The sequence below is a fragment of the Balearica regulorum genome, chromosome 6 (genome assembly GCF_011004875.1).
Source record: "Balearica regulorum gibbericeps isolate bBalReg1 chromosome 6, bBalReg1.pri, whole genome shotgun sequence".
Classification (NCBI taxonomy): Eukaryota; Metazoa; Chordata; class Aves; order Gruiformes; family Gruidae; genus Balearica; species Balearica regulorum.
In genome coordinates, this window is record NC_046189.1 from 4177610 (window position 1) to 4691870 (window position 514261).

At 40.5% G+C, this 514261-nt stretch overlaps 2 protein-coding genes across 3 annotated transcripts; both read right to left on the bottom strand.

The window, feature by feature from the left end:
• Nucleotides 1–9473: 9473 nt before the first annotated feature.
• VWC2L (von Willebrand factor C domain containing 2 like) lies at nt 9474–62020 on the bottom strand. 2 transcript variants are annotated; one of them, XM_075755743.1, is made up of 4 exons: nt 61426–62020; nt 58819–59285; nt 40784–40913; nt 9474–9998 (listed from the first exon to the last, which is right to left on the bottom strand). In XM_075755743.1, the coding sequence occupies exons 2-4, from the start codon at nt 59227–59229 to the stop codon at nt 9850–9852; spliced, it is 690 nt and encodes a 229-aa protein (XP_075611858.1). In that variant the 5' UTR covers nt 59230–59285; nt 61426–62020; the 3' UTR covers nt 9474–9849. The 2 variants fall into 2 exon arrangements, with proteins under 2 accessions (XP_075611858.1, XP_075611859.1); XM_075755744.1 differs by lacking the exon at nt 40784–40913 and having other exon boundaries at nt 9828–9998.
• Nucleotides 62021–62233: 213 nt separating this feature from the next.
• On the bottom strand, nt 62234–467087 carry SPAG16 (sperm associated antigen 16). Its single transcript, XM_075755745.1, is given in 17 exon segments — nt 62234–62948; nt 168563–168671; nt 184785–184850; nt 219070–219110; nt 219113–219195; nt 243301–243486; nt 266462–266605; nt 403896–404026; nt 434996–435144; nt 440628–440697; nt 442040–442157; nt 445541–445648; nt 451246–451383; nt 457437–457564; nt 462785–462883; nt 463279–463325; nt 467032–467087. Coding segments are annotated over 17 exon segments (1860 nt in total). The 5' UTR covers nt 467075–467087; the 3' UTR covers nt 62234–62748.
• Nucleotides 467088–514261: the final 47174 nt, after the last annotated feature.

A 514261-nucleotide genomic window follows, 5' to 3' on the forward strand; every position in this document is an offset into this window, starting at 1 on the left:
ATATCGCTTTTACACCAGCCGCTTCTCTTCAGGAATTTGAGGCTGTGCGCTAATTTAATATAACAAAATTGGTCCGGCTTTTGATGTGATCTATCCTACTGATATTGCGTTTCCAGCTGCTGTCACTTTGATATTACATGGTGTATCCGAATAACAGCATCTGGAAAACTACCAAGTTCACTTCTCCCTGCAAAAGGCATGAGTTTCCAGGGTCAGAGAGGTGGTGCAGATTAGCCAGCATCGGCTTAATGTACGTTTATCACCAAATAGATATGAGAAAATTGGATTGAGGGGCCTGCTGCTCGTACCCATGGGAATAATTTCAGTGGTGAATGGAGCTATTAATATCAGGGCTGGGGAATGGTGAGAGACTCCTGGCGTCGCCGGTGCTGGATGTAGCATCTTTTCCCTTGTGTCTTCTCCAGGAGCAGAGTCTGGTCCAAAGTTGTGCCTGTTTGTGGGGAATGTGGCTCAGCTGTTTTCATGTTTCTTTCTTTTCATGTTTTCTAACCTGCTCAACTTCTATTTTTTTTTCTCTTCGTTGGTAACAGAAAGGCTGTGACACCTCAGGGTTTCCCCAGGACTCTTTCCAGCACTGTTGCCCACTGGTTGCCCCTCCACATGGAGGCAGCACAATCTTTGCTATGTGTTATATTCCTACGGGTGCTTCTATTCCCTCTCAAAACCTAAGGCCAAATGCCAGTTGCTGGGTAATACCCAAGAAAAGCCTATCTGCCAAAATGACAGAACAAGTCTGCGGTGCATGTGGATTTTTCTCCGCCCTGCTCAAGGTTGGTGGTGCAACGGGCCTGGCCAGTGAAACTTTTCCTGCTGGGTAACTCCTTCAAAGGATGTGTCTCTGCTTTACTGGCCAGAAATTCAGACACGCACCCACCTGAATTTCTATTTCTACACCGACCTACAGGAGAAAACTCCTGTATTTCTACTACAAGGCATCACAGTCACTGGCAACACACAAACTGGTGAGTTTGGCCTCGGAACTCATGGGGTTTGGTTTGTGACCCACTTTCTCAGATCCAGAGGGATGGAGCCCAGGTTGCCGCTAGCGATTTTGGTGAGAGGTGGGAATGCAAATGAGTCATCGGTCCCCAGGCTCCAGCTGGATGGAGACCAGCCTTGTATCTTCTCAGAAGTACCCAAGAGGAGCAGGCAGGAAAACCCCATCATCTCATGGCATTTGTGGTATCATCTCCACCTCATGGGATTTATGGTATCGCCACTTTTCCCGTGCTGGCCACTAGCCCAGGAGAACTCTTTCACCATCAGGGAAATTATAAGTGGTTGCAAAGGACTGTCTTTCCCAACGTGCCTCCTGCTCCCTGCCCGAGGCACCTGCGCCTCCTTCCATTTGCTGTTTTTTCACGCTGCTGACAAAATCAGTGGGATTGAGGATGTTTTAAGTAAAACCACGAGGGCTAAAATATCCCATGGGGCTTCACAGCATGATAGCAAACATGCTTTATTTTCCAGGCACGTCTCCATTTGCTTTCTTTTCACGCTGGCGGGGTGAGGAGGGGCAACGCTACTATTTGTTTAGAGATGCAATTAGCCCAAGTGTGCAGGCCTGCAGCAAGCCAAGAGGATAACCTTGAATCTGGAGAAAGTTAGGGGAAATTTAAAGCCATCTGCAGCTCCAATGGGTCCCCGCGCACCCCTTTCGCTCGCAGTTTCTATTCATGCCGATAAAGTGCCAGAAGATATGCAATACAATGGGAAATTGCTTCTTTGGGTATCGTAGCATCTTGACTTAGAAGTGCTTTAACCTTGGCCTCATGCTTCCTGCGGGGCCTGTTGTCTTTGCTGCAGAAGTACCGACACCAGCCAGGAACGTGTAGGATTTTTCATCTGAGTAAAATTAAAACCTGAAACCTTTACCATCCTCTCGATGCCAGACATGCTCTACCTGCATTAACTTGAGCTTAATGGACTGCAAAATGAGCATTTCAGCATGTATAAGAGTGGATTACTTGCGGGAGAGCAAGTTCCTCCCATTTTTATCTCTTCCCTTTCCCACCCTGCCCCAGCTCCCCCTGGAAGTGCAGACATCTATCCATGATCGGGATGAAGACAGTCTATTAACACAGCACGGCTCCAGAGCATCTCTCTTTCAAAACATGAAGGATGATTTCTTTTTGATTCCTGGGAAGCTGTTTGCCAACCCCTTGAAAAGTAAATTAATAAATAAAAATTAACATAGCTTTTATTCTTTTTTAAAAAAGAGAAATGGCAAATACAGCTAAATTGTAGGAACCGAGCAGGGCTCTAGGAAATCCAGAAAACTGTTCCAGTAAGGCAGAGGTTGCATCCATCAAGCCAGGTAAGTAACCAAAAGAGCGAAGATTACCGGTCCCTATCTATTAAACTGAAATGATTTTTATTAACCAAGTGCTTGATGGCAATGTTGAGAATGATGTAAACTCTTAAGACAACACTTTTCAGTCGGCCAGCTGAACACCTCACCCTGGCTTTATTGCAGCCTCTTCTGAAGTCCTTCAAGATAGGACCCAAGGCTCCGAAAGCCGGAGCCCACTGGCCGCAGCCACCCCAGCGCCTGGCACGCTGGTTGCACAGCCAGCGGAAGGATGCTCTGTCTTTGCAGCCTGCTCCGAGGCACGGGCTGGGGTCTCCATTCTCATCATCATGCATCATTTAGAGGGACAACGTAAAGCCATTTTTCACCTGCTTCCTTGGAGTTCTGCCTTCCAGCTTGATATGATTTTTTTTCCAAAACTCCCTAGGCTAGGATTTGACTGTTTCTCCAAATGCAGAGCCAAGCCCTTGCTGAAATACCTGAAGGGATAATCTGTGCGGGTAACAGGATAATCCCTATGGGTAACCAGGTCGGGGAGTGGCCCAGCGGGTTCTCTTCAAGCCTTCATGGGTTATCACCATAGAGAGAACAGCAGTGTGAAACACTGTCTGTATATGTTGTAATGACCAAAAATACCTTGACTGTGTCCTTTCCAGTGCCAGATGCCTTACAATCTAAATGAGCATCTTTAATAGTGGCATTAATTATTATTGAAATCCTGCTCTGTCCCACTGAAACAAGCCTAATAATAGCTCAGGCTCACTCCTTCTCTCTCTCTCTCTCTCTCTCTCTCTCTCTCTCTCTCCTTTCCCCAGATCCCCAGTTCCTGTGTCTAAAGCAAATATCAGGAAGTCACAGGGCAAAGGATCCTTTTGCCCAGCTGGTTCGGCCACCAAAGTGGCGAGACCACGGGAGAGCTGACTCTGCTGAGCCCCGAGCTGGCCAGGTGAGCAGAAAGAACTGTGTTGAATGGGGGACGCGGCTCTGAGATGGGATCAGGCATGGGTACCAGCACCAGGGATGCTGCACGAGCTGTGGATCGGAAAGGTTGAGTTGGGAAGGATGCCTTGAAATTGTCAAATATTGCCTTTTGGTGCTACTCTACCCACCCTCTGTCTTCTTCTAAGAAAAGCCCAGCGCCAAGGAAACATTGACTGTCATCTTCCAGGGATGCATATAATGAATTAATTAGGGACCCAGGGGAATCAGCATGGTCAGAGGACATGAACTCCCTGAGAAAGGAGAGGCTTTGTCCATCTCTTGCTGAAGGGCCGTGGATAACACCCAACTGGCTGTCTGCCCAAAAGCTGAGGCTGTTTGTGCAGATGGGTGCAACCACCACACGTCCCCCTGGCCTCTGCAGGGAGGACACCAGCCAGTGCTGGTGGGGACACTGTCTAGCTTTGTGCCACCCCAAAGGAGCCCAACTTTGCTTTCTTGTTGGGTTTTATCCTTCTTTCCAGTTTCCTAGTCCATAATTATCCCTTTTTCTGGACTTGCACATCCTGTGTCCAGAAGCATGCCACATCTTGGCAATGGCTTATTCTTCCTTGCCTTGGGCTGGTTATGCAGATAAAGCACAGTAAGGCCCAAAATAATATTTTATATGGCTTAATATGGATCCCTCGGTTACATCAGGACCTCTGGTTGTTGTTTACTTAAGGGATATTGGTACTGGCCTGCCTGCTCCCCATTCACGGACTATGGCATGCACGTCCATGGGTAGAGGCAAGGGAATTGCCAAAAGGAGCAATTCTGTGAGCGAGGGCAGTTCCCTGGGTTAAGACCATATGTTCTAGGGGTTTCTGTGGATCTCAGGTGCCTCATTTTCCGTGTGGAGTTGCTGGAAAAAAATACCGTCTACTCTGTGCTCCTCTGCTATTTGTTCAGATGTCAATCTGTGGCCATGGTGGCGAAAGGGTTTCCAAGGCAAAGTCAGCTTCTGTCTAGGTGACTTGGAGGGTAGATCAACTTCATGGTCACCCTACAAAATCCTGTGCACTGAGAAGCCCCTTAAAGAGAACTTGGAGGATCTCCATCACCTTAGTATGTGAACCGAAACAGCCATGTTCCCAGAGCTCCTGTGTCAACAGGTAAGTAGGTGTCACCACGTCACGTTGGACATCGTCCCATGCTGGGCATATTCGGGTGCAAAACTCTCACCGCAGCCTGTGGCACTGGGGTGTTACTGGCTCTCCTGGGAGCACGCAGGAAGAGCGCAGCTGAGTGAGGGCATGAACTGGCATCTTCTGAGAGCAAACTCTATTAGATACTGGAGTTAGCTGTGGTGAAATGTTCCCTAAAAAAAAAAAAAAAATCTCTTCTGAAAATGTATGAAGTATACCTGCAAATATAAATATATACATATGATACATGATATATTAAATATATAAATACAGGCACTCACTTCATTTCCATGTGCTCTATTCCCTGTGTTTTAAAAGCTAACCTTCCACACTACAAAGGAAGGTGGATTTTTGATAAATTTTTCATTTTCCATATTGACGATGTTGCAAACACATACACTTTTGCGATATAAAGGGTATTAATGCGCTACACATTGACATGGGTTGTCTTCTCCCTTTAACAGCCACCAAAGAGAAATACATCATTGCTCACGCTGTGCTGGAAGTTGAGGATTTGCTCCTTGCCTTTATGTTCGGCAGAGCTGAGGCCGAATAGGGCTTGCTGCAGGGGATCCGGCCTCTCTGCCGGCTGGGACAGCCGAGCCAGGAGAAGGTCATGTCAGATGGGACTCGACTCACCGTGTGTCACTGAAGTTGTTATACGTTGCTGACTCAGGGCGCTGATGCTCAGCATCCTGGTACCGCTTGGAGCCATCTGGGTGGGATGGTAGGATGGAGAATACTCACAGACCAGGTTTTCCCCAGCCTTAGCCTGGTTTTGCTTGTGCTTTGCAGGCTCTTGGGGGAGAATGATGTGCTGATGCTTTGCAGGTGATCTAGAGCTGAGACACCCTCTCCCTGGGGTGTGTGGGAAATAATGCCCTCATAATCTCCGGTAATGGCATACTGATGAGGAGAGGGACGAGGCGATGCTTTCAGCGCGGGCTTTCCCAGTCCTTAGGGGAGAAGGGAGGCTGTACACAGCTGCTGCACTTAGAATTATGGAATGGTTTGGGTTGGAAGGGACCTCACAGCCCATCCAGTTCCACCCCCCTGCCGTGGGCAGGGACACCCTCCACCAGCCCAGGTTGCCCAAAGCCCCATCCAACCTGGCCTTGAACACTGCCAGGGATGGGACATCCACAGCTTCTCTGGGCGACCTGTGCCACGGCCTCACCACCCTCACAGGGAAGAATTTTTTCCTAATATCTCATCTAAATCTACCTTCTTTTAGTTTTTCACCTGGGGGGTAAAAAATGGCATCAAAGTGGCACTTGGGTGTAAAGCACCCCAGGAAGAAGGATCACCTTTTTTGGCTCTGAGTGTGTTTCTTCTGCAAAATTCACCATTACTCGTGCTGACAGTGTTGTCTCTAAGCTATCCGCTCTCTGATCTGCTCTTTTGCTCCAATTCAAGACCTTTTGCCACCCTTTCCTATCCACATCTAGGCTGTGTCGTTTCTCTCTCCTCTCATGCTGTCCTCTTTATCCCTCATCTTTCCACCCGATGATTAACTCCACCTTGCCCTGCTTTCTGCCTGACCAAACCCTCCCGCTCTTCTTTCTATCCCTCAGCATCTTCCCTCACCTTTGTCGACCTCCTCTTCCCCATGCCCCATGAACGTCTCTTGTATTTTCAAGAGCGTCAGCCCGGGGGTGGGGGGTGTGTGTGTGCAGTGGGCAGGATTGTGCCCACGGAGGAGGTTGTGCTCGCCCATCTAATAACATATGTATCAGACACCTTTCCCTTGAGATGGCAGCCCTCTGGAAGCCCAAGACGAACCTTTCAACAAGATTAAAGAGATGGTATTAATTGCTATCGATCACAGGTCAACAAATTAGATTGCATCTGCAACTGCATCTCTGAAAGGTCTAAATGGGAAGAGTAGTTAATGGGTCTGGCTGGCCCAGAGCTGTGATTAATTAAAGGGAGAAATGAACTAAAACATAAAGAAAAAAAAAAAAAAAAGGCAGAAAGGAAGGAGATTGAGATGAAGCTGAAACTCCCTCGTTTTGGGGGGGGGAAGTGTATCTGTAGAGAGCGCGACTTCAGTTCTGGATTCACCCTTTCTGGCCTGCGACGGGCTGCTATGAAACGGTGCCGGTGGCAATGATTTTGGGGGCTATTGCGCCAAGTGGAAACGCTGCCCAGCCATGACCAGCGACTCCATCAACCCCGGAAAAGCCGATTTGTGCCCGCCTGTGACCCCAGACCTTGCCCCGCCGCCGCCTGGGTTCTCGTGGAGAGCAAGGGGATGCCTCAGCAGGACCACGTGCCCAGCGCCGCTGGATTCGGAGGAATCGGATCCCTTCTAGTCTAAGCCAGCATCTCACAGAGACCTCGCAGGAACATCTGTGATGGGATCTACAGGGCTTCCCCCTCCTCATTTCACCCAAACGCACGCTCCAGCTCCTGGTGCGTGGCTCTTGGGGTGTCTCCCTGCCATTAACTTTTTTTTTTTTCTTTTTTTTTAAGACTCAATACCCTGAAAGGATGAAGGGGAAACAAAAACCCAAAGCAATCCAACCCTGAGCATCCCCATGTTGCTTAGCGATCCCACCTGCCATAGATAGTGCTCTTCTCCCGTCCTGTGCGGCAGCCAGCATCCCGGTGGGAGCCGGGAGTAAAGTACTCCTGGGTGGGAATAAGGGTGCTACCGTGACTCCTTGGGAAATAATGAAGTAGCACAGCATGGAATGGAGATGGTGCTTAATTAATAATGAAGAAAATAATAATATGTGGCACGTATGGTGCTGTACTTGTTCCAAGCACTGTACAAATATTAACTACAGTAATTAAGCTGTAATTAATTAGAGTAACTACTAATCAGTGTAAATAATGATGCATCTGGAGGTACCAAATGGAGTTTGTGAACTGAAAGCAAATTTCCATGTTCAGGAAATGGCATCAAATACAAAATGACCCCAGAAAAAAGGCAAAAACATATGGAGGTTAAAGCAGGAGCCTGGGAGTTGTGTTGGTCCAAGACGGCTCCCCAGAAGGGAATCCCGGTTTGGCAGGGAATTTGTGACAAAGCAAAACGGATTTACTGATTTCCTCATTTATTGCCGAGGAGCTCCCTGGGCAACCCATCCCACCCGTAGGCCTTTCGCAGCTCGCTCCAAGCCCGCTCTTCCCACCCCAGCTGCACGACGGCACCGCAGGGAGTCGGGGGCTGGAGCGAGGGATGCGATGGGGAGTTGGGAGCTTGACGGGGGAGATCAGCAGAGTAAAATACACCACAAATATAGAATTTTAGGGTGGGTTTTTTTTTTTTTTTTGCTGGTTCACACACTTTATATTTAACAAAATAATTTTTTAATAATATAGTCTTTTACACATCAAATATTGTTTCTAGACCCCGCCCCCCCATTTTTTACAGAATAGGTTTGGTTGTTTTTTTTTTTTCTTTTCTCACTAGTTTCAGGCACGCTATTGTTTGAAATTTTTGAAACCGGATAGTCATTGACAGGCAACAGCTTACAAAGAAATGTGGCAATGACTTCTTTAATGGTACCAGTTCAACTCGCGGGAAGCCAATGCTCAGCCAAAATACGGCAATCACTGTGCTAGTGCTCGTCCTACCCCCCCGCCCACCCCCCCCGCCCTTCGGTAAAATGCAAAAACGGGGAAGAAATAAAAATATAAAGGCAACAGTGTGCATAACCCGAGACCGACCGTGCTGACCCTCTTCGGCGGAGGATGCCGTAAGGAGGATTTGCTGCCGTCGCTGTTAAGAGCGGGTGCCGGACCGAAGGCGGAACAAAATAAGCGCCATCGCCCGAATGGCCAAAAAGCAGCAACCCAGGCGCGGGCGGTGATGGGGAAGGCTCCTGCGCTCACCTGGGCAGGGCAGAGCAGGGAAATGACATTGGTGGCTTTTCTCTCACAGCGTCGCTTGGAGGCCGCAGCCTGAGAAAGCAGGAGGTACCCAAAAGCGTGAAGGGGCCCCTTCCTCCCAGCGACGGGGGCTGCTGGCAGGGACGGCAGGGACCTCTCCTCCCGGCAGGCAGGCACGTAGCCGCTTTCTGGGGACACCCTTCACCGGGAGCAGGTGCCCATCCCCAGCCCCCCCCCGTGCACCCTGACTGCTTTATCCCCAGCAGTTCGGCTGCTCCCGGGACCGGGCGCGAGCCGGGGCAGCTCCCTCACGCTGCAGCGTTTGGTGCTGGCACAGCCATGGGACGTTCCGGGAAACCTCCCCAAGGGCGGCGGGCAAAGGGGAGGGATCAGATATTTTCATTTGGACTCTCCGTGGCCGAGTCCCGCTGTCGCTGAAATGAATGCAACGATGCCCTTGGCTCCAGCGACAGCGGCCTCAGCGACGGCAGAACAGGGACGGAGCACGGCAGGAGAACGCCTGCTCATCCCCAAGAGCCGGCGGAACCACGGCACGGGTGGGACCCTCTTCCCTCTGCTCCCCCGCCGCCGCCCCAGCGAGGCATCATGCAGAGACAACCCAGGGAAGACGTTGCTTTTTTTTTTTTCTTTTTTTTTTTGGTGCCTTTCCAAGGCTTTTGGCTCACTGCCCCTGCCTGCCCAGGCAGCTGGTGTTGGCTCGTACTCCCATCAAGGTCATGGTGACTGTGTAGGTGTCTTCAACTTTATTGTCCCCACTCAGTGGAGAAAGTGTAACACAGATACAGCTTGTGTCTTGGGTGTCCGGTTGTATACCTGTGCATCTAGGTCCTTATACAGGTTACATTTCAATTGGGGTTTTTTGTAAACCCCTTCCTCCCCTTTTAATGCCTACCTCCCTCCTGGCCTTACCCGCCCCCTCATAGACACGATAAAGATGATCCATCGCTTCACTCATAGCTGTATTGCCCCGACGATCCCAGCTTAGGAAAAGGCTTAAAAAAAAACCCAAAAAAACCAAAAAAACCACAATAGCAAAAAAAACCCCCTTAAATAAATAAATATGAAAAACCCCGTGATCCACATTGTAGAAAGTGAGAGCGGTGAATCGATCGGCGTCTCAGAGACGACATCAGTCCAAGAACTTGCTTGGGCCATTTCTTTTTGTTTGTTTTTTTTTCCTTTTTGTTCCTCCCCAAATCTGACCACCGCATCCCTATCAAGCACTGATAATTACAAAAGCAGAGTAGATACCTAGATACCGGATACATAGTGTGTAAAGCGAGAGGAGAGCAGGAGAGGGGGGAGAGGGAGACCCTTCCCCACGAGTAAAAATCTCTGCTTGCGTGAAACCCTCGCAGGTTTTGCTGGTGACCCTGTTGCAGCTGGCAGGAGGTCGGACGCGTGTGCAGCGTCGAAGCTGATCCTTCCTCATCGTCATCGTCATCATCATCATCAGCGGGGCGTTTGGTCGGCGGTGCCGCTGGCGGGGGGGTGGTGGTGGTGGTGGGGGGGGGGGGGGGGGGTTTGCCGCTACAGAGCCTGCTTGCCCTGGCACTCGCGCTTGGAGCACTGCGCCGGCTTCCACCAGTCCCCGTTGTGGCAGTGGCAGATGTTGCAGTCATCCACCTTCACTTCGATGCCGGCGGGAATTATCGTGGTTCCTGCAAAGCAGTTGGGACCTGCAAAAACACACGGGAGTAATAGAAATAAACACTTTTTTGGTTGGTTGGTTTTGAATTGGGGGTAGCAGCTGTGCTAGAAGCGCCTGGGAGCAGGCGGGCGCTCAGCCCCAGCCCCTCGCCGTGCTCTGGCCGAAACCAGCGGCGATGCTCCCACCCGCCTCGGTGCCAAGCATTCGCCCCACGCCCAGCGCTCGTCTCATATTTTTTTTTTGGCTGCCCTCAAGCACTAAGGGGAAGAAAAAAAAAAAAAAAAGGTCTTGAAAATTTCCTTCTCCTGTTTCTTTACCGGCCCACTAGTACAAATGGCATCGGATGCCACATCGCTGCACCCGGCTTTCTCTACTCAGTTGCCCGCTAATTTACTATCGCTTTCTCCTAAAATTTGGCTGGAAGATGGACAAGGCCTTGAGGACAAGCATCAGGACACAGCCCAGCCTTTGCTGCTCTCGCCCGGTGAGCCTGCGTCGAGCTGCAGGGACCAGAGCTGCTTCATCCCCCAGGACCGCGGCAGCCGTGCCCGAACACCCGGTAACCCCAGGGACCCCCCCCCAGCTCGGGGCTATCAATCAACCATAAATGATTTATAGCATCAAAGTAACAAAAATAATTCACCTCCCAAATAAGCTTTCTGATAAAAATCTGGTTTTTCTCAAGGGAGATTCCTTTAATCTGCTCATTACTGGTGATTTTTTGGGCTTCTTTATTACGCAATGTCAAAGCTGAGCAGCAAGTCAGCGAGCATCTTCCTTTCCTCCTCACAAAAGCCCAGTGAGCACCCACCACCCAGCTGGCCCTCTGCAAACCCTCTCGCTCCTGCATCAGCCAGTGCTGGGAATTAATGTCAGAGCCAGTAGCACACGGGGAAAAAAAAAAATAAAAAAAAAAAATCGGGGAGGTCGTATACATGGCAGCAGGGAAGCGTGAAGACGTTTGAAAAGTGGCTGGAGTGCTGCTCCAAAATGCCACCCCTCGGCTGGCCACTGCTTTGAATCTATGCCTCCCGTGCACGGGGTGCGTTCAAAAGACGAGAGTGTATACAGACAGGAAATTACAGGCAAGCCCTTAGTGCTTACAGTAAGGCTTACGACTGCTTGAAAGGGAAAACAGGGTCCCTACGTGGCTGGTAACAGGCTGAGCTGTAGCCAACCCAGTGCCAGGGTCTCACGTTTTACAGTCTTGGAGAATTACTCATTTCATCTCGCTGATTTATTAGTGCCCTGACTTTATTAAGATACTCCTCAGGATCCTATGTTTAAGCTGAACCACGAGTTTGACAGAGCTGGGCTTAACCAGATGTGGGTGCCTGAATGGTGTTTGTGTTCAGGTGACCTCCTCCCCTTCATTAAAGGCCTCTTCAAATACAGATCAGCTCCACAGCAACTTTTCACCGCCGTCTGAATGAAGCCACAGCAGAAGGGCCTGAGAAAGGTGGCTCTGATGGCTCCTGTACCAGAATTTGGGGTGACCGAGCGTACCCCAGGGCTGCGGCTTCCTCCCACGGGCAGGACCTGGGAAGGCAGGCTCTGACGTTGGGATGGTCTGTGTCTCGCCATGCAAGGGGGATGGTGCCTCCTCCTTTGCCCGGCCAGCACGTGAAGTGGTCAGGACGCCGGGAAGAAGCAGGCTTTTGCTCCAGGAAGGAAATTCAAGACCACTTGTTGAGCTAGAGCTGAGGCTACGCTGGTCTGCTGGCGGTTGAGGAGCAGTGCATTGGGCAAGGGGATGTTTTAAGTCTGCTTTGAGCTGGGCTTTGGGCTGGACAACCTCCAAAGGTCCCCTCCAACCTCGGTCACTCCACAGTGCGAAGAACTTCAAAGCCAGGAGTTACCAGCCAAGGACAGGCAGCGATACAGAAAAGCCGAACTCTACGTGTGCACACATATATACACTGTATGTGTTGTCCTTTACATCCATGTGGTTGAAAAAGTCATGACCCGTTTTGGTCACAAGCTGAAGATTTCCAAAGTCAGCGTCTCTCCGGAAGACACGATCCCGGTTGGAAAGGCTGTGATCCCAACTGCGGTATCTTCAACCTGCTGAAGTTGTCACTTCTTCCCATGGCTTTTGGGTCCCTGCGCTGGCTGCGCCGCTGCCTCTGCTCTTCGTCGCAGATGTTAATTCTCTGCTTCATTGAGTCTGGTGGGTGTTGTCGCGTTACGACACCCAGCGTGGGCTTCACCATCAGGTCGGCTCATTTGCTGCCGTTAAATGTCCAGGGTTCAAATGCAATGAAAATACAGTAATTGTAGCTGGCCGTATTTAAAGTTGAAGGAAGCGCCCGTCCCTCTTTAATAGGATGCTCTGATTGCCTGCCGATGTCAGGGACACCACACAACAGCCTGCTCCACACTCCCAGAGCAAAAACCCTTTTTCATTAAAATTTAAACAAAAACGCTTCCTCCGGAGGTTAGGGTGGTAAGGAAAGGGGAAGATTGTTTTTCTCTCTTGTTGCCCTGTGGCTGCCTGTTAATCATCTCATTTGAGAAGCCAATACTGCCTCGACACCCCCACACGTCTCCAGACACAGCCTTCTCGGGGCGCCGAACGACGGCGGATTTATAGCACTGCCAGCCTGTTCCACGCGGCTGGAAACACACGGGAGGCCGGCGGCGACGGGAGCCGGCGTGGTTTCTCACTCGCGGGTGGGTCAAACTTCACTGCCCAGCCGGGGTTTGGGGACCCCGTGCCCCCTTCATCGGGTTTTGGCTGCGTCCCCGTGCTGAAACGCCGCAGGGGCAGAGCACGATGACACACGGTCACACACGGTCAGCCGAGAGCGAGTTGGGACTGCCTGATGGGGGACTGCAAACTGGGGAAAAGCTTATTTTCCCTTGCATCCTGCTTATCTGGCCATCCCAGGGGTGCTCCATCGCAGCCACAGCTGCCCCTCCTCCTCCTCCTGGTAGCCCCAGGTCCCTTCTCCCTCTTGAGGTGTCCCCAAGAGGGTCATTTGGAAAAAAAAAATAAATCATTAAACACCCCTCATTAATGTCCCTATCCCAGAGCCGCGAAGCAGAAAGCAGACACCACGCTGAAGAGGAGAGGGATGTACTAAAAGCATCACCCGTGCCTTTGAGGTCCCTGGCAGAGAGGGGATCACGCGTTTTGGGAACAGCACCGCAGGAACAACGTCCCTGCCCCGGCCAAGGACATAGGGCAGCTCTGCAAAAATAGCAATTAAACACTAATAACCTGCCCCTCTGGCATCTATTGAGCCAGGAAGGACCCGGCAAGCGCCTCCGCATCTAACGGAAAATCCTTGGGATGCTGCCACCCCCCCACAAAGGGGCTGGGCGAGGGGAAGAGAAAAAATTACAGCTATTTTGGAAAAATCCCGGGGACCGAAGGCTGGGAGGCACATCGGGGGACGGCCAAACCAGCCCTCGCTGATGCAGCACCGAGCATCCCTGGGCTAAACGTCCCCTGCACACACGTAAGGAAGGAGCTGCATAGAGGCTGAACCGAGGGGAACATTCCAGCAAGTGGGTTTGTTTTCCTTTTTCTTGGCTTTTAGCAAAATGCATGAAAACCTGGCTTTGGGCTCTACTGACATCTGCCCTCCCATGAAATGTTTTGCTGCCGTTTCGGGACATCCATCTCTTCTGTCAGACCTTAGTACTTTTAATTTAGGCCAACACTACCACAGCTCTGGACTGTTTTTTTTTTTTTTAATTCCAGCACTCTCTCACAACAGCCACCTCTGCGTTGCCGCAGTGCAATGTTTTCTTTTGCCCACCACAGCAAGCTGTATGGAGGCTTTTTGCATCCTTTCCCCCCCACCTGCTATCCCCACCCCTACAGAAATGTGTTTCTAACAGAAATCACAGAAATGTGATTTCTAACGGAAGGCAAAATTTCCACATTGCATTTCTGCTAATTCAACTTAAATTCCCACTGACTGGAATCACTGAAATCCAATTTTCCAGCACAGTCGCTGTCATCCAGCCCCTTTTTTTTCCCCAACTAAACTTCTCCCACCTTTATACTGGAAAAGTGGATCCTGTTGGTCCAAACTGGGAAGCAGCAAGCGTCACACCCGTGGCTGGGGCATGAGAAAGATGCCCTCGGAGAGGGACACTGCTGAAACTGAGTTGAAAATATGCCGCAGCGTATCTGCAGCAGAGCTAACCAGACTCCTCTAAGTTCTCTAATATTTATTTTTTCCTCCCTTAGGTAAACCTCCCAACGTTTCAAAAGCTCGGTGCCCCAAACCCGCGCTGCCGGGGACTGTCCTGAGCTTTTCCCACGGTGGCTTTGTGCCGCTCGGAGGAGCAGGCAGTGACCAGGATCTGCCAAATTGATGTTAAAAAAACCCCAAAAAAACCACAACACAAAGAATGTGACAGAACAGCAACGGGGTGGGTTTGTTTTTTTTTTTATTATTAATCAAAGGAAGACGCTGCTCAGAAACCTTTGATGACATGTCAAGCACATCAAGAAAGTTATTTGTGATAATAGCAGTAGGAACAAGAAGCTGCTTTGGGCAAGGGCTGTCGTCCTGGTCTTTGTAAAAGCATCTGGAGCCACGATGGCACTGAAAACAGGACCGTAATCGCCCTTTTCGCTTTGCTCAGGGAGACCGATGGGAGAAGTTTCCTGCTCCCACAGACAACATAATTGCGAGGTTTGCTTTGCTTAGCATAATTAATACTCATAAAGGCCCACAGCACTCGGGGCTGTTTGCTAGAACAACTGTGAAGATTTTTATGGAGCTACATTAGGGATGTTGAGATGCTGTTTAGATAGGAGAGATGCAGAAAAATCATATATAGTCTGTTGTTTGGGAAGAGCGACAGCAAATTTTGCAAGTGTACGCGTAAGGCCAGATACCTGGGTGACGACCCACGTTGTGCTGCTGAACTGCACCCCCGGTACGGAGGGGACACGCACGGGCATTAATGCGCGCCTGCTGCGTCATGCAGTGCTACCCAGGGGTGTGAGACTAAGCCCTCTCCGGACTCAGCGGCACGGTGGTGCTTAAAGAAACTCCGAAGCCTCCTGATCTGACGCTCCCTATCGCGCTGGAACAAACTGACAGCCCAAACGCAAGAGGAGCCGCCATCCTGGCTCACGAGCAAACTGCACCTTCTGCATGGTCCCCACCACAGCACTACGGGCACGCCGAGAAAAACATCCTGAATTCAGCAGCACCCCGCAAGGATGCTGAGTTACAGCGGGGAATGGCAGGCGCAGGGGATTTGATGCTCTCCAGCACCATGAGCATACAGGGTCACGTTCCTCGGTGCCGAACACCAGCCCGGCTGCAGGCTGCTCCCAGTTGCTTCTCGGGTGGGTTTTACTGAACTCAACAGCTTTGCCCGTGGCTTACAGCAGCTCCAAATTTAGCTTCGTGTGTGCAAAGAAGCAATAAAAGGAAATAAAATGTTAAGCGCCGCGGCAAGCGCAAATCACTGCAGGCCAACTGTGATATTCAGATTCGCCCCGAATGGCATCTCGCCCCAGACAAAGCTCATCGCCTTCGCTGGAGCGTCTCATGGTACAACGTCCGAGGAGCGGTATCGTCCTCGCAGTTAAATATTTTCCAAAGATAATCCTACATCTCCCGCCACTCTTTTAAGACCCTCTCCATCCCTTTAGGAAACACTAAGGCCGACGCCAAGAGAATTTAGCTTATTCAGTCAGTGGATGAGGGCAAGGAGAGAGGTGCTGATGGCTACGCTTCTCTAGCTCGCACCAGCAGTTCAGATATAGCTGCTAAACAGCAGCTCCCGTGAGCCAGCCGTCCCTCAGGCTCCTGCGTGATGTGCCCCACAATTAGCGTTGCGAGGGATAAGCAGAAAGCAGTGGTGTTTCCCGACTGTTAGGAAAGGCTACAGCCTGCAAACATCCCCGTGGATGCTCATTCAGCTGAATGAGTCTCAATGACTTTGCTTTTGGAGCTCAACCACGAACGCAAGAGGGTGTGTTTTACTGCCGGCAATCTGCGTTGAACAGGGGGAGCCATTTCTAGTGAACGTGGTCAAGTGTCTTCTCAGCGGGAAGGTGGATTTTTCTTTGCATGCCTCCACAAAGCAGGCTTCATAGTCTTCATGACCACCCCACGCCATAAGCCATGCAGTCTCCAGTGCCAGCGTCCAGCGCTCCCAGCATCGCTCGGCTGAAACAACCACTCATAAAGCAATGACCAGGTGAGGATTACACCCCGAAACCATCACAAGGATGCTTATGGACAACTCCCCGACAGAGAAAGAGGCAAAACACAGCAGAAATACAAGTGATCCCCAGGCTCTGGGGCAGGAGGCAGAAATCGCTGGCTGCCTGCACCTTGGGACTTTTTTTTTCCACGTCCAGGCTGAACTCTGCGCTCGGAGGCGGGGGGGAAGAAAAATCAACATCTTGTTTTTAATGACGGTCGCCGTTCCTGGAGGTTAACACGGCTCCTCTCTGCTGATCCTGCAGGATCTTTTCAAAATGTTCATTTAGCTCTCTCAACACTATTTATGCGATCACTTCAGATTGCAAGAAAAGAGCTCAATTTGTGGCTTTAATTAACGAGTTGAGGAGGGAAGAAGTCTCGTTTTCACTGCCTGGTATTGAGACTGCCTGCCCCCCTCTCCCTGGGGGGAGGAGAAGGCAGCGGGTGAAGCCGGAGGTGAGACATAAAGAACTCAGCTGCCGATGCTGAGCTTTGCCTTACTGAAAATTAAATTTGGCAACGCTCTGCAGGGAGGGATGAAAACCCTACCAAAAGAGAACAACCCTGGAGCTTTTTTTGTGTTAGAAAGAGGCCAAAGCCGAAGATCCTGGCTGAAAGCATGGCTGAAGCCTGAGTGTGCATCGGATACGGGGCTGCCACGACCATGGCATGTGGGGTGGGGGGAATGCCCAGGTCTGATCTCTGGTCTGCTGGTAATCGCTTCTCTGCCTCCTCCCTGCTGCTGGAGGTGATGTCCCTGTCCTCCAGGCTATGAAGGACATAGCTCTTTGCAGATTAGAGGACATGCGTTCATCCTGCACGTTCCGGCACATACACCAGGCGAAAATACCCCTCTGGACCCCTAACTCCATCACCACCCAACCTGCACAGAGGCTCCTGCGGGGCTGGAAATGGGACCATTTCAGGTCAGTACCCCAGTCCAGATCACCAGCACAATTCTGAAGGCCCCTTTCCAGCCCGCTCACCCCCTCTGGCAGCAGACCAGCTCTCCTAAGCTGCCTGCACCCAAACACGGACGCTGCATCAATGCCTCGGCCACCACCGCAATAAAAATCTGGATGCTGCTGTGTCTTCGGGAGGGACCGGGAGCCGAGTTCACCAAACTGCACCAGCCTCAGCTCCGCAAATTAAAAATCCCTACAGCGGGCACGCGGGGGATGCTGGAGGTGTCAGTCCTCGCCGCCGTAAGCAAAACACTTTGCAGAGCCATCTGCCACCCCAAACGCTAACCGGCTGCACGTCTCAGCTTGGAAGCGCTGCGCGCTGGAGCACGTCAATGTTTTCAGCGTGGGTAGGTGAACGTTGGTCACCAGCACAAACAAGCCATCGTCTGCCGATCCCCCTCCCGCGCCGCCGCAGACCTGTTGGATGGCAATCGCATCCTGTGGGGATGAGGAAGCCCTACCCAGCGCGGCGGCTGCCAGAAATGTGGAATTTCCATCTGGCCGGCGAGGGGGCTCCGTCTCACGGCGGGGTGGGTGGTGAACGGCGGGGGGGGGGGAGATAAAAGCGGCACCATTTTTTTTTTTTTTTTTTGCAAAAAGCCTACAAGCAAGTGGATGCCGGGATGAAATCGCTGCGGGTTGAGGGATGAGAACCAAGGCAGGCATGGAAAGCTTTGGGGAGGAGCTGTGAGCGAGCACAGGGCGAGCGGTGGCCCCAGCAGCCCCCTGGCCCCTCTGCCATTCAAAACCTCAGGAATTGCTCTGTGTGCTCCTTTTTTTTTTTTTTTCAGTTGTTGTTGATATTTTAAAATCCCAAAAGAAAGCCCTGCATAGACCTGAAGTACATAGCAGGCTGGCGGGGTGTGTGTGTGGGGGGTGTACATATAAGCAAAGCCAAGGAAGTTTGAAAGATACGTTTCCCACAGCCTATTTTTTTTGGTCTTCATTTGCTTTCAGCCAGCATTTTCCTGGAAGGACAGGAGGTTGGTATAAGCTTTCCCACCAAACCTCAGCCTGCTCCAGCCATCATTCACCAGTGCAGACAGTGCAAAGAGCTCCCGGCGAGGTGGGTACGTCACTCCCGCCCTCTCTGCTGAAAGGAACCCAAACATGGGTACATGCACCGATGGACCAAGTGATGCTTCTGTGACAAGGCCACCTTCTGCCTGGGATGGTTCCACTTTTAGGCAGAGTATTGCGTGATGATGGCTCTTAGCCGTGGTAACAAGCGCCACCTCCTTGAGGTGATCCCAAGGTGGAAAATTCACTCTTTGCTGCCTTGTCCAGCCACCCATGGAGAGATGGCACCTCCAATAAATGCTCCCAGTTTCACCCTGTTGTCTAAAATGTTGCAAAATGAGAGCCTCTTTGTTTTTTATCTGTGGACAAATCCTTCTGGCGCTGGCTAAAAGCTCCCTGGAGTCAACTGGTGGTATCTCCCAGCCATGCATGAGTTTTTCAATCATCTTGCACACCATTGCCCCAAAGAATTTAATCTCCTCCAAAGCTGATCTGCAGCTCTTTTCCATCGTTCCTGCATATTTTGCTCCTCACAAGATGCCGCCAGCAGCCCTTCTTGAGCACTGCCTATTTACATGAGAGAGTTTTCCAGCCATAATTCACATTGCTGGGTGACTGAAGATGCCTAAAAGTTATTTAATCTCTTCATTAAAATACGTATATATCTCTGCTGTATCCTTCTCCAATCTAAATCCAAGTTGCTCGTTCTAAGCAAGCCCTACATCATTAAAAGGAGTGCACTAAAAAGGCAAGACCAAGCTGAAAAGCTAAATTCGGGGCAATGGGAGCCTTTCCACCGACTTTTGCCAGTGATGAAGCCACCAGAACAAGTAAGATAAAATATACCTGCAGCTCTCAGCCAACCCAGCGGGACAGGGATCTCCTGGTGGCCCCATGGCATCTTCTGGCTGTCCCCATGCAGAGATGCTCACACCACCTGGACTTTGCTCAGACAACCCCAAGCATCCGCTGCCTTGGAGACTAATGAATGCAGGGGGCCCACTCAAGTTCCCTAAATTATGACCTGGCTCCCAGTGACACAGACTGATTTAATCCTTGCTGCTTTGCACCGCGGTTAGAAAATTACTGATAGCTCGTTATCCGTCTTAATCAGGAGCAGCAAACAAATGAGGGACAGGGAGACATCCAGAAGGGAATACAGCGCATTACTCCTCCTTATTGATAACACAGTTACTTAATTTGATGTGGAGACATAACTTCAGGCATCACTAAATACTGGAGCAGGAATGTTTTGGTGCAAGGAAGATCTATGGGTGCAATTTAAAAGCAGTCTGTTTAGGAGCGGTGACGTCTACCAGCGCCGATACAGATCTGAGCTGTGCGGACAGACTTGAGATTATCACTCAGCAAGTTAAATAAAGACAGCGGTTCTTTGACAGTTAAAAAAGCACTGGCCGAAAATCGCAGTCCCCCTCTTCCCTCGCTGCGCTCATGGGATGAGCATGATGATGGGGGACCAAGCCCAAGGCTGATGGTCACCCCCAACCTGCCCGTCCCCGGGCAGCGCCGTCGTTTGCTTTCTGCCACACAGCACTGCCCGCGCCGGGGCGGCACCGAACCTCGGCATTCGAGATTTGGCACGGCTGCCTGCGGGGACGGTAGCGTGGAGGTGGTGGAGAAAAACACGTCTCCAGCACAGACATCTGCAGAAAACAGATCAGCCCCAAGCGGTGCCAACGACCCACGGCCAACACTGCCACTGGCAGGTACGAGGGGATGCCAAACCGGGCAAATCCCAGCGTTGAAGCCCAAAAGGAGTGGAACTTTTCCTCCAGCAGGAATATTGTGGATTCAGATACGATAATAAACTACCGGGAGTCTCAACCGTAAGAACCAATCTTTTAAATCAGTTTTTAACAATCCGAGACTAGTGCTGATAATCTAATAGACCTGATTTGGCACGCTAAGGAAAACAGGGCAAGTGGTACGTTGCCCACTGCTTTAGAACAAGGGTATTTCCCTCATCCCCCCAGCCCTGTGCACCCAGCCTCTCTGCTTCTGATCCCAAGTACACGGAAACCACAGCCGGGAGCACACCTGAGGGCACTCTGAGCTCCCTGCAAAACCTCCACCCCCAGTTTCCCCATTTTATGGGATTCTAATCCAGCGGTGGGTTATGGACTGTTACCCAGCAGGGTTAGGCATTGCTGCAGCGCTAACTCATGGCTAATATCAAATTCATAATAATTTACCCGCTCTGCTGATTGAATAACACACCCGAATTGAGGGCAGGATTGGAGACGAACCACTTCAGTGCCACCAAAGTCACGGAGGTGCCAACACACGGCGTGACTCAGGGTCAGCTCTCAGACAGCAGAAGAACAAATCTCAAGTCTACAGACCTAGCTTTAAATACAAAGTTTCCCCCTCTTTTAATAAAAAATGTAGGTTGGCATTTTCAAAAAGTCACCTATGGGATTTGTGCACCTAATTCCTCTTCACTTTAAAAGTATCTACGTGCGCAAACACCTTAATAAGCACTGAAAATTTTAGCTTATGGTGAAAAAAAAACCCCGCACAGGCAAGGTGCTCAGCATTGCACAGGCAGATACTGTGCATATAAACCAGCTTTTTTTGAGTCAGTGTTTACAGTGTACATTCCAGGTCGAAGAAGGAAAACAGTAACACCTCAAAGACAGCAATAACCATCTATTAAGTGAGAAATGCATGTTTCAACATTTACCTGACAAAACAAAAAGGATTAGCTCTTAAAAAAAAAAAACCTCTTTGCAGACAGCATAAAGCTCTGGGAGAATATCAAAGATTTTTTTTAAAAAATATAGGTAGATTTTAATTGCAGGTGATGAAAGCTACTCCTAGGTCATTATAGCCTTTCAGGTAAGTAATAGGCTTTTAAAAACTTGTCTAAATAGATATTTCCCAAAATGAACTCCAGCAGTGCTGAAGGTACATTAATTCTTTTAATGGTTCAAACATGGCAAATAAGGGTGGGAGGGGTTTTTTGGTGGTTTTTTTTTTTTGGAGCCAGTATAAAATAGCTTAATTTAAAAGAAATCAATTAATAAGACTACCATTAAAATACTGCATTAGCTAACAATGTTACCGGTAAAATCAACAGCCAAAGGGAGGAAAAGTTGGACCTTCCAGAGACTGAACCTTTAAGTGAAGAAATATATACCTGAAGATAGATAGATATACATATATATATAAAAACCATCCCGTTGCATTTCTGCTGCCTTCACCATGCCAGCTTGGGTCCCAAGAGCAGCCATGGGACAACGCATGCCGTGGGACAGGCTCGATCCAGGTGACCGTGCCCTTATAGCCGGTATTTCCGAGGTCACCCAAGAAAGGAGTTGGGATGTAGAGTGGGAAAATCGGCCGGCGACTCGGCTGGATGTCCATCCTGCCCACTGCAGCGGTACTGGGGCACGTCCCAAGGCACCGTCCTGGGACCCCGGCAGGGAGCAGCAGCTCCAGCAGGCAGCACCAGCTCGTCATCCCCGCAGATGGGAGGGGAAACCCTTCTCTAGGGAAGCGAGTGGCAAACTAGCCCTCGACAGCCGAAGCACCCGGTCTTTGCTCTCTGCCTGGGTATCTCCATTCAAAGGCGAAGGTTAACAACAAAAGAATAACAACCGGGACTTTTTCTGGGAGTGTTTTGAGCTTTCAGCCAACTTATTCACCTCTTGGTTGTGCTCGGTGTGAAAATTTAATGATTTTTATGGCCCATTTTAACATTTTTATGTCTTTTTTCTTTGCAAAACCCCCCCACATTTGGTGTAAGAATTAAAACAGTATTTCATCCTTAACTGCAATCACAGATGATGTATGGAAGAGAGCTGGCTGCACGTCAACTCAATATAAAGCCAGAATTGAATCTAACTTGGTCACTACAGCTGTGCATGATGTTTTATGGGGTGGGTTTTTTTCATATCAGTCATAAATGAAGTGGAAACTGTGACTGTGCTAATTTTGTATAAAACAGGAGGGAAAAAATCGAAAGGGGGGGGGACACGCAGGATTACTGTACATTTATAGTTGTGCCTTTAGATGTGCAGTCTACTGAAAACCCAACACACCGTTGGATAATGACACTACAGTGGTTAATGCACGATGACCTTCGCGCCACCATGCAGATTAGTTGCCGCAACGGTTGCCCGTTGGTACGAGTAAACCTGTGCGCAAACCCCTTACCAAGGGGCAGGAGGGGTTCTGCAGCTGCAGGAAACCACACGCTCAGGACAAACCTTCAGCTCCCATCTGAAAAACAGAGCTTCGTCGCAATCCAGATGGCTGTGGGAACGTGTCAGCTGGTAGAAAAATGCCTTTATGCCTTTCCAGTGGTGTGAGATGAAATGTGACGCTTTGAGAGCATCGGCACGGTCCCATTTTTTTCTTCCACCTGGCGACAGCTTTTTCTGATAAAAGTTTTGAACGTGGGATCGTGTTAGAAATGGAACTTCAAGGCAAAGCAAAAACTTTTCATGTAAGAAGAGAGCTGCTGCTGAAAGCATTTCTTTCTACTCCTGGCTCATGTTTGAGTTGGGTTTTCTGCTGCCGGTTTTGAGCACAACCCAATTTTCGCACTTTGTGTGACACAACAAGCCCATCTCCTGCTTCTTCACCACCGTTCCCACCCTCCTGGCCTCCGCAACGACGGACACAGAAATGACTGGTCATGGATGGGCAAGACCCAAATGAAAGATGAATTTAATGAACGTGTACGTGTACAAAAGCTAAAAGTCTAAGCCAGACACCAAAGGTTCCCTTTCCAGTCCAAGGATGGACTCTTCTGGAGGGTGCTTAGCAGAGCCAAGAGGCATTGGCCTTTGGGTTTGGCTTTTTTTTTTTTTAATCCTTGTAAGTTTGCTAAATATAATCCCACCCCAACCTCCAGGTCAGGCTGCACTGGCCGAGCTCCCACTTCTACGCCAATCTGTACAAACGGCCGATTACCCGGAGAAAGGGAATAACCGCAACGGCAGAAACGTTAGTTTCTTAATTTGTCTGGGGAATTTAATTACCTGCCTGGGACGTGGAAGAAGAAATGTGAGAAAACACCTCCCCTCTGACCCCACCACAGGCAACCGATCAGCTTGCTGTTGGAAAGGAGAGACAGGGCAGGGCACTGCTGTGCCGAAATCTGCAGCTCCTGATGGAACAGGAGGCGGCGGCAGGGGCAGGGCAGGATGGATGGACCTGGAGGGCACTCACGGGGAGAGCAAACCGCTGCGAGGACGGGCACACCTCGGTCTGACGGACAGATCAAGACACGCAGAGGTTGGTGCTTCTGGAATAAACAGGCTCCGAAACCTTCTGCTGGGACCTGCCCCGATTTCTCCAACAGCTGCAGAAGCTGCAGCTTTAATCCACGCTCTGTCCCCAGATTTTGCTCTTCCGAGGGCCCATTATGCTACCTGAATTTAACGGTATCCATGGCGTTTGCACAATGCTGTCTGACGGTGCTGTGCAAAGAGTCAGGTTGCTAATAAAAATAAAATGAGTAGTGCTGGTTTTGCATGTGAATAGTTGCATTTAATGAAATCATCAAATGGAAAAGGATCGTCCTTTCCTTTGCTAATAATTCTGGGTGCCTCTACAAAATGCATTACCACAATCTATGCGGGCTTTTATACTCGAGCAGACGCCACGTTGTATTATGCTGATGTGCCAGGACAGGATAGTTATTTTGTGCTGTAAGGTAGCAGCTAGGAATGATGAAAGGCTGGGGAAAATTTATGGTGGATATATGTGGTTTTGCATTCCTCTTCCCCAAATTTTCCAAATGCTTCGTTAGCCCTCATTCTGCCGGTCTGTTTTTAGTACTTAATTACTGGATAAGACTATTACTCACTCTCTGGCCTCGGTGACGCCACAGTATCCGAGTGGCTCACAACCACGAGCCTGTTACCACCGTAGCATCCCCGTGGGGCAGGGAAGTGCACAGGGGAAACTGAGGCACAGAGACCGTGCCCTGCTTGAGGGGACGCGGGTTATTAAAACTAAACACAGCAGACAACTAATTTTAACACAATTTGTAGGAACATGACAGGTTTGAGGCTGGAAACTGTGTTCTCAAATGTGATGGAAATTGGTTCAGACCTTATTGGCAGAGGGAAGGAACTGCGGGACAGAGCGGCAAAGTGATGGACAACGACTGCCAAACGAAATTCCCCATTTCGGAGTGTTTCCATGCTTTTCAGCAAGTACTCCCTGCCTTGTTTCTCCTGCGTTCATTTTGTCCTTTAGAAATTTTCTTCAAGCCAGAAGGGGGATTTAGACATTAGAACAGCTACTGACCTGATACAAGTTAATGATTTTATAAAATGCCTAAAAAATGCTTTACTTTAAAAGATTGATGTTTCCTATTGTATTTTTTCAATGCCAATTAATTACTTAATTCATTAGCAATGTAACAGAAGAATAGTCTTTGAAAATCCGGTGCTTTCTGTAGATGGCTTTAATTATGGATAATTAAATACTGTGGAAGGACCTGATTATACCTCTGAGCATTTTCTAATCTGGAAAATGAAACACGCTCTTGTACTTTTGAATGCATGTAACAAAAGCTCAACAACTACACGCGGGGGAAAAAAAGAGGGAATAAAAAAAGCACCCCAAAATCCAGATCAGCCCAAACCCCCACAAATAAAGGAGGGCAGAAACTCCTGGGGAAGCTCGAGGGGTTTGTGGACACCTCGCCTGGCTGAATTCTCCGCACGGGGCCGTACACATTCCCTGCCTCGTCGGGGATACGAGCAGAAGCCCAAGCGTGGGCTCCGGGCAACTCGATGTTAATGCTTGCTAAAGTTGGGAACAGATTTCCACATGGTCCTTTGTACATATGGCTGCAATAGCCAAAACTGCTAAAAAGAGCAAAGCACTCTCCAAATGAAATCAGGGCTGACCTTGGAAGATGAAAATCTGCCAGCGCCAGAAGTTACTCTATTAGTTTGGCTTTGCGTTCCTTCCCCTTCCTTTTTTTTTTCCCTCCAGATTTTTTCCCTCTTTATTCCTCTGCAGCGATCGTAGTGAGAAAGTCAGCATCCAGAAGGCTGTAATAACCAGTGTCGCTGTCTTACTAAGGCCTTTAATCTCATTAGAAAGCCAGAGAAATGTTTGTTTTGAAGACACCATCACCCAGTGCTTTCAAGACAGATCCCCTCCCTACCGCAGCTGAGATCCTGCAGTAGGCCCAAGGAGGTTTATTTTTGGATCTTTTTGTACTCCCTGGAAGAAAGCAGGGGGAAAGGAGGGGCACCGATGTCTAAATAAAGCCAATTTGTGCTGCCACGCCAGGCGCTCTCGCTGCGCACGCCCTCCCTTCCTCCTCCCCACAGCATCTTATTCACACCACGGCCCATTCCTCCCCTGCCCCTCCTGCGCCCTCCGCAACCCCTGCCTTCTGCCTTAATTAAAAGCCACTGATTACGGTGCCGAGCGATAAAACGAGGCTGGGGGCTTTTCGTCGCTCGTGGCCAGTCCCGCTTGGCTGGCTGGGAGCTGACTTCTGCCGCTGGGCAGCCCGACCCAGCTCGCTAACAAGCGGCAGGTTATCGATGTGCCGAGCACCCGTGCTGCAGAACGGGGCTGTTACGCACCGTATCGCGAGCCATCCGCCAGCGAGACTAAATACGTCTAGAGAGCACAGGCCAGGGCTGGGTAAACCTCCAGCGGATGCTTTCGAGAGCAAATAGCATCTATTTATCCCCCCCAGACTCTTATTTTGCATCCTCCTTCTCTGGGCCTCGAAGGGATTGCCAAACCCAGCGAATAAACTCTGTCGTCTTTAGTGAAGATATTTCTCAGCTGGAAATTTTGGGAGAAAAATCAGGATGGGTTCTGTGAAACCTTAGGGGCAGGATGACACAAGGGGGACAAATAAATGGGCACTGATTATCAGGAGCACCAAAAAGAGGGAAAAATGTCACCTGTAACGCACGGGACTTTGCGGCTGCCGATGTCCCAGCGTGGGGTGTTGCTCTGCCCCGGAGATCCCCTCCTGGGGTGCATAGCCAAAATCTTCAATGGAGGCAGCTGATTTCAGCTGAGAAATGTAGAAACTCAGCAGCCGCGGGGGGGGGAAATGCAGGACCAGACACTGCAGCGTACCGGACGCGTTATCGGTGCCACCCGGGGACGTGGTGCCTGCGGTCATTTGTCAGGATCACCCACCCGATGCTGCGGGAAAGGCTCCCTCCTCCAGACAGGAGGTTCCCTCCTCCCAGCCTGACGGCAGTGGGGGTAACGCTGAAAGACAGGGGTGCAGCAGACCCCACAAAGACAGCACGAACGCCTTATGAAAAGTTGCCATCACTAAAAGGACGTTAAAAGCTGCCGTGCCTGCAAGCACTGCCAGACTCGCTGCTGCTTTGATCTTACCAGTTGGGAAAGTTTTGGCCATAATGAGCTTATGTGGGGGATTTTATTTATTTTTTTTTCCCAACAGATTAGTGGTAAACAGAAAGCTAATGTTACGTAGCCCCATTGCTGACCTGTTAATACACACAGCGATGGAGAACCATTGGCTTGGCCCCACCTAGGAGTCCATTAGCCACAGAACTGGAATTCCACCAGCACACGCAATACCTGATTTACTGCAACTTCCCTGTGCCAACATTTTGTGTACCAGGGCAGGTCGTGCCTAGAAAGCCCGATCCTCAGTCGGGAGGACAAAACGCACTGATTTCTTTGATGCACCTTGAGCAAATCCTGTCAAATCCTGTTCCAACAAGGAGCAGCTTTCATACATGGCTTTGAAAACCCAGCCTCTCTGGAAGCCAAACAGCGGCCCACGTGAACCTCCCAAATGCGGTCGCTGCTGCTGCTCCCAATTAGCCGTCGGTCTCCTCTAATCCCGTCCCTGGCTACACGACAGCCACAGCACGTTGTTTAACCCACAGTTAGGAGAGGAGCTTTTTGTTTGACATGTGAACCCAAGGAGGGAGAGCACGGCAGCTTTTCCCAGAGATGGAGAAAAACAGGGGAGAAGGGGCAATGCAAACTGCAAAAACCGCCACTGCATGCAACGCAGAGCGAGGAAAGTCCCGGTTTTGTTGCTGGGGGCTTACAATCCCTTCCTTTGAGGCCATTTCCCTTCCATCGCTGCTCCTCAAGCCTTCAGATCCATAGGTATAAGATAGGCTAAGTTCCATAAAGAAAAGTAATCACATTTATTTCACTGGTCGTCCCACTCGGGAAACCCAAGCGACCATTTGGGCAGGGAAGTCCTTCAAGTCCAAGTTCAAGAAGGGGCTCTGGGAGGTTCACACCGGGCGCCGAGTTGAACCACGCACCCCGGGAGCCCGGCTGGCTGTAGCTTCGCCGTCCATCCCGAGGGGCAGCGCCGCCTCGCCGGGGCCACGGCAGCAGCATCCCCCGACTCGGAGGGGACGAGGCCGGCTTGCGCGGGCACGGTAACCGGCCCTGGCTGGTTTTTTGCTTGTAACAACTTCATTACCGAGTTGTTAGGACAAATGAGAGAAGGGGGGGCAAATTCTCAGCTGCTGAAAAAGCACGGGGGTGTCCCCTGGGGCGAGGCAGCCAGGACAATTTACACCGCTCTTGGGAACTGGGCCCCAGCGTATTTGCTCTCTGGGGGAGGCACGAACGTAGCCGAGAAGAAACATGGTTTCTGTGCAAAACTTAGCAAATATATCTAATTATTACTATTGTGGACAGGTTTCCATTTTTAATCACAGTTTTCCAAGTCCTTAATAACTAGTGTTTGACATTTCCTGTAATACATTGCTTTTTTGTTTGACACAGCTTGAAAAGTAACCAAAAATTCTCTCTCGCTGCTTTCCTTGTAGCACAGCGAGGGCACCAGAGCCTCACACACATCAACCGCAGCGTGTCAAACAAAAGCAAGCTAAATTAATTCATTAATAGCTGGCAGCCACTGCCCTGATCCGTAACCCAGCAGGCAGGTCTGCAGAACTGCCGTGCCGTCGGGAAGGGGCCCAGCGCCCGCACCGCCCGCGCCACTGCCGGCCTCTGCTTGCTGGGAGATAAGGGATGACGCATCGGATGCTGCTGCGGACCCGGTTCAGATGAATAATCCTCATGCGGAAGGAGTCCCTTGGACGTCAGCGGTGGCTGCGATGAGTCAGAGAGCAGAGAATGAGGCTTTTCTGGAAGGAACACCCAACATTGGCTCGGCCTTCATGAAATCAGAGACTTTGACTTGCAAACTGAGCTGCCTCGGCACCGAAATGCTGCGTGTCGGCTGCAGCACGTTCCTCAGCCTCTGCTCAGATGCAGCCCGAGGAGCTGACAGGGGCGAATTATTTACTCCCCGGTTTTTGTAGCCCTTTCTGTATGCAGCGAGAGCTGGGAGGGGGCGGCACGAAAGCACGCTGGTATTTCGGCTCCCAAGCCAGAAGCCAGGCAGATGCACTGACCTGAGCTAATGAGACTCAGGAGTACCGAAGCAGTATCGAACGAGGACTCTTCCACCCGCGCCTCCTGACGTTTCCCGTGCATTTCAATCAGAGAGACAGTGCCGCTCAAGGTGCTGTTTTGCAAATAGCAAAAACTGCGGGGCTGATCCTGCAAGGTGTGGAGGGTTTCCCAAGAAGTGCTGGGTGCCAGCAGCCCTCTCCAGCCAGGTGCGGAAGGTGGTGGCCCCAAGGGCATCTAACCCCATACAAATATTTTAATCCCATCCTGGACCTGATTACTTACCCAGGCGAGGGTGAGAGCTGAGTGGGAAGGACGTTTCCCATCGCAGTCGGAGCTATTTCTGCTGTTCCTCTCTCACTCAAATGGGGAGGAAAAGTTAAAGTCACAAGCACTTTTTGGTTTTAATAAAAATCAGAGCAGGTCATCTGAAATAATTCATCGGGTAAAAAGCCCCTTCATTTGTGTCTTCCCTATTTGTAATGTTCTGAGTTATAAAACAAAGATCTACATGCAAAACCATGTCACCCCCTTCACCCTCCCAGATTGGAGTCAGTTCATTCTGAAAGCAGCAAAATGGGGCATCTGCTCATTTCAAGGTTTTTTTCCCCCAACCTTTTTTAATGTACAAACAGCGAGTTTGCTATAATTGGCCTTTTTCCCAGGGACGTTTCAGTGAGTCAGCATTTTCTGACCAATGTATTCCCATCTTCTTCAAACACTCTCAACCGGCTGCAGTGAAAAAGGTCTGAGCTTTGAAAGGTCACGGAGAACTTTGTGCGCTCAGCTTCACACAGACCCATTTCTCTCAACAGATCCCTGCGCAGGACTTAACGTACTTTTCTTTTCAGTTCATCAGCTGCTGCTCCATTTATTCTACCCAACATGAGCTTCCCTACCAGCATTAACTGGCACAAAGTACTTTTAACTGGGACAAAAACGTGGCTCAGTTGATGTAAAATGACTTATATCAGTTTATATCAGTTGCAGGACTGGTCCATATCTAATTTTTTTTTTTTCTCCTAAAAACTACTTACTGAATTCCTTGTGACAATTATGATTTCAGAAACAAGTGGAATACGTACATCCTAGCGTTTACCTGAAAAGAATAAACCTGGGGAGCCTCCATGCACTAAAAATATAATATTGCTCACACAGTGCAGAATACGTGTGATGAGGATGCAGGAGCTCTGGGATACCTAAGGGGAGCTTTGGTTGCCTTTCCATCTTCCTAGGAGATGAAATCTAACTTGCAGTTGATGTCTTTTGTGCAGGAATAAGGTTAAATCATACATCCGATTAGCTCACACACATCCTGAACCCACCGCAGACAGAGCAGATTTCAAACTCCGTTTGTTAGGTATGGCTGCCAGCCTGTGGTGTTTTCCATACTGTTTTGAAGGGGTTTTAGCCTCATTGTTTGAGTTCTTACCATGAGGAAACTGATTTTTACGGTTTTAAGTTTCAAGAACTTGTGTACAAAAAGAAATGGTAAGGTATATGGGCATGCCTACACACGTTGCTAAGAGGGACCATGTTTTGTAATGAGACCCACCTAGTCCACACCTACACCCCAAAGGACAGGTTCCTTCAGTCCAGCAGAAAAGCAGTATGTCCTCAGGACACAGAAGTTAGGAGGACCACGGGTCGTCACTGCCTTTGCTAATGGCTACTGGGGTGCATCACTGCCCTGCTCCCTGCCGCCTCTCCTCCCCAGTCCCTATTCAAGTCCCGGTCCAGAGGTGCGAGGAACCGAACCACGCCAACCCAACCAGCCAAAGCAAAGAAAGCAACATCCTCTCCTCTTTCCTACTGAGCTTTTATTTGCTGATGACCAAGTCTAAGCTCTTCAGTCTTAGGTACGAATTCAGATTAGCACTGCAGAAGGGTTTTTCTAAACACAAACAACAGAAAGCAAGAAATTACCCCCAACCAGCCAAGCTCTTTGCAGCCTGTGCTGCAGGAATTGAGGCGAGCAAAGCCCTGGCGCTGAGCTCACAGACCTGCACTGAGAGCTGAAAGCACCTGTGGAAAGTCAGAGCATGAAGACAACTAACCGAGAGGGGTGGGCCAAGGAGGTGGAAGGAAATGGCTGCTGATGTTTATAAGCAGAAGAGCATCTCTGGACAACAGGGACCAGCAATACCTGATGGCAGACGCAGACTTGGCACTGTACTAGCCTCAAGCCTGTCCTACAGGAACCTTCTCCAGGCAGCACAGCTCAACCACTGTCACACAGCAGTATCGCCGCCACGTATAAAGAACGCTCTTTCACCCTCACCTGGACGTGCTGTAACAAACTGTGGGTCCCTCTGGCAAACAGTTCATAGAATCATAGAAGCATAGAATGGTTTGGGTTGGAAGGGACCCCAAAGCCCATCTGGTTCCAACCCCCCTGCTGCAGGCAGGGACACCCTCCACTAGACCCCATTGCCCAAAGCCCCATCCAACCTGGTCTTAAACACTTCCAGGGATGGGGCCTCCACAACCTCTCTGGGCAACCTGTTCCAGTACCTCACCACTCTGACAGTAAAGAATTTCTTTCTAACATCTGATCTAAATCGACCCTCCTTCAGCTTAAACCCATTCCCCCTTGTCCTGTCACTACACTCCCTGATAAACAGTCCCTCTCCATCTTTCCTGTAGCCCCTTCAGGTACTGGTAAGCTGCAATTAGATCTCCCCGGAGCCTCCTTTTCTCCAGGCTGAACAATCCCAACTCTCTCAGCCTGTCCTCACAGCAGAGGTGCTCCATCCCTCTGATCAGCCTCATGGCCTCCTCTGGACTCTCTCCAACAGCTCCATGTCTCTCCTGTACTGGGGCCCCCAGAGCTGGACGCAGTACTCCAGGTGGGTCTCACAAGAGTGGAGTAGAGGGGCAGGATCCCCTCCCTGGACCTGCTGGTCACACCTCTTTTGATGCAGCCCAGGACATGGTTGGCTTTCTGGGCTGCAAGCGCACACTGCCGGCTCATGCTGAGATGCAGAAAAACACACCTTAAAAATTCAGCTCTCCGCCTGAATTGACTGGTGAGTTGGCAAGCGTAACAGGCTAGGATGATGTGCAAACATACGGTAATACTCAGAATGAGATTACTGCACTGATTTCCTTCGCGGAGGTGCGGAGGTGTAGAAGAGACAGAAGTCTGCGCCTGAAATGCAGGACCCTACCAAAGAAGCAGAGAGGATGGAGATGTAGAAAAGGCAAAGGGAAGGAAAGGAAGCAGGAGGAGAAAACTTCTAAGTACCTTTTTTAATTCTAAGTTTCTCAGACTTGCTTAGCTCTAATCTTTAATTCATATTTTCATTACAGGCTCTTTGCTCTGTAAAGTCTGCATTTCATGTAAAAGGAGCAGCTCAAACATCAATTATTTGACATAAGTCAACCCCTTGTTAAAGTCCTCTACTCTACATATATGTAGGCTCCAATAAAAGGAGCATTAAACATTCATTAAATTAGAAATACATGAAGACAGTGTCTGCCACTCTTCTCATACAGATATGCTTAATAATCCCCACCTTCTAGAGCAGCAAAAGCAAACCCATCTCTAATCCTTTTAGAAAGTCTGGCCATGCAAAACACCCCAGCCTCCTGCAATCTGCCTGTGAGTCACCCAGAGATATTAGCTCTTGCAGGTCACATCACCAGCTGGAGTAAATCAGAGTAAAACAACACTGCCGGCGTTACACCAAGTGACACGGGCTCAGGATTTGGCTTTAGGCTTCCCTTGCAGTAAAATGGTTTACAGCAATGTAATTGGATACTAATGTCACTTTTGGGCTCTTAAGTGACACCAAGAATCTGATCAGGTGGGGAACAGCACCACCACGCCTGCTTTAATTTCAGTACTGTCTGGGCTGCTTGTGTTCTGCAAAGGAACCTGGTTTCCCAACCTGGATCTAGGAACTTTTTCCTCCAAAAACCCCCAAACCCACCCCCTCCTCTACGATACACTATCATGATGATAGTGGATCTTGAACAACCACTGCCATAGGCTTGTGCACACAAATTTCAGCAACGTTTTCCCAAGGGGAAACAATCACCGGTGAGCAGATGCTTCTTCATAAATATTTCTGAGTTTAAAGAGCAATGCAGACCATGTAACGTGCTAACGTGTTCCCACATCTCTGAGAGCTGTGTCCGCTTAGTGAGAGCTTCGGAGCAAGTCCCGTCCAACAAACAGCTTCTGACAATCCTCCCGGACCCTTCTCCACCCATTCGTTTTGAACTCTGCTGGGGTGGAAGCATGGCAACGTGGTTAGGACCTGGGGTACACATTCAGGATAGCAGCCTTCAGCTCCTGCCTGGCCTTCAGCTGTCTGGCAGAGTCTTCTCCTGCCTGTTTAGCCTGTGATTTATCCTTTTCTTGCTTCCTGGGCAGAGGAAGAGACCACAAATGCTCAGGAAGCAATTAGCTGACCCGTAAGCGTGCCGATGAACGCGTCGGGTTGAAAGGGGCTGCTGTCCCGCTGGCGCCCTACTACAGCGCTCTTTGAATGAGGCTTTTCCCGGCAGCGTCCCTGTCACTCTGACGCTACACAGTCCAGCAGCCACCGCTTTGTGTGAGCACTGAGCTGTGTGATACAGTTAATCACATTAAGCGCTGTTCAGTTCATGTCTTTTTTGTTCTCTAAAGGCTTTTCCTCTCCCTCACCTCTTTTAGTCTCCCCTTCTTCTAAACTTCAGGAGGTGGCAGATTCAACTCAGCTCTCCTCGATGCTACTCAGCACCAGGATGGCTAATTTTGGAAGGTTTGACCTCTATATACCTTTCCAAAGCTTTTCACCGTTATTAGATAATTCTTCCAACAGCTGTGTCCACGGGGAGCAGGTCATAGTCTTGAGTCAGCAGGGCATTTACGCATCCGGATAATCCAACTGCGTGAGATTTCCAAAAGCAACGGAGGGGCTAGCTGTTGACAGACGCTTACGTACCTAACTCTCATCTGAAAGTTCGGCATCTACGTGTCTTTTACCACTTGGCCCAAAGTGATGGAGGTGAACAAGCTTCACTGAAAATCAATTTCAGTGAAATGACTGCTTTTTCAAGGACCAGTAAAGCAAGCACTGAAGTATTCTGTCAGGTCGGTGACTGCCTGGCCCAAATATACCACCTTGTTTTCAGTCTTGATCTTCTACCAGCTTTCAAATCAATCCTTTTTCCTCTCTGTTGGTGATCAAATCAGTCCTTTAATTGAGCTAATAGGGCACCACAGTTTACATTCCTGCTGGTAAACACAAAGAACATTAGATGACAAACAATCAAAACCACACCCTTTGCAGTCTCAGGAATTTCCTTTTGCATTCAACCTTCCAAACCCATTTTTTTTTCATAGCTGGCCACGAAGCCTCAGTGCACTGGGCTCTGTCATCACACTCTTAAGGCGGCTTCTACAGGTTCTGCAAAAAGGGAAGATGACTCCTGATTTGGGGCAGCATCTCTGCGTCGGCACAGCAGCGCTGAGGAGTCGGCTGTGAAACAACCACCAGCCCCCAGGCGCTGGGCAAGCGCCACCCGAAGAGGAGCAGGTCGTTCCCGTGACCCCTCAGCATGCCATCTGAACGGGGTGCTGCGCTCAACCGTGTACCCGAAAAGCTGGCTGGCTGCCATCAATACTTCATCCACCAAAAACGAAGGGTGACGTGGCTACGCTACGCTACCAGCTTCGGTCTCTGGGACCTATGAAGAGGATCGTGGAGTCCAGCAAAGTCCGGTGAGGGGGATACGTCTTCTTCTTGGCTGGTCACATTCAACTTGCATCTGCACAATCAATCAGCATATTGCATAGACTTTGACTGAAGGGGTTTTAACTGCAATCTTAAAATCTGGCCATTTCAGGAATTCCTGAAATAAATTAGAAGAGGAATTTTATTTAGTTGGTTTTTTTTTCTAAAGGAATTTCCCCATGGCTCCAAACCACTGCTTTCCATAAAGTAAATGAATATGAAGTCTTCTCTTGTCCTCTTGCCACATTTTCTGTGTCATCTTTATCCTGCAACAGTTGTATATAATCAAATGGCAGACAAAACATCCTCTCCCCAAAACCTTCATTTTTTTCCTCAAACTTTTAGTAATTTTTTTCCACACTTCATTGATTTTTTTGCCACTGATCATGTTAGAAGCAGATGCTTTCCAAAACAATGACCTGGAGATGCAGTGATCCACATCTTGCAGCTAAATAACAAGCTATATTTATGCAATAAAGCACAGGTAACTTAATATCCAGGCACTGGATTGTTCCATATTAAAATCTTGGCACTTTTCAAGATAGCCGATAATTTGGAACAATAGAGACCACGTGGGAAAGTTCTTTTTGTCAATAACGGTTAACAACTTGCACTGTGAACCCATTACCTCCACCTAAAATATGATAAATAATTTACTTTTAAATGGAGCCTTTCGTCCCCCCAAAATCCCAAAGGGTTTTGCAAAATAAACACATTGCATTCCCCTCTAAGACAATACCTGGGCATTGATTTGGTTGTCTCCCTGATTTAGAAGGAGGAGCCCTGTTCATTGACTGCGTCGCCAACACCTCATTCTGTGGCATCTAGATTTTCCGAGGAGATCTACTCACCCAAGTGATAATCAGTGTTAGCCCTCCTTTAATTTATGAAAGTAAAGGAAATTACTGAATGAACTTTCACCGAGCAAGACGGGAACAGCCTGGCCTGGCACCAACTCCCCCCCACCTTGTCCACAGCCCTTGGGGACTTAAAAAAATCTCCCGCTTAAAAACCAAGGCATTTCTACCTCCTGCTTGCTAGGAAAAGGCAGCCTCGAAGGTCAGGCCCCGGGTGTTGATCTACACAGCGGCGTGCAAAATTCACTTAGGGACAGACGTAACACGTATTTGTCTGCCAAAGGAAAGGCTGCCTTCGGCTCCGACGGGCTGGGAAAATCCTTGGGGGTTTCTGGGCAAAACACGCTGTGTTACAGAAGGAACAGGCTGGGGTGCAGAATGCTTATTTCAAATTAACTCGAACTGAGAAATAATGAGCAGCAAGTTTATATTCTCAGTGAATAAAGAGAGATGCTTGGGTAAAATGTGGCTTTATATGCATGGAAATAAATTATTATTTACTCGCTTTTGTGCTCATGCCCTCAAAGATGAAGACATTTGTATGGAATTATTAATATTTATAGCATATTACAATAAAAACCCATAAGAGTTTTGCCTGAATACATGCTATTTTACCAAGGTAAAACCTGTTGAAGGTCAAAGGGATCTTTTAATTGAGTGTGGAGAGCAAGATCAGACTCTTTACTTTGAAATCTGTATCAACTGTGATAATTTAAAACTTTAATTAAAGACGTGGTGACAGATTATTTACAAACCGTCTTCCTGCTGCCCAGTATTTCATCACAAATGTCTCCAGAAGCCCACGCTAACGTGAGTAAGCACACTTGCCAGGAAGTACTTCACTGTGGACGTGTTAGCTTTCATCTGTCTTGTTGGGTAACAAATTCTTTTGTTGAGGATTGGTAGCAACCAAAATTAAATTAAAAGCAAAACCAGACCCCAAAACAGAAATGTATAAAGCTTTTTCTGTTCATCCCTCAAGAAAATGAAAGTGCCAAGGCAAAGTCTATTTTAGCAATTGCGTTAATGTATGTGTAAATGGGTGAAGGCGCCTTTGAAATGCTCTGAAAAGAATTTCACACTTTAGAGAAATTTAACAATTCTATTGTGGCATTTATTGGAAATTCTAAATTAATTTCCCCGACACAGCTGTGCCATAAAATCCCCCATGATGATGAATTTTTGCTAATGTCGAGATTATTTCTGGATACAATTCTGAAGGAGCACTTTGTAAAGTCAGGGGATCCCTGTGCTGCCCTCTCCTTGCCTCCACTCACCTCCAGCCTTTCCCCCAGCAGCTGCGAGGCTGCTAATTTGAAATTGCATCTGTTTTTTTCTTCCACGGAGCAGCGAATGGGGCACAGACGCACAAGTGGCATGAAGCTGAGCCCTCTTAGAGCAGCGGGCAAAGGTCAGCGTGTCGCTAACTCGGCGCAGCGTTGGGGGGAAGGACCTCCAAGGGGAGGGCGCTCCTTGATGGAGCACATCTGCTCACCCCCCCTCAAAGGGGACATTGGGAGCGGGTGGGTTTGGCTCTGAGCAAACAGCACCGGGGAAGGTGAAACGCAGAGTTTCCCCCTTTGCACACAGCAGTAGGTGAGAGCTGCTCCAAAGTGGCAAAGAGGAGGAGCCCATTTAATCTGGATCACAGATTAAACCAGACTGAGAGATGCGAGTGATGATACACTGGGGATCCCTCCCATCCCTGCATCCTGCATCCTTGCCAGACCATGTCCAAAGGGCTGAAGGAAACGTAAAGAGCAACCTCACAGCGATACATAAGGAAGGGCTTTAAAAACCACACGTCCCACCAATAACGAGGCTCAACCTGCAGCAGGGATAGATTTATGGGGAGGGACAAGCAGAGGTTTGGAAATGAAGAGTGCAAGGGCAGGTGAGAAGACCCAGGGGAGGGTAACACCACACAGGCACGTCTACAGCCCCGGACACAGGAGGATGGGGACCTCGTGGGGGATTTTTGCTCGCAGAGACTTTGGTGTAAGCAGAGTGGATGGATTCTTGCTGAACTGCAGGAGAACCTGGGGGCAGGAGGGACAGCACAGGTGGTGGCAGCCACGAGCTTGATTTTAACAGTGATAGGCGAGTTTTAGACCCCACAGAGGAGAGAGTTAACAATAGCTGACACACTTTTGTCTGGAGAAGTCACAATGACTAGAAACAACAACTCGGGGCCATAATTCTGCGGTCTGTCACTACCAGGAAACGTGAAATCCAGTGACCTTTCATCTCCATGACAGAAATGCTGCGCAGCACCTGGAGCCATCGCCCTTAAAATCCACTCTGACAAATCTGACGATGGGACATGAAGGAGACAACGTCCTCTCCCTCCCTTCCTCCCCCCCAAATTTTAGCCTCCCTCCGCCTGCTCTGCATGTAATGCGGTATCCCCCCGCTGAGCAGAGCCAGCTTTGCACGAGCTACACCACATTTAGCAAAGCACAAGATAACAATTCTATTTCTTTTGACAACGAGGAATAAATCTCCAAAGCCACTTGTTCAGACTGCTCTTAAATGATGGTAGAGGGAGGGAAATTGATATTGGCTTTTTATGAATCTTCAGGTCAGGTATGTTAGAATCAACAGATTTTTGCATTAACCTCACTGCTTCACAGCACTTTTGCCCTTGGCAAGACATAATTAAGAAAGGCATGAAAATCTATCTGAATGTATGGAGAGGAATTATTCTCCTGTTAATGGCAGCAACAGCTAAACAAGCAGGCAAGCCACGCTGCTAGCAGAGTACAGCAAACGAGGCAGGGCTGTGGTTTACCCTAAACTGAGGATTTTCCTTACCAAAATTTTAAGGAGTAGCTTTTGAAATGAGGATTTGCATTACATGTTGTTGTGAGGATTAACTTTTTTTTCCCTCAACATCTGTATCCCTGAAGGTCTTCTGTTTGCCAGTCTAAAATGATGAGCACAGGGACGGAGACTAAGCTAAAATCTTTTCATCACATCAAGACATGGCACTGTAACTATCTTCACCACTTTGGTAGAAAGCAAAAGCTACTGGATGGAAGGAAAAAAACCAAATAAATTAAAGAAAAAAGGGGGTTTCAGTCATTTAAGTGGGTCTGTCAGCTTGTGTTATCTTCATGCATTTGTGAAACTGAGCTTTAATTGACTCGCTGCAGTGGATTGCTGAAAGATAAAATCTTGACCTCAAGATGAACAGACAGCTTAAAGCGTTGCGATCCTCATTCATTAGGATGTGTCAGAGGGATTCAGAGGGGAAAGGGACAGCAATGTCTGTTACTCTTTCACATGAAGTTCCCAAAATGTTAGAGGGAGGCGAAGGGTGCATGCCATACTCGGAGCCACATCCAAGAGCAGTAACAAAATTTGCTCATCGGATTCCCTGTGACCAAGGAGACTATCCTGGTGCTTTCTAATTTCTATCACTCCATGAATTCTATCATCTCATTTGCGAAGGATAAAGCCGAAACTACAAGCATTGTCCAACTCTTAGCCAGTCAGCTCCAGGTGCAGCAGGAGGAGCAGAAAGCTGCCAGTCAAGGGGAGGTCTCATATCTCATCCGTACAGCCAGGCTGGGACACAAGGAGGGGTTCAGCTCCCCTCCACAGTACCTCCCCATGTAGATATGCTCCTCGATCCCAAGGAACAGCCGTGCCACCGCGCCGCCTCTCCCCTTCATCCACCACTGGCTCAGAGCTGTGCTGCAAGCCCTGGTCTCCCTGGCCCCCGAGATCCGGATCCCCAAGGCATGCAGGCTGCTCTTAAGAGGACGGCGAGAAATACTTCCCTGCCTAAAACAGGTTTTACAGAAATTGATATTTGTGTCTCTAACAGATGAGTGAAGAGAGGAGTGGAGAAATTTGGCAAAACCACAGAGGAAGCCTTGTCTTCTAGTTGAGGGTTCCAATCACTGCGCTGTGCCCTGGAGCCGCTTCAGCAGATCGCTGATTGTCCTTCTGTCCTCCTGTCCTCGTTCCCATCACCAGGAGCTGCTTCTTTCCCTTTCCTCCCGGTTACCTGGGCACTCTGACTGGTTTTGGAAGAAAGATGCTGCCCACTCCCGGTCACCAGGGATGTTGGGGACTGCAACACAGAAAGCCAGCGACCCCCAAATTGGGAAGTCTGGTTACTGGGGGAAATGGTCATGGTGGTGAAGGGCTGGTAGGGAAATCCAGCAGCTCCTGGAGCTGTGTGAAGCCACCTTTGAGTCTGCACTCCTTGGAAGCCTGAGTGATGCTCAGATGGGAAACAGATGGGAAGAAATCAGCAAGTACTTCCACCCTAACCGAGAGGGGATTCAGCATGGTACCCTATACACGATGGGAACACAGAGGCCAAACACACACGAGCGGCATTTGTTCGGTGTAAATGAACCAGAGCTACGGTGACAGGCACGGCGATGGCCATTGTTACCCCTCCCGGTCATCAACCCAAGATAGCAGTCTTGTTGAGTGCGATGGGAAACCTCACAACCAAGCACAGCAGGCCATATGCAAAGGCGGTGGATAGAGCCGGTTAACATACCTTGTCTCTGAGGTTCATCAACAACAGCAGCAAACCAATGACATTTCCTATGAACATTTTCTGCTTTTCAAAAGAAACATAAAACTCTAAAGGAAATCCTTTCAAAATATTTTTGAGTAAAAATCACAGTTTAATATAAACCTCAGAGGTTCAAGTAGTATTTTTGGTATTATTTTCCAGACTGGTCTTAATTTTCCCAATTCCTTTAGTAAAAGTATTTTGCATTTGCAACTCTCTGCTTTTTCTCTGTCTTAAAGAGCAGAAAATGTGTTGAAAATGTTATTTCTTTGTAAACATTTTCATTTAGATTCAAAAGCAACCATTACTCTTACCAGCAGCCGTGATGTATGTAAGAGGAAATACATATGGATAGTGAATTCTAAACACGAGAAGATGAGTCTAAGTAGCCATTTCTTCTATGTTAAGAAAGCCATGAAGAAGTTTATGTGAAGCTAGCTCAGCTTTTAATCTGTCTTCATATCCACGTTAGGAGAAAGGTGCTTTTCCAGAGACATATGTGTGTACGGGCTGCGGTACAAGGCCGGGGAGACCTTCTTGGAAAAAGATTTATTTTCCAAAGAGGTACTTTCAGTCATCCCAAAATCTTTCTTGAAGGTATTGCTGAATCAGACTCCAATTCATGAAACCGTTTCAGCAGGACAACCAGGGCCAACACTATACACACAGACTCCAGCACACTACTAATGATGTTACAGGCTTGGTAGATGTTCCACCCCCGTGGAAGTTTTGCCATTGATTTTGGTGAGTGTTCCCCTGGTCTTAGGTAATAACCATTGGTTTCTCAATTTAGGGACAAAGTCTCTCTCTTATATACTTGATTTCATGTTAGACTAATTATGAGAAAAAAGCAAAGACATGAAAAGACTGTCCCTGATATGAGGACTCACTCCTACAAACCCTTACTCAAGTCAGCAATCCCACCAGCTTCAATGAGAAGACACAGGCCAGGAAGGGCAGCCTTGATTTTCACAGTTGCCACCTCGTAACTGAAGCCCACGCACAAGGAGAAGTAACAGCCCCAACACCAGCCTGCGCTGATGGAAGCAAATCTCCTGGTGATGCATCGGTAACAACATTTTAATGTTTCCTTTATATCTCTTTGTTAAAGCCAATACAGTACTTTCTTACCATTTTTGCAGACAGGACAACACTGTTCTGGTTCATAGACTGGGTTGACACACTCGGGAACTGCGCAGTCTGCTACAACACAGTGAACTTCATTGCTGGGCTCGCAGCGACACCATTCGCATGGCGAGGGCTAGGAACAAATCTAAAATTAGCCCATTTCCTACCGTAGCTCACAAGTTTGCAACATTTCTATCTTGCCATAAGATAAACACATCAGCGTTTAATACCTCTTGACTGCATTCATTCAGCATGGGTAATACAAATTAACCTAATAGGACAAAATAGCAACATCTGAAATAGGCAACCAGAACATTGGAAAAAACAATGAGCATGACACTTGCTTTCCCAGAGAGGGTGTGGGGTTTTTTAGCTTTCAGGAGACTTTAGGTCCCTTTGTGAAAAAGACCGAGCTGAAGCCACTAGGTCGTACCTCTGCTCTACCCATCTGTTGTTATCTTACACATTTACTGGGAGCAGAGCAGGATTTTTGGAAGGTCACGAGTGGTGGTTCATCCCAGGAAGAGAGGACAGGGTGATTTCCCAGGTCATACTCATATCTCACGTGGACCACTACTTCCAGCAACCCCCAAGAAGTCGGTAAGGTGCTGCTGGGGCGGCCTATCCATCTGCCAGCCTCTGGATGTGCTCTTATTCTCGCTTTTCAGCATGGAGGCCAACAGTGGTGTTCTTGGAGGGGCAAAACCACTTTCTTCTGTGTTTGTGCAGCACCTGCATCAGGGCTCTATAAGCACTCCCATAATATAACTATTAGATCTGGCCCTGGCCCCACTCCTGCCTATTTCAACACGGTTTGTGAGCAACTGCCTCACACAGAATATATAAATAATTAAGAGCCTGAATAATTCTGCTGAAGTCAGGGAGTTCTGGATTAAAGCACCCAGCTAAGTGGTTTCGTTTCAGCTCCATCAATTCAAACAGGAATCTCTCTCTACCTCGAAATAGTAGAGCGTTGTCACTGTCTCGCCCTCTGAAAAGCTGTAGAACTCTGTTGAAAAATAGGAAGATCAGTGTTTTAAGGTTTCCAGTGTCCTTATGTGTGTGCAAGTGTGACGAAAGCATGACAACAGAGCTAAGAAAGGAGAATAAGAGGAGAATTTGAAAGGAAAATAGCTTCCTTTCAGTACCCACAGGTTCAATACATAACTCCCAATTCCTCAGCAATAGTTGATCCATCACTAACACTTGAATGAGTAAATGTGGGCATTGGAAAAAATTCTGCTTTCTGTTGCATTGGTGGGAATCTGCAGCAATGGGAATTTTTCCATATTAAAAAAAAAAAAAAGAAGAGTGAGATGCAAAGGAAAGGATTCATCCCCATGTGTTTCAGAGTCCAGTGATGTGTCACTCATTTCTACAAGACAGATACAACCTGTGAGGCCTGGTTCTGGCAGGTAAAAAGCTTTTCAGTTCACCTCTAAGAAGCTCCATATGTCTTGAGTCAAATAATTTATTCCCAGGAAATTCATTTCTACCTTAAAATGCACTAATTAAAGCTTCTCTTGCTTTGTCTCAGCATCTGCAGTCTATAATTCCCATCACCTCTCATTTGCTCACGGCTTTGGCAATTTAGATAAAATCAGCACTCCTTGAGCAAGGGAAGAAGTCTGTGGAGGTGGAATTCCTCTAATTATCTTTCCTCGTTCAATCCTGCTTTGATTTCTGTCTGAAGCAGCAGGAATCTAAATTCATTTGACTGACATTTCTTATTCAAGGCTATTTAATAAGAAGAAACAATACAGAAGAAAACAGACAGAACTATTTGCTGAGGGATCAATAAGAAAATTGCTGCTTTGTTTTTACTCATTTTAATCGCTAATTATACGGAGCAGTAGAACTTGATCTCGTGATTTGTGGAGGCTCTCACTGACGTATCCTTCAGGACTTGTCCCCATCTTCACTACTCCAGTGGCTGCAACACTAAGAAATACGTGATGCGTTTCCAGGACTGCAGCCCAATCTACTGCTTAAAGATGATCAACACAAGTAGAAGATGCCCCTGAACGACTCTGCAACTGAGTAAATGAGACATGACATACACATCTTTTGCTTTTGCGTTGTTGGTGTAACCTGAAAATGACACTGTAATAAACCATGATGTTGCTTGACACTGAAAGCAGCTTTGCTAGAGGGAAGAACCGCACACAAAGAAGGAAAGCACACCTCAATGGTACAAGGAACGAGAAGCCAGCAAATGAAAAGGCTGCTTTGGCACGAATGACAAGACTTTTCACAGCCACCTCCCCTTTCCCATCTTATCAAGTTCAAGGTACCTGGCCTAGCCTCCAGGATCTTCCTCTATCTATCTGACCGTTTGGTTCACTTGCCAGTGCCCCTCACTGTGGCTCTTACCCAGCCCCTCACCTCCACGGGTGACTCCAGCCTTCCTGCCCGCTTATTTTATGAATGTCTAGGTACTTTCTCCCATAAGATGTGCTCTGGGATCTGATTTGCAAACACCTGCCCTTTCAGAAAGGATTTTGCCCCAAGCACAGTGATTGAGCATCTTCTGCTCAATGTTGTCTGTGGGCTCTGCATCCCAGCTATTGATTTCCCTGGGGGTACCCTTCTTGTATAGGACAACTATAGGACATTGGCCCAAAAAGATCTCTATTTATCTACATAGGCAGTAGGTAGACCAAGCGGTGGAATGATGAACTGGGAATCAGTGAAGAACAGTGAACCAGTGAAAAATGTCCCAAAGATTTGTTTCCTGATTCCTGATTTAAAAATTTATCCCCCGTGGAAGAGGGGCGGTTTACACTTTTGTAGCCACTGAAGTTCAAACACGGGCTAACACCGGTTCCTGAAAAGAAACTCTGATCCCTACTGAAAAACAAGGTTGAAAAAACACTTCTGAAGTATGAAGGAGAGAGGACACAAATCAGAGGCTATGCCATTCCCACATGGACAGTGCAAACGTTTTACTGGTGTCCCTTAAACTGATATTCTGGAAAAAGTGTTAAGATTAAAGGATCGTAAAAGGCTTGGCCAAGAAGATGATTTACTCACTCCACCTGTCCAAGGTAGAATAATCTCTTAGAAGACTTTGCAGCAAAGGATTTGCTAGGAAGGATTTCAAGAGATATCGGTGTGGGAACATTCTTCTCACCATTGTCCAAAAGGAAAGGACGTTCATGGTGCCCAGCCACAACACAGACACGTACCCACCCAAGAACTGCGTGGTTCCTTTCTGTTCGAGGCATGTTTTAAGCAATGGATCTATCATAAAACCAGGGGAGTGAACTGGGTCCTTTTGTACAGTACAGCATTTTGACTTGGGAAAACTGGTACAAAGCACCTGAATTTTTTTTTTTTTTACCCAATTTTCACTTACAATAGGGCTGACAGCAGAACTAGTCAGGAAATACATTCTTTGATGTTATTGTCAGTGCAAGGGCCAAGTCACGCCAAGTTGGTGGGAAGCAGACGTGGCCAAAATCTAACCACCATTTGAGAGAACAGATGAAGTGGGACACAGAGAACAAAGGACCTTCTCAAGCTCAGCACTGATCCTGCTTGACCTCTCCTTCTGCCAGTCACTTCAAAGAGACCAAAGAATCACAAGGATTTGGACCCTAAACACCCCCGTTTATAACCACACCTGAGATCATGGCCCAACTCCTATCTTTCTTCTGTTCTACTGATCTCAAGGAGGACCGTGACCCCAGGTTTGGCTGGGAGGGCAAGTTCATTCCCTGCTTCTACCAGGGTATGGCCCTGTCCCACATAGTGGGGCAGTCGGAGGAAGGAGCCAGCACTCATCTGGTTGAGTGGCTGGAAAACCTTAGCCTCAGGTGCTGTCAAATGAGAAACATCTGCAATCAGCAGAGTTTATTAACAAAGAAAGAAGGAAGGAAAATTGAAACAGAGAATAGAGAATTCGCATGGCTAATAAAGATTTTATGTGCACGAGCACATAATGATAAAGTTGATAGATGATATAAACAAACAAACGAAAAAGGCAGCAAAGGAAACAGAATGAGAAACAAGATACACCCTGAGCAGGGGAAATGAGGACACCAAACCAGATGTGGATACTGTATCTCCTAATCTTCACTCTCGCTCCCATATACACACCAGCTCCCCACCATTTTCACCCTCTCTTTGGAAGCAAACATCCGCACATGTAGGAATTACGCTGCTAACATCATCCGGCTACTCCTCACAGTGATAAGGGGCTCCCTCTCTTAAAGGGGTTGGGCAACAGGTGGGTCCTTCTTTAGGTTTCATACAGACATTTCATGCCTCTGACAGGTCTACACTCGGAGGGCTCCAGCAGAGCCTCAAGTCATCCAGAAGGACTGGTGGGTAGACAGAGAGGTTGCATGATCAAACAGTTCTTCAGGAAAATAGCCTGACTCTTCCCAAACTTAAAGGAAAGGTGGAAAAAAGAAAATGGAAAATTGAATTAAAATCTCAGTGTCTAAATCTACTCTTTTATGCTTTTGTACAGCTGAAGAGATCTGAATCAAACTTTTTTTTTTAGACCAAGGCAGCTGGTACAATCACACAAATAACTGACACACAAAACTTCAAGTTTTTAGGCAAGATCTTGCTTTACTTGCGACATCTCATTTAATTATAGAAACTCTTGTTGCACTGAACTTCACCTGTATTTCACCCTTTGCTCGTCTTGTCCACAACTACAGCACCCTAAGCCACCTCTCTGCTGCCCCAAATATGTGAAAGATTTTTCTGTAACATGCAGATTGCCCTGCAAGAGCTTATTACTGAGTAGTGGGTATTCTCCTGCATGAATGGAGGAAGCATATATATATATATATGAAAGATTATTCCGCAGCCCTCTTCTTCCCTGCCTCCAATAAGGATCTCTCCGTCTATACCTCTGCTTGTCACTCACTCTCAGCTGCTGCTACATAAACATCTCTAGAGAGGTGGAAAGGGAGTGATTTACCTAAGACAAACAAAAAACTCTGAAGATGACATCTGATTGATACTTTTTCTTTACCTGTTTGTTCTGTCAATCAGAAGCAATTTTCCTCAGAGTTTTTGCTCTGCTGTCACATTCACCAGGCTAACCGTGGTTTCCAAGCACACTCATTTCAGTCCTATACGTGGGCTGTCACCCAGCTCAGGAGAGGTCTCAGGTCAAGTGTTAAGGCTGCAGTCTCCTGCGATTAGCTGAGATTAATCCAGCTGGCTTCACTCATACTCGGGGTTTGCGGCTCGTACCCCTCCGGGAGCTGGGAGGTGCCCATTTCCCAAGCCGGTGCCCATTTCCCAAGCAGCCTTTGGAGAGCAAAGTGTGATCTGGCACCTAAGTACGGCAAGAGCCAGTGGATCTTGTATCATTAGCACACGCTATAAACAGGCATGTTACTCCTGAAGACTTCCCGCTCTGTGAATTTAGATGCCAGCTCCAGATCTCCTCCAGGCATGTTTAGCACAGCCACTTCCCGAGACTTTGGACCTCTCCTTACCTTTTCAAGAAAAGACTTTAAATTGTGTGGTACTTTCTTCGTACCTGAGTTTTCAGCCTCATGGAAGACAGTTTACATCTCTGCCGGAGCTAGCATACAGGTTGCTCAAAGCTACTGCAAATTCTTGCAACTGCCCTCCAAGTCATCTGTGCTGAGATCCAGTTATCAGGATTTATTGGGCTGCTCTCTTCCCCCTCCTTCCTACACTCTCCAGCTAAGCTTGAAGAGGGTATTGGAACAAGAATATCCCATAATCCCATACTCGAAGACTTAATCTCATTGACTAGGTGCCATGAAGTGGTCACATAAGGACCGTGTCCTCGTGCTGCCTGACTATCGCACAACAGCCCTCCACCAATTACACACAGCTACTAGCAAACAACTACAGAGCAATACAAACTTTACAACTATATCACAAATACTTGACATTTCTTTTGAGGAAGGAAATAGAAAAGCTTCATGTAAGTGTTTACAACCATCTAATCACGTTACAATAGTCACGTACTGATCATGCAGAGGCTTTTTTGAGTTAGTAGAAGGCACTCTAAGTACTTGCACTGAATTGAATAGACCTGTTATTGGGGCCTGTGATGCTTTTCACAGTCAAATAGGTATATTTACAAAATGAGCACAATGATTGGAGAAATCTGTGTGGTTGACTGGAATTTGAAGGAGTGTATAACCAATAAATTAAGCCACTGTGTTTTCTTTCTGAGCCCCACGGAAACCCAAGGATCCATCACAGCAGAGCAAATACAGAGCAGATGCCAGGACTCTTGATATCACCGCAAACCTTAATCAGGCACGTTAGCTCCCACCTCCTTTAAACACCAGAAAGGAAATGGTGCATAAGTATATGCTTTTTCTAGATTATATTGCGAAGGGAAAATATGCAGCGTAGTTTTACTGAATACAGAGTTGCAATGCTATCTCCCCTTTTGAAAACATGTTAGAAAAAGAAGTGCAAACCCCGTAAGAAGAAGGAGATGCCATCATCTCCATTTCTACTGATGTCAAGGTGGTTTTGAATGCAGTAGATCTAGCCTGGTACTTCTGCATGCCTTGGTCAGTACCTCGCCTTAGATTCGGATCCACTACCTGTATCTACGTGCACCTCCTGCCTACACGTCCCCGGGAAGGCCTAGATGCGTCCCATCCCCTGCCAATGCTGGAGTCCAAGGGAAGGAAAGCTGAAAACCATCTCTGCTGCCAATCTCTCCATCTTTTAGTTTTCAAGAGAGTGTGTGCCAGCGCTCATATGGATAATCACATTCAGCCTCCCCCCTCAGACAGGCTCGACTGATGGCATCCTGTTCTACGCAGATAAAACAGCAGGAAAAGCAGAGCAATGGAAAGCGAAGTCTGTCAAATTGGGCACTTACATCTTAAGAGTAGCTGTAACTTTTAATGACGCTAAGGACAATGACAATTCTGATGGAAATGGTTTTTGTAGCTACAGTTTCAGGTGGTGAATTTATTGGCAGGAAGCAAGAAAGGGAAGAAAGTTAAAAAGGACCTGATGAATAAAATCGAAGGTAAAAACGGTTTCCGCATTACGGCTGAGGTGGGAAGTCATAAACCAGGGGAGATGAATAAAAAAGAAGCCGGGATAGCATTCATCGAAGATACTCCTGGAGTCGAAATTAGAATCATTTTCATTGTTATTGAAATTGCCTGTGATCTCAGGCAGATTAGCAGGAGATTGCAGGGAAGTTCAGAGAAAGCTTTCAACTGAGAAATTTTGCAGGTGCCAAACTGTGGAGAACGGGCTAGCTAGCGAGTCCCACCAGAAGGCGAGACTGAAATCAGCCCACTTCTGTTCGGGGCTGCTCGCTTGGCCTTTACTATTAGCAGTGCATAAATGTCTAAATTGTGTGAAAAGTTTGGTAAATGGCTCTTTTTTGCATCCATGTGCACCAATACAAGAAGTTCCACGGGGCAAAAATTTCACTCATTTTTGTCACTTATTTGAAAAAATAAAAATCATCCATCCAGCTAGTGGAGACACAGTCAATTATGCTACAGAAACCATAATGACTTCGATTTTCCATAGGTGGAAAGTTGTTCAAATAAACAGCCCAGTGAGTGATTAGAGACGAGTACAATCACTGGAAACGCCATCAGGTTGCAAATGATTTTGCAATGGGAAAAAAACTACTAAGTCATTAGATAATTTCTTTGCAGTGAGAAACTGGAGCTCTATCCTACTTATACGGAACACTAGCAATACAAATGAATTGGGCCATCCAAAAAATTGAAAAATGCTTGCACCATACTGTAGATCGACTAAATCAAGGAGCGGGCTTCCAAGAAGCAGCAGAAGTGGATGCTGAGATCCTGTATTTCTAACGGAGCCCCCAACACACACACACAAACGTTACTAATGTAAGACTGAAATGAAATGACAAATTTCTCACTCAACTGAGAGGACAAGAGAGACACAAATACATTACTGAAAACACTTTCTATAAATGGTGACTCCATCCTATACAGAAAGCAGTCCCACCACAAGGAGGTTGAAGATGACTTGCCTATTGTCTTAGCCTGCAGATGCTGCAGCTCTCCAACCAAAGCTCAGTTTTAGTTACCCCTAACTGCTGCTTATCTATTCACAGCTACAAGAGTCTTTCCAGCAGGCTGGTCACCAGGCTTGGATTCTGGAGGTGGAAAGGCATAAAGACGCTGTAATCCCTCCAGGCCATGTATATCCTCCTCTCAGCCCCAGACCATACCTGTCTATACCTGGAAACAACATTACCCTTGCCATCCTTTTGTAAAAATTCCTGGGGAGCTACTACAGATGAGTAAGCCAGATGAGGGAGAGAAGCACAGAAGACATGCCTCACCATGGGCATCCCGGGCCCACGTCTGATGATTCAGGATTGTGACGGCATTAGGAGCTTCGTACTCATCTACTTGCTATGTGCCACACAACCCGATGGGTTTAAAAGGCTCCTGGAGCCATGTCTGGATCTGGAGGGTGACTCCTCATTAGCTGATGAGAGAGAGACAACCTTGAGCCAAGCCCTGGCCCTTTTTCCACGGGAGCTGCATATCTGCCGTCTTGTGGTTGCTTTTCTCTCCTGAGAGCAGCAGTGGAGCTGTCCCTAACAACGTGACTTTGCACTTCTTTGGTAAGAACACTCCCTTTGTTTTGATATATGTCTCCTTTTATTCCTGACCTCACCTACCCTGGGCCTGAAGGGGACTGGAGGTCTCTATTACTGCGGTGATAATTTTAATGACTCTATTACAATAGTGTTTTAGTTCAGATATGCCCAGTGCACAGGGAACAGAACTCCTTTCGAAAGGTTACAGATATGACAGATGGGACTGCGTCTCCAACATGTGATGGGCAGCCCCGTTCGGACGCAGACAAAATGTTTGTGTGCTCTTCACATTTGTTAAGCTCCTTTTAATATCAGTAGGGAAACAGAGCCCAGCTGGCAGCTTCCTGCTCTCCGCTCCCTCCCTGTCAGCTCTTTGCAATGAAGGCGCCTCGTCTAGGAGAAAATCTCCTGGGACAGGGAGAAAGGAACCAAGGACCCGGCCAGAAAGCTGATCCCTTTTCCTTGCGTTTTCCCTACGCCTGAGCGCTGTTTCCTTCTTCATTCACGCCAAAAGATGGGAGAAGGTGGCGAGATCAGCTCTATGTACCGATAAAGTACTGAATGTGTATTAAGGAGGTAGGTATAGCATAACCAGCCATCGCTGGGGAGGAGGTTTGGATCCCATTCCTTCTCCTGCAGTTTTCCACAGCCACAGTACAGGCCAGGTAGATTCACACCCGTGATGGATTTGGCCCTGTGACCCTCCCACTCACAATGAAGCCAGATGATGGCTGTTCGGCCGAACTGAACTTAATCTTTGGAGTCAGGCTGCTTTGTCTGAAGGCAAGCTCCGTCATCCTCGCGCTGCTCAGGCAGCTGGAAACAATCATCCCGGCGGGTGACTCCTGGCTGGGTTGTGGCAGTCAAGGGAAGGTGTGAGCTCCTCTTGCTGTAGGCCCCACGCTGCAGATTTCAGTGCTCTACCACCCTCACAGCGTTTCGCACGGTTTTGCACCTCTTGTGCCCTAAGGGATTCCTTAGCTCGTTACTGATCTCCGTTAACACGCTCTGTTGCTGTATCACCTTTTTCTCCTCCCAAGCAAAGACATGTTGGCTGAAACCAAGTCTATGTCCAAGGTGCGGTTAGGAGCTGACTTGATTTTTTCCTTTACGTTGCTGAGGGTACAGGAGCTCAAGGGTGCTGAGCGCCCAAAATTACATCTACATGTACATCCCCTTCTCCTTCATTGTCTCCAGGCCCTGCTTCAAAGCCCCGTCCCGCCAAGTGGCGAGTTGTGGTTGCACCAGTGGGTTAACCACACGTGTCTCCTTGGGTTTGCTGCGGGCTTGGTTCCCTTTGCTCCCGGGCTTTGACACCAGTCCTGATTTCATTGCATGTTGAGAAGTGGGAGAGGGGCAAACAAATCACACCAAATACTGACTTGTTCCTCTTTGCTTTTTCTCTCTCTTTCTCCATTGTCTGTACTTTTTTGATGGCCTAGTGTAACTCTTTACTTTCTGGCAGCTGGCAAGGTGGATTAGGCTTCATGGGAGCTCCCCTCAGGCAAATCCTCATCTCAGGTCAGCATCATGCAAACTCCACAGAGGAATACCTAACTGGTACCGAACTTTGCACCAGTGTAACATCCCAATGGGCCACCTGTGATCCATGGAGCTGCAGCAGTTCATAGCAGTGGAGAACCTGACCCACCGGCCCCACAGAATAAAGCAGCTCTTTTACCAGCTGGCACCATGGAGAAAGCATTCTCCAAATTCCCCTGTCTGCCCCCGTTGCCATTGCTTAAACCCTCAGGAGATAAGCCAGCAGGGTCTGGGAGGCTTCTGACCCTCAGGAGATGTTATCACATTTGGTTATGAGCCCAAGCCAGGAAGGATGTGAAATGAAAATGGGATTGAACAGGTTATCTGTGATGAGAGGACATGCAGGCACCTGCTAACACCCAGGGAGCACAGTGGGTTAACCCTCAGTCAGAAAGGTTTTCCTGCCCAGGACGACCACAGCTCAGACTGAGAGATTCCCTGCTTTGAGGAGCTGCTTCAAACCCTAATGCTCCTCCAGGCATAACAAGTTTATTGTAATTCCCAAAGAATTACCTCTGAACTGTACCGCAGAACAAAGAGTAAGGAAGCCTAACGCTACATGTATTTTTATTTTGCAACTAGACTGAGCATTGTCACTACATGACTTATCTAATTATAGCCTTAAAAACAATAACTAGGATAATTAGCTAATTGAGCATTATTTTTAATGAATGCAATTCTGCGTAAAGCACATTCCAGTAGCAACAAACACACACCTGCACTTCCCCTTGCTCTGGTAAGAAACGGTTGTCTAAGAAACTTCTCGCCAATGATCCATCAACATTTCTATGGATGACACAAGCTGACGACCTCACGCTCACCAGCGCTACAGAAACAGCTTGGGTGCCAGAGATGGACATTCCCTGGGTGAGCCACGGGAAGAGCGCTTCTCTCCTTGGCCCCACTGAGCATTGTCTGGCACGCCAATAAAGCCTCAGACGTGATTTTACCACTCTTGGAAGGAGCTGGTAACAGTTGCATGTACTACACATCCCATTTTCTTAACAGCACGGCTCCAGCAGCAACGGAGGGGAGAGGGAGTGCCAGAGCCTCTTCTCCGGCTGTGCAGAGATATCTCCTCTCTTTCAGTAGCTCTCTGGACAGCCCCCAAATCTGGAAGCAAGCAGAGTCGATGGGCTATTTCCTGGCGCAAATATCTGAAAGCCCAGCCGCAGCTTTGGCGGTACAAATGTTGGGCACATGTTCATTCCTGTGTCACATTTACTGGAAAAATACCAATCCCTTGGGCTTGCATGTACCGGCCAAATTTTGCACTGCGCTCCCGCAACGGTGCACTGTGATTAAAACACGGGGGCTTGTGCTTAATCCCTTGTGATTTTGAATCATGCTGATGCTCAAGTTTTGGGTCTCATGTATTTCAATGGGGAGCTTTGAGAGAATATGTGTGTAGCGCAGCCGGCACCACGGAGCTCTGTGCTTTTGGGGCCTCCGTGTATTACTGTGATCTGGAGAAAACAACAGCATGGATTTTTTGTAGCCAAATTCTGAATACAGCCCATCTTCTTTCACCTATTGTAATAATACACTCGTGCATAATGTAATATATATGTTATAGAACCAGTAACTAAGTACATAACATAATTTAAAAACTAGGTATCACTATAGATCAATATATGACATGCCTATCTATTTTAGTATGTTTTCTTGGTACAAATTATGACTGAAATACAGTAAGTCAGTAATTTCAGATTCCTTTGCATAGACATTGTCACTGTAATTTTGCCAGGAGGGAGATAATAAATCATACTTTTCCATCTGACTGATGTTCTGTTTCCCCTGTCTGATTTCAATGGCTGTATGCTATCTTCAGAGCTGGCATTGTTCATGGCTCCTTTTATTAAAGCACAGGCACGTTATTGAAATTTCTTTTGTATTATGATTTTCTAACCGTACGTGAAATTGCAGAACACACAAGAAGAAGAAGAGAGAAAAAAAAAAAAAAAAAAAGCCCCATTTGTTTGAGTCATAGTAGAAAAAAACCCTGCTGCACACATCTCGGAGAGAAAAATGCCAATATTAAAACTGGGGCCCCATGCTGGCTTGGGTTAGTAATCAGTTTCTTGGAATTCATCAGTGGAGATTTGAAAACTACTAGTGATTTGGGCGACTGGTTTTGTATACTACCAAAAGGTTTTAATATGCTAGTGCTTGCGATGATTAGCTTGCCACGATTTGAGCGCTTCCCAAGACTCACCAGGAAACTCATATAATAGAGGAGAAAACTCAGTAAAGAACCTCCCTTTTCTCCTCACTTTGTGTTTGTAGTGGCCTAACGAAGCTCCTCAGATTTAAGGTGCTGTATCTCCGTTTTCTCACGCTGCTATAAACCACAGCGTCCACACGCCAAACCTGCGGCTGGGCAGTTCAATACACCCGGGCAGGGCTGGGGGCCTCTCAGAGCAGCCCCCTGCACCGCCCCAGGCACCGGATGGTTGCACACTGCTCCCCCTCGCCTCCCCTTTCCACCCAGCGCTGCAACGAGCTCTTGTTTTTCACCTAACAGCATCATCCCATCAGTAGTGCTCCAGGAACGTCCCGAGCGTTCCATTCATATTTGATAAGGTTGCACTCCCGGGCTGGGTAACTCGTGGTCAGAGCAAGGCTGTAGTTTGCGCCACTTAATTTCTATTTCTGGCATGGTTCTGGGGGCGGGGAATCACTTTTTGGTTTCATTGCCTCCTTTTCTCCAGTGGCAGAATGGACACGCTGCATTTCAGGGACTGAGAGATGCCGGGATAACAGCTGAATACACTCTTGCATGTGCTAATGCCTTTTGATGAGAGGTCTTATTTCGTTAAGTTATATTGAGATAATTGCATTAATAAAACATTTTTAAAGAGCATTAACAAAGGAGAAGGAGGTGCTGCTATTCCAAAGTAAAGGTTTCCATAACGAGCTGAGAATTAGTATATGATAATGCTATGCTTATACAGGCCCTCATTTATTTTGGATTCTGATTATACCCCGAAGATCCCTGTTAGAGCTGTGATCCCTACTGTGCAAAGTGCTGCTCGAGAAGACATAAAGTCAGCGAGATACAGAAGCCCTAGCTGAAGGATTACAGATGATTTGTGGACAAAACAAAGCAATGAACTTCAGATATAGTGGCAGGAAACATGGGAAAGAAAAATAAAGTAGAGCTCCAGCAGTGAAATCCTGGCTCTTTTCAAGTCAGTGGAGACTGTGCTCTAGAACGAAACGAAAATTTCCCCTTTCCTGTTCTTTTTTTTCCCCCGTGTGGAGGCCTGCCCACAGGGAATGGGTTGTTCTCCCTCCACACCTGCGCCCGACGCAAAGGACAAACGTTGGGGCATCGCTGGGGACTTTTTGACTGAGGATGGGTTTGGGAGGGGAGCGGTCACGGTGGAAGGGGAGAGAACAAGTTGGTGGAGAAGGCACTGGAAAGGGCAGGCAGACGAAAGGTTACGCATCGGCAGAGCCAGCGGCTGGAAGAAATTGTAGCTCTGTGCTTGGCAGAAAGCAGGACAGCCACTGAAGAGCACCCAAAAAAATGTCCTTGATGTTTCAAAGCTCGAGTTCACAACTGCAGGTTGAAAGGAGAAGCTGCTCTTCTGACAGGAACATTACCAGGAAGGCCAAGTTGTGATGCCAAAACGTCTCGTGTTCCCACCCAAAGGATAACTCATCCAAAGCCCTGGCAGGCAAATGGAGGTATTTTAAAGTCGGTGGCTAGAAAATTTCTGCCATTGACTTTGAGAAGGATGGCATCGTGCTACCAAAACCCATGTCACCAGGACTCACTCTCCCACAGGGACAGGGAGCAGCACCAGCCTGTACGGTCTAAAATGAAGAGAATGCTTCAAGATGCCAGCTTTGACAACCTCTTGTGAGCCGGTCATTCATTTCCCAGCAATTACATTTTGCTACATCCTCATACAGGTCCATAGAAGGTGGTTATTCCGGATATGCCTATATTGGGTGAGGAGGGATGTAGGGAGTTCACAAGTGATTACGGACATTTTAAACTGACAATCTAATCCTTTTCAGACACCTCCTTACTGTGGCTACAAACGTACGTCAAGCCACGCCGCAAACTGCATTTCTCAAATGCGGGTAGGCGTGTGCTTTTCTCTGAGTAACTTATGCAGGAGAGTAAAAACTAATCAGCACTTAGGAAAACTGTTGTCTCACTGACATTTGCACGATTTCTCCACAAGCTGCCAATGAACATCCATCACGCTGGCGGTACACTGTCTCCTTAAGTTTACATAAGCTGCTGTCTGGGAACATTCATTTAAAACACAACCGTGTGTACTTGCAATAACCGAGACCGCTCTCTGAGTTGTTATTTGCTTGTTTTCTCTCTCTGGGAAGAAAGGGGAGGGTTAACAACCTCCCTGAGAGATGTCTGCTAGTACGGGCAAGCGCAGAGCGCTTGGGACTTGGACCTTAACCTCCAGGACTGAAATCAAAACACGGCTGATGCGTGGGAGAAAAAGCAAGCTGCTAAGTGACCCCGAGAGTCCCTGCCAGATTCCTCTGGAGAAAACGGAGAGACTGGATGCCTGAGACTTGCAGCATCCTTCACACCTTCCCTGCAGCCACCACAGCTGCCCATCACCCCATGTCCGCCTCTGAGAGGGACCGGAGAGGCCAGATTCGAGGCTGACAAGGACAGAAGTGGAAATAAGGTTGGGAAAGAGACAGATGGATCCCGGTAAAAGCCACCAGACCTCCCCTTTCTCCCGTGTACTGCTCCATAGGAGTCAAAATCCTGAGCGCCAGGCAGCAATCAATTTGAGTCGGCTCTTGACTCACATTAGAGAGACCGCACCGACCTTTCCTGTGCGGGGCTTCCCGGTGGAACTGCAGCCTCGGCCGAAGCGGGGAGTAAGTCCCAGGAAAGCGAGGGGATGCGGCAGGCGTGGGCAGCTGGGGCTCGAAACCCACAAAGATCTCCCAGGACTCGTAACAGAGCTATGAAGATGCTACATGGGGTTACTAAACCATCTGTCAGGGACACAAGGTTTTACAAAGGATACAAGAAAAACTACTAATGGGTTTAGATTTACAATTGAGTTTCAGTTCAGCATTTCATTTGTACGTGTTAGCAATTTAGGGGCACAAGCATAAACATTTGGACAGCTGTCTGAGCTAGATGGTTGTCATGTTTATATTTTGTGCTTACGATTGTTATGAGTCAAAAAAATCATAGCTCACTAGAAGAAAGGTAAATATTCAAGAAACGGGTCTTTATAACTACTCCTTTACCCTGAGAGAGTCACACCTACTGTCAGTGGTAAGAAAAAAAAAAAAAGACTAAATCGCATTTGGATTTCTCTCACCCCAAAGCTAAACAGAAACGTAGAAACAAGACAGGAAAATTCTTCCCAATGGAAACCTCTCACAGATTTTGATATCCTAGAGAAAAAGAAATTCCCAGAGAAAAACAAATCCTAAGTTGTGAAAGATCAGGCAGTTGAAATTTCTATGAGATGAGTGAGTCCTGGTAATACTACCAGAGCAAGTACGAACGTTTGTGTGCACACACGCAGACACATGCTTGCAAAAGAGTTTTAAATGGAGGCTAATTTCAGCTGTAACCCAGCACTGAGGAGCACTTCTACAGATGACGATTTGGAACCTACCCATTAGCAAGAGTAAATCAAGTGGATAAAAGGGTTACGTGCCCACTTAAAACAGTGCCTTCGTTTCCACTGAAAGCAGTCTGGTTTGAATCACAACGACTGGAGGAAGCCTCTCCTCTTTGCCAAAGACAGACTTCCACGTCCGGGGAATGGACTTGAGAAAGTTTGCAGACCTTATAAATGCAACAGGATGAGGGAAGAGCAGAGCTCAGAGCGTACGAAACCTATGGACTGCTCCGAATTTCTGCTGTGGAGATAGCAGATAAAATCTTTATTAGGTTGAAGTAAATAGTAAAATGCTTGGATGCTTCAATGAAGTCAAGATTTCACTTCATCGCAGCAGTTTGCTGCATTCTGAAGTTCTGTCTTTCCTATAGGATTTATAAACTTACAGTTCATGGGTGCTCTTTTTTTTCCCCACTCAAAACACCCCTGGAAGTGCACAGTAATATCCTATAGCCTGAATCTTTTCCACTACTTAGAGGAAAAAAAGTTTCACTATTTATTCTAGGTAAACACATAGATTTCAAAAACAATCGTTTCCTGCCCTGTTCCACAAGGTTTTGAGCAAAACACAAAGTCCAGGTCACAAGCTCGACTGTCAAGTAAATTAAGCCTGAGGGATCCCAGTCCTGGACCGAAGGGTACCCTGTGCGAGGGCGGCGTGCCACCACCTACTTTGTGTTTCTCAGAGGATCCTGGAACTCTGCTTTCCACACAAGGCCCCACAGTTTTTGAGCACAGCAAACAATGAACCAGATCACTCTAACTCCCTCCAATAGCCTTCTCCCCTAACGTCTGTTTCTTTATCCTTTAATCCGTTATCAGGGTGCAATTATTTCTCTCAGGGAAAGTGATTAGTACTTTTGCATTTCATTCACATGCAAAAGACACTTTAATGAGACCATCCATCTCATTATTCTCCCACTGGAATCTCTCCAAAAAGAGTCCTTGCACCTTTCACGTAAGAACCTGACTGTGTGGCAAAATGACGCCTAGCTGGGACGCTTCATCACCTGACAACACGGCAGTCAACACGGGACCACTGAAGCATGCTTGTGGGATGAAGTTGGGTTAGGCTTTCTTCTGGCAAGAAGAAACTGCTATTGAAGCAGTTCACAAAATCAGCATCTTCACATTCCTCAGGAAAGCAAAGCAGAGAAGAGGTTGATCGGGAGGGCCCTCGAGATGTTCCTCATGTATTCGTTTTGCCTTGTGACCATGCCATTAAACTGCCTTGCCCATACTGAGTGACTGTGGTTACAGACGGGCAGAAAAAGATGAAGATAAACCACACATGATAGAAGAAAGGAACTAAATACTACCTTCACTGAAAAATGACAGAATCTGGGAAAAAGGAAATTGTGATTTATGTTACTGAGAACCTGTGAAGTACACAGACCTATATGGAAGTATTTTCATTGTCAGAAAAGAAAATAAATTGGCAAGTGTATAATGGGATCCGGCATACAGCCACGAATAGGCTGTTGTTAATTAAGGAGCTATGAATTTTAAAGCCACATGACCTGGGAGAACAAAGTCATGTATACCTATTACCTTTGCAGACCCTGTTCTTCATTGTGAAATGCTATTTTCCTGAGCAGAATTGAAAACATGCAATCAAACTCATTAGAATGAGAGATGCAGGTTGTGTAAAGGGTAGTGGTTTTTGAAAATCTGGTCTTATTTTTCAGATACATTCATGAAGGATTTCTTTACAGCATTCCTAATAGGAACTCAACCATTACAATTAAACTCCATATTTCTCATTACTTGAGATGGTCATCTGCCTAGAAATTCATCTTCTGCCATTCTAGACAGCCTTACCACAGTTGAAATGAAAATATTAAATACAGCTTGCAATCTGCTTGCGTTCTCATACAGTTATGAGTAACAACTCTCAGTACCATGCCATCAATTTTTGCTATCCAAATTGGAAAAGGGGTTCTCAAAAAGCACTCGGTGTTGTTTACAACCATTTTTACAGACATCATTGGTAGTCCAACCTGATTCATGCTATGAGTAAAGAAGGAGTTTGTCCAGAGTAGCAGATTCAGAGGGCTGGCATTTTACACGGGGACTTCTGATCGACCACTGGCCCTCACTTGGTGCACGTGAGGGAGGAGGTGGCAGCTTTCACATTAGCCAGACCTGCATCAAAGCTCAAAGGGTCTTCAGCTTTAGCGCCAATTAACAGCAGTGAGGAAATACCAAGTGCCTTTGAGAGTCCCCACAAGAAATACAATTTCCATAGCACATTATTACTAAATACTGAAGAGAGGGTTTCATACCTTAAATTCCTCCAAGATTTTGTAATTTTTCCCGTGATATTCACAAAAGTTTTTCACTTCTTTGCATTCTGGACAGCATCCATTGTGTTCCACTTTTGTGCACTTTGGATGGATTTTAGGGCATTCTGGTTGATCGCAAACAGGTCCATCCTCAGTACAGACACAGGGACAGTTGGAATGTCCCGGGAAAAAACGTTCTCCCAGTTTGTACACAAAGCCACTGTCATCCACACAGCCCTTCCCTCGGTAGTCATCAAAGATCAGATTGTCATTGCTGGAGGTCTGGTCCCCTTCATCGGCAGGGTAGTCTTCATGATTGATGGCAGCTGGAGTGACCAAAGCAGGGATTACAAGCAGAAGTATCCAGGCTTCGTGGATACGAAGAGCCATCCCCCTCCTCAGCTTCTCCATGGGAACTCAATGCCAGATAGAAACAGCTGCTTCCATAAGGAGACCAGTGTTGTGGTCTGAAAACAAATATTTTTAAGTAAGAACAAGCTCAAAATTCTAAGGAATACTGACATAACAAAGGCCATACTTTCAACCAGCACCCCAGAATAAATCAATGCTTTCAAACTGCACAGATAACTGTCGCCGTTTCATTTGAATTAAGCCTCTTCTCAATTATTGTTACAGAGAATAAAGCATATGCAATACATAAATTAGACACACAGCCTGTAAGCATATGCCCACAAACCAGGTGGCTCACAGATTCATCTAATTTTTACTTTCCTCATTCGTGCAGTTGAGTTTTCTGATACACCAGAAGTTAAACTAGCTGCCCGAAATCACACGGTGATGGGCAGCTCAGAGGGGCTTGAACCCAAGTTTAAGCGTGCTCTTAACCTCTTGCTGTAGCCACTGTCCCTCCGTGCTACGTACAGTGCACAGCCCAACTTCATTAAACTGAGGTGGGAAACAGGAGTTGAAAAATGACAGAAGCATAACCTGTAGGCAGATCTGCGTACCATATGAAAGGTGGTGCTGGGTTATACTTGGTCTGCGAGAGGTGGAATAGTACAGAATTTTTTATATAGCATTTCTGAAGAGGAAGAGGGACTACCTGGGCTATCAACACAGCCCAGCCTGCGGCAGGTCCGTATAATCCCGACAGAAGCAAAGATGTAATTCATCTTCTCCGTTATTCAGCATTTCAGTAATTCCCAGAGAAAAATGCAGCGAGCAGGATGTTAAATGCCCGTGTAATGCACAGAACCTCTGAAATGGGTTTGCCTTATTAAGCTGGAGCCTTTCTAAAAGTTTGGGAGCGATGCAGCACGGCCCGACCTTCGGAGAGCTCTGCTTAGGTGGTGGAGCAGAGGACTGCCCCAGAGAGGGAGAGGAGCTCCACACTGCCCCAGGAGAGCCAGCTCCGGGCCAAGGCTCCGTGTGTGTGTGTGTGTGTGTGTGTGTGTGCGCCTTGGGTGTGCTATTGGCCGCTGGCGGTGCCACATCACTGCCACCAGCACGCCGTCCTGCCTGCGTACCAGCCAACAGGCAGTGCGAGCCCAGCAGCAAAATGGTTTCTGACCTCTCTTAAGAGAACTGGGCAAAGTATTACAGGAAACTTTTACAGGAGATGAAATGTTAGCATTGTAGGGGTTGAGGAACGATGGAGATAGTTGCTGGCACACACCAAAACCAGACTGTTTGTGTGTACGTGTCGTTCCTTCTCTTCCTCTGCTCCCACAGTGTGCACACACAGATACACATAGAATATACAAACATGCATTAACTTACACCAGCAAACACATACCCCCCCCCCTCCTTCTGGGTGGTATTTTTTATGTATCAGGATTTTTGGTGGATTGCAGATGTTCAGCAATTAATTCTCCCTTAATTGAAGCAAAAAAGTAGCAGCAGGAGGAGAAAGCTTTAATCCTAGAGAAACAGCTAAGGGATCCTGTTGACAAAGCAGTTTTTCCAAAGCCACAACAGAGGGAGACACCGGATATTACACAAGCTTTATCAAATTCAAAAGATATCTTCTTAATTGAAGTACTAGCTACGGTTCCATCACAAGGATATGCACCCTGTTACTACTATCAGCAATACCTATTGTAACATGTTGTTTGGAAATAAAGTGATTCACGCAGATACGGCTCCTTTACGTATCTCCAGAGCAGAGAATCTTGCCCACCTAAATGCTACAGGTAGGTTGCAACATTGCAGATTAGTGGGCATTTGGGGGGGGGGGGGGGGGAAGCAGAAGCAAATTAAGTAATTCACGTCTGAGGAAATGTGAAACAGTTGAGAGAATTTGGTGAAGCTTGATGAGGAAGCTCTCCAAATTATTTAAAAAAAAAAAAAAAGTTCTCCAAAGATCATAAATAAGACCACTGTATTTTGCTACAGCATCGGAGATGTCCCACAGCAACTCGCCAGCACTGGGCTCAGCGGCGATCCTGGAAATCAGACCGACCGCAGACGTCTTGCACAGACAGATTTCAACAAGTAAATAAATACTGCTCAGCTCAGAATTAGTTTACAGCTGAACTTTCTCATCATTTCTCCTCATGAGAGAGGCCAGGATCGTAGGTAAGTGAGTCTCCGAGTAAAACGTTTCCACCCGCCTTCCCTCACCCCGAGTGAATAATTTACACTTACCTAATCAGGCTCGATCTGAAAGCTGAAAGGGGTCACAGGCCACCATGGACTAAATGGTTAGAAACAGATTAGTGAAAGCAGTTCCTCCTAATCACATTTTCAGCGTTGACTCACGGACAATCCCTTTTCCTCCACCTCCCATGGCAAAACACGGGCAAGCGGCAGGCCAGCAACCACAACATGAGCATGAAGCTTTAACCCGGTGCTGAGGATTCAGAGCCGGCAGCGGCGAGGCGGGCCGGAGGCAGGGATGCCGCGGAGAAGCCCCGATGCCAGCAGCACAGTCATCGCCGCGAACTTGGGCTGGATTTCCTCAGGTCTTGGGGGGGGGGGGGGGGGGGGAAGAGAGAAGGAAAAAAAAAATAATAAAAAAAATATATATCCCCTCCCTATGCCCAGCGGAGCTCCTGCGATTCAGGATTTGCCACGGCGCGGGAAGGGGGGGAGAGGGGGCTGGTTAGGCTGTAGGCAGGCGGGAGAGGGAGGGCGGAGGAGCCCCGCGGCCGGCGGGCAGCCCCCGCGGCGGGTCCCGCTCCCCTGCGGGGACTCCTCTGCCCGGGGGCCGGGCATGCCCGCGCCGGGCCGCGCAGCTCCGCGCTCTCTGCCTAGTATTATTATAATAAATATATTTTTTTCCTCAAAAAAAAAAAAAAAAAAAGAAGAGGTGGGGAAAAAAAAATAAAAGAATCCCGCGGCGGAGCGCTCAGGCACCGCGGGCCTCAGCGCGGGCGTGCCATGGCGCGGAGCTGCGCGCTTTTCCCGCGGGCAGCGGTGTTTCCGCGGGGCGCCGCGCTGCCGCCGCCCCCGCTCCGTCCCGGCGAGCGTCGCTCCCCCGCCCGCGGCTCTCCGGGGCGTCGGGTCCCCCCCCCGCCCCCCCTTCACCGCCGCTCTCCCAAACTCCTGCTCATTCCTGCTGCCCTGGCGGCGTCCGGAGCGTTTGCTGCAAGAAAAAAATCCCCCATTGCTGCATTATTAAAACTTCGCATCTTCCCACAGGCTGGCACTAGGGAAGGGGCGCCCAGCTCTTGTGTCTCGTGTTGTGTTACATGAAAAATCGATCTCCTTGCAATTCGTCTGCTCTGTCATTAGGCGTCATTGTAAAGCTATTTCTCCAGAAACCACCAAAAGAGAGTCTGGCTGTTTGGAAAAACACAGTGTCAAAAGATAGAGGGAGAAATTGGGGATTTTATTTGGATAAAATGCCGAATAATATTCCTTTCAGGCCATTATTCCCACTGCAAACATTAACTACGAAAACACTTCACCAAGCCCTCGCTCCTATGTTGTCAAACCATTTTTCCCCGTAACGCCTTGCGATTAAGGTTACATTAAGCAGCGTGCTAATCCCCAGGTCCAGAGACAAACCGTACCGTCGGCACCCCCGGAAAGCAGCTGCTCTGCCTTGTGATGGAAGAGAACGCCGCGCACTTCGCCGCTGTGGCCCCGCAGGCTGGATTGCTGCCCAAACTCAAGTTGCAGAACCTTAACGGATCCATCGCTGCTCGCCAGAGCCACGATACGACCTGAAGTTCAGAGGAAAGTTATTGAGGTTTGCAAAGGCAAAGCAAGAAAGCAGCGCTGGAAGTTGTGAGATGGTTGCTTTAAAGACACCTGCATTTTGCGTACTCCTGTTTTCTGAGATAAATTATCAAGAAAGTTGGTCAGATCAGTAATAATGAAATTGGATTTTGAAGCAAATCTGGAGACCCAGACATGCTGCTCATAAGGAGCACAGCTATTTTACTTCTGTTGGATACAATTATTCAGGGCCAAATTCTGACACGGAGACTGAGCACCAGAGAAGTAGCTGCTCTTCTGATACCTGGAGGTATCAGCATCAAACCATGCTCTTAACTCTGCTTTTCCTGTACAGCTCTGTAAGAAATGAAGATGTGGGTTTTCAACTGAATTTCAAGGAGGTCAGGCATCTAACTGAACTGAGCGCCTCGCTCCCTTATATCCTTATGGAAAAAACAACCATAATGAAAATGTTAGTATGGAATTGGGCCTAATGGTAGGAAAAAAATTAAAAGAAAACCTAAAAAAGGTTCTAAGGAGTTCCCAGTTTCCATGTGTTTATTGATGAACCAAACGGACTCAGTTTTCATCAATCCCAAAGAGACAGAATGTATTTATAAGTTTATTATCCTCCTGCCTAAGTAAAAGCAGCGGTAACAGCTGGTAAGTGATATGTTTGAAGCACTTTTTACTTATCCGGCCACCAGATAAAGAGTCTCTGCTTTTAGAAATTAACTATAAGAATCATGAGTTCCATGTACAAAAAAAAAGGAGGATCAATACATTCATTTCAAAGCTGACGTGGTCCTCCCAACAAAGGGATCATTGTACAGCCAGTCATGATCCTGGTCAAACACCTTTTTCTGTTAGGAGCGAGTTCAATATACTCTCCAAATGATTACAGCTCTTTTTAGGTATCAGGATTTTCTCTCTGAAAGCAAAGTCATCACCAGCAGAGGAATAATTAATATTGACACTGACAAAGTCAATCTGGCACCGAGGCCATCATTTTTGGGAAATTATGAAAAACAGGAGATATTTTTCTATTTTTAGTCATCAAGGGAACTAGAAAGTAGCGCTAACCATGATAAATATGCCCTATTTGCAAACCTTTATAACTACCCGGCTTCTTCATCTAGAACAAAGCCTGACACAGCAAAGATCTGTAGGATGGATTAGAGTGTCCAAAGCAGCAGATGTGAATATTTATTAGACACTCTCTTCCAGCAAGCCTTTGCTGACAGAAGCATTGCATATGGATTTCACTTGCAGCCAGACTCTCCAGGCAATCGTTGGGATGACTTCTCTGGGAGCCAAACAAATGCCATTTTGCCTGGAGCCCTGACACGGCAGCAGCTGGGCAGGAGGTTAATGTCACTTCCAGCTTCTTAAAACCAGCAACAGATCCACTTGTTATAAAGAGAGAGGAACGGGAAGGAGAAAAGATTTGGACAACTGCAGCTCAATTCCAGAAAGCAAGGGCAGGGCAGACTGATACCTGGGACAACAGCTCCAATGTCTTAATTCACCACCCCCCAGGCCCTGGTTTGGCAGCAGGGCAGAAGCAGACCCCAACGCTGTGTTCTGCTAAATTCTTTGCTAGATAAGTCATACACCTGAAGCAAAACGATAGCACTCCCAGTCAGTCAGTCCATGACAATATTCTGACACCATCGGGAAATGACAAAACCGATAGGAAAATAGAGATGGACAATAAAAACCAGCTAGCTAGGAGCTGCGGTAGTAAACCGCACGTGCCTTCATTGCTAGTACTCACTGGGGACAGGGTTTAGGTGTATGAGGCTGTCCTGGTGAAGAACGATTCACTTCATATGAACTTCTGTTAGCCGGGGTATGATGGTTACTCCGGCTGACTACGAGTACAGCAACTTCCTTGCTCTGTAGCAGCAGGATGCACAGGCAAATGCGAGCGAGAGGGAAAGAAAGGGGAGGGGAACGCACAAAATGAGAACATCTCATTTCCGTCACCCTTTATGTCAACACTGATCTACATGCTCATAACAATTTGCTCATTATAATGTAAATTTACTCCCTCCTTTCTTAGAAAAAGGAGATGTTTTGTTTCGGAAAGAGGGAACAAATTGTGTTTTATTGCTCTTTCAAAATGTTCTCCAATTAGGAAAGCAAACAAAAACTGTTACATAATTGTCATGCAAAGCTCTAGGTTTTTTTGAAGGATACTTACTTGTGCACTAACAAGGCACTTCGAAACACTGCTCAGAGGAAGACAAATTTTTCTTCATACCTTTGGCCAAACTGTCAGGTGGAGCTGGTCTAGGCAAAGTCGCTTAACTCAGCAGTTACGCTGATTTGCATCGAAATGAGCAGTTTCTGCTTAGAAGATGCAAAGCCTCAAAGGCTCCGACCTCTAGATCTCACAACCTCTAGATCTTCAGCTCATGAGGCTTCCAAAGAACCCGCTCTGGATTTGCTGGTGCACCCTTGAGACGGGCAACGTGGGGAGCCGAAATGAAGCTTTGCTCTGGCTGGCCCCACGCCAGCCCTGAGCTCATCCTTCTTCCTCAAACTGGCAGACAGGAGTGATGACAAAGCACACTGCCATGACAAAGAGACCCTATAGTAGCAGCCTTTGTACTAATTACAGCTAATTTGCTGTTGCCCATTGCTAGCACATAGGTACTAATTTTTCTGATGTACCCCTATTATGTCCTTAGAATAACATAAGCTCTGACCATCTGGTCCCTTGCTTCAAAAAGGATGCAGTGAGTTAGAAAAGGTAGAGAGAGAAAGGCAGCAAAGGCAATGAAAGGTATAAACAACTTCTGTGCAAGGAATCGTTAAGAGGGATGACAACTTACCCCAGAAAAATCTATGTGCGCACTAAAATCGTGCTTTCTCCACATGCAAACCTCAAGCTTCAGTCAGCCCGTGGTATTGCTGCTGTTTCCCTCCCTGGGGACCCGCAGTGAAATCCAGAGCTGAGCCAGACCCCAAACTGCCTCCCAGGGGGTGTGGGTGAAACACGGAATTTCCACCAAAACCCTAGTCTGAATCCCAGCTAACCTGGGAGCTGCTTCTGAAGAGTCACCTTTCTTTTTGGCTGTAGCCGAGTTTCCTCTGACTGAGCAGCGCACTTCAGCCCCCTTCTTTTCCCAGCATTTGGGTAAGCTACCGCTGCCAAGTTTCCCGTCCCGGTGTCCTACGGAGAAAAACCTCTGTTCCCGATCTCATGTGCGCTACCTTGCCAGGCTGCCATTTTCAGACTGGCAATGCTCTTGGGTTTAGGCGTTGATTAATTACAAATGCAGTACTGTTGTTTGGGCTGGAAATGCATTTGTACTTAGCAAAACAGTAAGAATCACCCGTGCCCTTCTAGAAAAACTATTCCTGATACTAAATCCATATTCCTATGTTGTTTTGAGACCAGAACTGAACCCGAAAATCAATTAGTACCTCAAAAGATGCAATTACTTTTAAGACATGTAACCCACTTTGGAGAATGGGGTAATTAAAATCTTGTATGGAAACCTGGCCCTGTAAATTTTCCAAATGTACATAAAGTTATGGGCCCAAGAAAGTCCATAGCCATAAAGTGTCAAAAGCAAGAATCTACTAAAAAAAAAAAAAAAAAAGAAAAAGCAATTTTACTGAAGTCTCCGCACTGACCTATACATCTGAGCTTAAAATCAAAGTTATTGCATTCAGTGCAGCTCAGTTATGTTACATAAAAATAAGCAACGTGCTTTTTCTCATCTGCGAGGAACTTCGCATAGCTACGCTGCTCTGTAAACACTAACAAAACCAAAGCCACGCGTGTGAATACAACATGAAATCCATCTCCTAATTTGAACTTGCGGATACATTTAAAAGAGTGTTGGTATGTTAAAGCAATTTAATTTCAGTTGTTACTGCATTTCTCAGAAAACAAAACTAGACAAGATTAATCTGCTGGGTTGATAGAACCAAATTATTTGGGGTAAAGGGAACAAAACCTGTCCTTGTCAAAAGACAGTTGGACAATTTCTATTCCATAAGATCCTAACAGAAATCACAGCCATGCTTACCGTCGTCTTTGTAAAACTCATTTTGAAGTGAAACCTTGCCAAGACCACATTAAGAACTGCTCTACTGGTTTATGCGTTCAAACAGCTGGAAACAGCGACATCTTTGGACTGGGGAAGCCTAACAAGCAGAACGGTTTACTGGCATTGGGCTCTGACAGTCAATAAGTGATGTTGACCAAATCCTTAAGATTTCATCATAAAACAAACAAGTCACAACCGCAAAGGCTGACAAGCAGCTGGTTTCTCAGACGGTTGCAAACAGAGCTCTCTTCAGGGCTCCAGCAGACCTAACCTGCCCGCTTCGTCCCCGCGCATCCCCCTCGCGTCGCAGACTGCTCCATACACACACTGCGTGTCCGAACAAACCACCACCACCGACTCTCAGCAGGGAGAGAAACGCTTTTCTGCAGGCAAATTAATTCACAAATTATATAATATTAAATTATCAAATACTCAGAAAATTCCTGGTTTGGCAGACAAGTACTTAATGTTTCCGGAGTACCCTAGCAGCTTCAATGTTAATAAAATAGTATTGCAACAAAAGTCACAAACTCCACAACTTGCTGTAGCACATTAGGCTCAGGCATTCATACCGCTAACTAGCACTGTGTGCTATCTCAGAATATTTTTTTTCCATAGGCTCAGCAGCTAACATTAACAAGGACAGTGAAAGATAAAACTCCTCGCTGTTCCAGTGGCTCTTACTCCCAGAGCAAATGGACTAGTCGAGGTGCCGGATTTGGACAATTGCTTCTAATAAAAGTACGGCAGTTACTTGAGACTTTCTTGTAAATAATTCAGATGTAGTAACTTTCCCAATTTAAAAATACTTGCACTGCCTAACTGTAAGCAAAGCATTCATCTTCAAAGACACAAACCCAGTTATTTTTCATTAAAATTATAATCTTGCATGGATTTAAGAAATTCTGTTTATCATAACTGCATAGAGAAGTTTGAGACCATTACTGATGTCAAAGATGAAATAACATATGAAAGAAAGAAAGAAAGAAAGAGAAAGAAAGAAAAGCTTTGATCAATAGGGAAATGATTTTTATACGCATCAGAACCAATTTAAAGAATTCTCTAGGATCAATTTAGATAGACAGAAATGCTTCTCAGCATTTATTACCTGTGGAGGGGATATTGATCCCATCCATTGATTTCTCCTATGCACGTAGAGTAGCATCTGGTTTTGTTGTGTGGGGTTTTTTTAGAAAAAGATGCCCCAAAGTGGAAAGTATCGAGAAACTACTTATATTTTAAGGACTTACATTAATGGGTCAACCAATGCCATTACTCAGAAATTTTAAACTCTATTCAAGAATAGGCAAAATGTAATTTAGCTTAATTTTGGCACATGATCATTAGTCAATAGAATATGTTTTAACAGAAGGGGTTTTTTGAAACCCCATTGTACCAAACATATTTTATTTCCTGTTCCCTTTTTAAAAGGAATCTCTCTTCATAATAATATTATAAATCACACAGCCCTAATAGAATACATTCCCTCTGCATTAAGATCTTTTGTCATTATTGGAGCCGCAACCATTTGCATCATCATGAAGATCACTCAACCTAGAGAGTCTCCTAGGAACAGGGGCACTTCTCAGTTTAGGTGCAAAAGGCAAAAATACCCAGTCCCTGCCTTGAATAATCTGCAGTCCAAGAACAAATAAAAAACCAACCAACCACAACAAGGAATACAGCAAATAGATCAAGGAGGACAGGGCTACAGATAATTATAAACTTGATAAGCCATGATCACACATGATCATCATAGTTAAATGTTTTATGGGCATCCTGGCAGCAGGAGAGGACTTGGGTCTGAAGTCTCGTCTCTGCAGAGATGTAGAGGTACCAGGTACCGCACCCTATCCAAAGCTGGTTCAGGTATACAGGGCACATCTAGAGCAGTATAGCTGTTTCGGTGCAGCCCCCTCATCAGCCAACGCGACTTCTTTCTCAGGCTGGACACGGCATGGCACGACAGTGGCCGTACGACCTCCAGCTGCTGAGTTGGTGTCACCCGTGCTGCAGAGAAAGGCAAACGGGATGGGCTCGGATCCTTCCCTGGGAAATGGGAGGAAAGCACTAAGTCGCTTTACACCAGCTCATGATCTGGCCCACGGTTTTTACTTGGTATGAAATTAGACAAAACTTTAATTTTGAGGAACCTTTCTTGGGGGTGTGTGTGCGTGTGTGTGTGTGTAGAAAGGCAGATGGAAAGGTTGCCGAACACTACAAAGATTCTTCACGCGAATGTTAGCCTGCTTGCCTAAATAAGAGTAAATAAAATGCTTAACAGATGCTGAAAACTATGGTTGCAGTGGCTGTAGATCAAATTCTTCATTACTGTCACACCAAGCAGACTGTTATTTACCAGGCAACTGATTTCACCATACGATAGATGTACTTTTTTTTTTGGTTCTATAAACAGCTTTCAACAAATACAGCAATTATTTCTTGTCTTCCAAATGTACACTACGTTTTGCTTAGGAATGCGCTTTTTGGACGTTGTTGTAAGTCCTCCATTCTCAAATATGAATAAAGCCTCCTAAATATTCTTGCCTTGGCAATAACGGCAACCCCCTCCTCCCTTTGGCTTCCCACTGTGTCTGTTTAGCTTTTTCGTGGGAGAGGGCATAGAAGAATAATCTTGAGCAGGTTGTAATGCACTTGCAACAATTTACTAAATATTCTCAGTAACGGAGACCAAAAAGCAAGCTGGGAACAACAGGAGAGGTCCAACAATCTGCTGATACAGGTTTTTAATATATTGGTACCAAAATCAAATCCTTTTGTCATTCATTAATGTAATGACTTTTTTTTTTTTTTTCCTTTCTCAGAAGTATTTAAATAGACGGAGATTTGGCAAAGTATATTAGGGAAAATTAGCTCATCTCAGTATGCACTCAAACTCATGACTCACCTTATGCTTGTGAAGTCATTCAATTCAGTGTAATCATGTGCTTAAATGATGGCAGGATCAGGGCATCACAAACAGATTCATTATTGCAATAATGAGTTACAGCACAAGGTCTTATAATGAACAAATTCGCTTTTATTTGGCGTTTAGCAGTACACTAACAGTTAGACCTTTTAAAGCTTTATAGACTGAGTAGGGGCATATAATGCGCGTTTCCTAGACCCAAGTATTAGAAAAAGATGAAAGAAAAGTAAGCGCAGAGAAGTTTAGTAGACAAGTCGTTCAGTAGACATTCACAAAGGTGGAAAGCGATTCCCCTGGAACACAGAAAAACTCAAATTACCCAGGCAGTGTGTTAATAGAAATTCAGTTATTATCTTTAAAAATCTGCATGTAGAGTTATGTCCTGGCCAAGAAGCGAGTGTGTGGCAGGATATGGCCTTATGCATTTCCCTCAAAAGAGTAAGGGTGTGGAGTAACGTTTGGCCAACGGAAAAAGAGGACTTCTCTTAACTTCTTACTGTGTGGAAAATGTGACCTAGATGAAGGGACATTATTTCCAGAGCTTAAACAGATCTCAGAACTCAACAAATCCTTTTTTTTTATCAAAAAATCACCAGAAAGTTACTCAGAGCAAAGAACGCATTTATCTGATGGAAGAAAATCCTCTATAGAAAAGAACTTAAAGTCTTTTTATAAGGATTTCTAGACCCAGACCATAGTGTAAAGCTATCTTTCAGCTGGACTTGAGCTTGTTTATACTGGATTTTAGTTGGCCTTTTAGTACCATTTTGGATTTTCACAATAGTTTCAAAACAAACCAGGAAGTATTAAAGCAGAAACTTTTCGAGCAGAGTCTTCAAGATGTCAAAACCTTTCTGGCTGTGTTAATGAGGCACCCTTGAATATATTCAGAATATATTCAAAAATAGTATAGTGAGAATAAAAGGACAACAGTCTCCATATTCAGTCCAGGACTGGATGTTTTTTCATGAAGATTTCTACCACAGAACAATATTTTTGTGCATATAACGGGAAAACATTTGTCCAGCTTTCAGTGTTACCTAGAGTATCTATACATAGACACACGTGTAGGGCTATGTTTCCAAGTGAATCTACCTTGAGGAAAAAAAACGGATGAGGAACAGGGCAGATGGTATCTGGTGAAACTCCTTGGACTTCTACCGAGTGTAGGACCTCAGTCCCACTGAGCTCTTCCAAAATCAAAAATCCCCAAAGGCAGCGTTTGGTTTCTAGATCGCTGTCAAAGGGGAACGTGTTCAGCGACGCTGCATCAACGGGGAGCTGCCCGGAGCCTCGGCACAGCAATAACCTCCTCAGCACTTGTTGGCGGAGAAACTTCAGAGAAGGTGACATCAGTAAATGTTGTCGCTGTTCTTGTGCTTGTGCTGCCCAGGACAACAACATGACAAAAATGTCGAACTTTAGAATGCTGCATTAAGGGAAAGCAACGGAGGAAAAGAGTAAAGATCGGTATCATCCGATGATCTTCAAAAAGGAATAAATTGTCACAAAATTATCTGCAGAAGTTGCCACACTGAAGCTCTGCTTACAAAGAAACTTCCTGAAGGCCTTTTTATGTGATGGCAAATGCTCCAGAGCATGGTTAAAGTTCACACTAAAATCTTATTCTGAAGAACAAGATTTTCTCTTCTGTTAAACTTCTCTATTGGAAGCAGCATATCAAGTACTGTACTGTACTGTGTGTAATATTATCTCCATAATACATTAGCTGGCTCTTGGTGTTTCAAGAGTCTGAGAGGAAAAAAAAGTCACACTTATGTTAAATAAAAATTTTCATTAAGAAAAATAAAACTTACTGATGGGTTAAACTTGGAAAAATTAAGTCACAGCAAACCTGCTGTCACCACAAATTGAAATTTATTCTACTTTCTGCCACAAGTGAGATCCCTGAATATAGATTTGGGTGCAAAAACATGCTTTCCTCTGAACTTCCTACTTGACTGTAGCTGTATGTATTTTAAGCATCAGTCTATCTCATTTTTAAGAATTCAGTGAAGTTGAGCAATGCATAAAGACAAGAAAAATTCCAGGTATGCAGGAACATAGCTCTGACTAATGGAAACACCATTTTAAAAGCATTCAGAGAATAGAAGATAGAATACTTTCTCTTTTCCCCACTCTCTATTTTCAGATGCCTGCAGTCATTCAGTTAAAGCCTCTTTGATCCTCCTTCCTTTCCCAAACGATAAGATGGGTATGCTTGTGTTACAGAAGATGAGACCAGGATGTGAACAATGATTTATTTTCCCCTTGGACAGCATATGCATCATCCTTTCCACTAACTCTAAAGGAATCGCCAGATGCGTAATCATTTCTTGACAGAGTGGGATTCATCTCATCTAACCTTGCCATCCCGAGATGAGTAGTTAGTTCATCTGGGCTCCTTCTGTAGCTACCAGTGAGAAAAACTTCCTTGTCAAAGGAACTCGCCTTGCCTCTTTTAGACAGCCATCGCAGGTGATCGTCTCTGTGCACTGACTAGAGAGGCACCACATAGCTCATTTTCAGACAGCTGAGGCAGGGTGACATTAAATCCCGCTCAAAACTTGCAAACAGGCACCTCAAAGCAGTTTTTAAAAGAAATTCCCTAATTTGCACTGCTGGCAGACTTGTGTATACCAGAGCTTCTGAAAATGTAACTAGGCACCTGTACGCATCTGCAGGTGCTTAAATACCATTGGAAGTCAGACTTACATAGGCAATGACCTCTATTAAACCCAAGACTTAATCATTTGGTGCAACTCTCACGCTGTGGCAACAAACTGTAAATTAAGTAGCATTTGGTAACAAAGCAGTTAGTGTGCGCCGTCAACATCTTGTAACCCTAATAACTCTGAGATAACGGACTTGTCTCTGCTCTATTTGTAAGCTCATTGAAACAGACCGTGATTAGCGCTTCCTTTTTTATACAAATCTCTTGACCCCAAGAGCCAGCTCTTACACCACAGCTCTTAACCACTGCAGGTGATCAAAGCCTGAGATGAAGGTGGCCTCAGACAAAAGGGTTTGCCCGTGGTTCTGCAGACCTGGAAGCCATACTTTACTTTACTTCTGGAGTTCAAGCAGGAGTCATAAAAACTATTACTTCAGAGAAAAAGCACTTTTGAGGAAAAACAGTATTTATCTTGCTTTATCTCACGATGTTCTGCCTAAACGTTTTATCTCTGAACGTGCTTATTAAAGAGAAGTTGGGTGTCCGTATGAGCCCAGCTCAGAGCAGAAGCTCTGGGTAAACACTGTTGATGCTTAATGCTTCTTGCACTCATCAGTCTTTTCTAAGCAAATAAGATCAGGAGACACTTCTATTTTGTCCGTAAAGCTAGTTTATTGTTATCATTATTATTTCAAGCTTAGAGTATGTGGCTTCTGGTTTTTGTCAAGCAAAATCCTTCCCTCCGTGATGCTCCCTGGAGAGGAAGGCTGATGCAGAGCTGGTTGAGGCACTGCTGAGGTGGCTGGGAAAGCCGAGCCTGGCTTGTGCCGTGTGTGCCTCCAGCTCAGCCTGAGGTTACCCTCCTGACTTTTCCATGTCCAGTCTGTCGTAGTTCTCTGGGCATTTTCTGTCGTGACTGGAAAGAGATGAGCAGAATAAAACGTGCTCTGCAGGTCCCCGCTCTCCGTTCACTCCAGAGGTAGCCCCATGACTAGCTTGAACAAATGACCTCATTTTTAGGCAGCCTAATAGATGGGTTCAACACCATCCTTAACCTTCTCAAACTTCAGCTCTCTCAAGCTGCTTTCTTTTGTCTGCTTATAAATTTTCAAGAAAAAAAAATGATGATTTTAAATCCTAATCAATGCAGCCTTCAGATGTTGCCTACACTATCATGATAAGTGAAACAGAGTGTTAGAGAATGACTTGTATCTTTCTTCCACATTACAACTAAATAGTATTTTACCATGGTAGTAAAAACAGACAGACATGCAGGAAGACTCTGAAAACAAAACAAAACAAAACAGTAGAAGAAAAACAGGCTTAATAAAATCTTCTCCAAGTAAAAACTCAAACAAAGAGTCTACTTTTAACATAAGCATGTTATTGTCACCAGCGGCATCTCCATTAGGCTTGTTCCCTTACCTAAACTTTCCTATTGCTGTCATTTCTCAGGGCTGTCATATTCGCTGCCTTGACAGCACAAACACTATGCTGTAAAATCTGTCAAAGAGGCCAGTTGATTTCCTACATCTTCTGACACTTGCAGGTCTTTAATATCAGGCTGTCAGAACACCTAAGAGAAAGGCGGGTGCTTCCCTGTTCAGTGCTGTTACTGTTACTACCGTCACACATACTTTAATCATTAGCCTTATACTACTATGAAATCCTGACTTTTATGCCCTTGGAGTCCCATGCTAGAAAATGCTGCTGGCATAAATCTATCGTAGAGGTTAGCTGGCTCACTTACCCATGGAGTTATATTTGTAAAATGAAGCCTTTACGTTTTATGAAGCTTATATGGTTTTTTCTTAAACTTTCTTCATGACTTTTTTTTTTTTTTTTTTTTTTTTTTGAGAGGGGAGCTGTAGTAGGTGTAATGATTATTCAGTGACAGGCGTAGGTGAAACTCAGCTGCTTAAAATAAACCTCTCTATGCCTGGACCATTTTGTCTTTAGGTATACTAATATAGCAGATGAGCTTGGTGGGGAGTAAGTTTTCCGTAATGCAAAACCCCTTTGATTCAATATTGAATTCAAACCGAGAGAAAAACAACAACAAGAGCAAATCAGACCAGAACAGTCAATGGCCTTTAAGTGTTTATGGCATTTGCCTCACGGGGAGGAAGGTGTCTGTATTCCTGCTCCTGCTCTGCTGTTGTCCCCCAGTGATGCTGAACAAACCAGTTCCTGAGTTAACAATAATCCTGGGATTGGCATTTTGGAATGTCTCCTGTTTTAGCATTCCGCTTCGTATGCAAAAAAAATATTTAAAACCTGGTAAAAAGGATTTTATAGCCCCCAGATCAGGGTGCTGCCCTGAGATGTAACAGTCTCTATTACTAGCAGTCAAATTAATCACCCAGTGCGGCATGGCTCCACAGAAGCCACACCGGCGATGGATTTAGGAAACCCCACTGCAAGAACTAAGAGTGTGATAAGCAAAGCATGTACTTCCAGGGGGTCAGAGTCAGGTAAGCCGCCAGAAACCGTGGCCGGACGTTTATATAGCTTTAAGTGACTGTGTTGATGCTCCAAGAGTTTCTATTCACAGAGAAGGGAACAAAAATTTAGGTCTTTAGTACTTCAATCGCCAGAGAACATTTGCCACAGGAACCTAATAACTTTTCTATGCACAAATCCATGAACACCTTTCAAGAGCATTAGTGGAGAATCAACAGACATGTGGCTGAGGCAGAGGCAGGACAAGTTTGGAGATCGGTTCCAGTAACTGCCTTACTCCCTGACAGTACACATCATCGAATTTCCCTGTGCCTCAGCTCCCCATCTGCAGTAGAAAGCGGTAACGCTACTTTGCGCAGCTCATCTCCTTAGACAGACTGGGGCAGGAACTCTTACAGCTTGCCTAGTGGAGCCTCTAGGCATTATTAAAAAAAACCATAAAAAACAACAAAAGTGTTTACTGCTGTAAGTCACCAGCAGATCTCCTGGCTACACGTGCACACAAGGCATCACTTGAACCGGGGAGGTAACACGCAGTGTCACTTCCTTGGGCTGCTCCCCTCCCACCGCCTGCCAAATTACTCTCACCTCTCGTCAAGTAACGGCTACATACTGTAAGGAAATGCAGTCTGGCTGCTATTGCTTACAGTAATGAATGCTGCTGTCGAGTATAACAAATGTCATATGTCATAACGGCATTTATGACACTAATACTGAATCACTGGATAGCATCCAATAAAAATCTATGGTGAGGTAATGGGACGTAGCTAGAGAGTGTTGAAAAGGAATCCTGAGTTAATATAGTTCTTATAGTTTCAGGTATACACAAAATATCTTGTAATACTACAGCTAAGTGATAGTTAAAACCCAAAAAAGCTCATTGTAGGATACATTAGACATTTTGCAGATTTACAGTACTTCGAATGCAGCTCCTTGCAGCGCTCCCTGCCAAGGTTTTAAGTGGGGTGAACACTTTTGACTCCTAAGCTTTAAGTGTCTGAAAGATACAATTATTTTTTTTTCACTCGTTGTCCTGGACTGACTGGTACATTACTCTTTTATTCACAGCCAAAAAATATCTTCAATTCTTTATGGATTATTCATCCCTTGCCCAAGAAACCAGAATAGGTCAAGTCTGAATGAGTTTGTCTCAGACCCTGCAAACGGACTGCTCTTTCAAGCCTTAGTCCATGACGTGTAACAGTTTCCAAAACGAAAATGTCCCACTAGACCCAAGTAGTCTCTTGTATATCAGGTTAAGATATAAAGTGTGCCTTGAACTGTGTTGCTTTTCCTTGAACTTGCCATTTGCAGTACTACTGATTGCTTAGAGATGTTAGTTGCTCTTTCCTGTGCTCACAGAGCCAGTTACACAATAAATTGATGGAAGTAGGGCTTCTAAGTCCAATCCATCCCTTTCCTAGGACTGCATAAGCATGGGTAGTTGAAATTATTTTCAGTTAAATCCAGGTTTCCAAAGCAACCCTGTCAAACAGGGGCATCCACCTTGCATTTGCTGGATGGCTTCAGCTAATATTTAGGCTGTCATGGTCTCCAAAAGAGGGAAGATTGCCGTCTTCTCCACCATTGTATTATCTTTTCTCACTGCTTTTTCTACTTTTATATTCTGGCAAACCTGCAGATAGGAGATAATTCTAGCTTGTAAGATCTTAGAAGAATAGAATGCAAGCCCCAATGTATATCTTTCATATCTAATCATGTAATTTTCTGCAACCTTCCTGTCTCCTTCCAGTTTACCCAAAAAAGCTCCTGGTGAGTACCTCACTGTTGTCCCTTTCTTTGAAAATGTACGCTGTGCTCTAATAGCTCTTTTCCTTTTCCATCGATAATTTTCCTTCTTCTTGTACTGAAGCTCTACATCTACCTGCAGGTGTTGTTCTCAATGTCTCTTTCTTGGTCGTTCCATGGCCTCCTTCACCTTCTACATCAGTCCAGTTCTTTGCTCCACACTCCTTATTCTTCATCTTCTCACCTATACTTAAACTGGTCCCATGGCAAGCCATGGTTTCCAGTTACCCATCGTTCCATTCAGCAGGCTAAAACGTGTCCTTTCCCTTCCTCCAGCCCCCATACAAAACCTACTCTTTTCCTGACACATTTCCCACTTGAACCATTGGTTTGCATTTTGGTTTTTGTGAGTTAGGTGTTCTTTTGATGATGTCTAATAAAATCTTTTTCATTTAGCTTTCTAACCAGCATATTAACGCAACTGGGCTTCTGTAACCTCATGGGTTACCACATCACCTAAATGACAATTCTGATAGGACAAAAATTGATCGTACAGAAAGTCACTTATAAATTCCATTGCTCCACGTGAATTTTAAATGCTGTTTTAAATGCCTGCCTTATTATTCTTAATTACTTATTAAGTAATATTACTTATTAAGTATTATTCTTAGTTACTTATTACTATTGTCAAAGCTCAAGCCTTATTCTTGCAGTGCCATGTGTTTTGGGACAGCACGCAGACCCAGGTACTGGTCCAAGAAAAGCTTAGGCCATAGGAGTTATCAGCCATGCCTAGTCAAAGAAACCGCCAGCCTTTGTCTTTTTTCTCCATTTATACACAAAGCCTCTAAACATTCTTCTCTGGTAAACAAGAAAGAATCATCTTAGGGCAGAATTCCAGACACTTCGTTTCTGTACAAGGAAACTGTGGGTTAGGTTGTGTTCCTCCACGTTGGGAGAACTTTTGTTTTAAAATGCTCCATTGTAGTCCCGTGATTCCATTCCCAGGGACGCAGATCTCTTTCATCTGCATTCTCCAGGTGAACGGATCATTCCATAATGCAGTTAACATTTGTTATTAACTTTTAATAACCTCTATGATTAAATTAATCTGACATTTCCATTAGACGATACTTTTACTGTGTCTATTCTTTCTTCCCACTGTAAGTGAGCCTTCAGATCTGCATTAAAGCTGCAAATTCACGTAGCTTCATTAAATTATATTAGTTTTAAAACAGGGTTCAAATCTGGTTCTAGATTTTCTCAAAAGCTTGAGATGATCAGGATTGAGGTTTATATCGCAGCAACTACTGAAGGGAAAAAACAGCCTCCAGTTTCATATCCAAACTCTCTCTGAGTCCCACATATGTATATATGTATGTATCTCCAAAGGTTTGATTCAGATTCAGCTTCCTATTTTCCTTATGCAGTAGTAATATGTTTGCCAGGGAGTTAGTTGAGTTTCACAAGAGCTCTAACAACATAACCAAAGCAACCATGCCAGGCTGCATAAATGGAATTTCAACAAGTACTTTTGAACAGAACCTCTTCCCAAAATTGTTTTTCTGTAATTGAAAAATGCCTTTCAAATGGAACCACTTAACATAACTCTGAACTGTATCCAGAATGGTCATAAACTGCTGCTCACAGGCTAAGGGCCAAGATTTTAACTTCAGATATAAATGCGGTAGCAGATGCCAATACTGCTAACACTGAAATCTGGCCTGATAAGCTTGATTTTAAAGGGTTTGTTTCTTTGTTCTCATTTCTGCTTGTAAAATACAAGGAGTGTGTTTAAAGCAGAGCTCAGATGAAATATTCTTTGAGAAAACTCACCATGAAAACTCTATCCAACCCAGGCTTCAGTCTTACCATAACTTGTAATGGAGCCTTCTCCAGACTGCCTTATTCTTTACGAGCAATAAGCAAAGAGCCTCAGCATTAGCTTCAGTTCCTTCCACCAAAACATCCCAGCTATATACAATTTCATCACTTCCTCCATGACATCTCCAGTGAATCACCGTCAGCTCTTCCTCACAACGGCCTCCCTAAGACGTACCACTCTCTCATTCTGCCTTCCCCGTAGCAAACCCCTGCTACTGAGATCATCATTCTTAACTGTTCTCACCGTACCACTCTCAATGGCCTCCACTCCTCAGCTACACCATTTCAAACTTCTTTCTCCAAAAACATCTCATTCATTTAGGTTTTTTTCAACCTCCTCCCTTCCACCTGTTTAGCTTTCAATGTCTCATTTGCCTGATTCACCCAGATGTCTTTATGCCGAGAAGTTCCACGACTTAAATAACTTACAGACGCTTTCTTCAAAAACACAGAAGACTTGAATAAGATCAATTGAAGCCACTGATGTCAAATTTCTTCAATCAGAAAGCTGTTCAGCAGAATTCCTTCTGCTTCAGCAGAGGCACCTGTTCTTTAACATTCTTCATGCTTTTGGTAATGGCTGTTTGAGAAAACAGCCTTCCACGGGACTTACTGCAAATTCAGAAGTCTAACAGGGGCAGACACTGTAGATGTGTCTACACATCTTAACAGGCAGAAATGTGTCAGCAATAAATCAAGGAAGCAGGAGAGAGGGGGAAAATGCCTCTTATATTGTATCAACCTGTTTAGTCTTGGTTTAGCCCAACATCAAGAACACAGCTCTATAAGCAGCAACCGTGTACTCTCTTACCTACGCTCCATCCTAATTATCAAGGTACAGCTTAGATTTTCAGAATGACTTAGGGCACCAAAGTCTCAGCTTCTGCTGAAAGTTATTTTCATTTGGTATCCAACCCTCAATTATATTGCTGGTTAATACCCCTGGTGCGCTAAGAAAGAACTGCCCTGATCCCTTTGCACAAGCAATACTTTCTCTGAAAGATGTACCACTGGCCTGCCCGTAGACAACAAACAAAATAAGGACTTTGGTGCTTTGCAGCTAGTAATCATTTAGCAAAGAAACAGAATTTTCAAAAAGGGATCCAGCCGAAGGAAAAATATAGTTTCTGTATTTACTGCAGCTGTTCCTGAGCTAATATGTCTGGGATAACAAGGATGAGAATTCCAGCAGACGGATGATAATGACTAGAAATACTTTGGCATTATCTGTTTTTCTATCCCTACTGGTGGAATCTTTTGTTCCTTACAGTTTTGTTTTTGCACCACAACAAATCGTGGGTAAATTACTGATTAAATCTGGGGTCCTAAAGACATTAAGTAATTGTAATGACTAGTATTAGAAAATCATTTAACTCTTAGAACCTACTGATTAGCATATAATTCAAGTGATTCTTTTTGTTGTTATAAATACAGTTTAATTTAAAGATAATCTTCTAATCCACTGTATTAAAAAGCAATTATGGCAAGAGTGCATTAACTAAGAGTCAGTTGCACATCCCAGAGATACAGCAGATCCAGGACTTTATTAGAGCACATTCACATGGAGGTGACTGAACAACTGGGGAGGGCATCAGTTAATCCACTTAATTATTTAATGCAATGGGATTTAATTTGCTAATGAAATTCACAAAGTTGTTGGACACTGAAAACACGCTGGCTTGTGAACACCAACCACAGCGCTCGCTATCACGCAGACACCCTTCCCTTCATTTGCAGACGTGGTATTGCGGTGGTGAATCGGTTATGTGCAGCAGCAATACTGAGAAAGGCTTTTCGGATGCCCTTGTAGTGGAATTTAGAAACTGAGATGCTGGAGGAAGAACCAGCAATCAGGGTATCCTGTGCACAACACCAGCATAGCTTCTGCAGGTGTCTCCTGGCCCATATGAGATACACTGACACTTTTCAGGAAATCTGGAATCATTACATCTAAAGTTTTAGGCAGAAATGTAGAATCCTCTCTAAATTAATCAGGGAAAAAAAGAAACCCACACAGACAGAACTCCATTGTTTTGGATGCTAAAGAGAGATTCTGCTTAAAAATTAAAATCACATTTTCCCTTAGTACCTGAATATCCGTAATTCAAATACTTAACTCAGCGAAAACTGTTCAGTATTGGATCTGAATGAACAGAAGCAGTCAATGGTAAATTCAGGATTAGGACCCGAATCTGTTTCTCAGAACATTAAATCATGTCAGAAAATCTCCTTTTTGAAATTCTGTTAGTGCTACACAGATCAGTTCTCATCACATTGGCTGCCTCAATAGGACGCACGGAGTAAGACTTTAATTCCTCTGAAAGGCACAACTATATTTCAATCTTATTTTCATTAGTAACTTGTACTGTATTTGGATTAATTATTAAATGAAAGAGAGTATCATTACGTATGGCAAAGATGAAAAGCTTGCAAATGGAGAAGTATAATTCCCTCATTGAGGGAATTACACTCACTGCCTCTCAGAGTGTATTAGAAATCCACACATGCTCAAGCATGGCAATTCTTCACCTGTATTTCAGTTAGGTAAAACAATTTCCCCTTTTTGATATCTTGAAGCTGCAAGCTTTAGGTGATCTGAAAACAGAATGTGGCCCCAGTAGCTTTATATAATTTATTGATATTAGCTGTAGCTTACTAATCTGCCCGATGGAAAGACAGAAGTTTTCCTTGTTTCAAAGTCAGATTTATCTGGAGAGCTGAGTTTTTGTTGTTTAAAAGCCTGGCCTAAGTTTGAAGTATGACAATAATTAAAAGAAATGAAGTCCGAGTAGAGATTTGTTGATGTATACTAAAACTTCAGCTCACTGTGATTTCATAGTAAAGGCAAGCATAGAAACCGAAACCATTTCAAATTAACCTGGTCTTGTCTGGACTGGTAAATTATTTTTAACTGTGTAGTATCAATTAAGTGGAATAAGCTACTCAAAGAAGAGGAAAGTTCTTTTAGGAGGCCACATGCATAAAAGATAAAGAAGTCTATCAAACTAAGCAAGAGGTCAGTTGTGAAAGAACAAAATGCAGGCAATGTTAAAAAACCCCCTATGGTTAAGTGAGTTGAGGCTCCACAGGCTCTGAGCAGCAGCAACAGTGCCAGGGATGGGATAGAAGAAATCCCATACTGGAAGAAACCAGAGCTTAATTTTTTCTTGATGAATGCCCCACAACATTATGGCTGTGAACACTGTTGACACCAAAGGATGTAAAAAAAAAAATAAAATTAAGCAAATAAGCAATGAAAGAGTAGTTCAGAATTAGCATTTTTATGTGGGTTCAAACGAGATGGGATGGCAATTAGAGGTAGCTGTGAGGCCCCGAGTACTGCAGAGGGGTGCGCAGCTAACAGAGGTTACCTTCTGATCGCCGCTGCTGGCTGGATGTAGGAGAAAAGTAACACGAGGAAAAAATATCCAAGATGACGTCTACGTACAAGTGTGTTCTAAGACTGCTGGTTCTGCCAGATTTCAAAGCCATTACTTGGTTAATTTAGAGGTTTTGGAGTGCATATACTTTGGTTCAGGGAGCAAAGATGAACTAGAGATAGCTCTATTCCTAGCTGGAGTATGTCACAGAGAAGGAAGGAAGAAAGATCCAAAATGACAGTCACCTGGGATCACCCACGGGGGACAGTGGGGTGGGCTGGGCTTCCTCCAGAGATGATGGAGAATTCCCACTGCATTAGATTTCTAGAGTGGAAGGAGAAAGTGCATTTTTTGCTAATTGCTACTAGCCATTAGAAAAGTAGCTAAGCAGAATCAGGAAGGAGTTGGGAAAACTGGCTTCCCAAATAAACGCAATGATATCCTGAGATGAACCATGAATCGGTTTGCCCGTATGTTCTTGCAATCACTTCACGATTCAGCGTTCCCATTTCCCTTCCATCTATCCTGCAATTTCAAGACAAACCAAAACTAAGAATCTTGTGAATATATCCAATTTGCTTAAAAAACAAAGATCTTTTTTTTTTGCTTTTCATGTTGGTATGTGGGTGAACTTTATAAGCTGCATTTATATTGCCTAGTTTGCCCAGTCAGGGTCCAATCTGGATGCTTTTAAGGAAGAGTTACTCATTTAGCAGGCACAGGTAATTCACTATCTGAATTGTTTAGGCAAATTCCCTGTGCTATCAAAGCTTTTGCTTCGTATGCAGTTTATCTATTACTCTTTGAAATGCACACCCACCATCGTTTACTGCATTCTCACGGCTAGAAACCTATGGCTGGATTCAAAAATTATGATATCAGAGGCAAAATACGAGCATCACTGAGTCCTGAAAGTCATCTCTCTCTGTTCCCACTACTGTTAAGCTCCAGATTTCTGATCTTAGGGACCCGATGGAGAATAAATACATGTTTTGTCTTTGATTTATTTCTATGTTATTAAATCTTTTTTTGTGCTTCACCCAGATACATGTAACATTGTGAACTTATTTCACGCCACTATGGATCATGTCATCAAAAGTCATTATTCCCACTGGAAATACTGCAATCGCTTGCAGGCTTGGGAGCATATGATATTCCTGACTCAAGATCCTGTGATGGGAATGAAATTCATAGTAAGTTGGTAATTACCTCTGGTCCTATACTGTGGAGATACAGGCACTCAGAGACAAGCGTGTCAATACTCTGTGTTTATATTTTTGCAAGATAGGAGAAATTCAATTTTATTCGGCTATCTCCCAGTGACTTTCTGCAACTATGTATCAGCAGAACTTTTTTCACTTTTTATTTTAAAGATAAATTGCTTGGTGCACTATCAAGGATACTTAGAATTTAAGAATAGAACCTATTAGTCTGTCACTCTTCCAGAGACACAGACCTTGAAGAGTCTGAAGAAGTAGTCTTTATGTGACAGCATAATAAGGATGTCAGGCCCCCACCCTCCTCCCCCAATCTTCTTGAACGACATTTTCCCCAGCAGGGAAAATTAATACACTTCAAAAGTTATAACATGCCAGAAAACATACATCAGCCATCAGCATGATTTTCTAAAATGAAGCAGTGTGGAAACCACATTCTTAATCAACTTTCGTAAACTGTCTCTCTTCCTTTTTCTAAAAAAAAATAAAATTAAAGAAATAATTTTTTAAAAAAGCTCTTACTGTGTAGCATTAGATTTGCTAGTGAAGTGTGGAATATTTTTCTTCTTATGTTATTAAATTTCAAAGACATACTCCTTAGGGCTTGTCTTAAGTCTGTCATCTGTGCTGCTAGTAAAGACTCTTAACACTTGGGCAGCTCCATCCCTCCCCTTGGAGCCCACCAGCAAATCAATCAAAATGGCACCACCTCTCTCCAATGCAGGCTTTCAGCAGCGTGCCCGAAAATGTTTATATTTCATCACCGCTTCGCTGGCTTTTGTCATCACTTGAGAGTTGTCTGTATCACTTAGCAAGAAAGGGACGCGCACAAAGGGGTTATCTCCTTAGTGTCAGAGGAAGCGCGATTATATTATTTGATCACAGCAAAGAGAGTGACTGGTATCTTTGCAAAGGATGGAAAACAGAAAAAGTTAGGGAATTTAAGGCAAAATAGTAAGAGGAGGAAGGAAAAGAGAACAAGTAAAGAGAAAATGGAGAGGAATATAAGTCAGAGGAAAATGATAAAGGATTAAGGAATATGAATTAAGAAATCATTATGTCAACAGGAAAAGTAAATATGCTAGAAAAAAAAGAATTTGAGATAAAAGGAAACAATATGAAACAAACCCAGCAGATTCAACTTTTTCAATTTCAAATAAGAAGCAAGGTATCATTATTGATGTTCTCCCCCCAGTACCTTCTATACCATTTTCTAGCTGTGTGCAGAGAGCTATATAGAAATTACTGCCCATCAGTGGAAAACAAGAGACAAACGTCAGTTCAGGGAGAAAAGTGTACCGTTTCCTGACTTGCTGAAGATGGGAGATTTCACTTCAAATTCAAGCTACAGACCAAGCTGAAAACAGATGTCTTTGACAATGATGCATGCCAGCAAAAAGGGAAAATATTCAAAGCACTTAGATGTTTGTGTCACTGACCTGCCTGTATTCGGGGAAATATTAAGACGCTGCATAGCAAACCAGTTCCCCATTAGCATCGGGCATGTGATGGAAAATCAGGAACTAGTTAAGAAATCTGTAGGCAATCCAAGAGTCCGAAATTGTATCAGAGATTTGCCATGAAAGGGCTGAGCCCAAGTTAGGAGTCTTGCAAGTGAAATGGGAAGGTCTCGAATGGTATCCAAGTGGTTAGATCAACTCTGAGCTTACAATGTCTCAGAGCCAACACAGCCAAACAAGACAACTGCAGCAGCAACTAAGGACTTTAAAATCTCTGAGAACACAGCTGAGTTAGACCGAGTAGATCCGGAAGCAACTTTGGGGAAAAATTAAGAATACTGAATGGTGGATCCCACTCACTGAATGCAGAGATGGAGCTGGTATGTTTTTCAGAAGAACTGGTCGCTCACAGGAAAAACAAACACTGGCTTTGCGTTGTGTTTGAAGTTGAGAAGGCGACTGGTAGTTGGTAGTAGTTTAAAGCACTGCCAGTTTCCTGATTAGCTCCTTTAGAAATAAAACAAACGGAGATGACAGATGATGATGTCCCTATCACCGAGCAATAGTTTTTGCTACACAAATCATGTTATTTTCTGTTTAGAGGAAGCAGCATGGTTATATCATTAAAAGAATTGCTGACAGCTTCTGTTATTAACGGTCCCAAATGTGCCTCCTGCCATCTGTGATGGGCAAAAGAGTAGCAGGCAATGATCTGCATTGAAGTTAGCTTTCCTGACTACTACTTAATGAAAAGGCAGAATTTTTTTAGGAACAGATCTGTTTCTTAGTGGCCTTTAAGAATGCTCTTGATATTAGTCACCTGCTTTGTAAAATACTGTAATTTCACAGGGAAGAGCCACTATTCTAAGGCGTAAAGATACAGTTTGCACTTATGAATGTATTTTCATTACAAGCAAGTTTGGTGGGAATTGACTTTGCTGTCAATACAGCAAACCAGAGCTAGGAGGTTTGCAACCTTCAGAGAAGGAGCTCGGCTTTGAGGTATTGCATCTGTTTGCAAGAGGCTACAGTCTCTGTTCGTTTCGATTAGGTGTTTGTCCAGGACGCCAGGCATCTGCCTCGCCCCAACCCGATGTGCTGGGAGATGGCAGGGCTGCTCTCCTCCTCAGCCGTCACTCGGAAGGCTTGTCGACATACAGCTGTTGCTATAACTGCAGTTCAGGCAGTGCTGGGGTTAAACTTTTTCATTCATTTTCTTTTCTTTTGCAATTTCAGTATGCTTTTTTTTCTTTCTTTCTTTCTAAAAGAATATGTAAGTCAGCCAAGTTGGGGCTAAGATGGCAGCCCCAGATTTCTTGTATCAACTGTCTACAAATTTCAAAGAATCGACTTGAAAAATGATCAAAAATACAGAGCAAGCTGCAAAATGGCTTGTTTTTTTTTAATAAATCAATAGAATCCAGCTGACTCGGTGCTTGATGATTGCTCTGAGCATTTCTGCAAGCACAATGGGAGAGAAAAGCATGTACAGGGCTGGATTTCACTGACAGGTCAAGTGCCAGCAAAGGTGGCTTTACTGGCAGGCTAGTTAGGTCTCCAATTTATCCAACATAATGAACACATATTCTCTTTCCATTCCAAACTGAAATTATAATCTATCTCTGAATAGAGAAGTTTCTCAATCCTCTAATTTACAGTCTGCTAAATACACAAAACGTATTAAGCTTTATAATGTTTGTAATGAGGTTCTAATCATGCTAAAAATTGTGTCTTTACAGAAATCTTCAGGTGCAGCATTGCAAGCTGACGACTGGATTTGCATCTGCTTTTGCCGTTCTCAGAACTAGCATTAAAGAAACTTGCTTCGGAATAGAAGTAGATACACCAAACTTTTCTTAAATAAAAGGAGTTTTTGAAAGAGAAGATGAAGAAAGTTGGCCAATTTTTTCCCCCTTCTCAAGTAAACAATGCAAAGAAAAATATTTTCCACTGTTTGTTTATGATGGAAGGATACAAACATCACTTTAGGGTCAAGTACAGTACACAAAAGTGAATTACTGACAGCGCAGGAAATCCTGCCATCAGTTGCAGCAGACTGCACTCAAAAGACAGATCTTTTCTTCAATAACATTATGCTATTAATTTTCAAAGAAAAATTAGGGTGGTAACACTTACAATGGGAAAAAACTCTCTAAGCTGTAAATAATTTCGGTACTGAGACATGCTTGACCCTGGAAAGAGCGCAAAATGAACAAGGTGGGGCGTGGGGGAGGAGAGGCAGCAGAGCTGTAAATGTTCCCTTAAACAACCTCAATCTACAGCTCTACTACAGCATTTGCATACCATGTTATTTTAATCATGAGTAATTACTGAGAAACAAAAGCAACTCCTGGCAGGATAAGAACTGTAATAAAGAAATTATTAAAAACATCAGGGGATTTCTATTAAGACCAGATTTAAGAAAGTCATTCTTTTAATTTTAATATTGCCAGCATAAAACATAATTTAATGCAATGGAGCTCAGTTTTTATTTAGGCAGTTATCCTAGTGGATTAATATAATTGTAAAAAAAAAAAAAGTCAATATTTGTATTTAATCTATTTTAGCACCAAATTAATTTAACAGTGCTCATGCTGAGCCCGTCTTAGGGGGTGCTGCATCTTTGGTTTCAGGATCTAGTCCCACGGCAGTGTGACAAGACGTCTCGTATAGGTACCAGAAGGATCTGTTTAGAGCCTCGTCTCAGGCTCGCAGCGATGAAAAGATGTCAGCCCATCCCGTGTCCATACGCACATACATTCAGTCCTTATATCGGTGTACTTCTGTTGGTGTTCAGCAGCGTCAAACCAGCGTAGCACCGGTGTAATAAGGAGGAGAATCAGGGCCCGATCCCTCTCTCTCACATGCATCTCAGCTCTCATCCGGAACCTCACAGACACGAAACAGAAAGCCAAGGGTTTCCGCCCGAGAGAAAAAAAGGTGAACTGCTGCCGCATAGCTAGCGCTTTGCCATCAGATATTCCTTACAAGCACCAGAAGCAGAGGAGGAGATAAGAAAAGGAAGAGATCAAACTAGCACATATTCTCCTTCATTTACATTAAGTAACTTTGTATCTGAGCATAAAGCCGGCTGCAGAATACTTGGGAAAAAAATCACTGGAAGGCAGATTTGTTCACAGTTCTCATCTCACGGTCCTTCTGCATGCAAAATTCCCATTAACTTCTGCATTTGAAACACAGAGAGGATTCTACACAAATCTGCCCAGGCATCCTCAATGTATATTCATTTAATATAAATAAAAACCAATTGGGCACTGCATACTTCTCTGTAAGGACACTTTAAAAGAGAATTTGGATTGTATTTTTAAAAACGGTATTTGAAATTTCGTGTCCACCCTGGGAGAGAGGGAGGTTTTCCAGGCAATTTAGAACTACTGTTACTTCCAGGTAGATAGGAATCAACCTGTCTAGCCAGCCATCCAAATATTAAATGAAAGAATGGCTGTTGTCCAAAGCTGGGTTTCTGATAGCTGCAGATTGGAAAGGCCATGGAATAGCTGTCATTACCAAGAGATTTATGTGCTGTAGTGTCCTGGCAGCGGACGCTGCTGTTGCTGACAGGATCTACAGCACCGGGGATGGATGAGAGTGCCTTTCTGCTGTGGCACTTGAGAGACTTCTCAAGGGCTCAAAAGCATCTGCAGGAAGCTGCAAGACAGAAGATTGTTTCTTATCCAAATGGGCATAAACTCCCCACACAGAGACAGAGAGAAAAACACAGGCTGGGAAAAGGTGTACAGGGTAAATAATTAAGAAAGTACAATGCTGGGGAAATGAAGCTTCAGAGAAATCCACGTGCTCACTGAAATGAGAAATGTGACATTTAAATGACCCAGTAAGTTTCTACGAGCAGTCATGGTAGGTGTGTTGTTACAGTGTTCAAGGGATTTCAGCCTTGATACTTCAGGACATAAGGCAGTTGCCACTTGCTTGAGGTTGGCCAGAACCCACCCCCTCCCACCCCCCAGCATGTTATTGCTGAATTATCCGTTATAGGGGTTTTAAACCATTTTCTGAAGCATCTGGTCTTGGCTCCTGTCAAAGGCAAGACACCTTAGCAACTCCAGATGAACCATTGCTCTGATGTGTTATGACAATTTGTGTGTTCCTACAAATGTCTAGATTAAATTCAATTTTGATTTCAGCTAAATGGTTTACTTTACAAAAATAGCTTGTAGAACTACTCGGTGGAAAAAATGAGAAGACAGTAACCTGCCCAGAATCTTCTGTGACTATGATAATTTAAATATAGTGTCAAGGGCTTTGCCTAGAAATTATTTTAATAATAATTGTATAATACGGTATGATGTAATGTCAGGCAATAGATATTCCCAGTCAATTGCCAACCCATCACACCAGACTGAGGAGATTAGTTTGATGCCTGTTTAGTTGCTCTGACGGCGCATTGTGACAAACCCTCTAAAAGGTTAACCTGGATTGCAACTGTTCTTGCGAGTAAAGAAAACATTAACTAGAAAGCCTGGATGAACGCTAACTTAGCGAGGCTGACAGTGCCAAAAGAGTCCCATCAGGAACACTGAAAAATTATCCCTGGGGTTTAAGGTAAAAAGGGCACAGACTGATTTCTGAAAAAGTGAAAACTCTTTTGATTTTAAATCCTTGTAAAGCAAAGTCAAGTTGAAGTTGTCACCGTAATCTGAATAGAAGTTTCATTTCAAATCCCTCACAGCCTATAATGTTCTGATTTTAAAGGTTAAACAAGCAATAGAAACGCAGGTTGAGTAACCCTCGTCTTCCCCCTTCCCAAACCCCATGTCAACTAAACAAACCTAAACCAGCTAAAGTAATTGGAGGCCAAAGTTAACGTGGTAGCTGACAGCTGGTGAAAACACTGATGGGGGGGGAGGAGGAAGGTCAGGAGAACAGGAACTCTACCAAACTTGAAAATGATGTCTTAGAAGGTTTCGCTCATCTTAAACTTCTGGCATCAGCTGCTTCGTAGACGAGAGAGAAGAATTCTCATCAGAGAACTTTTAACATATATGAACATACAAAGAAGAAGTCTTTCTGGTCTGTCTGAATGAACAATTCCCATTCCAAAGTAATTGCCTCCTCCTACTTTATTCAAAATACTTTGTTTTCCAACACACTGGATAAGATCATTTGCAGATCTCTCAAGTCCTTTTTTTTTCCCCCCTGCAAAGCCTGGGTGCTATCTCTCTCTCCCCTCCAGGAGAGGGAGGACTTATGCTAATTACATTGACTTGTCTTTGGGAAGGGGGAACATTTTTCTGTACCGGTGTTTTCATTACAGCATTACAAGCTCTCCTCTTCTTCACAAAGCAAGAAACACAGATGACCTTTTCTATGTATGTGTGAATTGCCAGACAGCAGGGATAAAGATCCGCTGGTTCGGAAAGGCACACAGGACATATATAGACAAGGGAGGAAACATTTCACTAAAACCTTACTAAAGGTGTATAAATTTTCAGTATGTGAATACCTTCATGAACTTCTAGTAGAGGAATGGCTTCCAAGAAGCTATTCATATGTGCAAAGTTAAGCATGTGCTTTACTGTACTGAGATAGATCAGAAGCACAGATTGCTTATTATCGCTCTGGTTCTCTTATTAATTGCTTCCCCGACAGGGCGCCGCTCTCTCTCTCTCTCTTTTATCAAAGCGGCCAATCACTGGCCTGCAACCTATCTCTTGATTTATGCCATCTCTAAATTTACATCACATGAAGCTGAATGACTAGATGACAAAGTTCTGGAGATCTGATGACTTCACATCTATCATCGACTTAACCTGTTTTCCTCTTCTGCAGAGGAACACCACAAAATTCCTGTCTTTCAACCCTAAGAAAGGAAGGAAGCTTTTCTCAGAGAGGTTAGGTTCAACATGGCATCAATCCAAGGCAGATCTCCAACTCAAGGAGATTCATAGTTTTGCTATCAATAAAGGAAGACAAATTGACTTGCTCTTGTCTGATTTTTCCCCCCAGATGCACTCACTAACTAATGCATCAGGAATCACAACTCCCTACTGCATAAAAATGAATGACCTCTGCAATACACCTCTAAATTTGAGCAAGAAAGTGCTGGGTGGTTATGCATGACCCAGCTTGATGAAGTTGCTTATCTAAAGCTCTAGGCACCTTCAGCATCAAAGTCTAACGACAATAAATAACCAGAAACCACAGCACAACAGAAGAATCAACAGCAAAGGAATGCTTCTGGGAAGACTTCAGTACTCTCCATTCCGCTGAGCACTGTAAGAAATACTTTGTTTTAAGCTGGCTAACATTGGAAAATCAAATCCTAAGGGTTGAAAGTGTCAATACATGATGTTGCAGTAAGTTTTCAGGTTCAGAACTAAATTTCTGCGTAGATTTGCGTGAAGATGGGAAACACCATGATATCTGGGATAGTGAAGCACTCCACCCCTGTTGCAGACATCCGGCAAGAGGCAAAAGACATAATTATCAACATCATCTTGGTAATTCAGGAAAAAAAAGCTCTAAGGGAATCCCAGTCCTATAAGCTCCACTAAGAATATGTTGGAAATCTTATCACATTAATCCTTTAAGATCTTGAAATAGGTCCATAGTTAAGTCCCATGCTTGTCATTGGGGAAACACAGCTACAGCACTAAAGGTTTCTGTGTCTGTAAGAATTTGTAATTAGGGAGTTCTCATACAGAAAACTGTATTTTGTACCCAAGCTGACCAGAACAGCAATGTGGGTAAGAGAAAGGAGTACAACTTCCACAAATGGGTAAGGAATAAAAGTGATATCAACCGTCACAACCTGAACAGAAGGAGAAATCATGTAGCCATCAAGGCAAGAAGGAAGTTTCAGCATGCATTAGGAATCCCAGCCAAATGCCCTGTGAGCACAGAGCCTTTGCATGTATTCAGCAAACTCCTCTCGTGCGCGTCTCCTTTTGAAAATGTCCTTCTGCCGAAGAAACTTATGTCACTGAGAAGCCCCCTTCACTCTTACTGCTGAAAAAACCATTTCCATTAGACATGCAAAACCAACAGGCAAAAGTTAAAAACCCCAGTTATTTACATCACAAGAAGCAATTCCACATAATTTTAAATTTTCTTTCTGCATTATATCTTATGTCCTGGTATTAAAGCCGTTGAATTAGTTTAGAATCCTGTCCATTGACTGCAGAACTACTCATAATTTAATCTTCCTAATAACATTAAGAGTGCAGTAGGATCCTTCCAAACTAAGGGTAGGATGATCTATTAGCATTTCAAGTGTGTTTCCATGCAGGGTTACTGATAACAATATAAACAAATTCTATAAAGTACGAGTAGCTTCAATACGTTATATACTGAAACCGGAAAATAGAACCACTGCCTCATCAAAGGTATAGTTTAGGCTTTTTAGGAGACTTTTGCAGAATTTATTGGAGATGAAATCAAAAGTGTTTGTAAAAGAGTAATGGCGTTCTGTAGAAACGATTCAGAAATCCTGCTGGGGTGAGCAGAGAATACGTTTTACTCTGTGTAATTGTAAAAACAGTAAAATGAATAGAGAATTAAGGGGCAGATGCTTGGCATTGACTCAGTGAAAGTAGGATTATTCTACCTGCTGTGGATCAGGAGCTGCAGGTTTCTGTGCATGCGTTTACAAACTCCACAGAAAAATGAATGCACGTTTACTTTCCTTGAATTCATTCTGGGGTGATCTATTAAATGAAAACTGAACGAAGTATACAGAGAAGTGCCTAGAGTCCAACAAAGACTACACATTGAATATATCCAACTACATTCCACTCTATTTTCAATTACTTTCCCTTTCATGTATTTACCCCCACTACACGCAAACTCTTAAAAAAATATTATATAAGCAAATATAAGCCCTTATGAACACACTTTTCTGAAATAGAATGATACAGCTCCTCCAAAGTAAGTCTGAAGTGCCTTTTTTTGGTACACGGCTTGTAAGGATCTTGCGTAAGTAATAAAACCAGAACATTTTTTTCTGCCATTTAAGAGGTTTCTATGCCAGACTAACTCCAAGGCTGAAGCCGCGTGCATTTAAAAGGCGGCTGTATGTTGGAATCACTATGCACAAGTAAATATTAAAAAAATAGTGAAAATGAGCCAGGAGTTAGGATATTAGGCTAGAAATTTCTAAATTAATTGGTTCCAATAGTTATGACACATCAGGAAAAAAGAGGCAGAAGAGTACTATATAGTTAGATTTGGGATAAGGACTAAAGCACAGGTTTAGTCAAATGTGGTGTCAAACACTCACATTTAAAGTACACTAAAAAGTATTAGTGACCGTTTCTACTGGCCATGTCCATTTCTTATCACTTGCAATAGAAAACAAAATCCACCACATCACTTTAAGATACAAATTACGGATGTGTAAATGTATTTTTCCATAAATGACTGCTAGCATGTTTGAAACAATAAATCATCTCCTCTTTTCATCTATTTCTAGTTCCTTTTAATGTCTTATTTAGCTATCTTAGCAATACTTTTTTTTTTTTTTTTTTTTTTTTTTTAACCCAGGCTAAGAAGGACTCCAGGATTCATGAATTTAAAAAGTGTTTTTGGCTTCGCTGACAGCCCTAAGGGAACTCACTGTGGACAGCAGGAGATGAGCACGCAGTCAGGAATGATATCCCTTCTCTTATGACCTCCAGTTTTCTTGACAGACAAAACATCTCACAGAGTTGTAAGATAAAGGTCTGGGATGAATTTTGAGGCTACAAAGATTCTGAAAGTCATTTTTATATTCTTTTTAATGGCATAAAAAAGGGACAGCAGCAATACTAGTGCTATAAATGACTTTGTGAAGAATCTCTCCTGATCTTCACACCCCAGACTCTCTGTCACAGGCACAAGTCTAATGTTTTCATTCATCATCTCAGCACAGATAAAAATGATCCATTTTTTGAGGAGCTTATTGTCTTTGGATTACTTCTTCTAAACATATAACCTTATCTATTCAAGGTGGATGCCTGGCTCAACCATGACCTTGTCAATCTCATTAAGTCTTGAACGAATTTTCTCAAATTTTCTTATCAATCAAGGTAATTGCTTCTCGCAGGAAATCCAATCTTCTGTTAACCACATCATTACCTGGTGATCGAAGTCCTCAAACTCTGTGTAATCACTGAAATCACTCAAATCACCCAAGAGAATAGAGAAGCCTAAATTTATAAACAAATCTCCACAGGTCATTTCCATTTCAACAGTTACTCTCCAGTTTGTCAGATACATTGAATGATTTTTAAGAATTAAAAATACTTTTACATCATAGTTTTACATCAGGCTTTAGAGTCATAAAAGATGACACTATCCTTGCAAAGACCGTGTAAGATGAGAAGCACATGAAAAGAAGAAAGAAAAAAAAAATCTCCAGAAGACGTGGATTTTAAGCAGGGATCTGAATAGTATAGTAGATAAAAACCTCAGAAGGTAAGAAAATCCATATAGATGGGGCAAAAGGTCCATTTAATCTAAATCCTCCCTACCTGGGAAAGCGTATAAGAACAGGGCAGGAACATTGTAATAGCTCCTCAGAGCAGTTCCCTGGCTGTCAGCAACCTGCAGCTTTCCTGAGCCGGGGCAGTCTGGCTATATTTAACAGCCCACACTGGATTTTTTGTTTCGTGATTCCATCCGGCTGATTGGAACCTACGCAAGCTTTTAGCACATACAGTATCTCCATCTCCATTTTACCCATGAGTGGCTTGGATGCCACGCTAGTTCAGGCCAGAGATAAAATGCTTAACTTTGAAATACTGGAATGTAATTAAGATGATTGTGAAGAAGGGTTTGGAGAGGGCTGGGAGAAAGTAAGGAAACTTGCTGCTCTGTTGATACAGATCATAGTCAGAAAGATTTACCAAGAGGCGTCCTAGTTTCAGAGAGACTACATGTGTTGTTCTATCAACGCAACACCTCTCATGCTGTGGAGACGGGTGTTGTATGCTAATATTTCTAAGCTTTTATGAAGGAAAAATAATTATTTCACACACAAAAATAAATTAGTACTTCCAGTACCAATTAATATTTTTACCAGCATATAGCTCTGATCTTTATTTTCAACGTCTGAGAAGAAAATACATTAATATAGAAGTCTGCCTTATCCTCTCTCCTAAGGACCCAGGCAGAAGTCCTTGTCCTATTAAGTGGGTAGGAATGCTATCACTGCCTTCAGCGCAGCCAAGATTTTTGCTGTTGGTGTGTTGTAGTGAAGCAGGGCTCTGAACAAAATCAGCAAATTCCTGCTCACATACAAATCTGAGGTAACTATGCACACAAACAAGTGTACACAGTAAGTAAAACCCTTAACTGTTTAGCTTTGTGTATATATGGACTTTCTACAAACTTAATGCAAGAAAATACACAATCCAGCCAGCCACATATCTATATGCCTTCCAATTCACCCCAATTAACAGTTTCACAAATGCTGGGTCCGTTGACGTTCTCTGCGAAGGAGGGATGCTGGATGACCATATCAAAGAAACTCAAGTCAAACTCAGCTCTCTCAGGAAAACCGTGTTTAAACTTTCTCTCATCTCATCCTGTTCCACACAACACAAGTAATTCATCATATTGCAAACCTTATTTTGCACTACAGTAAGTATTTCTCAGTCTGTTAAGCTGCAGATTAATTTTCCTCCCATCTCAAGTCCATTACATTATTGGAACGGTTACTTTCCTTCTGTTTCCAAACTTACTAGCTTAATAGAATAACTCGAACTGAACGCGTGAGATGGAAAGGTGCTTCCCAGTGGTTACAGTACCTTTGGTTAGTATTTGATTAACTCTAGCACTTCTCCTGATCACAATTAATTCATACTCATTCATAGAATTTACTGGGCAATGCCGAGTTACGATGCACAGCTGCAAGAGAGAAACTTCCAGAGGACGTGTGTGAACCCAGTGCCTCGAGCAACCTCTGATGCCGCACAGCAAGCCAAAAGGACCAGGCGTCTATGTGCTGAGCAAAGATATCCACAGCTTGAAGATAACATGAGTTTTTGCTTGTTTGGAAGAATTACAACTTCAAGTCTTCTGGAAAAGACTCCAAAAAGACCTCTAGGCAGATCTAGGAGCTGAGAGAGACTCTGCTCGGTGCGAAGTGGAAAGGTGTTTTACCTCTTGCAAGGACTATCTGGCACTACGCCTTTCCAGTGACCATGGCCACTCGGCATCACCAGTAGCCTTTGGCACGTCCAGGTACAGACCCCACCTCCACTCTGGAAATTGTCACACATTGCAAACCTAATGATTTATAATTATGGCCAGATTTCTGTTATTTCATTCTCCTTCCCCCCCAGAAGGAACCTAACACTATGACTGAAACAGAATAATCACTTTTATGGAGGCTTTTGTAAAAAGATCACTACGGAGAACAGAAAATATGTCATCACCAGAGAATTGCGGCTATCTGCCAGAGGACTGAAGAACAAGAAAATGACTGTGATTGTACTTTACAGTTCACCTCTTAGACAAACACAAGGAACACAAGGAACCCAAGGACAAGGGCAGCACAGAAAAGGAGACGCACGAGTGAGCTACACAAAGTCACCAGCTACTTTATTTTCCCTTTTACGTGACCTAAATCTTTCCCTTTTATCTCTTGCTCTGGTCTCATAAGGAAAATAAATGCTGGATTTCTGGATAGCCTGCACTTGCACAATGACTATATTTAAGCCTGGAAAAGATTTTTGGCTGACTGCAAAGTTTCCAAAGACATGTTTTGCATTAAAAATAAGACAAAGGCAACCACAAGGTTTTCATCTTTTCAGAAGTGGAATTCTCCACAGTCGGTACCCATCCAAGCCAGGAAATGACAGCGTTCCACTTGCAAACTCCTAGGTAGCTCTGGAGAACCTGGGGAGTCCTTACAGGATGCGTTTCAATACTACTAACTAGGAGGAGTCAGTCATTAGCAATAAACTTAACCTGAGATAAACAGTAGATGGAAAAATCAGAATAAAGACAGACCCCAAAGTGCAATAAAGCAGCAGCTTCTGTTAAGTGGAAGGGAAAGATGTTGTGGATGCATTAGTGCCGTGAAGAAGACTACAGAAAATGAGTAAGTCCAGGCTTAAAACTACCTATTAGAAAAATATTCACAAATGACTATTACTTACGTAGAAGATATTCACAAAATGAGCTTCGGTCTTCTCTCTCTCTCTCACTTCTCTCTCTAGCTGAAGGTGAAAGATGGGCCTTTCCAGAGAAGACGCCAGAGAAGTCTAACCTCAAGGTTTTGAATAGCAAAACTGATCTCTCTCTAACAGCCTAAAAAGGGATCGAAAGGAGTTTGGCCTTCCAAACCCAAGCTTAGCTTATGCAACTTCATGTAGTGGAAGCCTAAAAAAAAACTCCTTCTGGGGATGTCTAATCCATTCCGATAGGCATCTCACATGCCTACAATAACGACAGGATCTCAAGAAATGCCATTAGCCCAGCCTATGTGCAGGTATCCCCCCAGGGACCTCAGTCAATCTCTATTCAGCACAACGATGTATTCTTATATACTGAGAGCAGGATCCCAATAAACTGTCACACAATTACTATATGCTAAGAACGTACTGCTGACATTTAAGATTGGTAAATTAATATCTTAATTTTTTAAGTGATTATAGCAGTGTGTTTACAGATGCAGAATTAAGCCTTTGCTCTATTATTCATGAACACTGTTGCTACTGATGTGAATGTCTCATATACTAATTGAGTTTAAAGGTTATGGTGTACCCTTCCAGATGTAGTGGCCCTTTTAATCAGCAAAACAAATAATGCAGCACATTCATTAACAAGATTTTAAAAATCTCTTTGTATGATAGACAGAAGTCAAGCATTAAAAATATTCACTTGAAATTTCCTTTTTCTAATGCTTAATGTTCCTTACCTATAGCTATGGAATTATCTGTAAAACTAATTCTAAGGTTAAAATAAATATTAAATTATTGCTAAATAAATGATTGCTTCTTTGTTGCTCATGCATCATATAATTAATACCATGATGTGATCTAACATGTTAAGGAAATAAGAATTTGCCATCAGCAGGCTGAAAGAAATTTGTTTATTAGTTTACTGTGATTCAATTTATGAGAATGTGCTTCATTGATCTTTGCAAAAGAACTTTAATTGGAAATGAATATCACAATCTATTTACCACACCACTAAACCCAGTCTGCTACAGTTCATTAAAACTACACCTGCTACTTAATTTTCCAATAAGAGAAAAACTTTGAATTAATACAATAAGAAGCAGTTAGAAAGTAGGCTCAGTAGACCACTGTTTTAATCAAGGTGTTCCTTGCGTGCCCTTATGAAATTCTGCTAGGAGCTGACTGGGATTTTGTGTAGCATTTACATCAGAGCTCGAATTCAGACACTGTGCATTTTGATTGCTACTTTCAACATGCAAAGTCATTCCTCCTTTGCCAGAAAGATCTAAAAACTATACCCAGCATGCAGATTCAGAAGAAATATTTCAACACTTTGGACCATTGAGGCTTTTGCCCCAAAGCAAGGGCAAAAAGCCCAAAATGAGCCTTTTCCATCTCTTGTGTGATCTCTGGAGATTTAAACTGGGGGCAGTGTGGTGTGTGAGAACCTAGAGACGTGAATCAAGGAAGAAGACAACAGAGTATAATACCCTCATGTCCTAATCCCTACATTTAAGAAAGAGTCAGAGCAATCCTAAAGGTCTTGTCGTCTCTGGAAACTGTAGTATTTGTGGGCTTTTTCCAAGGACATATACCCCATCTGCCACATTTACTACTAGGTGGGACAAGGGGTCCCTTTTAGCTGGCTGACTAGGGATGAAGAATCACCGGGCTCCAGGTTTCGTGCTAACACTGTCACAGAATTCAGGACAGAGGCCCCTCCTGCCAAAAGAAGGGAGGGGGGAAGGCAGTGCCAGGTTCAGCTGGCTTAGTGCAGGTCTTCACACGCCCCTCCTCTGAGCCCCAGCACATCCTCATGGCTCAGTTCAGATTTACAAGCACTTACAGTTTGTCAGAAAGGCTAAATTCCTCACAACACTGCATGGCAGCCCATGACTAAGCGCAAAGTCAGGGTTGTTAACCTTAGCATTTAATACAGCAGGACAGCAGGAAGCACGCAGGACGAGAGAAAGGCTGAGCTCCAGTGCCCATGAACTTGCCGTGAGCAGCTACCAGTAAGACCAGCTGCAATGAGCATCCCACCTCCCGGAAGAATTGTCAGGAGCCACTGGCGTGGCTTGCCAGCATAAGGGAAAGCATCCCGCCGCGCAGCAGCAGAACCCTGTTACTCAGGTGAGCAGCTGGCCACGTGAGGTTACACTGGTTGAACATGCTTTATGTTAGAGATGAATGAAAAAATCATCAGGAATAACAAAAGATTGATTCAGGTATCTCTCAAAATTTTTCGTGACTGCTTCACTGGAGTCTCTTCTATTCAACATACCTGTGAAAACAGCAACAAACTCCTAACTGGGCTAGGACTTGGAGATTTCCCCCAAAATAATTACCTCACTCACAAGTAGCCCCCTATGCCTTTCGTCCCACTGGTCACTCATTTCTGTGCTTAACTGTGGGGCCGAGATTTAGCCTTAATTTACTAAAGTTCCTCAACAATGAGCTTACTAAAAATATACATCTCTTCCTGATGTAATATGTTTATCCTGATTAAAAAACAAGACCGCAGTGAAACCCTGTAGTCTCCATGATAAAGCCTTTTTCATTTTAACACAGTGTCTAATTAATAGGATTCCTTTAACATGATTACCCTTTGTGTAATATTTTAAGAGATTGTGAAAAATTAATTCTTTTACAGGTTGTACTCAGATCGTTATAATTTTTCATTAAGGATGGTTTGTGGGGTCAATTTCTGACCCTGCATTTTGCAAAAATGGAAGGCACTAACTACTGCAGAGTTATCATAGATTTATTATGTCAAGAAAACATGGTATTGTAAAGCCTCATTGGGAACTTTGCCCTCTGGCTAGTCAGACTATCTCTGACAGAATTATTTTTTTCCCCTAGAAAGACCCATTTGTCAAAATTGAAACGGCTCCCCTGAATGAAGAGGTTTCAAGTGATTCTACAGACCCGGAAAAATGTTGGAAAAAATTTGGGAATGACCTGAATGTTCATTCTGATAACTTTGGGATGGGACATCTCAATGGGAGGTTTGTTTAAAACTACTTTTCATTTTGAAATTTATTTTCATGACTATTTCCAAAAAGGTGGAATATAAATTGAGAAAGAATGAAGCTTGTAACAAAATATTTTTACGATATAATAAATACTTTGAAAATACAAAAAGTAAATCTTTTCACCAGCCGCGAAATCTTTTCGCCCCCCATATGCTAATATATGAAGATTGTCAGATCACCTTTTATGTCAAGGGGGAATATTCTCACAGGAAGGGATGAATGCTTTCCGTTTAGGTCTGTTCTCCATCCTGCGAGGAGAGGGCTTTTCACTGAGTACCTGCGCAGCAAACGCAGGAGGAGGGCGGATGACACGGCCAGACTCTTTGGGAGGCCGAGATCTTGCTGAGGACGGAGGCAGCTCAATGGTCTGTGTGACGAGTTGTGCTAATGCTTCACTGCATCGGAGAAGAAGGAAAGCCTTTAGCAGGGCCTAATTTTTCTGACTTTCTGCATGAGCCTATGAGTTGGACCGTTACATTAATTTTCCTGCACTGAAATTGTTCCCTACTGGCTTGTGAAAGTATGATTAATATTCTTCAGGAATCTGTTATTAATTCTTCATTACAGTGTAGTCACACAAAAGGCAAGGGGAATATTATGTCTGGCTTGTTGCACCTCACCAACCATTTCAATAAATATCTTAAAGAACAGAGGGTGTGCAGAGAATGAAGAGTACTGGGGACTGCTTACATTCCATGCACTGCAAAATAGATCACCAATCTGTCTGATTTAATAAAAAAAATAGTACAGAGCAGAGTTAAATCATAGAGTTGGATGTTGAAAAGTACAGTACTGTGAATGTGCCTTAATATATTCAGCACTGAGATGGATATGTATTATATATGTTATTTATTTTAGCTGCACAAAGGCAAAAAGGTGTCTTTTATATGCTATAGTGTTCTAATATCGTGGTTCCAAAACAAAATTATGAATGGTATTAAAAATGAAGTACACCCAAAACACACGACCTGTAAATAAAGAATATCCTAGGGGGGGGGGGCGGGGGAAAGAGCTAAAAGAATTCACCAGTGAATAAATACAACACAGCATAATTACAGGCTCATGTGTTTTTCAGCCAGGGTACAATCACACAGTTTACTCAAAAGTCTTCTAATATCCTCTGGGTACATACTGCATTTACGAGAAGGCTTTCTATTGTGAGCTCTTTCTCTTCCCTATCAGGCCCCCCACACTCTTTAAATGCACTTTGGGGAAAAGGCTGCACTTGAAAGGGGATGGAGCCGATTCTTGGAGAAATAATTGGCTTTCTGAAGTTCTAATTTTGACCATTCTCCCTGTCTCAGATCCTCCAAAGTCCAAATTCCACTGATGTTCATAGCTATTCTTCAGTTGACCCTGGCCTTGGACCACATCTTTTTTTGCTAGGTTCCAAACATTTATTAATTACCTTTTTCTGGCTATTAAAGAGAAGGGAAATATTAATAATTAATTTATGCTAAGTTATTGCCTTACTATTTTTCATTAAGACAATTTAGCAATTTTAAATTTTTTTTCATTAAGACAATTTAGCATTTTAAAGATACTGTACTACCATGGTAATCCATGCGTGTGCGATCGCACTAGTTTAGTTCCCCCCTGTGCCCAGTTCCCCCCGTTATGTATCTCCTGGCGACATGAAAAGAGTAAAGATAGAAAAAGCCAATTTTGCAAGTCCTATTCGTTATGCCTAACTTTAAGGGAGCAATAATTCTGAAGTAACATGGCATTACAAGTGGACTGCAGCACTATGCGTTAATGCCGACTACTTAGGGTTTCAGCTATTCCACCCCCCAAAGTCAGATGAGGCCTGGTACTGTTATTTTTTCCCTGCAGGTCACAGATATTCAACAAAACCACTGTGAGTATCGGAGCATATGTAAGCATTTATATATAGCACTTTGGCTCTTCCTTTAGTTTGAGATTTCTACAACACGGGGAAAATTCATATTGGAAATCCAGTTAAAACCAAAGTCAGAGAGATCTTTTATAGAGATTTTTTACTTTAAAAGGACCCAAATATAGTATCTTAAATCCATTTGTCATTGATACAAATGGATTTACCTCTTTCTTGCTTTGATCAATGGGAATTTGGTAGTTTGTGAGGGAGTTAAGCTTTCCAATGCTTTCCAAAGGCAAAAAAAGGCTGCTACAGGTTGTGTTTGTGGAAGCACCAACTAGCAACAGTGATAAAATTTGACTGATTTGCTAAACCATGAAATCAAAGCTTGCTTTGTTCAGAGCATTAGCGCATTTTCTTTTGACTGTGTATTTATGATAGAAGGTCCACGTTTAAAAAAAATAAATAATAAAGCTATTGGGATTGAGATCATGGGGATATTGAATCAAAGCCAGGTTCACTCAGTTAACCATGAACAGAAGTTTGTATTAAGATACATTTTAAAGCAGTCTTGGCATCCGAAAATAAACTGTCTAGGTATGAATGTGATTCAGCTCAAGGATATTGTTATTATTGCAGAGAAAGCTGAAGCTTTATGAATGAAGGCAGAGTTGCTGATTCAAGGTACAGAGCTGGATACAGCACCAGCCTGAGAGCAAAAAGGAAACAACCAGTTTGCTCCCCCGACACAAATTACCTGTGTTGAAGTGGATTACAGAAGACACACATTCTAATGAAAAGTACTGCAGAGTGAACACTCCTGAGACGACAATGAGATAAGAACTTGTTCTCCGAACCCCACTCTCCAAACCTCTCTTCCTCCCAGCACCTTGGCACTCCTAAGAGCTCTCAGTCACTCCTTTCTGTTAAGTACTTGCTGTCTCATTTCCCTCCTGCTCATCATTTACCTGCTTCAGCTCCTCTTTGTTCCCTTAAGAGCGGATTAAACTTTACTTCCCTCCCCCTCAATAACTAACCTCATCTTCAAACACGACCTCCAGCCTTTGCCGTCCTTGCAATGGGAACCTTGCAAGTACAAGTACTATGTGATGAAGAGGAGTTTCATTGAAGCTTTTATTGATGGCACGCTTCCCAAGCCACACAACACAGTGCCCAGGGAAGCAGCGAGGCCAGGTTGGACCAGGACAAGGTGAAAGGTTCTTCTAAGAAGTGACAAGACACTCTGCCTTTTCCTCTCAGTCTCTTGCCATGATACAAATTAGCCGTGGAAGGTAAAAGTTCAGCATTAAACTGCATAAACGTGTATGCCCTGAAAGATGGACATTGATCACTTCAGAACACGCAAGAAATAGAACGTGGTCTTGATTGTTATTATGTGTCATTTTAAACAAATCTTTAATCTTCATAAACACATATGAAAACTCCTACAGTATCACATATCAAAAGTGAGGTGCATCTCACCCCACCTGAGCTATCTACAGGTTGTATGTCTAGATTATACTTGTGATTTATTGAAACTATTTTTGGATGAGATGAATCATCATTCAAAAAATAGCTCTTTATCTCTCCAGAGACCACAGAGGGAGCAACTTCTAGATGATTAGAGTCAGTGGAGATGGAGTCTTTCACAGACAGATGAATAAATTGTACAAATTGTACAAATTAGGAAGATGTAATGGAATATTCTGCCTGATTCTCAACTGAAACGTGTTAATTGGCTATTATTTGCAAACTACTGACTTTGTTTAAACATATTTAAACAACAGAATATAGTTGGAGAAACAACTTCTGTTGTTACTTTGAAGCACTGATGTTAATTTGGTAAATTTTGGAGAAGCAGTCAAGTATAAGCTGCAATTGTGTCTAAATATAAAGACACACCTTTAATAGTATTTTTTCTCACATGATGCACAGTTCACGGGAAAAACTTCTTTTGTAATGAATAACAGGCTCAGTCTTAAATGACTTATCTACTTCACACCACAAAATAATCTGTTCACATTCAATGTAACAGCCAGACCTGGCAGAGAAAAAATTTGAGGAAACGTAGTTACAGCTGACATGAAAATATAAAAGAGATACAACAATATAAAATAAGCAATAGGGCTTTGATAAAAGAGTATGCTGAACACAATTCAGAAATATTCATTCATCAGGTCTGTACAAGTCTGCACTGACATTCTGAATTTGGATAAACTGCACAGGCTTTGATCTGTCTCTGGGAAAACTAAGGAATTGCTTCTTCATCCAGGATATATACTACAGAAGCCTTTCCATATAATTCAAATGAGCACAGAGTATAGAGAAAGAAGAAGAAAATTCTGATTCAAAATAAAATCTGAATAGATAACAAGGACTGTGAAAATTTGCATTCATGTTGCATAGTCTGGGTCTGAAAAGATGTAACAAAGATTCAAAGCAACTCCAGTTACAGCTAATCAACAGGAATGTGTTGAATTTGTAAGGGCCAGTTTCCAGGTACTTTACTCATATTGAATTAAGTGTCTTCCTTTACAAAAAGCCCCTCTGAAATCAATGAGTCTACTCTTAAGTAACGACATCACATCCAGTGTTCCTTATGAGTTGATATAAACACATCACAGATGTCTGGTACAGATAGTCCCTACTATCTGCAGCTGCACAATATTGAGTAGTTGTCATCCTAATATTGATTATTGGTTAGACTGCAGACGCAGATTACAGATGCATGTGAATGAGAGATTCCCAGAACATGTCAAAGTGGAATTAGCTTTCTCATGAAATCAAAGTAATTTAAAACCAACATTTTTTGCTTGGGTTAAACATTAAGATGCCTTGATGGCTTTTAACACAAAGATTTACTGCGTATTTATTCCAGTCAAACTCCTAACACAAACAGAGATGAATTCTAAATAAGTTACAATCTCTTCGGAAAAGGTCTAGGAGCCATTGGAGACAACTCAGTAACTCACACACCAGCAAACCAGACTGCAGGCTCCACGATGCAGGAGTTCCAATACGAAATACGTATTAAATGTTGGCATTTCATAGTCTTAAAAGACACGCTGAGGTGGTGTCACTCTGGCTTTGAAAAGCCAATACTAGAAGCAAAGGTGCTTCAAGGAAAGGCAAAGCAAGGGGCGCAGACATGAGAGAGGGTGTTCCCAATGAAACGTTACATTTGGAGGAGGTGAACACGACGTGAGCACGCTCAGCGCCACTCCCAAGGGAAGGACTGCTGCGGGTCCTGTTTCACTGCCAGTGCGTTCAGGCCAGGGGCGTGCTGGCAGAGGCACAGTCAGACAGACAGGCTACTACGGATAACCACATCTGAAATACCGTGCAAACTGTCGTTTAACAGCCTAGTCTGAAGTGGAACAGCTGACAAGTCCAAGGAGAAGATCAGGGAAACGAGGAGCCTAAAAGATGTAATGGAACACATCAAAAATGGGGTCTCGGTGAGGAGGAGAAGTCTGATGTGATAAGGTAAGCTACAAGACTAAGCATGACATTTGAAGTTAAAGAAAAACATACAGGAAGATAATTCAGTATGAATTGACCAATTATGAATAAATGTAACCTAGAAATGAAAGCCATTAGAAATGCAAGGTCTTCAAACAGCCTTAGAGTAGAATTAGCGGAGAGCAAAAAAACCCAACTGGTTCAATGATTTTTAAAAAGAGCTATACATACAGTGGGTCACTGTATGAAAATTCAGCCTGTTTCAGTAAGGTAAGACGTATACTAACCTCTTTCACAACCGAGCTGAAACCAGTGGTTTTCCAGTACTTTCAGTGGAATATGACCCATATCATATACACGCATCCTCAGTATTTCATTAAGTTTTTCACTTACACATATGTTTAGTTAGTTTTCTATTACTGAAACTTCCTAGGCATACCAACATTCACTTGCCATCCAACCTTTCTAAAGGTTGGTAAGTTAATGGCTCTAACATTTAGAGACATATTTTACCCTTCGTACGTTCCTATTAACTTACACAGAGTAGCAACGGGAAAGATTGCTGCAAAGTTCTCTCATATGGTTAATTTATCTGTGGAAAGACTTTGAAAAACATGCAGTAGAAAAAGCATTTCAGCTTGGGAGGGAGATGGAATGGACACAGACGTTATACGCACGGTAGATGGAAAGGTAAATAGGAAGGGAAAGACTTGAAATAGTAATGTCTTGGCAATAAATGCCAGCCTACCTGCATTTGAAGGCAATGAAAAGAAAAAGCAGATTAAAAAAAGGTGCAAATAACAATATTTTGAATTGCTAAAGATACTGTTTTCTCTTCAGAATAACTGTTTTATCATACACATTAAAATGTATGATTTGCTTCATTAATCACACTCATTTGCCTTCCAGAGGTACGGATACGATCACAGCTTATTTCACAGGACCAATATAAAAAGGCTGAGCTTTTATTTTCTTTCATTTGAGTGTTCAGTCTGATTACTGTGAAAAACACTTCCACCCTGAAAAGTTTAAACGCTTTCTATCTGAATGTACAGGCTGCAATAGCCAGCAGCATCTTTTACCTACCTGTAGTTTCAATTCCAAATTCCCTTTCCTGACTCAGAAAAGACAGATCAGTGATTTATTTCTAAACAGGTTACCAAGAATAAAAGATCTGGTTCTAGATTTTTGGACTCAGAGAGATGAAAAACCAGCTGCAACATGAGTTAAAAGGGGAAGACAACGAGAAAAACGTAGGCAGGTACACAGGTGTGCTTTTGGAGTGCCATGGTACTCAGTTAAAACACCACATATTAACAGAGGGATTAATAAGGACTGAAAAGGACACATTCTGGAGCCACACATTAAAGGTTCGAAATACATGGGGAAATTACTTCCTAAATCATGAAAAGAAAGGAATGACGGGTCATTCTAACAAAGAAACTCAGAAAGGCAAAGTTCAGCAATACCACGGTTTAAATGCTTCCCCCTAAGATGCATTAAATGAAATTCATTTAATATGAAGAAAGCGCCTCCTGAATTTATGGGCAGAATTTGTCTTTGTGCAGCTACCAAGGAGAAAAGGCAAGCAAGACAGCATTGAATAACAATCAAGAGAAGAAAGGGAAAATTTTCAAAGACAAAATATGTCGGTGGAGGGCTGCCTGGAAAAGGGGGTTATTCTCTCCACAAAAAAGAACTCTGGATGAACAACAGGCATGTCTTCAAAATAATTTTTCACTCAATATGTTAGTCAATCTGGCCAGAAATGCTTTTCCAAAGGGAAATTAATCCATAGATATTTATCACTGAAAGTATTGCTTTGGTATGAAATTACAGAGGATTCATTAAAACTATGCTCTTGGGCAGGTGTTTTTCCTGGAACCTAAAAGAAAACAAGAAAAATCTTTAATAAAAAATGAAAAAAATTTGTACGAAAGTGTCTAATAGAAGTCAGATTCACAGCTGGTATAAACTGTCAGGAATTCTTTGTCTTCCCATTGAGGACATGCCTGTTTGAAGAAGCTGCCCGATGAGAGCAGCGCTCTTCTTTTTTTTCACCCATTCATCATTTCTACTCGGTCCTTGTTTCAGTCCACTACAAAAATGAGCGGAAGAGAAAGGGAGTAAAAGTTACTCTTCCCTATCGGGTTTTCCCATTGTTCCCTTCCCATCATCCACAAAGTCAACATGACTGGACTTTCTTTGGATTTTACCTTTTCCACAAATTATATCCTGGTAGCAAAAGCACTGCCTTTCCACTTGTAAAATGTTTGTTAAGAGCACATGCCAGAGCTGCAGCTGGGACATAACTCCTTTCTCAGCACAGGAATTAATTTGACTTAGAGCAGCTGTGGGTCGTGTCCTGCGCCTGCACAGAGTAGTACCAGTATGTTGAATAAAGGTTTGTTTCTCAGCATGCTCAAAAAATCATGAACCAGATCTTCAGCCATTATACAACAGCAGACAATGCTTTAGAATTACACAAATGTCAACTCTCCAGCAAGGAAAATGGCACAGAAAAACAGGGCCCAACTTTTCAGCGTGAGATAATTAAAATTAATAAAGTCAAGTGACCTCAGCTGAGGTTCTGGTTTATGGGCTTAAATGTCTTTTTCACCTTGAAGGATCAAGTCTGTATCTACCTGATTTCTTCAGTATCAGCTACAGCATCCCTTGAGTTATATGTCTTTGATCCTGCAAAGCAAAGGTGACAGCATGTTTGTGGCTTGTTTCGAGAAGTTAGATGAGCTCCCTGGTTAACTGGTGAACTCTAGACCTCCTAAATCAAGAGGAAGTGTTCGTATTAACAATTGGTTTTAATGAATCTGCATCTTAGTAAACTCCAGCTAAGCTTCATACTATTTTACTGAACTTCTTTTCTTCCCTCTGATAATTTGTGCGCGCGTCTACTTCGCTAAAAGCTCTAGATACTCCATTTTTACTTGTATGCTAATCTAAATTGCTGCTTAAACAAAAAGGACAGGATTGGAATGATCACAAATGTGAACAGAGCCTACTCAAATATCTTCATCCTCTGTGCCACAATGGTACGTGTGCACTTAGAGCATTTTCCTCATTAAACACAAAGTGTTGGAGCAATATAAAATGCTGCCAACATTCTCCTAATGCATCGTTGGTTTGGAATAAAGCTTTTTATTCCATTTGAGCTCAAGTGGCTAGGTTGCATGTGAATAATTAAAAAAGCACCAACAAAACAAATTTACCTATGTTGCCGGAGAAAAACAAAAATTCTGCAATTTAGCGGGTAAAGAGAAACATCACCATCGAAACGCAAGGAGACTCCAAGGTAGTAACTGGATCACAACATCATCAAGTCGTATCTGAGAACATACTATCCTGTCTGGGATAGCTCCCATCTGCATGTACGAACACGTAGTGGGCACTGACTATCAGTATCTTTCCCCAGCATCCTGAGGCTGCCGCAGGCTCACCTCGTCACCTTTTATGAATTTTCATCCATTCCGCAAACATGTGATCCCATCAGCCTGAAGTAAAGCTTGCTCCCTCCATTAGAAAGAGTGTTTCTCTGTCCAAATGGTGTTACACAATTTCTCAAGATGAAAGGCGAAAAACCAGCCTTGGTCCTTCATCTCTCTCTCAAAAACTGGTATGTCCTCTCTACCTTTCTCTGGAACTAAATTTAAATTCTTAAAATAGCTTAGTAACGTCTCCTGTGTAACAAGGGAAAAACTCGGAAGTTCTTATGCAATATGAACAATACCCAGTAATCCAGAGGTAAAGCAAATAACCTAAGACTTTTAATGTATGAATTTGAACAGCTTTTCAGAATTCATTTTGGTGAAAAAAATATTGTCATCTAGGAACGGCCACATTATTTGAGCTCGTATGGTCAGCATATATGAAAAGCAGCACAAAGTCCATAGAAACCAGAAGTTCAGGAGTGTTCCTGCCAGAAATACCCATTTGTGTCGATCCATCAGATACGCAAGCGTGGGTGTCCCTGAGCCCCGAGCACCGTGACCAGGTACACTCAGTTCAAACCCACACCTTTCACAGGTTCCTCTTTACTGAGAAACACATTAGGCTAAAAGAGCGGTTCTCTGATAGGAAAGAAATGAAGATATAAACTCAAAATGATAATATGGAAAAATAATCAATATTCTCTGTACCAGGCAGTCACACTAAATGCAGATGATATGCACTATATGATCCCATTTACTGACTGTGAACTGCTTGAAGGCATGGTAGATTCACTCCTCTGAATGGTCAGACATGGATTATTGTTATTGCCGCTTATTTTATGGCACACAAATAGTGAGCTAAGCACTTCAGAGAAGCAGAAGGATATAGTCCCCTTATCCCAGCAGCCGTGTTAATTCACGGACTGAAACCCAGGGCTTAGGAACCTTCCTTACTCTCCTGCACACTGACTGAGTCCAGCTTTCACAATTGCTAAGGCACTCAGACTACAGAGCTGAAGGGGAATATGAAAGAATAATTCAGGTTGTTACAGCGTGAAGGCCTAAGGCAATTAATGCTTCAATCGACAAAGTGCTGCATGCATTTCCCTAACGACCCGAGATATGCTAATTTAGGAAAGGGAAAAAAAAAAACCCCAAACACAATGACTTCTAAAATTTGAATCTAAGAAGTTCAGGCACAAAAATATTAAAACTTTTGAAATGCATATTTATATGCAGGTATGGCAAGATGTTTGTCTCCTTCATTTGCATACACACGTATCGTAGAGATGGACACAGCCTACCAATTTAGATTTGGTTTTAAGACACACTTCACCTTCCCTAAATCTGTTTTCTCCACACAGAAACAGAGGTGCACAGTAATTTTCTGTTGCAGTTGAGAGGCCAAATCATAGCTCCGACAAGAGAGCGGCTCCTTGATTGTGGCAAGAGTTGCATGTAGCTAGAGACGAGACCTTTTATCCCTTCTCAACAAAGGATTTAACTTCATGTTCAGGAGATTTTCCTGGAGAATAGCAGGAAGCCATCTGGGATGACTCACATTTACCTGCCACTTTTACGAGCTTTAACTACCTACCTAAACATCTCTTAGGTCAGCAAGCATGCCTGAGTAAACATACTCCTTTTTTTTTTCCCCAGAAGTAAATCTAGTTATTGTGTATTAGATTCTGGAAGGGCTTCTGCGATCTGCAACTGGTTGACAGTCAAACAATAGCTATACATTTAACTTCTCTAGGAAAGAACATACTGGTAGACTGTTAAGCTAACAGAAGTTATGTCTGTAGTTATCTGTGAATGCTCGATACCAGCATCTGCTGCCGCTAGCTCCAAAGCTGCACATCGCATCAGGCTCACTTGCACAGTGTTTGCCCAAAGCACAGGTTGTTAGAGCTGGTAGAGCAACATCACAACAACTAGTCCAGATACTCAGATGTCCAGATTTATTGTGCATCATATAGGCACCTGCAAGGCTGCTACATGGGAAGGGCGTTCAGAGTCACAACGCTGTGAGTATTGCCTTTAAAGGCAATAATTTTTTCATTTCTTCTGCAGACACGGCCTTCATAATGCCAAGGGGGAGCTATGAGGGACTCCACAATGCTCCTCCAGTAAAGGATGCACAATCCAGACCCAGTAACTTCTCTGCTCAGTGTGAGGGATAGGGCAATTGTCCGACTAAACACAGAAAAAAGCAAACCACGACGTGCATTTTCAATGCATGTGAGTGAAATGAAGAAAATGTGACACTTCTGATGGGGTTTTGATATTGCAGACAGCTTATACTACACCACGATTTAGCTGTGACAGAGCAGACAGAGGGCTGGCTTGGCCAGTCTGATTTTGCATGTGTGCTCTATGACAACACAGTAGCTTACCAGCTTCTCACACAAACATCTTTGTTCCTCCTTCCTTGCAGTCTGTACACGCGGCACAGCCTTCCTCGATTACTTTGTTAACCACCACATTGCCTTTTTCATGCTTCTCCTAGACCTACCTATTTCAAAATGACTATAAGAAAACAATAACAACATTTACAATATCAGGGAAAAAAGGCATATATTTGCATGATGTTTTTTCCATATAGACAGAACTTAAATAGCTGCTTTTCTGAAGAAATAGCAGCAATACAACAGGATTTAATTTACCTGGAGTCTAGAGCTACCTGCAATACCCACAAAATAAAGACCCGCCAACAGAGAAATCATTTAAGGCATCTTGAAGAAGCATAAAACATAACACAGTAACAACAATATCCTGAACATATGGTTTTCTTGAGTTTCATTCCTGTGAACAGGTTATAGATGACTTTTCAAAATTAAAAGCAATAACAGAGCTTCTCAATAAATCACAATACAGAAGTCGCTGGTAAACACATTACGGCAAAGATCTATCTTGATTCCAGCAAAATAACTTCTAGTAATTCTTGCACTGAGCCTCTCTCTTATGGATATATATTTTTTACCTCTTGCTATACTATATCCCAGTGGTATATATTAGGTTGTACTTCTTCCACTCCCATACTTCATATGTCACTTGTATATGCTTATATAAAATCTTGGGGCTTACGTAAGTTCCTAGGAGAAAAACCCATGCCTATGTGGACAAAGATAACACCAGCGCAATGCCGTGCCAATTCCGCTTACAGCCTGAAGGCATTGCTGTATAACATCAACACCGATTGACCAGCTGCGTGGGTGTACCTGGAGGAGGGACGCAGCAATACACAGCTTTGCTGCCCTTAGGAAAACGTTTTTAGCTATTAAACGGCACTCTGGCCACTGTTCTGCTCTAACCTCTACTCGATCTGAATCAGCATGCAGCTAGGCTGGAAATTAAAACTTCAGCTCTCTCTTGTTGGATCCCTTCTGAGTCAATATGAATTCAAGATTTGGATTTCTTAAACTGTGTCATTCTTCCTGAAAAATTGCTTGACAGTGCCCTAAGAAGAAAAATGTATTTTCCACCATGCAGTGCCACATTTCTCTTTATATTAATCACTTCTTGGTCTTAATAATACAAAAGTTAGAACATCCACACAAACCCATAAAAAACAGTAGTGTGGTGTCAGAACACCTGACAACTTCCACAGCTCTGGCACTGATGTTACTGAGATGATGAAAGGCATGTCCAGTGGCAACGCCTGCAAGGTTCAATATATTGTATTTCCACAAATTCTGCAGACTTCATGAAAAGCTTGCTGTCCAGAGCATGACTAGAACTCCTGTTAAATCTCACAGATTCTTCTGGTTTCTCCCTTTCAGGAACTGCAATTTTCAGAAGTTGTCACATGTGTTTCAATGTTTAGCAAAGAATAAACCAGCCTGAATGCTTCTTTTGCTGTTTTAATTAAGCTCAAGCTTCCACCTACTTACATTTTCTTTAAAAATGCATAAAACTATGAATTAAATATATGCATCATTACTCATCAAATTGTTTATCTCTGTACTAATTTTATATATATACACAGATTAAATATTCATGTGCTCCTTCTTCCTTTCAGAGCATAGTAACTCTTAGTTCCTTATTCTCCCACACTGGTGTTTCCACTGTAAGTTGAAGTGTTTCCATTGTGTCAGTTGATGATCATTTAGGTAAAAGCATCCTTAGGGACTTCCACCTAAAAATTCCAAATTAAGTGGGATTTTTTTCCCCGTATATTAGTAGTGGAGAGCTGTCCATATGCTTACGTTAAGCCTGACAGATCTTCGATTACCCCTTAGCTTGTACTTATGCAGCTATAATGCAGTTTAGATACATTCCATAGCTGTTAATGGCTCAACACACTGAGACCTTGAAGAATAACAACCAAGGTTATTTGGTAATGTAATGCAATAAAATAAAATAGACTTCACCATGTATGCAAAAGTAGTAAATGCTTTGCTGATTTTAAGGCATATGTTTCTTTAAAGTTCTCAGAACATAAATGATTTAACTGCTACACACACGCACAAACACAAAATCACAAGCCAAATTTACTGCAAACTTTGCAAGCTGCGATAAATAGGTAAAGACATAAATTGCTGGCAATTAGGAATTTACTGAAGAGGGTAGTTAGGGGAATTGCGCTGATTCAGAGAGATGAAATGCAAATAGATCGTGCTTACATGTACGGGGCCATTGCACCTGTGCCCTAGCTAAAGCACTAAATCAGCAAGCCCAATCCAACACGCAGACCCCGAGGATGCAGTTCACAACGCAGCAGTGAAATCCCCGAGATACGGTACTCCCACTGGCGTTAACCGGCGCTGTCTGTCTTTGGCACCTCTGAAGACCACACCAATGCTGTATTTATAAAACAAAAACATGCAAGCAAACACTGATTGCCACCAACACTGCCTCCAGTTACAGACTTGAGACATTTTGAAATTGGTAATGGCAGCAAGATGCTGGAAGTCCTTCTCTCAGAGAACATCTCACTGCCTCCACATCCTGCTTTTCCGTCACACTGAAGGGCAACGCTACCATAAGAAATCACTAGCACTGTGATGAGAAGTGCCTGGCTATACCAAATTATCAGCAGCACTGTTTCAGTTTCTGGAGATTACACGGCTGAGTGAGGCCATTCATGGCTGAGCATGGATCAAAATGTTCCTGCTGCCTGTGGGTTAGCAAACCTCCGCATACCGAGTTACTTCTCTACAAATGTTTTCAACTTGCAGCAAACGGCTGTGGAGTAGTCCAAGCTGTGGAAAAAGGGATGGGTGTTAGGTGAAAGGCCTCTCCTGGGAACGCTCAGCATGGCAATGCCACGTCTCTAGGGGCTCCAGCAGCCAGCTGAAACAGAAGGGTGATGACTCCTAAGCCAAAGGAAATAGAGGTGGGAAGGAGCATACCTGAACTTCTGCAGTGCATCACCCACGGGGATCACGCACAGACTGAGCGAAGCCAACACACAACTGAAACAGACCACTGTCGCGGTCACAGAGCCTTGGTGGGCAGGAACGCCCCCCCCTTTTCCCTGCCAGTCCCTTTGGCAGTCCTGGCCCCAGGACAGGCGTAGCTCAAAGCCCCAAAGTGCTACGCAGGTGCAGATGAACTTCCTTGCAGAAGTTGATCTTAAGTAAAATCTATGCTGTGAAAAGTCTTTTTCTTTCCGTTCCAAGTACATGGTTTGATAACCCAGCGTTGCACTTAGCATCCAGTTGTTAGTGTTCATGACTGTTTGAGTCTCTGCACTGGTGCATGCAAGGTCCTCTGCTCTCAGATCAAGCAGGGTATGGCATCCGGTGGAGGCAGCCATTGGCAGGAGTAATAACTACTGTTCGGATTCAGTCTATAGCTAAAATAAGCCGTAACACAAGCCAGGCACAAGGGAAATCCATTCAATGAGCAGCTTGAACAAATCTATGTTCAATTAATGTAGCTTTTCAAACACTGTGACAGTGTTTGTGCTCTAAGAAGATGGTTAAGACATTGCTGCCACCAATCATTACGGCAGTTCTCCTTCCTCTCGGGAAGCAGTGTCAGTCCAGGAAGGGAGCACAATTAGCAGTAACAAGAGAGTATGTGGGGGAGTGCAGGATGAAAGGCAAAACTGAAATTACTATTGAGGCATTCCTTAGGAGAAAAGGGATTTAGGAAGAGAGGATGAGGACACGAAGGTGAAAGACAGAAAAAGAAGGAAAGAGGAAAACTTCAGAGACAAGAAAGGTGGAGAGGGGAAAAAAAGGGGGAGAAAATCTGGAGGAAAATCAAACAGAACAAGGAGCTTGAAAAAGAAAAAACATTATTCTGCGATCCATGGTATTAACATTGCCTAATTTGGGGTAGATTTGTACCTTCTGTTGCCTAGCCCTGCCCTCTTTGCCACAATCGCCAGTTCACCGCACCCATTCCATTTGGTCAGCAGGAACAAGAAATAGCATCGTGCTACAGAATAGATACTACAGGGCAGCCGCTTTCTGCCAGATGTAACGTATAAGGGCTGAACTCTGCTACATATTCCTCCATCCACCGCTCACACTCTCTGTCCTCTGCCCAACCGCTCATTGTCCAGAAACCTTCGGGAGTTTGCCATTTCGTACTGTGCTGCCTCTCCTTCTGGTTTAGCTGCAATTAGCAAGTAAGTTCCAAGTTATTAAAGGAGGATTGACAAACACACGGAGGGCCTGACAGATGGACCAATTATGTAAGCCTTATTTCCTTAGGCATCCAGGCTGAAAAGAGGACAAACCATGAGGAACACGAATCGTGCTGAGAGTGAAGAGAATGTGTGTGGGTGGGTGGCTGAAGGGGTGGGGGAGCAAGGGAATACAAGACAAAAGAGATTGCTGCAAGGGAGCTGAGAGGGAAGGGAATGAGCAGCAGAAGGTGGTGATGTTACTGGAAGGGGTCTGGAGTTACGTGGCAGAAAAGGCAGCTGGTTTTGAAAGGAGAGAGTGTTACCCGGAGCTGTAAGATGCCCTATAATGACAGGAGCACCCTGGGAGAAAGAGCTTCCTGGGCATGTGATCCAGGAAGTAATAAAGCGAGCCCAAAAAGTTAGGGGATGAGGTAAAGGACAGAGAAGCTGTGAATAGCTGTTGAAGTCTTCAAGGGATGAAGGAAAAATGAAGAATAGATCTCTCATTTGTGCAAAGTGAGATTCACCGAATTCAGTGTTGCTATGGTGATTTACACCACCTGAGGACCCAGGTTCAACTGTTTAAGGCAATGCATACAATTATTCTTTTTATTTTCCCAAATAAGTACTTGCAGCCTCTTGCTTATATATAATGTGTTTCATAATTCAGAATTCTGCCACGGTTTGACAGATGATTGATGTACTCGCATTACCAAAGCTAGCAGCACTCTTAACCGGAAAGGTGCAATTAAGAAGTATGTTATGAAACAAATGCCCTTTACAACTTAAATGGTATCTGAAGAAATGTGTTTTCTTTAACAGATATGTACAAAAGAGGAAAGAAGCAAAATTCAGTCTTTAGAAGATTGGTTTCATTTTAAAAGTAAAGAAAGGACAATAACAAAGGATAGTGCTTCAAGGGTGATATAGAGAAAGATGTCTTATCCTGTGCAGACAGCAGGGATCCACAGCATTACTACAAACTTCTCCTACAACTTTTGGCAAGTTATTTAAACCCCCGTGCTTCTGTTTCTCAACCTGAATAATTGCTGGAACTAAACTTACCCTAAGGATGTATTTTGAGACTTCAGTAATAATTCCTAAGTGCTTTGAAAAGTGCTACATCATGTAAGTGAAGAATGTCATTATTAAAATTGTGCTTCAGAAATCATCACTAACAAGGATTTGTTCTATAGCTAAAACTGCGCCAAAAACATTATTAGCTTGCAAATCACCAAGCTCCCATCGACGCATGGAGAGAGGCACAGTGCAGAGCTGCACCTGTGCCGCAAGGGCAGGATACGTACAACCTGGCCTCACTGCGTGTTGCGATGCTCAGCTGCTACTAACAGGTAACCTACAGCGGCGCAAAGCTCACTGCAGACCCACGTGCGCAGCCCCTTTTCATCTGCAGACATCTGACCAGCAGTAGCTCAGCTAAGTAGTACAAATGTTAAAATTAATTTCTGCTGGCTGATGCTGCAGCATAGGGACAGCCTAGCAAACACGAGTCATCACTGGGGTTACCTGGAAGAGGGATACATCGCCGGAAAGGGGTAGTATGGCCGTGTCAGGATGTCGCAGGCTTGATTCCTGTTCTGGGGTCTGATGGTCACAGTGATCTTGGTCCTTGGTGGTGTTTTCAGAAGATGAATCCGTACCTGTTCAGGGTTCTAGGACACCTTTGCACAGATGTTGGTTTGGTACAGACACTGGCTTCACATTGAAAAAATCATATTTCAAGATGCATTTTAGAAAGAAACCTGAGTGAATACAATCTAGGGAGGGAGCTTTACTTGGGAACAACGAGGAGTGTGTGTAAGCTTTAACAAAAAGATTAATTAGGTGAAAAGCAGGCCTGTCTCCATCTCACTTTGCACAAAAAGTTATTAAGCCAAGGCTATTAGAAAAGGTGCTAAAAACAGTTTCTTAGAGAACACATTTTTTTCCTGTAAATGCTTTAATACTCTGAAATTTGAGGAAAGCTGCTTGTGATTTGGAACTGCTTTCCATAAGTTGTTGTTTCTAACATGCTTGTCTCGCATGCGGGACAAATGTTCATATCGTTTTTATGTGAACCCTGAGCTGACTGATTGTGTAACACAACAAGGTTACTTGATGCTGCGACTGCCTGCTAATGTGAAAAGCTTGTTAGCTGTCTAGTTGTCTGGCAATGCTTAACCAGCTTTGTCTATGAATTCAGATGGAAAAATTATCACCTTTATATGAAAAAAAAAATAATCAGAAGAGGCGGCAATGTCTTCTGCAGTAGATATGTAATTATCCTCTTTCAAGATTTCATTCAAAAAACCAGTATTTTGAAGCATCCAAAGTATGTTATACAAAGGTAAGCCTTTGAACTTAGTTCAACCTTTTTAAAACCTCTTTTAAATTTAGGGCAAAAAGAGTTATTTTGGAAAATAAGAATAAAAAGAAGACTTAAAATCCTACCTATGGTCTGCAAGCTTCATGCAACAAGAACAGATGCAAGTAAAATTAAGTTATATTAGTAGTGCACAGATTATGTATGCATGAACTGAAAAGCTTACCAAGACAGGTGACAATGGTGAGCCAACTGAAGGGTAAAAGCTAATTTTGAATCTAGATGTACTTGAAAAATAAAAGTTTTTTCCATCTTCTATGAAATGGTGAAGAAAACGGTGTTATGAACATTCTTCAAACTGAATGCTGAAATTATTTGTTCAGCACTTTTTCTGCAGTACCTTTATAGCTGGGATGCCTCCTGAGGGAGATGCATCTCTCCAGCTGAGAACCAATGGCTTAAACCACGTATTCCTGCAGGCTGAAAATGGTCATATCCATGATTTACCCGTTCCAGGACAGCACCTTACACAGCTTTTTGGAGCAAATGACAACTACTTGCCCTGTGTTCATAAATCTTATGCAAGTTTACTCCAACTGGCCACAATGGAAGTACATAAACTGCTTCATTAAACTGTGATGCATCAAAGCAAGCCAGGACTCGAAGCTAGTTTTGTGTTGATTTACAAACTACTTATTTATCTGTAGTACATATAAAGATAGGACACTGTACTGGAACTCATTGCTAGTATTGGGGTACTCTGCTCCCCTTGAAGAGCAAACCTACTGACTAAGGTGAAACATGCAGCGTGACCGCAGGTCGGGGGAGGTGATTCTCCCCCTCTACTCCGCTCGTGTGAGACCCCACCTGGAGTACTGTGTCCAGCTCTGGGGGCCCCAGTACAAGACAGACATGGAGCTGTTGGAACGACTCCAGTGGAGGCCATGAAGATGATCAGAGGGCTGGAGCACCTCTCCTATGAAGACAGATTGAGAGAGTTGGGCTTGTTCAACCTGGACAAGAAAAGGCCCTGGGGAGACCTTACAATAGCCTTCCGGTACCTAAAGGGGCCTACAGGGAAGCTGGAGAGGGACTGTTTACAAGGGCATGGAGTGATAGGTCAAGGGGTAATGGCCTGAAGCTGAAGGAGGGGAGATTTAGATTAGCTGTTAGGAAGAAATTCTTCCCTGTGAGGGTGGTGAGGCACTGGCACAGGTTGCCCAGGGAAGCTGTGGAGGCCCCATCCCTGGCAGTGTTCAAGGCCAGGTTGGATGGGGCTTTGGGCAGCCTGGGCTAGTGGAGGGTGTCCCAGCCCATGGCAGGGGGTTGGAACTAGATGGGCTTTGAGGTCCCTTCAACCCAAACCATTCTAAGATTCTTTCTATGAACTAAAGAGGACATACAAAAGAGACTGTAAACTGGAATGAGATCACAGTTTTACTTTGAATGCTTCCTGTCTTAAATAAACCAGCAGCCATTCCTCATCACTGCTTGTGTTTTGGCGGTGATATCCCTTACAAAGTCACAAAGAAGATCAAGCACTTCTGCACCAACAGAAAGAATCCAAATGCTATATTTGCTCATGTAGAGACAAGTCTTGAGGCTTAGTCTGAACAAAACAAAAGCAATACTTCTTGCTGTTTTGAGGGTGTATCTCAGATAAAATATGTCAATATTAAACAACTCAGAATAGCTCCTTCTTGCCTCACCCCAGGCCACAAGACTCACCAGTGCTACTCTACCCCAGCCTTACTGCTGGCTGGGCTCTGCGCCCACTGCATCGGGGACAGTTGCTCTGTGCTTCCCTTTGCACTTCTTCAGCTGCCCCTCACCTCCATTTATACACTGTACCTCCCTGCCTGCCTCAGCATCTCATTAGCCTTCTCATGCAACCACATAGCGTATCAGGACATCAGCGTTGGTTGCAGCTCCTAATTGCTGCTCTAGTGTTCAATAATAACAACCAGAACATTACTAATCAAGGTGCATAAATATTTGGCAGGTTTACACAAATGCTTTCCCGCAGAGTCCCCCTTCCTAGCATCTTTCAGGATTTGATAGCACACCTTTAAAGCTGGAAAGTTAAAAAAAAAAAAGCATTTGTTGTGTTCTGGAAAAATAAGGCATACGAAAGTCACTGCAATCAATCTGAATTTCTTCCTGTTAAAAATCTAACCCTGTCTTACAGCTTTGTTTTGTTATTTTTGTCAGATCCCCAGATTCATCTTGTAATAATGTGCTCTCTCCCCAGAGACCTAGCCGGTGCCTTTCATCAGCAACAGCCTTCCAGAAGTTCCACTTAGCTCACAAAGCAAACACAATGTTTGGCATAATATTTCAAAAAGGTCATACTGTGCTTCCTAACTTAATGGCCATTTATATTGCTTTACAACATTTAAATTCACACTCTGCTATCAAGTGGAGCCATGCCATCTAAAAATAAATGCTTAAAAGCTAAATAAAAAAACCTGCCCTAGATACCTGGGTTTGGAAATGTTTTCTGCTTATCTGAAGACAAATTCTGATGCCCTTCTTCACAAGTCCTTTAACTCAAGGGTACGTCCACTGAAAATAGCAGGATAGATGCTGAGACCGTTAATCCCAGGCATTAGACAGTGCCATAGGTTCCAAAATACCCACAATCTACCTCATATGGCCAGCAGCACAGCACCCAAGTACCTGGAATTTATCACACTTCACCTTTGAAAGAAGGAAAGGGTATTAATCCTGTAGGACAACGATGAACAGAGAAATTCAAAGTAGGTGTATGCCATGCGCAACAGTCACAGACCTGCTCTACACATACACGGACTACCACCAGTCCAGAATTCTGGCAACCACACCAGCCTGACGCTGAGCCAAACCTGGAGTCCCGCTCGTGGGCACGGCCTATGAATTCTGGTTCAGCACTCCACTCCCCCCCTTACCTGGCCCCTGGCTCACATCTGATTTCCAATTAGCAAAAAGGAATTTTGCTATAGCTGACAGGGCCATTTCAGAGTGGGGCTGCTGAAAAGTCAAAAAAGAAGCATTTGTCCATAGGTAACCACTTAAACTAAAAAGATGATAGTAACTCTTCTTTTGCTGAAATGGAAAAGTTTAAATCTAAACTATTGTTTCTTCAAGGCAGTAAAATCTGATTAACCAGCACAACAAAGCTTCACAAGAATTTAAAGCAAGCACAGCTTGAAAACACAGCCACTGTCTATAAAGTGTTACCCTTTCCCACTCTTACACACATCCATAGATGAAGATGGATTCTGTCCGTTCATTTCAATATGAAATGAGCTGAAGGGCACAGGGCATTTCTTTGGCACTTGAATTATTACTTATTTCTACTTGCGCCATTGCATCCATACTCTTTTTACCTGCACAAGTGAAGTAGCTCCACATGGAGCCCACTTACATACACCCTCTAAAGCCACACAACTGAACCAGCTGGTGTCCCGCTGGTACAGGTACATGGGGCACAAACAGTTAAAACCGTTGACGTTTCCCACATCACAACATTTACCTTACCTGTAGTATTTGCAGTATTCCCTATGCTTTGAGGGGGAATCACTGCAAATGCCACTGACCCAATTTTTCCTTCCTAATTTGGACTTGCTCGCACGTATTTCATTTTATTGTCTTTGAAGCTACACCAAATCTTTGAAAATTACAATGTGCCAAAGTTGTAGGCAATCCACACTGACAATTTCACAGGTCTGGGAATCCTCCCTTGTTCATTTGTTCCCGCTTCTTCAAACCACAGGTTTTCACTCACTTGAATACGAAGATAAAGCAATCCAGGTATTTCAAATATGCATATTCAACATTACGTTTTCCAGAGTATGTTTATTAAAAAAAAAATCCTATCCTATGAAGAAGTACTATATCAAGCTACGAATTGACACATCAATATCATAGTAGATCAGGAAAAGACACCCAAAATGAAAAGCGTAATTTTGCTCTTTCTACATTACTTTTCAAGTAGCTGTGCTATGTAAACCTCTGTTATTTTAAAAATCTCCATTTTCTATCAAATGATGATAAAGGCTAGATTAGTCCAAAAAAGTTATTGTGAGTCCATATTGTAATTAGTAATGTCCAAATTTACTATGCTATGCAGTAACTTCTGTATTTCTTATCTCCTGTGAAGCCTGAATTTTGCTTATGCTGATATCATGATGGATTATGTACATTGTGTCTTAAATTTAACGCATGTTTTACACTAATTTCAAGTCTCCACAATTTTTCCCTTAGCATAATTATGGAATGGTGATTAAGGCATGTATACAAAAGACTATGAGAACATTTATCCTGAACCCAGAGGCCACAAAAGCCACGTGTAATTTTTCAAATTGGAGGTGGACTCATCAACATCAGACAGATCTCGGGCAGGTCTGTTCAGCATTTTCCCCTTAGCATCACTATTCAGACTTCCTTAGTTTCTGTCTCTTTGGTTTCTCCTCACAGTATAGTCCGAATTTAATGGTAGCCAAATACACTGGGGGGGCTTTTCATTGACTTCCAAGGACTTAAGTTGAAAAAATCTGTAGCTCTCACAGGCAGTGGCTCTTTCCTCACTCTACATCAAGCGCCATTCCACTAACCTGATCCACACAGCACTGAGGAAGACAAAACTGGAACTATATGTTCTTCCCCTAGACAACAGCAGTAGGAAAAACCCCTCAAGTTTCTCCAGTAGTTGCTACATTTAGGTAGATGAGTGACAGTAGTTGTCTACAACATCACATCCTACAGATCTAGTACTCTGCAGACCTGCAGTCCTGTTCTGAGTAGGATGGGAGGTGGCCAAGGATGGAAAGAACATTTTCCTTTCCATTTGTAATGATTCTGGAAATGACATAGCTAGTGTCCTGTCTGCTCCAAAACCAGGAAAAGTCATGCAATCACGAGACAAGCAAATGGAGTAGCAAGCAGAAAATCTGCCAAAAAGAGGATTTCTGCACCTTGGGTTCACAGCGATCACGCCAAACATCCCATCTGACCGATGGGATCCCTGCAGAGCAGCCTCGGCCCCATGCCGCAGCTGCCGCAACTCAACATCAGGACGCGCTTCCGTATCAAAAATCTAACCGGGGCTTTTAATGCCGAAGATGCTATTTTGTAACAGCTGTTTGTATGCCCCATACAGCCTACCACTGGCTGTGCCGTGACTTGGTCATATTCCACAAGGGTATAAAACATAAAGGGTCTGCCATGAGACAGAACAAATAAATATTTGCAAATTAAATAACTTTTTCCCTGCTACAAATAGAGACAAATACAGCAATATTCCTAAGTTAGTTGCACAAGTCAGGAAAGTAGCAGTTATGATAAGTTATTTCATCTTATAAACTGTCTTCCTTTGGGCACAAACTACTTTCAGTAGTTACGATTTAAATAACTTAATGCTATTCTTCCATGGAGAGAGAGAGAGAGAATAAACTAGAAATCAGATGCATGGTCATCCCTTATCACATTTTTGTGGATCTATAATGAAACATTTGAGAAACCGTATATGCTGCCTCTGATCATGATTGTTCTGTTCATTAGTAACACTTTTGCAAGTAAACTTTCAGCCACAGTACCAATTAAAGCCACTTAGTGGTATTTGGAAGTTAATTAATAGTAAATTAAAGTTCTGAATTTCATGCGAATTTTTCATCCATACATTAAATTTGTCTCATGGCTGGCATTTCAGAAGAATTTTTTGTCAAATTATTTTCATCTAAATAAGGAAGCAACTAAAATGGCCTTTGTGCTTCGTTTCTTGGTGTCACTGGAAGACATCCTTTAGGATATTTTACCAAATCTTTTCAAGGAATCCTTTCTCCCTTTCCATATTTGTAGTAGCTGTCCATATTGCACTAGCATTAATAGAAATTCTGTCAAAAACTGGAAGAAGAAATCCTTCAGGCTCCTAATTTTCTCCCTTGTCTACTCACACTCACAGGACAGTGTTACTCCTTTCCAGCCAGCAGCTACCAGATGCATTAAAAGGGAGTTGATGATTTCATTTTACTTATCAGATAAGTAGGTATATCTAAGATAGATTGTCACATTAAAATATTTATATGGTAAGAATGAATTAAAACTGACATGCAAGAGTAGAAAAAAGTTGAACAACTCAAGAAAAAAAGGTCATGTTAATTAACTGATGGACCATTTATTCCATAAACTTTCTATCACCATATTTTCCACAGAGAATTAGCTAGTTCTTTCATCAGTTTGCTTCTATATCTGCTATGGGCTATGTAATATTTCACAGGTTCAGACGGGTTGAGGTTCCACCCTGGCCATGGGTCACAGACATCTCACAAAGGGACGATGTGAATCCCCTTTGCAAGAGGAAACACCCCAAGCTAAACATCCTGTTTCCTGAGACAGCTTTCCTTTGCCTAACAAAAGCAAGGATCATTCAGGAACTGTTTCCTGGAAACAGGGAGAATCCAAAGTTGGGAATCTGGTGAAATTTTAGTGAATAGTGAAAGGTACTTTCTTGAGTTCATGCTGTGTTGCACACTAGACCAGTGACTGGGCTACAGACCCAAATCATAACGATGGCAAAACAGCCTAATTAGGTTGCTTAGCCCTGAGACTTCAGGGCCAAATTCTATGTTGTTGATTTTTCTGTGTCAACAACGCCCAAGGAGGGGGGGCTGCAATCCTCCAGATTAAACTGGTATAGCCATAGTGACTCTGTTTGCATTAGCTTTCTTATGCATCTTGACCAGATCAAGAGCCAACAGCACAAATCTGCCTCACTGAAGAATCTCTGGGGCCACTGACTTGAGTAGAGTTGAAAGGGACACGAAACCTCCAATGACCACAACATCCGATTCAAGACTGCAAATTGCTTGTTCAGGAACCCATCATGATTTCAGAAGTCAACGGGAAGAACAAGAAGCCACTAGAAATGGAAGACAATCAATTCATTTTGATGACAGCTATTTTAAAGAACAGTTGAGGTCAGCTGTAAAATACAACTGTAGTTGTACAGCTTAGCCTGCAAAATTATTCTTTGCTAATACAGCTATGCCAGCTTGCACTAAGCAATCTGTGCTACGGAGCTTATGGAAACATCAAATTTGCTTAAAATTCCACTCTGTTTCACAGGATGACACTCAGAAGGATGTCTGGAGGGAGTGTTAGTTTATACGTATGTTGTGGTTTAACCCCAGCCGGCAGCTAAGCAGCATTCCTCTCCCTCCAGCAGGATGGAGAGGAGCATTGGAAGAAAAACATAAAACTCATGGGTTGGGATAAGGACAGTTTACTGGGACAGCAAAGGAAGAGGAAAATAACAACAGTACTTCTAACAGAATATATAAAGTGGGTGATACATAATGCCATTTACTCACCACCCCCAAAACCGATGCCCAGTCCTCCCCAAGCAGTGACCCCTCCTCCCTGTCCAGCCCCCTTTATGTACTAAACATGATGTCATACGGCATGGAATACCTCTTTGGCTAGTTTGGGTCAGCTGTCCTGGCTCTGTCCCCTCCCAGCTCCTTGTGAAAATTAATTCTATCCCAGCTGAAAACCAGACAAGGTAACACACAGTTCTGAGTCACCAGTCAGCTGTGTGATACAATTGTCTATGTAATTCTAATCGTGACCTACTGCATAGAAGCTAAAACCAGACAAGAACCATTAAATTACTAGTTATTCTGAAATAAAATGTGTTTGAAGTGAATTTGGGATGGTCAGATCCTTTCTGTATGCTCCACTGCGTGTTAGCACGTCAGAAGATATGACCAATAAAGACATCACAAATCTGTGCAATTTCTTCCGGTATCACTTTAAAATAATGCTTCGTTTGATCTTCTAATGATATTTAAATTAATTAAACCCCATTTATCACTACAAGATCTCTGAAGTATTTGAGTATTCAAAGTCAGTTTTTATTGCTCTATCAAATACCCTAGTTTTCTGAGTGGGTAGGATGTGACCTATATTACCATGATGAATAACTTCATGAGTAAGAACGTGGGTCAGTTTTTCATTAAAATTAAAAGGTCCTGATTCTCTGTTGTCAGATTATCAAGTGCTGCTGCAAAGGGAAAGAAAGCGCTGTCAAAGCAGAGTGATGATATTTTACGTCCAGTTTGCCCTGGTGTAAGAAACACGTCATGTTACAGGACACTGCGTAGGCAGAACCATTACGCTCTTTTTCAAGGACAGCAAGTAAATTCTGATTTATTCATGGAGAAGAAATTTCTTGCTGGTTGAAACTCGCTTCCCTGAACACACAGGGTCAATGTACCACTTAATTCCTGTATAAATCTTCTGAAGACGGACAAATTTCAAGTAGCACAATGGTGTATCATTTCTGCCAATCTGAGGGAAAGACGGCGTTACTGATAATTCCTTCTGATCCAAGGGTTTTGAAAGTCAGAGAAATGTGAGCAGGCTGTCAAGTTATGGAGACTGCTGGTGAAAGACAGATTTTAGGGTATTTTTTAAAATGCAGCAATGAAGCCTCCTGCCATTATTGTGCATTTTACACAGACAAACTACCAACAGTACAGGATGCAGCTGAGAATCCTTAAAGAAACAGTGGAAGGTAAACTAAAAGCAAGTTCAAAAGCAGCTTGAAAACTCACAGAACATGACTTTGCAACTTCAAATTATACCTTTTCATGAGGGGACAGCTGCTCCCAAGTGAAAACCTGACAGATGCCATGTAGGAACAGTGAAACTGCTTACAAACAGCATTAAGTGCACCAGGGAACTTACACAGAGAACTGAAATACATTTCTCTAAATTATCATCACGGCCATTTGTAAGAATCATAAAGGAGAAAAGCTCAGCTAGAAACATGATATTTTTCCATCAATGTGTCACCTCCCTGGTCTGCACATGACCTCGGTCTTAGCCAGTGAGAAGCACTAGATGAAACCCTATGTCACACCACGGGGTCGCATTGATGCTCAAAGATTGAAAGCTGCTTTTAGGCACAGCAAGGTTCCTCTCTTGCCACTCCTGTCAAAAACAGGAGGCACCTTCGCATCTCCTTCCAACCTGCCACTTCTCCAAACCGTCAATTCCCAGATGAAAAGGCAACACATCTATCTGATGGATGACATTTTCCCTCTAAGACAGTTTTCTGACGAGAAAGGAAAGCAAGGATCGGCAGAGTAATGGCAACTTCTTGCCCTAAAAGGAGAGTTGTCACCTACAAAATGCCTCCCTGAACTCCATCAGATAAGGAGGGAACTGCAGGTGAGCCTCTCTGGTTCCGCTCTGCAATCTGCTGTGCTGGAAGACACTTTGCAAATCTGGTGGTTATTTACTGATTTATAACAGTGTCCTTCACCGAGATTTACAAGACGTATAAAGCAGAACAAAGAAATACTCCAAGTATCTCAAGTGAGTAGATAGAGGGAATTTTTAATGTTTGACCTTAAACATATTGCAAGTACAATATGGTTTTATCTGTTTTCTCAAACGAGAAAAACATCTATACCAAGAAACTGCAGAGGACATAAACAGTACATGAAGCGAATTACCTGACCTGAAAAATAAGGCTTTGGGCAAAGATGTGAACATTAATCAGCATACAAAGATAAGGAAGAGCCAAGGAATGAGGATTTTTCAATAGAAATAATGAAGATTTACCTTTTAATCATGATTTTGTGCTAAAAGAGAGCTAAGGAAGCTGCCTGAATAAAGATGTCAGAAAGATGGATGGCAGAGAAGTATATTAGATATGTTACCCAACTCTGAAGACATCAAAACAGATAATGAGCAAGACAAGAATGTTATACAGAAATACTGTAAATAATCAAAAATATCACATATAAGATCATATAGAACAATATCTTATGTAATGCAAACTATGACAAAAATCATAATTAGATATGTGAAGGCAAAAATGTGAATTGATTTCTTAATGGTTTAACTCATGCAGCTTTGACAGTAAATTACTTAGAAGGACCTTAAATGATTTTCTGATGTTCTTCCTGAAAACACCAGTTGATTCAGTCTAACACCAGACTGAAGAGCGAAACAAAATGTTCAAAACAGTATTGTCAATCACATCCAAGCTTTAGCACCCAATACGCTACACCAAAGTGTATTCTACGTCCGAACGCGTGAGATACGGATTGACTCTCTGCCCAGTCTGTACCCAGATTGACTGTCTAAGGTCATACAGCATCACAGTTTCCCCACAGCGTGGGTAAGAATTTGGACAAAGACAGCTCCCGCAAGGAAAGGAAACGCAATGCGTTACTGGTGGGAGCCACTGAGCTTCAGAGAGGCTGCTGAGAAGGGGAGATGTGTTCTGACTCTGGTTTATGGAAGATGGCTATAGGCATCCCTGGCGATCCTGGTTTAAGGTATTTCCCTAAGCCAGCACAGGGGATGCGTGCTAACCAGTATGAAGTACACAGCTTGGCGTTTCCAGGAGCTCAGCATACAAACAAAGACAAATGAACAAGTAGCTGCCTTGTTTATTTTTTAAAGAAAAAGGGAACAGCCTAACTCAGCGAGGACAGATAGCAGCCTTCTAAGGGCCCGAACATCAGCGAGTTCTGTGGATTTCATTGACCTGAAATACAAGTTTTCAGAGTCACAATGTGAATCTCTTGAACCTACATGCTCAATCTTACTCCAAAGATATGTTTTTTAAAGAGAAGATTTTATAGTGAGCAGCAAAGCATAGTAATGATTAATATCCTGATTGCCAGCAAATGCTCCGAACAGCTCTTACTCTGCAGACACTGACATTCTCTTGCCAAAGAAAAAAACACCGTGGCATTTCAAGTTAAAAAAACAATGTTCATTGAAACAGAAAAAGCACTAGCTGGCACCGAGAGTAACAAATTAGAAGGTCAGCTGAACAGCCGCAAACAGTACAGAACACATATGCAACATATTCTGTGAAACAGAGATTTAATGTACCCTATGCAGTATTCACTTTAGCAGTATTAATAAAGCTTACATTAGTTTAACAAAAAGAAAAAGGTATTACATTAAATTTTCTGATTAAATGCAATTATAACTCTTAATCAGCACCTTTTAGCAGGGTTACTAATGGACATGCATTAATTAATGCTGGACACTTATCATTTTATTCTGGTTTTAAGAGTCACTGTCGTTTGCAGTTCTGTTACCCAGAAGAACCCCTGTAATGTTCAGAAAACTCAATCAAACCTCCACAGCAGGGTGTTAGACTATGATTCAGCTAGGCTCGTAGGCTCATATGCTTAAAGTCCTATCAAAATAAAACCTGAAGTAAGCATCTGTCAAATCTTTTTACAGATTTTTATCTGGTTCATCTCACTATCTGAAATCAAGGAGAGCCACTGCTCCCTCTCTGCAATCCCAGAGAGCTTATGGTACTCCAAACAGGTAAGGCAAGCTCAGACTGGGCTATAAGGTAGCTCTAGAGCTTCGCTTAGCTTGTATGTATTCCTCTGTGCCAGGAAGCTCACAGACAGGGCAACAGTGACCTGGCCGTAAAGGCCAAAATCCAAATCAAAATATATAATCAACATCTGGAGCAAAAAAGACCGTGAAAGAGCAAAAAATACACATATGCAAAATTTGTGCATACAGAGGGGCATGCATGCAGGAATTTTAAGTAATCCAAAGGAGAAAAAGAATGAACAGATGAAAGCTTTCCTCTAGATTGGGGTACTAACCCTTAGCTACAATTTTTTTTTTAATGATAAACAGATAGAAATAGAAGTTAAATTTGTATCAAAACAGTAACTGCTTAAAGAATGCTTTAAAGTCAGGCTGTATTATCTGGTACAGAGAATATGTAAATGATAAGAAATATGGTAGCTTGATCAAACTTCTGTCCCCCACCCCAAGCTTACTGCGCGTAGATATAAAACACTATCATAAACCTTCGTAAAGAAAATGGGAAACATTTTGGATTCTTATGAAGAAACTTCCAAACATTTCTTGATGGTTTGTTTTTTAAAAAGGAAAAGGAATATCTGAGAGAGCAGAAAAGAGAATAATGATGGTATTTATGCAGTATGAATCAAACAAAAGTATCAGATCTACAGATTTTAAAAGGAATCTCAAGAGGAAAACTAAGAATGGTTAAACACAACGCTGACTAGGAAGCAAACCCTAACACAAATAGTATTTCTTTTATTCATTGAATTTGAAAAACTACTGGAAAAAGACATCTGATCATCACCAAATTTTAGACAGATGGAAAAAGTAAATACAATTTGCACATTTAATTATTTCCTCTCACTGAAATAAGATTAGATAATTGTAAGATTTAAACAGATCCCATACTATCTCTTCCATCTGGATGAATTAACTAGATGCATCAAAGTGAAAGAATCTTGCATAATAGGCAAGCTTACCAGCTGGAGTCTCAGGTACATGGTGGTACTGACAGGATCCTGAAGGAGCAAGTGGAGCAGAAGAAGGGGTTCCTCTGATTCATCTCGCGGGCTCACAAATTGGGGTGCTGGAGTTCATGCCCGTTGCAGAGGTGGTGTGAAAAAATCACCATCGGGATTTTACTAGGCATGAGCAAACGCTCAGTTGGAAAACAAGTAGAATAAATAGAAGAGGCCACTCTGGGATGGTAAAGGCTTTTTCACCCTCTCCAAAGACAGACTTTAGATACAGCCACCCACCTATACAACACCTATCGCATCAAGGAACTGTGTTATAATGCAGTGGACGTTGCTGCTGCTTCCTAGTTTTTAGAGAGTCTTACAAACCGCATGGATTTTGGGAGGCTTGTGCCCTTGTAGAACTAAGCAAAGAGATCCTGTCTGCTCTAAGCAACAGTAATTCACAGCCTACTGACAACAGGAATGGGCATTAGCATAGAGTACGGAAACTGCATTTCCTAACCTCTGCCCTGAGGATGCCAGCAGCCTCCGAGTCCTCGGCACACCAGCACACCTCCCAGTAAAAAGGGAGTGGGAGTATAGCAGGTTGCAGCGGACATGTGTTAACCTAGGCAGCACCAGTAGCAATGGTAGGGGGAAAAAAGGGGAAAAAAAGAAAAAAAAAGAAAAAAAAAAGAAAAAAGAAGAAAAAAAAAGGGGAAAAAAAAAAGAAGAAAAAAGAAAAGCTCAGGCTTCAGCTCATCCACAGGTGAAGATCATGTCTTTCGTGGGGCGGGGTGTGTGTGTGTGTGCGCACGCATGTTCAGGACACCAGCCCCATCGCTGCTTCTTCACCAGTAATTTTCACCACAATTGCACCCTTGTTCTCCTGTGCACTTGTACTCTCAGAAATAATTCCTGGTAGCTTATATGTAAAGGCTGTATTAACAATTAAAGATTTCTCATAAAGAGCTTTGATACATCTTAAGGAAAGTAGAATTTATCTGTATTAAACAGGTGACATAAGCTGGTTAACACTTTCAAAAGCATATTTGGAACAAACAATTTGTCCTAAGTTCAGTGCCACCACGTAATGAGGGGCTTGGCCATACTGCTGTACGAACAACAGAGAACAAAATATTTTAAATTACAGATTTGGGTTGGTTTTTTTAAACAAAAGCACAGACCTTAGAAATAATATCTTCACCCACATACTTGACATTACCTAAAGGAAGACCAGTGAATCAGGCTCTCGTCACACATTACATCAGTTAAAAAAAGGCCTGAAAACGTGGGGTACATGGAAAACTGAACACCATATGGAGTGGGTTTACCACCACAGCAAGAGAGACTCAATCCTTTTGTGAAAAGAAAATTGATTTATTTTTTTTTTACCAGAGAAAAGTAAATAAACTTTTTCTAGATTCCTGTTAAGTGCCAAATAAACTGCTATATGGGGAAATTATTAAAATAAAAAATATTGGAATCAGCACCAAAACATGGTTAAAAAAACCTAACTGAAGGGTAAGAAATAAGATGTGGTCAAAGAGAAACTATCAAATGGGGAGAAGACTATTAATGTAAAACCTTCAGGACTGGTCCTGAGACTCATTTTATTTAGCGTTTTCATCAGTTATCTTGGCACAAAATAGAAGAATCAAACTAATTAAATGTGAATGGCACAAAGTTAGATGGCAGTAATCATACTGATGAGGATCACAATCACATACAAGAAGAGCCAGATGACATTAAGGACTAGAGTAACAAAAATGAAATAAACTATGATAGTAAGAAGTGCAAGGTCTTGCCCTGGAGATAAATATGAGGGCACAGGAGGAATATTGGCTGGTCATAGGAAGATGATGCTCCTGCAGGGTGATACAGCCGTACACATCAGCGTGATGCAACCTGAGGAGCTATCGCATTGAGATGGAAGATGGGGTATATTAGCATGAGAGTCATCAGGAAACTGGAGAGACGATCTTATGAGAGGGCATTATAAAGCCCTAGATATCTATCTCCACAAAACAAACGCTGACAGAGGGTATGATTGCTCAGTGAAATTGTGCTGAAGATTAAATACCAACAAGGAAAGAAGGACCAATACACACAGGAGAAGAAAAGGGGGCTGGAACTCAGAATAAAGTTTTTAACTCTCTAGAGAGTACGGTTCTGAAACAGTCTTTTAAAAGCTAATAATTTTTAAGGCCAATTTTATAAAAAAAAGGATTATCTGACATGTTTGTCTGCAATTACAGAGAAGTAAACATGCTCACCCAGGAGAGCCGCCTTTTACTTCTACATTCTCTGTTCCTAATGGCCAAAACCAGCTCAGTAAGACAGATGGAGCTTCATTTCTTCTGCCAAGCCTTCATCTGAACATACAGATCTCAGAAAACAAGACCGTCAGAGACAAAAAAGAAATGCAGTCCATATCCCATCCTACTGTGCTTTACTATTTCATCTCCAATAGCACTGTGGATATAAGTCTCTTTGGAGACCTCTGCAATCTCTCAGCAAACTGGCTAAAATAAGGTAAAATTTTTCTATTTAATTCAGAGTTTGGCAGTTGTTTTCATGTGATTTCCCATATTATTTGAGTGATGGGTTTTTAAAACCTTCATAAAATCCAAGCATGCATTACAAGAAATTACTATGTTTATGACCTGACATTATGTCAAATAATTACATATTAATGTAATTTTTAAAACGACTATTTTTCTTCCAATTGCAGCAGAAATGCTGCACATTCTGCCACAAACATAAATCCAGCAATATTGTGTCTTGCTTTGGAACATATTAGTGTACAAGAGCAGATTTTTCGTCTGACTGTGAAAAGTGAGCACCGGCTCGGTATATGCTGTTCTCACAGAGGCTGTTCTACATTCTGGGCTGCAGAGAGGGTTATCCCATGTCACCAGAAAATGTTACACGACAGCCTCCGAGACATTTCCAACTCTCCAGGTTCACTGATAGTTTAGTGACTGGAATCCAACAGTAGTTTTACTATATGACTTGGAAACAAATCTACTCGAGTGCAGAGCTTTTCGACAAAGATTTCAGATGCAGAGTATTCCAAATATATATTTTGGTGATGTAACCATGAATTTTAAGTAGTTAGTTTTAGCCTCTGTCTATTAGAAACTCTTAAGGGAAGCTTAGTTTTCATCTTCCAGTCTTGTTGGTGTTCATAATCAAAATGAAAGACACGGAATAGTGCTTAATAATAATTAAACATTATAACTTTTGATTTTCTCTTCCTTCAATTTATTAGCAAGGATTTTTGCTTTATTCGCCACTGGGCGAAGAGCAATCACTGCTTTGTTACGGAGACAGAATTATTAAAATTGCCCTGACCTATTTTATTTCCCTACTTATGAGAGGATATCCCCTAAAATTACACTAAAATACTCCACACTCTGCTTTCATAAATCAGAAGTCTTAGAGAGCAAGGCAGCATTGAGACAAGGCAAATCTTCAAAATGCTGAGTAATGCCTTTACTCCATCGATCTTTTACTCTGTCAAAATATTAGCCTTTTACTATAGCACATTTTCCGTGCTACGTACAGCAATTACGATGTGACTGAAAAGAAAGGAAGCCTGACAGGTTATGCTCTTGTACGGTCTCCAGATTTTAACGGAACTGACAAGTCTCAAGGACTCTCCTACTGCAACGGAGGTCTGTTCTGCACAGTATTTCCCACAGCTGTGACACAACACAACAATCGAGTTCACCTATTGCTTAAAAAAAAAAAAATAAAGCAGCAGCAGCAAGGAGAAAAGGTAGAAAGTTGTATATAGGTTAAGAGCGAACCATGGTGTAAATCTTACTAGATATTTTCCAGGAAGTATTCATGTATTTGAACTGGCATGTGAAGAATGGTATAAGCCCTTCCTTACCTACACAAGGAAATTAAATCAAAACCGTTTTGCCATTGCAGAGGAAAGAAGGGGATTGCAATTATACCGGGCCCAGCATGACGTCACCAAATTCAAGCACAGTTTCAGCCTTGACCTCTGCCTGATGGGAAATGGGCCTAATGCACTGCCGGACTGACCGTGTTCACTTGTTGCTGGAGTTCATGTGGTAATTCTGTTATTGCTCCAAGGAAAATTGACTGCAAAAGGCTTGGACAAAAAGTCCTGTTGCAACTGCTTGCTGATGTTGCAAGTTTCTGCTTTTGTCAGCTACTCCTTTTCAATTTTCCTATTCCTGTTCTTCCCCACAAGCACCGTTGCAACTGCAGAACCCACAGAAACCTGCGTGCATCCAGCGTAAGACGCAACTGTGTCTGGCAGCTTCGCTCTGAAAGCAGCAGCTGTAGGAGGCTCTGAAGCAATCTGCAGTACCTCCTTTAATTCTCAGCTTTCAGGGAGTGCTGGACTAATGGGCTGGCCTCCCCCATCGACTCCTGAGAAAATAACATCACCCTGCAGTGCAGTCATGCTTCCACCCCAAGTGAGCGCATTTTGCTTTTTCCATAATTTTGGGGAAGATGACATGAACAAGAACTCTTCATTTCAGTGGCCTTATTTGCCATTTCTTCAACAGCAAGAGAACTAACACAGCATACTCCATCTGTTGTAATGAATTATGAGCTGCCATTAGATGCAAAAGTAGTTTGGGGCCAGTCAGCACTAATGCAAGGCAGCAGCCCTCTAGCCAGAGGTCTGGGAGCTGCTGTGGTTTAGCTGCTCAAGATGTTTTTTCTATAGCTCCCAGAAATCCAGCAGGCATTTCAGAATCTCAGAAATCAGGGCTGGAGGGATGTTTAAGAGGTCATTACTCCTTCTGCCATCTCAAGGCGAGATCAACTTTACTGCAACTCTCTGTGACAGATCTTTGTTCTTGGAGCTGGTAGATGCTGGAGCTCCCACAGCTCTTCTCAGCACTCTGCTTTTCAGCAATAGTTAAGCAACTTTCCTTAGAAATTCACGTACACAAAGAAGTTTGCACCTCAAAGACTTAAGAAAAGAGTACCTGTTTCATTCAAGGCAACACAATTACTGCAATCAATGTTGATGAGGGGAACTTGAGATGTGTGGGGGCCATTACTATCCTGACCCTTACAGCTATAATTCCCAATCTTTCTGATGGCAAAAAGCCTTGAGTTAGTCTTTCATTCATGGCCTTCCTGCTTCTTAAAACTCTTAGAAAGCGAGATCATCTTTCTCTGATAAAGTCAAATCAATATCTAACACGAGAATCGCTGAAAACATTTTTCTGTATTGCAGGGGTTACAATGCAGACTGGAATAATTTACATTACAATTACCTGTCCTATTGTTGTAGAAAATATCTGCAGACAGCATAATGCAGGGAAACATTTCACTCTGCTTGCTGAGTTTGAGCAACCTATACAGAGTTATTCTGTGAAGACCTAGAGAGCCCAGCTGCTGTAATGTGTGCAGGCACTGTGCATTACTTCTAAAAATAGGGCACTGTGGAATAGGGCAGAAAAAAGGAGAAAGTCAGCAACAAAAATTCATCCCCAAATTTTCTATTTTTCTGTCTTACTTGAAAGAGTATCTTGCACAAAAAAAAAAAAAAAAAAAAAAAGGAAGATGAGATGTCACAACCTCAGACTCCTGACAGCAGAGGGAGTGACACCCAGCTTGCTTGTTAGCTCTGTTACGGGTGCTGCTGTATAACCTTGGACAAGTCACCTGTACCCATTTCTCTGTCCATCTTCCTTCTCATTGTCTGCTTAAATTATGCAGCTCAGATCCCTAATGGTACTTAGGCGCCTAATGCCTCTGTGGACACGTCTCTAAGTTCTCCAGGTCAGGGACTGTCTCTTACACTGTGTATATAGCAGCTTTGATCTTACCTGGTATACTTCATTGCTACTGATAACAAAAATTATTGTCACAGCTCAGCTCTGAGCTCTTCTCTTCTACAATATGAACAACAACCACAGCGCCCTGTGGGAGTTAATAAGTGAATTCACTTCGTTTATACATTCACAAAAGTCAGGATAAGAATCCAAACAGAAGGAAAAGCATACTGAGAATCCATGTCACAAAACCACTGTATAAAATCATATCCACGATAATTACAGCTTGATTTTAACTGTAAAATTCATACAGAAGAAAAGTATGGAAACAGCAGTTACTTTGAGAACCGAAACCTCCCTCGGTATTTGCTTCTCAGCAGACAGCGGGCTCAGGATGACTTGGCTTTCCTAAGCTTGAGCAGCCTCATGTGACCATGTCCAGAGCAAGGGGACCACGGGGAAGTTAGGACAGTTTAAAATACGCTCCAACTTGGACCAGGAGGCTGGGCAGACGCAAACCCATTCAGATTCACAAAACGTAATTCTTGCTTATGAAAACGAAGGCTGAAAGGTGACCTTACTCCATGTGTAAGCTTACAGCAGCCTAAGGGACTGATTGCAGGGAACTTGTCCGTCTTATTAAACAAAGGCATAAAAAAATACATTCTCTGGAAGCTAGAGAAACTCGGTCCTAAAAAAAGATGCAATCTCACGGCAGCGTGTAGTTAAATGCTGAGATGGTTACTGAAAGTGGTGGTGCACCACTTGAATTTTTTAGATGCTTTGCAGAAGAACCACTGGGAAAAAGTCAAGTGTCTGTATATACCAATCTGGTCAGATGTTCGTAGCCTGGGTACAGGATGATCCGCCTCCTGATACCTCAAGATCTCTTTCAAAATGTTTATATTTCTTATTATTTCTGTAGTTCTATAGTGGCTCCTTCTGGCCTCAGAAGATGGATTTTGCCCTGGCTGAGCACTACGGTGGTGTCCTTACCCAGTCCCTGAATAGAGGCCAATGAATAACACGCCCCATTTGGCAAGTGCTTTCTCAAGTGTAAATAAGAGCTTTTTAAAAATGCCCCCCCTCCCCTCCTTCTTACAAAAATAAACCAAATTCACCATATTAACTGATAAACTGTGTACTAGAGCACTGACAAAACCCAGCAATAAATAATAAAAGCCAAATTCTGCATTTTAAAAGAAGCCTTAGAACAGAGAGGAAGGTTATCACTTTAGCTCCCACTAAAAAGAAGGATAAAACTGCAGTAAAATTATGTGCTGTGTTTTAAAAAAGCCAATGTAAGATTTCAAATGATTACATGGTATAGTATGTGTTCTGTAGGGACTGAAACACTCATGTCTTTTTAAACATTTAGATGCTTCAGGTAATATTTCTATTACATGCAATAAAGTAAAAAGTACCCAGAAGTATGTTTTCATCATTCCTCTGGTTCCTTAAGGAATTTAAGGAAAAAGTCAAAGCCTGTATCCTGGTTTTTTTTATATATATACACTGTACATATAGGAAAAAACAAATCATAACAAGCAATAGATGTAGGAATTAAAAGCAGATATTTGAAATGAAAAAATTTGAATGCTTTAATAAAATTCAATGTGCCGTTTTGGTCAATAATGTTTTCATATTTTCTATATTTTGACTGTTTAATATTTGGCTTCTTGCTACTTTGATACATATTTTGATACTGTTGAAAACAGTTTTCTTTCAAAAAATGAGGCATATCACATGCAGAGCCTTCTTTTCAATAGTAAACTTCAGACATTGAGTAGGTGAAGGAAGGGTCACCAGGATACTGGTCACTGTGATTTTTTAAAAAATCTTACAGACTTACATACTCAGAATGATTCAAGTTGGAAGGGAACTCAGAAAGTTATCTGTCCAAGCTTCTGCTTCAAATACTCTCCGAGTACTTTGGGAACCCCTTAGAAAATTAAAATCCTTCGTAGGAACCAAAGTCCAGAACTGAGATAGTCACCCAAATTCTTCCTACTAGTAGCAAAGAAGTCTTAGATCATCTAGAGCTGTACTAATAGAAGCCCAGCCAGTTGATCCATCTTTAACTCATTAGACCGCATCTAATATTGCATCCATTTGTGGGCTCCCAATACAAGAAAGATGTTGACAGACTGGAGTGAGTTCAGTAGAGGGTCACCAAGATAGTGACATTTGCTCTGTGTGGTGGTGGATGGTGGGAGACTGAGAGACAATAGGCATAAATGGAAACAAAAGAGATTCAGATTGGATAAAAGGAAACTTTTCCACAACAAGGACAGTCAAGCAGTGAAAGTGGCTGCCCAGAGACATTGTGTACTCTCCATCCTTGGAGTTTTTCAGGATCAGACTGGATAAAGCCCTCAAGCAGCATGGTCTGATGTCATATCTGACCCTGCTTTGGGCAGGAGGTTAGTCTAGAGACCTTCTGCAGTTCCTTCTAACCTGAGTTGTCCTATGATCCTACTTTCCCCACAACACTTAAGGCAAGTAAATTTTGAGAAAAAAGGGAAAGCAACCAAGTATACGAGCTAGTAGAGAAAGAGACAGAATGATGAGAAATCTTTCTCTGTCCTTCTTCAAGGTGACCCTTATACACTTTCGTATGTAAAATTCCAGACACTGCCTGCTGAAAAAGCAGAACAACTTACAGCGTAATTGGGGGAAAAGGGTGGCAAAATGGCTTTCCAAAGCAAACACTTCATATGAATATAAACAGATGCCATAATTGAAAGGGACATAGAGCGAGGTGGATATGAAACTTTAGATCTCTAAGCATCAGGTAAAAGAGTTGGCATTAGTCTTCTAGTGTTATTTCCGAGAAGAGCTAAACAGAAAACAAGATGCTCCAAAACCTCAGGCACTGTATCCCAAGAGTTGCTCCAGTGAGACTCTAATACCATCCTGAGCAGGATGAAATGAAAAAAGAAAACTTCAAGGATTTTAAAGTGGGCTTATAGTCAATCCCTGCACAGACAGACGTGTACCATTCTGGTGGTGAAGGTATTGACCCAATACTTTATTTGAGAGAAGAACCTACACTGTCCCCTAGGACCTCAATTTTAGGAGGAGGTAATCCATGTTTAATTCAGAGAATGTTTAATTCAGAGAATTAAATGTTTAATGTTTAATTCAGAGAATTAAACAGCACAGAGAAACTTGCCCAAAGACAGAGGGTTTTTTCATGCTGTGTAACTCTGACAGATTCCCTGACATAAGACAATTTACAATTCTGTTATGCTTGTCTTTGAGAGCAGGGGAAACACTGGATTGAAATGGGGCTCTGGATTAAAAAAAAAAATAAAAATTACCACTTGGAGAAATCCCGTCAAATGGAGGCCTCTCCAGTGTTAAGGCAGACTCCCATCTTGTACAAAACCACACCAATAACACAAAACGTGAGAGACACTGGCATCAAGCAGGAACAGCAACTGAATCAATTGATGGAACTAGTCCCGTGACCATTGAAATGATGCTGTGGCTGGATCCTCTAATTACTACAAACTGATCAGTGCAATCCTCACATCAAAACTTCCTTTTCTCCCTCACTTCAGAAGCCTCCAAAATCCACCAGAGCTTATGCTTTGCCCTACGTAGAGAAAGGGCCTTCACCAGGAGGAAATCTTAGGTTCAAGCACAGAGATTTCAAAATAAGTGGAAGCATAAGAGTTCAATGTGCCCATCCCTCTGGGCCCGAGGCAGGGACACAGGCCGTGTGGAGAAATAGCCTTTTGTGGGATATATCAAGCCCTAGAAAGAGTACTCTGCTGCTGTGAAGGGCTGTGATTAAATCAGGTCTTCGGGAAAACGAATGTAGAATTTATACAGTGGAAAGACACAGAAACTGCAGAGTCACCTACACAGCATGAACCTCTGCTAGCTGGGGGGTTTCCATCCCTGACACTTCCTGTAATCTGCGTCGGAACAACGTCTCTAAGAGGTCTGACACGTAAAAGAAGAAATAATTCTTAATCTATAAAAACTCCCCAGTCCTCTGCACTTGGTACAGAGATCTCTAATAGTAGCTGTGTGTGGAAAGGGGAAGCCAGCTTGCAGAACAAAATCTATCTGTATTAATAAATACCTGAATGGAAATCTGCCTTCAGGCCTGTTATACAAACTTGAGGATGCAAAGTCTTATTCACAGTTCTGGAGATGATTTTCCACTTTTCTTTCTATTAAGGAACACATTTGCAGCATACAAAATTACAGTTATGAAAGAATATTGTGGGGATTCAAAATATATTCCAGTTTAAATACAGAAAAATGGTTAACAGAGCATTTAAGAACCATGCTTGTATCATATTCCACAGATTAAGATTCACTGATATCTCTAGACGAATTACATGAAGAGCCAGCATTTCTGTCAGAAATGAGAAGTCACAGAAATTATTTGCCTTTGGAGACCAATTCTGGTGTTTTTCTTATATTAAAGTCAGGTTCCTATTAAGTCTTTGGATTTACTGTGACTGTGTCCTAAATCTTAGGAAATGCCAATATTTTCCTCACTTTCTTTCCCATTTATTGCAGTATACTACTACTACTACTTTCTGTCAGCCTCCATAATTGGTGGAAAGTAAGAGAAAAGCCCAGCATGGTGCTGAATCAATCTAATAGTGAGTTACAATGATTGCTGGTGGATCCGAACTCCTGGAGGTAACGGGCTGTATTTTCACAAAAGGTAGTAATCTTTTTATTTTGTTTTCAGGGGCTTGAGAGGAACAAGTAGGCCAAGCAAACGGCATTATCGCTTAGCACAGCTCAGTGCAGAACACAAGGGTGTTCAGTGTCAGATCCGGGGTCTGCCATGACACACAAGGTAAGCGGGGGGTTTTTTTTGAGGGATTTTTCTCCTTTTCATATATACCAGACCTTTTAATCCTTTCCTTTTAGCCAGCTAACTTCCATCTTAGCTTCCCAAAAAGGAACTACAGGGAGGTAACCTGCTCAGAAGAAGCTTCTGCTATGTACTATTAACAGAGCACAGGAGCAACGTTGAGCTGTAAAGAGTTCCTGGAGTTCAGGCCCCGAGTCCGCTCTGATGCTAGACCAGCTGAGAGAATATTTAAACTTTGCTGGGCACAGACATACATTAAACGCCAAGGCTAAGATAAAAGAAACCATCTGAAAGGTTTTGCTTTGCAGTTACTATTCAGCTACCAATGAGGGTGTGTTCCTTTCTATTTTTTTTCCTGTTGGTGCTCTTTTTCATGTTTGGTTGGGGTTTTTTTAATTAGCATTTCTCTGTTTTGCTACCTGTTTTTATCCATTCATATTGCAGAGGAGGAAAACTAAGCAAATTATAGAGTGGACCAAAAGAAAAAGATAACAGCTTGAGGTTTTTAGCAAGAAAGGACATAATTTCATCCAGTAAGATGCACTTAAAATTTAAAAGCAAATCAAACCCAATATATAGCTATATAGATATACATCAGCTAAATAAAACACAACAGTTCAGATATTCTTGCTGAATTTCAATTACCGTAAGACCCCAGACATTTTAGAAATGACATTAAACAATGCTTATTAAGCCATCTGATCTTCTGAAATATATCTTTGGATGTGTATTTAAACTTTTAAAGCAATTTAAATAAAATACAGATTTTGGCTCCCTTAGGAAAATACATTAATGATTTTTATGCTCATGTAAGATAGTTTCTTTCTAATAGATTCAAGTGCTAAACAGAAAATTGTTTAGACGATTTCAAGCATTATTGCTCTCTGATATTAATGCAGCAAAATAAATAAAATGAAGCAAATTCTTCCTTTGGAACTCACTTAAACAGCAATACTCTAAAGCCATCCTGAATTCTACTTAAAAAACGGGGTGAGCTTGTTGGGGTTTTTTTAGAAGCAAAGCAAAAAGCTACATATCAAAATGATGCAAATCAATACATGCCTGCGCCTGTATTTGCTTTCATGAGATGTTGTGTTAGTACATAATACAAAATATTTCCTTGCACTCGCTTGTCAGCCATTGTTCGGATTACATGCCCTCCCCTTGGCCCCCACTCCGCCTGGGCATAATAGAAACTGCCGCCACGGGAGGTGGAGAAGCCAGTAGCTCCCCACGCACCCTATTCACTGAGCTGCAATGATCCAACTTGACCTCCCTCGCCTGAATAAAACCAGCCTTTCCTTATTTCTAAGCACAACCATGTATTTTGCTCCAGCCGCTTCTACTCCCCGGACTTTGACAACCTAAGAAAAGTGTATTGTATCTGATGACCATTTTTCAGATCATCTACAACTCTCCCTTTCAGCAAAGGGGGCTGTGAATATAAAGAGCCATTTGATGCAAAAGCCTCCTCCCATTTGACCAAACACACAGACACATACGAGCTCATTATTTTCAGCATAAAATAAATCTATTCCCTCCACCTGAAACTGGAGAGCATCCCACTTACGCTTTAAGAACAGAATATGACAGGAAAGGAAAAGAGCTGACGTATTATTCTTTGCTCAGTCCAAATTGGAAACCTACACGCCCTAATGGCATTTTGGTTTCCAAATGAGTTCTTTGAATAATATTCCCTTCCCCTCTTTCCATTAGAATCTCCAGAAATTAATAATTTAGTCTAGTCATACTGTAGGCCACGAGTGGTAACTTTTGAATAAAACAATAACTATTCATACCCACATTTAAATTGCTGGAAGGCTTTTGAGGTTCAGTGCCAAATAACCAACCCATCTCAAGCGTCTGCAGCAACTGGGACTTGGGAAAAGCGGCTGCAGCTCAGTCAGCATTAACTTCAGTTTAGGAGTTTGGGTTTAATTTGTTGTGTTGATTTGTGTGGGACTTTCTATCCACAGGGAAAGGAACGCACAGAGAGTTTCATTTGCAGTTACAACACAGCCATGCCTTCCACAGCTAAATACAGCTCCCAGTGTTGCCATTCACCCCCGCCACTTTTTCTATTGCCAGGTTACAGAAACAGTTTCTCAACTGCGACCCGTCTGTCGGCTTTTTATGAAGATCTACGATCATGATGCTAATGTCAGGTAACGCAGTGCGCATGTACAAAAATTGAACCAATCTCAATATCACTGTGTTTGGAAATTCTACATTTCAGGAGAGTCAACCAATCTCTGCCAGGATTCAACATTTACGGGATTACGGGTTCACCACTATGTCTTTTAAGTGCAATCAGGGTATGCAGTAGATGAAGGAAAAAAAAAAAAAGAAAAGAAAGAAAAAACATTTCTGTACACCACACCACTGTAGAAAACTTGATCCACATATTGCCAGGTTGAAAGGCTGAAAACCCACTGTGTTTTATTACAAAGGAGCACAATGACAATTGTGGAGGCTCCACCCACACGACCCCGGAGGGTTTAATCCTCAGCGGTGACAGCGCGATGTCCCGCAAGCCAGGGAAATCTGCTTAGCACTGATTGCGCTCACCTCTGCACGTGGACTTTCCTCTCCTGCCGCCTCCATTTCTCAATGTTTACATAAATTAAATTCTCCACTTTAGCACACGGGCTTGAAATACAGGCAGCGCTCAGTGAATGTAATTCCAGACTCCAACTGTGATATTAACACTGAAACACGCACAGAGCATGTTCAGAATTAAAAAGCCTCCTTCCCCCTCTTCTAAATGATGAGACAAAAAGGATTCAGATGTCTCAGGCACAAGTGTATCAGAAGCAGGGGCTTATGTTAGTGAGAAAGAGTCTGTTACATGCCTGTTATATGCTTCCAGATTCTCAAAAGCATTACTTTAATTTTGCCACTTATTTCCATTATTCTCTTCCTGCTTATTCCCAAAGCCAATTAAAATGCAAACAGGAGATTTTAAAGGCTTCAGTTTGATAACAGGCAGCAAGACAAGCGAGGCATGGGACAGCACTGAAATATGGCTCTTTAATGCAAGCATATTAATAGAAATAATTGGATTTCTAAAGTCTCACAATTGCAAGCGTTACCTCTTATCGTCCATTAAATCAATTGACATCCTGCACTTGTTATTTCAAAAGTGTTATTCTTATTTCATGAGAGTGCTAAACATACTCGGTTTGCTCTAATGAAAGTTGTGGAGTTTTCTTCTGAAGTACATACAGGCCTCGTAGCAGGTAATATATCCGATGCATTAATTCAAGCCAGGATAGTAAATGCTGGCCTCGGAGGAATTAAACTCTCAATTTTGTTTTTTTAGTGGGGCCAGAGTTTCATCCAAAACACATAATGTGTATTAAGATTTTACTAATTATAATAAAAGAGTTAAAGAATTTAATCTCAACTTTTCAAAAGAGACTATGGGAAGTAGCTGCTGGAACTCATCTGAATTTCAACAGGGGGCTTAGCATCTGACATCCTTGGGAAATCTTGGCCTTAACCTGCTGTTGATTTCTGAATTTAACATCATCCTCGTTTTCCATCCTATATGTTCAATTCAAATTTTTCCCCCGGCTATGACTGCTGTCAGGTGAGACAGCTAACGCAATCTTAACCCCATCCAACAAGGCAGTGCCCAGTCGACCTTACAGCCCCTGTTCCTGCCAGTTCTCTTACACCACAGCCATACTTAAGAGCCAAAACCATAGGAATAGAAACAACCCCACACATACCTTTTTGTTGATAGGGTTAGTTTTCTGTAGGTTTAACTCCTTGAACTGGCTCATTGAGATGCCAGATAAGACCAGAGACAGCGCATGAAGCAGAGGAACAAGATGGCAAGGGACAAGGAGAGGAAACAGGAGGGCAGAATTGCCTCTCACAGTTACAATTAGCCATTAAACCGGTTTCACTTTCTTGTCAGACCACATACTGCCTATGGTTGCGCAGGATTAAGCTTTCCCCCCACCTCTGATGGTATAAATTTCAAGTTTATTTATCCCAGCAGCAAGCGTGCTGCTGACACAAATGGTGGTTCCGCCCTCCAGCCCACTCCCAGGAATGCGTTTTTGCCAGCACAAACATCCTTGTGATGGTGCCATGAGCTGAAGTGGGAAACAAATACAGCTGAGAACTAACTTCCATTTTTCGGGGTGGATTTTATCTGAAGTGGTTCCCTGGTCTGGCACACAAAGCAGCTACACACCACCAATGCCAGGAAAAGGGAAGGGGAGAGAAGAAGTGTCCGTGCCTCCGAGCAGCACTGTGAAGTAATGCCAGAACTGTTCATGGAGCTACAGCTCTGATCCAACAGCTGAAAGCCAACCCTTCAAAACTGGGAAGTGAAAGCCAGCCTTCCAACTTTGTTTACAGCACATACCGCAATACGTATATAGGCTCTTGAGTAGCTTAGGAATGAAGTTCCACTGATGATGAATTAGAATTACACCCCTGTTAGGTATGGTTATATACCCAGATCCAGATTTTAAGCACCCATTTAAACCAGAAATTAATATTAAAAAGATACATCTAATTTTTTACACTTACTCATTTTCTATTACTTATTCCAACATGAATATTTCCCTATTTATAGCATGATAAATTATCTTCTATTTTTAAGTCCTCCTACAAGCAAGATTTCAGTTTTCTTTTCAGCTCCTTCAGATAGTACCTTGTAGAGAAATGTTCAAGTACCATGTTTTTATTACCGCTAATGCAGAATAAGTCATTTTGCCAGTTGAAATTATGACAACTATGTCACAAAGAGAGAAGTAAGAGCAAAAATGTGTCTGTGTTTCTCTTTTTTAATGGTTAAAAAAGAAAAAATGGACCACTTTTGTTGTATTTCCTGGAAGAACTGTCAGCGGAAGTTGAAGAGCACTTAACATACACCTTGTGGCCTTGAACACTAATAACTTCAACACAGGGCTGATTGGGAAATTGCTTTTCCCTTCAAGGTAAAAACACTAAAATCTATGTAGGGGATTAAGGTTTTCCCCAACAGAAAGCAAAGTATTTCAGTTGAAAAGTTGGATTTACTTTTTTTAAGCAAATGAAGGGAAAAAACAGTTACACAGTTCAGTTCTAACAGTTCTGTCCTCAGTTCTGGATGTCTTTCTTTATGTACCTAAACATATTGCATTGAGTATTTTACACTTAAACACAGATAAAATAACGAAATACAAAAGGTTAAGAAAAAGAAACAGCATCTCAAATCATGAGCAAAATAATCCATTAAGAAAAACGCAGAGACTAAGTTCACCAACATAAGCCTCCTGCTTTACGCCACTCCTGTGAAGCTATAAATGCAGACTGAACGTCTCACTTCTTTCACTGAAGTGGCATCATGCGGAGAAAAAGCATCTTTAAAAATTAACCTAATTTGGGGTCACAAACAGGAAAATGCCTTAATCATAATTTTATAGCAGAATTTTATGTCAGTACATAGTTTTTTAGATGCTTTAAACTGCTAATTTCCATAAATTAGCATGCCTGGGTCTCTTTTAATAGTAATCATAACTTTGCATTTCCTGCTTGTAATGCTTGGTTTTAACATAATTACAGTATGTTCCTTGCTTTCAGTCCCATATAGATCCCCCTCGCTCCTCTCTTCCCAGTCAAGCTCTGCTCAACATAGTTTGTATTAACAGAGACACAAAATGAACCTGCAAAATTTACTCAGAGATTTATTGCATACATAACACTTGCACATGTATATGCAAACTCACATTTGCATATTCAAAATGTTTGTCTGCTGTTGCCAGCGAACATGTTTTATTTTTGCATGCTATGGCTGTACATGCAAATTCCCTTCTTCCAGCATCAATTATCTACTCCTTCACAATCAATACCTTCCCTTTCCTAAAACAATCTGTTTCAGACCCTGTATTACTTTGCTTTCCCAGAAGTTAATAAATACTGCCATATCCCCCTACACAAATGTCTTTGCCCAATTCTTTTTACTGATTCTACCCATAATGTGCTTCTCTCTGTTTTCTTTTCTACATCTCCAGCTTCCTCCCTCTTCTTTTGCCCAGACCCTGGCTTTGCTCTCTCCGTGCAGGAGACAGAGCAGCAGTTCCATCTCTTCTGCCGCCCTGTTTCTCTTTCTCACCTGACATAGAGACACCTTCTGCTCCCTTTGCTAAAGAAACAGCATCCCCAAAAGGCAGCGGTCAATAGAATCCACGTAAAGGCTCTTGAGCAGTAACACCTGCCAAGGACAGGAATGAACAAAACACTGCAGAGGAAACGGGACCAAAACACTGCATGGATACATCTCCTTAACACCTACAACAAACCACCATTTTGTTATTTTATTTTTTTATGGGAAGTACCGGTTTGGGGAGCTAAATGTTGTAGTCTCCACAGCCACGTAGACAAGGGCCAAGCAGAGGCTGCTAAATGCTCTGCCCAAGAGTACTGTTAAAGGAGATTTTGCACTTGGGGGGTTCTGCAGGAACCAGTTCATCAGCAGAATACACATAACCCCCCGTATCAGTTAGGGGCTAGCAGGTCCCAGCCCACCTCAGCTGAACGCTTCTGCCTGGTAATAGTTCAGGTAATGGCAATTTTGCATAAACACATGACCCACTCACTACATGTCTCCTGCAAAAGTACGTCATACTGTCTTAAAATTAACTGTGTTGCCCTAATCACCAGTGTGCACGGAGAAACAAAACCTCTACATGAAACTCAGTGCTTCCTAAAGGTTCATCTTACTAACCCTTAACCTGCACTTGTGCCAGCCTGTATACTGGAGTCAAGAGCCTGGGGAAAAGCAGCCAGCGGGAGTTTTTAAAATGAAGAAGCCTCTCTCAGTGTTACCCCCACGGGGCTGGCCCAGAGTCCTTGGTTTTGTCCTGCTTAAAGTACATTTCACACCTGAAAGAAGAAAAGTTTTGTTTTCTGAAAGAATCAAGTTCATGCTAGTTATAAGAACTGAGCTAGCTAAACAACAAAAATTTAACTATTGATTATGACCATTAAACCACTCTAAAATATGAAAATAAATTCAAATTGGACTTGGTAGGCTCAATTTACTTTCAATTTTTTCCCATGTATAAGGCTTATTTGCCTAATTTAATGTTTTACAGCTATCTTTAATGTGTAAATACTTTCTATGGTGAATATGCAATATAAAAGAAAATAAATCAGAAACTCTCATTCTGAAATTATGCTGTTTGTTTCCTTCCTGAAAACTCAGCTGAGTGAAGTCAGGTTAATTGCCTCTAAGTCTCTACGAATAATGTTGCAAAGCCTTGCACTGACAGTCACACCATTCTTCTGCTAGTTGTGTATCCCAGAGCTATTTCAATAGATAATTGTAATTCATTTTGGCTGCTAGATCTGCACGTAAAGACAAAAGCCAATAGCAAACTTCCTTAGTCTGCCTCCGGTTTTCATCAACTTTCTATCCAGTGGGTGTAATTTCGGAGATGTTACTTGATCTAACATCCTCCAAAATAATGGAAGTCTTTGCTGCCTTTAATATATTCTCTGCACATTGTCATCATTCATGGTGGTAGCAGCAGTACCTTGGCTCATTATGTTGTACTAATCTTGCTACCCGATATCCTTTTGACCAATCAATCTGTTGATTACAGCCAGTTTAAATCTTAGCGATAAACAGGTTTCTGAGATTTTTCAAAGGACAATGGAATCTGAATTAATTAGCATCCATCAGAGGGAAAACAAAATCCTCCTACAAAAAGAAGTGAGAAACTTAATAGCCCACAAGGACAATGTTTATGGAGCGGCGGATGGGCTTTTACACACTTGCAGGGCAGGAGAGCATAGCATCCTCGGCTCTCAGGTCAGCAATCAGGCTGTGGAGAAGCTAATTCTCACACAGAAATTTATTAATTACACCTTGAAACTCTACCAAGTTAGCCGGTTATTGATGCCAGATCTCAAACTGTTCCGATTCATAACTCATCTTTAAAACCTGCAAGCATGAAGATTTGAAGCTTCTGTCAACGTATTTCCAGGTAACGCTTACTATTCTATCAACCACACACCTCATGGAGCCAAAAAACCCCTCTAACATTTAGATGGATAACCAGGGGAAATTCATGTAAAACGGGCGGAAAATCATACCTGTTTTCTTCAAACTATCTTTATAGGATATTCCGCAGTTGGCAACTTAAAAACATTAACAAATTCTCACAATGTAAGCGCTTTCCAAAGAACATTAAAATACTTGAAAATGTGGCCTTTGAAAAAGAGGTAAAAAACAGGAGACATTATTTACATGGGTAGCATTTAAGGAAATAACAAAAATCATTCCAGCTTTTATGGACAACGGTAACATTTGCAGTCCAAAAAATCATAAATGTCCTGTAACAGATGATGATAGCCTCGCTGACATGACGAATAAGAGGCATTTAGTTTTTAATGGCTTTTGTAATTTTTTTTTTTCTTACGAGAGCAGCACACTGTGTAAAATGTATTTTAGTCTTCAGTACTTGGAAGCAACTTCACACATTATTATTCTACATTAGCTCCAGTTGTCGATTTGATGACTAAAGACCTATTGGCCAGATGCAAACCTTGCTTTCTAATCTTGATCTATAACGCAGAACAGCCAGGGGTATGTCATTCCCCACGAAGGAGAATGAATGAGGAGAGTCATTCTGTAAGGTACGGTGTAAAGATAAACTAGATGCATTAATTATCTGAAGTTCTTGCTTACTTGTGGGAACATTTAGTTGCATTAAATAAAAAAAAAAAAAAAAAAGAAAATGAGCCCAGGAGTAAAGATAAGCTCTGTCAGAAGGGTAGTCTTTCCCAGTCAAAAGATGCTGGCACTGGCCTTGACTCCATATGTTGCAGAGCTCTTTGCCCTTGATCGGCCACACGTGAATAGTTGAGAGAAGTCAACAGGAATTTTGATTCTTTACTGGATCCAGGCCAGGAAATCTAATATACTTTCTCATTTCCATCATATGTGCATAAGATGATACCCTCTAATTCAGACATACATAAAATAATTATCTCTTTTTTTCTTCAAGTAAGCATCAGGTGAAAATAGTGAGATGTGTTAAGGGTTTGCTAATTGATGATATATTGCCTTAAATTAATTTTCTACTATTAGTGTTACTTAATGGAATTTCATATTTCTTATTTGAAAAATGAGGGTCAAGGAAGCAATGATGAGAGACAATTACAATTACCACTTAGGACCATTAATATGTAAATATATGGGTAAGTTAAGATTGCTAATTTAAGTTGCATAATTGCTGGATATTTTTGAAGTTAGAGCCTAATAGGTTCTGCCATTATTCGTATCTATTTTATGCATACAATGTCAATGATTTTTATTCTTAAAATACCACGAATAATAGCATCACATTTATTTTATTAACTGATAGGGGCACTAATGTCGCATTATGCCATTCAATCACTTTCTAAAAATACAGCAGGTTAAAAAACTGTATCAGTTACACACCTTCATGCATCAGCTCATGAGTCAATCACAGGTAGCTGGGTTTGAAAAGCAGCTTACATGCTGGGTAGATTTCTCTGTAATTGCCCAGTGGTTTGTTTTTTGGGTTTTTTTGGGTTTTTTTCAACCTTCCTTTGCAACATCTCATATTACAAACTTTAAAGCATAGATATTTTTAAAAGGTCAAGATAGAGAATGGATTTGATCCAAGGATCGCCAGCTTAGCAATCCAAAAGTCAAGAGAACTCTATCAAATGTCAAGAGAAACTGGAAAAGACTTCAACAAATTATTTCTGCAATACTTCTCATTTATACGATGTTTGCACAAGAGAAATATTTTAACCAGTTCTAATTCAGTTATATTTTACAAATTTCATCTTATTCCAAACATGTAAAGTATGGACAATGAGAATTTTCTCAGTTATTTTTTTCATTAATTGTTCACTATTACCTAAAACTTTGAAATCAAGACTGTCCCTCAAAAATATAATCCTAAACTATAGCCTGTTTTAAGTGGACCATGAAAATAAAGTCAGAAATAAAACAATGCAGCCCAATTATAATCCCAGTACATTCTTCATTTTAATTTAAAATAGAATATGTGTTCCCAGAAGAATTCTGCATAGACTGCCATGCATTCTCCTCACAAAGGTATGAAAAAATTATGATGGCAGTAGGAATTTTTTTATATATGATTTTAAGAAATTTTTGAAAATATGAGGTTTTTCCTTTAGATACATCTAGTGCAAATTTAGGTATCTCACAGTAAAAGAAAGGCTTTTAGTTTCCAAAAGTGCAAGGAATTTTCGGTTCTAAGCAAATTTGATAAGATATAACCAAACTAAAAGCATTACGATCTTCCTTGTCTTTGCCTTGCATTATTTAAATTAATGCCTGATAGTTTTAGGGAGGTGTAAAATCAAATCAAATACTATCATCAGGTGAAACAACTTTCTTTGGTATGTATAAAAGACATTTATATAAACTACCTTCAAGTACATCCAAAGTGTAAACAAACGTGTTGTCAACTTGTTGCAACAACCTAAAAAGAACTCGTTTTATTTCTGCATTGTCCATTCTGCTGCAAATGGAAGAAGTGATTTGGGCGCATGAAGAAGAACTCTCTTTGCTATTTGCCTTTTATTCTGTACTAAGTATGACGTGGCCTTTCTGTAGACAATTCATTCATGTCACTACAGAAGATATAAAGAATAAATCAAGCCCAATATCTGAGCCATCTGTAATAAAGTTTTAACTACTGATTCAAGAGATATTTTTCCCATAAATTGACTCACTGTACAATTGGGATTGCTCCAAGCCTTTAAGACTTTATCTGCTAATCGTTTGGAAATAGTAGATGATAACTCCTCCATAGCTGATAGAGCCAAGTAGTTAAAAAGTGTTTTAGACGGTATCTTCAAAGGCCTTGACAGAGAATCCCATAATACTCTAAATTTCTTTAGCTGTGATCTATTCTTAAATATAAACCTCTCCTTTAATCCCTGCTTTGGACTGCTGGAATCACTGGATGAGTTGGGAAAAGTATTCTGTTACAGCTGAACAGCTAAAGAATACTATATCCAGATTCCTAAAAAGATAGACACACATCTATTTAAAGTCTATCTAGAAAAGATGTTGTTACACTAAACAAAGCAAAAAAGAGGTGAATGCTGTTTATGAGAAATACCTTCTAAAGAAAAAGCACAGTAAAAAAAAGATTAGTCAAAGAACAGCTCAAACAGCACCTCCTAACACTATAGCAACTCCAATACAGTCAGATAGAAATTCAGTTCTTGTGGGTTACCGAGAAAAAAAGCCCAAGTTAGTCTGTGTGCTGTTCATTTTTCTAAATTCACTTCTTCCATGACTCAGATGTCATCTGCATGCTCTCAGGTACTACTTGTACATGAAACAGCAACACATAGCCCACGTTACGTATAACCAAGAAGATCTGCATGAAAAGGTGCACCAGTGCAGTCAGGGGAATCAAGGCCAGGCGCTTCAAGCACCAGCAAAACCCCCTCAGCGTGCTGCTGTTAGTATGAAGAAATCAAACATTAATCCACAATGGCTAAAGTTTGCTATCTCCACTCCTGGGAAGAGCTCCCAGATACAGCCCCTAGGTACAGAGGTAAGTGTCTGTAACCTCACTGGTCTTAAATATCTGACTTCTGCCTCATCTTTTTTTTTTGCCCTTCATGGAGAAAAAAAAGTATCAACACCCCCAATCCCAAGAAGGTTTTCAATTTGAGAATCGAGCACCAGTCCAGTTCATCTTCCACACAAATATCAAAGCCCACAAAACCATCGGATGATGGGTCCTTTGCATGCTACTGGCACCATGAACGTATCCTGAAACCTGCCTTTAGCCATTCCCTGTCAAGAGGGCATTGCCATTCATATTTCCTTACATGTCTAAGGCATCCAAGGCCACAAACAGGTTATTGTGGCATAATTTACTTATCTAAAACACAGCTAGCCACTGTTTACAACAGAGAGAACAAATATTAGGTAAAAAATTATTCCTCGCAAGTGATGCAGAAACTGTAGTATCAGCTTGGCAAGGAAGGATGGAAGTTCATGGAAAATCTCTGCTAGGAAAGGCTGGGGAGTATAAATGTGTGTATGCTGGGAAAGGATGCCAGAGCCGCCTTTCTCTGCATGAGATAGATATCATGCAGCCAGATACACAAATGAGCAGCAGCAGCCTCTCAGCAAGCAGAAAGCATGGGACAGAAGAAAGATATTTCAAGCGAAAGCTAACATTAAAAGAACTCTAATAAACCTGAATAGCAATAATGGATACTTTAGAACTACAACTTACTACTAATATGACCTATGAATATATGCTTCATTCACTTCCAACCAAAGCAAAAGGAATTTTGCTAGGAACTGCATCTGGTTCTAGACAATTTCAATTGTTCAAAAGCATTACTTAATCAGTGCAACACTTTATCTGACCTAAGTTAACCCAACGGCATTGGTGCGGGCAGGCTGCTGGACTCCTGTGGAGGCATGCTGAAGCAGACGGGGCGTGATTCAAAGCGCTGCAGCTGGCAGCAAAGAAGAGTCAGGTCTTCCCAAAATACACCCCTTGGAATAAAACATGGGCAGAGCACAGCGCTGTGTCTCCTGCCTTCAGCGGCTGAGAAGCCCAAAATATTAGGAATATTTTGGTGGTCAAAATGGCATTACCTACCTGGGAAGAGAGCAGCACGTCTGAGTTAACAGGCTTCCAAGCACCTGAACCACTAAAGTTGGTTGGGAACTTATGTTAGAAGCGAGATGAATTAACGTATTTCAGTTCCACAGAAGCTTGCAAGAAAAAAACCCACCCTTATTCTAAATCTGTAATACAAAACTCAAAATCAAGTTAAAATTTCTTTGAAGGGGCTAATTGAATTTGCTCCTTTTCTTACTTGACCTCATTTTATTTTGTATTTGCTGTGTCACTAAAGTTTATGTAAAGAATTTACACTTTGATAATTAAATCAGAAGTTAGAACTCTTAGAGATCTGGGGTTTTTTGTTCTAAGAATCCTAAAACAATTTACAGAAGTTCAATGGAGAAGGAAGAAGATTAGGCCACCAAATGAAAGAAATTCAAATGATCTTCAAAAGCTGGCCTCCCCCATCTTATCTTTGAGAGTGGATAAATCCACTTTGATACTAGGATTTAATAAAAAGATCAAAAAAGTCCACATGCTTATATCTGATATTATTCATGTAATTTTGTTCTTGAAGTAGTTCTGAGGATGGAACATAAGCCAGGGAATGTACATCTGCTGCTTCTCAGCAGTAAAACATTAGGTCTACATTTGCAGACTAGGAGATACAGGGAAACACAAAGTTTGGAGCTTGTGAATACCTTTTTCTTTTTTTTAAAGTTTTGTAATCTGCCACTGACCAGACACCACATAAACAGGAAACTGCCTTTCCACATGATCAATTAGATATATAATAACCTGTATCTTAGCTTTAACGAGAGGTGGCCTGAGGGATTCAAGATGAGAATGAAGAAGTGGGAAGGGAGAGAGAAATAGAAGACAAGACTATAAGCCACTGTGAGTCAAAGGTATATGTAAATGGTTTGCAACCATTTTTATTCATTACGGAATCAGAAAAGAACAACTAATTTAATTTCATATGCTAAGACCAGTATTTGTCTTCTAAATGTTCTAAGAGACAGCACTGAAAACATTAATTCTATAGTTTCTTATAAGGGAAAGAGAGAGAACAAACAGGAAGAACATTCTTGAATGATAAAAAGTCTGAAGGATCTGGTGGGAATTCTTCACATAAGATGTATTCTTCTTTAGGGAACAGGCGTAGATGTAAACAGATGGGCTTACATAAGTAGAATTGGCAGCTCCACAGATAGCTGCTTTCTTTTATATACGATTTTTCAGACTCACCAGGGCATTCATGACCACTCTGCTTAATTGTTCTTAACATTTTGCCCATTTCATATACTTGCAATATAATGGCCAAATATAAAAATAATTTAAGCAAATTGTAGTTTAAATCTCAGTGGAAACAATACATTTTATTCAAACAAATCACTTACAAAGGGAACTGTCTGTTTTATGAATTAGTCCATCTGTTCACAATAGCTCCTTTGGAAGTATTTGTTTAGCTTAGAAATACCAAACCTGATTATGTATGTGGTGGTAGATGGGCTGAGGTGTGTTTGCTGCTTTTAAATCACTGAGCATCTAAAGGTGTTTTTACTTTTGTTGGTCTATTACAACTGAAGAAAGGAAACGCTTGAATCCATTTTCACTGGGCTACACTGCACATATGTTCTGTACAATAACTATTGCAGGTGTTCCTCTTCTGGAGAGGACATACCGACAAGCGTTGTGTTTCCATGATGATGGCCAGGTTGTACTGGGGTACACCTCTCCTCCATGAACTGTGAGAAAAGAATGATTCAGAGAACACTACAGAGAAGTCCAGTGCAGCACACTTCAGATATGTGCATACATGGTCCAACAGTGCTTGCAGCGTAGCTGACAGAGCCACACTAGTAATTCCACTGGGAGCACAGTATCTATCATTTGATAATGGCAGGATCCTAATGGTCACTCTGCCACATCTTTACACAAAAACCAGCTTCACACACCTAATGGGGTAATTTCTGGTAATGAGACCTCCTTGTCCATCCCTTGGTACATCATTCTAAAAAGCCTAAACAGACTGCAAATATGTACATTAAGAGCAAAACTGTATGGAGCCAAAGGACTGTAATCTGCATGTACTTGTACAAAAGGTGAATGTCAGCTCTATGTTAATCGGTATGATTGTGCTCTCATCTGTTGAGGAACCCAGTTTGTGTCATTTTGGATCCATTCCACTGAATTATTTAGACATTCACCTCAGTATTTCTAAAACTTATAATCATTTTGCGGCTTACCAGTATCTGAAGGGGGCCTACAGGAAAGATGGAGAGGGACTGTTTATCAGGGAGTATAGTGACAGGACAAGGGGGAATGGGTTTAAGCTGAAGGAGGGTCAGTTTAGATTAGATGTTAGGAAGAAATTCTTTACTGTTGGAGTGGTGAGGTACTGGAACAGGTTGCCCAGAGAGGTTGTGGAGGCCCCATCCCTGGAAATGTTTAAGACCAGTTTGGATGAGGCTTTGGGCAAGGGGGTCTAGTGGAGGGTGTCCCTGCCTGCAGCAGGGGGGTTGGAACTAGATGATCTTTAAGGTCCCTTCCAACCCAAACCATTCTATGATCGAGAACATCAGGACAAATCACAGAAGTGAACATCAAATATAAGAGAAGAGCCTTTAGAGCAGTAAAAGGAAAATAATAACAGAAAACAAATGAACAATGAATGAAAAGGAGTTGTTATAAAATATGTAACAGAGTCCTTGGTTAGTGTGTTTGAAGAGCCCTCAGGCCAGCAGCGTGCACACACAGAGGAAATTGAAACTAGGACTCCCAGTGATGCTGGGTTTGAAAACCATCACAGAACTGAGATGTCCAACCTAATGAACCGCTAACACAGTAGCCCACTGCAGCACTCAGATGGTGTCTTCTTAGTTGGGTCCACTACAGTATCTTAGAAAAGGTCCTGGACAGTGTGGTGCCTGCTAGATAGAAGCAGATTGGACTATAGTAACAGCAACCCAAGAGCATGTTGTACCAGCGTCACAAGTCAAGAAGAAATCCTCTATGGAGGTATGAGGCTCAGACTTCTCTTCCCTTGAAAGGACCAACACTGAGACTCAAGATGCCCTCTGCCTTGGCCCACTAAGTCCTAGCTTGCCATGGAGAACCTGCTGCACAAGGTACATGATGCCACAAGGATGCTCAGCACTTCCCAGCAAACAGTGTCAGTCTTCTCTCCAAACTTCCTATCTGTCTACCAGACAAGACTTTGGGTGATATTTCAGGAGAGCATCTTTTTTTTTTTTTTTTTTTTTTTTTTTTGTTCGTGGGTTCTGAGTGAGGTGATGTTTAATAATTTCTGTGGGGTTGCTTCTCCTTACTGATTTCCTTTCCTGTTTCCTTTCCTTATGTTTTGCTCTGATGCCAGGGGAGAAGGGTTCATTGTACTCAATAACCTTGTTTTCCTTGATTTTGTGTTACCATTCCTGCAATGTCCTATCAAGCATCAGAGCTGTCTACTAATTTACACAAATATGTTAAGAAAAATCTATAATATGTTAATTCATAATTAAAAATCACAAGAACATTACATCAATCACAATACCTGTATCATAAGGCTCAGCAGTCCCAGATTCAAACGCTTCACATCAGATGAGGAAGATGTAATGGTTCCAAAGCCTGGGAGCTCATCAGTCCTGGCATTTGGAGCTGCTCAGGGAAGAAGTCGGCAGAGCCCTCTTGGCCACAGCGCCGAGCCAGGCCAGCACTGGCAGAGATCTGCCCTCCCTGTGGCGTGACTCAGAGGGTTCATCTGCTTAAATGATGCCCATTATTTTGCTGGTCCATCAGCCAATGACTCTGGGCAACTCTTTATTTTGCCAGTGCCTAAACTTAGCTTGCAAGCACAGCTAAAATATTAATCATTAATTACAGTCACTGCTATAAATGCCCATTATACTATCAGAGACATTCCCAATGTCATTCAGGCCGACTGGCCAGTGTATGAAATTGAAGGAAAAAGAATACACAATAAAAATAAAAACACCCAAATACTGGACACAAAATGGAGAGGGCTAATTCCAGTGATGTAAGACCTGTTTAGCCAAATACACATAATTGTGTATTAGAGTTTTAAGTGGACAGCTGTGACTGCAGTCTAGAATACAGAGAGGGATGATCCTGAATAAAAGGCTGTTATCAGCTACTACTACAGTTCTGGCAAGGAAGCCAGGGAAGGCAATGAATTTAACAGACTATGTGTTAAGTTCTGCTTTTTTATGGAATGCACAATGAAATCCTCAAATCCAACGAATCTTGCACTCCAAGGACAGTGTTAAAAATTTAACTGCTGATCTTAACATCCGACTTTAATGTCACCAAACAACTTCAGAGGCATATCCTGCTGAGAAACACCTTATATTATATAGATAGATGTCTTTGGTTGAAGAATCGTTGATGCATTCCTTTACCAGGAATAGGCATCAATTCCTTTAAAGATAAGGTCACGCAAAGCAAGCTAGGTGCCCCAGGTACCAATAGCCTAAATCCCTCTCCTCTATGATGGATTTCAAAGCCACCTATGCATTATTTCAAATTGAAAAAAAGGTGAGAAAAAAAGCTAGAGGACAAAACTAGGAAACCTCATTAGGCCTCTATTTAAAGCAATGATTTAGGCACATCTTAAACAGATCCTCCGTTTCTAAAATGTACCCGAAATAAGATTTACAGAAGGGCAACAAATGAAGAAAGATGAGGAATGGCTTATGTAGCCAGGAGATTAGAGAGACACGGACTCTTCAGCTCTGCAAAGAGAGTAGGGGAATCTTCCATGTCAGCATGAAGAGGTTGAACAAGGAACAATTATTCAATAATTCCCACAGTATGAGAATCAGAATGTATCATTAAGAGATTTAAAGTAAAGGCAGGGAAGTACTTTATCATTGCTATGGGATCTGTTGGATGCTAAAATACAAAGAAGTTCCAAAACAAAAGATCAGAGAAGTTTAACAGAGGAGAGATCCATGAACCTCAAAGTGCGTGAGGTCCCCAGCTCTGGGAGGTCCCAATCCACAGGGCACTGGAGAAGAGTAGCAGAGAAACCTCAGTATTTACTCACTCTGGTTTTATCTATTTTCCCTAAGCATCACCTCCTGCCCACTGCCACAGGTGATATACTGGCAAAACAGACCTTTGCTATGACCCAGAAACACTCCATTTTTGCCTTTCTGTGTTTCCAGGCAGGATCACTGAGCTATTCCACACACACTCATTTAAATCCAGGCAGATTCATTTAAAATTGTCATGGTTTTGGCCCAGCCGGCTGGGGTTAAATCATGACTGTGATATAAAACATGAAAAGAGGAATGATGTTTGACATGAACCCAACATTAAAGAACTCTCCGTCACCACCACCACTCCCTCCTTTGCTTTATTCTAGAAGGGGGAAAAAAAAAAAGAAAAAAGGATTAATTAAGATATTTCCTTTTTCCACTCAATTTAATTTAGAGAGGAAAGACTACAGGTAAGTAGGTTTTACCCTACTCCCCAAGAGCATCTCAGAGGTCTAACAGCTCTACATAAAAGATATTTTCACAAGTTGAAAGACAGGCAAAGAAATAAAGTAAGTTCATTCCAGAGGAAAAACCAAACCAAACAAACAGTTCAAATATCCAAGTCAGGCTTTGGAGGCTGTTTATAGAACTTCTTTTCCCATTCACCATCATGTATACTATTTTGCCACAGAAAAAGAAAGGGAATTAAAATACTTCATTATGTTGCTCAAAAGTCTCAGTACAAAAAATGTCTTTCTGCCCAGGAAATGACCATGTGCTTGCTGGTGTGAGCCTTTACAAAAGGACAGGCAATATTTATGAGCAGTTTGAAGACTTCCTAGTGAATATCCATCTGGAAAAAGTGGATATGCAAGTTTTGTACTCTCTCTCTCTCCTAGGTCAGTTATCTAATCCTAAAATTGCATCCAATTTTCTCTGAGGAGCAGTTCTGCATAAGCCTAAGTTAAATGCCTCAAAGGCATCTAAATCATGATTTTCTTAGTAGTAGAACAGCATTAAAAACAAAGAAATGAAAATCATGCTTTCATGACAAAGGGGATTTTGTCTCAGGCCTCAAATTGATTTCAAGCCAATGCGCTTGTTTTGTTGGCATGCAGGCTTGACAAAAAGAGGCTGGCAGATACTGCAGCAGAAGCAAATTTCTACCATTTTTTCCTTTTCAGCAAACGTGATGCCTTTCTGCGTACATTCGGCCACCATTTCAGCCAGTTCTGACTGCTAGCAGCAACGGAATAACTGCAGAGATGCCCTGAACTTTGTCTCACTCACCTTTTTCCACCTGGCCCATGAAATGCAAGGAAGACTCTCAGATTGGTTCATAAAAAATAACAAGCACTCCTAGGACATCTGTATGGAGATTATATCGTTAATCAATTTATTTTGCATAGCCCCATGGATCACTTGCTATTGATGATTATGCATTTTAGCTCCTGGAACAATTTGTCAATAAAATGAAAATAAAAAAAGGCTAAGGACAGCAAGCATACTTTTAATTTAAAGATGATCTCTTTTTTGAAAAGAGATGCCACTTTCCAAGCTCTGAAAAGAACTAGCTCGTGAATATATTTCATTTACCAAGTGGAAGAGCTGTTCAAGGAATCAAAACTTTCTCGGTAATCACAATACAGGTATCCAGAAGTGAATAATTTTCTTTTAGAGTTCAGCTACTTTTAAAAATGAATATTGGAAAAATAGGAAGTTTGACAAAAATGTAGGTTTTGAGTTACTGAAAGTGTGTTATTCAAACTCAACATAGACTGGCATAGTTTTTACCCCCCCAAAAAGTGGAAAGCTAAATACTGTTACAGATTGTCTTCAAGACTTTTTTTACATGAAACCATCTGATATTTCAATTCAAAGTTTTCATTCAAAATATGAACTTTGCTTCTTGAAAGGGAAAAGAATAGTAGGTATATAGACCAAATTCCCTAAATTATCCTTAAGTTTGAAAGAACATACTTGAGTTACTTAGGTTGTCACAAGAATTATTTTTTTTCTCCAAAGCATCCAATCCCAATGGACTCTGTCTCCTTCTCTCTAAGTATTTGCTTCCCTTAAACAAAGTCGCCCAATTTCTTCTTTTCATAAGCATATGTTCTATGCTCCCAACACAAGTCTGGATCAGTCCACAAAGCTACTAGCTGACTAATGACTCTTGGTTAGTCATGAAAATATATTTACTTTCAACAGTGACAAAGATGCAAAATTGCTGTCCCCTTACAGATTCCCTGACCTATCCAGTCCTTGGCAGAGAATGCCATGGTTGTTCTATCTCCCACGTTTAACACACAGAAAGTACACACAAATAATAGATCAATATAATACCTTATTTCCAAAATCCCCTTCTTTTATTACAGGATATGAATGATGAATGCAGTATTGATTCATTTCCTTACATACCATACAGATGCTTTACTCAAAACACAAGACCTGGATAGCTGTCGATATTTAAGAGGAACTTTCATGGAAAAAAGGCTGTGGTGACCTTCAGAGGCCCTTACTCCCTGACTGTCTGCAGGAATAAGTTAATCAGGAGATGAAGCTCTTGTATCTAAGCCAGGCTTGAGATGGAGCTGTGCAGTTCGAGTCAAAGAAAGGGGTTCTCATTCAATCACTGTAAATAAATTCAAAGTGGGAATTTGCTAATTGCAGCACTCTGTAAGCTGGAATAAATATAAACAATAAATATAAAATAGTACACATGGACCTAGTAAAGCTACAAAAGCAGTAAATGCTAGAGATGAGATGTTGAATACATTATTATTTTAAGACTTGTGCCTAGTTTAAATGGGATTAGAAAAAAACCCAACCTGTTGCAAACCATTTTAATTCAGTTTGTGGATAGCTGCTGGAGAATCAAAATTGTGATCAGTTATGCCCCACTTGGGATGCATAAAGCTCCAATTTTCAGCTTCTGTTAGTTTAATACAAGGATGGCAAAAATCATGTGGACATTCCCTTCATTTACTTTTGGAACAAACAATTTGCTCATCACCAGGTTTTGGCAGACTGCCTGAACAGCTGAAACTGTTGCTTCTCCTTGAAGAATAACATTTAACCAGTCAGATAATAATCCATTCAACCTGGGGTTCTCAAAAAAGCCCTAACAGGTCAATATATTGCTCTAATGAGGCACAACCCTGGCTTCGAGAACATTGTTTTTATGCTGGATGTACGCAGGCAAGTGAGATGGGAATATTTAGTACTACAGTATCTACTTGAAAAAGGCTGGCTCTATTAAATAGCTGTCCATCTTCTTGCACTCCAGGGAAGGAAGCATTCCTCTCTAACAAAGATGAAGGGAATATCAATGGGGCTAATCTCTTCAAAGTGCTCAGCGCTCAAAGCAATTGCCTGCAGTAGTACACAGTCCCCACCCTCATTAGCTCAGCAAAGAAAACACAGCCAGAGACAAAATTCTATCCTGCAACTACGGCAAAAAATGTAAAATAAGGGGCTTCCAAGCCACCTCCCTTTCCTTTCCAAAGGACAAATATTTCATGCATTTTAAATTATGTGTGCACTGAAAATAAAGTCATATATTTTAAGAATCCCTTTTCTTTTCTTTCTAGCATATTTAAATATTGTGGAGTTTGCTCATATTGAAAAATGGTCGTGACACAACAGAAATACTGTGTGGCACAACTCTTCAACAAAGGGGAAAAATTCATTGCCAACTTTTTGCCTTTTGAAAAACTGCAACAGTCAGAAATAAGGAGAGTGATAGTTTCATACCTCAATGAAACAAGGAGACAAAATGATCTGTCAATCAGCTCACATTTGTGTAAATTCCAATCTACTCACTGCCTCCAAATTAGAGAATTTTATGGTCAGGAAAACAAATGTTGAGAACGAGAGAAATGAAATACAGCAGCACTGAGGGGAGAAGTGAGAATTATGAGACAAGGAATTACTGTTGAATAATGTAGTCTTCCAGCACATCCTTTTTACTCCCATGCTGACCATAGGAATAATTAAAGATGGTCAGCAGATGTTGTAAGCACTCCTCTGAGAAAGAGGTCTGACACAGACGTGTTGCTGATCTGACTTCCAAGACTAAGCAGCATGATCAGGACTAGAAAATAGGCCATGGGTTGTGTAAACCAACTCAGACCACACGGGAATCTCTCCAGGGAGCCCACTAATGAATTCATCAGTTCAAACACGCAGGCAGGGCAGGCTACCTAGGGACAAAACATCAATATCGGTGCATTGTCTAAGAGTGCACAGCTGGGGCAACAGCATTTGCTTATTGCAAAGTTCTGCCCAAGCAGGGATATCAGCTTGAAGGACAAAACACAAAACCTTTCTACCAGCATAGGTGAGGTGAACCAGCCCACCATCATTCCCTCTAGCTGAGGTATAATTTTTTGAAAATCTTTTGCTTGTATAAAACCAGCTTGGTCAACAAATGGTGGACCCGAAAGTTTACTTTCCACAGATTAAAGTAGTGATGCACATTCAGACCTGGACCAAATGCATATCACAGACTTTAAAAATGTCTTTCATTCTCCCTGTAGTCCTTGTTTGATGGTTGATTGATGGTTCTTTGTTATGAAAAAAATTTGTAAAGGGATACTCAAATTTGGGGTAATGAGGCAAAGAGAAAGAGAGATGGACAAGACGAAGGAGAAATGAAGACCTACCACTGTTTGCAGCACTGGCCAGTATAAAGTAAAATGGCTGACTTTAGTGTTTAGCCCTATGCCATTTAGGAAGGAAGGAAGGAAGGAAGAGTTTTTTGTGACTGATTGCTACTTGGCCCAGTTTCTGCAGAAGTGTCCCCCGCGCTGGCCTGGCAGAGGAGGCATGCACGAGAACAGTGCTCAGATGCAGAGCCCTGACACAGCACTTGGAGACGAGCTGAAGCCGAGAAAGTAAAGACAAACTAAAAATGCTGATCACCAAATAAAGAATGGAGAACTAAGAGATGCAGGTGGCTGCATTTGTGCTCATCAAGCAAAACTTGTAAGAATGTGGATCAATTATATTTTAAAAAAATGTGTGAATCCTTAATTTGTATAGAAAAGGATGTGTAAGGATGCAGTGAAAACACACAGATCTTGCAGTGCTGATCCCATAGTGAAGAAAAGGGTTCTGATGGGACAGACATTCAACAGTTCCTGATGGGAGAAAGGAGAGGAACGAGTGATGTACAAGATTGTAGCTTATGCTTTACAAATAGACTTGAGAAAACCCTGAATGAGAAGCAGAGCAGGCAGCAAAATAAGGAAGAACTAGTCTCAATTTTCTAAGTGAAGAGCACATGTTTCAAAGGAATTTGAAAGATGAGTTCTACAAACACGGCTTGATCACCCTGCCGCCCTGTTAGGTGGAGCTATAGCACCGTAGCAAGTCCAAACTGATAAATAACCAGAACTGGGAGTTGTCTGAGCTCTGTGTAAAAAAGCAAGTGCCAGGACAAATCCAAAGAATTGCACCTATATCTATTTAAATCTATCTATATATCAAGCTCTCTTTGCATATTTGGCATCAATTTGCAGAGTTTACTACATTCATGCACAAGTACCCAATTAATTCATGCATGAGCACCCAATTATTTTATGCATGAATACCCCATCAGTTCATGCATGAACTGTTTATATATTGACACCCAATTAATTTTCACATAAGCCCCCAATTAATTGACATGAATAAGAGAAGGAGAGATGTTTGGCTTAAGCTGAGACTGGGAAAGGGGGAGAAAAGGCACTTAAGTGCTTGTTTAATTCTTCACATTTTCTTTTTTTCTCAATACCCAGAATCAGTGATCAGAAGTTTGTGTTAATTTTCAATAACTTAAATTAAGTAAAAATTTGCCAAGGCGAGACTGTATTGCCTGTGACAGCATATACATAGTCAGAACTGAGGTAGGAACTCAGGCATTGAACCGTGAGGGGAAAAGCACCCTAAGGAATCAATTGATGTTATCAAGTAATCTGCCTTAGAGATTAAAGAACACAGAGCAATAAAGTGTTGTAATGAAAAAAGCTTTTTAGTCAGAAATGGGGGTCATAGGGAAAAACACACATTAATGTCAGCACATAATTGCACTATATGGACAAAATCAGATGCCGCTAAAAAGATTACTGTGGTAAATTCTGCACTAGAGGATTTTTCGCCCATCAAGCATGACTTTAACTGTAAGCAAGAGGGAGACAAATACAAAAAGCAAGCTTCAGAAACTGCAAAAAAAAGTGAGAGAAAGAGTCAAGATCTTGTCCTGCTCTGGTTCTCTTGATACCTAGACACACTCTGGTCCCGAGATCCGAGGGGTGCAGGTGCATCCCCTGCTCTCCCCACATCCAGCCGCAACTGGAAATCCACCATACAGCTTCCCAGCAAAGGAGAGCTTCTTCCATCCTGCCAAGATGAAGCTGTATTTACTCAGTGCCTCTTAAGCAGTATCAATTAACCAAAAATGTGAAAGAAAGGAGGAAAGGAGAAAAGACAGACACCTTGCACCTCAACACCAGCTTGTCTTTGCAGACAATATACCAACTGAAATTGAGAAAATCAAAGAGAAAATTGAGAGGGCACTTCACTGCAAGATCAAACCTCTAAACAAATGAAACTGCCATATAATAAATTAATATGTTTATGTTTCTCTTAAGAAATAGAATACATACTCAACTAGGCAAATATGAATTTAAAAATACTATTTATACTTCTGAACTTTTCCCCTCAATTTACAAGAACTATTTCTGCCTGTTCTGAACGCAGAAATTCTTACCAGACAAGGAATCTGAAAACCATAATTTTGGAACTTCACCTCAAGACTCAATATGAGCAGAAAATCTAACAATCTGAGGTTTAATCTCTGTGCCTCCACTCCTCATAAGGCCTGTGTGGATGGTCTGTGGCTTTAATATTATCAGTAATAGCCCAAATAATGTCAAGTGCAAATATTGAAAATGCTTCAGCAGTAGCATCCCAGAGAATCCCATCAGTAATTTGGTATTCAGTAAAGGGTGGGTAATATAGAGATACAAATTCTTTACACCACTATTTAACACCAAAACCAACTCCAGACTGAACAGTAAACAATTGTCATTCATTGCACTAATGGCTGTCTCATGGTACTGGTGCTGGGTAATGTCACATGATGTGTAATTAAGCAAATTAAGCTTGCTTTTGGATAGCAACACTGAGCAGTTACCCAGACCCCATCGTGGTTGACAGTCACTTCCTAGAACAATGCACTCTCAGAATTCCTGCCTCCCAGAATAAACCCCTTCTATCACACGGTAATAGCGATCCTGGCATTTCTCAACTTTCACATTAATTTACAGCCTTTACATTCATTTAATATACCTCTAAATCAAATAGGTACATATCGCCCTTTGAGATGTTCAGAGGCATTGTAAGACTATTTCTTTGTGCTCTGGCAGAAGAATCACATACCCTTCACACCTCTTCAATGCTGAACAACAATGGGCAACAATGCCCAGCTTGGATGGAAGCAGGTTAAATGATAACACCTCGCTGTATCTCCAGATCTGAAAATACAGCAGCATATTTCTCTAAATACTGTTTGCTTTCCTTTGGCCTTATTGTAACTGCTATTGGACTGTTGCTGTTGTAGTGGGGTTGGTTTGTTTAAATACATTATGATAATACACAAATATGTTGTAGCATACAAACTAGAATCTTCTACAGCTTCTTTCTTACATATGCCATGCTGTGTTGTGATTAATCATATTAAATACCTTTTCTAAACAGCAACTGGAAACACAAAAGATGATGACAAGATGGTGTTTACAGGATTCATGAATGCTACACAAGAATATAAGGACATAGAGTTGCTGGTTAACTTGCATATGAAAAAATAAAAGTGAATTTAGTTACAGAATCCGTTACATTGTGGTCCATCTTGCACGGTAACCACAGTTGGTCCCCTCTCTGAAACCATTCACAGCACACAGAATTCAAAGGACATGTTCCTCTGTGTTTCTGATAGTAAGCGTGATACTGAAGATCATTGCCCCCAGTGCGCTGAGTCCCAGCCAGCTCCGTCACCACCTCTCATTGCAAGACCATCAGCTAGTTTAGAAAGAGTAGGGGAAGAAGAAAATCCACTTAATGTGCAATAGTAATTAATCATGTAATTAATTTCTCCTCATTGAAAAGTACGCTGTATTGAAAAGTCCACCTCTAGCTGAGCTAAAGAAAAGCTAAGGCAGAGTGTACAGCTGGAAATTAAGCCATGCTTTGATAAGGTCAGAAGAATCCACCCAAGCTTCTCCACAGACGGAGGCCCCAAATGAGACAGATGTCCCATGCCCAACAGGCTCTTAGTTAAACACAGGATATATTCTCCCATCACCATTTATTTTTGGAGTATTCTGGCTCTTTGACTTATTTCAACATGGTTATTATTTTTAGTTAACTCCACTCAAATGACAGACTGAATAGTTTAGACTGACCAAATCCATGAATTACTGATTAGAGAAGCAAGGCAGGAACCTGCTGGATCATTTTATCTAGCCCTCTGCTGTCGCAGACATCATTCAGCCTCTCTCATTGCTGTATCAAGGGCCATTTTAGGATTACTGAGGCTAAATCTGGTTTGGCTAGCTTGGCAACTCTGGTATTAGCAAAAAAACAAAAAAAAAACCCCCAAAACCCCCCAAAAAACCCCCACAAACTATGACAACGATGTCAGCACAATTTAAACATCCACAAAGCCAGGGTCCCAGAGCTATTCACCTCAGCCTGGGTCCCACACTGCATTGGTAGCGGTAACCAAACCATTGCTAAACAATACCACATCATACTGCAGTGCAGAAAATGCGTTCTTTCCAGCTACTCATCAAGTAAATTAAATACTTCTGCAGAACAAATAGGTATTAATATGCATGTATTTCTACAAGGTGCCTATTCAGAACAGGCATGGCCTTTTCAGTCAGTGTGTGCGGATAGTGCCCGGCACGCCTCGCCCTCTGTCCCTAGTTAAGTGATGTAGGCACCAGCTCTCTTCAAACAACAGGAATTGCAACAGTCTCCTTAGCTAGGTATTCTCCTATCTTTAGCTAGGTGTGATTGCATCCTGTTGCATTATGCCTTATTGTGATCATCCATCCTAATTTGATATCTCTGTTGTGTGGTTTCTCCTGCAGAGAAAATACTGGATTTTATCCAAATGATGGAAAAATTTGCCCATTTAGATCACCTGAAGCTGATAACCTTTCTACTGGAAAGTTCCCATCTGGCTAGAAATATTGCTACTGCATTTTTCAGGGATGCGATTCCTTTGCAAATGACCCAACGTTATACTCCAGAAACAAAAACGCAAAACTTCTTCAAATCCTCCCGAACAAAAAATGAGCTCTTACTCCAAATTACAGACAGAAATAGAATAGCGGTTAAATTTGTCTTTGGAAAGCTGTCAAAAATGGACAGGGTCAATGCATTTATTTTTTTTCCTTGGAAATGAAAACACCTTATTTAATGGCACAGGAGAAAGATCTGTGAAATCACTATACAAATAATATAGAATTTGATGGGCAAATTTTCTGCCAAGTGACTCGATATATTGATAGTATGTGTTCCACAGTATGTGGGTAATTATGACAAAATATCATACTATTATTTGTGTTTAATGATTCCTTAATTATCTCTCATATTCTATTGAAGCATTATTTTTTATGCTCATAACATGTACTGCAAATGTCTACATATTTTTCAATATACCTATATATTACATTATATATTATTGTAGTCTATCACATCGTATTGTACTACCCTAAGCTAGGATCTAATGCTGTGCTGCAACACAAATACTTGTCCATGCTTTGGAATTGAAGATTTATATTGGTTTTAAAACAAAAAAAAAGTTTTACAACAGCCTCACTTCAAATGGAAATGCACGCTCACTCACAATATTGCTGACATGGTAATACATGGTTGATGATGAAAAATAACCGGTTACTTCAATTCTTTGTGCATAGTAAGCAGTCCTGTCAACACAATGAAGTTCTGAGGCAATTATAAGAGGACTTAGTAAGATTGGTTATGAAACGCAACTACAGAATTAGCAAATAAAAGAACAGACAGTAATGGAGAATAAATACCACTAGATCGCAGGTAATCTCGCTAAGTTTTTTACCCCTAGTGATCAGTTCTGTATTGTATGTAATATTTTTGCAACCAATTGCACTTCTTGCTATTGCACATTTTTCTTTTTAAATAAATGGACCATTAGTCTAATTTACCAATCTAGTCAGTAGAAAACAAGTGTATTGATCATTGGTGCAACCAGGTATCTCTTCTTTAAAATTAATGCATCTATGCTGTTTCACACGTGCTATCTGGCTTCAGAACCAGAGAGAGATTAGACAGATTGCAAAATAAACCACATCTCAGGTAGAAAAAGTTAGTTTAGAATCCTACCAGAGTGATCAAAGATGACCTGGTTGGCAGGATGTGGGCCTGCATCTATGGATAAAATGTCCCAGAGTTTCATCATGCCGGAGGAGTCACAGGAAGCAATCGTATCACCATGTCGACATTGGAAACAAAATAAAGGCATCACTTCTGCAAAGAAGAAAGCATATGAAACCAGGCTGGATACCCACTGATGCGAGACATAGTAACCGTACATATTTAAATAAATATAAGTTATTATATGTGAGGTTATCGCAGCCTCTTAACAACTATTTTGACTTGAATAGCAACAATATAATTTTAAAGCAAACAGTTCAGGGGAAACTGTAAGTAAAAACGAGAAAAGAGGTTATTCTGAATTCTGCTACCAGTGTCCTCTAAGAACATACAGAGACACGGGAATGGCCCTTTAGCCCTGATTATTAATTTGTCTACTCATGTTTTCAATGTGAAGCATCAGACTAGAGCAGAACGGACACTCCCCCATTGTTGTACATTCGTTGATAGCCATGCTAAGGACAATCTCCCTCATTTCAGTGAGTCAGAAGCACGCAGGGACTACCCATGCAAGGAAAGATAGCAGGACCATGTCCCCCATGCCTCTTCAATATTAATTAAAAAAATAAACAAACAATCAACTAAAGAAGTGGCAGAAGTATTTTGTATATGTAGCATATAAACAAACACAAAAATAAAAAAAGGCAGGTTAAAGGATGCCCAAACATTACTGTGTTTAGCTAATTCCTGCCACCATAACAGAAAGAAACCCCTAGCTACCAATGTAGAAACATTTACTTTTCATTTTAGCCTTCTAAATAAAGATTCAAAATCGCCAAACCAGCTCAGCTGATGTGCACTCAGAGTTATCAAAGTCAATGATGTCTTTTCCAATTTATGCAAGAGTGTAAGATTAGATTAAAGGATATTGTTATGAAGGAGAATCACAATGGTATGAAACTGAGAATCAGGTCAAACATGGGTCAGATGCTGCATGCATGACTTTTTTTTTTTATTCAGTTAATTTTTACATCTTTCAGGTAAATAATACCTGCAAGAAAACATGTGGAGTTATCTAGCAAATAGAGGAATTAAGATCTGAAAATATCCATTGCCTTCTCAAGTAGAAAGTAATGGCCTGCGAAACACTGTCATGGTATAACTATAATGAAATCTTTAGGTTCATTTGGAGGAGATCTAAAATGTCAAAACTCCATTCTGGTTTGTTACAGGGACTAATACAGAGTAACGCCGAGACACAAAGTGATGATTGCTTTGAGAATTCAGCCAGCAATGGTAAGCTCTCAGCGCTTGCTGTTCTGCAAAAAAAGCTCAGTAACCGTAACTACATCCCACCTCAACACAGTGGTGCTGAGCAGTATGGAAAAGCTATTTGTTTAACTATCTCATCAGGTGTATCCACCGAGTTCTCTTCCATTTCATCTGGCTCCTTTCATGAAGTTCAGCCTATACAAACAAGGAGGTCAAGCAGACCATTCAGAAAACAAACAAAACAACCCCAAATACAACAGCTACGCTCCAAATTGTTGCATGGCTTGAACTGAATCTCAATAAAGCAAATTTTTAATGGGAAAAAAAAAAAGGCATCATCATAGATACAAGACTGGAAGAGTCATCAAATCCAGTCCCTTCCTCTTACAAGCAATGCTTTCATACGCTTGCTGTGATAAAAGTACTGAATTCCAAATTAGCAGCAGTTCCCCCATCCCCCCGCTGCTGATCTAGAACCTGCCTGTCTTCCTTGCATTTATAAATCTTCCCACCCATAAGATGAGAGTTTAAAAGCACTTGTTCACATGCAATCTGTATCCTTTAGGTTAAATACAAGGGTTTTTTGCAGTACTCCTCCCTTCTTCCCTGTCCCTGATGCATTTCACTTACAGTATCATTCATATCCCCATCTCAAACACTATTTTCTGGGCTAAACAGCTGAAGCTCTTCCTTCTCTCCTCCTCACCCTTTTCAGATAGCATGGAGTCTGGATTAACTACGACCGTACCCATCACTGATTTTTTTTGATAAAGCAACTCTTGCAAAATTGATCACCGGTTTTGGAAGCCCATACAGAGATCCCTGTAACCTTTCAGAGAGGTTAAAGGTGCATAGCTCAGCTGAGAGGAGGTTTCAGTGAAGTTGGCACACAGCAGCAACTACGAAGTGGGAGGGTGGGACATGCACAATGAAGTGGGACATCTCCTTTCCTTAGGTCATTATCTGTCATGCCACTAAAGGGAAGAGGAACTGAATATGTGCATGTAAAGATCCCTCTGTTCCTCAGTGTAAGTACTCGGCTTCTGGACCAGCTCTCCACACCTCGCCATCCTCTCTCTTCTCACTTTCTTCTGCAAAGATTATGTCCATCGCTAACAACAGTCCACTTAGGAAATCACTAGTATCCCTTATACTCGTTATTTCATAACCTCTAACATGACTTTGAGATATTCTTGCATTTTACTCCTCAATTTTTTTCTATCCATAGAGGCATTTTAGTAAATAATACCTTTTGGGTGTGTATGTGTTTGTTTTGGTTTGTTATGTTTTGTTTTAGAACATGCTTGCCTTCAAACTTATTTCGTACGTGTCTAATATACTTCAATTCAATAGATGTTCCTTAATTACAGCTTTGATAACTCAGCAATTTTGAACTAGATCAATTGCCAGCCCATCTAGGTGAGGCTGCACATAACCTGCTCAGTGTGGTTACAGGACACACTCCAGTGGGTGCTCTGTGACTTCTTCTGTCATCAACAGTCGTGTCCATGGATTTTCAATACAACATTTCTCTCTTAAGTAACAGCATGGTCCAGCTAATAGATCATAATAGCACCAAGAATGCTTCACTGAAATAGATATTATGCAAACATTGATCAGACACAGTCCTTGCTGCAAAGCTGTAGTTGAGCTGACTTTGACCTTCCTGCTGGCCCTGATTAAGGGATCATTACTAGTTGCATAATTAGGAGGAAAGCAGTCAGATCTACTTTTAATACAGGTTCTTCCTTCTATGAATTAATTTTGCTACAGTAGCTGGCCCCACAAGACGAGATCCATACCTCGTCCTCCTTCAATCTTGCCATCCTATTCTCTGCCATATTTAATTTCTCCCATTTCTACTACAGATCCCTGAGAAACAGAAGGGAAAACAAAACTCCTCTCCCACAGGAACTGACACAATCAAATCGTTAGTAGGTACCAGATACATTGAACCACCCTAACTTGTTATTTAAGCTCTTGCTCACAAGGTGATTTGTGGCTACATCAGAAAGGTCAAGCCCCCCTGATCCTTGCAGATACTATTTCAACAGAAGCAGTGCCGGAGAAACCTGGTCTGGGAACACCACGCCGCTGTGCTAAGTGCTGTGTAAACAAGCTAGAGAAGACGGTCCTGCTCCAGAGGGTTTACAATCTATCTTAGTAGCAAGGTCAACCAGTTCTTGCTGTCAAAAGTCTGGACACTTTTTATCAATTTCCTCCCAGATGCCCGGTATAAACATACTGTGCATAAAACGCAACACCCAGTAGCATATTTCAACTGATTTCCATGAAAAGGCAGCAGACCTCATCTGCAAACAGAAGTAAGAAAACACAAGCTGCTGATGGGAACACGTCAACACATGCAAACAGGTATTTTATCAGCCCCGGCATGCTCTGTCCACAGAGTTATTATTAACTGCATTAATTATTACTGATACCTAGGCAGCTGCTACACTAAAAACATACCAAAAGGATTTTGTTAATGAGCCAGTTATTACATTTCACCACTTCTTTGCTTGATGTCATCTCTATTACATACCTTTTCTAAATCAAGTGAGCTGGAGATGTGGGATAACAACTTTTCAACAGGAAGAAATAAAGGAGGAATGTAATCAAGCTTAAGGATAATTCGAAGCTACATGCCATTCAAAGAAAAAGAAAGGGTTAAGTCATATGTTAAATGAACTCATTTGCATCTGGCCACAGGCCATTTTCAATAGCTTTAAAGTGGAATCACTTTGAATTCTCCTACGAGCTTTTGCCTTTTTCATTCCTTTTACAGTTACTGTCTTCGTTATTCATGGAAGAGCCCTCTGCCTTGCTCTTCATTTTCTTCTTTTTGTTTCTTGCCACACTAAAGTCCTATTTATGATGTCTTTCTGATGACATATTTTACTGAACAGCAAATTGGACCATCAGGGCTTGACTGATTTTCCTACACGTAAAAGGAGGAGACTGAGATCCAAGGAGAAAATGTGCAAAAGGAGATTCCCGTTGTACTGATTTTCATTTACACGACATTTTATGCTGCAGCAGCCACAGCTCAGTTCTATTACTTCCTCAAATCAAAGAGCATGTAGAATGATTCATAAAACCGGTAAGATTTGCTTTCTATTCTATACAATCAAGTTGGTACTTTTTTGTGTGTGCACGCTGAAGTTATTAAAGAATTTATACAAGGATTCCATTAGTCTGGATTCAAAGACTGGTTCTGTTCCAGGCTCCATTTAAAGGACTTTGCAAGTCCTTTAATTGCCTTTACAGTTCCACCCTCCACTCTTTACACCTTTCCCTGCCGACTTAATGAACGTCTTCATGTTACAGAAGATCTCCCAATAAAATGGATATGCTGAGCTCCATATACATCATAATCCTAATCTCAATTGCACTTGTAAACCATTGTAACACAAATAATTATAATATGAGGAATGAACAGATTTATGTAATTTCCAGGAAGTTTTTTAAAAATCTGTTTCCTTTTTTTTTTAAATACACAATTTTTCTTGTGAATATTAATAATGATTAACAAAGTGAATAATCACCAGGGACACTTTAGGCAGTTTATTTCCTGAAAACTGCTGTTTCACACCAGCAATAAGGATAAAATCTGAATAATTATGTCTCTTGCTTAGGAACACACCTCTGGATTTATTGCTGAAATATCAATAATATATGAACTGCAACAAGTGGCTTTATCTAATTTAGGCTGCAATAAACTCCTTCCAGGAGTATCCTCTTCAAAGTTTAATTTTGAAGGCAGGTCAGTCGTTGTTTCATGACCTTTTGCAAATATTTTTTAAAAGGCAAAATAGCGAGTGAACAGGCAATCATTTTCACTATGACAAGTTTCTATCAAATCAGTCAAGTTTACTGATTTGCAAGTCCTTTGTTTTCAAAACAGAAGTAGCTGTATGAAGTGTATTTTCAGGGACTCTTAACAATGACTAGACTAAGGTCTTCATCAGCCTCAGTGGAAACAGATTCAAGCTCTAGGCCCCTTACTAACTAGAAGCTTGATAATCATTTTCCCTTTCCATTACTCTTGGGAATCTGGTTGACCTCTGGCATAACAAAGGGCAGATGAGCTTGTTACTGGTCTTACCCGTCTTGTTACCAGTCTCTGAACTCAGTAAAAGGAGTTTGTTCTGCGTACCTAAAGTGTGGTGGAAACTCCTTGCCGTTAAGTGCCGGTAGATAACGCGGCCACCTGAAGAATAGCTTCAGGTACCTCAAACGGAGACAGACTGGAATAATCTGCATTTCTAAGATGCTCCCTGTGGGACACATCCTAAGTCACTTAACTCTACCACCATTTTATATGCGTCGAAGTGAATATTTTTAAGAGAAGGAATCATTACCTCCCACATTTACAGCATGAAGCACATCAGAAACCTGATGAGAATTATTACCTCAGGCCTCGTTGTAATGCAAAAACTAACTACACTTAGAAAAAAATAACAGGGGGCACGCTCAGCAGAGTCCCATCCCTGTGCCACCCCACCCTGCAGGGTGGAATTGGCCTTTCTGAGCAGCAGCGAGCAAGGGCAGAGGGATCTCAAGAGAATCCAAGCAGGGGCAGGGGAATCTGCTGTAGTCATTACAGGGAAAAAGATTTTTATGTCCAATTAAGCCAAATGAATTATGTAAAATATGATAAAGATGGAGGAAAAAATGCAGATGTAGTCCATTATTAGAGTGATGACTAATCAATCACCACCCATTTTTGAAATATCAGGCTTAAATCATTCCAGTTTCAAATGAAAATAGCATCTTCTTAGAAAGACATGGAATTACTTAGCCAGGCAAAAAGTACAGCGCTACACTGATTACCACTTTGAAAGCGTAGTGGTCTATTTTTAATAATTATTTTCATCAAGAGTGGGGGAAAAGGGATGACTAAGGGTTATTTACAGGCAACACCAGTGTTTTCCCATCTGCTTTTTTACTAGTTTTTTCCTTTTATAGTTTCAACTTCTGCATCATGATCAAAGTGACAAAGGACCATTTATGTTTCAAAGCAACGGAACACCCAGAGCTCAAGCAACTGGGGTCTGGTCCTCACTCCCTGGGATGTTTTTTACAGCTTTGAATAGACACAGACTGGTGAGACACCAGCTCTTCTGGAGGCAAGGTGAATCCAAGACATTGATGCAGAAAGAATCATCTCTCAGAGCTTCACTGTTGATTCTCTCCAGAAGAAGGAACAGAAGAACCCTCCAACTTTATTAGCAGTTGTCAATGAACAACTCCTAATTTTGCACTGTGTAGTAGAACTGGTACAACTTGCTGTAAGAATTTTACTGTTTTTGCTGTACCTATTGTGATTACCAATCTATTTTAATCCCTTGATATTATGGTTTAATGTGCAGGTTTTGAGAGCGTACTGACTGTGCATGCTCCATGGCAAAAGCACCCACCTCCTCTAATCCAGCTCTACGTGCACTGTGAGCATTTGAACAAACAAGCAATACAGTATCTATTATTAAAAAACATTATGGATTCAAAACTATAAGAATCTGTTCAAAGGTCTCTCTCAATCCCACTTACACAGCAATATCAGCCCCCACCCCACTAGCTCAAAGGAGATGCCTCAGGATAACTGATGTTTGATGGCTGTGGGAAGCAGGGATCATTCCTGTCCCAGCTCCAATTCTTTTGCTGGCTCTTTTTCCTTCAGGCACCCCAGCAGCTGAGGTTCATAGTGAATGTGGTAAGTCAAAACATGCCTTACAGATATAATAGGGGAATTTGGTGTCAACGCTTTCCTCTTTCACATAATGCTGCAGTCCAGAACACAGACATACTGATCACTTACTGTAACGAAGATGAAAGAATGCTAGCTCATCAGAAGTGCTGTAAAAACATAGCATTCTTCAAATTAGCCACTCTAAATTATGGTCCAAGATTAAATACTTTGCAATTACTGCTGGTACATGCTGGAACCCGACCAGCTTCAGCTCTAACATGACGACTGTCTGCAGGTACTCAGAAGCGTGCAGTTGGGAACGGCAAATCCTGGCGGGAAACACAAAGGAGACAGAGAGGCATGAGGGGAAGCGCTGACTGAGGGGTGAGTGCTGTTAATGCAAACAACCAAACCGAGCAAAGAACAACCAGACAGTCCTCAGGAGAGGTTTTGAGCAGAAGGGAAATTTATTGCAGAAGGATAGAGGCACATAGATGCCTCTCTAATGTGATCAGTGATTAAAAGTCTACTACTATTAGAAAGTGACGGACAAACAAATATATCAGGAAGTGGAAAAAACATCTGGAGAGATGTCTGTGCTGCTAAATGAATGGGTATGTGGGCCATTGCATACTCAGAAACTTGAAGATATCGAGATAGAATTTTTTCACTACTTATCCCCATTTTCTCAGTGATGATTTTGATCAAGATGAAGAGTATCCTAAAATGATGTTATTTCTAGGTTATTAATTTTCTCTTTTCAGAGCATATGGAGACTCATAAAGAACATCCCTTGTGTCCTCCAAAGGAGAAGCTCCATTAAAAGCAATCAATGGAAATGGCAGAACTTTGTTGCAGCAGAATTTCCAGTTCTACTGACTTTCAAAAGCAATGATGGATCATGGGTCTCTTGTTTGTTTACACGCACTCTGCAGGCTTTCCTCTTGCTGTGTGAAACAGAGGGAATCTCTCTTTCCTTTGCCACATCAAGTAGCATGAAGTGCCTTGTGGTGTTCGAGGAGAACAACACATGCTAGGCTTGCAGAAGTCCTTTGCATAAATTTACATATGAAACCCAAGATCACTGCACTCCCTGCAGAGTTACTGCTAGCCATAGTTGACATTGCACTTGAAACAGTACTGCAAAGAGAGCAGTATCTTTTGCAGAGAGGTTTAAAAGAATCAATTTTGGTTTTGCTTTTTAACTATCAAAGAAGTGCCTTTGAATTCTGGGAGCTGTGCAGTGAGAGGAGGAGATGAATGATAATTGCCATTACTGGCTTTTCCCCGCATTCTGAGAGATGCCATGAATAAAGTGAAGTTAGGTGCCATCATCACCTGATTAGACATTCCTGAGAGCAATAAGCATAACAAATTCCTAGGATACGCACTGTTTGTGTACAGGGATTTTATTGTCATTCAGTTCCTTAAAGCCTAAGTAAGTACATTTTTAAAAACTGGGTAGTATCCACCACAATAATGTTAAAATATAGATGTAATACATACTTCCATAAATTCATAAATTAGTATTAGTGGCAATAGATCTATTGCTGAATTGTGAAATTGTCCATTTTAAAATGCAGAACATTAAGTTGCTGAAAGAAAATAAGCGTCAGTAAACTACATGTGCTTTTTTTAAGCAGAAACTATCAAAGGAAGATATAAAATGAAAAAGTTCAACTTAATATTTGACTCTATCTTGTCTTTGGGCATTTTTAAGGGAAACTAAATGTACAAAGAAGAAATATCAACAACATATAAAATGTATTCACAGAAGCTTGCCCAATTCTGGTTCGTGTATTAATGTTTCTCCCAGTTTCAAACTATTTCAGGTGAAAGAATGATCAGTTCAACAAATCTCATCCCATTATTTCAAGAACTACCTCATCAAAAAACAGCTAAATACCAAAATAGAATAATCCGCATTCCTATCCCTGATGGCTTTCAGCTCTGCATTCTCAATTATTTTCAGATTAAATCATTCTGATATTCAAGTACCTTCTAACAGTGATATTTATTCAACTACAGATTAATTGCATTTTCATAACAGAGAGGCCTTTCCAAATTTGGCCCTACTTTCACTCTTGCATAAATTCATTTTAAATCCAACTTTGGATTGTATAAAGCCACGTACTACACAACCACATACACAGCATTGTTTCAAGCTTCCTGCTTTCCTTTGGCCATGACTGGATAAGTAGTAAACAGTTCAAGAGTCCTCTTACCAAACAGAAATCATTGGTCTAAACTAAACCCACTTCTCTAACCCAAATTTAGTTTCAGCCCTTCTAAGAGTTAACTTTGCACAAACATGCTTTTTGCTGGAAGAGGTTTTACCTCTCTGTAACTGATGCAAAACCATATCCGATAGCACCTATTTTAGCGGTAAACTGGCTAACGTAACGCGAGCCCCTGTCCACACCTGACCACAGCAAACTGGGAGTGCTGGGCGAGCTGGAGGTGGGCAGATTCAGCGTGAGCAGCCACGTCTGGAGCCCTGGCCTCACCACTCAGCGCCAAACGTCTGCAATCGCTCCCATCCAAGGCAGTGATACCAACGGCACTGCGGATGAAAGTCTCACAATTTATTGAGAAAATGACTGTCACATGAAAGAGCAACAGGATAGAGTGTAGGGATGCTATGCTGCTTTCTCATGTATTTTAAAACATTATTTCCTGTGAAATACCACATAGAGAGGCAAGTTAGACTGTATTGCAGGTGGGAAATTGAATTTAAAAGAATCTAGATGGATGTTTGTATTCTGATTTTGTTTGTTTTGCAAAATGACATGTTTAAGAACCAGCTGTTAAAATGAAAAATGAATTATGCTGGGGTCTGGACCCACCGTGTACATCTGCCACAGGAAAGTCTGGCATGCTGGGCCAGGAGATGTAATTTTAAAAAATTCTTATTCCTTAGGAAACACAAATTAATTCTCCTTTAAGAAAGAAGGGCAAAGTTTTCCACACTGCTGGCAGTTTTGCATGCTAAGCAGCACTTGCTTCATGTATTGTATACACAGAGGGTCACATTCACTGCAGACTTAAGCAAACAAAATCACATTAAGGGGGATAATCTCTTTTTCTTTCAGCTATAAGCAAACGGACATAACAATGTGTTTATATTCGTAAATACAAAGTTTGAAAACATAAAAGAAAATACTGTATGGTCAGTTTATTATCAGTTTCTGCTGAGGATCTTTCCAAGGGCCAATCTGACCTAAAATATACAGGTTTTTGGAAGTTATTCAAAAACAAATTATGTCAAAGCTAGTTAAAAATTACGCCACGTTTCCTCCTCTTGGGCTTTACAGAGTTGTCTAAAATCCAAATGTCTATGCATTACCCCAAACTTTTATCATGAAGAGTTGAGACAAAGCTTCATCGTATGCCAATATTTAAACAAGAGCAAAATCTGATTAAAAGCTTCAATTAGAAAAGTTAAATATTTCATTTACTGCTGGTTCAAAACAAATTAATGGGATTGTATGATTGCAGACACCTGCCCTGCTTCCTACCCCACGTTCCTCATCTACGCCGTCTCCGTGTGGTCCACTCCTGGAGCACAGAAGTCTCAGTGATCATGACTACAGATTTTCAGCCATCATGGTACATGCAGCTTGCTCCCACGGAAGAGCAGCTGTCCCTCAGTTATTTTACTTTTACAGAGTGCAGGTGCTAGTGGACACCACGTTAACCTGAGGTATGTCTTGCGCTTGCAGCACCGAGACCATGTGGAAGAACTGCCTATGGTAAGAGGAAATCAAGTCTACGGTAAATGAAAGAAAGATATAAACCCTGAGGCTGGAGGAGAAAGGTCCTGTGGCAGGATGAGCTGTTACCTTACCTCTCATAATACAAAGTGTCAAACACTTAAAACAAAAGAAGGTGAATTTTCTTGACCTGTGATTATTTTCAGATTATTTAGTAATTTTGACAGGACTGGGTTTAACACCTCAAACAACTAAATTACACTGGGGAGAACAGAAAGGCTGGTTAATTCCAAGTTTCTGAAGGCAACTTGGGCCTTGATTAAACAAACTTCAAGACTAACAGAATTTTTTTTTTTTCTTCCCCAGAAGAAATTATAACCGGGAAATTGATCCAAAACTAATCCAGGAAGCCAAATTTCTTCCAAACTAAGACAGCGAATGAACTGCCTTTTGCCTGATTTAGAAGCACAGAGGTAAACACTAGCGACAATTGGTGCATTTAAACACTGACAGTTTCTCTGTCACCATCATCTGCTATGTGTGAAAGAAAAAAAGATTTTTCTCTGTCATTGATTTATCCAGGTGTATGACACATTACTATTTTTTTCTTTGCAAACGATCTCTGATAAGAAACTAAAAACGGTGATGGGAAACCAAATGAGACCATCAAGGTGTGACGTTTAAAAATCAGCCTCAGATTTTTTTCAGTCCCATTGAAGCACCTTTGCTAAAAGGCCATCTCATGTCTCAGAGACACAGAAATACAGCACCTTGGGGAGCCAACCCTCGCACAAACCAAGGTGTCATGAAGTTCATGGCCTTCTGAACACGGTCAGCTAAGTCCATACATACCAGAGCTTCCTCACAGAAAGATCTGGAGGAGTTATTTTACTTCTAGGATATCTGGTAAGACATATTCTTACTTGTTTATCCAGCCTTCCATATTAAGACTCTGATATCAGAGTTGGATAGCGAGTATATTTAAATGGATCAAAATAAAGATGGATCTACCCGATTCTTCTAGAGTGGTTTCAGAACATCTCACCTGGTCTCCACGTAATGCGTAAAGCAGCCACATACATGGTAACTGTAGGGGTATGTGAATACCAATAGCATCGGAGATGATGGGAAGCGATTAAACAGTACGCCTGGCCGAGGGAAGAGAGCATTTCAGCAAAATGACTTCCAGAAATAGGGAATAACGTGAACATTTCAGAGAATGGATGTGGAAGTGGAGTCTACCACAGTCTTCTGAGAATTTCACTATTATCAGAAAGAGCTTTTTGCCAACAAGTGAAATGAGAATATTTTGATGCAGATTTTATTCTTTGCCATGACACTGAGACAGAATAGATTTATTTTTTTTACTTCTAACAACGTTCAATGGCCTGAAAATGGTTAACTAATGATACTAAAATCTGTATTTAAAATGTAATTCAGTTCCGTAATTATATTTCTTATGCATGGAGACAGAAATAAACTAGAGGAAGCACCTATTAGTCCTTTTGCATGTATAATTGAACACGTTTGATATTACTAGGTAACCTTTGTAAGTAACTGGCTTTGAGTTTATGCAAAGAGGTGAACACTTTGAATACATAAATAACAATAAGAGCAGATAGGTTTTTGATTTTGTATTCTGTTCTTTTCTTGTTTGTGTCTGTAGATGCAGTCAGACATCCCTGGCTTTATTTGGCCATCATAGAAACATCTGAAAGATCTGACTTTTGCATCATTTGGGTGCAGTAATGAATAAGAACTGACATCAAATATCAATATTATTGGCCCAGCTAAATGGTAGCTGACATCCAACTGGACTGCTGAAGAGGTAAACAAAATTGAAATTTTGTTTTTGTTTAAAAACTGTCTGACATTATTTGTCCTTCAGTAAATCAATGGAAGAATGACCTAAATGCTGTTTGCATTTTGGCTTGGGGAGGTAAAATCGGGTAGTTGCTATCAAGCATATTTTTTATAGTCTTTTAGGTTTTCCTAATATAAACTGTAATTCCAAAACCACTTTTTTGTTTTAAGGAAACTTGGTAACCTTTGTAATGATTTCTTAACCTGCAGACATCATACAAACACAGCATGGCAGATACATACACAGGTGAATGATAATCATACTCTTACTTAAACACAAACACATAGACAGACACATAAGGGAGCAAGTTTTGTTCTACTTTAAATTCTAACGATATAACCAAGCATCTATAGTCTTCATACTTAATTAGCATAGGTGATTTGCCAAGCTGGGAAAATGCTGTGCAAAGTATGTGCAAAACTTATTTCAAATGCTACTTAGGCCATACTTAGGTTTTACAATACATGCCAATGTTCGAGAACAGATCACCATTCCTTGTATGAATTCTACTGCACGAAATGGCATTGTTTTTCCCTAGTTATTGATAAAACCATGTACTAATGTAAAAATGTTAGTGCTTTGATTTTTCATCTTTGCATGAATTATGCTGATGCATAACATCCTCTCCGTAATCATCCACAAGTCAGAAGGAGAGGGCAGAGCTGACTTGGACAACCCTGCCTTGATGTCCAGACGTAGGCACTTTGTTAGCCAAGGGGCTCCCACCACCACCTTTTGCCCACTGTGAGCCTACATTTGTGCAGTCATACGGAATCCAACAATTAAATGGGGTCAATTCGAATCCTGGTAACATTCAAAAACTGGGGAAATCACTTTGCCTCTTAGGTGCAGTATCTTTACCTTCCCAGGTAAAGGTATGTTCACATTCACATGTATCTTTTACTGTACTCGGAGCCTTTGAAGAGAATTGGAACACACAGAGTAACCTATAAAAATCCATTCTTACAAGCACACGCACATAATTCTACTCAAAGGCTTAGCCCTCAGTGGAAAAGAAACATCTGAAACATTTTTCTCTACATAGTTGTGTTATGGGGACATGGGAGTAAAAGGGTTGGTAACATTAACTTTTAGGAGGAAAGATGCATTTTTATATGGCTTCAGCTCAAAAGCAGCTATGTGAATTTTGCTCAAATTTTGTCAAACTTTCCACAGGCAGAGAACCAACTTGGAAAACTGCAGAATTTATATGCTGCTGAAAGTACTATCTTTTAAGCCCTGACATCACCACAACTACAGAAGTTTCTATCGGGGGAGTGTGACTACCCACCAGATTCTCCAGAGAGCTCGTGTCCCAGGAAGGCAGCCTCCAACAAATGGCCATGGTTCAGGTGCCAAATTGGCAGTTATGTTCCATACAACAATTGCTAATTATGGACTCTGAACACTATTAAGAGTTCTGGCTTTAAACATCACCCACTTAACAAAAAATTATTAACTAGTTTCAGAAGCATGGTATAGTAAATAACTCAGATTTAAGCAGTTTCACAGTTTAATGAAGATTTATTCAATTTGTACAAATGTATTATTCTTTTTTTCCTTCTTCCTCATATATTACTCTTCCTCTAAAATACGCGTTACACACTGCCTGGATGGCGCTCTGACCTAACTGGAAAATTTGTTCTTTTTTCTTCTATTTTCTCTACAGGACATTGTGCAATTAGAATTTCATGTTCTTTCAAAACTCCTTTGGGCACCAAGCAGCCTGCGACATGACTGTCACAAGCCCACTGAAGTGACTTAGGAGCCCACTTATACTGACCTATATCCTACACAGAAAAAGGAGTGAATCTCTTGGGATCTTTTACCATTACAGAACTGCACCCACAGAATCTGACCCTATAGAGAAAACTTCTGACAAAGCATGGGATCTGCAGACCTGTGACATCAGGAATAATAAAAAAATAAATATATGTATATTTTTTTTAAAATTCAAAGTAGGTTTCTGTAAGCAATCAGCATTCTGTTTGGCCATTTCAGACTTAAGAAACCACTTTTCCAACAAATCTTTGCCTGGCTGCAAAGCTTTTTTGGCCAGGTCTAACCATTGGGCTTTCTGTCAGCCACTCTGGAAGTGATACTGCACCTTTGTTCAAACGGTCCAAACCTCCAAAATCTTTCCAATAAAAGTATTTTTGAGACTACTAATGTTTCTACAAAAAACTATTTTCCTCATAAAACATGCAGCTTTTAACAAAAAGATTTAACAACAAAAAAAAGTCACTCAAAACATCTTAACTAACTGGCTTAGGGTGGAATACTTTAGTTTCTTAGTGAGCAAACAGCAGAGGGTAAAAGAACAGTTCTTTGGTTGAAATACAGCACTTGCTTTGCTAGCCAACCAATGTGACAGCTATAACTTGTACCACTCAGGACCAGCTACTTAGTCTTTTCAGTAGTTTTCCAGTACATACAGAGTTAATTTATATAACTGCAATTACAGCTTCTGAAATTATATTCCTCACTCAGTTTAATCAATGCTGCACTGGATGTTTCCATTTTTACTAATTCAATCATTGAGAATGTCACCCAATGATTTTAGTCTAGAGTTTAATGCCACCTATAATATTCTTTATCAAAATAACATGCTTATCTGGAAGATTATCAACACACAGTCTTTCAGCTTCCTGCTAATCATTATAGGTCACATTAGAGCATGAGGCTCTTTGTAAATACGTTAAAGACAGTGTCATAGTATTGCCATAGTATTTCCCTCACAATTCTTGCTGCTGTTGAATATTCTTTGTTCTACACTACAGTGTTTCAAAATACTGAGAGGCAGGTTGTTCCTATCAAATATACAGATACACGCACGCGGCCAAGAAAGAATTAAGATACTTTAGGAATTCCTAATCCCCTCCTCTTATCTAAGATTATCCCAGACTTCCTGCTACCCCTCCGGTTTACCCTATAAACACATAGGGTTGACATAAGCAGTTGGTAAAGCAGTAGCTGATACTGAACAAGAGGAGAATATTCAGGATATCCTACAGTAAAAATCAGTACCTTCCTCTGCTTGTAATGATGGCGGCAGTGAGAGCACAGGGAGCATGAACACTGTTGAGATGTTTCTCAGGAAAGATGGTACCTAAGAGAAAAGAGTGCAAGGGGTAGCAGAAACCAGCATATGCCTCACCACTTCCACACCAGTTTTAAAAAGTAGTGTGGCTGGAAGAGCTGGAAGAACCATATGTCACAAATGTTTTGATCATTTCAGAATATTTCATATCACCTCAAAGAAACATTTTGGAAAAATTACTTCTCTTCCAAAGTTCCCATCCCATTCAGATCACAGTCTGTTACCAACCCCAATCAAAATTATCCTTTTTAGACACAAAATTAACCATCCAGGCAAAAAACCAAACAGCAAATTTCATTTAAAGTAAGTAAATGATCATAACAAAGGAGAATGGCTTAAATACCAAGATACCATGCACTGATCAAAGGAGAAAGGAGGTAGGCACAGGAGAGGACAGCTTTATTATAACAGTCTCTGGGACTCTGCTCTGTGTGCGCTACACTGAACCGATCTAGAAGTCATTGATAATACTGAATTCAGCTGCAGAGGTATCCTATTTCACCAAAGTGCAGGACAGTATTTACCAGAGCAAGGAACATGATTAAAAAAAAAAAAAAAAGGAAATCCATATGAAATCCGTAAGCAGAATTTACCTTCATATTGAATGTAGCATGATTCTAGGAATGCAGGTGACCGTAGAATGTGTAAACATGGAGACTCTAGGAATTAAACATAAAAAGAAAGCAATTAAATAAGTTCTAGTGATATAAATTATTCTATACCCTTGTAAACAGAAAGACCTTGATTTTATGGTTGCGTGCAAACCAAGGTGCTAAAAACAACTAGGTTGCTAGAAGAGGAACCCATTTCTCACAATTACTAAGGATATATCTCCTTACTTCACATAATAGCTAGCAGAAAAGGTGCATTCAGATATCATGAAAAAAAGCCATCTCCTCGCCAGAGGGTTTGAATTGGAAGGTGTGATCGCTGCTTCCAAAGACTGAGCTCTTGCTCTTAGGCAGTGATTCAGTACATGTCTCTCGATATTCCACACACACCATTAAAGCCTTCCTTAAGGAATCACAAGCATGAAATCAAAATTAATTATCTTTTGTCATCTTCCACATTGGTCTGTAAGCGACCTGCATAGTGCAGTAACATATGTCAGATATCATGACTGATATCTGACTTGTTCTCCCAGTACAGGAGGCATCCAACCACAGTATCTCCTGCTAAAAAAATTAAGTCTTCAAGATGGGAAGACAGAGGTATTACAAACAGATGTGCTTCTCTGTTTTTATAAAAATCACTAGTTTCTTGGGCAACAGTAACAAAAAAGCTTTCTATTAAAAGTGAAACCCAGCTTTGAACAGTGTAATCTTTCACTCCAAGAAAACATTTTATTGACACTGGAATCGAAAGACAATTTCTTGCATTTTTCTGGAGAGAAGAAAAAAACCCCAAACCAAGATCTGAAATTCCTCTACTCATCCCAGTAGTTCTTCTTTGTACTTATTCCAGCTTGAATCAATCTCTCGGGAGCTGGGGTAACATAGGTTAATCATACCTCTTTCATGCTGTTAGGGTTTCTACTATCAGCTTAATTCCATTATTATTTTCCCAATCTGAAAAAAAAAATAAAAATACATACACATATCTATATCTCGCTCCTCCTCTGATGTAACATATTTGGATTATCTTTTTCTCTGACAAAACCTCCTACATTTTTATCATCAGCATGCTTTATCAGTATATTCTCACTATTTGCAACAAGTCCTTTCAGGAAAGTAGTTAATGAGGTTTGACCACAAAGTAATTCTGGAGCGACACTACTCGATAATACTCTGTAGTTCATATTACATATCTGAACCATTTAGGAGAACTCAGTCCAACAAAACAGCAGTAAAAGGGGATTAGATTGCTGTTGTAAATATCTCAGGGGTTAAGAGCAAAGAGGGAAAAGAGCTATTGAAGCTGAAGAGCAGTGCTGATGCAGGAACATATGGGTATTCATTATCTGCAGATAAATTTCAGTTGGAAATTAGAAGACAGTTCTCAACCAGTGAGATACGAAAACTCCCCTCCACTCCAAGTAGTGGGGATAAAAAAAAAATAATCTCATTAATTGTAAGAAGCTGCTCGAGAAGTCTGGAAATAAATGACCTTCTCCGTGATCTTGTCCCTGAACTTGGAGACCAAGGAGACTCGTTCCAGTCTTGTTCATACGGCATTAGAATACAAATCTCTGATAAAGCCCAGCATTTAATGCTTCACAGAATTCCTTTTGTTAAAAACTGTCACCAAAAAGAGACAGCAGTCTACTTTGTCAAGCACCATGTTGTATCTTACAGTATTTTTTATTTACCTTTCTGTCTGGAAGTAGTCTCTGCTTCGAGGCTGCATATACTATTGAGATCAAACTAGGAAATTACTATTATTCTCACGGAAGGATTGCAAGACAAACATAACAAGAAAAAAAGGGTCTGGACTATTAAAAGCAATTTGCTATCTTTAGAGAGCAAGCACACCATCCACTTTAGCATGAAAAGGTTGCCAGAGTGCAGTTCTTGAGTCCTCCACAGTTTTCAACAGACTTAGGGGGGGGAAAAGTGCTAAAAAAACTCCACGGAAAATACTTGTATATTTACATGATTTCTAAATAATAAAATCTCAACCAATAAGTCCTGATAAAAAAGAAAATTTAAATAATTATTATCCAATTATAAATTCACTGTTTGAATAGAAATGCGATTACACAAAATTCCCAAGATACTGACAGACAAATTAAATTTGATAATAATAACATAATAGGCAAATATAACCAAACACATAAGAGCAGTCTAGCAAGAAAAAAATTTCAAGGACTTAAAATCTACCTTGTGGCCTAGCAGCAGTATCAATTGTACCCAGTCCATGGTAACAACCCAAAAGTTGGTGCATGTTAGCCCTTGTAAAATAACTGCTGTTGCTCAGCAGGGCATAGTATTTACCCTCAGACACTCTCAAACAACAACATATACACAGTAATCTTTCCACAAATACAGAAAAAGCATGCTATCACAAACCAAAAATAAAAAGAAAATCACATGGACACTGTGCCACAAAACTAACGTGAACTTTCTGATTTCCCTTCCATAAGTCAATTCAGTATAAACCACCTGAAAAGGACTTTTAAAAGAGTAATAATAATAATAAACATTAAAAAAGCTAGACAAAGCCAATGGTTCTGTAAAGTGTTTCTCAATACTAGTGCTGAAACTTAATTTCCAAAGTGCCACTTTATTTTTATTCAATGCACAGCTAGTGTTTCCTTTACCAACACCATGAAATCTGAGTTTTGCAGACATAGATGCCATAAAAATAAAACTTGAAAGCTTACCATTTAGCTGTAATGTCCCAGCAAAACCAAACAGTAATAAATATTCTCTGGATCAGAGCGCATGTTAAGATAGCACTGAGCTTTCAGCATCAAGAGCTCAGCAGTAAGTTACTGATACCCCTTTTGCACATGCATTCTGCTTTTCAGTCTTTAATTATAAAATAACCTACTGTAACACCACCAAGACCCCTGCTTCATTCCATGTGGAACTGAACCAAGTGTGAACAGGGTGTCCAACTCCCAGGCTTAATATCCCTTGAAGCGAAGTTTGGAGCACTGCTTCTTCAGGGGAACTTCACTGGAGCACCTTGCAAATTGGTCCTTAGCTTACTAACAGCTTCTTATCATCCAGGAACCAGCTGTATGTATCTGCCCATTTAACTGAATTTCTTTAAGGTTCAAGACGAGCAGAGGCAAACATCTGGGACTTGTATCACAAGAAAAGAGCAGAGGAAAAATGAGGAGCTTGTCTTCACATTAGGGGAGATGTCCGTTAAGGAAAATTACCTTCAAGGTCTCACTGACCATTACCCTGCTGACAGAGATAACATTATCACAAATTGAGAACAGGAGAAACAACAAAACGTCAGAGCAGAACTCTGCAGCTGTAAAAAGGCCCATTTTTTCCACATTTAAGCCACAGGGTCTATCCAGTCTCCTTGCATATGACATGCTAGCAGTATAAAGGGCAGTAAATTATGGAGAATACATTATTGTTAACTGAGTTATCAGGTCTTGATTGAAATATTAATGGAGGAAATCTCAGTTCTATTCACTCCTTGAGCTACTGCCCAATTACATTAATAACCACACATTCTTCCTCTGCAGAAAAGACAGATAATAGCAATGTTCAAAAAAACCCCAAAATATGAAGTGTTCTGCATTGTTGTTTTTTTTTTTTTAAAAATGATTATTCACACATGCACACACATATATAATTTTCCATTTTGAAACCCAGAAATTAACATTAGAATCAGCAGTTAGAAACACCGTGGCATTATGTTATGGAGCCTATCAACCTCTCAGCTTCCACTGAGCACAGACATTAATTGCCTACCTTGGACTGGAGCTATCTAAAAGACTTTTTTTAAAAAATGAAATCCAGTATTTTAGAAAAGCAGCCTGACCTTTGGAACTATGGATCTGTGAACAGTAATTCTGCTGCAAAAGTAGTTAAACAAGTAACCTAAATTCAAATGATTTTTTATTCTTACTTTTACAGGATAAAAGCCCAAGATTTTGGAATCAATAGTGAAATTCTGCTGTAAATCCTCCCTGTTGTGTCCATATAGATACACAAATACCAGGGCAAGACAAGACAGGCTGAAGACAATCATAATTAATATACTACAGCTTCTTTGCATTGGTAGAATTAAGTTCAACCATTAACTATGTAACAGAGCAGCTGAATCTTCCTATACTTATTTTAGTTACCAGTTTAGCAGCAGCAGCAACAAACTCCCAAACCTAACAAGCCATAATTCAAGCACCTCTGGAACAAACACACAACCAAAACCTGTTGAGCATCATTTAAAAACTACTCATGTTTTTTTAAACTCTGCCGGTTTGGTTATTTTTCTGGACTTTGAATGCCCCGCTATACATGAAAGTCTGACATGAACAGACTTTACCAAGTTCAAAAATCAAGATAACAAATCCATTAGATGAAGCTGAGCCTAATATATTAGGTGCAATATGTAATTATCTTTATTAGTGTGGTATGATATGAGCTTTTAGATAGAAACATCCAAGTATGTGCTTTATCTAAACAGTATTCAGATAAAAGATTTATTTGTAATTTTTTGGTTCATTTACAAATTAACTCAAAGAAATATGTTCATTTAGAAGGACTGAACTAAAGAAGGTATGTGAACCATAAAGCACTCAACAGTGGAACTCTTCACCTAATTGTCTTTATTAAAACAAAAAAAACCCAACAGTTTTTATGAAAGGTTTAATTTCATTGGGGGTAGGGAAATAGTATCTTGAATGAAACTTCTGATCTTACATAGGTAACGTTTTTCCAGATACTCAAATAATCTAAAGCTTAGGAAGGTCACTTCACTAGACTTGAACTTTTCCTAAAGCAAAAGTCATGCTAAGTGGACCGTGATGACTGGCTATGGACTCACTGGGGATGGTCTAACCTTTCTTGCAATTTCCCTTGCTGAATATGGCCAAGGACCTCCCTTTTTACAGCAAAATTAAAAGCATGACTCCTGCTCAAATCCTTGCCTTGTTCACAACATGGTCTGCCTGCTTGGTCTACCTGCGTTTCGCATCAGCAAGGCACTAGCAAGCTTGGAAGGAAACGCATGACATATCCAGCAGCCTGTGGGCTCTGAAGTCACCCCATGCTGCAGGGGAATCACCTGCATTGTTGCCTTGAAGTTGGCAACACAGAAAACATCAAAAGGGATTTGGATCTCTCTATTTAAGCACAAGCTATAACAAGGTGACTTTTAAAAGAGAGAAAACTCATTTGCATGGGCTATGATGAGTAAACATAGAAACTAGAGGAAAGAATCTAAAAACACCTACCCCCACCCCAGCCCGTAAAACCTCACTTCAGCAATTTCCTGCCTCACACGGAGCCTGCATGCGTCCCCTGCAAGGCCAGCCCAGCTGCTCGCAGACAGAGCCGCTCTCCTCTCCATCTGCCCCATCCTGTCTCATCCAGAGGGATGAGACTCAGAGCAAGGCAAAAACGCATCCATCTCCCAACTACTCTCTCAGAGACTTTTACGAGCACATGATGTACAGTATGTGTACAGTAAGCACTGAACACATTTGGAAAACAATTTTACCATCTGTCACCACAGGTTTACTCAATAAGCTCAAGCACAGAGCCTTCAGCGTGGAGTTTACTTCTGTTCTCCTCGCTTGGAACAGACCCTGGGGAAGAAAAATCATGCAGAGAAGACTGTTTCTTGATGTTAGACCAAGGGTAAGGCCAGGGCATTACTCCGATGCTTTGTAATCCTGGTTTTGGGTAATAAAATTAACTCACAGCCATTATTAGTGTGCCTTACTACACATGGATTCACAGAGGCAGGTATGTACATCAAAGCTGAAGTACATCAGCTGTTGGGCTCTCTGCTATTACGGTGATCTCCCTTTCCCACAGATAGCTTGCCTTTTTTTTTTTTTTTTAAAAAAAAAAACTTTATTCACTACATCTTCCTAAAGAAAGAGAATTTTCAATCTCTTTAAAATGCATGAACTTATATAACAACTTTCATACTGTGAAACATTAAAAACTTGAGAAGCAGCGTTTTTCTAAAGCTGGTAGTTAATAGAAACTAGAAATAGAGCTCTGCCTGCCAGCTAAGCCTAACGCCATGCTTTTCATCACAGACCAGCCTTCCTTTCACTCCAGAGCTGGTAACACCTGCTATTAAAAACATGGAAAAAACTAAAGTAACCTTGCTCTGGGACGTTCCTGAACTATCTCTTGTTTCTGCATCTGAACTCTCACCTGAACGTAGCATTTATATGTCTTTTGCACTGAACATGCAGTCATATTCATTTTTCTTAATTGGGAGGAAAAGTATGTTTCTAGGCCAAGACCTGTTCAAAGTGAACCTCTAAGACTCCTAAAAAAACACAAAAAACAGGAGTTTACAGTAGAAATGCTGACAGATGATATTCTTGCCAGCATAATATAACCTGACTCTAAGATAAATGTTTCATGAATTAAAAAAGTTGAAAAAAGCTCCTCTGTTCATCTTTGTTCTTGAGATGAAAGTGAATTATCTTTTTGTCTTCTACTGACACTTGGATTTTTGTACTGCAGTCTGTGGAAATCTGTAACCACAGGCAGTATTTAAACAGACATGACCATGTGGAATTCTCTCCTCACTAAACTCCTGCAAGAGACATCAAACTTCTAACTATATAAAGGAGGAAAAAAGATCTTATAGCAAGCAGACACCTTCCTGTTCTCTCTCTTCACAGAAGTGGGTAAAGTCATCTCTACTTAGAGAGGTCACCCACAAATGCAGTTCCACCTGCATGGCCATGACAGGCTATCCAGGGAGGGGGAGGGAGAAATTTCTTTGCTGGACCCATCATTCCTTTAAAAAAAAATAAACAGGGGAAAAGAACCAAAACAACACCAACCCTCAAAGATATTGAAATTCTTTCACTAAAAGCAGACCTGTACATTATTCCCCTGGCTGATATTGGCAGATGGCTTCAGTAACAGAAGCTACTGCATTTTAATAAGGATTTGTAAGGCAGGTGTACATACATCATCCTGTCAGCACCAAAAGAGCCCAATTTGGTAATTGCATTGCTCCTATCCAACGTAACTCCTGGAGTTTAGATGTTCCAGTGAGGGAAGGATCAGCAGTGCAAGAGCAGGGATGGCCAGAGAAATCCTATATGCTGAAGTCCATTAACTGCAGACTTCCATTAACTACAGTTAACTTCCAGTTAACTTCCATTAACTACAGCCTTCCCCCCTGCCCCCCTGCCCCCCCCCCCCCCCCGAATTATGTGGCCCATTTTTACTCTAACTAGAGTTTACTTTAAATTAACTTGGTATTCCAATACTTTGCAAAACATACCAACTATTTTCAGGAGACTAATGCGTCCATGACAGATACCTAGTAGGACTGTCTAACATTAAACATTATGAGATCTATTGCTTCAATGTAAAAAAGATCAAAAAGATGAATTATGAATGAGTGGAAGTTGCTGGTGGACTATAACTGGAAAACTTATGAGTGCAGGGAAAGCACAGAAAAGAAAGACAGAAGAATTTCTGTTGGCTTTGAAAATTAAATTATACAAAAGCAGAATAAAACAATGAATACATAATGTAATTATATATGACAAAAAGTGAGAGGGCTACATGGGAAACCCTTTCTTCCTTCCCACTTTTAAAGGCAGAGGGTTTCAAAGTTAAGTTTCATGCTTGGAAAGTTTTTACTTTTCCTCTGTTGAGGAGCGAACAGCACCTGGCCTGCAAGAAAACTACAAAAGGCATGGGAAGCTGTTGAGTTGTATATAGTTCAGCTTCTACACACGTACGACTTCCACATCTGAATCTGCCACTCCCATGCATTGTCTTTACTGCCTGCACTCAAGAATTGCGTTTCTTCACCTGCTAATCTGATCTTGCTCCTGTGACAAAAATCTTAAGAAATCAGCAACTGAGCAAAGCAAGACCATGCACTATCTTTTGATCTTACCTGAACATGAGAAGTTGTGTATCAGTCTGAAGGATTTTAGTGCTCTGAAAACTAGATGCTCAATTTCAGCCCAAATGTCAAACTGTTGCCTTTTGTGAATTCATACCATAGCACTGGTTATTTTTCCTAACAAGAGAAAGGAAAAACTAAGCGTTTTTAACTGAAAAAGACAGTACAGAGGCAAAAGCAGGTAGATACACAACTGTGCTATTAAATAAGACAAATGAGGAGGCTCAAAAGTTTTGTTTTTTTTTTTTAAAAAAAAAAAAGAAGAAAGAAAAAGCTGAAGAATTTATTCTCTTCAAAGAGTAAGTATAAATCAAGAGTAAGCTAATAAGGTCAAAGTTATTACTTGTCTGACAGCCATTTAGAAAGTGTTTACTTCTATTGGTATAAACGAATTTGTAAGCCTCCTGCATTCACACTGTGAATTTTGTTCTGGCAGTCATTACGCATCAAATGCATCTCATCCAAATTTAAAGTGGCAGATGTGCAGAGAAAGATACCAAAATGAGAAAAACAAAAAAGGGCAAACGTAACAGAACATGTCTGCAGTTCTCTTTTGTTAACCTGCAACTGCCGAATAGCACTCTTGGAAGTCAGGTTCTTCTTTCATCTCCATTTTCTCCATTAACCAACAGGAAGGGATCGACTAGTTCCCAAAGTAGGGGTCTTGCAAAGAAACCAGGAGCTGAAAAGAAATCAAAAGCACATCACTTGCCCACCACGATCTGTTTCCCAACTAATGCTGCTTTCGGAACAACAGTACTGCTGACCCGAGGGACCGAGATCAGAGAAAAGAATCCAGACTACTTGGCTAGAAACACTGAAGTTACTCATTGGAAAAAGAAATCACTGAAATAATAATAATAATAATGAACAGTTTCATTTTAAAAAGTCCTTAGATTTCAAAATTTGAAAAAAAAAATTAAATTATCACCAGTGGAAGAGGAGAAAACATCGAAATCAACTCCTTCAAACACACTGTCCACAGATTCTATACACCAGATCCTGCCTACACTGTCTACATATTCTGGGTGAAAGGAGAAAAAAGGATCGTAAGTGCCTAGCAAAATTTTTTCTCATCTTCTGCCAATTTCAAATTCAGAATTTTGTAAGTCTTCAAAATCAAATTCATGTCAATATTTTCAAAAGTGAGATCTTCTAGAGAAAAGAGAGAGTAAAGCGGGAAGGTCTAGGTAGTGGTGGAAATAGTTATATTTTCTAGTAAGTCTACTGGACGTCTAAGTTTTCTTTAGCATTCAAAGCACAAATACTTAACTACTATCTTGGTACCTCAATAACATGACATTTAACTTCCATTACATTTAGGAACAGGCAAACTTTGTCTCAAACTTGCATGCTTTATAAGTTATGGGCCTTATATATTTTTGGTCTCTTGTTCAGCTGAAATACAGAAAAGGCATCTTCCTTTTTGTCATTGCCTCATACTACCATGAGGACATATCACAAAATGTAACAGATCTGGAGCCTGCTGAAGCTAATGACAAAATTATTTCCAGTTTCATTCACAGAATGAGGACACTTGGTAATGCCTTTGCTAGAAAAAGGCTTTCACCTGATGTGAAGTTCCATTGCACATGCCATTACCTACACCAATTAATGTGCTTATGCTCAGACCAGAAGATGTGTAAATATATCCTTTTGACTTTTGTCATACAAAACATTCCAATTGGAAGTAACTTGCTGAATCTCAGTCTGAGGATTACCAATGTTACTCACTCACCACAGCACTGCTCCCAGTAGAAACCTGTATTCAGTCTCAGTGGGAAAGGAATTAGGCAAAAGACCAATTTTGAAAGTCCCACCTGCTATATAGAGCTTATTGATCATTTCATAGAAAAAATATTTTAATAATTTAAAATATACTCTAGTGGTTTAGCTTTGTTAAGCTTATTAATATTTCCCAATAAAGGTAATTACTTAAATGAAATAGGAATAAACATATTTTTTAATCCATCAATACTGGCACTCTGGAGACTGGACTTACAGGACTACAGAGTATGCAACTATTTATGTCGCCTTCAAAGAAGCACATGTAGAGGGATGAAACCAGAAAATCTTTACTGGGAATGTCCCACAACAAAACCGACATCATCATAAGTCATAAATACACACATACATACATATATGTAATAGTCCTTCATGTGCAAGAAGATCAGTCAAATAAGAAAAATATTGAAAAAAATTACTCCAAAGCAATATGAACACTTTCCCAAAAATGTTTTTGTCTGGTGCTAACAAAGTGATTGGGGACAAGGGGCGATAAAAACATTTAGCATCGGAGAAGCAAGAGCTCTTCATCTCTTTTAGCACCATTTTCCCAAGATGCTCACACCATGGCACAAGGTTGTAGAGGTACTGAAGAGAACTAAAACTCCTGGAAGGCTTTTCAGAGACCTCTTGTAAAATTACAGCATGATTACATTACCTCTTAAAAAAAAAAAAAAAAGTTTCTTACAAAGTTCAACCTGTCAGACTTGCCAGGATTAGATCTGGGACCAAATGTATTATGACTAAGCCCAATGCTGTATAAATATTAGATCCATTATTCAAACAGCTCACAGGACACCGCGAGCTTGATTTTTACATTGACAAAAACCCCATGAAATACCTTTCCTGGGATTTTTCCCTAGTAAGGGTTGTGGCACGGTCCCCTATCTGAGCAGAAAGAAAATGTAAACAGCAGGTTCCCATTAAAGGAGTTCTATCATGTATGTAGCCTCAGACAAAAGAATTCCAGCATTTGGGTTTTGTGAGTTATTAACAGCAGGCTGCTCTGTAATTGTCGGTGAAATAATCTCATTGACACATACAAGTTAGGAAATAGAGGTCTCATTAACAAAGCCTCTAGCCTTTATTAGATCATATAAATAACCAAGAGAGCCTGCAAAAGATCGATTACAGCCTTTAAACGTTTACAGAATCAGTGTTTAATTAAGACCATTTTAATATGCAAATCAAGCCTAATTATCATCATTTGTTAATGTTAGTCTGCCCGGGCTCTAAACAGCTTCAGCTGCAAATATGTTAATAGTATCATATTTTTGCTGCTTTTTTTTTTTTTCCCCCTAGCAGGAACTGCAGAGGAAACAATCAAGTTGTGCTACCAATATGTACGAAGGCTTTCAAAACCGCATTTCCATTTACCATTTGGAGATGAAGGTCAAAAAAGTGCTCAGCGTAGCATAAAATCTAGCTGAAATGTTATGCATTTCTTCACCCACTATTTTGTAGAGTGCTTTAATTAATGTATTTCCTTCAAAGTAACCAGCCCCTCCGGGAGCTTCTTTTGATGAAAATCTGCCCTTGTTCAATGCAGTGATTGAATAGATGGGTTTCTCACACAGACCATTGTCACTCAGAAGCCGATATTGGGACTTTTTTTTTTCTTCCTACCTCCTTCGCCCTGGGAATGGCAACCCTCCTATGCTGAGAAGCCACAGCATTATGGCAAAGCCCCTGGAAATTAAAGTGTGAAGCAAACAAGAGAACAACACAGCCTTCAGCAACGTGATGGGAGGAGCAGCCGGAGAGGAATACAAAGCAGGAGGGGAGAAAACACGTCTGTGTTCTGACTCTTGAAGAAGTAAAATTAAAGCCTCGAAGCCTCTGTGAATTTGTTTTGGGAAAGAGGGTGGGGGCAGCCATAACACAATCCTGGCAAAAATTGTTCTCTTTTCTCGACACCGCTGCTCTTCTGCCGCCATGATGAGCTGCACAGATTAAAACGAAGAAAGAGAACCACTCACCATTGGGTGGTATTGATTTGTTGCCAAATGCTTATACGTTGATGCTGAGGGAAATATGAAATGTTTCTGTTTGCAGCATTCTACAATATAGAAGGTCACTTCTTTATTTTTCTTTGCCATTATATTTTCTTTCCTCGTTTTCCCGACGCTTTGGACCCTGTAGCTGCCAAACCCTCAGCTGGCGAAAAGACAAGCTGTCTATTTTTACTTGTGCTGCAAGATATTTAGTAGTTCTAAATAAATTAAGTCCTCATAGAAAATCAAACAAAAAAAAAGGACGTGCAGTTACAATAGCCAATGAGTCTTTCAAGACAGAATGGATAAAAATGTAATAATCAGAGTAGAAATAAAATACAACAGACAACTTGAAAAGCCCCCCAATTCAAATGGGAGCGGAGTGGCTTTCACCCAGCATCTTGACTGACTAATGGATGAAAGGACTTCATACAGAGACCGCATTTGGGGACAGTGCAGAGCCATGGTATGACAGAGATCTGTCAGGCAATCACTTCCCAGTTCCTTTTTAAAAGGTGCTCTCTAGAGACTGTCTCAGAGATTGGGGCGTGTTCAATAAGCCCTGTGCATGCTACTGCCGACACAGCAAGCCCACACAGAAGTTGATCAAGGCTTGGGGACAAACCCTTATATAGCAGTAGCACCTAACACTTGTGAACCTGCAGGCAACGAAGAATCGAGCCACAGAGACAAAGCTGTTGGAGGGGCTGCTGAGACAGCTGGCAGGCGCTGACGCTGGATTTAGTGTCTGTTTCCACTGAGAGCTGTGTGCAAACGCACAGACTAATAATGACTGTGGGAGCTGCTATCATTTCTGGGTGAACCTCTGAACCTGAGAAAACCACAAGAATTCGAACGAACCGTATGTGGAAGGGAGCACCTACAAAGTTTAGTTTTCTAAAGCTATTAACTGCAATGAAAAATGTTGACTCTTAGTTATCTTTCCTTAGATAAAATGGACAGGATTTTCACAGAGCCCATAGAAAACTTGAATTTCAGTGGAACGTCGTATAATGAGTGAAACAAGCGCATTTTCGGGAAATACCTGCAAACCAAAAGCAGGGAAGAAAGACTGGAAAATAAATACAAACTAGGGCATGTCTAGTAGGCTTAGCAGAAAAGTTTTGTGTTCAGAGACCACTGAGCTCTGAGCTGCACCATCAGGTCTCAGACAGGGAAGGAAAGAAGGGAGGAGTACTTAGAACTTCAGTTCATTCATTTATTTACTGCGGCGCTGCAATGCTGCGTTACCTGGTTTTGCCCAGTGGATGTTCTCCTAAAAGGGGAAGTCAACAGTGCTGATTCACTTCAAACAGACAGTAAACTGACAGCCAAGGCAAGCGAAATGACCGAGACAATACTTGAGCCACTAATTCGCAGCCAAGGGCTCACGGTCATTTTCCAGGTCACCTCCACGCCACTTATTAACACTTGGTAAGAGGCTGGACTTTCTACCCCAGCTGACACCTCCCAGACAGTGGAAACTGCTGGGCCCTGATACACCTGCTTCAGTTTTCCAATCTGGTTGCACACAAAAGCAGCTACTTCTGAGGAAGGTTCTATTTATGGAACAGGTACTTACGCTGTCCATGAATATTATTTCATGTTCTCAAGTCTAAACTTGCTATTCATATTAAAAATATATGAAATACGTTTTATGTTTGACGCATTGTATGGTCTCGTTATGCATACAAATGTCCATTCACTTTTGTATCTTGCTGAAGTCTTGGCCTCAGCATCTCACACCGGCCTACAGCTCTAGTGATAGCAAGTTAAAAATATTCCCAAACTCCCTTCTATCTCTGAGTATTGTCACGTGCACTCAGCAAGATGAAAGAGTACCTGAGTCAGACACAGATCTGATAACTTCCTAAGACATATAGGTGTATCTCAGAAAGCAGATATTACTGTTGAAAAACCAAAGAGTATTAAAAATTAATTCAGAAAAAAATTATCTGCATTAGGCATGCACATCAACAATCCTGCTCCACCTACCAAATTAAATGCTACTTCTTATGTGGCGATCTTCCCAGTGTTCAATCACTTGAACACCCAAGCTTCAAGAACATTGTTATAAGAACTGCCATAAATAAAAAGTACTACTTACACAGCATTTTACACCCTGGAACAGACTGAGCCTCTGGTGAAGTCTTACTCTCCAATGAGAATGGAAAAAGTGCCCATTTTACAACACAGAGAAAAGGAAGTATGCTGGCGTACACAGCTGAAAGCTGTGGAAGGAATCCTGACACTATGTTTAAGCAGAGAAGGGCAAAACAAAATTTCATTCCATTTCTGAGATACAGCAAGCACTCACTATCACCCTTAGCCTATTATATACATTCTGCAGGTCAAAATTTTCAACCACGTGATTTCAATTAGTAAAGAAATACGTACATCTAAAAGTTTGTCTTTTCAGAACACACCATTATATTTTTTTAAATGAGAAATTCTATTTAAAAAAAACAACAAAACTTTCAGTGCAATTTAATTATAAAGTCCCAACAAATTTAAAAGGCTATTTTCTTTTCTGCTCATTCTCCTTTCCTTTCTCCACCATCACTAGGGTCAATATACACCGTATACATAGTTATTCCTAGATCTGAGACGTAGAGCTCTTTCATTAATTTTATTCGGTTTATAATTTTTCAATTTAAGCCAGATCTTTCCTGATTATTGAAAGACAGACAAGTAAGGATACTTTTTTTAAAATTAGAAAAAATATGCATTTAACAAAAGGAGGCTCAAAAGGAAAACACATCAAGCACTTTAAATGCACGTGACCTATAACTTGCATTCCATTTCTGTAAATTTACAAATAAAATTTTAAAATCTCAACCAAAGCACTTTGGTTTTGTTTGCAGCTAGCTCTGCTTGGCTTGTGCCCTTCTCACCCTGATTCCCTGCAGGGAATTAGCAGGAAGCAGGATGCCCTGGGCTCCCCCCTCCAGCCAGTGGATGCTCCGCAGCAGCACAGGCTGACCTGGGTTTGCGATCCCTGACGTGGCTGGGCTCTGCCCTTTGCGCAAGCCGTGCCGCTGTGCAGCGGGGTCACTGCAATGACATGGCAGAGCTACTGCCTGAGCTCAAAAATAAATTCATACCCTTGCATGTCTTCAAGCCACACGCAGAGACGCAGAGCACCTCTTATCCATGGTAAGGCTATATGGCTGGAACAGCCTCTCAGGTCTCATTGGGATGTATATCTACCCACTGTACAAGACAAGATAGCACAAGAAGCACTGCATTATGAAATATCACATTATGTTCATTTTCTCTTCAGTGAACTGAACTGCAAATAAATGACTCAGACACCAGCATGAAATGAGAACATATCACCAATGGGGTTTTATAAACATTACTTGTTAGGAATAAGTAACTCTCTAAACAATATACGACCCATGACTAATTTCAGGGGGTCAAGGTGATCTTTGCCCTCTACTGTGTAGAGTATTATTCTTCTCTAAAGAAGTTCAGAGGTTAACGAATAAAGTGTCAGCAAAGAAGAAATGAGACTAAGCAAGAAAATGCTCGTTCTTGGGCTCTGCTATAAATAATGCTCTCATTAAAATTCTGCCTTGGAAGAAAGGCAAGTCCATTAGTTGAGGAGCTAATTTTTACTGGTTCCTTAGATGTATGCATATTAAAAATTCAGCTTTTATAATTGCCAGCCATCAACCACCTAGTCAGTGCTGTTCCTGGAGTTTTTAATTATTTACTTCATTTGCATAGACACTCCAATTTATGATCAACCATTTAGTTATCAAGGGACAGTTTCAGTAATTCCTCTTTTACATTTTTATTTATTCCTTTTGTATCCCTAGCAGGGGCGCTGAGACGGCCTTGCCCGAGCTGTACGGCAGTGGGACATGCCCACCCCGGCACCTGCAGCCTGCTGCTGTGATGTGTGGCCACGCTTCCCCACATCCTCTCTGCCTGGACCGGGGCAACACGCACAGCACAGCTACGAGGCATCTGCTAAATGCTCGTATCCCACCTCAGAGCGCCGTGGCAAGGGGCGAGGACAGTGCTTTTAGACGATACCTTAACCTCCTGCTCCTCGGCTGCTGCACGCCCTTGCCTGGCACCTCGGCCTCAAGAGGAGGGAAGAGCTCACACTCGGGAAAGCACTGCCTCTTTGCTACAAGTGCTCTGGCACTTTGCCCCAAAAATGTTCTCCTCTGGGTTTTCACTTTAGAGCTGTTTTCTCCTCCTCCCACAACCTTGCTCTGTTGTCTGAGGACACTACAGCTGTGAAACCTCCTCCAGTACTGCCCTTCCTCACTAAGAACCAGGCCCAGCCTTTTCTGTTCATACTTCTGAGCAGACAGTACACGCTTCTCCTCCAAATGCTGTCTGCCCAGCTCCTTGGACACGCAAAAAGGAGAGAAAATATAAGACGCAGGCTTTGAAAAGGAGGAGTTCTGCAGTTGCACAGGAACGCACCTGTCCCAGTGCTCGCCCCAAGCACATGCCATGGGCAGCCAGGCTGCACCACCACCGATGCACCCTTCAGCTGGACATCGACCCCCCTGGGCACCACTGGCCCAGAGACAGCCGTGAATCTTGAACAGCCACCCAATTTTTTGTTCATCCTTAAAAACAACTAAATTATCGAACAAAAGATGTGTTGTCTGACTTCAGCATTCAACAACAATGGGCATGATTGATTTGTAATCCCTGGTATCATTGTGCTCCTCCCCGGGTACCGTCTCTGACGGCATTTTGCAGACCCGATACCAGACAGCAAATGCGAAGGGAGCAAAGCAGCCTTGCCTGGCAGGAAGGGAATTGATTACCAATCCCTCTTTCTGCCAGGCAGAATTTCTTTGCTGCAATTCATACTTTTCAATAGGCTGTCTACAGACAGCCTCCAGATGGCTTTGGGGGGAAGCGAGGGCAATGACACCAGAGATTACAAATCAATCACTATTATAGAGCCTTTTATTCGGTAGACGTTTCCGAGTAGAAAACAGATACCAAAAATATATAATACGTCCTGATTTTTTGTTTGCTGTTCCCTTCCCTTAAGCTCTTTTATGCCCTCTTTTCCTCCTGACACTACTGCTTTCTCTTCTTTCGCTGCTTTCACTTCCATCTTTCTTAGTACATATTTCTCATTTATACTTGATTTTTATCCTTCTATCACCTTTCTCACAGCTAACCTACACCATCCATAGTTACCTGATATGGAAGTAAAACATGATCTTTCTAATCTACACTGTCATCTTTCCTTTCTTTCACACCCAGATCCTTCTTCTCAAAAAAATGGGACAGTAACGCTGACAGAGAATGGAGCAAGGTCTACCTAATTTTTATTGTCTTGAAGCCATCTCATATATCATTCTGACTGCTTTTGCTCATAGCACTATGTCGGGTTTAGTACAATAGGATCCAGGCAATAAGGAGAGAAGGTAACAGAGAGTCTGGCAAGAGATGATTGTAACCCCTCAGCCGCAATATAAAACATCCAGAGAAAGCTCCCTGTACATCAGAAGAAATCAGAATATACTGTTATTCCAGAGCTTTCACATGAGAACAATCCTGACCACCCAGCATGTGGGTCTGATTTTACTCCCTTTTATGCTTTCTTGCATGTTTTAATTCATGTCCTATATTAAAAGAAGTGTTGTCAGCCAGAACAGGTGAGGTAGGTATTGAAATATGTTTGTTGGGAGGAAACAAAGACTTTTTTAACAATAAACCTGATCACAATACAGGTCAGTTTAAATAAATCTCCTGACGTGCATTTGGTAAAATAAATATCAGAGGTGTGAAAATCGCCTTTCAAAAAGCATAGGCTTACTGAGTCAAAACATCCTTCTGCTCTAAAATGTTAACAAGTTTAAATTTAAATGTATTTTTAGAAACTGAAAAATACATCAAAATTGTCAATGGAGAATATTTCAAAATTCTGACAACACTACAATTTGGTTGTTCAGAACAGAGATTTTTATCCAGGTATTGACACACAGAAAGTTTTCCAACTATTGACTTTTCATCCTAATCCAAGTAGGAAGGTTTTTGCAAAAATCTCAGAAATGTGTTTGATTATTCAAAACCACTTCCTCCCAGGAAGGCTATCACTTTATTGTTTATTTGGAGATCTAAAATTAGAAAACTTGGATAACACCTCTCAGAACCAGCATTTCCCATGAGTGAAACATTCACCACGAATTTTCAGGTACACCAGCTATCGCAAGCAACTCCTCTGAGTTACGACACTACTGCTATAAGGCAGACTCCATGACTTGGTTCAAGTCAGTCACGTTCTACAATCAGACAAATTACTACGGCCAGAGAGTAGTGCTTTCCTAATAACACGAGCACAAAGCAGTGGGCTAAAGACTTCAGAGCGTACCCCACTTCTAGCAGGGTATGAGTGCCATGAAAACAGCAAAGAGTGAAGCTCAGATCTGACGTGTCTTGCTAAAAAAATCAACACCGTGTCTCTTCACACCTCATCCAAATCCTTGAGAAATACAGTGAGATGCTGGCAGATGTGTGTTTTACTGAAGTTAGTATATCCCAGTTGCACTGTAGTCTGCTGAGGTCAAGAAGGTGGGGAGGGGAGGCCTGCACAACTCGTTTCATGCATATAATACAAGATACAGGGATGCACGTTTCTATTTACGATGAATTTTTTGACAGCGTCAGTTCTAGCCAGACGTACTTGGGCTGCCCAGGCCTTCAGCAGCTCTTTTGCACAGCCCATGGCAGGCCCTGCGGACTCCAAGGTCTGTGCTCTGTCCATCTCAGGAGCCCTTTTGTGGGGGCCAACACTGAAATCCCCCCGCTCCCCTCCAGAGGATGGAGAACATTTTTACTAGGACACTGCCCAGCACCTAAGAGAAGCTTGTACAATAAAGATCTTTCCACAGAAATAGTTGGGTGAATCAGCATTTTATGATGAAATTCTCTTTCATCCCAATTTTTAAACAATGTGAAGAGAGATTTTGTGTTTAGGTTTGTAACGCATCCTAAATATCTATTGTTATTTGGTAAACTATATACAACAATAATTGTGTTTAGTCTATTGCTTTAACTATTGGAAATCTTGAGATTTTGACCAAATATTTCTTTTTATTATGCCATTTCTGACAGTTGAATATTGCTTAAAATAAATAGCAGGCAATTATTTTAATACACTCTTACTGCACGTTACTTTAGAAGATTGTTCTAAATTGCTAAAGAACCACCAATTTCTCTAAACATAATTATTTAATACAGTATGGATTAGCATTACATAGTCAGGTAGGCAGAAGCTATGGATAGAAACCACAACTCTTTTTCCACTTCGTACTTTAAAAGGAAGGCTGTTCTAGAACAAGTCAAAACATTGAATTTATACCAGAAAGAACATGATCTCCTTCAAAATCTCTACCAATCTGGTGATATTCAGAAAGCTTATATTATTAGACTATTTGCAATCCATGTTACCTGCACCTGAAGGCTTGATCATTTCCTCTAAGCTCATATACACAAGGGAAGAAAAAATACAGAAAAGGAAAACAATTTTTTGTGGGTTTTTTTTGTCTGCAAATGCTGGCAGTAAGCCACTGTTTTTCTGAATCTGTAATTTTTATGCCTGTATGTTAGGCAGATGTTTATCTAAATCATTTAAATCTCTGTCTTTTCTGTTTTAGACACATTTAGTATTAAGGGATGCTCCCTGAGTAACAGCATACATTAAAAGTTAATTAAGAGGAAGTTAAAGGAGAAGGAAAGTAATTACTTTTTTCATACCCCCAACAGACATTTATTTCATTTTGGCAGGTTAAAAATGAGAAAAATTGGAATAAAGGTGTGAAAATTGGCAATACATATTTTTAGGGAAAGCTTTATTATCCATTTCCTTACATGCTAATTAGGAAATGCAATCCACTTGCTAATGTTGAGTGAGACTACTAAGTAATATAAGTTGCTTCATTAATTTGTTTAATAACCAAACTTTCCAAAAGTGGCACATCTAAGTCAAGTAGCAGGCAGTTATGGGTTGGTTGGTTTTGTGATGACAGCCCATTTTTGAACATTGCACTAGCAGACACTCTTTACTGTTTCTTTAGTTTTTATGCCGTGTTGAATAATAATGTCTTTATCATTTTAGGTTTAATACAACTATTTACTCTTGACTACTAATTCATGTTTCTGAGCAAAATATATCTAAAAAAATATGTGCATACTTACTCCCCCACACTTGTAGACACACACTTTTTAACTTGCAGTTTTCAACAATTGTTTAACCCTCATTCACAGCAAGTCACACTCTACTGGAAACACTAGGATCAAAATTAAAAATAAAATCTTGATAACAATATGTGCATTTTTCCTCCAGAAAAAGAGTAGTTTCTGGATTACAAAAAAAAAAAGTAATAACAAGAGAATGTCATGAAGGAAAAAAAAAAATTACTCTTAGCCACAGCAAAGCTGCTTTATTTAAAGTAGGACAATTATTCTTCTAAAATAAAGCCCTCAAGCTCCAAAGATGTTATGTGCCCTGATGTCAGATCTCAGAAAGACTGTAGTGTAGAGGAGTGCATGCGTGCCCTTAGGGGTGATCAGCTGCGGGGGGGGGGGGGGGGGGGGGTGTCCTCAGCCAGCCCTGGAAAGGCAGTGTCCACCCCCAGGGAATGTCAGCCCTCTCCCTGCCTGCGCTCAATTGAATCCAGCTGAACTTCATCATCATGGGTCATGTCTGCCACTGTCGGTGGCAGGGGGAGGAATTTGAGACACAAGGCTCTGCATTATTCAGAGAGGAACTGACAAAGGGCTAGTTTTTAATAACATGATTAAAAAGGGAACCAAAAATGGGAATACTCTGCAAATCCGTAGCAGATCTTGCTAAATCAATTTTCCAGATTTGGAAAATTGAGATTTGAGAAGAAACTAAATTCACAAAAACCCCCGCCCCTAAACCAAAATTATTCAAACATGTTACACAGTTTTTCCCAGGATAAAACTGTGGGGTTTTTTTTTCTTTCTCCCCCCAAGCACCTTGGATTTCCTATGAACTTGACTTTTTTTTGAATTTCAGATTATACTCATTACAAATATGACTGAAGCCTATTAACACTTTAATTGTGGACTGAAAAACACTTAGGCCCTAAGTTTCTTATGTGAAAAGGTCTAAGTTATCCCCTAGCCCTTCTCTATGACTGATGGTGGCACTGCAAGAGAGCCACAGAGACAGTTTGGGGGTTGGTTGGTTGTCGGGCATGTTCACAAGCTCTCCCAAATGCTGCAGAGCCCGTGAGGGCAGGTGTCTGCATTTCTTACTTAACTAAAGGAGAGAGCACGATGGCCAGGACCAACACGGTTAGGATCATGGTTAAAATATAAACGGCGTGCCTGTATGCAAATGTTCACTAAACACAGAAAGAAAACAAAAGAAAAATTACAAAAGTCTGCAATTGTCACAATTATAAACTTCAAAATAAATGGCAAGTAGAGTTAACACAGTGGCATTTGTCAAGAGGTTGCGTACTTGTCGAGGCACAGGCTCAGAGACAGGCGGACATGCTACCTGCATTTCCAAAAAGCATCGAGTCCCAGACTCAACCCTCTAGGGTTCCATCTCAACTAGTCAAACCAGTTGCATGCCATTACTGGATGGGGCTGGAAAGGGGGGCAGATTTGGCAGCAGGATTGGGGTAGATGTGGGATTGCAATGTGCAGAGGGTCCCGCTGGCCTTACTCTAGCTCCGACCACTCCTGCTCTTCTGTGGCTTCCAGCTAAAGCAACTCTTTGTTGCTTCTGCACAATCCTAGTATAAAACAGGAGAAATTTAAATGAAATTAGGAGTGTGGCACAGTCATATCAGCATACATCACCGAGTACCTCCTTTCCTGTCAGTTTGTTCACAGTGGAAAATTAGACCATTGATATTTATTCTAGTCACCAACAGGGGAAGATTACGTACAACGGCTTTGTCACATTGCTAAATTTTGCATCTTTCCTATCAGTTTTGTCCCAGTGTTTCCAATTTGCGTGTGATAAATAGCTTCTTTTTGAAAGATTATTGCTTCTCTATAAAACACTTTTGAGGAGAGAGAGAGAGAGGGGAAAGAAACAATCAGCTGAGTAAGGGATTGGCATGTAAAATACTATCATTTGCAAAACACTGGCCTGAAACCCACTTGGAGGCAGAGAAGCTGGGCTTCAGCCACAAAAGAGTAAAAGCAGGAATGCAATAATTACATATTTATTTTTAGAGAAAATGAAAAGCTAAACAAACTATAAACCCAGTGTTTACCGGTAAATCCTTTCTGTCCTGAAAACCACTCCTAGTGATACAGGAACAGTCTGTTCTCGGGGGACCAACTGGTGGTACCTTTTTGGCAGCGTTTCATTCCTCCTATGTTGGTGCCAGGACACTTTAGGTCCTGAAACAATTAATTGTAGTAGTGCTGCAGTAAACTAGTGCCAGAAATCTGAACTTGGGAGACAACGATGCTGCTGCTGAAGCTTATCTGCCCTAGCTCTGAAATCACCTCACGATCAAGAGGGGCTCTGAGCTTGCACTCCTGAAAAGAAGCTGACAGACCTCAGCCTGCCAGGAAAGTGGGACACTAAGCATCCAAACACAGCATTTTTGAGGAGATTAGCGCACTCGTGATTGGATTTGGCATGGGATAGTGTGTGAGACTGGGATTTATGGTAGGGATGAGGAATTGCGTGCTGTGATAAATGTACATCCTTGAGGTATGCCTAATTGCTCTAAGAAAACAAAGGAGATACCGTTAAACACAGGAGGAGAAAACACACAGAGGGAATTCTGTAAGAGATCCCCCACAGCACTCTGAGGAGCTTGCCTCGAACCAAGAGCCTGAGCAAATGTTATGACGCAAGAAAACCTGGCTGTTAACTAGAATGACACAGCAATTCACACCACTGATTGGAATACTGTCCAGACCAGCACAGTGACGGAGACAGATCTCTCTCAGTTGCTTCACATAAATTACAAAATGTAATTTAGCACTGCCTTATATTCATTGCTGCAGAGTCAGGACACTTGAGATTCTCAGGGTCCCAGCATAGACAGTTCCCCACAAAGCGAGTCACTACTAGTTTTGACAAATTCACAATTACAATGCCATCACATTACCTCATCTGAAAGACAACAAAAGAACATGTACTCCAATTTCTATAGACAATATGAAATCCCATCAGGGCAGTCTACTGGAGCAATTTTAAATAGAACTGTACAACACAAATTAGGTGCTGCCTCATTGCTTCTCCTCTCCAACAGCCCGTGCTAATGTCTCCCCACGTCCACATCAGTAGTGTACAACACCTGAAGCTCCTTCTCAGGACAACAGTTTTTCATTCCACCTCCACTACTTCAGCAATCAGGTCTATCATTTGCATCAATTTAATCCTTTTTACAGAATAACCCAAAAGACACAAGGGGAGAAAAAGGTTCCAGAAAGAAAGAATTGAACACGTTCATATTTTAGGACTTCAGCCAAATCATCTTTAGATTATTGTTATTTATTACAACACACTGAGATGGCAAGACTCTTACTTTTTAATGTGTTTTTGTCATGCCCTATGCTGCAGTCTACATCTATAAGAAGAGGTGAAAGGGGAGACGGAAAAGAGGTGAAGTGATATGCTTGCTACTCATCAGCAAATTGCTGGCTGTGTGAGAAAGAGAAAAAGCATCTCCCAAATTTCCTAGCAGTTTTCATATTAGACCAACCACACTGCCTCTTAACATAAAATGTCCTCAACTATTTATCAAGCTTCTAAGTGTAGAAGCTGAATTCAATTATAATCAAAGAGCTGGATTTTGGCCTTGGATCATAAAATGTGAACACTGGCCCTCCGTGCTGTTGCCTTGGGGGTATCGGAGCATAAAACTGTTTTAAACCTGTGTCTGCCTGGCAGTTCTCTGTACGTTAAATACGTACTACAAAAATTCTATCATATGGGAAATGTTTGAAGTATGAATTACCACTGCAAACTTTCACTATCCATCGACGCTGCATGAGGCATCCTACTCAAAACCAATTTGACAGTCTACAGCTTTTCCTTCAAAACTAGAACCCTCAACTATTTTGCAGATGACACCTAAAATTGACTACTTAAGCCTTCTTGAAGCAGCAAGAAAATATTTTTTTAAGCAACTATCTTGCAAACCCTGAAGAATAGAGTTTTTTGAACACACAGCTGAAGTCATCCCATAGGCCTGCCTGTTTTTCAGTTCAAGCCGTTTCCCAGACAGTATCTCTCTCGCTGTTATGACAAGTTTGTGTGAACTGGAAGTCTAAAGCAGCAACCCACTGAGGCTGTGGGGAACCAGAATGGGAAGAAATCTATACACAAGCAGTAGTGGTTAGAAGGGAGTAATCTATACAAAGCAACAGATTGATTCACCACTGTTTTGATTCAGTATTTACCAAACTGGAAAACTGTTTATTGAAAATATATTACTTCACAACATTATTGTTAGTAGAAAGGAAATTGATTTGTAAAGTTTGGGGTTGTTTGCTTGGGTTGTTTTTTCTTTTTGTTTGGGTTTTTTGTTTTTCATTTCAATAGATCTTTTTGAGAACGCGTAGCCACAGTCATCATGTCATCAGACTTCTGAAACGTAAGTTCTTACAGCTATGTCTGGGAAGGGACAGTGGAATACATGGCGTGATACATCACAGCTCATGTTTGGAGTAGTCTAGTGTAATCTTTCCATTTGAAAAATAAAAACCCATCATAGCATATTCTGTGTAGACAAGTGTGTCCAGATGCCTTACTTCAACCTGACAGAACAGCAGCTCTGTACTTAGTAGCACGTAAAACCGGCTTGTGGGGAATCCAGATAAAAGGAAAGATAACAAACGTCCCACTCCTTTTCTTCAGCATAACACAGCAGAACATTGTAGGCGTGCAGGTGGAGAGGTGGACATGCTGATTCACTAGGATGACCTTTCATAAAAAGTTCACATCTATAATCTGCTTTCCTCAATATGTGAAAGAAGATTCCTCAATGAATTGTGGAAAGGAAAAATCATTTAAGATGCAATGCCTTTAACTTAACAGACTAACAGATTTATCTATTTCTCATACAACCTGAATGGCATACTAATTTCCCCCACACGCACACTGCCTCATCAACAATAGGATTTGGTTCTGAGCAAATACATTGAAGCAGAACCTAACCGTAGCAACCACAACAATTACTATCTAGAGAAGGTGTTTACAGTTGGTGTGCACAGTAACTATTCATGGGAGCTCAGTTCCCCAAACGTCTACAAAGCTCACAATATTAGACAACTCCCAGATACTCCTGACATCTATTCCTTTGACGTACATGCTTAGCTGAAGTCTGTCTCCCATGGTTTAATGAATTTCCCCCTGCACAGGAATACATGTGTTCTACAGGCACAGGAGGTGCTGAACATGGCAGGTGTTTGCTTAGCAAATTTCCACATCCATGCTTCAAAGTTTGGCTTAGTTTCCGATTACCTTGCGCGTGCAAGCAGTATGGTGATACTGAACTACATCTATAACAGGCTCCAGAACAGGCTGTCTTCATACCTATGAACTATTGCAGCAATTAGCTGCTTTTGCAGTGATGTGTAAGCTAGACATTTATCCTGAAAGATCTGTGGCACAGAGTAAAGTATTTGTAACAGAGCTTTCATCTCAAAAGTGTTTCCTTCCCTGGCTTGTCAGGACAGGATAACTAAATTTCAGAGATGATGCAAAAGCTGTGACTGATTTTACTCCACATTACATTAGCAGGACTTTGTGAAAAGCCCACAGCTTTTCAGTATGAAAAGACAATCAGTATGAAACTCGGTAGTTCTCCATTCCGGGGAAGGGAAACGGTGCCCGGCTCCGTACCTTGCTTACAAGTGACTATTTTTTGCTTGTAGATTCCAAACTTTTCATCAGTTCTTAAATCCTCCGGCGTCACCTCTCGCTACTGCTCTGTCAAAGGTGACAGTGTTAAGCGGTCTTTTGAAAATTATTCTGACAAACATCTTTGCGCTTTCCTCCCCGCTACCTTTCACACCTATAAATATCCATAGGCCAACTTGACTGACCTCTATGAATTTCCCCTGACTTCTCATGCCTACAAAAAAAGTTGCTAATAAATTGTCTGTGTAGTACAAACATTGTTTATGATGTTAAATAATAACATAATGGCTTCACTGAAATTTTGTGCTCTCTTTGGCTGAAGCTTCTGGCTTCTTTCTGCCTTGGCTGAAAGCTGTCCGGAGTAGAAGGATGCTGTGGCTACATACCTTTTACTGCACCGCATGCAACAGAGGTCTGGTCTGGGAAGAGAGGTGTTAATCTAATATCAACTAAGTAAATTTAGCTATTATTTTTAATTAATTTAGGTATTGTGTGGCCAGTGGTAATCTGGTAGCAACATTATTACACACATACACGCACTAAATTGCTTTTTTACTAATGACTCATTTGTTTTATTCTTGCCTCTTTCAAAAAAGCGATTAAGTTGAAAATGACCTTTTGAAGATTGTACTTGTGGACCGATCTTTTCATTTTTAATTACTTTCTTTGCTTTAATTGTTACATTAGGAACTATTAAGAAAGCAGCCAGCTTCATAATCAATAATTTAATTAGAGTTTTAGGACCTAGAAGTCAATGCAAATGTTATCATGCAGTCAGGCCTTTCCCAAAGCCTTTGAAAGAACTTTACTCCCATTTTCTTTCAAAGTGACATTGGTAACATAAAAATTAAATTCATACTTACTGCAATATATCATGCACACACATTATAGATATCCACAGGCAGCTGGTAAGAAGTTCAGATTCAGGTCAATCTATTTGCTGGCCAGACAGGAATACAGCCTGCTTCTCTCACTTCATTTCTAAATAATCAGTGACACAGCCAAATGCCATTACACTGCACACTCCAACAGAACCCACTCCCTGTACGGCAGCCAGGAGCCACGCTATCTAAGTGTTTACTGAAATCTATAGCCAGACTTTTCCCCTGGCTAGAACTTCAAATATTTTAAATTTATCTATTTATAGGTCTCTAATTACTACTAATATTCTAAGATAACCAGCGGCAACTGAAAACTGATCCACTCTAATTCTACAACTGATGAAATCTGATTCAATCAGTAGTGAATTAATACCCTCCTCCATTCCTCTGCTGCCTCTCTGCCTGCCCTTGCAAGTTTACAACACATCGGCGTCAGTGATACATCACAGGGAGCTTTCAGTGGAGCCGTGAACTGCACCGCCTGCTGCCTGGAATATGGATGTCCCTCACTTGTAATTGTAGGCGTGTGTTTCACATGACAACATCACTCCAAAACGCCTTGCCCAGAAGCCACCCCCTAGCTGGTAAGGCACGAGTAAATAGAAACTAGTGTGCTGAGACACACAGGGCCAACACCTCCCCACCACCCACCATTAGATTAGGGGGGACCATCCTGGGGAATGTGAGGGAAACACGGGAGATGGATGAAAGAGAGCCTTAAACCAGACCGGAAGCTTTGGTGGAAGGCACACCACCTTGCAGAAGGGTGGCTGCAGTGACCTGCTGGGCAGTAGGGAAGCAATCAGGTGTGCTGGGAGGTTTGTGAGCTTGGCAGCAAACAGGAATTCAAAGACAGGAACACCTATAGCTTGCTAGGGAAGGATCAGAGGACCGCTCTGACTGTGGGAAAGGCAATGACATGAGAAAGGAGCCAAGACTCGCTCTAAGACACACAGCAGGTTAAAACCAGGCTGGGCTGCACTGCAAGAAGCTTTGCCTGAAGGGTGCAACGGCATTTCTAGCTACAGGAAGAAACACAGGCAGAGCCCCTGGAGAAACCACGACTGCACAGGAACGAAAGCATCAGGCTGCAAAGCACCCTGTTGCTCTCTTCTCTAGTAGCAGCTTAAATGACTGTGAACTCCATGATGCAAAGGTGTTACTTTAATAACTACATCACTGCCAAGATAAAGCCATTTATACATTTCACAGGAATTAGGAGTCAAGCTAGATATTAAAGCTTTAACATACAGAACTCTCGTGTCTTCTCAAAGACTTCTCCTTGAAATGAAGAAAGAATATAGCTTTTCTACGTCATGGAGGCGAGGCAGAGGAAGACAACATGTTAAAGGGGCTGCCTTCCCACTGGCAAAAAGACTCTGATGTCTAGTGGACAGGCCCAGACATGTCAGTGAAAAGGAACAGCTTAATAAAACAATAATTATAACCTCTTAAGAGCCACTAATTCACCTGGAGCTTTGCAGAACAAACTAAATTGTCTGATCTAAAATGTTTAGAGTCTAATTTAAACCTAGTTTAACAGAGGAACAAAAGTCCATGAGATCAACTGATTACACAGTTTATTAAATTTTTGATTTAATGGTTTGATTTGGGAGCAAAGTCAGGAAGGCAAGAAAAAGCAGGGACAAGTCAGTAACGGCAGGCCAAACAAAAGGCAGAGTCATAATTCCAGTCTGAGGGCTAGCCTCGGGACAGCAGCCAAATACAGTTGGAAAGGCAATGGTTTTCCTGCCTCTCAGGAAGAAAAAAAAAACACAAACCACACCACACAGCAAAACAAGAACATAGGATATGTTCTTGCTTGCATCTCGGTCAACTGATCCAAACTGCAGAGTTATATGCTCATTATTTGAAGTATTTTATTTTAGCCTGCCTTCTTCCACAGAAGTTGTGTCAGGGGAAAGTCAGACTGCAGCATTTTTAAAAATTACAGTGGCCTCATCAAGCTTTTCCCCAATTATTTTTCAAGATTAGAAAGAAATCAAGACATTTTTCCTCAGACGTATTTTTCGTTTTGAAAAAACTGGCACCAAGTCTCTAAGAAAGCATCCCAAACAGATTTAACATAAATCTCTTCAAGTTTCATTTTTGTCTTTCTTGATATTACTTCTTGGAGAAAACATAATCCGTATTCATAGCTATTTGGTCTTGATTTCATATTTTACTGTGACTCAAATTCCTTTTCATATTAAGACAGGGAGCTTTAAAATATGAACCCATTATTTACAAACACAGAGAACAGAATCAGGAACACAAAATTTGTTACACTTCATGCCAGGAACTGGACTTATCCTTGCATGTCCCTTATTTACAGCAAAGTAATTCAATTACACTAAGAGATTCAAAGTTTGCATGGAAGAACTCTTTGTCTCCAATGCTGACAACTTCAATCTTTGACCTACTTTTGAGGAGGATTGACTTGAACCATAAACTGCCTGTCAAAGATTTTTTTTTTTTTAAATGACCCATCCTGTCTAACCACTCAGCTCTTGAATTCATTCCTCAGGAGTTCAAAAGGGTTCAAATAAAACTGACAAATCCAATACCCTGAGGATGTTCCCACTGATAATTTTGTGTCTAAGGTGTTTACTGAGGGATAAATCAATCGGACTAGGCCAAAAAAAGAGTAAAGATGACCAGATGGGCTTTCAAAATAACTCCCTTTGGCTGCTCTGTGCCTGTCTCATATGCCCAATCCTTAAATACTCTGACATTTTTCCTGAATTTGCCTCATGAATGCCCACTCCAAATGAACACAGGCATAAAAGCCCCCACCACAGATGGGCAGCATCCCTACAAAGATCTGGGTGTCCCCACATGCTTTAAAGCTAATGATGAAAAAGTTCTGACTAAATCAGTGTTGAAAACCAAGTAGACTAGAAGATAATTTATAGTTAAATGGAAGAAACAAAAATAGAACAGGTTATTTTAGGGAATTATTAATTTGAAAATTATTAAGTTCTGACAAAATCAACACTGAAAAATAAGTGGTCTAAATGAGAATGTCATTAGAAGAAAGAAAAAAGGTTATCTAAGGAAATTACTAGTTTGGAACACTTGTGCTGAATTTAATCAAGTAAGAGTTAATAGCTTCTAGACACAATCCAGTTGCAACAGGAACCCAGCAGGGTTGTCCCATGCCACAGACATCACACGGTGGGGGAAGATGGGCTGTATTGTGAAGGCAAAAATTGCAAGACCGGAGCTTAGATCAGCATCAGTGTAATTATTCTACATTCACATGAAACACATAAGCAGCTAAGCCCTCATCATTAAAATGCCACACCACAGCTGGCAACCTTAGCAGAGAGCTCAAAAACTGGTGCACATAAGTATTTGTTCTCCGGTAGGACACAGTGTGAAAAGCCCTTTTAAATAGCTACTGTCCTTAAATTATCTGTATGCCTTAAATCAGATGCCTTTTACAAGACTGCAAAAATGCAAATTATGCCACCCCAAATTCTTGGGGATTTACTCTGTTATTTCTTTGAACTCACAGACAGATCATTTCAGGATCTAAAAGTCTATGGGGTAGGTCATGAAAAGCCAAGAAAAGTCCCAGACAGGGTCCCTACCTGACCACCTGTAGCCACTCTAGAACAAGGGCGGTGGGGTTGCTGTGGACCACAGGAAAGGTGATGCCTGACAGGAGGGCTGAGCACCCCCTGCCACTTCTCCTACCAGGCGGGAGACTCATTTGGGTTTCCCTGCTGTTGCCCAGAGACCTAATTGCATGGAAACTTAAACTCCATTGAACTCTGGCTAACATTCAGAAGCCAGTAGCAGAAAATAATAAGCAGACAACATGAGTACCGAAGGCTCAATTTATTAGGAGGCAATGCTTTTAAAAAGGGCGGTACATAAGACCCTTTTTTATCCAATGCCACATTTAAAGGAAAAAAACCTGCCCTAAAGGAACATCCAGCTGCCTCTCAGTCTTTTCCTAATGGTTCTTCCTAATGTCTTTCTCTCAGTGTAATGTGTCCCTGAAAGTCCAGCCTGCCCTACTACATGAAGTGTGCTGCACCACACTCATGAAACATTTCCAGGGGCTAAGAGAGAACCAATTCCTTCACATCCACAAAGAGATACCCCTGCATGAGCCTGAGAGGAGGCTCTGCCTGGATTCCCACTCCCTCACTTTGGAGCAGGGGGGAAAATTTACATCAGTCTGAGGAGTATGATGGCCACAGTCAGGTTCTGCCTCAATGACAATGAATTATCATTACTGGGAGCTATTTGCTGCTGTTAAAGCAGGATTTTGGACAGTATCATTCTGTTTTTTTCTTTTTTCCTCTGAGATTGGTGCCTGCATTATTCATCAAAGACCACACTACCTCGAAGCTTCTAACTTTTGATTGTGCTGTTCAGCTCACAAATTACTGTCAAGGATAAAATTTGATGCACAGAGCTAGAACTTGCATCTGGTCACTGCTCTGCTGTGCTGTCTTACCCCTATTTAAGTCTTCTTTGACCCAAATAGTAAAAAGTTGACATGCCGGATGCCTTCCTATCTGGATGTCAGGGATATTAGTTTGATAGCGGGGTGCAAACAGGATCCTTTTGTTTGTGTTATATGCCAGCAGTCTTCTGCAAAAGGAATGCAGAAAAATAGGGCTCATCTTAAATCACTAGGCAACATTGCATAAAGTCAGAAATACACCCTGGATAATTAAAAAATTAAACTACAAGCACTTGAATATCAGTGATCAGTAGAGACCAAGATGAATCAAACAATTATCAAACAGTATCTCAAATGCTTAGTACTTCACAAAATCAAATAGAAAAATAGAGCATTGCATGCATCTAACTTTTTACAGAGCTGTACATGTGCTGAACTTTATTCACAAGAATAGTATCACTGATGTGAATGGGACTGTCCAATTAAGTACACACACAAGTCTTTCCAAATCTTTGTTGGACACAGTCTTTAGGGTATCACTACTGAATGCTGACTTCTAAATGACTACCACTTCACTGCACAACTTTTGAAAAAAAAATAAAATATCCGGTTATAGAACCTGACATTTCAAAAATCAGAAAGCAGATGAGACAGTTACTAAATCAATAAGTTTCAAACATGCAGAATGAAAAATGTGAGTACTTTTTTTCCCTCTATTTAATTATTTAAGTGTATAAATATTTAGCATTTTATCTGTCTGAGAAAGAGCAAAGATTCAGCTTGGCTCAAATGTTATCCAGACAAATCTGACTAGCCCCAAGAAATTACTCATCAGAACGCGGGAGACGCAGATGAGCGGCAGACCGCTTATCATGAGAAGAATTAACCCAGGCAGGTGAACTTGTACTCTCGGGGTCTCGTGTTCTTTTGCACCTCTCACATTTATCATTGGACACACTTTGCAATTCATGAGTAGAGATGCTCACTCTGATGTGTCAGCGAGAAAATATTCTCGTGAAAAGCCAGAATATGCTTGTCTTTCTATGAAAGTGGCATAAAGAGAAATAAATTCTGCAGCTTATCTTGGCACAAGAGCCATCAGCTCTACTGGCAAGAAATTCCTACCAATGAATTACAGCCTCAGTCTCATACATCTTATCTACTGGTATTCTGGCACGGTATGAAGATGGTTCCCATCCAAATCCAAAACCAACTCTGCATTTTCTCCCAGAATGTTTGGAAAGAGCCATAATCATCTAAATACTATTCATGTTTCTGTGTTCTCATTTCCCCGTAGGCTACATATATCTTAGTTTTAAAATGACAGTCAATGCGCTGTAGATTTTTCTGAACCATTAGATCTGACCCTAAGTTATCGGGGGGGGGGGGGGGGGGGGGGGGGGGGCGGGGGGGAAAAAAAAAAAGTAATGTCATGTGTTTCAAAAGTCTGAAGGCTGCATTATAGTTTCAGCTTGGTAATTACAAAGATTTATGTTCCATTCTGCCCCAAATCCAGAACTCATTGTCCATTCAACTTGTACCGCTTTGACTTACAGTTCTCTGCATCCATTATCTTTAATAATAAAGAGCTGACTAAAGTTAATGATTGAAGAGCAAGATGTGATTAATAATATGAATCTAATTTATGAGAAAACAAACTGGAGTATGATTTTTATGTTTCATTAAAATTATCTTAAATGTACTCCTTAATGCTAATTAATCTCACAGAGGTGAGAAAATATTCTGTTCCAAATTAATGGGAGAAAATCATTCATCTTCTTTCTGGAGGGAACATTAAATATCATTCAGCATTTGGAGGGAGATAGCATCTTCACAGTGATTTCACCACTTAAGTGATGCTTCAATGTGGGCACATATCTGAAATGTGCAAGATTTCCCACTGACTAGGGAAACAATTCAACAGAATAAATGCACAACAAAATGCCATATATGATGTTTTCTTTTCGCAAAAGGTCTTTCCTATCTCAGCAAAATTACCCAAAGCAGAAAAACAGTGCTGGTGAACAAAAATTGAGCAGGCTTTTTCCGTAAGTTCAAATAAAAACTCTTTTATAATTCTGTTAATTTGCTATGAACGGAAGATTACCGAGACATTTGCAAGACAAAGTTCCTTGCAGGATTTATTGAAAACAAAGCAGAAATCTATTTTTTCACTGAGTTTTCTACTTTTGTTTTTTTTTTAATATTTTTTTTCCTCTCTTTGAATTATTCATATTTGGATATCAAATATTCTTACAAACCCACACATTTAAGAATAATGAGTCTTGACTGGCTTCATTTTAACTTGTGCTTTATGCCCAGGATTATTATTAAATGACTTTCTGTTCAGTTGGTTTCTATGATACATAAATAGAAATTGCCTAATGAGCATCTCAAATATTCCACTGTCATTTTCATGTCAGTTTTTCTTATCCTATGTTTGTATACCTCTGATGACAATACCTATTAATACACAGCAACAGCTCTTTGCCTCCTTCCTCTCAAATCCCTTCCATGAATACAACCTTCTCCATTCTGGGCTGGAATCTTGTATCTTTACAACATTTGAGAAACGCAAAGCGACCGTAATATCAACTGAAGTAGCGACTTGAGAATTTCAAGAGCTGCTCTATGACAAATACCACAACAGCAGCAATAATTATTGAATTTTCTGATGAGAGAGAAAAAAAATTCCTCTTGTCTTGTTCTCGTATTCTACTTGAACAGGATTTACATATTTGGTCTGCAAAGCAGCAGGGACAAATACACTCTCTAATGTACTAAATCCATTTCTACCTATACCAAAGAATGAAGGTGGAGAAGAGTAAAAGAAGACGCAGAGTTTCTGACACTACCTACAGTGATATATTATGGAGAAAATAACACATATTCCATGAAAAATCAGCAGTGAGTTCTGGGGGCTGGGGAGGGATCCCTTCTAGAGGAGGAATAAATATATTAGACTTCCATGCAGCTTGTGTTTCTCCTGTGGCATTTTCCCCCATTTCCTTTGTACATAACTTAAAGCACACGCCAGCACTTACAAAAGCAGCCCAACAAAGCTGACCTTCAGCTGCTCTATCTATTGAGCTGATAAAGCACAGTGAACAGCAATGCAGGCTTCCAGACCCAGACCATTAGTTGCTAAACCCACCACCACCTAATTAAGTTTACCTATTTATTCAGTGATCTGGGTGCATGTCCGTTTGTTGCACTGTGAGGAGTCAGTCATATTTTTGGTAATCTTTTTGGTCAGAAGATAATAGCCATGTTAGCGAATATTCTATTGCCAACATCACCCTTACTTTCTATTTTGATTTTACACTCGCTTTCATTTTTCTCACACCATACTTGCTATCACTTTGCTTGAATTCAAGACACACCAAGAAAAAGACTGCTTACCGTTCTGGCATCCCAGAGAGATAAAGTCTTATCAGCAGAGCTGTGAGAACAGTGTTGGAGAATAGAAGAAACTCAATGGTATTGACTGAATCTTTACAGCCACACGTCGTGTATCTGCATCTCTCCCTGCAAAAGAAAACACCTGAAATACAGCACTTGCCATTCAGGATAATAAGAACAAGAGACAAGTTTAGGTAAATTAGTAACACATTTCATGTATCTTTCCTAGCTACTCTTTAGGAAAAAAATGAATGTTGACAGCTATTCATCACCCAAGCACTACACCACAGTGAAAATAAAAAAACCCAAACCCATTAGTGATTGCTTCCCAGTAACGAAGGCTATAATGGAAAGGTAAAAAAAAAAATAAATATGGAGAAGCAGGTTTTAAAGGATGGAATTGCAAAGAGGAACAATGAAAGCACCACTTTTTGTTTCCTGGGTGCTTCCTCAAAACCTTGGTTGATATAGAATTTAAAAGGAACGTGGATGAAAAGGTAGGATGGGGACAGCACCATTTCCTTTTTAAAGATATCTTATTCCTTCTTGCTTACAAAGGGACTAAGAAATCTATAGCACCATGCCAGCATGCACCTTGAAGAAAAACCAGAGAGTGCTGGCAGCCTTTCTTCTTAAGCTCTGCAGAAAGACTTGTAGAAACTAAGTGATGTCTGGGAGTTCTTCACTGCAGGTAAAGTCTTGTCACTGTGGACACCCAAAAGGCCGTTTCCCCGAAGAAGAGGTCTCTTGCTATGGATGAGCCCCACGAGTAGCCATCGTAAGCTGTAAGTTCTTAAAGCAGATGTGAGGAAACAAAGGTGAACCCCAAGCATTGAGGTCTTTACCATGAACTGACCACAGTGCAGGTGGAATTACTCTGTGACATGGTTCTGGAAGTTCTTTCAATGCAAAGACTTCCAACTATCCCGCCTTCTCCCAGCTGATCAGCTATGAAGTAATACCCTAGAGGGTTTTATTTTGCTTTCTGATATTTTTGCTTTGCTTTCTCATCTTTTAATGACTTAATTTCTAAGACAACACTGTTGACCCTTCTCAGTTCAGTGTATGAACCCGATACAGATGGAACACAAGACCGGAAGCTTTTCCCACTGTAAGGAATAGAGACACAACTACTATGACACCGCTGAGAATCAGTTCTCTCACTTCAGGCTATATAGCTATGACCTTGTAAAAGCTTTTTGGCTAGTTTTGTTTTCTACGTGCACACCAAAGAAGGATGTTCCTTAAACTGGAGTCCAGGAGAGGAGAAGGAAGAGCCCAAGGATGACTCACCAGGATCACACAGAAGGTAACAAACCAATCTTGGATTATTCAAACTGAACAGAAAGGCAAAGACTTAACTCTTACACAAGGGTATCAAGATTGGAGACAACTGAATTGAATTCACCACCCATTATGGCTGTATACAGAGTCACCCATGGTGATACGTGTTTCAGTCTATGATTTCTTTAGATATACATGAAACTTCATGAATTTGCAGTGAAAACATACAGGTAGGTGAGCATACTATAGAAAAACCTAATCAATGTAAAGTCAGTAGTAGTTTTATCCTCTTTGTTCAGCTGACTCCAAAATAGTATAAAAAAAATAAAAGCCAACAACTCATTATAAATTATTACAGCTCTCAGTGAGAGCTCAGAATTTTATTCCCTGCTCATGTGATTCTGACAGTAGAAACACACCTCCCCTGAGCTGGCTGCTGAATATATCATCGAGGCTTGCAAATTAGATTACTGGGTGGCTCTTAACAGAAAATTTTTTTACAATATTTATTAAGGAAGCTGTCAACAGAAGGAATTAAAGATGTGAATTTTTCTTTTCTTTTTTTTTTTTTTCTTTTCCCTTTTCTTCCTGCCTGTATGTCACCAGAAGACTCTCGGAGCTTTTGTAGGTTTGTATCAACAGCACAGAAGATCAGTATCTGCAGATCAGATATAGGTCAGCAGAGAGAACGGGTTTTGATGGACACTACCCCTGATCACTCATCTAACAAAGTGACTTCTCAGACCTATTTTAATGCCATTCCATTTCCCAGACTGAAATGCACACGCTGCGCTGAATACCAAGCCTGTCTCCACAGAAGGGACAGCAGAAGGGAGAGAAGTTGTTTCTGAGCAGAAATATTATCCAGGAACTATATTTCAAAGGAATACTAGATTCCGCTGGTATCATTTTACAGAATCTATGTTTTTGTATTATAGGTAATACATTATACTATTCAGTATTATCTGTTATATAGACTACATGGGTTATTTTATCACAAGGACTCATTTTAAACTATTCATAAAGTATTGTGGCTGTTAGAGCTCGGTGCACAAGATATCTGATATTCATGATCACTTGATATATAACAATAAAATAACTTCAATAAAATAAATTTTTGTTTCACAGTCTCATGGTAATGTTTTGCACCAGAGAATATGCTTTTTTCATTTTAGATCATATACTTCTTTTTGTGTATAGGTATGCCACCTTTTTCAAAAGTGTCCGATGATTTTCTGCTTGCCTGTTACACTGTAAGGACTTCGAGTTGCTGAACAGTTTCTGAGAATCAAAAGCTGGCTGTATAATTTTATAGGCACTTACTAATTTTGAAAACATGGACAACTTTACATACCACAGTGTGACAGTGTTCCACTAGAAGGGGATATTTTCCTACGATAACAGGACGTATATACATCCTTTTCAAAGGCAGAGGGAGAATATTTTCAACCCGCTTGAGGGGGCTTGGGGTGAAAGAACACAGGAAAAGGAAAAAAAGTAAAGGAAAAAAGAATATTTTGTTTGTGAGTCACTGACATAAGATATGGACCATCCCAGGCAGACAGACTGCAAGAACAGGCTTGTGAGAGATTAATTAGGTGCCAAAGGAGGAAGGCCCATTCTGAATCCCTTCGCAAGGTGAAAATGGACTAAAGTGATGGACCATGACAGCAGCAGAAGGGAAGGAAATGATTTGTACTTTTCCATCAAGAGCATAAACATTCAGACCTGATGCAGTTGTCTGTCTCTCTCCTTGCCACTTTCATATCATTGCGTACTGATGAGCGAACTCTGGCTCTCAAGATTTAATTTACCACTCTGGTAACTGACTGACTGATATTTCTAAGAACCTCCAACTGCTACATAAAGTAAACTCATCTTTCTTTCCAGCTGAGACATAATTTCACCAAGACTGTCCTGTATACAAGCTATCTTTTGGTCAGAAAGGAGAACGTTTTATTTAGATGCTCTTTTTCCCCAAAAGAGAAGTTGATACGAAGGGTAGAGCATCACCTTGTTTTTCATGGGAGCTCATATTTCTAATCCAATGCTCCAAGTTTATCTACATTAAAATAAATCTGTGCAACATTCATTATCTAATTTTTTTTTTTCTCATTATGAGCACATAGCCTCATAGACATAAGCTTCACCATCTCTGGAAATTTTAGTTCAGAAGAGAAAGGGAATTATCTATGAATACTGGGTTAGGCATCTGCAGTACTTTTGTTGCTTATATCCAGACACCGAGAAAGGTCCTGAATAAATGACGCCATGGCAGAAATACTGCTTGGTACTTCAGTATTTTGCAGATTGCATTCTGAACATCATCTCAGATACAGATTCCAACCCTCATATTTTACCTGTGTTATTACTAATTTTTCAACATAAAACATCAGTTAACACATTTTCTTGACTAGTTATCCTTAGTGTACTCTTTTTCTCCACAAAGTTAATTTTCATTCCCTTAAATGCAGGTAAGGTAATGACGTCCATCAATAAATCAGCCTTTATTTAACCTCACCAGGTTTTGATTTTTCTTAACAGGTTCAAAGAAACATGGTCAGACTGTTACAGTTATGAGAAGCACACCTATACCATGAATGTTAGCATTTAAATTAATCATACCATTATCGATATCAACAGTGATGGGAAAGTTGTACTTGCTCAATTTTTAGAGACTTCTCTTTCAAGAATCGCATTCCAGAATGTTCACTGAAATTCAAAAGGGCTTTCGGTAAAACCACATTGAAAACAGAAGATATGAAACACTTCCACTTATATAAGACTTCGCTGAATATTAACAGGCTGCCATCTCTACACTAATGTACAATAGCAGCCAAAAATGCACTAGTTAGCCATTTCATCAACTGCACAATAATTGAAAATACAGACAGCAGGTAGATTTCTCTTACCCTGTATGCTTTCCTATCTGCACAGAGTTAAAACTCAGCAAGGACAACAAGCCAGCATGCCCTGATGGGAACATTTTGCAATTGCCTGGTACATATTTATTGCTAAAGGCTATACAGGGCACAAAGCATCAGAGAACCTGCAGTGCTCCACACCAGCTTAGTACTCATTTCCAAAGACACACAGCAAACCAAAGCGACAAGTGAGATTACATGTTGCCAGTTCTTTTGCTATTTAAAAGTGTTTTTAAAAACCCCCACACCTAACACACACTTACTAGCAATCCTATGAAAGCAGGACAAGCTCTGCCTCCTTTCTTGATTTTTTTTTTTTTTTTAAAGCATGTGCTTTCTATGTTCAGCTCCAGTTGGAAAAAATTAGGGGGGTGAGGGGTGATGCCATTTCAATGATTAGTTAGGTAGTCATAGTTACTTATTTTATTGCCATGCCATATTAAATCTCATTTCAAGCATGGTAATTAAAAGCACCTATACAGCCAATCGAAATTAATGAGATTTTCAGCATTTTAAGAGTCGGTCCCTCTACCAACCATCTTTTCGCATGCCTTCCAAAGGAATACATTAAATGCACAAACACTCTCAAACTGTACTATCCTTCCCAACAACTACTCTCTCAAATCATCCCATGGAACCAACACTAAACTAAACCCTTTCTCATGCCTATTGAGTAACATTTTTCTGTGTGACCTGCAATCACTAGCAGGTAAAAATGTCAAGGTAAATTACACCAGAAAGTCACCTGCTATGAAGGCAGACACAACATTTCTGAGGAAGTTTTCTAAGGTCACACAGCCACCAGTCCCCAATCCTGTTAGAGTGATATAATTGTAACAGTGAAAAGGAGATACTTTTAACAAAAACAAATCCTATCACTTGCCCATTATATGGCTTTATCTCCAAAATATGTTTAAATTAGGCATAGAACTTTTCCAGCCAAGATCAATGGGCAAGTATAGCAAATGGGCTGGCTTAAGACATTAAAATGCCAGTTTGGTTTATGCTGTTATAAATGCATCCTATCATGTCTTTACATTTTATGACCTCTATTTTATTTCTAGGTAGCTTCACATATGACACATCCAATTATTCATGTCAAGAATGTAAAACTACCAGTATTTCAGTAAAAAGTGCCTACCATCATTTATGACAATGATTTTTTTTCTTGACCCATTATTACACTAAATGGAACACATTTTATGAGACATTGACATGTGAGGACACTTCCTCTATAAAGTACATTTGTCTCTGAAAAGATATATGTCACTATGATGCTGTCAATATGAGCCACTTTGTTCAATTGTTACTTATCTTCAATAAAACGAAGCTCACTTCAAATCGTGAACATTCATTTGTGCCCTCTTTCAAACTAGTGTTTGACACTGAAAATGCAGTGCTAAAGTAGACGCTATTACTATTTTTGTGAAAATGTAAACATTTCTTCTCCAGTATTTATAAATATTTAGAAAGAAAATATAAATTAAATCCTTCTCAGTGTAATTCATCTTCATACTCAGCACTCGTGGATCATTTTAATCTTTGCAATCTGAGTGCTCTGCAAAACAAAGAGCAATCCCCCAATTTAAAAGAAGCTGTAAATCAGGGTTTCTCTAGAAGGGGTCAGTTTGCAGAGTTACTCCTAAGTTATTAAATCACGTGAAATCACTTTATATTGTTGGTTTCAGATCATTTTAATTGTTATACTTTTAAAATTCACAGTCAGCATAAGCAGGATAAGTATTCGACCTTCCTGTCATCACTCGCCTCAGAGGCTGCTTTGAGCTCAGCCAGGTAAGGCTGGCTGTATCACACAACCACGGCGTGTAAGTCCTGCTCCCACTGAAAGCAACGCAAGGTTTGCCACTGATGTCAGTAGGAGCAGGATTAGATCCAGGTTTATCACCACAGGAGCCTGTCAGCTCACACTTTTGGTCTAGTGCACAATAAATTGAGCATGTAAAAGGAAACTGATCTCTGAAGCGGTATGGACTTAACGGGTAAGTTCAAGGGTGCAATTCTTGCCCTTTGTCCTTTTCCTCCTCCTCCTGCTGAAAGCAAAGCAAAGCCTTAGCAACTAGGACAGCTTAGCCAAGGAAGAACAAACCCCAAACACGATCTAAATGTTTTATTAATATTTTCTGGGTATGTAAACAAACATTACTCATCTGACTCAGCAAGTTTACAAGTCTGCAATAAAATACTGTTACATCTTTTTCTTAGATCTCCTTGAGAAACAGGAGAACTTAGGAGTCATACTCTTAAAATACGGAGGCTCTGAAATGGATCAAAATGCTTCTTTTCATTAAAGGGATATAAGTCAACTTTAATAGTTACATTTTTGTCTTGTTTGATAAGCTTTGAAAGGCTGCAGCAGTTTATTTTTCAGTGTGCAGATTTCTTTGCTGAAATTTAGCCAAGTTCTTTTTCCCTTACTTTTCAGGAGCTGAACTGAGCCTGGCTGCTTTCCTTTAACACCAACTTATAAAGACTCAGCAAAACCATCATTGGCCCTGCTTCGGTTCCTGCTGAAATCAGTAACAAAAGCTACAGTGATTTAGTAGGTGAACAGATACCACCCTGCTGTAAGTGTAGTCACAATCCTGTTCTGGCCCTACTTGTATAAGGAACACCTTGCAGGCACAGGGCACAGCCTTTTGTGCTCACACAGGATGCAACTACACCTTCAGGTCAGCCCCCAGCCTGGACCGAATTTGTCTACGATATATTGCAAGCCCTCCCCTTTTAGCAAAGCTCCAAGAGAAAACTGAAAGGCAAGGTCTGAGGATGACTGGCCCGTAACTTTGGATCTCATTTTATGAGGTCTGAGCACACTGAGTGCTCCCCAGCCCACTCTAGTCCCACGTATTTTGGGGTTCAATCTTGCAAGCACCATGTGTTAAAATCTACCTACAGTACAAATGTGGGCCAACAGCAAGTCCATCATACTGTGCCCATAAGCTTGTGTCTAAATCTTTCCTCCAAATCAAAATACAAACATGGGCTTCTCTTATTCAGTGGTGCCACATCACCACCATGCAGAGCCTTACTACCCTTTACACATTTGTGTGCTGTTAACAAGCTATTCAGTCAAGAGCAACACTCAAACAGAACAGGAAAGCTATTTTGTTGTGTTGTGTGGGAAATCTATTTCATCTCTAGGGACCTTGCCTCCTTACATATTTTGCTGTTCTAAAAAATTACTTTGTCCTATTTCGATAACTTGAAAGAACCTCTTTGGTAAACAATACCCAGAAAGGGAAAATTGAACATACCTGAGAACACAAAAAATACAAAAAAGCACATGCAGAACAGAAAAAGAGGGCAATCCATTACATTAAATGAAGTCTAATAACTTGAACTTCAGATTCAGCAAGGTCTAATAGTGAGGAACATTTGGTCAAAACTCCCCTAATAAATTTATAATTAACCAGCAGAAAGCAATGCTCCAGTCAGTTTTCTATTCTGTGGTGAAATTAGATAACAGCCAAATAATCGCAGTCCTTGAAATGGTGTTCTATAAATGCAGGAGAAAGAGGTTGCAAAACTTCATGCCTTCCCTTTGGGATTAAAATGCTTATTTGTCTCAATTCCTTGTAATTTATGTAACAGAATAGATATTACTGGGAAAGTAGCCAATTATAAGACTGTATTTATTTTTCTGGAAGAGCTCTACTATACATATTTTTGTAGAAGCTGTGTATTTATTGAGTGTGTGGAAACTTCCACTACTAGTGAGACACTGATCAGCTTACTAAGATATATCACTGAGAAAAAAATACTCAGACAAAAAAAGCACAAAGGCAAAGTTTTAAGGACACACTGGTTACTATGGTGTTGAACGTAGACTTGACTGCCTGATGCCAGCCTGAGAAATAAGAAACACCCTTATTTTCTACCATTGATTATTGAGCATGTGTCTGCGTAGAGTGCACACAGATAGGGTTGGGTTTTACAGAACAAAAGACTTTCACAGGTACCATGTTTGGTTAGAGCTATCTAGCAAAAGTGGACAAAAAAAAAGAAGTATAAGCAATTACATTATGTTCTTTGCGTGATTAGAATACTACTCAAAACCAGGATCTATTTTGATAAACATTGAGAATAATAAACATGACTGACAATAGCTTTATATGGTTTTTATGACTGAAAAGCGCAAGTTACTGAATTAATAATATTCTGCGTAGGCTTTCACTAGAAGGTGTGAAAAACTAACAGCATACGCCAATAATCTATCTCCTTTTTTATTGGCTTGAAACATGAATAATGAATCTGCTCATTATTACACTGAAGATTTAGCCTTAAGATTAATGTCTTACATTTCTTTGAACAAGACAAGTATTATGTAAGAAGTATTACTATTTGCATTATTTTCTGCTTCCAGATAAAAGGGTTTTGGTGTGAAGATTAATTTTTTTAGAAGGAAAGATAAAACAATAAAGCATAAGATCTCTATTTAAGAATGGTTTACAGTATTTTCGTTCTAACTTTTCCCATTAATGGTATGATTTTATATCAATATAGTTAAACCTATATAATCGCAGTGTGTGCCCAAAAAAAGTGCCATTGTATGAAAAGAACAGCATTCACAATTACAAGATCAGACTGATTTCTAAAGCAATATAGCGATGCTGTTGAATCCTTTACGAATGCAGTCTGGAACCAAGCACATCTTTAAAGGTAAGTATTTTCTTAAATGTTCGGCTGAACCAGGACAAGAAGACACATCACTTTGCCAAACTTAGCCTAAATGTAGCCACAGAAATTAGTACTTCCACTGCTATCTCAACAGACACCAATAAGTGATCACCATAAATTGAATCAAACATTTATTCATGTGTAGCTGTTCTGGACTGTGTTACAGTAGCAAGGGAGGCCAGAGAATCCTGAAAGCCTCGGCAGCAGCACACCATGGCCACCCTAACAGCAGAAAAAGGGTTGCAGGTGCCAGATCTGTCTTCAGGAGAATGAGGAATTCTTCCGTAACATTGCAGTCAGTTCCAAGAAAACAACTGCCAAGATTAAAAGTTTTGCAATATAGCACATATGTTTTCATACCAGATTGTAATATAGTCTTCATTACCTTTTACTATGTTGAACTCTGTACCTTGTAAAGGTTTCTTTAAATTCTCACTAGTCAACACCTAATCACTGGCAGCACCAGGCATTTTTCAGTTCATGGCAACAGCTGTTGCAAAAGCTCACTTTCCATTGAAATTGGGCTTCAAATCAACTTTGATCATTTATTTCAGCTACTTTAGTTTGAACAGAAGCATGTTACTTATGATCTAAATTTTTCAGAAGTGAGATGCAGTTTTATGTGCTTCAACTTTGGATTATTTTTCTTTGAAAAGGGATATATTTTCCCAAGGTTAGAATCAGGTCAATAAAAAATGACTTTGAAACTCATGGGACAGGAATGAGATGTAGGCATTTATATCCAAAATCTAGATCTTAACAAGCCCCTTTTTCAAGGACCATCTTGGTCATATACAGAATCTGGGTCTTGCTTGTAAATATCAGGAAAAGACTGATTACTGGAAATGGTCCAAAGTATTTTTATCCTGACGATATTTAGCAATTTGCAATCTATCTCACCCCTAAATTCAGCCAGAAACAACAAATTTGTTAACACTACTCTAAGGAACTAAACTTTGTAGGCATTCCCAGAACATCTGTAACATATCTATGAGATTTGGACCCCACAAACTGCATGGTACCCACTCCTAACATGATGCAGGAGCGCACACCCTAGATTCCTCAATCAGATTTCAAAAATCTAGGTTTAGTTCTTCCCTCTGCCTGAGAAAAGTCAACACCCTGTATTAAACCATCTGTTCATGGCTTTAACATTCTAACTTTTTGATCGAATCTGACTACGTGCAGATAATAAATTCAGTCAGCTGAAGAAAAAAAATTTCTGCAGTCCAATGTCTCAGCACTCAGAGTGACAAGATCTAAAATGGTCCCCTCCAAGGTCAGCTCTTGCATTTCATAGTTATTGAATAAAATACCTTTTCAGTCCTTAGGAACTAGAACACAATCTTCTCTTCCTCTGAGATGCCTGGGTCTCCCTTGTGCTATACAGAAAGCATAATCATCTATCCCAGAATTATTGACATCAATAGGGCAAGGTGCACTCAGGTTCAGAAAGGTACATGGTGATGCTTATATTATTTTTTTTTACTCTAACCCTTGCTCAGCACTTTCTGCAAATCAAGCTTCCTTAAGGGATTTTTTTGTTGGACAGTTGAAGACTGAAGCACCAGAAATCACTTATTGAAAACCATAGCCTTATTTTATTAAACAATTATCTCCTACTCCCTCAAGGCATATAGGTACCAGATAATCAGATAAGTGCCATCTCAGTAATAATAAAATAGATCTAAACCATTTAAGTCAACATTAAACACTGCAGAACTAGTATGAGCATGTTTTCTGATCAGCAGTTCTGCAGTCAAATAAGCAAAGCCTCTCTCCCCGGTGACAATGAGTTATCCTCAATTATTGTATCAGCTGACATCAGCACTGAACCAATGTCCTGTTTTTCTTTCACAGTCTATGTGGAAGCTGCAATGTTTTTATATTTTTTTTTGCCTTTTTTGTAAAAAAACCAAACCAAAACAAAAAAACCCCCAAACCCCCCCCCACAACAACAAAACTCCCCAAAAAACAAACAAACAAAACCCCCAAAAAACGTTACAGGTAAAACTTCTGTCTTTTCTGGCTAACCCTGAACAACTAAATCCATATGTCTCTTAATTCATCCAAGAACGTACTACTGTTGCTTTTGAAAGATAACAGCATACATGTGTTTTAATGGATCACTGCCAAGTGATTTAATTTTCTGTGTGTATATTAATGCTTATGTTAGAACTATTCTATTCAAACAAGCTATTGTACACTTTTAGCCTTCTGCTCTTAAAATGAAATATTGCAGAAAAGGTGAGACATCTAAACTCAAGAGTCAGATCTCCTTTATGGTGCATTTCAAGCACCCTGAAGAATTTCTTTGTCATTTCTTTTATTCTCTTCCTTTTCATCACTTATTTCACTCTTCTACTTGATTATGTTAGTAAAGAATATGGTATTATGTGCACAACTACTGCCTGGCCACACATAACACAGAAAATGAGAAATATGAAAATGAAAAATAAAATTTGAAATATCTTTACACTAAGACTAGGTAAAAATTTACTATGCTATGCTGGAATGCACATTTTCTGTTGAGTCCTGGTATATTACTGTGAGGCTGATCTGATCTATTTCTTCTGAAAAGTCACTGACGAATGTAATAAGTAATTGCTTTTTATAGGATTTTAAGTCTGTAACAGTATATAACAGCACATTTTTTAAAAAAATGCTACTCCTGTAACACTGAAGTCTAAAATACCATGCCAAAGCCTACTCTGAGTTCATCCCATACAAATCTATCATACCATGCTCTATAGCTTTGTACGTTTACGATGAGATTTCCAAACCCCCCTGACAATGCAGAGTCTCAGATTCATATAGCTTTTGGGTGCCTAAATAATCAATCAGATCCTTAATGGGATTTTCAAAAGTAAGTGTGCCTGTTCCAACAGATTTTTAATCAACCCTTCAGGCATTTTAAAGATCTAAGTCTTCGTGCATATTAAATGAAGGGAGCCCACTCTCTAACATCTGCTGGGGTGAGAACTTGGTTACATGACTAACAGAATTAGGCAGAAGCTGACAAGGAGAAGACTTGTCTCACTGAAGAACAAGAAGTGACTCTCTCAGGGCTTCTGTTTGCTAAGAGTCAACATTAAACTGCATGGAGGATGACCTAGGTTTTTACTGTTTCTAAAACAAAATTCTTGCCTTCCTTCAAAAATATCAACTGTTGTAAAGCTACTGACAAAAAGGAAAAACTGAAACAAGAACTATATAGGAGACCAGCAGAATAAATCTAGAGAACCAAAAACTACATCCACACAGTTTTTATAAAACTGACTTAAACAGCTATCGGCCCTCAAACATTCCCCCCCTCCCCCCCCAAACCCCACAACCAAACAACAAAAACCAAAACAACAACAAACCCCAAAACAAACAAAAACCACACCATTAATTTACCCTAGAATCCATTTGCTGGTCTAGCTTTATAATGATGAAATTCCATATAGGATAGAGAAAGCAGTACCAGCACTTCATAATTTAATTGCACCAGCTTGGTGAAAATTCACCAGTTTGATTTTGATATGAGATTAGGCCAACATATATATATATCTTAATCCCAACCTATATTCAGGAAGACTCATTTAAGCAACATGGGTAACAAAGTCTTCATAAAGGACTTACGCAAGCTGTGCTCACTGAACATCGCATACAAATGCATTAGGCACCAAAACTATACGCACACCATGAATGATTCTACCAGAAGCTGTCTTACTGTTTTCTGATCTGTAAAAGAAAATGCTTTTATCAAAAAAGTCAGATAAAGAAAAACCTACAGTCTAAAATCCAAAAATGTAACGAGGAATGTTAGAGGCCCCTCTTTATTTATTACTATATTGCAAACCAGGAACTTTAATCCTTCTCATTTTTCAAATACCTGCCCCCACCCCCCCCGCCCCTTTTTATTAAAAAAACCAAACTAAACCACAGTCAGTTGCAATAGTGCAGAGAACCACGAGAGCCTCGGCCAGTACTGTGGTACTGTAAATTAGTATGCAGTTACACAGAATATTAATGGATGGGTTTAATCTACAGAGTGCAGACTCACTGCATAAAAAGCAGTGTTACTCTTGTATGTTAGTTTTTCTTCTTCCATATTTTAAATTTACTGAAATTCCTTTAGACCTATTAAATGAGCAAATCCTTTTTGAAAACAGTACAACATGGCTGAAATGCAATAAATATAAGCACTTTAATATTTAAGTGAGGAAAATGAATTTCAGTATGTTTTCAAATTGGTTTTCTTCAGTGCAGAGTTTCGTTATTTGTCCAAATAAAATGGATTTGAGGGGGTGGCAGCTTTAAGGAGATATGCAGCACTATTCAATGGCTTTGTAAACTTGGAAGATATTATGAATAATGGATTTGCTGTGCTCTTAGACACGGAGCCACAACAAAAACAATATCATTCTAGGTTCTGTAATAAGCAGCTGCTGGAGTAAGGAATAAAAAGCCTGGCCTACTGATTTAAGCTACAGGTGCTTGCATTTTTGTTCACATCATTGTAGCAACCTATGGAACTGGCTCTGTGTTTTCAGCAGGAAAACTACTCAAACACAGAGCGTGAAGGGCTAAATTCCCAAGGCTACCTCCCACCACTCTGGTCTGCTGCTTTCTTCTTACAAGCCCATTTTTATACTACACATCACCCCACTCCCCTTCCTAAACAGAGCTGGGAAAGGGCTGTATTTCCCCTCTGTCAACAGCTAGAGGAAAAGGTTAGCTTGAAACACAAGCACAAAATATAACAGTACTGGTTTAGTTTCCTCCTTTTATAGATCTGACCATATATTCCCCTTCTCAAGGGAAGAGTCTCCTTTGCTTTATTTAGTACTTAAATTAAAATACTTAAATTTCCTCAGTAAATTACTCACTCTTCACGAATGGAAACAATATCCAACCTTTTTTAATATAGACAGATTTGACCAAGATAAATTTGAAAAGTTTACCTCCAAGTCCTTCTGAAAAGGATCTGGCCTCAGTCTGACAGACAATCAGAACACTTTGGGACATCTAATCCATTCCTGAGTGTGCAAGTTTTCAATGCTTGACACCACAGGACTGGAAAATACAGCAACCTCTCTGAGAACTGGACACTTCAGAGTAGGAGTCATCTACTCTTGATATCTAGCTACTGAGGTGGGATGATCTTATCCTCACTTTCTTCCCAAACTTGCAAATACAAAACCTGTTCACTTTACATGCAGAGGCACATAAAGTAGTTCCTCGTATTACCAGGTCTAAAAGTGTGTTGAAGAGAAGCTTAGTGATCAGGATCTCAAATTCTGGTCCCCAAAGCCCAATCAGGATATTTGATAACTCACAGATTGGTACTTGCCAAGATTTTAATACTGGCATCGTACTTCTAGAAGTTGCAACATCATCTTATCCTGTTGGTAAATATATCTCCAGCAAGACAGCACTAAAATTTTCAGCTGCAGATAGCAGAGCTTAGTTCATATTATCATCGTAGGTGCTGAATATGTAATGAAAGTATTTGTCAAGCCGTAAGTGATAACCTGGTAAGAATTACTTACAGGTTGACACACTTGGAATTATGTTTTTGTCAACCTGCAGTGCTAGCTGCTAACTGCATGCCTAGTATTGCATACTGCATCCTCAAGCCTTTATTTTCACCTTAACCTTCTAAATACAGTTAGCTCAGATCTATATTACTGTGAAACAAATTCTGGTATGAAAAAAAAAAATCTACGAAAAGGGCTTTTTAATCAGCAGAACATAACTGCAGGAGATCACACATGCTATTTTTATTTCTTCTTAGAACTTCAGAGGAGAGATACAAGTATAACTTCAGCTATGTTCATACTGTGCAGCTAACTGGCATGCCCTTTATGCAACAGAAATGGTCCATGACTATCTGCTCTGTATTAAATAATTCACAAATTTTGTTGACGTTTTACTGCAGTCTCAATATTAAGACTATTATGTAGAATTTTTGTTTTGGTGACAGAAATATGTTTGAAAGAGATACTAAAATATAAAGAAATTCATTGGTTTTGCATCAACTGGATAATTCCAATACATATTTAATAGGTTTCCCACAGATACACATGCCTTTGCTTGCTCTGAGTTTCAGTAAACAGATGCATAAAAATTGTATTTCAGATGGTGAACTGATTCCTAGCTGGGAAAGATATTGGCCAGTCTAGAACAAGATTTCTGCCTGATGTTATGTCTCAATTCACATCAGAAAACTTACTCTCAATATTGGAAGTGCAGAAAGGAAGTTGCCAACATTGTTTTCTTCATCCTGATCTTCACCTCCATTAAGGCAAAACTCCCCCGTATTTTCATGAGAAGTGTCAGACTAGCTATGCAAACAGTTCAAAGACTTAACCACACGTATCGTGTGGATATAAGCTTTGTAGCTTTCAAAGTCTACTGTGAAGTTTCTGAGATCTAGCTCAAAGAAAAATCTGCACAGGGTACCAAAGAAATTGTATTATATTTATGTGGTCCTACTAGCTAGTGAAATTTAAAATTTAGGACAGAAATGAGCCCCAAGTTTTTGAAAACTGTCACTGAGAAAAGAAACCACTTTGGGTCTGAAAATGATATGCATTCACATTTTAAGAAGGTACAAACACAACTGAATGTCTTCCAACTTCAATAAAAGACCCAGGAGACCCTTTTTGTACATAAGAAGTGATTGTTTAAGGATTAAGATGTGACCTGTGTTCATATTCCAGCTAAGACTAATCAAAGATTAATGTAGCTTGCTTTAACAGGATACACATGGCAGATAACTAGTGTTCCAGCATTTGGGAGAGAAAAATAATCTGGCAATAAAAGTTTTTGTGTAAAGTCTGAACCCTTCAAAAAAAAAAAAAAAGGAAAGAAAAAAGAAAGGAAAAAAAAGGAAAAAAAAGAACCTCTAAAACATCGCACACGCATCTCTGAAGACTGCTTGGAGCCAGAGGACAAGAATTCAAACAACTGGAATCCATATGTACAATGGCATCCATTACAGCAGACTTTCATTTTGAAAGCAAATGACCAACTCATCTAATTTCAAACTAGAAGACATTAGCAGCTAAAAATAGTCCCACATTCAAAGTAGCACTGCTTATGAATAGTAAGAAGAATTCCTGTTCTTGCTAATTCACTGGAGTTACAGGCACAGAAACAATCCACAATTACTTGTGTTTGTGGCACTCTGTGATTTTGGGTAACAGTACTCCACTTCAACAGACTACACGTGTAATATTTGCACTAACTGGTACTGACAGGATATAGTTGTGATGATTGAAGTACATCAGTTTAATGAACTGTTGTCTTCACTGAATTCTGTGATAATATCTGACAGCTTTCACTGCTGTATGAATTACTCTCTGTTGGTACAATTCATTTTTGTTTTGGTTGAGGTACTGTAAGACAGTATTGCTAGGAAAACAGGTTAAGTAAAGAAAAGACTGCCAGTAATGAGTGAATGTAACATGAAGGAGAAAGAAAACAACTGGATAATGAGCCTGGATATGTAGTGAAAAACTGTACTATGACTTAAAATGTGCTGAATGTCTGCCGTGCTGATCCTTTGCATTTGAATACTGAATGTAGGACAGTGGAAACACCCTGTCAAGATCTGAACAATATTTTGCCAAAGCCATAGTTATAATACCTGCACACTTGCAAATAAGACAAGGAATTCAACTCGCATGTTGTCAAAGAGAGAAAAAAAATAAGTATGAGCCTACTACAGTATACATGATCAAAGTGGAGTAAGTTTTCTGGGCCTGCCAGCTGGTTTGGTTAGGATTTGATGGAAGGAAGCCTAAGTATTACCTTCGTAATTCATCCTGCTCTTGAGCTAGCTGTCAGGGAATCTAGGAGGCATTTTGACAAGTAAGGTAAACCAAGTAGAAAGGTCTCCAACTTACAGAAGACCACATTACCTTAGCGGTTCAAACAAATACAGTATTCTGCTGTCCAATGGGAATTTCTCAGGCAACTATATATAATTTAGGAAATTTGTGCATCCCTGGGCTGACAGAGAGCAACTGGAACATAAGAAAACTCCCAATCACATCTCATAAGTTTTTCCAAGCTGTATCAGATGCTGAAATAATGAAAGCGAGGAAACTGCTTGCAACAAATCAAGTGCAACTTTCTCTGCTCTCTTTCCATAAAAGATGGAAATCTTCTGCAGGGAACTGATTGCAGAGTTCAGATAAGCCTACTAGAAATATTTGCAGAGACAAGAACTCAGACATTTTAGAAAATAGCTCCATTCACCACACCCTAGTTTAAAAAAAAAAGTAGTAACTTCATTTCGCCCCCCAATCAAAAAGTGTTGCACCTTTCAAGACCAGTAGCAGAAAGCAAAGCTCTTACATTTCTGTCTTTTCAATGCTTTAGACAAAAACTCAAAATATTTTTTACATTTAAAAAAAAAATTGCGATTTTAACTGCTAAGAAAACCAAATATGCCTCTTATGTACGAGCTAAATTGCCATAGACAGTTCCAGTAAAAAGTCACAGAGCTCATTGATTTATCTAGACCTGTAGCCAATAACCACCAATACAAACATTTCAGCAGAAGCTACACAATTTCTGTCATGCTTAACAGTCTAATTCCACAGAGATACGTTTCTACTGCATCCCAAATGGTGATTAGTTTATGTCACAAAGTGTGAAGGCTGACAGTCTTTGTAATATCGCTGACGGCATATGCTTTCAATTTCTCTAAGTATACGTGTGCTTTGAACATTGTTATGCAACTACAAACAAGTCCAGCATTGTTTTAGCACTGCATCCTTTAAGTGACAGAGAAATAATAAACATATAAACATATGTTTCTCATGAATCTATATTACTACTGAAAATCCAATTCTGATTTTCATTCTTCTCACCTGGTGGAAAGTTTGAAGAATTCATTTTGCATTATTTTAATGTTATCAAGGAATGGAAAGTTAGGTTTTTAACAATGGCTTCAGAAGTAACTCACTATACGACCTTGAGTAAAGCACTTCACCTCTTTGCTTAGTTTCACCAAATGTAAATAATTATATCACTTGCCATTCCATGGCAATTAGGTGAGACTCATCTGTTTTTTTGGACTTGCAAATATGCAACCGTATTAAACATTTGTCATTATTAGTGCCTGTTGTCTTGTACTAACTCTGTAACATGATTTAAATAAGTGTACAATATGGAGTTCAAGCTACACTTCTAGGTTAAGTTTTCTACTTCAAGATTCATCTTTTTCAGTATTATGAAGATTAAGCCATATTTTCCCCTTAACTGAACAGCTATGCTTTGGATATAATTTTTTTTCCTGATAATTCACATCTTCAAATTGATTTTTACAATTGGCTCTCTGGGAATTATAAAAACTAGGTTTTAGACTTTCTTTGGTCCTGAAAAATGTGTTATGGAACTCTGGCATAATTATAAATTTGGAGACTTGGGCATAGGGCTCATTTTGATTTGAGGGATTAATAGCAGATTGTCTCTCCAGTACTCCTCAGAGGATTCCAAAGGGAATTCTCCTTTATCAAAATGGCAAGCATTTCCTGATGTGCTGTCAGGACGGCTGTTACAAACTACCCAAAGATGGTCCTTCCCCATTTCCTCTGAGTTCTTCTACCTGCCTTCTAATTTCCTGGAGGACATTAGTCTTTTCTGAAAATAGATTAGCTTCACTTTTACTGGAATTAATTAAATATGGTATCTGGCCAGAAGAGCTTGTGGCTTCTGTCCCACTGAAAAGCGAGTCAGGTAAGTGTCATCTGAAAAGGGGTATTTTGACAAGGACTGGTTAAACATTCTGATTGAAAATGTGGAAGTATGGCTCCATTTTGAAACTAGACAATCTTCACAAGTTTCTTCAAAGGAGATTTTATAGACTTCTGTTATGGATAACATTTGGTGTGGTAAAAAATAACTACAAATCTGATAGTAAATATTTCATTTAAAAGCTGTCCATTGCCTAAGGGAAAAGGAAGAAAAAGAAACCAAGTATGAACGTAAAAGATGCCAGAAGAAGTTAGGCTAAATTCTGTGCCTTTTCATATTGCTCTGATGGTACAAAGCAACTAGTTTGACTAGTCAACGTGGCAATTCAAGCAACATTAACTTTATTGAGACTAAAGCAAAAAAACCACAACTGTAATAGCAGTTTAAAATCAACTTAATCATGTCTTGCTCTGCACACTGTCAAGATGACTTAATAATAAAAAATGTGCACTATCATCATTGCATGGTATCATTCCAAGGAAAGCTATAGTTGATTAGGGGCTTCTAATTAAATAAAATCCATCCCTGCTTAATTTCTTTAAAAAGCATACTAACCCTAAATTTCTCCAAATTAAAATGCTTCTTATGAGAAGAAACAAAACTATAATCAGCAGTTATCAAGTGGAAGGAAGTTATAACAGAAGCTAAGAATCTTAATGTAGGCTTAAGAACAAAAGAAGAAAGTATTTAAATAAACTAGGAATTAATTTATGTCATATACATCTGAAACTAGGTAAAGACGTGAAAACTCCCAGTCTTCTTGTAGAAAAGCAAAAGGTGTCAACAATTATTTTTGTGTATATTTGGAAAAAGTAAAAGAATATATTAATACCTTAGTAACAAGATATTAGTGGTTGTACAGGATAATTAACAGTGATCATGAGAGATCAGTTACTTTTTAGTTTGCACCTGAACACACGCACCAAAGGATACTAGAATAGCCTGAGGATTGATGTAAACAATTATATTTTTTACAATTTTAAAATAAAATTTTGATTCCAGGAGAAATTTCAGGCAGCTAGACAAAAGTTACTGTGTTAAATGAAAAGGGAAAAAAAAAAAAGTGATGGATTAAAAAAACCAGCAAACAGAAAGCAACAATGGCTCCAATTCGCAAACATTTATTCACCCTGAGGTCTGCTGCAGCACAGTATAGAACTGCATTTCTCTGTGGCCTAATTTTGCACTGCTGAAAGAAACTTGAGAAAAATGGAGAACTGGTCCAATGACTACATAATGTGTACAAACTGAAAAAATTCTCAATGTTCTGACTTTGGTGAAAATAATTTCTCAAGCTTAAATCATAAATAAAAATGCTTGCATTTAACATACAGTCTACAGCATATGTTTGCAAAACTAAATAACCGCCTGTGTTTACATGAGATATATGATGTTCAGTTTGATTTGCATATCGGAGATCAGGCTGTAAATCTCTGACGATATTTACAGTTGGATAATTGAAATTAATCCTGCCAAAATGACTTTGACAGTCCTGAATTTATGGTCTGAGAAAACAATCCTGGAACTGTTTGCCGAGCTATTAACATGGCTGGCTATATATTTTCAATCTGAGCTATGCTGCTGCATAAAAACCTGTTCGCAAATTATAAACCCTTCTTTTCTTCCCCTACTTCATGTTCAAATTGCTTCCATAATCATTAAGAAGATGGGATAACCTTGAAGATAGCAGATGTGCCTGTGTGTTTATTTTTCTAACCGTGCCAGGTACATTCGTTATCCTTCTTCCCCGCCCCTCGCCCCCATAGATGTTATGCCATTTTCTTTTTAATTTCCTTCAAAAGTAGCCAGTTCTCCCAGCAGAAAGCATCAAGAAGTTCCAACACTAGAACTCAGACTCCCTCAAATCCTACAGTAACTTGGATCATAGTTGCATCTCAGCATGTATCTGGGTCTTCAGGGAAGAAGAAAGGTGCTTAGATTTTGTTTGTTGTTTTCTTTTTTGTTTTTTAAACTCAGATCATATCTTTGAATAGAAGGCACATAAATTGTCAAGGAGAACAACATTGTTAACTACAAAGCTACCTCACATTATCCTCCCAGTAGGAATGCCATTTGTGGCTCGATATACAACAGAAACTTCCAACATACACAAAAGAAAAATGTTTGTGAATAATATCCATTGCAAACCCCCCCCACATAATGCAGCAGTAATTTCACCTTCTAATAAAACAAAATTTAAACAATTAGCAGGCTGAATTTTCTTATCATTTGCAAAGAATTACATAATTTATCAAAACTGTTGGCAACCTTTTCCTATTTAAGAGATGTTGCACCTTGCATTCTTTGAACTCCAATAATGAATTTGATGACTGTGAAAGTTGCACCTTGGGTTTTGTGCTAAAAGACAGCAGCCAGCCTCCCCACTTTCTCGATACTAAGTTTTCAACCACAGAGAACTCTGTTGTAGGTATGTTTATAGATAAAAAGTACATTTCTCATATATAAAAGCAGCTTTTTCAAGTCTGTAAATAAAAATACAACTGCCACCCATTACAGAAATGTACGTATTTATATTTGTAGCATTTATTTACAACACATCTCTTTTAGAAGGATGGCGACGATAGCTGTGATATTCATTGTGCTTTCTCCCCCCCCCCCCCCCCCCCCCCCAATATGCTGCTTTCCAAGATCATTCAATTTGAAAGCAGGCATCCATCCAAACATGTAACATTAAGGAGGAAAGACAGCTCTCATTTATAAAATGTTAATTCCTTATTAGTGGAAAAAATAAATCACTAGATCAAGCAGAGTAACTGTGATCGCTGATTATTATCCTACCACAAGTAAGTTACATCGTGCTCTGTCCCCTGTTCAGAGCTTGTGTCAACTGGCAGACACCTGGAGAGGAAGAAGTCTAAAGATGACAACTAGATAAGCACATATTCTGTGGGGGTGGGAAGAAAAAACCCTTTCTAAACATCAAAAACCCTTGTGGAAAGCTGCTTCGCCTTCCCATTTTGTTGCACACACCCAGACTGTAGAGGAGTCTGAAGGAGGTTATGTATTTATATGGTACCTAGCACAGCTGGCTGCATTTGTATCAGAGAACTCCAGGCACATAACAAATTTACAGGTGACGCTCTGGGAAACAGCTAGGATTAGTGTTGCCAAACTCAGCCAATTAGGTTGGCAATTAGTAGTGCCAAGCCAAAATACACTGCAGGTTCTTTTGTATAGCATTTCTGTATATAAGCATCGGCAAACTAACAATGCAGACTGGAAACTACCAGCCTGATTAATCTGTCAGTAGCTTTCCCTTAGTTCCACGTTGTTGCCATATATTCTGCATGGGTTGATTTTTCACGTGAATTAGTCAACGCGGGCATAAGGATCAATTGCAGAGTCCCGTCTTCAGCCGGGATGTCTTAAAGCTTGAAACAGCCCTGTCTTCTTGTCCTCAAATCCCTTTTTACAGAAGCTCTTCAAGAGCATCTAAGTGTTCCACTGTGTTAATTTTACACTAAGTGCATACACCACAGACACTTCCACAGCACATCTTATGTATTCATCTAAACAGAGCGCAACTCTTTTAGACTTAGCTAATGTAACGTAAATGAATTCAGGGGCTTTTACTGCAAACAGACTGAAAGTCCACCAGTGAGGTCTCCAAGTGAGGCTTGCTTTATTTCATACTCTGAATACACCTATTTTAAGCATACTATGCCACATTTTTGTGCCACGTCCTGCTACCTTAACCACTGGGATTTTTGTATGACTTGAGGTTTCAATAATTATATGCCAATAACTAGCCTTTCACATCATGGCTGTGATCCTTACTCTCTTATTTTCAAATGCACATCAGATACACTGAAGGTAGAAATGAGAGTTGGTAATGAGTGTGAGTGGGAGGCATGGGTTGGTGATGAAGATTTGCTTTGATTCCTCTGACTACAAAAGCTTCCTCAGTAAAGAAGATAGTTTAAAGTGTCTAAACAAAACCTTTGTCTATGCAAATTCAAAACCATTCTGACATAAAATTAAAGCTATTCTTAGTATTATTTCGTAAAGGTCATGAATATGTCGTCAGAGGATGATCAAAGTATTAAAAACCTACAACACGTTAAGAGGCAACAATACGTTAGATTTCCGGTGTTTTCGTTTCCAAGCAAAACACTGACCATTAATTCTTATTATTGATAGTAATGGAGGAAGCATCATCTGTTGTCAGAACTGGCTGACAATTTCTGTTGTAAAACCCACTTCTCGGTTGTCTTGAACTTTGCCAAACTAACTGCTTTGTCTATGATTTTATAAAAATTGAATATTTGTTTCAAGCTGCTTTTGTTTTAAGTAGCTGCTCTCAGACTAGCCAAAATAATTCAGAATAATTCATGAAAGGATACATTCCTTATCCCATTTTGAAAACAATGTTTTTATTATTATTTAATGCTTCCTCAATTCACAATTTGAAAGCAAGACTGAAAATCTGATACTGACAGAGTTTTAATTAGCTCTCAGAAAAATCTGGCTGAAGTACAACATTTTGTAAAGTCTCAGCTCATACATACCTAGCAGAGAAGTACTTCACTTTTACAACAAAACCCCTCAACACTCCTGCTTCACTGCAATTGCAGCAGACTGGGAGTGATCTAGGCAAAAGGAATGGAAGAAGAAAGTCCGCCTTGTTTTTTCAGTGCAGCTTCTTTCCCTGCAGTGGCCAAGAAGCTTGAAGGTGTGTTTCACCTCATTCAAATGCAAAGGAAGAAAAAGAGTGAGAGGAAATAGAAAAATCCATTAGGACTGGATAATAAAGAACCAGGGAAAACACAAATGAGACTGGACACTTGTCTGTGGACTGATGGCATTCAGTTGTTAAAAATCAGACCTAGTGGTGTCAGTAGCACTACTCCTAAGTCCTTCAGGAGTCTGGAAAGAACAGCTTGGGGAAAAAAAAAATAAATCCATTCCAATCCTTTAAGGTGTAAATTAATCAAAATATGTCACCTCAAATATAATTGAGGAAAGTTGAGGAACTAATAATTAATTGGTAAGCAGGAGTATACTAATACTCTAGAAGCACCTTCATAAAAATGCATTTGCCTAGATAATAAAGAAAATGAAGAGGTATATGTTGATTTATTAATCAGGAGTCACCTTGCCAACACACATATAATGAATAAAATAAATTTCCACTTGTCCAACCTTAAATTAATGTGTGTTTTATACTCATGAGCTGGAAATACTATATAGAAAAGTTACTTAAATTTTTGTTCGGTTACTTATTTAAATTACCCAGTGAAGTTCCACAAAGCTTTGACCTTAAAAAAAACCCCCAACAACACAGAGTAACAGATACCAAATGAAAATAAATACTTTTTTTTGGCACTATCTTAAATGAAGTCTTTCCCAGCTCCCTATTTAGCAAAGCCTTTATCTAGTAAATCACATCAAAGCCTGTTTTTTGCACCACTCCCTTTAATTCATCTGTGTTCTCCAAGTGAAGTCCACAAATTGATACTAGGGATCTCTCTCTCACTGGGCTAAAACATAAACCAGTGGTTACTCAGTAAAGCTGTCAATCAGCTAAGAATCTCCAGTAACTCCATACCTGTTATCATCCCATATTTTACTTGTGTGGTCCATGGAGGCAGAAGCCACAAAATCACCACATGAATGCCATGAGCAGTCCCAGACAGCGTGGGCATGTCCTCCTAAAGTCAGAACGCATCCACCTTTTGAACAGTCCCATATGTGCATTGGGGTATCCCCACTTGAAGTAACCAGCTGGGTGCCACTGTTATAAGGAATAAAAATAAAGAGCAAGGTTTTTAGCAAGGATATAGGTGATGATTTTTCAAAGTACACAGCAAAATAATTCAACTGTATTTAGAAAGACGGGTTAAGTAGTAGCAATTGTTGATTTTACATTAAAATACATATGAACAAAAAATTATGCTTGAAAACATTCATATTTTTACTTTAGACAGTTTTCTGACACATCATAGATGAAGCAGTCATGTATTAAATACGCTATCAAAAGAAAAGGAGATATGAAGCAGCTATCTTCCATGGGAAAGTAAACATGGCTTCCAAAAATGACATTCTTACTTTTTGTAGTCCATTTATGAGTTTATCAGCAAAATAACTTAAGCCCAGAGAACTGCTTTCAAAATAGAATAAAATAGCTTCAGGGAAGAATATTTTCTTATTTCCCAAATCCATACAAATTATTATTTAAGCATCACAATTTTGTCTCTTCTGACTCACTATAAACACTTTAACACATTCACTATCTCTTGGGGTCATTGATATGTTATATAAATGAAAAATACAGAGTTCAACTCTTTTTTTTTTTTTCTTTTTTTCCCCAAATCTTCAGATATAAACTAGTATAGTTCCATTTCTTTTAAGCATGGACATACAACTTCAGACTAAAAGTCCATCTGGTTCAGTAACATGCTCTACAACAACTAGTAGGAGATTCTTAATAAAAAGAAAATAAGAAAAAGTATGTAGAGTGATTCTCCAGTTAAACCCTCCCAGACCTAGGCTGTGGCTCAGGATTTCTTTGAGACATCAGCTTTGTGCTTAACAAGCATCCATGGAGGTTTTTTTCCATGACTAATTAATTTTTGAACATATGCAAACCTTCAGCACCCACAATCTCTTGTGTCAATGAATTCCAAAATTTAATTATGTATTGTGTGAAAAACTATTTTGGAGTCTTAAATACCTTACTTCATTTCATTTGATGCTTCCAATTCTAATATTGTGATTAAAAGTAAACACTGACTACACATTTACCATCTCTAAAGCAACTGTGATATTATAGGTCCCCTATCATATTTTACCCACAAAGTTGAAGCCTCTGACTCCATTGACATGTTCCTCAGACAGAAGTCATTCCATCCCTTTGATCACATCTACCATCTTTCTCAGCCCCTTTTGAGCTGAAACTGAAGAAACAGGTACCCAGGGAAGGTATATGACAGAGTAGTGTTTTCTGGTTTATTCTGTATTCTTTGAGTTTAATTAGCATTTTTGGTACTACTACACAGAAATTTTCAGAAAGCTGACCACAGTCATTCTAAAATTTCTTTCCTGAGTACTAACAACTACTTTAGACTCATTCTTATCTAGGTACAATTAGGACCATTTCTTCGTATGTGCATCACTTTGCATTCATCTGCACTGACTTTCATCTGCCACTTTACGTGTCAAGTCAACCGCTGCAACTGGAATTTTTTTGCTGTATTTCTTCACATGCAACCTTCACTTTTACTGCCCTGACTAATTAGCAAACTCATCCACCTCATTCTCTTCCCCAATTTCCAAGATCATCTTAATTTAGGTCCCAGCACAGATCCCTGTTGGGAATCAAATAATTTCTCCAATCAGAAAGTGACATTTAATTCCTATCCTTTCACCAGTTTTTAAACTCACAAAATAAATTTCCTTTTTATTGAGGACAGTTTTGCTTCTCAGAGTTTTTGTCAAATGGTCTTAAGAAGAATTTACTGAAAAATCCAAGTATACCGAATTTACAAACCTCCCTTGATCAAATGCTCAGCAGGCCTTTCAGAGAACTAACAGATTTCTGAGACTTAATTTCCAAAGCCATGCTTCTCCTAATGCTTCACTATAACAAATGGATCCCTGTATCCTGTAATTTTGCTTCTTAATATCATTTCTACCAGCCTTCCCACTATAAAAGTTGGATCAATTCAGCTACAGCCCCTTCATCCCAAATTCTTTTAAAATATCAGAAAAAAGTTAATGCAGCCTTCCCAAATTATACCAGGAATAATGGAGGTTTTCTATCATGTTTACTAAAAAAACCAGAAAAAATGTTTGAGGATAATACATGGGAATACAGGTCAAAAATATTTTAACCTTGGGTTTTCAGACTAATTCCTGCTGTTACCTCACCAATGCCAATAAGAGCAGCTTGCCTTTAGGAACCAATAAACTCTGCTTTTATTTGAATAATGGAAAAAATGCACTATCACTAGCGGTAGAAATCCTTCTTCCAAATCTCTGGATATAAAACTGTGGGAACTGAAAACAGCTCAAGGGTTGATCCTAAGTACTACTGTAAAAACTTCATCCTAACAATATATGCAGATACTTAGTTCACTGTTGCAGTATTAAAAAAAAAGTCTGGGAGGGGCAGTGTCAAATTTTTTTTTTATATTCTTCTTTTCCTCCTTTTCCAAGAGATGTCCACCAGATTGTTCTGTAAAACTACCCACTAAGACAGCTTGAAATATGTGCATCATTTACCTGATAGATCTTAAGGGGGAGCTTGCCATTATGAAATATCACCTACCTAAGCTTTTGCCTAGTTTTAACACTTATGGTTTAGATTGCTATTTTTTGTGAAAATATTATAATCCTCATTAAGGCAGTTACACCCCCATGCCCAAGACAAAACTTTGAAAGATTAATCTCTCAACAATTTTAACATTGCACAGGAATACTTCTGAAGCTTTTTTCACATATACCAAAGCATAGAGGCTTGAAGCCTGAGTAAGGGTTTGGAGGAGACCCTAATTTTGTCAAGCTGCTAGGAATAAATGTGCTTTTATTAATGAAACACTTGTACTTTTAATAACTCAACCTAGATCTCACTTGTAGAGACAGATAAAATTAGCAAAATGACAAATTATCATACCCCTTATACATCTATGAAATAAGAGCTATTTTAAAACAAATTCAGAAGCAGGTATAAAGTGGGACTGATGAAATCTATAACTAATTCAGAGGGCAGTATGCACTGCTGCTGTAGTGAATCACAAAAAGAGATTTATTGCTTATGCACTTTTTAATATATAATCCCCCAAATGCTACAAGAATCACCAGTTCCTTGGGCTGAATTTTAAGAATACACCATCCAGGCAGCGATGAAAATCTCTCGGAAAACAGATATGAGCAGGAAGGTAGTTCAAATGGATTCAATTTGGCAATCTGTGGCAGGGGAAAGAGTTACAAATGAGGTTTAGCACTCCTTACAGAACAAAGGAGAAAAAGTGGAGATTCAAAACAAAAGTGCAGCTTGTGTAGGAAAAGTTTTGAGGGACAGACAGTGGCAGTAAGGGCAAAAATACTCAGGAAAGAGGTGCCCAGTGCCCCAATCCCCTGCAACACAAGCTCCCCAATATTCCCTGGGCATAAAAATACCCCATCACTTCATTGAAGAAGGGGGATTTACATCAGTTAAAGATCTCCTAGCATGCACAGGTCAGCGTCATATCAGCATTTCAGGGAAGCACAAACTGCTGCTTATAGGAATGAGGGCTGTCAGAGCTGTCTTAGCACTGGGCCTGCACTTTGTGGTCGTGAAATCTTCGCTGCACGCTAGTATTCAAACCAGACACACACATAATGAAAAAAAAGTGCTATGTCAAGCCAAGTCTGGCATCTAAATCAAAATTCTGCTTGTTGAAAAAAATCCTATCTACTTAATAGCTGATCAATAATGACATACTTTTTCTGATTTGCAGCATTTTTTGGACCTGGTAGATAAAAGAAACACCGCAAATTCTGAGGTAATGTTTTGTTACCTGCAGCTGCAATGTGGCTTACTGCACTATTGCTCTATATGTATGATGTAAGATCACCTGGGGGGAAAAAATATCAGGAAAAGTACAGGTTTTTACTGATTTAGGCTGTCAGTTTAACAGTCTATGATACCCACACAATCCTCTAATGTATGACTGATTTTCAAACAAAATGCACACCGATTTTTATATTAAAAACATATGGAAATATGACATTAGACACTCAGCCTTAATTATCAGCAGCTATTTTCATAATGTCCACTTGAATTTAAGATTGATCAATAACAGAGAAAACTCTGTTATTCCGCAGCATGTATATCTTTAATTCAGAGGATAATAAAACACTTTGATTTGTTTGGTAAAAAAGACTTAAAGAACCAGACAAGATATTAGGAGACAAGAAAAATGTCATTCCTAGCTTCTTCCGTCACTTGAAACACATTCACATATATGCGAATAACTTTGCCAACTTTTAGAAGTTCGGTGCTATTAATTTATTTATTTTTTTTTTAAAAGAAAGTAGCAGTGTACAGTGCTATATGGACCTGATCAGTTGGGTTTGTACGGTCTTGCTTAGTCTGTTTGGGGGATTTTCTGTTTAGACTTTCCAGCAGACCAAAGCACTATAAAGGATGAAATACGCTTGTATAATTTAGGACAATGTATTTATGTAGAAAAAACTTTCAAAAGTTCTAGGCAATGGAAAGTCTATGACACCTGTAACCCCTGCATTGTCTCTGTGGATAGATCTTTTTTCTTAATACTAAATAGGCATACAGTTCTACTTTTTAACTGATTTCAGGTATTCTTAATTAATGCTATAAACCTGGCCTTCCAGAAATAATTAGAGTGGAAAAAAACTTTGGAAATGTTAATTCTGCAATCCACAAAAGCAGATGGAGCATTGACTTCTCAAGCCTTAACAAATCTTTCCTCCCTCATAGTCTAAACATACACATTTCCTTTCATCATATATTCCTCCTCCTTCCAGCTTCACTGCTCTCACTACAAGATGCCTCTCCATTAATACTGAGTTGTAAATATACCAATAATTAAGGGTCATATTCAGCGACAACAGGAGCCTTTGGCACAGAGGTACTCTACAACATTTCAGGTGACTGATTGCCTTTCTGGAATACCAGTCAAATGAAGGCAATACCTACACTGATAGCATTGCCCTGTAAATATATTAAATATAATATCAACAGTCAAAGTAGCTTCAAATATCACAACTTGTTCAAATATTTCTGGACAATGGGCTTAGACCTGAACCTCAAGCTACTCCAGGGGGATTAGTCAGGCTCCGTCTGAAGACGGTGTGGAACGTAGAGCTAGTAAGCTATTCTGCTTCACAACATCAGCTGCCAAGCAGGACCACAGATCCCATCCTTCAAAATTTACAAGGATTGTCATTTTGCATCAGCCAAAATAAACCATAAAGCCATTTGTATCATTAGATCTAGCTGCCTGGGACATCCCTCTTTCAACCTCTCATATCACTTACCAGAGCCACTCCTCTTCATAACCACTAATCATTCTTGGTCAGCTTTATTCTGAGTACTGGTGGAGAAAGAGAACATCTTCCTCTACAGTTTATTTAGTAAATAATGGAAAGGTATAATTCTCTGTCCAAGGTATCTTATCTTAAGAGTTAATCACAGGAATGTTATTTTTAGCAGGTGCCAGGGACAGCACTGTGAATCCGACAACAATTTTGTTACTGTTTTCTACATGGCATTAAGTGAACTTAGCAACATCTGTGCTACTGGCATTTGTATGTATTATTTATGTAGCGCTGTGGACATTCCCGGTGTTCTGCAGACAAACTAAGATATGGCTCCTTTCCTGAGACAATTACAGTCTAAATCAAAAGGCGGTAAGCAAAGCCTTACACACAGTGCTGTCAAATAATGGTTCTCAAATCAACACACTAAACAAACGCAACTTGTGTTAAAGTTTTGTGTCCTAAAAGACCAGCAGCAACAGGTAGCATCTGACTGGAACTTAACTGTGCAACATAAGCATCAGCCACTCGATGACAAATTTTAAACATACAGGATAAAACATTACAGGATTAACAGTCTTTTACCATTGCAATTGAAAAACACTTTAAAATCAATATTCCAATTGCTTAATTGGAAAAATGATATCTCACTTCTATTCATGCAATTAGTCTAAAGCAAAATTCTAAAAGCTACTATAGTATTTGCAATATCGGGACAGGTAGACCCTAAACACAAAGTCCAAGGAAAGAACTGCAAATACAGTTAAAGATTACTTTAATTTTGCTGACATTTTATGCTAGGCCAAAGAGGAAAGATAAAGGAAAGAAATGTCTAGAAAAATTGAGTTATGCCATGAAAAAACATAACTAATGAAGACTGAATGCCTACGGAAGTATCTTTTCCCTCTTTGCCCCATCATCTTAGCCACTGGTTAAATAAATGTATTAGGAACTGATTGATTCTTTAGACTTCTGTCTTCCAAGTTTTTCCAGAATTAGCCTGCAGGTTAAAAGTTACTAGAGAGTATGGGAGAGGGTGTAAGTAACATGTGCAGAAGCAGCAAGGGGGATACACCCTCGTAAGCTTCGTTTGCCTTGGAAACAAGGTTAAAAACAGTGATTCAGACAGTTACACTTAGGAAAGTATATACCAATGGGGTCCCACTTTTGGTTGAGAGAGCTGTATTTAAACACTTTTTTTCCATCTGATACTAAAACCAATGTAAGGGATGGAAATACCAAATATCAGTTCAGCTGTGCAGTCATCGTAACTCTTTGTTACTGTACCACTTTGCTGTGGTGTGGTTTTGTCATAGCCCCTCACTTGCTTCTCATTAGAGAGTGAAAATCAGGCTGAATTTAAAAAAGGTTGGGGTCAACATATTATTTTTAAAGTTCCCATTAAAAAAATATTGAAAAGACAACAGGTGATTTTTTTTCCACACCGGGCAGGAAATCTGCACAGTTCCTTGATAAAGGATGATGTGGATCCAACTCTTTGTGGGTACAAAGGAAGGTGAAATGAAGTTCTGCAAGAGGAATAAATACATCAAGGATTACAGGGAAACTGCATCTGGCTCAAGAACCTTTGAATTAAGGAGTCAAGTCCAGGAGGTTACTAAGACAAAACCTCACAAATGCCTTTCTTATTCTTATCCATTCCTTGGCATCCCCTGGTACTCCCTGCTGGGGACAGGATGATGGTCCAGAAGAATTTGGCATGTGCAGCCATCCTTACGTTCTTAGTCTGTATTTGAACAAAACATTCAGTAGCAAAGATTTTGTTTCAAATAGATTTTGTAACCTTGAAACAGACCTGAGATATAGTTCACTTTTTTGTTACTGGAACTCTGAGCCACATTAATTATTTACAGTGACATTTCTTATTAAAACCCCTAGGTTTTTTGATATCTATGGTTCATTTTGGGTGTTGCTTTCATTATCCTCATGGACTATGTGTCTAAGACACATCTTATATAGTAATTGTAATATGTTTCATCCTTCAGAATAATCTTGGGCCCAATTTTACTCTTGTTTTATTAATAGACATAAAATGTCATTTATACAGAAGGTGAATGCCAGAATACTCAGCAGTAAAAATACGAAAATACCTTTTCTCTTCCTCATTTATCATCAAAGCTGAGGGGGGAAAAAAAATTAAATTTGAAAAATGCAAAATCAATCATAAACTGACATTCTTTAAACCAATGAAGACGTTTCAAAGCCAGGAAGCATGGCAGTAACCAGCAGGTGGTGGACAGTACTTGGATTTTTGTCTGAGAAGAAAAATCCAACCATCCTGCACAAACCTGTGACACAAGGCTATTGGCTGGAAATCTTCAGAAAACTGTCAATGCATAGTTTGCCAAGTGCAAAATTCAAGGTAATTTTTCATTCTACATTACCTAATTGCTAGATCTTTTTATCATATTTCATGCTTATACACTGACCCAAGACAGGGTAACTGTTTCCCCCTGCCATTCTACCTGGCTGACAGCTGGGCGTGACATCAAGGGAAAAAAAATAAAGCAAGCTTTTGGCATAGCACCACTTGCCACTGCTTCTAGATAAGACAGACACTGGTTCTAGGCATTGTAAAAGTAGCGATCTTTTGTTTTAATGAAGTTCTTTGTGAAAACTTCCTTGAGGCTACATTACACTTCAAAACTGACAATTTCACAGCTGCAACTATTTAAATATAGTCTCCTACGACCAAAAAGAACCTCAGTATGGTATACACAAATTTTCAGACAACAAATTCAAGTCATTTGTAAACAAGTTTCAACCTAACCAGCCCTCCATATTTTAAAGCATTTTCCCTTTCTGAACTGAGTAGCGATGACAGAAGCTAGCATACCTAACCATACACATACAGAGAAATCCTGTTTCACCAGGCACCCTTCCCACTGCTCTTACCAGCTTGTCTCGATCCCAGTGCACAATTATTCCTTCATTTTAGGGTTTTGGCATGCTCTAAACAGCCTGTAGTTCTCCATTCCGGATCATTACAATGATTTTTTTGCTATGTCCACAAGGTAGCAGATTGCTCCAATTCAGGGTACAACCTCTACAGACCACAGTCAGGCCTGCTATGTTCAAATCCATTAGCTTGCTAAGATTAGCTTGGTACCTCCACAAAAAAATATTGAGTGTGTTACCATTCACCGCAGGCTAGTCTTTTTAACGTATTAAAAAAATGAATTAGCTGTCTTTCAATGTCATGTAATTAAAAGTGGTTAAATGAGATTTTAAAATAATTTGGGCACCTGGTAGAAGGCAGTTTTTAGTACATGCAAAATTGTCTTTTAGGAGACTTTGGAAGCATGCCAGGTACAGAATAAAAATAAAAAGACAAAAGATAAACTAGTTACAATACTCAGAGATTAGATGTAGCAAACCACATGTCAGCAGGGCAGCAGGCGCTAAACAATGTAGGGCTCTACGCAAGGTTTAAATATCAATGAATAATTACCTTTTTAACCACTCCCCCCCCTTTTTTAAATAAAAAAAGTTTCTCTTCTAAAAGCTTTCTGCCAGTGCATGTCCAGCATCCAACACCAAAATTCCACATCTATTTACTGAGGCATAGGGGCATTTGGACATCCTGTTTGAAGCCGGGAGCTTGTAAATCTCCAACAAATATGAAAGCTGCTTATGCTGAAGGCAAACACTGCTTTTGGGACCAGTCATGCGATCTTGCTTTAGGATATTGCCAAATAATTCTTCCTCCATTAACTTCATGAGGAATAATTATTTTGCTTGAAATTAAATATAATGAGTAAACATAGCAAAACTACCATATTTTCCAGAAGTGGTATCTGTTCTGTGCCATCCTAATATTGTCCCTCAAACAATCTCAATGTAAGCTAAACTCTCCCTATACACTATTACATTTTTAACATAAATTAGTGTATTTAGCTCACATAAAAATCAGGCATAGTACCAATCAATATCCATAACATACATTAAATAGCGTGCTAATAACCTGTGATACTTAATCTCAACACCCATCCCATCCAGTGTGTGTTATTTTTCCTCCACTGGAGTGACTCCAAAACCTTAAATTTTAATGAAGGGCTGTTGTAGGGAAAAATGTGGTTTGGAAGGAGTTCAGATACATGAATTCCATGTACAGAACAGATTTATGACCTATATTAACAAGGATAATCCTGTGTCACAGTTCCTCTGAAATGCAAAGTTGTGGAGCAGTCATTTCAAATCCATTATCATCCTCAAATGGTTGTCCAGTGATGTCTAATCTCAATCAATAGCCAGTAATGAAGCACAGCTATTAATTCCATTTGCATGTTTGTACAAAGCATCATTTTTAAGCTGCATATTCATATGCAAAGAGAGTTCAGTGGGCGCATAGAGATTTCACAGCCTGTGGAAAGTTCTGCACTGGGATTTGAACATTTCCCAGGCACCTGGAAGAATATTTAACTCGCACTGTGTAACGATCTTGACAACAAAGCCCAAGAAAACACACAGGACAGCGCACAAGCCAAGTGTTTGTATTTCGGGCAACGGGTGATCTTACTGAGCCATGCCCTGGGGATATGAACATAATCAAAGGCAGGGAATTAGTTAATACAGACAGTGATCGATAGCAATTTGAAGTCTGAGAATGGAGGAGGAATGGAAATGCTGAGTATGAACAGAATCCCAGGCTGGTACAAGAGAAAGCAGTATACCAAAAGTAATATAATCTTCCATCCTTTCATACAAAGGCTTTGTATGAAAACTGAATTTCCATTCACGAGGCCATGCAACCTAATTGCTCGAGAAAGGGGAAAAACAAGAAAACAAAACTTCAAACCCTTCAAAGCTGATGTGGTCACATGTAACATGGTTGCCTTTCTTTCTATTCCCCATTCATTTTATATACACACTACTCAAATGCAAAGAATACAGTTACAACAAGCTAAGAACATGGTTTCGCTTCCACATCCTTCAACGGTCAAACAAGTCCCAACTGTTTTGTACCCGAAGTTACCCAAATCTCTGCAACAACACAGCATAAGGAAAAATACATAAATACAACAAATAAACGACCGTTGCGCAATTCCTATCTGGAGTCTGTACTCACGACAAATTTTTCCTTACTTCAACCATTAAACCTTATTGCATGCTAATGACTGAAAGCGGTAATGTAAGGTTTAGTCCTTGACACAAGATTCATGCCAGGAAATCCCAAATCTCCATGAATCAATGTCAAAACATACCACCCTAGGGTAAGAGCAGAAATTCAACATGGTTTACTAAAAAACTTCCATATTAAATACAAAAGAAACAAATTAGGAAATGCTGCAGACATACAATGTAATTAAATAGTATCCAGGACTAAACCAACCATATTTAAATCCTTGCAAGGACATATCTTGTATATTTGAGCTGAAGTATCCAATTAAAAGTAACGCATCACCAACTAGTAAGCACTCATCATTCCAACATCTTGTACTGGTTAGATCATTTTTTGCAAGATGAAATAAATGAAGGACACTGACACTACTGTATGAAAGGGAAGGTCCCAACTTCAAAAGTGACAAACCCATAATCAAGTTTTGCCTCCACCTAATTCAGAATGCTTTTTTTTCATCCTGGATAGATCACTGTGACTAGGATGAGGTTTCACATTGCCTTCCTCAGACACGTTCCCCTTGTTAGCATTATGTTAGCAGAAAATTAATCCTGCAGAAAAAATAGAAATGAAGTTTCCTGGCAGTCAAGTTCTCCAAGACAGGCTTATTGTGCACCAGAGTTTTCCAAGTCCAGGGACTGGAACTGAGTGGTTGGATACAGCCTGAGGAGGAAAGGCTCAGGATCCTCCCCTTCCACAGCAGCTAGCCATAGCACTGGCATGGGCATAGCAAAAACCTGCACCATCAGGCAACACAGGGATTATGAATCTCTGCCTAAATACTTCATTTAGAAATGTCAGAAATGTAACCAAATAAGTCAGTCATAATGATAAAAAAGCTCCCCTCACCTTCTAAGATTTTTTTTAAAAAAAAGGCAATATTTATATAAAACCTAAGCCTCCTACCTTAAAAAGCGACATTTCAGTACAAGTCAATTTTTATAAACACTCTAAATATTTGGGGTTTGTTTCAAATTCAAGTATCTTAAACATTGCCTGAATTGAATTGCCATTCTCTAGTCAACTCTTAACACTAATGCCTGTTGGTTTAACAGCTATACTTTAGGAAAGACACATTTTAACAATATAACAAACACCTATAGCTCCTTAGCTACTCCACTAGAACCCTTGCAGCAGACTTTAGGGAAAAAAACAATTGCCTTTATTGCACAGAAGAAAACAATAATGAACCAAGAATGTTAAAGGCATCAAGATTATAATTGCACACAAAGAAACATAACACAAGAGATTCCATTAAAAGAGATGTTTTAATGTGTATAACAACTCTGAAGAGAATGACACTAACATGTTCAGCAGAAACACGGGATCAGACCAGCAAAACCGAGACCAACCCACACGAGGAGGCAGCTAGCACTCTGTAATTCCAACTCCCCGTCCTCAAATAGGGATGCTGATGAAGCTAGAAGAAAACCTAAACTACTCAAAATCTGGAGCCACCATAGTGAACATCACCTTTTTCTCACAACCTAAATAAATGAATTGAAAATCCACAAAACTGAATTGCTCCTGGTGACTTCCAGGCAACAGCTGTACCAGAACAGCAGAAACTGAAAATCAGGGTGACGAGTACAAAAAAACCCCAAGAACTCTGTGATGAGCAGGCAAATTTCTGCAAGCTTTCACAGAATATATTCACAGCTTCACTGAAGCTGAACTAATAGGTTTAGAAGTATACCATTTTATTGGTACTCTATAAAGAGATTTCAACTGCATATTCCTCCTCCCTTTCTCTATCAAAGTAGTTATCATATAGAAATTATTTTCTTTCTTTCAAGTAAACAGAAGATCTAATTACCCACACAGCTGATCAGAAAGTTTCCTCTTAATTTCTAAGAATCAAAACAATCACATCAAAATATTACTGAATTTGAATAACTGGATAAACTTTTGTCATAAAGACAAAGATTAAACTTGACACCTGTTTTGTGAAACTGATAATCACAATGCCTTTTCAACCAATATGATTAGCTTGGTTAAATCTCCCAATATTAATTATGGCTGTTTTCAGGTCTAAAATTCAGATAATGAGAAAGTGTAGCACACAATCATTTAAGAACAATGAGATTATTTCTATGTAAGCAAAGCACTCAGTACATTTGAAAACTATTTACCTTATAGACAAGCATAAAATTTAGATGACATACTATGAGGATAAGATAGCTAAATAATAATTTAAATAATACTACCCAGAAACTAGCTATCTTTTTAGTTTCATTAGGAGTTCAAATGTATGCAAGGTCAAATACTTCATACTGTATGAAGATTGAGGTCTTTTTGAAAGAGGCTTTAAAGGCACATTTCGTATTTGTGATGGAGGAGCAACAAATTAATGAGTAAAAATGGCATTAGTTCATCTGAAAGAAAAAAAAAAAGACAGTAAATGAACAAGGTAAAGACTAGACAAAAGAAATCACAGCAGAAGCCCTGTAAGAACTCCCTAAGAAATTCTGAGTTTGAATTAAATTGATTTGACCAAAATGGAATCCACTTTTATCATATTAAAACTGTTTCAAAACCAAAACTAGAGCATTGACATACCAATCCTTTGGCATCCCCTCTCACTTTCTCAGGGAAAATTCTTTGAAAAATTGTGGCCAAGGATCCAATTTCATTTGGGAGAATATATGTGTGTGTAAGACTGGCCAGACTCTTAACATCTAAGAAGGAAAAAAATCCAAACCTTTGATAATAATATATGTGCTAAACAGAAAAGGACAGAAATATCATCCATGTTACACAATTAAAAATAATGAGTAAAATCAAAGGGTATTGCTTTGTGAGGGAAATGCAATCCTTCCTTGAAAGTATAGCTGTACAACTTAACAACTTGTTTCAGTAGGAAGTTACAGAAATGAGGGGTTTGTATTATCACAGTTTGCATTTTTCAAGCTGCTGACATTTCTGGCTGGTGACCCATGGGCTGAGTCCTTCCCTCTGGCCCTTTGTCTCCTCCTCAGGAGTAAACCAGCTCTGGGGCTTCACTCGACACCAGGAGCTGAGTGACCACTGGAGCAGCAACTACTCCGAGCGGAGCGAGCCGGAGGGACATGCTGTTTCTGGTGTTGCATCTGGCTAAGGGGGTGGTAGGGACCAGGCATCCTCCAGCAAGCGCAGATTGCTGGTCAGGGCTGATGTCACCGATGTTTTTCTGGGTATTTCTCTAGGTGTTTTGTAAGTCTAAGTAACATCCCTTTGAAGCAGAGTGCCTCCAACTTTTTTCTTTGGCCTCTTACGGCCACTTTAACTGTCATTCTTAGCACAGTCTTTGCTTTCACTGACTCAGCCTTAACTCTGGGGAAACTCAGGAAAAACATCTAATTAGGTAGCTTGCTTGGAAGTAGGGTTTGCTCATATAAATGCTCTATGAAACAGGATTTACATTTCAGAAGCCACAGTCCTTTCTCCCTCCACCAAGACAAAGAGAAATGAAGTTTCTCACTATGTATCCACACAAAACAAAATATACAGGAGACAGAACACACAAACAAATGAAGAAACCAACTCCACTTTTTCACAATGTTTATAACTGCAATGCCTTAGCAATACACAAGGAAAAAAAGAGGAAATACAGCTTGTGTAAGTATCCTATCATAAATTTCTAAAATGCAAGAGACCTTACTTTGTTTCAGTTACAATAATGCCTCAAAGGCTACAGCAAAGCACTTAAAACACCACAGCCAGACTCCAGACACCTTTTAACTCGTTCCCACCATACAAAAGCTTTTTAAAACTGAGCTATGCACGCTAACCAGCAGAAAATCTCTAACAAGATAATCAACAAAATGGCTGTGATAAAAAAATCTTTGGTTTTCAAAATAAGATGTCATGGTTTCTCGTGAATATTGGAAAGGTTTTCTACTATTCATTAGTTTTACACAAGAACTTCAATGGGTTTTCATCACTGGTTTTGAAATTCAGGAAGTGTGTAAAGCCACCTGTTTAATTATGGAGCAGTTCCATCAAAGGGCAGCATTTTATTATAATATATTTTCTTCCTGTAATTATTTCAAATATACATTTGAATTGCTCAATAGGACTGCTTCTTCTGTCAGCCGGTTTCCTCCCTTTCCCCTCTTCAACTGCCATCAGCATTTCTCTCTCCTGCTGTTTGCTGAATTATTGTAATGGAGATATTGTTAGTGAATCAGTAACTTTGAGTGGTCAATATTTCCACCAACTAAGAAATGGAAGCCAAAAGGTAGCTTTTCATTAAAGCATGGTCATTCCGGGTGAAAAGTGAAGCCTATTCAGTAACCACACCGCAGACCATTTGCTTTTTAAAAATCAATATAATGATAGACTCTTAAGGTTCCTGATATAAAAGAAAGAAGTTGCATTTTGCATTTTGTCCTGCAAAGGATTTGTAGTTTAGAATGGCTTTCAAGGGCAGTTCTGGTAACTGAAGGATACATTTAAAGAGAGAAAAAGTGGTATAAAGTCCAAACAAATTTATACAACTAAAGCAGCTGTGACTCAACTTCAAAATGTATCCAATACGGTGTTGGCTTTGGGGTTTTTTTCTTCTTTTCAGTATGCAAAACTACTTCTTTAAAGCAGAGGTAACATCCTTGCAGAACACTAACAGTCTAATTATTACTGTTTCTGAAGTCAAACATTACAGATGGCCCGTGGTCTGCCGATACAACTATCCCAAAGACAGAAGACCAGCAGGATTGGTGTAAAGGAGACACCTGATAATTTGGCAACAAAGAAAATCTCCAGAGGTCCAGACATCTGTTGGGCACCCTGGACTGTGTAAGAACAAGCTCCTCAGCATGGCAGGAGTAGCAGAAAAAGGAAGACAACTTCTGCACAAAACAGGATCTAAGCATGCAAAGTTACAATTATTATCATCCTGTATTTTCCAAAAGCACATTGCAGAACTGATCTCTCCAAAGAAAAGCGAGACACATACGTTGCTTTTTCTTAAAATAGATACCCATCAATAGTTAACACAGCCTCTGAAATGATATAAAACATATTTTTTTTATATATATATATAAATGCCCAAAACCCACAGAGAATAACCAACAGTTACATGTGCCAGAAGATATTAGTATGGGTAGAAACATTTGGCTTGTGGGAGTGGGTGGAAGGGGAAAAATTTTAATCAAATCCATTACCTGGTTATTGATTTCTCTTTGCCAGACTGATCCTGTAGAATACTTATAAAGCCTTTGACATTGAGACGTTTGGCCAAAGATATTGGATTAGACTAAGCAAAAGCTAAGCTTCTCATGTAATCTCTCATATTTCATTTATATGTGATTTATGCCTTTGTCCAGCAGAGGCTTTTTATTGATAAAAATAATAAGATTGAGAATCCCAAAGGAAATCTAATGCCCACCCACTCAAACATGTTTGTGAAGTAAAAATAGTAGGCTTTGCAGGCCTGAGAGAGAATGATGTGATGTGAAGACTGCTTCCTTGTATGAAAAGTATGAAGCTTGCCAAAGATTCTGAAATAAACAAAGCTACTTTGGAAATTAAAATTTTCCTATACTTGAAAATACCAAGTACACAGTTAATGCAGTACACTGGGGAACTGACTGAAAGGCTTCTGAAATAGGTTTTTCTTTGCAGAATAAATGAAAGCAACTTTTTTCTTTCAACTTCCTATATTAGCTCAGTTTGATAAAACATCTTAACAAATGTCTAGTCTGCTAAATGCAATGTCTTACATAAAGGCAGTTAGATGACTGAAAATTAATAGTGTCACTCAAAAGACGTTTCTAACCATTGTCAAATTTATTACGTAAGCTGGTAACTGAAGGCTTTGTTGAAATATACGAGAATCCAAGATTCTCTAAGAAACTAAGTCATTATACCTTTGCAATACAAATGCTGTTCAAAAGTCCTAAGCAAAATGTAGCAGACTGTCTTGCATTCAATATCAATAGTAATAAAAGGCTGTGTAAAAAAAATAGTTATGAATAGTAATAAAAGGATAAATAAAAACACCTGTTCCTGCAGTGAACCCTGAATTATTTTTAAAGCCTGTATTTCAAGGCACAAGTCAGAACAATTCTATTCCACTGATAGCCAGAGACCTTTGCGATTACAATGAGTCTTGCAACTCTTTCCTATGATAATGCTTAGAGCAGAGTTAGTAGCTTTTAAGTCTCAGCCTTGTATAAGGTGGAACTCAGCATTTGCTGACTCTTCTGGAAGTAGAGAACAAACCGGAAGCATAGTACAGAGCAATACAGTGCCTACGCTGTGAATTATCTGGGAGGCCTAGGGTCTGTATAGGCAAATTAGGGATTGGGCAGTAATTCCATGAAAACCCACACAATTCTTTAGCATCACCAGAAAAACAAATCTGGAGCACAATAAATGGGAGGGTACCTGAGCACATCACAGCTGAAACTTTTCCATAATGGAATCTGAAAGAGTCCCTGATGGAGCTGAATTCTCAGTCTGTTTCTTCCTTGACATCTCAGAGAACTTCCTTTGATCCTGAGTGGGTTAACAGGTATGGTGTTACTTTAGCATGACTGTTGACCCAGCCTGGGTAGTGGCTCTAAGGGACAGGTGGTAACAAAAAACATCACTTCAGAATCACTGACTCCAAACCTTTCCTCCTGTTGGCAGATTTTTTTAAAGAGCCTAAAAGTGTATGTCAAGGTCTTGAATTAGAACAAGCCTCCAGTAGCATAGCCAAATCACACAACTCGATGTTAAATTACAGCTTCCATACACAAATGCTGCTGTATTTAACTAAAACTAACAAACATTAGCTTGTAGCAACATTTTGTAGATCCTGGAATCATAACTTAAGCAGTAACTGTTTGAGCTAGAAGTCTCCTAGTCTCACCAAATAAGAGCAGCATCAATATTTGAAAGTCAGTACATTAAACAAAATGGCATAATAGATAATTCCTGTTTCTTCTCATAGAAATAAAAATAAATCTAAGACTGGCATTAGGAATTATTAAAGTGTGAGGAAGAATATATTTGATTTCAGTAGAATTTTTAAAATTATCTTGTTCTTGTGACTAAAGAACATAGTCACTCAATATGTCATCAAATTCTTTTCATTTGCTGAGGCTTCATGGGCATGTATAGTTTTAGTTATTCAAAAAATATTCTTTGCGATATGTAAGCAAACAGAAAGCAGCAATTTTCTGTGTCAGATTGTCCGTTTGACTCTTCGTACCCTGCAGATGTTTCTCAACACACACTGATGTATGAAAATATTATAACTGGCAAGAAGATTGGTGTGGATCGACACATCGACATCTACCAGCAATGGAACCCTCCTCAACAGTTCAGTCCATAGGGAGCAAAGAGCTGCAGAGGTGGGGGATGAAGAAAGCAGCATGCTCCCTGCTTGTAATTCACCTTGATAATCAAAGCACTACAGGCTCTCAAACTACAAAAGAGTGTCCACTGTGAAATTCTGAAATTGTACATGTACCTGCCAACCTGTCAAGTCTGATTTTTGCTCCTCAGCTTTTCCCTCCTCCTCCAAGCGCGAGTCCTCTGAGACACTGTGAGCAATGAGCAGTGTCAGGTTCTGCCTGTTACCTCTGAACAACTGATCGTGGCTGGCTTGAAATCTGGTCTGCCTCTCCTTTCTGGGAATGCCTTCCCTCCTGAATTTTGCCCTTCTCTCCCATCACTCCTCAGAGGTTTCTCTGCACCCTCCCTCCATTTCTGGATTACTGTTCTGCTGGGCTTTACAAGTCTATCTTTTTCTCCACATTGAAATCTATCTCTGGAGAGTTTCTTCACAAGCCCAAATGATGACGTGATAAAAAAAGTTAAAATCATGTAAAAAATAAAATCAGGGACTTAACTGAGCAAGAATTCATTGCAGTTTCTCAGTTTATTCTGGCTTCAATTCTGCTCAGGAATTTATTTTTTTTTAACCTTAAAAGTTTTTGTACAATGAAGAAATCACTTCCACTCTGACAGAGTCTTATTTCCACGATTTCATATTTATCAATTGCTGCTCTTTAAAACTTTGAGGAAAATATCACTAACCTGGCCCCCTTCATTCAAGGTTGTCAGCAACATTTTGGACTTAGACTCAAGAGGCCACCATGGTGCTCAGTCACCCACAGCACTGCAGCTTTTAAGCCTGGAAGATGTTCTTGAGCATCCAACTGGATGATCAGTAGTGATTTTGTGCTGCTCAGCTTTACGCAGCTGGAAGAGACCTTGGTTTTAGAGACAGGTGCTTAGAGCTTTCTGCAGACCAAGTGTTCATAAGTGTTTCATTGCTGACCATCCATAACCCCTCAGTCACCTAGGGGGCATCAAAATCATTGCCCTCCCATAGCCTGCTCTGATGTGCTACAGAATTCCCCTAAAAGCTTGTTATGTAAATTCAAGCCCGCCTGGAGTTTTTATTCCCTCCGCAGCCTATTCAACCTCTCTCTGAGTCCTCACATCCGCGCTCTCAATACATTTTACTAATTCCTTCTGCACCCTGTCTCTACAAGGTTGTCTCTCTCATCTATTCATGCATAGATTTTCATCAGGGTAACACCAGCTCCTTCAGCTTCCAGAGGTACAATCTAGAGCTGCTTTCAGAACATGGATTGTTCCAGCCCAACACCTCACCGGCACTTTTTCTAGGATATCAAACATTAACTACCTTTATTTCCAAGATGCTTGATTCACGAATGTACTTACCCTAAGTTGTTTTTTTCCCTCTAATTACTGAGGACACAATACCACCTTCCAGTTTTCCAATAGCAGCAGAACTTAAAAATCCACAAAGTTCAAAGTAACTGCTGTGGCATTTTTTTATATAATAAACAAATTGGTAACAGTTTTGATTTCTTTCCTCAGCAACTCAGAGTTAAAATAGCAACAGAAAGAACATAAGCAATTCAGCGTCTGTCTCAGGTGAACAGGACATTACAAAAGATTTGACAATTTGACAATTTTCAGTGCAAGTTTTAAGTAGTTTTAAGAACCTACAGTTTAGTTTGTACGTCCTTTCAATTCAGAAAGTCACTGTATTCTACAGGCTCAAACAATGCACAAAAAGGGCTACAAACATTTTAGAAGAGTTGACTTGATTAGTATTTATGAACATATTAAGGACATTACGTATTATACCAGCACACATACGGAGCAAGAATACAATATTTTACTGTTCACTGGGATTTTATTGGACATTAACAAACACCTCTGCTATGCTGCACAGCTTGATTCTTTAGCCACCCAGGAAGGTTAGTAATAAAGATAAATAAATCTAGTACATGCCCTGAAATATCTTAGTGTAATTAGAGTATGATTCTTAAAGGTGTGGCATTAACATCCTCAGCTTATTCTGGAAACTGGCAGAAGATGCAGATTTTTGTCTGCTATTCCAAACATTCAGGCCACCTGGTATCTACAGGTATACTACGCAGCTCTTTCTCCCGCTAGCCAGATTTCTAACATGAAGCCCGTGTGGATGGCTGTGGCAGAAGTCATTCTAACTCCTTCACACACATAAAATGCAAGTTGGAAAATAGTCCTGATTTTTTCAACAGCGACAGGAACTTGCAACAACTAATTCATCTGCAAAGTATTATTCAGCCAGAACAGAGTAAAAACACTGTTTGGTTTTGCAGTTTGACCAGCTGTCACCTGAGCTTCAAAAGGGAAGCACTGTTCTCCTCCCTCCTTCCAGCTGCTGCACTCTGTAGACAATGGAGCCTGTTTCAAGTTTTATTTTTATTTTAAAAGCTTTAGGCAAAATTCTACTCTCAGATCTGCAGAGAGCATCACAACAGAGATGTTCTGCTCTCCTCATCTATTGTCCTGGGAGCCGCTGCCATGTGGGGAGAGCACATGGGGGAGTAAGACCTTTTGGACAGACTGAAGAGCACTGAACGCAATGCAAAAAGGTAACTCACCACCAGACTCGGAAGCTTCAGCAAACCACACAACTCTCACCTTGCTGTACTTTGCTCAGATGTGAAGGAGATGCCTCTGTGGTTTTAAGCAAAAAATAATCGTGGAATGAAGCACATTGTCTGTGAGGGGGAAATGAGACTTCTCCATCTAACACCTCTTCAGAAACTCACTGGCTTTTGCCCCAAAGGCTCAATGGCATCATAGCACTTAAGAATATTGTTGTACACATCAGTACTGGGAAAGATTCAAATGACAATCCTCATCACTATTAAGTATTAATCAGTCAGCAAGGTCCAGAGCCCAAAATATAACTTTGCTGGTTTATTGTATACAGATAAGCTCCTGCTACCACCCCATATGCTCTCATTGCTCTTGGTGAAGCTGAGGATATATAAACCCAACGGCACCTTTAGCATGAAGATGACAGATCCTCACAGCTACCAGTGAGACTTGCAACTTTACCTCTCTTTACTGTGGTGGCACAAACACAACCATGAGAAAGACCCTTGTTCAAGTAATATTACACTGCGAACATGTAAAAATGGGTTTCTGGGATTTCAAGTCATTTGTGTGTGCAGAAGCATCAGTTAAATTCACATCATAGTTCTAGATTTGCTTCTCCTCAAATTACTAGCACACTCAATGTCAGCATGTGGATTATTCTGATGCTCTCTAAAGATGGTTTGAAAGTAGACTTGCATGTATGACTGTGCATACACACACTTGCTGAGGCTAACGCATAGGATGTTTCTCAGACCAGAGGCAGAGATTGTTCTAAACCTGATTTTACAGATAGGGAGAAGAAACATAAAGGAGAAATGATCTAACAGGGGACAAAAAGGAAAGAACGTGTAAGTGTGGAAGTTCTACCCAGATTTCTGGATCACAATTTAATAGCCCAGTGTGACAAAAATATTTTTCTGTCAACTTTTGGATGAATATAATTTGAAATCTTTAAACCTGGAACAAAACTAGAGGCTATCTACATTTGATTGCAGAAAAACAATCTATGAGAACTTTCCATTTTTGTTTTTGCTTCTGGAACACCTGATATATAGTAGTGCTCTACTTAAAAAAAAAAGTATGATTAAATGTATTCTTCCACATTATATATATTTTATCCAGTAACAGAAAGCAATATTTTAACAGCACTGCTTTTGAATCACTCCAGAGCATTCAGCAGGAGTCAATTTATACTGCAAGAGAATAATGATGTACCTCAACTCATTTTAATTTCAATAATTGAATGAGAAATAGGAAAGCCTATTGAAAGAACTGTATTCTGGTCAAAGACTAATGAGAAAATAGTTTTGAGTCTCTGAGTCAGCGGGTGTCATGGTAACAATGCATTATCGAAATCTGATTAGCATGCCCAGCAGCTTTACAAGTGATAACATACTCTTCTAATTGTATTTTCCTTTCTTTCCCTGTGATGAGTTTTATATTCATGACAGGTAAGAGGTAAGGCAGCATTCTGTTTATCCGCAAGTTACACTTTAGATGTCCAGCATGCTCACAAACTCTGAGCAACCTGTCATTCAGTAATAGAAAAATTTTCCTACCATCTTCAAATAAGAAGCTGAGCCTTCCATTTCTCTCCTCCTGTTTTACATGTAGTTAAGGCAAATATTATTCTCTTAAATATATAAAATTATTTCTAAGAATGTACACATGAAAAAGCAAACACTGAACCACAAGCATCTTAAGAAGATGCCACAAAAGAGTAAGTTCATGTTTAATTCATACCAGAAAGTATGATGCATGTTCTTGAGGTTTTGAAAACAGGGAGGGGACTTTCTTGTGTTTAGAGGAAAGTGTGTGCATTTGACAACTCATTACAGTATCAGAAATTGGGAGGAACCATGAAATTATATAGTATACTTTTCCTTCTCATGAAGGAAGGAGCTAATATTGCTTCAAAAATAAATACAATGAAAATACAAGATTGGAGGTTCAATAATGCTCTTTTTATAAGTGAGCCTCAGGTGAGTAACTGGGCAGACCTTTATTATATTAACTGTAAAGAACTCTATTACAACTACAGCCTCACAAATCTGATGCAAAATCACTTTAACTCGGTCTTAACAAATGGATTTATTTTTTTTTTCTTGAGAGAGTAAAATGGCATTCTATTCTTCAACAGAACGACCAAGAAATCTACTTCACATTTGGCCTATTTCCATGACCCTTGCAGCCTAAATATGTTTTTATTTTCAATGTTCACTTTAATTTATTAATTCAGCTTCAAATCTGTATAAAGAGAAATAAGGAAAGCTTATATTCTTATTGTCTAGGTAAACTTGAATACTCATAGTCATATGACAAATAATGCCTAATACAAGAAATCAACTTTCCTATATTATTAATAATGGAACTGTGTTTGTTATAGCACATGAACACACAGAAAATGAATACAGTGATATCTAAAAAGCTTATTACTCCTTGTTACGTGCACCGACATGTGGACAAAGTTTAAGATGTACAAAATACTAAAACCAATCAATCTTAAGTCAACACACTGAAAGCCAGAGGAACATTTATCTACATGTTTGGAAATTCAGCAGAGAGTGCAGGGTTACACTGAGAATAGAAAGTCATCAAAGCAGGCCAGTGAACAAAGAAAGAGCAAACAAGCACTCCCCAGAAGGGATTAGTGCTAGTTCAGGGGACTGTTTGCACTAACCTTGGATGGAAGCAGCAGCCCAAAAGCCAATCACTGTGACCTTCGCCTGTCATGATGATGTTCCCATCAGGAAAAGCCCACATTTTCCAGAGGTGGTCATCACTGCCAGTGACTATAATGTCTTTTTGGGGATGTAAAGCCAAGCTACAACAGGAAAGAAAGGCAGGTTATATTCTGTCTCAGTTCCATTTTATGTGAAATACACAGCAGTGAGATTCATTTAACTCAACAGCTACAGAGGATTCTGATTCTGGAGGGACTGAACAAGCAGCAACGCTTTCCCTGCTCGTAACAATTTAAATATATGCTATGTGGATGAGTTTCTGCTGTTACTGAAGAAAACAAAACACGACTGACTTCTGCGAAACCAGAATTGTTTTCACACTCTGTTGAAGTTCCAGTTGATTAAAACGCTCAAATATGTTTTAAAATACTTTGTTAGATTATGTTCTTACAAACATGCAACAGGATAATATATGAACAAGCAGAACCAATGTGAATCGCTTTTCCCCACACCCAAAATAACTTCAAAAGCCTTGGCTTATCAGCCTGCTGCTGATGGTCGAAGGGAAAAAGGACAAAAGGACTCTTTGCTCCTCCCCCTCCACCCCCCATTGTGTCCACAGATCTAATGTCTCCTACCACCTAGAAATAACTCAAATGATAATTACAGTACAGGAGCTACAATCTTTGCCATCACTTTAGCACCTATTCACTGGGACTAGCTCAGAAAACACATTTCAATTCTATACTCACAATGTGTTACATGTTTTCATTTTTTACTGTGTAGCACACAGGGACATAATAGAAATCATACACTTATCACCCCCCTATACTGAAAAAAACAGTTTATTTTTGATTTTGCAACTGCAGTGCAGCTTAAAATGGATCCAGGGAAGAAAACAAATCTGTTGGAAAGATAACAAGTAGTTTATTTCATATGGATTTAGTTATTAGATTTAAATTATTGTAATGCTTTATTATTTGTTGAATATGAAAAAGTATCTAGGAGATGACTGAAATCCCAGGAGTAGATTATTTCAATAGATTAAATCTGGAGTTCAGAATCAAAATGCAACAATGGGGAGAGGAATCACAACTTGTGTGTGCCCCTATTTCAGTTGTGCATTAGAGCCGACAGTTTGCAGAGAAAAACGCTTATTAAAACAGACTCAGAGTAGAGAGAGACGATGCTAAGCAGCCAAATGTGAAGATAAGAGAGGTCTTAGAAGGCATACTACTATAAAAATCTCTTTTTTAATAGTACCTTTTTCCTGCACTCAAATCATTTCATAAAATTCCTAAACCAGAACCACAGCTTCTACTGTACTGGGAAAAATAATTCCCTCAATCAAATCCATGCTAAAACCCTATTTTTGTCAACTAGATTTTTATCAGAAAACACATCTATTCTTGCAGTTTAAGGCACAGTCTAGGAAGACTCCTACAGATTCATCAGTTCAATTCATCTGCTCGACCAAGGAGCTTGGTTTTTACTCATTCTCTAGTTCCTTAGAGGGGAAAAAAATGTTTTCTATCTTTGCCTAGAGAAGAAAAACTTCCTTTGCATTTATAGGGAGAAAAGAGAAGGGTGGAACAATGCTATTTAAATTCTCCAGAGATGCACAGAGAGCAATTGTATCACTTAGATTGGCCACAACAGATATCTAGAAGAGCAAGGAAGAAATAGAGATAAAAGGAGAAAATTAAAGGCTGAAAGAAGGCACGCCAGTGGCCTGCAAATTACAGGACGAGAACAACTCCCCCAGACTCCCTCTACTATCAGAGACCACTGACGCTCCAAAAATCCCAACATAACACTGTTTTCTGCAGCATACATAGGCACATAGCATTGCTATTCTGGGGACTGCTAAAAAGGAGGCCAGCTTCACAGAAAAATGAGCAGGCTAATAATTATAAAGATTAATCCATCAGGGCTGCTACACACTTCTTTCTGCCACTAAAACATAGAGGACCTTCGTTGCTGACATGCATCTGGCTGTGCAGCACACAGAAGTGAGACCAGTGCAGGAGCATCTTTTACTTGCTGGCAACAAGGTCCTGGGCTCCTCTGGCTGTAGCAAGGGAAAAAGAAACAGAAGTGGATTCAGGAAGACCAGCGAGGGAGGAGAAGATGCCTGCTGCAAAACCACTGACAGCACGTGCTGCTGCAGGAAGCTTAATCACCGATTCTGGCTTGTCTATGGTGCAGTTAAAAGGCTGGATTTTTCTGGTTTGGTAACAACTTTATCTTTGTGTTACTGGGAGAAAACAAACAAGCAAACAGTGTCGTACACACAGAGCTAACATTTTTCTCTTAATCTATTTCAGATACTTCAGATACCCTCCACTTTTTCCCTCCAGATATTTCTGCTGTTGAGTACATGCCTGCTGTGAAGACTTTCCATCAGTTCTTTCTTACATCCTTCCTAAGTATCTGCCTTCTTGTTCCCAAGATGTGTTATGCAGCCTTACTTACACCACCTTCAGTTCACCTTTCATTCAAAGCAAAGCTAATCTGGTTTCCTGCAGATCCTGACTCGCTTTCTGAGCAGTTCTTAACCTCCGGCTTGGCCATAGCTGCCTACAGATGTGAACTGTGCTGTTGTTCATCGTGCTTCAGCTCCCAGGAACATTTTTCCTGTCCTTACGCCTCCCTACACACTTCCAGTCCAACTTTTGCAACGTCCAAACTTCTTCTGTGACGACAGATTCCTAAAGAGCTTTGAGACAATCCATTAAGTGAATTTCATATGGAAGAAAATATCTTGCCATCAGAACGGAGCCTGCAAGTTTATTTTTCACAGGCTTTTAATTGTAGAGCTCTTGCAAAATGCTGCTGCTGTCCAGTGTTTTTTTTCCTCCATGCCATTTTTACAGGCATGCAGTGAACACTATTTAATTAACAGCAAATGTGTGACATAACCACTGTCGAGCTGCTTCTGAGAAAGGGAAGCCCATTCATCCAAAAGGCGTTCTATATGCAACATTAATTAGGCACCCTTGTCTTCATTTCTGGCAATCCAGCATTGTATAGATTTTTGCTTCATCTCTGTTCACAGGGTCTAATTATTTCCAGCACAGAAGACTTTGGGTAGATTGGAATGAAAATCAATAATGGAACATGTGTGATAGGAACATTAGTTTTCTCTTCCTCCTCCTCTGGGATAGAAGTAGGATCAGAGGAGACTCAGCCAAGAAAAAAAAAAAAACAAAAAAAAACCCCACACAACCAAAAAAACCTCTCAGAGATTTGCTGCTGTTGAGTATATCAATACCCATGTTTACACAACTCATTCTGGCATTATAAGACATTCTCATCTCTTCAGCACTTGCCATGGTAGATATATAGCGCTCCTAGTAATTTGCTTTCAAAACAATCATCGATTATTTTAATTTATTTTGACTGAACCATAAATAAAAATATGGTATCTTCAGATACAAAATACTTTCTGTCTCTGCGTGCACTACATTTGATCATTTCACACATATAAAATCAACTTCCAGGTTAAAAAGTGTTAAATCCAAAGCTGTTTGCATAACCTTAACTGTGTGCTTGTTTTGATAAAAACACCAACTACACTGCACTGAGGCAGGGGAGATTTTAGTTAGATGTAAAGGAAAACTTCCTGGCAATAAGGTTACAGGCATCTGCCATCATTACCCTGTTCTTAAAGCTCTCAGCACACCTATCCCATATAACCTAGATAGATTACTTCCATCATGGTTAGGAGAACGGACTGGCTGGCGTCTTGAGGTTCCTTCAAGTCCTAAGGTAGCAATGTTCCTACTGAGCCCCGGTTCATTTGATGCCCAAAATAGACCATGCTTACATGTGAAGGGCAATTATAAAACAAACGGGAGCATCACCTCAAATCTTTGCTAAGGCTTAACAGTAGTTAAATCCAGTTGCACAGATGCCCGACAGTAAGGCATACAAAAGCTCTTATAATTTTAAAATAATTTTAGTGGATAAAATATATTTTACAAAATCACCAAATACTCAGCTTTTACTAGCTACCTACAGCTCTCGGTAGATTGCAGGAACAGGAGTCGTCCAGAACTAAAAAAACCTAACCTAGTCTCAAAACTAGATACTCTGAGAATGAATATTGCAAAATTGATGACCAGCTTAGAGCTCTTTAAGCGACTTATCTAGCCTCACCCAATTGCTCTGTGGCAGAAATAAGGACAAAATCCAGTTTTCTATGGTTTCACATATAGAAGTTATACAGAAAAGTATGTTCTCAATATAGACAGCATTTAGCTGCCAAATTCTAACACAGCATTGTACTGAATATCACTTGCAATACGTAATTTTTAGAACCTCGTGATTTGATCAAGTTTATTTGCATTCCCGGATACTGGCAAAGAGGATTGTTGTTAATGCCAGCAGCTGCTTTCAGACCAGAAAGCTCTTCTGCTGCACTTCCTGCTCCAAAATACGACAGCAGCAGAGCTCCTCCAAGATTAAAATACCAAACACATTTTTCTTGGTCACAGAAACATTTTAGTTAACATTTTCTTATACAAAAGTTCAGCCTTACTCAGATATCTAGCACAGGAAAATTTGGTCCGAGTGGTTACATTTCAGTGAAGTTATAAATTACTGAAAACCTCAGGTTTATAACAGAAACTGTTGGGAAATTGCAGATATTTCTTCCTCTACCCTCAGGCTCTCTAGGTGAGTTGGAATGGAAAAGCAGAGCGGGTTTTGAAGGCAAGGACAAAACACACACTGAATTCTAGAAGATGGCTACCGATGATGGCCTCAAACAAGACCAAGTATGTGCCTAAACACAAGGGCATCAACAGCCCTACAGTGATATCGTTTGCATGTATACACTTAATTATATTGCTGGACTCTGTCTTAAAAAAAAAATAAAAATCCAAAGAACTTGTAAAAGCTGAAACAGTATTCCAGTCCCAGTTTTGCTGGTCACCAGGCCAGTCGCACTGAGACCCAAGACAAGTTAACCAAACCATTAGGAACACTTTCTGTAGCAATGGATGAGCAGATTGCACATCCTAAGCCATGTTTTTCTACCTCCTGTAGTTGTAACAGCTCTTGAGGTAACACTCACCACCCCCCAGGTAGGTCCCAGGTGTGGCTGCTGCATGTGGAAGTCCTCACCTCTGCAATCACACTCCAACGATCTAATTATAATCAAAGTAAAGCTCTAAAATTACAACAAGTAAAGAGGTAGGAGACCACACAAACAAAAAAAAATATTCAGCTCAATGGAATGGCCAATTATTACCTCATGATGGACTGGCACTCGTGAAGATCCCTTCGCTTTCTCTGCATGAGCAGAAAGGGAATGACAGGAAAAAAGCAATTAATCCCTTTGCTTGCCACATCTTTGGGCATCTTCCTCCATTTTCCTCCTTTTCTACGTAATGGTGGTGTGGTGGGGGTGAAAAATTAGAAAGAGTAAAAGCAAACTGAAGCATTTTGTACAGGGTGTAAGCAGGGAGGTGCTGCCAGCAGGGCAGCTGCAGCACCCGCTTCTGCCAGGAGAGGCGGGGCTGCCCCACAGCAGGCAGAGCTGGTTCCAGCCGTTCACACCATCTGCCACAGGATTGGGTGGAGCCTGTCAGCAACACTGGTGGCACCTCTGGAAAAAAATATTAAAGAAAGGGAAGAAAATGTTGGAAAAAGAGGAGGAGGGAACAAAAAGTGAGAAACGCCAAGGTCAGAGAAGCAGGAGAAAGAGCGCCATGGCACTAGAGCAGGGTATTGCCTGCAGCAACCCCATGCTGGAGCAGGTTTTCCTGACAGGAATTGTGGCCCATGGAGAGCCCACACTGGTGCAGACTGTTCCTCAAGGACCGCAGCTGTGGGGAGAGCCCACACCAGAGCCGGGGAAAAGCCTAAGGAGGAAGGAGCAACAGAGAGAAACTCATGGAAGGGTCGAGGGGTCTGCAGTGAAGGAGTGGAGCTGGAGAGCGAGGCTGGAAGGAAAGGTACTGCTTTCATGTTTGTTTCTCACTATTCAAATCTATTTTAATTGGCAATAAAGGAAATTAATTTTCTCCAAGTCAAGTCTGTTTTGCCCATGACAGTAATTGGTCTTTTATTTATCTCAAGCCACGTGCTTTCTCAGCCCATTTTCTCTTCCTGCCCTGCTGAGGAAGGGGAGCAAGCAGCTGGGTGGGCATTTGGCCCTCAGCTAAGATTAACCCACCAATAAATTAAAACCAAAACCATCACAAAAGTCCAATCAATCATTTTGCCCACTACAATTTATCCTAATATGTCATCTTTGAACAACATCTCTCTAATATAGTTATTTCTGCCACCTTTTTATCTTGGCTTGAGTTATCCACTCTCACATGCCAGTGTACTTCAGCAATAATTATAACCCTGACATTTAATTCAGGGTTTTATTATGCAAAGGTAGCATAACTGAAAAGCTTTGCATTCCTGTTTGAGGTCTTATAAATTTATCTTTTCATGACAAAAATCGAAGAGGGAAAATGCTTTCAAAAAAGAAAACAAAAAAGGATAAAGCAAAAAAATCACAAACCACAAAAAGAACATAAATAGGGGAAAATACTCATAGCACAAAGCTCATCTTTTGTTTCATTTATGTAAATACCTATCTGGAAGTCAGCGATAGATCTCACTCACAAAAACACTTAAAAAATCTCAATCCTGTCCAGTGAAATTCCTGGCTGCTTCCCAAGCTCCTATGACCCAGGATCTGGGAGGGAGAAAACTAGCTAGGATCTCAACATACCTAAAGTTTACCAAGACTCCCTAGCAGATCTTCATACACCTTTGAAAATAATTAGAAAATAGTCTTCCAGAAACTTGACCCCATATCTCTAAAAGGCCAAAAGACTCCATAATTTAGTGCTAGCTTCTGTACTTACTCTATTCACCATGCACACAAAGTCTTCAATCTTAGCTGTACAGCAATACCAACCATATTTATTCTTGTGAAGTGGAATAAATTCACACTGTTAACTTGCCAAAACCAGCTCTCCTCTCAACAAAAAACAACTTCAGAAAGTGAACATGCAATACAACATACAATGCCTCCACAAATAATTGTACTAAACACATTGTTACAACTCACAGATACAGACACAGTTGTAGTGACAAATTAATAAAGTTCATTTTGTGATGCTCTTTGATCACTTTCTGTTTATCCACTCCGTATGCAATTATGAAAACGCATTAATTTGTATTAGTCAAGTGTTGTAACCTACCTAGGTTTTACCACATCAGATCTGATTATGTATATGCAGGTGAGTCCAAAATCATTTTATTCTTAACGAAGTTTGGCCCTAGATCAAGTCTTAGAAAAATTCAAAACTATCCTGTTGATCTGCATGTGTTTTATTTATGTCTCAATCTTTGAAGATATATGCACATTCCTGAATTACACGCTGCCACGAGTCCTGATGATTTCACAGCGTATTAACTTAAAAACATACATAATCCTTTTCAAGATAGAGTTCTTAATCAGATCAGAGAAAGAGGATTTTTCTAGAACCTATATAATAACATGCAAATTGTTTATGTCATTATAGTCTTGTGTACTGTGAACCTCTGCAACCTAATGTTAAGCCTTTTATCTAAACTGCTTGTAAATAACAACCAGCATGAATCTAATTCACTTCTTAGAGAATCTTTATTTATTCATTCCTTCCTTTTGCCTACAAGGTTGTTGATAATTAAGCAATTTTTTTTTTTTTTGGCCAGCAGTAGTCTACAATGTCAGCTGATACACATTACAGAAACAGTGCATTTCTAACCTGCCTTAAACCATAGCAGCAGGCAACTAACAGATCTCCACCTTACTCCACAGAGAAGGCCACTGTGTTTATTTTCAGTCTGCAGAATCTATTGTTTGGGGGTATTTTATTTTATTTAAGTTGTCATAGCAGTTTAGATGATGACAAATCTAAAACAAACAGATCAAATAGTTTGGGGTATTTTTGGTAAGACCGAGGGTGCTTTTAAAACAGCCAACTAAGTCATTCCCTGTGATTCCAGTAGCTCTTATTTAAAATAAATCAATTTTGCAAGCTTAGTCAACTTACTAGGTATCCAGCATACTTTAAGAAGTAATTAAATCAACAAGAGAGAGAATGAAAGTTGTAACAAACAAGTAGATGCAATTAACGTGTTAAAACATTGACGTCCATTCCAAATATCTTCCCTCTGAAATGAAAGCTGTACTTCTTCGCCTGAAGTGATTTATACCATGATTCATACTGCCCATCACCACGTAACTGATCTTTTACTGTCAGTTCCTTTATGAAATATGCTACATCACTTTCTTTTAGGGAAAGGCAGTCCCATATGAGTATTAAATTACAGCATTCTCAAAGGTATTAAAACAGGATTAGCTTAGATCTGCCCAGTCTTGAAGGCAATTCTGAAAGGGATCATAGCTCACAGGACAACTCTCTAGGGCAGCAGGGAAGAGCCTATAGATAACCAGGGTTAGACCATGCGCACACCTTGGCAAAGGAACAGCTCAAACATTTTTACACTGCACCTCTGGTTGTGAACCACTTCACAGGCAGAGAAGCAAAGGGTAAGGCAGTGTAGGCAAACTTGCATAAAACTTTCCCTATTCAATGTATAATTGTTGCCTATTGTTTGACCTGTGCATTAGATACTTGTTGGGTACTGAGATAGCGGCTTGTCTTCCTTCGTAATGAAGGACAAACTGCTTTTCTAAAAGGCAATTTTAGCTTGACCAGCTTGAAAAGATGCAGATTGCTTTCACAAAAGCTTCTACCTGTGGGCTAGTTGAATTAGTTTTCATCATTACTGTTAGCAATTCCCAGTCTTCTGTTGCATGGCAGCTTTTTCACAGATGATTAGGAGCAGTGTTGTGGTATATAAGAGTTTGCAACAAAAGCTGCTTGAAACTTGCCAGTTGGTAAATTCTGTTAAATTACGAAGGTTGATAAAAGACAATATTCAAAAATACAATTTGCAATTAGAGCAAACTGTCAACTCTCTTTTCTAAATTAATAAGAAACCAAAGCATTAACTCTTCAAGGCCAGTTTTCCTCTTGTGTTTCTTCCTTCTGAAGGCAGGGCAGGGTATTCTGCTCTGTGCTTTATTTCGGTACCGTAATGCTGAAGAATGCTTCCATTAACAGATTAATGGAAACTCTTGTGGGATAAATAGTTTCTTCACAGTTAGGACTAAGAGGAAAAGTTGATTACTATAAATCATGTTCCTCCTCTGACGATCTTTATAAGTGAAAAAATATGTATGAGAGAGAAACGGATTTCAGGTTCAGAAAGGATTACGGTAATTCTCCAGTCCTATCCGTGGTCCGTAAGTTGTAGGCTGCAGACCCTGGGCAGCCTGCCAAGCTCTGTTGAGTAGCTTGTCTGCCCCAACAGTCGCACAGTTTTCCCACTGAAGGGGGCCGTTCAACTTTTCCATGACGATTAAAAAAAAAAAATTCCAAGCTATTTTCTCTACTCTGATCTCCTGCACAGAATTACAGACACATATGCTGAAAGGCATCATCTAGTCCACCTAAGGAAGGATTGTGTAGACTCACCCAATATAGATATGTATAACTTTTCAAGGAAAAGGAGGTTCTACCACACCTCTAGATGGCTTTTTCTGAGGTTCATACTTCAAAAAGCATTTTCTAAACTACAGCTCTCATCACTCTGAATGCAATCTCCATAGATTTCCCTTAACTTGTCTCTCAGAAATATGCAGAACGATTACTCCCTAACTTTTGTCTTAACATCTTCATATATTGGATGGTTGTTACTACATTGTCGTAAATTAGGCAAGCTCAATCCTCTAACTGATCCAGTATTCTAAACTTTTTAAAAAAAAGTCATGACCAAACAGGGATAACAGTATGTCAACTCAGACCTCACTAACCCGAATTTGGAATAATTACCCAGCATTTTAGATGCCACATCCCTCTTCACACATTCCAGAATTACATTTCTCTAGTTTACAACACCAATGCACTGCAGACTTTGTTACCCATTTTCTCTCTTGACATGTATTCCCTATCTTGTACTTGTGTATCTCAATTCTTTTTCCTAAATATATCATATGGCACTTTATTGAATTTCGTCTTGGGGATTTCAGACCATCTCTCCAATTTGCCAAGTTTATTTTGAATTCTGAGCTGATACAGGAAGATATTTGCAACTCCTCACAGCTTGGTGTCATCTGCATATTTTATAAGCTATTCTGTATTCCATCACCCTCGCTGCTAATGAAAATGCTGAACGGAACTGATTTCCTAAGCAAATTCTCAAACTGAAACACAGGCTGCGGAGTTCAACCAAGAGGTTCCTGCGCCCAATCATTGAGTGCATTGGTTTGCACTCAAACTTACCCTTTAGAAAGGCACACAATACGTATTTTAAAACCTTAAATGCAAGAAAAGCCACCATTTGCTCTGCTAAATTGTTGCAATAGTTAATTATGCTCTTTTTAATTTTACAGAACTTTACAATCAAGACAGCTTCACTCTCCAGCTGCATGTTATACTCTGTTTACTATATCAGAGAGAGAATACCCATAGAAAAGATTGACTTATAGGCTTACTGACTGATAGATTCTACCACATCATTCCTTAAAAATTCTATGGATTAAATCTTTACAGACAGTATTAACTGAGGTTAAAAATTCCTTAAATGTTCTGTGAGACTTGAACAAAGTAATGCTGTTTTAGAAGAATCGAGTCATATTTTTTGTTTGCAGTTCATGGCTCTGCTACGGAGTTATGTACAATCACTTGCAGAAAAACATTACTCTACTGGGCAAAGCTAAGCTCTTTAAGACCATGTAATTTCTAGACTATTTGCAATGCAATATTTCGCATGTTTGGCAAATTCTCTCCCCTTCTCTCCCCCCTGCCCCACAATTTGCTGTCCATAGGCATTATGGGGAGCAAAGCAGAAAGCAAAGCTCTTCAATACTGGAAAACAACCTTAGAGAGACCCAGATCCACATTTCTTTACGAAAATTAGAAAAAGGTCTCAGGATTCCCTTCAACTTTCTGCACACACAGCGAAAAACAACTTGGGATAGAAAAAATATGAGACTTCTTCATTCTGCTTTCCCACCCTTCTCTCAGAAAAATGCCATTTATACTATTGTCATCTTAATAGATGCAATAGTTGCAATTAATGCAACATTTAAATTTTGAAACCCCCTCCCCCAAAAAAACCCCGAAAATATTTCGTGTAATGATCATTGACTGCACACAGAATAATAAACTCCATGGTCAAATCTCCGGATTGCTATGTATTTCTCTGCTTCCTCCTAGACCCAAAAACTATAACATACCAGAGAGTATGTTTCTTCAGTAAAGCGTTTCCAGTCTTTATAAAGATTTTGAAATCATGTAAACATATACATATTAAAAATTATTGCTGGTAAGCATGAGTCTCTCTGAAATATATGGGAGCCTTATAGTCAAGTTGCAGGAGTTACCTGAAAGGAATTACCTGAGAGTTGTCTTCACGCTGTTAACGCGATGCTTTTCAAGACTTACTGATGTCTACAGAACAAGCCTCCAAAAACTCAGAGTCGTACAAGATCCAAATTTTCAATTCAAAGCATATTCAGAATAAAATGCCTCTTCCCAAGTCACTTCCAAATGAAAACGCTGGGATTCCAGATTTCAGTTTTTCACCTTTCTTAGCATTCTCACTATCTGCTACCATTAACCAGCCGCATCCACATCTTCAGAAGTGGTTCTAAATCTTATGATGGGTCCTATAAGCTAAATCTTCTGCTGTGCCATGGAGTTAGCCTATTAACCAGCTTGCTACCATTAATCTTCTTGAACACAGTATCATACAGTATCAAGAAGATTTTCTATCCCTCCGTGCCACCATTTTGTTAGCTGTTGTTGTCTTTAGTAAGCATTCAAAAGTAAGACTCCTACAAAGACAGTGCTTATGTAAACTGTGCTGGAAGGGTAAAAACATACACACAACTAAAATCATGGCTTATTTTCAACAACTGCAAATTTATAGCAATACTAACCTCAAGGCTCAGCATTTATCCTGCTTCCAAATGACTTTTGATTCACTTCAAACTGGGCTATAATGAAGGATAAAGATCAGTCTCAAAAGACAACCGCTGCTTTCTTCAGTGCTCATGAATGAGTACTAACAAATATGTACTTTTAAAGTACACGACACAGCCTTGCTTCCTTCCACAGCTGGAAAAAGAGGGAGAAAGTTGCCTGTCAGTGCTGTAAGTCTCTGTCACCAGTCTAATGGAAAGATAGAGTCCATTTATAGAAAGACATACGGTTTTTTAAGTGTTTGGTATCCTATGTCTGAGTCTTAAAAGAGCTAAAAACATCTCTGTTTCATTTTGTTGCCACCATTTTGTGTCCCACAGCATGCACATCACACACCTATTTATGAAAAACACCCAAGTTGCTAAACTTTGGTTTGCAGACCAATACTATCCTTCAGAGAACTAAGGACCTCAGATTCTGATGAAATGCTACGAAAAAAACCCAGCAATTTTTCTGAAGTGTTTGGAGGTTTTTTTGGTTGGTTGGTTGTTTTGTTTTTTTTATACTTGTAAACATTAGTGTGTTTTTAAGGCACCAGAGGACTATAAATGAGGAGAGAGGTTTCTGCTTATTTTTGACGTGAGAGATACTAGACTTACAGGAAATGTTATTATTACGCCATCTGTTCTGTAAAAAAACAAATCACGTCTTTAAGAAAAAGATGGATGAACTAGGGCACTGCATCTTGCACAAGTCATTCAGAAAATTTCATGTATATAGCTGCAAGATTTACTTCTGATGAAGCAAAGATATTAAGCACAACCTCAAAGAATAGTTTCCTTTGAAGCGTATCTGCATTGCTGCATATTTTTACCAGGACATTGACTAATCAGTGAACAGAATCTGGCACGCTACATACAAAAACTTGCCAAAGCTGCTTTAGAGAAATCTTCTGGATGAAATGTTAGGATACTCATTGATTGCCCATTTTGTCATTGATGAATCTGTATATTTTTCAACCATACCTATATGCATGACATCTGTATAGTATCGCCAGACAGACCATGCAAATTTGGTTTTGTTTGTGGGGTTTTTTGGTTTTGTTTTTTTAAAAAGTACAAGCTCCACTTCCTCTTAACTCAGAATACCAGAATATTTTGTACCACTAAAAATAATCCCCTTGTACCAACTAAAACCCAGCAAGCTAAAGGCCAATTCCTGATCAGCTTTACAAAAACAGCCAATCAATTATATTATGTATTAGCTCTATCACACGTTATATTTTCAACATCTGTATAATACCATTTACATTTGATCAATATATACTGCAGACTGACTCCCCCATCATGCCTATTGCAAGCTCAGTGTTATTGTAGAAGTAGAGAGCGCAACAGAACTCTACAGTCTATTTGTCATAGAAAAAAACAGAAAAAATCTTCAATATGGTAATTGTAAAAGTGCAAAATGCAGTTTAAAGACCAAAGCTGACAGTTTTTTTTATTCCACGTAGTAGGAAAACTAATGAGGCACATCTTAGATTAGTTTAGTGTAATCCTAAAAGCACTAAATAATGCTTCCTATATAAGTACTTTAAAGTAGATTGCTTAAGGTAAGAACACCACAGAAGATTCTGCTGCAATGTTACAAATGCAGAAACATAAGAGTTTGAATCACCATTAAATCAGAAATTACATGGACTATTTTTATTACCATTAATTACTCCAATTTGGCAGAATACTTCACATCATATTAACTTCAATTTTGATATAAATATTGTTTCATTTTCTAATTAAAAGCCATCTAACTTTAAAAAAACCCACAACCACACTACAAACAAATAATAATATCCACTAAACAGAAACATCAAAAAAAACCCCCAACCAAAGATTTTAGGGGAGCCACTCTATATGAAGCTATATTCATCCAAAAATAGCCTTGTTGGTTCCCCTACCACACAGAGTAAACAAGGAAGCAATCTGAGCATGTATAGCTTAAACTATCTCAAAAGCAGAGCTGTTTGCTAGGTAAGGTGGGAGATCATAAAGCCAGCAACGGAGACATTGAACTCCTTTTTTTTCCCCAGCCCACACCAAAAACATCCAAAGGAACAGCCATAGCAAGTCCGGGGTCTGGTTTTGCAAAATTCCTTATGTGGCTTGGAAAAAGCAGGAATTCTAGTAGTGCTGTGTACCACAGAGGCATGCCTGTAATACGCAGCAGCTGCCCTGAAATGGGGTCTTCTCCAGGTCTGTTCCAACAAATTCACATTTACCCATCAGTTGCATTACAGGTTGAAAGAGTACCTCTTGCTGACCACTTACAAAGCAGTGTTTGGGGCTATAGACACAGGAATCTCATTAACATCAAGAGTTTTCTTTACACACCAAAATATTATTTTCCTTCACGTGTAACACGGATAGAGTTTTGCAGTCGTCATGCTTGAATTCCTGCAGCCAGATGCTAAAACTAATGTAATCAATAGAAAGCCTTTCTTCATTTAATGGGACTTGTACAGAGAATTGCTTAGAAGAAAAAAAAAAACACCATTAAAGTTCATGGGAATTTGGACTGACTTAGTATTTCAGCATATAGCACTGTGCAAACAGTTGCTTAATGTGCTTGATTCTCCCTCTGTAAATGCCACTGATGAGCTGCGTGTACCTAGCAGCAGTGCAAAAGGAAACAATACCCTATGTCCTATTCCATGAAATAACTGCACTTACAGTAATAAAATCGGGATTTATAGAAACATCTACTTTAAACTAGTTTTAAAGCTTCTGAAATATATCTAGTCTAGTTTATTTTACCGCTGCAAACCTGTACAAGTAAATGTACGCAGGCCATTAAGGCTTTGCAAGTCAGAAAATGCAGAAGGTAGCTGTACCAAAATATGTCAGTCTGTTAAACCGCACCTAAAATCTCTCTTAAAAATAATAAATAGATCTTATGCATGTACCTGGGTATACAATGTACATGCATAACATAGTTTTATAATGCTGTATTTAAGACCCACTCCTGCACAGATAACGAGCTGAAGAGAGGAATTTGGGCTCTTTGTACAAATTCAAGTGTTCGAAATAAGAGCAAATTCGGAAGAACAAGGCTAATTGAAGGGGATACAGAAATGGAGTGTCACTACAATATTTTAAAATATGACCCTGTATTGTGCTTTAAGTTCCAACTGTAATGAAGGCAAACACTTAAGTTACATACATAACTTTATACACACAATTAGCTCCACAAAGCAGAGATGAACAAACTACGGCAATTTATTCTGGTGTCAGTAGGATTAATTACATCCTTAAACTTAACTACTGCCCTGTGTACTTATATCACTTGCACAGAAGAGTAGTTGATATCAACACAGCGAGTACGCACTTACAAGCCCCTATTCCCAGCTCCCTCATATCCAGTGAGAAGATACTCCAGTTCTTGTCTGAGTTGCACACAGTGGAAAAAAAAAAATACGTTTTATGAACCTGAAAAATAATTCATCTTGCCCTTGTTATTGTGTGTGTATATCTTACCGGAGCTTGCTATTGCAGCTGGCCTTCATGTTTGTATATAATAAAGTAGAATATTGAGAACAAGTATCTGTGTAATTAGCACATCAGTCATGTTGTTCTTTAATATAAACTAAGTATTAATTCACTTCTCCATAAAGTCCCTCACACCATAACTAATGAAAATTATTAATTAGCTAACCACAAGCAAAAGAAACGCAGAAAACACTGCAAGTACACAAATTTCAGCAGCCACAGCTCAGGCAACATCCACAGTAGTGACCCACCGCACCAGCAGCCACAGCTGCGTACAGAAGCATGGAGCACCCTGAGGACAGAAGTTTGCCAGCTTCAGCATGAAGTTGCGCATCTCCATTACCTGCTGGTTTGCTGCGAGCTGTGGTCCTCTCCACTAAGCTACTGCGAGAGCTCCCATCTCTCTTGTTACTGTCTCTTCTTACCAAGAGCCAAATATTCCTTTTTCAAGGGAAGCACGAAAGGTTTTAGACACGTCTTTAACATTTTTTTATGAGAGAGAGTGATAGTTTCCTGCAGGAATACCATACAACCATCTTCCTAAAAGGCTTTCTGAAATTCTTCCGAAGCCACTGCTGCAGCATTGGGCTTCTCCCAGGGTAACGCCATGGCTGCACCAATGCAAGGCAAGAAGTTCAGTAGAAGGTTAAGGCCAAACCACACCGGGAAGAGCAAGACTGGTACAGACACACAGCGCCAATGACACATGTGCTATGATGATCCACTGATCCCATGCTTACATACAGACAGTTCACTTAATGACTTGAAAAGCTCTTTTTTGTGTAGCTGCAGGTACTATCTGCTTCCTTCCTTTCATCTATTCAAACTCAAAAAATTATTCTAAGAATTAAGCTAAGGCCCTCACTCTCCAAAATGAGAGGGGAATAAAATGCAGAAAGTTGTTACGGCGTTACTGTCTGTCACTGTCGTGTAGCTACTCATTGCTCTCCCAGATGACAACCTTCTTGCTCTGCTTTTAGAGACATCAGTCTAAAAACATCACCTCACTGAACCCCATTTCTATGTTTCTTCTGGTGCATGTTTCTCTCCACACATAGGATGTTTTTTTTCACACTGCCTGTGACAGCAAATTTGCCTAGCATTTTTCAGTGACACAATACCTGCAAATTCAAATCTCTTTCTTCCTATCTACACAGCACACACATACTTCATACATGCATTTTTCAGTAAGATTTATAGCCAGAGACAGCAATACAAGACCATCCTTCCATTTATTTTTTCCCAAACTATGTAGTGACCTTGTTTAGAGGCCATGAGAACCTCAAGAGAGTTGTTATAATACGGAGAACTGGATACCATGCTGAGACACATCCCAGTAAACAATACAGCACAGATATCTTTTCCCTTAGGGACATTACAATTTTAAATGTAATTTTCTTACTTTTGTTTGCAAGAAGGATTATTTTCCTCTTTCTGTATGTGTTAACAGCAAATCAAAAATTTAATTTCAAGAGAAATTAGGAGAAGCAGTGTGGCTTTCCCCATTGGATCTGAGTACTGTCAACCTTCACTAGCGCATCCTGTGGTGGCTGCACAGCAGGTCCTACGGGTTTCAAACACATGGGCAAGGTTGTTTCCTTCCCCACCCCCTGTATTTTTGAACCAGCTTTCTTTTAAATTAAACTTCTAATGCTTAAGAAAGTACTTTATTTTGCTAAGGTTTTTAGCTCTTACAAAATTTTATGCCTACATTTGTCTCAAAAGACATACTGGTAACATCTTTCCTTTTCTTTTATACCTGCATCCTTACTGGCTACCATCCACTGAAGAACAGCAATGCACTGGTTTGGTTTTTTGGTTTTTTTTAATTTTTAAATCAAAAGGACTTTGAGGAAGAGCGTTGCCTGTTAATCACCACTGTAGATTATGGCAAACGAGATTAAAGAGTTCTTTTTAAAAAACATTATGTTTCTTCCAAGAAATAATTGTTGGTCATCCTAACATCCCTACATAACTGTTACTGAAGTCACTGGATATCGATACCTGCTGAAGAGCTCCAGTGCCATCCAGTCAGCTGTACAGGCTCACCTTTTACAGAAAAAATGGAAAACTTCACTTTAAGAAAGGCAATAGCATAAACATTCTATTGAGGGAAGAAAGGTGAAATTGTTTCTATTGATTTAGCTAGCTGTCCTTTCAACATGATTTAGCCAAATACTCTTCCAAAACTTATTTACACTAGGAAGATGACAAGCTGTAAAACCCTTCCTCTCAAGAAACATTCCTCTAAAAGAGCTGCTAAAACCCCTCGTGGCTTTGAGTGTACAGGTACCGGACTGTTTGAGCACCTTGCCTGAAACCCTTCCCTTCACCCAGTGTCTGCCGTGGCAGAGCCCTGGAGCTGGCTGTGGCCCATGACACATGTAGGTAAATGTGGGACTGGAGGCCTTTTCTAAACACAGACACCTGATGTGCTACACCCCACATGGGAAAGACATGACCGTTTTTGCCATTTTGTTCCACCATCCTTGATGCTTAATTAAACAACCGTTTCTCTGCCTGATAGAGGAAAACATTGTCCTGAGGTTAGACAGATGGTATTTTGATTTGCCTGAGCTTCCTCCTCCTTGCATCTTTCCGAAAAAGCAAACAAAACAAATGAGCGCAGCCGAGTACACTGAGCACATCCAGGGGCACTGGAGAAAGCAGCCAGCACCATGCTATTGCTCTGCGCTCAATTCTGCCTTTTACAGCTTCTACGCGGCACACAGATACCTACTGCGGGGAGGAGGACAGGATTACACAAGAAGGACAAGGAGTTCTGTTGCAGGAGCAGCAGTAAAAGGCTGATTAGCTTGAGATCCTTACACCATTCATCAGGAATCCTGTGCTGTATCAAACATTCCTGCCTGTTAGAAGCAAAGTATAATAGCATAGTTCCCACACTAGCCCAAGTCTGATGAAGCTGGCTGAGGGGAAGAGAAGACAACAGCAGCAGCACAGCAGGAGGGACGTCGGGAGCATAAAGGCACCAGGAGTAGTAGCATTCGAGTGGGCGATGGCAAAGAAATAACGTATGCATAGAAAGAAAGATGTACTGGGAGCAAAAGAAAAAGGCAGAGGTAGCAAGTTTTAGCTATAACAAGGCTACACAAGGCTGTGAGCCACTATGCTGCGGTTTACAAACATCATGAATATATGCTGGGAGCAAAGGATCAGTTGTATTGGACTGGCAAGGCTCGTCATCCTGAGGCACCTCACTGCCTTCGCAGTATAACGTACAAAGAAGGTCCCATCACTGCAAAACAGAAGGACAGCGAAGAGGCAATAGAGGAAATTCCCTTTCAAAGGGCCAAATTCCATCACAGCAATAACCCCCCCACACACACCAGCAATCACCAGATGGCAGAATTTACTTACTAAACTGAAAACTATTCCCACACCTTTCAAAAGTAGTAAGGGAGCAGATAAGCCCATGAGTTGCTCACCTACCACAGACCCTACCTGGGGACAGAGGAAAGGTTAAAAGGGCGCTAATTAGAGATGCAGCAGTGCTATTCAGATTGAACTCATTCTGTTCTTTGAATTCCTGTTGAAACACCTATAGCTCAGTAACTTTTTTCTTTCTATTTACGTTATTTTTCTTTTCCTCCCTGAAGGATTCTAGATCACACTTCAGAAAGATATAACACAAACCAACTTCCAAAGTTTTTGGTTTGTTTTTTGGGTTTTGGGGGGTTTTGTTGTTTGGTGGGTTTTTTTGGGGGTTTTGTTGTTGGGGGTTTTTTGTTGTTGTTGTTTGGTTTGGTGGGTTGGGGTTTTTGGTTTTTTTTTTTTTACTTCTCAGATGTGCAAAAACACTAGTAGTAAAATACCTGGAATTTTTACCTTAGATTGGTTGCAAGGGATTCTGAAAAAATATTAATTCAGTTTTGCAAGTTGGGTCTCTGCTATCTGCCTTCAAATTATGTGGTGGGTTGAGCCTGGCTGGGGGCCAGGTGCCCACCAGAGCTGCTCTATCACTCCCCTCGTTCACTGGACAGGGGAGAAAAGGTGTAATGCAAAGCTTATGGGTTGAGATAAGGACAGGGAGAGATCACTCACTAACTATCGTCACAAGCAAAACAGACTGAACAGAGAGGGAATTCATCTAACTTATTACTAAGCAAAACAGAATAGAGGAATGAGAAATAAAATCAAATCTTACACCACCTCCCCCCACCCCACCCCTCCCATCTTCCTGGGCTCAACTTCACTCCCGGCTTCAACCTCCGCCCCCCTCAGCGGCACAGGGGGACGGGGAATGGGGGTTACGGTCAGTTCATCACGCGGTGTTTCTGCTGCTTCTTTGTCCTCCGGGAGAGGACTCCTCTCATCATTCCCCTGCTCCAGCGTGGGTCTGTCCCACAGGGTGCAGACCTACAGGAGCAAACTGCTCCAGTGTGGGTCCCCCACGGGGTCACAAGTCCTGCCAGCAAACCTGCTCTGGCATGGGCTCCTCTCTCCACGGGGCCACAGGTCCTGCCAGGAGCTTGCTCCAGCGTGGGCTTCCCACAGGCCACAGCCTCCTTTGGGTGCCTCCACCTGCTCCAGTGTGGGGTTCTCCAGGGGCTGCAGGTGGAATCTCTACGCCCCCTCATCCTCCCTCCATGGGCTGCAGGGGGACAGCCTGCTTCACCATGGTCTTCACCACGGGCTGCAGGGGGATCTCTGCTCTGGTACCTGGAGCATCTCCTCCACCTCCTTCTGCGCTGACCTTGGTGTCTGCAAAGTTTCTTACATCTTCTCACTCCTCTCTCTGGCTGCAAAAGCTCTGGTTCTTTTCCTTCTTAAGTATGTTGTTATCACAGAGGCGCTGATTGGCTTGGCCTTGGCCAGCAGCAGGTCCATTTTGGAGCCGGCTGGCATTGGCTCTGTCAGACACAGGGGAAGCTTCTAGCAGCTTCTCACAGAAGCCCCCCCTGTAGCCGCCCCCCCCCCCGCTACCAAAAGCTTGCCACACAAACCCAACACAAATTATCAAATGATAATCAAACAATAGGTGATGTTGGTTGGTTCACAGTTCCCTTTGAAGTGAAAAGGCTCAGCAAGTAAACAAATGCTGCTGCTTCCATCTGCCATTTTACTTTACAGATCACGCGTTTTTCACATTTTCTCATGTCCTAATGGTTTAATGTGGAAGAAACACTGGATATACATTTAGACAATTTTTTGTACTGTACCCCAAACAGTGAGAACCAGAGCTGTAAAACATCCTTTTCCCAGCAACACCATGATGCAAAAGTAGCAGCTACAACATATGCATAGGGGGAAAGAGAGAAGAGAAAGTATATTTCAAATACAGAATGAAATCGATGTGCAATCAATCCATAAAGGACACACTGACAGATACTTGAGCAGAAAGTCTCTGTAAGATAAGGAATGTGAAAAGGGCATTTTTTCAAATAAACAAAACCATGACAGCTTTTTTTACAGGAATTGAGGAAAAGGTAGGCCTAACAGAATAAAATTGGAAAGATGGAATCATGTTACACAGCAATTGACACAGGTGATAAATGATCACAGGAGGAAAAAACCTCAGAATGAGAGATACAACAGAGTTCTCTCTCCTGTACTCTGACATTACCTTTACAGCTAATTGCTCCAACAAAATAGTTATTTATATGTACACACATGAAAAATTATCTATTTTCTAGCAGCCTTGCATGAATTCAAACAGACCACTACCAAAGTGCAGCAATACAGTTCAGTTTAATCCACCAACACCAGATTCAGCAACCCCAAAGACCAGTCCTCCTGTTGTGTTAACTCTATACTTGATTTTACATGTACTGGGGGGGGGGGGGGGGGGGGGGGGGGGGGGGGGGGGGGGGGGAGGTGGGGAGGGAGGGAGAGAGAAAAAAAAAAAATCTTAGTTTTGCATATAATCTAGAGAGCAGCTTCTTAGAGTCACACCATTCTAAACAAAGAAATGCTCTTAAAATTGAAGTGTTTGTGTCAGAGAAAGAAATGTAAAGATTGGGATTCTGGAAGGAACGGGTTTTTTTCAGCAAGGCACATACACACATACAGGTCATTTCCAGTCCTTAAAAGGTCTGTTTGGTATTTTTTTCCCCATCATTCATTGATACCTGATCACTGACATAGTTATGCCAGTGCTTGACACAGAGAGATCCTGACACACAAACTCACTTATACTACTTGGAAGAAATGGTTAGACTACACGTAACATGCTGCAAGAGTATTCCCTGCAGGCTGAAGATGAGGAAGATGATGGCCTAACTCTTGTGGGATGCAGGAAGGCTTTGGAACCACGCAGCTCAGTAGCAGCAGAACTCTGCAGGGCAAAAAACCTGATATGTCACACTAAATCTGGTACACTAGAGAGGTATGAATAGAAAGCATCCTCTTATTTCACGCCAATTGGAATCGGTTTCTTCTGGCTGGTGCTCAGGGGTTTCTAGTGTCAGGCTTCTTGCAATTGTCTATGGCAGGAGAGAACCGATAGACAGTATAATCAATTTCTTGTTAATTTGTAAACTTTGGGAAAAAAAAAATCAATTGCAAGTTGGACAGGAGACATTTAACATACAGAAATTTGTGTGTCCCAACTATTCCACAGTGCCTAGAGCTGTGGGCTGGTGTCTTAAATAATCAATAAATATATAAAAAACTCAGATGCTTCATTTCCAGAAAACTTATGTCTGAGCTCAACACAGTAAATTTTCTTTTATTTTTTTCCTCTAGGTTAACAGGAAACAAATTACATTTCAGAAAGTGTTAATGGAATTTCCCTACAGTTTTTCTCTTATGTACTTGCACCTGTAAATGTTTAAATATTATAAAAATATATAAGTAGGGTGAGACAATGGACAATTTTTTCTACTGTAAGCACAGTACTGCATAGGATGGATTAAAAACATGAAAACAAATCACAACTCTTAAGCTATCCGAAAGGTCTAGCAGGCTTGCTGCAACAGTTTGCTCTGTCCTTAAAAGAATCGTAATGAAAGAGTAATGAAAGCATTAGGTGGTGTCCTGCAGCGTTAGAGCAGAAATGGGTGAGGACGCAAGGTTCAGTAGATAAGAACAAATGGTAACAGTGACAGAAATAAGATGAGGAAGACAAGAGAAAATCAGGTTTGGGGTGGTTCATCTGTAGCAGAAGAGGCAGAGAATATCACTGACAACAAATCAAGAAGCCCAGATGGTACGCGCTACTATAGAGGCATAACAGTACATGATTTCATGTTGCATTGAAACAGGATGCAGTTCTGTTCTTCCAAACCTTAGGATAAACCCACTACTGAGTCTATACACCACCTTTCAAAATGAGCTATGTAAGTTGCGATAATACTTGTATTTTTTTTTTTTTTTTACTTTCTCTGTTTTGACACATTCACCCAAAATGAGAATAATTTCTAACAGATAGCTAAAATTAAATAGTAAAGCAGGTATCTTCAAATGTACTTTGTGTTCTTTTTTGACACACTCTAAAATTTTAAAGCTCCTCATTTACCATTTCTTGCACACAAATGACAGTCAGAAGTAGAGCTATTTCAACCAATTCACCCAATTCACTTTTCAAGTGCAAAACTGCAGATGAAATTTTGCCAGTCTACACACCAGTGTCAGGGTTACAAAAGGCAGTTTCCCTGCAGCGGACCAGTGGCAGAGGTTCCAGCAGCACTTCTTGTGGCCAGTACGAGGAGTCTCCTGCTAACCAGTCAGGTCTCCAATGAACATACGGAATTTTGTTTTAAATGGCACCATTTGCAGCAGCTCCTACATTTTCCCTGGTGCTCCAAGAGGTAGAATTTCCTGTAAGGATCCCTAAGGGGCAGCACAGCTCCACAAAAGTGCAACCCTGTATTCCAGTGACAATAGCAACCCACATTTGACAGGGATCACATACCTTTCATTCGGAATCTTCAAGTACTAGACAGTTCCTAGAGAAAGGCTGTTATGGTTCCCACAGATATGGCGCAGAATCTCTACCGTACATGCAAACGGCCCTGCTGTTCCCAGCCCACACTCCGCACCGTAACTTGTTACAAGGCGCTTTGCGGGCACCTTTGTGTGTGCCCCTGTGGCTTGCAGGGGCAGAAACCTCCCTTCACATAAAACGCAAAGGCTGTTGTGGGCTTCCACGTGTTGCAACACTCAAAGATGGAGGAGTTAGTTTAGAAATTCAGCGTCACCCAGTCTTTTACAGTAAGGGACAACCCGTTCCCTTCCGGCTGAGCCTCCGTAGGTTAGGGGCAAACCGCTGGTGTTATTTGTACATCCAGAAGCCTGACATATGGTCTGTAAAGAAGGGTGGAAAATTACCTGGTCCACCAAGCTCAAGGGGTGGGATAAGTGCAGTAGTGATAAAGTACAGCTTTGGCATCAAGTTAGAAGTGGTATTCCCTTGGGGTTAGCAATGGAGCTGACACTCTTTACCATCTGTATTCATGACCAGGATGATGGATCTGAACACACGCTCAGCAAGTTTGCAACCAAAACCACAGTGGGATGAGCAGTCATTATGCCGGTGGGTAGGGCTACTGTTGAGAGGGAGCTTGGCAGACTGGAAATCTGTGCTGACAGAAATCTCATTAAATTTAATGAAAGTACATGCAAATTCCTGCCTTGATGGAGCACATGATGTACCGGCGAGGCTGCCGTCTCCTTGGACCCATAAAAGTTCCTATTATCAGCCTTGATACTCACCTTACGTCTAGCAATTCCAGTTTCTTTGCATGCTATCTAAAAATAGTAATCAACTTGCTATCATTTAGGAAGGATAATCAAGTAGAGTGAATATTTTATCTTGAAAAATAGTATTAACAGAGTAAAACAGAACGTTTTTGTAAGTTTTCCACTAATTAAAATGAGAATTCTGAGAGTCCAATTCTCATTTCATTGCAAACCAAAAGCATCTTCAATGAATTTAGAATTATCCTGATGCCAGATTAGTACTCGTAAGGTAAAATAAAAGCTCCATCAACTCAAGAATTACTACCTTCTAGAAACACAAAGCTTTTAATAACAATCTCGCGACATATACAATAATAATTCAAGTGCTTTCTTGATAGCAAAACCGTAGTCTCTGTTATGAGACAATTCAGAGCATTTCCTCATACTGAGTTAGAGCAACATAGAGGACAGGACATGTGTGTTACAGCTCTTCGTTTCCATCTAACATGCTGCATGCCTTCATGTTAGTCCGTGTATTGTTAACGACTCGGGCAAAGTAACTACACCTTATTCCCTGTGTTCAAATGGCATTTCTATCTCACTTTGAAACCACCCCGTTACTCTAAAACATCGATTTCATCTTGGCTCATAGTTGCCTGACAGATGGTTTGTCTTAAAGCAGAAGAAAGTAAAAAAAGTACATCTCTCCTGCTCCCATCTTCCTTAGATTAGACCTTTATTGCTCTCCCAGCCTTCTTCACAGCAGGAGGGTCTCATGCTGTCAAGTGATGCACAAGACGCAAAACTACTCACAGGGGTGTATCTATTCATCCATGTTTGTGCACACAGGCACACAATTTTTTTTTTTTTTTTTTTTTTTTTTTTTTTACACACAGGATCACTCCTGCATACATACAACAGGACTCAGAAAGCAAACAAAACCCAGAGAGCAGAATTATCCCTGGAGATTTATTTTCAGGGAATCTTAGTTCTAATACTCTGGTTTCTGCTACAAACACCCATGTTTCAATAGCAGATTTAATGAAGAAAGAACGTATTATACAGTTCGAAGAGATGGGTCTGGAACCCTGTTTCATTTTGAAAGGAAAAAAGTCACAATTAAATTGGTTGTAACAGAAAATCATTTTTACCAATGCAGAAAACAAAACTATTTAAATTTGTGTTTGCTTTCTGTATGGTCCATAAAGAGAATCCATAGAAAAGAAAGGTATTTTAAGACAGAATGAATTAACGTAGTTCACAAAAGCCAATGAAACTATTGAAAAAACAGCCAGCACGACACATTTCAAAGAAACTGTGTCAATTCAGTAAGAGAAAACTACTGGGTTATTTATGGTTAAATTCACTTCCCTTTATGCTAAGGTATTTTCTGTCTTTCATAACACTGACACATAATGACATGCTATTTTTTTTCCTGATCTAAAATAACAAGGTGCAGGATTATGCAACTAATGTAAGAACTGTACTTTTGTACGGCTGAAAAGAAAACCACATATTCGGAAGTTTCATGTCTACAAATGTTAACATTTCTTACACCAACTTCTTGAAATAACATTGTGGATTACAAATGCTGAACTCTGTTTTATTAATATTAAAGTTCAGCTAAATTCTTCAGGCTTCCTGAGGTATGTCAGAATTGCAAATAAAAATTATTAAAAGGTCATCATACCCCATCATAATGGGGATAACTTGCAAGATTATAATTATAAAGTACAAGAAAAGAAGAACAGATGGAGCATGGAAACATACCTGTCACGTATAATGCAAAACAGTTCTTGGCAAACAAGGAACTAACAGAATTCTGTTAAAAATTGCACACTAGTGCTTTGGTTTACAAAGACATTCCATTGCTTTCAACCATCATCCTTACAATAGTGTGGCTGAGCCTTGCCCAAATCTAAATATCTTTGAACAGAAAGTTATGAGTCTTATCAAAACACTAAAAAGAAATGCAGGGTGCGAAATTCTGCCCCAGCTCAGCAACACCTCCCACTGCCCTGGAAGCAGAATTTCACTCCAGTTGCTTCTCATTAGGAACTGGGTAGTTCTGATTTTTTTAAAAGTCTTTGAATTAAAACCTAATCCTTTAAGAACCTGATCCATACAGGTGATGATTTTGTTCTTACCAATATTTATTAGCACAAATCTTGCTGCTCTCACAGATAATCCCATCAGGTTCAAAACCAGAAACAAATATTACGCCGTACTAAGGTTTTTACGGAGGAAAAGAATGGTGGTCACAGGCACTGACGGATGCAATGAAAACAGAGCAGAGCTTGGAGAAAACAAAAGAGCAGGAGGCTGAAGTGCTGAAGGAAAGAGATGAAAGACAAATTGCTGAATGATAGGTGACATACCCCCAAGAGAGGGGGAAAAGGGCACCTCTGTCAGCAATGTTTTGGGAGGGTAGGAATGAGATGAAGCCAGAGCAGCGGTGTTTCTAGTCTGCACAAATCTGAGTACTGAAGACCCCTAAACATTGACAAATGTCAGCAAACCTTCTTCAATAAAGGGGAAAGAGGACAGTCTTAATGGAGAAGAAAAAGGAATCCAAGATAACAAGGTTGGGAATAAGTGTGGAAGAGTAATGCAAGATTTATAAAAAAAAGCCAAGTACAAGCTTATATTTAATATAATGAAAAAAACCTGATAATATGCTGATAGCTACAGAAAAGCTACAGCTTTATCCAAGTCCATAAAAAGCTAAAACAATGCACCTCAAAATGCCACTACTGCAAGGAGAAATTTTCAACTGGCATGAGCAAAGATATATACTGAAGTTTCTACCACTAATTTCTCTATTTTCTAACATGGTTATTAACCCCCCTGAAATACTAGTTAGGTTCTGGCAACGTGTATGACAAAGCACAAGAGAAAAATGTATATGAATCTTATTCCTAGGTACGTTTCCATGAGCCAGATAGCAAAAAGGCGCACGTGCAAGAATATAGATGTTTTAAGTTAATTAGTTATGTCTTGTGGACAACATTTCAGAGGAAATCTCAGTAACACAAAATAAATAAAAAGCGTCAGGCTCAATAAGATTCGGAATATTTGATTACCAAGACAAATGCTAGGTTATGTGTTGCAGTTCAATACACTTCAAGAGAAAGGCAAAAATTACCAAAAGGCAACTAAATGCTGAGCATTTAGTCTATATTAGACTAGAATTTAAACATAGACAACAAGGAAAGTAAGAATTTTTAGTGACTGTTTAAACATTGCAGTCAATGAGGTTAAAATTGGAGTCTTGTTTTTCTCCCCTATGACTCCCCAAGCATCTTGTTAGATGCAATTATCAGCTAGTTAATAACAGTAGTTTAAGTGGACAACAGATTGTGGGGCTTTTTAAAAACATTCTCAAATAGAATAAAAAAAAATGCAAGCATTCTTACTCTACTACGTACAAGCACCATCACGCACAAGTATCACGAGAGGAAAAGCTGCAGTAACATCCTGAGCCCTCTGGGTGATCCCGTCCTGATCCACCTCTGGATAGTTGGATCAATTCTACATCTACGCCTTTCCGGCAGCATGAGCCCGCTGGGACAAAGTGGTGCCCATCAGTATACACAAATCAGTCACTGAACCTGCTAATCTACAAAGTGTGCAAAAACTTGATACTTGTGTGTTCAGTCATACAAAAGTGAGTTCTGCCTTGTTCTACACAGTTTGTGGCATTCTCAGTCAAGCGTCTTCCAGTGAGCACCGCATGCAGAAATCTGACAAATGCGCATTTATTTTGATGAGTAGGCCAGGAATTAATCACCTTGGAAAACCACATCACGGGTGAAAAGCCATTAAGGTGCTCTGCACCATAAGCATTCTTCTTGAAGCGATTTGGGACCAGACTGGCCACTTCTTGGTGAGTCACAATGCTTCTTACCTATACTGCACTACAGCTGCGGTCACAGAGCTCCTAAGTGGCAAAGGGTGAGAAAGAGATGGGAACTGGTTGCTTAAAAAGCACAAAGTAGGTGTCTCAGTAGGAGCTGCCCATCTTGCCTGTGATACCTGAAGTTATTCCATCAAGGGCTGCAGAGTTAGTACTGGGGCATGCAGCTTCTACGGTGTGACTGCTAATCAGATCCTCTGAGCTCCAGTTTCTCCACCTGTGAAATGGTAATCCTGACTGTCTCTAGTTTTTTTTAAAGTTCAGTGCTGGGGGCTAAGAAAGTTCAGCAAGATCTGGGTCTCAACCATGTCATCCTGATATAGATACACACGCACAAAATATATATTAAGTTCTACAGTGTTTGTACTTCCTCCCTTAGAGTGTAAGCTTATTGTTGAAATCTTGTTATTCCAAATTGACTTTGCAAGTAAACAATTTAACAAACAGTTCTTCCTTGTATATCCACAGGGCACAAGAGATAATCTCAAAGCAAAACCTTTGAAGGAAGTTTATTAAGATTTTACATATTCTGACTACTAATAAGCTAATGAGAAAAAAAAAGATTATTTAAAGAAATTCTTTCTATAGTAGAAATTAGCGATAAAAACTAAGCCCAAAGAAATCAACATTACATTCATCACGATGCAACAACAGCCTTACACAGGGATGGATATGGCTTGGAGGCTCAAGCATTTACAAGGTTGCGTGTCGATTCGCAAAGGACTTCTGAATGTAATCTCCTTCCCACAATATAGGCAGAGTTACAGTTTTGCTTAGAGCCAAATTGTCATAAAATAGTTCATTCTAACACACAATCATTTGGCAACAGAATTATGGTACGTTACGTACCACAGAATAACAAGAGAGTATCATCATCTCACCAGGAGACTGCTGAATCAATTTTAAATTTTACACCTGAACTGTCTGGATTTAATTAGAGTGTTGCAGTATCTCCATGTTGCTGCTAATAACAATATCACCAGTAAACAGATACCGATATTAGGGGAGCCAGAAAAACCTTACTATTTACTGCTTCTAACTAATCACAACGCAGAGACCTATACTTGCTACTTAATCAGCACGTAAGAGGTACCAATTTTCCCTAACTTGGAAGCAGCAATCAGTCACTGCTCATTCATACAACAGAATATTACAGGCCTGAGTTTGTTCCCAACTTTTTATTGCTCTTCTCTGAAGAACTGAAATAAATTTATGTTTTTCATAAAACCATCGACTCCTAATAAAATAATTACCATCTTAGTTATCTCTTCGGTGCTTTCAGCACTATTTCCTTTTCAAAATGCACATTTTAAAAGGTGACTGGTGTTGCGGGGCGACCCTTCTAAAGCAGCCATCCTGAAATACCTTCAACAGTTTGATGGGCAAAATCACAACTTTGAATTCCTCTCGCAGCTGTCACTACCTCAAACCTAATATTAATTATCCGCTTTAAAAAGAAAACATTACATTCATCTAAACAAAGCAGTATTTTGTAAATATTTAATAAGGAAATTAATAGTAGAGGGCAAACAGTAGCAGGAGCAAAGAACTTCCTTATTTATTCTCCTTAAAACTCACTCACCTTTCAAGCAAAATGTAAGTATGAATGTCACGCTATTAGCGTAATAACACTTAGGTTAATATTTGTACTAAGCCTCTGAATAGGCAACTGTAAACAGGGCTTTTCCTAAATCTGCAACAATCGGAATATGCTTTGTGCTTACACAGCTAATAAATCTCCTCTTGATAAACCTGACTCCAGAGTTCTTATTAGGTTATAGAGATAGCACAGTGTGAAGCATTTCTTTGCTTCAGGATTTAGATGAATGGAATCACCAAGAAGGCAATTGTGCCTACCTAAAAAAAAAAATCCAGATCCAATCTCCCTTTCTCCAAGCATTTTTTTATGTCTAAATGATTAATGCAAAAGGAATCCTTTAAAATCAGCATAATTTATTGATATTTTTTAACACTAGCCTGATTAACTTTACCATAGCTGACACTATTCATCTGTCAATAATATAATATTAACAACACTGGAAGCCGTGTAATTAAAAGGAAAAGAAACACCTGCTGAAACATCAGAATATTGCTGGCTATGCATTAGAATTTCAACGTACTCATCACACAAAGTCTATAAGGTCAATTTTATATAAGATGGGCTTCGAGTTCCTTGGCCAATCATGACAACTGCAATTAAATATTCACATAAAACAGCCCTGAAGTTTCTTTAGGTTTTTGACCAAAGCAGCACAAACAGATCCCTGCTTTGTAGACAAGTTCTTATCCTGAATAATCATTAATTTTTGAATACTAGCGATTTTCCTGGGTTTGGGTTTTATACTTTTATCATCTGAACTATCATAACACAGCCAAGACCAGAAGTCTCCATCACACACCTGGATGCCATTTTGTCTTTTTTTATATGAAAAATCCTACTGTGAAGATTTCACCACTGCTGGCTTCAGGAGCAGAGAGATCAAAGCCCTTTTTGTCTGGATAAGCCGCTTCTTGCCTTGTTTCACATAGGGATGATACCAGTAGAAAACAGGAACAGTTCAAGGAAGTCAACCTCAACCTGGGGAGATGCTTGAGGAAAGTTCCTTGGGCTTTTATATAGATGTAAATAAAATTATATTTTTCTGTGGAAACTGAGAGTGCTTCCAAATCTGAATGTGATCAGATCAGCTCACCTTAAAATCTCATTCCAGCCAACACTTACACAGTAACAAATTGGAGGAAGTAAACATGAAAAAGCAAATTAAAACTAATGTGATCTGAGTAAATGGATAAAGCCAAAGTTGCAGAATAATGTTATCCTTCTCTAGCATTAAAAAAAATACGCTATATGCCCAAAGAATCAAATTGTGTACTCCTGCACAAAACAGGTAAATAGTGAGACAATATAGAAATATTCTGAATTAATATTCCACTCAGCTCTCGCTCTTACCTAGGAGAGTCAAGATGCCCCATTTCCAAAACAGGTCAAACAAAAAACCTCTCACAGGTAACAATCAACTTTTCACTTGCATTTCAATACACAGGGAGAAAATGAGGCTATTTTTGTTGAAAGAATGTTCTAGATTTCTTAGTGATAACAGTTGACACATTTTGTTAGACAAACTGTGATAAACTTTCAGGAAGAACTGCAAGTTGCTGTGTATTTACACAGCAAAAAAACACAACTCAATTTTGTTCCTGTAGGTTTTAAATAATAATAATAATTACAATAATTTATTGCTGAATATAAAACCTTTGTACCATCTGTACTGCAACATATACCGAAATTATTATGAAACCTACTTTCAACCTTTACCCTTCACCTGCCCTTCTCATTCAAAAAAGCAAAGATAGTGTTGGAAATCCATCCTAATAATGACATGTTAATTATCCTATCAAAAAATCCCATCTTTGGTCCCAGTATCATTGACTTTGTGCAGATCACAAGATAAATTAACACTCCCAGTTTGCAATTTCTTATCTACCGTCCTGTTCCTGTACGTATATTATTTTAATTCTCAAGACCAAATTCCACTGCACTACTTTTGCCACAGGGAACGTAAATTGAAGGAGGTGGAAAGGGCAACAGTTTGACTGTTCCTTAGCTGCCCCCAATTCACCAGCTTGCTGGCCCAGTTTACGAATGAGCATAAAATGGTAGACAAAAATTAGGGTAAGTTTTTGGAGATGACAGACATCTACCTTCTTCCTTTCTGATACAGACAAAGGGAATAAACAGTATTTACAGGACCTCACAAAATCACTCTTCAATCAAGTCAACTAATAATTTGCTTATATACTGTAAGCAATAGTTACAGGTATTGCTACTATAGTAGCGATGTAGTAATAGCAATAATATTTTGTCATATTTCTCTTGAATCGTTAGTTGCAGGTAGTAACAAAGTTATTCTAGGCAGAGCAACAACTCCGTACTTGGACTAAGGCCTAGGCTTGCGTACAAACAAGAGTTGGCCCTTCTTGATTGAATTACAAGAACACCGATACCATCCATAGCTTTGAGAGGTTTTCTCTGCTTTCGCGCTGCTGAAGGAATGCTTCATCAGATGCTCCGAGGCATACAAATTACTACACATTGCAGCAAATGGACCTTGTTCAAAACCTGCAACTGAAAGAAACACTCCAGAACAGAAAAATTTAGCTTACATCGAAGCCTTTAACAGACATCATCTTTAATGTGGCCATTCAGGTGAGCAGAGCTTTAGGTGGTGCTCATCCCAAAATTTATATATGCATATCCAGCACACACCTATGACCTTTGTACGTTCTGACACCTCTTTTTTCCTCTCTGCAATTTCAGTCTTAATTTCCTCTTTTTTTGTGTTTTTGTTTGTTTAAAAAAAAAAAAACAAACACATTCTCCTTCCCAATTATGTTTTTCCTTTTATAGAAGGCATTATTACAATTCTCCCTCTCCAGAATGAGATCATATGCATTAACTAGTTTGGATCTTTACCCAGTGTATAAGCTACAACAGCACTAACCAGAGTCAGTAGAAGTTACCCACACAAAGCATTTGACCTCATCTGACATTAAGATGAGCCAGTTAAATCTTCTATTTTGTGCCGGGCTTTACTTGAACAAATATTACTGCTTAAAATCCCAGTCCCTTCTTGCTTACCATAAGCTTGCTCTGTTTCTATCGACTCCTTTGGGTCCCAGCAAGAAACACTTGTGGGTGTAGATACCTTTTACACAGAGATTTTTTTTTTTTTTTCCTTCTTTTCTAACTACACCTAGCATTTTGGCTTTTTCAATAAGTTTTAGAAAATGCTATGTTTCTGTTCTGACATTTTTAGGGGTACAATAAGAGCATAAACTACATATATTCTTAATGATGCAAAACCTGATCTAAAACCCTCAGTGAAAAAAAAAAATCTTTAGCCAAGACTAGAAGCAGCCAGTTATGTGCTGGCCTTCACTGATACGCTTTTAAAATCTCCAAATGGTCACAGCTGCCAGGGTTTCTTTTAGGGGTCAACAACCTTTTTTGATTAAGTGTTAAAAGAACCCTTCTCTTTACTTTTGGAAGACAGTATTTCTCCAAGGTTTGTTAATTTAAATGAACATTTGAGTTTCCATCTTTTAAAGGCCGTTATTTTCCACATCCATTTTCTGAACTTAGAACAGAAGATCTCTTTAACTCCTTTAATCTTCTTGTTAGCCATACCCATCTGTCCTTGCAAGAATCTTGCAGAGTAGCAAGTAACACAGTTGGCTATTTGAAACCAACATGTAATCATTAGTTTCAGTGTCACATTTTAGGATCTTCGGCTTGAGAGAAAAAAACAGCTTTTAGCCCTCGACTTTTAAAAGTGACAACACTGGAAACAGTGATTACACTAAAAGCATTTAAAAAGTTGAAATTAAATTCCTGATAGCTATGTATTAGAAAAATAGTAGCCCAAACAGAATCCTCAAATAGAAGAGAGCGTTGGAAAAGAACACACACCCATGGAGAACACAAGGGGAGAATATGTTGGAGGCAAACTCAAACAAACAAGCACAGAGCTTTCCTGTTAGCTATCTGATTTCAAACAAGACAAAAAAAAAAACTGTCCAGGTACAACAGCCACTACTTAATTTACCAGCATCAACAATTTCAGAATCAGTCCTACTGACCCACAAAACTTGCTAATATAAACACAGGCACTGAAAACCGAGCTGGCAGTACGACTAGATCCACTGGCTTTGCTTTCCTGCAGTTAGGAGTATCCCTATCTGCACTACAGCTTATCTTTTTAAAATAAAAAATGGCATGTCTCATCAGGTCACATAATTCACTAAGAGTAAGCAAGCTCCAGACTGGTAAAAAGAAAGTGGAAAGGACAGAGCAACACAGAACCTATCTGCATTTGAGACGTTCACTGTTTAAAACGGCGGTCAGGCCACCAAGGGGCAGTCATTTATCAGGCAGCAGAGAAGTTAACAAATGCCAAGGAAAGATATTTTTTCCCTAAGAGATCTGTGATTGAGGAGGCTGAACTGGGCGAAGGACTCAGTGTATAATCCAGAGAACAAGACAGAATGACATAAAATGGAATTTACTAATTAAACAGCAGTCGATCCAGTTCGACCCCCAGACAGAAGGCCTCCGGCACCAGGAGAGCCCCTTTGCTGGAGCAAATCACAGGCGAGCAAACGGGCTGGTAGAAGGATGCAGTGCAGCAGTACTACTTCACAACACGAGGGGATACTTGGTTCTGCTTTCCTCTGAAAGGGCAAATACTAAGTATATGAGAAAACAGAAATAAAATATAAGCATATATAGCACATATAGCACCATTATATAGAGCTCGTGTGCTATGTGTATAGCATGAGTTTGTAGTTACAGCGTGTTTTGGTATAAGGACCTGCACCCTACTGATTTTTACACTAAAAACTGAGCTAGTGATGTTTTCTTAACAAACTTATAGCTAGGTAAAACGCTCTACCAAGCTGAACTTGAGTTTGGATTGTTCCAACACACCAGCAACTTGCTTGTCTACCGACAAGTTCCCAATAATGAGTGAAGCTTTGCCTTTCACTCATTTCTCTACCGCCCCAGAAGAATTAGGCTACCAAAGGAAGACCCAATCTCCCGAGGATACGCAATTTCCACATGAATCAGGCAGCCAGTTGCATTTTGGCTTACAACAGGACAGCACAAACTCTGCAATAGTTTACAAACAATGCACAACTACATGAACACATGAAAAAACTATTTAACATCACTGTGATTCTGATCTAGCAACTACTTATCATTCAACCCTAGAGCAAAAGTGATAGTAAAACTAAAATATCTTCAATGCTTCTTTTCCTTCCCCAAGATTACTCAAAAGCTGTTAAGTTGTATGAAAGCTTAAGAAATTATGCCAGAAAATACTAGCTGCTTGCTAGTGGGATTCTTGGCTTTACTACATCACAAATCAGATAGCGCAAAGACTGAGAAATTAGAACGATGATGGTGCTACTTCAAACACACGTATAGAGAAGTAATACTGGAAGTAGAGCTACTGATAGCACTTCTATCTGGAGAAACTTACTGGAAGCCCAAATAGCTTACAGATTTTTCCCTTCACAGAGATACACTGAAATATTCAGCACTGCACAAATTAAATTACAAAATTAATTGAAATACAAATGCAAATGAAGGAGTTGTATGCTGGTACAGTTGTTCGTAATTTGCAAAGCTTCCTTTGTGAGCTATACACACTGAAGAAACATGTTCTTTGCCTTGTTTTTCTGCCGATTCTTACTAAGATTTGTCTTCTATATACACTTTGTTAAATTTAATCAGTTGCTAAGTAATAAAATAGATTGCTCTGGGGTTTTTTCCTTAGAATTGCAGAAAAGTAGGAACAGAGGTCTCTAGTCCAGACTCCTGCTTGAGGCAGGACTATCACCAACACTAGATCAAATCAGCTGTGGCTTCCTCTACGCAGCTCATAGAAACCTCCAAGAATGGATTTTCCATCACCTCCCCTGGGTACCTGTTTCTGGGCTGCACTATCATCCTGGTGACACAGGTTTTCTGATGTCCAATCTGCACCTCCTAAGCTACCTTTTGTGGCCTAGGTCCCATTTTATCATCTGCCACTATCAGAAAGAGTTTGGCTCCATCATCTTTGTAACCCCCTTAGGAGTAGCTGTAGGTCAACTGAAGTCCCCCTTCAGTCTCCCTTTTGTGAGCAACTGAATAGGCCCAGCTCCCTCAACCTCTCTTTCCAGGTTGTGTGCCCTATGACCCTACTCATTTTACTAGCCATCTGCTAGACCTTGTCTGCTTCCTCAAAACCCATTTGGACACGAGAGGCTCAAAACTGGATATAGTTTTTCAAGCGTGGCCTCACCAGTACCAAGTGAAGGGAGGACAACCGCTTCCCTTGTATCCACTGGCCACAGTCCTCCCAGTTAGCCCAGTATGCTGTTTTCCTTCTCTGGGATGACCGCACACAGCTGGCTCGCATTCACCTGTGTCTCTTCCAGCAGGGCTGCGGCTAAGCTGGCCTCCAGCCTGTGCCGATGCGTGGGTTATTTACCCGGGACAGAATTTTGATCTTAACAGATGCGTCTCCACATTTTGTTGTTGGTTTACCCCTCATCCCTATCAGGTTTTTCTGTAGCTCCCCTGCCCCGTGCCGTTCCCTCATGCATTCTTTTCAAGAGCTTCAATTGTAAATTCACAGCCAAATAAGCGCACATCCAGAAAGACAATGAAAACGCATCAAGCCAGGCAAGGAACTAGCTCGTATCTGAACACTGGCTTACAGGACTACAACAGAAGTGCGAGTTAGCATATATTCATCGTATAAGTTACCTGGAAACTGACACTGATCACTTCAGTAACTTGTTCTACCTGCCTAAGCCAGCACTGAAACACTGACTGATGGGAGTCAGTGAATGCTTTTTATTGACTACTGCTTTGGTATATTCTTCCTGCAACCCCTAGCTCTACAGTAACCATATGGACTATAAAATTATAATATTAAAACAGTTTATTTTGCCACTATTTTAAGTGATTAAAAGATTCATTAAGCATGCCTTCCAGAAAACTCAAAAAAGGTAGCTAGAAGGTCATTTAAGATAACAAGGCAAAATCTAAAAATGGGCTATTAAAAAAATTCTGGATTTTTTACTTCACTGGTTTGTGGACTTTCCATTTCAGGATCCAAAAAGAATAGAGCAATAAACACCACAAAGCCTAAGAGACTGAAGCCATAATTCTGTGGCCTGAGCATAGATTTTATTTTGTAATTTCATACACACTTTACAACTTGCTGCAGAGGTTCCACACTATTATCAGTTCGTGTTCTTAGCATAAAAGAAGTAAATTCTGCTAGTTAGCTGATTTTCCATCACAGTACCCGGATGAAGTAGTATTAAGACTGAGCTCAAAAGAAAGGTAATGAATTTTTGTAAAACACTAGATCAGTGATCTTCACTAAGCAAAGCAGATAGATCAGAAATATGTCCTGAAATACAGAAAAAAAGTAGATCTTGCATTCAAGCTGCAATCCATCTTTGTTAGCATTGTATGTATTTGTTGTCTGTTGGCACCAGTGTTAGAATTGCTCATCATAATATTTAAATTCAAAGCAGAGCGTTCACCCATTAGTAAAAACAAATAGAGAGGGAAAAAATCTTTAAGATCTTCACTTCTTTCCTTTAACATTCTAGATCTTTAGCAAATAAATTCAGTTGCTCTTTGAAAGCCAGAGCTGTCAGTGCTAGCAGGAGACGGAAGAAGCCCAGAAATCAGCTGCTAACTCCGCATTTGTGCGCTTCACAGCGGGTCACACCCAGAACTACACCAGTTCAGCCAAACTTTCCAAGACGACAGACAAATGAGTAGAATCATTTAGGATCCTGCTATGGGTAATTAAACAAATTATCCCTTCAGAATATGACTAATCACTCTGAAATGAGGAAGCTTGAGCCATTTGATGCTGTGTAGGTCCCAGCATACAAGAGCAATGCATTAACAGCCCTTACAGCTGTACAGCAATAGGAGTTGTGTGAAGTAGTGGAGCTCAGAGTTATATACTGTAGCACTGTTGTACTGCATGAAGACACATAGACAATAATTGTGATTGCAGCATTGACTACAGAGCTCATTTATCAGTCTCTCTGGAAAAGTGGGATAGGTTTTGATGTTTTCTACTGACGCTTGAAAGACAAGTCATCTTATTACCCATGTAAATATTGCCTGGGTCATTGAAAGTTTCCTTGGCTAAAAAAGCTTTCTGCTCAGCTGATTCGCCGTTATGTCAGTGTTCCTCCACTATGGATGGATACAAGAGATTGTTTGTTGAACCTGGCGAGGTCTCCACTGATGATCCTTTGCTTTTCCAGTAAAGTAACTAATTATCCCCTCACTTTTACTATGTGTTGGGGGTTTTGGTTGGTTGGTTTTCCCAGGTTCTTTAGTGCTTCTGCTTTCTGCAGTTTTAGGAAATGTATACTCCCTTCTCTCTCTACCTCTCTCCAGATTGCAGAGATGTTGTTTCTCCTGCAACAGCCACATCTTGAACATGGGCATTGACGGCTGCAGTGTCAAGAAAGGGGCTTCCAGTTACGATGCCCTCTCTCAAGGCAAGAGAGCTCTAAAGGAAAAGGATCAAAGGTTCCTGTAGTTCCTCCTCTTCTTTGGATGTAGAGATTCACTGGGATATATTATACGCACCATTTTGCGGCAAAGAGTAGAATTGTGGAGGCTCATCCATTTCCGACAAAGAAAAGGCTTACCGTGCAGTTAGGCAACCATCCGTATTGCGGAAATGGACTGCCGGGCTAACAAATGAGGCCATCCTTTACAACACTCAGGCACCATTCCAGCTCACTTGCTTTACTCGCCCTGTCGAGCCACCGGTCATTTGGAGACAGATAACGCTGCTTTCCAAGAAGCCAAGCCTTCCCTTGCACTTTCAGAAAACCCGATGATGGGGTTTGTAACATCCTCTAAAGAGGAATATTGTATACATGTATGATGCTATAATCTAGTAGCAAAACACGTACTATTCTTTGCCTTTCACCGAGCCATGCTAAGCAGCAGACTTCCACATCAACAGTTGTAGTACTAAAAACAGATCGCAGCAAGAAAATAAGATCAACATGTACCTGATGCAACACAGATCAGGAAAGCTAACTAAAATGCCAAGACAGTCTATAAATATCATTTAACTAAGATACTGCAATTTACCGTACAACTATTTAAAGCATCACTGGGAAATTTAATAATATCTTACAGGAAAACAACAGAAACACATATTCTGAACATTAAACTGTAACATTCATTCTGTGATCTCGGTATTATGATAAAGTAGAAAAATACTTAAGGTTTTGGTTAGTTCTTTTCCAAGTGATAATGTAAACACCAGAAAAGGATGATCCAGTGAGAAATCAATTTCCATATGCAATTTGCTACAGTGAGATCACCAAAGCACACCACATCCATTAAAAACGGAAAGCTGTTCCTGTATTACCAATGACAAAACATTCACCATCAAAATCAGCTGGGACATCTGCAAGGTTTTGAAGCAGGGCTTCACACAATCAAGAGCCATAATTTGCATTTACAAGAAATAAAGGCATCCTTTCCTTACTTTGATATGCTAAGTGAGAAGTTAACAAGATAGTCACTTCAAAGATACCTTATTTCACTGAAGGACCTTCAATTACGCTATCAACTGGACAAGGATTCCTTCTTCCCAGCAGTCTCCGGTTATTGGGTGGCACACTTAAGCCACCCCTGCTCATAAAAACTGCAGAGTCCATTGTGTAAAACAAAAAAAGGTGAGAAAAACATGCTGCCCATGAAAGTTATCCTGTAATCCATTTTAGTTCCTCCTCTATTTAATGCAGTCTGTTTGATCTCTAGTTTTCTGTAGAGAATAAACCACTTTTTTACCACTGCTGTTGCCATTCATTTCTTATGTGCACATTCTAGTTAAAGCTCATGAGAAACAGTAATTTTAGCCTTACAGGCTAAGAGCAGAGCATAAAAGTCAGGTGCTGCTACATCTCTTAGAGACGTTATTTTCTCCAGCGGTTAGTGAAGCCAAGGGAACCAACAGTCTAGTTCTAAGGAGCCTTTATAAAGTCACAAGAAAAAGCAATTCATATGTGCTGTTCAACAATCCGAACAGACTTAAATTCTACTGGAACGGCCATGTAGATTGAAAGTTTTAAGGAGTCATTATGACAAAGGAGGGTTATAATTCATTGTTTAAAATTCTGTAATCTGCATTATTGTAATTCATTTTCGATGTTACAAGTCTTGAAATTTGAAATTATTATTTGTAACATTTAAATTAATAAATGCTGTACTGTGAGATCAAAGAAATTTTATGGATGAGTGCTGTTACATAATACTCTTACTGCTTTTCTGGTTTTTAAAGTACTAACTTTTCATGATCATTTCCCAATACATTATTTCTCATACGTGCCAACAGCCAAACGTCAAGATGCTGTGTCATCTGAATTAACTACACTAGCAACTTCAGATTCTTCCATTCTGGAGAGATCATCTGGCACCTGGAGAGATCATCTTGGACTGTAAAAATCAAAAATACCCTACGGCCACGAGCACGTTTCTCACTAGTGACATGTGTCTGTGTCCTCAGGGAGCGGGACCACTAGCCACATGCTGGAACACAGTATTGCTTTATGCAGTTTATCCAACATGGCTTCATAAAAAGAAAATATATTTTTCACTCCCCAGAAACTCAAGAATAGTACATTTGTAACAACCATAATCTGGTCAAATCAAAGAAGAAAACACAAAAAAAATGGGAGAATGAAGTCTCCCCAAAACAATTCACCACTCAATACACAAAAAACCCCCAGAAGTTGTTGAGAAGCACAGCCACCGATAGGTAACCAGACTATCCCCTATGACTCTTCACCTGTGCTTCCTAGCAGACAGGTTCTACAAGCACACCCAAGCGCGTGCGACCCATAAGAGCCCCGAGGAGCCCGGCCATTTTAACGATGTAACACACAGCCCCAGCTCACAATTTTATAAGGTGTCTCACGACAGTTTCGTAAAATAGAAAGCAGAGTTATACAGCTGCACCCTAAGGGATAAACACAAAGAGGTGACATTAATTTCAGAGTTTATTAATTTGTAAAGAACACAGAATTTTAGAAGATTCTCTGAAGGATCTTTTATAAAAACTGAGGTGCACAGTTGGGCACGGTGCGTTCTGTTTAACATTACATGCATAATTCAAATATCCCACTAGCAAACATTTTGGGTATTCACCTCAAAAAAAACCCCTATTTTTCTACCCAAACGGAAGCTCTGAAATTATTCAGACTGAAATGCATGTTTTCAGATGGAATTTTCCTGAGGAAACAATAAGAAAACAAGCATCTTTTCTTTAGTTCTAAATATTACTAAATTTAAGATCCAGCCAAGCCTCACATTTGCTCTCCATTTTTCCACCTGGAATAGCTGAGACTCACATACAATCTACTCCAATCATCGAAAGGGATACGCGTTTCACAACTTACTCGCATGAGAAGTTTCATTAAATGAACACTGATTTTTAAATACATACTTAGCAATTTAGCTTATGGCTCATTTGATAATTAGTCACAAAGTTAACAGAATAAAAAAAAGAATAAAGTAATTCTTAAAATAAAATTAATTCATTTTAATGGAAAAAAGGCTATATTATTAGTTACTCCACTAGCCTTTACTCACACAAGTGAATAATTGCAAGAATTAGCAATATTTTGTTTTCTGATGTAACAAAAAGCAGTTTGTTCTTATTTTTCAGAGTTCTTGCACATTGCAGGCTTCCTTCAAAAAAAAACCAAAAAAACCCACACCAAAAAACACCCCCAAACCCCAAGAAACTACGTCTGATCTTTACAGCAATACATTTTTTCCTGAAAGTAATTTCTACACTCTCAGATACTATAATGGGAAAGGTAAAAATGTTCTCTGCTTCTTTATTTTAAAACCTCTCATTTTTCACACAAGTGAAGAAAACTTCTAACAAAGTTTGTAAGAAAACCAGTTGTAAAAATACAAACCAATTTCACCTGCTCTGCAATGGGTTATTTTTCACTTTCAGTGCTTTATACTAACGTAAATCTACGTGCTGTAATTTAACTAGCAAGAAGATTGATACCAATCTGAGAGTATTATTAGCCTCCGCAGAAAAGGAAAGCAAAGAGCAGGCAGCAAATACGACGCATGTGAGATTTCCTCATCTCTCCCCTATCTTTTCAAACTTCACCTTGGCATTGGAAGGACCTTAGTACTTCTGAGAAAACCCAGTTAACTCTTTATAGCTTGTTACTTGTCTCTATTCTGAGGGCATCTTTACATTAGTCATGTTCTTACCCAAATCTTTAACACTGCTCTGGTTTTTAAAAAGCTAATAGAATAACTGGGATAGTAGGTTCTTCTCCTTGCATAATCTCTTTTTTCTCTGTTCTTTTAGTAACAAAACAAGTACCAATCTAATCTAAGAAAATGGACAAGGGAATTTTCTGATCATAAATACATTACTGTCTTCATTCATTTATAACAAAAAGAGAGAACAGCTGCTTCACTGACTTTCACAAGCAAACTCAGATTTTATACTACAGGTTGTTTTCCACTAGTAGCTAAGTAACTGATAAAAAGCATCTCTCTTGTTAGGAAAAAGAACCTTACCATGGGGTCACTGGTAAGTGCAAGCCTAAAAGTGAAAACCTGTATAAATTCACGCTCTTGGGAATACTTACTGGGGGGAAAAAAGGCTGATTTACTACGTTCAGCCAAGAGTCTTTAAACAGTAACATTGTCCTCAGAATTGCTATATAGGAAGCACTTTTTAATATGGAAAATTACAAAAATTATCGTGTTTACTATTGTCAGCAGCCTGTTTCTCTACTGTCGTCTCTCAATTCAATCAACCCAGCAAGTCTCTTGGATATATCACACCTTTAAAGGATACTATGTCATAGGTCGGTGTACCACAGACCAGTCAGGCCATACAGTTTATATTCCCACACCCACTGATGAAACGATGAGGATCTCCATAGCAGTTCCTCATCGTACACGTTTTCACAGCCTCAACTCGTTCAGGAGTTATTACATTTCTTTATTTTACTTCTGAAAGAAACAAGCAGTACTGCTTACATATACAAGAGGAGAAGAACTAGGCCTAAAATATAATAATCCCAGAAATTAAAATAAAAAGCTATTTTCAGGCTAATAGTAATAGATTCTGTGAAATTACATTCACAAAATTGAAGCAGAATTGCTATCCAGCTGCAGAAGAGAAACAGAACAGAACCTTAATTCCTTTAACTGAGTGATGCAGGAAAACAAACTATAAACACAAATATATGAGCTGCCGTGAATTGTCATAGCTCCATTAATTTCCACTTTCCACCTGGAAATGTTCTTACCCTAATGCTTAGATACGAATATCTGCTTTGTCTTTTTTCTTCTGAATTTAAAGTAGCTGTGCTGCCAGTTCAGGCATTATAGTTAATGCAAATTTACTTATTCTCATTCGATCTGTGAAAAATGAGTGTAAGCTGCTACGCTACAATGCCAATCTGTTTTGGGTTTGTTTGGGTTTTTAAAATATAACTATAATGCAACACATCGCCAATTCCTGAGCTCTCCTTTCTTCTTACAAATAAAAAGGGCACCTTCTGAATTAAACGCCCTGCTGGAAAACCCCAAGGTCTATTATAACACAGGAAACATGCCTCTTTCAGGCAGCGGGTTATGAGATAATTAAGCAAAAGTGGTGAACTTTCAGCACAAGTTCATCAGTAAGTGATCTGAGTGCTTCTTAATATGATAAGCAGATTATGTCAGACAAAGAAAGTAAGATGATCAACGTAACTTTTATTAATAAGATCTTGTTATTTAAAAGAAATGTGAAGGAGCCATGCAGCCCGCAATGGATTGATGAAAAATATAGCAAGCTGACTGTTACCGCTTTAAAGAAAAGTTGTTAGAGTGAAAAATGATATCACCGCTCTACTCTCACAGAGGAAAATAAAATACATTTTCCACATTCACCATTGTGCCTTCTGTGTGCAAATGAAAACGTGCCACCCGTGCAGTCTCCAAAGACTAGAAAGTTAACTTTTAAAAATTAAATTTCATTACTGATGATAACCAAACATATTTCTGTAAATCTACCCTTGTTAAAATATAATTGCTCATAATGCCTGAACGCGGAGCTATTTTAACAAGGGGCAATGCAGTACTAGAAAAACAGTAACACTACTCTGACCAAAGAGCCAAGTAACCCTCTATCCTGTTTCTGGTACTTGCCAGAAATAGATGCCTATGGAAGAAAGAACAGGACACTTATCTCCCAGCTGTCAACCATTTGCAGATCAGAGACATCTTGAGCCAGGTACATGTTCTGTGAACTTCATTATCTCCAGAAATTTCTGTTCCATGAGCCTTGTCTAATCACCTTTTAAGCCTCTGCAAATATCCACAAAGGAAGGATGCAGGAAGAACCACTCTTATGTTTGCTTTCAACAGGCCTCTCGTTGGTTTAATTTTGTACCTTTGAGTTTTTCTGTTAGAAGAGACAGCAAAAAACCCCAAACCAAACTCACACCAAAAAAGCCACCAGCCTGTTTTCACTCTTTCCAAGCCATTAATGACTCTACAGCCACCTTTGTTCCAGGCTGAGGAACCCTGGCTTACCTCGCTGCTCCTTACAAAGCACCGTTTGAGCAGCACTGCTGCTCTTCTCTACACAGCTTATGAATCCACGATATTTTCTTGAGATGCAGGGACCAGAACCATACACACTATTTTCAGTTCTGGGCAAACTAGAGATTTATTCAGTGATGTCCCCTGGTTTATTCCTTTTTTTTTTAAGAATTCTTAATGTTTGATTTACTTTTTTGACCACTATTAAGCACTGAGTTGATGTTTTCATACAGGCAGCTGTCACAATCTCAAAAACATTACTCTGAGCAGTAATGGCCAGCTCAAAGCTCATATTTGCTACTTTAAGTTCTCAGGTATTAAGGAAGACATTATGCATCACGACTAGTAGTTAAGTTGTTTTGGCTCCAGTTCTCGAGTCAATAGGATCTGATCTTGGTGACTCATTGCTATCCCTTTCATCCATTTATTCCATACTACGTAATCCCATAAACTCCTAGGAGACATTTAGATTTGTGACAGATATTCTACCAAATCCTTCACAAGGAAGGATTCCCACATGTGAACTTCTCAAACTTCTTCTACAGTGAATAAAAGGTAAAAATAATTACTTCAGATTCTTTGCTATGGCCTTATGTTCCTTGATTGCGTATCCATATATGATATACAATATTGGCTACAGACATCTACTGGCTTTCTTCTTCTTACGTGATCTTGCCAGTTTGCCAAAGGCATGGCCACTGTCAGCTGCAGGGGCACGTGCAGAGGTTTGCCATTGCTTTCCATTCACCCATCCCTAGGTAATTTAATTTCAGCAAGTGTATTTTGCACATGGCATATTATCATTTTCATCTTAATTATGCCTAAAACCCATTAAAGTGTATTTGCAGAGAAAAGAAAACCGGTGAAGTATTACTGATAACAATTTAAATATCAACAGTGTCTTAACAGTATAAAAACTCACAATAAAAGAGTACAGAGTAAAAACTAAGTTCTTGGCCTTATCTTATTAAAAAGATCAGACAAATGCTGCACAGACAGGAAACAAAGGAAGGATTTATGCAAGGATATCCAAAAAAGTCTCAAAGCCACAAGATTAAGAAGTTAAATTTGAAGGGAGAGAGCAGGGGTATTTGAGAAAGCATGAAAGCACAAAGAAAGAAACACTGAGAACAGAATAATTAGGAAAGCATTCTAGAGAATTAGAGGAAATTAAGGCAGACTCCTAGCTACATAAGAGATGCCTCAATAGCTTTACTGATGAAAAGAGCATGAAACTATTCACTGATAACTTGGAATAAATGCAGAAATTCTACTCCAGTGAGCTGAACTGTCTCAGATAAAGATGGTCCTGGCAGGAGTGGCTAGAATGGACTAGACTAGAAGCACTGATGGTAAGGAAGGCAATTAAAATAAAAAGTCCAACTTTTGAAAACATAGTTGAAGAAGAAGAAGGAAAATAGTAAGAGCTAAAAGGAATCTAAACAGAAGGTTAAAGAGAAAAAAAATGACATCCGGGACACATTCTAGATGATGGAAGAGATAATGGTGACATTAAAGCTAGAGGAGAAGAATTCATAACTGACTGCGTCTAGATAACAAACATCAGCTGACTGCGGATGTTGACGATATGATGAGGGTGGGACAAAAAGCAAGGGACACAAGAGTTTTGCAGGGGAGACAGAGCTCTGCTCTACCTTTGTTATAAGCAAGCTGCCAAGCCAGAAATGCTGAAGATGCTAGATGAAATGCATGCCTGAACAGAGACAAACAAAGCCTGGGCTGGCAAAAGGATTTGCAAATCATCTGCATAAAAATAGTACCTGACCACGTATGAGAAGAGGAGGTCATGCAGTGAAGAGTTGCAGAGAGAAGGCAGTCAAAAGCAACACAGCATTCCTACAAAGTAAAGGAAGGAACAAGGAAAATAGCTACCAAAGAGATGATACAAGACGCTGGAGTGGTAATGGCACAGACAGAATTTTATAGTGACGGATGGAGTAGAAATTATGACAAAGGTGAAAGTGATGAGCATTACTAAGAGGAGCAATGAGATCTACAAGAAAGCATGAAGAAAAGGCTGTGACCTTTGATCAAGAAATCATTATTTTAGGCTTGTTGAAACAGTTTCTGTTGTTAAAAACAGATGGAAACTAGACTAGGGTGTTCTTTGGAGTATATTTGAGGAACACAACACTTTTCAGAACCTATTAATATGGGGGGAGGGCAGGGACAAAAATGAGGAGAAATGTGGACTAAGAGAAACTAATAGTGAAAAAAGAAGCTGGCTCTATAGGATGAGGAGATGGACCTGAGCAGCAAGTGGCTAAACCCTAAAGAAAAGCAGTAGCAGTTGCTCCTGAGAACAGATGGGAGAAAAATCCCCTCCAGTGAGTTACAAAAGAAAATAGATGCGGAGGGAGACCCTAGCACTCAGCTGGTTTGGCAGTCTGATGGAAACACATCAGCTATGAATGAAGTACTTGACTGTGAAGGAAGAATAACAGAATTGAAATGAAGGGATTAGGGCATCTATATGTTAAGAATACAAACTGACCTATAAGAAAAACATAGTGGTACTGGAACAACAGCACTGAAAAGCAGATGTACCGTACAAGTTTGGATTCTAGCTGAGAAGGATTATGCAGTCGTAGGAAAGTGGGAGAAAGTGGAGTTAACAGTATCAACTGTAAAATTATTAATTGTACCGGGCAAAGGGAGGAATATGGAACTAAGAAATGCTCTGAAATGAAAAAAGATTAGCAGGTCACTGAAAGATACTCTATTCATTATAAATTAGAAAGAGAAATAATCATGAAAAAAATTGAATCATGAAGAGGAAAAAAGGCTATTAGTGCAAACAGGTGAAACCAAGAGAGAATTTGATGCATATAAGAAATCCAAATTATCAAGTCAAAACAAGGAAGGCTGGAGCAAAGGGCTAAGTTATCAAGTAAATGAAGATGAGAGATTAAGGACTCAGAGTGGAGCCAAACACCGGGTGGGCCCTCAGAAGATATCCCAGATGGCCTCTGGGGATTTACATCAGCATCAGAAAGGGAAGAGCCCAAGAACAGCCAAAAGTCAGTGTGGTTCTCACTTTGTCCGACTGCAAGAGGCAAGATGACATGATCAAATGTGACTCAGAGAATTTTATTTATCTTTAAGAATATGCAAGAACTCCTGTGTCTTACTTGTGGTAGGTCTGCTAAAATTAGGAAATCTATGCAGTTCACATGAGGCAATATCCAGTTCTTTGTCCCCTAACTCATTGACCTGTGATTCAGTCATTTACCTTCCCATGCAAACAGGATTTGTCCTGTTTCCTCTCCCTGACTCAAAACTAAACTGCAAATATTATTTTAAATAAATAATAATAATAAAACATTCTGCAAAAAATAATGAGCCTTTACAGGTCTTTTCCAGTCCACACAGTCAAGGTATCTTCTCATTATCTAAGCAAGATTTATTACAATAGTGCTTCTAATGAGTCTTAGAAAGGGAACGTAGCAGCGCAAATGAGAAAGCCTGGAGCTTAAGATCCTTCAAGTATTCTCTTGAATGTCTTTTGTATCTTTTAGTTGAAATCCTGAAAACACATTGGACCAGACCGCATCCTTTCCAAGCTACCTCCAAACTTGCTTAAAGAATGGCCCCATTAAAGCACATAATCCTGTTTATGATGCAAGGTGCTATTCAGCATGAAGAGGAGCTGAATAGTTTTACAACATGTGAATTAGTGCACTACCGCAATTCCTTCCCACCAATGGGATGTCCAGTAAAGTTTAAGAACAAACAAGTTTTCAAATAAACGATTGCTTGTAACTACAAACTGAAAGCCATACAGTGATAGCTGCTCTGGAGCAATTCAGTGAAAGCTTTCTATTATTGATTCTAAATGAATCAAAACTCACATCGGTGTTGAAAGATATAACCTTTCTATCTCACTTTGCTTATTTGGTAGTAGGCAACTTCTCTTGCCATCATCTTTCCAAAAATATATTAAATTAGTATCTTGGAAGCTTTGCTGTACGCCCATACATGTTTTATACGCTACAAGAACAAACACCTTAAAAAACCCTCAGATCTCTCTCCCATTTTGCTAAATACCTAGAGATCATCTCTATTACGAGTTACACAAACATCGACGTTTAAAAGGAGTGATGAACAGCTTGATACATAAAACTTTAATCAAAAAGCAGAAGCTGTAGATTTACACTGGCGTAAATGAACCTCATCAGTTGTTCTCGGAATTGTTTGAATCACTTAGCTATAGAGGAAGATCATGCTAATCTGCATGAACAAGTAGGAGAATAATTGAGGTCTTTGTGGCTGTTTACACTGTATTTACAGTTGTTTTGCATGACTAGAGCAGTAGAAAACAACTGATGCATGCTAGTTAGTCTGGCTCATTTATTTGTTCATTTATTGTGACCACTATAATTTGTTTCACAACATTTGTGCTGTAACATAATTCTATAGTAAATGTAATAGAGAACACTCCATCAAGTCAATAAAGTCAACCAGAATGTAAGCCCTTGGTACAACATCCTGCTGTTAAACCTTTGTTAAACAGCTGGAAGAGAAAGGCACATTTTCTATGTGGTAATTGTAAAGCGAGAGGATTAGCGAGGTGTTGCTCTAACGTGCAGACTAAGCTCAGCAGCTCTTGAGTATTTGTTTCCAACTTGAAAAGGTTTCATTTATTTCAAGTCAAGGCTGTTTTCTCACCAGCATCCTGTTTTTCTCCACTATCTGTGGATTCCTCACTTAAAATAATAAAAAAAGACATTCTGTCTTGTTTTGGTTTTTTTTTTTTTATTATGGCAGTAGTACTTTATATTTAAAATCAGTTAAGTGCTGCTTGCCTTCAGTTCACCAGCAGGATTTTCCTCCGAGACTACTATTAAACTCACTCGGTAAGGCAGCTGGCTCCAAGAACATATGGGAATAGGGCATTTGAGCACTACCGCTCTCCTCCTCCCTATTTAAAGTCCATTGGAGCAACCAGCAGTAGTTACTCACTCATGTTCAACACCTCCAGAATACCTCCCTAGCGCAGTAATGCGGCGGGCAGAGATGCACGAAGAGCCGTAGAGCAGTGGCGTTCAGAAAGACTGCACCGCAGTAATCAAATGAAAACATAACTCAAAATTATTTTGTTGAAAAATTGTCAATTGGGCTGACAGAAGCAAAACATCATTTATGGGTAAGACCGTACCATTATTTTGCTGATTAGTACAGACTACTACACAAAGACCTACTGATCGTAGTATCAGAGTAAAGAAGGACGTGCACTTTGTTACGTGTAAAGGCTTTTTCTTTTACATATAAGAACAAGCCTCATAAGACTTATCTGAATATTGTATTGTTACAAATCCAGTTTTCCTTTTTAGAGGTGGCAGAGAAATTCCCTTCACATTTAAACTATGAGGGGAAAATTATAATGTATCACTACTAAAAAGGGATAATTCCATAATACTTTGGGTATTAAGTGATCGAGCATGTTTGGATCAAATTACTTCCATGTCTTACTAAAAATTGGATAGATAACTGATCCTTTCCCTCCCCTGCCCAAACACCCACTATAGCTCTACAAAGAAATACAGTGAAACCAGAATGAAGCTACAAAATTAATAAATCAAATGACATACTACAATTATCCTAGTTGAAAGCTATCACACACTTTATAAAAAACCTTCTGGCTTTTTCTTTCAATTATTTAGGAATTGTTTTGCTAAAATACTGATGCTCCATTTAACAATAAATTACTGACATATTTGGGAAACAGCTAGACTCTGCCAGGGATATTTTAAAGCAGATTTTATCATTGATTAATGGACAGTTCTGCTCAAAATTGATGCTATAATACAGTCCTGAGACTCAGCTACTGGCAAACCGATCTGTAAAGACAAGCATTGCACTGACGTGAAGTCCTAATGGCTTCAAAAGGAAGGAGCGTTCTCATAACTCTGATTACAGAATTAGGACCTATGACATTACCAGTTGGTTTGAGAAAAATAGTCCAACATTTCTCATGGTTGCATGACATATAACAGAAATATATATTTATATTTTAATAAATGCGTATATTAATATTTCATTTTACACTTTTTTCTCCTCCCCCCCCCTTCACCACTCTTTTTTTAAAATTCCCAGTTTTATTCTTCATATATTCTAAGCAGCTTTGCAAAGTTTTATAATCATTACCAAACGGTTACCACAGATGGCTTCTGGTTTAAGTACAGCATAAAGCCAGGCAATTTCAGATGCTATCTTACAGTAAGCAGTAGGAAAAAAAAAAAAATTACTTTTAAATACACACTACTATATAAATGGAAATTCCAGGAAGTTTAAAGGGCTGCGACCTGTACAAGCAGTGCTCTTTGGGACCAGCAGTGTATCAGGTATGCAAATTCGGTGCAACAGCTGTGCTACATTTGGAGTTTTTCAATAGCAACTCCATAGCAAGAAAAAAAAATATTTAGTGGCATCTGTGGACACACTTGGCAGATTGCCAATGGCAGTATCCATATGGTTCCCCATAGATCTGGCAGTATCAGCTTTTTCCACACAAGTATCTTCTGTTCTGAGTTCTCCTGCAGTTCTGCACTGAACAATGATTACAAAAACCCTCTATGGGGAACCCAACTTACAGTCATCCAGAAGTTTGTAGGATATTTTAAATATTCCTCTTCCGCTGTCACTGAGCGGTATAAAGCAGCAGAACAAGCCCAGCCTGGCTGCAACCCAGCTTATCCGTGAGCACTTGAAAGGCAGAGTGCAATTTGTTTAGATGCCTGCTGGAAAATAAGTGATTTCTCATTTTCTTTTGTTCCAAAGACCTTTGCAGCAGGCCAGTAATTTCTTCCAAGTTTAGTCTAATTGAAACTAGAACTCAACATAATTGAGAGCTTAATCCAGAGACTTTAATAAAACTGGTATCTTTGAGGTTGAGCTGCGGTAAAGCACTACCTTACAATTTAAAAGCCATAGTCCCACATGGAGGTGATCAATCAGAATTTTGTGGGTTAGAATATCACTTGACAGCGGCAAAGATTTCACTTTCAAAATATATTCATTTAGGTATAACACCAGCACACTGCCCAGCAATGAAACGAGAACTAGGAGGAGATGAGTCAGAAACGCTGCATGGTTAAACAACTCACCACCCTAAAAGCAGAGACAGGACAGTGGAAAAGTGAAATGCCCATTATTAATAATTGTAAGTATATTAGAATAGTGAGTAGTTGTTGTTGAGCAATTTTAAGTCTACAAATGAAAAAAAATCACTATTACTGTCAGGTTATGATTTTGCACACAATATAAATTATTACCTAGATGTCAAGGTGTACCTGCAGCTTTCCAGTACGGAATACCAGAAGACATCAGAAAACACTGGAACAGACGAGTCCGTTCTCACTGGTATCTCATGCTCTATTTACCCTGGTGCTTCCCACTGCATACTAGCAATCTTATTACAGCGAAACTGCCTGGTAAACTGACACTCCATGTTTTCTCCATTCAGCAATTGCTGACCACTGTGCATACGGAGAGCATCAGTGATGACTCCGTTGGGTTGGGGAGATCAATGCAGTGTCAGGAACAGGACTTCTTTTGCCGTATACAAATGAAAAAGGAAAAAAACTCTCACAAAGTTATAATGCCTTTGACCTATAACATTATTATATCTGCACTCTAATTACTAAAGTCTTAACCCAGCTGGCTATTGAAAACTTCCGACAGCTTCTCTAGACAACCTGTCCCGATGCTTGGATGTCTTAATGGTGAAAAAAGTTTATTCCTATATCCAGTCAGACTCAGACCTCCAACAACAGAGATGTCCTTCATGACCTGTATTATGGAATCCTTTCATAGGAAAGGGTAAGGGCAACGCATGCACGTTCTTTTTCCCACTTCACAGACCAAAATATATTCTGTTGCCTGGGACCTCAAGACCCAGGTTCCAGTTATTTGCACACACGCAGCTCTTACAGATTTCAGAGGGAAAAGTACTTCATGCTCAAGAGCAGAATATAACTGGAAATGAGTAACTCTATTTGACATTAATATCGCAATTACAGTTCATGCACTTTAGCTCGTCAATTCTCTCAGCTAAATTACTTCATCGTATTTACTAATCATCTGGAGTAGGATTCAGGATTTTATGATGATAGCAAAATGGAGATACAAGGGTGTCATTAACTTTGCCTCTATTTTCACATTATTTTGATGAAGCATGCTCAAATTTGGAGAAAAAATAACTTGGCAACATATCTGATAAAAAACCTTAGACGCTAACTTACTAAAACATTCTTTTTTTTTCTTAAGGATTAAGGAAAAAGATTGATCTTAACTAAACAATTTTATGGTCAATAATATTTCCATATCATGAATATTTCCTATACTTCACAGAAAAGTTTGAACAGCTTTTACATTAAACACACATAGCACAGGCAACAGTGCACTAGACAATATACACAGAGTTAAAAACTTTTTTCTTATTAAGTCTTTCTAAACACTGATGATAATAAACCAGCACATATACTTTCTGTTCAGCGACCACTACTGGGGCTGAGGATCTGAAGGCACTTCATAAACCACACAGGAAATCTCAAAATACACGGGACAGTCTGCTGCAGCCTTCCAACGAGCACGCACCTACAGAGCTGCACACACCACGAGCATCGTGTAGCCAGAACACACTGAGCAGCAGCGAGAGCGAGCGGATATATTGAAGGGCATATAGCCCCTACAGTAAGTATTCCCATAAAAACAGCAATGATACCTTCTGCACACATGCAAAACATGCAATACTCCATTTCTTCTGTCTTATCTGACTAGCAGGTAGGCTCTCTTAATAGACAGCCGCTAAAAAACCCAAAAGAGGAAAGGATGGGATTGTCTGCCTGTTCAGCTAGCACAAGCTGAAACCTGGGTATTGATCTGAAGCTCTGAGTCAATAATGATATCAAGGGGAAACGATTGCTCCCATAACAGAAATCGTGCAGTGCTAAGACAACGGTTACATGATCCTGAATGGTGAGAGTATATGAGAACAGAGCACGTTCCACGGCACTCCTATCCAAATTTCATTTAGAGTCTTTACAAAGGAGCTGAAAAAGTTAAGGCTATACTGGCTGACATGCCAGTAGAATACATTTATTTCTCAAAGATGACCCCCTACCAGAATGTCACGTTGCTCCCTGTAAGCACCATCCATGCATCTTGCACACCTTGTTTCTCCCCACTGAGCACCATCGCTGCCCTTTTCATTCCTCTATGATACATCTCCACAATTTTGCCTTTATATTGCTCCCAATTCTAACTGTGTCAGGCTTTCCTTCACTTTGAAAAATATCAAGAAAATGAGTTAAGAACGTCAATACGAATTTATGGAGGTGGCATTGCAATGTCAAATCAAGAATACGGTATCAAGATGAAATACAACAGTATCAGGGTAAATGCACCACACCGACAACACAAAGTCAAAATGGAGCAGTGTCACTGCAGATCTGCAGAAACAACATTCATCTGTCAAAGCAAAATCATGTCATTATATAAGCTATTCTTTAATGCGTAAACTGGAACACATAACTATTCGTTCAGATTAGCAAATCCCACCCACACTCTCGTCCCAGCAGGGAAAACCACAAATGTTTGGCAGACGTAGGCAAGTAAACATCGCAATGGGATTTCATACCACAAAAACAGTTGGACTCAGAGCAGGAAAGCATGCTAGTGTAAGGTCCAAGGACAGACCTACAACCACTGGTCAAAGCACCCAAGTAATGATCAAAGTAACGGCCAGAGAATGATGCCAGAATGAGTAGTGACTATTCATGCAGGAACAAGTTCACCCATCAACTCATTTTCAGCTCTTCACTTTCATACAACTGAGGTATGCTTCTTGAGACCGAGACACTGACCTTCCACAGAGCCACTGAACTATGCCGTGGCGCTTCCGAGGCAGGACCAACTAAGACTCTCCGTGGGGATGGTTACAGCACTCGAGATTAAGACTCGGTCATTTTCCTTTCCCCAAAGCTTCAGAGATTGGAAGCAGAACTAAAGTTTAATTTGGATTCTGTCTTTGAAGGGGTTGTTTTCTCAAGCAACATCGATACGAAACAAGCTACGTTCCTTTAATAACGCAGTGTTATTCCTTCCTCCCTTCATCCAAAAGGATTAAATGAAGCTAATAGAAAAAAATTTAGGACATTTTAACAGTGAATAGTTAAAACCTCATGGTCAGGTAAGAAAAGGTGTACAAATGAAGTATTTTCCAAGCACAAATCCGTACAACTTATGTCAATTGAATCATGATCACAGAAGCAAAGAAACCTGTTACTCTGAGGCTGACTACTCCTTTAATTACTTAACCCGTTTTGTGATGAAACATCACAAAAGCAGGAAGGCAGTCTGCTTCGGGATGGTTTATTATGCAAATTCCTTCAGACAGTACTCGACTACCTGCTACACATAACCAAAGACAAGGTAACTTAGTTTTTACAATAAGGGGAATTTTCTTCTTCCTTTACAACCCTTTCTCCTTCCCTAACAACATTCAGCTTTTCACCCAACTTGCTATCCGATTTCAGGACCAACGGGAATCAGTGGGGGAGTTTGTTACAAATAGAGATGAGATTTTCACCACAAAAGCATAGAAAACATTATCCTGATACGTTATGGAAACAAGCACGATGCATATACACAAATACTGTTGGAGGTCTCGGACGTCGTGTTTTCATACAGTCTTTCTAATAGAGAGGATAGCAAAGCAACAAGCTATGCTCCAAATACGTTCCTCTACCTCGGCTGAAATCAGGGTAATTATCTAGCCCATCCCTCCTACAAATCCAGAAATTACCTCCCAGGGCATACCATATCCTGAGCGTGTTTATTGTGCCAAATCTCCAGATAGCAGGGAAGTCTTCATTACAACCACCATTTTGAGCAGAGGATCAATATAGTTCAGTGACTCCTTAAGACAGAAGCCTCCCCCAAGTTGGCACCAGTTCTCAAACAGGGAAATTTTCATGAAACGTAATTGCAGTTTTCCCCCCACGCAAGGCCCACATCTCTTGGGACTGTATTTTGGTATGCAGCATTAGTGATAGCTATTATGAAGAACGATAATAAGTTTCCAGAACCATTGGCTCCCAAAGCTAAAACTGCATATAAATTTTACTGCTGCAACAGATGCTAATACATACATTTACATTATCTAAACCAGTACTTGTTGAATAATCTGGCTGGAAAGATTGCTTTGTATTTGCCAGTTCAAAGATATGGTATTTCAGACTAACCAAGCAGCTTAGATTCATGCAGAGCCTTTGCAGTTTGCTTTGATTTTACATTGTAAAACAGCTACCTAATACTTTGAAGTTACATATTACTTAAACATTTCCCATGTGGAACGAGCACAAAAGGAAAAAGGCTACTACCCAGACTAAAGAAGCTATTTGTAATCAAGTTCTGCTTAAACATGAAGAAAAACTAGTTCAAGCTGCTATGTCTGTGTTTTTGTTTCTATGTGGCAGGCTGTGGATGGCCCCATTAGTACCAGCAGTCCAGTTTGCAAGGTGCTGTGTAAACAAATGAGAAAGTGTCTTCCTCAAGAGCTCCCACCTTAAGATTATGAAAAGACACAAAAGACAAAGCAGACAAAAGGAAGAGGCAGCAGCAAGATGAACATCGTGAGCATAATAAGCAATTCCCCGCGTGCTACCAACACAGCAACCGAGAGGAATTGTGATGAGCTATTCTACACGTGCCAAGAGCTAAGCGTTGAAAGAAAAGAAAGAGCCTCTCCTTCAAAAATGAATTCACACACTTCCTGAGAAAAGTGTGGGGTTTTTTAATTTTCTCCCAGCTTCTCTAAATCTAAACACTCTATGGAAGCAACATCAATTTAGCAAAGTTCTGATGAAAGCCAGGAAAATCCTTGATGGATTTTTAGCTGTTTCTTCCTAGCTTGCCCACCAAGTTCCTTGGCACCCTGCCTACCCGATGAAACACCCTGGAGTCAGTCTGCAAGACATGCACTTCCACAGCAGCTCAGACTATTTTTTCTTTCACAGCGAATTCCATACTCTTGGCTTTCTTCTCAGAAAGAGTTCAATCTAAAGGCCTGAAATATTGATATCCTTCACAATAACAACGACATTTTTCTTCTCAACTCCAAAAAATGCATGTTAATGGTGCCACCACACAAATCAACTTCTGAAGTAGGGAGAAGTGCTGAATTTAAATTCCTGTATTGCAAATCATCCAAACGGTTTAACTCTAGAGAAGATCCAAACAGTGGTGGTCTCTCTTTCCCAGTGCACATATGCATAAGAGAAAGAGGGATGTTTATTAAACTTAAACCAGAATTTTTCCAAGAAGATAACAGCCATTCTAAGATTTATAATGGTTTGTACAATAAATACTTGTTTATGTTAATGTCTCCATTAACTCAAGTCAAATTGTCACTTTCCACAATCATTTATCAATGTGCCCAGTCCAAATTCATAACATTTAGCTGACTTCAAATGAAGGACAAACACATCGAACAGTCTCCATCCTGAGGCAGCTCCATCCTTGAAATAAACCCGAACTTCCAGACTATGAGGTGCTCCCCATGAAAACGCCCTGGTGAGGCAGGAGGAAAGGTACCTACAGCGAGAACCTGAGCTCTGCCTAGAAATGCCCCAGCAATGATAAGCGCTCTAAGGGCTCCCGAGCCATGAGGGTGGGTGGTGGAACGGCACCAAGGGGAGAGGAAAAAGGTTTGTGTGCTGTTGCCAATTCAAAATCAATTGCAAATCCAGTACTTCCAAATGAAGCAGATAACTAATTGAATAGATCACTACCAAAGCTATGGGAAATGAAGTTGTATTCATATAGTATACTGAAAAAAATACTGCCACACACTCCCAGGGTGTCTCTGTGCTCCATTTTCCTCACTGGACCTCTATTTGGATTCATGCAGACTCCATGCTTACAAGACCACCTGTTTTCAGAAAACCTGAGTTTCTGGGTTTGCTGGTTTTTAAGAGCATTCAGCTCTTAAAAGGCATCTTGCAGATGCCTTCATATCACCAGGTTATGAAGAATGAGACTAATTGCTCTCTTTCCTCATATCCAGTTTCTTTACACCACACCCCACAGAAGGTAGACCTACACCTACTCAGGAAACAGACCTCACTTGATCATCAAGCAGTTTTTTTTTTAAATTGTAAGCTGCGAGATATTTCTCCTGAACAATTAATACAGGTGTAATAGATGACTGGTATGCCAGAAAGTCTCCTTTATAGTTCACAAACATGTCAAAAATATCTTTAGGGAAGAATATATCACAATAAACCATCTGCTAAATAGCCCATATAGCAAAATAACTGACTTCAGCTATCGATAATATGGTATTAAAAGGATTAAACTACAGCACGTTTTCTTCCTCGTACTCGATACGAGAAAAACAATTTCATTACTCTGCTCTTAATAAAGAGCATCTGCACATTTTGCCATCATGACTGATATGAGCCCCTCATTTAAAGCGTTACTGCTTCTCCTCTCATTAAGATCAAGTTCAGACCCTGCAGAACTGCCAACTCCATAAGATGCTTTACACAAGGGAGGAAACAAAACATGAGAGGCCAACTGTTCATATTGGCCAACATCTTCACACTGCGGTTTAGCTGTCTACAATAATTAGAAGAGCTTTGATATGTATCTCGCATTTGGGTGAATGTTGCTTTCACTTCTGCAGCAGTGTGAACAACTACACAGATATGAAAAGTGCAAGTCAGTTATGATCATTTAAAAATGTGTTAACTTCTGTAAAAAGGTAGCCTGTGGTTTATTTCTCACATAAAGTTTTGGGGTGCTGATGTTAAAAATTACAGCCTACAGATATTAGAACTCCAGTTGAAAGCATCAACCGGGAGGTTTATCCTGGGCTAAGCAGTAGTGACCCCAGACAAATACGTAGTTCAAAAACTGCAGTGTAATACATTGAATTACTGTCACTTCAGCCACATCATCCTGTACTTTAATGTCTTCTTCAGCAAACAATAGAAAGTTTCATGAGAAATGCTACAACTACCTGCAAACAGACAGTGGTTACTTTCTGCTGGGTATGCAAGAAGAGAAGAGTGGAAAGTTGGCATCGTTACTATTCACGTTACAATGCTCACCTGAGCTCAGGCACTAGTTATTAGCTGTCCCTTATGTAGGGCCATTGCAGGTGGCCATATGCTCCTGGCACATTAGCTCCTACGTCCGGTTATTACAGAGCAGCTCTGTCTGTTCTATCTTGTGCTGTGTCAGATTTTGGACAACCTGACATCAACTGAATCCTAACATTTCAATTGGACACTCAACACTGATTATTATTCAGAGTGGTTATCAGGCACCTAGCAATTCAGCTGAAATACCTGTATTTGATTGTCTGAATTAAGACAATGTATATACAGACTGAAACTCTGTACGGTTTTGAAAGAAATAAAGTGACAAATACATTTTAAAGCCAACATTCTAATGTTAAAGGAGGTTTTCTTGTCTTACTGCTTGTTTTTAAGAAATGAGACCCAAGTAAGTAAATCATAGTGGACCTAGGAGAGGCTGCTCCACACAGCTTGGCACTTGGAGTCATTGAAATCTCTATGCCTACTAGAAACTCTGACAAGCTTTAAATGATGTTTACATATTCCACTGGAAGATCACTGTAAGGTAATGTCAACACAGAACAGAAACACCTTTCAATGATCATGCAAATGATTGCAAAACTCGTTAATAATCTTTTAAACTCTAAGCAAAGTCTGTATAGTTTAAGTGATTAAAAAAACGAGGGAGAACTTGGTTTTGCAATGCCTCTGAAATCAATTAACTTGCAAGGAGATTATGTCAGTTATGAATATTGTTAATGTATTTACTCAGCATACAGCTTATTTGCGTATGTTTTTATGTAAAAATTACTATGAAATGGAACCCAAACACTGTGAGAAGTGTACGTGCGTGTACCACACATTATTCTGGGCATTGAAACCCACAAAGAAACGGACCTGAAAGAGTATGGTGGCAGAGGCACAGTTCTGTCAGAGTAAGTTATGACCGTGAAGGTGTACAGAGTTACATGACTTGCCAACTGCCAAACAGCAAGTCGGCACCAGGCTCAGGAACATGCAGTCAGATCTGTGAATCCTTATTCTGGACATCAACCTCCGGAGCATCATCATTTCACACACTGAAGAGAGTTAAATATTTTTAAATAACAACTTTACACTGAATTAGCAGAGGAAGTAGAAGCAAAATCTATGAAAATTTAACATTTTGAATTTATGTTCTCCCTCATGCACACACTACCTGTCACACTGCCTGATCTCCTCAGCTATACTTTACAGCCCCTTCTTGGCTTAAGTGACAAGACAGGCAGAGACCAAAGTAGTAAACGCACAAACAGGACCACTCTACAAACAGCCTGGAAAGCTTAAAAACAAAAAGAGGCAGAGCTAGAAGTACACAACAGCAGGAAAACAGAAACCCCTCGCACTGAAAGTATAATGCTCAGCTAGAACTTCTGCAAATGTTTGTGGATGTCAGCATCACTCGTATCTACCATGTCTCTCTCAGTTTGAAAGACTTAATTTATTAATTCTCTTGTAAGTTAGGTGTACGTCTGTATCCAGACACAACCACGCTGGCACAGCGCCCTGAAGGGGCTTGGCTTATACGCAAGGTCCAGTGAATTTTGTAAACTAATTTTGGGCTCTGACTGTAAGGTTTTCAAAAGGAGAGATGTTTTCCTGCTTGTGTAGGAGTACCCGCTTTAATGGGGCGGTAGTACCTCTCAGGGTCTTATCAGGCTTCATAACGCAAAGATTATTACGTTACTGAATCAATGCTCATGGCGTTGCCATCGGGACCAAACCACTGAACAACGCGCACATCCTGTCAAATCAGCAAAACGCAACCCACCAACGTACCAACTGCATACAGGTTAAATACTACCAGGTACAGTTTCAGGAGCTGCTAAATAACAGGAAATAATACGAAAATAAAAGAATAAAAGGATCTGCTGTCAGTTTGATAAAAGAAACAGACTATGACATGTAAACAGATCCTTACTGATGTCTTACATTTTTAATCCCACATGGGGCCGTGTCCTTGATTTTTGCAAGTTCCTCAAGAGGTTTTTTTCCTCAGCTGGTCAGTATAAACAAGCTGCAAGTCTATTTTGTGCCAGCCCGCCTGCCCTAACTAACGCACAGCCGCTGTGTATTTCGTTAGAAACCGAGCATGTAAAACAAGGTAACCTGACTGGCCAAGAATCCCAGGCATGGCTGTAATCATCATGATGAACGGCTCCAACTGTGGAGCCCTAAATATTACACTCTCAATTCAGATTTCATATTATCTCATTTGAAGCCTTGTATTAACACAGTATGACTCCAGCGTGAGAACTGCCATGTTAATTTGCTCCTACTTATGCTGACAGCCCTCTGTGGCCCCATGCCAAAGAACAGGCACAGATTAATACATTTTATACCTGCCATGTTTTCCTGCCTAAGAAAGGATATGAAAACCTGATACAGACTACATCCTGAGGTCATTAGTTTTTATTTATGCCCAGCCTAAGAAATTTCAGCTGAGTCTAATAGAATTTTGACTAAGAAATTATTTTTAAAGAGGTAGTTCCTGCATTGTATGCACAGTTAATTTTCACAAGTGTCCCAAGTACTGAAAGGTAAAATTATTCTAAAAGCCCCTCCAATTGCTACAATCACATTGAGTAAACTCTGCTAATGTGTACGTACTATGTACACACATGCTATGTATGTGCTTTCTATTCTGAGTATCATAGTATGTATTCTAAGTTCCACAACAAAACACCAGCTAGTGCAAATAAATGTCTAGTTGATAACAAGGAATTCTCCTTGACATATTAAACCAGTTAAGAACAACAAAACGAACCCACCAGATCTAATACAGATAGACAGCTGATGAATCCATGGGTTAGCTCGAGCATACTTCGTGGTGCTCAGGATGCATTTCTAGACGCACCTTATGGCAGAATCAGACAGGACTTGGAAAAAATACTGCAACCCCATTCTTGGGGTTTTGCCCCCCCGTCTCTTCCTTCTGTACATGAGACCTGTCCGATGAACCAGGGCCAGTGAATTCATCTGGGGTAAAAATAACTTCATTTTACTGGGTAACTTTAATCTGTACCCGCCTTCGATGCAGCTCACAGCACAGCCATACGAAACTGCCACTTAAGCACGAGGGCAGTGAAGAGGCTGGATGGAAAAAGGGACTGAAAAAAATCAGAGGAGGTTTGCTCCTTTCGGCAGCAACCCCAGCTTGTGCCTCCCTAACATGGCTGAAACCAGCGCTGCAGTTCTGTGGACAAGACAGCCCCGTGCTGCCGTCTCAGCAACCGCCCCAAGAACAGCAGAGCAACCTCTGCTTACTGGATTCCAAATTCAAACACCGACAAGCGAGAAAGCCTTTCTCCTAGGTGTTCAGGAATGTTTTTGATGTCCTAACTTAAACTTATTCAACCACACACTGGGATTTTTGTATTTTGCCCAAGGTTTCTGCTTGTTTGTATTTTATATTTTTAACTCAATTTGCCTATCTTGGATTTTTGAAAGATTAGTGTCTTATTTTTTCCCCAAAGCTTTTACTTCTATTTGTCATTCTGCCTTGAAACAACAAAATGAGGTATATAAGAAGAGCGAACAAGAGAGAATGCTCTTCAAAAACATTCGCAGTCCAACATTATAATATTGCTGTTGAGGCCATCTACCTCGCCCTACCTGCTTTCTTTCAGAAGCTCATTTTTGCAGGGAGGAGCATTTGGATGGAGAACAGGCTTTCAGAAGATTTCTTGCTACATTAATAATTCTCAAATTTCCTCAAATAGCAGGTTTGATATGCATATTCCATGGAACATAACAGAGAGATACTTCAGATGATGTCTTCCAGAAACAAAAGTGAATAAAAGCATTGAGAAAATAGTTTTCCTTTGTGGGACACGAGCAAGGGGCAAAAACCCCCAGACAGTGAAGACTCAATCCCATACCGAACCCCTTTATCTGATCTTGTCGCATCACATCAACACAGAAGGGTAAATAGATGATTGCTGCACAATCTGTTCTCTGAAAATGGCTTCCTTCCAGACCTTTTGTTTTATGTTTTAGCAGCACAGTTTTTAGGGGTCTGGTGCTACAAGACAACTGGGTCTCTTAAGGTTTCTAATGTATTTGCAGCAGGGACATTTAGAAACAGGCCCGAAAGGTGGAAAGGGACACATCTGCAGATGTCCTGCCACTACCCACTGCCACAAAAGGGATCATTTCCGGAACAGTAATCACTGTTTTTTCCTAAGAGGTGGACATGAAGTCTTCCTGCGACAAAGCAGATTCTGTACAATCGTTACTACACTGCCAAATTATCAGAAGTAAACAAACTGTAAACAAACATGTTCACAATCCTAACCTTCCAGTTGCGAGTGTATATTAAGCCGTATTCAGGTATTAAACTGTAGGTTAAATTCATCAGTACAGAGAAAGAAATAAAACACATTATATTTTTCAAGTGTGATCCTGCAGAAAGCTGCTGCTTGGAAAGCGACTTTCCAGTAAATCCACCTGTCAAAATTCAGACCTGAAGTGAAGAGAGTTTTTTTCTGAGAATAGTTCTGCAACAAGACACCAATGATTTGCTTCCAGTAAAAAGATATTTTCTTTAACATTCCACACATGGAAGATGCTCTTGAATCAAAAAGGAAAGACATGAGGTACAATGTTTGAGGCTCACTTCCCATGGTAGCTAAGGTGAATCACAGAAGACATCTTGAAGACAAAAATACATCATCCATGCAAAAGGAAAGAATCGTCTACCATGCCAGGAATTACAGAGCACAGTAAAACTGCCTGATAAACTCTTACTGTAAGTGTGGTTTGGACTTGAATAGCTAAGGGCAAAGCCATTAGACAAAAAACCCAAACAAAAAAACACCAACCAGGCAATAGGCATCTATTCCCATCCTTGTAACATGAATTCTAACGTGAGATGCTTTTAGCATTTACACAGCTTGAACACATACATAGACCACAAAAATAACAAGTTAACCCACATTGGTTTATGGTAAAGAACGGCCTGACTGCTGCAGGGTATCTTACCCCCATCTGAGAGCTCCGTTGCCTTTAAGGTAGTCTCTTCCTGCCGTATAGGTAAACCCTTGGTTTAAATGCGGCAGAAGTACATGAGGAACTATAGGCATGGTTTAACTGTGCAACTTTTCAATTCAGTACTAACTAGCAAGGATTTTTTTCCTATATTGTTCCAGGATACCTTTATTTTGACCTCAGCACATCAGTAGGATGCCAGTGTCTTTTCTCCCCACGTGTAAAGGCAAAGAGCATGAAACCAAAAGCAGGAGTGTCCCTTCAGTCTAGCCGGCTTAGTCTTGATTTAGAGGCCTTCTCTCAAGTGCACTTTCCCTTCGCTGTAGTAGGATATGAAATCCTTCTGGATTTAGCAGTAGTGCTGGGTAATTGCTCTCTGCTTAATACTTAGAAAAGCCACTCTTTCCCATCCATTCATCAAAAAATACCGACTTCCAACCCCAAAAAATACAACTGCTGAGATAGCCACAGCAGATCATGCAACGTGCACCCACAGGTGACACTAATGAAGATGCAAACTCCTGTGCAGGCACAAGGAGGTCCTGAGATGCTGGATTATACCTCTCCTTCCCATGCCTCTCTCCCCCCAGGCTAACCAAGTTGCCCACTCATCTGCTCAATCTCTGTTTGGATATGCTTCCCTCTTTCCTAGCCCTGGCAGTACCAGTGGTTTAACAAAATCCTACTGCCAAGATAAGGCCTCCTACGTATTTTCCAAGACTAACCTTTTTACTCTTACTGAAGGCCTATTTTATTTACTCAGAATATACCTCGTAGCAACCAATGCTATCACAAGCATTTTACCTGTGCACCTTTTGCAAAGGTGAATCATGAATTTCTGTTTCACAGGGAACATGACAATAAGCATGGCCTTTTCTTTCAGTTAAACAACTGCCCTTGCACATCATTCTTGTAGGCTACTTCATGGTTATAAAAGATAATGTGCCAGATACCAAAAACTCCAAGTGTGCGATGACCAAAAGCTCTGAGTTTGTGATGTCTCATCATCATGTAGCTACTAGCTCCTGATAAATATCTCCTTTCTCCCTATGAGATTTTAAGTAATAATACTTGGCACCTGTATAATACATCTTGAAAGCACTGTACAAACACGTACCTAATTAAACTTCACAACTTCTCTATGGAAAAAAGCTACAAGGAACTAAGATTATTAATAATCATTATTTATTTATTTGTTAAATCCTGACAGCCTGCTTGGCCCTGAGCATGAAGACATATTTATCTGTCTCAAGGACCTCACAATCTAAATTGCGAAGAATTTGTTGAAAAATTGCCAAAGGCACACATCATACTGACAGCAAAATTAACCACCCCCCCCCCAAGTTCAGATCAAATCAAAAGCCAAGGTCAAGTTTATGATGGAAAAAAAATCAAGTCATTTCAACAGTAAACTGAAAATTTTAAACCCAAAACCTTCACCTGAAAGTCTGTATTGGAAACAACCACTGGGTACTTAGTTTCATGACATTAAGATTACCATTCATGGAACACAGTAAATGCATAAATTTAAAAAAAAATCAAATCTGACTAACAGAGAGGAAAAAAAACCCCACAGGTAGCTTATTCATGGTCCTGACAGTCATTAAAATAACCAAAATTTTCCAATAGTTTTGTTTACATATTTGATGGCACTTTTTTATTTTGTTTTTCTACCAAATCCTGATGCAACACATGGGGTATTTCATTAATACTAAAATACGACCTTTTCCTGGGTTTGGACAAGAAACAAATACTGCATCTCTCAGCAATCTTTAATGCAGCGTTGATGCATGCACACTAAAGCAGACACCATAGCTTCAGGAGTCTTTTTAAAACTAGGATAAATAGTTACCAAACTTCCAGGCATCATGTAAGACATCTACATGTCAGAGTTAAAATTCACACTCCACATTTTGCTCACTAAACCTCATTTTAAAAAAAAAAAAAAAAAACCCACCAAAAAACCGCACCACCAGATTTGTGTTGCTCACATAAGCACCCTGAACTGTCAAACCTCCTCTCTGTATGACGATTCTAACACCAGAGGAAAAAAGAATTGGATATCCTTCCTGGAAAAGTCAACACTTCAGACTCAGGCGGGGAACAGGACTGGACGAGAGAGAGAACGTAGACGAGACACTGCACTGCGTATCAGCTCTGTACTACTGCACTCCTATGAAGTCAGTGATCTCTGAGCCACATCCCTGTGGCTGTTCAGTTGAACATTTCAGAACGCAGAGTTCAGAAGTCAGCATAAACAAAATCAGGAGGTAACTACTAACAAAAACTCCAGCTTCATTGCTATTTGTTACCTTCTCACTTTGGCTTACATTTGAATCTTATGTGATTTCAACTGCTAACAAAACTGAAGACACAAAGTTATTTAAGTGGCGGGTAGCTGTCTATCACGTACCTTTCCTGGGAGGATTCACCATCCAACAACAAGGTGGGGTGTTAATTTGTGCGCTGCAGTTTGTATGCTCTAATACCTGTCCCTGTCAGAGGATAAATGCACTCCAGCACACATCACCTTAGGCATCTAGTGTGAACATGGCCTTGGTAAAGAAAGAGAAGAGGAGAGAAAAGATTACATGTAGTAAGGAGGTAAAACAAGACAACAGTAAAAACCAAAAGAGTATATTTTGAGTCGCCATCCCTGGAGATATTTAAAAGACGTGTAGATGTGGTGCTTTTGGACACAGTTTAGTGGTAGACTTGGCAGTGTTAGGTTAACAGTTGGACTCAATGATCTTAAGGGTCTTTTCCAACCTAAATGATTCTACAACTCTATTTCTTGGGGGGGGGGGGGGGGCAAGAGGCAAGCCAGACACAATTATAAAATATAACAAAAACTTCCAAATCAGATATAGTAATCTTCTAGTACAGAGACCTAAGGTACAGTGGCACGTTGTGTGTGAAAAGCAGGATTTCCCAGCAATTCACCATTTACTACCTCTTGCAAAACACTACATACATTTCTTCAATATGTTAAGAACAGAGATATGTAACAGATGGAGAAATCTTAAATTAATATTTCCAAATTGATTATTGAATATTTCTTAATGAAATTACTGAGATTTTAAAGTTACTCCGCTACTTTCACTTCCAAAACACATATTGAAAACAGGACAGAACCATCCTAAACATCAATTTACCTTAAAAAAAGTAATTGTTACTTTCCCTCATATTACAAATTCACTTATGTAAAAAACAAGTGATAGGTTCTCAAAGTAAAATAGCACTTAAGAAAATAGCATGACAGCTTTTTTACACAGAAAGTAATTTGAGCTAAGCATGGGTAACTATTGAGAAGAAAATGGTAGCTGTCTAATAAATATTCCTTTTAGATGAATGGTTTTATATTTCTTTCCATTTTGTAGCTTGAATATGATGATTCACTACTAAAAAAATTTCAGTTAAACATTAGTACTGGATTAATTTAAAAGAATCAACCCTAGGATTACTTGTGAATAGTGTTAATATAAAAGTTCATGGAATACCAATCCTTTCGTTGTGTATAATTCATCATATAAACTGGACTAAACTGAAAATACTACTCCAGTAGTGTGACTTTGATCTCAGTTAAACCAGTTTTGGCCTCAGACACGGAACTGAGATGAGAAAAAGTTTCCCACTTGAACACCAAGTTCACTGGACCTCTGGGATCCAGGGAGCTGATCCCATTATGGTCTTCAGTGATCTGCTGACACGGTTCTGGTGGCACCATTTTAATTACTAGAACTTCAAAGCCATAGAGAACTTCCTTTGGAAGCTGATGAAGGGGAAAAAAATTCTCCTCTTCCCATAACTTCGGGAAGGGAATGCAGGAGACAAAGCAGCCTCCTCACCACAGGAAGAAATTGAACCTACTGTCACAGTGAGCTGTCATAGCTTCAGATTTATCCCTTGATCAATGACTTCCCAGAGGACAAAACAGGTGGGGTGAGTTGGCAGAGCTCTCTTCTCTTGTTACTGCAATTGCATTTCCCACACTGCTTGGCTGCAGTTCCATAATGCCAGTGCAACATCTTGCCATCTGTAAGGAACCTGGCTTACCAGCTTTCAGCAGAAGACAGATAAGCTTCCCCTCTTAACCCACTGGAGCAGTTAAATTAGATACTAAGATGATGTCATGGGCTTAACCCCATACAAAGGGTAAAACAAAACCCAATTTTGTCTTAAGGATACTAAAAACCACACTCCTCTATTCCCAGACTGCAGAGAAAAGCCAGCAGTTTCCATACCTGTGGAGTGCATCAATCTTACAGTTACAGTTGCATGAAGACCTAGCTATTTTTTGGCAGCAGCAGAACTATATTCTACTACCACAGCAAGGCTGCAGCAGCCTACTAGCAGTGAATTCACAGCATCCTTATACCACCACCTCTTCTGCTTACTATGTCTTATCACAGCACTAAATATCTAGCATCTAGAATTTTCTTGCCTTCTCAATCTGGGCCAACACAACAGACCTTGATTTAGGAGCACAAAGCCTTCAAAAGTCTCAGAATACCCTGCATCATAACTGAACTGGAAACCTCAGCCGGCACAAACTAACGCACCGCTGAAAAATCAATGTCTGGCAGTAAAGTGGCCACACCTCTCTCCTACTTAGTAACTCCCTTCTCTAACTACACATTGTAATTGATACTTCAAACTTGGGCATTTTCTGCACTGTAGCTTTCAACATCATTAATGCATCCTGCCTCTCAACATAGCAGAGGACAAATGACAGAAGAACGGAGAGGTTTGGGTTTTGAGAAGAGGGAAAAAAAGTGGAGGTAGCTTTACAAAGCCCTTGAGGTCTTCATGACCCTTGTAAGGTCCTGACCCCAGCAACAGCCAGCTCCATGGGAGAACCAAACAAAAATCATGCAGGCTGAATAACTGCACCTCTTCAAGAGGATCCATTTCCCTGGAGACTCATGACATGACTCCGGTCAACACAGGTGAGAAAACCAGACCCTCCACTGCCCTAACACTGGCTTCAACAGAAGTATGTCAATTTACACCAACTTGGAACCTGCAGTCTCAGTTAAGGCCTGCATTTCCTCTTTTACACCAAAAAAAAAGAAAGGTAAAAGAAAATCAGAGCTCTCCTTCTTAAAATTTAGTATGCAATACATCTACTTTCATATAGAGTCAGGCTTTTATTTCCCCAAACAATAATAGTTAAAAACATCCTAGCTACACCAAGAAGATACATAGACACCTACTATCCATAACTTAAAGTCTTCCCTACTCTATTCTCTTGATATTGTTTGTTTCTCCTGACTCATTATTTCAGATTTAAAATAATGTTGGAAACCCTTCTGAACATGGCAAGCATTCTTTGCTCCATCTGCAAAGCACGAGACATTTGAAATACTGTATTAATAACACACAGTTCTTCTAAACACAAAAAAATAAGTCTGGTTCAGAAGGAGGCGGCATGTATTGATTGATCCAGGAGGCAGATTAGTAAGCAAAGTCAAATCAGATTTAATTAACAGTTACTCAAACATATGTATTGATGGAAAAGATTTACTCTTAAGTCTGTGACTTGTGGTTTGGTAGCTGACACAGAGACAGCACTGACAGAACTCTATTTTCAGCTGTCACTCAAACATCATCAACGTGACACCAAGGGAATGCCCCGGCAGTCAGGCTGCAGACTAAAGTCCCACAGCAACAGATGTTTGACATGCACATTATTTATACCTGCGTCAAATGTTCTCATTCCCCTGACAGTTCAAAGGAGGTAATACACAATACCCCGGATGAGAATAAGCAAAGAGTATACACTTCAGTGTTTCTTAAATTGTAGCCTCAGTCAGATTGTGCTCATGTTCTTTTCCCCCACCTCAGCTAGGAACTTGCATTACCACCGCTTCTCACTGTCGTACAGTCAGCTACACGCACGTAATCCCCGATGCCGGAAAAGTCACAGGTCAGCGTACATAAACTACCTTTGAGACCAGTAAACCTGCCGTCAACATTTCTCCCTAAGGCAGGTGAAACAGCTGCAGAATGGTTCTAAATTACCCAACCAGAACATCTTTATGAGGACTACTTGCCTGCCTTTTCATCAGCAGAGGGGATTCTAGCCACACCGTTATCTATTTCTATTTCCAGCCCAAGCCCCACCACTTATTTGCTGTGTTGCCAGAAAAATAGGTGGCTTGGACCTAGCCTTAAAACTCTTCTGGGTGCAAATCTTTGCCACAGGAGTCCTTTAGGAGCAACACAAGGGAACTTGACCCAGGCCCAGAGCTTTGATCATAAAATGCAGTTCGCATACTTAAGAATGAGATGTAGAACAAAAACTAGCAATGGTAGACCGTGACAAAATTAAATACATGCATTTCACTGAAAAATAATACAAATATTAATTTTAAAATATAATGCAAAAGAGAAAAGGAATAAAACTAAAATGTTGTTTTCACAGAGGGGAAAATAAGTTATGAGTACTTCTGTTGAAAATTCTCATTTCATCTAAGACCTTCAGCTTGGCCTAAAGGGCATTTAATTTGATTTCCTAAGTCATACTATTTTTCTGTGCATAGACATATGTAGACTATATGGAAATATTTAGACTTAAGGCCAGTGTAAACATAAGATTGATTATAGGAATCTAAAACGTAGGCTTGCACCACAGCTTTATCCCAGAAATCCAGTTCTGCATAGAATCCAGGAACTGGTTTTGCAAGGCAGCTCAGGGAAGAGAAGCAAAGGATATTTCTGTTGCTGCTATATTTGGAACCACTGTCACATTCAAAGAAATAACAAAGGACATGGCATTCCCATTTTCTGTGCAGCAGCCTGCCTCTCCTAGACATTTTCCAAGTATTAATACATGCCTGTGGGAGTGTGGACACAGGCACATAAAATATAACTTCTATGACATTAAGAAATAAACAAAAACATGTTCCCAGCTTTTATTTAGTGCATAAGACACATTACTTGAGGGTATATATATGTGTGAGAGAGCTAAGAAAATAGCTCATTCATTATTTAAATTGGGGAATGGACTCAGAGGTTTTATTAATGTTCAAAGCAGTAAAAAGCCAGAATCTCCTTATGCAGACTATATCTGTCTAAATCGTGTTTTACAGCGCAGACATTTGACAACGCTACTGAAGTCTAAGTTATTTCTATAGCGTAGCAGTACTTTGGGTAATTTTTTCTGGTTTTTCCCCCTTATGTATTAAAAACAATCATGAAAATATCCTTCCAAGGTCATTTTATCCAATTCCTCATATAAGATACAATGACAAGTCCATAAATCATTGAAACAGTGAAGCATTGTAAAGCATATCTAGAGTTCAGTACCACAACCTGCAGTGAATCATCTTCAATCAATTAACAGATTACCTTAATTCAACAAAATCCAATACCTGCATTTTCCTGATTAATACTTTCTGTACATTTAGAGTTCTGGTAATTATTGCTAGAAGTACCCATTGAAATTAAAGATGGATTATACATTTATGGATACAGAGTATGAGAAAATCTCTGTTAAATAGATAACCGCGATAACTAGAGCTGTGCACATTATTTACAAAATTAGGGTTCCCATATGGCTTGATTTATCGGGGCCTAAATGCCGTCAGCTCAGAAGGCTTGGTATCAAGATTTCTAAAATACATAGTCGCAATCATGATGGTTTCTGTCTGGGATGGGGCATTCCAGTGCAAAGGCCCTACATCTCTGCTAACCTGTCCAGAAGTCCGATGGGATTAGTCTGGAGGCACTCCGACGCAAATACTTCTTGCAAAATCCCTCACATTCAATGCAAAGTGCAGCTGCTTCCACTAACTCAAGACTGTTCAGTGATGGGTTCTGCAAAACAAACTCATCACTTGCACATAATTTGGGATGACAAAGAGCCAGGGCCTCCAGCTGGAGCAACTGCAGCCTTTCTATAGGCATTTCTCTGCCAAACCCTTCTAACCGTTTCCACGTGAAAACTGCTAAAAAAGCACCCAATTGCTGTCCAGTAAGGGAAACAAGGGCTGTAAATTCCCCAAGAAAATGCTGATCAGCCCAGGCTGAAGATGGCTGAAAGTACTGCAAGTGTTTAAGGCATATTAGGAGAGCCAGAAGCAAGAGCACCACATCCAGGTGGAAGAAACTCAAGGTAGCAGGAGAGAAGAGGCACCCGGCAGACAGCAGGAATAGGGACAGTGCCCGAGGATGGAGGCAGCATGCAGAGATGACATTGTCCTCCTAACACCACAGCACTTGGCTTGTGCTCTTCTAAAACTGATGAGAGGATTTTCTTCTGTGGACTATGATTAAATCCCACTGAATTTCAGGAAAACACCAACAGCACCTAAATAATCATCCAGTAGATATAGAAACAACTAGTTCTGCCCGATACCATACCTTTCAATACTGGCCAGCATCAGGAGCCGGGATCCTGTAAAGAGATTGCTATGATGGCAGTACTACACGAAAATACTGGGGCTAGTTTTAAACTTGATTGTACAACCAGTAATTTTCCTTCGGCAGTTTAGAGATCAGGAGAGCTGCAATGTAAAGAGATTCACAGTGGGTTACCCAAGAAAATAGGTAACAATCAAACACTTATCCCGAGCTGAACTTTGTGCTCCAGGTAGTCAAGCTAACTACTTTCACACAGGCTTCCTCAAGTGTACGCAATATAGTAATCGCTACCGGCGGTGCTGATGTTTTTAGTTATCTGTAATTTCTAGCCATACATTTAATTAGCCAAAGCATAGTTATTCTAAACTATATATCAAAATACATGAAAATTGCTACTGATTTCTACAGAGTGACCACACAGACTTCTAAACAGAATTGGGAAAACTCCAAACCTGTGCAACTCGGTTACTTCACTGCAAAAACAGCTAAGCGTCATTAAAATTCAGAAGACAGGTTGGCTCTGAGATAACATTAACAGGAGCTTGAATTTACCATGAAACCCCCAAAAACCTAGAGATTCGGACAACAAACTTCAGTATGCCACTGAAGTTAATAAGATGAAACCAAGGTTATACAGCGTATTTCAGAAACTATTCTCTTCACTCTCACGCATGAAAATTGTTTTCTTGGGCAAGTAACTAAGTGACTCTCTCAAACACAGTCTACGAAAATAAACAGAATTTCTTTAATTGATTAAACTTTCCAATTTTGTACGTTTTCTTACCCCAAGAAAACTCACATTAACACGGCGATGCACTATAAAATAGCTATACTAATATTAATTACATGAAAATAAAAAGAAAATTTAACATTCTAAAGTCTTAAAATTATCTAATCTGTAACTAAAATTGTATTACCCTGCTTTAATTAAGATATTATACACTCATTTTCCTTGGATGCTCACAATCATAATTACTGCATGCGTGGGTGAGCCCTGGAATTACTTTTAATAGAATTTAGCATGTGCATTGGTTCCCCACAGGCAACAGCATATTAATAAAAAAGCCACCCCCCATCAGCGGTACAAGATAAGTGGAGACAGAAGCTATGTCTACAAAAAAAATCCCAACTCTGAAGAAAGAAGTTTAACAGAACTTAAACGTAAGTCTTTTTTCTAAGCCCCTCGGGAATATCACCATCGCAGACCTTTTCTTATCTAGCTACCAAAGAGTCTAAACTCCACTCTTTGCAAATATTACTGACACGACAGGCTCAAGTCTTTTGAGCCACACTATGCTTTGAAATATACCATTTTTCCAATTTCTGAAGAGTTTTACATACATTCAAGCAGAGACAGCTGTATGCCAGTTGGTGCTGTTGGTAAAATAGGACATCGGTTTCTTTAACACCTGCAAAGCAAGTATGACAGGATCTTACAGGAATACATTACGCTGCTAAGTCTTCTCTTGAAACAGCTGCCAAGAGGAGTAGGCGATTAAACAGCCATTATTCACATTATTACTATTTTAAAGGACAGTCAGCAAGAATTACAGTACTAAAGCCCTCAGTATTACATATAATAGACTGTTATCATTATATACACATGTAAACAGCCATAAGTCTATTTTTTATATGAAAGTAGTACATAAAATATATATTCATACACATAAGAAAAAACAAAGATGTAAACAGTGTGAGAGAGAGTCTCCCACTCAGCACCAGACAATGAATTCTGCCATCTTCAAAGGCAGAGAAGCAGCAGATATAACTGCTCTCTTCCATCAGCTGGCTGCAAGAGGATGCAAAGAAAAAATAAACCCAAAGCAAGCGCAAGGTTGTCTTTCCTTCCTGCATTTACTCTGGTTTACAAAATAACGCTTGACACAACTATGAAAGTATTCTCTACAAAGATGATGGTTTTTAAGAGACTAAGATATACAGAAAGGCTTACATACCTGGCAGACTATATACACCACGAAAGATTTCAAATGCATTGGCATTTGAGTAGTTCTTCCAACTCATCTACTCTTAGTTATGTCAACTCAGTATGGGCTCTGTACTCCATCACCTCGCTCTATGCAGACTTTTCTTAGTCACTGCTGGTCTCTGGAAGCACATCCTGTTCCCTGGGTCTGGCTAATAACAGATTTAAGACTTATCCATCACACTTCTTGCGTCCTTAAGAAGTTCTTTAGGGAGCTTAGATATTTAACTCTCTGGATCCCAGTTTTAAAAATCATTAAGTACAGTTTACCTCCAGTTTTATTCCCACATTAAATATTAACAAAATAATAATCTTTATTTAAAAACCTAGCTGTTAAACATAAAGACAGACCTAAATAATAACAAATAACATTGACTTTACCTACCACAGTTGTAAAATCTCTCGCATATGGCACACAGGAACTTTGTAATACATTCGGGGTCTTCATCTTCAGGGCCACAAATATTTCAGTTAAGCTGAAAATGAGTTAGCATCTTCAGCAAAAATTAGGATTTTGTGAATACAGCCAATTACTTGGGAAGAATAACGTTTGGGCCGTGGCATTCAGTGATAATCCTAGAACCTTGGGCAGTTTCAAACTGCATTTACTTTCAAGTTAGCTAAGTAAGTGGAAGTCCTGTTTTCAAACTTTAGGGAGCATCACATACTTCTGCAAAAAGTTTTGAAGACCCAGGCAACCAGCAAGAAGAATGCTCCAGAATCATACAGGCAAGGGCATTTGAGGGGAAAAAAGTGTATTTTTCCAACATACCTAATGTTTCTGCCTAGAAGCTTCCCCTAAGACAAAGGAATAACCCTCGAGAGCAGTATAAGGACTGTTTCCCTAAAACAAATACATGCTATTGTCTGAAGAACCAAAATTGCAAGCCATTTTCACTGCCCCTCACTCCCCATCCCCTGTATCCTTCTGCCTACCAGATAAGGATCATCTTTACTTGTTTATCCAGTGTTCCTTTGTAGTTGAACAGCAGATAAACCAAAAATATCATCACAATTCCTAGACTGGAAATAGACCTGCAAATTCAACTTCTGATTCCTCCACACTTTTAATTGCAGAATCATTATTCAGTTGCTGTCTTTTCTCAACTTCCCTTGCCTAAAAGAAAAAAAAAAGGGGGGGGGAAGGGGGTGTTCTATTTCTCAATTCCTTCTACTAACATAGCAATTTTATAAGATACTACCTTAATTTAGCACAACACAATGTGAGCAGCTGTCTAGTTCTTTATCTGTCAATGCTCAATGGAATATGTCACTGCTGGATTGATGATGACTAGGTGTGCCCCTCCAAAAAATCCTGTGCTAGCTGCACTGTCTATACTTGATATTGCCTCACCTCTAATTCATGAAGTTGACTTGCTTCAGAATCATTATTACTGATATAACTAAGAGCGTCACTATTTTAAAAATAAATATCTATTTATTGAAGCTGATGAAACAAGACTAATATTGCCAACAATAAAATTGCAAGCAGACGGAACCTTGACACGACTGCAGTGCCTGAACAGTGCAGAGGAAGCTAGATCACTAATCCAACACTCACCATATTGCGCATTTCTACCAGAAAGTAGGCTCAGAGTCTCCTACTCTGAGGGTTTCAATTCAAACTTCATCATAAATACCTAGTGATATTATCTGTACTGATAAACAGAAAAATAAAATTCTCCTCCCAGTGTTGATAGTCACCTTAACCTAACAAAACTATCCTGTAGTGTTTCTGTAAAGCACAGGTAAAACAAATGAGGCACATAAACCCGACAGCGTACAAAGGCCCTTTCCGGCAGGGAGAGCAAAGAAGAATACGCAATATCCCTAAAAGCACACGGACTGCTAAATTTCACTAATTTAGCTTCAATCCTCATACCTGCAATTTCAAAATACATTTTTATACCATCTTTGAATATGTGCTTTTAGAAAATGAGCACCTGCTCATGAAAGCCATAAGTAGGCTATGTACATTGTCACAGACCTACCCAGTGACAAAAAGTCCATTTTGAAGACCATCAACTGTCAGAACAGCTTTCCCCACCAGGAACACAAGACCAGCCAGCCCTTCCAATGCTAGAAGGAATCACTAGCAGCTGAGGAAGATTGAAAAAGGGGTCTCTGAAGTTGGTGCCATTCTAGGAGCACTGCACTTCCTCAACACTTTGATTAACTTTTAAATTCTGCGAGTTTTATGCATCTCCATTTACTAGCTGAAAAGATTGATTATAGACTAATTCTTGCAAGTGATGTCTCTAATTATCAAAGCGAGGCTGCTTTACTAAGTGATTTTTAATTTAATAAGGCCTTTCCATAGGTAGTAATCATCTCATTATGTGACAACAATAGCAATACTGTGCTTGACTCCCATACTAACATTAAAAGGAAGGAACTGGAATTTTCACTGTACTTAATTTCATACCTTTAAAACCTATCTTGAAAGGGTATCATTTGTTTAGATAAAAGGGAGAAAAAGCATTTCAGTACCAACAGTCCCCTGAAAAAATTTCACATTCAACATGGCAACAAAAGTGCTGGCTTTCTGAAGTTTGTTTTCTTCCCAAACTTGTATTTGCCTATTTGAAAGACAGTTAAATAACATTTCCATTCTTTCCACTAACATGGAAAGTGAAAAGCTTTCTGATGTTTTACATTTTCATGATTTTAGAAAATACAAGTGAACAAAAGTTGGAGAAAAATTAAAGTGCTAAAGCAAGCTCTAAGAACATATCATTAATCAATTTCTCAGGTTGTTTTCAGCACTTCAAGATGGAAAAAAAAAATTAAGAACTACTGCAATTCTTCTGAGTACTAGGAATTATCAGCAGGAAGAATCCTCAGCAGAAAAAGCAGTCTTATGAAAGAGTCTCTTGTTGTGAGCCTCAGATTTGAAGCCTATTACACACCAAAAATCATAGTGGCATTCTTGTGCTTCCGTTATTTTCAAGTTGTTAGAGAATGATCATCGGAAACAGTAAATTGTAGGAGAGATGTCATGCTACAGTGCGGTTCAATTTTTATACCTACTTTAATTGTTGAATCAGTATTTTTTGACAGGAAACTAAATGCACATACAGCAAGAACTGATTGGTAAATCATGATAGTTGGAAGATGCCTCGTTAAAATTATAATTATAACAAAATTTCCAAGGTATTATGGATGCATATAATTTTAGCAAGGATTTCATTGCCTAGCTTTTTACTGGACTTTGAATCACAGTAGGAAGTGGGCTGCGAAAACTGAAAAATGTCTTCCAGGGGGAAAAAAAAAAAGGAAGAAAATGGAATAAAAAAGAAAAAGGGAGGGAAAAAAATTTTTTTTTCTTTCTTCCAGTTAACTCCAAGGCAAATTGTTAACAATACTGTTAATCTTTTGAAGAGATGGCAATGGCTGATAATTTAGAATGAGCTTCTAGATAAAGGGTTGGCTAAATTGCTCATTGAAATTGATGAAACACGCTATGGGGAAAAATCCAGTAACTTTCCATGAAAAGGAGCCTCAAGTTCTGGGTGGCACAAACCTCTAACTCAGGAAAAGAATTGGCTGATTTGGAGGAGGCGTCCTCCCCCGCCAAATGCAGTTCAACTTGAAATACTCCATTAGTACTGAATTTTTATGCACAGCTTAGGTTGGATTTTTTCCCCCAATAAGTCAGAAAGGTCAACTTTCACACACGCTAAAGGAAAAGTTTAAATGTTTGATTTAGAAATACTTCTAAATATGATCATAAAAAGTTTAAAAGCATCAAACTATGTAGTCTAGTTTCAAACAAAACATGCTTATTTACTTAAACCTCTTTTTTCCTAATTTTCTTCCTTATCTGAAGAACATGACAATATCATTTCTGAACAATCAAACCAAGTTTTTCTGGACTTTATTTCAACTGCCAAAACAAAAAAGAAGATTTGCACAACTCTAAAGAAGAGTACTATCAGCTAGTAGTACCAGCCAAGGATCTACACGTGTAAGTAAAGCTATGTACAAGGGAGACTGAATGCTAGGCTACACAGAAGAATTAGAACTAAACTCAGCTCAGGTTTTGTGTTGAAGACACAGCTAATCTGTACAGTTTGTTCACATGTGACTTAAAAAATCCAAATTCAATTTGTTTCTCTTATTTGTAAAAGACCAAAAAAAGATATTTTTTCCCTAAACTGTGATCCATTCAAGAATGTTGTTTGTTTTATTGAAATAAAGGAAGCGGGCTCAAAGCATTACTTGTAGGAATGTAACAATCCCCTAATCTAGAATAATATTATGTTCTCAGATAAACAGATGTCCTTATAGTTATAGAACAGGTAGCTAATAAAATGAAAGTTATTAATAAAAGCCTCTAAGTCAAGCGTAAGTTTTCATAGAAATTGTAAATTTAGTTGAGAATTATAAAGAGTAGAAATAAATCTTTAAGTCTCCCTGTTCCTCGCTTTTCCAGTAGACTATACACCCCACATTTTTCACTATAATTGTGAGTTAGAATTCTTGAACTCTAGACCCCACTTAACTTCTACTGTACCATATTAAAAGAGCCTTGCAATCTTAGGTACTGGTTTGTTATATGCAGATTAGTTTACATCCGAGTAATTTATCATTTAATTACTCAGTAATAATTGAAAAAAGATCAAATTATTTCTCCCTTTATAGATCAGATAATTAATTGTTATTTCTATGGTAATTTGTCAAGGCACAGCTGGAAGAATTAGACAACTCTTCAGCTAAAGTGCACATAATCATTTCAGCATTAACATAATCTCAGCAATACAACTATTCTGCAATTATACATAGCTCTAAGAGTCCTTACCCTGTCCATTTACAAGACCCTAAGTGGGTTTGTAATTTTTAACATTTCCCAGCAGACACCTGGAGGGAGAGGTAGGGTTATCAGTTTAGCAAAATACAACATACAAAGTAAGTAAAACTAATCCTGTGATCATATATACCGGTACATTTGAAAGTTTAACCTGCAGTTCTGCAAGCATCGGAAAGGGAAGGACAGACTGCGGAACTGGTGAGCCATGTTGGCTTAAAGTATACCCTACAGTACGATCTGTGGTCAGCAGGTCCTGTTCTCTAGGAGGGTTGTTGTTCTACCACATGCGAGTCGTGCTAAGAAAGCTTTCTGACTATTCATGTTTGTAACAAATGCATTTGGCAGAAAGATAAACTCTGAGTTCCTCCCTTGGTTCCTTTTACCTTCAATTTATTTCTTTTTTTTTTTTTTTAACTGTATTGTCTACTTAGCAGAATAGATTTAAAAAGAGAGGTGCATTAATTTTCTCTACGTCAAAGACAAATGTATTCAGATGCCAAAAAGTTACCTTCAGGTTAAAACTTAACATCAATGATCTGTATATTGCATTAATTTTTTCCAATGTGATTCTCATAGAACTAAAGAAAAAGTTCCTTTGTTTCAAAAACTGCCTTGAACAAGTTTGCTAAAAGAGAATATCAGAATCATGAAAAATAGAAACACAAACCGAATGCAGGGTTCCAACCTAGTCACGTAGCCCCAGTAGACTGAGCTAAGTTCTGCCCAGGTCACAACCACACAAGTTGAAAGCCATACTTCCAAATCTACTGGCGTGCTTCTCTACGCATCCATTTAATATACGGCTTTTCTATAGAGACGTTCAATTAATTTTGAAACTACTTTCTAGAAAGCTGAAGAATGTTATTACTTTTTCTCAGGTTAGAAGATTTACAGTATTTCATTACGAACAGAAGAAAAAGGCAGCATAGTCAAATTAAGTTTTACAGTATTGAATTTACAGCACTAAACTTGGAACTTGCACAGTAAAGTCCTGCGAAAGATGAGCCTTCAGACTCTAAGTTTGTCCTGAGACAACAAGCCAGGTACGAGCATCAAATGAATTCAAGCTCCACCTAAATACACTGTTTATGACCTTTTACTACTGTAAGCAGCGAGACACAGGATTCACCAAGAATTTCCTCTTCTTTGAATTGCATTTCAGTAATAAACATCTTTTCTGCCTGCCTTTGTTGTTTATTTTCAGTCAGCTCTATTTATTAAAAAGCATGCAACAAATACGACGAAGAGGTGGTCTGTGTGAGCTAGACAGTGCACAAGGAAAATCCTGGTATGACAATATATTGCTTTTTAACTTTTGCACAGACCCAGATAAGCGGTTGTAATTTGATCTGCAAAATGAGTATCCTGTTTTTAAAAAGGGAAGAGTTCTAATAATGCAATTTTTTCCAGGTTGAAGGCACTTCACACTGGCACAATATTAATACAAATCTGGCATCAATATCTTAAATCCATATATGCTGCTATACTTGCGCCTACTTATAATGCTATTAATTTATAATACAATAGGCCACTTACACTTCTGAAGTGGGTAAAAAAAAAAGCTGTCAAGCAAAACCTATCAGGCTAAAAACCAAAACCGCTCACATTATACTATTCCTTAGGCCCTTAGCATTTGAAAACATTTTATCAAGACAACAGTTATTACTACATTGCTTTTCCATGCACATTGGCGGTGTAACTATGCACTAAAGATCACCCGAGTGCTGAATGCCAGCTGGTGTATTCATGGGAATCCAGTGGCCAGCTGGGCCACCGGTTCCATCGGGAACAGATACAGCCACGGCAGGCAGCAACGTCCCCATCCAGCTTTCATTTCCAAAGGGTTAGAGGCATTCAGCCCCATTCTGATTGGCTCATCTAAGTGAGCACAATTAAATACAGACTTAAAGTAAAGATTTTATTAACACCGCAGGGTGTGCTTGAGTGCCGTGCTACATAAGAAACTTAAACCAGCGTCTGCTAGTCAGAGACATTTCAAAGAAACTGGGTTAGAGAAGACAGACACCAGGTTGTACAAGTCATTTGTCTTATAGATGACAAAGATCATAATAAGAATAAATTTTTCTTTCTTCCTTGAGCTCCAGCTATATAAATTCTCAGAGTTGAGTGCGGCCCATTAAAATAAACAAGGCTAAGAAAAAAAGTTTAACAGATTTGCGTTCACTCTAGAATAATAAAAGGGCTGAAAAAGAAAAGGCAAATCCATTAACTAGGATTTTAAACAACACTAGCCTTGGTCCTGTTTGGGGAAAAAACCCCTCCAAATAGCAGTACAAATAATGCCTGCAAGCGTAGTTAAGGCAGAAGAAGCAGCTGCGCCATTTTAAAACTTGAGGTGATCTTGAAAGCATGCAAAGCTTTAAAATAATTTTTGCAGAAAACAATAATCAAAATACAGAAGTGTTTTAACAAACCCCACCAATTTTACTAGGCAAACTGTTCTGAACTATTTCAGCAAGGTAGCCAGTGCTCAAGGCAAAGCTGGCTGAAGATCAGCTGAGGAGACAAGTAGTATTTAGTATTTCCGTAAGCAACTCCTATACAAATACTGGTGTTCTAATGAAGGTGATAAGAAGATGAGAGCGCACTGCCAGTATGCAGGCAAACCGGAGTACTAAAACTGCACGTCACTGTGGAACAAAGCAAGAACAATAGGATGTCGTTCAATACCACAAATCAAGAGATTATGCAGCTGCCTACAATAATTTCAGCTAAATTCTGGAGACACTAACAGCTAGAAGCAAGCAATATATTTCACATGAAGAAAACTGTTTAATGTAGCCATGGAAAGGGCTGCCACAGTCTTTGGCCACAGTTTCATGAACAGTTGAACCAAAATAACCATTTGTCCTAACCCAGTTTCTAGTTTCCATGATCCTTGTTCTTCCCTCACCAGCTCTAGGCCATACAGTCCTGCCTCTTCCCTCTCACAGGCGTCTCAGGTCCATCTGTGACTCAATTCCACACGCTAGTGAAGTGCTTTTTGGTTTGGGTTTTTTGGTAACATACCACAGAATCACAGACCGGTTGAGGTTGGACAGGAACTTATGGAGGTCATCTGGTCCAACACCACTGTTCAAAGCAGGGCCAGTTGCCCAGGACCATGTTCAGATGGCTTTTGAATATCTCCAAGGATGGAGACTACACAACCTCTGTGGGCAACCTGTGCCAGTGTTTGTCACACAATGAAAAAGCATTTCCTTAAGTCTTTACCCCTTATCCTGGGTTAACACGTTAAACAGTCTCACACAAACAGGATCAATGGAAGGTAAGCAGAGAGAGAGAAGCAGGACCTTCCCCCTCTTGCAGCAGCAGTGAGCTACTGAATTGGCTCATTCCATCTGAAAATAGAGCCTGGAAACATGTCAATGAGAATGGAAAGTATCCCCTTACAAAGCACCAAAATAACTTTTTAAAATGCATGCAAAATTCTGGTTACTTAAATTCAAGAAGGATGAACCCAAATTGGAAAGGGTACAAAGGAAAAAAATGCTAAAACGCACAAGCAAATGGATAGCTGAAGTCGCAAGAGGAGACTGACTTACTCAGCTTGATAAAGCAAAGCCTGAAGGAGACATGAATGCTTGATGTTACTTATTTGGATTAAATTATAAAAGCAAGAAGACAGCATTGTAAAAACAATAATGGATATCTCATGATTAAACCTGAAAACTGAGAGATCAGTGACTAATGGACATGAAAGGTTTTAGAAATTACATTAAAAAAATTAAAGAGATAAAACCCTGTTTTAAACAAGAAATTAATTGTTAAGATGCAACTTAGAAGTACTGAACTCCGTGGTTGCCTGTACCAATACTGGAATGGAACATGAACCCTTCTTCTGTATTCCTGAACTTGCCGTATACTAATAAAACTGTATGCTAATAAAACAAGTGTAAGGCTGTATAAAATTACAAACAGAACGCGAGCTACCTCACATATCTTTGCAACAGACATTTTCCAGGGACTGCTATAATCTTGCAGAATGTATTATAGAAGTTCCTGCTATTGAAGCATCTATTCATTCTCTACGCACAAAGATATGAACTCTCCGTTCATGACCTCAACAGTTTGGGGAGGTTTCCCCTCCCTTTCTGCTTTTTCTTTAGGTTTTGCTCCTTTCTCTACCTCCACTGTTACTCACCATAAAAGAGAGCATTTTGAATCTGATTACCGTTCCACAGTGAAGGCTGCAGTCCCAAATGCCGGAAAAACCTAAGCGAAGCATTCAGTTAGGTACGCTGCTCTTTCTCTGCTTGCTGACCAATGCGTTCTTGATGCACTCTGGGCAGATGAGATCAGATACCCCTTCCACAAAACTCAGCATCCAATTACCAAGAACAATAAGGACTGGAGCTCAGGCTTCTCTCCAACATATTAATCTCCTTTCCAGACAACAGCAGTTGCAGAAAAAGCAGCAAGGGAAAACGTGGGGCTCAGAAGCAGTTTCTTTTCACAGAGAGAGAGAGAGTTGGAATTTCCTCAGGTTGTGAACTTTGTGGCTCAGTTTATCTTTCGTAAATGGGTATATTCTGCAGTAGAATTGCAGACCTGATGTGCTGTAAAGCATGCTAAATTCCTAGGTGAACAGAGCTATACAAATATAAAACGTTTCCATTAGCACTACAGGCCTATATATTGTTGGCATTTTTGGTCAAAACCATCAGAAGATTAGGACACAGGAGCACAAACTGAAGACTTCCCAGCTCAACCCAAGTTAATTTTCTCACATTTCTTTGGTGTGGATGAGATAAATACGTGCAGCACAAAGTCAGCCCTTAAATTTCAGGGAACAAACTACTGCTTGGGTGGAATACTGATCACTTGTCCACAGGCACTTAAAACTTCAAACTTGTTGGTCTAAGAAGATAATGTGATTGTGCCAGTTTTCTTTCTAGCTGTGATCCAATTATTTTCAATAATTTAAGTAGCATCGTCACAGTGAATTTCTGAAAGTATTTTTAGCTATTATGCTCATTTAGTTTCAGACATGCAAGATCTTTTTTTCCCTCTCAAATACATCTTTTATTAAACCTCATGTACGATGTTTATACACCTTCCGTATACGATTATTCAGACAGGAGCTAACAGGAGCGTACTTGCTAATACGGAGATGTTAGACCATGTTGTTTACTACTCAAGGTTAAGCAAAGGCTGCAAACCAAAGCAGTAGCAGCAAAACACAGTAAAATTACTCCAATTAATCTATATGGCGGAACAACTTCAGCTGTCCTCAATCCATGTGGGGTGTGACAGGAAAGGAAGAACACTCCTGGAACAATCCCAGTCATTACCTACGTTACAAACTCCGCACAAGATGCACTTGCAATCTGGAAGTTGGAGATACCTCCGATTTTTTTTTTTGTTTTGTTTATGGCACACAAGCTACCTGAAATTGGGTGCCTAACTGAAGTCATAAGCAGCGGATAGTCTAGCCAGCAGCTGGATGGAACTATCCTACATAATGAAGACAGGGTGGGCTTGGGGTGGTGGTGCATGTTTGGTATTTTTAAATACTTTTTCTCACTTTTATTTTTAAGGATCAGTAACTTCTGGACACATTTTGTTAATTCTACCTGCATGCACAAGGAACTGAACACATCAGAGATTTGAAGTCCTACTGCTTCCCAGTTTTGGTTCATGCAGTAGTCTTGACACGGCTTTAAAAAAATCCAGTCAGCTTCAAGAATACAAATATTTGTACAAAAACAGTAATATTGAAGATTCACCACTATCAGGTCCTAAAAGAGCTTAACTAGTAGACATGGAAGTAACTCCATAGCATCCCCTAAAGGTCTTAAAAGGAAAAAGGATTTACGCAACTGACATTGAATCCAAGTTCATTTTAACTGCTATTACTGAATACAAAGAAATTTATTCTCTACAACTCAAGCCTTCTGCAATTGCTGAGAAATACTAGACAGCTTACTCTCAGAAGTGTCTACCTAACTAATTCTTTAGAAGATATTTAATCATTATATGATACACAGTTAATGAGAACTTTTCCAAGGGAAGCTTCTCAAATTTCATTTAGCTTGCAAATAATTTTTTTTTTTTTTTTTAATTTCTTTAACTCAAGAACCAACAAATCAAGGAATTTAGCACTCACTTGCCAGCCTTCTTTTGTGGTTCCTTCCGTCATAAAAAGAGAGTGAATCCTAGTGTTTAGACATCACTACCACAGTATTTCTTTTTATGTTGGTTAAAGATTTGTACCAACCAACTTCTGCAAATCCTCGAGACGTTTAGATCGACACATTAAAGGCATTCAGAAGAGCACTCCCATCGAGCACACCAGCTGGTCCACATAATGGACTTCCAAAGGCTGGTCAAGCAGAACAGATGCATCATGCAAGCCCTATTTAATCCTGACTCTGTTCAGGAGTTTAGATGTTCAACAGCTAAAACTGTGACTGGCTGATGCTGCAGTTTTGCATGGCTAGCTTTCATCTTCTTGTCTCATTCTTGCCACAACACATGAATTATGAAGTCCTGATGCATAAGGACTTCAAGAAAACCTGACTCCATTCTTTTGGCAGCATCCTGACAGAAGTTAGGTTCAACACACTAACGGATATAAGCACGTGGATTTGCCTGATGAAACAGATTTGGCATCCTTTTGGAAAGTAAAAGCGCATCTATCACAGAATTTGCAGATGATGTGACAATCTGATCAATGCAAAGTTTTGACCTCAGACATCTCCTCCTCCCAAGGCTTAAAAAAAAAAGTTACATGTTATTCAAGTGAAATGTTTCTGAAACTGTGGTAGCTTGGCAGGAAATGAGTAGTTCCCATTTAGCAAAGAATGGCTTGATACCTCATTCCAGGGTACTGAAAGCCCACCTTCACAGAAACATTAAATAGTTCTTTGGATCCATTTAAATTCCCTTTTTTTCCTGTATCATTTTTTGGTAAGCTATAAAAGCTTATCTGTTTGTCCACGACTGAACTTGCTGAAAGTGTCATGGAACAGAATAGTTCTTGCTTTTACAGTAAGCCCTCCACGCTGCATTATGCTTTTCCAAAACCTTAGTCAGTAGCAACTAATTCTGTGAGACACAACACTGAATTTCAGAGTACCTCATTTCTCTGACTCTGAAGCAAAACTATCACCTGGGAACACCATCTGTGTAGCCAGTTAGCTGACAAATTTCTTTTTCATTATAATAACCCATCATTAAAACAAAGATAGAATATTTCATATAGTACTTTGTATTCAAAACACATTTGCAGAGCTAACCAGATGCCTCCTCATCCTGCCAAAGTTAAATACCCATTTTTCTCCTTACATTTCTCCTTAAATCATAGCAACAAACTAGAGGATTGTCAAAGGGTTACCTTCCTAACTGAAGGGAAAGAATAAGAAGCTTAATCCTATTAAAATACTTGTTTGTTAATTCCCACTTGCAGGATAACTTCTATTTAACTTAAAGTAAAGCTGTTATTGCAGATACCTTAATGACTTCATATGCACAGGACTTGCAAAGCAAAAAAATAAAATAAATGCCCCTCATTTTCTGCTCTTCCAAAAGAGAATTGCAGTTTGGTTATTTTGGACACTGAAAGATTTCTTAGTTTTATTTATCTCATAACTATGAGAAATCAGGAAAATTACCAAGTTAGTTAAGCTTGCATACTTTTCATGTATTAATTAGTTTTTCCACTTGGTTTGAGGATTTAAAACATGAGCATGTTCCACAGCAAAAACATAATGTCAAATTAGTATGTTTAAGACTTGCAGTCAGTATCAATTATAGTATAGAAGAATTAACAACATCTTTATTAATACATTAATGTATTCTGATGCATTAATGCATGTGGATGGAAAACTATCAAAGGCCTGAACCGAACTCATGTAGTTTTCAAATACAGCCTCAAGCTGACTTTCAAATTTTAAGGAAAAACCTTGCAGAAGTGTTTCTGGACTGATAGCAAATTTTTACGGTCAAGTTCAGGTGGATCTTTGGTTCACAGAATGACACAACAACTGAGGTTGGAAGGGGACTGTGGAGGTCATCCAGCCCAAGCGTTTACTCAAACCAAGGTCATCTAGCCTAGGTTGCCCAGGACCATTTCCAGTCAGATTTGGAGTATCTCCAAAGTCCACAGGGACTCCGCAGCCTCTATAGGCAACCTGTTCCAGTGCTTGACCACTCTCAACATAAAAAGGTTTGTTCTGATGTTTAAATTGAACGTCTAGTATTTCCATTTGCAGCCAGGTTCCCAAGTCTGACTGTAATTCAATTCAGCTGCCTTTTTAAAAGATTACTGCACAACTTGTTTCATAGCCTACAGTTGATTTTCAGTAATTTGTCGTCAAAGTTTCTTCTACATTTCTTCTTTTGAAATGAGAGTATTTTGGGAGCATATTGATAAGTCTTACGTATGTACTCAGCCTAAGAGTGATGGTATTTATCATCGGTGAAGGCCTAGAAACTTCCATAGCTTGGAAACACCCGTTAATTAGCAAAAAGATTTCAAGCTGTCATTGTGAGCACTGTCAGAGCCCATATTTTAACGTAGCTGACGACTGCACAGGAAGGTTTTAAAGTGTCTGCTGACCTTATGAGCTCCCGTTTTCCCCTTCTTGGTCTTAAAAACCCTAAAGGTAGAGTTTTTTCATCCTTTCTTTTGCACCTTCACGGAGCAAACAAAGCAAAGAACACACGAACAATTAAATACACAAAATAAATAGCATCCATCCTTAGTAATACAATCTATTTAAACCTCAGTTGATTAAAATGGCTACTCAAAGTACTTAAATATTTTCTGCCTCTCCTCCAGATCAGTGGCTTAGAGACCAAGTCAAAAATTTCAGAGAACTTATTTATGAATCATCTTTAAAAAAACAAATCATCTCGAGATTTTGCCATACCTATTATTACCATCTGGATCAAACATAAGTCCTTTTTCAGCTTCTGACCTGCAAGGTATTCAGTGAAATCTCATTGTTCACTATTAAATGGTCTTACAAGTTTCCCTTGGGGACATCAAGTTTTGTAGTTCACATGTAATATTTTGATAGTTACTGTAAAGCATGAGGAATTGGACAAGTAGCTCTAATTTTCACAAAAATGTAGATAACTTGGTGCATACAGTTTCCGGTGCAGTAACTAATAAAGAAACTGGAAGCCTAATTCCTAGCATGCTTTCACTGCATATTAAAAAAGTCAATCTGTCAAACAAAACATTTTTTCTTATAAATCGTATTTTCAAATATTCAGAATGTTTTATATAGCAGTGCAAACATCCCATGATACTACTGTATTCCTGTACCAAGCTAAGTATTTCATCAATAAAAATCACAGAACTTTATCTCAGATTTCATTACAGTTAAACATCTCAACATATTGAATTTGTCTACAGAAATATTATTCTAGTCTCCACACTACTTGCAGTCAACTAGAAGCACTGTCCTTCAAGTACTGACTTTCCTGCAATAAAAAGAAATTTTATTTCTCCTTTACTTTGTTTCCTTGCAGTAGATCAGGATGTGAGACAATAGTTATGCTGCTATAATTTGATTTTCATTTGATTCACAGCATACTCGGGTCAGATGTTGAAAGCTCAAAAGTAAGGACACATTAGCAGGTTGACAATCCTATTTTTAAACCTCTCCTGCTAGCTGTGTACTTCTCCCTAGACATATTGCAGCCAACATTAAAAATAATGTTTTTGGATTACAAAGGCAACGATCCTGGCTCTGTCAAACTCCTTGGTATGAGTCTTTTTTCCTGACAGGTAAATGCCTTCAAACTTTCATAAGCAAATGAAGCAAGGGCCCTACAAAGTCTCCCCTGATTGCCCATTTATGCAGAGAGTAATTCAGCCTATATATTTTGTTTGCTCACATGTTCTGTAAAGGGATCTATATTATAGCTTAGTAATAAACAGAATTTGTAACTCTTTCTGGAGAGAACTGGTTTTATTCTATAGATACATGCTAATGGAAAGCAAAAGGTATTATATTCCAGTTGCAATTAAGAATGCTCTGGGCAAATATCATCATGATAATATTCTTTCACTAAAAAAATAAAAGAAATCCCAGTACCAAAAGACTCCAAACCAAAACTCCCAAACCACCAAGCTACCGCCACTGACAGAGAAGAATAAAAATATAACAGCTGCTTAGAAGGCAGGATAATTATTTTTATCTGTAAGTAGACTAAACAGCTTAAAATCAAAACGATTGTTATGCAACTGTATTGTGAGGCTTCCAAATGGCCACGCACCAACGCAAACTACACTGACTTAAAGAACATTCAGTATTTGATCCCAAAGTTTGGATCCTAATACGTAGTTATGGTATCCACAGTACGATGCAGGACTCAATCTCACCAGCCAGGAGAGAGGCAGAGATTTACACATCACATTTTGACTTCCAGAAAAAAAGACACACTAGTCTTTCTTACAATAACAAATTAGTTGGTTGTGGTTCTTTTTTTAAACAGTAATAACTTGGTTTTAAATCCAGACTTAAGCATAAACATTCATACTTTAAGAAAATTATTACTACATTTAGATTAACTTAATCTTCTTAAACACTATGCCTCAATTAACAAAGTAGAAATGAGACCTTTATGCAGAGTTAAAAAAACTAGTACAGGGACGCAAGACAATTAAGGAAGCAGCTCAGAGAATCCCTTCTCCAAATTTCAGAAGGAAGAGGAGCCATGTTTCAGAGATGCTGACAATTGCTTTGTAGCAAATATTTTGCATTAAAGCAAAGCAGTCCAAGCATTTTCTTAACTCTTACCTCCTAACACTCAACCAAATGTGCTGTTTGAAAGTTACAAATGAAGAAAAGTAAAATATTAAGACATTAAGAAAGGGAAGAAGTTTCCTATTCCACATTCTTTCCTACCCGGTAGATGTTAGGCATTATATGATGGAGGAGAAGAGGAAATGAAGCAAGTAATGCAATAAAAAGTGCAAAATCCCATGGCAATTCTTCTGGTTCTGCCATCTAAAAGTTATTTTATCGACTCCTTCAGCATTCTGTGTTAAATGTAAAGGAAATCTCAAATCACTAGAGACCATTCAGACTTCAAAACAACAAAACAACAAACCACAACACAAAAAACCAACTTAAGAGCGATCAAGGTGGCTGCCTGAGACCTTGTACATACGATAGATGAATACAGCCCACAATGACAATTTCTCCTTGCCCGCAGGTTTTCCAGCCTAACACCTCACTTTGTAAGATGTACTGGGAAATAAGGCCCCTTTGTGGCAATTGCTCCCCACAGAGAGTTACTGAAACAGAACAGTGTGAGAGAGGCTTAGTTATAAAGTAACAACAGTTATATTTACATCCCACATTGATAACTTTGCAAAACCCATGAACTTCAACTGGTGATAAGAACTACCACCCCTGAAGCCATACAAAATGATACAACAAAGCCTAAAATACTATATATTATTCATCCTTCCTACACAGCAGGCCAAAGAACAGATACAAAATTAAATAAAATGTAAAATAGCATAGGAATTGATCATATTTTTAAATCAGTGACACAATCACTAACATCAGACATACACGAGCAACTGCATTCCCATTAGCAAAGATGCTCTGAAACAGAGGCGATGAAATAATATCCAATTATTCAAATAACCTCCATACTTTAGAGGGTTAGGATTTAATCAGATGAGCTCCACATTACCACTGTCAGCCATCAATGAAGAAGTTGAGTCTCACTGCTCAGATGTACTTAATGAAAACATCTATTTCGCTGTCTGCCACTAACTGGGTTACGTGAAAGGTGCCAGCACCGCTCTTACTCAGTCCTCCATGTGCCTGGGCACAAACAGCATGAAAGGCCAGAAGATGAAATAGCTTCTGATGAATGCTACTGAGAAGATCTGTTCAGTTCTTAAGTCATAGTTACCTAATTAAGGCTGAAAGAATATTGTCCTCATCACTAAGCATTTTTTTTTCCTACCCAGAGAGACCTGTATTTTGTAGCAGATGAAAGTGGCATTAACATTTATGATCTTGGGCAGAGAAGTAGACTGAAAAAGAAAAAAAGGGGGAGGAATTTTCCTTATGCTAACATCTTAAAGAGATCCTACTCCTGCTGTAAGCACATTGGCATTTTTTTCTTATTTAAAGAATGTAATTGACTATGGGGAAAAAAAAACCTATCAGCAATCTCATAAAGCAATAAAAACATCCTGTGGGAATAGCAAGATGTAAGTGTACTACAGTTCTCACAGTTGGCTAGAATATGGTTAATATTTCATCAAAGTAGCACCAAGAATAACCTAAACTATAGCGGGTATACACAGGTACGGGTACACCCCCGCATTTCAGAGCTGCAGTCCTTCTTTCTTCTAAAAGGGCACCTGCCCAGCGAGGAGCTTTCTCTTCATTAGGGAGTCTGATTGCACATCAGAAAATAAGCACCTTGTCATCAAGGAAAACAGTTACTTTCAATTTGATTACGTTAGTAACTTCCCTTTTTTTCCAAATTCTTAAACTAGGCAAGAACCTAGAATGTTTGACATGAACCATGCTCTAATTTCTCAATTTTCTTTCATCAGAATAACCATTGATAATTTAACAGTCAGTGCCCAAACTTCCTCATTTCAGAACTTCCCAATTAAAATCATCCATGTGCATTCCTCTAAGTTCACGTTACGGTAAGCAGTTGTATGCACTTATAGTTCTTACACGGAGTACACGCAGGTATTAATACCAAAACTTTCAGCTAGTTAACTTTATACCACTAACCATGCACGGAATTATTAAATGCACTAAGGAATTTGTAATCATTGGTATCTTGCAGACATAAATAGCATAACAAATGCCGTTTTATCTGGAGCTACTTTAACAGATAGGACTCTCGGCAGAAAGTTCAATTCAGTCAAAAGCACTGACTGGTAAGTAAATTCTAAAAGTAGATTAATTTTGTCATTTAAACGCCATTCCAGCAACATAGCACAACTGGAATATTTGTTACAGAACAGTTACACCACTAAGGGTATTCCAGTTTGAGCTACCTATTCCAAAAATTCTGGGATACTTAACGCTCTTTCAGTATGTTGCAATATTGTTTAAGTGCTCTACTTTAAATTTTCCCCATATGAACATCTGCAGTTAAAAAGCAATCAATGAACCCACTACAGAGAGGTGAATTTTGGACAAGGAGTTGACAAAACTATTAGCTGAACAGAATTCAGATTAAAAAAGTAAAAAAACCCACAAAACTCTCACAAAAAAGTTAAGGTTGTTAAAAGTAAATGACTAAACACAGCTACTATTTATATTTCAGGTAGAAAGCATTTATTTCTTAAAGTTTCAAAGCATCGATTCCTGCCGATATTTAAATCTTACTAATTACTTATACATTTTTAACAAAGACTTTATAAGCTTGCAAAAAGGAAAACCCATTTGGTAACCTTTTGTGGTCTAGGAAACCAAAAGTACTTTCCCCCTGGGGCAAGGGGGAAGAAAGTCAAATAAAATCAGATAAAGTCTAATTCCCAGTTTACATGCAAACTTCAGAAAGGAACTTTTTCTAATTGGGAAAAGAAATTTTTATTTATTTATTTTTAAAGTCAGAAACTATCGTTCTGAAGATCCATCCAGGAAAACACGATAAAGTTAAAAGATATCTGAAAAAAATATACATATATACACACACATACATCACACTGAATTCCTGTATCTGTCACAAATGTAAATAATCAGTTTGTATCTTGAAAATAAAGTGTTGGCACCTTATCTTCTTAAACGTAAAAATGCTGTTGTATTCATTATACTTCTTGCAAGAAAGCCTGTCACCTTTCATTAAACAATATAATACTGTGATGTGCTTAGTAATAAAAAAAAGAGAAAAAATTCATATTTGAATTTCTTTTGGGGAAGACACTAATGATTTATGTAGCCTTTCCTACAGAAAGTGACATCTAATAGAACACACGATTGATGTGCATCAAAGGCCAAATTGTTTGGTTTTAAGGGAGAACAGCAGCTTATTTGTTTAAGGATATATCTTAAAAATCAACAGTTCATTTAAAGACCAAGAGTTACAAAAGGTTAAACAGTATTTTAGTTAAATAACAGTTTATTTAGTTAAAATAAACTATATCATCTATCTTAAATATAAGTCTTGACATTCTTTCAAAGATTTGCTGTCAAATTTTGTTAGTGGTTTAAGCTTTTGTTTTTTCAGTAATGCTCCATTTAACAACTTAATAGACATGAAAAAGTTGAATACACAAATATGTTTTGACTCTCATTTACATACAGCACAAAATATAAACGCAGTAGATCACAATACTGGCAAGCAACACCTGAGTTACTTGTGGTGTTTGTACTTGTCTGGAGAATAATTATTATTTTACTATTATTTTTGAACAGCATTCTTGAAGTACTGGATTCCTAAACCATCATCCCAAATACAGAGCTAAGTTTGACTCGACACCCTGCTTAAAAAAAAAAAAACACTTAAAAAGGTCAAAGAGGACTTAAAATCTAACCTATTAAAAAAAAAAGACTGTGTCATTTTAGATAGCAAACATTCTAATAATTTTTCTTTTCTTACGGTTATTACAAACATTTCTTCTTTGTTGAAAAAAGATATAGTAAAATGGGAAAACCTGACAAAAAAAAAAAAGGTGAATTAATCCCTTTTGTCCTTGTGCACTTATCACCTCCAGTCCCATCAGGATCTTAACTTCCTCACCGTGTCCTGTCCTGCATGGGGGACAGCGGGGTGGTGAAAACCAGACTCCAATTTCTGAACTTACAGCCTGTGTCCTCAACAGTGTGTTGGGTTTGCGTGGCAAGGTTTTGGTGGCGGGGGGGCTACAGGGGTGGCTTCTGTGAGAAGCTGCTAGAAGCTTCCTCTGTGTCTGATAGAGCCAATGCCAGCCGGCTCCAAGACGGACCCGCCGCTGGCCAAGGCCAAGCCAATCAGCGCCTCTGTGATAACATATTTAAGAAAGAGCAAAACAGTCAGAGAGAGCTTTTGCAGCCGGAGAGAGGAGTGAGAAGATGTAAGAAACTCTGCAGACACCCAGGTCAGCACAGAAGGAGGTGGAGGAGGTGCTCCAGGTGCCAGAGCAGAGATCCCCCTGCAGCCCGTGGTGAAGACCATGGTGAAGCAGGCTGTCCCCCTGCAGCCCATGGAGGGAGGATGAGGGGGTGTAGAGATTCCACCTGCAGCCCGTGGAGGACCCCACGCCAGAGCAGGTGGAGGCACCTGAAGGAGGCTGTGGCCTGTGGGAAGCCCACGCTGGAGCAAGCTCCTGGCAGGACCTGTGGATCCGTGGAGAGAGGAGCCCACGCCAGAGCAGGTTTGCTGGCAGGACTTGTGACCCCGTGGGGGACCCCATGCTGGAGCAGTTTGCTCCTGAAGGTCTGCACCCCGTGGGAGAGACCCACGCTGGAGCAGGGGAATGATGAGAGCAGTCGTCCCCCTGAGGACGAAGAAGCGGCAGAAACACCGTGTGATGAACTGACCGTAACCCCCATTCCCTGTCCCCCTGTGCCGCTGGGGGGGGCGGAGGTTGAAGCTGGGAGTGAAGTTGAGCCCAGGAAGATGGGAGGGGTGGGGGGAGGTGGTGTAAGATTCGATTTTATTTCTCATTCCTCTACTCTGTTTTGCTTAGTAATAAATTAGATGAATTCCCTCTCTCAGTTCAGTCTGTTTTGCTTGTGACGATAGTTAGTGAGTGATCTCTCCCTGTCCTTATCTCGACCCATAAGCTTTGCATTACACCTTTTCTCCCCTGTCTAGTGAATGAGGCGAGTGATAGAGCGGCTCTGGTGGGCACCTGGCCCCCAGCCAGGGTCAACCCACCACAAAGAGGAAAACCATTTGGTACATTGGTCTTCTAGTCAATCGCTTATTATGAATGAAATTTCACTCTGCCTTCCAAATTCAGCTGGAATTGGCCTGTGAATTCAGTGGTTATGGGAACATGAGGAGAACAAACAGTACCGGCCGAGGGGAACCAACACCACCTAAGCCGTGTCTTCAAAGGCTAAAGATCTGTAATTTCACCCACGCTTTTTCCTAATGATCTGAAAAAGCGGAAATCACTGCGAGTGTGAATTCACACAGAAGGTCCGATTCTGCTTTCTTAAGTGGAAAACAATGGATGATCGAGCCTTACCATGTAACCTTGTAAGAGAGATCTGCTGTAATTTCATACATAATAGTCTAAATTAGCACTTACTGCTCCCCCTCTGCACTTTTTAAGAAGCCTGCACACTCCCCCAAGTATTTTTACTTTCAACTGGGATTAAAATATTTCACTAAAAATTTGGAAAATATCATATTAAAAGCATCTATAAGTTTCAGTTAAGTAACTTCCATGTATTTTAGTCATTATTGCTATTATGGTCTCACCATCCTAGCTTTCTGGATAGTTCTTTGAACTGAACACATCTTTTAATATGAGATCCAGATGCCTTCTATTTAAAAGGCATTTCAGGGAAGGACAAAAATAACTTCTAGAAATCTTTCTGAAAGAAATTTTTTTTTTTCCAGTTTCCCCCTTGATTTGAGAAGAGTAAAATGTTAAAACAATATTGGTGAAAGAATTATACTGGTGTAGTAAAACTTCCTTTACTATTAAGATAGATTAGGTATCTCAGTCTATTGATTTTACTGAAATTCTCAGCCTTTACTTTAAGGTGTCAAACAAAATGAGAAACACTGATGAGTTCAGAATAAAGAGTATCAACAGACGTGCAATAATCATCCCCTTTAAACATTTGTTCACGTGACTAGGAAAATACTAGTAGTAAAGTATTTTCACTTGTTTGTTAAATGGGTTGTATAAAGATGTAGCTAAAACGTGTATAAGCAAAAAGCTGATAAAATGCTTCATCAGAAGAGAAACATAGCATGAGCTCTTTCTGCTTTTGCCATAGAAATTATTTTTGCCAAAACCCTCCCAAAAACCCAATCATTTTTAGTGGGTGGCCATGAGTTCAGATAGTTCATGCATCACCCAGAATCACTGATATGAGGGGGGGGGGGGGGAACTAAAGTACATCAATAAATGCCCTGGATCAGTAGCTACAATTACAGCAATTACTTTGAGTAGTTCAGTGCACCTCTGAACCATTCATGGTACCCTTTAAATAATTTGGATGCATGTTATGCAGGAACACTTAGAACTCAATCAGTTCGGTCACAAATGCCATACATGTGTATTTTTGCTTAAAAAAGGTGTTCAGGTATCACTACATGTATCCATTCATACCCACAGAACCTGGGACACTGCTGTCTGGATACCACATTTCACAAGTGAATGTTAGAAACATATACATTAGGCACAGTGAGCATCAAAACATGAATGTATAGCTACAGCAATACAGGGGCTGTCACCACTGTGTTTTTATAGTGCAGAGAATGAAACATCAATGGGTAGTTTGTATGGAGGCTAGTCATTGCTAACAGTATCAACACTCTCTGACATTAAACACGTACTGCCTGGATACTATATCAAAGAGCCATCAAAGTCTATGAAAAAAAAAATAAATCAACAAACAATCCTTAGTAGAAGACCCTAATAGACAGCTGTTGCAGCAACATACATCTGTGAAATACTAGTTTAACTCCCATTTTCTAATACCTTGTCATTGTGCTGTGAAATCTAGAAGTAGAATAAGATTCATATTCCAAAGTGCAAAGAAAAACAAAAATGGAACTCAAAATATTCTTGAATCGAAATTACTAGTGTGGCAAAATTGAGCATCAAAAGCTAAATGTGCCCATGACCCTCTTCCAAGGTGTAAGTATGTTATGACAGCTTTCAGTAATATGACCACATGGTTCTTCATTCAGGGTGGACTTTGCTCAACCATTGAGGATTTAATCAGCATTTAATCTGTGGCCTTCTGCTAAAAGGCATGCCAGTTACTAATACTATTATGCCATATTTATAAACTCCAGTGGTACCTTACAGTGAAGACAAAATTAACTTCTTCAGTTGTTGTTTGGGTGTTGTGGTTTGGGGTTTTTTTACCACTGCTTTTTACTGACAGCATTTAATTCCTTCAAAACCTGTAACTAGTCTTCTCAGCCCACCAATCTCATAAGCAAAACTATTTACACTTCAAGAGAGTTGCAAAAAGATGAAGTGGCTAAGAGAGGCACCATAGGACCCAACTTGACAAAATCCTCACCGTCACAGAATATTCAACCGCAGCTCCAACTGCCACCCTCTGCCAGGGAGTGCCTAGCTGCTGTGCACGTCATGGTCTTAAAACTGGGCATCAACTAAATTTAGAGCACATATTTTGAAGCAAGTAAAATAGTTCACGTTGCACAAGAACCGCCAAAAGGTAATTCCCACAGAAAAGCCACATGCAGAAAATCTTTGGTACTCTTTTCAAATGCTCCAACTGAAGGAATCACAAGTGTTCTCATTCCTGTGCATGCATGTGATATTGCTGTAACCAAGTAACAAAGAAAAACTTGGATTGGGCTCTTCTTGACCATAACAGCCTATTATTTTCACTGTTTTTCTTAAGAGCAGAACTAGATAACAAGGACAAATATAAACACAGTGACATTTAACATTTGCTTGTCATACACCTATTCAGGTGACAGTGAGGGGTTTGCCAATGAGGTACTCAGGTACTCTGGACACTACACAATTAACAGAGTTTAGTACATACACCTTAACGCTTCAGTAAAAACCAGAAGTACAGGTTTTTGTTTTACAGAACTTGGATTTGAAAAATAACATAATAATGACCAATTTGCATTTACTATAGGCAATCATACTCTATGAAAAAAACCAAATCAACGTGAAGACAAAAACATACCTACCACTGTGAGCTTTTGGAGCTAAGACATTCCTCCCTTAGTGCACTCCTAAAGCTAAGTAATGCTAAAAAAAAATTAGTAATAAAAATCCTTATCAAGACATACATCAGCTTCGTCAGTTCTTTCAGATTTTATCTCTACTGACACCTCCACTGGGTTAAATTATTTTCATTTATTCAGTATTCCTCCCAGTACATATTAATACAAGACAGCCAGCATTTTATACTCCAGCAAAGTTAACATCTTGCAGTCCTATTGCTTCCTAGGCAGTGCCATTTCACTTGACATACTATTAATAAACATTAATTTTGTTACTACAACATGTTTAAAACTATTCAGTGAGCAAAAATAAAATGTTGTCACTTGCCAGTGTGCCCTTTTGGAAAGTGATATTTGATAGTGATCATCTGCGTATTTTGAACTGAGAATTAATCTCTGCTTAGAGATAATCAAAGAAAAGCCACTGAAGACTGAACTTACAATCAGCGGAAGCACAATGCCACTCATAAGAAAAGTTGCACCAATTTCTATTTCTTGCTTAAGTATGAATGCAAAAAGCAAGGCAGTTAATTCTGTCCAGGCACTGTGGAACTACCAAGTTTTGATAAGGAAGCTCAACCCCTCCCCTTAAGCACACAAAACATCTGCCCATAAGCAAGAGACAACCAAGCCTCTATGATTCCTGGCTATCCCATATACTGCACAACTCAAAGATGCCTGGAGATCATCCTAGTTACTGCCAAACTGTACACCCACACAGCCCAGCTTTGCTTCACCTCCCCTCTGCAAACACCAGACCTCCTGTACTGCTAGAGGAAAAAGTGAAAATAAGTCAGACATGCTGCTATACGTGCAGTGGTTAAGTGCCCCCGCCTGCAGACGTATCCACATCTGGACAAATCTCCAGTGACAGAAGGTAGTTGCGCTTTAGGGTGCTTGTCTCATGCCAAAACAGCTGGCTTTGCTTCTTTTAAAGTAAGTCCAAACCAAAGAAAACCAGTCTCAGGAGAATAAAATTACTGTGCTTTTAAGTACTAACCCCTACTAAATGACAACCAATCCTCAAGAATTCATACACCTAGCTAGTGAATAATCGTAGAACATCAGCAACTCCTTAGACCCGATCTCCATTTGGCAGTAATGCTTACTACTGGAACCAGAGAGTTTCAGACTCAGGATGCCAAGTATCACCTCCAACTTTTCACCCCTCTCCCTAGAAATAGGTATCTTGACAGAATTAGTTATCTAAGAATTCTTGGTATAATTAATGCCTTTCTCAAAGAAAGTGACAAGGTTTTGGGTTTTTGGGGATTGTTTTGGGTTTTTATTTTTAAGCTAACCATAAACCCACCATTTTCCTAAGAATGCAAGGATCTACCTAAACATAGATAATTAAATGGGTCAGGAGCACATCCTTAGCCTCAAGGAGTTAAAATTCACCATTCGCAGGGATATGCTATTCCAAATACTACTGACAAAAACCCATCACGAGCTGTCTTAATCAATGGTTCCCTTGATACGCATTCCACTGCTTTACCTCGAAATAATTTGGCTCTACCTCCAGATCTCCATCACTGTTAAATTAGCATTAATTTTCACCAAAGATACCCGTATGATTACTCAGATGACTGGTATCTTCCCTCAGCTGCTTCTGAGAAACAGTGCCATACAAACTCGCGCTGAAGAGACTAAACCCTCTTCCGTAAGGCACGCTTCTTTCAAGAATCTGTTCTCCCTTTGAAGAGCTGATACTGCTCAGCACCACTCCCACCAGTCTGAGCAGAGCCCAGTATGTGTTCTCCCCCATCCCATATATAAAACATCATTTGCATAAAGTGCTGAGCATAAGAAAACAGGACCATATTTTTATTTCCGTCAACATTGCCATACTAGCCACCACACTGTAGCCATCAATAAAGCAATCACTCCCTTGTTACTTTTCAGATTATAACTGAACACTGCTATTAAAGAGCTATCGTTTCACTTAATCAGTCTGCTATAAACCAAAAGAATGAAGAAACAATGAAAATAATTTCCAGTCACTTTCTAATCTGGCAGCAAATAGCAAACCAATGCATCTTGTGGAGATTGACACCTGATGATCATTTACTTCCAGCCAATTACTATTTAATGAAGCACAAAACCACAATGATGAAACACACAGGGATGATTGCAGAGTATGTTTTCAGTATTGTATTATTGAATAATTAATGTTAAGACAACTTATAGTACCATTTCAGCATGAGGAAATAAAGGTAACTAGGACTCACAATAACACAATGCCTACTTCTGACGTAATAGTGATGGATTGTTTTTGGTCCGGCAACCAGTGCTTAACTAGCACTCCTCATCCACCAGTAACTCACAAACACGCTTCACCGGGAAGTTTTCACTGTTAAGGGATGTATCGACATGTACGTTGACATTGTTTAGCACTTCATGGCTACGAAATTAAAACCATACTAACACAATTAACAGTATGTAGTTCAAAGTCCTGTTGCAGATATATATTTCACAGGATGATTAACCCAATTAAAAAAACCAAACAATACTTCCTTAAACCTTTCACCAAATATTAATGGCGATTCCAATTTTCCCTTCAGTTTCTAGCTATTTTGGGTTGCCAACGATATTTATCTCTACAAGAGGAAGCAAACAGTAGCTCCCATTAAGTCACAACCACTGTCCTCCACAACTACCTCTTTATTCTATTAGTCAAACTTCTGACAGCATCCACGTACAAAGTTCTTAAAGTGAACCCAAAAAGTGAATAAAATGTCAGGTTTGATGTATTTAAAAAGCAAAGCTGCATTTCTTTTTTAAGTCAATTGACAGTAAACAGACTTGCCTGTCTATCTGTCTTTGTCTAACTTTTTCCAGCTGGGCAAACCCAATTGCTATTAAAGTTGACAAAAGACAATGATATTATTAATGAAAGCAGCTACACGACGTTAGACTTTTCATTACAGGCTCCTAGTGAGCTTCAATTAATTGCATGGCTGCTATGCCTAAAAAGGCTGCAGATGAAAATAAGGTTTGGGGGGCAGGGGAGAAGTAGGTATTTTTAACTTTTTGCTTTAAGTAAGGTGTTCAATCCATCATTTCCTCCTCAACTGTAAATAAACTATTGCTTGAGAAAGCTCCTCTTTAGATTAACCGTGTGTTTTCCTCTTCTAAGTACAACTGATACTAAACTACACATCTGTGTTTGCCAACTATTTTGACACCTTCTCACATAACACAGGTTTATATCCTGTCTTCAGTGATTTTGGTTAACAGATTTAATTCTATACAAACCATTTCTGAACAGAATAGAGAAAAAACAATGCCGTCACAAGCCCCCCATGTGCACGGGGAACCCACGCTCTGCCCTGCTGCTCCAGGATGCTCTCCCTGACCGCTTCCTCCGCACAAGCCTTTAGCGTAGCAGCTTGCAGAACTAGCCTGTGCAGCTGAGGTAAAATACCTCCTAGTACTCTCAAGGAACATACTCCCTCCTGGTGGCTTCCTGATCACCTTCTCTTCCCCTGAAACTTCAAATACCTCCTTAGCAGCAGAGATGCAAATGGGAGCTGCGCTTGACTGAGCTGTTCATAAATGATTAATAATTCACATTTTAAGTCCTCTTTCTGACCCTGGAAGACACCATGGATATCTCCCTATGAATGCTTTCCATACACTGAGCCTTGTGCTTCCTATAAGCATCTACATCAGCAATTCATACAGACATATAAATGAAATTCATCATTGCACTTCATTACTAACACATCCAAACTCAGCCACGCTTTAAAATGGCTGGCCTTCTACCCTAGCTTTGAGACTTCTCAACAGAAACCAGATTTGCCCAACACAAGAGTGGTATTCCTTTATAAGCAGTTCCTGACATCTAATATCTTGCTCTCTTTCAGTGCAAATTTAGGTAAAGGCTGAAGAAATTAAAGTTATTTCTTGGGTCATGGACTCCAGCCTTTGTAACAAGTGCTTCAGTTACCCTGTCCCATTCCTACAAACATTAAATCCAATTGTCTCTTAATTAAAGCAGTGAAGCTTCAATAACTTCTCAGAGCGCTATTTCCTCCCTTCACTTAACCTTACTTGTAGGTTTTTCTAACTCTGAAAACTTCAGTTGAATTTTACTTTTTCTGCTAGTATGATCTCATCCCTTATGATCTTGCAGTGACCTCAGACCATCTCCTATTTTGTACTACTAGATGATTTTTTTATATCGCTATTACCTCTTACTGAGTGTTCCAGGCCCTGAACAATTTACTGAGACATAGCTTCTGTCCCAAACAACTTGTGTACGCAAGGCATTAACTCTCGCTGTCTTTCTCTACACCTTTTAATATTCCTCCCTTTTTGAGGAGGCCCTTTATCCTTTGTTCTGATTTTCATTATGGTCTTGCTGAAGAGAGGGTATTACAAGCATCTTCAAATGTAAAATTCTGTTCTGTCTTGGGTTTCCTACTTAACTCATGTTCTGTTCTCTCCATCCTTCATTTTGATCAATCCTATCTATTTTTATGAGCAGTAGTTCAGAGTTCTGTACAATCCTTTTCCCATCATATGCATTTATACCATTGTATTAATGACTGTGCCTTGGGTAGCACACAGCTAAATTCAACTAGTTTTAGGAAACCTTGCGAAAAACAACCATCAATTAAGTGTTTCAGTGGCTAATACTCAAACTAGCAACTCTGTCTCCACTAGCAGTCAGCAGTTGATCCTATCTTGAGGAAAACAGATCTCAGACTGAAGACTTCAAGGGGTGTGAAGAAAATATTCCAAGAATGCCTTAAAATACTTGACGTGTTAAAACGTTTAAACCAAGGATGGAGTCTAGAAAAAGAAAGGTCTCTGTGAATGCCTGACAGTCAGCAGTCTTCAAAATTTGATTTCATTCTCTACTTTTAGCGACCCATAGGAACACTTACGCACACAGAGGTTACATGAGCAGCTCTTAGCAAACAGGCTGCACGTTCAATCAGTAAACACCAAGAGCTGCTTATTGCTGCTGTATGCGAACGCAGCTTTCACACATGAATTCAGGAAAGCCATCTAATGGTGTCTCAGCTTCGCATCTCTGAAAGTAATGCTTTCATTCTCAGTTAATGCTTGAGAAATCCCCCACAAGAAGACAGCAGTATCTTCCTAACCTTGCAGAAGTTGGCAGGATTGCTCGTGAGACAGTGACATGTACCAGAATCTCTTATTTTGATGAAATGACATAGAACTGCAGAGCACAGATTTTTTTTTTTTCTTTCATTTTACTACAATGTCTTCCTATTTGGCTTTTGAATAAATCATTCATGCCAGAAATACTACACTGATCAGACAGGAAGCACAAAAAACAAGGCTAAGAGGCACCTAATAGGGACAGCTATCTTCTCTTAATGATTACTCACTGCAAACAGAGCTGGAGATAACGAAGTTGATGATACAAGTTTCTGCACATACTACCCACGAGTTCTCCCAGAGTCAGGATTCCCAGAGCTTCCACTTTCAGTTAAACAAACTTTTCATAAAAAAAACCCCTAGTGAATTGCAGTGTACACATGGCAAGCAGGTAATGTTTAGGAAAAAAGCCAAGACAAAAAAATTTTTTTTTGTGTTTTTAAACAATATTTTGAACTTATAGTTCCATGACAATTTTGAAACTCCTCCATTAATTTTGTTACCTTGGGACTTCCCACAGAACAGCAGTTCTAATTTTGGACAGTTTTAGCCAACACACTTGTTCCTGAGCATTTTGAGAGCAGTGGCAAGTCAAAGTAACCATTCCACTCCTTTCCCACTAAACACAAAGGGTTGCATTCTCTTCTAGTGATAGTGCAGTTCTTGCCACTGATGTCACCTATGAGGTATTAAAAAAAAAGCGTGCATTTCATTATCACCTGAGGAAAGGTAAAAAGGAGATAAGTTCTGGAGGAGGGGAACTCCACAACTGTACAATTCCTGTCCTTCCAGCATTTTTAGCTTCAGCTCACAATAAATAGGGCTGTTTGAGAGGGCAGGCGTGAGGACACCCACCTCTACAGTATCGAACACTTACACTTCAAGGCCAAGAATGTGGCAAGAGAAACGTACTGGAATCTAGGACTGGAGAAAGAAACCCATACTGGAAACATAACAAGCAAATGTTTCAATGGACTTTTAATGTTTACTAATATTAAACTACTACAATATTTACACTTCATGATTGCAAACCTACTTACATTTCATACTCGAGTATACTCAACAAGGTGCATAACTACAGCTAGTGCCAGGCATTGGAATTTTATTTTTGCATTCACTAAGCAGCATAATATAAAACTTCTGATAATCTGCAGGTGGTAAAGTTTCCAGTCTCCTCACTAGAAGTGACTTTGATATGCCAGAGCTCATTTTTAACTTCTTTTATATGCATTCTGTAAAGACGACGACTGAGCAATCTGATTTAACTTTAAAACTAGATCTCGTGGAACAGTTTGAACAGGACAACCTCCTATGGTTCTTTCTAGCCTAAATTATGCAGTGATTCAATAACATCATCCTGGCCACAGCAGAGCGCCTTTTGATAGCAATAAACACATCTACTACAGAAACTGGATGAAATGGAAGATTATAAACACTGCTATTTTCTTACACAGGTAAGCATTATTAATTTTATTGCATGCACATCTGCTCTTCTATTATTTCTTGGGGCTTTCTTAGAACAGGCTATCTACTTAATGGACTAAAAACAACATTAAAAGCACCCTGAAGTAAAATATTTCATTCTAGTAATCAAGAAAGAACAAAATCTTTCTAAACCACAATTCCGCAGTTGCTACATCTTAAAATTCAGACACGTGTTCAATGATAAACTTTACTCTCTTCTTACAGCTGTAATACATAGCACGTTTACATAGGGTATCGCATATGGCCCTCAAATTGTATTAGTTTTAGAAAACGCAAATTTTAAACATCTGTATGAAGTGCTAGACACTAAATAAGGGATACGTATTATCTCCTTACAGGATCAGTGGAGCACTTCCAAAAAGCTGCCAAAAAAAGGAATGTCCTGCACTGAATCTACACAGAGTGCAAGGTAAATCCGTCTTGCTACCGGGTCCATGTTACTGTGCTTCAATAAATGCAGAGCTTAGACTCAATTCTCTCCATCCGGTCTTGCAGAGACCGAGACCTAACAGTTACACACAGGCTCCTCACATGTGCAGGAGCCGGTTTCTTAAAGGGTATCATAAAAACCCAGTACAGGAACATAAAAGACATCTTTTGCACCCACTATAATTAAGTACTGCTGTATTAGCAAGACCACCACCCGTCCATAAGCGAAACAAGGATGACAACATACACATACCGCTTCTGTTTGTTACTATGTCCACCTCCTTACCAGTCCCCAAAATTCAGTCATTTGAATTTACTGACTTTTCCCATGCAAATGGAATCAATGAGGCTCTCGTACGCATACTGTTTAGCTGCGTAACTTGTATTCCTACTACTCCTTGCATAATAAAAGTACTTTTGATAATAAGCTTTGTGACAAGTGATTCTGTATGCTTAACTGTTCAAATGGAATACAAGAAGAAATAGAAAGCATTACCAAAATGTCATCTTTTCACACTTCTGAATTTTATTATATAAAGTCTTCACGAATGTTGGATGAGGACAGTACATCTCTGCAAAAATAACATTAAGAGCTTTCAAACTGTCCAAATAGTACAGTTAATAAATGTTAGCATAGGTCTACATTTCGATAGGTTACATTCAATTTCCTGTTAAACAAGCATTATATTACTATGAGGAAGCCAGCCTTTCGATAATAAGTAGTGGAAGTCACATAAATGGTCTATTAAAGGATAAAAAGAGGAAATGAAATAACTGAAGGTCTTTTAAATCACTTGTGTGCCATTTTGATGCATTCAGTGTGGTACTTATTTTAAACTCTTTATTTCATAAAGTACATGAAGTTCATGATTTAAAACAAATTTCCTAAGAGACTGATTTGCTCCTTTTCCTCTGACCCATTTCACGATTAAAAGCAGCAAAGCTGTGGAATCGTAAAAGGACACGTTATCCGAAACTCGCCACCTTTGCATATCCTTTACATTAAAGGACTTCATTAGTGAAACTTCTATTTGCAATCACAAATACACTTTGCTTAACAGTTTTAATGATTGCAGGACTGAATGAATGGATTTTAAAAGTCAGCAATTAATAAAAATACTAAGTGATCCCTAAGGTCTATAACAGGACTGAACACAAATTTACTAAAAAAGTACTCGTTAAGAAATATAATATATTCTACAGTGACTTGCTAATCTGCTTACAATTGCGTGCACATAGAGTTATAAGTTTGCCAAAAATCGGTCTTTTAATCTCACTTTGTGGAGTTTCATTTTCAGAAAAGCAATAAGCATATCTTTCCTGCCAATACGGCACTTCAGCTGATGATTAGTGGAAATCAAACTTATGCAAGAATACTTACACTAATTTATTGAGTTGTAAAAGAACGTTTTACTTATCGCAGAATGGGATTTCATTATTTCAGATTTAATGACATTATAATCAGAACACCATCCCTTCCAAAGGTGGCCACAGTACTCTCTAACAATGAAACTTCTGCAATTAACCCTCCATAAAACTTTGAAATATACTTTTAAAGAAAATGCAATTATTTCATCCAGTTACTAAAGTAGTTACTTAAGCGAGACTCTGAAAAGGTGCTGAGACTGGTAAGAGCCCATTCAGATGCCCCTTCTAAGGGAACCCCAAGGGGAACCCAGAGAAGCAGCCTTTAAGCTCCCTTCCCAGGTTTCAGCCACACATCTTGAAATGCGTTGCCATTTGGAGTACAACATAGTTCCACACTGGTGTCACATCACTGAACTCTAATATTCCATTCATCAGAAAACCTCCACAAAATTAAGAAACAGAATATCCATAAATATCTATTGGGAGAGAGCGATGCAAAAACAGCTCAAGGAAGCACAGCGGGGGAAAAACTTCAGTCTTTGACCCAGCAAAGAATTATAATTATTCAATTCCTCAATAGTGTTTTCTAGTTTGTTTTTTTTTTTTTTTAATTACCCTCAAACTCATATAAGCAGTATGAGTTATTATTGCCAGTATGTCACACTAACATACCTCTATTTCCATTACAGTTTCCTCAATTGTTTTTGGAGCCCAAAATATCACTTGTAAAAAGAACAACTTTATTATAAAATGTATACTTTTATGCTCTCAGAACATTCCGTACACCTTAAATTACTACATCTTACTTTCTATAGCAAATCTGTTCGGTTTTTTTAAAAAAAAAAATATTGACATTAAAGGTTACAAAACAAGAGAAAATACTGAATCCCGAAGCATAAATTAAATTCTAAGACTAACAGATTCGAGACTAATGGCAAATCAGCACCAACAATGAAAACAGAATCCCGACTCCAACTTGCACTTGCTCTCTTAAGGCTAAAAGATTACACCTGAGTGTTTGCTGCCCTTCGCCTACTCTTCACTACTGTATCATAACACAATGCTTACAAACTATCCAATGCTGACTTGTTGCCAATAACTAGGGGTTACTAATAGCTACACATTAGTTACATAAAGGTAAATGTCTCATTTTCATGATTTTTTAAAATTTGAAACTCAATGTGCTCTTTTAATTGAAATACAGTATCTTCTGCCACAGTAGATTTATAATAGGTGTGACTAATACAAGCCAAATGCACAACCCTAGCATCCATTTTAATCTTAAAATTATTTCAAGAGCACGCAATTGTTTATACCTTTATATATAAAATCTTGAGCCTCTGCACACACCAAATTCTTACTATTTAGCTGAAAATATGACAGACATGGATTTAAACAAAATTTAAACAAAAAAAATGCACATCAAAGCAGAGACTGATTAACTTCTCAGTATTGACTGAAGTGACATTTTTGAGCTCATTACTCCATAGCCTGCCAAATTAAACCTCTAAGTCATGGTGACTATAAACACCTCATTCAACTGCAGTGCTTCTCAGCCTTTATAGCACTTTTTATTCTCAACTCGGACACTTGTGCAAGGGCTAATAGGAAATAATTTCATTTTTCAATGTAAATGGAAGTAAAAAGAACAAGTACTTGAAAAGTTACTCGGCTCTAGTGATAACTAAACTATATATGCACTGAAAACTACCAAATTTCTAAACTACGAGATTTGATCCTGACACCTGGGTAACAGTAACAGCGTGATAAAAATGCTTGCTTCTAGACATGATGGCAAATTCAAAAGTTCCCCTAAAATACGGCAAAAAATACATCTTGAATGAGCCAAATTACTTCTGCCCTGCCTTCGCCCTTCACCCCAGCATTCTTAGACTTGGATTCCAGATTTTGAAGGTGAAAAAAAAATAAAGTCTTGAAACTTGAGTTACCAAGAAGAAAATTTTGCCTACCATTAATGGAAATTAAAAAAAAAAAGGGGGGGGGGGGAAGGGATGCTGCTAGAAGTGAAAATCTAGGATCAGTATATAAGCCATTTTCTTAGTCTGAAAGTATTATAAATTCACCTGCTACTCTGTCAGGATTTACAGCTGATCAATAAACAATTCAGATTTTGCAAGCCAACCTGTGAACAGGCACTGCATCTCCTGCACTTCTGCAGGTGCAGACTTTGCTGTGTGGTGGTTAAAGCACTGTACTTTGAAACCAGTGATCTCACCTGCTATAATTTACTTATCGGATGGCATGGCAACGAAAAGAAAATGGAATTGACCTGATTGAATAAAACACAAGAAGAAAATTGAAAATGTGATAATACCATTTCAGAATTCAGGAGAATTCAATTCATATGTGGTCATTCCACCCAGAAAAATGAGCTACAGAAGAGAGGACATAGTAGATCTAGATGGCATTTAAAGCAGGACAAAGACACGGTTTTTAAGCCTTAACTGTTTGTAGGGTAGTCTATCACCAACGACAGCATGAAGTAACATACCTAGATTTGAAATGAGCTTTGCCAAAAATGGGGTCAGGGAACTAAGTTTCATATATAAGGTCAGAAAAACAACCGTGATTGAGAAACCGAAAAAGAAGGTGCAGCTATACCACTATAAAGAAAAAAAATCTTTGAGCCTAGTTTCTAAGGAGAAACTCGTCTCTATAGTCCGATTTTTCTTCTGAGAGAAAACAACAAAATCCCTATGGAGAATAATAACCGATGAAAATTATTTTTAACAGTAAAGTTTTACAATGCAATTTACATCAAACAGGTGTTGAAACTGCAGGAGTAGATTTGCGCAATGCTAACAGTTACACACGTTGCTATTGTTAAAGCAACTGTTGCTCTAACAAAAGACAAAGCTGTCTCAGCTCAGCCAAGCTATATTTCTCACTCTTCAAGGCCAGAAAGAGCAGGAGCAGTTACGGATACCTACTGCTGCCTCTGCCTACACGCACACCCGCGCTGCTCCCCACGGCCCGTCGCAAGCATCCTCGGCCAGAGGCAGCCCCAAGGGCTGTGTCGGTACCCCGGCACCGCTCCGGCTGTCTCGCCCTCAGTCCGTTTGGTTTTGCACTAGACAGGAGACAGAGACACAGCTTCAAACCATTGTCTATTACCCCAGAATCCTCATGTGTCTGGATTTTGGCTAAAAATGTCATTCACAGGCCAAACTCTAGCTAGATGCAATTAATGTGTTAATTTGTCCAACTATAACATTTACTGTTGTCACAAAGGCATCGTGTGATACGATCCAGCATGCCACCCAGTTTTGTTGCACACATCATCATTCAGAAGCTGCACAAAAATAATTAAAGATTCTAATTGATTTTCTGTCAACAGAGAACAGACTAGACGTTCTGTACCAAGTTAAGGTCATTATCCTTTTGTCAAAAATTACTCTGAAGAATGGCCATTTGCTCATAATTATCACACAGAGTTATGAAATTCAATTTACTGGCATGATCAACACGGGGTTGAACACTCATCGTACAATTTATTTTTTTCTCCCCTTTAAACAAGCGTTCTCTAATCAAAGAAGCCTTTACTTAAAATTAGTTGTATCGGGTCATTCTGCCAACCTCATCACAGTAGAAACAGCCAATGCATTTCACACAATTTCCAGCGGCCTATTTCATGGAACTAACCAACAATACTGGCTGAAATCCCGCCAGGTATTGAAAACACCGATTATGAAGTTACCTTTCTTCCCACAAGAAGTCAGCGCTGACCTTGGCCGCACTGCTGAAAACCTCAATTCACACATCCAAATAAGAGACTTGACTTATAGCAGTTTATATAAACTAATAATTTTGGTATGATTTACACAGGTTAAATCTGTAATTGATATAGCATTGTACTCTGCAAAAATACAGACCCCGGATACTCCGCAGAGATATTACAGAAGATGACTTCCAACTATAAAACGATTGGTTTTTCTGCAGCATACCATGGAGTATTACCAGACTTCCCTCATCACTGGACAAAACCTGTGTCATGGGTAGAACTCTGTGACCAGGGCTGGCAGGGGGCCTTTCCACCCAGAAGTGCATGCACACACACACACGTGTTCACGCTTCGTGCAAGAGACCGCACATCCATCCTGTCACGTAAAGCTCATCTCATTAGACAGGACGGCCCATTTTTCCATTTAACGCTATTCTTCTCCTGTGCAAACTGCCATCTTAAAGGCATTGAAAAGACATCGAAGATTTCATTTATTCAGAAATAAAATACATACAGCCATTAACAGCAGCACCATTATGAGCAAACTAATCAGCTTGGATAGGGTTTTGCAGCAACAACCAAATTGAAAGGAAGGAGGGCAGTCAGTTGTTACGCAGAATTTGACACCGGCAGTCTGTGCTGCATTTTAGCAGGAGGAAGCTGTCCACAAACCGCTCAAGTGTCACTGGAGTGACACTACTAGACTGTGGTTCACATACTCCCTAAATGCAGCATCAAGAGCAACATTTTGCATATCTAGAAGGTCTACTATTTTAGAGCTGATTTCCACCTAAGCATGTCCCTAATTTTCTCAGTGACTGATATTTATCACTGCCTTATTCACACGTGTATTGGGTCTGGCTGAGATGGAGTTAATTCTCCCCGCAGCAGCCCTCACGGTGCTGTGCTGTGTATTGGTAGCCAGCAAACTGTTGATAACACACCAGTGTTTGGGCTACTCCTGAGCAGTGCCAGCACACATCAAGGCTGTCTGTCCAACATTTCTTTTTCCCCAGCAGCAGGCTGGGGGTGGGCAAGCTCTTGGGAGGGGACACAGACAGGACAGCTGACCCAAACTGACCAAAGGGATATTCCATACCATAGGACGTCATGCTCAGCAGTAAGAAACTGAGAATAGGGGGAGGAACAGGGCGGGGGCATTCGTTGTTTTTTGTTGTTTTTTTTTTTTTTGTTTTGTTTGTTTTTTTTTTTTTTTTTTTTTTTTTTTTTTACAATGTTTGTCTTCTGGAGTAAGGGGCACACTTACTGAAGCCCTACTTCCCAGGAAGTGGCCGGACATCGCCTGCTGATGGGAAGTAGAGAATAATCTTTGCTTTTTGCTTTGCTTCCACACGCGGCTTTTTGCTTTAGCTACATTAAACTGCCTTTATCTCGACCCACGAGTTTGGGGTTGTTTTTCTCCATCTTTCTCTCTCCTCTCCCTGCCTTGCTGAGGAGGCGAGTGATAAAACAGCTCTGGTGGGCACCTGGCCCCCAGCCAGGCTCAACCCATCACACCACGGTATGACAAAAATCCAATGACACAATGACTCAAGGCTTCTGCAAACCAGGTCTCATACTAAAATACCAATAGCCCAAAGACAAAATATCAAATTGCTGCATGTTGCACCTAATTCTTGCAATATTTGAACCATCTTGCCAACAACGACAACAAAACTATTATAACAAAAGTGTACTTAAAGATAACTGCACACTGCTACATTAGGACTCCAGGAGTGACTCTAGGAATCTCCGCACAAAACTTCTGGACAATGTTGTAACTTATACACATAGAAGAAACAAAATATTAAGACTTAATACTAAACATTTCAGCAACGCTGTTTACAGTCACTACTGAATTGCAACTCAACAGAAAGAAACACGTCCTGACAGAAAGCTTCTACTACCTTTGGCTTTCACACGAGGCCAGAAAGCTACATTCCTCAAGCCACGTTCTTCACGCTTACTGAAGAAAGCCACTGGTTCAAGATGACACATCACTCCTTGGAGTAATTTTGCAGGTATTTTTAACTATAAAGTCAGACAAGCGTAACATCAGCTCAAAGCCACCACTCCCTTTCACTAGAAAAAAAAATCCCTAGCTGGTGTTCAGAAGTTGGGCTCGTCACCACCAGTGACTCCCAAGTTATTTCAGGTCACATTGGAGGTGAGTACACATCTTGCCTCGCTGGTTCTCATCTCTAAAGGAGCAACAGAAGAAAAAGTACGGTTTGAAATAAAATTGCTGAAACCTTGTGCATAAGGATGTCCATTGGTTTGCTTAATCCTGATGAGTGGAAGAATTTCTGAAGTGACATTTGAGAAACTACTTTAAGTCAATCATCTAAGTAACATTAAAGCACAAATATATGTTTTAACACATTTAGGAAGGATCACTTTTTCAAAAGCTGGCCTTTAGTCTTGAAGCAGTATTTGTATACAAAGCCAGATTCACAAATGCCTTTTTGTCTATAAATTTTATCACCTGATCTATATGACTGTAACAGCAGCCTCAGTTGGATCTAATTCACCTGGACCTTACAGATACAAAATACAGACTCAGATACACCTGATTTTGCCACCTTAATCCCCCAGAGATCTTGAAACGCATCACATACAGAACTGGGTCTGGAGTAAGAGTACTGACTTTTGCAGTTAGTACCAATTAATATACTTATTTCTAAGGAATGTTCACGTTCTCTTCCTTCCTTAATTGGTGTCTTTTTGGTCAGAACATTTAATCTCTGGCATTTCAGAGTCATTGTACATGGCTTTATCATCCACTGTTAAGTAATTACATTCCATGCACTTTCCACAGCTTGGATTGTTCAAAACCAGAAACTTCATCTTTTATGTGACCTTAGCAGGCGCGGTTTGGCCATTGTTCCCTTAAGCCTTTGAATATAAAGCACACAGGCTCATTTTCATCATTCATCTTTTGCAGCAGCTGAAGTCACAGTCAGCTCTTTTAATCCCACAAAAGGCCTTTTAAATGGCTTTTATATACAAAGTCCACGCCACCGAACATATAACGCAAGATTAATGGAAGAAACAGGGCTATAGTATCCACAATACTCTTCCTGTCACGCATAAGGTTGTTAGCCTGCTGCTCTGGTTGTCAGTGTCTGTGACGGGGAAGCCCTGCAGCGGTAACAGCTCTAGAAGACGTTTTGTGCCACGCGTCTCTCACTATTCCCTCAGTTTTAGCGTACAAATTTTCCTGCCCTAGCTCATTGCTACCAGAAGACTGCTAAATGGCTAACAGCTTGAAGAATGAGTTAGCTTTGGCTTCTTTTTTTTTTTTGTTCAAAACAAAATCCAAGTAGTTCAAATTCCCTAAAGGCGGATGAAAATAATTACATTTAGCAGCTAAAAAACCTCACCAAGATAATTGAATTCAATTGTATTAAGCAAAATACTAGTGGTATAGATACTACATTTATGTTGTAACACAATGACACGTAGAAAACCCGTCAGATACGTTGAAGTTTCAGCATAGATTGTTTCTCAAGTTTTTACTTATTGCATAAAATTTAAAAGACATTACATAATGCGCAGGTATGGAAAGGAAACTACATCACTTTCATAAGTGAACGCACATAAATCCCAAACATACCCTTTTCAACAGTTATGAGATATAAAACGCAAGCTTCAGAAAATTCTAGTTACAGTCCCCGAAGTAACTGTAAATTAGATTAGTTGAATATGCAAGAAATAGCATGGTACCGAATGATGCAGACTTTGTACATTTATAGCTGAAATGATGTAAGGTTTGAAGAAGGCATCCAAGATACCACCACCCATACGGTAGATTTTTAGTCTGCAGTTTGGAATAGTTCTTGATCCTAGACATGAGACACTAAAGGGAACCATACGGAAATTATTTTCAAATTCTGAAAACTAAACTTCTATGAGGTATTATTGGACTTGACTAGTACAGCAACACAATTTTTTACGTAGCACAGGAAACAGAAACACCCGATTTTTTAAAAAATACCTCTAAGTGGGCCAAGCTGGCATATTCTGCCAAAAATCTAAAGAGCCAACGTGACGTGCTTTTCATCAAAACACATCAGTAGAAGCATATACAGGCACAGGTCAGAAACTGTTAAAGTTCTTCAAGGTAGGTCACCTTTCCTTGCTGATTTTTAGTCAATTGTTTCCTTTCTTTTACTTTGAAGTTCTACATCAAAAATAAAGCTTGTAAAAATTCCACTATTTGAAAAATAAAGTTACTGTGAAGTATTTTGATAATTGTAAGAATACGGTACCTATGAAAACAAAAACATTTTCAGGAGCAAAGGACTTTGCAAAGCCCTGTTCCCTACAAATATCCATTTCATCACTGACTGAAAACTGACTCAAGTTCCTTCCAACTTTTCTGACATTAATAAAAATCCCTTAATCACACGTATTCTCTACAACCAATAAATGTGGGATCACAGAGCAATCTCTCCCTATTTATGCACTTTACCTGATCTCTCTTTTTCTCTCTAATCTCATTTTTATTTGGCCATCGGTTTCTAAAGTGAAATACTCTCACACAAATCAAATAATTTGATAGATGTCCTTTTCTTCAGGAAATAAAAGTAGTAAGCATAATACTGCCAACAGAATCATATTACTCATGATATACAAGTTTATTTCTTCTTCCCTCCCAATTTCTTTCCTCCTCTGCTTGCTTACTCTTGCAAACTCTTGCTAAGAAGAGAAATGAAGCCCGAATTCAATTGTAAAAAAATCTTCTACTAACAGCTCACTAATCCCAGAAACTTAACATCTGACCAAATAAATTTTGCCATGTGGCTGCTATATCAGTAGAAAGGATGCAGGATGCTGCCCTCTATTGAGCTGCAGTGTTAAACCAGATGGGATGGGAGAGATGATCCATCCAACAGTCTGTCCATAGTCCCAATGCCGGTGCAGAATATGACACTCATTATGTTTGCTTTTGAGCAGCTGTATACTGCTTCTGCCCTTCCGTGCCTCAGAGCTACCTGCCTTTGCACAAAGCAGCAGCTCAGAGACACATGGGAGAGCACTCACCACATGTCTTCAGACACTACTTCTTCCTGTCCTGGTCTAGAAAGCTGGCTTGGACCTGTCACCTCACTCAAGTTCGGAAAGATAATCCCACTTACTGGGTACTCCATATTGAAATATTCTTGTCCAAAGTAAGATTTTGCCCTAGGTACAGTTCTCGCGTTAAGGGATTACTTTGCTGTCGGTGTTACAATTACAGATGGTAACTAACTGAAAGTAAGGTCACACTGCAGAGCAGTGGAAGATCTTCTAATCAAGCTCCATTCCCTAAAAATAAGAGAAACACAGGAGCCCACACTTCATCAATAAGTATTGTGAATTAAGTCAGGACTGTGACTTTATTTTAATGCAATTACTTGTTAAATTAACATCCCCGAATCGTTATTGCTCTGGGGCTTTTGCCTGTAACTCCATTAACTCTTCTTGTTTTATTGAGCTTGTAGTATACTGAACTTTACTATGCTAATGGTGAAGTTGCAATTATTTATTTTGTGCATTTCCTGCTGACTGAGATTACTGCACCATCCAAAAAATGTCAGTGTATTAGAATAAAATACTGATAATGACACGACAAAGTAAGAGGAGGATGCAGTTCCATCATTTGTCATTGAGTTTTTGCCTTTTGGGTAAGCAGAAAGACATTAAGTTTTTAAGCGAAAGCATGGCATTACTGAAAGCCTATCTTCAATTTTCAACAATTAGATGATTTTTCCATTAGTGAAGTATTCCAAATTCCATTTAATTTACTTAACTATGAAATGCATACAGTCAAGTTCTTACTGTTTAATCCAACAGCAGCTAAAACACTTATAAACATGTTCAAAAATTTGGATGCATGGAGTTTTATAATAGAAATGAAAAATTAAGTGACTTCTCTGTAAAAACCTGAATTAAATTGTATTATTTTGTACTACTAGGTTCTTTAAACATCAATAATAATAATAATGAATGAAAAGGTCACACTTCCAAGTTCCACAGGACCTTTATCCAAACTCTATAAAGGCAGGCCTTTCAACAAAAAAAAGATTAAAAAATAATAATTAAAAGAGTTAAAAGTGAAATAAGTTTTCATGTGTCCACTTATTAGCGTATGACAATTCATCATACTAGATGTCATCTTATTCAAGCCTAACAAAGCCTGGAGTAACACTGCTATGATACAGTTAGGGGACTAGATTGCTTTCTGAGAAGTCACAGGGTTAACAACGTACCAGTGTTCTGGCAATCTACTCCAAACTGTAATTAAACTGACTTCTGCAGTGCTAAGGAAGACTGCCGTAGCTTATATTCAGTGGCCTTCAAGAACCATATCAATACACCAACATAACTTTACAAAGCTCAAAAGTCTCCAACCTATAAAAAGTAAAAAAAAAAAAAAAAAAAACCAAAACACCACACAACACCAAAACACCCAGACCAGAAAACAAAGACACAAAAACCCCACCCCAAACCCTCACATAGATTGAAATATAACATGAATTCATAAGCAAGCAAAAAATATTTACTCACGTGGGGGGAAAAGAAGTAGTAATACATAAAACTCTTAAAGGAATCAATGAAACAAAAAAAGCAAAAGCCAAAAGATGTTATCTAACCATGAATGACTTCTAAACTGGCAACCACAGGTGTGAACTTCCACCCCAGTGAAGAGTCCTTAGCTCAAGTGAATTGCTGGCAGAAGCACTCTCTGGTTCTACAATCATAAAGTCACAATAAAAAGAATAGATTTTAAGAGCAAACAGAAAAAAACCCAACATCCCCCTGGTTTTGAATTGCCTTCCACAGCAGCTTTCTTTTATTGCTTACGGGTTTTGTTGATTTTTTTTTTTTTTTTTGGCTAAAGTATTCTCATATATTCAAGTCACATATTCAGTCACACAAAATAAGACTTAAACCAACAAAGAAAAAAGGCAAAACCCAAGCTAATTCCATGAAACTTGCCATAGAATCATAAGAACCGCCAGCACTAGAATTAGCTTACCACAAATATCTGGTGTTTAAAGAGTGTATATATTATAAGTAGGAGAACAACTGATTTAGAGCTGCATATTCCCTACAGAACAACAAACTATTCTGCTTCTTAAAGCCACTGTCACCCGTTCAAAAGCAATGGGCATCTTTCATCTGCAACAGCAAGTATCCAGGTACAACTTTGGAGGACTTTCATTTTAATGAAATTAAATTAAGCAGAACTTACATATTAATAAGCATTGTAATGCCTTTATGAAACATTCTTCCCCTCCAAACAAACAGCCCTATTATACACGTAAGACAATCCTTACAGAAAATTTGTATTAATCTTCAGAAACCTAAAGCTTGTATAGTCTACAGACCCCTACATCTCTCTCACTGTCTACCAGTGTCCAGCTTTAAAAAGATGGGAAGGGAAGGGAAAGCAGGTATAGCAAGAAAATTGCAAAAGGGGGAATAGAGAAATAAAGGGGAAAAAATAGGGACAGCAAGCAAAATGGAGAGCTAGAAATGCAATCCGCACAAGCAATGAGGGAAGCAGGCACTGTGTGAAAAGTAATAGTGGGCAGAGAGCCAGAAAGGGAGAGGCATAGAAGGGAAATACAGAAGGCAACAGGGTACAGGGCAGTGTTGGTAGAAGAGCAAGAAGTTTCAGGGATGCAGACAGCCTGAAAGGAAGATGGAGACAGGGACAGGAAGGAGGCAGGCAGAGATTTGGAGAAGCATGGCAGGGACGGGCCCAGACACAAGACTCACCGCACCTCCTGGCGCTGATGGGAGACCTTCACTGTCCCGGGCTTCTCTCTCTGCCCCTTCTTCCTCCACAGTGACAGCTGGCCAACTCTCACCCCCAGCAAGTGGTGGGTGCCTCGACGCTCCTCTCCCACGAGGCTTCCAGGACAGACAGCAGCTCACACACACGTGTGATGGAGGCACCGAGCTCCCGGCGCTGCGTGCTGCTGGTGCATTCTGTCAGGGATTGCTGGGAGGGATCCTCCCTCACCACAGGGACCGGCTGTTCCTTGCTGGAGGCAGCTGCCTGCGGCAGCCCCTTCTTTTCACTCCTCAGCCATCTCCCAAGGTGTAGGCGAGCGCAGGCAGCCCCTTCCCCAGCTAGGGCCCTTAGCACAGCAGGGACAGACCCTCCCCAGTGGCTGCTCAGGGGCTGCCATGGCCCTCCCCCACCTGCCGCCTTTTTAAACCCTTGGCCCAACCCCACCCTCATGGGTCCCACCTGGGCTGCCCAGCCCCAGCCCACAGCTGGAGCCCATCAGGAGGCAGCGAAGGTTTGTCATCACAAATCCCAGCCATGCAGAAGATGTTTGTGGCCTGAAACTTCCCTCAGCAGCCCTTTCACAGCCCCGCCAACGCTGGGGCTCTGCGCTCACCTCGCCACCTAACAGCAGGGCCATCCTCACCCTCAGTGGCTGCACCCAGGGCTGCCCTGGCCCTCCCCCACCTGTTACAACTATCTTGCTAACAGATACTCTGTCACCTGAATTTTGTCAGCTTTTCCATTTTCTCAGAATAAGCAGCTGAGATTTTTCAACTCCTGTGCCTTTTGTGCCATTTAATTCACAGAAGTTCCCAAATGCCTTGAACATCCAATTTTTATAATGAAAAAGCTTTCATTTATCATCCAATCACCTTCTGCTAACACTATTCTATTACTTTCAAACGCAATAAGAAGTATAAAACACTCTGTGGGGCTTATAACAGCATGGAATGAGAACTGTATTAAAGCTGGTGCCTCTTGACCCAGAAAAAAGTACTCCCTGATTGTACCTTTCACTCGGGGTAAGAACTGTCAGTCAGTCCGCTCAGCAAAAGAGTGAATCGCTCAGGAAGCAGCAGGTATTTAGGACTTGCAAAAGGGTTGGAAACATGTGAATTTTACGGCAAATTAACATCTTAAATCAAGTTTAAAATTGGGTTTATTATTTTGAAATCCTTCACTCAACTGAAAGGTTCTGCTGATGGTACAGGTGGGTCACAAAATCAAAGCCAACACAAAAAATAAATTCTAAATTTGGTGATAAAAGTGAAACTGTAGTTCTAAATTAAAAGACTATGAAAGCTACCGACAGCGCCCGACTAAAGAGCCTCATGTGACTTCATTTCGGCAAATCTAACACAGCTCAAAGGGCTATCTTTTATCTAAAAAAGATGGCTTTCAAACCAATAAGCATCCATCAATGTGTGCTTCAAAGTATACCAAAAAATTTTTTTCAAAGACAGAAAGGACAGCAAAGAGCAGCTCCCAGTGCAAAATTAATGCTGAGGTGCTCAAAAAGCCCACAAACCTGACTCTGTTCTTAATAAGGTGCTTAGACTTGTTACAGCCGTATGTATCAGTGCTCCTTGTTCTTCTCTGCAGAACAGCATCGCACTGTCTCAGAACAGGCCTGACCTCAACAAGAGAGAGGAAAGCAAGTAGTCATAAAGAAAGGACACGTAAATGAAACTATTCAAGTTTCTTAACTTTATCTGGTTAACTGTAGCTTCCCCAAACAGGGCAGAACCAACAAACAACCCCAAAGAACCAATTAAAAAGGGGCTGTAGAAAGAGTCACAAAGAGGTTTTATGCAATAGAAAAATCATCAGCAGGCAGAAAGGCAAAAAGAAGAGGGATTAGTGTCCTCAAACTTCATTCTAAATTAGACTAGAATAAATTAAAGTGCTTGACACATATTCCATGGGAAAACTTGAGTCATCAACAATTAAAAGCAACCTCCCTTTGCAGACTACCACACAAGATTCAGCTGAAAACTTCAAAATGGTACACAAAGTAGAAGACCAGAAGAATTGATATATAAGACTTTGACAATAAACAGCAAAAGTAAAGAATATAAACTTTGACAGATGTTGTAAGACATGCCTCTCAGCATTGTTCAGGTATTCTCTGTCTGTCGAAAAACCTGACACTACACTATACTGCATGTTTTTTCCAAAGACAACAGCAATGACTGATTGGAAGTAACGGGAGTACAGACCAAGGCATGATTACAGTAATGTGGATGAATTTAAAGATCATATCAGCAATCCACAGTCTATTTAATAGTAAATTAAGGATTGGAAGACTGCTTAGTTTATGACTGGTAAAGAATACTCATTTATGCTATGGGTCAAAGTGGTAATCTTCCTGCAAAGATGCTGATTCTGTGCGGAGGTCAAAGAAGCCTAGACCACTACGTTTCCTAAAAATGAGAAAAAAAACCCCAGTTCTCCCAAGTTTCTTACTCAAACTGCCTCCTGTATCATTCAGCCTTTCAGCTTGCTCAGGACTGATGCAGATAAAATCCTCATATCTAAGTTATGAACACTCCCAGATGTATAGATGAGGGGAGGATAACCCTCCAAACGATGTATGAAGGGCTTCTCTTCTTGGGTGAGTTTTTCCTCTCAGGCTTTATTTTGAAATGGTTCCCTCCCACTTTGTTATTTATAAATCTTAATGTTATCTAAAAATTCTTTAATTCATATATTTTGTGCAGATAGGGAAAATAAAATGAGTATAAATGGGCGGTTTATCTTTACCATGCCTCTTGTGAATTTCTGTCCTTCTTCCATCAACAGATAATGTTTAATCTAGTAAACTTTGGCATAATTTAAAATAGCACTAGTCTCTAAAGTCTTGCAGATCTCTTGCATTTGGAATGCTATTCTTCAGGGAACCCATTAATCTTCACAAAAAAGGTCTCAAAAGGCTGTATTAATTAACAGATCCAAGTAATCTACAAAAACTGAAATACTGCCAAAGCACTCTGCATGTACTCCCAGCTCATTAAAAATACAAAAATCCTCAGTTTAACATCAAATAATTCCCACAGGACTTTCAAAAAAGCTTACCCATGTATGATATTTAAAAATTGTTTTAAATGCTAGGGAAATATACTATGATTTATTATCACAATTACACATAAGAAGCCTTTCAGAGCTATGGTTCTCACGTAAGTTATAACTGTTACTACATGATAACGTGCTTCATCGGTATGTCCTTTCCATATGAATTTTGTGCTCCCGCTCCCCCCCTGCTTTTTTTTTTTTGTTCAACCTGTCCCAAAGGAAGAGATTAGCAAAGAAATGGCAAAAATGTAAACCAGAAGTTGTTTCTCCCAAACTTGAATTTCGGTAACTACCAGAGCCACTCCTTGCAGTCTGACAAAACTTTCCCATCAAGATTTACAATACTGAGGAAGTCACACTACATGTGTTAGTAAACAGTTACCTGGAAAATGACACTATAGAAAAACCTCAAAGTCCTTTTCTGTTGTTGATCCTTCTCTCACCACAGCCTTTACTAATCAGTGGCCACAGTTATTTGTTTAGCTATGCCAAATTTCACAAATATATTTGAAATGGTCCCAGTTGTCTTCCTGGAGATGTTATCTTCATCTGACTGTATTTTTATCCATCACCAAAAATAAAGGTATATAGTAGGTAGTCATACTTTCCAGGGTAAAAGAGATAAAAATTCAACTTTTCCTTATCAATCCAATCACAAAAAGCATTCATAAAATTACAACAGAAACAAACTCAACCTTACACCGTGATTGATATGAAGTCTACAGAGGATGAAGAGCTCAAGAAGTGATACTAAAATATGACAGGAACTTATCCTGAAGAGATGAGGCAACAAACAAGGCCAAGTGGGGTTTCATTTAAGCATAAAAACAGGTTGAGAAGGATGCCCACGGAAATTATTTTTAAATACTTAGCACCTGCTGTTTAATTCAGATGGCTCTTGAGAACTCTTATCAAAAGAATGGACTCAGAAGATTTCAGTGACTATCCAGGTTTTGCCACCATACTCCCAACTCTATTCTATTCAAACTACACCAACTGCCATATTCTGTTTTGCCCTCTCCTTCCTCCCCGTTCCCCTCACACCCCCGAACATGACAGTTTTGCCTGTGTCCAAAGTTCCCAACTGCCAGGTCACACGACTCTATCTAGTCATTACAAAAATTCAGGCATTAAACTAAGCAATCTCTACAATTTCTCTACAATCTGTCAAAGATAAAGCATGTCTTCTTTTTAAGAAAGAAACAAACAAAAAAACCCAAACCAAAGCACCAATCCAGAAGACTTAAAAACCTTGTCTAGCCCTATCATCTCTTGCTTTCAAGTTTTCTACTTCTTGGACTGTGTCTTGACTTTACTCTCTTAAGAGAGGGTATTTACAGTACCTCTTTGTCTGCATTTTAATCAAAGGTTTTCGGGTTGGTCCTTTCTGCAAATACACACTTAAAACTTGTACAATGGAAGTATAAAAACTGCAATAGTGCAGACTTTCTCACAGATATTCACATGAAAAGGACATTCAAGTACTCTGCTGAACAGTGAGTTTAAAGTGCACAGAATATCACATATTGAAGTGCACCATTACATCAGGATATGACACGCATTGCACTGTAAGATACAGGATAGTTTAAATCCCCGAAGCATACACTGCAGCGTTTTGCTTTATACCATAACAATATGCAACACAAAATGGGGTTGAAGGACATTTCAGTATTAAAGGTACCAATTATCATACAAGCAGTGTAAAGCCCTATGTCATTGTACAGCTAGTGAGTTAAAAATCAGTCCCTAACACCTCTTAAATCAAGCATTACCACTTCATTTTCTGAGGCATGCTGAGTGCCATGCATGTTTAAGTGCTTGCCGGTACATCAGGTTACAGTGTTAAGGTATTTGTTTCTATTTTTCCCTATTCAGAAACTCAGGGCATTTATTTTTAGACACACACACCAAAAAAACCTCTGGCTGATCTCAGTGGCCATCAATCTTTCTTCATTTACTGGTGTCTTGTTTGTCCTTTCCCTGCCACTGTCTATCTTCTGATAGGTAACTGATCCATTCAAACACTGTTCAAAGCACAGAAAGTTTTCTTTTCCTCGCCTCCCTCACTCCCCCTGAAGCCAGCCAGTAACACTGCAGTTCATATTGCACTTTGGAGTAATTAAAGATACAAGATGCTAGATACTATAGTTTGAAAAACTACACAGAACAGCACCAGAAATATTTCTTATTGCGTGAAACAACAAGTGCTACTCATTTTCTGATTGATAGTACCTCTTCTTTTGAAAGCGAATAGATAAATATGCACATATTTTACTAAGACATTTTTGTAAGGAGGGGTACATGAAAATAACAGTGCTTGGGAAAGCACTATAGTATTTGGCAGCCATTGATTCCTGTAAAATTTTACCAACCACCTTAAAGATGCCTTAAAAGTTGATTTACAGTTGTTTAGGCAGCAGAATTAGGAGGTTTGGTTTCCCAGTACTTTCAATCCATAACTCTGAAACATGTAGAAAACCCACACAAATACCAGACAGAAGCATGGGAATGTTATTAATTTTAAGTTTGAAAACCCAAACATCTTAATTCAAAGACACTTAAAAAGAAACTATAACTACTCTACAAATGAGACCAATAAACCACTCTGAATGAGTTTATTGGGGGTGCCTACACCAGGGATACCACACAGCTGCACCGGAGAAGCAGCAGCAGCCACTCACCTCAGACCGCTGCGCCCCTCAAAAGCTACAAAAACTACTTCTATGACCTCGCACGGTCTTGAGGTTTGGTTTGCTTACTGAGCATTTGGTGTCAGAGCACTTCTCTAAAAGATTAGGTAAAAGAGGTGAAAGAGTATTCTGCTAAGTAACTAATACAGCAAACCACAAAGCAGACAAGAGCATATCAACATCAAAGCACCCCTGAATAGCAATTTAATGATATTAAGATGTAGTGATGACACAATGAGCACGAAAACAACAAAAGCAACATGCAGCCCACAGCCCACTCTACATGCACACTAAGAACAAAGGAGAAAGGTCCAATCGGTAACCAAAGTCCAGTTACTCACCAGAAGTTGGTGTTAGAAAATAATCAGCATTCATCTGCTGAAGCAAATAATTTATCAAGAAGACATGAAAATAGTCTTACTCCATTAACCATGCCTAAATTTAATAAATCAGTATTCCTGGTTTGTGGAGAGTTTAGCATCGTGTTTTCCAGGTCAGCCTTAACACACGTTAGGTGTTACCACCGTTCACCCTCCCTCCAGCTGCTCTGCCATGTCCCTCCTGCACTGGGGCTGCTGCCCGCCACCCAAGGGAAGCATCGGTTCATTAGTTCATTGATCTTGCACGAAAAGGGGCAGGGAAGCTTGGAAAAAGTCAAGTAAGTAAACAAATACCCCCTACCTCCTTTTCAAGTCCATTCTGGAATAACTGGGGCAGTTTTCACAGGATTTTTGGCCAGCTGGGGGAGGGAGGGGAAAACCAGCCAACACCACCCCACGATACTAACCTAAGGCTTAGCTGCCTCTGTTTCAGAAAATCATTTCAGGTGCTGTGGGCGTGTAACTGTCCAACTGTTCTTAATGTTTAGTGAAAAATCTCTTGGAGCTGTGCACTTTTCAAAGCCGGCCTTTCCAGGGGAATCGAGGTCTTTTGGCCACAGGAACATTGAAAAGACTTTTGACAGATATTTGCGTGGAGGGCTGTCTCTCTTCCTTAATTGCTACTTCTAGGATGTGGAATAACTTGTCATGCAGTCCTAGGTAACAGGGTGGTGGGTTTGGTTTTTTTCTTTAGTTTGTTGCTCTCAAAGCTCTTCCATTTCAAAGACTATTTTACAAGGAAAATATTTTTGAGTATCAGCTAGGAATACTTCTGATATTTTCCTTTGTAGGAAAGCACAAGCTTGTTCTTTTCAATACAATAAATTAATGGAAATGATTAAAAATAACCTCTGTTCCTGAATTAATTTTTAAATCAAAATATAAAAATAAAGCAGGCCAAAAACCCCTGTCTGCAGATACATGGACAACTCTAAGGAATAAATTCTAATAAAGCAAACTTGTTTAGTTCTGGACAGTCTCTGCCTAAAACATGCCATTTCACATACAGGTGGTTTTATTTTTAAGGAAAAAAACCCCAACGACAACCAAATAAATATCAACAGTACAGAAGCTCTGTCTGAAATAGCCCTGATAAATGTAGAAGCTTTGGTTTCCAGTGTTGCAGTCCATTAACTTTCATGACTATGAACACTCACAAGGAAACGAGGACGATCATGGCCTTAGACAGACATTCGCCTGGTTGACATTTTTATTTTCAAATGCAAATGTCTATGTCCCAAGGGACTGGAAATTGAAATCTTCATCAGTGTTATTTTGATTATAAGTTAGACTTATAGATCTAATTTGTTCTGAGACAAGAAAAAAGATACAAGAAAATCTGGCAAGTACTATTCTAGCAGTTAGTATCAATTAGTGTAAAATGAAAATCAAGATGTTCTTTTCCCTGGCTTGACAGAAGCTGTTTGTTACTTGCTTACCTCAATAGATACTTTGTCCTACACTGATGAGTGAAAAATCTTAACATGACTTTCATGATGTAGTTTAAGACTGAACTAAAAACTCCATAGATTTTCAAATTTTAGCAACATCTACAATTAGGATGATATCTACAGAACATGCCGAGCACCTCCAGGGAAATTGAGTCATTTTGTCCAAGCCTCTGTATGGGAATTGGTCTCTTCTGAAATACAGATGGTGGTTTACACACTTGCATACTAGCTGCTGAAAGCTTGATCTGAATTAGAATTTGAGCACTTAAGTGATAGAGGGAAGTTTGCCCCTGAAGCTGAGCACCGCCCCTGAAAACTTCCACATTAGTGAAAATATTCAATAAGATTATTACAGCCATACATCCGCTCCATTTCGTAGTTCCCAAATCCCTAGTTAGGAATCTCTTACTCCTTAGCTGAACTATACAGAACCTCCTGTAGGTTAGAAACACAAACCAATATGATCTGATTATGTAGCTCAAGACATTTTCTGGTTTTATGCCAGTCCTAATTAATTATAACAGCAGCAATTAAAGTCTATTTGGTAAATAAACCCATAGCCATAACTCATCACTGTCATACATCTTTCACCTGCTAATAAGTACTTGTTTCAATACAAGGACATACTGTCATTCTCACAGACAGCAAGAACAAAACAAAAGCACCCATTACAGGCAGTGCACAGCCTCTTATGTTTATGGCATCTCCTTCAAAACAGAGTTTTAAAATCTATTCCTGGCAGCGGAATGTTATTCCAAGCTCTGTTAACTACAGCAAGAAACATATACATTCATGGTGTAAAATACTGCTATAAAATCTGGCATCAGAAGTGAAACTACTGAAAAGGTGTGTGGGGGGGTTTGGCTGTTTTTTGTTTGGTTGTTTGTTTTGGGTTTTTTTTAAAGGCAAACTTTGGTAAAGCACTCTAAATATAAAGGATTCTCTATCGCTTGATTTTCTGACCAATTGCATTTGGACATTTTATAATACCATGCTGGAAACTCTCCAAGGAGAAGGTTCTGAAAGATTAAGAATGAAAAGCAGGAGGCGAAGAACAAGGAAGGAGTTGTGTTGAGAACAGGCCAATAGGTGAAACAAACTTTTAAAAGGCAGTTTCAGCATTTCAAGTCATAAACCCAGGGGAATTTACTCTCCTCCCACAGGACTTGAACATGTTTTTCAACATTTTTAAACCTTCACCTTTCAAACTGAGCTCAGCTCTTACTTTTTCTGTTAACCTTATCAACAGTGGCATAGCTCAAAGTGTATCAATACTGATATTTTCAGAATTTGCCATGAAGAAAATATTGAAATTAAAATGGAATGAAAAGAAAACCATCACCAGGAGTGGGGAAAAAAAAAAAAAAAGAAGAAACAATATGTATGTTTTGTGAGCACGGTCAATATGTACACTTTTGCATATGAAAAAGATGAAATATGAAAATACACAGGCACATCTGCAGATGAGACAGCAGCAGAAGCGTGGAGTAATTCCCATAATCTGATTTATAAGGAAATCAAAAGGTCAGCATGTAGCAATCATCCCAGATATTTCCAAAACAGGGTATCTTAAGTTTCATTTGATTATAATTTTGTCTTCAAAGTACAGCTCTGTAATACAGTGTATTTTCAAGTGCAAGACAACTGGCACTTGTTCAAGACTGCAGAGTCCAAGGTACTGACATTGTAACCTTGGAGATGCTTTTTCTGGGCAGTTCAGATCAGCCCCAGAGGGTGAAACCACAAGCGAGTGCTGCCTTACCTTACCTTTTAGGCAGGCACACCTGATAAGCGTAAAGAAAAGGCAACTCTTCTTATTTTAAGCAGCGAACTTTGTCCTGTGTCCCGTCTGGTCTTCATGTGGAGCGTACAAAATTGGCTAAGACCATTTATTACGCTTTTTCTTTTCCACTCTCCTAGGCAACAATATAGAATTATGTGTCTTTGTGGAATAATCCTGACCATTTTGTGACAGTTTAGACGTTATTCCATGATACACAAAAGATAGTATCTGAAAAAATGCTACAATGGATATTAAAAGTTAAGTTTCATCTTAACCATACTGAAGCACAAATGACGAGAATGTCTGGAGGGAGCAGTTTGTATCGCTCTTGGAGTGACTCCATCAGCTCAGTTTTCACAGATATTTCTCCTTATTGCTCTTTTGTACTTATGAACTTTCATTCAACCATGCGGCAAGTTTGCCCACAATTCAATAATTTTTATATTTTTTTTTGGCCTGCTGGATATTTACTGACTCAAACGCAAGAGTAAGTACACCTATTTTTTTCTCTCTATTTCTTATCTTTGTCTTGCTTGTCTTCAGAGATACTCCAGCTACTAGAGTTCAAGTACTATGTTCATTTTAATAATTGAAAACCTCCTGTAAAAATATTTAGACAGCGAAAAAACAACTGAAGGTTTTTTTAAACTTCAGATATTAACACCCCACAAGCCGTAACACCAATATGAGATTTTTCCAAACTGAAGGGATTTGGAGATAAAGAGTTATGCAAACAGAAACTGCCATGTTTATGTACCAATGTGTTAGTGTTGTATCTCTAAAGCATTGCGACCGTAAATACCCAAAACCTTTAGTGATTTTACATTCAGGTTATGAAACTGGCCTACAAATGAATAGTAGGTGATTTCAGTTTCCATCACCTCAGCCAATAAAAAAAGGAATTGCTAGTACAGTAGGTTTCTAATACACACACACCATCATTCCACAGGTCAAGAAGCAGGAAAGATCAGAAGCATTACCAGATGAATTTACAATTTCTACAAGACAGAATCAAAGAGAGTGAAAAGTGCTTTACGGTATTAATTGCAATGCATTAAATGTTTTGGCAAATAGAATTCCTCACAGCATGTGCAACCTCACACGCTATTTCAGAGCAGCAACTGATTTTTGTAACATTATGCATCATTCCTGCATTCATGTAAGTCACTTCTATCTATTTAGCATATATACATTTTAATTTGGCATTATATTTTCAGTATGTTCCACTTCGTTTTTCTCTATCACAATATATTATGCATTGAGCACTGGTTCTCAGAAACACTCAGCAATGCTCCTTACTTTCCCACAAAACAAACAGTTTATCTATAGGCTAACTGGATATATGCTGCTGATTCTGATATTTATGAAGTCTTGGAGTGACTGCCTAAAAACTTTACTTTAAAAAAAAAATTATTTTTCCCAAATATATATATTTCTTTACACGGAGAAATTAATTGCTAAATATGAGAAGACTTAAAAACTGACATACGGAATCAAAAGAAAGTTCTCAGATAACCACTTCCACATTTCTTGACAAAGAATAGTTCTAAAACTACTAAAAAAAATAACAAAACATGGTTAAAAAATATGGGTGCTAAAAATATAACAAAAATATAAATGGATTTTCAATTTACAATAAGATTTCAATATTGTACATTAATTGAGGATCTTTTTGCATCTAGCTGTTAGAATTGCATCAAACTCAATGAAGTGTCAAGACAGGTACTATACACCTTTTGGAAATCCTGGAGTTTAGCATTTTTCTATTCTAAAAGAGATTGAGCGGTTTTTTTTTAAAAAAAAAGCACCCAACACATTTCCACAATGTGAATTCCCTCACTGAAATTAGTATCTTTTTTAAGCTCACCAGAAAATTTCATTTTAATAAAATCTCAACATCATGTTTACACTTTAGAAAATAAATTTATAAATAAACTTGTTTTCAAAATAACTTTCTTTAGGCAAGCACTTCATCCCATATGACAAATGTCACAACAATTTCAAATTTTTTTAAATTTTTTATAAATTACATTTGTTCAAAGTAAGCATACTTCAATTTAATATTTAGTTATTAGTGTATTTGGTGTTCAGAATATTTGGTTCACCACAGGCTTGCTGTTTTCATCTAAACACGTACCAGAAAATTACTAACCCAACCTATTCAACGCCTTTCTTGTCCAGACTATTGGGAATAAAAAGAAAATAAACCAAATTTAGTAGAGCTGACAGTTACGAGGCATCATACCTTTCGGTCTATGGAGAAAATTCAAGAGCCTTAATAAAGTTAAGACAATATCTTTTTACAATCATGTTTTTGTAAACAAATACTTCCAGGTTTTTCTGCAAAGTCTGCTTCAAAAACGACGAAGGTAAGTAGTAAAAATAAATATATACTGTATGCTCTCCCTCTGCTGCTGACCTTCCCTGAAAATTTTCTGAGTTTCTGAGAAAGATGCTTGCTAACAAAATTACAGAAATACTCAGCTCATTTCATATGTGCACCATAAAAGAACACAATATTACTTCAAATTATTACTGCTAGGGTTTCAAGCTGCCCGTTACGGTGATGGGCAATGCCTTCCCACAGCAGTAAGCACTTGTGGCCAAAGCTGCAGACAAAGCTAATGAGAAATATAAAGACTTCTTAAGACTATGATAGCCCAAAAGCTTATAGAGAGGAAAAGGAAGGAACATTTACCAGGGACAAAGTGAGCAGGGGGGAAGAGGCAAATGTGGAGCTAAGGGAACCATTTACTTCTCTTGTTATTACTGTGTTAGACAGAAAAAGCTATAAATGAGGTTGCGAGGGTCGTAGCCAGGAGCTGTGCGTACATACTGTCACTGCAGCAAGCCCTCACAGAGCGTATCAAAGTGTGATCCACACAGTTCTCGTTGATTATTCACGGAGAGCTCACTTTTTCTCCTTATTAAACTGCATTACAGGGAGCTAAACTACATTTGACATTTTCCTGTGAGTACTTCTTCCATATAAACTGCATTAAAGCTGATACAGAGACTGTACGATAATGAACAGACTGAAGTCCATGAAATAATCTCTCCGTTACAATGTGGGCCTTAATGCAGAAAGAAATTAAGAACTTAATTTCTATAGGAAACAGTGATACTCTGAAATCGAAGGTTAAAGCAGTGAACTGTGACTCGGAAGACATGAATTTAATTTCTGGATCTTCTACTTAGGTAATCTTGCAGGAATTATTTCACATGAGGATAATACCGCCTCGCAGGACTGTTGGGGAGATAAGTGCGTGCATGAGGTCTCAGCTAGCAGGATAGTCAGACCTGCATGAGCACGTACACAGATATACATGCCTGTTCTGTCTTTACTGCACATTCAATCTAAATTAAATCTGCGCTGCCCACTGCAGCCTGGCACTCTTCACTCCCTGACTGAGCTTTTGAGTTTCCCATGCCGGTGCGTGCAGCTGAGGCTGCAGGCATCCGTGTTTGAGAGCTGCTCAAGCCCAGGCTGTGGGAAAGGACCTCGGTGCCAGTCCGTGCCTGGCATCGGCCACCCGTGCTCCCACAAGGACAGAGAGGCAGCTGGGGCAATAAGCCAGACAAAGGATATTCTTCCCATCCCACTGTAGGTGCTGTTAGGTGTACCCACCGTGCTTGGTGGCTTTAGGGTTATTTGTCACTTGTTCTTTGGCAGGAGGATAAGAACTTCATTTATTTGCAGTGTAAACACACCTTTATGCTTCTCACAGAGGCCAACGAAATGCCTTTTCAGTCATGGGGAAAGGAAATTAATTTAATTTCCTATGCTGTAAAGATAGACATAATAAATTAATTATTAACATTAATTTAATCCTAACATACTTGACAGGATGTATCAGATAAAGCTAAAGATTTAAAACACCACAAATCCCTCCTTCCTGGAAGCATACAGACTGATCTGTCCAGAGCGACCCCAGCAGAGTTGCTCGATTCTCCCTTGTGTCCGGAAGATGCACTGAGTGACTCTTGTTAATTCTACATTTAACCACCTCTTGCATTAGCTCCTTCAAAGATATTCAAAGGTTGTTAAAATGGGGAGAGGGAAATAAAATAGGAGAAATAGGAATTTCTTTGCATATATACAAGGTAAGATAAGGATCAACCCAAGCTTCCACTCATATTTCTTCTACTTTTGAAAAAAGACAGAATTTGAATATTTCAAGAGAGGCAGAATTGAGTATTTGAATATTTCAGCACAGACAAAAATCCAATCCTGCAACTACACTGTCTACACTTATTCACATACATCTAGAAGTATCATTAGATATATATAATTTATACATGTTTACATATGTGTTTATGTGCATTTCTGTAGATAATTAAATCACAGAATGCTTGAGGTTGGAAAGGACCTCTGGAGGTCATCTGGTCCAACCCCCTGCTCAAGCAGGGTTACGTAGGGCCAGTTGCCCAGGACCACGGATGGCATCATGGCCCTCTGGTATGTCACCCACTCCTCCCATTGCAGTGCCATCTGCAAACTTGCTGAGGGTGCACTCTGCCCCATCACCCAGACCATTAATGAAGAGGTTGAGCGGGACTGGACCCAGTACCAACCCTTGGGGTACACTGCTAGCTAGTGGCCTCCAACCAGACTTTGTGCCACTGATCACCACCCTCTGCACCTGGCCATTCGGCCAGATTTAATCCACCTCACAGTCTGTAAATGCAAGTCATACCTAGATAGTAAGGGACTGAGTATTTTTATATACAGGAGAGACTCACTTGCTTCATCTTTGACCTCAGTATTATATATTTAAGTTGAAGAAATAATTAAGGCTTGGCTTTTGAAGAACAGTAACAGAAAAGGGATATCTACAGTTCTAACAAAAAAAAGTTAATTCCTTTTATAAATCTTTGAAAGATTCAATATTATAAATTATTTGCTTACAGAATTACAAGGACATAAATTGGTTTTAATGGAATGTCTACGATCTGATAATAAGGGCCTCCTCTCCTAAAGACATTTTTAGAAAGGTGCTCTTTTGTCTCAGCCAAATTATATAAATGTTTTGAAAGAGCAAACATGAAAGATCACATGCTGGGATGGTTGGTCCCATAGAAATACACATGCCTCCGGGTTCCAGAGCAGTTTGATAAGGAAAACAAATTCTATTCTGGAGCTAAATCTTAGCTGTCAGAGATACAGCTTTGAAATCCACACTTTTAAAACCCCCAAATTTCCTTTTAACAGTCATGGACTTGAGTCTGAAGCATGCAATGGAAACGAGAATTAATAAAATAGAAAACCAAGTGAACAGGAAAAAAAACAGCCAGGAGGCTTCTGAATCACAGAAGTTGGAAGGCAAGGAGTGTCACACTGCCCCAGCAATCCACGGAAGACATACTCCAAAAAGCTTCAAAATCTGCTTTGCTGGAGCTAAATTGATCAAAATGGCTACAGCATGAGTGGTTTGGATATGCTGTAGCTACTTTGTATGCCATATTGCTTTAAAACCAGGTATAATTTCCGTAGGAAAACTAAGCAGCAGCTAATATTGTTAATGCAAATCTCTGATTCACCGTGGCTACTCATGCAAGAAATCAGCACATGATGGCACAATTAAGAAGTTTTACTGTTAATGAAAAAATGTAGTTTAATAAAAAAAAAATTCTTTTCTAATGCCTGAGGGAGGCAAGAAGAGGGCTTAAATAATTAATAAGGATTTTTGTACCTCCCTAATTTTTTCTTCTACAAAAAATTTCACCACATGAATTTTGGACTTTGGATCCTCTGTTTTCTAGCTTGTGTTATACGAGGACACAACATGATTCATATGACCGATCACCTCTCGGTAGATGGACCCTATTTTGCTTGGCATCATTCAGACATGGAACAAAATGACATTACTTCACCATCTCTAAGACAACAGAGAGATGGAAACAAATGGGCAGAACACGGGAAAAAGGGAGACAACATTCGTCAGTATGACAGGCAGCAGTCTCAGCAAACCATCAGGATAACTGTTGTCAAAACTCCACAGGCATCACAAGAAAGAAGAATATCAAGAAGTGACAAGAAAGACTATGAGAAAGTTGCTTTGAGATGTTTAATACAGAGCTCTTTCCAAATGGGAGGGGCAATGGAAAAAACCTGCCAAGATGTTTCCTTAAAAACAATCTGCACTAATTCTGTTACTTCATTTATACACAACCCAATCTTAATGGCCTGCTCTTTCCGTGAGCAACTCTATGAAAACAAAAGTGTGAGAATGACATAGAAAACTGAGAGGTATGTCTAAAAGGGACTAAAACAGAGTACAGCCCAGATATCAAAGTTTGATCGACACAAGAAAATGCATGGTTCTTCACACTACTGCCAAGTTCTCTCTGCCTCATCACCTTACTATACAAATGGAAAACTTGAAACCCTAAAGAGACAACACAGATCAGAATCATCTTTTTACAGCAAATTCAAAACTATAAGCTATTTCAAAAGAAGTTCCTCATCTCAACACTCAGAGAATTCTCTTTCCTGCAAAGATTATTCGTCTATGTGCATGTATGTGTGCATCTGTGTGTACCTGTACACATGTATTCTTATATTAAGAAGAAGAAAAGGTAGTAGAGGTGAACTAAAAAGGGAAAGAGTACCGGGTTTTCAATAATTTCTGTGCAGTCTTACCTCCATAACTTTGCACAAGGCACTACAAGACTAACTTTCATTTCAATTTGCAAATAAGTCTCGTATAATCACTTACACAATTTTATGCTGCAAGTCAATTTGCATGCTTCCCAAGGAGGTAAGTTTTTAAAAATCTTCTCTGGAATCCACTGATAAAAAATGCGGGAAACTAGTATAATAAGATATAATGATGAATTAGTCCCTGTACAAAAGTTATCTTTTACTGAGCCCATCAGGAAAGCCTAGATAATCACTAAACATTTTGTATTTACTTTTCATTATTATCTCCAGCTTCATATTTTTACTGTGCCTAGGCAGAGCATTTACTATTCTTTATCTTTTTCTTTTACAAAATATCGAACATGGATAAAGGATTTGGGAACATCAGGTTACACGTAAACAAGAATAATATACGCTACATTTTCTATTTATGCAGGTATACTTATGAGGTAAAGCATCCATTTAAAATATTAGACCACATACTTTATGAATTCTACCCACAATCAAAAGTGGCATTTTTACAGCAATTACTATACACGATAAGCATCAAATAAGCTTTGAAAGGAGAATTGTAACCTCTGTATGTGAGGCATGGGAGAGAAGGAGGAAGAGAAGACGATGACATCTTAAACAAAATTAACAAAAAAGACAAAGTGATGGAGCCATCACTTGTCATTCTGCTCGAGTTAAGGGGTATTGAAAAAGGTCATAATTAAACTGCAAATAGCCAGTATTTTCACAACACTGTTTCTGGTCTGAGATTGAAACAAGAGAAATAGAATTATTTTCTATTTACAAAATACATATAGTATATGTACTATACATATACTATAGTATATGCACTACATATAGTATTGTACTAATCAAAACTCTCACGCCACTACTGCTGATTTTTCAGCTGCATCTTAGATAAACATCTCTCCAAAACAATACATGACATTTTGCTATTTTCCAACACTGTACTACCCATTAAAAATGCACTGAGTAATGTTTGCACGGGCATCTTTCTTTTCCCAAGTGAAGACAATATAAACCATGGCAGATGTAGTATTGCATATGGTGACTGTAGAAGTACCTTCCACGGAAAGCCATGCAAATCCCTCGGGGTTACGTGAAAGGTGCCGACAGCAGGTGAGGAGGAAGTGAACAGTAAGCAAGGAAGATTGGGAAGATCATTTAGGCATTATAGATCTTACAGTGATTCTTGTAGGCAGAATAAGATTTACCAGGACATTTAAAAGGACACTGGAGAAATGTGAGCTTAATGCAGAAGAGGAATGCCTATGTGATGATTTGAAAAGTGGGAAGCATTCAGCTTAGCAGAAAACAAACATGGTTTCACAGGGGATTTTTTTTTCCCCCCTCCGCAAATACGACTTTCAATGAATGCTGATGAACGTCTAAACAACTAATCTACATCAGCTTTAAGGCATGTAAAACCTGTGAATTTGGATTTGCAGTGGCTCCAGTTTCTAGAGAAGTGTAAACGGAACTAGTAACATACATACATGAACCAGATTCTGTTCCTTTTGATACACTGGTTCTGGTGAGAAAAACCTAAATCATAAAAAAGCAAATTTGGTCTCCTAAGTCAATAGAACATTTTCCATCTATTTTATGAACTACAAGAAAGAATTAATTCTCACTAGTGGATACTGATTTCCACCTTCTCTCTGTAAAATCAAATAGATAATCATAATTACTATAAATACGTTTAGTGAAAGTTCAGAATTTCTTTAAATGGGCCATTTTTATTTAATTCCCTATACAGATAATTTAATCTAAGTCATTCTTCTCTGAAAAACCATGATTTATAACCTCTTGGACTTCCAAGGAAAGCCAGATTCAGGACTGAATATCTGCTGTGTTAAACTGAAAATGATAACCCAAGCTCTGTGCGCATTAGCTGTGTGCCTTGAGATTGGATTTATAGCATCTAATAAGGTATGAGCTCCATTTGAAGCTCTTCCCAAAAAGTAAGAGCATTCACAACTTCTCTGCCCTCTTTGAATTCTTAGCCACCTACAGCCAATAGGGTACTAAAAGCGACCCTTTCTTTAACAGAGAGATCTGTTTTCTTGAAACACACGGGAACCTCAGTACTTCTGAGGCTGTTACTCCTCTGTCAAATTTGTTTGAAATTGGGAAGGGTGTTAAAACAAAAAATACTGCAGGACATGCTGTCAAAAAAATGCCTACCTTTAGTAACCCAGGCTACAACACAGCCTTTAGCATTAACAAGAGAAACAAAAGCCAGTCTTTCTTTTCAGTCACTTAAAAAAAAAAAAAAAGTTTTTACGTAGTGGTATTCAGATGGGAAAAACTCTTTGTTAATTGAAATGACTATAAATTTTAAATGCTTTTTTCAGACACTTAAAGAAATGAAAAGTTCAATTACATTGTTTACCTTTTTTTCAAGAACACTAAAATTCTCCTTTTGTTCTTAACATCCTTTTATATTTTTACATTTTTTTAAATAAGCATCTCAGTTAATGTTAAGAGAACCATCCCAGGCTCTCACTGTCATTAAAGCATTATCTTTACATGAAACTCAACATCATATTGCCAGTATATGAAATTAAATACACACCTTCACTGTTGTTTTTTTCAGTTTAGTTGCTGTTTCTCCAAGTTCTAAAGTGTTTCCAAATAAGTTTAAAGACAATATTTTTTATTTTTTTTTTAAAAAAACCCACACACCATTCTTGTACCTAGTGTTCTTCAGATAAGCCCAATAACCCGTCAATATTTTGGGTGGATTTACTGCACCCTCCTCAGAGTAGCAGCACAGAGACGCCAGTTGCAAGTATTCTTTCCCGATTGGACCAATATGACTATATAGTACAGGAGAAACTTGTTCAAAATATTATCTTATAAAAATAGGTTAGGGATTAGCCAGACAGAAAACCTGAATTGAGCATCTGAGAGACTAAACAGAAGCCTGCCCAGCTCAGCCAAAACTCAAAGCAGTACGGTAGATGTTTACTACAAAATACGGGCAGGCACCAAAAGAAAGTATCTGTGACCTTTGCATTGTAATTATTACATGTGTAGATACTGTTTCCATTTTCACAGACGAGATTTACCGCACACCCATATCAGCATGGTCTAATTTGTGCCATTGCTTTACTTGGCTCTGATTTTGTGTACTGTTTATATGGTGCACTACTCTATTTCTTCACAATGCTGATGTTTTTAACAAGCCAGTCACTTGCCAAACTCAATCTGCATGGGTATTACATTGCCCAAGTTTTTGGACTTTTCAAACATAACTACATTGGATTATGTTTCTTGTACGAAACAAGAAAGTAATCTTCTAGAATTAAGTGTAGGAATACAGTTTTTCTTCAGGGAGATACCTTCAGAAGTAATCTACTAGCGTCTGAGAGCAGTAAGAACGGCATCAAGCTACATAAAGTTTATTTGAATGACAAAAGTATTGACTATTTTAAAAATTTATTTCAAAATAGTCATACCTAGACACTGTGTCAGAATTGTCTGAACTTTGCTACTAGCCCTAACATTTTAATTTTTTTTAATATTTTTATGTTTATTCTTCCTCAGCTGCAGCTAGGAAGCCCTGAAATGTCATTGCTTACAGGCTATTTGCACACTCAAGCTAATCTAAATTTAAACTCTTCTGATTTTTGACCCAAGGGAATAAACTGCAATCAAATACAAATTGCAAAAATATTCAGCATTATAATTCAGTTTCCTACAGCTTGAATTTATAGTCATCTCTGGTTCCCATTTTTATATCTACTAACCAAATCCCACCCTTTTACATAAAAGATGAATCTCATAATCTGTAAACAGTTCTGCCCAGGTGTTTTACTGTATTTACACTCCCACTAAATTTCATGATCATCTTTTCCACTTTCACATTCTTCAAAGAGAACGTCCTCCTGACTGCTGCCAGTAGTTTTTCAGAAATATACTTAAAGCAAATGCTTCTCAATGACCTGTTGAAAAATAAAACTCCACACGTATATAACAATAAAATTAATGTACTGTTAATGGTTCCTACCAGCTCATCGCTAAGTCATGCACTTTAAAAATGTTGCTTAGTTTATACTCTCCAGACTTCAGGGGTTGGGTATATTCTTTAGCATGCACAAGGCGTGGGTTCACTTGAGTATCAATAGGGAACTCTGAATCCTGGAGAAAAATAAAATAATTAATTCTCAGAAGTGCTGTGTAAGTTCATACAATGTACTACTTACCATGTTACTATTTTGAAAACACAATTTTGACTCATTCTTCCGCTCTATTTTTCTCCTCTGTTCAATTTTCATCAATTTTTTTTAAATCACTGTTGTCCTGGTTAATTAATGTTGATACATATTGTTAAAGCTGAGTGCAGGCATAACTGAAAGTCTGGGGGTTTGTAGTGATCAACTGAATACTGTAAGATTTATTAGGGTTTTTTTCTTTTAAAATTATATTCCTACGAGTTAACTTCTGGACAGTTATATCAAAATAGCATTGCTCTAGAAAGAGATCAGCCATCAGTACTAATCGTTATCTGCAATCAAATATACATTCACCATTTATACCAGCAAAACCTCTTCTTCCCCCTAAACAGGAAAAAACCCACTTATGTAGTTCAACACAACAGCAACGGGAAAGAAGCAACTCAACACTGTGGCTACAGCAAAATTCTATTTGCCATTCTTTACTGTGTTTCTGTCATTTATACTCATAACAAAGTTTGCGTAATGATGTGGGTGTGAGAAAAACTTGGCCTGATACTTTTATTGTGAATGTAATTTATGTACCTGCTACTAGAAGATATGATGTTTAAAAAGGAAGGCTGTTACATTGTTAGTATAAAATACCCTACATTAAATTCAGGACAACCTCTGTTTTTAGGAAGTATTTTGTGGAAGACAGACAAAATTCAGGTAAATAAATTATTTTTCCTTAAACAAAAAAATATTTTAACATTGTTTAACAGTACGTTTAGAACTACCAATGTAAGATGCAGTGATCTACCCTGCACTGGACCGTCTCATGATTAAAAGAAATTAACTTCTAGAAACCTTTCCATTTCACATCAACTGGCAGCTGGAAAGCTCCTCAGATTGGAATGGAAGAAATACTCTCATTGTCCAAATCACTCCACTGATATTTTATTTCCTTCTCTTGATTTTTCTTATGCATACTTCCCATACCAGAGACGAAAAGAATAAAGTTCAGTCCTACTATCAAGCTCAGTGCAGTGTGATCTGTGGTGTAATCACTGATTCATCAGCTAAATGAAACAGTTTCCACTATGAGTAGAAAAAAATCAGGCAAACACAGAGAGAGGAGGGCTGCGTATGCACATATAAACAATACAACACAAAGGAGAGCAGCTACACGTAAATAACCTGTTTTTCTCCTTTGACTTCATGTATATATGTAGATCTAGATTGTGAGTAACTCCAGGTAGTATTTCCCAAAGATCGTGATTACTTGGATAAGATCCTTTTCTCTACTTGAATAAAGACTGACAGACCAGTTCCACACATACCACATAATGCCCCCAAAAATTCACCAAGGCAGTAACACTTGTTGAAGAGGGAACTGGAACTCCAGGCTGCCGTGCAGAGGGGACATTTTCCAAGTCAGCTGCTGATGCCGTTCAACAGCATTGACTACACCAGGCAGCGCCAGATTTGCAGCTTTTTAACAGCCTCTCCAAAGCAGCAACCCAGGGAGACAGCATCTGCCTCTAAAAAATCAGTTACAGACCTGATGCAAAGTCCTTTCTTCAAGGCTCTTGTTCATCCATCATAAAAGGAAAAAGACAGCCCTAACATTAGGACCTGGAAGGTCTCAGTCCTGGAAGTCTGTGGCTTCAAGAACAAAAAGGAAAGCTAATTTTCTAATTCAGATGAAACTAATTATACATTACACATGAATTCAAAATGAAGTCTGAAGATAACTTTATCCACGTGGAATAGGACATTTAAGAGTACGCTATACAGAATTCTCTCATCTGGTAGAAGTGACAATTATCAAGAAAAACATCCTCATCATCAGATAATGGAAGGCAAAATCAGATGTTGATTGAAGTGGATTGCTCAGCAAAGATTCATGGATAACGTGCTTAAGATCCACTGCAGGACTGGATTCCCCAAAAGGTCCAAATCCTTCAGATATACATATTGAGCAGACAGGAGAATGCAAAAATACTGAACACCCACAGAATACTAAAATACCCTGAGCTGTTAGCCCAGTTTTCTTCAGCTCCAGCAGTTAACCTAGATGGGTGAGAACTACGGAATTATTGCTGGACTGCACCAGCTTAAGAGCAGAAAATCTGGTCCCCTTGACAATACAGAGATGTTCTTGCTACTAAAGGGAAGAAGGGATTGCAGCATGAGAAGGATTCTGGACAGATAGATACAAACACATCAGCTTTCCCATACAGGGAACTAGGAAATTATTCAGGATAAAATAAAGAAACTGGCCCTGAATTAGAGAAAACAGGCCTTCATACTGACATTCAAGTTAAAGAAAAAGACTTCAGACTACCTTCAAATAGCTATCTGGACATCATCTGCAGTTGTTGTTTACAATCAGCTTGAAATAACTGTCCAGGTTTTTAGGCAGGTAAGCAGCATACAATGGTATTCAAAACTCGTAACATGACTTCAAAAAGATCAGCTGTGCTGGTTTTGGCTGGGACAGTTAATTTTCTTCATAGTAGCTGCTATGGAGCCGTGTTTTGGATTTGTGCTGAAAACACCGTTGATAACACAGGGATGTTTTTGTTCCCGCTAAGCAGTGCTTACACAGGGCCAAGGCCTTTTCTGCTCCTCACCCCACCCCACCAGCGAGTGGGCTGGGGGTGCACAAGGAGCTGGGAGGGGACACGGCCGGGACAGCTGACCCCAGCTGACCAAAGGGATACTCCATACCATGTGGCGTCATGCTCAGCGTATAGGGCTGGGGGAAGAAGATGGAAGGGGAGGGACATGTTCGGGGTGATGGCGTTTGTCTTCCCAAGTCACCGTTACGCATGATGGAGCCCTGCTTTCCTGGGGATGGCTAAACACCTGCCTGCCCATGGGAAGTGGGGAATGAATTCCTTGGTTTGCTTTACAGGCATGCGTGGCTTTTGCTTTACCTATTAAACTGTCTTTTTCTCAACCCACAAGTTTTCTCACTTTTACTCTTCCACTTCTCTCATCCATTCCACTGGGGAAGAATGAGCCAGTGGCTGGGCATTTGGAGGTTTTGTGGTTGTTTTTTTTTGTATCTGCATGTGAGGGTATTAACTATGTTTGAGCATCAAGGTATTATTGATTAACCATATGCTTCAAAATAACAAATACATTCTCCAGACCAAAACAAAAACCTGTTACTACAGAACTGGGTGATGGAGCTAAACTCACAGAACTAAATGCATGTATTTTTCATATTGGACACAGAGTAAGTTGCTGAGCTGTCGCAGGTCGCTGTACAGTGCGATCAGAAGCAGATCATAGTCTGATGTCACAAGTATACAGCCCACTTGGTCTCACCTATGCACAGTTGCCATGTCCCAAAAAGGGGACTACACAAGTATGATCAAGTACTACTAAGTTGAGCTCTACAGTCTGCCTCAGTGATATTCTTAGAAAAGCTGAAAAAAACTCTGTTGTAAGTTCCAAAAGTGAATTACACATGCTTAGTACAATGTGGTAGAGGGTACCAGTACACATGGCATTAACAATGATCTACTTTGACCTGAGACTTCAGGAGCTGAGGACAAGGACGAAAAAGCTTCCAGGTACATCAGGCAGTGAAGAGAAGCTGTATCACAACACAGAGCTAAATTGCAAAGAAAGAAGCTTCAATGGTTGCAAGAAGCCTCAAGAAAAAAAATTGGACAAGATAAATGTCATACTGCTGACAAAACACTGGACTAGGACTGGGAATGAAGGTTTAGATCAGCTTCCCTCTGTGAGATTACTGGCATAGGCTATTTTCCATGGCCTATTTTTTTTTTCTACCACTACTTTTCATGAAGGTGACCTCCACAACTTGCATCAAGAGGCAGACTTTTCTTGGAAGTATTATGTATTTCGGCTTTTTATCAGCATTATATATACATTTAACAGCCTCATTTACAATCAGTGTGGTCTAAAATATTTTCTAAGATTAGTCAGCAGACTAGATTTATTACTAACTCTAATTAACCAAGCTAAATGGCTTTATTAAAAATAGATTGTCATTAAAGAATGTAAGGAGGGTAACTGTGCACAATATATTTTAAAGGACTACACTAGTCATTAGAAAACCACTTACAAAGACTATACAGTTTTCTGAAGACTTGGCTGATCATTCACGTTTGCAACGTTTTCAGGACATCCTGCTGTGAGAAGCTTTAAAGGAAAGACTGAAATTACTGTACTCTTTAAAATGCCCATCAACCACTAAGATCAGGAATGGAATAAAATCAATGTATTTTAATCTGAAAATGTACACACACAGCAGGGATAATCACTAACTTTTCTTGAGAATTTGTTTGCACTTAACTTGATGGCAGCCATTCTGTTAATTTGCAGGAATGAGGGTACAGCAAATTTCAGAACTACAGACTATCAAGAGAGTATAATTTTGTCTCCCATTTCAGAAGCTCTCTACACCACGTGTTCTATAAGGATGCTACTAACCTGAGTCAAACTTTTAGAAGTATTATGAAAATAATCAAGCTAATAACTTAATGATCAGTGCAAGTGCATCTATTACAGACCCAAGACCTAGAAGATATTTTTTCAGTGGACTAAGGTTTCAATCATAAATATATAGCCTAACAAAACCACCCCAAAATCCATTTTTTCCTTTTTTTTTTGTACTTGATGAAAAAAAGACTGCATCTCACAGAAGCTGTAGATGTTCACTGTTCTAAACTATACTTACGTTTCCTCTTTAAAGCTAAAAAACCCACATACAGAGTTCTGTTTGCTCTCAATATTATTATCCTATGCAATTACTTTGCAAGCTTTTATAGATATGCAAAACTTTGGCTTCAAATTGCCTCAGCGATGCTCAGAAATCCCATGCCCAGCACACTGGACTGTTTCCATGGAAAGGTAGGGACTTGGAATGGTGAGTGACATAGAGTAGTCTTTCTTCTGAGTGGAGAGGAAGACAGAATGTGGAAGTCACGGAGAGCACACGATCAAAATCATCCTTTATTGTCTTAACTCAGGTATTAGCAAGATACCTACATCTTGTACTAAGGAGCTAGCTAAACATCTCTCTCTATCTCTTAAATGAGCCATTTCACATAGATTAGCCATCTGTTTAAATATGTTTTCTATATTTCCATTTAGGTATACTTAGGGGTGTACAAAGAAGCAAAAAGGAGCCTATAAAGAAAATCAACTTCAAATGAACACCTAAATTCTTAAACTACTATTTGAAATATGTGGAAGATAATTAATAGAATTAAAAATTCTTATGTCAGAGATAACAGTTTTGGAGAGAAAGATTAACTATGTTGGGAAAAAGCTAAACAAAATCAGAAACATTCAGAATCAGCAAATAAATATGTAAAGTACAAATAAGTAAAGATTAAAGATTACTTCAATCTTGCATTGTTATTCCAGGAAGGAATCCTAATATGTTTGTGGCCAAAGTTACACATTTTTATAGGAATACATGTCAAATTGTGATTGTGTTTCAGCCGTAATATTTCCGCAGACCTCTGAAGCCCGTTACAAGAAAAATTCATACATTTTCCAAATTTGAGAGTGATTAAAATGAGTCTGGAGTATTTATTATACACAGCCTAAAGAGCAAAGAGGTTAGCTAGAAGTGACTATAATCTCAGTGTATGCTACTGCTTCACACAAATCTTTGAAGCTTTATGTACTCCTTATCTTAGGAAGTTTTACATGTCACAAGTTAAAACTTTGAACTAAAATAACATAAAAAAAGCGTACAATCAACATGCTTTTTGTAAACTGTGTCTCATTCACTTTCTGGAACAGAAACAATTACTAAATGTAACCAGACATACTCATTTCAGACTGAAACAATTCTAGGAAAGTCTAAGCACTCTGAACCGAAGTGACTGAAAGTCTTGCATTTTTCAGTAGAAAAAGCCCCAGATACTACTTCAGGAGATACTGCTGTAAATTTCACAAATATAGTAAAAAGACGAGGATAATATAAAAATAATGTTTCTATCATTTCTTACTGAATTTCTGAAGTATTTCTGAAACTATAGTTTTCACCTCCTTTGCTGTGATAATCCTTTATTTTACTCATACATGAGATTTGGCCTCAGTTGTTGAGGTAATTCATACTTCTGGTTCAGACTTCGGGGTCTGAATGGCAGGAACAGCAGTATCACTTGTGAATCTGCTGACTTCAGTAGCTCCCCAGTACACACTAGGTGAAAGCCATGGTTTAAACATACCATGTTTGTTGCTGAGTTGACTTCCTGCCTGAGAAAGGAGTTCAGAAGCAATACCAGCCTAAGGTATTCTCTTACAGCATTTCAAAAATATATTATTACTGTATTGATTTATCAAAGCTTCATCGGAACTTCAATTTATGTGAGGCATGTAAGTTCTGAGCTCCTCAAAACACACAAACAAGCTACCTATGAAATTACAAAGGTTAATATAGATTTATTTATCCCAGATACAGATATTTATCTCTGTGAAATAAATGTGGTAGCTTTATCCTATAAACTTCCTACAATAAAAAGGCTCAAAATACTAATACAAAGATAGCTCTCCTCCTCCAACAAATTTTGGGAATGAAATATCATTGTTTAATCCTTATTCTATTATTTTTCAATCGCTAAATCCTAAGGGTAACAGAGAATCCATTGCACAAGTTGAGATCTTACATAACAAGGCTTTGTGAAACATTTATTACAAACATTGATTGCAAAGACTGACACCACTTCAGCATCAGCAGGGGTAGCGTGCATGCCAAAAATCCAAGAAATGCATGCACTGAGTTGTAAGGAGCCAAAGCAATATATTATGGTTTTGTTCACTCTTGTACCTGCAGTGTACTAGACATCTGTACTATGACGAACATGAAAAGCTATTAAGCTTCTCTCTTACATCAGTATAAAAGAGAAAGTAATATATTTCCTGCCTGTGAAATTAAACATCCTATTACTTTATTATCTAAGGCAAGGAACATTACATTCAAAATAGCGTCCCAGAAAGAACCATAACCGTTCCGAATGCATGTCCAAATGCATGTCCTCATTCACTGACAATGGTAAAAGCAAATGGCGCATCACATCTGCCCAAACTGTCCTTCAGGAACTACACTATCATTGCTATCTAAAGTTACAGGAATAACAGACTGTCAGCCGCCCGTAAAGTTAGCCATGACCCTTAGTCCGTTTACACGTAGTATTTCCATAGCTCTCAAAAACGGCAGCAGCAGAGAGTAAGCAACATTATCCTTATTTGTTCTATAGGCACAGGGAAGACATCCAAACAGTAGATTCTCAGCAAAGGTAATAATGCAAACCCATCTATACCCCCCAAGTAATAAAAGGATCTAGTACTGATTCTTATCATTTACCTGGGGAGCCCTGTAGAAACCAGGATCGCATGAACTCATAAAAGCCTTTCCTGCCCCAAGACCTCATGGCTTCATATACAAAAGCAAACCACAAGAGCAGAGCAAATTCCATTCAAATAGCGAAAGTAATCAAAAGAATTTTTAGAAATACAAATATATAAGAATGAAAACAGTCTTGGCTGTAATTGCTCACAATGAATAAATCTTAATCATCAAACTATCAAAAATAAAGTACGTGAAATAAGCTAAAACATTTTAAAAAGCAAACTATAGTATGAGATTTCCAAACCCTAGTTTACTTTTCCTCAACTTTTAGTTTTTACAAGAATCAGACAATTCCTGAGGAAAGACATGAATAATGACCAATATTAAGATGACATAAGACACTACTTAAATTTATTTTAAGGTTCAAAGTCAGTTTTCAAGAGAGATTGAAACCTGTTCCTGTTTCTCTCTTTCCCACGATGAAAATCCTGATACTCCACCCTGTTCTCCAAGTAGCTTAGTTATGGTGCAACAGAGATAGGTGGCTGCAAAAGGAACCAAATAGTAAGCAGGAAACTACTGAATAAGTATTAAGTGCTTTGCTGCAAGAGTGACAGAAAATTAATGTAAAATACAGTAGCCAACATACAGCCAAAATGTAGTAGTTTCTTTTTCATGTTTTCTGTAATTGAAGGAATAAGGTATCCTTTTCTAGCAGGCTATGTAAAAAATGAAGCTATTTAGTGCATCCACTGAATAGAATGCCACTAGCAAAATATTGAGTAGCCAATGTTGTAGGATTCTTAATACTGAAAAAACTCAATTTCAAAATGTTCTAGTGTCTATAGTAACTGGACTACACCACATTTACACATTATTTTACTATTTTGATCATGATCACAATTATTTTACAAATATGTGATATGTAAGGAAAGGAAGTTGAAAGCAATAGCAGGAGAGCATAGTAAAACTTTTATTGCATACTATGTCTTGCTTGGCTTGCTAATAAAAAACATAAAAATCACCTACAAAGATTGTGGCCACATAAATCCTCCTTATTCAGTTTATAACCCTGAAAATTTTTTCCTTTTTTTTTAAAAATATAAACTAAACATAATCTGTAATGGTAGTAAAAGTCAGATTAATTAAAAAAGCAATGGTAAAACTGCTCAGGGCTAGTGTATTCATGCAGCTCTTCAGACAGTTCGTGAGCTGGTGCTAACAGTAAATTTAAACTCGAAACTGCTCCTGACAATGTCAGTTTTAAGGGTCTGCCAAGTCAAGTCTTCCTAGAGCTGTAGCCTATGCCATAAAGAAACTAGAAAGCAGTACCACTATAAACGTACAACTGTACCACAGACACTTAACACCTTTTTGACTAGAACTCTTACTAGCATTCATTGATAAATTTACAGAACTTTTCTACTATAAAAAGGATAAACTTGAAGACTGAAAGTTGCTGCACTTCACTAGTATTTCGTTTCTCTGATTATGGCTATTAAAACCGTATTTCCCAATGATTAATAATCTGAGAGATTTGAAGAATACAAGGAATCTAATAATTGTAAGATCCATCACTGAAGTGTAATCACTTCCTTCCAATTTTTAGGACTACAGCTTAACTTTTATTGCCACTATTTCAGAAAGTAACGGTATAAAAGGAAAAATGTTTTCTATGCAAAACATATTGCCAAACCCTACAGAAATAAGACTAACATTTTAGCTTCTGCTAAAACTTAAAAACTTGTTAACAAATACCTAAGTAAATCACATTTCTCAGTTTAAAGCAACAGGATTGTGGATGATGCTGTTAAGGATAAACAGCTCAAATGTGGGTACTAACATAATTTGTACACTAGAGACAAATGGAAACATTCACTTCAGTATTTATAATCAAAGCCTAGCACAGAAAGGGAGTAGCAACTCCACTGGCACAACAGGCATCCATGGATGTTTCAGAATATTTTGCTTTAGAAACTGATCTCTCTAAGGAAATCACAACATCCACGAAGATCACATATCAATGTACAAGATTCATACTGATGTACAAGAAACCGAGCATAGATGGTGACTTTGCAGGCCAGTGAGTTGCACATTTTCTTAGAGGACAGAGCTTGGACTCTCAGGACCAAGAGCTGAGAACCACAGAACAGCTCCTTGAGCTTGCTCGACATTGACCACAGAACAATTAGTAGATTTAAGATGCTCTGCACCCACAATGAATGGAAAACAAATACCTAAGCTTTAAAAAGATGAATAGGTTATTTTTCCAGAGAAGGAACAGTCCTCAAAATAAACTATTCATTGAAGACCCTTCTGTCTTAGCAAGGATATCTATGGTGTGCAGAAATACTACATGCAGCTTTGTCAATAACTTCTACCACCCCAGCTACCTCAAAACATACTTTTAGCCCCTTCTTTTGCTTACATAATCTAGTCTGTAACAGGATACAGAATGACCAATGGTCTCTGTTGAATCATTAAGGTGAGTGAGAAGTCACAGTGAAGTTATTCTAGTACATGAATGTACTAATAATTCTGAGTTAAGCTACAGTCTCAAAATGATATAATGATCATTCAACTTTCAATTTACTACTCCTTGATGGTGGGAATTTAACTTAATACATCCAATTAAAATTGATTTCTTAATTTAAAATTATACAATTCAATATTATAACTCTAAGATACCGGTACTGATACATCTGGATTTTAAGTGTCTACTTGTGATTACCATTAACAGGAATTATGAATGTAAAATCATCATAGGTGAAAGAATAAATTCAGTACTATTTTACCAGTAACAATTCTGAATATGTTGATTCTTGTCATCATAGCATCACCACAACATAACAATAGAATATGCTCCCGTTTGTTTTTCAAAATATATTATCTGTCATGCAATCTACCTTTTACAAAGCACAAAACAATGCCTATGTTCACACAGTAAAGATGCACAGCACAGCTACAGCTACAACAATCTTACATCAACAAGTGAAAACACTCTTACAAAACCCAGCTTAATCATTTGCCAAGGAGATGTAAAGAAAATGGTAATGAAAATGCTGCAGTAAATTCTGATGATGCATGCATTTGGTTGCCTGAATTTTCATAGCAGATTTGTAAGTAACAAATAACTGTGCTCTTCCCAAAGATGTTCCCTCTCCCTTCCTTTCAAAGGCCTATGCTTGAAAAAGCTACTATATTTATGATCAATGTTAAAATAAACAATGGCATAATAAAATATAGAAACTTCTACCAATTATAATTTTATTTTGTAAATTTAAATTTTGATTACGGTGCAATTAAAACTTCAGCAATATTTTAAGTTACAGCAGTACGTGTTGCATATGCCATACAAGTCAATTAGGCATGTTAAAAAGGTAATGCTGATTACATGATAGACATGAAGTTACTTCAGTGTTCTGACATATTCCAAAATATGTTGCAGTATTGTCTTTTTTATATACATTTTTAAATTGTTCATAGTGATTAATATGAATTCTTTACTACAGAAGTATCCTAAAGTCAATTAACAAATGTAGATGTTTTCTTCAAACAAGTTGTCTAATTTCCATTTGCTTTCTCAGAACAGCCATATGAATCAAGAAATTAGTTATTAAACATCACATGTTCAGATCTATATGTATAAAAAGTCCCTTAGATCACACATATTGATGTATGGTATCATAGATACCATGGTATCATTTTTATTAAATCACAATCTATATCAAATCCATGCTTCATGTATGATTCTTTCCATTGCAGTACTCAAATGGATTTAAAGATCTTAGGGCTAGAGCTAGTTCCCACTGCTTGGGAACTAGTGTTAAAAGAACAAATAAATTTAACAAATGTGAATAAAGACACTCTTAAATCCAGTACACATTATACAATAAGTTACCACAAAAATGTTTGTATTGCTAGACTGAGGTCAAAGTGAAAAAGAAAACGTATCAAACGAAAACAACTTTCTGATGTGCTTAATGAAACTGTGTTTCATTTTTCAAATACAGAACTTGGATTTTTTTTTTTTTTTCTCCTGTCATCCTAGCATGGTTTTGCTGTGAAAACATAACGTATTGACATCATCACCAAGACAAAGCTGGCCCTTTACCTTACCTGGGAAGGGGTGGAGCTGTAAGCTACACAGCTGCTTTGTCCCCAGTGTCAGCACCAGGCCATGCGGGAAACTGGTCAGCTCAGCAGCCTGAGGAGCTGGGAGACTCTCCTGGCAGGCGCTGCCCACTTCCTAGCCTGCAGCCTAGCATAGATTTCATACAGCACAACTGTACCCTATCCATCTTTGTGTTTCTGCCCTGCAGAAACTTACTCCCTTGTGTAAACTACACATCTCAGCATCAGATGCCAGGTTGCTGCTGGTGATACCTTGGGGACTAGGGAACATACTGTTGCTGCCCAACCCTGACCACCGGTGTCGTCATCCCTGGCCCCTCTCTCAGCAGCTGACAGCATTCCTTTCCCTTTTACATCACATGAAACTCTGGCTATGCGTGTTCTTCCTGGGCCTTTCGGGGTCTCTTTTGCTGATGACCTTTCAGCCTGCTGTCCAAGATGACAACTGGAGGATTGCACTGGCGACCGTGGGGACCGTTGTTCTGCTTCATGCCCTGCGGGCTGTTGGCTGTTTGGCATACTTTTCTGATGCCCCTGAACTGGATTTTCACTGCACCTTTTATCCCTGCTCACACTGGAACAACAGTAATAACAAACAGACAGTAAATAAGATTACAATGACCATTTCGCCATCTGTACAATAATTTTATTTTAGTTATTAAACATTACATGTTCAGATCTAAATGTACAAGTCCCCCTTAGATCATACATATTGATGTACAGTATCATAAATACCATGGTATCATTTTTATTAAATCACAATCTATTTCAAATCCTTATATTAAGGAAGGGTTTGGCTCTTTCAGTTCAGCATCAAAGGTGCAAGTTCCCAGTGGCCCGAATCCCAGCAACGGACTGCGCCTGCATAAGTGAACAACATAAATAAGCCAGTTTCTTCTTAAGGTATAGCATTAACAAGTAGCTATCACACCCATAAACCATCTTCAGGAGAGAAACTTTTGGGGTAAGCTTTTCCTTAATGATTTTTAATTAATCCAGGTGCTTTTAAAACAGTTTTAAGAGTTTAGCTTGCATCTACTTCCATCAGAATAACTAAGCAATGAAGTAATTTTAAACTTTTAACAGTTTAAAGACGTAATTATTTTTATACAGTATAATATAAATGTCAGCATTAACCTGGTAATTTCCACAGAAATGTATTTCTTCCATATTGCCTTTCCACTCAAATATTTAATTTTGAAAAGTTCATCCCGACTGTCACCAGTTCTGGTTTTTGGTTGGGTGGTTTGGTTTTTTGGAGGGTTTTTCCCCCTTTCTATCCATTGAGGAATATACAGGATTTCCAAATATCTGATACTATAAAATCTACCTCCATGTCTACAGAGTCCCAGTGCACATTAGAAAAATAATACTGTAATTGCACAGTAGGCTAGGTAGATGACAGTTTTATAGGCAAACATCGGGTTTTTTTAAACACAGCAAGACCACGCTGAAATATCTCTAAATGCAGTTTATGGAAATATGGGAATGTAACAGTAGAAATAATGCATTGCTCTATAATGAAGACAAAATAATTATAATAGCTGTTATATATAAAGACTATATGTATTGCATATGTACAGAATGTACACACATACCTGTATGTCCATATGTACAGAATTTTATACACACATACCTGTATGTCCACATATAAAAACCAGCATGTAAGACATGAAGCAAAAGGAAAAATCTGAGTTTACCAATTTTAAGTATTAATACATGTAGCGGATGTTTTTCTTCAAACTAGAAAACCAAAAATAATTACTCTTTAAAAAAGTGTTGCTACTTGACATAAGCACTGATTAAAAGAAATAGAAAATGAAAAGACTCCTACCCATAGAGGCCCTGTCATGCTTAATGCTGCCATGTCAAATACTGATTTATAATTATTAGAATTAATTTACAATATTTTCCCAACACAGACTTGTTAAATCATTGTGAAGTTTAGTCCAAAATATCGTAATTAAAGTGAACATCAGTTTCATCAGCTATCAAAATGTTTAGATGCTACAAAATACCACCAAATGTTTCTTCACTAATCCTTCCTCCAGCACATGTGGTATGTCTTTCACAAGGAGTATTTTCCCATTGATCAAGATTGCAAAATTACAAGCCTGAGAGTTCTGAAGTAACAGCAAGATCTTCATCAAAAGAATTTTCTTAGCACATAAGCTATTAGACAGATTTACCATGAAACTCAAACCCCGTCCAGAAAAAAAATTGCTACATTCTTCTGCTTTACATGTAGTTTTCCCAGGGTTACCAGCAATTTCAGAGAGACTGTTTACATAGATTGTCTCTTTAAGCTAAGGAGCAATGACACATGGTTAGAGTCTCAGAACTGTAAGCACTGTCCCTACAAATACTGCGCAAAATAAGATGAAACAGTGCCAGCAAAACGTGCCCAAAACATCATGTAAGTGTAAGTGGAAAACTTTATAAAAACAGCAGTGCCAAAAGAGAGGACAAAATTCCTTAGAAGCTAGTACAATATCACATATTCATTTATGGTTGTTCCAAAGCACAGTTCATCTGAACTAATTCTGATTTTATTTCTAACACACATGCTGTAAGAAAGTGTGGAAAAAATCTATTCTTTGTTTGGGTGATTTAGTTTGACAAGATCCTATCTTGCACTTCTAATAACCAAAAAAGCTTATCTTCTCCTAAAGATTCTCCTACCACTAGTATGTCCGAATATTGATGCTAGCATTCAAGTAAGTTTTAAAGTTTGCCATTCTTGTATTAACTTTCCAAATACTAACAATGTTTTGTTTTTCCTGAAATTAATGCTCTACTTAGAAGGAATTGTCAGGAACCTCAAAAACTGCATTTATACTCTCAGTATCTAGTACACACTAATTTTTCACATGACTAAAGTACACATTGCAATCATCTGAATAATTGTTATATGGCACATAGGGTTTACAAAGGTCCGTATATCACTACAATGAACTAGTCAACACATTCAGGGACCATCAGTTATTGATGTATTTGCAATTATCCTTTACAGATGCTGTCCGTATTATTCCCCTTTGCATTTAATCATACCAATTCAGTTTCAGGACAGGTAGTAACCATTATTCCAAGCTCCCCAAAATGATAAATAATGAAAACAAAGCTGTAAGAATACTTTGGCATCCAGGTACAAATCACTCAACTTGCCAATACTGGAGAGTAATGGATTCTTTATAATAAAAAGCTAATTAATTGATTACAATAGTTGTTAGCAATAAGTACTATATCAAATAGCGTTAATGCTGATTATCTATCACTGTAAGTCAGCACAAATATTTGCAGCACTGCAGGAAGTGGATACTACAGAATATGTGAGGGACTGCCAGACTGACTTCACAAACATGCCAGCAGTGAAACTGAAACTGCTAAAAACTGCCTTAAGGTGCAAAGAAGTCAGTCTGTTCTAAATTCATCAAGACATAGATGATAAAGCCAGACCAGACAACGTCTGTAATTTATTTTAGACCACATAAAACCCAGGCCATCGCACTTTCTTGAATTAATTTCTACTTGAGCTAGACATAGCTTAAAAAAGCCATTATTTAGAAAGTGCCAGTTTTTTCAAGACTGAAGAATTTACTCTAACTGCCAGTACTTTTGTGAAATGCCTAACTACATTCTCTGTTAAAAAGCAACACTATTTCTAACACAGAATGTCCTTAAATTAACTTTTCATCTACCAAATCCTATTCTACTTTTGTCTGCTAAGTAAACAGTCCTATTAAGAATATATTTTGTTCCCTTTGTCACAGTCAATGATGAAGAACTGCTTAACTAAACCTGGTCTAGTTCAAGATGTCCTTGCTCATTGCAGGGAGGACTGGACTAGGTGACCTTTCAAGGTCCCTTCCAACCCACACTATGAACTTTAACAGACATTGTAATGAAAAAGTAGATTTTTATTTCTGTTTAGTTTACCAAGTGATCCAGACTTCCCCTCCTCATTTACCTGGTCTCTTCATGAAATAAGACCTCTCCAATGCCTAATCTGTTAACTTTATCAGTAGCACTGAATCAAATTCTAATCAGATTTTTTAGATTCTTTTCTTCCTGAGTCACATATAAAAATGCTAAACAGCTTATGAGGAAAAAAAAAAGAAAATATCTGAAAACATTTTATGATTCTCCATTTAAGGCTTTGTGTCAGACTTTACCATATTAGTAACATTATTTATGTTGATTTTGTACAATTGCTTAATGTAGATAAATCTATCTTCTACAATCACAGGATAATTTGTATTAATATTAGTACTAATCATATACACTGTTTAGTTTTCTGTATGATTCTAGTGCTCCATTTCATGAGTCACTTTTTACATCTTAAAGATAGTTTTGGCAGTATCCACAGATTGCTGGCACAATCTCACTGAGACAATTTCTTCGTACAGGAGGAGATGAAAGAATGGAATTAGTTTATTACCACCTGACTCCTAAGTTACAGAACTGACAGACTGAGCTTTCATGTGGGATATCAAAAACTGCAAGATGTTATTCAATTCTTGAAACTTAGTCTGTGTACTCTCAATAGAAAAGTAATTTGTTTATGTGGGTTAGGACAGATGGCATGGGGACCTAAAATGAGTTTTACTCTGAAAAACAGCAATGGTTTACCCAATAGATCTGTTCTTTTTTTGTATTCAAAATCATATCTCCTTAGGAAGAATGCAAGTAACAGTTTTTACTGCTTTTTATTACCATTAGCCCCTCAAAACCAACTCAATTTTGAAATGGAACTAGATTCTCTATTTGTCTTTTTTTGGTCTCCCTCTTCAAAGCGTAGAACTACCCTTTCATACGTAGCAGCTTTCTGTTCCATCCCCTCTGAAACCAGTTCTCCACAGCTGCTCATCTACAGACAGATTCAAGACAACTTGCAATTTCCTTCTAAATCTAGGCACTTGGGCACTGCCTTAACAGTTTCAAAGCTTTTATTGGAGATGTCAAGTTTCATTCATCAACAGCTCCATACAGGATGAGTGTGAAGAATGTGGGCATTAGCTTTATTAATTTAAGAGTGCTATGCATCAATATACCTCTGTGGGCTCGGAGAGTAGTACCATGGTCAGTTATGAGATACAAGTGGGTAAAACCCTACAGAGTTCACTGACCACAATTTTGAGCCTAATGCTTGAAAAGACAATACCAGAAATCTACCACGGAGATAAAACCCAACAACTACCCAGGAAAATTTATCTGCACAAGCCTGTTCTAATTTACAAGACATTTCTAGAGATAGACTCTGGATAAAAAAAAAAGTTTCAGAAAAACTAAAAAGACAGTCTGGATGTAAGGGGAGTGAGACACTAGTGGGGAAAAAACCAGGCTGAGAAGTAGACACTCCAAAGAATTCTGCCTTAAAGCATACAGAACCTAGCTGCATATAAATTAGAGAAAAATAAAATAAATAAATTGTGTAACAGTACATATTGCCCAGCTTTTTAGGAAAGAACCTTCTTTTCAAGTTATTTTGACTATCCTTAGATCTTAAACTATTGCTTTTGTTTCCTTCATCTACTCCCCTAGCAAAGGCTTTTCTAGTAACCTTCCCAATTCTGGGGAATCTACAGTGGCTCAAACTCTCCCTTGAGCCCTGATTCACTGGTCATAAAGTTATGCCTAACTGCCCTTTGAATATGCCTGAGCAGGTATGACTCTCCCTTAACCACAGTAATAACCCATACAAAACTGTAATAAATCTGAATTTTTCTCCCATTTGTATTATGAAATAAGTTGCTTTAGTAAACGTCCATCTTCTACCTCATCTTCTTCACATCTTTCTTTGACTTTAGTAAAAGCTTTAGGACAGCAAGCGACTAACACCTTGCTCTGTACAGTAAACCTAAGTGCATAGGAGCAGGCAAATTAGATTTCCTTTGCCAATATTCTACCAGAAGTCTTCTCTCATTCTGTTTTTTTCATAACGTAAAAATTCTACTACTCCTTTCCACAAATTTAACTGTAGGTTTTTTGCTCTATTTTTGTCCTCTGAAATTTTAAGTCATAATAATCTTCCATCCCCTTATTTTTTATCATCTATAATCTGTACCTTTGCCTCACTTTTTGTTTACTTGCAGTTCATAGTCATCCACCATGTTCTTACCAACCTTTCACTCTATTATTCTTTTTCTAGTTTCCAGGTATTCCTGGATACTTACATGGTATGTGGAAAACAGTGTGCAACATAACTATTCCAGTTATACAGAAAGAGAGACCCCTGCCCTGCCACCTCTCCCATTTTAAGTCCTACTCCAATTGCCATGTATTTCAAAAGTGTTCTTACAGTGAAAACAACAACATAAGGCCAGGAGTAGTTTCAGAAACAGCATTTCTGGAAAGTGTCTTTTGGATCTGGATATAAAAACCTATTCCTGCTGGCAGGTCACCTTCAGTTTCTCATTTCTGATCTAGAGTTTATGATTGCAAACTTCCACCAGATGGTATTCAAGCAAACATGGAATTGTTACAGCTCACTTTTTGTCTGCAACACAAGATTCACAATCACCTGTTCTCCTCTATGCTTCCCCAAGCTTACATTAATTTCTGCATTACGGTGCAAATTGCCTTTATATTTCACTTTCCCAAAGATCCAGTCATCTAACTCAGAGCTGCCTTGTCTTCCTCACCAGTCCTTTTAGTTTTTTATCTTTTATATCTACCCTTAGCTGTCACACCAACACCTTAAACAGTTTCATTTTTATTGTGCTTCTACTTTCAATCTGCAGGCACTGAAGGCAACGTTTGGCAAGAGCTTTCACACAGTAAAACTGGAAAAAACCAACACAATTTCTACTCAAAGGAACTGCAGTTACTAAAGGCATTTAATTTGTTTTTAAAGATCTCTTCTATGTGATCACAGCCATTGCTGCACATCAGATAAAAGGCCTGTAATGTTTCAGCCATAATCTGTACCTCTGGCCCCCCTATGTATTTGCCCTGAAGGAAATCCTAACAAAGTCTCCAACTTGCAGTCTCTAACTGATGAAAAAGTCTGCAATACTCTGCCTCCAGATCAGACTCAGAAGTTTACCGGAATCACACTGGCAATTTTTTAGTTATGATAGAGATAATTGGTTTTTTGTGCTATAGAGGAAAACAAAGGACACATTCAGGATTGCAGTTCAACTACATAAAGTAATGCTTACTAAAACATATTAAACACCATTCCTCTCTCAATTTCTATCGTTCCCCAATTAAATGCATACTTGTTCTTCTTCTGGAGTTGAAAAAAACCTTAAAGATATACAGGTGATGAATTTCAATAAAAAGATTACAGCATCTCTGATTCTGTTCTCTCAGAATTATCTTCAGACCAATAGCTTCTTAAAACACTATCTTATTTATTCAGAATAAAAACATTTAAAAGAAAACACATTTTAAAATTAAGAAACATCTTACACAAACGCCTACTCTACATTCAGTTATCCATACACCATCCAGGAAGACCAGAAAGTCTAAAATACTTCTGGTTCCTTCATTGGTGCCAAGTCTCCTACTGAAAGTCGGACACATTACTGCACTGAGGGGACCCTATAAAGAATTTTTTTTTTTTTGATGCCTCATCCTTTCAGTCAGTTCATAGTACTCTTTTTCTTCTAGTGAAGTGAAAGTTCAACTTGATTCTTGAAGTATTTCAGTATTGACATAGTAATGGCTAGTATACACAGTGATGACAACTTCTATAGGAAAAACCTTCTACTGCATATGACCACATTTTTATGAAAAGAAGGAAAAACATGCTATAAGAGCATAATTGAAACAGGTGACAATCATGCTTGAGAAGCAAGATCCTAAGTCCACATTTCCACATCTAAATTAAGCTATGTGGGACTTTTTCATCCAAGGTTTTACTGCTAATACAAACTCACACTATTTGTGTGTGCCTGCAACCTTAATACTGCCTTAATCGCTTTTTTTTTTTTTTTGGAGTCTTCTATCAAATTGATGAGTACATTCTCTCCAAAAATTTCCTTTAACTCAGAATCTAAAAAGAATGTAAAGAACAAAGCAGAAGATAAATTGCTATCGTCACAGAAGTTCAAGAGTAACACTTAAAAATGTCAGATTTTTTTCTTTTTAATTTAAGGCTTAAAAATGTTAAGTTATAATACTGCATAAAGCACAGAATTACCTGGATATTTGTCTGGGGCAGGGCGTGTGTGGTAGTGCAGAAACAACCACCAGAAGCAGCCTTCAAAGTACCAGCTGAGAGCAGCAGTTCCAATGTCTATAGAAAAGACACTGAACAGAAGGTCTCACTACATAACCAACTTTTTTGCACTGCTATACAGGGTCTCCATATTTATAGCTGGTATGCACACTTCAATAGAAAGGTAAAAATCAATGATTCATACAGCAGTCTTTATCATCACACTAGAATCTCAACTTTCTCAAACCAAAAAGCCCCAAACAAGGCATGCCGCGCTGTATTGTCTGAATAGGACCAGACAGAAGTCTTAAACATGTAACATTCAGAAGAAAACCATACAAGAAACATACAGGTAGAAAGTCCTCTTTACAACTAGACAAACTCTCACCATTGGCTCAATTAGCTTACACATTCCTCAACAACTTCAGAATTCTGTCCCAGATGTAGAAAGACTGGATTCTGTGAGAATCATCACAAACTTGAAACCGCCCCCAGAAACTCTCACCTACTATCCAGTAAATAGGAAGTAAAAACGAGATTTCATGTAACATACTAATCTAGCAGCCACACAGATGATCCTGTGCCCTCACACATGCTATCACAGGTTCACCTTCCCTTGCACTGAGTAGCATTACTTTGGTCCCACGGGGATCCTCTTCACCTAAGTAAACTGGCAGAAAACCACCACCACAAAAACCTAATTCTTCTCTGCAAAGAATGCATGGAGAAAGGAGAAAAGCAAACAGAGGCAGAGAATTGGAACCTTGTCAGTGGCAACAAGCCATTAGATCTGTTTAATTGATTATTAAGATACTAGATTACCAGAAAATGATCCTTCACAGTACAACATTATATAATGATAGCTGACTTTAAACAGAAGCCACATATTTAACTCTCTTTAGCATGCCTAAGAATTTATTAGACAATAATATCAACCCAATCTCAGCATATAAACCTTAAATTCTCAAAAGCATTAGGCATCTACTCCTACTAACTTCTATGACAGGGAACCTAAACACCTTTGCAGAGCTTCAGATACTAATTGTGGATAAACACATAGACATTATTTTGAGAAGAAAACCTGAAAACCTTGAAAACCATTGGTTAATGGCTTACATGTACTGGGTGTGCAGCTAAAGTAATTAAGATGATGTAAACTACACCTAGATCAATGTCTCATTCGTAAAACATAGGCGCATACTTGTGCAGCTAAAAATAACCAAATTAGAGTTGATGCAGACTCACCAAAAAGATAGCACTAGTAACACTAAATCTCAGATGTGTCACTAATATATTGACTAGAACAATCCAATGACATACTGAAATGATATTCAAATACATTTGGCTGGCAAGAGAAACAAAAAGGTTACCCTTTTCTTGTTTTCTCTCATTACTTTTAGTACAGTAACTTCTGACAAAATTCATGATTGGTGAATTCAATTAGCAAAAGATTTTTAAAAGTAATAAAACCAGGATTTGTAATATTAGGAACAATATTTATAGCTCCAAAGTCTCCAATTTAAAAGCTTTCCTGACATTCATACATTATTTATGAAAAATAAACTTTTTACGCTAAAGAAACAGAAAAGGATTGTTTCAAAAGGTATAAAAAATTTAAGACAAGCTAAAGCATCGCTGAGAAGCTGATATAGCTGGATAAGAAGAGTCTCCTGCTCAGGTGGCATGTTTTAGCTCCTAACCACAGCTTTGGCACGCACAGCCTGTTTTACTGTCTCTGAGCCTGTCTACTCGTACGGATTACCATATGGTGGCTGGAAGCCTCCTCTGTGTGTATCCTGACAAAAATGGAAATAAACTAAACACAGATTGTAAAGAGCTCCTTGCTATGATTCTCAGACCAAAAAGCGGTTCAATTAGCACCAAAGTTAAGAATATATGCGAGTATATTAGTTTGGTTGTGTTTTTTAGAAAGAATGCAGGAGTTATGGATACAACACAGGATGTATCCAATTGACCTCAAATCTGTTCCAAATTGGTCAGACTTTCCCTCTCATTCTTTTTATGTTTACCCAGTTTCTAAAATACTTCATTTGTATATAATAGGCTGTCTTCCATTAAAATAAAACAAAACTCTATAAATAAACAATAGTGCCAAGAAAGCTTACCCAGCTCTTCTTCATTGTTATTTCCAAAACTATTTTAATCTGTGTAGATTTCTGAGATTAAGTCTATACACACTGGTTGTTCAAAGCTTTGGCAGCAAGGAAAAGTTGGCCATGAACTATTAGAAGAGAAGCTGGAGACGTAAGATCAGAACAGGGAAAGTTTAGTCAGAGAGCAGGAGCAGCAGAAGAAAAAGCTGCCAAAGCCTGATATCCTGGAACTCAAAAGAACATCTTTCAAATTACTACTATGCTTACCGCATGTAAGAGAAGGTGAGATCAACAAATCCATGGTTATACAGCAACTAGTTTTAATCATCATCAAACCTGTCAGGCCTAGATTTGAACTGGAAATCCAACTATGAAAAGCCCTGTGACCCATTAACATTATCTTCATAGTATGTGACACTCCAATGAAAAAATAATCACATCTTCTGGAGAAAATAGTCTGATTATTAATTCATAAGCTGTTTGGAATACAGCCCTAGCATTTTATTTCCTTTAATTGTTTTTGTTTGAATGCAATGAAGACTTTACTTTCCACTCCCAGAAGTATTGCTTGGATATACAAACAACCCTGAACAGGATGAGCAGCACATGTTCCTGCCAGAGTACTTACGGTATGTTAGAGACGTTCGTTACCATGAAAACTAAATGCTAATGCTGAATTTCATTTTCCTTAAAGTGATGTTTACATATGCAAAGGCTTTGTTTAAATATTGGAAAAAAGACTGAAACACCAAAATCCGTAACTTAGTATAGAATAGTTAATTTAAAATACAAATAGCACAGTTAGCGAGCACCTGAGCCCTTCCTTTTGGATTTTAGGGGTCTGAGTGCTCATTTAATATTTCAATCACATTTCAGTAATTTGAAAGGGATCCAGTTTTATGCATGAATAATTTAAGCTGAACTACATTAAAATGGAAAAACAAAAGAACAATTAGTATTGTTAACTTTAGCCTCATTCAATCTACTTTTTTGTGCATAAGTATATCATGCAGTAGTTCACATATTGCCCTTCATTTTAACCACACCCTGAACACCAGTGTAAGGTAACTGCTGGATTTCATATTGCAAATGTTTCTTTTGGAAGAATATTTCTTTAAAAATATAGTGATTATTCCCCCAGTTCAAATACATTTACTATTCTGAATATTTTGACTTGCAATTGTACATCAATTACAATTAACTAGTTAACATTTTATATGTTAATCAATACTCAAAAATACCAAACCACATCATTGTTTTGTTGTATTAGAAACTGCTGTGGTTTTACCCCAGCTGGCAGCTGAGCACCACGCAGCCGCTCGTTCACTCCCCCGCATTGGGATGGGGGAGAGAATTGGAAAAGTTAAAGTGAGAAAACTCGTGGGGTGAGATAAAGACAGTTTAATAGGTAAAGCAAAAGCCACGTGCACAAGCAAAGCAAAGCAAGGAATTCATTCCCCACTTCCCATGGGCAGGCAGGTGTTCAGCCATCCCCAGGAAAGCAGGGCTCCATCATGCGTAATGGTGACTTGGGAAGACAAACGCCATTGCTCCGAACGCTGCTGCTCCCTTCCCCCAAGCTCCTTATAAACTGAGCATGATGTCATATAGTATGGAATACCCCTTTGGTCAGTTTGGGTCACCTGTCCTGTCTGTGTCTCCTCCCAACTTCTTGTGCACCCCCAGCCATCCCGCTGGCAGGGCAGTGCAAGAAGCAGAAGAGGCCTTGGCCCTGTGTAAACACTGCTCAACAACAGGTCCATAGAACAAAGACATCTCTATATTATCAATGCTGTCTCCAGCACAAATCCAAAACATATCCCCACACTAGCTACTATGAAGAAAAATCAATCCTCTCAGCTGAAACCAAGACAGAAACTAAAGCTATGTAAGTAGGGTTCCAAAATTACATAACTCTTCCCACCTCTTGCACTATACATCTTTTATTATGAACCAGACCTTAAATAACAGAAGAATCGGAAACAGACTTCTGTGGAATAGAGTTTTTCCCCTCACACACACACAAAAATCCCTTCTCAAAAACAAATCAACATTTTTCAAGTGTAATGAACTTTGCATCAGTAACATCGTAACCAAGGTACCCAAGCAATGGTGCACTACTATGTCTTGTGCGGTGCATTCTAATGACACTTAGTGATTTCTCTTTCCTTTAAAAGAACAGGCACCTTGGCAAAAGCTAAATGTTGAGAAAAGCATTACAAATGCACAGTTACAGGGGAAGCTGTACCAGCAGAATCCCATTTGGTGGTATCTCACCCGAGCATGTTTCAAAAAAATGTGCTGTAAGCACTGTATGCATTTATTAGGGAAGGAACAAGCACAACTGAACCATTCTCCTCCTTAAGCCCTCCAAAATTCCCAAACCATTTCCAAGAGAAATTTCAAGGTCTTCACACTTTAAATAAAGGGAAAACAAAGCATTATTGGAGAGTTAATGAAATTACTCAATTAAGGTCTCAAATGCCAAACAAAGCTGACATTACTGATGGTTGTACAAACATCATCCCGCCACCTGCTGCAGGTGCTTTGTACGGAGGCTCTCATTCTGTTGTCATGCCCAGTCAAATCCTATCCTAAAGCCCAAAGTAAATGAGGGAAAGTAATTCCTCTGCAGAAATTCCTGTGGGATAGAAGAAACCCTTCTGTACCACACAATTCCCAACTCTCCCCCCATCTGGCAGGGCTGCCTGTCCTGAGGAAGATAGCAACAGCCATCAATAAAAATAAAAAATAAGCATTTTGAAGTCTTTATATATTTCATATTTAGTCGTTAAATTTTTTAGACTTTCTCAGCAACATTAAAACTTTTTTTTTCTTAAATTAAATATAATTGCAGAAGGTCCCTCATCTAGGAAATCAAAGCATTTGCATATAAAAATTAGCAATTTTATTATCAGCAGTTTTTGCAAATGATTATAGCAAGAGTGAGATTCACAGTCTCACAGAAGACAAGCTATTATTCTAAAATCTGTCACTATTTACACTCAGCTACAAAAAGAGATAGATTAATATGCAAAGTATATCTACAATTAGAATTAAGATTAAATGCATCTTACTTTTCAACATTCTTCCATATTTGTTTTCAGTCTTGGGGGCCTGTTATTTTATTATTCTTAGCAGCATGTAATGACTCAAAATAAGCAATGGTCATTTTAGCACACCAAAACCCTTTGGATGCTCTGTATGGTGATGTTATCAAGGACTAAGGGCTTCAAATACCAAATTTTTTTTAAAAAAAATGCACAGCTTTGGGTATCTTGATTTAACAAAGCTGCAATTATGGATAGAAAATTGTATCAATGTTGTCTTTTTTCTTACAGATGTGATTTTTTTTTTTTTTTTTTTTTACACACAGCTTTATTTGTAGCTAACATTCTTAAATGTGTTCTTATTTTCTCCATGTAGGTCTGTCATTTAAAAACACTTGTTTAGGGAAAGCCTAAAACTAAAGCCATTGTCACATCATCTATTACATACAAAGTATCATAGAGAAATTAAAACAAAAGCATGGATTTCATCTAAAAAGAGGGGGGTTTTTACCATTTTCAAGTCTAACATAGGGTGTTTTTTTTAAAAAAAACAAAGTATTTCCTAACCAAGTATGTAACTCTTTTAAATTAAATTCCATCAAAATCAACTATAGAACACTTTTCAGCTTACATCCAGTTAATCTTGGATCATATTCTTAAGTCACAGAACATTGATTTCATAAGCAGAAGAGGTATCATATTCTAAAGGTACCTATTCTTCGCTGCTTAATGCCCACTACCATGGCAATAACGCCAGCTCCCACTGCGTATCTGATGACAGTCCCACTGGACAAGACGCTGCACATGCTGTACCTGTTCTAGAGCTACAGTCATGCTCATCAGTTCACAAATGTGCATTTGCTGGCTGGCATATCTTCTGAAAGCTTTCCTGTCTGCAGGCACTCATGTGAATCTTTCCCGTTTCCCCAGCCATCACATCTAACAGGAATGATAAAAACTTATTTTGATATTGTTTTAATAGAAAGTTAGAAGTGGCCTGCTATTTTAGTGCAAGGCAGAAAGTTTCTTCCCTTAATTACAATTTTTTTGGGGAAAATCAAAATAATGATGACAGCTAGACAAATCCTCTGCTGGTCAATCAGTACATCCCCTTTCTCAAGGGAACTCTGCAGCTATTTCATTCCTCAGAAAAAACTGTCTCTCCTATTCCAGTAACACAAACTCCCTAGGCAATCTATTTCAGGGCTTCACTATATTTGCTACCATAAATTTTATTTAACATGTAATCTGAATCTTTCTTATTGGATTTCTACTTTACTACTTCTTGTTCTAACAGGTTGGTTTTGTTTCATGGTTGGTTTTTTTTAATTCTCTTAGACTCTAAGGATGTATCCTCTCTCCCCGTAGTGTTCTTTTTCTGTAGACTACGCAATTTCACTTTTCACCTTTTCTTTGACAGTTATGTTTCGTAGCCTTCTAATCATCCTTATTGCTCTCTCAGATGCTCCGCTTGTCTCCTGAACAGCTGTGATCAAACTGAACAGAACACTGCAGCCAAAGCTACATACCAGCTGAACAAAGCAAGAGGAACATTCCACATCCTCCACACAATATTCCTAGTTTACCCTGCAGTATGCAGCTATTCTGCAATATTACGGTATCGGTGAATGTAGCTAAGCTTGTTTTATATAACAAAACCTAGAGCCTATTCTAAATAAAAGGTATTTGATCAACTGTTTCTTTTCTTGTTCTGTATTTGTACATTCGATTATTTTTTTTTTAAAGGCAGAGTTTTGTACCTTTTCTGACATTGCATGTTATTTCTTTAGATCAATTCTCCAATAGGTCAAGTTTTGAATGTACTCCCGTCCTCAGCTGCACTTGCTGTTCCACCCCCACCAAACCCAGATCACTCGGTCTGCAAGTTTAGTCAGCATATTTTCTGTTCCATTTTCCAGATCGTTAATGACAACATATCCCAGCAAAAGCCTATTCAATATATCCGCATGTTTCCAACCTGTTTTCCATTAATGTAGGAAAGTTTCCATCAGGCCAGATTTCCACAGCTGCTAATAGGCATGAACTGTGAGACAGTGTCCAAAGCCTCAGTAAAAACATAAGAGCTTTTATATCTTAATAATAAGATACACTTACTGCTGCTCTACCCATGAAACCTCTCACCCTGTTATAGATGCATTTTTTCCTTGCAAATCCATTTTCACTGTTACTTCTTTTCCTGGTTTCTTCGCCATGTTCAATAAAATTTCATTTATTCATTACAAATTCCTTTGGGAATTTAAGTTACACTGTCTGACCATGATTTTAGCTTTTTCTTTTTACCTCATTTGAAATACAGACATTGTATTTTCTTTTCCCTCCTCTAGACTGCAGTCTTATATCTTTGTAACTGGTATTAATTTTCTTACCTATCTGCCTGGAGTTTTACTATACCAGTGAAGGACTGTAGAAATAAGTATTCCCAGTATTACCTGTCAGTCATCATCTCTCTACTGAATATCTAATCAGTGCTTTCTTCATAACCTTACTGCAAACACAGAATGATTGCCTATTTCATTTACAACCCTTCCTAACTATTTTGGGACCTCATCTTTCCAATTCTATCCCAATATGCCAGTGCTCATTTATATTCAAGCTCAATCATCTGATTAAGTAATCATTTGGTTTTAGCTTCCCTTCTGTTTGAGAGCACAGAACCAGTAGTTCTTCTAAATTTTGTACACTTTCTTGCATAGAACTGAGTAGAAATTTGGAGTTTATACACGTATGTGTGGTATTCCGACCCAAGTTCTTATTAAATCCCAAAAACTATTACGTTTGCACGAGCATTAGATTTTACTTTTGTCTTTTTTTTTTTTTTTAAATATACCAAGGCACCTTTTGATAAAGTTTTACACCAAACAAAACTTAGGAAAGCTAAATTGCACCGTAATACATTATATGTGGAAATAGAATTTACTGAACAAAGGAACTGCAATCACCCCGTTAATAAACAATAAAAGCAGTCAAACATGGAATGTACGCTGTGAGGAAACTGAGAGAATAAAAATATAAAAATAGGAAAAGTATATTTCAACAGGATAATGAAAATCACATTATCAAAGGTTCTCTACCATTTTAATGACCTGTGAATGCATTTTAATTACTTTAAATGTTTAAAGCAGTACTCTATGCACATTCTTAATCTCAGAATATTTATGCTATTGATACTGGTTTATTAAGGGCTAGATATGTAAACAGTTTAGCCTAATTGCCTGTTACTGTATAATTTAATTGAGCTTCGTAACAAAGATTTTAAAATCAGAACACATTCTCTCAGAAAAATTCCAGTTATTTTTTCACTGTTTCAGTGATAAACTTCACATCAAAGGGACCTTAGGTTTTCAATTACGTGTCAGCTTTTACAGGATATTACAATAACACAATATATGTTTGTCCTTGAAGTAAATGTTCTAGCTCAGCTATGAGTCATATTTACATCTACTTAAAAGTAAGCACAGGCATTTGTTAGATCACTATTTAGCTACAAGTCATAGAAAAGATTTTAAATCATTTTCATCACCATAGTTCACTCCTATGAAACAGTACAGTTAATACAAACATTTATAACTCTGTCTCAAGGATACAATTCCATGACAATATATTTGCTAAAAGTGAATGTGATACAATCCAAATGCCCAAATTTTAGAATTGGATAAACTGTTCACTCTGAACTTTTGTAAGCTTGAAATATTCCCTTACATTTATTGAAAAAAAACTAAACAATATCTGACAGTGAATTTTACCCAGATTTCCCATACTTTGTTTTCTTTTTCTCTATTTTGTCATAAATGCATTGTTTGAATACATTATTTCTAATTGCCTTTATTTCTTCTATATACTCCTCACCTGAACTCCACAAAACTGACCAATTTATGCTCTGACTCTTGCTTCCTTTCTGGTATAAAGACAACCTAAATCAAGTGTAGCCTTACCCTGAATATGTGTAAGACAATTTTACCTGCCAAAAAACACATTTAAAGTGTTATTTTCATTACTGTAAATGAGAACAAAACTATTATTTATGGTACGTTCTTCAATAAAGACATTGCCATCTTGAATCATTGTAAGAAAGAACATACGTCACATAAAACACGGCAGAATTTGAAAGATCTTTTGATAAAGGTCAAAGGAGATGAGGCACCACACAGAAGTTTGATTCCAAATACCACATAAAATGATCTAAAGAAGGCAAGGCACTCATTTATGCCTAATCCTTTTGACTAGAATAAATACTTAGACAACTAAACTGTTGAGTAAGAATGCACTATTTTAAAAAAACTTAGATTAAAACTTTAGTTCAATAAATGTGCAGTACAGGACAGTTTTGGAGTATCTATGTTTTAAACACAATTTTAACTCATCCCTTCACCATCTACAGACTTATCATTCCTTCTTCCATTTATTTTAACAGCCTAAAAAAAATAAGACAATTCACATCCGGTATCTAAGGTAGTATTTTTTGTTAGAGGAAAGGAAATATGTAGAAATAATAAATCCAGGAAGTTTGAAGTGGAAAAAAGGTATTGTTCCATTGGTGGAAAAGATGTTAATCTCACACCTGAAGTTTTACATTATTACTTAGCCATGGTAAAATCTAGTACATTCAAACACTCCCATATTTTCTGTTGTCTTATTTCTGGAGCTACTCCAGTTTTCTAATCCATTGATTAAATAAAGACATCAGGGCCTCTGCTAGGACTCATTTGGGAAACATAAGATCTGCAGAAACACTGATGCTTGCCAGAACCAGTCAACTAACAGTGCTCATGAATTTCAAAGAACAAGAAAGAGCCAGACAGGCATACTACCTGTGTAGAGTTTATATATTCAGGGGGTGACACGTAACTCCACTGTTTACTATAAAAATACTGATGACTTCAGTAGAAACAGGAACAAAAACCAAAGTTTCACAAGCAAAGAAATACTCATCTGTTCACAAGTCAAAATGAAAAGAAGAGATACCTGTAAGAGTCTAGGATGGAAGTTTCTAATCACTGAATGAAAAGCAGGGGAAGTGGAGATGGACTGATTGGCAGGTACCTTAGTAATACTCAGACAGTAATAGGTGGGGAGACAGTACAGAGAATTATTTCCAATATGTGGTGAGAAGTGTTTCAGAAAGCAACAGAATATAGATTTTTTTTATTATTATTTGGAGGTTCAGGAGAATGAAAAGGGATAAAAAAACAGAAATAAAATAGTATGTTTGTCAGAGGAGGGGTGCACTGCCAGTGTCAGACAGAAGAAATGCCTTTGCAAAACCACATAGAAACACCACAAAAATAAATCACCACAGACATTCTTGTGGAGACAGGGAAAGGAAAGACTGAAGCTGATTCCAAGTACATCAATGTAAACTAAACCTTTTTTTTTTTTTTCCTAAAAACAGAGTTTAAACTCTGTTGTTCTCAAACAAAAATAGGCCAGTGTAACACTTCTAAGAGCTCAAGAAATTTTAGATATTAGAATGTTTACCTTGATTTGGAAAAATAAAAAGCACTGTTATATAATCCCAAAATGCAACCTGAATAAATAAACCAAGTAGAAAAAGTAAACAAATACCTTTCAACAGTAAAAAACTCAATCAGGAATTAATTTTGATTTTGCACAACTTCCAAAGTAGAACAGCAACACACCTTTGGTATACTCAAGTTCAGAAACTTTCGTGGATACTAAGAAATCACCAATTTATTGCCCTCAGTCTCCCAGATGTTATACCATTTAGACCCAGCTGAAACAGGTTGAAATGCTTGAAAAGTGTGCAAGCACTACAGAATAGGTCAGGATTTCTCCAGTTACAAAAGAAACATAACAGAGCAACAAGCATTTATAACCAGTGCTCTTCCTCTGCACTGGTGATTACATCAGACTCTTGAAAAGTAGGTTACTAGTTTCAACTAATCAAAGTTCCTATTATTGCCTGAAAAATTAGTTGCAATAGAAATTCATATTAAAAATAAAAACCCTCTTACCTACCTGTCCTATTTACTTTTACTACCATTTGTCACTATGTGACAGATGACTTTGAGTCCATATTGGACAAGTGTTTCTCACCACAGCTTAGTAAAAGTTTAAAGTGTACTTTGGATTATACTGAGCAACTGCAAAGAATGCTGCATACCTTTGGGTATCTCTTGACTATCTTCTCTGCATCTTTGACTGGATCATATGAAGAGCTTTTAGCATCAAGGACTTTTTGCTGTCTGGCTTCCTGAAGAGCTTTCTGGGTGGGACCTTCCAACCCTTTCTTCCTTTGACATTCCTGGCCTGCTATAAAATAAGACCAACAAAAATATAAGTCAGAATGCATTTTTTACTTACTCTTCTAGGATGTCTCTCTACTGAATACTAGCTAGACATGTGAAAGTCTAAAAGAAACACCACTTCAAATAAAAAGATATTCAGCTTAGTGTGCCATCCATATCAAGTATGCCAAGGCTACATATAACTCCGCTCCACGAATTAGTTTGGTATGATCTATTTCAACTTACCTAATGGTACCCTAGATTTTGCCGCCAAAATGCAGCAATTTTGAATCTTGCAGTACAGGAGAGAGTCACAGTAAAAATAGATGCAATTCTTCTGTTCCCCTCAGAGCCAGAAAAAACATCACCTCACTGCATACTACCCAATATCTACCACCAATGCATCATTCTGATTTACAGCCTGCATTCCCTTTTGCTTCCCTGCACTTTCTTCCAGACCACCTATCAAACAAGGAACTCCTTATGAATAGGTAACTCAAAGAAAATCCTAAGCAGGTAGGTTAGCTGTAAGTCATCAGACCAGGCTGAAAGGAAGACGAGGAACAGTATAGCACACACGGACTGTTGTACAATGTGTCTGCCATGATCTGGCAGAAAGGATACTATTCTGACAGTCTTTGTATTGGCAGCTCATGCATCTGAATACAGTCCCTTGGGGTCCCCTGTGTCTTTTCGCAGTATGTACATGGGTCTACAGGAAAGAGAATGGAATACTGAATTCCAACAGGATTTGGGCATCCTTCTAGTTCTTTGAAAAAGTCTCAGATTGAAAAAATACATTATACAGCTAAAATCCTGACTGAAACAAATGTACTTTACGCATTTCTAAATGTTTGCTCTTGTAAAACAGTTTTAAGACCTTGACACCAAAATGCAAAATTTCTAACTTAAAGGGGAAAAAACTACCCTCTCCACTCCTGAGGAAAAAAAAAAAAGGCAAATCAAGCAAACAAAACCTTTCTGTACACCCAGAGTAAAACTGTAACTGATAAAAAGACTGTGTCTGGTCTAAAAAAAAGTGTCTGTATTCTCACTGCTTTAAAACTTAAAGCTACTGTCACAGATATCCTGAATAATAACTTTCCTTGAGGAACTGTATACTGCAAAATTGGTTTATATGTCAAACACTTTCTACACACTCAGTAACTGCTACCCACTAGCACGTTGCTCATGGAGCATTTGGTTTGTTGGTGCTTTTGAAATACACATACTTATAAACCAACAGAGTTATGACAGTTGAAGGGCTTAAAAAGTCAGTAACCATTAAAAAAGAACAAATTCTGAAGAACTGTTGTGATTGCATTAAGGTGTCAACAGCTTGTGTTTACAGATTTTCTATTCTGATTGCATTGTAGATGGAATGGGGACAACCAGGTTTAAGTACTTTAACTGGTGCATTTTGAATTTCTTTTTGCATGACCTTCTAACAGCAATTACATCAGATCAAGGAAAGGAAAAGCACAGTTAACAGGCTTAGCAATGAGTTAATTCAACCATGAGTAAAGAAACTCATTGAGTTCAACTTTTGAATATAATTGGGTAATAAATAAGCAGCTGTTGTTTTTAGAAAATACAAGAAATGTACCAAGCAAGTAACAGTTTTATGTTTTTAGAACCAGCTGTTATAGCAGCATTCACTTAGGTTTATAAGCAAGCCACAATCAACACTGCTTAATTCCTTCAGGCAAAAGTGGTCTTTTTTCAGAGCACCACTTAACAATGTGTCTTGATCCATAAGTAAGGGTTCAAGTGCTCTGTTAATATACACCAATAACCTAAAAAAAAAAAAGTAGTTATTTCTCTTTGATAATTAGATCCCTCTATGTACAAGCTTGCTACCACATCAGGGAGGACTAGATTTAAAATAAAACCAAAACCAGTCTTTAATACAAATCTTACACAAAACATCCAATCCTTTTTAAAAATAATCTGAACTCAAACGACAACTTTTCTTTCAGAGCTGGCTTCTGAGTGACCATAGCAAGGACAAAGAAACAGTCTACAAAACGACCAAGTCCTAATCCTAATAACTGTTAACTAGTTCCTGTGCAACTATTAAATGTCTGTCATATCGACTTTAAACAAGCAAGGTAAGTAAACAGGAAATAAAAATTATTAGAAGTTTAGGTTTTTAAGACACTTAAAGAAAACTTTCTCTTCAAGGATTTGTGTACAAAGCACTGTTTGCAAAGCTAAACAACAGCCTGGCAGTGGAACAGCAAAAACACCTAGTAAATATACTATACACTCTACATAGTGGATGCTATCCTCTTCAATTGCTTGAAATGCATCAGGCTGAAAGCTGCTACATCAAATGCCAGAGTAGTAAGTCCAGAATAGTGTCCTAAAATTAGCATTAACTACTGTTTGGTTGGGGTTTTTTTCCCCTATCTAGTCACCAGACACAAATATACAATGCAAACTCATCGTGAGTACTGCAAAGCTTCCCTTTGTTCTTCATTATGCACTATGAGACTCACTCAAGAAAACACCCCACTGGACTGGATATGCAGGACGTCATTGTCACTATTCAAAACCTCAAATACTTCAGCAAACCCAACGCTAATTAAAAGCCGCTCTTAGTGCCCTCTAGCCAAAGCCAGTATTCCAGAGGTTCTGCAGTCAAGTCAGGCTGTGGGACAGAAGCAGGATCAGGAGCAGTGATGGGCAATCTCCTGCTGCCAGGAAGAGTCATTCCTGCTCCTTCGTGGTCTGCGCTGCAGTGAAAGCAGACAGTTGGCCAGAAAAGGCATCTTACCCTGGCAAATTATAACTTGCCAGTCTGAACGTTCATTATCTTCTAACTAAAATGTACCAACGTACTAGTGCATAAAAGTCAGCCCTGAAGAGACAGCAAGTGAAAAAAAAATGCAGCTGCAGGTCTCCTTACAGCAGAGATTTGCAAGTCCAATAGCACTGGTTCCTTCCAAACTAAGAGAAAAACACAGCAAGCATTTCTCCAGTCTCTATGCATTGCTTGCTTCTCAAGGTTTCATTTTTACTGTCTCACGAATGAGAATTCAAAAGGCAACAGAACATGACCATCTTTCAAGAGACGCAGAACGTATCTGAATAAGAGACAGTATCACCCACTGAGATACGAGTACGACCTACACAGGGCAATAAAAATTATGCAGTATTAGAGGACAAAAAGCACTAGGAAAAAAAATGAACTGAAATACCGCTTAATTTATGATACACAAGGTATGAAGCAAATTAAGGACTGTACAAGCACGTAGGTGGCTGATGAGCTTAATTTGTGTTGCAGACAAAGTGACTTTTTTTTTTATATTATTATTTATGAAGTGCTCTCCTGCTTGTCACTTTTTGGTATTATAAAGTGCTCTCAAGATTTTTGGAGAATAAACAAGTACTGTGAACAGCCAAAGAGTGGTTTTTAGAATCACTCAAACAACAAATGAAAGTATGCGTAATATGAAAAAGAGACAGATGGGGCATCTATACTATAAAACACTAACATGGGGGAAGAACCTATACTATATATCCTCAAGCCAGAGCATAATGAGAAGTTGAATGCTATATGCCCTAAACTAACATAAAATAAAAAGCCCATTCTCTACCTCCCTGTCTGCAGTGGGATGAAAATGAGTACTGTGCTCTTTAGTGGGGCAGAGGTTTGTATTTTTAGTTGTAACAAGATTTAGAGACTACAGCAGAGAATACCCAGTACATGCAGCCACAGAAAGGTGTTTTGGGAGCCTGAAATGTGCCTTGCTGAGGAGTATGATACTAATTCATACAGAAAAAGGCATCAGAATTCAAAACCAGAAAGATACTGTGAACACTGAAGAGGCTTGCTGCCAGTACTTCAGTATTCCACCACATTAACACACCTAAAGTCTATATTTACAGAAGTTATTAGCAGTAATTTGCTTACATACAAAATAAAATCATAGCTTAGTTTATATTGAGTAAGACTACAGAACCATTCCAGGCTCTCCCAGAAAGGAAAGCAGCTATGCTTTTAACCAAACAGTAGTTTAGAAAAGGAGTAGGGTGTGCTCCAAGGGACCCCTCAGCTATAGAAGCCTCCCGCTGCTGCACAGAAACTAAGACCAGAGCTAGGATGAGGGGCATCTTTCAGACAATTAGATCTCAATCCAGTACTCATAGCAATTCATGACGATTTAGGAGACCAACTGCTTCAACCTACATTAGATAGAACGTGAAAGAAAAAATTAAATATGACATGCTATGCTCATAATAGGCTGGCAGTAGCAAAGATCGAGACAGTAGCAGAAATGTCTGCTTTAATAGTAAATAAGCCATCTTATCAGTCAGGGGAATGCTTGCTAGCCTCTTCACTCAACTACAAATCCGAAGAGAAGCCAAAAAAGTTTGTGTGACTACTATTCTTCTCAGCCTTGCCTTTTCTACAGGAATTTTATACAATGAAAGTAACTCCATGAATGTGGGAACCAATGAAGCTTGATTGTCAAAGGCTAGGGTAACTCACTGGCTTTTTACCTAGGGTGTATTACCAGTGCAACAAGATGTTTAGGGTTTTAAACATACTAGGAGGAAAAACAAAAGAAACAGATATAAAAAAATGTCCTAATTGCAACAAATGCTGCATCTGGGAGTTGTATAATACTCAATACCTGGTCATCTAGGTAGCTGAGAAATTCGGGGTTCTCTAATGTCAAATAAACTGCAATCTCTGGTTGGAGTTCTGCTCAAGACTAAGGCAGGTGCAACATCCCCTTCTCATGTGAATACTCCGTTGTCAAAGAGGGTAGAGCTCACTGTTTCCCTTTTTCATTGTCTCATCTATTTTCAGAAGTCTTTTAGAAACCTGGTTCATTTGAGACTTATCTCACTATCAAATGTAGCTGAAATTAAAAAATAGGTTCAAAAATTTTAGTGGGAGTGATGCTTACAAAGAATGTGATAGCATAGGTTTCATTTACTTAGGAAACCAGAGATGCTAGGGTTTTTTCTGATGGAGTTTGGAAAAATAATTTAATGATTATGCATTTATTCCAAACACCAGGGAAGTAGTGTAGTACCAGGCAGATAAAGATATTACTCCAGCAGGTACTACATAACCTTAGCAACCTCCTGTAAAAGTGAGACATGCTAAAATAAGAGGCTGGATTTCATAACACCATTTTCAAAATGTTTCCAGATCACCATATATACCTTCTTACAGTGAGCTAACACTCACATTAAAAAACAGAGTATTAATGGATAAAATAACAAAATCAGACACAAAATAGATTTCTAGGACAAAGTCCTTCCATAGCTACTCACATATTCAGATTGCCATCAGCAGTCTCACTGTCCTCAGTGGATACATTTTAGAATAAATATTCTAATGATAAAACTGCTACTCTGTCACAAAGACAGCTGATAAAAGTGTTTATAGTGCAAGTATTTTTGATTTACTGTTACAACAGATTTTAAATGCATCACAACAACAAAAACCCCATAACCAGTCTGAGCTTGGTGATGGGAATATTTTACCTTTTGTCACAGGAATCTGAATAGCACGTCCAGACTCTAAATTTTGTAATGTGGCTTGCAAACCTGTAACCTAATTTTAAAAAGAGTTGAGAACAAGAAAAGATAATATGAAAACATTGCTTTTGAACTGTTCACAACACACAGCATTTATGTCTATTTAAGTAAGAAATTCCATCTATAATTTTTTACTTTTCTGATTATTGCCTTTAAGCTATAAACATTACTCGTAATCTGAGATTTTGGAAAGGCCCAGTGAAACAATGCAATAAAATACAAATCCAGAATATCTCAAAATATTTTTACAGCTCTATTAAAACTACATAGACATACAGAATACTAGGGATCTTAGTGCACCATCAGCTTTTAACCACTGCTATCACCACACTGATCTAACTTAATGGCACAATATGACATACAGCTTTGTCATAAGAAAATGCAACAAAATATGGTGTTTTGTGTTACAAAGAAGTCATCACTCCAGAATGCTTAGAGTTCATAACTGGATGTGTTCCTGAAATTTCAGAGCATTGGAACTGTTCCATGCTTTGTACTCTTGATTCAGCATAACTGTACATTGACAGTAACATTTCCCTAGGACACTTTCTCTTACTTACTGAAATTTCAAATATATAATTCTCAGACTTTTAAAAGTAAGCCCTCAGGTGACCTAAGAAAAATTGGATGCAGAGGAATGGAGGAAACAAGAGATGAGGACTATTAGAAGAGAGTGCAAGCATGGTAAATTCCTTTTATGTTACCCACACATAATTGATACTACTGCTGAAATGCAATGCATTTTGGGACCTCCTTTTTTTTTGATGAAAGAACCTATTTGTTAAACACATGCAAGATGATTTCCTGTTCTTCATCCATCCTGTCTGTGTTTTCTGCTAAGGGGGCAGAATATCATATACATCAACCTATACAGCAGAAAAGATTATAGGAATAAAATACTACTCCGTCTTGTGAGTGGAATAATAGAAAAATTGTGTCTGATATTTTGATGTATTTTTTCCTAAACTAGTAGGTCATTCATAGATGTATTTAGAAAAAAATAAAATAGTAAATAGTAACAAAGAAAATTAAAATAAGAGACTTCCACAGGCATACAGGGAAGCATATGAATCTGTGGGAATATTACAGCTTTCCTCAAGTTGTTGACACTAAAAGCACATTGCTGACTCACATAGAGCACTGAGCAAGTGCAGATTGTGAACTACTACTTTGTGGCACTAAGTTTCACATACTTTCAGTATTAAAATTTCACCACATAACGTGAAACTCACTAAAATATTCTGCTTCAAACTAGTGCATAAGTGAGTTGCTTTAACAGAAATATCCTGTGTATTTACCAAAGTAAAAACCAAAAGCATTCCTTACAACTTCACAAGTGACGTTCACAAGAGTTTTACCTGCCCAACCGCTCTGTCTCTCTCCAAGCTAGTTAACATTTTCTGTCTCAGCATAGTCTGGTATTTTTCAGTCAGCTGCTTCAGCACGGGTTCATACGATGCATAATGTGCCTTCAGCCTGTGAACAAGAAGAGGACAAACAATTCCTCAAAGAAGTTAAATTGGAGATTTATGTCTGTGTAACTTTTTTCCTCCCAAAATAAAAGAATAAAAGTGCCAAAAGGTCAAGACAGAGGAGATGGCAATGGTATTTAGTATGAACCACCCAAATGGAATATCACAAAAAAAAAAACCACCCCACCAAAAAACAGAACCCCCCCCCCCCCCCCCAAATACAAAGTCAGATGAATAAGAGGTTTCATAGTTTGTTTAGTCATATCTTATCATAGAAGCATAGAATGGTTTGGGTTGGAAGGGACCTCAAAGCCCATCTAGTTCCAACCCCCTGCTGCGGGCAGGGACACCCTCCACTAGACCCCATTGCCCAAACCCCCATCCAAACTGGTCTTAAACACTTCCAGGGATGGGGCCTCCACAACCTCTCTGGGCAACCTGCGCCAGTGCCTCACCACTCCAACAGTAAAGAATTTCTTTCTAACATCTAAATCAACCCTCCTTCAGCTTAAACCCATTCCCCCTTGTCCTGTCACTACACTCCCTGGTGGCTGGAATTCTTTTGATGTGTTCTCCCAGTGTTACCCCGTTGGTTCCTGTTGCATCCAGAGCCCCCGGCTCGTCTCCTCTAGGCTTCGAATGTGCTGTAGTGCATCCAGCACATCTCTGAGCAGTAGGCCGAGGGCCCTAGCCAGCACCCCATCCCTCCAACCTGGGCACATCATCCCAAAACATGTCGCTGGCAAGCCTGATGTTATCCCCCTTCCCCTTCAAGCCTAGTTTAAAGTTCTGTCGATAAGCCCCGCTAGTTCCTGGGCAAAGATCCTCTTCCCCCTTTGCGAGAGATGAATCCCATCAGGGTTCATCAGGCCTGGTGCCACGTAGGCCACCCATTGTCAAAGAACCCAAAGTTGTGGCGTTGACACCAGCCACAGAGCCATGCATTTATGGACTGCGTCCACCTGTTCCACCCAACATTGCTGCTCTCAACTGGAAGGAGGGAAGAGAATATTACCTGCGCTCCCGAATCCTTCGGTGACTGTGCTAGGAGCCTGAAGTCCCTTTTGATCACTTTCATGGTACATGTCTCTGCTTCATCCCCACCCACATGGAGGAGCAGCAGTGGGTAATAGTCAGAGGGCTGTACCAGGCTGGGGAGTTTCCTAGTGATGTCCTTGACAGAGAGGCCCCGGGGAGGTAGCAGACTTCTCTGAAAGGAGGGTCTGCCCTGCATATCGGGCCCTCTATACCCTTCAGAAGGGAGTCCCCCACAACTATAACTCTCCTTTTCTTCTTTGTTGGGGTGGTCATGACCCAAGGCACGGGCCTTTTGGGCCTAGGTGCTACCTCTGGAGTAGCTTGACTGTCATCCATATCCTCACTCAAGTGGCCTTCCACAGCCAAAGCCTCATACCTGTTGCACAGGGGTACGTGGGATGGTGAGGTGGGTGAGGAGGAGAAGGTTTGCCACCTGCCACACGTGCACTTGTTTCCATTCACTCCCCTCTTTGAGGCTGCTGCCTTCTACCTGGCAAGGGGAGGATACAGGGTCCCCTTCACTTTGGCTTTGGTCCATTAGCTGTCCCTGTTTCTGCCTCAGGGAAGGCAGAGCTTGGCTCCACCAGTCTATCTCTCTCTCCACCTCTCTGATACTCCTTAACCACTCCACTTCTTCACGTAGTTCTGCCACCAGGCCGAGCAGGTTGTCCACCTGGTCACACCTCAGGCAGCCAGTCTCACTACTGCCTTCCCCTGCCAGTGCCAAGCTCAGACACTCCCTGCAGCCTGAGAGCTGGCTGGCTGCACGCTTCTGTGGCAGCTCTCTCTGTGTTGCCACATGCCTCCTGGCAAGCACAGAGCTTAGGGCTTTCTGCCTGGTGAGCACCATGGCTGAACTCCTTCTGTGAGAGAGTGATGAGCACCAGCGGACTCTCCTTTTGAGCAGGCAGACTGACTAGGCCCGTCCGCCCGAACTGCTGCGCCACGCTCTGGGCCACCAGCGCTCCCTGGGCTGTTTCTCATAGGCGTCAGGAGGGCGGGCGCCGCTGCTTTGGCAACACCCAGGTCTCGTCAGTGGTTCCTGTGACAGCAGCCGGCTCGTGGCGGGTCTCTTCCAAGTGCCTGGCGTTTCCCTACTTCTGGAACGTCAGGAAAAACCGCTAGCGCCTGGATCTGCTGCTCCGCTGCAGGTCAGGCCAGCACTGGAGCTGTACTCTTAAAACAATCCATCCAATTTTGACCTGTTCTTAATCCTTCATACACATACCGCAGATTAATTTTTATTAATTCCTGTTTTCTTGCAGATGTATTTCATTGGAAGAGAGAATTACAGCTATTATCCAACTACCAACTAAGATTCCCATCTAGACAAAGCAGTCACAATACATTACTATTTTTCTCCACTGTGCATTACATTTTGAATACTTAACCACTTTAACTCTTCAGACCAAGTCGGTTCTATAATCTCTCAAAAGAAACAGAAGACACTAAGCTTCAAAAGTACTGCGTTTTCACAAAAAGCTGACACACAGAGGATAAGCCAGTGACTCGTGCTCTCTTGCATTAGTATGTATGGATTTCAAGGTTAAAGATGTACAACATGTAGTTGGTACTGCATACATTTATTGATAACCATATTGACAAACCAAAGTTCTGTGACTTGTCTGGAACTGCAGACATGACTTACTCCCCAATATTACTTTTAAAGCAAGTGCTGGCATAAACATGTGCAAACGAGTTTCTAAACTCAGCTCTTTCACCTGGGCCGGTGATCCTCAGATGGACAAATATACAAGTTCTACTTGCGGAGGGAAATAAGTATCACAGTTAGCAGAAAACTTACAGAATTCCAGAACGACACAATTATGGAATTAAATATGATAAAATAAACTATTATAACTCAGTACTGAAGGATTAGTTTGGGCTTATTCGTAACAAAAGCAATGTAGCCCATCTCATATAGAAAGTTCAAGATGTAAAAGGACAGGAAATATCAGCTGTGGGAGTCACGAATACAAAGGTTCTGAACTTGGTGTGACACCAGTTACCTTTAAAATGAACAAAGGATCTAAACCCAGAAATCATTACGTATTTAAAGAAGAAGATCTGGGTAAAAAAAAAATCTCATTTATATTTTCAACTATTAGAAATACTACATATTTATTAATGCCACGTCACACCATGGAAAATAAACAGTTTCTAATGATTTATTTTTTTTTTTATAAGAGACATGGCAGAATGGTCAGATGGAACAGCTATTTACCAGGACACTAACTAAATGCAGCTATCTTTAGCACTTTAAATTCCCCAATGTTATCTCATTACCAGGTAGTAATTGAAAATGTTATCTTTAATGTTACATGTATGATAATTAAAATAATTTTTTACCTTTTAATGTCACAAATAAGCCTGTTTTTCTCCTGGACCACTCGCTTATGATGCATCCGATGAAAGTCACATTCTTTCTGCATTTTTAGGAAAGCCTCTTTTGCTTTGCTATACATAAACAGTAAATGCAAGAGAAGTATTAGTCTCCTCCTATTAATTGCTCATCAGGGTATGTTGCATACCTATATAATTAATTTTCAGATATGCACATGCCTACTGCATCCAAGTTGGAAACTGTCAGTAGTATGCCCCCTGGTGAACACGTACTTTTGAGGTACCAGCTGCCAGCTGATGTACAAAACCATGGGTACTCTTCATCTTTCCTCAGTTTCTTTAGATAGAATTCATAAGGATTCTGGCATTATAAATCTCAGAGGTGAGGTCAACCTTACTTTAAGCACCAGGGCTCTTATGGAGATACATATTCAAGTTACAGGTGATTAGAAAACAGTACTCTTGTGGGTTTAAAATTCTACATGAAAATGTATTGCAATACTATTTTCTAAAATCTACACTGTGCCTGGAGCCCAGCATAATGGTACATGCTTGAAGGACACACACAGAAGGATAACTGTATTGTTGCCTTGCAAATACATGCATTTAGAGAGCTTCTGGGAAAAAAATGTGCTAGAAAAGTTCTAGGCTCTATTCAGGCACATTTGTAGCCTGTCCCCAAGTGGCCCCGTGCATGACAACAGGAAGGATAAGGAATCCATTTCAAAATTAATTGCAAACATCCTGATAACCTGTTATTCTCTAAGCACATACTACACACAGCAATGGGACACATAGTCTGTTCTATAAACATCAAAGAAAATACTTTGTATGTATTCCGTACATTTTCTCTTTACCTTTACTGATATGGGTTAGGCCAGAAAGATTAGTAGAGGAGTAGTTTAATTGCAAAGAAAGCTTGAAATTGGATATTTGCTCTTTACAAAAATAAAGCTCATTTCCTCCCCAACAGGAGTTGAAATGTTAGGAATGACAATGGAGTATGCTGAAATCACAGGTCCAGAAAGAAGACCCATAGCTGCCTGTGCATTGTATTTAATTGTACAAATAATTTATATTCAATATATATGCATTTGCCATATTGATTACGTATATAAACTACCATATTTATATGTGCACATTGATGTGAGTTGTTGTTTGTAGCAGAAGCAGTTAGAAAGACATGAAGAGGAGGCACAGTGAATTAGTGCCACTACACGTCAGTCAAAGCTGAGAAGGAGCTGGCAGGGAAATAAAAACAGGCAGAGCTGCCCCTGCAGTAACGCTGAGAAAAAGCTCACAAGAGCTGCGGGCATGCACATGTGAATGCATATGCACAAATACCAGAAGTCGTGAAAGAGTAACTTAGCATCTTGCTCCTGGGATACAAAGCACAGATTATGATTCTGTTCAAGCTCCTAGGAACAGCGGAAGATTTGAGAGGTAAATGAATCCATGGTCTCGGGATAGTTCTGTGAAACAACTCCATCATGACACCACTCACAGAATCTGACTTGCCATAATACCTTGAATACAAAACCTGCCCCTTCAGAGCTAAGCAGATGGCTTTTTCTAAAAGGTGTTGCTACAGCCACAGCAAACCCAATATCCATTTCTTTCAGTAAAGATATATGTCAAAGACTGCAGGTCTCTCCATTTAATCTTTTCTCAAGTCATTTGATAAAAATAGCGGAAGAGGACAAAGTCCAATAAAAACAAGTAGGGATTTTCAAAGATGAGTTACGTGCCCTGTTCCTACTGAATTCAGATGGGCCTTTATTCCTCAACATGCTGCAAGTTGTAGCCCTAAAATTTTAATCAAAATAAAGACAGTTTTATAAAACATATACTCTCATGCTTTTAGTCTATCTAGTTTATATAGCATTTAGCAGCAAGGATGCTAGATGTACCATGTAATTAAACAGATGCATTTAAATATGGTGCACAATATAGAAAGTGGGCATTTACTTTTTTCATTGCCTAAGTGGAGAAATACGTGCAGGAATGGTTAGATTTTGGCACAGAAATAGGACATCAGCTGAGGACTTTATTGCTGGAGGTAGCACTAACAGTAATAATAAATATGATTTCCAGGACTGCTTTATATTTTGACTGTTACTGTGGCTGTAAACTGGGTGTATATTTGTGAGTATGCTTCCAAAAATCAGGACAGAAAGATACCTGCAAATATTTAAACTTTCCAACTAATGTTTGTGAACACAGTTACAAACCCCAGCCAAAAGCTGTACACAACTTTCATTCCATCTACCTACAAATTCCTAAATGTTTACGAACTTAAATATCACAGTTAGCAGTCCCTACGATTAACACAGTCTTAAACCTGATACACCATCGTGTTGTCTACCTACATTTTAAATAAAGGTAATACAAAGGTTCTGGCCATAGAAAAACACCAAAATAGATGGGATTCAAGATATTTTAAATCACCAGATATGCAGAGTTTAATATTGCTATGAAATTACAATCTATCATTCAACTCACAAGCAAACATTATTAGAACATTAAATGCCTGAATGACACAAATCATCACTGAAGACAATTAAACTTAACTAGTCTCCTGTAAGTGTTAGTTTTCAGAGATGTTTTCTTGCATATTAGAAAGAATATCTATGCTTCCATTTGAGAAATACTGCAGCAGATAACCACATCCCTTACCAATCAGTCAGGGCTCAACAGTAGCCTTCAAGATAAAAGAAAGAGAAGGGGAGTACACATTCAAGGTGTACTTTAATTTTATGTGGGTTTGCCATATGACAGTAGTTAGTTTTGACTTGTTTTATAACGCAATGTCTGGTTTTAGAAGTAATTTAAATAAAGATCCATAGTGTATCTAAACCTTAAGATAATAACTATCACTAGCTTTTTTTTTTTGGAGTAAAAGAACTATGCTGCTATTTATTTCTTTTAATGAATGCATTCAGGGATTTTGTTACATCTCAAGATGTCTTCAGACATCGGACAACCTATTAAAAATAGTGTACACATTGCATACAGGAAGTGAAGTTGATTGGGATTTTCTCTTTAAATAGTGAAAAGCCACAGTGAAGTGTAACCAACAGTCTGCAGTCTACTCTGCCCACCTGCTTGCCATGCAATCACATAAATATTTATTAAATACCACTGCTAAACAACATTAAAGCAGGAGGTGATTGGTTCACAGCCATTGATCCTGGGCCCTTATACTGCTTAAGTCCCAAATAACATTGCTGTTCTGCAATATGGCTGTCAAGAGTACCAAGCTCAGAAACACCAAATGTAAGTAAAAGCTTTCCTCAAATACACTTCACAGCACTGTATCTCACAATTAAAGTTTTCTGACTAATCCACAGTGTAAATGAGACTTTCTTTGCTCACAAATCCTTAGTTTCTAACCAGTCTAATCAGCATTTCTTCAGTGCTTTTAAGCGTTCTGTTTTCAGTGCAAGCTGGTGAATTCTCTCGCAATACTTGAAAACTCAAATTGTCCTCCAGGTAATTTTGGCTCCTGCTGGAATATTTGCTTTATCATAGCAAGGGTGCTGACTCCAGTTATTGAATGTATGAACAAGAAAAAATGCTGTTAACAGTCACCACATTAAATTCATTTAGTATAGAGTATTATGATCAGGGTTTATCTGAAAGACACAAAAGAACGCCGACTCATGGCACATACAGCAGAAATGCTCAATTTCACCCATCATTCCAGAAACAGTACCATTTTAATTCATAAATTATTCAAAACAAGTGAAATGTCACAGAACTGCTGAACTTTTAACAATCCATGAAAACTTTGAAAGTTATTTGAAGTAAAAAACAAAGTAGTGACTATTAGCATCAACCAAGTTTTACATCTACATATACTCCATTCTAATACTGTCAGAAAGACTAAGAAAATAAAGCTCTCCTTACAAGTGGGAGGAGGACTAATTTTAATAGTGGTTTAACAAGGTACATGCGCAATAAATGCAGTATTTAAAAGTAAATGCCAATGAACAAAATTTACCCGCTTCTAATTTGTGTCACATAGAATTGCCCTGTATCTTCCTGCCCTCTGGAATACCAAATAGGTGACATGACTCACTTGTTTACCATCAGAGCATTGCTATTTTAGGTTTCAAACACCAGAATGTGAAAAAGCAGGGCACAGTTTCAGTTTACGGATTGATTTATTTTTTAGCACAGTTCACTACTTAAGCAAGCATTGGGAGTTTTATTTAACAGATAGCCTGTAGGAAGCTAGCATGTTGGCAATGTCTTTTTTTCTCTCCTGCTTTCTTCCTCTTGCAAATTATCATGTCATCTTTCAACCTTTTAACTAGACATCTGCTATTAAAAAAATTTCCTGGCACCCCACAGAGTATATAGACACTCTTAGGGGAAAAACCCAACTCCTTCATGACCACAGTGAAATGGTTTTAAGCTTTATGTTCTTAAACTATCACATAGCAATGCAACAAATCCAGGAAAACTCTTATCCAGTCATAATCCACTCAGATCATCTTGTTATGGCATGTTCTGCTTCATAGAGAGGAGGGAAAAAAGGAAAGAAAAAAGTGGGAAAAAGGAAAAACTTCAAATCACTACTGATAATAATAAATTTCAGAAAGGTCAGATTTTTTTTTTTTCCTTCTTTTACTATGCATTACTGCTTCTTACTCTCCCACTCAAACGGGACACACAATCCCTAACTATCCATTATCTAAAGAAGCTGCAGACTAAAATAAATGAATTATTTCTATATGGCCCATCTCCCAGTGCAACAGTATATTTAGACTACACAGTATTTGACTAAGCTGTTTACTTAACTATTAGCCTATGGCCAATTAATTTATTAATTTAAAATGTAATAAATCATTATCATCAGAAAATAATTTTATTATTATCAGCAGTGATGGTTACTTAAGATCCAATTAGCTATTTTTCATATAAAGGAACAATTTAAATGAAAATTAGTCACTTGAGCAATCCTGAGGAAAAATCAAAGAAATAGAGCTAAAATATGGAGCTGTAAAAAAAGTTAAAACTATGTACTGGCAAAGTGGAAGTGAGTGCATTATTAGGTCTCAGAGTAAATTCTCAGTGAATACATACATGCACAGACATACCATCCTTCAGAAAAGGCTATGTTACATGTAGTTCATTATTGCATCTCTCCATTCTATAAGTTAAATATTTTAATTCTCTTATGACTGAAGTACAACTGACTTGCAAAATCAACTACTATGATGTACACACAAGTATAATCAATGATGGTAATCTACCCTGATGTACCATTTACAACTACAGCCAAAGTGATAGATTTTTTGCAATTGAAAAAATGAAAAATAAATGTATGGTGATTTTTTTTGCTCTGTTGATGTTTGGTAGCTGTAATTTATAGTGCTGTATTTTAATACAAAATGCACATAACCATTTATTTTCTAGTTCTGCATATTATACTCTCATGATTCTTTGAGGTAATTTGTTGTGATTACTGAATATTGAAAATTATTTTCTATAGCCCACTAAAAACAAATAAAAGAAATTAAGATTTAGGTTTCTAATAGAGCTCAGAGAAAATTGAACTTTAATTACAAGTGTCACCTAGAAGTAAAAATATGCACAGCCAGCATAACAAACAGGAACTTACTGTTTCCATTAAGTAGTTGGTTTTACTTTATCTAGCCATTTACTACTGTATATCAAAGTTTCATTAAGACCAAATAACATACTTTGCAGCAAGTTTATAGTCTTCCAAATCTTTCTTCAAACGCATATTCTCAGCCTCAAGTTGCTGGTTGCGGGTATACACAGTTGGAACCAATCCAACATCTTTGGCTGTGAACACACCTCTCTCTATCAGTTCATACCTAGTAGAAAACAGAGATATTTTATTCCATGTTTCCTTTTTCTCACTTCATTTCTTCCTTCTCATGCTAGCATTTACCTAAACTAGAATCACAACGATATTTATGATTGCATTAACAGTTATCGACAGTACTGTTGATACCATGCTGTGTTCTACTTTACTGCTTTTCATTCTAAAATGCATTATTGTTCATAATAGTCAAAAGACATGTCCTGTATAACATAGTACTTCAATTTAAACAATTGTTTTTTCCTTCCTGTCTTCCAAATAGCTTAAAAAAACAGAAAAAATGTTCCTGTTCAAATTACATTTATATATACTCAGAGTCTTTTTTATCTCATATGCTCAAATATATGCAAGCTCTTTTTTTTTTTTTTTTTTGAGGGCCCAAACAAGATAACAAAGCTGTGAATAACCTGGATGAATAAATCTATGAGCTATCTTCAACATGGAATACAGACCTCACCTAGGGAAATTTCTTCATTCCTTCCTGTTTACTTATGTTGCCCTCTCCTTATTTAATTATATTTACCTATTTTACCAGCCCCTGAGAAAATATGATTCCACGATGTAGAAGTCTGAAGGCTGCTTTGGTTAAATAAGCATACAGACTAACTTGCATTTTGAGAAGTCAAAAGGAATCTGGAGCAGCATGTAATGCTGTGTAGCAACCTAGGAATCTCAAGAGCCCCTGGCAACAAAGGCTTCTCAGGCTCATATATTTTAGGATTATCCATTTTTTGGTAGGTTGTCAATGAAAGCTAAGAATACTCTAACAGGCAGTAAAAAGGACATAGGCATTGACACTACTCATTTTAGGCTTAATTTAAAGGCATTTAAATACAGAGCAATTTAAAATACTTAAGTATCTTCTATACAGACAAAGAGAACAGTAAAATTAAAAAGGATTCAGAAAAAAAAAGTGACATTTACCACACAAAATAAACGCTTCTGCAGAATCATGCTTGTTCAAGTAATGATTATAAGCTATCAGTATTTTTCAAGTTATTTCAAAAGACATCAAAATTCAAGTCTACGTATAGAAGCATAAGATGCTTCTGTGCAAGCAAGCATTGCAGAGGTGATTCCAGAATTCAGTAAACATATGTACAAAATATCTATTTCTTTGTCTACTTTGTCCTGGAAGACAGAAGAGCAAGACCTTCAGTTGGTACAAACTTTTATAGACCCACTGAAGACAAAGACATTGTGCACTACTGTAACCATGATATCAGCTCAGCATAGGTTCAATAGAGCTATAAATAATTTATCAGATTAAGACTACAGCCCCACAATCTTCTTCCCTGCTCATCTTGACTGCAGCTGGAAGATGCTCTGGGTGGGAACTCACCAGAAGGATTAATACAAACATTATTTGCCTTTTCAGGTGAAAATACATTGAATCTGTGCATTTTCTTCCCCCTCCACCCCCCCCCCCCCAAGTAATAAGGAAGTATGAAAAGAACAGTTAGAGGTAGCATTTAGTATCTTTTGTATCTCCTGTACCTGGACACATGCAGCAGATTTGAAACTTGAAGACAGTAAGCATAGCATTCGTAGATCAATAAAACATATTGCAGTAAAGTGTTTGTAGAATAAGGGATTCTTACTTGACACACAACTTTTACTTAACATCCTCACCCCAAAAAAATTAGGTGGAGTGTTAGAAACTCTTATGTCCAAGTGACTTCCTACAGTCAGCTACTTATCTGCATTCTGTGGTTACATCTAGGAATGCTCATCCCTATGAATTAAGCTGTCACTCACATGCACCACCACTAGATGAAAGGGTTTTTGGAAAGTTAAACTGGACATGTCCAAAGCAAAATTAATTCTATCATACCTTCATGTTCTTAAGCAAATTACAGTAGCAACAGGCTTTAATACTAAGAAAGAAGCTTAGTCTTTTTTTTTTTAATCCCTCAAACATTCACTGATGAGCAAGTACAGTTCCTATTAGACATATTGTAAATAAGGGCACTTCTCATTGGAAATGATCACAACTCCACGCATACTCCTTTATTTGCCAGAAAAATTTCTCCACTAAATGCCCTCAGTGCACCTCATGAAAATCATCAAATTTCTGCACGAAGACACATCAGACATGGATAATTGATGAACTTAGCCTCCAGCAGAGCTAAGAGCTCTGAAAGACAACTTTAATGAAATACAATTAATACCAATAAATTCACTATGCCCTCGTCTAAGAAAACTACTAAAAATGAAGGCTTTTGTGCATGTAGCAGAAATGGAATGGCAAACCACACAACAAAATTGCATTGTGAAATCTCATTATCTTCCATCAACCTAGTCCTGTAAAACTTATAGAACTCCTACATACGTAGCCGACTGCCAAATAGCTATTGCTCTCACTTCTTTCCATTACAGAAGGGAACTGTGATGCAAATTAAATTAGTTCCATGCACACACAGGTGTTTTTCTAAGCTTTCCAGAACAACTGATTTGTTATTCTTGAATCACTATTTAAAATTAACTAAGAATCTGGATACCAAAGGAACAGATGGTTAACTATGATTTTATGAACAAATCCTGGTGCAGACTGATTAAAAAAATCACGGAATCACAGAATGGTAGGGGTTGGAAGGGACCTATGGAGATCATCTAGTCCAACCCAAAATAATATATTATTACTATACACATTATATTGAATTCAAGTTTCTAAGAGTTCTAAAGGAACCAAGTTGCAGAGATGCCCTGTAATAAACTAACGGATATGGAGCTCATGATAATCCTTTACCAAGGGGTAACATCTAGAGATGCATTCAGGGACTAAAATTTCAAGTTTTAGCTTTTACAAGAACTTCTTACTGAAAATTATCATTCCAACTGATAACTTCTTACACAGTTTCAACAGAAGGCTACGAAAGAAACAAGCACAGGAAAATAAAACACCTTGTCGCCCTAGTGTGTGCTTCCAGTCTATTATAGCATATAAGTAGAAAATTTATATTATTATGTTATGCTTGTTATGTAGGCAAGAAAGTAGATATGTCCATGTGGCTTTTTGCAAATTAAACTTTATGTTATTTCACTTGTGTTCTGAGCCAGTTCTAACCCAAAAACTGAATTTAGCGTGATGCTGTCCTGGAAACTGATAACCCTCATTTCTCTCAGGATTTATGAGCTCAGAGCACAACATACATTAATGTGACCATATGATTTCCAGGCCAAAGAAGACACAGAGCAGAGGAAACTTAGGTCTGCCTGAAATAAGCAGATTGATTCCACTGTCTTCAGGGAGTTGTGACATGGAGGATCACAACCTATATCCATTTTCTTCATTCTGCAAAAAGGAATTTTTTTGTAATGAGCCTACCTTTGCACTCAGAGAAGACACAGTAGCTTTGTTGCACGGGCTCCATTATACACAACCCAGGCAGCCTTCGCAAGGCATAAAGACATACCTTTTAACCTCGCTTGGTCACGTAAGATTATTCATAATTTTAACCACAAACAAAAGAATTTTCAAATCATGTTTCCATAATTAGTCCGCAGCGCTCTCTTTACTCACAAGCTGAAACACTGCCACATCTCTAGGAACACTTGGAGACTACCAGTTCAATGAGCGTACTAACTAATCCATGAGAGCTCTGTGCATACGTGTGAAGAGCGAACAATTCATCTGCTCATCAGACTGGCAACATGCTGCCAGCAGCACTGACCTCTTTAGGATTCAGAGGTATAGACTGGCAGATGCATGAAGTTACAGTTGATCAACCCTAGCACTTCATACTCCAAAGCTGTCAATCCAGTATCTTTAATAAGCAACAAAAGCACTATAACGTCTTGCATATCAAAGGAATAGAAAATTTAATGGTAAATTAGATGTCTGAAAAATAATTTAAGTCTAATTTTAAGTTCCTTAAAGTATAACTGGAAGGAAAAAGCATATACACAAAAAAAAACCTAAGTAAAGAAACTCACTACAAGTTTGATAAAATTATTCATTACATCATAGAAAAAGAGTGGGTTTGGCTTAAAATAAAACATAACCAAATCATATTTTATACAGTTGGATAGAATAACAGAATGTTTTCTCAAACTCTGAAATAAACAAATAATTTGGTCCAATTTAAGTGACCTTTAGATCTCAGACAGACAATTATTTCAAAGCAAGCTTTTTGATAAATTTTCTCTACATTAATTAATTTCTCATTTTAAATTCCATTAGTACTTGATCACAACAGCATGAGAGCAAGAGTGTCATCCCAATACATAATGAGGAACCTGAGTACACTAATCTGCTCTCACTGTCATTAATATTGTAAATTATCTATTTCAAACCAACATAAAACATTTTGAAATGAGGTATTAATGCAGAAAAAGTCTCAATACAGTAAGATTAGATCCTAACATGCTGAGCTCATTTGTAATGCTACTGAAATTAAAAATATTACTTATAGAGGAAAAAAAATATATGTATAGCTAAGAATTTACAAGATAGGGCCTGCTAAGATCTGTACTTGCTCTGTTAAAAAGCAATTTGAATTTAGCCATTGATATAAATACAAAATCTAAGTGCTTCAAAGAAAGCAGCAGTTTCATAAAAAGGTCACTATTTATATCTGTGTAGTATTAATTATCTTTTAGCATAAAAACTGTTAAACTTCAAACTTAATTCTATTCATATCAGTTCTTTTCTTGAAGAAGAATACCTAACTAAAACGATTCCTTAGAGAAGGAGCACTAAAGTCACATTGTTGTGCTATCAAAAAGCAGATCATTGTTAATTCCAAAGGCAACGCCTGATTGGCGAGCTCCGCACTAACAAGACTGCAGCCTTGCAAACGACAGCAATGATTTCCCCATTACAGAATATTTCTAAGAAAAAATCTAAAAGCTTCAAGGCTTATGTAGGAAAAAATAAAGACATTTCTAACTTTTCAAATTTACTAATTTTTAAATGAAACATTTTCAAAAGACCTTATTAAAAAAATATCTGGACATGTCATGTTTAAAGACTGACTACAAGACAATTCAAAGACAGGTGTTTCCACTTCTCAATCTTTCTAATGTAACTTGCAGATTCAAAGCAAGCTTTTAACTCAAAGTATTTCAACAGAACTTTATGACTAGTGTTGTGTTTTGATCCAAAATAATTCAGCTCTCCTCTCAAGCTTTGCAGCATTTCTGGCACAGTATTTAGACAAAGCTGCATGTTTAAACTTCTGCACAAAGTATGGACAAAATCCCTGCAATCTATAAAAGCTGGGAAGAAGAAGATAGCAACAGCTCAAGAGTTTACTCTTCTGATTACTACACGAACTAATTTTTAGAAAGAAAAAAACAAACCAACTATATTCTTTTGACTGATGTACCAAAAATTACCAAGTATCAAAAATTTTTATTATTCTCCTTAAAATAGAAGGTAGCTATGATGAATGTCCAACCCCACCCAAACAATTAAGGTGCAAATACTATAGAATACTACAAAATATTCAGGTTTTAAGTGGGCATTCAGGTTCTGGAAAGCAAGAAAATAACAAAACCACATTATTTCTCACCACTGCTGAAATGAAATGCTCGTCATTGCATTGGATCAAATGAGTCCAGTGCAAAACTTCTGCACTGCAGCTGGTTTCTACTTTTCATTGGTAGTCAGTGGAAAGCCGAATATACTTGAATAAGATCTAAATTAATTTCATCTCAAAGGTGATGGCTTAACTCAGATGAGTTACATCCTGAAAATGAGCATTTCTCTTCACTGGTCACAAGAGAGGCCTCTGGTGACCACTTCAGGCTTGTAAATATCTAGAGTTAGGTGAAATACAAACAGTCCTTCAAAGGTACCTGTTTAGGAGATTGCTGGAGTTCGCTTTCTTGAAAGTCTGTCCTTAAAACGATAGTTTGCATCCTCATTTTCAGCATGAATATTTTTATCTGGTAAAACACTACATGTTTTATTTGTACTATTTAAGAATGACTTGTACTCAGAAGTTTTCTGGAAATATATCCTGCAATACTGGAAATATTTGAATCCTGAGCATCTACTTCCTAATTCTCAAAGTAACATGGTCACTTGAAATGTTTTACCATTCAGTTTGGAAGCAGTCAAGGGTTCTGGACATTCCCAATCTGACCAGGAAATTGCAAAAGAAGTCATCCATCGCTTCAGGTATTTCAGACACTGATTTCTCAGAAGACAGAACTGATTGCAAAGCCTGAAATTAAAATTTGATAAATTTTATTAAACCTACAAGAGAAATGTAATTACCATACTTTATTTCTGAAGCCATCTAAAGTCACAGATCTACTGGAGTACAGCTAAATGTTTCTCTTGTCTTTATTGATCAGATCTATAACCACCGATCCTTCTAGTGTCAAGGTCTGTGAAAGGTTATAGATAAATAACTCAAAAAATCACCTGATTTAAGCAAGTATTCTGAACCTGACATAATCTGATATGGACTTGAAACTATTTAAACTGATAGGTGATATTCTGTCATCGACCAGAAACAAAAAGTGTTAGATCTCACACTCCTGCACTCTTCAGCAACCTTCAAAACTACTGATGAGAAAAATCAGTACTTCACCTAATGAAAAATGCAGAAGTCCAAGGTGATCGTAAAATGGTTTATATTCTTTCTGTAATGATGCATGCAACGGAGAGACTGAAAGAACTGCATCTCCATCATTAGATCTCTTAGGACGTCTCAAAGATCAATTCTGCCTTTTCTTCTCAAACATCCACATGCACACACTGAATGAAGCTGCCAGACAACGTTGCTACAAGTGTTAGCAGAACACAGATGGTGCACCGAGGCTTCATACGCAGCTCCTCCAGTGCCATCAAGATAGACAGCTATTCAGATAAGATCAGCTCATGGGTCAAGCACAGTTGCAAACAGCAGAATCAAAACAAATCAGAGCAATCCTACTGTGGAGGAAAAAAAATTCCTTTAACAGCTTTTTGCTGCAATACAAATGTCTTACCTCTACCTAACCTCATTCAGCCCACTCAGTGCATAGCTTGATATTGAGCTCTCCTAGAGAGATTTCAAGATGCAAGGGGATATAAAAAAAGTATTTTGGTAGCCAAAGAGATGGCCTTAATTCACTCAGACTTCAAAGCGATTACAGCAACTTGACACACCTAAATGCGAAGCTTTCAGCATTTGGGAACTCCACACAGGGCACAATGCTACAATGGAGCTGCTCAACAATGCAGGCTACTAAGACAAGATACTACACATGCCTGTCCTCCTGGTGAGAGGATGACAGAACAAACCTGGGCTTGACGACTGTCACTTAGTGTGCTCTTGAAAGAAACTCAGATTCTATGATAATATGAGCTACATATTATTAAAAAAATACAACTATAGAGAAGCAGAAACAGCTTCCATACCTGCCTACCTTCTTTTCTTCATTTCAGTACTAGCAAAACTGAAAAAAATTCCAGTGAGATATTCATCAAGACATGCTAAAGGCTGTGACTGCAAATTATTTCCTCCATCCATTTAAAGAAGAATCTGTAGGCCAGGGATTTTTGATAACTCCATCCATTTATGGCTTATGTCCTTGGTGGGAGCTCTATCAACATGACTGCATAAATTACCTGGATATAAAAGCATTTCTCTTGATAAAATAAAAACATGCAGCATTCCCTACACTGGAAAAATCTCATAGTCATTTTGTATAATAGAGAAAATGATAAGTTTAATCCAAGCAGCCTACGTAATATAAACAGAAAGAATTGTACATGTATGATCAAGGCCACGTAACGCTGTATTATGAATAATACAATATGCCAAGTGCAATGTAATATTTAGCATATTTTATCACTAGATCTACAGTACATCAGATTGGTTCTTATGTTACCACAATTAGAAACTAGACCTAAGAGTACAACTGCAGACATGCCACTGCATCCCTTTTCTTGCTTCTTTTCTTTCTTTATTCTAAATGAGGCCAATGTCTAATATTGTTGTAGTTTCCCAAACACATCTAGAAAGGCAGTCTTCAGAAGAAATGACACAGCTTGATTCCCTTAATAAATGGAAATACGATAGGAATTTGTTTCATCAGTGCAAAAGAGAATTTATTAGCTAGATACTAGCACTGAGAGTCATTTCAGGAACCAAAGCCCAAGCAGGGAACAACTTCGGGAAAAACAAATGCAGTCTAACAAGACACAGTATTGGAACAGGGCCTCAGGAAACCAGAATTAAATTCCTAGCTCTTCTGCAGACTGAGAGTGATACTAGGCTTGAAATCAACCTTAACCTTGGAAAACTACCCATAGAACAGCATAACAGTAATTTTTTGTACATATTTACCTATTTAGAAATGAGGAAAATACAATCTATTCATTGATGCGGTGCAAAGAGACAGTCTATAGAAACTATATAGACAAAAAACATCTTAAAGGATTCTGACCATTAAATAAAAAAAAGTAAATATTTGCTTTGCTGAATATTTGTTATATATTTCTTGGTTAAATATTTATTTTTAATTAAAATCTTTAAAATGTTTTGAGTGTAAGGATTGCAAATATGTCCAGTAAAATAAAATAATTGCTAAGAGCTTAACCTTAAAGACTTCCACAATACTTGTGAAAAATTCTGTCCAGTGAAGAAAGATTAACACCAAATAAACTAATAATTTATCTGGAAAATAAAGTGAGATGTTCTTGCAAAACTTACTAAACTAAAAAAGAGAATTCAAAGATTTTTAACATGATCAAACAAATTATAAATTAAGCCTACATAAAAATATAAGATTAATGAAGGGCAATGTGAGTTCAGAGTATCATTTGGAATATTATGAAAATAAAGATCCTGGAATCTTTAATAAAGAACCTGTAACTACTGAAGAAAGTCTTTCAGCCAGCTTTCTTTTGTGTCTGTGGTTTCCCCAAAATTATGTATCCTTTTCCTAGGGTCCCTGTCAGCTGAAGATTTTCTTTCATATGCTAAATATTCTGTTACTTGTGTCTAAAAATAATTTCTATGACTTTACAATGTCTCAAAACAAGGACAACAGAAAAAAAAATCATGAGTTGTGACTGAAAAGGACAAATGATGACCAGAACAGGAACATTAGGCAGAATCGCTTCTATCCAAAGCACGTGTTGCCCAGCACAGCTATATTTTGAATCAGATGCCATTTCACCTCCGGACAAGGGAGAAATGGTATTTAGAGATTAGAGCTCCATCGTGCTGGTGGGATCCAAACAAAAACATCAACTGTAACTGTTGAGGGAGCCTCGAACTCCTTAAAGATCAGTAGTTTCACTACACACACGCAGAGATCCAGAAGGAAAGAAAACATGCTTCTGTATATCCCCTGTATAAACATAGCTTTAATTCCTACACACCAATTTATTTATTTTATTTTTTTTAGGGGTGAATAGCACCATCTCTCATTTGCTTATGTTTGCTCTTCTTCATTTGGTAATTAGTGCTAATTAATTTGGAAGGAAGTTTGAAAATAAGCATTTTTCTTACATTTTCCTGGTTATACTTGACCTTTTAAGCAGATCGTAAGAGAAACTGTAGTTACTCAATTTAGAAACTGCAGATATTCATAGTATCTGCATTTGGCAAATCACGTAAATATTTTTGGTTGCTGTCTTGATCTGTGCCTTCTCTATATAATTTCTTTAACAAAAAGATTTGCATCTACTATTGAAATGCAATCTTTAATACAGGATTAGGTATACGAGTTACTATGAACAGTAAATATACACAATCACTTAAAACTGTTTATCACAGAGTAGCTATTCCAGGATATGGTTGTTACCTAATTTAACCTATTTTAGCCAAGATTAGAAGCTAATAATTGAAACAGTGTGTCAGTTACTTATCACGTGAAGGCAGCCTTCTACTGTGCTTCTTAGCTCAGTGTTTGGATATTGATTCAATATTAAGTCTCAGGAAACAGTGCTTCTAACTCGGTCACCAAAAGCAGTCACTGCAGCACTTGGCTTTTCCAGTGAATTAACATCAAACAATCTAGTCTGAGCCTCACAAAAATATATAGTGAATCATTATGAAAGCTGTCAAGGAACTAGCAAGTGTATTCAAACAGTTTTCTATTCATGTCTTTCTGCATAAAGACTGAAAATATTATTTCAGTTTCAAAATGATGGAAAAAAATGAAGGCTCCAAATAATGAGTCAAGAAGCCAGAAGGCAGATATCTATTAGCATAAGTACAAAATCAAAGATAATCTGAGTTTAAGCACACACATTCTTTTGTTTTAAGGAAAGGTAACACTTTCTTCAGTTTGATTAAATGGGATAGATACTAGCATATTGTCTCCTACCACTCAAAGTTCAAAGAGGTAAAATTATTTAATTATAGCACTGTCAAAAGATCAATAGATTAAAAATATTCTTCCTTGTTTCACTTTTTATTTGAATGTCAACTCAGTAAAATAGACATAACTTTGGCTATCCCGAAAGAACATTAAGAATCTCCACTACTTAGTTAATATTAAGCATGTTCAGTCTTAAAAACTCTGCCAGCTTTCTCTTAATTTTCAGGCATATTCAGTTTCAAAACACGTAAGATTCTGGTATTGCCAGTTTTCATTCAAAGTTTAATCCAAAATACAGAACTGATTTGTTTATATGCACTAGTGCAGAACAAAATGCACATTTTCCCCTCCATTTTGATGTTAAGAATCATTCACATAATTTAATCTTTTCATTATTAATCATTTGCTTTTTCAAAACAAAGACTGTAATGGTAGCTTGTTGATGCAGCTATAAGAGAGTGGCGATATTAAACACAGCAGGGAAAAGCACTTTTCCATTAGATTGTTAGAAGGAAGTAAATTCAGGTAAATCATATTTTGGAAAATGTAATATAACAATCCCATTGTGTAACTCTGAACTATTACACAATTGTTTTGAAATCAAACTGTAAACGTAAGAAATATCAAAAACTAGTGGTGTGAAATGATTGATAATTTCATTAATATTTTGATTTAACATAGTGTAACCACCCATTCTTTATTTTCAATATGTCAATAATCTTTTTTAGCAAAGTATTCAAGTACAAGTTTATGGGTCTTAGGCATGGGCGGTTTCTTTCCTGTGTCAGGGATCACACTCGTTCAACCTACTCGGCTAAAGAAACAAACCCTAAAATACTGATATATTTTAATAACATTAACATATTTTAAGTAACCTGTTACATGTATTTGCAGTATCAGGTTGTCTGTGGAAGATAAAATGAGCAAGAGTTAAAGGAAAATGAAACCCAGGAAATGAAAGTTGCTTTTTCCCCTGTGGCACATGTTTACCCCTAGAAACTTCTAAAAAATAAGAGAATCTCTTCCACACAAATATTTCAGAGTTAAAATAAGTTACGATGTGCAGCTTTAAGTCACTAATGCCAACTGAACTAGTCTTAGAATGTTTAGGAAGTTCTTACTAAAATTCGGGCATCTTCAGTCTGCTCTTGAATAGTCTGCAGAGCCTTTGACAGATCCTCATCATCTTCCTGAAGACTAAATTCATCATCTGCTGGAACCTAAATGAAATTACTTTAAGTTAGGTATCAACATATTTTATACATCTTTCCACTCCCTGTACAGCTACTGAAAATAACATCATTCTTGTTAAAATACTATTTTGCCATATTTAAATAGAATTTATATTACTGAAATATTCACCATAAACTGAAACATCTAAATAGAAAAATCTGTATCTTTAAAAAGTATTTAACATTCAAATAAAAGTAAAACATAAATCAACTTATACTAAATCTTCTCTTATAAAATAGAGATATGCCTAGCATCATCACACTTTATAAAAGATTAGTGTCATTTCTCCTAGGATGTTTTTGTGACTGATGAAGTAAAATAAAAGAATTGACTATGAATGCTCTACCACATATATCAGAAGATTATCAATTTAGTAAATTACCTCTTCATACTGATAATCATCTTTAGAGTCATCTGTTATGGTAAATTCTGCAGTTTTTGTTAAGTCTGAAACAGCTGATGATTGATGAGTTCCAAACCACCATCTATAAATCTGTTATCACCACCTTCGCCCTCGTTCTTTACGACACAAGACTTTACACTTTCTAGGCTTCTTTCAGCCTTTAGGTGAAGTTTTCATAGCAGGTTCAAACACCATGAAAATTTGCCTCATCAGATCTGTCAAAGTTACAAGTCAAGCACTGTCCTGAATTAAACAGTAGCTAAATTCTGCTCTCATTCACCCAATCGGTTTTCATAGGGGTGTTACTGCACTGAGACTTCCACAGACTTTATGCTTCTGAGCATAAGTAACTTCATGCTCTCAGAGAATGGCATTTTTTAAGTTCAAACACAAGCATCTGAGATCAAACACTGAATACTAGAGGACCATTTACTGAAGGTGATACAAGTGCCTTAATTACAACACAGCTACAATAAAAAGATAAGGAGGTTCCAAAAGGTAAAAGAACATTTGGAAATTATCTACAGTTCCTTCAAATGCTTTAGTATCAAACTTTTCATTAAAAACAACAACAAATGGTGTAAAATGAAACCCAAACAAACATTTCTTCATTCACTAGCCCCACAGCCCATGAAAGTAAAACAAAAATGTTTTTAGCAACATGCTCTGTGTCAGGTTCCCCAGGAAATCAGTTTGCTTACAAATGACCCATGTAAATAAACCAGAAATTAACTGCTGAAGAAAAGCTGGTAATTCAATACTTCACATACAAATTTAAATTGCAACTTCTATATAAAGAAAAAAACAACCACAACATGATTTTCCAGCTTTGCATCAAGTTCTCCAAACCTGAATTATTCTCCTAAAAAAGAGGCCTTTTGCTACAGGTCTCACTGTATAACATATAAGTGACAACCATTTGTTTCATAGATGCGTGATCATTTTCTCTTCTAAACTAAGAAATGAAATAAAGAAGTCATCATTGGAGTGAATAAAGGCATAATTTTCAGTAATCAAGTCAAAGCACATCTGTGTACCTCTAACTGCCCAATTACACTACATGCTTACTATAAAAATTGTATATAGTTTTCTTAAGAGGATTTCTTAAGAATCTCCTCTCTAGGCTTAGTACATGAAAACAAATGCCTGCAACACATGTGCCCCCAAATTTGCTTCCCAAATTACTGCACATGTGGAACGCAGGGCTTGAATTCAAGTCACCACCTCACTGCATCTCAAATTTTGCTCTCTGCAAAAACTTCATTTTCTAACCTGCCTGATTCTAGAATGTTTAAGACCTGAACTATGCAGAAACTGATCTCCAAAAAACGTTTATTCTGCTTTCTTTCGGGGGGAAAGGAACCAACAAACTATTAGATTTAACAGGCTTAACTTTGTTCTCTATAGCACCAGATGAAATCTGGATTAAATCTTCTGACTTTAACAGGAAGGCAAAGAAATTGTGTGGTTCAATGAATGCACCTTTTCTCAGCATGGTACTCTAAGACCATACATGGGTCCACCAAGGTAAGTGAAGAGAAGAGAGATGAAAATAGCTCCTGCTGAGACATGACTTTCAAGAGCTGACCCAACAGACTTGAGATAATGATCAGGGACTCGGACATCAGGCTAGCTTTCTACTGTCTGCCTGCTCCCCAGTACAACAGGAACCTTCTGGTCCTCACATCAGTGTCTCACCACATCCCTAACAAAACACCTCCTAGTTCCTCAACTTTGTTTCTTCAACTCAGAGGGAGGAAAATTCATCTAAACTGCTGATTACATAAAAGGGAACAGCAGGAAGGCATGAACGCAAAGCAGAAAGGTTTCCCTCATTGTTATAAAAAGCAAGAGGGATGCTTGCAGCAGGGAAGTCAAGATAAAGACAGTGATATTGACTGACTGGTTAGGGTAATATTCTAAAAATGCCCCCTTTTTAGGTAGATTAAGATACCCTAGCACTAACTAGCTGACTACACATTCTCTCTTTAAAGAGTGAAACTTTAAATGTGGTCACGTTTGTGTAGTATGAATACTCAGGTACAACATTTTTTGTATGAAGCAAGGGACAATTTCCATATATATGTAGTAATTGTATGTACAAACTAAACACGCGCATACTTCTCTGGAATCTCTAAGCATCTTTTTGTTACTTTATAGCACAACATTTATCAACTTGAAATTAATTCAAATGAAGTACATTTAAACAAAACACTACCCATTTTTCACATCATGTTCAGTATGGACTACAAACAATCCTTCCCCCCATCTTGACTATTTCTTTCTGCATTTGTCACATCTTCCAATGCAGACAGAAGCATCACTGTGATATACCCCTAGTGAGTAAAACACTTTCAAATACTTTTTTTCCCCCTGAGTTTCTACTGACCTGACCATCCTCGTGATCCATTATGATCTAAACTAGCATGTCATTGCAAACACTCTGCATAGACTAAAATACTACTTTAAAAATCCTGATTTTTTTCCTCTTTTCCAAAAATCATAGCCAGCACAATAAATCAGAGGAATTAATTTTTAAAACTATTGTTTTTTCCCAACAAACATTGTAAATTATTTTTTAAACCCACATCCTGATGCAGTGCTGTTTTAAGCACATCATATACTGTGAAAACAGCTGTGCAGTTTCAAGGAGAAACTGAGGCACAAGCTCAAAAAGGACAATATTCTATTTTTTATTGCTTTTATATTACCTTACATCTTAATTCTAGCAAGGCAGAAAAAACTAAGGTACTAGTAAGGTCTAACTTCACCTCTGATTATTTAGCCTCTAAAACAAAGCTTGCAAGTTCTTGATTTGGCAGCCCACACCTACAAAACAGAACAGATTGAGCTATTCTGACCTAGTGACAAAACTAGAATTTGGGTCATCTGACCAAAAATTACACATTTAAAAGCCATAAACTCCTAACATCATTTGCAACAACTCAATTGTGAAAATAATTCAAACTTTTTTTTCCTCTAAAAGCCACAGCAAATACAATTATGTCTAGGTTATTGTATCCTAATCTAAACAAAAACACAACTATCTAGCCAATTACTGTGTGTGACAGGCATTGGGAAACTAGAGGAACACCATTTACAGCAGCACATTGGGACTGTGAGTCTTAATAACAAGTCCTCACTCCTCTGTAGATATTCTGCATTTACTGATCGCGAAAGAGGCGACAAGAGTCTTTCATTTCAGGATTTTAACTCTTGCTTAGACTGCCCCATGAGCAGCGGAGGATAAAATTACCCTGTTTTTCCTAAGGGTCACTCAGGGCCTCTTACCATCAGCAATGAAAACAAACACCACGTTGAAGTGAGCAGGGGGAAAGACCCAACACGCATAGTAGCCCGTTTTAGGGTTCAGGGGCAATAACCCACAAAAAGCAGCAACAAGGTGGCGGGGGTTTTTTTTGGCTTCCCCCCACCCCAACCCCCTTACTCAGTGAAAAATCTTGGTAACCCGGGGGTCTCCTGCCCGAACGGTCCCGCCCCGGCTCCCAGCCAGGGGCACAAGCCTGGCCCTGCCCGCCCCGCCGCCGCGGCGGCCCCGGGGTGTCCCCACCTGAGGAGAACAGGAGCGCTGAGGGGACGGGCCCACCCGCGCCGCTCGCCCCCACCCCGAGGCGAGGCACTGGCGGGACCCCGGGGCACCCTACACCCCCCCAGCCGCCCGCTTCAGACAAGGAGGAGGAGGAAGAAAACGCCGCTGAGGAGGAAGGATACTCTGCAGGCAGAAGGACGCCTCAGAGCCCGCCGCCTCCTCCATGGCCGCTGCCCGCCCGCCGCCGCGTCCCGCCGTTGCCAGGGGCGGCCTCTCACGAGAACAAGTGCCCGCGCGCCAACGCCGTCGCGTGGCGAAGCAGCGGCGCGCGGCGGCGGCGGGAAGAGTCGTGTGTGTCCTTTCCCCCCCACCCCCCGGCGGTGATTTAGCTTAATTTAGTTCAATTTAGTTGAATTTTTGCCTTACGCTTCACTTTCCTGCTCCCGGAGGTCCCCGTGGGTGCTGTCTTTAAATCGAGGCGAAGCTTCTCCCGCGCTCTGCCAGCGCTGCGCGGCGCTTCCTGAAACGGAGGGGGAACAGGAGGAGAAGGGAGGGAAAACTGCTTCAGTCCCGTAAGGGACGTTTTTGAGGCCAAAACGGGTGTTTGTGGAGCACCTGAGCTCAATCCTCTGGGACCGATGGCTTAAAGAGCAGCAGTTTTCCCAGGCAAAAGCTCAGGAAAGAAGCATACCATATCCTACACATTTGTAGGGAACATATGTTACGGCTCTTCAAAGTTTGAGGTAAAGGTGCAGGAGTGAAGAGAAAAATTTCTGTTCCTTTTTGTATTTTAAAATAAGCTTACAGGTTGTAGTCCTAAATTTCCGTTGAGTTAATGGGCTTTGCGCGCAGCAGGAATTCGGAGTCGGTGCTTGAATTCATGTAAAGTAATTGAAAATAAATGCCCAAAGTCTCAAAAAAAATCAAAAAATAAGTGCTAATAGCTAGTCTGCAAAGAGATGCACCAGTCTTGCTTGCAATCTTTAAAAAAAAAGTCTAACAATTGAAATACAGTCTGAAGACCAGAGAAGATGGAAGTGGGTGAAACGGAGTTATATAATTCAATTCAGTCTTTAGCCTGAAAAAAAACCAAGATGCAATCCTGCAATCCAGCCTGTTACCCATGAAACTATTATTTTAGCTTTTTTCTTTCTTGAGATCGTCACACAGAATTGCCATTCCTCTCCCATTGTAGACAGTCTTGAGAAACAGTGAGTGCTTTGCCAAAGTCTCCCAACTGCAATAAAAGAATGGTGTTTTGGCACAAAATGGTCACAACACTGCTAAAGCAACAAGAACTGTTGAATTTCTTCATAAATTCTCTGTCATCAGCTTCACCACTGGGTCAAGTTTGAGACATCAGGGCTTGAAGTTATCTGGGTTCAAGAGATAGAGGGCAAATGCTGACATACCTTTCTTTTGGTCTTGCAGGGTTGAGGTTTTTTCCCTTTCAGAGCAAAGTGATATAACCAGAACAACATTTTTTCATCCATATCCAACCCAAAAGAGCAGTCCTGGACTCCAGCAGAGCATCTCAAAAAATAAAAAGATAAGCAGAAGTGTCATCATTAAGCACAACACCCATGAGTCAGTACTTCCAAAACTGTGGGATTTAAAAAAAAAACCACCACACTGTAGTTGGGATGGCTTCAAATGAAGGCCTCAATCTCTTCGGGAAGTTCCCGATTCCACCTCAAATCATGGAGTATGTGTAGCTGTACTTGTGTCATACAAGCAAGCACCTCTGATTAATATCCTAAGTTAATACCACTCATTTCTCTCAGCCCTTACACGGAGTGGAACAATGTGCCAAGCAGTACCCTCCTCTCCTTCCTCCACTTGTCAAGAGTTTTATCTGCCTCTGCAGGCCTAACTTCTCCCTACAAATTTTTTACAAGACTTCTCTGTCTCACTAAGATATGGAAATGTATGGGGTCCATAATCAAAGAAGGCTGATGAAAGCTTAAAAAGGGCTCAGAGGAGCACTTCAGGGGAGATGAAGATTGGAAAACAATTAATAGTGAAGGACGAAAGGATCTCAGTCTTCCTGGTTTATTAAAGGAGTAGTTAAACAGCTTGATCAAAGCACCCAGGTAAGATAAGAAAGGCTACGCAAAGATACAAACATACCCACCCACGTCAAGAATTAAATCAAAATAAGTTACAACTAAAAAACAAAGAGCAAATTTTTAACAAGTAACTAGTTAACTGATTTCCAAGTATAATGGAAACTGTTCCTGGAGGATTTTAGCAGTGGAAGAGTTCTTCATACAAGTTATGTTCTACACTAGGACACCAGCTTACATTTCCAAGAAAAAGTCAGATACAGTCATTGCAATGGTACTTTCTGTAAAAAAAGATTGAAATGAGAAGATAACCGGTTCTACCGTATGTGGAGATTTGCCAGTATCCTAAAGGACCCACAGAGTTCATTTGTTTGCCTTTAAAGAAGAATCAGTTGGTCACTGATTGTCCTTTTCCAAAGGTTTAAAGCTTTGTCTGGAAACAGTACTTGGTTGGCAACTTCTGAACTATTTATGTCATCCCATCGTGCCTAGACAAATGACCTGATAGCACGATCATTTTCTTTCAAAAGGTGTAGTAAACCAACTTGTTTCTTTCTACCTTGCTGAGAGCCGGCTACCATAAATACATTATATTTGGTTATTGCTCAGCTGAATTCCAAAGGCCCAATTCACCCTGCTTTACGGCCTCATAACAGCCCAAGTTATAAATGATCATCATCTCCCAAATGGAAATAACTGATGTTGTTACTGTATCCCATCACTTCTCATGATGAAGACAGGAAAGCAACATCTGCTGTAGCTTGAGCGTTTCATCAGCCTGCTTACTCTTCTCACGCAGCAAAGACTAAGCCACATGCCTTACATAGTACTTGAAAAAGATCATTGATGAAAACAGGGTAAACTGGAATGCTCCAGAAGCATTTCGCACGCTCCCAAGCCCTACGGGCCAGGTTCTCCTCCAGCTTTATAGCACCGACTGAAGGACTGCGAGACTGTCCTCTCATTCAGAGCAAAATATCCCCTCCTCCTGAATTCAACAAGCGAACTCACTGCAGTTCTGATGAGTTCAGTTAAAAAACCAAACCAGAACATCCATCCAAGCTACTTTCAGCGACTTTCCATCCCCTGCAGGAAGGCATCCAAAAGGTCCACTTCCCGCACTCCATCACAACAGACAAGCGGCCAGCAAAGAATTATCTGCCTCACTGACTTTTACACACCCATTTCTGAGCATTCTTCGGTGCAGCTTTTGGGAACAGAGGACAAGAAAATGTCATCAATTCGGCTTTTTTGAACGAGCACAGCGTGACCTGGATCACTACGCAGGCAGCATTGCTGTGACAGTCAAGAGGCCGTTGTCCACATGGTCGTGGTGGAGCATGGGACCACAGCTGGAAGCCAGAATGAGTTGGCAAACATCTTGTTCCAACTTCTGCTGTGCCATCTGGCTTCCAGTTAGGTGACTGACGTTAAATGTATTTTCTCCGTTTTACCATCTGGCAGCTGCTTGTACAACAACGGAGTAACATGCAGAATTTGGCTAACAGTTATCCTTAGAATCATATCAAGGATACTTGCAACGCAGACTGAAATAAAAAAAATCTTACTAGGAAAGTTTCTTTAACTGATGACATTGCCTGCACAGAGCATTGCAGGCAGGGAACAGGGAATGGGAAGTTATACATCCTTATATTTAGCATATATACGTTTTACAGAGGCCCCATACAAGTTTTCCAAAGGATGCGAATGTTCATTCTTGAAAAATATCAAGACTTTAGCCATGCTATAGAAATTATGGAAATGCATTTACTTTTCTAAAATTAGAGAAGCAGGACTTCTGGGGTTTTTTTGCTGTAACAATGTATGCCAAAGGTAGTTTTGATAAAGGAAGCAAATTAAAGGGATTAGTACAAACAGTCTCAAAAAGATGGTACTTTAACAAAAAAATTATCTAAAAACATAAGAGTTGCCAAATACAGTGTAAAGTCCAATGTAATAGCTGTAATGCCAGGTCTTCATATTTATAAAGGTCACATTTGCAAAGCTTAGGGGCCATAGTAACCTTGCTGGGCTTTACACATAACAGAATGGAGTGCTTTAAAAAATGGAGTAGGATTTTCAATAAACATGATCCCGTGACAGCTTAAATCAATACATTTTCTACTCCACCTCCTGCTGCACATTCCCGCCTCTTCCCTCGCTCCTGTGCTGGTGCTCATATGATTCTCAAATAATTTAAATCCAAAAAAAGCTAATCCAGATGAAGGAAAAAAGAGGGGGTTTATTTGAATGCTAGGAAAAGCAATAGTAAAAAGCTAGAGGCTTGGCATTCAGAGTTAAGCTGAAGTTATTAAACTTAGTAATATTTTGTCTCTACTCTGCAGAAGACCATTCAATGTAAAACCTTCTACTATGTTTCCATATATTTCTATAGATTAGATGTAGGATATACCACGCCTCTAAAGAGAGGGTTTGAGTTGAGATTGTGTGGAAACAAGAATATCGGTTTCTCAATGCATCAGCACTTCTGCTGACGTTCGTTCTCCTAAGCATTTTATTAAAAGCATAGCTAGCATTAGCTGGAATACTAGTCATGCTATTTAATCACCTAATCCAAAAGCTGGTTTTCTTTCATAAATTTTAGAAATTTAGTCTAGCTTCAATTTTGCCTAGCTCTCACAGAACAGAAGGAGACAAGGCTCTGCTCAAACCCGACCATAGGAGCGCAAACAGAAGTATGAAGGGATTTGACTGCACTTACAGAAAACTTTGGGAGTGAACAGTCAGGCACTACAACGTGATCACACAGCACGGACTGAAGTGCAGGTTTCCCACTGCAGACACGTGAAATGGAATGCCCGTAGTCCGGTGTGTACACTGTAATGTATAATCAAAGAGTTATTCTATCCACACTGATGCTACTGCTTCCAAGAACTACAGCCTCCACGTCTTCTGCTGTTGTTGCTTTTGAAAATTCTCAGGAGCATTGGACAGATGGTACATTTTGGCTCTCTGTGTACTAAATTTGGGAGTATTTCTGCATCACAGACAAGAATAAATTGTGCTAAGAGAGAGAAGAGAGGTGGCACATAGTCATTTTTTATTTTAGAAGTGTAAGTGACCCATGCTCTCTCTAAACTCCAGTTTTACGAACACAGAAGTTATTTGTGCAGCTTATAGGAACTAATGATCATCTGTTCCCAATAATTAGAGGCTTTTCATTTCGTATGTTCTTCGCCTCTTTGAAATTAAATTTAGTTAATATGCTTTTCAAATTTAGGTAACTTTGACCACAAAGCAGTAATACACTCCTACTACTAGCTGAAAAAAGTCATAACTGTGTGACAGCTGTAAAAAGGAAAGGCACTATCCTTAACACAAAAGGCCAGAGAAAATAAAGCACAGCATTGTCCTAATCTGTGCTTAGTGATAGAGGCAAGAACTGAGATGCCATCATGTCAGAAGACACACAAACAAAAGGATAAGCAACAGAAAAGCTAGCAAAAATTATGTCTTTTGTTTATTTTGCCATGCTTCCGAAGAATCCACTACTTGTTACCCAGGTAATGCACCTTCCCATTGGAGGTCTGAGTCTCCCACTCATCAGCACACGCCAGAATCAGGTTAGCTGCTTTCCTGCTTGATTTGTTCGGGTTTGTGGGGTTTTTTGGTTGGTTGGTTTTTTTGAGAGAGAGTATGTATGTGCACACATGAAGACCTGACCAAATCTTCTCTGTCAAAATCAGATGAAAAATATACATAAAGAAGTGTATCTAGCAAAACCATAAGCTATTCAAAACTGTTGTGTGCTTCAAGTTTTCTGCCTGCACCCAGTCCTCCCTCTGTTATCTTACTCAGCTCAGCACAGAGGACTTACTTCTTTTCACCCTTGCTGCCCCAAAACACCTCTGCCCACCCTTTGCTGCTTTCCGTGGACTCATTCCTTCCTTCTTCCTTGGGTTTTCCCTATTCTGACCAGCCTCCTTTGAAATCCAACCATTTCCATTTGCAGTTCTAGCAGGTTTGACAATCCTTGGGTATTTCTTCAACTCGTTATCTTTTCAGAAATACACCTAGAAGATACCATGTATTCCTGTTCCAAGAAAACAACCAGGAAATCATGGGAAAAAAACAACATCAGGCTGAGAGAGGTCACAGAATTTGATGCAAGATCGGCAAGACTCAGCAGGCTATTTGTCACCAAAAGCAACATTTGCTACCAGAGTATTTAGCCAAGCCCTCGGCAACTGCTTGAAGCCAGTTGCGCTGATCCAGACCAAGCATGGAATTTAGACTTCCTCTTTATTTTGTTTGTTCTTAGTGCAGCATCATTTTCTGACATACAGAATGTGAAGATATAAGTAATTAGAAGTCAGGTCATCCACCTCTAATCTGTCTTAACTCAGCTGAGGGTGGCAGCATACACTAGTTTCTGTATACTAATATATAATGGAGACCACACAGTCTTTATGTTCATCTTTTTGTTTCGTTTTTGATAACAGAGATACAGGCTTTTGGGCAACAATTCTGTAAAAATCCAACATTTTGGATAAAAGATGATTTTTTTTTTTAAAAAAATCTTTTATATCCAACACCAATGGCAATTTGTTATGTGGATGAAGCATTTTGTGGCTTTCATTTTCATGTATCTCTGATGAAAGCCACAGTACAATATTGACACCCTATACTTAAATGTCAAAGCTTTGCTTTGTGGGTTTTGTAATATTTTGTTTAAATATTGAAGTGCCACAAAATTGAAGCCTGCAAATGCTATGTTTAAGTTCTTTGCTTTTACCTTCATATTGCTTATAGCACAGCCATAACTTTTGCTATCAAGCCATTTGCTCATTTTGGTATAGAACAGAATGAGCAAATACCAGTAATTCAGCTTCTCTTAAACAAAGCTAAACGTTGGACACCCCGCATTGCATTTGAAGATGCCCGAGCTGGTTTAAAAAGTGCTAGCTCACACATTAGAAGCTTAACTTAATATAAACTCTTAGCATAATTCATGCGGCTTTATACTTCAGCTATGTTCCTGGTGATGTAGAGCCAAATCCCTAAGACAAGCTGAGAATGTAGAGATGCCTAAAGGGATCCAGGCACCTGAAACCAAGAGGAAAATCCTCGTGCTTTCCACTGACTCAGAATCCTTAAAGCCAGCTCTGCCAGCTTTGTCCCCTTTCTGAGAAGGGCAATTGCGTGCCAGCATCCAAAAGAAGCCCCGCTCTTCTCCAGTCCACCCCCTGAAGTCATGGATGAGGTACCCAGGCCCTCAAGAAGGATGGCATCTCCCATAAACCTCTTTCCAGTGCTGTGTTTTGACCAGATGAGACAGTTCCTTGCTCTGCGTGTTGATGACTACAGCCCATCCTGAGGCAGCGAGCTGTCTGAACCGGGCACTCACAAGGCAGTTTGAGGGCTGCTGATTCTTCTCCACTGCTCAGGACAAGAAATGTAGCCTTACTTTTAATAGTAATTTATTCCAGTGGAAGTTAGGATGATACAGCTGTTTAAGAACTACCAAGTTTATCTATTTAAATTAACCAGATTTTGAAAAATACTTCATTGTAAAGGCACTTTTCAGACCCTTCAAAATATACAGCTGGTTCAGAAGAGAACAATCAGAATTCACTCATCTAAATTCACCTCTAACAACTTCTAAACACATCTTTGTACTTTACTGGGACATAATACAAGTATTTTCGTAGGCCAGCACGACCATCTGCCCGCCCATCATCTTCCTTACAGAAGATCCACGACTCACTTTGCTGCGCTTCCTAGAGTTGATCACTCTTGAAAAGAAATGGCTCTATTCAGAAATGACTCTTCAATACCAGCTCAGTAATGCACGATTCCATATCTACTGCCCTTTCCCACAACCAGACTCATACATCAACACCCAGCTCCTTATAGTCCATTCCATATGATGGTGGGAAAACTGAAACAAAATTCAGAAAGACAAGGAAAGTAGGCGGAGTAGCCCATACATATCCCTTTTGACACTTCCACCGCAGATGTGCAATTTTCACTTGCTACATTTCCAATAAAGATTTTTAAAACTGAAGGAAACATTACAGTTTTCACAAGCTAGGGCCTACAAATCAGTATTGAACACGTGACAAGTGACTACAGCTGTAATTCCCACTCTTGCAGAAGGCAAGATCACTTGCTTAAAAAAAAAAATGGACCAAAATATCTTTACTCATTAAGTTGGTTTCTGAGCAAGCTGGAGTTGTTGCAGGAGAACATATCTGTCCAGGCCTGAATTCCTCCTCCCTGTCTGTTCAGGATGGAACATGCGTGTATGGCACAAAGCAAAGTCTATGCCTGCCTGCGGTTGTCCTGGTAGACTTCCCCTGATGTTGGACTCCTGGTGTCCCATCAGTTGGATCACTTGTAAACCTGGACAGCCTTTCTTTCACACTCCACTTGGCAAGGCAGAACATCTCACCAAGCCTTCACCCACCCTTAGCCCATGCCCAGCAATTTCACAGCAAGACAGCAGTTACTCAGACTGGCACGTGGTCAGGTCACATGTCAAAGTCATTTCTCTCATTTACAAGCAGAAGATTCCCCAATGAATAATTCAGAAAGAAATAATCACCCTCACGGTCCATTTTTCCAACCCAAGGTCTCTAACAAGCACCCACAGAACCTAATAAGACAGGTTGACTACAGAATTAACAATTTCAAAATCATTGGGTACACCGTGCATGCGGACATCACCCACTGATTTTTACTTACTGCTACAGGCAAAAACCCAACCTGTTGGTCCAACCCTCCATGAAATCAGATGGCGTCTACCTGTCAACTTATGATGGAGCTGGACTGGATCTAATAAACTCAACCCGTGATGTCCATTACTCACAGGCTCTCATCACAAATGAAATCACTGGCTTTTTGGAAGCTACTTGTTATTTTCTTTTCAGCAGCCACAGGGCACATTGATTTGCACAAAGCTTATCAAAACAGCAATAGCTACAATATGATATTGCCCAGCAAATTTAAGGCTAAGGAAGGTAAACTTGATGTCAGCAACATTTTCTTCATATCTCCATTTTTTTAAATGAGATTTGCCATGCTTCATAAAAACATGGCTAAGTCTGTTTTTTCCTAATTTGTGGATGAATCTCTATTATAAATACATTAAGACAGTACAGAGAACCTCTTTTCTTACATCTGTATAATATCCCATGGGTTACCTTACTTTATGGAAATGAAACAGCTGAAGTTTTGGCAATTAGATTACACAGGAAAAAGATAATTTGTGTTAAATAGCAACTCTGATGAAAAAAAAGTGTAAAAACGTAACCTTTTCACCCCAGTCTTTTTTCATACTGAGAACAGCCAACAAGATCAGTGTAATTGCGATGTCTAAACCAAATCCTCGTGTATCTGTGGGAGGACAGGTAGGACCCAACACAAGTCATTTTTTTCTAACCATGTCAACTAGTCTAACTCAAAATTATTATCATTCCTCCCAAACCGTGCCCGAAGAGCAGCAGTTTTAAACACAGGAGGAATACAGGAATAACCTCTAGACTTTGCACACTAAATTATGTAGCATTAAGCCGCACTAAGACACTTTGCCTGTCTCGTCATCACACAGAACATAATGTCTTAACAAGCATTTGATTAACAAATAACAACAATTCTAAATATTGCGAAAACATCAATGAAGTCGGTACCTGTGTCCAGGTCTGACAGCAGTGCCAATACACACACCAAAAGCTTCATTCTGAACATCCAGTCTGAACTGGCACTGAAAGCTGGAAACCAGGTCCAGGTCTCGCAGATGGACTCAGTCAGCCGAAGTCTCCATGCCTGAACATTTACTCTTGCACACGCGTGTAATTCTAGATCTCGGCTTTGTACCTTAGTCCACCTCGGAGTTACCAAGCGTGAGGACGCTTCATTGCAAGCGTAGTCGTACAGAGCCACCGGTTGTTGGGATACAGCTTTGTTCGCCACAGTTAACCGCACCATCTCGATTCATCATGCACCCACTGTACCATAAATCTGTTAATTAACGAAAGGCTCATCTTCAACCACAGTATTTTTCTAATAGCCTTCCTCCTGGGCACGTATTCAGTGCTGTTCCCTTCACTGTGCTGTATCAGCTTTACGTTTCCACCGGTCACAGCTAATTAGGACTGAGCAAGCTATGCTATTGTAGATCTAAAATGCTGATGTTAGAAGCAGCTCATACCCATCTCCTGCTGATCTCCCCAACGTGGAAGGGTGAGAGGAACCTCCTGAGGAAGCAGGCCTCTCCATAGCAGCCTCCCTGCTCTCCCAACCATAGCCACCACTTTCTGCACCCCCCCCTTAAAACTGCCCAGGAGAAAAGACTAAGCAAAACTAAGGAAACAGCCTCAAATTGCTCCAGGGGAGGTTTAGGTTCGATATTAGGAAAAATGTCTTCACTGAAAGGGTGGTCAGACATTGGAACAGGCTCCCCAGAGAGGTGGTGGAATCACCGTCCCTGGAGGTGTTCAAAAAGTACATAGACACGGTACTTCAGGACATGGTCTAGTAGACATGATGGTGTTGGGTTGACAGTTGGACTTGATGATCCTAGAGGTCTTTTCCAACCTTAAAGATTCTATGAAAACTTGGACCAGGCTTAGCTGGTTTCACCAAAACTTGTACCCAGCTGGTGTGAAGCACAGCTCACACCCCATAGATCAGATATGAAAAAGCAGCAGAAGGTCTCCACCTGTTACAGAAGGTCTCCCGCTTACAGAAGGGCCCATTTGAGTGGGTCACCATTAAGCTATATGCCATTATCAATGCTGAGAACCTGTATGATGACTGTTGGCTCTGCCCATAAGAGTTCCCTGCTTTTTCCTGTAATGATACCAGTGAAAATGAGGGCCCTTAATGGGGATATTTATAATCTTAGTCTGAACTATCCTCTTTACTCCTTAGCCATTATTGCATAAAAATCTTTACTTCTGCACTGGGAATTTATATTCCAGCTTTGTCAATTCCTCTAATAGCTTATTGGCCGTTCCTTTATGAGAGGGGAATATTCAAGATCTGTTAAAATAAAAGAAAAGATCCCATGGGGGTGAATGGTCTTTGGGTTAAGTCCTTGTGGAAGCACCTGACAAAGCAGAGTATGTTTCCACAGACCAGGCATTATTGAGGCAACCCATTAACAGCAAAAAAAATTAAGAAATATGCAGTTTCCTTCCCTTCTCAGGTGTTCTCACATCAGCTTGTCTCCTGTGACAGTGATAAACCGAGGACACAAGCACATTGCCCACAACTGAGGGGGAGGCAGCGAATCTCTAACAAAGCATTTCTTTCCTCCAAAGCAGGTAAGAGGTGCACATAGTAAAGACACAGAGTAGTTAAACTGTACATTAAGGCGTACAGTGCCCCCTCCTCCCTGCAGCATTTCATCTGCTACGTGACAAAGTGCCGCCAGCAAGGCCAGGACCCCTGCCCGGCAGAACCGCACAGTCCAAGCACCACTCCTGCGCTGGTTTCTCCACTACCCCAGGGAGCTGCCAGGGCAATTATTGCACAGCTATACATAGTGTTATTGTACTAGCACCTTGTCAATATAGGTAAAGGGTCTCGAAAAGCTTTTCTCAACCAGCCCCCAGATCCTCATCCTCTGGTTACTTTCTCCGAGCACAGACAGACCTAAAAATCCCTTTCCCTTACCTCAGCTTTCAGCACGCTGGTTCACACAGTAGGATCTTTTGGAACCTTCTCCATGCATCACAGATTGTCCTTGCATTTAACAAGAAAATTCTTTTTTAATGTTTAAAAAAAAGCAAGGCACTTCTAAATTTTCAGATATTTGGGTCTTAAGCACGAGGCCATTTTGCAGCTCACGCCTTGCATTCATTGAGGTATTTCCCCAAGGACGTTGCGTTACCGTTTCTCTCCCAACCAGCAACTTTACAAATTGACAAACTATAAGAAGGGCTTCTGCTACAGAATGAAGAATCAATAGCTGTCTACTTGGATAGCCACAAAAAGTGCTTCACTTTTAATTGAACGCTGGAAAAGAAATTGCAAAGCGCAAGATCTCAAAACGGCATGAAGCCTGCATAATTATCTTTCTCCTTCCAGTTCCTTATGCAGACTGGAGACTAATTAAACACATGCGCAGGCAAGAAAATGATTTGCAAAGATACATCTTTTGTCAGTTTGCAAGGGGACCTAACCAGAAGTAAAGTACTAGCAAGGAACAGGGCCATTGCCAGCTGTCTTGTACTACCATTTCCACTAGTACCTTGGGTTTTAATTTCGCTTATCTGGAGCAAAGACAAATTAGATTTTGCATCTGCTTTGCAATGAGATGAGCAAAGCTCAGGACAACAGTGAATTCAGGCCCCAGGCTTTGATAGTAACACAAGCACGCGTATAGGGGGTATAAAGCATTTTGGTGCTGCTTTCATGAACTACACAAATATATTCTTCTTGAGAAAGCTACCTATCCTAACATGAACCAGTTACAACATAGAAACAAATTAAAACAAACCTTTTTCTTCCTTCTGTTGCAGAAAGGCAAGTACACATAAAACCTTTGCTCACAAACCCCATTCTTTAATATTTATCATACCAACAAAAAAGCCTAAAATATCCATTTAAAAAAACATATTTAGCAAAATACTCCTCCAAAGTACAACCACCACCTACCTTTTGTCCCTCCTTCTCCTTTCCAGGAGAGAAAAACCCTCTCAGCCTGCTCACCTTAAATCATGTCTCTGTTCACGTGCAAAGTGAAAGCACCTGCTCAGGCTAGCTCTCAGCTGGCAGGATTGAATCACAGCCCTGCAACCGTTGCCCTAATTGAAGGCAATATTCATTCACATCAGCATTGATCAGGAGCAGTTACTGAGTATCGGGAAGACATCAGGATGTCAGCACATGGCGTTCAAGGCCACTGTAATTACCACGGAAACGAAGGATGCTGTGATCAGTCCAAACAGTTGTGTGCAATTATAATGGAAAATTCTGATCTTCTGTGGTTTTCATCCCGCAGGCACCAGCTGAAGGCTCACGCCGTTCGAAGGGCTGTGGTTTCTCACAGTCTGGAGTCCAAAAAAAAAAAGTATCGGCTGCTCCAAAAACTGTAGCTGGCGAGTACATTTTTAAGGTGACGATTGCAATCTTCAAACGCTATTTCCCACCAGTGAAGCACTTGTGGGGCGAGACAAAGGAGACTATGCTCATAAACGGTGCTGCTCCAGGCTTGCAAACCCCTGGGCAAATTAAAATGAAATTTGAAGTATGTTATGGCAGAATAGTTCAATGGATCAAAGGATCCCAAGAGGGCTGGTGGCGGAAGGCTGCAAGACTTTGGATGTGTCAGTCTCTCCAATTAAGCGTTAGTTTTAGGTATGCCTGAAATCCCACGTGCAGAGGGACACCTTCCTGAAAACACGTTTGCTGCAGAGACGTGGGCTGGGGTAAAAGCTGGCAGAGGAGAAATCTTGATCCTTCCTCACCTTTACTGCACTCCACCATTTTAAAACCTCCTTTGCAAATAAATGCCTGGCTATACCCTGTCTGCGGTTGTCCCCATTTCCCCGGCTCCTCTCCTCCCGCCAGACGTCCCCTTCCTCCCTCCGCACCTAGGGAAGCACAGGAAGGGCTGCGGGACACAGCACTGGCAGGTGACCGGTCTCTTTTGCTCTCACTCAGGCGTCCTCCAGATGAAGTCCCTAGCATTAGCATCGCTGCCCCCCCACCCCAGCGGGAACTTTCTGTCCCCAAACTCCATCCCATCCTCTTTCCAGAACGCTGAAAGCAGGAGGGGACGGCGGGGACAAGAAGGCTGGTTGCTCACGTGTGTCCTCACTGTGGCAAATACCACGCTCCGATTCAGCTGGGTGAACACCAGCTGGCCGCGCGTAACTTTTCTAATTTCAGCCTGGTGAAACATCAGCTCTGGAGGAGTTTTGGGGTCTGTGCACCACCGGACTGCTTCGTGTCCCCACGCACAGCCGGCCCTGCACTCTCCCCTGCTTGCACATCCCTTATAGCTCAGCACCTATAGCTCGTGCAGGATGCGCAGCTCCTGCGAGCACAGCCGGGGCCGCTGCAAATCCCCATTGCACGGCCAATGCTGCCACCCTAATGCAAAGCAAAGAATATATCTGTGCCGGGCAGAGAGCCCGCAGCCCTGCAGCCCTGCTGTGTACATGCAGAGCCCGTCAGGGAACCGAGCCGGGGGCGCGGAGCTGGGGGATGTCTTATCCGCCGATTTTCAGAGATTCAAGAATAGGCGCAATCAGCCTCCTGCAAGGCGCGGGGGTTTATCCGAAAGCCATCCCAGGATGACAGAAGGGATGCGCAGCGCTACAGGTGCGGCCCTCGCTGACGGAGAGCAGGGAGAAGAGAGGCCGCTTGCCCTCCTCGGACCCTGCGAGGTCAAACAAAGAAATAATAATTTCTTGTACGCTCTTTCTCACAGTCATATGATGTGAAAAATCGTTAAAGAGAAACCTTAAAAGAGTATCCAGCAGAGCATTAAACCGATGGAAAAAGAGTTAGCGCTGTCATTTTTACCTATCTTAAGACATTAGGCAATACGAATACCTAAAAAAACCCAACAAACCACGGAAATATGCAGAACAGCCAAAATAAATACCCACGCCTATTAGTTTCAGATCTTCTCTAGGTGACTATTTCCCTGACCTCCTCCCGTGAAGCTTTTTCCCGCAGCCCGGAGCAGCCGGAGAGGCTGTGTGGGTGCAGCTCCCCTCAGGAGAATGGCAATGCTGACACCTACTGTCTGCAGGGCGGAACCGCCCGCTCCCGCCAACCCCGGCCCGGCTCCACCCCGCAACGGGGCCGGCCGGGAGCAAACGCACCTCCCGAGGAACTGAGGGGACCTGACTAACGCCGCCATGTTACAGCCCCAGAGAACGATCCGAAGTGCGGATATTTATAGAAGGGTGTACCGCACTCATCTCGGGTCTGTACCTTCAGAATATACGTGCTCGGTGCGGGTAGACGTTGGCTTTCTCTAGGAGACCCGCAGGACTTTTATGCATTAATTGTCTCCCCCTTCCCAGATTTATTTTCTCTATTAAGTGTTACACTGTTCCTTTCATCCAATTAGTACTAAAATCTTCTTTATTTTATCACGGTGCAGATAGGAAACATGTTTTATCTCCTGCAGCAAGAAAGAATAAACTGCCAAAAAAACCAAACAAAAAGCCTTAAAGATTACAAATGAAGCTTATAACGGTGTTTGTGGCTGTGTCTCTAATACCGTTTAAGCGACATCCAGGAGCCCCTTGTTCCGTACGTTACGGGAACCGTGGGCGGCGGGAGGAACAAACCTTGCGGCTGCAAAGCCAGCGCCGCGCTGGGAGACGCCGGCAGTTCATGGAAACAGAGAAAAGGGGTATGGCTGCCCATGCGTTGGGGAGGATAAGCAGAATCCACCCTTTCCGTGCACGGCAAAGCGGCTTTCAGTTGCGCGTCAAAAAGTTGCAAAAGTTTATTGTAAGATGAGTTATTCCTACATATGTTTTTTTTAATAGCGCCCTTGTTGGAGCATCCCCAATTATAAGCCATTAATTTATTTATAAACCCATATTACAGCCATTCCTGCTAGCATCTCCTCGACGCGTTATGCACGACAAGCAGCTATTGGTGCAAAGCACAACAGACTTCTGAAACGATCCTGCTGTTTCTGACGGATCTCATCAAAAGTCACTTGAAAATAACAGAAGCTCGGGGCTTGTTTTTCCTCTCACGTCTTTATCAGTATTCGGAGGCAGTATGCGTGAGGCCCAGCTGTGGTGCGTTGGCACGAAACTGTGTAAGAACAACACCTGATGAGCATTTTAACTATCATACAAGGTGTATTTAAGCAGGGGTGATGGGTTTAGTGAGGCTCTTAGGAGGAAGGTGGCAGCTGGGCTGGTCAGGAGTTGGCTGATGAAAGACTTCATCAAGAGGAGAAACTCCTCCGACAGGTTGGTAATGGTGGGGCTCTCTGGTATACTGGAGAGCATTAAGCCAAGCCCCTCTGTTGCTCAGTTTAGGCTCAGATCTTTTTCCTGTTTTCTTAGGGGTTGGTTAATCTGGAGCAGCGCCGCTTGGGGGTTTTTCTTCTGCTTCAACACTGCTGCATTCTTGTCAGTCAGAAGGGGGGGAACCTCAAAGAAAGCCCCTTCTCTGCAAGATAGAGAAATGGTACCTCACAGAGCTGTTTGCTATCCTAGTATTTATATTGCAACACTATCTGCCTCTCACAATGTGTTTGCTGTGTGTATGTACCCCCAAGAGCTGTTTGGTGGGTGGGTGCAGGGAGACCAGCGAGGTCATGCTGCTGTCTCCCCCCAGCTGCCTCTTAAATAAAATTTAATTTACTTTTAAATTTGCTCTGATTTCCCCCTTGCGGGGGGCTCATGTGTCCCTTCCACACACAAGTGCGGTGTCTGCCATGATGGTGCGTATTTGCGTTAGGGAAACGCTTGCAGCCCCTCGCTAGGGTGGAGGCTTTGTGCTCTGGGTACGGAGCACAGATGAGCTCTTGGGTAAGTGGCAGGGAGAGCGATGGAGGAGGAAGGAGCGCCCGAGCCAGCAAGGTGAGGGGCTGGGGGTGGCCCCAGACATCCTGCCGCCCCTCGGCAATGGGGACCTGAGCTAACGCTTTGTCATCTCGGCTGAAGCTCCCTGGGGAAAGGAGGGGTTTGGACAGTTTGCTGGAACCTCCAGCCCTTTCCCTGCAGTATGGGAGGTGCCACCCGCAACCCCTAAATCGGAGGAGGCTGTGGCCTATGTGGGAAAGCTGCTTTGAGGGATGTGCGGTGCTTTCCAACGCAGTAATAAAATAAAGCCCACTGTCTCTAAGTGGAAAGAGGAAGAAAGCATTGGGATCGGTGCTCTTCTACCCTAATTCGGAGCACTCGGCCCTACCTGCGTGCCAGGGGTGCATCAGCAGAGACAGTGTGCTGCTGGACCGCGGTGCCTACAACCAGCACCTTCCAACTCTACCGGCGCTTACAGAGATGTGGGGGGAAGTATTTTGAAGCAATGATATAATCCCACTCTCCTTTTTCAGTGTATGAGGTAATGAATGTCTTTAGTGCTTAAAGGTGCTGTGAGAAGCTGCAGGGCATGTGTGAATGCCAACGTTTTATGGAAGGGGTGGTTTTACTGCCAGCAGACTTTAAAAAAAAAAAAAAATCCCTGCAGTTTATATTAATAAGACTGGATGTTATTGCGTGTCAGGAGTTATTGTGATTTATAAAGTACTTCTTACTTGGTGTGTAATGAAAACACTTGGCTCTCGGTCCCAGTCACTAACGGGAGATGATAGTAGCTTTATCTGCAATAGCCAACTTGACCTGGAACCTTCTATTATTTTTAATGATACTTTAGTGCTGCCTTTTGCTTTCACCTGAGCTTAGGGTAGCCTCAACTTCCCTAATGTGAATAAATAATAAAATCCCTTTTATAAAAGAAGGAATTTAAGGAGGGGGAAAAAAAAAAAGAGGGGGACAACTGCACTGCTTGGTATTAGTCCCCAACCAGCTCTGCTCCATGAGTACAGATCCTTATTGTGCAACCCTGCAGAGCTGGTCCTTGAATAACGTGCTCTGCTTGCTGTTCCCAAGCCTCTCACTCAGGACCATTATTCTTCTGTTGAGAATCTGACACATTAAAGATGCCAAAAATATAACAGGAGGAAAGGGGTGGAGATGGGTGTCAGTAGATGGATGGGTCCAGAGCTAAATAATTGTTCCCAAGCGTGCTTCGTTGAAAACCCCCCCCTGTATTTAACACCAAAAGTGCATTACTGCAAAATAGCTGTGAGTGGGGAAAAGACACTTGCAGAAGGGGACTCCTCAGGACCATGCTGGATTATCCTTTGCCCCGAAAGCAAATATATAAGTTTAAAAAAGCAACAGAACTGACGTGCACAGGTCTACCTTTGCTACTACGCTGCTGAGCTGTTCTTTAAATGATTGGGAGAGGGATGATGGACATAGCTTGGTAACTGGGGATGGCTTGCCCTTCAGAGGTAGGGCTGGCTCCTAAGATAATGTCTTTCTATCTCCTGTCATGAGAATACAGCCCAGTATAAAACTCTTTACCTGTGCATCAGCTTTGCAATGTGAGCGGTTTAATATAGTCCTCTGGCATCCCGAGGGTTACAGCAAGCGGGAAGGTAAAGCAAATCCCCTGCGCGGAGCAAGGTGTCAGAAATAGCCCCAGTGTGCACTAATGCTGCACTGGGCTCCATCTAGCTGCAGGGAAAGCTTTATTTTTTTTAAAAAAAAAAAGGAAAATAGAAGCAGCTAATTCATCCTGCTGGCTTAGAAGCAACAAGGCTTCTCCCTGGGAGCAGCAGAGAAACGGGGCACAGCGGCCCCCTTCTCCCACGGAGCTGTGTTTCCTCGCTGCGCGTGGATGCAGGGCTGCGGGTGCGGGGAAACCCCGTCGTGCCGGTGGTGGCCTGCACGCTGCCTGCGGGAAGCCTGCTCCGGCTGGCAGGGAACCAGCAACAAGCATCATGCTTGGGCTGCTTGTGAGCTGCCTGCTGGAAACAAGTATGGGGTTTATATTTTTCCAGGGGTAAGGAAAAGCTTCCCACCTGAGGGGCTGGAAAAAAAAAAAATCTCATAAATACTCAGAAATGTGGTCAGTTTTTAGCAATGAAAATGGGTGATGTCACCTGATCTGCTTCGGACCTCATTTTGTCCCTGAGCAAGGCCAGCCCTGTCCAGCCCCACTCAGCGTGGAAAAAGCTCCCGTAGCTTCTGGCTGAATTTCCACATGTACAAACCCCCGTGAGCCGGGACGTGTGCTAGGGCTCAGTCAAGAAACCGGAAAAACCCGGGCGAAAGGAATCGCTACCAGATACATGGGCATTGTACTTGGCCATTTGAGGTTGTGCTTATTTTATCACTAAATGCAAAACTAGCTCTGAGGCAGAAACACGGTGTAAAAGGAGAATAAAGCTAAAATACGCTTAACTTTAGGTGCTGAATGCTGTCCTCCTTTGAGATAGGAAGGTCCATAAGGAAAATGGCAAGGAGTAGTCGTCTATGGAATCACTCTAGCAGCCACGAGAGCCGGGTACGAGGGGTGGTACAATTACCTTAGAGAATGGCAAATATTTTACAGGCAGGCTCCCTCTGAAGTGCGGGTGGAGGATGACCACAGATGCTTACAGGAGACTTAATTGTCCTTGCCAGCAAGGCTCATTATCCATACATAAACATATGTGCTGCTTCTTAACAGCAAAGTACATTTTTTTTTTTTTCAAGAGAATATTTTAAACCTGATCTGCTTAAGTGTCAAATTAGTTGACTCCGGCTTCGTTTTAATTACACCAGCCGTTGGATTGTGCGGGAGGCTGAGGGATGTGCTACTTTTGTAGGCAGAAGAAGAAATGTTTGCAAAATTACTACCTATAAAGCTTTGCTCCGTCGTTCAGCGTTGCCGCAGGAGCGATGTCAGAGGTCAGTAATGAGTTAATGCCTCTTGCAGTGGGTTTTTTGCTCAGGGCCTCGGCCAGGGTTACCTTTTTAAGAGGTTTCTGCCTCTTATTGATTGAAACTATATAAAATGTGAGCTGGACCTTGGGTCTGTTGCTCTATGCCTCCCGCAGTCCCTTACACCAGAGCAGGCAGGTGGAAAACACAGCCAGGTTAGACTAATAACTCTTTTAATCCTCATTCTGCATTTGTGTAAGGCGCTGGAGAGCCAGACCCCGGGGAAGCAGGCAATTTCCTGCAGGTATTTAACAAGGTCTGGCAGGAAAATGGGGAGAGGGCGGCAGCTCCAGAGGCAGAATTGCCATGGAAGCGGTTTTTTTCTCCTCAGGCTCCATGTAAAACCACCTCGCTGGTGATGAAGATGAGGTCCAGGTACTTCAAAGCATGTATGATGTTGGGAGTGGGCTCAGAAAGAGCAGCCTTTGAAGTGTGAATTGAAGAATAGTGGGTTGGGCACGGGACGAGAGGGGAGAGCATCCCGACAAGTGGAACAGGTTGGGTGAAAGGGGAGGGAAGGGATTTCTTCTCTGAAGCCATCATAGAATCTTTAGGGTTGATATCAATGTTAACCAGGAGGCCTGTTGACATCTCTTCAGCTTGGCCAGACTTTTTAGAGAAGGTTAATTGTGGTAGCAATCAAAGTGCTGGTTATTCTAGCGGGTGAGGTACGACTGAAACATGCCAGAAAGCAGCTGCTGGCAGATGGTGCTGGGTGAACAAGGGGGTTGTCATGGGCTGGTGTCCACTCCCCCCTTTTCATCGTCAGGAGTGAACAAAATCCATTTCAGTGAGCGAGCTGGGCTTGGCTGGGGCATGAGACCCCAAGCTTGCAGAGCTCGGGCAACGCTGCACTTCGCAGAAAATCAAGCAAAATCACCAAGGTTATTTTGCATGTACCCTGACCCCTGGTGAAGTGTCCTGGGCGTCCCACCACCGCAGCTCAGCAGCAGGAAGAGACACAGCCAACACACAACCTCTGCTGTCTCCCCAAAGCCTGAGAGCATGGCATTTCTAAAGCACAATTTATGATTTTATTGTTTTATTTCCTAGGACTGAAGAGGAGGCCCAGGACCAATGGATGCCCGTCAGTGTGAGATGCATCCTTGCCTGGGTTTCTCCCATGAGCAGGATGGCAGATTTTACAAGCGTGTTGTTGGGGTGTCTTATTTTTTAATAGCCAACTCATTAAATTTGAATGTGGACTTTAGGGGATGATGAAAGCCAAAGTTACAATGATGAAAGCCTATAAAAGTCCATCTGACCTCGCACTGTAAATTTAGCAGGAAAAGCTCTAAGCGTGCAGGAATGGAAACCTAATGTCTGTGGCAAGTCTCTCTCAGCTCATACTGTTTGCGAATAAAAGTTAATCATGTTTGAAACTCTTAAAACTCAGGGTTTGGTCTGTCTTGGGGGGGTGGGGGAGAGGGAGGGAGGGAGGAAGACACACAAAAAACCCTGGAAAACAAACACTTAAACAAACACTAATTCTGGATGTCCCTTCTCAGAGCAGGGCGGTGAACTGAGGCTCTGCAGCCCCCAAGTGCTGCTTCCAAAATCTCAAGCCACTTAGTAGTACTCATATCAAAATCAGGAGGGGGAATCATAGAATCATTTGGGTTGGAAAAGACCTTTAAGATGATGGAGTCTAACTGTTAACCTAGTGCTGCCAAGTCCAACCATTAAACTGTGTCCCTAAGCACCACATCTAGGTGTGTCTTAAATACCCCCAGGGATGGGGACTCAACCATTTCCCTGGGCAGCCTCTTCCAATGCTTGACAACCCTTTTGGTGAAGAAATGTTTCCTAATACACAACCTAAACCTCCCCTGGTGCAACTTGAAGGCATTTCCTCTTGTTCTATCATTTGTTACTGGGGAGAAGAGACCAACCCCCACCTGGCTACACTCTCCTTGCAGGTAGTTGTAGAGAGTGATCAGGTCTCCCCTCAGCCTCCTCTTCCCAGTTCCCTCAGCTGCTCCTCATCAGACTTGTGCTCTAGACCCTTGGTTGTTCTTCTCTGGACATGCTCCAGCACCTCAGTGTCTCTCTGGGAGTGGGTGAGGATAGATGGGTGATGGCTGTTCCTTCAAAATTGGGGCTGAAGCAGGGAGTCTTGCCTGCTCGTACCGAACAGGCATCACGTTGGAAGGGCTGCTACTTGATGAGCAGCTCAGGCTACGGCCGGCGGCAGCCTCCACGCGCGGCAGGAAAACAAGCAGCACGCTTTGTCCCACCTCTTACTGAGAACGGCAAGCCAATATGTACAATTGAGCCCAGGCATTAAAAAAAAAACAAAACAACAAACCCGAACAACAAGTTGACATCAAAGCCAAAGTATAACTGACCAGCAGCAAGAGATCAACAAACAGAAAAAGATTTTACAGCCCATCATAATCTCCACCTCTCTTCTTTCTGGTGGTTTGGTGTCCAGGGCTCACATTCTCACTTTTCCCACCTGAAGGTGCTCAGCTTTCACTTTTTTTCTACCTTCCCCCACTACCGTGAGCTTTTACTCACACAATGAAGAGATTTCTAACTCCAATGGGACATCTAGAAAACCAGGCGATGTCCCCCAAGACTGAGGCTGAAGTCGCAATCGATGCTAACACATTGAACGGAACAGGGACAAAACCAAACACCCAATTACAATAACACCCAACGTATTTGTATTAGCAAGACCCCCCGACAAAGGGCACAAAGCCACAAAAGAAAATCCTCTAGTGAATACGGGGCATGAATAGCAAGCGTATCTGAGCCCCCCAGGGGGTTCCTGCGGGGGATCGATAACTGCAGCCCCCAGCACGCCTGTAGCTCGAAGGAGCTCAGGGGGGACAAGAGAGGACACAGGACTGGGGGAGCATCTGAGGACGTGGGGTGCCACCAACATCGTGCCCTTGATTGGATTCCAAAACCCCCAGTGTTTGGGGTTTCCCCTGTATTCAAAAATTATGAGCCAAATCCTGGAGGAACTCCTGGTTTTAAAGAAAAGCACCCCCAAAACAGGAGTTTTTCATTGATCTGTTTTACGTTTCTGTCTGGGTTTTTGAGCCCATGAAGTGTGGCTGAACCAGGGGGTTCCATACCGTGAGAGCCGCAAACGTGCCTCCGAAAAACTATGAAATCACTTGGGGTGCTGGCAAAAAGCCTGGCGATGGAGCAGCTTTGGGATTTGCCTGCAGCTGCAGGTAGCCCCATTAACAGCCTTCAATTACCATCAGCTACAACCTGAGCTCTGGGGCTTGTTAAGGGAGGAGTATTTTTGGTTTAAAAGCCCCCTGCATCCCACTGTGGAGTGCTCTGGGTGATGGAGGAGTTTGAGCTCTTGGCTATGTGTGGTTGTGGAGCTGCTTGGTGAGTCTTGTTGCTTTTTTTCCTTTGGGGAATTTGGGCTTTTGAGGAATTTGAAGGTCTGTTCTCCAGCTGGTCCTCTGTGCTAGTGATGGTTTTGCAAGCCTGGTCCTGGGTGTAGCTGGTGGCTGCTGCCCATGGCATGTGGGGTCTGTCTCTTCCAATGCGATCAGAGTCCTATCTTGGGCCTCCAGGAGTGAGCAGAGTATAAATAAGGACAATAATATTACTTGTTTGTGCTAGTTTGGATTTTTTTTTTCCCCTCTTACCTTGCTTGTAAAGAGACAACTTGCCCCAGAGCTTTCTGCAGCAGAGCCCATCTCAGCCCGGTCATTGTCTGGGTAGAAAAGCCTCACTCATGTTAATGAGGTCATAAATCTTCTCCAGTGGTGCAGTTGGGCTGATTGTCCTTCTGAGGACTTTGCTGGGAGCCTCTGAAGCTGCTGGGGTCTCCCCCTGTGTGTAGATCAAAGGGAGCAGCTCCCTGATAAAGGTAGGAGCTATCAGGATGTCAACAAATAAACTGGATTTCTGGCCAAGCTGTCAGAGCTTGTGTCTGAACGCAGGGTGGGTGACAGCCAGGCACTATTATTATGGAGAATATCGTATCTGAGATGATAACCTCAATCCTGTTCTCCCAGGTGCTATACGCACCAAAAAATGTCTCTGCCTCCAGGATCTTTCTGCTTAAGCAGGGTCACGTGGGGAGGAAGGGACCTGCTCCGGGTTACGTGAGGGCTCGGGGCAGAGCTGAGGATGGACGTGGGCTTTACCAGTTGGGCGAGCTCTGCTAGGATGAGGCAGTTCCTGCAGCGGGAGCGGGCTGTCAGCTCTCCTACCACCCGGGCGGGAGGGGACACCTCGTAAAATACAACGAGCAGTTTCTCTTTCCACCTATTCCTGCTCGCTTTCCTGTTTCCCCTGGAAATGCCGATGCTGTGCACGTGGGACAGGCTTCCTCTCGCGCGCGGTCCCATCCCGCGCGGTGGCTGCTCCCCTGCTCTCCTCTCGCCCCGCTGCCCGGGCAGCCTCCGAGGGCTCTGCCAAAGCTTCGCGTACAAATTTGCTGCCGTCGAGGCTTTCTTTTTTTTGTTTTCCTTTAGCTGAATTATTGTGAAACCTTAAATTTGGTAAGAGAATGGCATCAGAAGTGTCGGCTGCTGTGGAGATTGCTGCTTCTGTTAAGGTTTTCCTCAAAGGTGCCTGTCACAGAAGGAAAACCCCTGCAACAGAGGCTGGAGCTGGCAAAGCAGCTGCCTCTCTGGCTCCTCTCTTTGCCGTTTTTGGGATGTTTCGGGGCCCCTCAATGGTGAGGCCGCTCTGTGTGGGTGACTATTTAATTTTCTTTTTTATTGTTGTTGTTTTTTCTTTCCCCTGCCCCAGCCAGAGCTTTGGCACAACTTCTGGGTCTCCTACGTTCCCATCTGACTGCGGTGCTGGAAGGGCGTCTCGGGCACAGATTTTAGGGAGGAACCGTGGAGTCCCTGTGCCACGCCGGGGATGCGGCCAGCCCCGGGTTCACACGCGTGTGATACCCTACTCCCAGGGCTCTCTGGCCCCCAACCCCCCCCGCCCTGCACCTTAACAGGGAGCGCCTTCCAGAGAGTGGAAAAAGGAAACCCAAAATTCAGGCGTCCGCAAGATGTACTGTGCGTCAGCTAGCTTGTTTTCGGTGACTTAGGGGGGATATCGGCATCGTTTTACCTCTTATTTTTGAGAGCAGGCAGAACCCCTTCCTTAATTGTCACCGCAATGGTATAACATGTGTCACTTCCCTTCTTCCCTTAAAGAAGTGGATTTAAAAAAAAAATCAACCTTTTTTTTTTCTTTCAACTAATGGCAAAAGGAGGCTCCTCTGTTACGGAGACATGCTTGTTGGTTAATTGTATGCACATGTACCTCTGAATTAGCTCAGAGGGCTGTGGTACTCCCCAAATCTGCTGCGAAAGCCAGGCTGCTCTGCCCATCCTCCCTCCCGTGGGCAGCTGGTGGCAGCCTGAAGCTCCAACGGCCGGGGGCACTCGGGGACGTGCCATTAGCACACTGAAACGTTTCTCCTAAATGCTAGGAAAGGGCTCAGTAGGGGGGGGGAAAAATAAAAAAAAAAATAGGATGCTTAATTAACTGACGGAGATAATGAATACATGCCTTCAGCCTGCAGGGAGGGTACCGGAGTCAACGGGAAGAGGCGGGAGGTTTGGCAGATGTTAGCCTTGCGCTTCGCCGGCTGGATCGGCGCTGGGATGAGGATGCGGGGGGGTGTGTAAAGCCTTGGCGAAGGGATGGAGCGAGCTTGGGGGAGTCCGATGGGCTTTAATGGCCAAATGGCCCTGGCCTGTGCATCCAGCTGTGAAATAACGGCGGTAACCTCACTGATGGAGCGGAGCTTTGGGCACTGTAGTGGACAAATGTCTCTTCTAGCTGAAATATTAGGCAGAAGCCATCCCAACTCTTCTGGAGCATCAGGATTTTCTGCTCCTGGCCAGAAGAGGCTTTTCCCGCCTGACCCTGGCATGCCTGGGGTGCTGGATGGGGGGTGCTGAGCTTCTCCAGGTGCCTTTGGGGGAGGGAACGGGGGGAAACGCTGCCAGGCTTGGGATCTGCCAAGCCTTCCCTGTGGGTAGACGGGAGGTGAAAAACAAGCAGGTTTGTTCCACGCTGAACATGCCCACGTCTTGTCGCACAAATGTGCAGCACGGATTAAAACAAAAAAACAAGTCGCAGATGGACACTGGCAACCTGTTGCTAAGCACAAGCCTCTCAATGCAAAATAAACATAATGCAGCAGCTAGCGTCTTCTGAACGGGGTCTAACGAATTTCCACGGCGGATATCGTAACGCCCTGATCGCTGTTTGCGACTGGGACTTAATTTAAGCTCAGGTTTCATCGGTGTGTGAAATAAATTTGTGAGCGGGTCACGCGGTGGCATGCGTCTGAGCCCCGGTGAGGTCTGAGGCCCCTGGGACTGCAGCGCGCTTGGCTGGGAGGGGCTCCCCGGGGTGACCGGATCCGTCCTCAGACTTGCAGATGCAGCTCAGGTCCCCTCTGAGAAGTTTCTCCAGTGTTAGAAAACACTAATAACAAAGACCCCACAACCTCCACGGGCAATTCGTCCATCCCCGTGCCTGCGTCCCCTGGCCACTGGAACGTTCCTGCCCAGGAGAGGAGGCAGCCCTTCCCCGGGAGGTCTGGCAGGCTGCGCGTGACGCAGAGGTAGCCAAAGGGATCTTTGCAAACCTCCTTCTTGACGTATATAAAACCATCCTGGGTGAACGGGGTTGTTTCTGGAGGGCCGAGGGCAGCCCGAGGAGGTGGCGAAGGCATTTCTCTGGAGCTGCAGCTCCTCCTCGCTGGCTCCCACGCAAAACTTTTTCTGGAGGAACTTAAGAGGCTTTGATTCCCGCTGCTCGGCGGTGCCAAGGCTTTCTTCTCCTACCCGAGGAGATACGAGCAGCTGCGCTTGGCCAGACCTGAGCTCCCTCTCGCCTGGAATTTTGTCTTCAGCTGAGATCAGAGGTGGCTGGGGTGGGGTGGGGGGGAACGGGCAGGCGCCTTCCCTCCCCTAACCTCTTCCGCAGCACCGCCCCGTGCCCGCCTCTCCTTGGAAAGGGCTCCCCAAGCAGGCATGGGGAAATCATAGGCCAAACGGTGGAGAAAAGGGGTTTTGTTGACTCTGCTGGAGTCCCTGAGAAGTTCACTGAGCTCCGAGTAATTAGTTGTGGGGTGCGTGGATTCGTGTGCGTGCCCAGAGTAATTAACTGAAGTCAAACACGTGTATTTCCAATCTTACACGGTGGGGTTAAGATAGAAATGAAGATGACTGTCAAATTGAATTATTTCTTTATTAGGGAGGCTCAGGGACATCTCTACAGCGACATAATTAATTTTAATTGTGCATATGAGTGACTCCTGTCAGGGTTTCAAGTGAGATACTGCATCTGTATCCCACAAGGAAGGCCAGAACTCTTAGTGTGTAGGAAGGTATGTGGAAAGTGAAGATTTTGTCAACTGTTCTTTTGCGTCTGAACGTTTTTGAGCTGATGAAAACAGAGAAGCTCCTCCTGAGAAGGTCCCTCCTCACCCACAGAGGTGTGCAGAAGGGATCTCTGGCACATCAGTGTCCAGCTTAATGTTTTAAACTTGGATTCACACCAAAAGAGACCGAAAACGGAATTAACGCTCTAGACCTGCAAGTATTTCTCTCAAATGCCGCTGCCACCACCACCACCAGCCAGTCCACGGTGAGGTCCTCACATCTCGCTCTTATTTTTGTTGACCTCCCTTTGAGGAGTCGGGGTTTATTACCCAATATCCGCTCCTGTAGGTGATGCGTAGCCTCTGGGTGTTTCTCTGGTACGTTAATACGCCTACGGAGAGCAAGTCACAGCCTGGGGAGGAGAAGGGCCGTGGAAGGACTTTATTCTGTTCTTCTCAGCCATTAAGCTGCTGAACGTCTGGACAAAGACCGCGGAGGCTCGACAGCTTTCCTCGCCGGTAAAAGACGCGTCCTTCCTGGGTCTCTGCAGCATCATGTAGGGATGCTGCGAGATCTTTGTCGGACAAAGGTTATTGGTGGTCAAGCTGGCGGAGGGGACGCACGCGTGAGTGCAACGCGACTGCAGGCGGGGTCGGGGAACGCCGAAATGGGAAACTCGGGCGGAGGACAGTGAGTCCTGCGCTCGTCTGCCTTTGTCGTGAAGCAGGTATAACCCTTCTGCGTGGCACACAATTTTTAGTGATTTGCGTAATCATTTAACTTAAAATATTTGTTAAAGGGCTGAGTGCTAAAGCGCAAAGAGTTACAAAGTCAACCTCTGTGATTACCGTCGTGGGGAAAATCCTTATGCTGTCTTGGCTTTCGTTTGCTGATGAAATACCATCTAGTGGCATTGGAAAATTAAAAACCCCAACCCCCAAACGATGCTCTGTTTTAATTGCAGCCTGGCTTTTGATCAGATGTGTGTTTTGGAGAAAAAAGAAGAAAAAAAAAAAGAGGAGGAGAGAGAGAAATGTGGCTTTGCGTGTATTCTGTGTTACATTATTATTCAGTAAGCCCTAAACCACAAAAGCTCCTCCGGGAAGATTCATTATCGCATTAAGTGTGAGATAGGGAGGGGATGCCTCGCTGGCAGTCGCAGACAATATGTTGCTGGTTTACTTTGTTTGGGTTGGTCCCCCTCCCCTTTGGGGGCCGTGTGCTCTAGAGAAACAGTTTAAGATGCAGTTGGATTGGAAAAAAAAAAAAGAAGAAAGGTAGAGAGAGGCAAGTGACTGCAGCGCAAAGCGTTTCGGCAGGCTGGAGGTTTTTAACGGCTCCCCTCTGACTTCAAACACCTCCCCAGCCTGCAGTGAGCCCTCGCCGGGTGACTTTGCAGCCTGATAAGCATCGCCGGTGAGAGACCCCGCGGTACCCGGCATCCCCCCGTGGTACCGGGCCTCACCCCACAGGCATCTCCTCATCCTCACCGGGAGCCGGGGATCTCCACCCTCTCTGCTCCTCTGCAAGGTTGGGGTTTTTGCCTCCCCTGGTATTTATTTTCTTCTCCTGCCCTCTGAAAGCTTTTGTGTCTTTCCCCAGGAGCGGGGCAGTGGGGAGGGCGATGGGGAAGGACCTCCTGGAAGTCACCAAACAGATGTGCAGAGCACCCAGATCTCCTCGTTGCGGGTAACGGGGAAAGGAAAGGGTTTTCCTCCCCAAATCGCTGATTTACGGTGCCTCAGCTTGCGGGTGGCTGATCTGAGCCAGCAGTGGGAACAAAAAGTAAAAAAAAAGGTGAGATTTCGGAAAACACTCAACACCTGTCTTGGGACAGGAGGCAGGTTTCAGGCGCATCATATGGGATGCTTGCTAAGGAATAGCCTGGCAAGCAGGGGTTGGGGTTTTTTGGTTTTTTTTCCAAAAAAAAAAAGTGTAGGCCATGTTCTCAAAGTGATGATACATTAAAAAAAAAAAAAGCTACTAAAGCCCATTTATTGTGCTTTGAAAAGTAAAATCCATGTGACTGAGGCCGGGCCTGGATTGTTCTTTTGGTTACAAAACCCCGTTCTTCCTGCGAGGGAATTCCACAGTTTCAAGACTGACTGGTTCCCTAATTTGTGTCTTAAAAAAAAAAAAAAAGAAAAAACCCAACAAACCCCAAACCCCACAAAGATACATCATTTGCGCGTTACATTTTATTGATGTTACTGTAAAATACATATTTGCTTGCATTCCTAATTGGGGAAGCACAGATGGCCGTGGCTTCTGCTGGAGTGAAATGCTCTTTAAAATATCTGGTACCATTACAACAAAGCGTAGCCATTAAAATGAGTGTCTGCCTGTGCCGCAGGAGGTGCGTTCGCGGGAGCAAAGCGCTCGCCTGTTTTGAGGAGGGAAGACTTGGTTTAACCCGTTCCCCGGGCTGGTATCCGGCACGGCGGGATCAATAAATCCAGCACGGTTCACCTGAGCGCGCGGTGCTGCAGAAACCTCTTGCTCGAGGGTGAATTTATCCTTTCTGCACAGAGGTGTTCGTAAGGGGGTGACGTGCCCGCAGGGTCTGGAGCTGGTCGAAGTCATCGAGAAATTTAGTTTGGTGTCGCGCTCCCTGCGCGATAAAAGGGGAGGTAAGGAGCGGCGTCTGCCTCCTTGGAAAATGCGCTGGTGCTTACGGGGTCTTGAGGACTTGGCCCTTGGAGGGATAGCACTGCTTTGGAAGAGAAAATGAGAAAGAAAAAGGAGGGGGGGAAACAAAAAAAGAAGGTAGCATTAGATGCAGGTTGTTCATCTTCTTCACAAGATGGTTTTAATTCTCTTTTCTCATCCAAATCAAGCTGTCACGAGCAACCACAGAGCAAGTGAGCAGCATTTTCCAGAGCGCTCGCAATGTGTTGGCAGCAAGCAGCGCGCGGCGAGGGACGGCGTGGGGGAAGCTCTTTCAGTCATTTCATTTTAGCAGCAGTTTTGCGAGGAAGCCGCCAGGTATCCTCTGCTCTTTGACACGTTCCTCTCCCCCGCTGCAGCTTCCTGCCCCGGAAAGCTCGCCGCAACCGGGGCGTCTCACCACCGGCACCGCAGCCCCCCTGCTCCGGGGACGGCTCGGCGCGCGTCGGCGCCCTTACGCCTTCCCTCACGTCAGGAGGGTTAAAATACAAACAGCTCGTCAGGAGCCGGAGTTTCATCCACCTTTTGTTTTCAGAGGCTCGGCTCCAGCCACGCATTCGTGCCCACCCGGCGTTGCCGCTCTCATGGTCCCCGCTGAGACCGATTTCGTTGCAAAGTGCCCGTGCCCACCGGTGGTTTGGGGCGCTTTCCCCGGCCGTCGCAGAGCTGTGCGGGTCAGGGGGACGCAGCAGAGCCCTGTCCTGCGGCCAGGCCAGCAGGACGAGACACTCGGAGCCATCAGCTCCTTCGGTTTTAATTACAAGTACCCGGGTCGCGGAGCCGTGTGGTTACGAGGGCTCCGTACGGTGGTTTGCTGTGGAAATTCAGGTTGGCTGGTAAAAATCCAGGCCTTTGGCGTGACGGCAAGGTATGGAAAGCGTACGTGCCCTCCCCGCCTGCTCTGCCCCCTTGGCTGGCGTGGGACGGTTGCTGTGGGACGGTACGCGACGGCTCTAGGGTCGTTACACGCCTTCTAACGGCGAGGTTGCCCTTTGTTCGGTTGTAGCAGGATTGAACGAGCCTTAGGAAATGCCCTGGATGTAAATACGTCTTGTTTAACACAAAGTGTGAGTCACTAATGAGTTGGGGGTTCCCCCCCCCCACTGTTTGTGGGTTGAATTTGGTAGGTGCGTGCGGATTTGGGGGCGAGGGAGCAAAGCAGGCAGGTGAAGCCCTGGGGAAGGGTTTCCCTTCCGGCAGCACTCCTTCACGTTTGCATTTTGGAGCGGGATGCCTTTCCAACGCCCCGGCCTGGGGGAGCCAGGCCAGCTGACCCGCTCGGACCTTCATCCCGGCCGTCGGAGCGCTGCCAAGGCTGAGGCAGCTGGGGAAGAAGATGCCTCTGGCTCCCCGCTCCCCCAGGCAGCATCCACTGTGGGGCACCGGCACCTTGCTGGGACACTGGGGGACTTTGGGGGGAACGCTCCGGCAGCGACTCAGCGTGCATTTTGCACGGAGCAGATGAGCAGCCGCGGTCCCACGCGTAGCATCAGTTTTGTCTAAGGTATCGATGCGCCTCCAGCCAGGCGGGTGCCGGCGGGGCGGGAGAGGGGTGTGAGGTACCAGCTGCGTTATTAAGCCTGATCCCAAACCCTTTGAAGTCAATAGAAAAATTATCCTTGACTTTGATATCCTTTGGATTGGGTGGTTTAAGTCATGTGAAAGACATTTGTGTTATTAAAGCAGCAGCAGCAGAACACTGTCGGTTACATCTGCTTTTAGTTTTTAATGGCAATGGTAGGTTTAGCCTTAGGGCACTATCTGAGACTCATAAATAACCCATGTCAAGTGTAACACACCTACTCAACAGCCGCAGAAGACGGAGGACTTGGCTGTTTATCTCCCTGAATTTTTCAGTAACGAGCCACTTGTACGTTTGGAGGGGTAGATGTCCTCTAGCATTCATTAATAAAGCATCCTCAAACAGCCAGCCTTCTCCTTGATCACGCGGGGCTAATGTGATAAATATCTTCTTTCCAGGCTCTCCTGACAACTGCAAGACAGGAATGCAGTCTAACTCACAGCGTTAGTCGTGCAAGAATGTTACAGGACTTATTTCTCGTGCGCCTGTGTCGTGGCTGGGTACGGCACCCACGCGCTGCCGGGATAACGGAAGCGGAGCGGGGAGGCTTTCTGGAAAAGCGTTTGTAGTACAGCCCTGGAGTCACCCCCGTGGCTGCGGGATAGCGGGAAATCCCTCGGGAAATCCAAGATCGCGTCTAAACGTCGTTCCGTAGTGCCCGCGTGGATGCGCTGTGCGGGTCCCAGCCTGCTTGGTCAGCGAGGTGCAGGTGGAGGTCAGATGCCACCATCAAAATACCTCCAATACCCCCAGAATACCCCTAACCACTGCCGGGAGGCAAAGCGGGCCTAAGCTATCTGAATCTGTCCATCACTGCTTTCGTCCCGTGGTCCATTCCAGCAGGAACGGCCTTATGTGTAAATAGGTATCGCTGTCCGCACTGGGAATATATAGAAACCAGCTGCCCTGAGCGCTCCACACAGATTTTATTTTTTTTCCTTCTTTTATATATATTTTTTCCTTCTTTTATATATATTTTTTCCTTCTTTTATATATATTTTTTCCTTCTTTTATATATATTTTTTCCTTCTTTTATATATATTTTTTCCTTCTTTTATATATATTTTTTCCTTCTTTTATATATATTTTTTCCTTCTTTTATATATATTTTTTCCTTCTTTTATATATATTTTTTCCTTCTTTTATATATATTTTTTCCTTCTTTTATATATATTTTTTCCTTCTTTTATATATATTTTTTCCTTCTTTTATATATATTTTTTCCTTCTTTTATATATATTTTTTCCTTCTTTTATATATATTTTTTCCTTCTTTTATATATATTTTTTCCTTCTTTTATATATATTTTTTCCTTCTTTTATATATATTTTTTCCTTCTTTTATATATATTTTTTTCCTTCTTTTATATATATTTTTTTCCTTCTTTTATATATATTTTTTTCCTTCTTTTATATATATATTTCTGCCCCATTTTGTTACCCATCCTCTCCTGTCCCACCTCTGCTGATGCCCTGAATGTTCCTGAGCGGTCCAGCAGCTCCAGGGCTGCCACCGCTGGGTAGCGTCGTCTCTCTGCCCCCGGTTTATTCTGTTGATCTAACAGCCAAGGCGAAGCCAAGGCTTCCTGCTTTGGAAGTTGAAGTTTGGTGGGGAACAGGCCTGTGACAAGCTGTGTTTGCAGTTAAATCAGCGGAATTACTGGGGACACCTGGCCCAGAGAGGGCTTGGTTTCAAGCTATTTAACCCCTTAAAAGAAGGAGGGGGAAAAAAAATAAGGTCAGCAATGAAAGGGAATTTAATAAATGCAGCTCCTACATAAATATTTGGTTCTGCTCCCAGGTGCTTGATTCCTCTAGTTTCTCTCATTAAAGAGGAATGCCCACGGGATGCTCGAGTTTAAAATGGTTTCTGTTTCCAAAGCTTTTTGAGAACTTTATGTTCAGACAGTCCCTATTGCTCTGGGGCAGGGAGAGGGGCCAGGAGGGACCTGTGTACACAGCAAAGCTCTTCCACAGCTCCCCTCCTCCCCAGGCAGGGGTGCGGAGCAGACGCCCCCACCTCCTCTTCCCTCCAAAAAAGTTGTAACCTGCTTTCTTCCCCTGCTTGGCAGCAAACTGATGTCCATAAGGCTTTTCACCCCTCAAACGCTATCCTCAGGGTGGCAAAATTCCCAGAGGCGTGGGGTGAAATAGCATCTCTGGAGACACTGAGCCACAATTGTCTTTCCTGAAACCAAAGCCTCTGAAAAAGGGGGAAAAAAAAAAAGGGGGGGGGGGGGGGGAAGGCAGTTTGGCATTCAACCTGTGTTTTCCTCACTGAGACTCAGGCGTGCAAGCGACGGTCCTTTTCAGCACAGCTTAGAGAAAAAGCGTTCAAGTCAAGATCTGGGGTTTGCTTTGGCTAACCACAAATGCGAGTGGAAACGGCCTCGCAGGACCCGGTTGCGCTGAGAGCTGGCAGGTGTTAAAGAGCGCACCCGGGGCTCCAGCAGCCTCCAGCTCCGCAGCTTTGTGGTGGTTTCTGACTAATAGGCACAAACTTCATTTTTACCTTTGAGGAGCCTTGGCAGATGCTCCCTGAACCCCCTCTTTTCCCCGGGGCTCCAGCCGCAGCGCGTTAAAACCTTAGCTAGACCCTGGGGGGCACAGCCCGTCCCACAAACCCGTCCAGCAGACGGGGCAGCTCCAAGGCCGCCTTTAAAGCAGCTTTCCCCTCTCTTGCGTGTGGGGAGAAACCCCGAATGACATCTACGCGAAACGGCCTCTTTCATGTCGAGCAGTTTCCATCCGAGACATTGCACTGAAATTTTTATTCTGACACACCTGAGGTTTGTTTCTTGTAGGGCACGGGCTGGTTCCCCAACCATTGAGAAGGAACCACGAGACGGTCGCTTCCACTTCACAGACCATTTCGACATCTCCCTTCTCTCCCCATCCCACCCCAACCTCCTCTTTCCACCTCCTGATCTCTTTTTACTGGTTCCGTTGCTGCCTCGCTGTATTTCCGGCACCGCGTGCCCCGGTGGGACGTCTGCGCTGGTGCCGGCTGGGAGAGCCGCAGCCTGGACCTGCTTTGGTGCCACAAAACGGGGCCGGCAGCCGTAGCGCGCGCGACCCCGTGGCCAAACTTCACACCTTTCTGATCCTGCGTGCGCAACGGGGCTGTTTTGGTGTCTGGATGCCAGCACAGCTGGAGCCCACAGCTGGCGAGCGGGGCCATGGCTTTCCCTGCCCTCAAATGGAGGTGGCTCTTCCGTGCAGACACTTTTTTGGGGGGAGAAAGAGTGAGAAATGAAGGCGGCGTTCCCTCCCGGGGGTGCCAGAGCCCGAACCCTGCGGGCATTTTGGGGCTGTGCATCTCGGACCCGCCATGGCCGCCCCCCCCCCCCGTGCGGTACCTCTCGGGGCTGCCTGGATTTCGGTCGACATGTGGGTGACTAAGTGTGGCTACCGCACGGCCCCGCCAAGTTCCTCTCCTGAGCAGAACCCCCCTGGCAATGCGGCGGGAGGGGAAGGGGTGGGCGCTGTGCGGGGCTGTCAGGAAGGCAGTTTCGCATTATTTGTGTCGTCTTTTATAGAAGTCAAAACTGAGAGCTGGATTTTAACAAAATGTCCCTTCTCGTACACCTGGCAAGAGGGAGGAAAAGAGATTTTTTAAATTTTTTTTTATTTTTTACCTGCAGAATGTAAAGGAATTAAAACGTCTGTGCGGATCTTAAAATCCTCATTACTCCCGCATTCGCTCAGAAGCTGCAGATGAGAGATGAGCAGAGTTGAATTTTAAAGCCCTCGTTCCACGCCGTTGAAACAAATGCTCTCTTCCTTCTGGTAAATGATTAAAGTACCAGCAATTTATTTTTTTAAAGGAAAAGATCACAGGAATTTCCGAGCTCCACACCCCGACTCGGGTATAAATTTGTCCTTGCTGAGGTGATGCTCCTGTACTTTAACCATCGCGCGCTTCCCGCCCTACTGACACAGGGAACAAAAAGATGTTGCCCCAAAATACGTGCAGCGACAAAGGAATTGTGGCTGTAGTACAGTTTTCCTTATACGCTTGATATTTCCGGAGGTGACTTTGTGCCATTGAATCCAGTAACAGTGAATTTGGCTTTTCGGGGTGGGTTGGTTTTGGGTTTTGTTTTTTTTTTGTGTGTGTGTGTGTGCTTTGGCTTTTAAAAAAGTTATTACAACCAATGTTATGGACAAACTTGAAGGTGTAAGATTTTATTCTTCCTCTGCCACCACAGATAATGAAGTTTTATCAACTCCCTTTTATTATAGTAATCTAAAACCGTATCCTGTAATAGGGTCATAAACATTTAATGAAACTCAATGCTGTATGAATAAAAAAAAAAAAAAAAGAGAGAGAGAGGGTTTAGGGTGGACGAATGGGGAGAACCCAAGCCACTCAGGTGTCTCTAGTCCTTAGCCCCCGCAAAGGATGCTCCTCCATCTTCGTGTCCGTGCCGGTGTGTAGCCCGGCCACTCTCGCTGAATTCCCATCAGCGGGATTTTGCCCTGGGTTTAAACTTTACCGTACCCGAAGTGAGGTGCTGAAGTGCAGCCCTGATCTTTGCGATTTCCCCCCCCACCCCCACCCCCCTTACCGCTTAAACTCTTTCTGGTATGTTCTGCGGGGACTCTTAATGTATCGTTTCATCGCGTACTTAAGACGAAGGGGATGTTACTTACTCTGACCCCATGAAAAGCATAAATACTGCCTAACTGCCGTTCACCGGTGCATTTCAAAGAGCAGCTGTATATCGCTACAGCACGGCAGTTACCTTAACGCTGCTGCGCAATGACAATAGGAAAAACTGATCATCAACATCAAACTCATCTGCCTTTTACCACAGAAAGAAGAAAGTTCAAGTGTAATGGAAAGTTTTGGGGGTTGTTTTGTAAATTAGCCCTCGCTTTCCTGCTCTAAAACCTTTTGCCGGGGAAAGTTTTTGGGCCGGAGCAAGCGGCCCACGCGCTCCCTAATTCTGGTTTCGCGAGAGGCGCTCGTGATCCTGCTTTCCCCTTGCGCGGGATTTTATCTGAGGATGGCGAAGAGTTTGGGAAGGACGAGGGATTTGTAATGCCCTGCACCGATGGATCGGGAGAGAGCTAGGGACCGGGGTCGTTTGTGTAAAGGCGGAGCATGTTTTGCTCTGGAAGGGATGCTCGCGAGAGATTCCCCGCGAACGCGCGCAACTGCGAAGGCGACCTCCGCGGTGCAATGTTTTGTCGCCTGCTCTCGGTCCTTCAAAAATGCGCACCTAAAAATATCTGGCATTAATGTTGGGTAACTAGCCTGCACTGAGAAGTAGGCGGTGTAAGACAAAAATACGATGCTATGGCCTCTGCCATGCCAAAATTGGCTTATAGTGCCCTAAAATAAATAGGGGTAGGAGATTATATATCACGTATATATTACGTAGGGGTAGGAGATTATGTATCACTTTGGTTTTCTTTACTGGCAAACGTGAAAATGGCCAGAAGTATTATAGTTCCTTTTGCGTGAGGGCTGGTCGATGGGAACCGCTCACGTTCGGCAACATGAACCTCGGTTTGCGCGGGGGGTAAAATACGTAGCGAAAGAAATTATCGGGAACGCCCCGATATTTGGGACTGCGGCCCTTGGTTTCATTTGTTAAGTGTGGTGGCAAGAAATCAGTGAATGTTGGAAACTTGATCAGAATAAGGCTAATAATAATATTAATTAATAATATTATTTATTTATTATTAGTTATTCTCCATGTGTTATCTTTTTGCAGAGCTTTTGTTGGGGACTTCTCTTTGTTTCTATTCTCTCTTCAGTCTGTTGCCATGCCTGCAGCTATGGACTAAAAGCAAGAAGAAAGATTAAAACTAGCTGAAAATTTTTAATAAAAGGGGTTTTTTTAACAGAAGATTTGAATTTTAACTCAAAAAATTGACAGTGAAGTAACTTCCATTCGCTGTGGTTTTTTTGTTTGTTTGTTTTCTTCAGAAAACTGAAGATGCCAAATCTAGAAATATGTTTCCAAAAGTAGAAAACTGAAGTTTGGGGTGGACATTTTTCAAATTTGACTGGAAAAAATTAAAATGGAGGGAAAGAACCTGACAGTTTGGGATTGTGATGGAAAACATTCCACCAAATTATGCATTTTTCCGTCTGTTGAGGTAAATTGTAAAACCCAGGTCTTCAGGTAGAATAAACTTAAATAGCTCTTTCTTTTTTTTTTTTTCCTCTTATTCTGAACTAATGATCTTGACTCATTTATAATAATTTGTACCAAATTCTAGCTTTCTCCTATTTTTTTGATCTTACTATGCATCCCGTAGGTTGTGGCCCAAAGGGATTAATGCGATACGGAGAGCGATGAGAGAGAAATTTTATTCTTCATCTACATAGGTTTCCCTTTAGGTATATCACAGGTGGGCTTCCCCCCCCCCCCCCCCTTTTTTTTAGTGAAAATGGAGAACATCGTTGTGAAAAGGGAAGCTTTAAAAATAACGTGTGATCTGGAAGCGTTGAGTGCATAAATTATCGGAGCCGACTTTCGAAATATGCATTCGCAAGTGTTACAATCAGACACGTTTCCGAAAGTAAACTGTAGTAGTTGTAAGATAAATGGCTCCCCAGAGGAAAGCAATAAATAGTACAGCCACATGCTTACTACGCCTCGGCTGTGTATTTCCATTATTTATGAAAAGGTAGAAAGCAAGCTACAACTCCAGAAAACCCTTTGATCAGTGGATTTCTTTTTCAAATAATTTAAAAAATAATATTAAAAAACCCCAACCAGAAGAGTCATTGAAAGACTGGGAATTGGCCATGGATTTTAAACACGCAAGAAGGGCAAAAAATTGGGACGAGTGCACGATTTCCCTTGAAACCTCTCTCTGATACCCGTGATACTGCAAAAAATCATGAGACCGCTGGGAACCAACTCTTTTTCTGCACCTTATGTTGCCCTTTCTCTGTCCTCGTATATGTGGATTATAACATCTTTCAGCCTTTTTGTTCTGTGATGGCCCCGGGAGACTCTTACAGAAAATATTAAGTACTTTTACTATTAATGTGTGGGGGGGGGTAATTTAGGTTGGAAGGGACACCTCTGGAGCTCATCTAATTCAACCTCCTGATGGAAAAAAAAGGGCTAACTTCACATGAAGATAATGGTTTAAGTGCTTCATTGGATTGAGACCTAAACCTGAAAATTGAAAGGAAAAAGTCTATGTGTTTCACGTAGCTGAAAGGAAGGCTGAAAGACCAGGAAAAAAAAAACACAACAAAAAACCCCAACAACAAAAAAAAACCCCAAACACATCTGCAGTTCTTAGTTATCAAAGTAAAAAACAAGCAGTTGTCTCACAACTGAAACAGAGCTGGTGAAATCATGGAAATACTGCTTGTGAGTCTATAAACAAGTTTGCGTCGCAAACGCTGTTCAGACTGGCTCTTGGGATTTCCTCCCTGAACTCACATCCCTGACAGAAAGTGTCTGGATCTCTGTATAGGTTTTGAGACATCCCAGTGAAGGTATGGGAAGTCAGAAGGGCTGTTAGCCCTTTGCTTTTTTCAGGCTTTCAGTGTCTTGAAGTTCTTTTCATTTGATACCGAACCCTCCGCCAGCGGGTAAGCATATAGAAACGCAGAGAGACGTCTGGGGGACGTGACGAGTCTTTACCCGGCAGCACGGATGCGCTGGGTACCGTTTCCATCCGTGTGTGATCCCAGTGAAATACAGTCATCGCTGACTTCGAAGGGTCTCCACCTTGTCTCTCCCTGAGGGATTCCTCAGCATCCAAACCTTCGGGTGCGTCGGTGTCAGCCTGCAAAGGGCTCTTGCGTGCGTTTCAGAAGTGTCCTCAAATCATTTGTTGCTATGTAGGAAAGGCTACCGTTTCCGTTGCTGCAGATATATCGCCCCGTGTTAATGTGAGAAGACGGAAACACGGGTAGTAAGACACAAACCTCACAGTTTCTGGCCCAGCAACAAGAGGTCTCACTAGGACGCAGCAGGGCGGATGTCATGTCTAGTTTTAGAGTCAATGGTTACTAAGATCAGGGTCGTACGTCAACACCATGCGCTTAATACGACCTTGGGAATTTGCAAAGCAGAGATGCCCCGCTGTAACTCGCATCCCAACAGGACTGGGTGCACAATGATGACCTGGGAGCACGGGAGAGCACTGGGACTGGGTGTTCAAACACGTCCGCAAAGCGGGTCCCGTGCCTCTGCAAACACACAGCCTCTTCTTCTGCCCCCGCGCTGAGAGCTGGAGCAAATTATCCCTCTTTGCAGACCTTGAGTAAGCAAATAGTGGGGAGGGTGATGGGGTGGGTCCTTTTTCAGAAATTGCTTTGAAAAATTAAATTTGAAAGCTAAACAACACGAGGTTCGTCTATACAAAGAATTCTCTCCCCCAGGAATCCCACTATATAGAGATAAATCTAGTTTGAATAAGGAAAAGACTATTGAAACGGAAGCCAGCAGAGAAAGCATATCATTTGTGTGGGTATGAACCCGGGGGGGGGGGGGGGACTTACCCGTACTCTCACAACCCCGGCATAGCCTGAAAATCCCAGGACTCTTTACTGAACATCTTTTCATCCCTCCCGTTTTAACATAAAAAGCAATTTACTGACATATCATTCGGATGTAATGGATTTTTGCATGCCTGAAATCATGGCTAAGCTCTAAGCAAGGAAAATCAATAAATGACGCGTAGCCGTCAGCCATGTGTACGGCAGCTTCGTATCATTTTAATAGTGTTCTCACCGCAGAAGGAAAGCAGGGGAGAGGTATCTGCTGCCTCAGTTCGGTGCTGAGCGTGCCCCCCTCTCTGCAGAGCTTGCTCAGGGAGCCCAGTCCCCGCCAGCGAGGCCACATGCCATCCCCTCCGTCCCACCAGTGGCCACCGCCCCCCAGGGAAGTGGTGACATCTGGGGACGAACGGGCTCCGTTTGCTCCTCATCCTCTGGGCAGGAGGCTGCATGTCGTAGTTTGGGAGAAACTGTAATTTGGGCAAGACTAGAAACCAAAGGGAGATGCGATCAAGGATATTTGTACTGTGAGGGACAGGCTCCTGGTTGGCGCTTTCTGGAAAAACTCTGCTGAAGCCGGCGACCCTTCCCGGTATGTCCGTGCTCGGATGGGGGCTCTCCCTCCAGCTCCCTCCCCACTGCTCCCAAATGCCTGGGCAGACAGGGCATCTCTGCGCGCTCGCAAATAACGTCGTACGACCGCGGCCCGCGCAGCTTTGTCTTGTTAACCCAAACCCACGACTGGTCCGTCGCGGACCCCTGGTGAAAGGCTCATGCTTTGTTGAGGACTTTGTTGGGGCTGAAGCGGATATATATAGCATTAGGGAAACCCAGAGCAACACCGAGGCCTCTGCTCCTCTTAAGGAGGCTGCTATCGCATGTTGCCTTCAACTTATTAATTAACCAGCTATGAAACATCATCAAATAATCTTGTAGCTTCACTGAGTTCCTCTAAAGCAATGCACGGTGATGGTTTGCTCACCTGGAGAAGTTAAAAGCTAAAAGCAGAACTGTAAAATGAAATCAGAGCTATCATTCTGCGAGGGGGGTCTCCAAAAAATAATTATTTAAAATATGAGAGTAGCTTGCCTATCCTTGTGAACCCTCGTGAGCCGATCTGAATGCCTGAGTGTTCAGAAAGGGGGAGCACACTTTACCCCCTCCCCGGTTTTCTTTTCTTCTCTCGAGGCTGAGCCAGCCCAGGCAGCGGCGCAGGCAGGGAGAGCGCGCACGGATGAGGCTGCTCGGCGGTAAAAAAAAACCAAAACATTCTTCCCCGTTTAACGACGTAAGTTACTCTACGCTGCCTGGAAACGGCGATAAGAAACAGGACAGCGCTTTAGAGATACCATGCTTTACATTTGGAATAATGTACTGCCGGGATGTTTAAAATAGCTAAAGTGCAAAGTGATCACGCAGGCATAAAAGGGCACGCTGGTTACATAAAATATAATGTTCACGTACCCTTCAGCAAAGTGACGTGTTCCATGTAGAATATAATGTACTACATGAAATCAGTAACGTATAAGAGAGTGGAGAAGAGTTTCAAAGACCAGACGGGAGCAAGGAATAATACGAGGGTAGCACATGATGATATATGACATGTGGAGGAAATAAGGGAATTAGACTGAATCTCAGGGAAGATTGAAGTTCTCCACGAGGAGATAAATATAATCTAAAACAAAGATATTTGGTAGGAAGGAGCTACTTACAAGGCAATCATGTTGGATGTGCCTAAGTGGATAGCAAATCAGATATCAGCATGCAACGCGGTCGAAAAATAAAGGTATAAATGCCAATGTAATTCTGGCTTGTGCTGTGACAGGAGGCAGAAAGGGACGCTTCTTCACACAACACATGGCCGAAGACGGCACTTGGTAGGAAACGTTATCTCTGGGAGCCTTGATAATAAAGCTCCGGCAATATCGGAGGTGACAGCGTGACGAGGAAGGAGGATAACGCAGAGAAATGCGGGACGCAGAAGAGACGGACCTCCGCCGGAGCAGCGTGGAGTAAGTCTGGTGGAGCGGCACCCGCACGCGGGTGGCTGATGCAGGGAAGTGCGGTGGTCCGCGGGCACGGCAAGCCCCAGACTGATCAAATGAAATGCCGTCCTGAATTTCAGGGTAAAAATGGTCAGTAAAGCTGGTCCATCTTCCTACAGAAAGGGATAGGAGCCTGCCGTTTGCCGTGTGAAAGGAGCGTATACGACGAGCTCCCTAAGGAGAGCCTGAGTGTTAACATCACGCGTCGTCGCACTTGATGGCAGTGGGGTTTTGAGGCTACGGCTGACAAAGTTGAGGTCCTGCGTTGTAAAGAAGAAGGGCTGAGATGAGCTAGACGGTTGTTGCACCTCTCCCTTCTCCTGCTCTGCCCTGAAGCAAGGATTGCTCAGGAGCTCCAAATGTCTCAAGTACTGGGGGTGGCCAGTGGGTGTCAGTTTTGCTCTACGAAGCAGCTGATGGAGCTTCCCTTATCTAAAGTAAGAAACTACCTCTTAAAGGAGGCAGCGGGAAAAAACATTCCCATGGAGAAGTATGAGGTCAGCCCTACAGTATGACATTTTGGTTTCTTCATAGCTCTGTCTACTTTAAGAGCAGTCACCGATAGTAATTCTTAGAGAAGTCGTCGGTTCAGTTTTTCCTCTTCCGGTATCTCTGATTTTAGGGCGATGGCAACTAAGTGAGGGCTTTCCACAGAGCTCTTTTGTCTCACCAGAGAAGAAGCCACCATCTACAGCCCAACACTTTATTTCAAAGGGTCATATGTGCAAACGCGCAAAAGTCTTGCAAGAGCCACGTGGGATAAACTCGTTGGAGGGTGATGATTTTGTTGTCAGCCAATTAAGACGACTCAACATAGTGTAGAAATCACTTAAAGATCAAGTCAACGCTAAAGACCTATAGCTACTTTGCATACAACTTCCATGGAAAACATCCTCAGATTTTTTTTTTTTAAGGATCATTTTCAATAGCTATTTTTAAGCAAACTGCAGAGCCGAATGTAAAATTATACCCTTGTTGAATTAAAAAACCATCCCAACAAACCCAAACCAGCAGCAAGCCACTACGAAAAGCATTTGCTTTTCTAACGCGGTGAGTAAGCTGAGATCTGGTGCTTCTACGGGGCTGCGAGTGTTTTGTGCGAGGGAAGTTTTGGTATGAGAAGAACATTCTTTAGCAGCGGACGGACGCAATAAACTGGCAAACGCAATTCAGAGAATAATTGTTAAGACGAAGATGATGTTAATATCTGCAAAGCTGTAAAATTTGATTTTTTTTTTAATTTTTTTTACATTTGTAGATTTTAGATGGGGTCTTTTCAACTGAAGTCAGTAGAAGAATTTCTGTTGATATTAAGTGGTATAAGCTCAGGCCTGTGCCGTGAAGAAAAGATACCTGATAAAATGACATCATCTTTAGCCGTCGTTCCACCACCCAAAATCTTAATTAAAAGAATCCCTCATGTTGCTAATAAACAGAAAGTAACATTTGTTCTTCCAGATCTTAGAAAAAAAATTAGTGTATTGGCAATAGCTGGGAGTAAAAGATTGTCTTTTTTAATATAGAGACAGAACAATGTCTTCATTGATTTAAATCCCCAACGGAGAGCTAAAAAAAAATGGAAAGGCCTTCCTCTTTAAAACAAACAAACAAGCAAACAGGAAAAAGGAGGCATTTTCAAACCACAAGAATGAAGTTATGTTTTCTTTGCTTGCACAGTTACGTGTGGGTAATGTCTGGATGTAGAGAAATGTTATTCCTTTCCTGGAGTAAAATAAGAATAATAACTAAAACTTTGCAAAACGAAGAAATCCTCTACCACTAAACGAATCGGTCTCCAAAAAATGGCTGCGGAGCACCCATCAGCTCTGCTGCTGGAGCGAGACAGAGGAATGCTTCCCAAGAAAAATTAACACGCAGCTTGACAAGGCTGTGGTCAAATGTTGTTTCATGTTATGCTGAGAGGAGCGTAAAAAGATGCTAATGTTTTATTTTTATGATCTAAATTGTTGCTTGTGGTTAATCAAAGTTAACGTGGCTCCTCTTTAAAACTGATTACGTGGCCAGTTAATTTAAGGTGACTGTATTTTCACAATCAAACCCCAGGGCACTTCTACGACGACACTTCGCTAACGGGCACAAAAGAGGCATGCGAGCCCCCCCCCCCCCCCCGTTTGTGAAATGTGTCTCTCTCACCCACTCGCCCGGCCTCCATCTCAGCTGTACCCAGTCCCTGCCCCTCTCGCTGGGGCGTTCCTCATTCTCCACACGGTCGGCAGAGGAGAAATCCTATCGGCTTCATCGTCGAGGTGACGAGTGGAAGTAAGAACAGGGATATTCGCCCACGGTAAGTAACTAATTTAGCCAGCTGACATCTCCGGCCTCCCTGGGTAGTCAGCGGAGAAAGAAACGCTCCTCTGGAGAGCGACTACAAGCGGGAATCTAACTTTGGTGCTTGGAGTTGCAATCTGGGTGTATCGGTCTTTTCCAGGGGCTCCAGAAGCAGCCGGGGAACAGGAGGCTAAACAAGGTGCCTGTAGCAAAATGCACCTTGTCAATGGAGGGGGAAATGAATATCCTCCTCCAAAGCAAGGCGTTGAAAGCGCGTCATCACAATCCAGACTTAGGCTTAGTCCCCAGGCTGTCCTTCACCTCTGAGATGACAAGAGTGTCAGCCTTTGGCTCGCCTGGGCCACTTCTGGAGGTGGAGAGCTGGGCAGTTTTGTTTTCTCAAACAATTTTACGTTCTGACTTCATTACTCATGAGACTCTGATGACATACCATTTCTGCAACGATCAAAAGACCGGTTTGGATGGCAGCTTTTCACCCCCCCCCAGCGCTCACCGTAGAGGTGGTACTTCACACTGATCTGCTCGCTCCGAGTCCATGCATGGTGTGGAGCAGCACGGAGGGGGCTCATCCCTGGCCCGGGACGGCCGTGCCTGGCCCCTGGTTCAGGTCACGTTACAGAGCCCCACGCCTGCGGGAGCTGCTGCCAGCCTGAAAGATGCTTTAGCTGTTTAGTCCCTGACAACCACAGCAACTAGTTTTTGTCCCAGCACCACTGCCTCTTCCCAAGCTCCCTACAGGCACGATGCTGAAAAAGCAGGGGACAAACAGGGACAAGGACTCAGGAGGGTAAAGTACGTGCCAATAAATCTGTGCTGACTTTTTTTGTAGCTACGCACGCTGAACAGGCGTGGTGGTGCTTTCGGAAACGTGGCACGTGAGGAGCGAAATGAATAAAGAGGACATCCTTTGGGTGTTTTGAAGAAAGGCCCCGGGACCCTGAGGGAAATCATGCACCCACTCAGGTAGAATCAGGGAAAATGGGCTGTTTAACCTCCAGGGAGATCTGCAGGCTCCTGCAAGGTCAGGTGAGACGCGAACTTAAACCATGCCAGTTACTTCCCTCATGCACAGCACCACTCTTCAGCAAAGGAGGAGCAGGATGCCCAACAGCTCCTGCTGAGCAAGAGCCTGCCCAGTCAATCTATGGCTACCTATGATAAGGTCAGCACGATGAAGACTATCTATGATAAGGTCAGCAATTTGTTCCCTTGTTTGCAGTCTCCTACCCGTAGTTGTTCGGAGCTGAAGCCGGGTTGGCAGCGTGAGGACCCCGACCAGCCTCAGCTGGGGCCTCCACCCGCACTCCTGCCTTTGGGCCAGGAGCCCATCGAAGCTCAGCCCCACGCTTTGCTCTTTGGGTTGTGTTTGGGGCGTGTTGGTCTCCTGCCTGGTCGTGGAGCTTGCTGATCCTGACCTGCAGCTGTGGACCCTGGCTGGTGAGGTTCCTGCCATGCTGGCCCAGGCCACTCCTGTGGCTCCTAGCCCCCCGGGGAGCCACTGGCCCATGCTGTGCACTGACAGGTAGGTTGGATTCAAAGAGAAAACATCCTTGCATCTCAGTTCTTTGCCAGTCTTTAAAGAGCTGTAGTGGAACCTCTTTTCAAGTTCAGAAATGTATGTATGAGATGGCCTTATCCCTCCTATATTTCACCCAGGATGAGAACTGTGAATGTAGCTGTGGTATATCGGTCGAACCCAGAAGGTAAGTGTCAAAAGCCTTAGCAGACCTGTGATGTCTGCAAGTCTAATTTGGTAGCCTCGAGAAAGGTGCTTATGGAAGTCTTCTGTATTGTAGAAGCCCCTTCAAACCCAAATGGAAACTTTTGACCTTTTGAGATTTACCCTTCATGTTAATCTTGTTCTAGAGAAATGGAAGGAGAACTCCATTCCCCCCCCCACATTTCCAGGTGTTGCAAAATCTGGTCGCTTGTCACTGAATGTTCCCTAGTGCTTTGCAATACTCAACGTAACTGACACCTAAACCTTTCCCAAATTTCAGCTCTAGTAACAACTGCATCTGCCTAATGGCCCCCACCAATTCCAGTAATTTAAATAAATCCAGCGTACTGTTGTATCAGCTGCCTCATCGACTTGGTTTGGTATCGGATGCATAGAATTCTGTTGGTGCTGTGATTTCTAGCCATAAGCAAAGCAAGAGTTAATTCTTATTTTTGTTGAAGTACTAAGTGGGAAGCTAGGTCATGCATAAATCCTCATTGTGCTAGGTGCTGTACAAGCAAAGAATAAAAATGATCCTGGGCTCAAGGCTTTTCTGTTAGTAGCTTGTGTCATAATTAAATTTTGTTAGGACACTTTAGAATTGCCCTTCCTCATAAGTGATATATCCATATACATTTATATCTCCATAATAAAAGAGAAAACCTGTACATTTTATTATTGATAATAAAACAGAAAATGTAATACTATTTTCCAAGTAACTTGGATATAGCAATTGGAATATGCAGGGGTTGAGGGAAGGGGTCTTTGTTTCTCGTATACTTTTGGGTTATGTACACCTAAAGTTGTCCACTTTATAAAGAGTATTTGTTGTGAAAATTGTCTCACAGGGAGCACACTGAATTCAGGTGGAGAGTACAGAGCAGGAGCTGGTGCCCTTTTAAGAATCAAATATTGTGTCTCCATGAATAAAGCTCTAACAGTAAAGATAAGAGAAGAAAATACAGCAACCATGTGATATATTAGCAGAACGTTTTACAAAGTCCCCCACAAAGCATCCGCTGCTCTTGAAAAGCCTAACCAGCCCAAGTGAGAAACTATTCACAAATTTAGTATTCAGATTACATACTCTGCCTTTTCAACTGCTCTCTGTACAATGAATGCCTGTACAACTACAGTAACAGACACAGATCTACAGTTTCTGTGGCCTTTGAGCTATTATGAGTATTGTGCCTCTCCATAAATTACATCTGCATGTCCTGAAAATACCAACTGTTTTAATAGGAATTAATCTATAGGCTTTTATCTTGGTGAAATACAAGGGGTACAGTATGTTGTGTCCCTTTTAAAATTAATAGGGTATGCCCTGAAGATATTCAAGGATGTTCATTATTTTCTTTATAGGTCTCTTTATTGATGCATATAAGCATAAAACAGTGCTTTATTGTAGTAAAGAGGAGGAGATGGAATAATGAATAGATTAGTGCTTATATGGTTTTTAGATTGCCCAACACACAGTTAAGTAAAGAAAGGTCTACGTTTGTCCTCTTCAAAGTATATTGGGATTTGATCCAGTTTGTCTTCAAAGTGCCCCTTCTGTGGGTAGAGAAAAGAGGGTTCAGTCTAAAGGCAAGAAAGCTGATCCAGGGGTCTGCTGCTCTGTGGTGCTCACGGCTGTCCAAGGCAACAGTGTGTTAGATATCCCTCTTTTAATTTGCTAGGTATAAATAAATCTGGAGCTTTTGCTGCCATGGACTATTATTTATGTGACTACCTAATCCTAGCTTTTTGGGAGTGAA

Excerpts from the sequence above, each read along its gene's own strand:
- VWC2L (XM_075755743.1), bottom strand. The coding sequence starts at position 59,229 with ATGGAGAAGCTGAGGAGGGGGATGGCTCTTCGTATCCACGAAGCCTGG. Across the intron at positions 40,914-58,818 it reads AAATCTTGGAGGAATTTAAG|CCCTCGCCATGCGAATGGTG; the intron begins GTATGAAACCCT and ends ATTTGTTCCTAG. Across the intron at positions 9,999-40,783 it reads TTGTCCTGTCTGCAAAAATG|GTCCCAACTGCTTTGCAGGA; the intron begins GTAAGAAAGTAC and ends GTGTTTTTGCAG.